General features: G+C 50.3%; 22 protein-coding genes across 51 annotated transcripts; 14 read left to right on the top strand and 8 right to left on the bottom strand.

Annotated features, from left to right (window-relative positions):
* Positions 1-207519: 207519 nt before the first annotated feature.
* On the bottom strand, positions 207520-261519 carry TNS1 (tensin 1). Of its 5 annotated transcripts, XM_027678884.1 has the most exons (32): positions 261374-261519; positions 253563-253601; positions 251353-251394; positions 248521-248570; positions 248043-248214; positions 247669-247719; positions 247026-247148; positions 246660-246724; positions 246464-246547; positions 246230-246342; positions 245567-245627; positions 244272-244347; positions 244017-244146; positions 243588-243653; positions 242885-243046; positions 232717-234417; positions 230228-230308; positions 226402-226586; positions 226015-226153; positions 223639-223731; positions 222704-222739; positions 219173-219347; positions 217554-218422; positions 216098-216184; positions 215320-215451; positions 214809-214901; positions 214203-214280; positions 214029-214100; positions 213781-213949; positions 213498-213566; positions 213120-213152; positions 207520-212066 (listed from the first exon to the last, which is right to left on the bottom strand). In XM_027678884.1, the coding sequence occupies exons 1-32, from the start codon at positions 261398-261400 to the stop codon at positions 211922-211924; spliced, it is 5418 nt and encodes a 1805-aa protein (XP_027534685.1). In that variant the 5' UTR covers positions 261401-261519; the 3' UTR covers positions 207520-211921. The 5 variants fall into 5 exon arrangements, with proteins under 5 accessions (XP_027534685.1, XP_027534681.1, XP_027534682.1 ...); XM_027678880.1 differs by lacking the exon at positions 261374-261519 and having other exon boundaries at positions 226078-226153; positions 253563-253598; XM_027678881.1 differs by lacking the exons at positions 230228-230308; positions 261374-261519 and having other exon boundaries at positions 253563-253598.
* Positions 261520-279682: 18163 nt separating this feature from the next.
* Positions 279683-285883, top strand: RUFY4 (RUN and FYVE domain containing 4). Its single transcript, XM_027677903.1, has 11 exons — positions 279683-279741; positions 280723-280784; positions 281524-281630; positions 281990-282115; positions 282389-282495; positions 282636-282779; positions 283485-284538; positions 284615-284721; positions 285314-285460; positions 285570-285701; positions 285781-285883. Exons 2-11 carry the CDS (start codon positions 280739-280741, stop codon positions 285881-285883), a joined length of 2073 nt encoding a protein of 690 aa, XP_027533704.1. The 5' UTR covers positions 279683-279741; positions 280723-280738.
* Positions 285884-287144: 1261 nt separating this feature from the next.
* CXCR2 (C-X-C motif chemokine receptor 2) lies at positions 287145-291941 on the bottom strand. Of its 2 annotated transcripts, none has more exons than XM_027678878.1 (3): positions 290855-291941; positions 290403-290465; positions 287145-288549 (listed from the first exon to the last, which is right to left on the bottom strand). In XM_027678878.1, exons 1-3 carry the CDS (start codon positions 291102-291104, stop codon positions 287468-287470), a joined length of 1395 nt encoding a protein of 464 aa, XP_027534679.1. In that variant the 5' UTR covers positions 291105-291941; the 3' UTR covers positions 287145-287467. The 2 variants fall into 2 exon arrangements, with proteins under 2 accessions (XP_027534679.1, XP_027534680.1); XM_027678879.1 differs by having other exon boundaries at positions 290569-290965.
* Positions 291942-291982: 41 nt separating this feature from the next.
* On the top strand, positions 291983-311988 carry ARPC2 (actin related protein 2/3 complex subunit 2). Its single transcript, XM_027678877.1, has 10 exons — positions 291983-292161; positions 301887-301921; positions 302922-303034; positions 305037-305082; positions 305666-305852; positions 306283-306376; positions 308671-308797; positions 310187-310287; positions 310644-310744; positions 311552-311988. The coding sequence occupies exons 1-10, from the start codon at positions 292088-292090 to the stop codon at positions 311574-311576; spliced, it is 903 nt and encodes a 300-aa protein (XP_027534678.1). The 5' UTR covers positions 291983-292087; the 3' UTR covers positions 311577-311988.
* AAMP (angio associated migratory cell protein) lies at positions 311792-316556 on the bottom strand. Its single transcript, XM_027678876.1, has 11 exons — positions 316430-316556; positions 315958-316110; positions 315474-315593; positions 315201-315340; positions 314963-315107; positions 314716-314799; positions 314376-314491; positions 313914-314017; positions 313340-313430; positions 312911-313065; positions 311792-312647 (listed from the first exon to the last, which is right to left on the bottom strand). The coding sequence occupies exons 1-11, from the start codon at positions 316515-316517 to the stop codon at positions 312572-312574; spliced, it is 1272 nt and encodes a 423-aa protein (XP_027534677.1). The 5' UTR covers positions 316518-316556; the 3' UTR covers positions 311792-312571.
* A 214-nt stretch (positions 316557-316770) lies between these two features.
* On the top strand, positions 316771-328580 carry PNKD (PNKD, MBL domain containing). Of its 3 annotated transcripts, XM_027678873.1 has the most exons (10): positions 316771-316818; positions 317220-317433; positions 325794-325909; positions 326116-326228; positions 326466-326524; positions 326666-326758; positions 327006-327169; positions 327274-327360; positions 327472-327587; positions 327786-328580. In XM_027678873.1, the coding sequence occupies exons 1-10, from the start codon at positions 316791-316793 to the stop codon at positions 327957-327959; spliced, it is 1164 nt and encodes a 387-aa protein (XP_027534674.1). In that variant the 5' UTR covers positions 316771-316790; the 3' UTR covers positions 327960-328580. The 3 variants fall into 3 exon arrangements, with proteins under 3 accessions (XP_027534674.1, XP_027534673.1, XP_027534672.1); XM_027678872.1 differs by lacking the exons at positions 316771-316818; positions 317220-317433 and adding an exon at positions 324640-324692; XM_027678871.1 differs by lacking the exons at positions 316771-316818; positions 317220-317433 and adding an exon at positions 325520-325688.
* On the bottom strand, positions 318161-324231 carry TMBIM1 (transmembrane BAX inhibitor motif containing 1). Its single transcript, XM_027678875.1, has 12 exons — positions 324129-324231; positions 320864-321108; positions 320675-320757; positions 320540-320604; positions 320348-320401; positions 320173-320223; positions 319967-320006; positions 319761-319798; positions 319444-319531; positions 319244-319339; positions 318918-318971; positions 318161-318820 (listed from the first exon to the last, which is right to left on the bottom strand). Exons 2-12 carry the CDS (start codon positions 321078-321080, stop codon positions 318677-318679), a joined length of 930 nt encoding a protein of 309 aa, XP_027534676.1. The 5' UTR covers positions 321081-321108; positions 324129-324231; the 3' UTR covers positions 318161-318676.
* A 97-nt stretch (positions 328581-328677) lies between the features above and the next one.
* On the top strand, positions 328678-331956 carry CATIP (ciliogenesis associated TTC17 interacting protein). 4 transcript variants are annotated; one of them, XM_027678867.1, is made up of 9 exons: positions 328678-328939; positions 329197-329409; positions 329537-329592; positions 329922-330008; positions 330181-330351; positions 330540-330664; positions 330756-330832; positions 330933-331021; positions 331372-331956. In XM_027678867.1, exons 1-9 carry the CDS (start codon positions 328876-328878, stop codon positions 331621-331623), a joined length of 1134 nt encoding a protein of 377 aa, XP_027534668.1. In that variant the 5' UTR covers positions 328678-328875; the 3' UTR covers positions 331624-331956. The 4 variants fall into 4 exon arrangements, with proteins under 4 accessions (XP_027534668.1, XP_027534670.1, XP_027534671.1 ...); XM_027678869.1 differs by having other exon boundaries at positions 328680-328939; positions 331326-331496; XM_027678868.1 differs by having other exon boundaries at positions 328681-328939; positions 331248-331517.
* Positions 331957-332292: 336 nt separating this feature from the next.
* SLC11A1 (solute carrier family 11 member 1) lies at positions 332293-338878 on the top strand. 2 transcript variants are annotated; one of them, XM_027678866.1, is made up of 15 exons: positions 332293-332489; positions 333056-333174; positions 333885-334007; positions 334325-334444; positions 335204-335310; positions 335400-335470; positions 335580-335647; positions 335782-335937; positions 336068-336226; positions 336400-336489; positions 336666-336785; positions 337273-337422; positions 337504-337577; positions 338027-338180; positions 338259-338878. In XM_027678866.1, exons 1-15 carry the CDS (start codon positions 332471-332473, stop codon positions 338367-338369), a joined length of 1641 nt encoding a protein of 546 aa, XP_027534667.1. In that variant the 5' UTR covers positions 332293-332470; the 3' UTR covers positions 338370-338878. The 2 variants fall into 2 exon arrangements, with proteins under 2 accessions (XP_027534667.1, XP_027534666.1); XM_027678865.1 differs by lacking the exon at positions 338027-338180 and having other exon boundaries at positions 332383-332489.
* Positions 338879-342154: 3276 nt separating this feature from the next.
* CTDSP1 (CTD small phosphatase 1) lies at positions 342155-347183 on the top strand. Its single transcript, XM_027678864.1, has 7 exons — positions 342155-342364; positions 343524-343666; positions 343812-343913; positions 344140-344196; positions 344688-344780; positions 345063-345248; positions 345333-347183. Exons 1-7 carry the CDS (start codon positions 342298-342300, stop codon positions 345459-345461), a joined length of 777 nt encoding a protein of 258 aa, XP_027534665.1. The 5' UTR covers positions 342155-342297; the 3' UTR covers positions 345462-347183.
* A 640-nt stretch (positions 347184-347823) lies between these two features.
* Positions 347824-355908, top strand: VIL1 (villin 1). The gene is made up of 20 exons (XM_027678863.1): positions 347824-347989; positions 350259-350360; positions 350567-350641; positions 350778-350974; positions 351221-351329; positions 351636-351746; positions 351844-352046; positions 352559-352637; positions 352775-352873; positions 352970-353123; positions 353231-353331; positions 353473-353610; positions 353759-353917; positions 353997-354176; positions 354285-354430; positions 354528-354672; positions 354981-355169; positions 355274-355342; positions 355511-355648; positions 355734-355908. Exons 2-20 carry the CDS (start codon positions 350286-350288, stop codon positions 355845-355847), a joined length of 2481 nt encoding a protein of 826 aa, XP_027534664.1. The 5' UTR covers positions 347824-347989; positions 350259-350285; the 3' UTR covers positions 355848-355908.
* A 674-nt stretch (positions 355909-356582) lies between these two features.
* Positions 356583-393533, bottom strand: USP37 (ubiquitin specific peptidase 37). Its single transcript, XM_027678862.1, has 24 exons — positions 393458-393533; positions 392447-392654; positions 389246-389417; positions 388030-388130; positions 386560-386741; positions 386130-386204; positions 385474-385571; positions 383875-383959; positions 382830-382991; positions 382224-382355; positions 380117-380240; positions 379644-379849; positions 378461-378578; positions 377190-377269; positions 375728-375892; positions 374215-374280; positions 372907-373057; positions 368961-369213; positions 366823-366989; positions 364963-365023; positions 362702-362817; positions 361361-361430; positions 360701-360839; positions 356583-360099 (listed from the first exon to the last, which is right to left on the bottom strand). The coding sequence occupies exons 2-24, from the start codon at positions 392600-392602 to the stop codon at positions 360012-360014; spliced, it is 2967 nt and encodes a 988-aa protein (XP_027534663.1). The 5' UTR covers positions 392603-392654; positions 393458-393533; the 3' UTR covers positions 356583-360011.
* A 123-nt stretch (positions 393534-393656) lies between these two features.
* CNOT9 (CCR4-NOT transcription complex subunit 9) lies at positions 393657-407260 on the top strand. Of its 4 annotated transcripts, none has more exons than XM_027678860.1 (8): positions 393657-393775; positions 398191-398370; positions 399435-399550; positions 400841-400950; positions 401740-401849; positions 402299-402397; positions 404833-404924; positions 405604-407260. In XM_027678860.1, exons 1-8 carry the CDS (start codon positions 393752-393754, stop codon positions 405770-405772), a joined length of 900 nt encoding a protein of 299 aa, XP_027534661.1. In that variant the 5' UTR covers positions 393657-393751; the 3' UTR covers positions 405773-407260. The 4 variants fall into 4 exon arrangements, with proteins under 4 accessions (XP_027534661.1, XP_027534660.1, XP_027534658.1 ...); XM_027678859.1 differs by having other exon boundaries at positions 405598-407260; XM_027678857.1 differs by lacking the exon at positions 393657-393775 and adding an exon at positions 394348-394532 and having other exon boundaries at positions 405598-407260.
* Positions 407261-410333: 3073 nt separating this feature from the next.
* Positions 410334-418266, top strand: PLCD4 (phospholipase C delta 4). Its single transcript, XM_027678852.1, is given in 16 exon segments — positions 410334-410908; positions 411262-411420; positions 411873-411946; positions 411948-412102; positions 412338-412467; positions 413010-413241; positions 413642-413843; positions 414156-414300; positions 414780-414932; positions 415279-415419; positions 415764-415920; positions 416362-416478; positions 416768-416946; positions 417111-417246; positions 417338-417487; positions 417611-418266. Coding segments are annotated over 16 exon segments (2451 nt in total). The 5' UTR covers positions 410334-410694; the 3' UTR covers positions 417718-418266.
* A 103-nt stretch (positions 418267-418369) lies between these two features.
* On the bottom strand, positions 418370-429125 carry ZNF142 (zinc finger protein 142). Of its 5 annotated transcripts, none has more exons than XM_027678835.1 (9): positions 429009-429122; positions 428194-428515; positions 427014-427652; positions 426504-426767; positions 425204-426016; positions 424775-424952; positions 420363-423597; positions 419380-419485; positions 418370-419002 (listed from the first exon to the last, which is right to left on the bottom strand). In XM_027678835.1, the coding sequence occupies exons 2-9, from the start codon at positions 428432-428434 to the stop codon at positions 418503-418505; spliced, it is 5976 nt and encodes a 1991-aa protein (XP_027534636.1). In that variant the 5' UTR covers positions 428435-428515; positions 429009-429122; the 3' UTR covers positions 418370-418502. The 5 variants fall into 5 exon arrangements, with proteins under 5 accessions (XP_027534636.1, XP_027534639.1, XP_027534638.1 ...); XM_027678838.1 differs by having other exon boundaries at positions 426681-426767; XM_027678837.1 differs by having other exon boundaries at positions 426504-426764.
* Positions 429126-429130: 5 nt separating this feature from the next.
* On the top strand, positions 429131-433759 carry LOC113965436 (mitochondrial chaperone BCS1). 2 transcript variants are annotated; one of them, XM_027678854.1, is made up of 8 exons: positions 429131-429190; positions 429960-430336; positions 430586-430725; positions 430841-431035; positions 431260-431323; positions 431664-431833; positions 432275-432392; positions 433091-433759. In XM_027678854.1, the coding sequence occupies exons 2-8, from the start codon at positions 430017-430019 to the stop codon at positions 433341-433343; spliced, it is 1260 nt and encodes a 419-aa protein (XP_027534655.1). In that variant the 5' UTR covers positions 429131-429190; positions 429960-430016; the 3' UTR covers positions 433344-433759. The 2 variants fall into 2 exon arrangements, with proteins under 2 accessions (XP_027534655.1, XP_027534656.1); XM_027678855.1 differs by lacking the exon at positions 429131-429190 and adding an exon at positions 429253-429277.
* A 3067-nt stretch (positions 433760-436826) lies between these two features.
* Positions 436827-441109, bottom strand: RNF25 (ring finger protein 25). Its single transcript, XM_027678853.1, has 10 exons — positions 441056-441109; positions 440890-440964; positions 440710-440812; positions 440548-440615; positions 439810-439879; positions 439611-439682; positions 438744-438884; positions 438405-438494; positions 437762-437896; positions 436827-437646 (listed from the first exon to the last, which is right to left on the bottom strand). Exons 1-10 carry the CDS (start codon positions 441091-441093, stop codon positions 436924-436926), a joined length of 1515 nt encoding a protein of 504 aa, XP_027534654.1. The 5' UTR covers positions 441094-441109; the 3' UTR covers positions 436827-436923.
* On the top strand, positions 440582-453345 carry STK36 (serine/threonine kinase 36). Of its 8 annotated transcripts, none has more exons than XM_027678848.1 (27): positions 441170-441389; positions 441564-441669; positions 442251-442391; positions 443061-443138; positions 443560-443690; positions 443907-444156; positions 444551-444644; positions 444822-444991; positions 445205-445404; positions 445484-445604; positions 445716-445859; positions 446125-446304; positions 446525-446622; positions 446999-447104; positions 447893-448034; positions 448314-448435; positions 449026-449130; positions 449358-449456; positions 449654-449748; positions 450065-450128; positions 450300-450410; positions 450555-450629; positions 451008-451179; positions 451588-451735; positions 451942-452101; positions 452359-453099; positions 453181-453345. In XM_027678848.1, the coding sequence occupies exons 2-27, from the start codon at positions 441586-441588 to the stop codon at positions 453343-453345; spliced, it is 3996 nt and encodes a 1331-aa protein (XP_027534649.1). In that variant the 5' UTR covers positions 441170-441389; positions 441564-441585. The 8 variants fall into 8 exon arrangements, with proteins under 8 accessions (XP_027534642.1, XP_027534649.1, XP_027534647.1 ...); XM_027678846.1 differs by having other exon boundaries at positions 447866-448034; XM_027678841.1 differs by lacking the exon at positions 441170-441389 and adding an exon at positions 440582-440656 and having other exon boundaries at positions 447866-448435.
* A 265-nt stretch (positions 453346-453610) lies between these two features.
* TTLL4 (tubulin tyrosine ligase like 4) lies at positions 453611-479413 on the top strand. 3 transcript variants are annotated; one of them, XM_027678850.1, is made up of 19 exons: positions 453611-453687; positions 460554-461825; positions 462466-462575; positions 463012-463075; positions 464787-464911; positions 465303-465413; positions 465962-466038; positions 466672-466866; positions 466950-467032; positions 468078-468206; positions 468801-468923; positions 470418-470516; positions 471065-471199; positions 471943-472080; positions 473985-474087; positions 474644-474854; positions 477000-477070; positions 477657-477739; positions 478538-479413. In XM_027678850.1, exons 2-19 carry the CDS (start codon positions 460576-460578, stop codon positions 478677-478679), a joined length of 3249 nt encoding a protein of 1082 aa, XP_027534651.1. In that variant the 5' UTR covers positions 453611-453687; positions 460554-460575; the 3' UTR covers positions 478680-479413. The 3 variants fall into 3 exon arrangements, with proteins under 3 accessions (XP_027534651.1, XP_027534652.1, XP_027534650.1); XM_027678851.1 differs by lacking the exon at positions 453611-453687 and adding an exon at positions 453705-454158; XM_027678849.1 differs by lacking the exon at positions 453611-453687 and having other exon boundaries at positions 453705-461825.
* A 1665-nt stretch (positions 479414-481078) lies between these two features.
* PRKAG3 (protein kinase AMP-activated non-catalytic subunit gamma 3) lies at positions 481079-486316 on the top strand. 2 transcript variants are annotated; one of them, XM_027678834.1, is made up of 12 exons: positions 481079-481532; positions 481840-481879; positions 482161-482387; positions 482470-482551; positions 482638-482696; positions 482968-483013; positions 483143-483197; positions 483297-483423; positions 483531-483696; positions 483870-483907; positions 484139-484285; positions 484371-484555. In XM_027678834.1, the coding sequence occupies exons 1-12, from the start codon at positions 481281-481283 to the stop codon at positions 484485-484487; spliced, it is 1356 nt and encodes a 451-aa protein (XP_027534635.1). In that variant the 5' UTR covers positions 481079-481280; the 3' UTR covers positions 484488-484555. The 2 variants fall into 2 exon arrangements, 1 of the variants encoding a protein (XP_027534635.1); XR_003533542.1 differs by lacking the exons at positions 481079-481532; positions 481840-481879 and adding an exon at positions 485702-486316 and having other exon boundaries at positions 482158-482274; positions 484371-484540.
* A 741-nt stretch (positions 486317-487057) lies between these two features.
* Positions 487058-492357, bottom strand: LOC113965428 (sterol 26-hydroxylase, mitochondrial). The gene is made up of 9 exons (XM_027678832.1): positions 492124-492357; positions 489864-490054; positions 489405-489604; positions 489124-489321; positions 488825-488985; positions 488317-488483; positions 488002-488083; positions 487717-487917; positions 487058-487622 (listed from the first exon to the last, which is right to left on the bottom strand). Exons 1-9 carry the CDS (start codon positions 492355-492357, stop codon positions 487497-487499), a joined length of 1560 nt encoding a protein of 519 aa, XP_027534633.1. The 3' UTR covers positions 487058-487496.
* Positions 492358-500794: 8437 nt separating this feature from the next.
* Positions 500795-514256, top strand: WNT6 (Wnt family member 6). Its single transcript, XM_027677902.1, is given in 5 exon segments — positions 500795-501098; positions 501101-501452; positions 509884-510104; positions 512969-513270; positions 513561-514256. Coding segments are annotated over 5 exon segments (1641 nt in total). The 3' UTR covers positions 514023-514256.
* The last annotated feature ends 2883 nt before the right edge of the window (positions 514257-517139 follow it).

The raw sequence follows: 517139 nt of genomic DNA, 5'->3' as shown, positions 1-517139 counted from the left end.
CCTCAACAAAAGAATGACAAAAATATGGTTCTCGGAGCTGGAGGACTTCCTGTTGCTTTTTAGCTCTCCCACTGAAGAGGGAAGAAATATGTGACACTGCAATATAATTATTCTTTTTCCGCTGTCAGGGACCCAGGACAACCACATTACTCATATGGAGCCATGAACAAGCTGCACAGGTCCTCCCAAACAAGTGGTAATAAAACTTTGCTCCTGACCGTGCCATCTCCAGAGCTGATGACACATCTTTGTTTGCTTCCATTCAGATTTATGTGGGTTTCCTAGGCCTCTCTTCCCGTTCTTTGATGTTGATCACAGACAAAATGATGTCACTCTTGGCCAGAAGCTGGCACCAGGCACAAGTGCAAGAGCAAATGAATTTTATCAGTAATTAATGACATGCTGGCAGTAGATGGTTGGCCCTGGGAACCTCTTTGCCCAGGCCTGTGGCCAGGCTGCAGACAGCAAGAACTCGCACCCAGTCCCAATGTACTTCATTCACTGGTGTCTTTCCTATTCAGTCCCATGTTGCCACCTGTCTTCTTGATCAATCCTGTACAGCCCTGAACCCCTTATGTAAGAATAAATAAGGCTTCTCATATCCACTGTTTCACAACGTCAAATACCTGAATCATGCCTACTTGTCCTGATAGGATAGATAAAGTAGATCATTTTAAAATCTGCCAAAATCTGGAAATACTGTGTATGTTCAGGTCAATTAAGTACAACTGTATGTATATAACTGCTCCCCACCATCAGATTCTGTATTCACATTTGTTGTTTCGATATTTACTAAGAAAGCTATTATGGTATCTAATATAAACCTTTTGAAAAACTGTGAGCTTCATTCTACTAGTAGTGTAGAGGAGATCTCGGCATTACTGTATCACAAAGGAACTTTAATTTGTCATTACTCTTGCACCCAGCTTTGAATGCCTCGGCATTCGCCCAGAATTTTGCACTTTAAAAATAAAAAGGAACAGTACTGAGTGCTTCCTTGTCCCACTGGGATGCTCACTGGTTCAGTGGAGAGGCCACAAGGGTGTGTCTGTGCAGCACTGCACATGTTCTGCAGGCAGAGGGGTCCGCCCACCTCCTGTAGTCACTGTGGCAGGTCTCAGTCCAGATCAAACCATTGCCATTCAACCAGCTTCAGGCCTGAGTTTCAGTTGCTTCAGCTCACTGGATGGGGTCCAAGAGCTTGTCACACTGCCACAGCTCTGCTGGGGAAGTTGCATGTCTTCTGCTGTGCCAGCTTTATCTCAAAGCTTTTTTTCTGTATATATTTCAGTAATTTAAGTGGATGATGTGGAGGCACAGGAGTTGGAGTACTCACATGCTCTATGCAGCACCAGTGGATAAGAAGCATGTGAAGGAAGTGAGTTATCCACCCACACACAATCAAGGCAACGATTTTATTTCATAGCTTTTTTTTTTAATCTTTTTTTGCCACTGTAATGAAACATTTTTGCACTGCCTTGATCTCCAAGTTCCTCTTGATCTCCAAGTCCCTCTATCTCCTTCTCTGTGTGTGTCTGTGTGGTTGGGTCCCTTGAATGTTTATTCTGCTGCAAAGTGCAGTGATCTCTGGGCAGGATGTCCAAAGAGAATCTGGCCTATGGCAAGAGTTAAAAAGATTACAGTAAGGCCTTGTTTACAAAAGAGAAGGATCAGCTGCTGTTCTTAGAGTTTGTTTAAAATTCTTTTTTTAACCATCCTTCTTTGTGTTTAGGTTTGTTTCCCTTGTTAAATAAATAACTGGTAAGGTCTCCATTGATCACCTCCATCCTGTGTGTGTGCGCATGAAGAGAGGAGAGAAGGGATTTCATACCTTTCTGAAAAGGCCAGAAAATTTCTAGGAAAGCTTTGTTAAGCATCAGGGAATAGCAGAGTTAAATGCAGCCCAGGGCCAACCAATAAGGTGGAACAGGTGAGAGAGCAATATACTCTTGAACATATTAACACCTAAATTTTTCATCTTTCTGCCTTGGGTCCTTCCAGAGGGTGGCCTGAGCAGTGGCAGCCACTGACCTGACCTGCCAGTGGAGCCATCTGCCTCCTTCCCAGAGCAGTAGGCCCAGGATGGAACAGCCATAATAGCAGCAAGGTCTCTGGCAGGTAAAACAGCCAGGACAAAGTTGAGGGTCTTCCCAACCGTGTTACCCTAGAGGGTTGATAAAGAGGAAGAGGAAGTTAATGCTGACCTCTGTTAACAAATCAATAGAAGAAAAATGCAAAGACAGCTTCTGGCTCAGTCAGTCATTCGATCACTTCCCAGTGTGACTTTCCATCCTCCTGCATGCTTCTGTAGGTTCACGCTTCACAGGCACTGACAGCAATGCCTGACGTTTCTTCAGCTCACAGAGTGGTCAGCAGTGTTGCCTCCACAGGCACATCCCACAGCTCTCCCACTCATTGCCCTGACTGTATGGTGAAGACAGACTAATGCTCTGGGGTTCAGTCCAATTCTTTGGGACCACTTTGAAATACAGAACATAGGATCATATGTCTCTTCCCAATGGTGGAAGCCTTTTTCTTACAACACACAAAAAAGCTGTTCTGGAAGATAGATCTGCAATTTTACGTCAGAGAGAGCAAACCTAATCTCAGTGCAATCCTGTTTGGGGAATAAAAATAGTGCTTTATTTAGCTTGGATTTCCTAAAATAAAATAAAAGCAAGGTATGAGGGACTATGTGAATAGAGTTCATTTTAGTAGTACAGCATGAACAGATTTGAAGGTGAAGTAGGTGTTGTTTTTCAATAAAGCAGTGATGCGTTTCAGGACCTTGAAGGGTGATTCATTGTTAAAACCATAATTAACTGCAGCGACCTGAATGCATTCTTTAGTGTATATGACCTCTTCACCGATGCTTACCAGGAAATAATAAGCAACAGGGTGTAGGTCCGAAACGAAACAGAAGCTGCCACCATTGAAATTCCTTTATACAAAAAGAGCTCCATCTTCAAAGAAAGACTTCATTCTGCCATGCCTCTCTCCTAAAAAAGACCATTACAAAAGAGCATTCTACATTGTCCGGACTTGCACTATTCTATAATGTCCTTGTAATGGCAAAGTGGTCAAATCAAGACACGCCTTAAATGCTACTTTACACTCATGGCACGTCAGACCAAGTCTACCATTGATAGAAATTACATTTTCCCAGGAAGCCTAAATCCATTTCTATTTTCCATGCTGCCAGAACTGAACCTCTGCAAAGTCTTTAGAAAGACTGAAGCAACATTTGCCTCATGCCAACCCTTCACCTGGGGTTAGCGTCAGTGTCTAGATTTCCTCATTCAGTGCCAGCAATGACCAATTAGTCCCTATTTGTGATGTCCTTTCAAAGTATTGTTGAACAGTTTTTAGACAACTACTCATGAGGTTCATCAGAAATATGGTAGCCCAGGTTTTCCAGCTCGCCTCCATCCTTTTTCCCCATAGGTTAGGACAAGCAAGGTAGGGAGGCAGATGCCCAGAGCACTTTCTAGTTTTCTATCTCTAATGGCACTGTAATGAAGCTGACAGAACCATTAGGATTAGTTTAGTGGAGGAATTAAGCATCTGGACAAAAATTGGATATGATGGATTTTCCCCATTAAGGTTTTTGGTCTGAGCCCAAGATAAATGATTATCAGTGTAATTACAGGGTGATTATGCTAAGTTAATTAATGGCATGTAGCTTTATTTACAACATATTCTCTTTCCCCAGAGACTCAGAGAGTGCCTTCCCTTCCCAGCCTTCCCCTCCTTTAGCGAAATAGTTCTGCACAGACATTGGCATACTCCAGAGGATTTAATCAATTGCTTACTTACAGAAGCTGTAAGCAGATGTATGGGCTTGAGGATTTAGTCATCTGGCCTCTGATCTGGAAACCAGTGGGGCTGTATCTGCTCAGAGTACCTGAGGATGTGGCCCTGAGGCATTCCTCATGGTGCAGAGCTGATCAGCATGTAGAGCTCAATGCAGTTGCAGTGCTGATAGGGACAGAGATATGTCATCATCCAGGGACCTCTTTTCCTTTCATAGGAGAGAACATGGATAGTCCCAGGCCAAAAGGGGAGACCTAAAGACAGTATGTCATGATGATACTACATTTCCCAGTAAATTTGTTCTTTGTGTAAGTATGAAGAGGGAATAAACCAGACACACGTAAATCAAAGTGCTCAAGAGGGAAGAAAAAGAAGGAGCAAAACCAAACCACAAAACCCCTACTGCAGTTATATTTGAAAACTCCCTGAGTATCCAGGCCAGCAATATTATGCAAATTGTTTGAAAGATAGTTGCTTGCTTTGCTCACTCCTGCTTCTTTCCAGTAAAGGTTATCCTACCCACCAGGGAATCTTACACAAAACATGAGTTGAGAAGGCAGCAGGCATAAAGGCACCTCCTATACAAACACACTTGTGCACAGAGGAGACACTAAGACCCCCATGTGTCCCCCATCACTGGAGAGCGAATTCAGAGTGCCTGTTCCCACTGTGCACTTGGGAAAGAAGCAGAGACCGGGCTGGGCAGATAACCTCTGAGTTATGCTCCAGTTCTGAGACAGCTCATTTCAGGACAGGTGATGCAGGGATGAGAAATGCCCTCTCTTGTAAAGCACTCTTCTTCCCCCTTTTTTGGATGGCTTGTACTACTGATATGAGTACCAGCTCATACTTTCAGGCTCTTACACATGACAACAGGAGTTTTGATTTTTACCTTTTTCAAGTACTGACTTTACCCTTCTGCAGGTCTTGGTGGATCTCTTGCCTCTTTTCAGATACTAATGACTAAAAACAGTCAAATACATACATAAATATTTACCTCACTTTGCTAAGGAGACTAGACTTACATGATTGAACTGTGTCCCCTTGAGTCAATTACTAGAGACATTGAGCAACTGAAACTGGTGAGCAGAGGTCTCAAAACACTTTAAGCTGAATGCAAATAGGTGACCCATTAGAAAAGAGATACTTAGTCAATGCTAAGATATGTAAGCGTAACACTGTATTAGGCATCAGAAAAGTCACTTGCACAAACAGCATTCAAGTTTGCGAAAGAGATTATGTCATGAGTCATGACTACTTCGCCATGCACATTTCCTGGTATCTAGTAAGGGGGTTGGCAGCCTGTCATTACTTAGCTGTTACGGAAAAACAAGCACCACATAAAAAGTATTAAAAAATAAATCTTGCTGGAGGCTCATCAAAGACCTTCTACCTTTAAAGGCCACTGAAATGGTTTCAAGCCTTCAATCATCCCAGTCCATCATGCTTCCCTAGCAAAAGTGTGAAGCCTTTTTTTAGAAAGTCTCTTCATACCTTGTTGCCTTGGACTTCTTTGCAAAGCCTTTCTGTCAGCAGTCCCCAAATCAAGCCAGCTCCCATTTTAAATGAGTGGGGATGTTGCCATTTTGAGCTACTTTTCCTCCTCCATTCATTGCTTCTGAAGATCTTGGCCTAAGTGATTTGCCTGCATTTGTGGCAAAACTAGAAGAGAATCCCAGGGGTTCCACCCAAATGCCTCCCCTAGAGAATCATGCATCCTCTATGGAGGTCAACAAATCCCTTTCCTGGGCTCCAAAATGATGGGGTATTCCATTTGCCTTTGCATTGCCCAGAAGCCTGGCCCCATTAGGAAAAAATGTTTATTAAAATGATAATCCTGAATCTAGTTCAGACCTGAAGCCACAGTGCCTCCGTCAGCTGCTCAGTCAGCTCTCTCATGAGTGTGTTATCTGGCATCCCTGTTCAGACAGACAATGTTCACTCTGTAGCCCACGAACATTCACCCACCTCTGATTTCTCCTATCCTTGGGAAACATCCAAATTTCGCATGCAGAGTGAAGCAAAAGCACAGCCCAGAGACAAGAGAGAAATGAGATCCTCTGCTCTACATCCTTTCCTGGATGCAAAGAACTCAAACACCTCTAGCTGCTGGGAACATGCAGGGGGAGTTATACCTCCTGTCACCCTGGATTTGGGTCAGAAGAACAGCAAGCATGTGACTCTTACAGAAAATACTGGAAATTGTGTTCAATCGTGTTGAACCCAAGGAAGGAGCACAAATCTCTGAGCCAGGCTTTGTGGCATTAAAGCTGAAGGATTTTATGTGAGAAGAAAGGTGGGGACAAACTTCACAAATATATCTCAGATAATGCCAATCCTGTATCTCAAGTGTCCCTAACCCAGGGCTGGAGAAAGGAGCAGTTCTCTGCTTGGTATAAAAAAGCAGAGATCTGTATCACTTACAGGAACTAATCCATTTCCAGTATACGAGGATCTGGTTTGATTTTTTGCATGCAATTCAGCCTCCTGGAATTACGTCTGCTGTGCTGCATTGTTCCTGTCTCTCAGGGAGCATCCAGAAACCATTATACCCAGATGACTGAGGGGTACAACACAAGAGCAGAGGACAGGCAGAGCAGGTGTAGAAAGGTGAACTGGAGCCACCAGGGCTTTGCATGGGAAACCATGCTTCATGCAATATTGATTTGGATACAGAAGATTCCCGCAGGGTAGATGATGGAGAGATTGGAAAAAAAAAATCAGTATCTGTTTTAGGACTGTGTGAGCTATACCACCCCTTTGGATAGCCAGATACATATCCAGTATCAAGCATAACTCTTGGATGATGAAAACCATTGAGCCAGCTCTAGAGCAAACAGCAAGGTCTCTCAGGTTCTTCTGAAGTCAGAGGGTAAAAGTGGACTTGTTTCTCCAGAGGTGTGAAATACATAGCTTTAGTATCATACTGCTGCTATACTTTTCCATTGCCTGACTTCAGCCTCGCCCTTTACTTCCTTTCCATCTGAGACACATAGCTGGGAAATGCTTCAGAGCACAAGACAGGTTGATGTCTTTTGTGTGCCTCAGATCTCCTTTCCAAAAAACCCACATGAAATAAATACCTCTTCCAAGAATTAAGTCCCAAGAAGGCCAGACATTTCTTAAACCTATTTGATGGATCTTTCTAGAGAGAAACTATAAAAGTTTGAATGGTACATAATAATCTGATTTGTATTCTCCTGGATGTTCATGATAATCTGGAAAAGTACTACATCACACCTTAAAAACCTTGAAGAACTCGGCTAGATATGTGCATAAGTAAGCACAAAAGACAAGTATACTGATTTTATCTATGGATTTTTCAGTTTTCACTGAATGCCTCTGCAATTCATTGCTGCTGGTATGTGATTTTTCAGATATCTTCCTTGTTCACAGGCAGAAATGTCACACCTGTCCGGAGGCTGGAAAGTCAAGCTGTCTGATTTCAGTTGAGGATGTATCTTAACATCTGGACCTAAGGGACTTCCTAACAGCACATTTACCAGGGGGCAAGGACTTAAAGTTATTTGTCCTGTTTCCAGGCTGTCAGTCTCACCAATGAACAGTCTTTTCTCTCTCAGGGCTCAGGAGCATAATTATTACCAAGGCTCAAATTATCATGCGTCAATAGAACCATGGTGATGAATCCCATGAGCACTGCTAGGAGCAGAGAAATTAGGACTGGAATGGACCTCAGGAGGTCACTACAGCCAGCATTGGTCCATGGTCTGGTAGGTGTCAGGAAACTTTGCAACAACTTAATTTTCCAGCATATACACTCATTTCCACATGTGGGAGCAAGCAAGGAAATCGAGACAGGGGGAGCTGGAGGGGAGCGGCGATGATGACAGTAACATAGTTCAGTGTTTGCACTAGGCTGGAAGTGCAATCTATTGTGGAAACATTGCACTAGGTGATCTGTAGTTCCTCCTGGATCAGAAAGGTGAAGTCATCCTTGGATGAATTGGTAGAGGAGAAGCAAGGGCTGAGGAACACCAGCTGAGTCCAATCCCCTGTCCTAAGGCAGGACTCAGCTCTATTAAAACATTTCTGCCAAATACTTTTCTAACTTCATCTTAAAAATTTCTAATAACACAGATTCCACCCCTTCCCTAGGCAATGTATTCCAGCATTTAACAATTCTGACTGTGCAAAAGGCTCTCCTTATGTCTAATCTGACTCTTTCTCAGTGTAATTTAATCCCATTATGTCTTGTCCAATCCATAGGAGACCCAGAAAGCAATTTATTCCCTTTCTTAGCCCCAGGCAGCACAAGGTAAAACATGTCAGTATAAACATCACTAAAAGGTGTAGGGTACACAAGGTAGAGAAGCTCACAGTATTTAGCCCAGGGAAATCTATGTTGATGGGAACACAAAACAACATCCTTCTCCTCTCAGCAAAGACAATATACATGTTTCATGATAAAGAGGCTTAAACTGTAAGTCCCAAGACATCCTTGGCCTACTCCCTGAAATATTCCCTAGGGAAAAAAAGCCCACCTACTTGTCCCCAAAACGTCTTACACTAAAAAAAAAAAAGATACTGAAGGCAAGGTATACCCAAGAGGATCCCACTGTCTCTAGAGTTCTCTTATTCCTTCTTTGCTGTGCCAAGAAATCATGAGGACCAATAAAAGAGAGGAAAAAAAAAAGAAAAAGAAAAAAAGTCTTAAGAAAGAAACCTTTATGGGCAGCTGTTAAAAGAAGGTTGAATGCTTATTTATTTATTTTTCTATGGCAGAACATTGATGGGAAGAGAGAAAAACAAAGAATTGCTTTTGGAGTAGTCCAAAAGCTCCCTGCTGACAGGTTGGCCCCACCCTCCCCTCTCGTGTGCACAAGGACCCTTTTCAAAGAGAATCACCTGGCCCATAAATTACAATTTATAGTAATTTAAGAAAACAAATGACCAACTCCCACCTCGGACAGTGTTTAGGAAAGGCAGGATTAAGCACAGCAATTAAAAAAGGAAAGCATTTCCTTGCCACTTCACTTTGCAGGTGGGATTTCCTCCAATCCCCCCAAATCTGTGGCTTCACTATGCAGAGCCTTCAAGGGGTTAAACTGGCACAAACAGGGAGGGGGTTGCAAGCCCTGTGCAGGCTGGAGGAAGGGCAAGAGGAAATTAAGTGGCTTCTTTCTTTCCACCTTCTTTTTTTCTAGTTATCTGTAGCAAACCCTCAGAGCACCTATATTTAGACTAGGATATATAAAGAGGCACAGGTGCACACTTGACATAGGAACATTTCCCATTTTCTATTAAATTGGCAAATTTTTAGCTTCTGCATTGCTTTATTCAGTGATCTGGAATTTGGCCAAGGACAAAAAAATAAAAGAAGGCTTTTTAGGGCCACTTACTGAATAAAGATCTTGCCCAAGACTTAATTACAAATGTGGTGTTCCAGATTAGATAGGCAGTGATGTTGAACTCAGCAGGGAGATGCTTCAGAAGCCAGGGCCAAACACTTTGGCTTTGTGGGGCAGAAGAAGAGAAATCATGGGGACATTATATCCCCTTCAGTCCCCCTGAGACCACATGTCTTCTGCTAATAAGCATGTCATCCTCTTCTCATAGAGTGGAAAACACTACCAGAGGGCAAGTTGAGTTCTTCATCCCTATTCCTCTTCTGACAAGGCCAGAAGTTTACTTCTCAAACGGTCAGAAACTCTCTCCTTTCCAGTTTTAGTTTTTTCCTGGCCACGTTTATCTTTGTGCCTTCTGGTATGAAACATTTTTACTTCAGCTTAAATAGCTCTTCCCCTTCTGGCATCTTACTTTCTCTAACCTCAGCATAGTCACGGAAACTTTCTTGACCCTTGTTTTCCTGCAAAAAAAAGCAAGCAAAGTTCCCTGGCTTCTCTTATGAAACAGGGTCTCCAATGCCTTTTTGCTTTACAAAATCCTACTATTTTATTCCTGGGCTAACCTCAGTGTTCTGTGTGTACAGAAAAAGGCTTCAAGTCCGGTCATGAAACAGAAAGTGCTACAGGATCCTACTAAAGATCACAGTACCAAGACTGAGGTACCATGGATGACCTCCCAGCAAGTCCTGGGGGGAAAACTCAGAAGGAGTTTCAGTCTGAACTCATAGTGTTTTATGTGGGTCTACACCAAGGAACAGCACCCCAAGCCTGTTGACACATGCCTTCCTGGGCTAACATCCCGTGTTTCTTCCAAAGATCCATGGTGCATACCAGGAGTACACATCTCACCTAGCCATGTTAGCATGGCTTTCCTAGCAAGGAAATCCCATGGGAGACCCTTTCTACAGACACACAGATCAGGAGTTGTGTGGGGATGACTAAAACTCCCACACCAGCCAGCATGACTGTGACATCCACATCTTCCTACCCTTTCCCCACTGTGGACACCTGCTCCTACACTGCCACCCAAAACCTGCCACCACATCAAAGCCCAGGAGTTTGTTCCTCTTGCTGCATTGTGTCTGAACTACTCCTGGCCCAGGCTATATCCTAATTCCTACCACTCTAACCTCCCTGGTCTTCAGATCGTGTAATCTCCACATCCCAGGCAGACTGAGCAGGTTCACTGGAAGCATTTGGGGAGCGACAGGCTGGCCAGGGTTGAGGCAACAGGAGAGGGTGCAGTCAACACTTCTTGGTGCTGCTGTGACTAAGGTGGCGAAGGAAAGGTGTGGGCTTCTCTGAGTTCAGAAATACTAGACAATAGTGATGATGCAGGACGGAAAGTGCAGTCTGGCCAAGGCTGAGCTTGCCATAACAGTACCCTGACATCAAGTTTCCATTATGTTTTTGTTGCCGTTTCCAAGTACAATCATCTTTTTCCTGGGACAGAGGAAGTGTTGAATACGCAATATTTTTATTTCCCAACTAGAATTTCTGTGGGGTTTTCTAAAAATTGAAGGCATGGGGGGAGAGATCTGCTTGCTTGCTCCCTTCACTTTCTTTCTGTTCTTTCTTTTGTATCTCTCATTCTTTCAAATTCAATTATTTTTTTTCACTGAAACACCTCTCTCCCACCCCCTTTCACTTCCTCACCAGATCAGACCTGTATTTTCTTGGGCATAGATTAATAATTTAAGATGCCCAATTTAGCCTGCCTGAACTGAGTCTATATTCCAGAAGATAAATGTACAGCAATTTATGAAAACCCAGTTCCTGGGTTCTCTCTCTCAAGATATCCCACGTTAATTCCTCTGTAACAAAAAGAGTCCAAATCTCAATAATTTCAGAAAACACTGGTCATTATCTTTGTATAGTGATGGCAGGAATCTGAGCTTTAAAACAAACAAAATTTATTCCTTAAAAAACTCAAAAACTTGAGAGATGCCAGCATATTTATTCCTAAACAAAACTTCTCTAGCTCAACCCTGGACTTCCCAACAAGCAGTTTTGCAAGTGAACTTTATAGTATGACATCAGTGAACAGATGGCAGGCAAAGCTGTTGGCAGAGTGATGAGAAAGCTGGCCATTTATAATGGAAAATGTCCTGATAAAATGGAATGCGCTTATTTTATTCCACGGTAATGTTTATAAAATTCCTTTCCTCAGGCTTCTTCGAGGATCTTTTCATCATTATTGCATTATTATTAATAATAAAACATATAAAGGAAAAAATGTGCAAAACAAACATTTTAAATGCCCCAGAGGGAACGGGAAAGGTTTTCAGCACCGGTAGGGTCGATTGCATTGTGGTGATTTGTTACAAGCTTTACAGTTACAATCCATGATGGCACGGACATTTCTCCCAACAGGGTTAATCGTATAATAACACTCAGTAACTGGCAGGCCTTCACCCTTCAAGGGAGGACACTAGAATGTGAAGGCATGCACAAATGCTGCCAAATTTCTGCACCTTGAGAATCTCTGAATGCTGATGTGCCTCAAGTCTTTCAAAGGCAGACTTTGAGCTGGATGCAATTCAAGATGGGTCCATTATGTGAGTGTTGGGGAACAAAGCTGGGCCTTCAAAGAGCCTGGTGCTGTTGAGGAATAGTTTTTGCCTTGAAAAGCCAACTCCAGGTATTGCAAGTTAATTTAAGTAAAATTCATTCTAATAAAAGTTTCTGGAAATTTCCAGTGATGATACAAGACACAAAGCTGGGAAGGAAGAGATTCCTCTTACAGATAACCACTGGAAATTCTGCACTAGTGCCTGACAGGAGGAGACACAGGATGTATTGAGGGTGGGATTCCTTGACCCACCACAGTGCTGAGTCACAGCATACAGAAAGGAGATATTTCTTCCCGCTCCTCCACATTCCACCCTATTTGCCTTAATTCCAGAAGCTCAAAACCAAATAAGCTTTGCTGAACCTAAAACTTCTTAACAAAGTTATTTCACTTTGATAAGACAGGATGAAGACGTGGTTTGGATTAATCCCAACACGTTCCCTTCATACACAACCCCACCAAACTGAGAGAGAAATCAGTGACAAGGTATGAAAGTGAATAAAGCAGGGGAGCAATTCGTAATAATAATTGAAGGGTTACTATCAGATAGTCCTTATCTCCCAGCTGTTTATAAAAACAGTTTATATAATTTTTGCCATTGTATAGACAGTGAAACTGAGGTTGAGGGAGATCAAACAATATGGTTGCCTTGCCAGGCAATGGTAAGAGTTAGGAAGCTGTTCAGTCTTTATGTGTTACATTCTGATACAATGCATGCATCAAAATAAAAATCCAACAAAATAGAATTTGTCCCAGGACAAAACGATAGGAGTCAAAAAGTTTGTTATCTTTCAGAGTAAAACTACGTGGGTAGACAGACTCCCTTTCCAATCTGTTTAGCAATAAAAAACAGAGAGGGCAGTTATGATCCCATGCTATCCACTCACGACCAACAGGCAATGACCTTCTGGTGTGTTACAGCAACATAGCTAAACAAACAACTTGCTGTTCCAGCCCCCCTCAGGGCAGATTCCTTGGCAGGGACAATCTATTTCCAGCATTTCCATATCTAGATCTGGAAGTCATTATATCCACCTATTCCTACAGTAAACCACCATGAGTATATCTAAAGTATTTATCTCATCCTGAACAACATGCCAGAGACCAGCTGTGTGGAGGAAACTTGTTTTCTAGTAGAGTCAACTCTTCTTAGGCACGGAAGACCAGCTAGTCTGAGTGAACTGGATGTTGAATTCATAAGTTCCAAGGCCATGCCTGAAATCCACCATATCACCATTTTACATTGCTTCCTGCTTCCCCCTTTTCACAATTCTGAGATGTCCTCAATTTACCTGCAGATACATTAAGAAAGCTCTTATCTTTTGGGCAAAATCTCAACTTGTAAAAGCCACAGGAACTATAAACTATACTTCAGCAAATTGCCTTAAGCTCTCCAGCTCGCTGTGGTTTGATCCCCTGCCTAGTGGACCATTCCTAGCCCTCAAATTCATCCACAAAATATTTTTTTCCAATTTCCTTCCATCTGCAGCATTTTCTGTTCCACCTCCTCTATACAGCTCTGCTGCCTTGGGACAACAATTTTAACAACAATAAAATCTGACAGTAACAACCGTGTGTTTAATTTCAGGCTCCGCTGTGGTCACTTCCCTGCTGAACAGGGTAGAGAGACACGGACATGGGCACTGGGCTCCATCTCTCTCCTGCCAAGGATCCAATATCCTGTCCTCAGCTCATACATTTTGTATCTGCCTCTGTTTCTGCCAAAACCAGCTTCGTTTTACAGGAGAGGAATGAGAAAAAATAAGAAAGGAAGAAGATGAGGAAGATTTTTAAAGGGCAGCCAAGATAATTCCTTCTGGATGTTTTGATCTTTTTAAATAATTTGTTCTTGAAGAAACTACATTCTGGTGGCCCTCTGCAAGAGAGTGCCTACTGGAACAAAATCTCATCACTATGGGAAAGAAGGTGCATGATGATATTATTCTTTTCTGACTCTAAAAGCAAAGGAATTGTTGGATGAGAAAACTCTGCTAGGAACAAAAGGAAACTAATCCTTTTTCAGGTCTATTGCAGTACTTTCTTTCAGATATGGGCAGATATGTAGGAGATACCAAAAAGTTTCAAAAATGGGTTCAGGTGAAACAATTAACTCTAGATCCAAAACCTGCCACTAAAAATCACTTTCCCAGAAACTCCCTCTTGCTTTCATCCTCATTGTGAAGAATTATGTCACCAGTTCAGGGCACTGCAGTGGCTCCATCTTTGGCTTGCTCAGATCTATCTTCAGCCATCCTGTGTTCATACCTAAAAGCTCCTTTGTTCATCATCCAAATTCAGTTAGCTGTCCCCCAGAGGCATGGTCCTCTTTGTCTCCTTTCTGCTGGGGTGAGCATGCAGCTCTAGAGCTCAATAAACAAAGCTTACACCTTTCAATATGAAAAGCCAACCAAGACCACAGCTTCCATGTTGTTTGCCAGGGTGTTCCTAGCCTGAGCCCTCCTAACTCATACCAGTGTCAGAGACCTGCTCTGGTATGCAAGGAGGTAGCACTGAGATGCACCATTCTGAAGATCCAAGTGAAAGTCCTAAAGGCTCTTTAACACCATAGCTTTCATGGAATAACTCCAGGTTTACATCAGGTTTGATGAGAATAAATAGATGCACTCTTTTATTTTTGTTTCCTGAGTTTAGCACTGCTTCCAATTCATGTTCCCAGTTTGTACCCTACTAAAACTCCAGACTTTTAAGTTCCATTTTCTGTAGAGTGTGGACATTTCTGTAGAGGTCTGTCTTAGCTCGTTACCATTCTCCTAGTTGCAGTTTGCTTTGGACATTGAAGGTCTCAAACTGTGAAACTCGTTCTGGGTTATAGAAAGCTCAAAAAATTTCTTTTTTATGTTTGGCATGTTTCTAGAATAGATACAGGCCTCATACCTATTTTTCCAGCTGAAGTGATTTCTCTGTTTTAGATCCTACAGCTGGCTTGAATTTGACCTCCACTGCAATGAAAACCTACAAGAAGAATGGAATGAAATAACAATTTTGAAACACGTTGATTTTTTATCTTTGCTGAACAGTTCAAGTGAAGTTCTGTTTAACAAAGAGTGCAGCAAGAATTCTGCAGCAGTCTCAATATCCATAGGTACTCACTTGCCATTACCAGGTAGTTATGTTTAGAAGATCCCATTTGGTGTTGTCGTATGGCAATGGAGGATATTTAATGTATGTCCTGACCACTTTGAGACTGCTTTATTTATTGCAACAAGTCTAAAAATGTTCATTCAGAAATTATATTTATTTTAAAAGACCGTCTTTACTGAAGCAACTGCTGAAGAGCATGCAATCTGAATAGCATCTCCTGAAGCTGAAAAGCAACAGAACTGTGATTTTGGTCATGTTACTGTGACAGCTGAGCCAGTAACCAAAAATTCAAAAATTAGTGTAAAATGATGCCACTAGACTATGAAATTCAACTATTGTGCTGTTGACATTTTCTTGCCATTTTGATCTGAAAAGAATCAAAATGCCTTTAGTCATTTAGACTGTACTTCAAACACAGCCCTATTTCGATTTCAGTGTTGTTGATACATGTAGTTGTAATATCCTCCATGCATGTTTCTTTTCAATAACATTAAGAAAAAACCTATTTATAGATTTCCCCTCTTAAAAACTGCTGCATAAAAACTGAGTTGTTTGATTTGAATGATAATACAAATGGCTCCACTCCCCAGCTAAGTTCTAGCCCCTAAAATTCAGGAGCCTAACTCTGCAAAGTTCAGACTCCTAGCAACAATATTCTGCTCTATGCTTCTGAGCATACAGCCAGCACTGGCTGGCAATGCCTGACATAGCCTTATTTAGGCAGAGCACAGGAACAGCCTGGAGACACTCATGCCCCCAAGTCTCAGACCGGATGAAAGGTTCTGACATGAGACTTTGCTACCCTTGGGAGCCCAGGTAACGCAGCAGCCACTGCATTTGGAAAGATTTGTATGCCCTGCATGGCAGATTAAGATTTTGTCTCTTTTAAACAGGGATCTGCACACTGTTGTGTTATTTCTTGGTCGGGTAAAGGAGCTGTATATACAGGACTTTATATACACATTTTTTGACCACTGGGCCAGAGTATGTTTGTTATTTGTAAGCAAGCATGTAGAAGCTTATCAACAAGATTTAGCACAAGATCTAGTGCCCTGGCTTTCTGGTTTATTGGAGCAGACAGTGGATTATCCACCAAGTCACAGAAAAAATAATTTTCTTTGCATCTTATGGGGATGTAGAAAAAACATAATTATTTTTCTAGCAGTGGTTGTCTCCTTTTCCATGTGAGACTGCAAAATACCTTACCACAAATAAAAGCATGATCTATTATATCTCATTTCCTTCAATTTTCCTTCTACCATTACTTCCTAGAGCTATTTTTTCCCCACCCTGGCTCCAGTGATAAGATGACATCATTGGATTTGCATTCAGGCCTTACATGATTCAACCAGGTGTTACTCATATGTCTACATCAAAGCTACACGGAAGAGGAGAGAAATCCCTACTTCTCCAGAGAGTGGTCTTATGCCCCTTCCACCAAAGAAACACTGGCAGAAAGGGGAAGGCAGTGACACATTTGACCATACTGCTTTCTGCTAAGTAAGTGTGTGTCTAAACTCCTATTAGAGGATTTTGCCCTGTAATTACAGCATGGCTTAATCCAGCATTAGAAAGCTAATGTGGCTGAAATTAAGGCAGGACTTTTTTGAGTCCTAAAGGATTTTATCTGTCCACAAGTTTTCTTAGTGGGCTTCAGGAGGTCAAGCTCAAAGAGACAAATCCACCACTGGAGCTGTATATTCATCCCAGCTGGATGCTGAGGAAACTGTATCCCATCATCCCAACTCTATCCCATCATTCACCTACTGTGTTCTGGGTCTATAATAATAGGTTCAGGCAATACAGCCTTCATTTCCAAGTGAGATTCTTGTTTGCATATTTGTCTCTGTAATTGCAATATTCCCAGTTTTATGCCAGAACATATAAGTGTGGTAGATTATTTATTTTGGAGCTCATTGAGTTTGATAGCTCCCTGTAATCTCCAAGCAATGTTTTTTGTCCCCACCTGTCCCTTTCTAAGCTATTAGCATAACCTAGCAGATATGGGTAATTTGGGACTCCTACAATGCTGTCTTGTCTTCTTCTGTTATCAGTTTTCACGGATAACTTGGACGACATCCAGCCTTTTCCCCTTTAAATTTATTGGAATAAAATGGATTGTCTATTCCATTGTTCTTGCTAATACTTGAAGTGTTCCTCCATCCCTCAAACAGCTTTGATGTCATCTAGCTCCACTTGAAGGGGAAAGAATGTGTTTGGGAATAATTAACAAGCTAAAAATTACTTTGTCAGTACATTTGTGCTATTGAATTACTTGCAGCTACCAGCTTTAGAGAGCTGAGACAGTGGCTGTGCACAACCAGAGCCCTTTAAAGGGAAAAAAAGAATAGTTTTTTGGTGAAGCACATTAAGTTGGATTTAAGAGGGGCAGGTTAATCTCCTGATTCTGCCTCAAAATTCTCATGTAACCTCAAGCACATCATTTAGTCTACCTACACTTCAGCCCCTCACAAAAAATCCCCCTGGTGATCCTTGACTCATTATAGCATAAGCAAATATTAACATTACAACAGAGCTGTCTCTTAACCTGCATTCCTACCTCGTCCAGCATGAGAGTCCTGGATTTTGTCAGTGCCTCTAAGCACTACTTTAGTACAAATAATACTCAACTCAGAAGTTTTCTTTCTTGCCTCTTATGTAGAGCATTGTTATTTTGAGGAGATGCAATAATAAAACCACCAGCCTTTATAACAAGGACTGTGAGCAATCAATAAAAAAAAAAGTCAACTAACATATGGCTCTTTTTTCTGCCACTACAAAGCAGGAATAAAGACACTTCTGTTGTCCCTCCACAACTGATTTAGAAACTCAGATCACTTAGTTTCTTGTTTCATAGGTAGAGTACGCAAATATACAGAGAATTGCTTCAAAACTACACTTTGGTATGGGATAATTTTACAGAAAAGAAAGAGTTCTGGCCTTAAAAAATTGCATTTCATGCCTGGATTTCCAAGCAGTTAAGCTATCTCACTAAGATAGCTGTTCCATCAGCTGTGCCAGGATCTAGCCTGAGGCTCTTGGAGGTTTAACCTTTTCAAGCCATGGTGAAGAGCCTAAGATCAGATTTAGAAACCCAGTTTACCTTCAGCTCTTTAAATTTTTGCTCTAATGGATCAGACTAGCTATTCTGTGCCTGAACAATTGTACAGACAAGAGCCTATATATACAAGGCCACACTTACTCAATAGGAAATTAGGCTTGAGAGTGAAAAAGGACAGCCTAGAGAAATAAAAAAAATTTTTTGCACAGGCCTGTTCCTGTAACACAAGTCCCTTGAGCCTCCCTTTTTCTCCTCAAGCCCCAAAACCTCCCCCCTTCCTACTTCATCCTTTTTAAATCAAAGCTAGATCTGGCAACATCTGTGGCTCATTAATGTTATCTCCAATGTCTGTGGTTCATTGCTCTTATATAAACCCTCATCTTAGGCTAGCTTGTATCATATGAGATGCTTTGTCAGAGGAAGGTTGGTAGTACTTTACAGGGAGGAGCAGTGCTTTGCTTGGGAAGAAAATAGTGAAGTGTAAAAATGTTTTTTGTTTCTCCAAAGCTGCTGTTAATGGTCTGTTGTAGCAACAGAAAGTGTTTCTGCAAGAAAGCAGAAGAAAATCAGGTCTGTCCTTGATGTCTGAAAGCCTAGGTAGGCAAATCTTGTCTACTGCTGTTGTATTGCTAACTTAGTCTCTGCTGTATGACTCCTAAAGGGGACTTACACTTACTAATGAGAATGATTTCTCAGACTAGTTCTTATTTCTTTGCTAATACTTTTTATAATAAAAGTTTTGTTGTAGCTATTCATCATATGTCTGTTTAGTATCCCTATACTTTCAGTTGAAGGAAAGGGCAGAGCATACAATGTGAAGAAGCAGCAAAGATTAAAGATCCTTGATAAGCCAGCAAAGGAGATTTTGGTTGCAGCGGGTGGAGAAGGATGGGTTGTCCTTGACAACTAACGTAGCCAAGCCTGGCATGTGTGAGAGCTATTTGCTTGTCTTTCAGCTCCTCAAAGGAAATATCTGGTGATTGGACTGAGAGGTACCCAAAGCCATGTACCATCATTCAGCACGCTTATTTTAATTGTCTCTGCAGAGAACTGTAGGCTCTGAACACAGATCATGCCACTAAATGAGTTTGTATGTGTATTAAATCCTGTATTGAACACGCTTGTATTAAGCTCAGCTGTGTTGTATTTATTCTGTTGAAAAACAAAAGAATGATGTGCCTTCCTAAGGAGTTAATCCACTGCCCCGACGCTGTGGTCTGCCTCAGAAGCTATAGTTAAAGCTCTGCCTTTAACCACATCCTCTGTGTGTTGTGTGTTGGGTTTGTGCTGCTTTGTGTTTCATTCTCTCCTGACTATGAGGTGAATGAAAGGTGAGAGGGAAGCCATTGGGAAGTGTGGCTAAGGAAGGGAAAATACAACATATTAGCCAGACCACCCAGTTGTCAGTAAGGTGTCAAAATGTAAATAGAGGTTGCTGTCACCGTGCAAGCTTAAAAAAATGAAATTGGAAATTCAATTTAATGTGAGGGGGGGAAAACAATCTTGATGACTACAGTGTGTGATGAGACTTGAAAACTTTGAGGGCCAGACATTGTAGCAGGATGCATAAACATGAATCTCTAAATAACATGTGTTAAGTGCTGATGTCCTGATTTGAACTCTAACGCTAGCTGAGGAGGTAGCACAAGATGTTTGCTTCATACCCCCAGCATACATGCACCCCCAGTGCCTCCACGGCCTGTGCATGGTTGTTCTCTCTTTCTACTTCAGTTTAGAATTCTTCTTTGAACTTTAGTTCTCATTATTTTTGGACTTGTCACTTTGTTTGGAAAGATTTATTTCCACTGTTCCTTCTCTGTTCTTTCCCTGCCTCTTCTCCTCTAGATGCTTTTTTGGCAAAGCCCACTGCTATTTTTTATGACTTTGTGTACTGTTTCAAAACAGTAAAATGTTTTTGAAGCAAGATGATCCTGTGTTGCTGTGTTCATGCAGTAGCTCCTCCACCTCTGCACAGTTTTAAAAGGCTTGTGCTAAACTTCTGGTTTTCAGTGCTCATTAAGAAAATAAGTCACTCCAAATTGCAAAACTAAAAAAAATCAACTCTTCTGTGTGACTGTCATGATGTTACTGAGGCTTTTTTACTTCCCTCCATGACAGTAAGCCAGGTGTCTTTTTGTGATTACATACTTTTACTCACACATACGAGTAAAAAGGAGCAGTCCTAATACTTCTACCAGATAAAGTTGGCTTAAATTGTTGGTGTAAGAGGGACAGCTGGCCAGTGTGGTTTCTAAGCTGCCACTTCCTTTGGACACCAAGACTAAGGCAAAAATATTTGTCCCTGTGTATTTTTGATCAATGTTGTACCATTCTAGTGACAAGTGAACTGATTTCACTTGGAAGTTGGAGGCAAATATGTAAATCTAATTTTAGTAGCTCAAAAATCATGCCAGTATATAAATATACATGTAAATAGATTTAATTGGCTGAAATGGCTTTTCTTTAGTACTCTGGGATAACGCTTGTCCTGTGTCTACAGGCTCCAAGAAACTCTTGAAAACTCTTCACTTTATTCAGTACACTAAGTGATAGCAACAGACTTTTATGTCAAGATTATTTGGAGAAGTTGTCTCTATTTACTTAGCCAGTATAGCTTGAGTGTTAATTTTATATTGGGGTGGGGAACAAAGCTCAGAGTCCTATAATGCTCAGTGCTTATAATGGGAATAAAGACAACTATTCAAGTTGGATTTCTAGTGCTTCTCAACTAATTTTTTTTCCTAAATTGAGGTATCTATAAAAGCAGTCTTTCTCACTCTTCTGCCAGTTGATTTTTTTGTTTGTTTGCAGAACTGCTTTTCGAGGTGCTGAGGTTGTTGCACAATATTGGTCTGTGTTAAGGATTTAAACACAGATAAGGAAGATGACACATGAATAATAGCTAAAAATTAGAAAAATAATCATGGGATGTGCTCTTCAATGGAAAAAAAAGCTGCAAGAGAAGTACCATTCTGTTTTATACTAAGGGATAGCATAGTCTTACCTGCCAGGAGTGTAAACTCACCACTAACGTAAGAGGTCCATCCCCGATGGAGCTTTTCCTGATTTTGAGCCTCAGTTTTCCCATCACAAGAATAGAAAGATCCTAACCTGTATTAGAATGGCCTCTATTAGTAGTGTATTTTCATATTTTATTTGATGCTCTAGACTCTTTGATTGCTGATGTCACATTTGCAAGGTTAAAGAGGAACTTTCTATTGATGCTGCATGAATCATATGTTTTTAAAAAAATCTCCGGATAAGTGTCCTCCATGGAGTTCAAATCTAGATTAAAAAACTCCAAAGTGGTGTAGACTTCCATTTCCCTTGGTGAATTTTTTGGATGGCTATAGGAAAACCCTTATCAGTAGATAAGGTGCACCTAGGTACATTCAGCTGGTTGGTGGACTGACAGGATGCTGGAAATACATATCTGTAGCTTTCCAGAGATGTGGAACTGAGGGACCAGTGTAACTCTGTAAGGAGGGTTGCAACAGCAACCAGGAGGGTAGCTTCCTGATTTGAACCGGATATTAGCGAAGGACAGATAAATGTCAAATTGAGGACTGGGAAGGATGTCGGGTTATCACATGCAGTTATCTACAGAGACGATCACACAGTCCTAGCTGGGAAGATCTAATGCTTCTTTCAAAGGTAACAATTTCTTGTATCTTTTCTGGAAGAAAGCTTTCAAAGGACCTTATTCTTCTCAGTTATTTAAAATTTCTCTGCACTTTTCACCTGACACTTGTAAGACAGTTTATCCCTACGCCTTTCTCTGAGTCAGTGCTGGCTGCAATACCTCTTTTTCCCTCCTGATGAATTATTTCAATCTATTACGAAAGAAAAGCTTAATTCCACTAGTAGACTATCTCCTGCACCTGCTTCCTCTTTGTTGAAGAGCACTAGCCAGAATACACTCAGGTGTGACAAATATACAATCTAAGAAAAGAGGATTGTGGACAACTCAGAAGAAAATGGTGAATTCACCCCTTTTGGTGCAAAGGGACATCCCAAAATGAGAGCAGCTCTGTCAACAGTTGTAGTGCTGTTGCAATTTGAACCAGACCCATGTACATCTGCAAAAATAATTTGTGCAGCAGTCACTAGAGGGGTAATAAAGATTTTTTTTTTTTTTTAATCCAGTCATTGGTAGAATGAATGGATATTGTCAAAAGAATCCCTTTTCTGTTTTAAAAATAAGCATGTCTTGCTTCAGCTTCTGCAAGACACAAATACCCCAATCATTTCCCCTTCCTTTCTGGAACTCAGTGCAGGCCTTCAAGGGCAAAACAAAGAAGTTCAAATTCTAGTGAGACTTGTGGAATGCAGCTCGCAGTGAGTTTTATAGAGAGAGTCTTCAGGCAACCAGGAAGTTTCCTCTGGAAAGTGAAAAACAAGTCTCACCTGAAGAAATAAATCTAAATAAGTTGAAGGTGAAAGTGCTGGAGTTTGGAATGGGCTGTGTTAATGGTCTACAGGGACAGAAGCTGTGAGAAAGGAACGGCTGTCCATTGCTGTTGTTAAGGCATTCTCCTGTTATTTTGCCTTGTGTGGAGTTTGCAGCTCAACCAGCTTCAAATCCAAGGAAATGTCTCCAGTCCCTGAACTAAATAGGACTAGTTATGTTTTTGGAGGAACACGTGGCTGCCTGCACTGGAAGTGAATAATTGGAATGAGACCAGGCAGAGGCACTGTCTGCTGTGTCACATGCTTTCCACACAGTACTGATGGCTGTCACCTGGGTTCAAAGGACCCACAGAGAGAAGAGAACATGTTTGCTTTACCCACAGTGTCTCCACTCCATGAGCTACAATTTTGAAGCTAGATTCCCAGTTTAAGAATTTCAGAGATCAGATTTGTGGTCTCTTCCAAGGTTTCTAATGTAGAGGAGGTATAACTCTGGTCCTGAAGAAGGTTTGCACTTGTATGCAGGTCACAGTTTGCCTCTGAACAGAGATTGTCCTGATCAGTTTGGCTTTATCCTGTCTGTGTATCCCAGAAGGGAGGAAGGTGAGACTTGGCACAGCACTGTTGGGGATCCAACATCATCAGTCTCAAGTTCTCTAACCCTCTCGTGTTTGCAGCATGGGAAGTCATCATGTTAAGACTCTTAACAAGCTCCAAAATAGCAAGATAGTGGATGATTGGTAGAAATGGTTTTTTAAAAAGGTTGCTACATATGAAAGATTCTTTGGGAAAGAAGAGGGTTCCTGGGAAGAATGCTTTCTTGAGTATCATATGCAAGTTATTCCCTGTTGTACTGTGTTTTGAGCTCTGCAGAAGGTGTGTGGGTTTGCCCACATAACCATCAGCTGTGTGTTTGCCTTCCATGCCCACTCCTTCCTCTAGTGTTCAGGGCAGTATCTGCCATTCTCCCATCTGGTCACTGATCCTGCTTTAGACACTGTCTTTAGTTTACTTCTAACCAGTTGCAGGGAGAAGGGAATCCTGTGTTTGGCAGAGCTTGTTTCAATTCTGTTTGATTTTGCTTAGCTCTCACAAAGTTGATCCCGAAGGGCCCTGTCTGTTGCATCAGCTCGTTGCTTACTTTCAGCTTCCATGCTTTTGCTTGCTTGCAGGCAGTCACCCAAGAGCAAAGTCAAACAAACTAGGCTACCAGGAGGCCAGCCAGAGGCTGTTCTTGCAAAAGAAATTTCACCCATCTTACCCAGAAAAGGGTGGGGAAAGAGACAAATTCTCTATTAAACTGCTGGCCAAGGGACACCCTGAATACTCCCATCTCTCTTTTGAAACAAATGTAAATAATTTATTTTTGTTATGGGGGTGGAGGGACCTGTTACGGACACAAAAATTTTACTGCTTGTAGTTTCAATCTAAATTTCAGCTGCCAGCATTTTGGGGCTATGTACCAGCCAAAACAGAGAAAAAAAATCAAAATAACCACAAATTTAACAGTAAAGCTGTAAAATTGAAACACTCATAAGTTAAGGAAAGCCAGATGTAAAGGTATCATGGTGAAGTTCTGTTCATCTTTTTTTGTTAGACATTACCGCAGCCTTCACTTAGTGAAATAAGGCACACTGTCTAATTTGCATTTCTTTGATATCTGGAATCTGCTCCTCTTCTGATCTGGGTGGATATTAACAAGAGAAGAAATGGGAGCACAGGCGATGATGTCTACCTGCATCAATATAGTGCTTCAATGTTCTCCAGGATCCGGTGCCAGCAAGCCCTGCTCTGCTCTTGGCACACAAAGCAGTAGCACACTGCATGCACAAGAGCAGTGAGGGAACTGGAGCGTGCTCCTTGTATGTTGAGTATAGTTGCCAAACAGTGAAAAATTTTCTATTATGCCTCTGGGGTTTTTTTAATTTGACCGTATATATGTAGATTTTTGTTTTTCACATTGATGATGTAAGAGTCGTCTGTGAGACCAGGGCAGTCCTTCTGTCAAATTTTACATTCCTATTCTAAGCTAAGGCATTGCAGTTTTTCAATGGAATTGTTGTTTAATTCTTTTTTCACTTGGACAAATAAATGTCTTTCTTCAATTGTTGTTGGGAACTCTTAGCTGAAACTTGGAAGAAAATAATTCTGAAGCAGTGTCATGGAAAACTTCAGGTTGAGCCATTTCAGTGTGATAGTGCTAAAAGCAAAGATAAAACAGAGACCTTTCTTAAAGAAAAAAAATGTTAAATTCTATCTGCATTGCCTGTGTTTACAAAACATGGGATGACAGGGCTGTTCAGGGACCCCCCGTGCAAATGTTTTCCCATTCCTCATGTGAATAGCACCAAATTCACCTCAAATCCTCCCATTGATTTGTATGGAGGGTCAAGAGTCTAGAACCTTCAACTTCTTCAGGGGTACTGAGTACACTTAAATAGAGACAATGTTGCCTGACACCAAGTGCAGAAAAGGCTAAGGACTGTATTAATCCCTCATTTCCCAGGAGATACCAAAGGATGGTGTCAGCATGAGAACACCCAAGTACTACTCTCTTATGACCTCAGCTGTGGCTTGATGACCTTCATCAAATCCTATGAAAACGCTATGCCTGAGCAACCCCTGTCAGCAACCCAGAGCTCTTCACAGACCTGCTGTCTCTGCTTGGAAAATTTCCTTGGCTTTGCTTCCTCAGCAACTTTTAAAAGCTCCGTAGAGACTGTAACTCCAATGGCTCAAGTCAGCAAACCCACACTGTTCATCCATTCCCAAACACACTGCTCATTTTGAGAAAATGGAATTAAATCTTTCTTTAATACCTGTGTGTGTATATATATATATATAATAATAATAAATAAGGAAACAAGTATTTGAGGCAAGCTGAAAATATTTTTTGCCTTTTATTGCCTCTGCTTGAATCAAACCATTTAGATTAACCTTTGCAATATATTTATGAGTGTGTTACTTCCATGGCTCACTTATGATGTGGGAAGTGTGTGAGTGGCATGTGCCTTGGAGCCCATTGGGTCTCTGCTGTTCGGCCCAAAGAAAAGGCTAACAGCCATTATTTTCTTTGTCTTTATTCTCATGGAAACAGAAAGTGGATTTGAGGTGAAACATCTGGCTTGTTTTGGGTAAAAGTTATTTATCTCTTCTTTCCCCTTGGTTTTTCAATTTTTTCTCTTTTTTTTCCTAAACTCTTGCCCCTTTTTAGAGTCTTATTTGAAGCCCACTGGATTTTTCCATCGGCTCCAGCAAGACCTTGGACTAGGCCCCAGATACAGATATGGATTTCTTTCCGCTCTCCTTTTTAACTGTTCTCTTTTGATCCCTGGTGGAAATGCCTTGTGTATTTGCTGAAGTGTTTGGTATATCCCTGCATGTGGAGGTGTGTTTCCTTATTCTTAAATTTCTATTTATGCCAACAACATCCTAGATAATATACAAACGTTTTGGGTATTTCAGAAGGGAGGTAAAGTCTCTTCCACAGGAGACAAAGGTCATGGTGGATTGAGGGAAAAAGGCTGTGACACTGATTCTAATGCATTGCAACACTGTCAGGGACATGTCAGTTGTTCACGAAAATAAAAAGGAACCTACATTTTATTCAAATCTCTACCAGACCATTAAGAGCTCCAAGTATGTGAGAAGTTATATCTTCTAAACTTGCATGTGATCTACTGCTTGAACAAGTTCCCCAAGGATGTGCTCATGATCCAAGGGACCAGGACAGTAGCACTGAGCTTCTTCCTTCCTAAACAGAAGGCTCTGGACAGAAATTTTAAGTTTTAATACCACCACTACTGGCTGACAGTCTCTGGCATGCAATATGTGTATGAACCTAGGACTGGAGAATTTTTTCTTTTTCTTCAAACAATGGCATCCTCCACGTATTAGCAAAAATAAATCTTGCATGTCTTGTATTCAGAAAGGCTTTCTACATCCAGTATTTCTATGGGAAGACACTGATTCTACTCAGAAGCTAGCCTCCAGCCAAATTTGGCTTAAATTGGCCTTGGTGTTCAGTCAGTAGTGGAGTGAATGGATGTTTTCTTAGGCATATATCAGTCTGACCACACAAGAATTCCTTTTTTGTGGGGAAAAAAGCTTTGAAATACAGGTGTCTCACTGGGTATGTTTGAAATCCAGTCTTGTTGATCCTATTTTGCATCTTGCTCAAGTTTTCCATCTGACCCTCTGTACATATGCTCTAATATCTCACATATTGTGTCAGCTTTGAGAAAGAGTCTGTAGCTGAGCAGTTCACCTCTGCCCATCTGCCCTCCCTCCCTTCTTAATTTATGAATCTGCAAAGTGGTCAATGTTAAAAAATCTTGCTACTTGACTTTGTTTATGCTAGTTCTTTCAATATCTGAGAATTGAGCTTAGGGTATAACCCTGCAATTATACACATTATTCTTACTCTGCTTACACTTCATCAGTGCACGTTTTCATTTCTGTGCTCTTTCCCATCAGTCAGGTCCTGCTTGCTTCTTCTCCCTGAACACCAAAGTGTCCATATGATTTCTGATTTCTCCTTACCTTCAGAAGTGACCTGGGGACAATTTTCTCTAAATGAATAGAACCGACTGTCAAAATCAGACTTGGTTTCTAAATCAGTTATTAAAATTCTCTTCTAGGAGGCTTTGCTCTCTGTGCTGGTTCACTCATGGTCTCTCTTCCTCTTTCTTCTTACTAAGAGTAGCTCTGAAGCTTTGATCCCCACTCCACCAGGTCCAGCTTTTAGCCTTTTTTCTGTATTCCACACCCTCCTGGTGAGCCAGTAGATACTCGTCTGATGTAAAACCATACAGGGTCTCTATTCACTTGTCTGCACATGATGCCTTCTTTATTGTTCCTCCTTATGTAGCCAAGGAACCATTCCTTATCTCTGCTAGCCTTATTCAGGAGTTTGGCTTACGTGGCTTCTCTGAAGGTTTGACTAATCAGAACTGTCCTTTGTAGCCTTTAAAGCTGCACTGGGACAAATAGCCAGTAGGAATATTTGCACAATACTCTCTGGTTTCCTAGAGCAAGGCCCTGTACCCTTATGGTCCCTGAGGTGGGGCATCCTCAGGAGTGCTCATGAGCATCTGAGTTTAGAAAACTAGTAATTTCTATCTTATTGCTCCCAAACAAGACACTTATTTTTAAATAACTTCCCTCTTTCTTGGCTTAAAGTCCATCTGCTTTTGTTTTCTACATTCAGAGGATCTTATAGGAGGAAGTGGGTGGTCATCCAGCTAGGAATACCACCAAGTTCTCACACCATCTGGCTGTTTCCTAAGATCCTTCCAAGCATATTGCCCAAAAGTGACCTCCAGACTACTTGTGAGCTGGTGGGGATTAAATGGTCAGACAAAATATGTGAGCAACACATGAAGCTGTATTGTAAGAACCTATTCAACAAGGAGATTCCTCCACTTGTCTCTTGAACAAGATCTGAAACAACATCTGGACCAGAATTTTTTGTCACATGATTTTAAATATGCTGACATTTGACTTCAGTGACATATTCTGATACCCTTTCAAAATGAAGCACCTACCAGATGAGGATTTAATTTAGATTTAAGATTGTATTTACTGTCTATTAATAAAGTACTACATAATAACTCAAACCACGTTTATTGAGACTGTTGCTATTATGTAACAGGATATTATGCTTCTATTACTTAGCCGGCACCATTCAACTACATATGAATTAAAGAAATTTTCTAGTTTACTAAGAAGCTAGGAGTTGTTCTTAGCATGGATTTGATGTTGGTAACCACAGCATCCTCGTGCTGTGGAAATTAAGTTTTTCCTAGGTGACAGCTGCCCATAATTTTGCTCATTCTTCACTTCTACAGATCACCCTGAAAAGGGAAGATGAGGAAAGGTAGAGAACAGGATTTCAAGAACAGGAAGCTGAAGAGATTGGCCCAAGATAACATAACAGCAAGTCCAAGGTGGACCAACTGTGGATCTCCTGAAGTTATATTCTCATTTCATGTAGCCTTGTGCTGCAGGTAGAAATCCTGCCCCTGCTGCTATTCCATACCCAAGGGGCATCTCTTAACTGCCCAGCAAGTGTTCCGCTGTGGTGTGGGAGTCTGTTTTTACAAAAGAAATCAAAAACTTTGAAAGGCCTTTTTTTTCCACCATAATGTAGAAAGGGAACATTTATGAAATCTCAGTTTCATGGGGTAGAAAATTGCTTCCCTCTCTACTCTAGAGCAGATTGATAAAAGACTCATGATAGCAATTGAATGCTGGGGGACTTTTTGATCTGTGCAGCTGTGCATAATCCTTAATATTTTTACAAGTCACTGGAGGCATTTAGTAGGGTCAACCTGGTAAGAAATCTGGACCTGAAAGTGAAACACAGTGTCTGTCAGAGGGGCCAGATTTTAATTGGAAACTAAATTTCATTATAGAGGAAGAGGAAAATACCACACTTCTAATGAGATCCAGGGCACTCTAGAGAGCAGCCTGCAAAGGATATTTAAATTTAAAAAGTCCTGTTTAGAAAGACCTTTTGTAAATTACTCCTTGATATTGTAGGTAGATAAATGGACTTGAGCTCATTCCTCACAAATTAAAAACCATATATAAAACATGTTGATGACTTAAAGTAAGATTTTGAGAGTAGTTTTAACTTTAACCAGGAAAAGTAGATCATTATTTTTGAATTTGCTCAGAGAAGCTAAAGGGTTTCTTTTCTCAAATATTTAGAAGGGGATTGTTTTTATATGAAAGTGGAAAGCAAGAACCAAATTACTTGTAAGAGAAAAATTCCAGTTTTCATGAGATGCTTTCAATTAAAAGATTAATTGAGAGGGTGCTTTTTTTTTGTTAAGATTTCTGCACCTTGAAATAATTCAGGCTATTCAAAACATAGTACAAATGTTGGTGCTTATAAATGAGCTTTTAGGAGTGGTAGTGAGGATTGTATTTCAGTATTTTGCTCAAACAAGGTGAAACCTCGAGCTCAAGTTTTGATCCTTAAATAGTCATTTGATGAGGATGGAGTTTTTGTACTTTGTGCATTGCAACCACCAGAGGATGAGGGCCTAGGAAGAAAGGATGGTGGATTCCTGCCTCTTCCAACATGCAAGACCCTCGGAACAACCTGGGTAATGGAGAGAGATGCAATGATCCTAAGAGGACCAAAGCCAGGGTTCTCTACCTCAAGGGCAAAAGGAGGCAAAGACAAGAGGTTTTATTTTCCTATTTCACCAAGTGTACTTAAGTATCTTAAATAAGATGAAAGCTTTTTTGGTTGAGGGATGAGGATGACATTCCTTCCTCTCCCTCCCTCTATTATTTTTAATCTATGGCCTCAATTGATTTGCTCAATACAGCAGAGCCTTGAAGTCAGAGATCTCAGCAGAATAATGATGGCATGTGAAAGGATGCAGGTATCCCTTTCCTCATGTGGTAATTAAAATTAAGTCAGGGCTAAAGAGATTAGTAACCGAGTCCAAAAGGAAAAATTGGGTGAGGAAGAGTTAAAAATGTCCCTTTCTTTCTCTTGTGTGCAAGTGCAAGGCTGATAAAATAACCAAGTCTGTTGAAATCAGACATTTCAGGCCAGAGACTGGTCATTCCCAGCTCTCTAGAGAATGAGGGCAATACCTGTCTCCATACTACACATCAGGCCACACATGGATTTTTTTTTATTTGGACTGCTCCTGAGTCCAATTTGAGGGGGTTATCATCACGTGAAGGAGCATGGCACAACCCCAAACCCCCTAACACATTCATGGTAAATTCTTTTGCAGCTGGGTTGACTTTGTCTGCACTCTGGGTGTAGAGGGAGAAGAGAGGAGAAAAAAAAAGAAATGGTATATGAGAAAAACATATTTTTGCCTTCCCTCCTGCATATATCAGTGGATAATGAAATTTTTCAACTGATTAGATGCCCCATTGGTTGGAAAATTTGGAAGCAATCATGCAATTATATCGCGAAACCTCAGAGTCATGTACATTCAGCCAAGTAGAGAAACCAACTATTAGCAAAAATAGAGAGAGAGAGAGGAAAAGAAAAAAAAGACTATTTATATTGCAATACTGGTCCAAAAAAATGGAAAAGAAAACACAATGGAAACTTTCCTGCAAACAATTAAAGGAGGGGGAGAAGGCTCAGGATGGGCCTGGTGTTTCAGGATAAATATAGAATTTATAACATAGTAAGAGCTGTTTTTAGTGGGCCTTAATTGAAACTACATTGCTTGCCCCTCTACTGCTGCATCCCGGTGCTACAGCCTGTGAGAAAAAGAGAGACTGGGTGGCTTTCCTAGTAAGGGACTGATACATCTCAGAGAAAACAATGATTGGCAATGCTCATTGCAAGCACTTGGGGCACTTTTCTAAACAGGGGCGTGGACTTGTGCTCTGCTCCGCACCACAGTGTCTCTGCTCCTGACAGGCACTGGTCAGACCCCATATGCTTCAGGAGGCATCAGACACACAGAGTTTTGCTAAATTAAGTCATTTGCCTGAACTAATAATTTTTCTAATAGGAGGGTTTCTTGCTCCTCTTGGTGGCAGGATGAAGGGAAACATTGCTCTTGTGCACCCCCAATCATTTAGATAAGGACTCAGAAATGCAATGTTTTAATTGGTAGGAAGATGGAGCAATTTGGGGGGTGAAATCTGACCCCACTGAAATCTCAACGACATCGTTTTTGTCTTGAGGATTAGAAACTGACTTCAGCATTTGCAGCCTCTCTGTCAACGGCTTCCTTCCTTTCCAACTGCCCACCCTCTCCTCAGGGTCTCTGGTGATGACTTTGCATGTGGAGGCTGAGGTAACATCTAAAAGGGAGCATCTGTGCAGCAGTGACTGGATGTGTGTATGGCAAGATGATAGAGGAGGATCAGCAACAACTGAAGAAGAGGCAGGTGTTCACAGCATGCTCTGTAGGAAGCTGAAGACCAGCTTCCCAGAGTCTGGGTTCCTGGCTTAACCTGCTAGCCAGTGATGGAGCCAGTCATTGTTGAATATATGAGATCCAGAATCTGGTCCAAGTCCACCTTTTTAGTCTTCTTTTCCCCCTTTGAACAGACTTCAAATCAATTTTAAATCTGGTTCCACTGAAGGACAAATAGGAAGAGATAGGCCAGGATGGGCTGGGCAGAGGAATTAAAAGAAATGTTAGCATATTGTTGGCACATATGAATGAGAAAAAAAAAAGTTGAGGTGATCCAAAGCATAAACTGAACCTGAACTAGCCACTTACCTGATTGTTTTACCTTGTCCCCATCCTGATTGTGACAACTGGTTTCTTCCCACAGAAGGACTTCATCTCATAATCCCTTTTGGGATTTGAAGTGCTCCACTAGTTTTGATGTCTCAGTACTGTTCTATTAATGGAAGAAAAGTGTCCCTTCCCCTTGGCATTACAGATATGTTACATTCAAAAAAACTAGAAATGTTTTTATTATTTAATACTATTATTTTCCAAGATAAAAAGAAAATATTTGGCAATTCCATGCTTGTTGGTACTGTGGTTTGATCGTGTTCCCCAGAAAAGTGGGAGCTGTTCTTTGGATTCTACAAAGTCTCCTGGGGTGAGAGGAAATTGGTGGCTCTTTGGGAGCTTCCTGGAATGTGAAATGTCATTTAACAGTCACTTTGTGTCCTCAGAGTCTTGGGATCTCTGGTGTCTCAAAGGCCTAGGGAATGCCAGGGAAGGATGGACAATAAGAGGGGTTAAAAAGGGGAACTCATTAGAGGCATGTTCAGACCAGAAACTGCAAGAGAACAGTTACATCCTTTGCCTTATTCTTTACATGAATTTTGAGAGCCAGTGGAAAAAAACAAACTGTCATAGGGCTGGATCCAGGCCTGGTAGAGGCAGGGTTGTATTTTTGTTTTGTTTTCCACCGAAAACTCAACACCCCAATTTTCTCTTCTTCTCTTGCAGAGGCAGAAATTTAATTTAAAAAGAGCTCTTCACCCACCAGCTCTCACTGTCCCACTGAGTCTTTTACAAAATCTAGGTGCCAGCAGGAGCAGGGCTTTTTTACAAGAATTATTTGCCTGGCCTCTGGATGGTTTTGCGTCAAATCTGTCCCACAACATGGGAAATGAATGCTGATCTCTAGTCTGCTCACACTGAAAAACCAAGACCCTACCAGACAATTGATTGGTAGCAGAACAAGGTTTACAGTGGGAATAGTTGTGAGAAATTGCAATCTCAGGTACTTATAAGCAAGGTGCAGTGATGGTTATAGCCATCGAGACTGAAAAAGTTTTGCAGGGAGATCAAAATGACAGTGCTTTTCCACCTGTTGAAGGACTTGACATTGTCCTCTGTAATTCTGTGAGGCTGACTTGAAAATGACCTGTTATAAAAAAAAAAGAAAAATATATTTACTTGGGGCTTTCAACCACATACACTTCTTTAGTGAAAAATGGACACTTGTCTTGAATCTGTCCAGCTTCTCATGAAAGCACCAGAATGCTTCGTGGTCTGACAGGAACTGATTTTTTTGTATACAAAAATCCATCATTTTTTATAGAAAAGAAGAAAAAAGTTTATTTTCTTTTCTCTTGAGTGGATGATCTCCTATGTTTCTTGTATGCTGGTCATTGCCTTTTTCTCCCCTAAGAAGTGAAGAATCAACTTGAGCCAAATTCTATCTAGGGAGCTCATGAAAATCACTGAGTTATGTTCTCTATTTTCATCATGAACTGAGAATAAAATTTGGGCTCCACATTTTGGGTCTAGAAGTTTCACCCCTGTGCATAGAACTGCATGCCATTTTAGACAAATGTTACAGTCTTGGTTATTGCCTTTTCATCAAAAAGCATCCTCATACCTCCTGCTCTGCCTGGGGATTTTTTCCGCACTGCTCTTCTCAGTACAGTGGCTACTCACTGCAGCTGTGAAGGGGAACCCTTGCACAATCCATTAAGTCCCAGATGAAGGGCTGTAAAAGATTGAGGGTCGGTGTTCTGAGCCTGCCAGTTCAACTGCTTCACCACTTTGTCCTCAGCATCGTCTACATTGTGATTGTTATAATATCTGAAACTCAGACTAGTAAAATGAGAGGCCTGGGAGAGAACTGGTGAACTTTATTATTCTATTTTGCTAATTTCTCAATCATTTAATTCTCTCTGCATGATTTAAATTGTTGAGTGGAGTTTGAAGGAATATCAGCTCTTACAGCTTCAAAAGTCCTTTCACGTCCCTTGTAGAAAAGGAAGAACTTATAGGTGGATCATCCACAGTCACTAAATTTGTCTCCATTGCTGTATCCCTGAAGGTCTCCAGAGAGCTGATCTGAAATCAAGGTTATTTCACATGAAATCAAATCTGAAGTTGGAACAGTTTCATTTGGGGACTTCAGACTCATATTAAGCAGAATGGGAATCATTCCTTTAAACTGTTTGAACATGCTGGAGTCTTTTTGGTGATCAAGGGGGTCAATTTTGTGATATGGAAACAGATCTTTAGAAGGGAAAATAAAACAATATGCCTGCAAAAGAGAGCAAAAGTCCTACAACTCTGCACACACAAAATGTTTCTCTTTATATATTAAAAATTTAGTCATGAAACCAGTCTGAACTGACAATTTTGCACAAGATGCCAGTGCCACTAATCACTTGCAACATAAAATTAAAATAAGTTATAGAGTAGTCCAGAATCTGTTCTGTTACAGACTTTGGTGGTTCTTTTGTCCATTTTCATTGCTTTTTGTGGGATCACTTCAGCACAATTGAGAGCACTTCCTTTGACCTATGCAATTTATATCAAAAATCTTCTGGTTATAAAACCAAACTGAGTACAATTCCACTTTTAAGAATTAAATCCTTCAATTACCCACGTACAAATCCTCAGTAAAGTTTTTGGCTTTACTGGTAAAGCCTTTATAACCCACAAAGGAGAGCCTGCACATAAAACCCCATGAAAATTAATGAACATGGACTTGCAGCAGGGAGAAAGTTGGAATTCCTGTTCCTTGGGAACTTCCAGCGTGTCAAAACTTATTATTCTAAGCTGAAGTAAATACTTTCAACATAATAAATTTTCACAAAAACTGGAATTTCTTATAATTTCTATTGACAATTGCCAATACTTCCATTGTTCTCAAATATAAATTATAATGGAGAACTACCTATATTGAAATGTTTCCTTTTGTTTGCCTGATTTGACACACATGCTCAATTTGCCTGAAATTCAGTTAATACTGAACTTCACATTTTGTGAGGGTCTCTATTTTGGCTGTGCATTTAAAAGGCCAGAACCCCCAGATTTCCCTACAGGCTAAACTTTTCTGTCCAAATTGCATTTCTACTACAGCACTAAAGCCACATGAGTATCCAACACAGTACATAATTCCAGCCAAGCCAAGTGCATGTTATTTCTTGGGAACTGAGTTATCCAAAGGACTATGGGGCCATAGCAGAAAGAAAAAAGTTGCCAATTTAAACTTCCACAAGGTAATGCTCAAATAATGAAATTAAGCTGAATGCCATGGTGAATCAAGACCAAAAAAATCAATTATTTTGTATAAATGAAAAGGAAAATAAGTTTTTATGAACCCAGCTTGTGTGTCATTTGGATTGCAACACTTCATTTTGCGTCATTCCCATTGTGATTTTTAAAATTCTTCACTTTGAAAAATCAGTTTGGCATGGCAGAAATTGCCATTCCTGTTGGAACCTCGCACCACTTTAAGTAAGGACCATCTCTGCTGTTGGTAGATACCTCTTCCTCTCTGGCAAGATCAAGCACAATCCAGCATTTTGGTGAATCAACACAGGCAGGAAAAAAGAAGCCAGAGGAAGTTAGTCACTGTAGCCAAATATCACCAGCAAAAGTACGTAAGGCTGTTGGTCATCTAGAATGACTTCTTTTTCTCACCCTCTTCCTGCCAGGCCTATGTCTTTTCTACTGGCAGATAGCTGCTATCCTAAAGGTTGTGTTACTCCACCTTACATTAGCAGGAGTTCGACTGATATAAGGGGATGATCCTCTCATGTAAAGAGTGAGGAGACTGAAACCAAAGACATTTCTGAGAAAGAACTGATCTTCCCAGTGCACTTGCTCTGTTACAGAGCAACAGGCTGCAGTTGTAATAGACACATATTTGTATTTTAGCCAGAATTTGAGCTTCCTGTTGCAGCTCGGTGATGGTCTTGGGGCCAGATCCCGAGTGGGTACAAGACAAAGTAGTTCCTGCTGGTTGCACAATTTGAAATGAGAGAAGAGTCCCCTCTCCTGTGGCATTCATTTCACTTGTTCCTGTTATACATTATGCCCACGATGTGTTAGGCATTGCCCTAAACACCACCCATAAGGCTCCCTGTCCTAATCCAGCCCACAAAGTCAAGAGCTCGGGAAGTGAATAAAAGCGACTGTGCAAATGCATTTTTTGGGTCATGGGGAAGAAAAAAAGGGTTCATAGAGCTCATTTCACTTTTCATTGGTGCTTCTGGCAACCTTCTTCCCCCAGACATCATCATCGAAAAGACAAAACCCAGGCTCCCCATTGCATACACAAGAAAAGGAGACTTCCCTTGTGCTTTGCTGTAACTTTCTGAAGAGCTCTGCTATAATCTTTTACAGTCTGCAATCCCACCCTTCAACTTAATGAAATGGAATGGTACAAATGCTCTCTGGACATTTCACTGCTGACAGTTACCCAAGGTTTGTTTCAGCTCTTACAATATGGCTATTTTTTTGTCTTTTTTTTTTTCTTGTACAATTTCGTGACTAACTATGTGTAAAATGGAAGGAATTTGACTATCCTTTCTTCGTGCAGTTGGACACAAACTGGACTGGTTCCTTTAACTCATTTTTCAGCTGGCAGAGCTTGCTTTCTGTTTTCTTTTAAATGTCAGAAAAGGTTAAATAGGCTCTTCAAATCTGCAATAGATTTTGAAGATCTCTGGGGGTAAAACCTTCGCAAGAGAAACCGCTTATACTAGTTCAAACAACAAGCTCAGATTCTGAACCTGGAAGGCAAGAAAAACAAACCTCAAGCGTGTCTCACATAAAAAATAATAGGATTTTTTTCCTAATCTCACACTATAGTGAAAGGAAGAGTTTGAATCTCTTTAACTGTCTTGTTGATTTGCAGGGAGGGGGGGGTGTTGTTGGTGATGATGGTTTGGTTTTGTTTGGGTTTTTTTTGTTTTTTTTTTATTATTTTGATTTATATTACAGTTATATATTACAGTTTGGAAATACTCACACAGATCAGAGAGCTGGACATCAGAAAGTGACTCCCACCCTTTACCTGTGCTTGCCTGGTATTCTGTTTGGCCACAGGACTTACAAAGCAATCAAGGCCCTAGCTAGCCTGCCACATGTCTTCCTCACTCAAAACAGAAAGCAAACACAAACACTGTGTCTAAAAAGCTTGAAAGAAAGTTGGCGAGGACTTTGGCTTTCACAAGTCACTGAAAAATTCAGCATTCCTCATACCAGCGAAACGCTACCATCCCAGCTCAGCATTTACCTGGCAGATACAATCTTTACCTTGGGTAAAGGGCAGGAGAGAAGACAGTAAAGTGGTGCTTTAATCCATAGAGCTGCCTATTAGACATATCATCTCAAGCTGCTTTAATTTGGAGGTCTGTAAGATGGGACCTTGGATAGGACCAAGAAACAATATGTAGAGAATTTGAAGAGTGGTGGTGTGTGTTAGGTGACTAAGACCTTATGCTTTCAAAGTCCAAACATAGCCCACACTAGCATACAGATACATTATTATCAAATTCCTGCTGATTCGAAAATAGCTTGTCTTCTACTGCCAGCTACCTGCAAGGACCTTACAAATTCAGGGTGAGCACGGTTTTAAGGTTCTTTGGATTCCTCTTCTCTTGTTTCTCACTTCTAATATTATTCATGGGGAAAATTATAAAGTTTGTCCAGCAGGTGAAACTTCCTGTGCAAAGCAGCAACAAGTCTGGATTTGTTGCATGTGCTCTGGGGTACTTCAAGTCAGAGACTCAGAACATGGCAGGCACCTTGTGAGGCAATGCTTCCCTGATAACTTGACCAATTGCAAATGTACCCCAAAGAAGATTGCCTCTGCTTCTGTGTCAGGTTTCCTGCTGCAAATGGAAAAGTTCAGGTGGGACATTAAAACTGGAGAATTCCTTTCTGCCACCATTGGTAACTAAAGTTACTCCTGCCTGCTCTGTCCTCATCTCACTATGGAGAAGCCAACCCTGTGTCCGAGCTCCAGACAGGAGCTTGGGTAATGTGCAGTGGAGGAGCACAGGTGCAGAGAGAGATCACATTACTGTGGTGCTAAGCCCTTCACCTCAGCAGTCTTGCTGGTGCCAGGATCCCTTCCCAGCATTCGCTCACTTTGAGAAAAATATGAAAAGTGGTTTAATTGGCCTCAAGCCTGTTATCACTTATGACAGCAATGATTGGAAACAGGGTCCATTAACAAACCTAGTATTTAACTCTTACATTCACTTATGCGTAGAGGGTTCCCAGTCCATTTGATTAATGTCATCTCAACATATTCCATTAACAAAAATATGAAGTGCTTTGATTTTTTCCCCCCCCATGTGACTGACAACATAAACACTTTGTCAAAAGCACTGAACAGATGGTAAAGCACTTAGGAAAAGTCTGCTACATTTAAAGAAGTCACTGGCCTTCAGTGAGTACTTAAACCATGAGTATTAATTGAAAGAAGGCAGTCCTTCAATTCCAGAGTAAAATGGAGTGAAATACAGTCACTCTTTGCATCGTTCATACAGCAGTAAATCTGCATTCCCATGACAGTCTCTAATAGTAAGCCATCCTGTTATCTGAAATTGGTGGTCTGTCAGTAGAGAATGGCAAAAGGATCAGAGGATGGGCATCTGGTGTGGGACAGCAGCAGGAAGGGAGCAGAGCTCCAGTACATATAGGAGAGATGCTTGCCACAGTGTCAGCACTTCCTCTTGGATCACTTACAAATGTCTTCTCCATCCTTCTTTGCTGGAAAGTATGTTCAACTTGCATTTTCTACACAATAAACCTTACATCCTCACCTGCCAGTATCCTTGGGTCTGGCTGTCTTGGCAATCAGACTGCTCTTTCTCATAATTTCCTAGAAATCATTACCAGTTTCACCCTCCCCAGTGTCTTGTTTCACTTTTGGGTCTTTCAACAGCTTGAGTAATGAGCGTTGATCAACATCAACTTCACTCCCACAACATGAATTAATTATTTCTGCAGAGACCTCTTACCATGAAGACAAACCTGCAGGGGACTTTGTTTTCCCTGCTACTACCTGAGGGAGTTTCAGATTTTGTTGTTCTCCTCATCTTCCTATGACATGGATTGCCTTTTGCAGCCTCTCTCTCTTGCAGCTGGTATTGCTTGCAACATATCCAGAGCTAAAAGCTGGTAGCGTTTGCTAAAAACTGGAAGGGAATAAACTACTGTGAGAAGTCTGAAACACCCCTTTCCCACTTCTGTTTTTTACTACATAAACTGAGTTATCCTCATTCCTCGAGCTTTATAATCACTTTATGAAGTCAGGCATCCAGAAATTGGTTTGCTCAATTTCTTCTGAATTATTTTCCACAAATATTCTTGTCATTTTCTCATTATATTACTAAAAAGTCTTTATATACAATGACTTTTTTAATACTGAATAACATTCGTTTGAGAGCTTTCTAGTGCTAGTACATTACTATGGTTTGTTTTAATATGTCTCTTTTTTTAAGATAGATCCTTCATCCCCAATGGACATGTGGTGGCCTTTCATGAAGTAACTTGAATGCTGTAGCATCTTTTCATGTACAGGCAGTGTCCTAATAGGTCTCTTCCTTGATTTCTGCTGTTGGTGAACTGTCTGAACCTGTTTCAACGTTTCTGTTTGCCCTCAGATGGCTATTAACTTGCTAAATAAATATTGATTAAAAAGAGAGAAGTTATATATAAAGTAGCCTGATTAAAGAAACATGGAAAAAATATAATGAAAGTAAATCTTGGACACACTTTGGACTATAGGTCTTGTCAAAAAACTTGATGCCATTCATTAGGGTAACCTATTGTTTAAGTCTGACTCTAAGGCATAAAGTAAGTCAAGTCAGCTGAAAAATTATTACTGTTCCTACCTACTTAACCTCTCATTGCCATCCTACATCCTGTCTTGGAGCATGGTGGAAAAGATTTCTGATTTGGTATTTGACACAACTAAGATCCGGACATGGTCACGAAGGCTAGGATGTGGGACCTCCAAAAATACAGGAATTGTTAGGACTCCATATTTTGATTTAAAGCAAATGAGCACTGAACAATATATAAAGCAGGAATGAACTAAAAACTGACAGATCTCAAAATTTCCATCTGGGGGAAAGCCTGAATGACTGTATTTTTAGTGCTGCTGTTCTAAGATGAGGCTCATTTTGGATCTGCACTTTCATCACTGATTTAGCAATGGGTATAAAATCCTTCCTGATAAAGGTTACTGTGTGACACAAGCATGTCACATAGCATGTCACATTGCTGGAGCAATGATTTATAATCAAAGCAATCAATTGATAAATTCAAATGAAATATTTCAGTAATAATTTCTGTCTAAGAGAAAGGCAGTTTGTCATACCTACAGAAAGACAGGTTCTCACCATAGATGTCTTAAGATACAATTTAGCAAAGGACTGTTCATTCTGATTATTAATACATGCTAAATAGGGCTGCTGATTTCATAGGGTACATCAAAAGAGAAATAATAACCTAACAGATGACATCATTACCTCTGCAAATGACATTTACTGATGACAGCTAGTTGCATCCTGTTCTGAATCCACACCTAAAAAAGGATAGAAAGTCACAATATTTAGCATAACAGAACCAGATGGTTATTTTGGGTCTGTAGAAATCCCCTCACCATGGGACAGCTAAAGAAATCAATCTGTTTAACTAATCATGAGGGCAACTGGGGAGACAAGAAGTGACTTGATCACTATATAATTACCTTTTCAAGGAAAAAATAGCAGTTGCTAAAGAAGTCCTTAATTCAGCAGAGAAATGCAGAATAAGAATCAGTAGCTTGGAGTTGAATTAAAACTTGGCACATTATTTAACTGGGAAGGGATAAGAATCAGCTAATTGGAGTAATCTGCTTGTAGGAACAGTGAGCGTTCCTTGTTCTCTTGTTCTCAGGTCTTTTCTTCTCCAAATAAAACCTGAGCATCTCTCTAGAAAGCACACTTTCACTGAGCATTGTTAATGGATTTTTATTAGGTGGTGACCAGGAGAAAAATTCCACCTAGGTTTCATGGACCAGTCGGATCAGGTAACTCCAATGGTCTGGCGTGGATTCAAAGACTGTAAAACTAAGAACTGCCTGGTACTGACCAGTGAGATGTTTCATGGTAGTACAGTAACATTCTGAACAAATTGTATGTCTTCTGCATCATAGTTTAATTGCAGACAATCCTTTTGGGAAAAATGCTTTAAAAGGCATTTATTGAAAGTTTGACTGCCTATATATTGATTGTGCTACTGGGAGTTGAACAGACTGAGATAAACCTTGCAAAGTCATCTAGTACAACAAATCCTTATTTATATGTTCTTTTTACTTCTTTTTAGGTGAAAAAAAGTCTGAAATGACAAAAAGTCAGCAGGTTCTGCTGTAACATTATTCAAGTGGTACTGGCACACTGGACTGCAGTTACAATTGAACCTTCAATGACAGTAGTTAATTATCTTTTTATCTACTGCTAATAAGACCAATCTGTCACAGAAATTACTTTTTTTCTTTCTTTTTTTTCTGTTTTGACTTGCCTTCTTTTGGGTTAAGGAAAACCAATACCAAATAATCAGCAATTTCATTGGCATCTATCCAGACAATATTCTTTTATCTGTCTTCTTTTCCCAGATAAATTTTTATATATATATCCTGACAGTAGCCTCCTGGAGAGGAGGAATGTGACATCTTGGATTTATCTTATGTAAGAAAAGCTGTATGACCTTCTCGATACTTTTGCAGTAAATTACCATGTTAACTTGGCCCATGTTTTGCTGCCTTCTACAGGGACCCCTCTTTCCCATCATGCTAATATTTTTGGAAAAGTCACATTAGATGAACTTATCTTTACTATTGAAAACTTTCTTTGCATTCTCTGGAGTTTCTTGAATACTCATACCAAGATATGTGTGCACATCTCATCCCTAATATCCTCAAAGTGTTATTCATGACCTACTACTTTCCAAGGGAGAAATATGATTTCACTGATGTTGTTCCTTCCTAATCCATTCAGAACATTTTGAATTTTAGAGAGGAGTTGTTTTCTTGAGCAATTTAGTTTTTTCTGGTTGTTTTCCAAAAACTAGGCAATGTTGGATAATCATTCATTTTCCAAGCACATCACTGCATGGTCAGACTGTGACCTGTCTTTCTGGAATAACTTGCAGGGTTCATTGTACTATTTTATCCCACAGATGTGACACTAAGACACATCTTCCATTGGCACTTGTTTATGGACTGTGATGCATAGATAAAACTAAGCAGTAAAATCACTTTAACTATCCACAGTGGTCATGTATGGACAGGTGGACTACTAAGCACTTGTTACTTACTTCAGGAGGTTTGGAGCTAAAAATACTTCTAATACACAAGAAAAAAAGTTGTGACCTCTGAAAATCTCATAGCTTACAGCTAGTGAGCATACTCCCAAACATTTGAGGCTTCTCATAAATATCTGAGCTTGTGATTCATGGATGGACAAGATCTGTCCATCCAGATGAAGTCTGCATATCTCTTCCTGTATGATATGCATCCTGACAATGTAAAAGTTGTTTGAAAATATAGAATATTTTATACACACTGGAAGGGTATTCAATTCATGCATCCTCTGCTATCAACACTAGTATCTCCACCCAGCTGTTGAAATTACATTTTCTTTCAGCCAAATGTTGTAGATCTTGGCATTCTTCTAAAAAGAACGTATCCATTTTTTGGCAAACTTTTCACAGTTGTCATTGACTCTTTTTTTGTTGTTTTGGTACTCTAGATTGCTGGGTATATTTTCCTTTGTTTCTCTGGAAAGGTCGCTAAGCCAAGGTAAAAATCCGTGTCATTTTTTGTGAAGAAATTAAGAGATTTTGGCCCTGAAAGACAACTGTACAGGACTCAAAACACCACAGAAGCCTGTAGCCTCAGGTTTGAAAAATATGAGCAGTCAGTTGTGCTAGAAAATAATTCAGTGCCATGCTTTAAAAGGTAAAATCAAAGAATTCTGTGTTCCATATAAAGTTGAAAGGAAAGCAGAATCCAAAAGGGTTGGGTGACCAGTTTTGAAGCAGTGCTTGAATAAGATGGATGGATTGGAGCTTGCCATACTTGGTTTGCAGCCAGGAATAATCTTTTCAAAGCTAGAAGTGCTTTTGATCTTTGCCTACTTCTCCTCATCACTGTGAATCTCCAGGGATACAACCCTACCGTGCAATACAAGGGAAAGAAAATGTGCTTCAGAAGAGGGAGAGGAAAAATGAGAAGGAAGCCAATGAAATAGTATCTGAGAACAACACTGCTGCCTGTAATGACACTGACCTGCTGGTGCCAGTGGAAGAGCTTTGTAATATTTTTCCAGGTCTGCTCTTGTTTTTGATACTAGGCTGAGGAACTGGCTCTGTGACTCTATACCACCCTCCGCGTGCTTCCAGGGGTATGGGAATGGTTCTTATAAACTATGACTTGGAAGTGGACCCCAAACGTTTACAGGCCAAAAGTTCCATCAGGCAAAATTGAGCCAAGATGATCTGATATCAGTGGGAGTAGATACACAGAAGAGCAGGGGTCTCCAAATCACTATCCCAGCTAGGAGGTGGCTGTGTTAGAGGTGGAATCTAATGTGTTCGTAGTGTGCAGCAAACCCAGCAAATAATTTGGGAAGAAAGAAAGGCGAATAATCCATCAAGTTAGTAAAATAGAAGGCTCAAAGGGCACATGGTATTGTTTATAATGGAATGCACATAGCTCAGATGAAATGACATCACAGCTCTAGTTTGAAAAAACTGAGCATCTTGTCTTTCAAGGACCATCTGACCTTTTAGCTGCACAGTGCCCCCAAAAGCACGTTAGCATTAATTTTGGTTTAGACTTTACTTGGAGAGAAGGATATATCCACAGAATTACTGAAGCTGCAGACCTCTCCCTAGAGGTCTGCTGTTGTAGCCTGTAAACACTAGGAAATAAGAAGGTCCTGCAGGGAGCATACAGTCATTTCTGGATGCCTCTTTTCTACAGCTCAGATGCCACTAAGACTGAGACAGAATCACCACCTCCTGTTGGGTGGCATATCTTATGATGCATGGGAGATTTTAATAAGCTTTTTCTGTGAGTAATATAATCTCCTGGGACTGTGGATACAGGCTTGAGCCATGGAATAAATGTGGCTTTTTGGGCTTACACTAGTCCTGAGCAACATTCTCCACTCAAAACCGCACCCTGCGCTTGCTGGTGGGAGAGTATAAACAGTCAGTTGGAAGCTTCCACTGGTTTCTTCCTGTCTGATTCAGAAATCCCCAGTACGGAGGTACCCAGGGGCACCTCCAGTGGTGACCACTGTGCAGACCTTTTCCAAAAGTCACCATGGTCATGGCTCCAGAGAATTCTGCAGACTGTTGGTTTCCCTGAAGTCCAGTCATGGAGCCAGGCCTTCAGGGTTTGTGGGGCTGAGCAAACCCAAGAGGGTCGCAGATCATACCTGGCAACAGAGATGGATCTCTGCCTCTTGGGTGGTTGAAAGGCTGCCCAGGCTTCACTCGGAGCCCATATTCTGATCAATTCCTTTGCAAAGTTGTTCTCTTTTGTTCTGCACCCTGTCTCACGTGCACACTTACTCATGTCATGTAATTTTTGGAGTGCCCAAGACAAATGTGTATTACTTCTCCTGGTTTCTCTTCTGCATCACACAGCCCCACAATTCCTGTCAGTTCAACTTCACCTGTTATTTACCAGAACACTATTAATTCTCCAGAAATGGTATCCTCTAGTTTGGCATCCTTTTGTGCACAGATAAAAAAATGTAATCTTTACTGAAAAATAAATGAATAAAGAAGCAATTTGTGCAAATGGAAAGGTGGGGAGGGGGAAGGGCAAGGGAGGGAGAGAGAAGAAAAAATGAAAGAAATCTTGCCTTTGCCCTCAAAGGCTTTTCTTTTAAAGGTTTTACTAGTTTGCTGACAATATTAATTTACTAGCATCTCCTTCAGCACCCTATCTACTCCACAGATCCCATATCCAACTTTTAAAACCAAACTGAGTTCTAGAGAAAATTCACAAGATGCACAGAGAAGCAAATTTCAGCTTGTCAAGCTTTACAATGATTAGTGATAGACTAAAACAAATTCTCAAAGAACCTTTCCTCTCACTCTTCTTGTCAAAACCTACATCCTCCTATTCTGCTCCCTCACCACCACCCTCACCTTAAAAATAAAAGCAGTAAAAAGGAAAATAAAATAAACCCCTTTCTAACCACTTTGGAGAACAAAAGCTTTGAAAGCAAAACAATTCTGTCAAATGATCCAACTGCAATTCAAAATAAATTGGTCACAGAGAATAAGTTCAGTTATAATATTTGGAAAAACCACTGCATACGTTCCTACCCAAGGTCTGGTAAAGGGCAGCCACAAATCGTCTGATCACAAAGAAGGAATTTCCCCCTCACTGTTTTGTGGCAAATGTACGTGAGGCTGGGAGTGATGTTCAAATCAAACAAGCTGAGCACATCTTCTGCTGAGTGAGTGACCCTTTCTCAGTCTGCATATTCAGTAACAGTAAAAATGGAGTCAGGAGAGAGGAGAAGACACAGTACCATACGTCAGCTGAGGCAGGAGCCAGCATAGACACAAGGTGCTTAAGATCAGCATCTGAGCAGGAGGGAATACTTAAAAGATGCTTTCAAGTATCTTGATTACGGCTGATAGGAGCAGGATATTCAGACATTAGCATGAAGAAGGTTTTCATCCCCTATATCTCTGAAGAACTAACTCAACAGAAGAATTCACAATGCAAGGCCCCTTTTGTGTGCACTCAGATAGAGAAGGCACTGGATATCTTCAATCCCACTAAAAATTCACCATGTCAAGGGGAGGTCAGTAAAAAAAGGAGACCCTCAGGTTCTTGCTGAAATTGTTGGTGTTGGTAACATTTATTATCTTTCAGGTTCATTCACCACATGGAAAACAGCAAAAGAATTTGGCCACCATTCTCTTTTACAGATCTCTGTACAACCCCAGAAGCCTTCTCCTAGAGCTCGTATAGGATCAACCAATAAAGCAGAAATGAAATCAAGTGAAACAAAAGCTGAGCAAAAGCATCATATGTACTGCATTTGGAATCCTCCACTGTTTTGACTGCTAAATGGGAGGTGCTGTGATTAATCTGTGATTATGTGACTCACCATAATTATGTCTTGTTGAAATTGAATTTATTGAAGCATGAATCATTCCACCCAAAGTAGAACCTAATTGCACCATTGCTGTGGCAGCCATTCAGGGTTTAGAGGAGAGGTCGCTATGTTGGGTGAACCCTTTCACTCGATTCAAGCAATGAAAAATTTCACCTTGTGACTTGAAAAAGGGTGACATTTATCTCTTAAACAAGAAGAGAAGAACCCATCCTATGAAGTGCCATTTGAAATTCTGTTAAATGACCAGCCAACCTGATGGTGAAAAGCTTCCTTTAGCTGAGAAGGTACAGTAATAATCAGTTTGGGTCTGTGACGTTGCTGTCAGGTTTTGAATGCTATATCACTCAAGCCACAGACCTCCCATTACTTCACTGTTATTTCTAGGCACATGCTCACCAGGACTGGTATATATTCACAATAAACCTGTAATTTCATCAGTTAGACTAGACTAGAGAAAGATGAGCCTGGCACTCCCGCTTTGGATGACACATGCAAGAGGTTGAAGTATATGGTGTGTCTGTGGGGTGTCTCCCAAACAGCAGCTCCATGTAACAGAGAGAAAATTAAGGTCAACTTGGATTTTTCCCCATTTAAAAGAAGAGATCCACATTTTCTATTCGGCTGTTGGATTTTTGGATGGAAAAGGCTTCTTTCAAATGGGAATTTTTATGGGTAGACTTTTTGTTCCGTTTTTTTACCAAAAAGCCACATTTAATGAAACAGTCTTTGTATTCAGTTTAAGAAGGAAAAAAATTTACATTTTCTCCTCTGATGAAAAATGGACCCTTTTTCATAACCAGACTTTAGTATAATTACTGCTAGCATACATAAAGGAGTATAAACAACAACTCTCCAGGGTAAGGAGTTTTGTACAGTTATTAAATTTCCTGCTCTATTTTTAAAATTCCTTCTGCTGCTGCTGCTGTCTATAACACAGCACTAGCAAAGGCCCACAATAGCAGCTAAGGTTGAAAGGGGGATGAAAATTGCAGTTTAAAACAAAACCAAAGCTAGGAATTACTTTGCAGTCCATAATGTGACAGCAGTCCAGGCAGCAGAATTAGGCATGGAAAAGGGGGGAAATTTACACTTTTATTTCCCACTTAATGCCCATTCAGAGATCCATCACTAGGTTCTAGAATAAAGGTGACAATCCTGCCTCATATCACTCAACCTCAGTACTCTGTATTGGTACTATTGTTTCCCTCCAACTATATTTAGCCAATGGGAAAGGGATGCAGGAGTCCCATTTGGTACAACAGAAGATGCTTCTTTGTTGGGATCACATCTGTTTTATGTTCACACTGAATCTTGGAAAGGAGATGTGGAGCCAGGGTATTTGCTTTGCTATTACAAATTAGTTACTTATTTCTAGCAATGTACCCTTGAAAGCAAATATTCAGTGCAAAAATATCTGGGCTTTATGGTCAGGGAAAAAGAAATAAATGTGATTTTTTTGAGAGATATTATATGAATGTGTCTTTCATAGGTGTTTTATTAGTTATCCCATTCAAGAGGAGAGGCTGTGTAAGGTGTCAGCTTTTCTTTTTCAGATCTGCCTCTCCAGAGAAGGTTTTCACTGACCTCAAAAAAAGTCTCCAGTTTTCAGTCTGATACTAGAAACAATGGCTCTTGTACAGGTCATTCATGTTCCTTTATTTTTTTTAAAGGCTTGACCTGTTCACATCTCTCTATGGCGGTCCTTTTTATTCTCAGGCTCCTGCAATCTGCTGCAGAAGAGATTCCTCTTCATCATGGTTTCTTGCAGGCACTGCTTTTGTTTGTTCTTTGGGGTTTTTTTGAGATGGAGTCACTTCTTGTTTTTTCATTGCCAAATACAGATTTTTCAGGATAAAAATAAATGAAGTAATTGTTCTTTTTGCATACAAAGGTGACAAGAGGAAACCTTTTTCCTAGAACTCAAATTTTGTTCAAGCCTTTGTCAATAAGTATTCGTTTTCTGAGGTCTATTCATTCATGGTATAAAAGCCTTCTGAAATTAATCTTGAGCATGATGTTAGATCAGTCCTGTTGCCACTTTCATGTGTCCATTTCTAACTTGGCATTGCTGAATGTTTAATGTTTCAAAGAAGGTAGGCAAACAACCTTGCTCCAGGATGACCCATGTCTTCTTTTCTGGGGCTTGGAAATGAGTCTCTGCAGTCCCTTGTGTATGCACTGGCACACAATCCCTCTGAGAATGCACAGCAGAGACTTGCACAAAAGCAAGCAACAGAAATAAGTCCCCAAGACTGGGAGTAACATATGTTCTTTACCTTAACTGAGCACTTGATTTTCTTTCTGGTTCTCTGCAGCTACCAAGTGGAGTTAGAGCTGCAGAGAGGGATGGATGAACATGTGTATGGATACACAGGAAGTATAACTGCATTTGACAGAATAGCATTTCAGGTCAGAGGGGCAAAGATGGTAGTAAAGCAGAACTTCCAAAGTCATTCTGCTACTTCATCCCCAAGCAGATTTGTGGATTTTTGCCCTTTCCAGAGTGAGAGGAATGGAAAAAACAGTGACATTTCAAGGTCAAGGTAGACAGATTCATTTTGCCATGACATTCAGTGATGGCTCTGACACCACTAGAGTATGAGTCTTGTCCTTTTAGTAGTACTCTGATCCACATCAGAAGGTTTGAACACCAGCAGAATCAGTCACCTTCTCTCAGAGCATGATTAAACGGACAAATGTCATCTGACCAAGAGTTTCTACTGTCTCCACTCTCATAGGAGTCAATCTGCTGATCTCCCAACCAGGTTCCAGTTATTTGCATAACTTACATCCTTTCTATGTTAAATTTTTTTCTTTCCTGTATCTAGGAACAAACTGCTAGGTTTACAGTTCTTGAGTTTCATGCTAGATAAATGACATCACGGGAGTCACAGAACAGCTGTCCATTTGCTGGAAGCAAATATTTATGTATTTTTCTCTGTCTATCTGTATTTGCTGAGAAATGTATAACCAGACATTATGATGAGTATTTTGCTGATTTTATCTGCTTTCCCTTCTTCTTTTCCAGTAAAACATGTTTTAAAAAGCACACTTGAAAAGAAGAAAAACTCCCTCCAGAAGACGTTTACAAATTGAAAAAAGAAACTTTATTTTCTCTTCAAGAAACCCCTACTATTATTTATCTGAAAGTTGCTACCTTCCTCCTCATCACCTCTGCAGATGTCTCCATCAAATCAAAACTTTTATTCTGGAGTGCCTTCCCTGGGAGTTTAATGTGATCATGTTGTTTATGTGCCAACCCATACAACTTCCAGCTTTGTAACCTGACAAGCAGGAAAGAATGCATAAAAATATTGTGACTATCATATTTCATCAAAATAAGCAAGTGGAGAAATGAGAAAGACTTTCTTGCTCAGGGATCACACCTTTTATTGAACACTAGAGAATCCACACAAGTGAGAGTCTTTGGAATGAGCTTTTGTTTCTTCCTCTGCTTATGGAATCACTTTGTCTGTGGGTTGTCACTGCTCTCCCTAATTAAAGCCCCCTCCCCTGGGCTGTATCACTTTTTCAGCAAGTGTGAAATACTGCCTTGGAACATATCGCCTCACAATTCACCTTGGGTCTGGCCTGGAGGATTGTGCAATTTCTGCGGTCTGCTCCAGTGCAAACAGGAAAAAGAATCTGAGCCTCAGTTTTTACAATGTGCAGCTTGCGTGCAGGAAACGGACCTGCTCGGCAGCATCTCCGGGATGTTTATTGCTCTGCACTCTCGCCAGCAAGGCCAGGGTCATTAGCTCTGCTGGCGGAGGGCTCAGAGCCGTCAGCATTCATTGGTCCTCTAGTGGCCCATCATCCTGCTGGAGGTCAGCTGGAACAGGCCAGGTGAGGTTCTCAGGCACTGCTTGGGGAAGAGGGGAAGGTTTCTTCTTTTTCCAGAAGAGGTGATGTGAACTAATGCAACCTCCCCAGTCCCAAAAAGAATGAGCTCCAAGTTACAGGCCCAACCTATTCACTTGTTTTCAATAGCAACCCCGTGTCAAGTGGTAATGGCACAGACATCCACAGTAGAGTTCAAACCATAGGTGAATCCATCTTTGCCCAAGAGATCCCCTTTCTTCACCCTCCTGCTACATTTTTCACCAAGTTCAACTGCTCTGTGTCACTTCAGTCTTGGTACCTTCAGGGATTAACTTTCTCTCTCTGGAATAGAGATGGAGACGTGGGGAACTCGGTTGAAATCTTCAGCCTTTTTGTTAATTCATTTCTATCCATGTGGGATGAAGCCCCATCCTCCATGCAGTGGTGTTTCTACAGTCATTAATACTTCACAAATCAATCCTAAGGCTCACTAGTGAGTAGTTCATGCCAGCTAAAACAGATAAGCTCTAAAAAAGTCTTTCTCCAACACTTTTCATGTTGTCCAAATCCATCAAGGAATAATTTCTTTTTCTGAATTAATTTTAATATCCATTGACATATTTTCTTCACAGTTAACTTCACTCAAAGGAGGAAATGACCTAGTCCTTGTTTTTTACTGCAGTCAAGGAATTTGCATTCTCTCCTCTAATCTTTCACACCATGAAAACAGATGTGTAGATGTGGCAGGGATATTTTGGGATTCCCCCTTCTAGGTTTCAAGACTCCATGCCCTGTCACTAGGTTGCTGAACTGGGTCACGCCCTCTGGGCAAGTCACTTTCTCCCTCTATAGGCCTTGGTTTCTCTACCTTTTATAAACTGCTTTTGGGTTCCTGTGTGAGAAGAAGACTCAGAGAAGTCAATATTAGTAGTAGCACAAAGGGTACTACCAGGTATGCACTAAATTTAGGAGATTCTTAACTTTTCCTTGGTTGAGGCAACCTTTGTGGTTTGTGGTTTCCACCTCTGTGTTCTTTTGACCCTTAAGCAGTGCTGGGAGATCCATATGTGTTGAGACAGAAAACTGCCTTCAGCATTTAATTCAATCCTGAGGAGCAGAGGGAGCCACGACACATACTTGTGGAAAGTGAGTGTCTCTATATGCAGCTGCAGATGTGCTCCTGCCTGAGGGCAGGATCTGAAGTCCAGGCATCACTGTCCCAGGGCTTTAGGCCACACAGCAAAACTGCACGTCAGCCAGAGAGGCAACGAGCCCCCAAGAAAGATTAGGAAGTGAGGATGTTCGAGACATGCAGACCCTTTCCTCAAATGGGCAACGAAGGAGCTACAAGAAAACATATAATCAATGGAAATGTTTAGCTACATCAGTCCTTGACACCCAGGATTATGGAGTAATTAGAGCAATTGCTAGAAAAGCAGCAAGCTCTGCTGAAGGCCAAAAGAGGGGCAAGGTTTAGTGTGTGGCTGACTTGCCTGTGGACTGCTTCATGTCACTGCTTCATTCTTACTTAGATATCAGTGTTGACTAGAGGAATGAACTCAACAGATCTTCCTTCCTCCCCTCCTCCCACCCCCATTTGTGTATTCGAGGACCAGAAGCAGCTGAACAGTAGCCCTGCTTTACTAGCACAAGGTATGACGTGCTGCAGTGAAAGCTTACCTGGGGTTTTCTGCTGGGATCCATGAATATCAAAACTTTCTACAGAAAACCATCATTTTAAAGGTGAGGGGGAAATCTGACGGGGTTTCATTTCCTTAAACTCCAGCCCAAATGCGTCCTCTTTTACATGATCTCAAAGTGGTTTATTTCTAAATCTGTGATGGTGTGTATCTTTATGGTACTCTGTAGAAGAACAGGTGCTCATTCCCTCTCTTAGGAGGGCAGATCTCCTAGAAAACTACACATCCCACAAGGCAAACAAAAGTTGGAATTTTTTTTGACCCATGATGCCACTCCTATTTGGGTAGTTTAATGGGAGATGTAGTCAATCTGGTTACTAGCCTATAGAAGACAACTCGGGCTGGGACAACAACTCCCAGAAGGCAGCATAATGATGAAGTCCTAAAATTGCCTCAGAGGAAGGGATGCCTCTCAGGCTGTCTCAGTGATGAAGTGCTTTCATTATTTACATTTTAAATGTCAAAACACGATGTTTTGACATTTACCACTAATAAAAAACACTTTTGACATTTTCAGCAGATTAGAAATTCTGGAAATTTTTTCTTTTTTTTCTTAACCTCATGTTTGGAACCTAAAGCAAATTTTAAAATGTCAGATTTTCCCTTGGGATGGAGATTCAGAATTTTTTCTCATCTGTGTAGTTGTGATGCTTGGAATTACCTCTGAGAGCCAAGGGACTTGCAGTCCAAACAGTGAAACAGTCTGCAGGCTCAGGCAGAGGAGAATTTCCTCTCTTCGTTCTATATTTTGAAACAGCACTCTTTCTTAATTCCATGCCTCCATTATCAGATATAGATTTGCAAAGTAGGCAATTCTGTCTAATAACTTTTTTCTTTACCACAGAGCAATCCCCTTGTTACCTAACCCTGCCTAAATCATCATGCGTGTAAATCTCTTATGGAATCAAAAAGGATCTTGGTGCTGCAGTTGGGACCCATTGATGATATTTCTTTTTCTACAGTTCAGGCTGAGGTTGTGTTCATCCCATGGCTATTCCCTGGCCAGCCAACAAAGGTCTGAATTCTGAAGATTGTCAACAACTTGTCTGGATATCCCACATCCCACCCCAATAAAAGACCGGGAGTTGACCCTCGGTATCTGCCCTGTCAGCAGGAAGTGCATTACACCTGGGAAAAACTGAAAGGCAATGAAAATCTGCTGACTATTGCACAGTAACCAAGACATGAGAGACACACATCTTTATCCATATATTCTGCTAATATAGTCAGGTGTCAAGTCCCTGTTAAACAAGATTTGGGGTTGATACTGGAGGCCCAAAGGAGCTTTTATCTGACCAAGCTCTGCACTTTAAAAGGAGGGTGAATGAGAGGAGCAGAGCATGCTGCTGAGTCAACACAAAAAAAGAATCTATGAATAAAACGTGGCAAGTGTGTTTCCTTGTGGTAGCAAACCAAGGCTCTAAGCTGATTTCCTTTGGACTTGGCAGTATAAGGAAGGCAGCACGGGTTTAGAAAGGGCAGGTCATGTCTGACCCACCCGATCTCCTTTTATGATCAGGTGACCCGCCTGGTGGATGAGAGGAAGGCCGTGGATGTGTCTACCTGGACTTCAGCAAGGCCTTTGCCACCGTCTCCCACAGCATACTCCTGAAAAAGCTGGCAGCCTACAGCTTGGACACGGGCACTCTGTGCTGGGTTAGGAACTGGCTGGATGGCCGGGCCCAGAGAGTGGTGGTGAACGGGGCTGCATCCAGTTGGCGGCCGGTCACTAGTGGTGTCCCCCAGGGATCAGTGTTGGGCCCAGTCCTGTTTAATATCTTTATTGATGATTTAGACGAGGGAATTGAGTCCATCATCAGCAAATTTGCAGATGACACCAAATTGGGGGGGAGTGTCGATCAGCCAGAAGGCAGGAGGGCTCTGCAGAGGGACCTGGAGAGGTTGGAGAGTTGGGCTGATTCCAACGGGATGAGGTTCAACAAGGCCAAGTGCCGGGTCCTGCACTTTGGCCACAACAACCCCCTGCAGCGCTACAGGCTGGGCACAGAGTGGCTGGAGAGCAGCCAGACAGAGAGGGACCTGGGAGTTTGGATTGACAGGAAGCTGAACATGAGCCAGCAGTGTGCCCAGGTGACCAAGAAGGCCAATGGCATCCTGGCCTGGATCAGGAACAGTGTGGCCAACAGGACCAGGGAAGTGATTCACCCCCTGTACTCAGCACTGGTGAGGCCACACCTGGAGTACTGTGTCCAGTTCTGGGCCCCTCAGTTCAGGAAGGATATTGAGGTGCTGGAGCAGGTCCAGAGAAGAGCAACGGGCTGGTGAAGGGACTCGAGCACAAGTCCTGTGAGGAGAGGCTGAGGGAGCTGGGGCTGTTCAGCCTGGAGAAGAGGAGGCTCAGGGGAGACCTCATCACTCTCTACAACTCCCTGAAAGGAGGTTGGAGCCAGGTGGGGGTTGGTCTCTTTTCCCAGGCAACTATCAGCAAGACAAGACGACATGGTCTCAAGTTGTGCCAGGGGAGGTTTAGGTTAGATATTAGAAAGAATTTCTTTACAGAGAGGGTGATCAGACATTGGAATGGGCTTCCCAGAGAAGTAGTGGATTCTCCATCCCTGGAGATTTTTAAAAAGAGACTGGATGTGGCACTTAGTGCCATGGTCTAGTAACCGCAGCAGTAGTGGATCAAGGGTTGGACTTGATGATCTCGGAGGTCCCTTCCAACCCAGCTGATTCTGTGATTCTATGATTCTATGTCTTGAGTCTGTGATCCAGACCCATGAGGGACCACTCAAGTTCATTCATATGCCTTTGCAAATAGGCTGTTCCTCCAAGGTGTGCCACATAAGGTGTTAATGTACATCACTACAGTCTTACCATTGAACATGAAATAAGAAAGGCCACTCACACCCACAGCCGAAAGCTGTTGATACTGAGGACTTGTCTGATAATGCTGACCAGTGACAGCTGCCCCAGGATAAGTGCAAGAAACCTCGTCAGCAAAAGCCATAGGTTATGTGGAGACTTTTGATAGTCAGAATGGTTTGTATCCTACAGCTGTAGGATGCATTTCATTTTTGGTTTAGGATTCCCTGTTGCAATTCCAGATGCTCAAGCTCTTACTGAACATGGCAAATCTTTGATTGACTATGCTACAAAGAGTCATGTCCTGTAGAATATATATCCTAAATAGATACCCTAAATAAATTTGGCAAGGCATATATATTCTACAGAAAAAGTGAGTAAAGGTAAAGCAAGTCTGATGGCATGCCAAAGAGTGAGCAGGGAGTGAGACAGGGTGAACAGAGGGACAAGAACTGTCACCATCTTCCATTACAGAAGAGCAGTGGCTGCAAACAAGAATCTGATGTGATCTTGACAACTACTTGATAATTTACTAGTGTTGGCTCCAGAGCACATTCCTCACAGGGTGTTAGCAGCAAAGGATGTTTTTGGACTTCAATAGACTGTCAGAAGCTCCTGTCATAGATTTGCCTACATAGGGGCATGCAGCATTGTTCACTTGAATTAACTAGTGGGATGAATATAAAGCTGATGTTTAAACTACATTGAATCCATGATTAGACTACCTCACTTGGAATTAATGTGGCTTCAGTCTGATTTACCTTAATTCACTCTGGGAGCTAAGTTGATGACTTAAATCTTAGAAAGAAATTGTCTTTAAGATAGAAGTTTAATGACCTTAGGGACAAGTGAACTTGTCCAAGTTATTTTGAGTTAAATAATCTGCTTGGAAAAAAGCTACTTTAGATTCCTTTTTTTTTCTTGAATGTTTCTTTGCAAACAAATCTGTACAGATAATGGTTTTCTCATCCTGTGAAGCTTTCTGAGACTTCAGAATTTTTTCATGTCCCACCACAGGATACACTCAAACTCTTTTGTAGTGGTTTTTATTCATTTAGTTGGGATTTTTGGGGCTTTTGCTCTCTCTTCCCTTCCTCACCCTGAACAAACAAACAAAAACTATCTCTCTCTGGAAAAGAGTCAGCTGACTAAAATAGCAAAGAGATCAGCTGGGGAGGGAGACACTACCCCCATGAAGTCAACACAGGCTTAAGACAACCTTTCAACTTTTTATGATTATGAATGAGATCCCAAAACATCATCCTCCTAGTCTGAGATCTGGTCATACTTATTCCAAGGCATATATCCTCTATATTTGCAGCTGAGCTGAAATCATTTATGTTTGATCAGAAATTCCATCATCAAGCTGGGAAATCGACCTTTACTGAATGTTTAGATTTGGTTAATTTTATAATGATGCTTTTTTGTAAAAAGATATGTGGGGAGAAGGTTGCAACAGAAACATTTTCTAATGAAAACACTTTCAGTCAACAATCCTGTCTGTCTACAAGCTACTGTTCTCTGGTCTGTGACCTTTGTGTGCTGCTACTGTCTCAAGGGCTGTGCTTACATGTTTGATTTTTACATCTCCTCTTGTTGCACAGCCTGAGCAATCCCACTTTCTGGGAGCTTTGGAAATTATCACATCCAAGGAGCTGTACTGTCACACTCTTCAACTGACCCAGACCTAAAGGAAGAATGTAACAAAAGTCCAAGGAAACCCAAGATAAGGAACTAAGTAATGCTGAGTGAGCCTAGACAAAGGTCCTCTAAATCCTTAGGCTTGTTTAAGATTGTTCTGATTAGGACTTGAAGAATCTCATTCCTAAATTGCCACTTATTTCTGCAGGACCAATGCACAAAAAAGCATTTTGGGGATATATTTCTGATAGCAAGTTTATTCCTGTCAAGGGCCATGTAGCCAAAAGAATGGCAAGGATTTAGCATGAGTTTTATGCCATAAATGAAGAGAAGTAACATGGAGTCTAGTTATCAAATTTATTTTTCTAACTGCAGTGATGAATGAACAGAACTTGTGAGCATTTTAATTCAAAACTTGAATCTGCGAGTAACAGGGGCAAAAAGAACATATCAATAGAATTCATGACAACTTATGAAAAGTTGTTGATATAGTCTGGGGAAGGAGGTTGTAGAAACTCAGATTTTCTCCTCAGTGCATGCAAGGAAGCAAAAGTGTTAGCATGCACGTCTAAGTGGCTTCTGTTGAGGGCTAAGGGCTGGATTTGATGATCCTTACAAGTCCCTTCCAACTCAGCATATTCTGTGATTCTTACTGAAGATGATCAAGGAGAGGAGATTGTCAAAGCCATTTCTCTTGCCAAAGCCAATAGCTTGAGGTCAGATGAGAACAGAGAGCAGGACAGCTCCTTGGGTTTGTGATTTTGGGTTGTTTGGATTTTTATCTTGAGGAATGAGTATTACTTCAGCCTCATTACTTTGAACTGGTGGGTCTTTGTCAACAAGATTGAGAAATAACTAATCACTGCTCTAAAACTAGTTTAGTGACAGTTACAAATAGTCCCAGTAAAGAAAATCAGATAGAAATTTTATCAGCTAACACTTCCACTGGCTTTGAAGAAAGTAGCAATGCCAGAACAGTGTTGAATAGAACTCTGGCTTTTTATGGAGAGGAGGAGTTTGCAGAACAATGTGAATTTAATAAGACACCTTAATGCTGTTGTCCTGATCAGGTCCAGCTCCAGCTTCCCCATGGAGTAACACCTTATCTTTACATATTATCCCTTGGTACTGCAGAATAAAGCCCCTTCCTAAGGACAGGAATGGGTCCAACAGGAATGTGGGTCCAACAAAAGACCAAGACAGCTTTGCTAGACTGGCTTAAATAAAAACACATCCCTGGTGAGAGGTTCACGCAGCCAAGAACTTTTCAGGGATGCAAACACATTTACGTTATTTCACATTGCACCATGTCCTCATTCAGTCATCCTCTAAATTAGCCTATGACTACATCCAGCTGTGTGTTTTTCTATGATTTTTCACTGGAAGAAGAGACATTGGGTCACTGAAAATTCTATCAGAATAGAGCATGAGAGTGCCTGAACTCAGTGGGAAAACCCACAGGCTCCCAGTATGAGTTGGGAAAGGGGCAGCTTGTTTTGATAGCTGGGTCAGTTGCTTATTCAATGCATTTCTCTGTGTCCATGGTCAGTTTGCAGTGTGCTATAAGACCCTCAGTAAACTTGATGAGGAAACAGGAATAGAAACAAGACTGAAATTCCCAAGTAGGTCAGGGAGGGTAAAATTTCAATCTGCCTACTTTATTGGAGAACACATGAAGAGACAGGACAATATTCGTGACACAGACTTGGTAAATTAAGAGCCAAATTAACATCATAAAGTTTGAGTGGATTTTTTCTTTTTTTTTTTTTTAAGGAACATTTGGAGCGTAATTTCTAGGAAGGATCACAGTGAATTAGCCTTGCAATTCCTGCTAATACGAGTATGGAGACCTTTCCACATGTACTCTCATCCTCTCCCCTAGGTCTGTGTTGAAAAACCTACCCTCTGGGTGTTATCTGAATGCTGCTAACAGAAAGGCAGCTAAACATTTGTCTTGCAGCAAGGATAGAAAGAAAAATTAAGCAGGATTTTTCTTCTCCCCATAAAACTTGAGCATTCATACTCAGAGTAACTGCAGACTGCTCTGGGACCTGTATAAAAGACTAGCAACTGGCTGTAAGCACCATAACTTAGAGCACATTCCACACTAAAATGAGGAGAGCTTGGGAATAACAGAAATAGAATAACAGAAAGGGCCTCATCAAGCAAATTCCCAGCACTCAGCTCAGGGAGAGGTGAAAAGTAAAGGCAATTAATTGAAGAGGATGGATTGAGATTTCTGTGGCCAGATGAAGAGAAAACATAAGGAGAGAAAGCGAGTATATAAAAAGCAGTTAAAGCTTTCCAGTAAATCTTGCAATGTTTGCTCCTCAGGAGCAGTTCTGTTCTGCACAGACTGATGATATCTGTAATCTTCCCCTTTCTTTTGATGCTTCCTGCTAGGCATGCTCACTGAATAAGCTCTTTTGTTTTCCACCTGCTTATGCTCAGGGAGGAAAGCAAACATATCTTCCTTGTATTTAGTTATTGTGGTGGGGAAGGAAAAAACAGAGTATTTTGAGCTTTAAGGCAAAAGTAGCACATTTAGTATCCTACTTTGTAAGGCCCATATGAGACCTCTCCTGGGTGTACATTATATGCCCAGGTTTACGTACATGTCAGGTGTTTGCCTGTTCCACCAACTGAACTGTGGTGTGAGATCATGAATCACAACTCTCTGCAATTTCAGCTCATGGAAACTGAAACCTATCATCTGAGAATCTGGTACTTTCAGATCAGCTGCAGCTTCTTGGAAGCCCATACAGCACACAGCTTTAAGGCTATCAAATTCAAACTTCTCTGAATTTCTAGAAGGAAGGGTTCAATTCAAGGCTGTGGAAGACTGACTGTACCTCATAAAGGGCATGTACCTGAAGATCTCAAAGGCATCACTGACCTGTGGGTGATCATTCACTTTCCCATATGCCACTGATTCTGAAAAATAGAGAGATTATTCCCAGATTCTGTGGAAATTCTGCTATGAATCTGAGAAAGATGCTCAGATTCTGCCTAATAACACAACAAACTTTCAAAAATTGTTATCACAGTTTTTGTAACTGTTTGCCAAAATCTGATTGTCTTTGGTTTTTGCTCTCCTGTGAGTGTGTATTAACCTGAAGAGCCTAAATGCAACAGCCCCTGCTAGGGGTTCTCTATAATAATTACACAGTCCTACAAAGGAGACCATCCATTCCTGCTGAATGTGTTCTCAACAATGTTTTCCCATCATTGTTTGTAGATCACTTTCTTTACCAAAAAAATCACTGCATCTTGTTTAACAAGAGAAGGAATGAGAGCTCCTTCTTGAAATCTCTTATTTACAAAAGAGCAATTAAAGATATGTCCATATAGCCTACTTGTGCCCTCTCCCCTCATATATAGAAATACTTTAAATCACTTTCCTATAGGAAAGTTGCAATACAGACTTTTTCACCCTGCAGTCAGAGACCATGCAAACAAATAAAATGTCTCAGCTATTATCACCTCCAGCTAAAATTATCACGACTGAATTATTTCCAATTTACTCAAAGGCAATGTTAGTTGGAAAGATGAAAAGAGTTTATTTTTGTCTTCTGCTTTTTTATGTAAATTTTTTCAAAGAATAAATCTTCATTTGCGGGGGTGGAAATTCCTTCTAGCACTTGGTTTAGAAGACACAAGGAAAAAAAAACACTAGTCTATTTTTATTTTTTAATAATTAATGTGGTTTGATTGGTCACTTCACAGGAATGCTTCAGCCTGTTTGATGCTGATGAAACTGTGGTGAGGTTAAGAAAAGAAGAGGTTCAGCGCTTACACAAACTGTCCGGTTTCTAAGGCATGTGGTGCTGGTATGAAAATTAATTATGGCTATCATGCATCACACATGATGGCACCCAGTTTTACTGTTGTGAATCCAGATGCTATAAACCAGACACATCCTGAAAGCTGCTTAAGCACCACTTGGTGAGCCCAAATCCAAAGAAGAAAACCATGACGTTGTCAGAGCAGGAGCCAGGCTTGTCTCCTATGGTCATTTTTCAATTCCTTTTGAGAAAGAACTGATGTTGGGGGTTTCATTGGCCAGAAAAAGGACACGCCATTGCATAAACATGTGAAAATGCATTTTTTGTGTCATTTATAGCTTAAGAGTGAGGCAGAGTCAAGAAGTCATTGAAGAGTGAGGGAAAACATGGGAAAGGTGTATCTAGCACAGCCAGATTGCAAGGTGGTGGGTCTGACAGACTGGTGTCCAGATGTGAGATGTGAGCCCTGTTCTCATGGGGATGTGATGCAGCTGTGCACCGTTAGGCTTGCCCGTGAATGTGTGCCCAAAGCCAAGAACACTTATACACCAGAAGTCTGGTGGTTGAACACCTCCAGATGGATCATTTGAGTAAATTTCTTCCAGTTGAGACTTGACCTCGGCCAGGTTTTAAACACTTTCTTGCGTAAGCACAGTTTGCAAGCACAAATGTGTGGTTTGGGGCACACTGCACTCTGCTTGAACACATGGGTCTTTTCAGGGAAAGACCTTTTAATTGCCACATTTCCTTCTAATGGGTCTGTTGCTTCCCAAGTAGCATTTACATCTGTGCTACAAACTCTCGACCAGAGTCCTCTTCCAAAACATTGTGCTTGTTGGAGGGCTAGAGTCTCTTCTCAGACAGTAAGCCAGCAAGTCCTGAGAGGTTTTTAGACCATGCAACATTGTGTACCAAGAGGTGACAGATGCCATCACAGTCCATGAGGTGATTTAGTGAGCTGGAAGGCAGAAATAGGTGGAATCTGAACTTTGACTGTAAGGAAGCCTTGTGGGTGAAAGCAATGACATTGTTCTCCTGATTGCTCTCTGAGCTCTGGCATGAGAGCAGTAACATAGCCAAAAGAAGAGAGGGGACAAGCTGAAAGCTGCCCACCACCCAATGGGGAATGAGAAGCTGTCTAAAATACCAATATGAGTATCTGCAGCCACAGAAGCACCAAGAAAAGCTGAACCGGAACTCGATCGATCATGTGTCTATCTTAATTTAACCCTGCGGGAATGAGCACTTAACGTGTCATTTCAGGCTGCTACTCCTGATCTCAATATATTTTTCTTTAGTTCATCTTTTTCCTTAAAGTATCATCTATAAGAACCTAGTAATGGCAGTATCATTTTGTCCAGTTAAGATATACTGACAGTCTCCTACCATTTAAGTAGGTAGTAAATTGCTGTGATATTCAAAGGTAATTTTTCATCAGTAATGTCTTTTTTTCTCATCTGTATGTCTCACTTTTTTACCCAGACTTTCTGTAACTATATAAGACTGTTTTATATTCTTCATATTTGGGTAGGCATGGTGCATTTACCTTGAAAAATGTCCTGGTTTTCATACAAGTCCAAGAGTGTTTATCAGATATCACAAGAGTGTTTTGGGTTTCAGGTAAAATCTGTTCTTCCACAACTTTCCAGTTCCACAGATTATTTGTTTCAGTGCAGAAGAGACAACAAAATAAAGAACTAAGCCAACAAACAAAAATAAATACACTCCCAAACAACCTCCCAGTGATATTCCTGGAGATGAAGAGCATCTGGTCCTCTGATCTCCGTCTAAAACAGCCATAGGCTCAAATGCAGTTGTCAGCTTTACTCTGCTGCAGTGACAGCTCAGGGATTTCATGTGGCATCATATTTCTGGTAGCAGTTTCCTGAAGAGTGGACTTAAGCTCCTGAGAGAAATGATTGCACTGTGTGCTTGCTGTGCTGCAGAAAGGGTATCTGTAAGGGAGTGATCCAGGTGTGCATCTCCACTCAGACTCCCTGCTCCATAGGCAGTTGTCTCCCTGGTTTCAGAAGTTGAAAGCTGGATGCCTCCATGAAGAGCCCACTCTGTACACTTATAAACCAATCGCCTTTTGCCTCATTTTACAGACAGGTGTTACTGACTCTTCTGCATGGCTCACATACACAGAGTCCCACATGACTGCCACTGGCCAGCCAACCAACATGGGCTGTGTGGGATGTCCAACACTGGCTTCACCCACAGTGAGCCCAGCCAGCCACCTACCTAGGGGTAAGCCTCCCTTCTCATAATTCTCAGGGAAATGGACCCTTGCCACAAAGGTGCTCAAAATATTACTTGGTGTGTGTTCATCTCTCAAAGGACAGGAAGGCAAATAACCACACTGACTTAGCTGACAATGGGTAGCTCTGTTACATGAATACAGCACCACTTTGCAGAAATGTTGCAGAACAGGAGCTTCCACCCATGGGATCCTTTCAGAACCACGTTGGAGTTAGGCTGGTTTTATGTGTCTGCTGTGAACAAAACCCATCCCTGTTCCAAAACCAGTCTGCTTTTTTTGCTGCCGTGGTAAAAAAGGATTGTTTTCTTCCTGCAGCCTGATTCAATTTTAAAACCAATTTTTATAGCATCTATCTGTATAGGCTTCCAGTAAGACTATTCTCATCCGAGCAAAAACTGTTTTGAGGAAGTTTTACCACAAACCTTTAAATACTTTGATATGACAGTGTCCATTCAACTGACAAATTCAAGGTTAAAAATAGAGTTTATGGGCTTAAGTTTGGCCTTCAAGTTGACTGCAGTATTGCAAAGCAATTTAAAGTCAGCAAAATAATGTTTAACATGTCCCAGATCCCAGATCTCCTTGGAGGAGCAAGTAAAAAAAAAAAGGAAGAAAAATCTAAACAACCACAGTATTGGGTCAGATGGTAATTTACTGCTGCCAAGCCTCCTCCATACAAAGTCATTGCAGATGCTTCCTGGTCAGTGACAGTCTAAACAAGCTGTAAAACAGATACAGCTGTAAGCCTACATGACTATCCAAAGCAACCTTCTGGAAAGGAAGGTGCATGGTTTCAGAGAGGACCCTGATGAAGCTAGGATCCTGTGGCAGGATCAGGGCAAACCTGGAGTTAAGAGAAGGGTTTTGATGAGGAGGTGCATAGGTCTTCTTCAAGGGATGGTGAGAGTAGATTATTGACACTTTGCTGGTCCTACTTGCACTGCTGCTTACAGAGGCTGTAGAGGACTTACATCAGCTAGAGAGATGGAAAAGGATTTTATTTCCCATGATTCATAGGCCCACTTCTGTCCATTTTTACTTATTTTTCTCCCAGTGCTTTGAAGCTGAGTTGTAACTAGAGACAAGGGTGTGGGACAAGCATCCTGGTGGTGCCAGAGGAGTGAGAATTTCCCCTGGAGCTCAGCAGGTGTCAGGTACTCATGCCATCCAGATAAATCCCATTTCCAGATTTGGTTTTTTGAAGGATTTTTTTCCCATTGCTCAGATCTGGCATGGATTATTTTAGAGAGATTCTGCTTTTCTCTGTGAAGTAGGGGTATAATATGTTCTTCAGGATTCTCATCATAATAAACTCCTCCCTGAAAGTGAAGGTGCCAGGAGAACACTTCGTGCTAGCTGTCACCCTGAGTACGTGATGGTCCTCATATTCTTTAAGAATTTTACAACAAGGTCTTGAACTTCAAAAGCATAAATTTGGGTTGTGCTGGGAGAAAAGCACCAATTCTGAGGATGCTTTTTGACTACAAGTTTCTTCATGGTGGCTTGAAACAATCAAGATGGGGAGGTTTTTTCCACCCAATGTGCTTCTTTTCTGTCCGTAGTTTGTTGTGGTTTGTTGTAGTGGCATCACACCATCACTGAAAAGCCTCAGCAAAAATCAGGTTGATGATGTACTCAAAACTCAGTGACTTTATTAGAGACTGACTAGGGAACACTGGCCACTTGCAAGGCTCCCCAGTGCCTCCTATTACAACACATATTGTTTTCAGTTGTTTATGACTTTGTCAAAGCTGAATGTTTGGGTTCAGTTTTTCCATGCTGGATGTATGCCTTCAAGCTGAATCGCTTTTTGTTGTTCCTTCAAACACCTTTCTCATCTAAGTTGACCTGACAAATGTCTAAAAGAAGAAAACTCACAGTCTCTATTTTTCAGGCCTGGATCTGAGCAATACTGAGAAGAGTGTATCAATAAGCATTGCTCCATAGAAGAAATGAAACCACTTGGAAAACGTCAGGAAGGAAGTTCTTGAAGGAGCCAAGAATCGCAATCAGGTTCCTGTAGCCTAAAAACTGTGTTCTAAATCTCAGCATTTTTTTGTCCTTGCCCCTTACTGCAGGACTTGTAATTTAAAGGGTAGGTTAGGATGGGTGTCAGAAGACTCAGAAACCCTGGGTCACTTGGGTTAGGGGATCTTTATTCTACAGTTTTTCTTGCAAGACTTGTGTCAGAAATGTCTCATTTCTGAGTACAGTATTTCTGTACACTAACCCTGTACTCATTTGCTGCCCTACAGGCATCTACTATCCCTGCTGAATTTCTCAGCAATGAGTCCAGAGCCTGACCAAACAAGAAGAAAATAATAAAACCCCTTTCATAGGAAAGAGTGAAGGTACCTGGGCAGAAGGTAGGGATTAAAAACAGAAAAAGGAGGGTGAGATGAGAACAGCTGTGTACAGCCCAACACAGCACCTGACCTCTCCATGAAGAGCTCCAAGGTGTCCATCAGTACTGCCCCATGGTGTTTAATGTGTCTTAGGAAAACTGGTAACATAGGCTCCATGACTGCCCTGCTTTCTCTTCCTCCATGCTCTGGGGATGGCCAGCTTGGACCTGGCCTTGCCATTCTTACTCCCCAGGGTGACTCCCCAGGAATGGGGCAGAGGAAAAAAAACACATCCAGAACCCTGGTGGAAGGCCTCAGGGAACTTCATGGGACCTACAGAAACCCCTTTGAGGTACAACTGAGGCCTCAGACACCTGCATATCTAGATGGAGGACTTTAGGAATGGCAAAGCAGCTACTGGAATGAGATGCCAAAACTTTGGGTGTTTCAGAAGAGAGATCTCTAAAACGTGAGAAAAATGTTGCCAATTGAAAGTTTTTCAGATGGGAAAGCTGAATAAAGTTGTTTAAAGTTTAGAAATCCGTGACAACACACCATCCTTTGAAACCAAAGCAGAAGATTCTTTAGAGGATGATTCAGAGCAGGAGCCTGATTTCTTGTGCTCTGGATCACCAATCTCACCACTGCATCTGACAGATGAAGGCAACAAGATGTCTACATGTGTGTAGCTGAATGCTGGGACATGAATGCTCTGAAGGTTATGTAGGTCCTGTTCTAATACACTTCCCATCACACTATGCTCTTCTTGAGGCTGCAGTGCCTTTCTCCTTCCTGCTCTCAAAAGTGATTGTAATTTACACATATATGAAGGGTAGAGGCAGGCAACCAGCTCAGCTGTTTCAGACACATTAAATCAACCCTTTTCCTTGGACCGTCTCATTATTATTATGGTCAGAAAGCCTGGGGGACTCAAGGTCCATTGCACAAGAATATCTGAGTCTGTACATCACTGCACAAAGCAAGGAGGCTTTGGAGGGAACAAAGGATTACCCCTATGAAACCAGTGCAGATGACTGTCTTATATGAATTTCAGTCTCTGGCTTGTTCCTTTTACCTGGTACTCCAAGTCAGAGGGAGTGTTGAAAACATCTCCCTGTGATCTAGTGCTGATGTGGCACCAGCAGCCATACAAAAGCTTCAGCCTAGCTCCTAGTCGGAATCACCCAGCACAAATTCTGCTGTCACTGAAGGAGTCAGTCCTGCTCCAGCCACATGATATTTAAGACTGGAAAGCTCAGCCAATTGAAACTGAACTGCTTTTATACTTTCACTAGTTTACAACCAGATCAGTTCCCTGACCCCATTCATCATGAGACCACAGGGATGCCACTGTTGCTATAAGAGCAGAGAAAGGAATGGGAGAAATGTGGGGTAGGTGCATTTACCCCTGAAGATTAACACTGGCTTTGCTTACCCTGACTCAGGGTAGTAGTCACAGACATTCACATCTCTGACATGCTCTATCCCCAGAACAATACAGTTCTGTGACATTTCATTATTGTGAAAATACACCGATGAACTTTAGTTCAAATTTAAAATGATATATAAATCACAGCAGTTTTTGGCTTAAAATACAATGCCTTACCAAAAAAAAGAAAAAGTTCACTAATCCAGCCAAGAATTGTAATAAACTGTCAACATCAGTCTTGCTCACTTCATTTTGGGGTCTTGATAGTCCTTACAGAAAGGTTCTTCGGCTATGATCTCCAGGCCGGTGGTCTGTGGAGATTTTTCTGTTCCTGTGATTCTGTTTTTTCTATCTGAATCTGATAAACCTCATTAAAAGGAGTCAGAACCCTATGGGATAAAATGTCAGGCCTGTCTTCATGAAATATTGTGCTTTGAATTGACCCAACACAAGCCAGCTCCATGTGGGAACTTATGCAGTCATTTTTATGCATTGCTGAGCCCAGCTAATATGCGCTTTTGAGAAGTAGGTTATATTAGTTGCCACTCAGCACCTTGTGATTGCATTTCCATGGCTGCTGGACCAGTCTGGAGTGTGGGCAAAACATGTCCTGCCTGCTTGCAAAAGACTGTGGGGATCCATGTGCATGTATAGCTAATCACATTAATGAATTCTTTAGGAGACATGAAAATCTTTGCCTAGGAATGATATAAGAAGCTGCATCGTCCTTGCCTTCCTGAAGTGCTGAGGCTACTTTGAATAGAAATCTGAACATGAGAAACTTGCCTGAGGGAAGGCAGCGCTGAGTCAGGATATTTCAGAGCTACATAAGTAATATAAAACTTCAAGAAAGCCATAAAGATTTACAGACAGGGTGTCCTCTGTTCCTAGGTAAAGGAAAACAAGTACTTTCACAAGAAAAGGAGAAGGAATGGGAAAAGTATAATTCTTGCTGTGAATTTCGCTTAAATTACGGCTATGATATAGAGATAGCACATGTGGCAGCTCAGCTTGGTTTTCACAGTCCCCTACCTTGCTTGTTTGATTTTGGTGAGCTTTTTTCCTAAGATGCTGTTGTCTCCTGAGCCATCCATGCCCTAATCATACCTGTGACATAATGTTTCTATGTTAATCAGTAGTTTCCATCCCACATATTTGTGCCTGCTTTCTGCACCCTGCACCAAACCTACCTTGGTTTTGCTGCTACTCAGTTTCAGCCTTCGCTCAGCTACACCAGTTTTTGCCAGTACAACTTGTCATCAACTCTAAGGTCAGTTCCTCGCCGACATCCCATTCACACGTCATCAGGCAGCCACGGACTCTGAGCTAAATCCAATCCTAAAAAAGAAAGGGCTTAGCAGTGCTATAAAAATTAAAGAGTTGCCTTTGTTTGTCTTCATCACCTCCCAGGTGACACTCTATTGAGACCAGCAGTTCCTGGTCTGAGACTTGTGCCCGTCATGAGCTCTACGTGGCAGGCAGATCTAGTCCAGGAGGCAATCAGCCTGGAGTGAAAAGACCACACTGGCAGCTGCTGTTGCAAGAGACAGCATTCTTGTTCAGGTTTTTTCTTACAGCAGGCTGTGTCCCACCAGTGATATTTCATTTACTACCTCTTAATTGTCTTAGGAATGTTTCAGACAGGTGCAGTTGGCTGCCAAAGAAGACACCAAAGCGATTTTCCCCTTGCCAAGGTTTGACTCCATCCCAGCAGATCTAATGTATTGCTCAAAATTAACACATTTTGTTTGCTGTTCCCACTCATAAAGGATTGTGGTCACCACAAGCTAATCTCTGCCTTGCAGAAGCAGGGATGGGTGCACCAAGAGGAGGCAGTGACAGAAAATATAAAGTGAGATTTTGGTCACAGACATCAGACTCTGTAGGATGCAGTTTACAGGTTGAGGGAGTTTACAGTGATGTTTTCTTCCTGTTTGTTCCTACAGGAGAATTCCTTGGTTAGAAGAGACATTCAAATGACCACAGAGCACCGAAGGGTTTCATGCACTTTGAGACAGCAAATGGATTTTACCTCCAGAACACTCCTCCTCATGGAGTAGAGGGAGACACTCATTTCAAAAAACAGAGGAGAAACAAAGGACTAGCTTGTTGAGATTTTTGATACAGATTAGGAGATAAAGATCTCTCAAGATGCTAGTCTTCCATCACCCCAGGACCCACTATCCACATGTCTCCTTCCCCTGGTCAGCAGGAAGGTGTCCAACCTCTGATACTCTATGCACAGTTCTAGTGGCATGCCAGTTCCTAATACCAGCCACTGGTAGGTCTGGCTGAAACAAGTACTCCATTGGGAGTGACAGAGCAGCTTCCTCCTTCCTTGAGTCCCAGGTAATGGAGCTTGTGACAGGGTCTCTCAGCTCAAGCCATGAAGAACCTATTTTGCTACTTATTTGTGATACCCACTACCAGATTGCAGATAGTTCCCTCTGGCATGGAGAAGAGACTTTTACTCCTTACAGCTTAATCAAACATCAGATGTGACATCAGCCCTGAAGATGAGGCATCCATTTTCAGGGCTAAAGACTAGAGACTTCAGACATGTCCCTATCTGGAGGCAGTCCCTAAAGGTGACCTCCTGCTATCCAGCAGCTGGTGGAATCTCACCAAGCTCTGGACTCAGATGCTGTGCATATTTTTATGACACAGACCTGTGCACGCCTGCCCTGTGCAGCTCTTTCTGGCTGAATTTGCAGGGTGGACAAACAGGTCTGACCTTCTGAGTGACTCAATGGTCACATTTGGCAATGTATTGTGCCTTCACTCACATACCATTGACCAAGTCATTTTAATCAGACAGAGAGGAGGGAGAGCAAACAACTTCTTAGTTCCCAGATTTGCTTGGGAGTTGTATATAACTGGAAAACTGACTTAAGAACTATAGCAATCTGAACAAAATACAGGGCCCCAGAACCTGAAGGAGATGGAACCTGGTGAATCAGACTCCTTTGTTCTCCACAGAAGGGGATGGCCTCTTCTGCTGGCTTACAAACACCAGTCTTCCACCACGCAAGGGGCTGTTGCTTCTGTGTGTAGTTGTCTGTCACTTCCGAGCTCACTGTGGGAGTGTGACTGTAAACGTGCTGAAAAGCCTGCTTGTACTCAGGAAGCACAGGAATGCCTGCAGAATAAATAACAATGTAAATTAGACAGGACTGGAGCTCACCAGCCTCAGCAGGAGTTATCCCCTTGTCCAAACATTGAGGCAGCAGCTGATGAGCTTCCTTGTGTGCTCAGCAGCGCTCCTGCCAAGCTGAAAAGATTAAGAAGGAAAACTTGCCCCAGCTGAACAAATAGCCCAAAGGTCTGCCTGAGATTCAGTAGGTGATTGGGGTGGCATGGTTAGGTGTTCGTTTCTGTAGCCTGAGAGACAGATGCAACTAGCATCCCATCCAGCAGTTGCTGCCACACTAGCCTGCAGAACCTGCAACATACCTGAAATTGTGCCCTCTGGCAAAGATATTTATTCAACTGGCAAGAGCAAGATTCAGTTCCAGTTATACAAATTCAGATACCATCCACATAATCATGCTGTCCTTTTAGCCACAAGAACAGATACCTGGGAAATCAAATGCCTCCTGCTTACTTTGTCCCTGCCCTAGCATAGGAACACAACTAATCTGTAAAAGAGACATCATGTCTTCCAGAAATGTTGCCAGTTCTGTATGTTTCACCACTGCTTCTGAGCCCAAGAGTCAAGTTCTTCTTGGCTTATCTCTCCTAGGATGGTTGATGGCTCAGCAGGGACTGCAAATAATGTCTTCCAGCTAGTGAAGCACGGCTCAAAAACATCTTCTAATTTACAGCCAAGCATTTATGCAAACAACATAAATCCAGGGTTGATCCATAGGGACTTGCATAATCATACATTAAGAATAACAGAGCATTTTGAAACACTTGTGACAGGTTCAACCTCACCTGCCTTAAATCACCTTCAGTGATCTTGGCCTCATCTTAGTTCCCAACTGAAATTAAACCTGCTGTCACACTACTTTTTCGGAGTGCCTGCTGCACCTAAACTCATCACTAGAGACTGACAGCAGGGAAGAGAGGGGGCTGGAGAACCCGGTGAATACTATCATCACCAGGGGAACTTTTAATAGGTTTTCCATCATAGCGATAAACTGAATCATCTGGGGACTTTTATGTTGCTCTCCGTATGGCATCCCAAGGGATGGAAAATAAAACATATTTTTATTAAGCCTTTTGAAAGATACAACTATTCATTTTTTTTCTCTGATGGGACCCTACAGATGGGAAACTCAACAACTACTTTTCTTTCCGAATTCAAGAAAGTCTTTTGGGTGGTCAAACTGAATGTTACTGTCATGGCTTAATGTCAGAACACATGAAAAAAATTTAAACAGGGTTTGGCACCTCTAGGCCTGCAAAGGTGGGTTTTGGGGTATCCTGGAGCTAACTGTGACTTTAAGAAAAATTTTAGTGGTCATTCCCATGCTCCCATACTCCCTGACAAAGAAACTAGAAACATGAAGGTCTTTGCTTGCTGACATTTGATATAAGCAAATGCAACTTTGCTCTGCTTTCCTCTGAAACTTTACTTTCACCAGAAATTGCTCACCACACTATGTTGCTTGTGTTGTTCTCTGCCTGCACTCATTCACTAGAGATTAAAATTAGACCTTGCAATTATTCTTCCGAAATCATAGACTCTGAAGGGACAGGTAGGTTTTCTACCGACTAAGTAGAAACCACAGAGTTTTGTTCATGGGAATGGTATGTGACAGGAACCCAGTGGAAAATACTGTTGGATCTGTGGGAAGTCTTTTTGTACTGTCCTCAAAGGAGCCAGAGAAATCCAGACTCTAAAGGGAAAGCTCCTCACATGAGAGAAAGAACTAACACAGCAGATCTTTCCAGATGATGCTGTGGGAACAAGAAACAAACAGAAGTCTAACTTCAGTAAAGTGTTTAATAAACCTGGATTCAGCCTGACATTTCTGAGATGCTTAAAACTGAGGTACCCATGCCATGAATGTTATCCAGTGGGGATCCATACCTTGACTGTGGAGCTACATTAACATTTAAAAATTTGGTCTTAGATCTATATTCCCTAGGATGCACCCCTCTTCTGTTCTTAATTATATGCAGAGTGTCTACGGTGACTCTGCTCCTAATATAAGCACTCAGAGGAGAACACTTAGATGTGTTTTCATAACCCCAAACTTGAAGAGTTTCCATCAGAGCATCTATAGTCTATATTAGCAGTCTTGCTATCACTTGTCTCTATGTGAGAAACAGTAAAAAATATGATCCATAGACACCGAAAGATTTACAAATGCAGAATGCAGGAAGCAGGACAATGGTTATGGAGCTGAATATATAGCACCCAAGGATAGGAGGTGATTTAAAGGGACCTATAAATACCGAGGCACTTTTCACTGTGGATGGTTAAGATGTGTCACCTCTCAACAAATCACAATAAGGAGGTTACACAAACAGAAGTAAATCGAAAAGTGTTTTATTAATTAGATGCTCTGAAAAGGCCTCTGACATGGCAGAAAGTTAAGATTACAAAGTTTAAAAATATTAACGTAGCAAAAGGAAAAAAATGTACTTTTCTCCCACTGTGCAGTTCTTTTTTTTCATCCTGGCATCAGGCCACAAGCTGCATAAATCTTTGGAAGCATCTCATACTACATGCATGGTTTCTGGACTAGAGATGGTGTAAGTGCCCATTGCTGCACTATAAAGGGTACCATAGAGAAGTATCACTGACAGGAAGGCCTTTGGGAAGGAATGACTCTGTGGTGATAACTTGGGGTAACTGTGAGCAGCTCCCCATGTGAAGGTTGTTGAAGTGCACATGCCTTGCCTCTATCACTGTTCAGCCTGTAACACTGTTCACACATATCTATCTAACTTGTCCTTATAAGCCTTCAACTGTGGAGACACCCCAAATTACCAGGCAAAGAGTTCAGAGTTTCACTCCCTTTCCTATTTTCCTGGTGCAAAGCTGACTTTTCCCATGCCTCTTTAAGGCTGCAATTTCTCTTCTTGTGCACCACAGAACCCAAGAGCTCTTCGGCATCTTCCTCCATGTCCATTCCTCTTTAAAACATGAAGGCAGAGGGTGTGTTGGGCACTTGAAAGTTTTCCTTTAAAAATTTCTAGATATTTGGTCAGCCTCTTCTTTTTCCTCTGGATCTCACCAGTTGCTTTGTTTGAAGTGTGATGCTGATAAAAGGGCACTGTAATTCAAGTAAGACCTTACTGATGCTGAATTGGAGATTGGAGATTATTGTTTTGGACAGTTTGCAAGACAATGTTCTCCTTTATACATCCATTTTTCAGTGCAATTTGAAGTCCTGTCTTCCATTTCCCACCATCTCAAACTCATATTGAACAATGTAGAGCTGCTGCTTTGCTATTAATTCCCCATCTTGTGTACTACCCATTTGAGCCATTGAATACCCCTTCATAAGCAGAAAACTTTATGCCTGTATTTGTGGAAGGAAATCACATTTATATCAGTCTGCTGTTCCAACTGGGAAAGACCTTGCACATTCCTATCTGAGTCTCCATCTCATCATCAACAGTTGAGTTAGAGTTTTAAAATACTAAAGGTTCAAGCTAAACTCAGTTTTAACCTTTTGATCATTAGAAAAGAGGTTTAAATGTCATACTCTGTTCTCCTCATACTCTGTTCTCCAGTTGTCTTTCCATAGATTTTAAAAACATGGCACATTCCCATAATTCAGTATGTCCTTGACTTCCATGGGCTTCAAATCAGTTCATTCTCTTTAAGAAAACAGTAATTTAAAGGATCCTGTAAGTCTGTTACTGAACCACGCTGGACAGCTTCTCTTCCTTTTCTGAATAGTAAATGAATGTTTAAAGAGTATTATGCTACTTCCAGTGTCTTATGTGCAGTTATTATGGTCTATAGATCAAACCTAATGATTCCTGATAAATGTCTTAAGTTCCCCTGGTTGCTTACATGGCTGTAATAAAATTTCCAGGCAAAGGTATTTGGCAAGAGTTGCTTTAGTTCCTGACCTCATTACTCTTGAATCTGCATACAGCTGCCTCTTACACCCATCAAATCCAAACCCTAGAGGCCTGAAAGATGATTGTACACACTCGAACATGCCAAATTCCCAGTAGATTAGCCTCCCTCCACGCACCACATCAGAACGCTTTACCCATGCTTTGAAGAAATCACTTCCTTAAAATGCCTCTGGTTTAAAGCAACAGATGAGTTCACCCCTGTGGCCCAGTCTTGGCCCTCGTTCTCTGCTGAGACTGACATTTTATACACAAGTTGATGTCTTCCAAAGGCTTGAGGGCTGCAAGAGTTTCTCCAATCACCCTTCATGATATGACCACACTTCATGTGCACTGTGTCCCCTTCAATGGACACACGTGATCACTCGCCTATGGATCCAGGTTCTGTCTGACTCCTTCAGGTACTTTGAGACCAAAATATTTGTGACTCACTAACCTCCTGAGCCAAGATGTTATTTTTTTGTTAAAGCTCTTTAATGTATTTTATTCCTGTGAATTTGTCTAGATATTTCTGAACCCAAATAAACTTTCCACAACCACAGAAAACTGCAGCAAGATGTTCCACAGCTGAATTGCAAAATGTGTGAAACAGCATCCTCTCTTCCTTTCTTTGTCCTGCCACTTAGCTTCTTTTCATGTGCCCTAGTTCTTGAATGGGAAGGGACAGTGGGAAATCATTCCCTATCCATTCTTTCAGAGACATTATAACTCTACAGATTTCTACCACACCTTTCCCTGATTGCCTTTTTTTTTCTGGGCATCTCATTAGCTTAGTACAGATGGGCGACCGCTCATTTTCTACTGCTATTTTTCATGTCAACAATTTCTGATGGACACGTATTCTCCAGAACTGGACTGAGAACCATCAGCCTTATTGTATATCCTCAAATGGCCATTTAAGTCACTGACAACATGTGCTGCATTTGGACTACCTTTTTAGGTCAGTAAGTGGTTAAACACCCGTGGCAGATGAATGTGGCAGAACTGCTAAGCACCAGTTGTTTTCCATTCCCACCAGCATGAAAGGGCTCAAACTTCTCAAGTGACCAGAATTGTGAGTTACCATGTCTCTCCTCAGCTGGGGCAACTGCCTACATCTCTTCTCTTTACCTATGGCAAATGCACAGAGATTCATTTTAGCTTAGTCTGAAGTGTTAAATTACCTTATTCTGCATTTGCCCAGGGATAAATTGACTCAGCATTTAGGCTAAGCATTTACTTACATTAAGGTTTGCATCCAGACAATTACCTCAGCTTAGCCGATGCTTGGTGACTCGTTAAGCCACAGTATCTTAATTACAAGACCTAAGGCTCTCATAAAACAGATTGGGATTTTGAGATAACTTCTTTTTCTATTTTGGAAAGTTGGAATAAATTGCAGGGCAAAACTATTCTAAAACAAAGCTCTGCATTACAATCTCCCATCATGTAGTCAGAAGAGTTTTGTATATAAAACAGGAGTTGCAGTCATTTCTTTTCTAATCCAAACTGTCCACCAAATACAGAAATAAGATGAAAAACTACCCTTGGCATAGCTAATTGCAATTAGAGACTTTTGAAAATTCAAGCACTCATTCCCCACTTCAAACACAATTCAGCAAAATGTTTAAGCTCTGACTTGAATGGGGTGACTTAAGTGATTAGAATTAACTACGTGCTGAAGCACTTTGCTGAACCAAGACCTAAGAGGGAGAATAATGCCTTAAAACTATGACAATCCTTCAGCTGAAGGAACACAGAAGATGCTTGTTCTGGGTACCAAAATTATATTTCTTACACGTTTTTTTATCTCCAAAAACATAAGACTCTTTTAACACAGTCTGTGATGCAGCTTTTGGATGAGTCTGGTCCTTTGCAAGCTGCAAAATAACTTCTCAAGGAAAACGTCTCCCCTTAGCAGTTAAGCGACAGCACATTACCTTAGATGATTCTATAATACTGACAGCAACACTTTAACCCAGACATTTTGCAATTTGGTTTAACATGTATTCAAAGGTGTGTACACAACAAGGAACCCTAATTTTCCTACTTTGCTTATTAGTATCAAATTTGAGAGCAGCATAATCTGAGTAACTTTATCACTTGCTCAAGATCAACACAATACAATTTAGAATAGGTTTTGGCACATCCTAGCTCTTAATACATAGACACTAAACTCACTCACGCTATGTACTAAAACATATGATGCTACTAAATTTGTTAATATTCTGTACTTAATGCACAGATATGTGGAATAGGCTTTTAATTAGTTTGAGTCAGTCCTTGAGACTGGGACGTGATGTTTTGGTGGGGTAACATCAGAGAATTTACTTGCTCCTCCTCAATTATTCACCACACATAACATGTATATCCATGATTTTTATGGCCTTATAAATTCTTCTCTCACTCCTTTGCCATGGTAAATGCCAGTCATTTGCCATGGTAAATGTGACTGCAACACCAAGGAAAGAAACTGTGAAGGCTGCAGCACAAATTCAGTTCTTGTAAATATTACAGGCAATCATGTAAGGCATCAGCTGTGGTTAAAATATGGAAATTTGGGGTTTTTTTGTTTTGCTAGATGATTGCTCTGTTTGGGATAATTACTGTAGCATGGCCTTGAAAGAAATGCATTTACTCTGGTTCTGAGTGAACACCCTTGCCAGTTAAGATCCATTAGTTTAGGGTGACATGTATAGTTCTGCTTTTGAGAGAGAAAAAGGTAAAGGGAGCATTTTCTTCTCAGCCCACTTTCCTGTGCTTTTTGTGCTCTGTAATAAAGGTAAGTGGGCTTCCATGGTCCATCTATTCTAGTGTTTCACTGCTATATCCTCTTCATGGTTCCATTATCAGCAATTAATTAATTCAGGCCAATAATCCACTCAAAGATCAAAATTAAACTCTAACAGCACATTAGAGGAGCAAATCTCATGTACCCTGTGTCAAACTCATAACTGTGTTGAGCTACCATGTAACTAGCAGCATGCTACCCAATCCTGACTTGTGCGTCAGGCTAAAGAGAACCAAGGTCATTCCTAGATAAACTGCTCCGCTGTTAAAAAATGTGCAATTTATCTTTTTTTTCAGTTTGTCACTCATCTTACTGTGTCTGGATTATGAATGGTCTTCATTCAGTAGATCGGAGTTCTGTATCAACAAACCATTTGAGCAAATAGAGCTGGAAGAAACTCCAAGAGATCCTCTAGCCCATCTCCCTGCTCTATGGTAAGACATGCCCTTCCTGTGCCCTTCCTAAGACCTCCTGCAGTCTCCCAAGGCCTTGCAAACGACAAATCTCATTATCCTTCAGGGATTTTTATGTATTTCAACTATTTTGATGGTGCAGTGGTTCTTTGTGGAAGAAGCCCTACTTAGATGGTGCAGCTGTGCTCTGCTGGGCATCTGTCTTGGATGTTTAAAGCACTAAGGTTCCTGCTTGTCAGTCTTAGGGACTTGCTTATCTTCCTTCTCACAGAGACACATCCTCAAGCACCATTCCACTGACAGACACCTATGTACAAAATGTTCAGAGACCTTCAACTCATAACCCCCTCTGATAGTATGTGGGCTTCTGGCTCCTGTCAGGAGTCTGGTAGTTTTGCCCTGGATATTGAACTCCTTATCCAAACTCCGTAATTTTTAGAGGAGCTGAAAATGCCTGGCTCACCCAGTCCTTGCACACGAGGTCTGGCAAAGGCTGCAGATGATGAGGTTTCTCAGTCTAAGGAAAACACTGCAATTAACACTACCTTAATTAACATAAGAAAAAGCAAGCTATTTTTGGAAGTAGGATCTGCCCACTCAAAAGCCTTCAGGAGACCCACTGTACCCTTCTGCTAACAAAACCTCATTAACCTCCCGGATTAACCAGTCCAGAGATGGGTAAACTGGAGCTACACACTGTGCAGAACCAGATTTTGAGAATCCATTTTCTGGCCTATATCCCAAAATTCTGCTGGATTGGAAAAGGAAACCCTGGGATGCCAGTAGAAGCAGAAGCTAAAAAGTAGCAGGGACAGCCCTGCTTTTTATAATTCTGCTGTCATGGGATAGAAGAACTAAGGCTCCAGTATGTGCTTGGCTGGGAGATCTAAGTCTGCTTTTAGAAATCCATACTCGGCTCTTTTTGGACAGATAAAGTCTCTTTGAAGCAGAAAAAAAGAAAAGTGCTCACAGAACCTGGCTTGTCTAATTGACCAGTATAAGAAGAGACAGGGCTCTGCCTGATGTCATTTTTCACGTCCAGATAAGAGGATCCTACCAGGGCAGCTTTTTAGCTGTCTGTGGTCAGTGGCATGGTGGTCTTGCAAGGAAGCTTCCTTGAGGAAATAGATAAATAAAGGTAAACCACAGAAAAATCAATTATAACAGAGGGAGAATGAAGCTATATGCTAAAAAATACCCCTGGAAATGCTAAGTGCTTGAGTTTGGTCAGACCTGTTTATGAAGGTGGTTCAGGTGACGTTTTAATTACTTAAAGACCTCTATGTATGCTCACCAGGAGTGCAAGACACGAGTAACAGTGTTACACTTGTGTATCTGTGGCACAAAGCCAGGTTGCTACCATTCACAGGTCCCAGTGTAGGTGCTGTCTTACCAGCTACATTCTGAGTATTGCTGACTCTGTGAGCAGCTGTGGGGACTCAGAAGGAACAAATTAGTGCTCATCATTGAGAACTGGGAAGGAATTTTCCAATAGAAGTGTTTGTTGTCGGAAAATGTGGGTTCATTGACAGCTGCACACGTGGCAAGGGTGGACTGACTTCAGTGACACTTTTTTCTTTTTTTTTTGGACAAGAACAGTTTTCAGGTCCAAGCATGGAATTTTTATTCAAAAACAGAGGTGAAAACAGCAGCTCCAGAGTGCTCATTTATCCAGTGATTGACATGTAAATTCAGAGATGGAAAGGATGGGTTTAAGTCCCTGTTGCATACGATTTGACTTTCGTGTCCCTGCATCTCTAGCAAGTCCCCTCACTCTGGAGGTGGTTATCTGGAGAGAAGAAAATGATTCCTCTTGCTGGGGAGGGCTGTCTCTGTCTTTGTTTTGCTGTGTTTGTTTGTTAAGAATACAGCATTATTTCATGCAAGAAGAGAAAAAGAAAAACAAAGTTTTTGAAATCTCAAGTGATGCCAGGACATATTTTCTATCCAGCAACTTGCCATAAATAAACTGACATTTTATATCTTGGCCATTACAGCTAAACAACTGCCATGATTTTTTTTTTTCTTCTTAATAAAATAGAAGTCATGTTAACACACACTTGCTACCAGAAAATTCGGGCTTGTTTCAGTTGGTGCAAAATGCAAATACTGAAATATCAGTTCAGCAAGTACTGAAATACTTTAGAATGATACATGAGGGACTTTTTTTTTCCCTGCCAAGTTTAATTTTAATTTGGGTGAGTCGTCTGAAATCCAGATGGTATCTACGAGGGGGGATGAAGACAGGCACCATTACTTTTTCTCTTTTTCTTACAAGAAACATATTGCAAATAAGTTTGAAAAGGGGACCATCTAGAGAAGATATATATCAGGAGATCCCAGTTTTAATTCTCCAAATGTATTTAGCACGGTTTTATTTCCATTCAGTTCTTTAAATTTTTCTAAGTACTCAACTGGACATTTAGTGACTCACCAGCTTTTAGAATAATTTTTTCAGCTGAAACATTTCTTACTATGCCCTTTGGCATTGGATTTTTATGCTGCAATTTTGTCAAAAAGTTTTCATGAGGAACTTCAAGATTAAGGAAAAAAAAAGAAGGTTGAAAAGGTTATGTCTCCCTCTATAACTGCCTAGTTCTACACATCTGGAGAGTACCTGGGGATGGGATCTTTCCTTTCCTGGCACAGATTTGAGTTTGATCCAATGCTTCCATTGCATTACACACTTTGATGCATTTCTCTGCATTCTCAGACAGTGATTTTTATGAGTAAATAAAGTTAACAATGAATAGCTCAGAATGTTAAGCTTTTGAACTCAGAATTGAGTTGCACAGTGAAGAGTGGAGTTCACTGTCTCAGGATGAAAATAACAGGCTTGTATCTGACAGAACAGAGTTCAATTCCTGGCATGGACTTTTTCAGTCTTTGTGATGCCTCTGAAGCTAAGACTGGGCTTTGCACATATATACAAACACACTCAATGGTATGCTGCTTTTAGTAAGACCCTTTTATTTCCTCTGAGTCCTGGACTCTGTTCATGCAATGACTCATTAGCAAACAGCTTTGCAGAACTTATCCTTTGATTTGTAATGCTCCCTACTGTGCCTCTGCAAAGTCTTTTATTGCTTTACAAAGTTTGCACAGAACACTTTCATAACTATAATCTCCCAAAAGCTGAAATCAATGAGAACTGTATCCATGACGCTAGGGATGCATTTGTCTTGCCATTTTTGACTTTGAAAATTGGAAGCTTTAGAACATTCATCATTGAAGGCAAGAACACATACTACTACTTAGAAGCCCAAATCCTGTTAGCTTTCAGTGTTCAGGTAGTAATGTCAGATCCTTAAAAAGTGTTTTTAGCAGCAGTCCAAGGTGCTTAAACCGCTTTTTTAAATTCAATCTCTCCAGCTATGTTTGTGCTGCCTCCATAAAAGTGCTGGGGTTCAGAGCAAAGCAAGTGCCTTGAGATGGTGACACCTGCACTTAAGGTGGGACCTCAAGTCCAAGCTTCACCACCTCAGAAATGCATTTGTCTGCCTGAAAATTCTGAATTCAACTCAGAAGCCAAACCTGGCCTGGCTTTTTAGCTTGTGCAAAGGGAGGCTGACAAACCCCAGTTGAGCCTCTCCAAATGTAAGCATGGTGAAGAGGACCAGCTTAGCTGACATCAAATAAGAGCACTAGAAGAAGCTGTCCAGAGAGGTAACGGAGTCTCCTCTGGAGATACTCAAAACCCACCTGGATGTGATCCTCTGCAACCTGCTTTAAGTGAACCTGTTTTAGCAAGGGGGTTGGAGTAGATGGTCTCCATAGGTCCCTTCCAACCCCAATCATCCTGTGATTCTGTGTGTTTTGTGAAGAGATAGCCTTAGGTGCTTTCCATAATGCTCACCTGTCTTTTCTCCCCAGCTCTCATTTCAGTGACAATTGCATATCTAACTCTCCCAGCTGCCCAAGGCAAACCTGGTAACTGCAAATAACACTGGTGGCAACATATTTTCTCCCATCCCGCCAGATAATCTGAACAGTTCATAAATGCTGAGAGATATGAACTCTGCAATACCTCTGTGGAGAACAGGCTTGTGCTACCTGCTCTTGTTGACAGATGGAATGCTGAGTGATGCAATTATTTAGCAGAGGTTGTCACAAAAATTTCCAGCTAAATGGTGATTGACATAGATTGTTTTATGTTTCCTTGGAAACCTCATTTTTCTTCTTGCCGCAAAGGTGAGGGACAACTAAAAAATTGACTGGACACTGAGAGCTAGATGGGAAATTTTCTCACATTCATTTTTCATTCTCTCTTCTTACTGGACACTTTATTGTGTTGGGGACTTCAAAGGACTGCACTAGATAAGCAGAGGAGAAACACAGATTAGCTGAGACATCAACAAGCAATGGATGAGGTCAATTAAAAGCCAAATTAAACAAATGGAGCTTTCAACTATGATCCAGACAGAAAGAAGTAGTTGAGTTGCAAGGGTTGGAGATGAAAAGAATTCCAAAGGGCTGATGCAGAACAGGAGTATGGGGGTGGGAAGGACAGGGGCAGCTGGGAGTGAGATGGGAATGCGGGGCAGAAGTACCTTCCATCTATTGTCTTCAGATGGGGCCAAAACTCAAACACATCTGTATCAATGATACCTGGAGGAGCTGAAAGGGAAAAGCCCTGGACAAGTCAAGAACTGTCTTGGTGCCTGCAGAAAGGAAGGCAAAGCAGAGTCCCAGAGTAAGGGTCGGGGTAAGTGAGGGCGATGACAAGCTGTGCTGCAGCAGGCAGAGCAGTGGTCCAGCAGCGAGAAGAGGTAGATTTTGTGCCAAGTGGATTCTGGGTCATGTAACCGGAGCCAAGCTGCTGAGTCACTCTGCAGAGCCTTCCAAAAGTCACTTTGCCCATCTCCTGCTGCCTCAGTCAAACCCGTCTGAAAACAGGGGTCAGGACAGTCGAGAACTGTGCCATGAAAACAAGGTGCTGGCTGAATATGCCAGAGGTGAACATTAAAAGATCTGATCCCAGAGCAAGACCCTCTGAGTTAACAGTGAAGTACCCCTGAAATACTGGGATAAAAAACTGCATTGTCTCATACTGGAGCTTTTTCAAGTCTTGACATTTTTCTTTGCCCACCCAAGCCACTAACTTGGAACACTTTCTGTTCTTCAATGCTCTTTCTGAAGTGTGGACAACTAAAGCAAAAGCCGTTCTTGTGGCAGTGGTAGATTAGAGCGTAAGCAGATCATACTCTTCCTCAATGATATTTTTTCTAATATCTCATGAGTTTACTCCCCTGAGCATTTAAAAAATGATACCCTTATTCAAACAATTGTTCTAAAAACACCTACCAGAGTCATTGTTTTCCCTGCTTTGGTCTTCCAGCTCCCAAGTTTGACATATACTTGTATCCTTTCTTTCTAAAAGAAAATCATATTAATGGTCTTAAAATCACTGTCTTTCAGCCTATACTTCCATGTGGGTCATCTGACTCCTTCAGGAATATTCAACCAGTGGAGTATAATCTTGAAGACATTATGTTCCCCAATAAACAATGGAAGATAATAGGAGCTAGAGGACAACTAATGCTCTCTTGACAAGCAAAAAGCTACAGTGTGATCCCAGCGATTATCTGCTGTGTTTGACCAAAATGTCCAGAGTTTGTAAATAGCTATGGATATACCAAGATCTAGCAAGCGGAGCTGAGATGGTGAAGGGGCTACAGAGTTTACAAACATAGCAAGCAGTCATACAGGAGAGAGAGGGTTGTTGCATGGTAAGGAACGACAGGAGTGATACTGGACACAAATCACCAGGGAAACAGTTTTCATAACTTTTTGTGTCCACGGACATTGTATTTGCCTGGATCAGATAGTGGTTTACATGAACAAACTTTTCCTTGCAAAGCAATCTAGTTCCAGTAAGATGCACAGCATTCCTTTCTCTGCCTATTTACTGCCATTGCAAAGACAAGAACTTCCAAAAATTTCCCTTCAGTGTCTCAGTTTATCTTCCTTTCTTCTTAAGAATCACAGGACAAGCCTGATGTCAAACTCTTCCCTTCAGGCTGATTTCCATCACTCCCAGAATTATGTTCAAACACACATATAGCCTAGTAATTAATACAAACTATCATGAGCTGACATGCACCTCTGTCTGTGTATCAGTATCCTCCACGCCTCCAGAAGATGGATGGATTTAAATAGCATCTTTGAAGACAGCTGAAGCAAGTTAATTAGGGATTGACTAACACAGTAAGGCTATTTTTAGCAGTGAATTTATATCTGGTTACCTTGTTACGGGAAGCTTACGCAATGCTAGTAAATTCTTAACTAAGGAGATAGATTGGTCACTAAAATTATTTCACTCTTTGAGAATACCTATAGAACTTCAAGAAGTAATACATTTGACAGAAAGAGGATTTATTTGCCTTCTGGTGTTGGAGCTGCAAAGGGGTTATTTTTTCCCTCAAGGTTTCCTCTGAAGCTATGCAGGCTACCAATAAAAAAAATGGAAAGTCATGATGAAACACCTGCCTCCAGGAGAAATTTATTGAAATAAACTTTCAAATCTCACCATCTTCACCAGTATTTTTTATGACCCAGTAGTACCAGCATTTTGAGGCATGCATTTTTAAAAGACTGGTGTTGTAGCATACACATACAAAATAAAACTTTTCTGGGCAGCAGAGAAGCATTGGTATGGCCACAATGATCTGAACAGTCCTAGCCTGACCGTCCCAGAAAGTGAATAGCTTTGCACAGATGGAAAACACTGGGCAAAGCAAGCTCCCATTAATCTTCTGCCTCTCCTCCCTGGAGAAGGAGGATGGAAGAGGAGGCACAATTCTAATTTTGTTTTTACCTTTGCAACTCCACTAAGATTGTCCCTGGATCCAAGTAAGGACAGAGTTTGGCCCACTGACTACTGAGCGGGAGTAGGGGCTGATGCAACTGGACCCATGTGCAGAGGCAGCTGGCTGGTAACACAAACTGTCTTGAGAGCCAGGGCACGATGATGTGAAATGCTTGATCCAGCACAGCAAGATGTTTTCCTTCTTTGCAAGTCCTAATATGAGAACAAGGCACACCAAGTATACATAGCTCTGGGGATCTGGATGGAGAGCTTTTGTGTCCTCAAAAAAATTATAAATAAATAATTTGCTGGACAAAGGGGGACAGCATTGCCCAGTTTGGAAGGAATCTCTTTTTTTGGAAGTATCGTGGGAGGGCAAATGGCACCAAGCCGCTTCTAAAAATTGATTAGGAGAGCAAAGCAAGTTTCCAAGCAATGAGTAAGCACCATGACATCAAGGAAAGGTTTTGTCAGTAGGATGAAGAATTCCCACTGGTGATGTGTCTTGGGGATATAGAGCCAAGTAAATGGTAGAAGCTCCCTGGGGAGGGACTCTTGAAACATGATATCACATACCGCAGAAGATGCAGTTCAGACTTCTCTAGAGAGATAGGGCAGATTATTTCATAGGATCACAGGTAAGGGCAGAACTAAAGGTCTATCTAATGCCATGTGCTAGTTCAAACAGTCAGCAGCACCAGCAAAGACCCAGAAAGGAATAAAATGTTCGAATTACCCTCATGGAATGAAACAAACCCAGATCCTAAGTTACGTCTTTGTCTGTTGTTTAATAATCAAAATTGGCCTGCACTAGGTAGCAGTGGGTCTAACATCTCTTACAAAATCATGACAACTCATTCCAGTAACTGAAAAACCTTGTATTCAACAGAAAAATCAGAAACTTTCTGTTTTCCCTTTAACCTTGCTAAATGTTTTTGTAGCTACATCCCATGGCAGAGTTCTTCAGTTAGCCTATATCCTGTGTTAAAATATAAACACACACACACAGGTATTTACTTGGTCCCAGTTCTGAGTTCATGTTGCTACTTAATGTCACTGAAAGGAGTCTCTTCCCAGACTCTTATGCCCTTTGATCTGTGCCGGCGTGGAGGCAGGATGAGTCCTGTACCCCTCTATGGCAGTGATTCCACTGCTGGAATAGACTCACCTCCCAGTTTCTGGCCTCCAGCTGCAGGGATCAGCTCTGTTTTCCAAGGAAAGCAGCCCTGCCTGCAACATCTCGCTAATTGTGTTCCCATGTGGGTGTGTGGAGTACCTTGACTCACGCTGCCAGTCAGTGACAGCAGCACAGGAGGCACAGGGCTTGGCGGCCCTTGTAGTGATTATCTTATCTGCTGGAGCTGATGGATGCTGTCCTTACAAGTGAAGTACCTAATCCTCTTTTATCTTTTCTAAGCACTGGGCCTCCACGTAACCTCAGGCAAGCCCAAACCCTGTATTAATTATTGGTTGCACTTTCTTAAAGCCCCTGCTCTTTTCTTTTCTTTTTTTTTCCAGGTTCAGTCACTCCTAAGTGAAATCCCATCCGTCACCCTTCCCTTGTAACGGGCTCACATCTGTTTCTGCAGTCTCTCGGTATAACAACAAGCTCTGATTTTGCAACAGTAGGCAGATTTGGGGGTCTGAGGGCATTTTTGGGAGAGGCAGTTTGGCAGATTACACCAAACAAACTGAACAAACTGAATAAGCCTTCATGATGTCATCAGGCTAAAAGTCAAACTCACAGAGAGTAAACCTCAACTCCTCACCTCCAATCTTGCTTCTCACCTGCCTATACTAGTTCTACTCCCCATGCTACTGCATTTACATGTGTGTCCTGGGGCTTTAGATAGCCATAGGAGCAAGAAGGAAACATCAGGCCCAGAAAATACCTCCTGGATTCCCTTTTGCTCTCCTACTCCCAGCAGCTTCAGAAATGCAAAATGATGAGCGCTGGTAGAGGGTTCAGAAGCCTGTTAAAGGAGGACCATACTACTTTCCATGGTAGCAAACCACAGGTGCAAGTAAGAAAACCTCAGGCATGTGCATTTATTATTTTCCAAATGTAAATCGTATCTTTGAATAACCCTAGGCCCAAACCTATAGCAGCTCCTCAAAATTAATGTCTTTTGCTGTGCCTGCCTCTCTGCAGCACACAGCACCACTAGCACACAGGATCCCTCAGCTTTACACCTTCTCCTGTTTTCTTTCTATCACTTTCCAACCAACCTCAGAGAGGTCACATCACTGTGTTCACTTTAGCAGGGCCATTTATTCCAGATTTGGGATGAATTCTTGCCCAATTTTCCCTCACCTCTAGATTGGACACTCAGGTTCGCCTTGGCTATTCTCAGCTGGAGTTGGATTTCCAAGAGTAATCTTCACCTGAAAACTTTGATCAAAGCACCTGGGTCACCTCATTGCCTCTGCTTCCAAGGTGAAGAAGTTGGAAGTCCTTGAGGCTCTTGAAAATGCCCTCCACTTCTGGAGAAGTAACCCCACCTCTCCTGACCTACCCTGTGCCTGACATTGACCAGAGCAAAGGAAGCCCTGCTGAGCAGAGATGGCAGACCTTATTCCCCCTATCATTTAACCCTAAAAAAGACTCACTGAGTGTGTACTGCCTTCTGCTTCTACTGTTGAAACAGCCCAACTTCATCTTCCTCCCTCCTCTGGCTACTCTCGTGCTGATTCATTGCTCTGCACATTCCTGCCCCTTACACTTCTGCAGGAAGGTTACAAGAGGGAAAAGAGACATATGACATGAATCTATCTATTCTCCATCTCCAGAGAATTTCTTAGTGCCATGGTGGAGAGGGATAAGGAGTGGAAATGTCCAAATGTTTACAACTTTTTACAGCACAACATGAAGAATATATTCTTAATCATCCCCCAAGACGTGCTGTAAGGGAGCACAGCCCTTATTAGATATCAGAAAATCTACATGAGACAGGACTTCAAGAAGGTCCGAAACAGATCAGAGCAACACAGGTGTGCTCTTCCTTAAACAAAACAGAACACAAGTAGTCTTCCTTACCAGAGCTTCATGTCCTTGAGTTTGCCAATTCCACTACTCAAAACCTCTTCTGTTTAGTTTACACCATTCCACTGGGATTGTGCTGGTTCTTAAGATATCAGACCTCAGTATGAGCCCATGTGTGTGTGCTCCAGGTTTTAGAGAGCAATGCTGACAAAGGTTCCCCGAGTACCCTGGCATTGTACTGAAGCAATGCCAAAGAAAAAGAAAAAAATCCTCCTCCTCATTTTTGCAGCAGAGATGTTGGGTCCCTTGCTGTCTATTCTTAATCTGTAGCACCATCTTTTGAGGGGATGCTGTACTCCCAAGCAAATACACTGAGCTCTCCCTGGAGGATCCCCACGGGGCCTTGCTGGCCACAGTCAAAGCTGGCTGAAGAAAAACTGTGACAGAAGCTGTTTTCCATTGGAAAGGGATGTTTCAAGGCAAAGTGTTTCTTGGGAACATGTGATGCCGAGTAAATTTGTGACTGAAAAATGTCAGGCTGCTACAACAGCAAGAAAAACTTAATTTGTTCCAAGTTTCTCAAGTCGTTCACTCTCAACTTGTTTTTGTCCAGCTCACATTTATGTTTGGGCAGAGGGTGCCATGTGTATTGATACTTTCTATGCAATATTTACATTGCTATATTTAATGTTTTAGAATATTGTTTTGGCATTGATAAAATGTATCATTTTGGGGTTTTCAAATGGCAGTTTTAATTGGGGGGGGAAGAGAGAAATGTTGACCTCCATCATCCATTCTCCCTCCCTGTTGTTAATGGCTTCATCATCCACACAAAAAGAGCTCCACTGTCCTGGACCTGCTATAGTTAATAGCAAATAATTGCTTTATATTTCACTTAAGCTCTGAAGGACTTTGCAAGAAGGAAATGAGTGTCTGTGTGCAGTATGTGCCTCCCTTCACTTCATCCTGGATTTCAACCAAGGCTGAGGGAAGGGAAGACACAGCAATATGTACAATGATGTGTTAGTAACCTGTGATGATGACAGGGCTGTGCACATAGTGACTGTTTAGGCAACATATCCATACAGGGCTCTGGGGTGAAATATTCATACCTAGAGATAATGAGGAAACTGAAGCATGTGAAGGGGATGTGATTCTGCTGTACTTATTCCTCAGTATCTTCACTTTTTCCTTTCAAAACTTCATGAAAGGCCATGGAATAAAAGAGATCTGCTTAAGGGGAGTAGTTTCATATTCTCATTTAGGTAGGCACTGGGTATTGGCTCAGGAGTGTTGCTCTGAACCACCTGCAAATTGCTATTCAGGCACATGGAACAGGTGGTCACCTGCTGAGCTGTGGGAGATGAGTCAGGTCACTGAAGCCATAATGCAGAGCTTGGCATAGTGAAAGCTCATGAGTGACAGGGTGCAGATAATAATGGCAGCATCTTCCAAAGACTAACCATGTCTAGAGAGAAATATAAGTGAGGAAAAAAGTTTCCACTTTCCCTTTATTTTTACTTCAACCCCTTTTATCTGTCTTGTTTTATAGCTTTACATTGGAAGAAAGCCCATTTCCTGGTACGTACAGCAGCTTGACTGAGCATAGCTTGGCAACAGTGCCTGTTGCTTTAGGGAAGAACGGAGCATATTCTCGTTGTGCATGTTTTCCCTTGGAAACATTTCATCCTGTCTATATAATTCTATATGTGGCTCCTAGCCATGCCACTACAAGCTGCAAAAACACAAGCTCTTATACATTAACAATGCCAGATCTATTTAATGACTGGATCCAGGGCCATCAAGACATTACCTGTGATTCTGTAGATTGTCTTCCTCGGGCAGATTTGGGATTTTTTTGCCCAACATAGAGAACGGAGCTATTTTGCCTTTTTGGAGGAGACCCTCAAAATCCTCATTTCTTCCATGTTCATTGCATGCCTTCTTTGCTGCTTTTCACAATGGTAAGAAAATTAATTTTGGTGTCCCAAATAAATTCCAGTATTGCTAATACTTGTGGTTCTCCCTATTCTAAAGAGTTTCTTTCATCCATCTCAAGCAGGTCATGTGGAATGCCTGGGTTCCTCTCCCACAAAGCAAGCTGCGTTCTTCTTTTGGGTTGAGCTGGATGTGCCTACACTGAAAGACCTAATTCAGTCCTGTTCTTCTGCTAACAAGCTAAATAGAAGTAAAAGGGAAGGACTATCCCTCAGAAAGAGGGATGAGATTCTTCGGAGTCCCATCTCAGTCAAGTGGGAAAAAAAATGTTACATGTTCAGTTCAGGCCTTGTTTCATGTCTCCCCTTAATTCATGTCAGTTTTGCTGCTAATAACTCTGTCAACATCAAAACATGAAATATAAAGTTTACAAACTCTCCTAGTGTTGCAGTCATAGCAGCTCTTCCATACATGCAAGCATGAATTTCATCTCTTGTTCAAAACAGCTGCACTGTTCAGAGAAGTGCTATTTCTCTGAATACTTTTTGGCCCACACCATCTGAAAGCACTTATAGAGCTGAGACCTTTTATGTTTTGTTCTTTACTGCATCACACTGAGTGTCCTCAGTTCCCAAGGTTAGTAATGGGAACTTCACACTGCTCCAGAGGTCATCTCTGTAGGAGCTGTCAGCATAGGGAGTAAAGGCTGTGGATGCTAGAAGGATGTTTCCTCCCGAAATGGGCAGGTTCAGCTCTACATCTGCCCTTGACTCTGCAATCCTTGCTTGACTCATGCCATCTTCAGGCATAACCTCAAGTGCCTGAGACCTCCTCTCTCTGGTCTCTTCTCTGCTGAGTGGAAGAGCGTTTCCCTTCTGAAGTTAGTGTAATCTTCAGATGTTTTTCAGTTCTTCAGTTGATCTGTCTCCCCAAACAGCTTGTTCAGCAAAAGCAGGGGGAAGGGACCCCTCGAACCTTTCCTTGATCTTTGGCAGCTCTCTGCTGTCTCTTTGGCAGCTCTGTGGATGCCAGGCTGTTCTCTAGGATGAGGTCTTTGGCAAGAAGGGATGATGAAAAATAGCAATAGCAGCAACGGTAGCAATAGATGGGGCTAGCAATCCTTTTCTGGGTGAGTATGAGATCTGTTACTCTTCTCAGCTGTTTGGTGGGTCATTACTGGGTTACATATCCAGTGCTGTTTCTTTGCACTGCGCTCTGACCTGACATCATGTATGCCAGATTCCTCTGGTTCTCCTCATGGTTTTGCTTTATAGCAACAGCAGTGTGCTCAAATGCTCAGCAGAAGTTTTGCAGACTCTGAACTGTAATGCCAAAAAATGTAATGTCCTAAAGTCTGAAACTCGTTCAATTCATGGATGTGTGTGCATATATACACTGTGTGATTTCTTGTCATTCAGCTTTGGCTCCTGCTTTCTGTAGCCACCAGAAGTCTCTACTTGAAATCCTGTTTTCTCCTGGGCATCATAGGTTGTTATCTCATGGGTGACTCATTATCTGCCTGGATTGGTTACCAGAGGGCTTTTTTTGGTGTGAAATCTTTCTGGAGTGGAGTCATGGATTATGAAGCCAAGGAGGACCATTTTGGAGCACCTCAAATAACCTCTGAGCTCTTCATGTATTGAGCTGCAAGTGTTGGCTGGTGACTGTAAGGGTTTTGCATACAGGAATGGATAGTTGCGTTTTCAGTGCAAGTTTGCACTTGTCTGTCTTCCCTCAGTAACACTTTCCTGTTTTCATACTATGATGGATTCTAAGTTCTTCAGTGGCCCAACAATTACAGAGTAGAAGTCCTTTTCCCAAATGACCATCAAAGACAGTGGACAATAAACATTAAAACTGTCATGGACTTTGAATGGCTTTGATTCTAGAGAAGGACAGGTTGAGGTGATGTTTGCATGGTACAAACAAGTGACCCAAATCTTCGTTCGCAAAGCCTAGCCATGAAACAAACAAGTGAAGGACAGGGGTATTTTTACTAGAGCCCCCAGATGTGACAACCACATGGCATAAGGCACCACAGGAACATTGCCTTTTCATAAACTGCCTTGATAGCACGAAGTCAGTTCCAAAACTGTTAAGTCCAGATTTTCAGTAAAGAGATCACACCTAAATTCATCCAGGGACATCTGAGACAGGAAGTCATGTTGCAACTCTTGCTGTCCTTGGTGTGAGTCCTGCCTCAGGGCCAAAATGTTTTTCCTCTGTCCAAGATGGCCTGCCTGAGCACCTGAAGTCACCACATCAAGCCTGCTTCCCTGCACAGCACAGTCTCTCCATGGCTTGCTGCTCCCTGTCTAACCCAGCCCTTAGAGTGAATGAACGCCTGTTTGAAGACTGACTGTGCCCTGAACTAAAAGAGTAGTCAATTCCCACATATCTGGATGCCATACTGCATGGTCAAAAATGTTTCTTTTGACCATGATTCATTCCTCTTCATTTTTTCACTCAGTAAGCTTCTGCGAGTGACTCAAATCTGACACCCATGAAAAGCCTTTATTTCTTTATAATTCCGGTCGACCACTAATTAATTGTTGTGTTTGTTCTTTAATACCTGACCAATTAACATAAGTAAATAACATGGGTAGAACAAGATGGCATGCAGGGCTAATAAAACTGCTGCAGTGTTTTTAATTGCCAGCTTAAAACCTTGTGAAGTCTTCAGTGCAAAAGGAGAAGAACAAGAAGGAAATAGGCTGCGTGGCTACATTATGAATTACCTCCATGGGCTACACTTCCAACTTATGGACTACTTGTAAAACATCTACAAATAATAGTATTTAAAAAAAAATGTAATATTTTCAGCCAACATGAAATCAGGAGGGCTGATGAGTCCACAAAAGTTAAGGACCAGCCTCAAAGCAAGACCTATAGCTGGGTCCAGATCCTCAGTACTGGGACCACTGTACTTCCAGGCAGATTCCAATGTCTGCTGTTCATTTATTTTACTGGCTCACCATATAAAATTACAGGGTGGAAAGAGCAGGAATGTCTAGGGAAACCTTAGATGTCACTGTAACAGCCCTGCTACATTTCTATAGCTGTATATGTGCATTAACACAGTATTGCTTTCAAACTAAACCATATCCTGCCTCCTAGCTTGGCTTCTTAGCCCAAACTCTGGTTTCAGCAACACAGGTACATGGTTTTTGAAGTAGAACCACCATACGCCCAAACTGCTTGCAGTAGGAGTAAGGCTGTTCAGGTGTGTCTGTATGGAAGTGCCCTAAGAGATGGGAAAAGGTAACAAAACCCCAGAATCTACTTGGAAACACTAGAAAAGAGAGTGGGATTTTTTATATGTTTAGTGAGAGACAGGAAAATGAAGGTGTATAGGTTTGGGTTAAATAAAATGCTGGCCAAACATGAGGATGACATTTCTCACAGTGAGAGCTTAAAGCTACATAACTAGCTTGAGGAAAGCACCATCACTGACTCATTTCAAACTAGTCTGAACAAATTAAGAAAGAGAGAAACAGGCAAGCCTGACAACAAGATTTGAGCTGACAACGTTGCTTGATCCAAGAAACTGTTGACCTTTTCTCATCTTGAGTTTTCTTTGATTCTGCAGAAGCTTTTAATAATTTTACAGATTTTTGCATAAAACAGCAACAGTGTTGCATAAGGTCTCTATTAACAGCTCCCCCTCTGAAGTTGTGTCAGCAGTTCTAGTACTACTGAACTCAAAGGGGTTGGGGCTGCAAGCGTTGCATAGACCATGGAGATATCCCCCATCACCACTCTTTTTTGAAGATGGGCTCAAAAATGAGATTTATGAATTTGTTCCTCTTTTAATGTGAGTCGCCTTTCTCTGTTTCGGAAAGCAGGCATAGGTGTTAAGGATCTGATTCTTTCATGGTTCTCTTCAGCTCAGACTTTGGAGCTGCTCCAATGCCTAGCTTGGGTGTTGAGATACAGTTCTCTTGGCCACAGTTTTAAAGGCCTTGAGAGTCTCAAAGCCCTTAATGGCTCTGCAGCTTATTTTTTGAGCTAAACCCACCCTTTAACATGGAAATTCCCAGGTGTGAATCTCTGGTACTTTCCCTAAGCTGGGGATTTCTGGAATTTGCAGAGTGCCTTTGGTATGGTCTTGTGCTCTTCCCTCTGTTAGTTCTAATCAGTTAGTTACCTGCCTACATAGATATTTGCCTGAATCTGCATGGCGACCTGACAACCAGAGGAGCTGGCTGCCAAAGCAATACACAGCAGGCTTTATATGTTTGCAGGGAGCATCTTACAGGCACACAGTTTCCATGCTTATGTGTGTAGACCTCATGTGAAAGTTTAACATCAGGTTTGACCCTTCAGTTACAGTACACAAGAAAGGTTGTTGGAAGGAGCAGGGCAGTTACAAGGAACATTTGGTATGAATTTTCCCTTGTTTTGCAGCTAATGAATCATTCCTGAGCTTACCCTTCCACTGTTCTCATTATTTCAGTTTAGACTGTTGGGAAAAGAGCTCTTTAGGAGATAGGGCAGTCTGTTTTTATGTATTTAATTTGGTTGGACAGAGACAGAGGGAAGATGGACTGTGTATTAAGTGACTACATTCTTGTCTGGTACAAGTTTAAGCTTGCTCCCCAGGCAATCCACAGTTTATCTCTAAATTCATAGGTTGCTGTGAAGCTGTAATGTTGCAGGGGTCCCAGAAGGTTTTTCCTTTGCTGTGACCCTGGCACCCCACCTTTGAATGCATCCTGCAAAGAGTTGCAAGTATGGCTCTTCCAACAGTGTAAAGTGCACAAGTGCTTTCTCTTTATCTTGTCCTGGGAATTGCTTTCTTTAGCACTGTCACTCAAGTGTAATGAAGCTGATTCTACAAAGCCACATGGTAAAATTTCTATCTTCTTACTGGTCAGTTAGGAAAAAAACAAAACAAAACAAAACAAAAAAACACCCACAAAACCCACCAAAATGGCAAGCTAAGACATCTGAAAAATCAATTAGGCACTTTGATAGTGGGACAAGGTACCTAGGTACCTAGGTTTTTCCTAGGTCTCCGTCAGCATGGCACATGAGATCCTCTCTGCTGCTATCTCTCTCTTGGTTTTTTGTGATGGGGATATACAGATAAGGATGACAAGTCTGTAGTCATTCTAGTAATTTTTGTGTTCTGTTGGATTAACTCACCTTGGGTTTAAACATCCCAAGCACAGAACATCAACAAGACAGGTAAAAGTGCCTTTCCGTTAATTGCAGGTTTTTCTAAAGGAAAAACAGACCCACTATTTGTCTAAAAACATCAGCAGGACTTAGCTGATATACAGACGTGTTTGAAAGCCAGTTGAGGGTACAACTCCACAAACCAGGAATGGGTTAACTTTAGAGAACTATTGAGCTAGGCATGACCATTTATGCTGGCCTTCTTCTAGGAAATTCCCTGCAAGAGAAAATTAGAGGCAGAGGACAGTGTGTAGCCATAATCAAACCTTATTTAGTTTGGCACTTTCTCTATCTATCCCATCTCTACCAATCTGACTTCCTCTGCTGTTTTCCTTGGCTGGATCACTTTAGCAGTTATTCCGTAGATAAATGTAATATTTCAACATATACAGCTAACTGCATTTGCTGCTTTGTCCATCCTGGTGTATCAGACTTCAGGGTATTATTTTGAATGTGATGAACTTCCAGTTTTTGCTGGAATTCTGTTCCGGGTCTGGGTGGATACCCAAAGAAGAGGTTCTTCTAAACTTTGCATGAGAGAGGGGGAGAGAGCTTTTTCCTCCATATTTTAGATGTTATCAATACACACATGATCATCCCAGTAAGACTGAATTACAATCAGCTGGGGTAGGAAAGAACCTTTTTCATGTGTGAAAAGATGACCCGTAGGCAGGAATCTCACCAAAACCAGCTGAGTATAGCATCCAGGGCATGACGGTGTTTTTCTTCGTTTAGAGAACAAACTTTATATTTTAGAATCTTTATTTTTTTCCAGAAGTGATTGCCAAACCCTGTAAATAAACATAGTATCCTGCACACTAAGGAACTGGATTGACGTTCAATGGTATTTCATACCATGTACACTTTAATTAAGACACAATGACCTGGATTCAGTGGGTTGACACGAGGGAGAATTAACTCTCCATTCTAACAGTTCTGCTGCCAAGAACAAATTCTCTGTTACATCGATGTGACTCAGTTCAAACAACAAACAGTCTTGCAATTTAAAATCCCTACAGGCTCTGGTCAAGTTTCCCCAGTTCTTGGATAACTTCCTCTTTTCTCCTTGATGTTTTTCCTAAAGTGAGATATTCTGTTGCTTTGTCCTGATTTTCCAAGTAACGGGTGGGTCTTTATACTCCTGACAATAAACTTGCCTTCCAAATATTTATCACATCGAATAATGCACTTTTCCATGTTAATAATCCTGAAGAATCTCCATCTTCCCATGTGGTGAACTATGTTGTGTAGTATGGACAGATATTTCCAGATTAAATGTTTCTGAGATTTCACTTTCGTAACATGCATCAAAAAGTGTATGAGGAAACAAAATAGGGTTAAATTCTGCTTTGTTCACTTTCTGTTGTTGACATTCATGTGGTTCTGCTCAAGTCAGTGGGTGTAACTCGGAGCAGAACTGGGACACATTTATATGAAACTGAGTGGTTTAAACTGGAGATGGATGAACCTTCAGAGAAGCCATACATATAGTCTCCTGAGAGATAGGACTGAAGTTCTTCTGGATTCTGGCTGGCAGATGGACTAGCCATTGAGGTCTATCATACAGACTCATATGGACTCATACTGTAGTTGTGTTTCAGGTGCCTTCAGCATGCTATGGAATTTACTGAGTTATAGCAAACTAAAAATAAATGTAGACAGAACCGAGCAAGTTTCTCTACTGCAACTCTGTGCTACTGAAGCCTGAGCTTGCCTCCACAAATCTCCGTTTTTTTTTTCTGAAATCTGCCCTTGCCTTCCTCCGAGAGGACCAGTAAAGGACTCTACAGTCCTCTACTGAAAATAACATAAAGTAGGGTGAAATTCAGTGAAAGACTTTGAAAGCAGTGATGAACTTTTGTAGTTGTTCCAGGTCTTTATGCTGAAATCATCCAGGAAATGAGAATCTTTTCCCCAGATCTTCAGGCTTCATCATATAAGTCTTCCTTTGGTTCAAAAAGCATAAACACATGGACAGAAGATGAAAACTGTATCAGAAGGACAACAGAGTCCTTGCAATGTGTCCTGCTCCCAGCATTAAGAAGAAGGTCCCAAGGAAATGTGAGCAATTTGGTGACTTGACTTGCAATGCGTGTCTACCTACTTCAGTGAGAGCAAGCATTTACATGAGGTGGTTTGTTTCAGAAGTTACTTGGGACAACCTGCTGCCTGTAATGGGAGCCTGGCTTCACTGTCCTGGAGAGTTTATAGGTTTCGATGCTCTTCTGGAAGGCTTTGAATCCACCTGTGTGGCAAAGCCACCACTAATAGTGTAAGAATGGGATCCACACGTTGCATCTGGCTCCATGTTTCCTAACCACTGTTAGTAGCAGGGTTTGGATAATTCTGTTGGCAAAGGACTGAAATAAGGCCTGTTTGTAGCCCGTGGAGTGGGCCAAGAAGTGGGGCTGCCCTCTCTACTGGGATGAGTGAGGGCAGAACTCCTTCACATTACCATAGGTGAATTCCTTGCTCCTAGCCTTTCCTCATCTGATCCACAGATCAGAAGCTTCGAAGAATCTTTTACTTTGTTCTTCTGTTTTAAAGACGTAAACTTTGCATGGCTTTTTTTTTTTTCTTGGCAGATTCCTTAAAAAAGGAGTATTCCTGAAGCTCCAGTAACCCTTACCTTACCTCTCCAGGCATAGAGAGCTCATGTACGCACACAGCTTCCCCTCTGCCAGAGATTTTTTTTATATGGCTCCCCATACTACAGGAACTGGCTGCTTCTGAAGTCCTTCCCAATGGATACAGCTTGTGTACAATATGATGGTTCCTGCAAGGAGCACCAGTAGCCCTGCACAGTCTTCTGTTATCCTGCTTCTTCGAGGTCTGAGGGGTTCATGACAGCTGATACTATGGACTCTGTGGAGCTCCGGAAGATGTGGAGAGAATAAATTCTATGGAATGCACTTGTCTCACTCCTCCATCGATAGCTTCAGACCACACACCGGTCTTCCATGCAGGACAGCTGTAAACACTGCCTGCGATAGAGCTCTGGCAAAGGCCAGTTGTCCTCCAGTGAATCCAGATGGGTCTCGGAGGAGAACAGCTGTGTGTGAACAGGAAGGGAGAGCTTCCTCCTGCCTCTTCCAAAACCTACCACTCAACCGCTAAATAAATCAACATCAGCAGTGACTCTTCACAAGTCGGAGTGAGCCAAGCCCAGGCTGGGAGTTTACCTCAGTACATAGCAAAGGGAGAAGAGCTGTCTGCAGCAATCCAAGCCTTTCCCAACACAAATCTTTAGGGCATCACCAACCCATTTCTCCTGTGCTTTCATATAGCTTCTTTCCTAATGCTGTTTGTGCTGCTTGAAGTTACAGTAACAACACAATGTGCATCACCGTATGGAGACAAGGCATTCGGAGTGTGGTACAGGTGAAACAAAAATTACTTTCAGCTATACAACAGTAAAAATACCAAGCAGAGACTTGGAAACTTTTGGGCTGGGTAATGCAGGAGGTCTGACCCCTTCTGTCACTGTCAAGAGCAGTGGAAGAAAACCTCTCCTGCCTTTGCACAGAATACGAGGCATGTGTATAGGTTGCAGTCTTTTATTTCTGCAAGAGAAAGACTTCTGGCAAGTCTTTTATTTCTTCTGTTCTTGGAAGAAAAGAAAAAAAAGCAAGCTAGACTGCTTGGATCTGCTATTCCCCAAACAGAAATGTACAGTTTGTCATTAGACAACATTTGAAGTGACAAAAGAAACTGCAGTTTCTCTGAAGTTTTCATAGAGCACCATACTGATCTTTCATCATTTTAAAAAAGAGCTTGAGATACTTTTAGCATGAGTGTCATGTAATCAGGCCCTCAAGCCTCATACCTGATAATCTCAATTTCATTTTTGGGTGTATAATTACAGGTGCTTATTTCTCATCATCATCATCATCATGAATATAATTAAAGTACAGTAGGATAAAGGGAATTTGATGGTTTACTATATGTTGTGTTTGGCATACCGTGGTTAGAATAACAGTCATTTAGATTGGACAGGACCTGACACATCCTCTGGTCCAGCTCCTATAACTTGGGACACTCATACGATGTACCAAGGCAGAACTGTGCAGCACACAAAGCAAGGATTAGACTGAATAATACCATATTCACTACACTTTCTGGAGGCATCCATATAAATGGCTCAGTATAACAGCTTGGTCTTCCAAATGCTGTATGACATGGTCAGTCTTGTTTGTCTGAAGAAGAGATCAGAATACATTTTTTTCCAATAAAATATTTTCCTGTTTAAAAACTCCATTTAAAAGAAATGTATTTTCCTAGAAATATGTTGGTTTGGACAGATGCTTGTTTAGAAAGGAGAGTGTGAAACGTGAAATTCTAAAGCCAAGTATTCTCAAAATAAATCATTTCAGCCTATTTGATTTTGGGGGTTTTTACATCTTGAAACAACATTTTAGCCTTCTCCTTCTAGGCTGATTATTAGACATGACCAAGAGCTGGAAATAAAACAAAAGTAACCCAAAGAAATTTTTTACTCCATGAAGTGGAGCTAGTTTCCTTTCTTCAGAAGAAAGAATTTTTGTAGAATCTTTCAAATGTGTTTTTGTTTGTCCCCCACTCAGAACTCATCTTTGTGTGGATTCAAAAAGTTTCATCCTTGCTTGGAACTTGAGCTGCAGCAGCTCAAGAGCCAAGGTTCCCTAGCTTGGGTACTTCTTAGTCTTCAAATAGTAAGACAATTTCCAGACTGGAGAGGGGTTATGATGATGCTTTTTAATCCTGCCTAAGTTCTTTTGTGAGCCAAGGTAGTCCATCAGGGCCACAGGGAAATGCTACAGCTGGTATCACACCTGGGTTTGGTTTCCCAGTCAGAAAGTCAGGTTCCCGCTCATAGCTGGGTGAACTTTGGCAAGGGTTAAGCACAGGTATCTGGCTTCTAAGGAATCCATGCCATACAGCTTTCTGATACCCTTTCTCTAGCAGCTGAATTTCATCACTGCAGGACATATTCTGGATTTCAGGTACCTGCAAATTTAAAATATTTCTAGGGTGGCTTTTATTTTGAAATTTCACCAAACTTCACCTTTCCTGTCTCCCTGTAGGACAACTCAGCAAAGAAAATTTTGGCCCTTTCTCATTTGTTTAGATAAGAGAGCAAGAAATAGGCAGGAAGAGGCTTGGACCTTTTTTTTTACGGGAAAGCATATTTTTCCAGTCAGTCTGAAGCTGTCCTTCCTCATACATCCCAATAAAATTCACATTCAGCCATGGACTATGTTTGGAAAACTTCAACCAACAATGCAAAAGAAAAAGAAAAAATTATGAGAATGAATAAAAGAGGGGTTTAGCATGAAAACTGTTCCACAGCCTTCACTATAAAACACTGCCAGATGCCTCCTCTAAAAGAACTCATACAAGGTATTGCTCATTGGCCCCTTCGAGTCTACGAACATAAATTAGGGTTACTCATGTGAGTAAAGCATTGTGGGATCAGACTCCTCTTTTGCCCAAGTGTAAGCATCTGTAAAAAACCCTTTTGGGATAAAAGACACAGAAGAACTGTAAGACCCTTATGGTTGTCAAATGCAATTTCCTTTACTTGCGTTTTTCTCTTCCATTTGGGCTCCGATCTCCATCTGTTTATGGAAATATTTAGATCCCTCTGGTGTATTTTTAGCAGATCATTTTGCTTTTGCTGCTGCAATATCATTGCATCATCATTCTCGGGTTGCTCAGCTCTGATTCCTTTGCATTTTTTCCTTTTTTTTTTTTAAATCCTAAGTTTCAACCATTCCAGCAGACACACACTCACAGAGTAAATGCTACACTGTGTTTACACTCACACAGACATGCTGGTGAAGAGAGAGACACACAGAGACACACACAGACAGCATGGCTTGTTGTGAGTGTTAATGCTGGGCTCTTTAGAGGTATCCCCCATAAACAGTTGAAGTTTGAAGGTAGACAAGACTGTTGCTGTCCTTTGAGACTTTTGGTATCACATTGTTCAGCCAGCCTTAAATACACATTCCTTTATCAGTGTTCTGCAGCTCTGCACGCACATGGGCATATGAATCACCTTCTCCCTCAATTGAACACTCTCTCTCATGTGAATATGGACATTCCTTTGACAGTGCACTACTCCTTTCCTACCATCCCTGTTATTCTGCCCAGAGACACACCACTGCTTCAAATCCTTCTAAAATCAGGAGTCATTGGGGCCTAATTACTTACAAAAACAGGAGAGCACCAACCTGATGACAAACATTAAGAAGAACACCTGCAGTCCAGAAACTCAGCTGAGACCCAACAACTCATTAAATAATCCTCTTTGTCCCTCTCCATCAGATAACACTCACTGGGTTTTACAATGTCATTACCTACAGTCTGAGATGACCAGGTACAACCTAAACCCCAGAAGAAGTTTTTAGGTGGACACTGATGAAGCTCTAGATAAGATCCATAGGAATACAATTAGAGCTGACTTCTGCATGGATGTTTGGGAGACATCAAGAATTATGTCCTCTGGGTGAAAAGCTACTCTTTTTTTGTGATAACCTTAGGGAAGCAAATATATGACTTGTCCCTTGGATCCAATTTGAGAATCCTGTATTAGGTAACAAGGTAGAAAATGGAATATTACATCATTGGCAGGCTATGTCATTCTTTGGCCCAGCTTTGTTAGTTTTAGGAGAGACAGTGATTTGTGACTCATACATAAGTAGACCTGCACTCAGAAGGTCAGGCTTCTTTTGCACACCTGAAGAGGCTCTGACTAGGCACTAATGAGCAAACCCACAAAAAGTTAAGCCATGTTCAGCATCTGCTCCTCCTAAATGTCTCGAAATTGTGTTGCCATTTGCAAAATTTCAAACCACAGTGGTCTATTTATCCTTCTTAGCCCAGACAGAGAGCATGTGATGCTTTCTCTGGACAAATCAAACCGTTGTGCCTCTCCAAATGATTTCATCATCATCATTATTTATTATTACTTATCATCCCTGCCATGTGTTATGTTTTTTCCATGCACAAAGAACTGGCAGATGTTTTCCATCTGCATGATTCCTTAATTTTAGATATCAGAAAAAAAAAGGGGAAAAAACGGAAAAATAAATAAAGAAAAAAGAAATCATCAAGAATGGAGAAATGCACAGTGTGTCTGGGAGTGGCACTGACCCTCACGTAGAGGTATGTGTACGCATGAGGTCTCCGGAACCAGAGCCAACAGATTCCCCTTTCCTAAGGCTCTTGGCAGACTTGAAAGAAAGGCTCCTGGGACTGCAATGGGTGTCTTCACCAGAGCACAGGTCCTAGAGTGAGCTATAAATCATGGGAACAAAAGACCTTTTTAGGAGGTTACTCTGATCCAAAATGTTGGGATGATCTTGCACCAACCCAGACCAGGGTTCAGCCCCCAGTTCCTTCTCAGCTTCTTTCCCTACCTAGGCTCTGCTCTTCCTTATTACCTGATGGCTCAGATCAGCAAAGCTTTTGACTTTCCTCTCTATGTCATGTGAAACCTATGTATCAAGTCAAGTGGCCCAGGACAGTGCTGTGGCAGGAGGAGGTGGAGTTGCCCAACAGTCTCGCTCAGCTTTGGCAGAGCTGTAGTCAACACTGGCTTTACTGGGAAACTGAAGCTTTGACTAAATGTACGTTTTCTTGAAAAGTGTCTTCTTTCCACAGGAATTTTGACTTTTTGACGAAGACCAAAAAATTTTGGCCCAAACATTTTCGGGGTTTTGAGTCTTTTTTTGGAGTATATGGAAGAAAAGACATTCAAAAATTGCCACAATCAAATTCCATGAGGATTGGGTTTATTTTGGTTTCCTTCAGAGTTTTCCCAGAATTTATCTCTCTTCCCAGAATCTTTCCTCTTTAAAAACTTCAGTGCTGATGAAGTATGGTATGCCATACCATCTACCAGCAAGGGAGTGGGCAGATACCAAACCGAGCCGATAGAAAGGTGAGAGGACTTGTATGATAATTCAGTCTCCAGAGCAATCTAGTTGCCTGAGGAAAAAAAATGCAAAAATAATAACAAAACAATGATGGGAACAGGAGTTATATTAATAATAATGCACCATAAATACACATGGCCTTTTACAACCATATTATTAAGAGACCATATCAAAGACCTTGCAAGAACAGCTCAGTGCCTCTAGGGCATTTGGAATACAGAACAAGATTTTGCCAATAGAAACTGATGCGATTCGTGAGGTGACACTTTAAATTCAGACATCTGGTGGGTTGTGGGGAAAGGGGGACTGTGACTCTGGTATTAATAGAACGTTCCCTCCATTCACTAGTTCAAACAAGTTGCTGTGTTGTTGTTAACTTCAGAAAGCAACCAGGCTTGTGAAAAATTAAGCTGTTTTCTTTCTGCTTGACATATTGTCGAAGAACTGAACAGACGCAGTAACAAGTTCAGGCACTCTGAAGTGTTTTGGTTAGTGATTATTGCTATAAAGTCCTCTGTTTCTTTACCCCCACCACCCTTCTTGCCAAAATGAGAATTTGATGACAAGGTAACTTGACTCTGCCTCACCCTTAGAAAGATAGAAAGATTCAAAAATAGCTTTAGGCTTCAGGCTGCATGGAAAGCTTGCAAAGAAATTTTACTTGAACGAGTAAAATGAAAATTTGCTACATCGAGGCTCTTGGGTACATGGTTGACCTGAAAGTCATGAGAAAAATTTGACTGGGGTGGTAGGTTGGGGGGGTGTCAGAGAGGGTTGGATGCTTCCTGCTGTTGGTTGTCTTTTAGGTGGATTAGAATTCCACCACCTTGGGGTGGAACCTTTCTGATATTTTTCTCCCCAGTAAAAACTTAATGAGTAAACTTCCAGCTTCAAGAAGTGTAGAAAAAAGAAAATCAGATGAAACAACTTAACAACTTTATAAAAGTGTAGAAAAAAAAGGGATAGGGGGAACATTTCAGTCAAGGTGCAAGTGACAGAAGGAAAAGGGAGAGGAGGGGGGGGAAAGCAGAGGCTTCTTTCAAGAACAATTTACTTCATGGGAACTGAAATAGGCCACCAACTGTTACACTGATTTACAGAGGTTTGGATTAATTTTCTCCCAAGAAAATTCTGGTGAGAGAAGCCACTCTGAGGTGCTAACAAGTCTGACAAGAAGAGATTTCTCTGACTTTGGGTCTGTTTTGCCAGGTTGCTGCTACAAGATGAGCCCACAGTCATCTCCTGAAATGATTGCCTAATCTCTTACCCTGCCTCCCAGTCAGAGCCTGTTGGTGCCATCATGCCCAATGCACCAGGAGCAGCACCGGGAGCCCTGGTAACGTTGCCTCTGTGCAGAGCCCAAGTACAACTAAATCACTACATCTCATCTCCAGCACCTCTTCACTGAACTGAGTTTTGGTCTCAGTTCTGTTTTCTCTCTGCCTCACCTTCCCCAATGATTAGAGATACATCTGCCAGGTGGATCTGATGGAGAAAACTTGTTTGCCACCCTCTGCACCACAGTAGCAGGTAAGAGAGCCTCTGATGGGTACCCTGAAGTATCATCTTCTGAGTGTTTCCATTCCTTTGTCCAGCTACCTGAAGGCAAGGATGCTAAAAAATAGAAGGAGAAGGGTTTATACACTGAACTTGATTTGGATACTTGAATTTGATTAGTTTGCTCTGAGAAGCAGTGAGACCATCATTTTACAACAAAAGACAATGGAAATAAAAACAGAATATGAAAATAAATATACAAATTCACAGTGTCTACTACTCTGCTTTTCTGCGTGAAACAGCCTCCGCACTCACCCATTTCATTATCCTCCCATGCAGCTCCCTTTTAAGCTTCCTCCTGCACTGCGCCGAGCAGGACTTTTTTGGTAACGAGGCAGCTGGTGAGCTGTGACCTTTGCAGATCCAGCAGGTCTGAAACCTTTCAAAACCAAATTCATCTGCCCTACCACACTGCAAACCTTCAAGCCTGCCCTAAGATATGCCTCAGCTCAAGAGCCAGAGCTTTTTAAATGTTCCAAGTGAGATTAGGCATGTGTTGTGGGGGAGGCCAGTGACAGAGAGCAAGACCCTGGTCATGAGCTGAGCATGTTGAAGGCCATATCTCCACTTCGTAGCACTGGCCTTGGCAGATGCACGGAATCAGTCAGCACAGCAATTCTAGGTAAGCAGGGAGCTGAACCTGGGAAGTGGAAAGTTAATGTTTCAACAGGTAAGTTGTCCTGTCCCAGTAGAAAGAAATTCTTGCATTCAATATCTGTGAAGCTCTATTCAGAAGAGCATGACAAATATCATCTGTCTGCACTCATTTCTCTTATTATTTCAACCAATTTAGAAAACTTTTCTTCTCTTTCCCTCCCATCCTTGATACATCCCTATCTCTTCCATGATTTTTATTTCTTTTGGGGCTGCTACATCTGATTCCTTGTGAATGGGCTGTGTGGAGAGGGTCAAGGGAACTTCTTCACAGCAACAGAAAAGGGAAAGGGTCACCTTGTTTGATATTTTTCTTTCCTCCCTTCAAATTGGGAGTATCAGTTCATTCTCCCAGCCTTTTGACATGATGGCTTGACACTGTCCATGAGGTAGAAAATTGTTTATCAGCTTTGTGGAATTTCCTACTTCAGTTTACCTTAGAAAATGTGGGAGACTAAGAAAGTACGATTCGATCTATTAAGTCTTTCCAAGTGATGCCATGATGCTGTTTAACCTTTCCCCACAAATGTATAACACCAGAGCTGTCAACATGGATACAGCAAGTCTCTGCATGTACGTACTGCATAGACAGAGACCAGATCTTTACAAGAAAATGTCTGCATAAGCAACTTTGCATTCACTTACTGGTGATTAATTTAACTGTCTCTCTCCTGAGACACATTTTCTCCTCTTTCTACAGCAGTATATATATGTTTGTACATATATATATATATATATATATAACTTTTATGTAATGTCACGTTCTCATTGCACTAGTTGAGTCACCTAATGATAACAAGTATTGCAGGTCATTCCTTAATTCTAATGATGTAGCCCAGGCTTTGATGTTAAAGGTCACAGGTTCATCCCTATGATAAGATGATGGTAATATGCAGTGGCATGTAAAAAACATCTCATCTCCTAATGTAGCAAGTACAAAGAAATTATAGAGCTTAAATTACTTTTCAAGACTGTTTTGCTTTAGAGTTTTCTTGTGTTTTGTTGTTTTGTTTTTTAAATTGAGCAAAATCTCATTTTCGAGAACACAGTTTTATTGACCATTTTTTCATTTTGATAAATATAACTCACATGAACATGATTGATTTTGAGGAGAGTAGTGAGCTAGATTTGTCTTCCCCCATGTTCCCTGACAACAAACCAAAATATCCCCTAATGGCACAGTTCTGGGTTGTGTTTCAGATGGACTGAAATCCAATCCTGATCTTGCTACTATTTCTGGTGTGAACATCGGTATGCCATTTCATTTCTTTATGCATCTTCTTTTCCTGCTGACCTCTGTTTCATGTAGTCTTAGCTGGTCCCCTGTTTTTACAGCAGCTATCAAGAGCTGAGTCCTGATATCACCACTCAGCAGATAAAGATATAGACCTTCCCAACAGATATTGGAGTCTCAGCTGGGATGAATGACAATGGAGGCTGGAGACCACTTTTAGGGAGTCTATTTGCTTTGCTTGAAACATTCGTGCCTTTAAGGGAAAATCCTAGGTGTGTAAAGACTTTAAATCTGGAGCTGCTGAGACAGATATATCCAACGCAACTAGATGTTCTTGAGTCATTATCTGATCAGAAATCTATGTTAGGTGAGCAGTTTAATTGGGAATAAACCAAACCAATTAGAACTACAAAGAACAGGAAATCCATTTCCATAGAAATCTCAGAATGTCTTTTCCTTTGCAAAATGGAATAATTTTTTTTTTTTATGACATTACTGAATCCTCTAGAATGAGGATTCTTGATGTCATTTGATTCAGAAGCATATGAATAGGACATTTGGTCCTGAAAACAGAAAATATTTCATATGGAATGTTTCCCAACCAAACTAATTTAAATAGATGATTTCTGTGCATAAAAGAATGTGGCTCAGTGCTAGCAAAACACCATATGAGCTAAGAGCACCTGCCTGAATAACTGTTTCAGTACTATCCACTGCTACATGGTAAAGATAAACCCTTCTTTTCTGGTATATAGTCTTCCTTCACATTCAATGCAGAGATAGTTTTGAACCCCAATTACTTATAGTTTCACTGAAGGATGTGGATATGTAGAAGATGTGGAGTGGCAGAGTAGAAGGGATAAAAACATCTTTGTAGAAGAAACACCAAAGAAATTCCATGTTTCAGGACCACAGGCACGGTATGTATTACTTTCCATATTTCAAACAGTTTTGATTTTCTTTTCTAAACCAAAAAGGTGAAATAGAATAAGGCAAAGAGCAAAACTAGGATTTTTTGAAAGGGATAAAGGCTTGAAGTTCTTAATGCAAGAACAAGTTAGTTGAGCACGTTGACCTGAAGGCAGGCAGCCTAGGCCAAGAATGAGAAAGAGAGAAAGAAGAAAAGCCATGCAAAAGCCAGCACATCAGCAGGATGCAGCCAGGGATTAGCTCACAGGGATGTGACTGCCCTCCCTCTGATGACCAACTCTAGTTGATGTCATTTCATTTCCCACCACACATTCTAACGAACAACATGATGCAGAGGGAGGTTGTCCCTTTCTCTTCCCATTATTATTATTTACTTTTTAATTTTAAAATTAATTTTGTAATAACAGCAATTAGACCTTCCTGCCAGCCTGTCCCTGGGGGGTGATTCTAGTTCTAGTGCAGAAAAAATTTGCTCCTAAAGAACATCATAGCAGGCATGCAATAATCACCCAGAAATGCGCAGCCTGTCGTGTCTTATTGCTTAATTATCCATCTTACCTTCTTTCAACCCTCTTCTTATTGTACATCGTGTGATGCCTGTTTGTTTTATAATTTTCCCCAACTGCCTTTCCTCCCTGCCTTAAGACTATTAGAGTTGAAAACATTTTTCCCTTTCATTCTGCTGCCCTGAGGTTCCTCCTGCTTGGTCACCACTGATCATTCCCCTGAGGGATTGCAAGTTCAACAATCTCTGAGAGTTTTTCACACTTTAATGTTCCTGGAGACCAATTCTACCAGATATAACATCACTACGTTGGAGTTTCACCAGGTGACATGGTGGCCTTTTGGATTTATGCCCTCAGAATACAGTTGACTGTGACCTGGTTCCTAAGAAAAACCTCTCTTGAAAGAAAAGTAGATGAACCCAAAGAAACTAACATGCAGCAGCCAAAAAAACTGTATGAAACTGTGGGTAGGAGTTCCTCGCCTGGATGTCCTGGGATTGGCTTGGTAGAGCATGCACAAAACTGTGCAAAAAACTACTTAATGTTTATTTGTGTGTGCCTCAAGATTCCTTGAACTAAAAGCTGCTCTGGTTTAAGGTAGTTGCTAACCCTTGCCAGATCTTGAAATCACAGCCAAGCATCTGAGTGGTATCAGAGTGGGACAGCTCCCACCCCTTCCATATGGCCACATGGAAATATAAAAAAAAAACAGTTCAGTTTGCATTGTTTTGCTCTCATAGATTGAAGAGATGTTCTTTACTGAGCAAAATCTGAGACTCCATATCACATCTCAGCAATATTCTCAAGATAGTTTGAAAGTATTTCAGAAACCTAAGTCTGAAGCTGAAGAGAGGAAAGAGCTGTGTATCTCATTGGAAAGCAGTAGTGTTTGCTGCTCCCTCAAAAACAAGAATTAGTCTATGAAGTTGCTGGAGTAAAACCATCAAAATTGATCAATTTTTTATCCATATTGCAAAGTCTCCTTGATAGTCTCATTCCTTGTGTTTTGCTTTTGGAATCGAACTAGGATCAGGACAGCTTGGTGCAGCTCTTGAGCAGTTCAGCAGAGACATCCATGCCCAGGAGACAGGAAGGGACCTGTCTGGGGGTGGAAGAGTAAAGGTGCCAAAGGGAGCTGGGAAAAGCCACTTTGCTCAGAGATCCCAGCGGAAGCCTCATAGACAGGCTTTACCATAGGTAAAGAGATTTAGTTTGTATTTGACTTTCCCCTTTCCGCTTTCTTGGCTTTTTTTTTTTTTTAGATTGATAAAACAAAACAAAAGAAGTGGAGGGGAGAGAGTTCCCTTTCTGTTTAAATTAATTTTTAAGAAGATTTTTACCAAATGAGAGTGAAAATAAATGGGCATTTTTATACCGACATATTAAATTCAGTGTTAGCCATCTTTAAACTCATGTAAAAATACAGAAAGGTAAATTAACTAATTTATTTTTAAATGAAGACCTATTTCCAAGGCAAATAATGGAAAACATTTATTTTCCAACCTACTGGAATGAAATGATTGGACGGGAAGGGGCTTTGGTATTATTATTGGGTGCTTTTTCCCTGTCTAAATGAACTGCTCAGGGGAAAAGGCATGAATTCATAAAACATTTTGGTACCACTAAATCAGGAGGGGAATTTTTTTTTCTTTTTTTCTCCTGATATAAAAAGTCTTAGATGAAAAATATCACCTAGCTCAGTTTTGGCACCGTGGTTGTCTAGCATTCGCTGGGGTTTGTACCTCAATCATTACCCACCATGTTTGCCCTCACGGAGAGCTGGGAGGGGAAGCCCATAATTCTCCTTGGCAAGTCCCTGCTCAGCCTCCCTGAAGGCCAGGTTTGCTGTCACCGGTGCAGACCACGGAGCACAGACGGCCACCCGCACATGGGCTCCCGCCTGCTGGGGTGCTGGTAGTGCTGCAGCAGAGCCAGCGCGTGGCCAGGGCTCACAGCAGCTGGGTGGTCAGCCCTGAGTGGGACAGGGAGTTCCCAGTGCTCACATCTGCACCCAAGGCAGTGCTTTATGTACAGTATGGACATAAGCCCAGCCAAGGAACATCACTGGTAATTCCTCCCTCCAACCTACCAACTTTATTTTTGTTCCCTAAGATATGCAAGATACGTCAAGGCTCAGCTTAGGAAGGGCTTTTAAGAGATCTTTACTGTTCAAGGCAGGCTGTGGTTTCATTATTTTTATTATTTTGGTAGAATGAGTAACAGGAATAATAGTAGCTGAGGGTTGTTTCTCTTCATTGACTCTGTGTTGGGCTTGGAAGCCATTCGACAAGGACAGTCAAAACACAGACAGGAAATAATCTATGATAATGTCCAACTGGGGTATCGATTACGGCTTTGGAGTTTCATGTTAAAGGGATATTGTCAGATCAAATTTAAACCAAAAGTTGTGGGTTGCATTTTTCAAATACGTAGATATACATTTAGATATGTATACATATGAAAGAGAAAAATGGAGACTGTTGGAAACATTTCTAATTCTCCTTTTCTTTTTAAGTAAAAAAAAAAAATTCTAAAGCAAACAGTCTCCTCCCTGCCATATGTGAGCCTTTACTGCTATCCTTAGCCAAACCTGGCCTTATGAGCTTGCTCGGATTCTTTTAACATCCTCTCCTAAAAGGCTCTGGTGGGTAAAGAGATTCACTCCCCAGAGACTAGAGGAGACACTAGGTTAATCTATCACAGTGCCCCATGGAAATCTCTGGTGCAGGAGTAGACAAATGCCTGCACAGAGGCTGGGCAAACGCATCTCCAACCAAGGTATGGTGCATCCAAGCACAGACATTGATGCAGCCTTTCCCCAGTTCATGGAAGCTGAGAGAGGTATCCCACAGTGAAAACCATGGCAGCGTTTTCAACCTGAGCACTTCAACATAGCCTTGCTCAGCATGGACAGCCTTTCTTTTGGCCAGGGTCAGAAAAATACATGGGACTGATGCTGATGCTGTTCAAAACCAGCTTCTTTCTGGACATCTGTTGTTAAGTCTCATAAAGATAAGATGGCAACTGCTGCTTGGTGTTACAAAAAGAATCGCTGGGTGGTCCCCAGAAAACCATGAAAAATTCCTCCATGTTAGGATCACATAGTTAAAAGAAACATCATACACTATCATTTTCTTTCTCCTTCTTCCCTTTTTTGTCAAGAACTGGCAGAAATAAATAGAAGGAGATGTATTCTCAAACGAGTTTGTGAAACCAACCTCTGGCAAACATGTGAGAATAAAATTGTATGTCCAGTCCTGGAGCTGGCACTTTAAAAAGAAAACTTGGAGGAAGCTCAAAGAAGAGCTGCCAGAAAGATTTATAGCCTGGCAAACATGCTTACCAGTGAGAAAGGAGAGGAGAGCGCTTTGTGAGATGGAGTATGGACTAACAGGTTAATAAGTGATCAGGGGACTCATGGAGTGAAAAACTCTGATATAAAACGGATCTTTGATCTAGCAGCCAGAGGCATGAGAGAATCCACGAGGCTGCAACTTGGAAATCAGAAAAACCCACAGAGGAAATACGCTGTGCGGTTTTTTGCAGAAGAGTAATGCAGTACAGGGAGAGCTACACCCCCAAGGGACAGGGTGGATTTGCCGTCATTTGGAGCCATGGGATGACATCCCTGGTCCCAGCCCAAGTGAGCATAAAATATTACATCCCATGCTAAGCACAGGGCCAGATAAACTGGTGAGAGAGATGTCTTCCAGATCATCAGTTTGAAAGGTCTTCTGGGAAGTACCCATCAGTGCTCTGGTGTCCTGGCTATCTGACCTCTTCAGTGCTGGAGCAAAGTTGTTTTCTACATTTATGGAGAGACAGGCACTTTCACATATGTGAACAGAGGGAAGGGTCTGAGTCTCCCGGTAATGCCTCCATCCATAACAGGTCACAGCTGGATTTCGCCCACGCGCCAGCTTGGCTGATCAGGCCTGAGGAATCTTCAGAAGCATTTGTCAGCCACAGAGGCCAAATGGGAGGCTCTGAAGAGAGAAACTACATGTAAAGCCTTCCTGGTAGCTAAATATGGCTAGTGCAAGCTCCTTGGCTCACAGAGAAGGGACCTGAGGCATTGTTCAAGTGAGGTCCTGTACTGGCATGGTAGAAGTCTTTGGCCTCACGTAGTGACTTGCATGGATTTGGGACCCTGTTGAAGGAAATGAGAATCATTTTTCAGCTCCAGGGGATTGATGTACACAAAGGTTAGTTAGCAGGCTCAAGGTGAAGGTTAGAACAAAGGAAGTTTTAAGCATACAGTCACACACATAAGACAGTGATTTCAAGTAGGAAAAAGCATCAAAATGAGCTTTTTTTGCTCTTTCTATTCTCTGAGACACCTTTCACTAATACTTTCATTAGATCTCATTCTTTTTAAAGGTCATGCTACAAAAGACCAGTAGCTACCACAGACTTATCTCACAAATGTCCATCAGGCTTTGGAGAGGGCCTTCCATCCTTAGGAAACCTTTAAGTCCAGCACGATTGCAAAGCTTGCTCGGCCTCTAAGAGGAAAGTGTGAAATTCCAGGGGCATTCCAGAAAAGCTGACTCATGTGGAGCCAGATTTTGACCCCAGGATTTGAGTATACCTAAGGATAAGGGAAATAATTCTTTATATTGTGGAAATATGAAGGAAAGCAAATTTCCAGACTACTAAAAAGTCAGGAGTTTTTTCTGAGATCTGTATGTTCTTCCCTGCTCCCTCTTCTCACAGGTGATGTTAAAATGTGTTAACCTCTACAGGCGAATCACCTAATCATGGCAAACTGGGAGGTTTTATGTAGATGATGACTGAAACCCAGAACTGTGTTCCAGGATCTCAGAGTAGTTAATTGGACCAAGATGTAGAGACTGGACCCACCTGGAGTATAAGGGCAGATGTCATCCATCCCATATTCTTCCCCATCTAAGGGAAAAACCTCCCAAAGCCACTAACTGCGACATTCGAAACCCCAACCTCAAGTGGAAAGGCTCCTGTTCCACTGCCTGGCTGTGGAGCTTTCCTGTCTCCAGTGAGGAAACTTTTTGTCTAAGCTCCCCTTCTTTCTCTCTCCTCAGTCTCTCTTAGGCAGTTCATGTTCCATGTGACTAGAATCTGGAATGATTAAAAAGGGAGCCTCTGATTATAATAAAACAAAAAAGGCAGTTTGTTTTGTTTTCCCTGAAAGAAGATCCGGTGGTTGGTCATTCTTTAGAGAGTTGCAATTTGGACAATTTGTCAGTGTGCTCAGGGCAGAGGAAAGCATGTGACAATGGATTCAGGGACCATGACCATAGCTTGGGACAGTGAAGGGATACACAGTTGACTGATCCCAACAGCTATTCTGCTTTTCACCAAAGCCAGTAAACAGCCCACAGTGATAATTAAGCGTCAAAAACACATTTTAAACTACTTTACCAATTTTTGTCCTTATTCTCAGCTCAAACAAAACTTTATGTCAGAGCCCTCTGTAGAGATGCTCATGGTTTATCATGTAACTGTAAGGACCATCCCAAACCACCCACCTGCTGAACTGAGACATATCCCAGACTAGCCAACAGAAGGTCGAGTTTTAACCCTTTCCTCAGAGTCAGAGTGCCTGTAGGACGGGTTTCTTCTCCCCAAGTTTAGCAGCTAAAAATCAAGCTTCTAGCTGAGACTGAGCACCTCTGGAAGCAATTTATCCTACCTGGAGTTATCTACAGAAAATTGAATGCTGCTTTCCATTGACTTGCTAAAAAAAGGTGGCATCTGATTTTAGGTGGCTGAGGTATAAATAATCCCACATTATTAGGATGTATGCATATATATACCCATATGTATGCACACATCTGCTCTAGGTATCAGGACAGAGGAGCTAAAGTTGTCTGAAGTTTAACTTTGATGATAAATATAATTACACTTGGGAGAATTTCTGGAGAGCAGAGTCGTGGCCTAAATTTCCAAGATAAGATACCTAACCTGGGGCCCTCATTTCCATGTCTAGACATTAGGTTCAAAATGCTGAGAACATCTGGGTCTTACAGAGGTCAGGCAAAAAGAAAGTGAATAGTTTTGCCTATCACAAAGAGGGGTGAATTAAATTAACGCTTTTTAAAAATATAAAAGAGACAATCTGTCTCCCTTTCTGATGATAAGGGAAGGCTCAGCCAGAAGAACCAAAAAGTGACAAATTCCATCTCAATGGAAAGAAATGAATGTTTTGTTTTCATGGGACAGTGGGACTCATTGCCACAGGAAGGCTGGAATGCAGAGAGCTGAAAGTTTAAGCCATTGTCTAGTTATGAGCAGTTGGGAACTTTTCAAGTAGAGAGGGAGGAAAGGGCTGAACAGACCATTCAACAACTCTGTTTTGGATTGCATGACCTGCCTTCTGGTGCCAATCATGACTGGAGACAACCTCTTGTTCAAATTAATCGAGAGTACCCTGTGTCCCACTGATTTCTGCAGGAGGCACATACAAATGACTTGACAAACAGACACAGGGAGAAAAGCTCTGAAAGAGGCTCTCATATGCCCCTGCTATACCCACCCCATGCTCACCAGTTTTGTATTGTCAGGCACCAGATCCTAAAGCTGAGATCCTCTTCCCAGTGTATGAAGACAAGTAAAAAATGGCTGTATCTAGTAGAGGAAAGCATAAGGGTGGGAGACAAACTTGGCATCAATAGAAAATTTGGCATAGATTTTCAAGGAGCTCCAGAAATAGCAGACATGTTGTCATTGAAAGTAAGAAGAGGAGGGCAGTGCAAAAATATATAGGTTTTATGGGGGATTTGGAAGATTAGAAGAACAAATAAGCAACACAATGGCTGGATATTGACTCATAGAATACTTGAACTAGATTTGACTGGCAAACAGTCCCAGTCTCTATTTGCCAACTGCTTGGAATTGTTTGAGCAATGACCTTGAAAAACATACAGCAGATTCAGACTGGGAAGCCAGAAGGCCACACCACACTGGTCTGATCCAATGCCCTGCACAACAGTGTCCCTCCAATGTCACCTAGCCTCAACTCTGACAACTTTTTAAGCCAGCAAAAGTGGCTCAGCCACTTTAAGATATTAAACTGGTATAAAGAATTAAGTCCTTCTAAATCTTGAAAGCAGTTTAGCAGATCATGTTGCTTTTAAGACCCTAAATTCTTAAACCACCTTAACTCTGATGGAGAAGCTGAGAGCTTAATACACCAGAGTCATGCCATCTGAAGAGTTTAAACTCTTAAGATACTTTTCACATTATAAGCCCAACCGGATCAAGCATAGTGCCCACATTCTTGGTTGGTGTCAGTTCAGATGTTCAGCATTCAGTGGGATTCACCCCACTCCAGGTTAAGAGACTCAGGGCTGAATGTCTGCTTTAACTAATTGACTGCTTTGCCAAATCACTTGTCTTTCAAGAGATTTTGTTCATATCAATCAGTCCTAATCTATAAAGTTCCTCTTTCTCTGCAGAGGTTTTTTATGTGGTACGAGAGTACATTGGGTAGGGGTTTTTAAGTTCAATTTATGTTGAAATTTTGGGATGATAAATAAAAATATAAGGTCATATCCAGACCAGCTGAGAAATCCTAGGAAACAGGTCTGACTCAAACATGTTTTAAGAAAAGGTTCCTGCTATGCCTTTGTAACTGGAACAGCACATATGCAATTAGGTTTAAAGAATGGGGTAGTTCAGCAACCTTGATTCTTCAGCAAACACCAGTCCAGCAAACTCACCTTTCAGCAGAAAGTTTTATGACTGGTCACAAACTACCTTCACTCTGGATGTAGAGTGTCCATACTTGTAGCCTCAGAGGTGATCTTTCTTGGGACATGTAAAAGAATGCAGAATCCAATTTTTACCACAGAAATGGACTCACCTAGGATAAGAGAAATCTCCTGTTGTATAGCAGAATATGATGACTCCTACTCCACAGTAGCTAACTGTGGTAAAGAAAAAAAAATGTAATTTACCAAACAGGCAATATATAATGCACAAAAGAGCTTGTATTGCATTTTGGAGGTCTCCATGTTTTCTAGAGTGAATGATTTAAGGAACAGAGAGAGAGAATCTCTGAAAGGGTGGTTCAGAGCAGAAGTGTGCTCAGACTATATTTTAAATTGGGGCATGCAAAAGCTCGCCCATACAAATCTGGACCAGGTAGTTTGGAGAGAGATTTGTGTGTGCATCAGTTCTCACTGCAACTCCAGTGCCACCATTTCCATAGGAAGAAAACCAGGTATGTGGGACAGAAGGGAGCAACAGTATTCTCAGTTTGGACCATCAAGAAACATGGACTTGTGTGTACTTATCACATAGAGTGCCCCAGAGTATCACACACACACACACTGTGATTGGCGTCAAGACCACCCTCTGGAAATGCTTCACTGTTAAAGGGTCTTTCATCTGAAGATCAAATGAAGGCTAATCTTCTACAGTTTGGTAGTGAGACTCTCAGATGATACATATTGTGGTCAAGTACTAAGCAGCTCAGCCCTAGACCATATTTTCAGCTTGTTCCTGCCACACTGGGGTCAGTGGTGTAGAGCTGATGATCTGTCTGTCCATTTATTAAACTCATATACTTTGCAGAGTTGTTTAAGAAGAAAGTTAAAGCCAGCCACAGTTAAAAGCAGCTTTGTTTTCTTGAGGTAACAGGTTTGCTCTGTACAAACAGTATCTCTTATCTAATAGCCCTAGAAAGGCATGTAGCGTCAAGCTGATACTGCCTTCATGGTTGGCTTACTTTTGCATTTCAGTCCTGAGATATGCAGGCAACCTGCCATAAGCTGTAAAACCACAAACCTCGATCTGTGATGGGGACTGATAAGGGAAAATATATGAAAACAGACTCCTTAGAGCTTTACTCCTTTCCAGGAGGCTCTGGACTGAGATCTGGCATTTGAAAGCGATTGTTCATGCATAAGAAGCAGTAATTTTTTTATGTTTCCTTTTTAGGGCTGCAGAAATGTTAGAAGAGAAGTGAGTAGGGGGGAAATCAACAAGATGTTATTAAGCTCTCATCATGAGATTAACAAGTGCAACATGCAGTAGAACAATGGTTTTGACCTTTGAAGCCCCTGTGCTCCCAGGAGCCTTCTCCCCATTTCAAAATGAGAGGAAACACCATGTCAGTGGGTTGATGTGATTCACAGGGACAGAAAACAGAACACAAAATTGTCAACTTCCACTCTGATGGGCTGTTTATCAATCCATCTTTCCCTTGCTTGCTCATCTAAGCAGCCACTTGCTGACCCTAAACTTTGGAGTTTTCAAGTTTTCTCAGAATTCCAACTTTGCTTGTTGAATATAGGACTTAGGTAGCACGCCTGGGTGATTGCTTGTGGTGCTGTTTGTGTTATAACATTTCGAGACCAAGAGAAATCACCCGGAGTACCTGCAGTACCCGTCGTGGACATGGTGTAATGGTGTGCATGCTCTCAGGCCCAGGGCACAACCATACCTGACAGCTTCCTTTGTGTTGTTTGTCAAACTCTGCTCTTTCTCACAGCATTTTGGCCCAAAGATAGAACCGAGATAATGGAGGAAGAACTCTCTCTGCGTCCAAAAATAGAAACAGCAGGTACTGCTGCCACTGATGTGTGAAATCTGCTGCCCAAAAGGAAGTCTTTGTTGCTATTATTTAGCCTGCCTCCACCTCAAAGATTCCCCTGCAATTTGAGCTAAGAGGGTATTTCAACAACCCTGCAAAGCAGAACCTTAGAAACACTCCTAAGATCTTGTGTTGCTACCTCCAAGCAAAACCATCCCCACACTCTCCCCTGCCTAATAAACATTTTAAGTCCTTGCATTTCTTTCTGGGAGCAAGCCCCAGCTATGGGTGGGGAGTAGATTTTCCACCTTGTTGAACTTATGGCATTGACCTATCCCCATACTTCGCTTTTCCAAACTATGGAGAAGCACCCAGCTGCAAAGCAATTTAAATGGATGAGGAGCCAACAAATACACTAAATGGCTTATCTAATTCTCTGGGAATCCATCTGGAGCCAGGAGGCTTTCCCCATATGTGTAACAGTAATTACACCACATTCTCACCATCATCCTCTATAAACTCTTGTAATCCTCTGCCCTTCTATCCAGACAAGGGCAGTGATTCTCTCTGGAGCAAAATGAGCTTGCCAAAGGACAGTTTTGCCTTATCAGGAACACGTCAGCCCCCGTGTTTGGTTAAAGGGCCACCATCCAAACAAAACCTCCAAGCACAGCTCTTGCTGCCTCGGACAAGGTAAAGGAATGAATGAGTTTTGCTCTGAGAATGCTCTAGATGCACAAAAATATTCTGAACATTTTGATGATCCTGTGACAGTTGCACCTACCTGGCACCACTCTAGAACATCTTTTCTGCATACCCTGAAAGCTTGAATTCTTCAGTTCAAATCTTGGCACCTGTGCAAAGGACTGACACCTACTTCCCACTGTGCATTGCTTATAGGTGTTAAGGACATGTTCTTGACCTCCACTGTACTGGGGAGAAGTAGTTATTGGCATCCATGTGGTTCTATTTGGTGGTTCTCTGCTGAATGTCTCCTCTTTCAACAACTCTGCAAGCAAGAGGACCAAGAGTAGAGGTGAGAAATCCAGAGTTGAGGACAGCACCAACGTCCAGAGCCTAAAAGAGCTTTCTTTGTGAGATTTGTGAGAATTGCAGGAGCTGTCCGGTGCCAGCTATGGGCCACTTTCCAGCAGGCCATGGGCAATGAAGAAACTCAAGGGAGAGTCACAAGAAGAGAGCAAGCGTGTAGTGACACCCTCCTAGAACACTATCTCAGGCCTCTGATATTTCAGGCTTGTGGACTTCCTGATCCACCTTCGGTGCCTTCATACTGAACGGCTCTTGATGGAGTTGAAGAGATTACCGAAGAAAAATCTTTAGCCACTTACTTGCCTTTTGATTTGTATGATGCCCTCCAATTTTTCTACCTTTTGAGTAACTCCTCTTTTATTTGTGGTGCTTGACCCAAATGAGTTGCAGAAGCTCTTTTTAATTAGTTTATATAGAATGAAAATCTTTATTTGAATGTGGAAGTTGCAAATAAAGACAAGATCTGGACTGATTTCCTCCTGAAAAACTTATGGTTGCCCAAACATACCTAATCACTTACCTTCATCTAGCCCATATTTTTCTTATTATAATGATTTTCTGTCTTTGACTGTATAAGACTTTATTTTTGTATCCTGGGGTAGCTAAATTAATTTGAAATTAATATGGATTTCCTGCTGATCTCACTTAGTTTTGGTCTTCACCCTAGAATTGAAAACATCAATGCCAGGGTGTGTTAGAGGTACACTTCTGGAAAGGCAATTATCCTGTAAATGCTCAGCTGTAACTTATATAATAATTATTTCTTCAACTGAAGTGCCTTTTGAAGTACTTTCCAAAAACTTACAATAGCCCTAACCCATAAGCATTTTGATGAGACAGGGAGACCAAATTCTGCACTCCATTTGAAACAAGTCTGCAGAAACTCTGTCTGAAGTGCACTGGCACTGGGCATAGCTGGCTCTCTCACATTAGGTGTTTGGAAATGTGTCTACAAAGATGTATGCCCTGCAATGTTTACTTTTCAAGTATTACTTGGAAATTATATGATGGATAACTGATACTTTTTTTCATCCCCTCTTGGCTGAGGGTTTCCCTGGAACTTGAGACATGTCTCTGCTGAAAAAATCAGTCAATGTTTATGAAGAACAAAAGAAAGAGAAGGTTATTCAGTGTGTCATGTAGTTTCACCTGAGCCCCAGTGGTTTCAGGGTGTATGAGACATACCAAGCATCTTGTTCAAGTCAAAATCAGACTGCTTGTAAAACTTAGACTAATTCTAGTGATGCCAGTAATCTGCATGAGCTGTTTGAATAACTTCTCTCTAATACAGCTGTTAACTGAGGGGAGAAGGATATGGGCTAAAAATCAGCAGATTCAGGGATCAGTAATCTTTGCTGATTCCAGTAACTTTGGGAGCCTCCCTTCATTTCCCTGAAGCCCTTCCTCTCTCTTCTTGTCTGAAGCTTCTTCAAGTCAGAGAATTTTTTCCCCATTTGTTGTGCCTTGTTCTTACACAGCACATGGTACAGGGAGCCCTCAGCCATCACTGGGATCCACTGTAGACACTGAGTTAATTTAGAAATAGTATTAGGCTGCAGCATTTGGACAAATGACATCGGTGAAGAGCAGCCACTGGGGGAGGTTGGACTGCGGCATGAAGCTGAACAGCTGGAGGAAAGTAGAGTCTGGTGTTTTGAGAAAAGGCTTTTTAAAAGCCAGCATGTGCTTAGGATTCAGTAAACAGTCACTGAGGGGCAAATTCACCCTTGGCAAAACCCCGACCCACGGTCACATTGGAGGTAAGCGTGCTTCCCTTCTATCAGAGGGATTTGCAAGCAGAAAGAATTTTAACAAGGTCTTCAGACGTGACTAAAGACCCTGTTTGTTTTAGATCAAGCTCACTCCACTCCAGAGCCCTCAATATATTTCTTGTTCATAAAATATCACAAGCGCGGATATGTGTTTGTTTTCGGGGGAGACTCCTCCCCCACACTCAGCCCAGTTCACCTGTTAAAAGCTCATGAGAAATTGTATCCACAACATTCCTGTCCCTGTAACACTGGTGCATGGTGAAAGCCAGCAAGCTGGTTCTCCTCATGCAAACATACTGTCTTTTAAGCCTGTCTTTATCTGAAGCACACTGGATCTGTTCCAGGGCTGGAACTCATGCATCTTAAAACACAGAAAAATACTCTCAGAAGCTCTCTAGGAAACAAAATAATAACAATGATAATGATGATGATGATGTTAATAGTAGTAATAATAATAGCCTTTGAGTCTGCTGCTGTACCCCCAACAGCTCCTTCTGTTAGTGAGAATCTTATTTCATGGGTTCAAATGAGAAGTCACAACCAATTCAATTACTCGAGAGTAATATCCTTCATAAAGAAGAGCCCCTGCTGCTATTCCTTTGGAGGGTTCTCCTTTCCTGCTCTAAGCAGCTGTGTTGGTATTTAGACATAGGATACCAGCTCAGACTCTACTTCCAGCACAACTTCGACTTATATCCTTCAGGCTTTATAAGTCCCCAGATGGTCCATAATGCTTGTGTAGCAGTTAGCCAGCCAAACAGTGCTTGCTGCTTATCTGGTGTATAACTCTCTGGAATGCGTGTGTGGGGAGAATGAGAAAAAATGCCAGATCATCTTCCCACAGAACATTTCCTTTCTTGTCCTCAGCCTCCCCTCTCTAAGCCCAGACAGAAACAAAACACCAGCTAGGGAATCGGCCACATTTGTGTTGCAATGGACTTGATCCTCGTGTCTTTTCAGAAGCAGCCTGGTCTTTTGTGGCTGTGAACCTTTGATGCCAGGGCATTTATGCTGATCTCTGAGCGTGTGACAACCTGTTTAGCTCTAGCTTAAATGACAGCACCAGATGGAAGTTAGTAACAAAGCATGTCCAAAGCTAGCAATTTTCAAAATAATGGAAATTCAGAGGATTCCTACTGGCAAAAAAAAAGAGGACAAGAGAGAAAGAAGTTACGGAAAAGGGTGCACCACACTGCTAACTTTCATAATGATGCCTGCTTTGCTGGTGCTACGAAAAAAAATTTAGGAGCCGTTTAGCTGGGGTGAGATAAGAAAGGGTTTAATTATGCCAAGGCAAATAGATGTTACACGGCGCGCGCGCCGGGCTGTGCCCGAGATGTTACATTTATAACAATATCTGGCCAATCCCAAGTGTGTCCACCCTATAACTTTTGGCCTGGTCCACCCCCTGGCCTGCCTCCTGGAATTGGGTTGGGGGGCTTTTTGAGACCCCCTCTTCATCATTCTTCATCATCTTCGGGGTACAGAGAGCAGAGTCACCCAGTTCCTTGATTCTGTCCTGCAGTTTAGGCCAAGATACAAGCGTTCTCCAAACAAGACAGGCTTGCCTTGACTAAGAGACTAAACATTTTCTACTGGATATGGGAATAGGGTTGATATGGGGAGTATAGAATGGGGTGAGAGGATTAAGGAATGTATAAACTAAGGGGTGCTACAGGGAGGAGGGAGAAAGGGGTTTGTTTCTAAAATCTACTTCTATTACCTATAAAACTTGTAAGGCTTACAAAATTAGAAAAATAAAAAAAAAAAAATAGGGGCTTAAGGCATCAATAAATTTTGTGAGGGTCTTTTGTTAGATTACCCTTTAGTCTTAGCTTTAGCTTGGGTCTTCCTTCACCCTATATAGAGCCACACTGGTAGCCCCCAGCATTCCTGGTTCAGTTCTTGAGATTGGCTAGCAGACATGTCTAGAGTGAAGGAAATATTTTGGGCAATGAATAAATCAGGGATACCTACAGTGAGTATAAAGACTACTGAAGGTGTCTCCAGTTCCAGTTTATTCTGCTCCCCCAGCAGAGACCTGATTTTGCCTGCTTGTTTGTTCTATTCTTGACTTAACCAGTATTGGCAACATTTGGGTGATCCCCATCCTAACACTGTGGGCAAACGAGACATTTATTTCTTTTGCCAGTGTTGATCTGTTCTGATATTCAGCTACCCTGGAGCAAAGTAAGGGAGGCCAGGGGAACACACGGAGACACAGATGGAGGTTTTCATTTCAGATTCACAGCTTCAGAGATTCCACACTTTAATGCAGAAAGGGAAACTTCTGTTTAGTGTGAAAAACAAATTAGTAAATGTTGCTGTTGTTGCTCAGTTTTTTGTTTTCATGAATAACTGCTGAATTCAGAAAGTGTTGGTCTTGAATGTCACTTGTGGCTGGGCAAGTGGAGTGAACAGATATCACTGGTGGTGGACACCTCTGGAGAAAGAGGAGGTTGTCATAGAATGTTTTGTTACACAAGAAAAAAAAAACCACAGGGTCAACAGCTTGCCCTGGGTTCCAAACACTGTGACGTTCCCGAGTAGGAACTCTGGACTCTAAAGAGTGTGACACTGATTAATAAAAAATACAAATGTATTAAATGGAGGACAGCAGTGGCAAAAGAGCAGTTTCATATTCTCTTGGTGTGGTGGTGCTGATACATATTGTGACACTCCAGTAGGTAACCGTCCCCAGCCTCATCACCAAGTATTGCATAGACAAATGAAAATGTATTCAGCCTTCTATTTCTTAGTGGGAGTCCCTAAGTTTCTTTATGATTTTATCTTCTGTGGTTAAGACCTTAAATAAGAGGGACTGTGGACAAGGGTAAGGTGCAACAGAAGATGAGTCACAGAAAGATCACTGAAATATTTTGGTTTCTTTTTCCTAGCATTTTCAAAGGACTTTAGGATAACATTCACATGATACAAAATGCATAAATCCCCAGTTGTAGGTAAGCAAGGATATTTAGTCATCTAACTTCCATTTTACTCAGTGCCTGACTCTCCCTGGGGTTGCTGTCCAGAGCCCCAATGACAGTATGTTGGCCACCAAAATCCCTGTTGTTAGTTGTTCCCTGATGGCTGCATTTCAATGAGTGCATTGAAAGAGTTAATTCAATATATATCCCATTGTCTTGATGTTTCCATCTTTTATTGTAAATTTTTCTTAGTGCCTGCTGAGTGTCTATGTGGTCCTTTCTCTTCCACACTACATAACCCATACCTAAGACATCAGACAACTGAGCTGGCCAATGAGTGTTCTCTCCCAGCAACACAGCACTCACCTAAAAATACAAGACTTGCACTACCATGCAACAGTCCTCTTGCTGACATGCTTTGAGGGTGGCATACTACTTCTCCCTTTTTCCTGAAATGATTCCACAGGCTTTAAGCCTCTACCAGGAAAACAGAGAGAGTGGAGAGACAAAAAACATGACATTAAAATTCAGATGCCAAGTTCAGTAGCATGAATAAAAATTGTCTTAACCTCTGAGGTCAGGAGGTCACCAGCTGGAAGCGGAAAATCACCACCAGTAAATTGCTGTGGGTTGGAATGATGAATGCCAGTTAGTATCAATGAATTTCAGAAGAATCTCAGCTGTAGGGAGACAGGGCATCTTGGAACAAGACTGAACAATTCCCAACTGTGTTTTCTTTCTTCTTCAGTCTGTCTTGTGCTCTTTCTGCTTCCACAGATTTCTCAGTTGAGGCAGCAGAAGATTAAACCCTTGTGGGAAAGTCTTGTGGCACATAATAGGAGTGAAAGCAGTGAGATTCCATAGGGATTGAGTAGTATTTTAAGATAATTGCTCTCAGATCCTATGGATCTCAAGAGAGGGGGAAAGTGCTTCATAACTTGTGATTTCCAAAGTTCATTGGAGCACAGAGGTGGGTCCATTGCCCGAGTAAGCTAAGATCACTGCCACTTATGTCAAACTACAGCCCAGTCCAACTGCAAGCACCCTGTACCATGTATATTCTCCTTGCTTGAGCCTAAGTTGGAAACAGTCCAAATTAGGAAGGTGATGAGTTGATCTTTCTCTACCAGTCCATCTTTATCTTGTAGGGTAAATATGGGCACATTTTGTCTGGGGTTCCCCATTTTGTTGCCATCATTCATCATTCCATTGCTGTGAATGTCAGCTTATAGCCTTGTGGGATGTAGTCACTGCTTCACCACTATCTAGAATAATGGGTTCTTGCTCTGTTCGTAAGATGTAAAGCAGTGAAGTATCATAATTAATGAGTATCTATACAAGTGAATAGGTGTGTCAAAATCACTCAGGCTAGTCCAGAATTCTAGGGTGGGGAAGATTTCAGGTTAAGGAGATTGGACCACACCACAAAATCCTCCAGTAATGATACAATTCTCTACAACACTTTATGGGACACTTGAATATAAGCCCTTACTATTAAATTTGGTTTGAGGTTTCCATAAGGGAAAGGGGCCAGATTGCATTTCAGATGTCATTTGTGTAGGGGAAGCTGGACAAAAAGCAGAAAGTTGGCAGCAAAAAGTACCAGGCTTATTTCTCCTTCCTTCCACCCTTCTCCAACCTCTTTGGCTAATCCCCAAACCATGGCAGAAGCTGAACACTACTTTTCATTGAGTGACATACCTGGCTCTAGAAGAACACGCCCTTGTGGAATTGGCACTCGGGCAACATTTCCATTCCTGCTGTACAACACTTTTCTTTAATGCCTTCCAAACTAAAACAAAACCATGAGGATTTGCTACCATGTTCTGCTCATTATATTGGTTTTATGAGGGTGTGGAGTTTTCTTGCACCATGGCAGGATGCATTTGTCACTGAAACCTAAAATACAGCATCCGGCTTTTTATGGTTTTGGTTTGTTTCTTGAATATTTACCATTTCACCCCAAATCAATCCACAATCATTTCATGTGCTTTTTCAGGAATGTATTCAGCCTTTAGAGCTAGAACAGCATTGGGAAATCAGACGTCCTGGACTCGCTACGTGGAAAATACAAAGGATCATAGCAAACAAGACTGCCAGAGACCTCCAAAGGTCACTGGAAAAAGTCATTCCAGTGCGACATGGTTATACCTGTGCCATTTCTATCCTCCTCTTCCAGATTTTAAGGCTTGTGATTCCAGAAGCCCTGATGGACATATCTCCCTATGTGATGTGCACATTGTCCCCAAGTCACTAAAGCTGTTTGCTTCAGTTTTAACCCATTGCCTCTCACTCTCTCTGCATTGACAGGCAAAGCAGGTTGTTCCTTTTTTTTTTTTTTGCAGCTTTGTGTGTGTACAAAGACATCTATCATAGATCCTTTCAGTTTCTCTTCTGTAGACTAAACAACCCTACTTCTTTCAATCTTTCTTTCTAAGTAAGATCTTCAATCATTCCTGTTACTTTCCAGCTGGTTTACATCTTTCCTGAAAAGCAGTAACCAAAACTGCACACAGTATTTAAATTGAGTCCCTACTAATGGCTACACGAGCGGAAGAATTGCTTCATATTTACAGGCAGTTCTCCCACTTATCCATCACAATATGGCGCTTGTCTCTTTCCACACACTGTGGTTATGTTGGATTATGCCCAATATCCGACCTGCTCCAGGCAATCCTACTCCATCCTCTGGCAACTCAGGTGATCATTCTGCTTAAGGGCAACATGTTTCTTTATTGAAATTTATCTTATTTTCCCCTCTACCTTACCCAATCTCCTCTGAAGCCAACAGAAAGAATAGACTCTGTACTTACATTGTGATGTGTAATGAGGCTGGGATCCATCTGCTCTGTGAGCATTCTCTATAAAAGACATGCGACATGCAGCATTTGCCAACTGGACATTAGAGGAGCATTTAGAGACGTAATTAAGAAAGCCATGTTCTTGACCAGGATACACCCCCCTGCTGTTGCATGGCACTTCATCCTGTTATCCTCCTCAATAACTTCTGAAGCCTGATTCAACCATAGGGAGATTAAGAGTTCATAGGGATATAAAGAAATTATTTTCAGGTCTTATGGATTGCAAGGGGGACTGAAATAGTTTCTTGAACTAGTTGAGGGAATCTCTCTAGTAAATCCATAAAATGTGTGTCTCAAAGGACATCTACCGAGGCCATGAATTTTGAAATTAAACTCACAGTTACACATAGGGATTCTGTTGACTTTGCCACTTCCCACACTGTGTGAAGGGCTTTGAGATCCCTGGGTAGGAAGTTGATGTTGGAAACCAAAGTTCTCATTCCTTCAGCTGGTTGAAGGCCTGGATTTCAGTTGAAAGGCTTTTATGGTACATATGTTTTTTAGGGGTGGGACAGGTTATTCCAAGCTCTCACATGAGTAAAAGACAGCAGTAAAAGTAAATTGAGGCAGATGGTTTGCTTCCCTAAGCTGGCATTCCTAACAAACAGCTGTGTTTGCACAAAGCTTCAACAGACACATGGATGGGGAACAATATAGCTGGAAAAATGTCATATTAGTACTGCCACCTTCCAGCTCCTCCATGGGTTAAAGAGTCCAGCATGGTCCATTGCTCCTCCTCCTTCCTTCTTTTCCTAAAAGTCTTGTAATGTGTTTCACAGAAAGTACCTTTTCTCTTCCTTTTGGTGTAATATTAATCTTGGGGGGAAGGGAGGAGGGGTTGGAGGAGGGGACATAGTGTTTTGAGGTTCATATCCCCCTTGCAGTTAATCTCTTTAACAAACTCCTTTAACAAATGAAAGGTCTGACAGGAGGCAGAGTCATTAAAATGAATTAAAATGCATCCAGGAGAGATTAGTAATGAAGCCACTCACCAGACAATGCCCCTTTTCTTCTCCATGTGGACTGCTAGGAAATATCCCAGATTACAGAACAAAAGGGTTTACAGTTGAAAATGCTGATCCTTGAAAGATGCACTATGTTCTCTTCTCCTGTCCTCGACTCCTTGCTCTACACAAGTACATCTGCAGGCAAGACATCCAAGCATAATCTCCTCAAGGGGAGGGTCAGAGGGATTAGATTTAAGTACCATAGAGCTTGCAAACCCCCCCACACACTGAGGACAGGTCAGCAGACAGCGATGGTGAGCCCAGGGGTACATGATAGTGTCTACCATGCTGGTGTGGTGAGACACTCAAACACATCTACCCAACTGAGGACCAAGTCCAAAGGATAAAGATGGAGAGTATGGCACAGGAGGGGAGCCAGGGTGGGGTCTGCAGTGGATGCTGCACACAAGCTTCAGAAGAGAATTTTGGGGAGGGAGGGAGGGAGCAGGCAGGGGAGGAACAAGAGCAGTCACCAGTGCCTTGACGGACATAGACAATGGTAATGAGAAATGCAGCTATAGGGAGAGAAACTAACTGGAATTTGAAAATAGGTTTTCCTAACTCATACAGTGGTCATCCAGTATTCCAAAGGAGGCTATATAGATCCTCTTTGCTTCAAGAAATCTGTTATTTAGCTGAAACGACCCCGTTTTCTGGTCCATGATGGAGAGAGACCCCAAATACAAAGCTACATGCCATATGTGACAACGCTAACAAAGACAGCGATATCTGAGTGATCTTTTCCTCCAGCTCCTGTTGAAGGTAGAGCCTTGTGATAAGGTGTGGGAGTGTAGCCTGTGCTGTCAGGTGTCAGTCAATTTGTGACCCACGTGCGCACCAGCAGCAAAAAAGACAAGACAAAATCCAGTGCACTACAGCTGGTCTGCAGGACTCAAGCCTTCACAGAAAGGGTTGAGAGGTCAGAAATGAACAGTAGGTTGAAAACAAGTCCTATAAGTGAATGATAAAAAAATAGATAGATAAAACCTGGAGGGAAAGAAATCAGATTTCAAAATCTCCTAAGATTTTAAAAATATTATTTTCACTGTGGGAAGGTCTCTCCACCACTGCTCTATTTCGGTTCTTTCAGATCTCTTCTGCTTTTCTTTACAGTGGGAAAAGGGTGCAGAAGTTCCCTAAACATCCAGCTACCACATTGGCAGTTTCTACAAACCAGAGTAAAACCACTTTCTACTTCCTAAGGTGACAAAATAATAACAAGAAAAATATCTTTAGTTTTGAACCGTCAAATCCAGCTGATAGAGCCTCAGTTTCCCAACTAGCTCACATTTCTGTCTGGAAAATTGCAGCTCCTGTATCTCAGGTCAAGGCTATTGATGAATAAAGATTCCCATCTGCAGCTGGAAACTCAGCAAAACTTCCAGGGAAATAAGAAGCCATAATAAGCTTCTCCACTGACATGAATGAAACTCTGAGCTATGTCAACTGAGACTATATCCCAAAGTTTGCTGCTGACAGAAAAACAATGAGATAGTGAATTGATGAGGGACCCATTTCACTTGTGGTCTGCAGAGTTATTATATCAAAATATGTCTGGCAGAGTTTAATAGTGTCAGCATTTAATGTTCGGCATAATGTCATTCCTACAGACCAAGACACACACTTCCCATAGGTAATTAATCTTTTACAAGCAATTTAGCCATCGTAAGCAAAAAGGGATGAAATGTATTAATGGGGGGAAAGGCTAGGGGCAAACCATGCATGGAGAAACATTTCTCTGCATTAGTCCCACAAAATTACAAGTGAGTTACAGCTGATAGATTTAGGACAGTTCCTGTTGAGTAACTGTATTCCATGAGGGTTTTCAATACAATATGATATTCATTTTCACTTTATACAGTAGAGACAATAATGGCTACAGGTGCACAGGCTGTCTTGCTGGGAGGAATAAAACTGTGATTGTTTAACATCTGACTTTTCTCACACAGTTACAGCCTTTAGATTTGAGCTATATTTTGCACATACCTCAGACTTGGATTGTTGGGGGTTTTTTATACTCCAAGAGTCTAATTCTAAAAAATGTAGGCTCTAAAGACCCATTGTCAAATGAAACACATTTCCCTTGTTTGATTTGTTTTTTCCTCTCTTGCAATATCAGCTTTCACTACAGAAATGCAGACAACCCCATGTTTGGGTAGAGAAATGAAACCACCAGCACACGCAGGATGTACAGGTGCCAGCCCAGGCTCCCAAAACCCAATTCCCAAAACAGGAACTTTTGTGTGCACTTCTGAAAACCTGGACATCCCTGTAAACATCTCTCCGTTCTGCGGGACTTTATACTGTTGCTTTTTGCTTTGGCACCTGATCACAGTTCTGCTGTGTCCTTCTGGGACTTTCCTGGTCTCTCAGACAAGAATAACAACAACAAACCCAACAAGCCAAGCAAAGAGAGAGTCTGAACTTTCTCCTGGAGAAGATAGTATGGCTATTCCTCGATTTTGCCTGCCAGCTGCCTCCTGTCTCAGAAATTAACTCTCCTTCCTTCTGCTCCCCAAAGACACACCACGCCTGCTTGTGACACAACTGCCATTAACCACATCCACCTGCCAGGGTGACTCTATTTCCTTACAAAGGACACAGCATCTGAGCTGAAGGTGGGATGGGATGGAAGCCCAGCAGTGTCTAGCAAAAACTTCCTGTTTTTTCTCCACCAGAAAAGCTGTAGGTTCATTCTGATCAGGATGTAACTCAGGGTTTTTTCTTGTGAAAATGCTGGATCATTTTATTATGTTTATAGCCGATATTTCATTTTAGGGAGAAAACTGATTGCCCCAAAAATTGTTGTGGTTTCCTACCATGAAACACTGAATTATGTCTTCCTTCATACTTCAGAAAATTAAAACATATATTTAAACACTAACCTTTTCTATTTTGCTGGGAGGGGGAAAAAAGTGTGGTAAAAATCAGGTTAAGAAGAACTTTATTTTTTTAAACAAAGAGTGGTACTGTTATGGCAAAATGGATTCTTTTTTTACTTTTTAAAGAAAAAAAATCCCTCCCTCAAGTCCTTTGATTTAGGGAAATACTGAGTTTCAACAGATTTATCTTTTGTAAGTGTCTCCAGGTTAACTGCCTCTGGACTTTGCTCTTTTGCACCTCTCCAGGAAGAAAATAAATCCTGTCAGTTTTGCTTCTAGGCTTGTAGGGACCAGCAATAAAACTTTCCAAACCATCTTGGTGGCCTGGGAACATAAGCTCTCCATCCACTCCCTGGGCTGAGTATCCAGAGTTCTCTTTTGACCATTTTCCTTGTATTCTTGTAACTCCTGCTACGTGCTGTTCACAGCAGCTCTGTAAGAGATGACACTAGTGCTGATTTCATGTACTTTTTCTCTCCATCACTGTGCCTTAAGGTGCAAGTTCCCATCACAGTTTTCCCTGTGGATGAAACAAAATATCTTTGTTGTGTGTGAGAAGAGGTGTCCTCGCGCTCCCGCCTGCATCATAGTGAGAGCCGGGGTCTCTTCAGCTGCCAAGTTTTCTCAGAGCTTTTGGAATGTAGCATTGTTGGTAGCCATGCTTGTCTCGCCGATGGGAGGCAAACCAGGACTCAGAAAGTCCTGGGAATGGCACAGACAGAGGGACACACACACAGTCATGCATGCACAGAAAGAGCCAGGTAGCACAGGCTTTGCTTCTTTAGGAAACAAGGCTTAAAACAACCATTAAAACCCATGCACCTAGTGTAAATCATACAATAGCATTCACTCATGGCAGGATTTCTGAACCTGCTTTTAGAGTATTATGCTTAGGCCCAGCATTAGCTGAGGGTCTTGTTGCTCATCTGAAACCATTAAGCTGTTCCCTTTGTGAACTCTAATCAACATCTGAACCCGTGTATCCTCAGCATAATGTGTCACCTTCCCCACTCTTGGGAAATGAAGCCCTCCAACGAGAGCTGAGGGGATGAAATATGGATTGCAGATGTTGAACCAAAAAAGGGCTCAGAAACAAGCTTGTGGAGCTGAAATACAACTTCCAAAACCTGTTTCCCTCTAATATTTCAGTCAGCTGTTCAACAAGTCTTTGGGGGGGAAAAGACTGCTGTTTCTTCCCTTCTTCCTCCTCTCCCTTTTCAATTATGCATTTTTGGACAGTTATTTATTCTCTTTTATTTCTAATTATTTATACTCTGTGCCTTAATATCAGCATACATTTTGGAACTCATCTCCAAAGTTTAGTTTTGTCATTGCTTGTTGAAATGTGGGAACCTGAAATAGACCTGCTGCGGTGCAGGCAGAGAAAGTGCTGGGCTCTTCCAGACCCTATGCATTTGTTTACTTTAACTCAAACTCATCTTTTGTAGGGAATAATTCTAGCGGACAGTGAAGGACACAGCTGGGCATGAGTTGCACACATCCAGGGCAGGAGAAGGCTCCTGAGCTGGTCAGGTGTTTCCACTCATACAATCCAAAAGCAGGACTCTAGTTGAAGGCATTTTGAGCAGAACAGGCCCTGAAGCCCAAGCAAGTCATTAGCAGTCTTTCAACTGACTTTGAAGCAGGTCTCTGAGACCCAATCTGTTTTATATGGTGGAATGTGGAAAAACAACCACTGCAGCTAATAAAAAGAAAGGGAACAAAGCAATACTCCTGTGCGCCTGCCAGCCCTGGCTTCTCCTGCCCCTTTGGTGCCTGCAACTGGCCAGACTGCACCCCTTCCCCACTTGACTCCTGTAATTTTGTGACCAATTTAAGTATGACCTGTAACTTCCCCTTTTACATCACTCACGAATTTGAATGCCTCCTAATTTTAGTTGCACCTTATAAATCCAGTGGAAGTGATTGTGTGATCATAAAACCTTGGACTGGCTCCCAGAGGAGCTACTCTGGTTGTGAGCAATACACCTGACACCAAAAATTGATCCCTTTGGGACTAACGCACAGGCACACACCCTGCACATGAGGACACACTCACGCACACCCACATGAGCTAAAGCTACAACAAAACCTGAAGCAGGAAGTATGAACCATGACTGCACACATGAAGCTTCCATATCATACACGTGTTTTTCCACCTCTGTCCATTTCACAGCCAGATCTCTCTGGAAAACTTCACACTTTTGTAAATAAAGAGCATTTAAAAATAGCTGTCCCGAAGGCTCGCCTGAATGAAAAAGATCAGGGCTGAGGGCTGATACGGATCAGGGCAGTGGAGGGAAAAGGCATTGCCCTTCCAGCCTCGTGGCCTGTGACACGCACAGAAGCGTCAGCAGTCAGTGCAGGTAGCTGGAGGCTGATGTTTATTTTGGCACCTGTCAAGGTGACTTTGTTGTTGGGATCTGGGCTTGGCCAGCAAACTGTGCTGGTAGGACAGCATCCAGACTAATGTAATAAGCCGCATCTTGAGGGAAGCCAAAAGAAAAGACAAAAAAGACCACACACAGCTTGGGGTTGGTGCATGGATTTTACAGGAGATTGTGGGGGGCGGTTCTTTTTTGTTATTGTTTTTTGGTTTGGTTTGGTTTTTTATTTTAAACTACTGTCCTTATTTTTCTCCTTTTTGTGAAAATACTTAGGGACTTGGGAAAAGATTTGAGTCATTATGAAAATGTAATTCTATCTCACAATACAGATGTAGTGAACCAGGGCAGCTAGATCTGGGGGAGTCAGCAAATCAGGCTCTCTGATTAGGAAGCAGGGAGGCCTTTGGTCAAATTTAATAGAAATAGACTTGTTATATTTGGAACATTTTATCAGAGAACATGTTCTCTTTAGTGTTTTGTATTTGCTTGTCAGGCACTGAGACACTTCCTGCAATAAGAGCAGGCTCTCAAGAAGACTCGTAGATGTGGCTGGGCAGGAGAGAAGGAGCTGTTAAGATGATTTCTGGCTATCAGAAAACTTTGTCCAGGTTGAGAGGAAAGGTTAACATCTACATGGTATGGGTTGCCTGTAGGAATCTCTCTCCCTCCAATAACATAAGGGAAAAAAAGCCTTTTACTTGTCTCATCTGTCAGCTAAAATCAAAGCAAAACGCACCTCATGATATTTACAGGTTAGGTTTTAGACAACTGGCTAGTCTCTCTCCTCCCTGGTGAATCACTGCTATTGATTTAATGAACTTTAATGCAGCAAATAAACAGTAAAAGTCAGCCCAGCTAAAACCATCAAAACCACTGGGAAATCCTCAGGTCTTTGCAGTGGTGTTGCCAGCCTGTACAATGATGGATAGAGACTCTCTGCCAGTCCAGTTCTGGGGCAAATAAGAAAAGATTTGCACAGCACTTAGCTCTAAGTGACTGTCTATGGAAAGCAGAAATAGCAAAGGAGACAGTGAGGCAGTGTAGTTTTAAATTATTCCAGAAAGTTATAATTTCCCTCAATTCTTTACTCAAGAGTCTTCATCTGAAATACTTTGGACAGTTATGGGCCCTCAGTATGAGAGAAATTTAGAGCAGGTGAAGAGGAGTCAGTAGAGAGCCTCTGAGATGGCTGGAGGGCATGAACACAATGTCCAAAGAAGGGCAGAGGCAGGAGGTTGGGCTTGAGATGTCCACCAGCTTCAGAGCATAAAGGGCAGGCTGGTAAACATCCTTTAACAGGAAGAATCTATCTTCCCAGACCCCAAAAATCCCGTTGGATAGATTGTGCTGGATTCCATTGGAGAACTTCCAAAAGGGGATTTTTCTTGTCTGATTCTCTTTTGGTTGTCTGTAATGACAGACCTTCATGGAGTCTATATCTCCTATGTCTCGGTCTTGTGTTTAGCCAGGAGCAATCTCTCTAGACTTGCCATCCACTCTGATCTCACAAACTACAGGAGGTCTCCTGTGAAAACTTCTTTGAGTAGGAAAAAAATCTGATGAGCAACTACGACATTTCCTTAGAAAACAAAACTAAGCTAAGTGTGGAAAAACAAAGTGTTTCACCTCACAATAGAGAGTATCCACCGTAAGGAGCTGCTTTGTTATCAGTTTATTTTAGAGAGCAGATATCCAAAATGGAAAGACCTTGACAAGTTCTTCTTTATACAGTTACATCTGATAACAGAGGTGTCAACTGAATCTTTCAGTATTTTACTCCTGAGGGGCTCCATTACCTTCAGACACAAAGCACAGTTCTTCTCTTGAAGTTTGGGACTTTCTCTAACCTGCAGATGCAATTGCCTACTGGATTCTTAATACCATATATGAACAGACAGATAGTAACAACTTTCCCTTCCTTCTCTTTCCTGTCTATTTTTATCTGAGTAGTCTGAAAAGTCCATCGCCTGAAGGTATAAAAAAGGTTGGTGATAAAACTGTGTGTATTTCCATCTGTTGTTGTTTCTTGCACTCAGACATTCTGCCTGTTCAGAGTTAATTGTACCTTGGCTTTACTTCTCATAAAGGACCCAAAGGACCTTGACCTTTGGCACTTACACAGGTTTTTTACTGTAGTCTTATGCACACAGATTATGCAGCCTGTGTGGAAAGGAAGTAGTTCTCTGAACCTGACTTTGGAAGTCATGAACTCCAGTGCATGTACTGGGATATAAGGAGACCCTAGGAATTTAGCATTTCCATCTCATTTTGCAACATGAGTATCCCCATTCTGATACAAAACACCTACAGACTTAATCTACCCTTGGGTGAAATGAATTCTTTCATAACTGTAGCTTAGCCCAAATAATTGTATGTGCTATAGACACTTGACACAGTGGGGTAGATTTAATAAACCGGAGCTGCATAGACCATTCCTGTGGTTTAGCTTTAGAACCTCTCTATCGAAAACTTAGGAAATGAAGAGTTAAAAAGGAAATCCACATGTGTTTATAGCCAAACGGACTATAATGAATGTGTGAAATGAATTACCAAGAAAAGCCTTTGGTAAATTATGGTTTAAACATAAAGGCCAGTCAAAAAAAACCAGGTTAAATGAGAAAATGAAAGACATAAAGTTCAGAGGGTGACAGTTACAGGCAGCTGACAGGCTTGTCAGAACCAGCATACTACTTCTCTGGAGTGACTCACGGCCATCACGGTTTTCATCTCTGTTACCATGTGTGTCCTCTCAGAAAGAGAGCAGACCACCTATGTGATGCTGAGCTTTCCCTCCACGTGCATAGATGTGCCCATACATTTATAATCAGAAAGCTGTGTGGTCTAGGATTTCAAGGGGGAAATAAAAGTTGGATTCAAGATCCTGAGTTTTAATCCCAGTGGTTCCCAAAGGCTCATTGCACCAAACCTGAGAAAGTCACTTGCTCCTATCTGCAATTAAGGAATATGAGACCTTTGGGGAACCATGTTTTCTAATGAGTAGATCTTTCTTGTTTCCTTGCTTATTTCTGACAAGGACAATAAATACAAAATGGGCCTATTTAGATAGTCCATCTTTATGTTTCCATTAATTCACTTCTTTGTTTTCTTGCTTTGTCAAGTGGTCCAGGCTACAAGTAGGAAAATATTTTAAGAGATGCCCAGCTTCATGTACAAAACTTCTGCCTGAAGATTTGGCTGCTAGTCCTTGTGAGTCAGCCCCAGACCTTAAAACTAGCACAACCACGTACCTTTGCCCTACTTGCCTGACTCTCCTGAAATCAATCAGAGCTGCTTACCCAAAATCCTGAGCTCCTTGTTGTTGCTGATGGCTAAAAACTTGTGCAAGTCCCAAAGAAGCAGGATAAAAGACATTTGTTACCCTTTCATGCAATCTTGTTCCCCTTAGGTGCTTTCTCCAGGCTAGTTTTGAATAGCTGAGTAATACAAAATTTTCATCCCTGCAGATTATAAGGCTGCAGACTGATGGCATCTTGGCTTAGCAATGTAGTCTTGTTACTCCAAACTGTCTTTACATCATTTTCTTGAAACTGATGGCCTCCAGAAATGTACAGGTGGCTTCCCTGGCTGACATGCATTGGAGGCTCCTGGGCATGCTAAGCCTCATAGTATGTAAGAGTCACTGGAGGCAGAGATGCCAGGCTTGTATTTGTATCGGAAAGGACAGTTGTTTCTCAGGGAACTCTTTTGTATCATGCAAAATATAAATTTCTTCAAAATTTCCAGCCATGGAAGAAAGAAAGTTTTTCCAACTGAAAACATGAAAACTTTCCATTAAATGCCAGATTGTGTGATACAAAGCACTGATGGCCCTCTGGCCACAGCTGCTTCTGTTTAGTCATAGTGTGAGCAAAAAGACACTCAAATAACACATTTGCACTGGAACAGCCCTTGCTCTAACTTGCGTTACTGCAGCTGGACTCACATCAAAACCCAATGCACCGTGTGGAAAGCAATTACCCACTGCAAAATGGTGGAATGAAAAGCACTCTTCAATATCCCCTTTCTTAATGGTGCTGAACCAGATCCGGCAACCCAACAAAATATTTGAGACTCTTTCTCTCTCCCCCTCCTCCTCTTTCTTTCCCTCTTTTCCTCTGTTTTCAGCTGCATTGCAAAGATCCATCAGGCATGCTAAGCTGAGAGTAGTTTTACCAGAGCTTTTATCATCCCATCCAGGTTCTTGACTGGCCTGGCAAGACTTGTGTAACTCCTTGTAAAACTGTGAGGATTCTGGTTAGGGGCCACATTGCACTAATTTACAGGATATAAACAGATATTGTGAGACCAACCATGAGATATGGGGAGGATTCAGCTAAGCTTCTCGAACAGACTCTGGGGCCCAGCTGGTGGCCAGACGTAACCCGGACACATAGTTTTGAATCTGGGAAGGGATGAGTCGGGGAGCTGTGGGAGCAAAGGTCTGCAGAACCAATGGCAGAAAAAATCACTATGTGAAGTTTTTTATAAGAGATGAGTGAATAAAATGTTAGAGGTCCCATTTCACAAAACAGGTGCTTGTTTTTCTTCAGCAAAACACATACATGAGAAAACAAAATGCTGTAGACCAAAATGACAGTCTTGTGATACAAAGGAGGGAGTTTGCTGAAACAGCTTTGCATCTTCAAGTGCGTCCAATGGTGTGCCTTATTTGGGAGATGCAGCCTGTCAAGTTCGAGTGAATTAGATCATTGATTTTCTGATGCAGGAAGCACAGCAAGATTTCCTGACAGCCAGGAGGGTGGTTTGTTTGGGCTGTGTTTTTTTTATTATTAGAATTCATGTTTTTCCTTGCTGATAAAATTTATGTCAGAATACAATGGCATTTGTAATCCAAATAATTTATAGCCTCTTTTTTTTTTTTCAATTGTTCTTCTTATTTTGTTTCCCACCTTCCTACGGGAAAGGACCCTACGTTTGGAATAAAACATCTCCATTCAGTGGCTTGGGGTTTTCTTTTGCCACCTTTAATACTATTTGTCACCTACTAGCAGGCTAGAAAGCCAGCACCCTATCAAAAACCTATACCTCATTCTAGATAATACATAACCTCAAATGAAAAGGTAGTTCCTTCCTCAAAGAGGTTGCTATTTACCCTCACAATAAGAAATGCAATATAGATGAGCACTAACAAAGCAAAGAGGACACAGAATTAGTACTCCACATGGAGAGATATTCAGGTCACCCAATTTCAGACACCGCCCCTTGTTGTCCTTCACTTCTGTCATCTCTGCGTGGCCCATGACAACACTCAGATTTCCCATCCCATAGCAATTGCTGGTTTGCCGAGAGTGTAAGTCTTGATGTAGCCTTACCCCAAAGGGCAACACTTGTAACACACCAACTCATGTGGCACACCAACCCCATGGGTGTGACAGAGTGTGTGCCACCCACTACAAGTGATAATCTGGGGTGGCACTTTGCAGAGCACACAAACTTTTCCCCACCAGCTGGTGAGTGGACTGCTGAGTATGAAGTGGATCTGCTTTTTCTGAGCTGCTGTGGTGGCTGGTCAACATCAGGGGTATCTTCCCACTGAGAAGTGACTATGTGATGGTTAGGCAGGGCCAGCACCAATAAAGAGCTGTAGAAGTTGCTAAAGGCATTTTAAATGAGCGGGACATGAAGAATACATCTCTGCACTCGAGAGGTGCATACTCAGCAGTTTTGGGGACAGGCACAGAGTAAAGAAGAGGAGCTGTGTCTCAAAAGCTGCCATTGAGAAGCCCTGTTGTAGTGAATGTACAAGGATTTGGGGAAGGATTAAAAGGAGAGCCTGCTGGGAAAGCAGAAGGCGCTAGCGAGAAGAGCAGCGAACAAGCGCGCTAATTGCAAGAGCAGCAAGGAAAATATGACAGGGAAAAGAGTCAAGGGGAAACAAGAGGGGCCCCATCAGCCTGCTGCTTGGTCGGGTGCAAATGGTTTCAGCAGAGGCAGCTCGCAGCTGTAGGGAGCAGGTGCAAGGGCAGACGGATGCTGCCCTGAACCTGGGGAGAAGGCTGTAGGCAGGAAGGAAACTGGTTTTCCCAAGCTCCAAACAACAGCACGCGAAAGAGGGAGAAGAAAGGAGAGCAACATTCAGACAGAGGAGAAACAGTTCTGTCACTCTCCACTTCAGGAGCATGATGGGCAGATGAAAGATGAATTTACTTCAGCCAGTCCTGTCAGATGTTTCTGAGCTATGGGACTTATCAGCTGTCAGAACAGAAAAGAATAAGCTAAACAAAAAGCTTTCACAACCCTCATTCCCAAATCTGTGCGTCATAGTGTGCCACAAAAAATGATTTCTGGCTTTTTCTTTTTCTTTCTTTTTTTTACCCCCTTTTCTCTGCTACTACTAAATACTTTTTCCTTTCTCTCACTGGACAGCTGGAGAGAATCCAGACGGCTGCTGTTTTTGTGACTGCACAGTGAATGCAATGTGGGGATGCTTGTAGGTGGCTTTCCAAGTAGCCAAACACAATGGTAGCAAGGGGCAATGTGTGTGGGGAACAGAGAGCTTTCTCTGGACTGAAATGGCAGAGGCACTGGCAGTGTGGGAATTCAGGGCTTCCTATCTCTTCATTCTTCCTTTATCTACCTCAAAACTTTCGCTTCTCTTCCCCTGTGCCACCTCCTTTCAAGGGCCAGCCTGTTCAGATGGGTGCCAGCACACAAAGCCCGGATGTCTCTGCACAGCAGTCTCCCTGGTGGATTCAGCTGGTGGCTTGTTCTAATTAATTCCTTTTAAGCTGGAGTCTGGAGGTAATTGCCGGTCCAGATACTCTTGACTAGCTCAGATGAATACTCAGTACTGGGCTGGAAGAGAAGGAGGTAAAAGGAGTTCTGCTGTGACAGACCAACACCCCACTGATGCCACCAAATCAACAAGTAGATTGAGTACTGAGAACTCCTGAGGACTCTTGTAATTGAATTATCTGATGATCCAGTGAAGTGTCATCTCTGCAACAGAGGCCTGGGGCAGATTGCTGGGGAATAGGACTTGCATGGAGTTGTCCTTCCCTTGCACGGTTCATGACTCAGCAGAAAAATCTCACACAAGAACCTCTGAACCACAGCCTGCTGAGACTTTTAATCATTCCTGACTCTTCTGATAGCATTTTAAGGTTATTTTCTAGATTATCTCTCTCTGAGTGTCCAAGAGAATCAGAGTAGCAGGGTTCAAAGAGCAGAAACGCTTAACAGCTGGACCCAATGCTGAGCCTGGCTTGAAGAGAGAAATCAAACCTCACATTCTTTATTCACCAGACACAAAGGGGTCATGCTTCCTTCCAGTTTATCATGGCTCTATGGATTACTAAGCATCAGCTAAGCCACTATATCAGTCTACATCAGCAGTCTCAGTGTAACAAACACAAGGGAATATGGCAACCTGTGTAAAAGAAGGATCTCAGATAAGCTGTGTTACCCTTTGCTTGGTTCAGGCCAACAGGAAACACCCAGGTGGTTCCTTTAGCTCTGCTGATGCCTGGTAACTTGCCATGCTCTTTATCATTTGATTATGACCATTGCACTCACCCTGTGGACTTGGTTGACAAGTTTCCTTCCTTGTTTTTCTCTGCATTTTGGCTGTGTCTTCATATCCTGTCCCTGGTTTGTTTCTGTCAATTCTTTAAACAGCTGCTGGGTTCTGCTCCAGAGGTGGCTGCATTCCAGCAGTGGGGAATGTGACTCCTGACATATGGGAGAGCTGGTGCCGTGTGTCAGGAGCTGTGAAGCTGAGAGATGTGACACATCCATGTCAGCTTGTCAGCACTGTACAGCCCCAGAAGAGGTCCCAGTTTGGACATCCATTTTATTATCTTCATGTACTTCAGCTTGGTTTCTAGCAACAGTTCCTTGTGTTCATTTCCCAGCCTTTAACTTGAGTCATGCCCTCTGAAAATCTCAGCAGTTGCTGTACACTGAATAGGCTTCACACATGAAATCCCGTGCTGGAAATGACCCTCAGTCATCAACTGCAAGCAGCTCCAGAGAACAGAGCTGCTGAGTGTGATACTGGTGTCAAGTATCCAAGCAGCTGGGATGCTCTTTGCTTTCCCCATGCTGTGTTAGGAAGGGTCATGCTGCATTTGCCACGCTGAGTTGGGTCCCCATTTTCAAAATATTTTCTGGGCTTCTCAGGAATCTCCCTCTGGCTCACTCAGTTATTGGCAGGTGCTTCACCACATCCCTCTTTCTCTCTTGCGGTCAGCTGGTGCCAATGCCCTCCACAAACAAGGGCATCTTCACCCATTCACTGCTGCCCCTTGTGTCCAGCAGGTTCCAATGTGCCTGAAGCCTCCTCTGCTTTTTTCCCAGAACGGAAACAGGATGTTGGCTGTGCAAGAAAGCATCTGTGGGTTTGCTGTGTTCATTTTTTTCTCTGCTGTTTCACAAGCCATCATCTGAGTTCTCATGGACCAGCAGCGATCTGTGAGCCATCAGCTGGGAGAGTCAGAAGTAGAGAATATAATCTATGACTCAGTTTCCCACAACTCAATTCCTTTCATGCCTTTACTGACCGGTATCAGTATCACGAACTCCAAGACTCCACAACCTACTCACAAGCTGTGGACAGTGATGCTACTAGCATAGAATAACATTCCAACATGGAGAGGAGGCTGAGAACATGGCAGAAAAGCTGAAGTCACTGTATCTAGCAGGGGCTTTTCTTCTCCCCACTTACAGCAGAAGAACATGCATTTGTGGAGCTCCACCCTTTCCAGCTGAGAAATTTGCCACAGTCCTTTTACTTTAGCCAATATACTGTCTCTGCTTCCCCTTCCCTCCAAAAGATCTCTTTTCGACAGCTGCTTACATGAACCCTCTGCTTAGTTCTTTTTTCGAGCCATTCAGCCCAGCCTCACCAATAAAGCTCATCAATTAAGCCTCAGAGAGCGTCATCTGCTTCTCCCCAGGAGCTGCATGGTCATTTCCATGGATTAATATCCCTATTCCACTGAAAAATCAGCCTACAATTAGGACAGTTAGGACACACTGTGTAGCAGACTGTCATGAAAGCTGTTGTTGGCCTCAACTCAGCTTAAGGGGAGAGGAGGAAGAGGATCTTCAGCTTGGCCCACAGAACAGGTCCTACTGCCATTCCCTAGAGCCAGGAACAGACTTTGCTCAGATGATTCCAATGCCAGGACACATAGCAGAGAAACAAGCCTCTACAGCAGGGTCAAACCAGGGTCTAAGCTCTGTATACCTGGAACATGCTTCAAATTGCTGGAAGTAGAACAAGGACCATTTTGCTAGCCAAGAATGATTGTGATCCTCAAGCACTGGGGTGGCAACCCAGAGAAATTATGTGAGGTGGGAATCCAGTTAGGCGGAATGAAAGAATATAACTTCTCTTTCTTTTCAAGAGAACATGTTTCCTATGCTTCACTTCTGTCCTTTAGGTGGAATAGGGCAGAACGAGACGGCCTGTGTGTGCTTTAGCTCAGAACAATGAGGACATATGTCTTTGGAGATGAGAGAGAAATTCATGTCAAATTAAAAAGTAAAGACTGTTGGAATAGCCCAAAGTACAGCTGTAAGCCAGAGATACAAACATGTGTCCAGCCTCCAGGAACAAGGAAGGGGGTAAAACAGGCAAGCACAGAACCAGGAGTCACAAATGAGCACTCTGCACTTACTTACATCCATCACTTACTAGTACCACTAAAACCCAGTCCACTAAACTTTTACAGCAGAAAGAAGAAAACCATGCCTAACCAGAGCCATGTCTTGAGACATTTCCACATGAGCCTCTCCTCCACCGAACCAGCAAAGCCTCTTCCTTATTATTCTCACATGTTATACCTCTACAAACTCTGGTCCTTACTTATTTCTCTCCCTTCTGTTCATTCCCCTGCATGGTGAGTGGCAAAGCCCTAAGCTCCAAAGATAATGCTGTGCCAAGGCACTTAGACACGGCTATGTCTGGACATAGAATATTTTTCTCTGATTCTCAACAGTGTTGTCTGAATATGTCACTGCTTGCATGGAGACAGGACTTCTCAACCTCTTTATAATACAGCGCAGGGCTTTTGCTCACCCAGGGAAGCTGAGGCACAATAGAATCTATCCAAAGTGCCTCCCACAGCCCCTGAAACAGACTTTAAATCCTACTGTGATGTCAAAGTTCAAGAGAGCAATTGAAAGTTTCTGCCATCAAGGGTTTTGGGGAACCTGAATCACATCTGGGATTGATGGTAAGGCTGATGGTTGCAGTCATGGTCGTCATACCTTGCCTTGCTATCTCAAACACTCCAGAGCGGGGAGGTTATTAACATCTCCTGAGCAGTTATATTCATGTACACAAGGAGAGGTTTAACTTCAAGATGGCCACAAAGCCAAACAGAAGCACCTCTGGTACAAACAGAGACAGAAAAAATACAAAATCAGTCAGAATTAGTTGGAAGCTATTCTAGACTAAAAGGATGAGGACAGGATTTTGCACATGACAAAAAAAAACCAGAGAGCAGTAGCACCTCTGTCTTATCTTAAAATTGTTTTTATACTACTAGAGTGTATGCAGATGAAACACAACTCAGTATCACAAACTAGCAACAGAGATGTTCATGATACAAACACGATTATTATTACATTATACATACAGCGGTATACATACAGCAAGAACAAGAGGCTGTAACTACTAAAGGAAAAGTGTAAATTGAAACTATCAGCACAAGCCATGAGCTGCTGATCTGTGTTTCCTACAGCAGTGATGAAAACATCACCGCTGGCTCACTGCTAAATACGTGCAAACTCTTGCCAGAGGTAAAGTTGGTGCTATAGAGTGATGCACCTGTAGTGGTGTCAGTGCTATACAGTTTTTCTCTACCCCAAGAAGGTATATTCCATTTCACACCAAAGGATCAGAAGATTAACTGTGTACAGCTATTGCAGAGTCTATAAGAAAATAATAAACTACAGCACAATGCTGTTCTTGTTGTGGAGTCAAATGGCAGTAATTTCTTTGCTTGCCAGTGAAATCAATCCTACATCTACAGGACTGCTTTCTTGGGTCAGAATGCTCAAGCATGATATTAGACAACCAGAAATGTTGAGGGGCTTTTTCTTATACTAAGCCAACACAAGGATAAATTGCAGTTTATGCATTATTTTTCCTAGTTTGTCTTTACATTGGCTTATCAAATTGTGAACATCATCACCTGCCAGGATGGAGGAGATGTTTTCACAGACAGATCACCTAATTTATATTTCCTAGATTCATGGATTTTAGGACCACTGCGATAAACTATTCCAGTTTCCTTAGTACAGATTAAAATCAAGAGGGGTGTAAAATTTCAATACTACTGCAAGTAGGACAAGAGCACATCTCTACAACTGCAAGAGGGCATTACAGAGGTCTAAACAAAGAAGATTGATAGGAGATGATTGTAGCTTGGCCCTCATAATGTAAGGCTGAAAGGAGACAGGCTCATAACAAAGAAAACTAAGCCCTCTACATAATTCATCACTGAACAGTTCATGTCTGACACCAGACACTGAGAAAACAGAAAGCTTGCATGGATTTAATAACTGAATTGATAGATTAATGGAAAAACAATTCATCAAGGGGTCCTACTCACAGATACAGCACCTCTGAGCCACTAGATGCTAGCAGAGTTACCTATGATGTATCTTCCTTCACCAGGCACCGACTGTTGGCCTCTATCAGAGAGAGGATTTGGGGCAGCTGGACTTTTGGTTTGATATGGCTCAGTCTCTCTGATGTGGAAACCACTGACAGGCCACACTGAATTTTCAGGACCATTCTGAGCCTGACATCAGACTTTTCAGCTCTACCTGTAGGCAGTGGATCTGCCAGCATAGTCCAAGATTATACTGAATCTGAGGCTGGGACACCATGTGTTCCATCAGGCTTGATCCCTGCTTCCCCCGGAAGTGGCTGAACAGATGTGAAGTGGGTTGATCTGGGATCATCCCCCCAGTCATTCACAAAACTACACCTCAGTGCAATGCAGACACAGCCCTTGGGACTTGTGCTCCTCCGTTTGAAGTACAAACCCTTCACATCAGCTGTCTTCCAGCCTTGGAAAAATACTTAAGGTGCTTGAGTATGAAACCAAGCGAGTCTCCCCCTTCGTCCCTGCCAGGAAGCGCTCCAGAGGGGTGAAATTTGTTTTTCTGATTAGACTTCACGCAGCACGACCTTTGCCACCTCCAAGCCAGGTCAGCCTGATTAATGGGCTGTTGTCCCAGCACAATGAGGACCAGAGGGTGTGAGGTTGCTAGGACATTCTCCTAACAGCTTATGCAGAAGAATCACTCTTGGATTGCTCTGCACCATTAAGCAAAGAACCTGGGGGTCTTTAATTTATCAGGTGGGAAGTGAGGATAATTACTTTTCAAGCAGCCAATATACCCAACGTGCACTCACAGCGGAAGCAAAGCAGGAAAGTTGGGGGATTCAGACACTGTTTACATTCCAGTGAAACTGGATCTCAGAGCTATACACCAAAATTGGGAAGGGAGTGTCGGACTGGGATGGAGAGGAGGACAGGCTGTTATATAGAGTGACTGACAGATTAATCTAATAGTCTGGACTCTGAGGCTCCACAGGTGTTCAGACCAGTGATCAGACCAGCCAAATTTGCAGACAATAAATCCCAAACCTGCATGGGGCCATTGTGACTAATTTTGCTAGGGGCAATGTCAGGTGTGCGATAGGATACAGGGCCCCCCTCCCACATGAGGACTGAAAAGATCCAGTGAATATTGAGAGCATTTTGAAAAATTAATTTCTTGCTCCTTTCCTACCTCTCTCTGGTTTTGATATCACACTTTATTGTCAGGATCTTTGGTCATTACATAAACATAAAGAGAATCAAATCCTGAAGGGGGACAACACTTTCCCTTCTGAGCAGAAGGCTGGAATTGTTTCCTGTGACAACAGGACTGCACTTAATGTTTATTTAACTTTCAGGGGAGGGATTGAAAGCATAAATGTTATATAATGGTCTCACCCAAGAAAAGCTTGCCTAAGATATATCTTAGCCTGGGTCCAGGACCTCTCTGCACTCTTTTCCAAAAGTGAAGCAGTCGTTTGACCAGTGACTAGTCTCTGGAACTGAGGTGGGTCAGGTGTACCCCACCTGGGAAATCATTTGGGATAAGCACGGACAATGAGGGATGATAGATTCCTCCCAGCTGTCTGAGAAGGACGACCAGTGAGGATTGCTGTCACGCTCAGGAAGATAACCATTGGGAAGGAAGCAGCTGAAAAAGAGGAAATCTAAATGTGCCTTTAAATACCAAAACAGCTCCAAAGCTGACCAAGAAGTAGGAAGATCTTTGTAGGAAGAACAAGACGGTTGGAGAAAACACAAATCTTTTATCTGAGAGGAAAAGTGACAGAAATCTTGCTATGAATGTCGCTGATAAGCCTAGCACACAGTCTTTCCTCACATTCTATGCAACCAGAAGACACAAAAGACTTCATATTTTGAGTGTCTTTGTGTGACATCCCACCATTGCATAAGGGGAGCTATCATTGAGCTATCACATCCCTCTCCCCTTCTCTGCACCATCCCACAAGACACATGTAAACATCATACCTCTTCCAGCCTTTAGGTGAAACCAACTCATCAATGATATCTTCATAATATTTAGCAGATGCTTGCACCTCTCCTGGGCTCAATAAATACATTCTGGGCTCATCTCCTATCCCTCTTAAAAGCACTATTTAAAAGAACAGAAGAGGGGAAAAAATAACCCCAGATGCAGTGCAGTGCCCTGTGGAACGAGGCTTGGGTCTCAGAGCCTTCCTCACGCTGAAATCCCCCACGAATGAAATATGTCTCACTTGGGGCAAGAGGTAAAGAAATGGTGATCTATCAGCTGCTAAAATGCGTCAGCACCAAGCAAGGCAGGGGAGAAGCAGGCCCTGCGGGGACAGGCGGGGATCACTCAGCAGCACAGGCAGCAATGCTAGCTGCAAAGGCGTTTACGGAGGCCATCAATCCTCCTGTTTCTAGGTTTGGGCGGCCCATCAGCTGGGATCCAGCAAGATTTTCCTCCCCTGCATCATGCAGCACTGGTGCCAAGGACTTGAGTTATGATGCTGAGTAGTGTAGGGGAAAAGGGCTTTTTGTCTTTTGTAATATACAGTGTTGGCTCTCCATCAAAAACAGTATAACAAGCTGCACAGAGCATCAGACTGGGATGTCAAGTCTTGAAGCAGCAGGAAGGCTGCAGGTGGCCGCACAACAGTTGTATATAAGCACATTGCTTTTGTGTTTCCAGCTCCATGGGAGAACAGAGAGGATGGTATCATCACTCCTTTCTCTGGAGTGCCAACTGAGGTCCACAGGAATCACTCCACTGAATGCCAAGGGAGGCCCTACTTCTGTGGTGGTGAAAGGAGCTCCTGATCCACGACAAAGACTGGGCTGCAGGTATCCCTTTCACCCGTTGTCCTGTTTCCCCCATTTTCCAGGACTGCCCTGTGCCCCAGGTGTTGTATGTGAGGTCTTTAGGCATAGCATGAAGGCTTTGCCATGTGCTTGGCAATATCTGGCAGCTAAAACCATTCTCCATGCAGAGCAAAGAGGCACTAGCTCCCCAGCACTAGAAATAGTAAAATACCACAAGCATGGTGTAGTTTCAGTAAAGAAATGTAACCACACATGAGCAGGGGGAATTCAACTTTCTGGCGGAAATAAAAGGGTAAAGCAATGCTCTTAAGACTAATGAAATTTTCTTGGCTGTCATCAGGGCTGGCTGAAAAAAAGGGGGCTTTTCTTGTTGATTTTGCTATTTCCTCTAGACAGTACTTATTTCCTTCATTTTCTCTAAGCTGTCACACCTTACCCTAGTAATCTCAGTGGTTGCAAGGATCCCACTCTATGTATTTGAAAAGGTCCATTTAGACACGGAAAACTGTACTTTATATGAGCAAAGTCATACGGGTAAATTGTCAGTTCTTTTAGGAATTTATAAGGGCAGAAAGTCAATTCCTGGTAAAATGACGTTAGACAGGCATCTTTAACTTCCTCAGTTTTTCTTCTTGCCTAACAGTAAACTGTTATGTTTTCAGGTGATTAGAAAGAGACGGGCACCTCCTACACACACACACACACAAACACACACACATGCAGTTTGTTAGCCTGTGAATTTAACTGAATCATGAACTTACCTGCATGTGATAAAATGGGATCCTGACTTAGGATTTTCCAGGGACTTTATCACACATCACACATCATCATTATGCTACACAAAGCTCTAGAGATTCAGCTTACTAAATCACCAATTATCTCCGTATTACCTCTGACATTTACAGATCCTGACCAGCTGCAAAGAGTATGGTTGGGTAAGGCTGCAGATAACCTCTTGTCCCTCTGTCTTCTGAATGGAGCAGCCACCTGGTCAAGGTAGAAATGTGACCTCCACAAAGGCATTGAAAATGGGCATTAACAGGGTAACATGGCACTTGACAAGTCAGAGAGAAAGACTCTGTCAAAAAAAGGCCTAAAATGTTTGTAGCCTAGTCAAGAGCTTTGAGCGAGCAGATGGCCTGACTGCAGCTCTACTAAGTCAGTTGAAATGGTTTCATGGCTGTGAACAACTTAAAGGAACTGTTTGCAACACTCGCCACGGTACATATGCTTAAATAACACTACTTGACCTCACGACTACACAAACAGAATCCCCTTTAAAGGACCGTCTTGTAGCACCTGTCAAAGATCCTCCTGATACTCTCATGCGAGATCTAAGTGAAGAGATGGGGAATCTAACACCACACCCACATGCTGTCTAACCCCAGAGAGAAAACACAGGCAATGTGAAATCCTTCCCAATCTGTCATCCACAACCAACCTGCCAGAGAGCAGCACGTATCTGTAAATACACTGTGGGAAGGAAAACTCATTGTTGCTACACATAAAAACGTGTTTCCATCAGTAGAGAGAACTGAAATGTGTTCAAGGCTAGTTCAAGGCTAGTCAGAGCAAGAGGGTCTCCAAAGTACATGCTTCCTAAGAGCTCTCAGTCCTTTCCACTGTAAGCACCAAGCATGGCTTGAATCAATATTGCCAGTGCAAAGTGTGTTCTTCATCAATGGCACAATGTTAAGGTGAACCTATGCTTTGTCTTGCCTCTCTGTAAGAATGAATGTCAATTGTTGGCTGCTAGGATCATGATTTAACCCTCTGGAAGATAGCAATGAGATTCCTGGGGGCAGTTCATTCATGTGGGAGTTTTTCTGGATTTGTTACTGGATGGAGGTGGACTTTTGCAATAGATCATATATTTTACAACCTTACTTTCCCTAGGTAAGTGCTGTTCCTGTCAGAGCAGCAGAATTTGGCAGTGCTGCTCTGAACCTCTTTCTCTCTAGCTCCACCAGTTTGATTAACAAATGCTGAGATGAAGAGTTCAGTTTCTTTCCCTAGTTATGTTCAAGGTTTAGCACAGTGGAGCTTTCTGATCACCAGAGATTTTAAGTGTTATGTAAATATCGTAATTCTTTATCATGTCATTGATTGCTCTTGGGGATGGTCTGGGTATTTTCAGGATTGGATGCTACTTACAGATGTGGAGCCCTAAGTAGTGTCTACATGCAAGACATGAGACTAAGGTCCCAAGTAATTAATGGAAATATAACATGAACTGTCAATACATGACCAGAGAACTGGCGAGATGACCAAACTTAGGTGCCTACTCTGCTTATAAAGCATACAAATATGTAGCCTAGAGAAAAGAAAGAGGGGATGTGATGTCTAGAATATCTCACAGATCTGTGAAACAAGTATATTGCCTAGATAGAGAGATGGCAGCAAAAAAACTCTTTCCCACAAATGAGAAGTACATTCCACAGAAGATGAAGTACTGTCATTGTAAGTAAGGGAAAGATGTGACATCTCGGGAAAAGAGAACTTTGCCTATATATTTGGCCTTACTATACTGTACCACAAAAATTGGCTGTATCATTGATCTGAAAATGCAGGACAGGCAGAGCTCACTGGGGAGAGAGTTCATTCATAGCAGAGGATGTTAAGTCATTTCTCTGAGTTAAGCAGTAATGGAAAAAGGACACCTGTAAGGACTGTTTGTAGGCATCCCTATGAAACATACCAGGGAAGAGATGGAAGAGATTACTCAGTCCAGACTACAGACAACTCCATCACCAAAGCTGTGAGACCAAGCCTGTGAGCTGGGCCTAGGAAGGTGATCTACCCTTCCTTTCTCAAGGCTCCCCACTGCAATGGAAGAAAACCATTTCCTTTTAAAGTTTCTTTGCCTGGTCTATGAATTAAGGCACTGCTCTCCAGGGATATCCATCTGGAATGCAGCTGACATATTTCTCCAGTGTTGCATTTGGCTCATGGGATTTGCTGTCCTCTCAAATAAGATCAGGGGTCCATCTACCCCATCTGCCTGTCTCCATAAACAGACAACACCAGATGCTGGAGGTGAAGCTGCAGGAAACCCCTGTGGTCAGGAGTTATAGGATATCCTAGGGAGACATTTTCCTTCAAAAATCCTATTGCTGAATGTTAACGAATGGGTAGGAACGTGAGGTTTCTGCCTTCTCTAAGAATATGTGCTTGTACGTGAACACAAGAAGTTACTATTTATGGGTTACTCTCCCTCAGCTGAGCTGCTGTAAATAACCATATTTGCCGATAGCCTGCTCCTGCTGAGAGAAAATATGTGTTCGCTTAAAACTCAATGAACTCCTGGTTCAACCCTGGCTCTTCCTAAAGAAATAAACTGCAATAAAATAAGAGTTTGGCTCATGTTTGATCCATCTGAACACACCCCACTGTTCTTGAATCAAGTATGCATTGAAGCAAGATCATACTGGAATTGCACAGCAAGTGAAACTGTGAGAGCTGGCTGTGTTAGGTGCAGTGCTTTCACAACAGGACATAAATCTTCTCTTGAGAGCAGGAGGACAAAGGGAAGTTAGAAAGAAGAGGAAAAACAAGGTGATGTTCTTATTTTCTATGAAGAACCCAGACAGAAAATGCAAGCTTGAAGTCTTGACATGATGTGCTTAGGTTCATATTTTTGTTTTACAGAGTGAAAAAAATAATAAAAGCCTTACATTCCACAGCAGCAAGTCAGGACAAAGAGGAGACTGAAACCATGTCTGCAGGAGGAGAAACTGCAAAGATGCAAGACAGTTACCAAGTGAGAAAAGGAGCCAGCACTGTGGGAGTGTGAGCTGTACCTCCGGGGCTGACTACTGGGAGACTGAAAGTAACCTTCCAGTAAAGGCCTGATCCACAGAGCAATGTGGGTGCCTGAACCCAGGAGTTCCCACTAACTAACTCCTTCCTCTGAAAAGGAGTTGACTGAAGATAATCTCTAGGAAACAGAGGGAAAATGTACCTTCTGCAACTCCATGAATTTCAGCATTGGATGATGTGGAAATCATTCTACAAGACTCATCAAACTGTGTTTGATTGTTTGCATCTACTATAAGGCATTGAATGTCTGAAATCACGTCAGCAGCAGTGAGAGCAATGGCCAGAGTTCCAGAAGGCAAGGTGTTACATACATGATGGATGAGAAAGGGTTAGGACTGATACAGTGCTCTTGGACTTGATCACAATTATCTACCTTGTGCCAGTTCTGATCAGGCAAAACCAAACACAACTCTGTGGCTTTTCAGGTCTCAGCAAGTGTCCTATCCTTGGCACCGCTGGATGGAGTCAGGCTAGCTTAGCCAGCAGGTAATGCGTAGCTAAGCAGGTCATTTGGCAGACACGATGACTGCTGAATCCCAGGGTTCCTATGGCTTTGTGCCTTATGAGTCATCACCCATCCCAATTAGCTGGTATTAGAAAAGACTGAGCTTTCTCCAGAAATAGGAAGTGAAAGAGTTTTCCTTTTCAGCCAATTTTTCATCTCATAATATGATTCAATACACATGAGATGGTCAAGCACTGAAACAGGCTGCCCAGAGAGGTGGTGGAGTCATCATCCCTGGAGGTATTTAAAAGATGTGTAGATGTGGCGCTTGGGTACATGGTTTACTGGTAAACATGGAGGTGCTGTGTTAATGGTTGGACTTCATGATATTAGAGGTCTTCTCCAGCCTTGAGGATTCAATGTTATGAGGGAAGAAAGACAAAGCCACACAGTGAGGTCTTGTTGCTTTAGGAACCAGGGTGAACAAGACAACAACCCTCCCTGAAATTACTGCCTCTGAGAAGTCACCCACTCCTGGTCTGCAACCAAGACAGAGCCAATGCTGCCAACCCTTGCCAGACAAACCCTCTGGCCTGCTCTTAGGGAATCCTAGACTTACACATATCCAGCCTCTCCCAGCCGCTTGTAAAGTTTCAGTATTATCCTGCCCACCTGAAGAAGAAAAGATAAGATTGAACAGAATAGGGCCCTGAGCAACTTGACCTAACTTTGAAGTGAGCCCTGTTTTGAGGAGTAGTTTGGATTAGAGTCCTCCTGAAGTGTCTTTTAACCTAAACTGTCCCAACATAGACAAAGCACCTCCAAGGGGACAACCACTGCTGGAGATGTGCTGCAAGATTCCTGCTGTTAGGATGCAATCAGGCATTGATATCATAAGCCTCCACAGCAATGCACTGGTTTGATTGATGAAAGACAGCTGCCTCCAGCAAAGGTGGAAAAGGCAGTCTCCATTTATTGGGTTTATTTAATCCTCCCAAAACTTGTGCCAATCAACACAAAAGAGCTTCTCTCAGCAGGGGGAGGGGGGAAAAAATTACTTAGCCCTCATTCAAGGAGCTAACCATCTTGTCAGCCTAACACTTGAAGCTCCTGAGGACTACCTTGTATCTCATCTCTCCTCTTGCATTTCAGCTTCTGGATTTCTCTTTTCCCTCCTCTCCCATTACAACAGTCTTTGAGCCAGTCCTGGCATCTCTCTCCCTCTTGTGCAATGTTTGCCTACTACTTGATCCGCTTTCCAGCAAGAAGTTTCTCCTGCAGTAATGAAAGCTGACAGCAAACAGGGACCAAGGCTCTTTTTCTGCAGAAATGCACACACCTCGCAGATTCCTACATGCTTCTTGCTGTTGGCCATAATAAATTCTCCTGGCAGTCATAAGCAGAATTAATGTACGTTTGAGTCCCCAGCTGGGGGGGCTGATGGCACAGTAGATAAAACAAAAACAACTATTGTATTTTCAAAACAGCACTGGGGGAGATGTCTTTTCATGTGACACCACATCGCAAGAAATCACATGGATTTTCTCTAATGTGAAGCTTCAGGGGATTATTGTGTGAAACAGAGAGGCAATGGCTTTCTACAGCTCTGCATCTGAGTCATTTCCAATTGTCCATGCTCTCACACATATCAAAGGCTAAATCTAGAAAAATCTAGGCAGGATTCAAGGCATTCAGGAAGGAGATATTTCCAGAATAAGATCTAATAAGTATCTGAGACCCCACAGCACAGAGCTTATTAGGTAAATCCAGCGATGTCCAAGATTGCTTTATGCCCTCTGCACTTATTGCAGAGTTGACCATTAGGCAGGGATGTATGTTCCTCTGCCTTTCCTTTCTCCTTCCAGCCAGGATAATGAACTGAGCTCCCACAACACACTCACTTCCAAGAGATTCCACAAACATTTTCAATAGCAACCCTCTCCTCCCTGCTGGATACCATCTATGTTGGTGAAACATGGTGGGTGTTTAAACAGTCTTGACCTCATAGAGCAGATTAACCCAAGGGGTCAGAAGTACTTCCTCCAGCCAAAGAAGAAGGAAGTCTTTGGGAAGAACAGCATGCAGTTAACCAGGTAGTAATAAGGTAAAGGTGACAGAAGCCTTTCCTGCAAGACTTTTCCACAATGCTTTTACTGACTGAAAGGAGCCTGTATCCCTTTGCTACATATTAGTATGTGCCTTTAAGCAAATATCCATCTCTCTCATCCTTTGCACGAACAGCTGAGTCTGCACGGTAGGAAGCCCTACCAACACAAACCGCAGAGCTCTCAGTGCTGCAGTGAGCTGTTGAGCACTCATCTGCATGAATTAGATGCACAAAAACAATAAACCAGTTTCAGAGTTCCTGGAGCTAGCTCCTGTTCACTATCCAGATGAAGACTTGACTGTTTTCCTTGCAATCTACACTGCAAAAATTTATTCATTGGGATGCTCAGGCCATTTGCATTGCTGTACACTGTGCTACAACACTCTTGGGAGACAGCATCTTCTCTTTTCCAAACCACTAGGCTAGCGATGCATTGACCTACAAGATAGTCCAGCCAGGCAAATCTAGCACTTGTCTCTAGTAGATTTTAGGGGAGCAATGGCAAAATGTCACCCAACACCCAGGGTCTAAATGAGTTGTGCACTAAGCAGATCAAGTGATAGACTATCTTTGCACTGAAGACATTATAACAGTACAGAGAGGTTAATTTAATGAAAATATGGCGGTATTTCCCCAAGGGAAATGCCCAGCTGTAGGAGCAGTGGTGAGGGCAGATTTTGGAGATACCTGTCTCTCTCATTAGCTTGAACCTCAGAGGTCTATTTCAACCTTACCTATCCTACAATTCTGTAAGGAGTCCACGCTACTGGCTTAGGTTAGGCACTTGGTCTGTAGACAGCAAATCCCATGGCTAAGTGACTTTCCTGAGCTCCAGTGAGGTTCCTGGTTGAATCATGCACTGGATCCTCATTCTTCATATCTTTCTAAGTCTATCCATCCCTCCCATCACCTGAATTTGCTGGTTTTGCCAAAGCTTCCTGAAAATGAACAAAACTGCAGCATTCAAAGCTCTGTCTCTTTAAGCAACACAGTTTTCCCAAAGAACAAAAGTCAGTCCCACACAAATGGCTAGTACCAGTGGTCAAATGGTTTTTTGAACTTCTGCTAGTTCCGTCTTCATGTCTGACTTCCATCTCCAAAACTGAGCTTACACAGGTCTGTGTTTCTGCTCACAGTGCCAACATTTTGCCCTTCTCCTTTCGTTCAAAACTGCTGGAAAAGGAAGACTGTTTCTTCATTTGAAACCTTGGTGATTGTATTTTTCATTTCACAAGAGAATGGAAGGGGTGGGGATTAGACATTGCCTAAATGTAGTAGCAGTATTTCACTACCTCTACAATGACAGAGCTTACAAACCTCCATAATCTGCTCATGAAAGAACACACTGACAGTGAATTTATTTCTTCCAACAGAATTTGCTAGCTTTGACCTTAGACCTTCCTTCTGGTTTGGGATATTGGCTGAAATCTTGCTGCTGGGATTAATATCTCTCTCTTTAACTGAACTCTGGAAGGGAAAACAAGGTTTGCCTTACAGGGAATTAAGAAAAGTTTTGCAAAACACCCAGAAAACACTTAATGAGCCTTTTCCCTATGCACAGCAGTGTCACTGAAATAGAGACATGTCATATGATGACTTGGACCCAAAAGGAGTAGGGAGCATGAAGCACTTTTCCTGTTGGAATCAGTTTTCTCATTTCTATATTTTATCAGTTTGGCTGGGAGAGGAGAATGGGAAGCACAAGTGGTGTGCCTGTAGCCACAGAGTGACTCAGTCCTGGATCTGAGACTATGAATGCCCCTTCTTCTCTTAGCCTCCTGTCTTACTCAGTCAAGGCCACACAATGTCCTTAGGCTGCTGACAGTTCCTCAGCAGCTGAGCCGTAGTTTATTCCTATAGGCTTTTATGGCTACATATATCATCCTGAGACAATTTAATCTCTAAGTATCATCAAGTTTATTTTCTTTGATCTAACAAATCCAATCTCTTTTTTTCTTTTCTTTTCAACAGTCTCTGTGGTTAATCTTTTGCCCGCTGCAATGTTGTTTCTCTGCAACTGTAGCAAGTCAGGGACCTCAGCTGCTGACTCTGCAAATATTGTTCTTAATCATTATTTTATGTGTTTTCATCCATAATGACAGCCAAAAATCCACGAGCAGAGATCCTGTTCCATCATACGAGTTACCTGACTTTGGATAGTTGGACCAAAAAAAACTACAAACACACACACAAAACCTACAGCAAGGACTAAGTGTCTATAAGAGAAAGCCACTTTTTTTCACAGCAACCTCCAACCAGGAAGCTTATGGCCAGCTGGTCAGCTGAATTCCCTTCTTTTCAATGACCCAATTCACTGCTATCACTTATGAATCAGAGGCATCCTTCAGGATTTGGCAAGAGAAGGGGTGCAAGATTCTTGGTCCAATCCCATCTGATGAACCCATAGTCCATTCTTCCTTCGTAAGCCCCAGTCCAGCAAAGCCCTTAAGCACATGCAAAAACCCCCTTGACTTCAGTGGAATTTCTCACTGGCTTAACGCTAAGCATGTGGTTGCGTTCGTGCCACTGCCTCAGCGTGTTTCTTCAACGGCTCTGTAACGTGCCCATGACCTGGTAAGCAGCTGACACATTCCACCCAGCAGCAGTTCTCCACTCTACAAAGTGATTCCTGCATCCCGAGAGTGGGCAATCCTTCAGCACAATAAAAGCCTAATTGCTAAATATCCTTTTATTTATTTCTTATCTTCATGCCCAGTCCTCAGCGATTTATTGAACTGTCAGAAGGTAAGGGAGAGGAGGAAAATTCCTGATCAGTTTGCTTCTTATCGGTCACTGAAACAGGTTTGTAAGAGGAGAGGAAGCACAAGAATTGGAGTAAAACAGACACAAGTAGGTCCACCCCGTGCGAGAATCATAGGGATGTTACATGAGGGAGGGAGGGAGAGATTTAACACCTTGAGGAAGAGATACTGAGTTTAAAGAGAGCTGGGAGCAGGCAGAAATCTGCCCATAGGAAACCTGCCTGACAGCTGAGAAAAAGAGAACTCAGCAGATGACAAATCCATGGCCAACACTTCATGTCCCCTTGATCTTTTCTTTTAAGAGCAGCCATGCTTTTTCCAGCTGCTTTTATTCATCCTTTTTCCTTAGGGTCCTTTTGGCCCCCAAAGAAAGTTTTGGTAGAGATTTTCTCACCTGCGGGGCTTGTCCTTCTCTTCTCTCCCATAACTGTGTTGGACAAAGAAACATCACACTTTGGAGGCCAGTTACAGAGATGCCTGAGGAAGCATTGCATGGAAATTACAACAGGGACAGGATGGATGGGGCAGGATTAAGAACTTGCTACAGAGAAAAAGACTGAAAAGTTCTTCCAGGAACATTTTATTTAAAATGTTGGTCTGCCTACAATTTAAGCCCATGGCTGTTCTGCCACATTTTCAGTTCCATCTCACCAGTGTGAACACATTGAGGAGGATCTTAAGCAACCCAGACTAACAAGATTTGTTCAAATGTTTCCCATAGGAGAGAGCTGAACCTGGTCAACTTCTATTGATCTTTCATCTCTATCTGTGTCAGAGGACTCAATAAAATACACTGACTTTGTGTTGCCTTTATTTGTTGACCTCACTGGATTTCACCGCTACAGCTCTACTGTCCAAGCCATGTGTATGCTTTGGCAGAGGGTGAATAACTTCTAAAATGTTGACATCTGCCCCATGTTTTCTTAGCAGGGTTTGGAGTTCAAGGGCAATCTTTACTTTTGGGAAGCTGTGGGGAGAAATTTTTTGACTAAGACACAATGACTCAACAAACAAAAGGCTTGAGCTTGAAATGTGAGGTATACCGAATTCTTCCCCTTGCTAGAAGGGCTACAGTAATTTTTAAGAGATAAGAAATCATGTAAACTTGTACAGCCCATCCCCACCTTCCTTCTGTTTGCTTTGCAATATTCAAGTTATAAATATTTAAAGAGCTTTGTGTAGCAAGAGCAGTCACAAGGCTTGAATTCCTCAAAGCCTTTCTGACTTTCCACTGATCAGTTCATTTAGAAATTATTTTGCCCTGTGAAGAAACATCTGTCATTAGTTACCATTGGCAAAGTAGTGACATGAACATGGAGGGAATACCCCATTTTGACATGGTGCTTCTACAGACCCAGGGAGCACAGATATTGACGGAAAATAACAAGACTAGGACAGGAAGCATTCCCATAATCTCCGTTCTTCTAGACCAATAGATGAAACAGATGTCTTTATGTCATGACCTAAGCATCTTTAAGCAATTAGCACACCCCTAGAATGTTTTTCTTACCCATACATCCATCTATCCATCCACCAAAAATGACACCCTACTTTTTTCTCAGGTCCAGCCTAGGTGATCCAAAGATCCACTTATTATTAGAAAGGACACCGAACAGGACTGAGCTACTGCTTGGGTAGATATCCATGGGAAACTTGTATTTCAGATCCTATCTCAGAGTGCTAAATTAGACTTTCCAGCTGAAGATTGTGGTATATGAAATTTGACAATACAAAGGAGGTGTTTACCCTGTGTGGGTTACTGGCTACAGCTCACATGATGGACTGAAAGTTGCTGAGAGAAGGTAGGTGTGACTGTTTCTGCCATAAATGTGTGTCTGACTTGGCAAGAAGATAACTTTTTTTCTGCAGTAAAAGGATATAAAAGAATATTTTGTCATAATCTCTGCACCAGGATGGAAATACATCAAAATAAATCCAAATGAAAATTGCCAGCTGGTCACAGCTGACAAGGAAAATTTTGGAGGAGAAAAATGGTTGTGTTAGTTTTTCAATTCCTTATTTCTTCAAATAAAAGCAAGTTGAGATCGTGTGATGGACCAGTGGAAGATTCAAAAGTGTAATGTTGGTCTTCATAAGAATCCCCTTCTCTGGAAGGAATATTTTCATCTGTCCCACTTACAAAATGGATTAACCAGAAGTAGTATAGTGTGTCTCCTGGTAAAAGATCTAAGACAAACATCCTTAGAGTTAATGACTTAGCCTTAGATTAGTCTCCCAGGAAAGAAAAAAACACTGGTCCCCTTTTCTAAAACATTCTAAACTAATCATATAGCTGTGATAATTAATGATTTATCCTTTCAGTGGACAGAGAGAACAGATGAGAAGATTTATAGCTTTATTACGTCTCCACTTTGATATCTGTAATTTCATAAACATGGTACTCATGTTGAGTGTTCATCAAAGTAAATAATAATGCATTTTGAAGCCATGTAGAAAAATGGATAAATGTTCCATGACCACAGGTCTTCAGGGGATGGCAGAAAGCAGCTTGCTTTCAAGGGCTAGCTTCGTATAATACAAGTTCAAATTATGCACAAGAGATTTACTTGGTGACTGCGGCTTTTTCTCTTAGCAACTAGTTATGACCAAGACTTCACTATTCTCAGAAGTGTTCAGTATGGAATATTTATTTGTGAATTTCTTAAGCAAGCAAATTCTGTTCCTCTAATTATTAATATCTCCAACTGTTTTAGAATACTAATACTTCTTGACTCTTTGGCTAGCCTGACATCAATACATGGGAAGCTTTATGAATTTTGCAAGTCTGTATTGTAAAACAAAAGAAAATAGATGGAAAGTTATATTTTGCTCTCATTACCACCTAACTTAAAAATTCACTTTAGAAGGGAGAAAAAGATCCTCTAATGGTACCGGTCCTTCACCTTTGACTATAGCATGACCCTAGAGAATGAAAAAAGATTACATCTGCTTAAAGCTTAGGATAAAGTGTTGTGAAACAAATTCCACTTCTAATTTCATCCTATGCTGCATTTTCTCACTCCTAGCTGCAAGTGGATTTACACTGAAAAGTTTTACTTCATGGCCATCATCATACGTGACTCTCACTGATTTGAAATCTTTGTGAAGCACCTTTCCAAGAAAGGCTGAGCCTCCACAACTCTGAGGGAAACCCTCACTACCTCACCACATTGGCCCCTTCACTAGTTGGTGTCCTTGCTGCCAGCAGCATTGCATTTCAGTGGCATATACTTTTCCACACAGAGAAACACAAGTAGCAGGTGCACACAAAGTTTATTAGACCTGTCTCCAAATCAGCATACAGATGAAAAACGTGACACTGATCTACTGTTTACTAATTATTGTGCATATTCACATAATGAAGGAGAGAAAATGTTCTGTATCTTTAATGACTGATAAGACAAGAGCCATGAGGAATGAGAAATGAGAAATGTAATCTAGATACTACCACCAAAGCAAAAAGAGTAAATTTCTGAAACAGATGGCCTGGAAAGTTTGTGAAATCTCCATCATGGAGGGATATTAAGAGCAGCCCAGGCAAAGGCCACTTTCAGTTGAGCTGCCATTGTCTTGGCGAAGGTCAGTGTAATGAACTGCCTCTCATGATCCCTCCCATCTGTTTACCATGGCTCTAAGAGTTCCCTGTTCTCTGAAACACTCAAGATGTATTTGCACACAAGACCCAGGTGCACTAAAGTGTTCCAAAGGCATGCAGCTTTCTTGTAAATAGTTTCTCAACATACTGCCTTGTCTACACCTCTGTGCCCAGCAGCTAGAAACACCTAGGCACCCTTGGGATGCTTTAATAAACACCCTGAACAAACCTGCTTCAGAAACAACAGCCCATTTCTCTTGGAGAGCAGCATGCTAGACCTTCCCAGGACACAGCAGCCATAAGATGACAGCACAACCAGAGGACACTCTCAGCCCCGAATCTCTGCTGCCAGGTCAAGATCTCCCAGCACACTTCTCCTGTCCCGGGCCAGACGTGAGGGAACTGCAGCTATCCTGTTGTCCGCCACCACTGCTGACAGCGTTTCTCTCCAGCGAAAATGACACAAGCAGCAGCCTCCTGCCCTCCCCGGCTGGCCCCCGTCCACGCAGCCCCTCCAAGTTCCGACGCCGACCCCAGCCTCCCCCCGAAGGCAGGGAGGGGCATGAAATAGTTGACTCTCTCCACAGTTGACTCCTTCGTTCCAAGGCAGAACTCAGGTCGCAGCAGATTCATTTGTTTGCTTATATTTAGAAAGAGGGAGTGGAAGGGAGGAAAGGAGGAGATGAGACGGGTGATACACAAACTTTTTGTTTTCAGGCAGAGCAAGAGCACCCTCTGCAGCTGAATGCCCAGAGAACAGGCGGGCTGCGAACAGGAGGGTGGATGCCTCCAGCTCTGCCCACCTCAGGGAAAAGGACTCAAACCTGTTAAGCAGACCAAGGCACATGTAGGCTTCCAAGTGTGTCCACTGCCAGAGGGCCTGGGGTTCAAGGCAAGGTCATAATCACTTTGATTCATCACAATTCTGACCCGGAAAGGTATTTGTACCAGCTTCAAGGGCTGAGAGTAGGCCAAGGCTGATCTGACCTCTCAGTTATTGCATTGTTCCAGACGTTAAGTGTTGGAGCATCACAAGGTGGGCTTTCCTACACCCAGAGGATCAGAAAATCAGAGTTGTCTTGGATGTCATGAGACTTCACAGGAATGCAAAATTATGTTTCATTTGTTTATTGGACTCTGGCTGTTTTTTTTCATTAACTTGGGTTTTTCTTCCTTATTGCAGAAGTTAGAAGATTGTTTTCTTTCTCAGAAAGTGAAAGCCAAGAACCCTGTCTTATGAAGAACACATGAATCTCAAAGCTGCAGCTTCATGGTAACAATCAAAAACCGAGGAACAAGGAACACAGCTATTTGTCTCCCCCCACCACTTCCCAGCTTCACTTAGGAATATAGTTTTATATCCTGCTTGCATTAAAGATTAGATTTTTTTTTGTTTAGAAACAAAACAAAAGCCCCTCTTCTATCTTTCGTCTGACCTTAGAGGCAGTGAGGAACTTCTCTGCTGCAGGTTTACAGACCCTCTGTTGATTGTTGATTGAAGGAAATATTGTGAATTTCACATCCAGCGCCATACTGGATATCTGCAATAGCACAGAGGTGTGCGGGGATGTATTGTGATGCAGAATCCAGATCTCTGCTATGGTAGGTCACCAAATCATATCCTCTCCATAAAATTATCCATATCCATCACACAAAAATATCCTAGCTGTGATGAGAGAGTTAAAACTTTCTATGGTCCTAGTGTAACATTTTCTACAGCTTTTCCTTACAACAAGGGAGCATAGGGCAGTTAATAAACAGACTAGGGTCTGGTTTATTAATTAATTATGGGCTAAATACAACCAGAAAAGCCTATTTATTTAGGGAGGCAGTGTCTCCTTGGCATGTATATTTAATCAAATGGTTTGGCTTTTCCTGTTGAATCCCAAGAATTAAATTATTTGAAGTACATGAGAAAAAAAGAACGGACAACCATTAGCTTTTGGCTTGGAGCAGAATTGGTCTGTTTTTCCATTTTCAACAATAAGAGGTAAAATGGCACTTTTGAAACTCAAATTCTTTCTGTGAAAGAACCAAAGCCATTTTGACATTGTTTTCAAGGACACTCATTCAGCCACCCAACATCTCTGAGCTACACATCACTAGAGCATCAAAAAGAATCCATGTTCCTTGTCAGCAAACACTAGCATCTTGTTGTACCTGGTCACTTGTGCAAAAGTCCCATAGACATCAACAAGTTATTTCTTGTGAAATTGTTTCAGATCTATTTCTGAGGGAAAAGTAGACTAATGAAATAATAACCCAAAACCCCATTCTGTGGCTTTTTAGAGCTAGAATTTGATCCAGTTTTTCTCTTTCAGTGTAATAGACAGTTGCAAATGGACTGACTGTTCCTGGACTCTTCTTCAGCAGAAATATAAGCTGAATTTTGATGACAGTTGGGACCCATTTGGCTTACTTGGAGATCTGAACCATATTATAATAACTAGAAATGACACAACTGAACCCAGGGACTCCAGACTTCTAAATGCTGTAATCAGACCTGACTCATGTGTTGGCTGATCTCATGTTCAGAACCATGAACTGCCCTTGTTGCTGAAAGGACAGGTTGACTTGAAATGGACTAAAGCCATTAGGTTCTATTGTATTTCCTTCTGCATATCAACATACCCAAAAATGCTGGCACATGTCTTCTCTCTCAGAAGCTCCGCATCTAAACATGAACTGAAAGGCCTATAATACTCCTTTTTCACCTCACCTCTACACACATTTTGCCTTCATGACAGGTCTTGGAAAGATGGACTATGCTTTCTGCAGCATAGTTGTACAGGCTCCTGTGGTAGTGCTGTGAACATGGCAACATCTCTATGTTTTCTTGAGGCCAGGAACTTCACCTACATCCTGCAGGTGCTCTTGCTGCTCTCCCACAGCACTCCCCAGATGTCAATCCAGGAGGGACAGAGAGGATAACTTGGAGTGTCTCCTGCTTGCTCAGGCAAAAGCACCAGGTTTTCTGAAGGGACAGAATGTCTGGTGCTACTGGGAAAGTCAGGAGGCCACTACCGTTTGCATGCTACAAGAAAAGCATGCTGAGATTTTTTTCAGTGCTGCAAAAAGTCTGGAACTGTTTTGTTCAAGCCAGGTTCATTGATGCCCTGCTCATCTCTTACACACAGAGAACTGCTTGTCCCTAGGTAGTTTTCTATGCAACTTATCCCTTAAGCAGGTGCTCTGGTCACAACCCCAGGCAGGACAAAGCCTCTCATCCCAACAGGGAGCAGCCCAGACAATCCAAGCAGAGAAAAGTGCCCCTCAAACCACAGGGATCTGACTGTTCTTTTCATTTAAATTCTGTGTTCTTTTTCCATAATACCTCATTTTGCATTTCAAAAGCTAAGCCCTAACCTTTCTTCTTGCAGGTAATTAGCTGGAAAAATGTCAATAAGTCCCAGTGTCTTTTTTGAAGCCCATAAGGAGTTATAATGCTCCTGGTCCAGCTCTGTGTATCTCCTCATTAAAATCAAAGGCATCCTCGGCAGCTGACCTTGATAACTGCATAGGGCAAGTTTTCCTTGATGTGTGCTTTAACTTTCTGATTTGGGGGTCATGCATTGGTGATGCTCTACTCATCATTAGGTGGAGGAGTGCTTTCAAGGGAAACCATGGAATCACAGTGCCACCATACCCTAGACAAGGTGAGGCAGCAATACTGAATGTTCACCCACGAAATGTCGTCTGCAGACACCAAGCATCCTCCATCTGAGTTTCAGCATGTTCCTTCAAAAAGGCTTGAGATTATGGTGCTGCCTGTGTGGCCTCAGCGGCGGCTGCTGGAATCACAGAAAGCAACCTAAAATCATGGGTGGCTATGGTTAAACAGTAGCTACACGAGCCTCAGTTGCAACAAGAGGGGATTGTAAACTGAAGAGAAATAGACCCGTTCCAAAGGGAAAACACGAGATTCCACCCACATTTAGGCTGTGCCTAGTTGACAAGGATGGTTAGGCATAATTACCTTCAATTTTCAAAAGAAGGGAGGAAAACATGGAGGTTAAGATTTTGCCCAAGGGCACTTTATGTTACATAGTGTTTCAAAGACCAGCATTTTGAGTTTGGACTCTAAAGCACTGGTTTCAAAACTGGGATTTGAAAGGGTTTTCACGCAAGTATCTTTGGTAAACCAAAGAACATCACAGCCCAGAAAACCAGCACAGGCTTTCTCACTTCTGACAAATAGTACTATTCTTTGGGCCAACCAGATCTTCTCCAAGATGCCTAATGTTTGTCACAATTGAACGACTAGCATATCTGTCACTACTTCAAGTGCAAGTGATAAAAAGTAAATAATTTCTCTGTTTTCCATGTTATGGAATTCTGATAGCTTCAAAGAAGTTAGTTGAGGAATTAGATGTGCATTTTGCATGCACACTTGCACATCTATACTGTCTAGAATCTGGTTCCAGGCTAATGCTTGCCAGTAGTATTGGGCCACCAATGTTTAGGCAGGATGCAATGTGGTTCACATTCAAATGATATGTCTCACTTCTATACTGATGGTTTCTTCTGTACATCCACATCCAAACAGCAACACTGCCAGCTCCCTGCAGCCCCTGCTGTCCAAGAGCTACTGTGTCTCCTGGTCAGCCAAGGCAAGAGACCTCTCTCTCACTGCAAAGCCAACTTACATGCCTCCAAATTTTGCCCTAATTTCCTTAATCAAACTGGGGATGTGTTTGGATATGATTTCTTCACTCTGTAGTCTCTCCTGTCATAGCCACATGCTCCTGATTTTGCATGACATTTTTGCTTGCACAAACAATCCTTTGTACGTGCAAAAGCTCACATTTGTGCTTGCCAGTCAAGCAAGCCATTGTCTGCTCAGCCTGTCTTTGTGCTTGCAAAAATTCTAGGGCAAATGCAAAGGCTGAACAGAAGAGCCTTTGGGACTCCCAATTTTCTTAGCAGTCAAAGCCAAATGCATTTCTAACTCACAACGACATCATCGCAGTGAATGCAAGCACGCATCCATCCATCCATCCATCCATCCATCCATCCATCCCAGCACAAAGGTAGAAGTCCTGGTCCTGTACAAGCTGATGGGAGCCCTGCCTCTGTTTTCTGAGAGATGCCTGAACTTCCCTGGACTTCTTTTCAAGTCTCCCTTTAGCAGAAATGATGCTCCTCAGTTGCATGTGCTTTGCCACTTGCAACAGCAGAGGCAGCCACATGACCCAAAGTAATTAAGGCACCGAGCACTCCGACCAGCTTGCTGTCGCATTCTGTTTGGTCACAAAAGAGCAGTCATGGACCATTTCGACCGAGAACAGACCTGAACACAGAGACTTCATTGTCCCGAGGCCAGAAGAGATGGTTGCTGGGAAGAATTTGAAAGGCATAGGTTTCAGTATGTATGTTGCTTTTCCATGAAACTATATACACTTTTGCAAATTATAAACTGTTTCCTGTCTATGTTCCGGCACTTTGGGCTCAAATTAAAATCTCCTTAAAATTGGACCAGCAGGAGGGGGAAGAAGGAGGAGGTGTTTGCTGGAGTTCTTGAGCAAATGGGAGGAATTTAAGGTCTTGTCCTCTGTAATTCCTCCCCTGTAAAGGAATGTACTTCACCAGGTTGCTACATACTGAAATAAACTTGGCAGCAGTGAGAGAAGCAATGTTTTCCTTCAGGTTTTTAATGCTTTTGGCTTGGACTGCATTCTTATTGCTTCTTCCTATTGCATTCTCCTGCCTTTCCATCCAGGTGCCACTTAACACACTGGTCATTTTGCCCAGGGACACAGCAGTAAAAGAAATCATTCCACCAGGCTGTGATGTTTTTCTTCCCCTTTGCCACTGGCGACCAGTAGGCCTCCAGGCACCAGGCACTAGCCAAGGGATAGGTAATGTTTTATATGCCCCTTGCATGGAGTTTGCTTGAATACCAATTACAGCCTGGCGTGCCTCTGTCCCCCCAAGGACTGAAAACATCTGGAAGCATTCACAGGCCAAGAACAATCTGGCTCAAGTCCCAAATTGGAGAGAAAACAAATCAGGGAGCCCGGGAAGTCATCAGAGTGAGGTTCACTGAGGCACATCAAGGACCTGCCTCCAGTGTTTCTTCTCCTCTCTCTGCTGTGTCATGGGAGTGCTATGAGGTGAAGAGATCCACCTGTCTGCTGACCCCATACTGTGCCTCTTTGCCATCACCAGGGATACTGTCATTCATGCAATGATCTATTTCTTGGACTATTTTCCTTCTGTCTTCAAGAAGGACTCACTATCCTCGTCTCGAAATCAGTATTCAAACATTTCAAGCCTTGAACTTTTCCAGCCTTCTGAAACTGGTGTCCTGTTTCCCAGCATCAGATTTCCCAGTGCATCCTGGGTGCCTTGAGAGAGCAATAAGCCCCACTGAGGCATGGACAGGCACTTCAGCTCACAAGGAAGGACTGTTCTCTCTAACACCGGTGCTCAGTCATGGCCCATCTTCAGGTACCTCTTTCAGCCAGTGCAAACAGTTCAGCACCTGACAGAGGATTATTCAGGCCATGCACTTTACACACTGTTGACCATGTGATGCCCTGAGGAACTGATCTGCCTTTGCTGATGTTGCTCTGGAGGGATGGACACTCCTTTCCAAATCGATGCTGCAGCAGTGCCTGCAGCACAGTGCAGGCAGAGTGCTCAGTGGCAGCTGGCTGGGAGAGCAGAGAGCTCAGCGTGCAGTAACCCACCCCACTTCTGAGGTGAGTTTTCTAGGCCATGTTGGTCTGTCTGGATCAGTACTGTGCTCTAGACCTCTGGTTTAAAAGCTGAAACTCAACAACTGAGGAAACCAAAGAGAATAATTTGGTGTAGAAGAAAATATGGACTGGTCTTCATGATTTTTTCCTAGTAGTTGTGATCATAATGAAAAATGATGCCACACCAGAGGCATCTATGGACCAAATATGTGCATGATTTATAGCCCAGCATGAGTTCTCAGTTCAGATTTGCATCCAAGATTACAGAAACCAGGAACAGTCTTTCTAGGGATATCCTCAGAGGAAAACAGTGGGGAAAATGTGGAGAAAGTTTTGGATTATTTTCTTTGGCTTCTGTTATGTTCCACATACACATAAAGGCAAAGAGATGAAGACAGGAAGTAGGCAGTTAATATGTTGGTTTGCTACTCTAATTGGAGTAGCAGAGTCCTACGAGGCATGCAGCACAACTGTGGTCTGATCCCACCTCAGCTTTCCAGACTAAGTTCAACTGCAGCAGACCATTGCTTCATTTGCAGATGGCTCAGAGTAAAGTACATTTCAGAGGAATAGCAGCAGAATCTATGTCCTCCTAATCTGGAGTAGGGAGAGGAGAGGAGAGAGATTTTGCAGTGTCTGATGCCTACTGCTCATGCTCCCACAGGACACTGGCCTTGGTAACTCCAAATCTTGAGTTTTTCAACATGGTGGGAACAGCAATCTGTGTTTCTTTAAGTCATGTTGGGCGGGGGGTGTTACTCTGCCAGCTCTGTTTGATCTTGTTTGATTTACCTGATGCCCCCCTTTGCACACTCATGTTCATAACTGAATATTGTTCCTTTCTTTTTGACATACCTGCAACTTCAAAGGCAGAGTGGATGGTTGCTCTCATGAATCTATCCTAAGAGAGAACAAGGGAAGAAACAGAAAATCTGGCAGAGAGAGCATCCTATAGCAAGCATAAAGGAGGTGAAAAGTCCTCTACCAGGACACAGGTATCATAATAGATGAGAATACATATTCATTTCAGACAATATAAATCAGGATTCAATTGTGGCTTCAAGTTTTATGTGGGGAATTTCATGGCAACAGGTAGGCTTGTAGTCTGGGAGACTAAGTCCATATATGAGGTCATCACAAGCAGGTACAGAACCAGCAAAAAACCCATTTCTCTTCCTGTGTTCGCAGCTGGCTTCAGCTCTGCTGCTAAGGTTAAGTAACAGTGAGAATAAAGAAATTCCTTCATTTTTGCAGTTTCAGCTGGAAGGCCCAGAGATCTGAACTCAGCTAAATAAGCCAATTTTTCCAAAGCTGAATTTTATAAAGGAGAAAAACTAATACAGAGAGCACAGTAATACAGAAAACATGCTGTCACTCCTCCATGCCACGATGTGCCTTCTGCTGGAGAATGCAGAGGCTCATAGTGGATGTGCAGAGCTCAAAGTAGTGTCCTTCCTACTCATCCAAAAACAATTGCCCTGGGGAGAGTACATCTGTAGGTCCACGTCTGCTCTGGCCCCACGTCCATGCTGAAGGCAAAGGAGATTATAGCTGCAGCAGGCAACTTCCAGTTACCCAGTCCCCAGCTGCTCTTGGGCCCATGTTACTGTTCTGCTCCCCCTGTTCATGATCAGCTGCTTGCAATGTGTTGTGCAGGTTCCCTTGCTTTGCACCTCATCACAACCTGATGTATTACTCAGTCCCAAAAGAGTTGGTGGATCTGCCATGTTGTTGTGGGGTTTTTCCCCCCATACAAAGCAAAACACAAAAACCTCTGTCACAGACAGGTATATTTGTTAGGGTGCTCAGAAAAGGTACTGACAAAGCAGATTTTTGCCTAATGAGGGAAAGAAAGAAGGAGAGAAAAAAACCCTGGGGAATCCCCTTCCATTATACTTCCATTACCTTTTCCACTTGAACAAACAAAACAAGGTAACTTTTGGTACAGCATTTGGGATTTTTCTAATCAGGATGATTAAGTGCTGCCTTAAATCAATGCAGTCTTTTGTCAGTGCTCCATATGCCAACCTTAAATGCTAAAACCGAGGTGGGTTGAACCGAGGTACAGCTGAATTTGGTCATGCCCTTCTCCCCGTTTTGCAAGAGCACCAGGGCACAGACTGATCTGTAAACACTCTGTGCATGCCAGAGAAGATGGAACGTCTATGTGTTCCAGTAAAGGCTGAAGGCGAGAGAGATTTAAGGTCTCTGTTCTAGGTCCCTGATCTGGCTAGAATTCTGGAGACCTACCATTGACCAGGGCAGAACTGATTGTTGTTATATCTGGCTGCTAAAAGCTCTCTTTGTAGACAGGGAAATTAGCATCTTCAGAGATCAGTTTATCCAACCTTTCTTTCTCCATTCCTGAAAGGCAATGAACCCTTCCAAGTCCAAAAAAAAAATTCATTCTGTATTAATCGATCCCAAGCTTTCCTATGCTAAGCAACACATGCTGTATACTCTTAATTTGATTTCAAAAAAAACAAACAAGCAAGCAAACACCAGTGGATGCATATATGGACATTATCTTACTCCTGATTGCCCAGAGCAGGAGGACTCCTTTAGCTCCGTTTCCTCATGGAACAGGAGCACAACTTGAAGGTATCAAGTTCCAACCCACAGGGAGAGTTTATGAGCCGGACATAAGAGCCTGAAACGCGACTCCAAGATGTGTTTTTGAGAATATTGCCACTGAAAGCCTCTCAACTGAAAATGCTTCATATAAAAACCTTCATCAGAGCAGCTAAAAGAGAGTGCTGGTGTCTGAGTACAAACTGAGGAATCAGCAAATTCATCTGAAATTCAGATGCCAGCACTACGAAACATATGGAAACAGGCCCTATCCTTTCTAATATATATGATCATGGGGATCAGGTTCCTTGCAGGACCCAGGCCTCAGGCAGACAGGGGATTTAGGCAATGGATGACCTTGAAAATGCCGCAGCATAAATCACCATGCAAACCCAGGAGGGTGGGTCTGTTTTCCCCATATGAATATTTAAAGAACACTCATTTTTTCTAAGTGATAGATGACAAGCAGGTGGCCTGAAAACTGGAAGTATTCTTGCCATTTGTTCTGGGAGATTTCTTCACAGGTTTTGCATTTACTTCTTTATCTACTTATTTATTTATTGGTGGTTTGCCATCTTATTCTCCAAGGCCAGGAGTTGGTTTTGGAAACTTTCCTGGAGAACGGCGCTCCTGCTCTGGGACTGCTTTCTAAGCCTGGTTTTGATTTTAAGCAAGCAAGATCTGATTTCCCTGCTTTGCTCCAAGCTACCTTGCAAACCACGCTTTGGACCAGATCCTCAGTGCTTGCTCCATGGTTGGGACTGTGCTGATTTCATTAGCGTGTGAGTACAGCCAGATCTGATCAGCCCAAAGGACGCAATACCTTTTCTTTGACATTATGCAGTAACAGGTGCCCGGAGAAGAATAGGCAAGTGCCAGGCAAGTGCACAGTGATGCTTTCTTGGAGTGTTCTCCCACTCTTCAGTAAGTAAGTGGCTTTGTGTTCAAAAGCTCCTTATTTATCCAGTTAGTTTTTGAAATCATGCCAGCTTTCTTACCTTTCCTAGTCTCCTGTGGCAAGGAGACTTTGATTAATTTTTGGGAGTTTATTTTTGCCTCCTTCATTGTTTGTGTTCTTCAAATATTTCCTGCTTTTACAGATATTTATAAAATCCTCCCTTGGCTACCTTGTTTCCCAGCTGAAGATTTTCAGTCTGCTTAATTCTTTACAAAAGCCCTTCCTTGCTTCTGACCACCCCTGTCAAAGATGCATGAGACACAGGTATGAAATAAGTCCCACCACACAGTGGGTCTGGGGAGTGGGGCAAGGCTGTTCATACCTCTACTACAGCAGAGCCTGTATACATACACAACACATCTCTAAGCAGCACAAACATGTCTATAGAGGGCATCTTCTAACTCGGGAGTTTTACAACATAAATGGGAACAGGAGGGAGCAAGGCAAGTCACAAATCATAAGGCACAGGGTAAGATATTTTCCTCAGGTAACCTGGTGACTTCAAAGTCCAATTGCAGGGCAGGTTAAGGAAAAAAATGCCTAAGATATATCATCCAAGCATTAATGGAGACATCCGCCAAGGCCATTTTCTGGACTCAAGCATAGATTTAGGAGTGGGCAGATGAACAGCACTGTGAAAGCACTCTCCACTGGAAAAGGTGGTGCTGAGACAAGGCCTAGAGAGATACTGGCAGCGAGAAAGCAGTTCATGAGCCTCAGTCTGCCCTGGCTGATTTCCTCCCCCTCCTCATTAGCATGAATAATAATGAAGTAACACGAGGAGGGGGCGTTGCTGGCAAGGCTAGTGACAGAGCTACTGAGTCCCTAAGGAAAGCGTATGCAATTATCTGAATGAATTAAGACTGAAGCCAGAGATAACCAGTATGAAAAAATGAGCAGAGATGAGATCAGGCTGATGTCATTCACCCCAGGCAAATTTTAGATATCTCTCCAGACGGAAGTTTCGCTAACCAGCACAGTGGAAATAGGAAATTAAAAACAAGCCTCTGAACCATGAATTTCACCATTGAGTGCTAACACAACTCTCTCCCCAAAGCCAAGGAAGAGGCCAAGTGGGGGAGAAAATATAAGGTTCCCATTTATCTCAGAACTATCTCCTAGTGTCCAGCAGTGCTTTGACATGGTTGTGTGGCTTCCAATGGGCAATTCTCTTCAGCCTCCCCTTCCAACTTTCCTCCACCTTGTGTAGTTAGATGCTGGGCTCATGGAGGTAAGATACAAACCCCCACACGGTGGTCAAACCTAACAGTCCTGACATTTGCCAAAGCTCCAGCAATTGTGCTAGCAATTTTTTGGAAGTGTTAAGCTCTACTTGACAGCAACAGGAGTCAGAGAAACTCAACAAGCTTTTAAGCAAAGCCAGAAAAGAAAATTGAGCTACTGCTGTCTTTTTTTTTTTCTTTTTTCAGTGGAAAGCATATGAATTGAGAGCAGAGCTGCTGACTGGTCTCACGGTGACTGACATGCAACCTCTTGGTGAAGCCATTAGCCATGGATGCAAAAGGGAGCATTCTTGTGCATTGTTTCCTTCATTTATCTCATCAGCTGTATTTATGGATTTGCAGAATGCTTCCTACAGTTTGCAAATGACTGCCTCATACAGCTCTCTCCATCTTTAAGATTTTTATGATGTGGAGACAATCCAGCGCCTAGACCAATAATGACAGCTCACATCTCAGCCAAGCCTTTTCTTAATTGTCCACAGGGCTGCCAAGGAAATCTAAACATTCATACAAACAGCGGCATTACTAAAAAGACTTTGACCAGCTGGCATCTTTCCCTGCCAGTCCTGGGGCAGCTTCGTACTGTATATTTCCTAGAGCTCAATCCAGTCTGGTCTTAAAATAGCTCAAATGATGGTGGTTCCCTGAAAAAAGAGAGTATCTGCAGAAAGTGTAATGCCTTTTGACTCTGTCCATTGGGGTAAAGCTTTGTTACTCCTTTACTCACATGCTGACCTCTCAGCTTTTTTGAAACAGTGTGGCAGGGCCGGAGTTTTGGAGTTCCTTCTCCCACACTGATGGAGCCACATCTCTCATGTTGAAGCTCCAGAGCCATGGGATGTTCCAGTGTCAGCTGCAAAGTGTCCCTGATCCCATTTAGGATCTACAGGAGCTACCATAGTGCAAAAATATCATTGTCTCAAAAAATCGTAGTTTGTATGGGAGAAAGTTTGGCTGTCCCACAAAGACATATGCCTATGCAATCCCTTTCTTAAGCTGTATTCTGTTCTTCTGGACCCTCGGCATCTCCTGAAGAAGGTTATGTGCTTTTTTTGCAGCACAGATTTCTGTCACTTCTTTTCCCAGCCAGCTGTCCTGCAAATTGGTGATTTTCTCAATCTTCCACAGTTTCTCCAGCTCATTTTCTCTCTGTTCTCCCACTTTGGCTGTGTACCATTGCCAAAAGCAGGTCCAAGGCCAAGTGTTGTGATACAGGTGTGACTGTATAATCAGCCCAGACAAATCCTTCCCTAAATTTCTTCAAGACTGAGATCCTTGCAAAGATTGTCATGAAATCCTGAGACCACATGGTCTTGTGCCTTTGTGTTCATCTCTCTATATCCACCTATTTTTGTATTGCAGGAGATTGTAAATTGGCTGGTATGGGGTTTTACTCTTAATTTTGTGGTTTAAATAACATCAGGCAAAAGGAGAGAGGAGTGGGGAAGGGAAGGAATCTGGTTCCTCAGTGTTCCCTCCATGTCAATGAATATTAATAAGATGAAGAAACAAACTGCCCATCTCTTGCACTTACAGGAAGAACCCCACCTCATCAGCCCAGACCTTGTGTACTCTATTCCAGCAGGGCCTAAGCCTCATTTGAAGTCCAACTCAAGCTATACTTTGTGGCATTAAATGGGAGTTAAGTACTGAGCAGATGTTATGCAAAGTCTGTGCAGAGAGGGAAATTTCACCACAGCAGCATTATCAGGGATCGCTGACTCAACTGCTGCAGCACCTCATTTTCAATTGCACAAAAGCTGAAGGATCCAGACTTCGATGCTGGGGGGCCAGGGGCTTCAGGGTTTTGGTTGGGGCCTATGTCCCCTTGCAAATTACCCTTTGAAGACACAAGCAAAGCTGTGGGCTTTATATAATATATAATATAAGACATTTTACTGCAGATGGGTTGGGGTTTTAAAATAACATGATACCATGCAATGAGCAGTTGGGAAACAGAGTTAGAGAGAGTGCCACTCCAAGCCTTGCCCACTGGAAGACAGCAGCAGAGCCAAGAATTAAACCCACAGCTCCCAAGACCCAGACTAGCAACTGAGCCACAGGATCATTCCTCTACCCCTCCTACAGTCACAGCAATCACCCCATCTGAGAGCCTGCAAGTTCCTTGCTGTACCGGGACCACTCAGGCAGAGTAGCCTTCCAAAACATCCCTGCCAGAAAGACTGCAACAATGCTGGGGCTTGTCCCTGTGGAACAGAAAGTGCTCTGTCTGCCACCCAAGACATAATCTTTCTACACCTCACTGCCAGGCTCGCTGGCAGAGCCCAAGGAAGGTGCAGTTGCTTCCACCTTCTAAGTATTCAGCTTCCTTTCTCAGATACTAGAAACACAGGGAGTTCGGTTTTCTTCATCCTCTACAAAGATTCTTCCCACACCACTAAAAAAATGCAACCCTCCCATTTCATCTGCACAGTCAGAGAAGGAACATACCAGCCCTGCATGCCATCAGGTTGTCAATGTCATGGAGTAAGGAAGGTGAAATTGAAAGTTGAAATGCATGATACCCTGGATAGGAAAGTATCAAGCTGGGCAAGTCCATCAAAAAGAGCTTTCACCAGAGTTCATGGTCACCATGTGTTCCCTTTGGTTCCTGATAACCCCATGGAAGGACTCAGGTGCTGAGTTCATGCAATGACAAGTGCTTACTCTGCAGCTGAACTCAAATGGAGGCGTGTTTCAAATGTTCACCAGCGAGCAATTTCTACTGTGCCCCAAGTCATTCAGAAACCTTACAGAAAGCAAAAAAAAAAAAAAAAAAATATACCACCATGTCTAAATGAATGTTGCACAGGAAGACTATTTCCAGATATTTTTGATCTCCTGACCTTGAGTTTGCAAGCAGAGCACTCTATTCACTTCATTTTTATTTGGTGTAATATCAGCAGAATTCCTTCATGTCTCTGTTTCTCAAAGGATTGTGTCAGCTCTTCTAACCACATCATTGCACTAGGAATGTGTATTCAGCTGCACATTCACCATAAACCCTGTCTTTTGCATAGTCACCATCTTTGGGAGAACAGCTTTTCCTTTCTTTCCAATTTGCCTTTTCTTTCTGTTCATAGATAATATGTGCATAGATACATGTATGTGGCCCTGTTAAAACCCACTTCCATATGCAACCAACTGTTCAGCTGGTTATTAGCAGCCAAGGGATGGACACATCACTGCAAACTTGTGGTAATGACAACATTGCCCTGGCACACAAATGATAGGGTTTCTCATGTCCTCTGCTTCATTGTTCCTTAGAAGTCTAGGTCTTCCAGATTGGAACACAGTGCTCTGAGTAACTAGGGGCATTGGTACTATAGAAACAAAATGGATGGGTGGATAGATGATTGGAGACTCACCAGGCCAACAAAAATAGCTAAGCAATACCACAGCTAAGCCAAGAATGGATATCTTCTAAATTCTTAAGATACTCCTGTATTCCCTGCCAGGTGTTCAGGCACCAGGCAGATGCAGCTTAATGTTGCAACTTTCCTAATAAACCCTACCAGACCTAGCATGGGTCTACATTGTTCCCAAAATAAACACTGCTAGGATGGTAGGTCCTCCTGTGAACTGAATATTGGGACCTGCATCCAACTTTTGGGTTGTCTGTTAGTCAACCTTAAACAATCTAAACAGAGAAAGTGAACATGAGATGCAGCCTTCTCTCTCATTTGACAATGCTTCTGTTTGTAATGACATAAGGAAAACAGCACACATTAAGCAGACCATAAACTGCTCTAGGCATTGATTCCACACAAAATTTCTCACATTTGGAGCATGACATCAATTTGGATCAGTGGTCACATGAATTCCCAGGCCTGCATCGCTCCTCTCTTTTTTGCTTCTTGGGTTGTTGCTTACAGACAAACTCACATTGACCCCATTCCCCGAAGACTACAGAGGAAGCAAGAGCAAGGACAGGGTTGTTTGTGCCCCAAGGTTAGAGGCAGCTCCAGAAGTGTGATTTAGACTTGACAAGTCCATCTTCAAGGCAGAGGAAAGAAGAAAGATCACAATTGCTTTGGGACAAACCTGGCATAGCTGTTCTTTGTTTGACACCCAGTGCACAGCCTACCTGGCCTAGGCAGGACCTTCCTACAGGAATGTTTCATTGTCTGTCTGCATACACAATGGGCTGCAGTCATAGGTCATAGGTCATCACCTGTTTATAGGGACACAAGACTAAAGTTTAGCAGGTCCATTCCTCAGTGGGCCACAGACCTTTCTGAGGAAAGTAAATAAAACCCATTTCTACTTGTAAATTGTAGAATATTTCTTTTTAGACCTTTTTTGCCTATTAAATTTATAATCCATTTATGGTCATGGTCCAAAAAGCACCCCATACCATGCACACCCAGTTTCACACAGAGCCATTTAGGTTGGAAAAGAGCCTCAAGATCATTGAGTCCAACCATTAACCCAGTACTGCCAAGTCCACCATATAATCGTGTCCCTAAAAGCCACAGCTACAGGTCTTTTAAATACCTTCAGGAACGCGACTCAACCACTTCCCTGGGCAGCCCGTTCCAGTGTTTGACAATCATTTTGGTGAAGAAATTTTTCTTAATATCCAATCTATACCTCTCCTGGTGCAACTTGAGGCCATTTCCTCTTGTCAAATTGCTTGTTACTAGGGCTAAACACCCCCAGCTCCCTCAGCCACTCCTCATAAGACACCAGATGCATTATCCCCACCACTTCTGATCTGCCCAGTCAGAGCAAAAAGGTAGCTTTTCACTCAGGGTTTGGCAGGAAGTTTTTTGTTGTTCTAAGTGTGAAAGAAAATATGAACTCAAAGCCCTGGACCTGCAGCAAAATGCCTGATTTGCTTTCATATCTTGTTCCATCTGGAAACAGCTAATTACAAACTAAACAAAAAGAACAATGTCAGTTCTACTCTGTGTACGTGCTTGGAAAAATGTAACCCATAGGTCTTTAATACGTACAACTCCATCTAAAGTAGCAGTGATGCAGGTTGTGAGTAGCTCTGAATCAACCAGAACTCTTAAAGAAATGCCATGGTAAGCAGGAAACTGGGACAGTCATTCCTAGAGCTAACAGCAGGAAATTAAATTTGACACCTTTCTGGCTATAAAACACAAACTTAAAATACTGCGCACTCACTTTTGGAATAACTTCATTGGAACTGCAACAGATTTTCCATCCTTTGCAGCCTTCAGAGAAAGACTGAACCCATAATCAGATGACCTACTCTTGATGCTTCATTTAGTCATTGCACATGCTACTCACACAAAAAAGAAGGCGAGGAATTCTGGTTGTGTTCTCTCCAGGGCTATAAGATCATTGGATCTCTATGCAGTCAGTGAAGAGAGATAGTCATGGCATTAAGTCAGCTTCCTGGAATTGTTGGCCTGCATTTGGTTGTGGTCACTTTTCTCCATGATAGGTTTTGGCTTTACCTCAAACTGGTGAATTCAACAAACTAATCACCAGAGAAATTTTTACAGGGTTTGGTTTATTTGCCACATGTCAGAATTTACCTTCATAATTGTCTTTCCAACCTTATTGTTCAGGAACCACCTCACAAAAAGCCTTTGGAAAGAACTGAGGAACATCATAGAGATTTTCAACTGAATAAATGACAGTCAGCTAATACTCTGTTAGGGGACTTCCTGCTGGGGCTACAGCCTCGGGGGGTTTGTCAGCTAGGACAGGGAAAAGGAGAAAATCAGAACAGTGACTTCCCTCTTCTGCAGGATGAATGTATCCAACAGCTCCCTAATCTGTCCCCATCCCTCTACTCCATGCGTGAACACCATAACAGGAGTAATCCAATCACCATTTGTGTTCAGCAAAGAAAGGGTTAAGCAGGACCAAGAGCACCTTGTAAACAGACTGAAAGCATAACCTTTGCTTATAAATCATGAGTTCAGCCCCAGAACATGCCTTTAATCCTGTAATTACATTCAGACTTGCTGTTTCAGTTAAGGAAATACTAGCTCCTCTCCAAATGGCACTAAGGCTGACCTTAAATGATATGTTAGCTCCCCAAAAAGGCTGCAGAGCTCCACTGCTTCCAGCATCTCATTCCTGGGCAGCGGGACAGGGAGGAGGACACGCCCAGCTGTGTCACCCTGAGTTCTCTGAAGCTCGCCTGTGGGGCTCTGCCTCCAGCCAGCAGTTCCCCGAGAGAGGAAAACTGCCCACAGGATCGGGTTGGCTTTGCTGTTGTGGTTGACGGGAGCCCAGATCCTCAGCGTCTTGGGAACACTCAGGACCTTAGCCACTGGCAGTAGAGCAATGGGACAGGCATTACTGGTGGAGCATGGCATGCCCCCTTCTGCAGCTCTGCTCCCTCTGTGGGCAGAGCTTGTCCCCGCAATCCCTGGGGAATGAGCGATGGTCAAGAGCAGCGTGAGGGCAGCCAGGCAGCTCCCTTTCTAGTCCCAGCTCTGCAGTAGCCTCTCCCTGCAAGCAGACCGATACCTCTCTCTGGTCACTGCATGGCTGCAACAGGCAACACAGCTCACCACACCATCCTCAGGATGGTCCCCAGAGTTCTGCCTACACCGCTCAACTCTTACTCACAGACAGTCTGGGAACTTGAAAAGAGTTTTCCACCGCAATAGCAATGTGATACCTGCTCTTGGGTAGCTGTATAACAGTAACTGTGTAGACGAGGTTTTAATTCATTTCCAGGGCATCTATATTGTCTTCTTTTGGTGAACTTAGGGATTATTTTCACCCCCATTCACTCCTCTCCATATCTGTTTCTTGCAGAATATGTGCACCAACAGCTTCTGACATGTGCTTGGAAAAGTTTTTCAGACCTGATCAAAAACCTTCCATAGATATGTTTTTCTCCACTAATTTCAGAGTTTCTGTGGGTGGATCAGCAAGAAAAAAAATTATAAAAAAGGGGAACCAGAGTGGCAGTATGTCACCTAGCCCCCAGCTGATCTGCCCTGGGATAATTACTTGAGCTAACACTTGCTGAATTAGAGCTTTCAGCTTTCATTGGGAAGTGAAGCAAAGTTCTAGACCTATTAGTCTTCCTTGAGATATAACAATGTACTGTTTTTGAGGCATCTCAATTGGACAAATGAAGCACAGAGCCATTATCTCTAAAGAGTGGCTGGCAAGATCCTACAATGAGCAGATGTTCTGCCAGCACCTCCTGAATTTCTGGAGTTCTTAACATTGTAAACAGGGTTATCACATTGCAATAAACTCAAAGATCTCTCTGGATTGGATCCATTTTCCATCCCCTCCATGGGAGTGATCCAGGAGCTGGATGATTCATTAGAGGCAACTGGCCAAAGCATGCAGCAACAGCACATCTCCTTGGTTTTTATGGGAGTAGTTGTATTAGTAATAGAGTATTGTCCTCTCTGCAGAAACACTGGTGAATTTCACCTCACATCTGCCTCTCTGCTGTCCTTACTGGAAGATCTTGCCTTCCCCTTACATTTGCTTTGCCAAGCACCTAAAGGGCAGGGAACACCAAAGGCAAAGCTAGACTAGCAGGTCACGGTCTGTTAGTGGCACATCAAACAATAGAGTCTCAGATGTTACTTTGCAAAACATGCACCTGCAGTTCCTCTTTAAACCGTGTATCCTTCACAGTGGGCAAGCAATTCAAATATTCGCATCCCCTCTCCCAAAAACCTACAACATCTGGAGGGGTGATGTGGCAGCGTGACTATCAGTCTGAGGTCAGATGAGCCCTGATGCAGAGACTACCACTGTTTTATCCAGGGTATGTAGGTAACTGTGTTTCATTGTTTGTACCTGCTGGGACACCACAGCAGCCTGTAGGCCTAGAAGGAAAAGCAAGATCCTGGGCTATTCTACTTTGCAAATATAATGAAAGCCATAAGGGCAGAGGGTAATACAAACAGTTTGATGGTGGTTGGTGCAGTTCTGTAGAACTGGCTGTTGAAGTCACACTTGGTTTTCAAATTTGCTATTGAAAACAGTTCTTGCAATTGAGCCAGTTCGTATCAAATTCATGAGTCCTAACCTCTAACTCAGCGACTAGGAATTCACTCCCTTCCTCTTAGAAAGCTTGAGCATAGTAGTTCTGCAAGAATCCTGAATTTCTAAATGCATGATAATCTTTAACCTTTGCTCAGAGTCAAGTAATTTCTTGCTTGAAAAGCCTCCTTCAGTTTTTAAAACCTATCTCCCCAAATACACTCTTATTTCCTCCCTTCTCCATTGAGAAATGTTAGCATCCAGACTAGACCTGTGCCATTCCAGCAACACATGACTGATAGCCTTTGAGGCTTGGCTCCCTCTCTGGGGAAGAGCTGACCTGTCCCCCATTGCTGAGGAGCAGAGATTGCAGCTAAACAGCCTTTTTCAGAGTTACATCCCAATTTTTTTCAGGCCAAAAATACTGAATCTTGCCCAAAGCACTGGAGAAATCTTCCATCTTATGCATGGGATACATGCCACTGAGTTTTACTATTTCTCTGTAATTCCTTCTAAGCCCATGTATTCCTGGTGACAGCAAGGCAGATCCATTCAATTTAGTACAGAGAAAGGAAGAAGAAAACACCTCTTCTTTATTTGAGGGTCCCCATCCTGCTGCTCCCACAGAATGTATTTGAACTATTTAAACTGACCTCCGTTCGCACCCTGTCCTTCTGAGATAATACCGCAGCACCATATCAATTTAGATTGTCAAACTTTGGCTGCAGTGGTATGGTAGGACCATTGTAGAACAGATTTATGTGACCAAATGGATGTGGTGTGGTTGAATTTGGCTTCAGAAATAGCTTTTCCACAAGACCTCCTCCTCTTCCCTCTAGGTCTGCTGTGAGATTTTAGCAGCACAGATAGCTTCAGGATGAGAGGAAGTGGACCTCACATTATGGGTTTTTTTCTGCCATGCAATTTGGGGAAGGCGGAACCAAGGAAAAGGAGATCTCAGACTCCACTCACTGACTTGCACAGGAGTGGAAAATTGGCTGCAGAGCAAGAACCATCAGATAATTCTCAATGGAATTCTTTCTAAGCGGGAAGGAAGTTACTTATGGAACACCACAAGGATTAGCACTGGGCCTGCACAGCTTTTAATTATTTATATTGTATAAATTAGAGCCATGGAGCACTCGGAGCAGAAAAAAATTCCTTACCTGGCAAGCCAACTCTTCTTCCTCCAAACCAAGCTTTTGCTCTCTTTCATGCCTACTCTCTCCCTTCTTTCTCCTTTTCTGACCTCTACTGTCCATTATTATCCACCTTCTTTTCTCTCCCATTTACCTTCTTTTGCTTCAAGATTGTATGACATGATGCTATGCTCTGATACAGTCTGTATATATTGCAACTCCACCAGCTTGTGAACTCAAAGGGAGGCACAGTCAAGGTTGTGCTGGCATTTTGACTTTTAACCTGTTCATTGCCAGTCATTAGTGATACGCAATTCATCAGATCCCTGCTTCAGTAGGTCACTGTGCCCTCCTATAACAGGTGAGAGTTCCTGCCCTCAAAAGCCAAGGAGCCATGAGTCATGTCTAGGCAGGAACTTCACATTGCAGCTGATGTCTCTGTCCCAAGTACTGCTCTAGTTATGTCCTCATGATACCTGAGCATGACACAGTCCAGACAGGAGTTGTACGGACTGATGGCCTGGACAGCCTGAAGGGCAGTGCCTGCCCAACCCAGTTGGTGTTGAAGGAAGTGGATCTGGGGGTCTGGGCTATATTTGATGCCCAACCTACCAATGACCAACATTTTGAATGAGGGAGGTGTTCAGGCTAAGTGGGACCAGACCCCGGAAGCAGGTCTTTTTCAGTCTTGTTATGCCAAAAATCTCTGGTGCAGTGACACATAAGAGGTGACAGAAGACAAGCTCACTTCATGCCGTCATCACTCCCATGCTGTTGATTCCAAGCTGTGCAGGATGATATCACCACTTTCAAGGGGTATTTTTATTTCCAGTTCCAATGGAAAAGGGAGCTGGGACCTGTTCATTAGTTCAAAGAAGTGACAGGAAACTGGTAGCCCCTTAGCTTTGCAGAGCTGGGGCCTGAGGTTTCTGTAAAGCTGTCACACGTCAGTGGGTCAGCTGGCTGCAGAGGCTGAGGGCTGAATGTGAGCCACCTGCAGAGCCTGACTTCTAGCACTCTCTTCTTTCTCAACTGAGGCAGTACCACTATTCGGTGATCAAACCAACACAATCTGCAGCTTCTCAGGGTGAACATGCAACTGGGAGGAAAAGTCAGGAGCCATGAATTTTGCAGTGCAAAGGAATCATTTGAGCACTCAATTGACTCATCTTGCATTTTCCCTGAAAAGTCTTTTTTTTTTGAAGACCTGAACTGAAACACATGAGGAAGATACACAGCCTTGATTTAGGGGCAGATGAACTGCTTTCTTCAGATAAGACTAAAGAAATAAATGTTCGGCCTGGGAGTAACTCCATCAGCTCCTACACAGTCACACCAAGTCTGAATCTGATTCATAGAACAGAAGAAAACAAACAAATTAAATCCGAAAAGGTCAAACAGCCAAAGAAAGTGAGAAGAGTGGAATGGGAAACCCAGTCAGTGTTTTCCCTCATGTCCCAAACTCTCATGGGCCTCAACCCTGAACCCACAACATAAGTACAGACATTTTTCATTACAACAGAGGTATTTCAAAGCATTGGGAACTTTGGCAATTGAGCTTAATTCTACATATACAGCCCCCACTAGGAGCCAAAGGGGATCAGTTTCATAGCTAAGGTGGCTAACTAGGATCAGATGAGGACTGAGGTTTGGGGTTGCTTGTCCTTATATTCTACAGCCACTCATCCAGCAGCAAGACAGTAGAAAGTGATGGGGTGGAAATGGATGTTCCTCTCAGACTGACCTTTCCCAAGAAAAGCAAATTTGTTGAGGCAAAACCTTTTCTGGCCCCGGTACATTCTCATCCAATGAAATACTGGCACTTTCACTCAGAGGAATGAAGATTTCCATCCCAAACCAATGTGCTGATATCCTTTCTCTGACGGCAGCCAAAACTTAATGCCTTGAAGGAAAGCAATAAACTACCACAATGCACCTGGCCAATTTTATGTGGCTAAAAGGAGCAGAGGAATGGGCTAATTCCTTTCTGGCACCCAGGATGATCCCTCTGCTGATGCCCAAGATCTCATTACTTTCCTATTCCCTTGCATGACTGCAAATGTTTCTGATACAGTGTTTATCCTGCCATACTGCTGAACTTGCAGTGAGACTGTTGAATTAAATGAATGACCACCTTTCTTCCAAGCATCAGAGCCTCTCAGCAGCCACAGATTCTGACCCAGCTGTGCCTTCCTCCATCTAGAGACCTATGTCCCGTTCAAAATTAATGCTGGCACTCTCCAGACCCATTGCAAAGTTTCTATCACTATACTTGTGATCTTGCAGTCATCTAGTCCTGAATAGGAACCCAGCAAATGCAGAGGAAGCATGTGATCAAATGAGGCCCAGGAATAGTCAGCACATCCGAGGAGATATGAGAGCCAGACAGTTAGCCTGTGGCACATGCAATGTTCTGCAAGGGCTTAGGGAATGGCTTTCACTTGCCTGGAAGGGGTCCAGAAGTTCCTCCATGTGTTGCCCATTTGCATCTAAAAACATGTAATGAGCTAAGGACACAGGCAAAGGCCATTTGTTTTGAATGCCAGAGATGCCTACCAGCACATCAACAGCAATTGCCACCATCAACACCAAAAAGGGAGGCTGCCAATATGGCCTACTGTGAGAATAGGCAAGGGGAAACTGAGGCAAGGCATTGTTTTAAATAGCAGTGTCTCTGATGAGACAGAAGTACAGCCAGACTAAGAACACAAACCAGCTCTTGAGCCTCCCCAGTCTAGTTCTGGAGCCGAAAGATTTTATGTTTTCCTGTTTATAAATGTATAGTCAAAACCTGTCTCAACAACCTGCCAAGCTCATCAGTACAAACTCCAATCCTCCCCATGTACTGGATATTTGTTAGTTGCATCTCCCAAGTACACTCCATCCCAGCAGTCACATAACGTTAGCATTAGCTGATCCGCAATCATAGACAGACTCAAGGTTATGGACACAGATGTTCTGCAGTACATTTGCAGGCTCCCTCAGATGACATGACAAAGAGACACATCTGCACTTCACCATGTTGCAAGCCACCACGGTTCTGAGATTTTCTGGTGTCTGCTCTCCATTCTGCATGCAATGCAAGCCCATCTCCATCTGTTATGACTAGCTGCACCAGCCAAATCCCTTGTGTAATCACTGAGGTGGGAAACAGAGCATCCCACGTGTCCATATAGACACACAGAATTAAAAAAAAAAAATCTCCATAGCTTTGCTTTGCTTGGACACAAACTACATCACCTCCAAGCCCACAGGAGGGTTGTATAGTCATCTCAGAGGGTGATGCTCACTTTGTGCCATGCAGTCACAGACCATAGCCAGGACTTACCTGTTTTCATTTGCCACCTTCTGGTACCATAACTTCCTCAGAAACATGACTGGTGTGATGCAGGTTTGCTCTGCCATGTGTGATTTTTAACCCAGTTGGTTTCTTTCAACCAGCTTCCATAATAGGACCTCAGAGTAATAGGTAGACACTGACATTTGAGAGTGTTCATCTCAAATTGAATCCTACTCTTACAAGGGAAATGTGATTAGCCATCAGTGCATCTGCAAGAGACACCCCACGTTCTTTGAAGTACCTTAGCCATGCGACAAATACCAGCAAGAAGCTTTTGAGAAAGCAAAATGAGCCAGATGTGAGACAGAGCTCTGCAGGCACTCTGGTACCCATCATCCTGCCCTGTCCCCTTCTGATACAGAGCAGAGTGACCTCTTAGAAGGAAGCAGGATGAAAGAGAGCACAGGATGCAGTAGTAGCACCAGGGCATACCCAAACAGCATAAAAAAAAAAAAATCCCTGCATGGGAAGACACTCAACCTGCCTCAAGAGGCTCAGCCCAAGGGCTATGTAGAGGAAGGGCAGAAAGGGTCCTTCCAGTGAAGTCAAGCTGCAGTGGAAAAGCTTTGGCTAGGAGAGGAAAAACTTTTCTGTAGATGTTTAATAATGCGCATGATGCATCCTTTCTGAGGAAGGTCAAAGCGGGCAAAGTGTTTCCATTGAAACAATAGCAGAAAGGGAAAGTTTCCATGACCCTGTTCTCAGGATAAACAGAGGGATGGGTGGCAAGGGCTCATAGTCTATTGTTTGCCAACAACTTCACTTTGTATTTCTGAAACCAACCAATCAAGAACCCAGATGGCTGCCAGGCTGCCTGCAAACCCCACCTTCCCATCCCTCTTATTTTACAAAGTGCCTTTTATTTCTAACATGATTCCCTAAATGAACGGGCTTATGCAATCTCACTGCCTGCATGTCACACATTCTCCATCTGTCCCTCTGCTTAGCAGCTCTGAAACCCTTTCCACTGAGTTTGCCCAAAGGAAAGAGATCCCAAAGATAAAACTACTGCCAGACTTGTGAAAAGAAGGATTCAGAGAGAGGATACAGCCTACATTAAGAATCCTGCCGCACAGCAGAGTGAGAGGTGAGCTCAGCCATATCAATCCACATACAGGCGCACCATCACTTACTATACTACATTTAGGCCCAAAGGCCAGGCTGCCCAAAGGTCAAAGCTTTGATCAAAGTGTAGCAAGAGCTAATATGCAGCAAGCCAAAACCAAGCCATGCTCCCTGTAGCATCTGAGGTGCTGCACCCCTCTGAGCCCACATATTGCTGGGCTTGGAGATGCCTCTGGGCCACCCATGGGAATACAAGAAGGCTTTGCTGTAGTTAAAACAGCCAGCAGAACCTCACTAGGAGCCATAGGCAGAATGTAAACTCAGTGCCAAAGCATTCACAGCCTGTGAAACTTCATCTTGAGCATCCCAACTGCCCTGCTAGGGCTGTCTCTTCCCACAAGGGGCAGGAAGGGCCAGCTATGCCTCCTTACAAAGAGCCTGGCAGAAGCTGGTGAATGCATCTGGGTGGCCTCACTCTTTGAGAGGAGGTCATCTCCAGCAAAGCAGAATCATAGGCATTACAAAGCTCATGATTTTATGGATGCTGTGCTCTGGGATTTGTCTCTGGTACAAGTCACTGGTGAGGAGGAATAAGGACTATCCGCTGAGTTTCTGACCTGGCCCCTGGGGAAACAGTTCATGGTAATGTCCCTCACAGATTGGTTTAATGTTCTTGTACCTCGGGGCTGTGTCTGGTGGTCTCAGTTTCTTTGATGGGAAGACAGTTCTCCTCTCTTGCCACAAGGAAGATACTATTGTGCAATGTTTCCATCACCACAGAAGGGAAAAACAAGAAGCTGCCCCATGGATCTATGGCATGGCTGGACTCAGAGACACTTGGCCAGAGGTCTTATACTGTTGACAACAAATCCTTGCCAGCCCCTCCATGCCTAATTTTTCCAGCAAAGCCCTCTGAATCCTATTGCTCCTCCAGCTGCAACGCTCAGGTCCCAGCAACGCTGGGATTGATGCCAGTAGATTTGTTACAGCCTCCCTCATTTTGCAAGACTGTTTCAGGCACTCTTCTTGCCTTGGGGCATTACTGATGTGCCCAAACAGAATCACCAGCAGAGGCCAAGTTTCTCAAGCTGCCACCCCCTGTTGCAGCAGCAAGAAACCAAATGAACAAGCCTTGGCTTCAGGGAAGGGGCTGAGCCCAGCAGCTGTCTCACACCACCATGGGAGAGCAAAGCTGAGCAAACCAGCCCTTTTTTCAGCACCAACCAAGGAGTGGGTGCTGTGGGCATGAAGCATATCTCTGTGGTTCAGAGAAGCCAGCTTCCTGTGACAAGGGGTACTCCCAGTCAGATGGCTTCCCAATGTTTTCCCCATTTCTGTCTCTTTGTCAGCCAAAGTCCATCTCCCTAGTTGCTGCTTTGTCGTGTACTTTCTCATTCCCAGCTGTGCTGGGCCTCCTCTCTCCACTATCAGGCAGTGGAGCTCACCACAAATTGCTGACTCCCTGTGTCTGCAGGAAACATGCCCCATTATTGGGGGGTGGGCAAGAACAGGAGAAGAGGTCTTTAGCTCTATGCCAAGTACACACACCCTCCAACTCTGATTGTTTTCCCTGCAAGGCTGCCACAGCTCCAAGGAAAGCTCCCTGAACCCACAGAGCAGCTACTGGCTCAGACAGCACGGCTTCAGGGCCCCAAGCCCAGTTGTGGCTCTGTGCCCCAGCCCCTGTGATCACACACACTTTCCACTTCACACAGATGCTGCTCAGCTAACCAGACACCAGGCTGCAGGAGTCAGCAAACCTTCAAAGGGGAGGCCAGGAAGGAAGGAGAGGACACTGCTATTTGCTCTGGGGCAGGCAGCCCCTCTGGCCCGAGCATCCCTCTCAGCAAGGAGCAGTGCTGCATGCCAAGGTGCCTGCACAGAAGGCACCTCTCACCATCCTCCTGATGGTGTAATTCAAGAACAAACCTCTGTCTGCAGCTACTTTACCTCCTCACACTCGCTGCAGAGCAATTTCAGCCACTGACAGTATTTCCTTTTTCTTCTCTTTCCCTGGGACAGCTCTGCAACCAAGCTGAAACCCATCAGCCCTTTCCTGGGACCGCAGGCACCTGTTGGCCTCTCTAGGATGGAGAAGACCATTTTTTACTCCTGCTTCACTAAAGAGTTATGGGAAGATTCAGAGCTTGGAGTTTTGCTTCTCTCCTGTCTCCTCAAGCAAATGGAACTGGAATTGAGGCTGAGGGCAGAGGCTTCAGCTGGGACCCTTGGAAAGACAAAATAACCATTAACCTTCCAGGACTGATATGAGGAAACACTGTCCAGCCTATTCTTCCAGAGGTTATCTTGAAAGATCTGGGGTGGCTATCCTGCTTGCCTAACTAAAACTGAGAAGCATCAGTGACTCCAGACTCCCTTCCTTCCTAGGAGGGACCAGGTAAAATATCTTGCCTGTAAGTTTAGCTTGGCTAGGAGAGCTCTCAAGAGCTCTACATTTTTAATGTGCTCATGGCCTCCTTAAAAATAGATAAAGTGCAAGATCTGCTGTCTCCCCCAAAACCACTGAAACATTTTATATACATGTACTGCTGTCAAGCCCAGGCCAGGGTAGTCAAGACTGGTGTTAAGCAGGCCTTTACCAGTTGGATTCACACCCCAGCTCTTCCTACCAGCATTGTTTTATCTTTCATTGCTGTTCATGCTCCACCATGGCCATTGCTCAGAGCAAAATCAGCAAAGCCCGGGTTTCTCCAGGTAAGCACTTGATAATTTGGGCTCTATGCTGAGACTTGAGAAGTGAGTATGCAGTGTCCACCTGAACCACACTTTGTGTGACCAAGGTCACATTTGAACTTAAACTCCCCAGTAAACAATATCTTACCACTTCTACTCTGCTTCTTTTGGTTTATGCCCTACACAAGATGTGCTTCTTTCTGTGTCCCAGTGTCTACCCACAAGAATTCTTAAATACAGAAGAACTGCCAAGCAAACAGGGTTGAGTTTGGTGCAAGGGGAAGACTGTTTTGCTGGAGTTGTCTGTGTGAACTATTTCGAATACAGGAAAGGCTGTGAATGCCCCCTATACCTCAGCATCGTTTACCAGAACGCCTTCAGTGTCATTTACCAGCATGCCTTCCCCTTCACTCGATGAGTGGAAAGTGTCTGAGTTTGCAGCTGCTGGAAGGTGACTGGGTAAACATGAAAAAAAACCTTAAAAAAAAAAAAAAACTAAACAAATAATGTTTTGAAATATGATGATGTCATTTAACCAGCACAGTCACAGTCTCAGTGTAGGTTCCACCAAAGGGCAACCAAGAACCCAGGAAGGAAGCAGAGCTTGGTCTCATCTGGTCTCATCTTGGACATCAACACGAAAAATGAAATCCCCAGATGGGCAAGAGGTGAAAGTCCTGCATTGCTTTGTCCAGTGTTTGCTGATGTCTCTAAGAGGGGGACAGGCAGGAAAGAAGCCCAAAGATATTAGATGAGGATCCTTGGTAAAAAAAAAATAAAAAATAAATCATTTTGAGTCCTGACAGCAGATTCTTTACAATAGAGTGGGTTTTTTCATTATTGGGCTAAACACCAGAAATGGGAAAGACAAGTCATGTTGGCCAAAAGGCCATTGAAGGCTTAGCTGGCTGGAGGGCTCACATAGATCATAAAGGTGAGCAGCAGGAACCCATGTGCCTCACACTGAGACACAAATCAGGGCAGGTCTGTTCACCTGGGCTTGTCATCAGGCCACATTTCCCAATTCTCTCTTCATGCATCCTCTCCCTGACCAGATGAGTGAGCAATTGGGTGTGGAGTTACCGTAACTCCCAGAAATGAGATGAACTACCTGTGCTATCCAGGACCTAGCCTGATAAACAGGAGGCAAAGAAGCAAGAAACCAGATTTTCTGCCCTGTTCTCACTTAGGCAGGTAACTATCCTTGGTGTCCCCACCTAAGAAGTGCAGATGATTTGCTGACATACTGTGCAGTTACATTCCCCTCCTGATGTGAAAATACAGCAAGGGGGTTGTATATTTTCTCAGAGATTCCTCATGGCTTATCACCATCAAAATGTCTGCTCTGTGTCTAGGCTCTCAGACATCCTCTGCAGTATGACCACATGGTGCTGCCCAGGGAATTTAGATGCATCACTCCAAAGCAAATGCTTGCTTGGCTTCATAACGGTATTTTTGCAAGATAAATCACACTGCTCCCTGCCTTCCCCATCCAAGAGCAGCATTTATAACCAGAGCTTTTATTTTGCAAAGCAGAGCTGCACCCTGACCTCAGAGGGAAGGGAGAAGATGCCTTCTCTCTCCTGGAAGGAAGTCTGTTCTTGGTCTCAGTCTGGAATAGCATGGATGAGTTCAGCAGGGGCAGAATCCAGTGATGGGAGGAACAATCCCTTTGACACAGCCCATTTGAGGTTTGGGGTGAGGATCAGTGGTGGGAAGGAATTAAACACCATAAAAACGTAAAAGGAGTGCTAAAGACACACACTGCCATTTAAATAGGTCGGCATGATTAAAACCTGATGTGTTGTAAGATCTTATGGGCATCTCATTAAAAACCTATTACTTAAAAAACACAGCTTAGATGGGAATGTTGTTAAAGGGCAACTTAAAATAAAACTGACCATCTGGTCCTCATTAGGCAATTGTCTATAACCAACATGTTATTATAAAATCCACTGTGTGCTCCACATCTGCTTATCTCCTGCCTGCCCCTAAAAGGGCAACATTGGCTGAGACTCAAAGTCTGAAAGAAGTGTGGTCTGGGGGAGACGTAGGGGGTCTGGGTGATAGGGATCAGTTCTTCCCACATTACCAGTCTGTTCATGCACCTCCTTATTATTTTATTTATCCCCATGCCTTCTATCCACCCTTGCATGGTATTTCTGTTGCAATACCCAGCTTTTTTGTTTGTTTCCCAGTTTAAATCACCTAGCTTTCTACTTCATCCCTGCTTTCAGCTTTGACCAGTGCCCACAGCATACCTAAAGCACGCTCAGTTAGTGACCTGCATTGGACCAGGGACTCCAGGTTCTTTCACCCCAACCCACAACAGTGTGCTCCCAAAACCAATGCCCTATGCTGCAGCCCCAGACCACCCACACTGCAGAAGTGTGGAATGGGTCAGTGTCAGGAGAGGAACATGAAAGACAAGAACCCATCTCCAATAAACACTAGCCTGGTAAGTCCAATGTTTCCTGAAGGGTGTTGAACTCAGATGGGGTGTTTAGTTACCAAGCACAGACTGCACCACAGATTCCTTGTCCCAAGGCAGCTCTGGTGGAATAACATACCAAACCTACATGCAGAACCATCAAGATTTTTTATCAAAAATAGTGCAGGAAATCCCATTTTAACACAGGAAATCCTCCAAATATGCTAATACTTTCTGCACAGAAAATAAAAATAATCAACACCACCTAAAAATAGAATTTAAAAAAAAAAAAAAAACGAGCACACACACGTATATGACTAACTAGGTTTTGTGCTTGTTAATGGCACAGTTTAGGATGAAGGGGCTTTGTAGTAACAGCTGAAGGAGGATCTATCCAAGGAAGGTATATGCTGACAAGAGTTGTCCCCAAAGAAGTTTGTCCTTCGGACTATGCCCAGGAGCAGGACCACATACTGTTTATGAGGTACAAGAACCCCAGAGGAGGCAACCAATTAACCAGTTCAGAGCTCATACAAAGAACCCCGTCAGGAACAAACAGATAAGGGCCAAAGACAAGCTACAATCCACATCACAGGACAGATATAGGATACAAGTTATTGGAGCACAAGTTCAAAGTCTGTCCAGAAGGCAGGATCAGAAGCAAGACTGCAGCCAAGCACACTCACAACACAAGAAAGGACTAAATGCCCTGGGCTGAGCTAAAATGGTGCTCCTGGCAAAGGGACAGTGGAGGTCCCAGGAGAGGTTAGATAGGGCAGTTAATGCCTATTAGTACACTGAGGGACCTGCCAGAAGAGCTTCTGTACCAAAGGAGGCCAGAGGCCAAAGAGTTGGGAGTGGAAGAGTGATTTCAGTAAAACAGTAAAGCATTGAGTCTGCACTGGAGAAACTCGCAAAATCATTTCCCTCATCCCAGCGTAGTCTCCAAGCACTCCAGCTAGACCTGCAAGAGACAACTGCTTGCTTGACTTGTCATTAGGCTGCCTTGTCTGACACACTCCCAGCCCCCAAGTACCACACTCCTCCACGTAGAAGTGCGGGACCATGCTTTTCTGATGTAGTGCATTAGTCCATCCAGCATATACAAGATCAAACCAATGGGAACTCCTCCTTTGATGGACCTTGGACTCAGGAAGCATAGATAGAACCATTTTGAATGTCCAAACCATCTTTCCATGCCTAAGGATGAGGCTTTCTCCAAGAGGCAAGGTTCAGCCAGGCACGTTGCACTTTCAATGTAAATCACAGGCAGTTCTGACCAGGAAGAACACGGGGGTAGTCCGGAGACATGGCATGTGAGCTTATGACCCCTAGGACACTCTGCCTGTCAATCCCACCTACAGTGGTGAAAAGACAAATTTCCAAGAAAGAGCCAACGCCACTGGAGAATTGCTTTTGTCTTACTTACAGAGAAGGAAGGAGATGGAAGTGAAGGAAACAGACATTTGTCCAGTAGGAAATGACTGTAGGAACAACATCCTGATTCCATTCCTTTTTAGAGGGACTGGATACACAAAACAGTTTTTGCTGGAGTTTTCAACTCTCCTCCCCAGGGAAGAACTCAGTGATTTACATTTTGCTCCAAGGATTCACCCTGACACAGTGCTCTGTGTTTACCACCAAGGTACACCTCCTGCCCCTAGGCTTTAGAGAGCAGGGTCAGATGCTTTTTCAGGAACAAGGATGTGTGTGTGTGTGTGTGTGTGTGTGTGTGTGTGTGTGTGTGTGTGCTTGTTTGTTTGTTTGTTTGTCATTGGGATGTTGTGGACGCTGCTTGGTTTGTTTGTTTGTTTCCTAAATCTCCCAGGGGAAATTTCTGGCAGAAAGAACCTCCTGAGCAAGCTTGGATCATGGTGTGCTTTGGCTGGGAACCGATTCGATCTGCGTATGAAGAAACAAGAGGTGAAGAGGGTGATATATCAGGCCAGCAGGCTAAGGATTTGGGCTTTGCTATGTAATGTGCTCGTCAGGCAGGGACAAAAACAATCAGAAAATCAGAAACAAGCTTTACCCACAACACAACTTGAACCTCAGAAAAAGCCATTGGAAATATTTTCCTTTCAATTTTCTGCCACTATTGGGCCTCCTGTGTGTTTTATGTGACAGGGGCTATTCTGGTTCCTATTGAGATCAGTAGGAAGCAGCCTACTTCAGTCTGGAACTCTGTCAACCCCCTGCTTTGAGAGAGATTGAGAGATGTTAATGCAGCCTAAAATGTCTCGGAGATGTTGGAGATGTTTTTTTCCTTGGTTTTGCATCCAACGCAATTAAAATTCCCTACAGGAGCACCTGTCAGCCAGTCTTACCTTTGCCACTTGTTGAAACACTTCTGCAGGGACTTTTCCCACAAAGATATCCACAGAGCTCAAAAATACACCTGATGGAAAAATCTCCAGACAGAAGGAAGAGCCGGAGGGCTGGCTTGATGCTGTCACAGCAGTCAAAGAAACGTGCTCTGTGGCTTCTAAGCTATCATAAAGCCATAGGAGTTGTGGGGAGCTGCAGTTTTCATGCAGTGGCTCTGCAAGCCACCTCAGCTGACCATATCATTGGCTTCAAAGTAGTTGGACATGTGGAAAATAGAGCTACCTTTCCTGTTCACTGTTTCCCTTGGGATAAACAAATATTGCACAGATCACTACAAAGAAATCTTTCTAATGAGATGCCCGGTCCCATCTGCTCTGGGAGAAATCACACTCCTGCATTCAAAAATGCTGATGGAAGTAACAGATGATGTACTAATGATCCTTGGGGCTTTTAGACAGGTTTACTTAGGAAACCAGGCATGTGAGATCACACTGTCTTTTAGTCTGCCAATACATTTGTCTGAGTCCTTCCTAATAGCTTTTTAACTCACAGGTCAGTTTTAAGAAAATATAACAGAAGAGTATAAGTCTCCAGAAGAGGAACTTTCTATGAGTTTCATGAAAACTTTTGACCAAGTGGAGGAAAAAAAGAGAAAAGTATTGGTCTAATAAAAACACCTACTGCTGCATGATCTCAACCCCTTTACAAGGCTTCAGAGAATCCATAGAGATGTTCACCCTAAAGTTGCATTAGAAACATAGCTCCCTTAGTTTTCCTGTTCACACAATTATTTAGGACATTTTTAGGCTTTAGGTTCTCCATAAATGCATGCCCTTGTCCCCTTTATCATACAATGTGTCTGTTCAGGTCAGAACTGAGTTGGATCCAGCCTGCCCCAAAGATGTTGCACTGCAGCCTATATAAGGACATAGGCAGGTAAGGCTCATGGAGCTCCTGCTATGGAAACAGCAAGGGAAAAATCCATATAATTCTTAAACCCCAAAATAATTATGCAGATTTTGGCACATTCACCTCATATTGTGTCTGAACATTGTTTGCTTTTCATCCCACAAGCTCTAATATAAAGGAATCTGCCTAAAAAAAATTTACTTACATATTCAATGTAATCTTCTTGGGAAGAAAAGCAACGCTTAAACAAAAAAGCATCTAAATAAGGTTGAAGAAGGTTCTCAAAATGGGTGATACAGAACATCATTTGAAGAATCAATATGCCATCCTGCATCTTGCACACCAGTGCTCTGGGTGGTGAGGAAGGAAATACAGAAAGTGAGTGGAAGATGCAAACCCCAGTGCCCAAGGGATCAGCATTGTGTCAATTACTGTAGTTGATGTTAACACAGATGCATCTCTCATGGTAGCCTCTGGAACCACATGCCTGGGAAGTACTAGAGCACTGATGCCAAGCAAAATTCTTTCCTTGTTTTTCAAATGGCCTCAATGCTCTCTCTCCCTTTGTTAGCACCCCTCTTTTCAATGATCACATCACTGATTTGGAGGACAGGTTTCTGCAGTTTTCCCTCCAGAGGCTGATGCAAGAGGAGACCCACCAGGGTCAGCGTGTGGCCATATACAGCAGAGGACTTGATCTCCTCATCTCACCTGCTGCTTCTCATCACACACCCGATACTCTTCGTGTATTAATGTCTGGAATGCCACCTCTGCCACTTTATCCTGGGCTTCCTTGCCCAGCTATGTCAAGCACAAAAAGTCTTTTCCTTTCCTGATCTCCTTCTGACTTGGCACATATGTGTGGAAAGAGAGGGAAGGATGGTGAGATACTTATTTTCTTTTTCCTTTCCTCTCTTTTGTATCATCTAAACGTTTCAGTGGTGAAAGAAACTCTGTCAATGTGCTGTGGGTGATGAACTGTAGTGTCGGGTTAGCTGTGAACAGACGGTAAGTTGTGGTCACCGTCCCTGGCCAGCTGGGAATTGCACATCTCCTATCATATTTATTGGTCCCCCATCTTCTGTCACCTCCTCCTTCCCATTTACCCATCGTCCAGCTGCTGTCTCTCATCTTTGAGATCTCTGGGACATGGAAATCCAATTAAGATGATTATAGCCATGTAGGAGCCTTCAGCTGCCTCCTAACATACATATTTCTAATAATATTTACATACTTGTTTCCATTCAAAGGCATTGTCAGACTTGACTTCCTATGTTGATATACATAAGCAGAAAGTCAGAGATCTACCCAAGGCTCAGAAGCCCAAGGAAAATGGTTTTAAGGAGCTGTAAAGTACAGATTCACACCACTGGCAATGACATACCCTGAGTTATTTTGGGCACATCCAGAGTGTCTGAAGATGAATGGATCAACCTGCACATATTTTAGAAAACCATTTGAACCTATGTTAAAATATTCTAACAATGTTATACATCAAAATCAGTTAAGCAAATTCCTAGAGCAACTCAAGCAAAATACTCATTCAGCTTGTTATTAAAACTATAAATAAGGTAGAAAAGCATATTGTATATTATTGCCCTTTACACACAAACAATTAACAAAGTGGGGGACACTTTATGATTGACTCCATTTGAAAAATGGATTATACAAGAGCAGTATATTCTTGATGTCATCTTGCAAACATTTTTTGTCTGAATTTTTTTTAAAGACTAGTTTCCTTTAATAACAGTGGTATCTCATTTTTTTACTGGAAATTCCCTATGTAAATTCTCTATGTTGCTCCTAACTTTGCTTCCAGAACACCTCCTATCTTTTTTTGCTTCTTTGCAGGTTATGTTCTCATTGCACAGGTAGTTCAGAATTTGTCTCAATTTTAACTTACTATCTCTATTCTATTTCTACAGAAAAAAAAAGAAAAAAAATCCTCGACTTGGGTTTGGAGGTGCTTTGAACCTGGGCAGACTTAGCTGGCTGACATTCATCAGAGCTCTCCCACTTTAAAGCAAAGGATCTGACAAAATCACAAGGGTGCTGATAGTCCTCCTGTCCATGTTTTCACACAGTTGCTCCTGAAGGACAGTCAAAATTCTTCTGAAATGAACTCAAGAGATGGGGAAAAAAACATAGCAGAGAAGCTGGTGGGAATTCACCTGCCAACAAAGTTATGAAGAAGTAGGATTGAAGAAGAGCTGTATATTGGTGGCATATTTCACCACCAAAAGCTGGAAGACTTTCCCCCAATGCAGCCTATCTTCTGGCATACCCAAATCTCCTTATGGCCAAAAATGTAGACTGAACCTCTGAGGGCTAAGGTGCAAGACAGCTTTCACAGGATGTCTGCAGTCAGGAGATGGTAATAGCTGTCGAAGGGGGTACTCTACTCCATAGCTGGGAAAAAGCTGAACAGAATGTGATGCTGGATTCAGGGCAATCCAGAGATATCTGGGTTAAAACACACAGAGGTATTTATATCTGGCTGTCTTCAAGATTTCACATCACCAGTATAGCCCAGGGACAGGTGATGCTAAACTTCCACCACTCCAAATGCCACCTCTTGCAATACATGCAAGAAACAAAGCAGATGACCTTTTAACAGCCAGTGGAGCACCTCAACCTGGATGCATCTTAGCACTCAGGAGTCACATGAGCAGGGAGCCTGTTTTAGAAGAGTGAAGTGATGAAAAGATGCGCAGGTTCATTGTAATCTGAAGAAAAAGTACCTGGAGGAAGAGCCAAGCACTCTTCTTCTACACTAATGAAGTGTAGAAGTCCCTCAGCCTAGACCCAACTTCTGCAATCTATCTGTGATGCATCAGGATGTCTCTGAGCCCATAGCAGAATTAGACCTTATTCGCACAAGCTCACTTCAGAGATTGCATGGGCACAAGGAGGACAGTCAGCATTTGGCCATACATGAAGCTACCCTGGAAATTCAGTTAAATAGAAGCAGCCAGAATTTATCTGTGTCTGTGCTGCTTTTGCTGTGCCCATAGCTACTGCTCACTGTATCTCTGCAGGCTCCTCTCTCCATCCTGGAAGAGGTGGAGGAGAAAGGGGAAAAGTTCGTTTCTCCCTGTCATGCTTGGAAGATGTATTGTGCCCATGCACAGCATTCCTCTACCCCTCTGCCATCCCTTCCCCAGGGTTGCTCCTGGTGGCCACAATAAGAGGTTAGCCAGACTATTTCAATTAGTGGCAAACCGTGTGGCGTGACTCCAGGGCCTCCATATGTTCATAAGTATATGCAACCACACTTTCCTTGACGCATTCCTCATTCCAGGGAAAGGCCACATCTCCACAGCTTGCTGGCACAAGTCACACAGGCAACTGCAGAAGAGATGGGATAATAAATACACACTCACATATATACACACACATATACGTAGGAAAACTTGGCACCCTCCCACCCTCTCCCGTGTTGACTGCCACATGGTCCCCATCAATTTTTGTCAGAGCCAGCAAGCCAGCCAACCACTCACAGATGCTGACAAGGCAATTTCAACAGCTGAAGGGACTTCTCTGCTTTCCTCCTCCAACCCGTAGGATTTTGGTTGGGGTTTTTTTTTCTGTTTGTTTTAAAGGCATCTGATTGTGGAAGACATTTCCCAGATATGGTATTACCATCTTCCTGGGTGCTCCTTGGCCAGGGTGCCACTCTCTGCATGTGAGGATCAGCAGATTCCACTTCATCCTGTGTGCAGATGGGGTCTAAAGCAAAGAGGTCATCATAATGTGCTACCTCCACTATCTCAAGCATCGCCAGAGGAGACTGAAGATCTCCCAGTCTAGTTCCTGCCATTTATCCCATATTGGCTACAGGAGCACAGATTCCATCTACTCCTCCTCCCTGAACAAAGCTACTACCTTCCAGGGAGTCTCAACGATACATCTGAGTGTCCAAAAGGTCTTCCTGTGAGAGGCTTCTCCTTCCATGTTATGTTTTCACAGCTTTCTGCAGACAACCAGGAGTTTGTGTCTGGACCCAAAGTCAGGCCTGAATTAATGGAGATCTCCAAAAAGATATTTGACACATCTCAACTAGTTTGCTAACACTTTATGAGACAACACACACTAGCAATGGCCCCTAGGCTTAGGTGAAGGACAGGAACCATGCTCAAGAGAAAGGGATACAGAAATATTTGGAGGAGAAAATGGAAAGCAGTGGTGGTGGAATGAGACTTTCAATTTCAGTGAAATCCTGGTCCCACTGAAGCCCTGGCAGAATCTCTCATGGTTGCCCACCTCAAGCCTATCCCGGGTGAAGCTCAAGAACATCAGTCTGACGCCATGTAGGTTGGCATTTTCAGTCCCATGAGAAGAGACATTTTTGAGTCCTGGGCTGAAGTTTCCGGCCCCTCACCTGTGCAAATCCTTCATATCTGACCCTTCTTACCCAGCTCAGTCCTACCCCAGGTCAGGAGAAGGGTCTATATTTGAAATGTGGTTCAACACAGGGAGAAATCCCCTGGTCAGGTACTGTCCTCCAATTATCACTTTGCAACACAGCTGTGGGGGCTGCATTTTGGAGGCGGGAACACTCACTCAGGTGCCCAGAAACATCTGTGCAGACATCAAGACCAACAGGCACATGGTGGGATGGGGAGAGGGGTGAGAGCAGGACTGGAGAGAATGGGAAAGGACTGAAGTGAACTGTTTCAGAAGAGCAAGTGAAATTTGGCAAGTCTTCAGAACTGAGGTGCAAAAGCAGGCCTGGCAGAATTATCCAGCTAGCAAAGGAGCGCTCGTCTTCCTCCACCCCAGCCTTGTGTCTGTAATGGACAGGACAACTGAAACCTCTCCCTCATCGCTGAATGTCAGGTCATGTCAGCCCTTGCCTTGCAGTCAAAGAAACCACACCACTCAAGCAGTCCAATTTCTCACAGCTGGAGGCAGCTGAACCTAGGAGATACTCGAGGAAATACAAAGTTCAGTGAGCAGCTCGAGCCTAGATGGGGTCATGGGTAAAGTCAAGGCAATTAGGAGGAAGTGCTCTGACCACAAGCACACACTGCCTGTCACTTCCACCAAAAGACACATCTTCTGACATAAACAGGGATGTTATTAGCTGTTCAGACCCTGAAAACCATCCAAAGCTGATGAACCTTATCCAAACCACTATCCTGGGCTCAAGATGCAGCATCATAGGATTTCCCTATACCTATATTATCATGGTGCTCAACTCTATGCATTATGGTATTTTTATATCTCTCTCAGAAGCCTTAGGTGTTGATCCCAAGTGATGACAGAAGGGGCAAGGATGACCATCAATTTGGAGCTTGAGACTACAAGCTTTGGGAATTGGCCTGGGCAGCCTGGTCTCACAGAGCAAAATATCACCATTTCCAAGGACACACAGAGTGAAAGATAAAGCACTGGTATAAGCTGAGGAATCAGGAACCCTTGCAACACTGCATTTTGTTCAGTGCTCTGTCTGAGACTAGGGTGGGATGTAGAAACTTGTCCATGGCAGGGAAAGGAGCTACAACTGGAAAAGAAGCTGGAGTGTGAAAGCCGTGAAGACTGTCAATGCACAAGAATTAGACAGCTTCCTCAAACTCTTTATTGGACTGCCCACTGCAACTATAGAGCTGTCTCATCAAGCCAAAGTCAGGTGTATCAGCTGTGATTTGAGATGGATCAGCAGGGAAGAGGAATCTGACAGGAATCTGGCAAGTGACCATGGGAAGCACTGTTTCGTCTTTCAGCTGGCAATGAGATCCACAGTAGAAGAAACTGGTTGCTCCCACCACAGTTCAGGACTTCTAGTCCTCTTCCTGAGCATGGATCCTGCATTGGAAATGAAAAAGAGACATCTCAGATTAATTCTTTGGTGTTTGGTCTGTGAAACATTCCCAGAAGAAGACTCTTGTGCATGATGTGGAACCTGTCCCCTGTATCTCACTCTTGAGATGCTCTTCTTCCACATTCCTGCCTACACATCTGAAAATATTAGAAAAATAGCAGGAGAAACTTGAGGAAGTTTTAGAGAAAGCACAATGTGTAGGGAACTCTGTCCCATATTTCCAGATGACCAGTGACTTCAAGAGATCACTGCTGCCTCAGTGTCTGGGGTGAATCCCTGTTGCTGTTCTGCAGGTTAACAGCAGAGACACATGGTCTGAGAAAGCATGGATGTGGGAATTTTACTTCTGTTGGTCCAAATCTTTCTCTAGTCAGACCTGAAATACCCACATCCTTCTGTATCACAGTTGAGAGTAACAAATATCATCTGCAGGGAGGGATGCAAAACAGAAGGAATAATTTGATTTGTCAACTTTGCCAAACTCATCTAAGGCTAATTGTCCCTATCTCTGCCTAGGTCAGAGCTAAACCTCATCATCAGTCTAAAATCTTACTGACCACACCTGGGTGGCTGGAGCCAGCCGGAGAACAGGGGCATGCAGACAGTTGGAAAGACATCCAAGCAGAGCTCAAGGAAAGATCTTGAGTTTCACTGTTGGTTGAATTAAATTAGCTGATTTTGCCAGTTGTCAGGCAGCGGTCATAGCCCTGATGAATGACAGAATAAAACAAGTTCCTTCTGCAGCCAAATTCCATTGACACCTCCACAGAGTTGGCTTTCACCATCCATCATGACATCTGCTGATGTCCATGGGAAGGGGAGACAGTGTAGCTCTCTGTCCCACCCTGGTTATTTTTACAGCTGGGAAAGGAGGTGGTGAACCTGGACGAGAGGGTTGGAGACTTTTCTAAGGCAGCTCACAAAAGCTGTGAAACCAGAGCCAGAGCTTAGAAGGCCCCAGATCCCCAGACCTGCAGCTCCAAATGTGTCACTGGCAATGAACCCAGAAGGGCCAGGTTCCCCAGAAAGGAATTTCCCTGGTTCTACCCAAGCAGAATTTTTCTGCAGACAAATAAAACCTCCCAGCCAAGTACCTGTCTCCCCGCTGGTGTATAAACCTGAAATAGGTGCTTAGAACTCATAAGCATCTCAACCCTCCAGGAGGACACAGCCTCGGAGGGTAAAGGCAGGACATTGGGACAGAGAGACCATCTATGACATGCAAATCTTTTGCCTGTACAGTTAAGAGACTTTTGGAAAATACCCAACCAAACAAAGACAACGGAGCTGTGCTGATTTACATCAGATGAAGATGGGTTCCTTGAAAATCAATTCCAGGTGAGCTGTGTGGACTGCCCAGAAGTTGCTTGCTAGTTTCTCTCACTCTCCCCATTCCCTGTTGCCAAAACACATTGAAGCTGAAGATTCACAGGCAGTGCAGAATGGTTCCCTCAGGAGGACTCGTTCCACACATGCCTTCCCAATAAGCAGAGTGGCAATGTTTAGAAACCAAATTGGTCATTGCTGGCAATTGTAAAAACAGACAAAAATAACAGAAAAAAATTTCACAATTTCCTGCATATTTTTCCTGATTGTTCCACAAAAAAAAAAATGTTGGGTTATCCAAAAAAGAATGGCTTAAACAAGCAAAACATCAGTAATCACCTGCTTTGCTAAGTGTTTGCAAATAACATAAACTGTTTTTCTTAGCCAAATGTCATTCCTTTCCACAACTATCACCCCCTTCTCCCAGTTACTCATTGTGACTAATGGAAGGAGAAAGAGATTGTTGCCCTTTTTTCACCAATTGATTTTAAATTCAAAAATTTTAATTTTAGTTGGAAAGCACTCTCCTTGCCTCCTCTTTGCCCCCCCCAGGATGGGTGACACCATCACGTCTGTGGCACAAAATCCTATGGTTTTGGTCACTTAAACATTCATCAGTAGAAGATAGTATCTAGCTAAGTCCCCTTTGGCAAACTGGGAGTGGTAGAACAAGACCTCTTAGTTTTTAACACTCCTCCAAGATGGCCAAGGTTCCTCGGCACATCCTTCATCAAATTCTCAGTTCTGCTAATTGACCTATCAAAGCCATGTTGGAAGAGAGAACTGTTTATATTTATTTTTTTCTGGGTTATAAATCTTGCCAGTAGAGGCTTCAAAATAAGAAAAGAAAAACCCTCTGACTTGCTGCCCAGAAACTCAATCCCAAAAGCCTCCTCCCAACCTCTGTTTACAAAATTATAAGCTTTCTTTGTCCTAACCATTTTCCTGTTACAATAATATTCTTCATTTTCTATCTGACTTTTTTTTGGTTCATGGAAAATATGATTTCATTGTGAAAGGATTTCTTATGAATCAATACAGCAAAGAGAACACAGAGATGTTTGCAGTAAATCACTCTCAGAGTAGAGACACGTAGAAAATGAGTTACAAGAAAAAGTAGATAATCCCAAGCCATTTCCAGATGGAAGAAGGTTATATTTTCCATACACTGTATCTGGTTTTTGTGTCACAAAACATGCTGATATTTATTTAATGTATTTTTTTCTTGCATTGTGGAGTTATGATTATATGAAACGAGTTTCCAAAAATTACAAAAATTGGCCTGGTTTAGGTAACAAATGGAAGAACTGAGATACTGAGTTCAAACCAGCTAAGGCTCAGCCCCTTTGGAAGTTAAGAGCCAAGTCCAACAGCAGGAGGCTGACTTCCATGCACCGAAGTTCCCTCTGCTGCTGGGACAGCAATGACCAGGGTAGAGATCTGATTTTCCAGCACTTTGCAGTTTCTTTCACCCACTTCTCTGTGGCTAGCAGATATGACACTTGGAGGTAGGCTGGCTTCTCCCCTTCTGTAAAGTGAACTCTGTCATCACCATCTCTTCGGAGAAGGCTTGGCAGGACTGAACGCCTGGCAACATGAGGAAGCCACTGGATCATGGAGTTCTTGGAAACACTGGACAGGGAACAGCCTGTTTGAGCAATGCATCAAACTGGGTGTTAGGTACCAAGACATTTTCCTGAAGGAGAGACATCTGAGAGCCATTTAGAGAGCATCTGGATGGAATCACTCTGGCTGAGAGGGACTGGGGCACATCTGAATGGGTCACTCTTGCAGTGACCTAAAACTTAGGTAAATGAGGGAACTACATCCCCCTTCCAAAAACTCCCTGAGACCTGAAAATCTGGTGAAAAACCGTCCCATGGGCTCTTCATGGAACCGTGGTTCATCAACACTGAGGGTGTGTAGCATCCTGCAAAACAACTGAGAAACCTGTGACTGTAATAGATATAACCCCAGACATGCAAGCGAAAAAGCAACTTGGGAAGAAATAAAAGTTAAACCAGACTTCTTTAAGCTGAGTCGAGCTGTGGGCAGACATTTGGGGGTAAAATGCTCTAGAAAGGGGAAAGAGTTCTTGAATTTTAAACACTAGTGAGAAAGATTGTTGTGCTGCTCACATAAACAAAGCAGTGTGAGTCTAGGTTGCCTTTAGCAGTATCCCATATCGATCCAGGTTGGGAGGTGGCTGGGTGTTGGCCCAGGAAGCCACTTGCACTCTTGCTGGTGTTTTTTGCCTTGTAATTAAATTTCTGGCTCCAAAAGAGCAATATAGCTCTGCTGGTTATGTCTCACATGTTATTTGGACAAAGCACCAGCAAGAAGAGCTGGGATCACGCAGGCCAGTGAGACAGGCGGGCGGCATAAAGGGTGGTTTCAGGGGGAGTAACTGATGTGCCAAAGCTCCTGCCCTTCATTATCCAGTTAATGCAACATTCACAACAAACCTGCCATCAGCTTTTCAGTTTTGTTGAACCGAAGAAAGACTCCAAATAATACATATAGAATGCTCTGTAGATGGGCAGAACTGAGCAAAGGGGGAACTGGATCTTCACTATGTTCTTCTGCTATGAATTCCTAATCCTAAACGCACTGACAGGGGGTGGGACCCAGACCTGGTGGTTATGAGAGTTTCATGCTCAGTGAAAGGTCCTGAGGGCATGACCAGGTCCTAAGCAATAGGGGAGTGCACCAGCGCTAACACCTTCTCCGTCAGGCTGTGGGTGACTTTCTTTGCCTTTCCATTGGCTGGGGCTGCTTCGGAGGCAGCCAGAGTTCTGTGTGCACCAGCTGCCTGCTTCAATTTTTTTTCTTTTCCAGGAAAAGCTGGCACTCTGGCTATTCCAGCCCTCCCCTGCTCTTAAAGACCTGACGTTTTTGTAGGATGTCAGGTACACCAATCTAGAAGAAGAGTAGCACCAAGCCTGGAAAGCTGGTCCTGGGCCGGAAGAAATGTCAATAGGAGAGCAAGTGTTTATTACACACACACACACGCACACACACACACACACACAAGGCTCCATCAGCCAAGCTGTTTGCAGTCATCTTTGGACTGCTGCTCCCTTCTGCTTCCAGCAATCCCATTGGTGGGGACTGGCTGACCTCTAGTGGTGTGAACACACAGTGCTGGCAAGGAGGAGCAGGGAAGGAGTCTACATTCAGAGCAGAGCATCTTCCGTGTTTACAGGTTCTTCCCCTGAATAATAAAAAGTCTCACAGAACTGGAGAAATCTAGAAGGGTGGGAGAGCATCTTGGAGACCAGAGGGAAGCAGTCACAAGAACTCAGATTTCCAGCATCCCCTTGGGATTTGCATTACCAAACCTGTCAACATCTCCCCCAGAGGTGTTCCTCAGGTGCTGGTGGCTCTGAGAGGACATTTGGTTAAAATGAGGTTGAGAGAGAGAGCAGAGATGGGATAGCAGGATGCTGACCTCAAAGGGGGCTTGTGAGGTCAGGAGGAGAGTGGTTGGGGTCCCTGGGTTCACATGGGTTCACATCCCATGCTTTGCAAAGCCATTTTTCTTTCCCTCAAGCAAAAGTTTCTGAATCATATAAAGAGGGGGTTTCTCCCTAGTTCTCAGCAGTGCAAAGAGAAGGGAAGCCAGGAATGAGCATCAGAGCTCTGAGAAACCTCACAGCCAAGCATTTTCTCCTTCTGGAAGATATTTAGCATCTCCCTTTGAGTGGGGCTGAGGCTGGAGCTGGGGGTCCTTGGGAATGAAGGACAGCCATTGCTTGCAACCCAGCAAGCTGAGGCAGAGAGCAGCCTGACAGAGCAAGGCTGAGTTTTCTCTCACATGGAACTGTGAGCTATAAAGATGTGTGAAACTTTATCTTCAGTGCTATCCATATCAAAGATTTCAAAGGGGGCTGCTTTAAGATGGGATCTTGACACAGGTTCCTGCTTCTCCTCACGTCTTACTGAGCGACACTCTGCCAAAATGTCAGCTTGGCTGCTCCACATGTCCCAGGCATCCCAGGCATGTCCTACAAACCTTTCTGGTGCTCCCAGGGAGATCACTGCCTCCACAAACAGCCTCTCCTCTCAGCTGTGGAGGGTCCCAGTGGCCCCGGGGCACAATTTCCCCAGCTGAGGAACAAGAGGAGTGTCTTCCCTGAAGTGCCAGAAACAAGGGCTGGGAACATACATTAAAAAGTGTCTGAGAACAGCATTAGCAAATTGTGCACAGGGACCCCCTTCTTCCCTTCCACCCTGAGTGAGCACAAGGAATCTGTGGGGAACCAAGGAGCACAAGGCAAAGCTGGTGGATATGAACTTGACTTACTAGTACCAGTGAAAGAAGACATTTCAGCTGAGGCGCTCATGGCCATAGGTGTCCAAGGACCTTGAACACTCACAAGGAGCCAGAGGCTGGCAAAGCTGGAGTGTTTGGCAATCATTCCATGCACATACGCCATGGCGGCATCTCCTAGGGACCATCCAAAATACCACAGTAAAACCCTAGAGACGCTATGGAAAGCCCTCTCATGCTGTCCTGAGATCAATACAAGCTGTCTCAACAGGAGAAGGCTACATTCTGAGTCTCCACAACCATTTTCTCCCATCCCTCCCAGGCTTTCCTCCTTTTTTTCACCCTTCTCAGCCTAGTGCACTTGCAAAATCCCAGCCCAGAGAGGGAGGCCACAAGAGCAGAAGCCTTTCGAGATTACCCCGAGGCTAGTGGGTGAGTGTTTTCCCCCTGCTCTCCCAGCTGGAGGAACAGGCAAGACTGACTCAACAAAGATACCCAGCAACACTGGAAAAACTGAGATCTCAGTAAAGCCAAAGGCATTTGCTAAGCATCTCCTATTAGGACAGATTGCTCTCACACAAGCTGCCCCACAGACAGCCAAGACAATGAGGTGCTTCAGCAACAAACTCCTCATCTCCTCTCCGCCCCAGCCCTCCTGGGTGAGTGCAGTGCATCCCAGCAGAGCTCCCCTACACCAGGGCCAAGGTCGCTGCTGCACTCTGCTTTGATTCCAAACAATCTCCCCTCCCACATGCTGTTTTCATTAGAGCCTGGATCATCTGGCAAGGGCACTGTGCACAGTCACGAGAAGCTGCTCACTGGTGGCTTGTTTTATCCAGTTGTTGGAGGCTTAAAGCAATGAGCTTGCAAATACTTCATTCCTCCCCTACGCTCTTTCTCTCTTTCTTTTTCTTTCTTTCTTTCTTTTTCTTTCTTTTTCTTTCTTTCCTCCTTTCTTTCTTTTTCTTTCTTTCTTTCTTTCTTTCTTTCTTTCTTTTCCCCTCTCCTCCTTTCTTTTTCTTTTTTTTTCCTTTTTCTTTTTTTTAAGAGAAAGAGGGGGGTTACTTAGCAGATAGCACTGGAGCTTGGGATTAGGAAGGATGAGAGAAAAAAGATCAGATGGGTCTTTCTGTCCTGTTGTGAATGTGCATGCATGTGAGCATAATTGTGTGTGTGCATGTGTGTCTCACACCTGCCCTCTCAGAGCACTCTTCCAGCTGTCCAGCATCATCACAAACTGCACATGTGTGTTGTTGCCCCGAATCAGGCAAGAAAGCTCAGATCAGGAGTCCTGTCACCACTGCTAGAAAGATGCCCCATGCTGAAGCTACACAGCTGTCACTGTGTCACCAGGACAGAGGCACACTCCTCTGTGCTTTCACTCTGACAGGCCCAGACATGGAGAGGAAGGAGCATGAAGTCCAAAAGGGTGACCCCCATTTTGGCACCAAACACTCTCTTCTCTGCCTTTGACTGGGAAATTTCTGCTGGGACTAGCTGTCGCCAAGACATACTGATGTCCTAAGCCACAGGTAATGTGTGAGAAAGGCTTGGTTTTGACTGGAGGTTGAACTTCATGCCTGTTTCTGCCTGAGCTCTGTGTAGGGATGAGGAGTGCGAGCAATCGGACAGGGCAAATATGAGGCGGCGGCAGCCAAGAGGCAAGAGGGTGTGAATCACCCTGAGCCCATCAAGGCATGAGAAGGTAGAGGACAGTTCCACTTTGGTTATCCCACCAGAAGAACATGAGGGTACAGCCAACTGGAGGCCATCATTGTGGTAGTTTGAAGCAGACACAAGGCAGAGCATGAACAAGGTGGGAAATGAAGGACCACTGAGCGTGTTAGAAAAAAAACCTTGCCCTGTGCTGGGGCACAGACACTGTGAACAAGTTGCTTCATAACCCTTCATGACACACATTGCTTTCTTTAGCCTGGCTGTAGCATGTTGGGACAGTCTGAACTCTTATTTGTCACTACATCGTGACTGCCTAAAACTGCTGGATAAGGGGCAGCCAAGGAAGGACAATGACATAAAATCATAGAATCATTTAGGTTGGATCCTAAATTATCCTAAGATCCTAAAATCTTAGGATCATTGAGTCCAGCCATTAACCCAGAACTGCCAAGTCCACCATGTAACCACGTGCCTAAGTGTCACATCTACACGTCTTGTAAAGACCTGCAGGGATGGTGACTCAACCACTTCCCTGAGCAGCCTGTTCCAATGCCTGACCATCCTTTTGGTGAGGAAATTTTTTCCAATACCCGATCTAAACTTCTACTGGCACAACTTGAGGCTATTTCCTCTTGTCCTATCACTTGTTACTTGGTTGAAGAGACGGACCCCCACTTGGCTACAACCTCCTTTCAGGTAGTTGTAGAGAGTGATAAGGTCTCCCTGAGCCTCCTTTTCTTCAGGTCAAACACTCCCAGCTCCCTCAGCCACTCCTCACAGGACTTTTCTTCCACCCCCTTCACTAGCTTCATTGCCCTTTTTTGGGCAGGTCAATGGACATGGTGAGCATCAACTAACCAGGAAGAAGAAACCTGGCTAGCGCCAGGTCATCTGAGCTTTTGAATTAGGCTAACTGCCCGATTTGCTTGGACTGCATGGTCCTGTGGGAGCTGAGGCTGCATGGTACTGCTATGGAGTGGTAAGAGTTGCTGGCACTGAAGGCCTGCACAGGGTCATCTTTGGGCTGTACTCAAGTGAAAGACAAGCAGATTCTGGAAGAGGCTGTGCAGAGCACACAAGTCTGGGACCAGCAGTGCTGGGAGTGCTCTGCACCCAGCTCAGGTGCCCTGACTGCGCGTCGTCCTGCAGCCACTGGATTGACTCCCAGCCCCTTTGTCTCAGGGATGTACAAATCGAGATTCATCTGAGTATCTGTCATCTCTGTCCATCTCAGGACCTCTGTTTATCTCAGGGGTGTACAAACCCAACTGTCCATTGCAGAGTAGCAGGAGCATGACTCAGAGGTGTGCTGCAGGAGAAGAGCCACAGAAGAAGTTGGTTGCAGGCAAGGAGACATCACCTCCTGTCCAGCCAGCTTTGGGTGTGCAGCAGTCCAACGCCTCCATCACTTGGAGACACGTCCCTGTAGATGGAGCCAGAACCTCACAAGGCAGAAAGACAGCCCACTCCTACCCATCACCCTCTCCAATTGCTCTGCTCTGAAAAGGGACTAGCCCAGCCCCTCTTCCCTGCCCTCAAACACTCTAGGGTTTTGTTTCCCCTCCCTCTCCAGGTCAACGATTCCCGAGTCTCACATTGCCCCTCTTTATTCAATATTTAACCCAAAACCCTTTCTGTTGTCTTTTCCTGTTCACCACAGCCATGGAGAGTGGGTAATTCCAGCACTACAGGCTGCATGTTGATGCCCTCCTCTGAGCAGTAACATTCCCCTGGGATGATAATGAAGCCCCCAGAGTCATTTCTGGGCTGGCTTTTCCTACCACCAGCCCTATGATGGACTTCCCACGCCCTGCTGGTTTGAATGGGAGCACTCCTCCTGGTTTGGTGCTGCTCAGTTCCAGTCTGTGCATTGATAGGAATCCCAGACACTTGGGCAAGGGACCCTTGTGTCTCTAGCAATCGGTCTGAGTGTCACCATTGCATGCAGGGGCTGAGCAGCTCAGGGATGCAGTAATTCAGCAGCAGCATCCTGGACACCATGACAGGGTGTTCCCATGAGTATGGCACGAGCACAGGTAACACCAGCCTCACGGTGGCTTTTGCCCACATTGGGTCTGCACCATAATTCCCACCCTGTGGAAGTTGTCTGGTTCCTCGCCTTTGCCCAGACACGATGCTCAGGAAAAGTCATCTTGTATCACACTTTCTGTCCCCTGGGGACACTTCCAAGGGGGACTCAGCACTGCTGAGTAAAAGCAGTGAAAGGAGATGAAACTGCCCCATCCCCACCCCATGACCCGAGTTTTGTTCCAGATCTGAGGGTTGCTTCCAGCTTAGTCAACCATAAACGATGGAGGCAGGGGACAAACCCACCATCAGGGTTTCTCAGCCCAGGGTTTCCTAACTGTCTGACAGCATACCCACCCTCTTCTCCTGAGGCAGGAGACAGAGAGGAGAGAGGAACTTTGATGCCTTTCACAGCCTCACAAGAAACACTCCCTGGATGGTCCATGGTCTCCAGAGCTGGAGTTAAAATGAGAAAACAACACTGATTTGGGAATATGAAGGTGGGGACTCAATAGACATGGGAAGATGCCACGGAGGCAAGGTTTCCCAGAGTGGAGCTGGTGGGACCTGCCTTTCCCAGTGGTCACGCCAGAGCCACTAGCCTGGCCTGGGGACAGCAGCAAGCTGCACAGAGGGAGACACTGAAAAGCCTGTACTGTGAGAGCTGGCGAGGGGAAGCGGGTGGCAGATAAGAACATGCTGAGGAAAAACACAAACCAGAAGTTCCGGAGGAATTTTGGAAAGGAAATGGGGAATTAACTGCAGAAAAGGAGGGGAGGGGTGGAATGCGAGGCACTTTATGACTTGCAACAAATAGTCTGTCTGTGCCACCTCGCCAGGCACTCACCACCTCTCCTTCCTGCCCAGCAATGGCCACCCCAGCTGGACAGGAGCAGTAGGAATGGGCAGGTGGCTGGTGCTGGCTCCTGGGGAGTTGATTCCAGCAGGAATCAGGGAAGAAACAAAACCAAGAGAAGCTTGCAAGCAAATACCATCCCGCAGTGTCAGAAAGGGCGAGGAGGCTGCAGGTCCCATCTTGCTTGCAGGTAGATGAGGGACAACTGAGGCCAAGGCTGACAGATGCCAGGTACCTCACATGGTCCTGTGGTGCAGCCTGGCTTGGAGGGCATTTGGTCACTTAGGTGCCCACCCACAGCCCCACAGATATTTCTGGGGGGGCCAGAAACCATCTCATCTTCTCCCCTTTCTTTTTTTACCTCTCTTGCCTTTGTCTCCCAGCACAAGCCCCACAGCACATGGTCCCTACGCAAGCAGCCCCCTCAATCCACCCCTCGCCCTGCAGCTATTTTAGAGTAAGGCAGGAGGTATTTTTAGTGCTGCCGGCTCCCGGGAGAAGCTCTGAGCCTCTGAGCCGCAGCAGTGCTGGCGCCAGAGAAACTGCCGCTGCTCTGGCTGATATTTCTTGTATAATTAAACTCAATCCATGCTGGGGGCTGGGTCTTGGCCACCAACTCAGCAAGGAGGGGAAGAAGCGGAGCCAGAGAACCAGGGGCTGAGGGTTCTGACGAATGCTGGGTATTGCTCCGCAAATGCTGGAAAAGCCTGGCCTTGAGACTTTGGGGGAAGTTTTGCCAGGCACAGGGGAGCAGGATGGCTCTGAAAGGGGTAGAGAGTGGGATTTAATGGGAGCAGAGCCCAAACCACCACCTCAGCAAAGGCAAAGACCCCATACCAGCATCATCCCATCCAGCTCCCCTGTGGGAAATGGATCCAAAGGAAAGGGGTTGCCCAAGGCTGAACAGACAGCACTTAAAGGCAACCTGGGAAAAAGCAACAGGATTTGAAGAGCACCCAGTGCCAGGGCAAGCTGGAGAGATCCCTTCTGGTAAACAAAAGCCCAAGCTGGAGCTGGAGCCATGTCGGAAGTTTGGGGGCTGTCTGGTTAGCCAGCATCTGGTGAACACAAGCTGCGGCTGGAGGCTGACAAGCAGCAGCACAACCCCTCCTTCTTCCCACACCCACCGCCCCGCGTCTGTCCGGGGGCCCCAATCTGCCATCGAGGAACAGGGGGAATGACAGCCTGGAGAAAACACAGCACCCACCAGTCTTTAGTTTGGGTTTTGGGGGTTTTTTCCCTGTGCAAAAAGAACAGAACATTTATTCCTACACTCTCTTAAATTTCAAGGTACAGTTCCAGCAATCCAGACACCAAGCTGGCATTCCAAGCAACAGTATATTTTATATAACTGGGTTTGGGGTTTTTTTTCTTTGTTTTTACCACTTTATAAAGCCATACAATGAACTGCAAAGAATCCAACATCTGTACAATGGGAAGACAACAGAGGAGTGACATTCACACACAGACATGGTGCGACCGAAGTCATCCTTACACGCACGACAACATTATGGGCAAAAAGATACAAAATATAATGTATTTTTTTCCATCTATATAAATACACAGAAATGGGCAAGTCTAAAAGTTTGAAACTGTTTGTTAACACTGATTAGCAAATAAATCTGTAACATTTCCAAAGTAACAAAGACAACAACAACCAAAAAAAAAAAACACGCACAACATGACGGCACAGGATCCGCCAACAGAAATGTCGTATTGCTTCCTTTCTTTTTTTTTTTCCTTTTTAAGGAAAAGAAAAAAAAATTAGTAACCCCAAACCAACCTCGCAATTTGCAAAACAAACGAACGAAATGAAACAAGCCCCTGCGGGCTCCTTTGCTGTCTGATCCTCCTGCCTGCTCCAACGGGAATGGTTGCCTTTTGTTGATGCTGTTGTCTGGGTTTTTTGGGGCAACTGGTTTCTTTACCTGCCCGACCTGCTGGGTGGGGATTTACTTTACACTTCGGTTCAGGCAGTTGAACTCGCTGGAAAATCAGTGCCTGGAGGCTAGGTTGGGTTTTTCTCCCTACCTAGTTTGTTTTCCATGTGTGATTTGACCAGCAGGTAGGCAGCAAACGTTGCATCCAAAGCAACCCCAAACTTTACTCAAAACCATGACCCTCCCCCCATCTCCACCAGCGATGAGGGGCTGGCAAAGACCATGTGATGGGTACATCCCATCAGCAGAAAACGACATGGATCATCTCCCAGAACAGCTCCCGGGGGGCAGAGCCAGAGGTAGCCCATTGAATGGGAGCCCCACATTTCAGGCATTGCAGGTGCCACTCTGTGGCACAGACAGCAAATTACCGCCCCAGGGAGCATTTCCCAATAGACAGCAATATCAACAGCAAAGGGAGGACGGGTGGGAAGGGGCTTCTCCGAAGAACAAACTGACACAAAAAGGGCACGTACAATAAACTTACACACACAAAAAAAAAATAATATATATATATATATGTGGGGGAAAGTGCGTTTTTAAGGATATCTTTGGCAAGAATATATGCAGTTCTTTGTGCAGGAAGGAGGGGTGTGTTTGTGTGTGTGTGTGAGCGAGAGAGAGATACCATCCGGCTGCTGACAACGGCAGTGTGATTACAACAAAACATATGCTGGGCTTAACTCGCGCAAGCTCGAATCTCAAATAGCATGACTGCGCTTAGAAAAAAACCAAAGAAAAAAGAACAGATTATTTTCTGTCCCTTTTGAAAGGAAAAAATATCAACAATAGGTCCCCACCAACCCCAGGACCTGGGCAATCCTCAATGCCACTGATGGTCTCTCCCGGGTACAGAAAGGGTAGTTACACCTAAAAACGTAACTTAAAAAAGGAGCTAAAAGGAAAAAAAAAAGTGCCTTTAAAGGGAGCTGATAAACACCCTGCTACATCATTGGAAGGTGATTAGCTGTGTGTTAAAAAAATAATATAGTCATCAGATAATTTTGTTAGTGTTTGAGATTTGGCTACGGTCTAAATCTTCAGCTAGTGGGTTAGTGGGGAAGCCGTGAGTGGCTCGGGGCCCGAAGCAGGCATGATGCTATTGGCAGGTATCTGCTGGGGTCGGCTTCTACACAACATCTCTGGGGTGCTTAGATCTGTTTTGTTTGTACGGGGAGAAAAAGAGGAATGGGAGTTTCAAGCACCAGTTTCCAAGGCAGCAGATTAAAATAAAATTACATTATTATCATCTCTTTTCTTAGCAGTGAGAAACCAAGTCTGAAAAATAGAGGCTTTCAAAAATATATCTTTATATATCTATAAACACAGTGTTTTCTCTGATGGGTGAACGGCAGGGTGAAGAGATCACAGGTGAGATTGTCTCTTGTCTCGCTTGAATTTCGCAGAAGGAGGGAATCGCTTTTTGGAAATATCAAAAATTAAAAGGTCTCAGCATCTGTGTGGCCAGGGAGCCAGGCGGGGGGAAACCCCCCCTCCCCAGAGTCCCTTGTCCCACCACCATCTCACAACCAACTCCTTGCTACCCATCCTTTCACACTCGCTTCAGTACATCAGCACAGCCTCCGGCCCTGGCAGCCCTCTCCGGCCGCCCACACCGCTCACTCCCCCCCACGCGCGCGCGCACACACACACACACACACACACATCGCTCACACACACCACCCCGACACAGGGGGCCCCCGTCTCTTCCCCCATCTGTATTTTATCTTGCTCTGGATTTTCTTTTAACATGCAGGTGTTTCCCCAGGGCAGGGGAAGGGGGGGATATAATGGGGGAGATATGATGCGCAGAAAGCAATATGGCAAAAATAAATATTTTCAGAGTGTAAATTTAACTTTTCCTCCTTAGAATTTCATTAGCTTACAGTATTTTGTCAGTATAGCTCGTATATATATTATAGCTATCAAGGCAAGGGCAGTCCAAGGGAGACAAGCTCTCCGAGGGACTGCAGTGCTATGTTTCTAATTTTTGTCCCCAATAGACTATCTGGGCCACTTTGCATTGAAAACTTCTCCCAAAAAGCTTTTGGGGGGAATATTTGCAGCAGAGGGCCAAGCAATGACCCCACAGCTCCAGCCAGACCGTTGTCCCTGCCCCAAACCTGCACATGTGACTGAAGCATCCTCTGCCCTCTCCCCGGCACCACGGGGCTGGGACCTCCACCTGCTGCCCCCTAACCATGATCTCTCTCCCTGCAGCAGCATGGAGGCCCTTCACCCCTCTCACCTCCTGGCTTGCCCTCCTCACCTCCCAAAGAAAAGGGAAAAGCTGACGGCACTGAAGTCACTGCAAAACTATGGTGCATTTGAGGGGCACAAGCCTCAAGCCAGAAGGCTTTGGGGGTATGCATGTGTCAACCAGGGTGGCTCTCAGAGGACCTGTTACCTCCCCACTGAGCCAAAGTTGCCCAGCCACTGCAGATTCTTTCCTTTTTTTTCTTTTTTTCTTTTAATTTTCTTCCTTCTTTTTCTTTTTTTAACGTGGCCTCCAAAACAAAAGGAGAAAAAAGCGCCTGAGTTACTTGCAGTCATTCGCCTTTCGTGCAACTTGAATGTCCATGCAATTTAAAAACCGCTTGCGTGTCTCTGAAGAGATAGATAGGGGTAGCCACGGGTCTGCTGCTTCACACAGGGAACCCACCTGTGCCAGCATCTGCTATTATTATAATTATTATTATTATTACATTGTATTACTTTCCTTTCTGTTTTGCTTTTTTGTGTTAAGAGAATGTGACAGGCCGCAGAAGAAAACTGCCAAAGAGGACTAGTGAGGGGAGGGAAAAGGGGAAGATGGGAGAGGAGGCGACTTTCTGCATCCTCCAGGTTCTCGGGGAGTATCTGCCTTCCCCAGGTGGAGAGCAGCAGGAGCCCCCACATCTCCTTGCAGGCTGGAGGGTACAACCACCCCTGCAGAGGTGGGGAAACACCATGACCCACCTCTCTGGGTGGACTCACAGCGTCTCACCTGTGACTGGTGCTGGGCTCCGGGTCAGCCCATGGCACAGCTCCCCAGGGATAGGAAGGCTCAGGACCAAGTTCCCCCATGTCCCCAGCAAGTTGCCAGGTAGTGAGCAGGCTTTGGGGGAAGCACAGGGACTGGTGAGGACTCTCCTCTGCAGCTGGACAAGTGAAGGTTTCTGAGAGCATCTCCTCTGGTGTCCCATAGACCCAGCCCACCTCATTATCTCCTATGGGTCGTTACAAACACACAGTAGACATTTGCTGATGGAGATGCTGGAATAGAGCTTCTTCCACGGTTTTGCCAGTTGGCTCTTTTTTTTTCCAGATGGAAGACACCAGTCACGGTCCCGCATTCAGTCCCAAATGGATGTCACCACTCAGGCCATGATGCTGAAAGCTGGAAACACACCTCTCACTGCCGCCTTTGCTTTGGTCACCTTCCCCGTGATGGGACATGCATCCTGTCTGGCGTGACTTTGTGGCTCTCTTATGTAGGTGCGTGGTTTTGGTTCTTCTACATGTGTGTTTGGCTTGTGTTGAGTTTTTAGGGGTTTCGTTGGGGTTTTTTTGTTGTTTGCCGTTTTCCTCCAAAATTCCAACCCTTTTCCCCCCCCAATTCACTTCCCTCTCCCACAATGCACTTCCTCACACTCCTTCTCGGATCAGCTCCAAGTCCTTCTCCAAAATTCAAGAATCACCCGCAAGCACCACCTCATCTCTTCTGGCCAGAGCCAAGCATGACCCTGGAGACAAAGTTGACGATGGCTGCAGCTGGCTGGTCTGGGTCCAGCTCAGCAAAGAGGTGGCAGACGTTGTCTGTGGTGCTCCCTTGCTTCCTGGCCACAAAGCCAAAGAGCCTAGGTGGGAAGAAGGCAAGAGGCTCATTAAGGTTTGTCAACATTGCCCCCACAAGGAACACCACCATCCTCTTCCAGCATGGTCTTGTCCAACTTCCCCTCTTCAACATCCACCTCTCACAACACAGGGGGATACATCCCAAACCAGCCTGCACGAAGGCCCATCTCCTCTTCCCTTTGCTGCAGTTTCTTTGAAGGTCAGTTTTTCATCATCTCTCGGCCAAACTCCCTTTGCTCTGAACAACTCTGCCACTCCCCCAGTCCACACCCCAGAAGGGACCTTCCAGATGATCACAGCATTGCCTTGGTTTGGGTGAGGAAGGACACTTGAAGCCAGAGGTGTGATGGGCTGACTATTGGGGTAAACCCTCTATGAGAGGAAGGCCTTGCAAGGACACAGGAAGCTGAGTGAGACCATCTGGTTATTTCTGTCTGTCTCTCCCTTGATGAATAAAATGTCCCCTTTTTTTTTTAATTAGAACATGCAAACTCAAGTTATAAATACAGGGGGAACAGAATGTGAGACAGGCCCAGGCTATGGCATTTCTAATTGGGGAGGGGAAATATCCCAGCAGCTGGACATCCTAATAAAAACCCCTCCGCTAACACAATGGCTAAAATTAGTGGGAACTGGCCCCTGTAAATGGGCTCAGCCAGCAGCTCTGTGCTCCCACAGGTCAGGACAGGGAAGGCAGGAGGAAAGGGAAGAGATGACTGGTGGCTCACACACCATCAGCATAACCCCAGCTCTGCTCCTTAAGCTGGTTCCCACTGACTCTGCTGGGAGAGTTTCCAGTAAGGTCAGTTCAGCAAGGGCCATGCCTGCTCTGACTAGGAATTTGGGGCTGAAAAATACTTCTAGACTCCCCAGGACCATGGTCTCATGCTTGGGTGAAACACTTCTGCATTCTGCAGTGAGGAGCTGAGCCCGTCTCACACTTGGCCAAGAGGCTGTCCGGCATAGGGAATCTTCCAGCCAATGCCCAAACACAGGCAGGAGCTACTTCAACAGCAGCTGGGAGAAATCTGCTGGGAAGTACAGAAAGTACTTACTTGGCTGGGCCACTGCCATCAGTTTTAGTCCACCTGCAAGGACAAGAGAAGGTGTGAGGGTGATGCCTTCTGCCTCCCACAGACAGGGTCATGATGAGGGCCACTGCACCAATGCTGGAAGGCCAGCCTGGCTTTGCACAGGCTTGGCTTTATGGAAAAATGATGCACCTCTCCCTCAACATGAAGGTAGTTGGAGACACCAAGAAGTCACCAGAAGCAGCTGGTGTTGCCCCACAGTATCGAAGGAGACCTTGCGTCCCTGCCCTCCTCAAGAGCAAGGGGGACAGAGGAAGCAAAGACTCTGCTCCAAGCATGCCAGGAGCCTAGGGGAGTGAAAGGGGTAGGGGTCATGCGCTACCCCCAAGTTAGGGCACTCACTTTCTTTCCTGGGGGTCCAAGTCACAGAAGGTGACGGTGTTGAGGGGGTAGTGTCGTCGGAAGAACAATCTGAAACACAAAGCAGGGAATGTCAGGGCCAGGGAGCCTCCATCTCTGTCCTGTGGGAGATCTATGGGAGTGTCCCCTGTGCTGGTGAGGCTGGGCTGTGCTGGAACAAAGTCCAGCCCTGCCCATGACCAGGTTGATGCCACCCCAGGGACATCCATCACCAACACACTCCCTGAAGCACAGCCCCACTGGCTTTTGGAGCCCAGGCACTTACTTTCTCTGGTTGTCTGTTAAGGTGATGCCTTGTGCAGAGACTTTGAAGTGAACAATGGTAGCAGTGGGTGTGGGGTCAGCCACCAGTGTCTCAGCAACAGCCTTCGAGATGGCCTGGGGGCCCGTCAGGGACTCCATCTCCACTGAATTGATGAAGAGGACGTTGCAGGCTGGAAAGGGAGACAGCAGACGTGGGGTCAACCACTGCTCTGAGCCCCATTCACCCCGTGACAGCTCCTCTCTACTCACCTGCACCCTGCTTGAGGAGGTCCGTGGCCGAGTTGGTGGCTGATGCAGAGTCTTTCTTTTCCTCCATGGGATCTAGAAGACATAGGATGGTTAAAGTTGCTCCCTACTTGGAAACCTACCACATCCCCGCAGGCCATGGGGACAGATGCAATACCTTCTGGTCCTGGCTCTTACCTCGGTCGGGAATGACCAGTTTGCAGGGCAGGGCCAAGGGCATGATGGAGTGCTGGTATACCAGAGCCGAGAGACAGCCTGGGGAGAGAGAGAAGATGGTCAGCACAGGGCCAGGGACATCTGTTTCCCCAGTTAGTTCATCGTTGCTCCAGGTGGATGGGAACAGCTTTTAGGTGGGTTTCTGCACTAATGGTCCTAATGCCACATGTGGCAATTCTTCTTGCTGAAACCACTATGCCCACAGAGGGCTCAGGGAGGGGGCTGAGATGCCAGGGCCGTTTTAGGAACAATGAATTGGGCAGCCCCTCAGAGAACATTAGTCATAGGATAAACGGAACAAGGGGAGCCCCTGCCCTCCACCCTGACCAGCAGCATTTGTCCTACATATGTGTGCAGAAAACTATGTACCTATGCATGCAGGCACATTTGTGTGCTCTCATGAGTGTGCATGACCTTAGAGGCTCCAAACGCCCACAGGATTCACCCAAGCACAAGAGGCAGTTACAGGCTCTCCCAGACACCCAACAGTTTTGCTTTGACAGTCTGGTAAAGGCAAGGCCCTCCCAGCCCAACCCCACATGTAGGAAGCACCCTGGGGGCACTTACCAAAATTAGGCTCATTGGGACATCCTTTTAGTTTCACACCCCGGGGGCTGGTCTCGATGAGGAAGTGCCTCACCAGCTCGTTGGTCATGTCTCCTAGGAAGAGATGGGATGCTCTCACACCAGTCACCCTCTTCCTCCTATTACTATGCAGTCCCATTAGGAAACCAGTGCCCCAACTCAAGGGAGGGGTCCCTACCAGTACACATACCCTCCCCAAATCAGGACCTTTACACAGGGTCAACCCCAAGCCAAGCTTCCCCACAGTGTTGGTGAGCTGGAGAGGCTCATACCTCATACCAAAGCCCAAGATGCAGGTGCCCCTGAGCCCTCCACAGCTCAGGGTAAGAGGGTGACTGGTGCTTCCCTGTGCCCTGGCAGGGAGGGAGGGATCCTGCCACGTCAGCACATACCCAAGAGCACGACTGGCTCAGCAGACCTGGCTGCCCGCTCACCCCAGCTGAACAATGGAAAGAAAGCATCTTGGCGTGGGAAGGACAAGGGCACACAATACCTTTCTTGTTCTGCTGCATGACCGTGGGAGGCGGAGAAGCTACTTTCATGGCGAGGCCGTAGGCTCCCCGGAAAGAGTGGCTGTCTCGGATGATGAAAGCCCCCGGCTCCCTGTCCTTCAGCAGTGCAATGGCTGCAGGACAGAATTGCAGAGCTCAGAGATGGCATGGTGAGAACCAACACACCCTCAGAAACCAATAAGTGTGGGTTGGGATGGGGCGCCCCAGATCCACAGCCTCACAGCTGGGCACTGCAATGTTACCGTGCCCCTGCACATCTGGATGGGAGTCTGGAGTGGGTCTATGGCCACTCACAGGCTCCCCCCAACCTCCACTGCCCTTGCATGGGCATCTCAGAGTACCATCTCCCACCCTGCCTAGCTCTGAGCAACCAAGCACTGGAGAGCAAGCAGAAACCAAGGGACCAAGCATCGGGACCTTGATCCTGCAGGCATCCTGCCCCCTCCTTGTTCTCTTCACTTATTTTAGCCATGACTCCAAGACCCCTCTGAGCTCTGTCAACTCAAGACCTGGGTGCTTTGCATCCCAAATTGCATAGTTCCACTGCACACTGAGGAGACTGGTGCTCCTCCACCAAGAGGAAGGTTTGAGGAGCCCACATCATGCAAACCTGCAGCTAAACTGAGTTTCAACCCCATCTGCAACAGTCTGAGCATCCATAATACACCTTCACTCTCAACCCAGCCCCTAAAGGAAATCTCTGGTAATCCCTGTGATCCCAGACATAGCCCAACTCCCAACCCTGTGTCATCTACCTACCCTGCTCCCTGGAGATGTCTGGTTTGTACCAGTACTTGGAAGTGTCCTGCACAAACTTGACATTGGCACGAGTTTCAGGGCTGATGTCTGCAAGAAAGGGAAGAAAATGCAAGGAAAAAGTTAAAAGATGCTGTATCTGAAACTCTACATGTGGCTAAAGTGTCAATACCTCCACCTCCTTTCAGTTCCAGCACATTGCACTAACCTCAACCCAGTCCTCCATACCCAGACAGGCAGATCATCATCTGGAGCTTATGGGGCTGCTGGGCATCTAAAGCTAAATCCAAGCACACGGGCCCTCGAAGGGCTGTGTTGGATGAGCCTCTCTGGCACACAGCCAGAGACAAAATGGGAATTCATCATTTAAAAGGAAGCTGGTCAGGTGAAATAAAAGCTGTTGGAGGAAAGAGGTATGTCCAGAGGGTGCTGGGGAGATCCTCTGACTTCAAAGGACCTTCACTGCTGTCTGATGTTCAAGATTTGGGCCAAAGATCATAAAAATAAATTTCTTCCCTTATTTTTGCTCCATGCAGAGGAACTGGATAGGTCGACCTACCCTGAGGAAAGCAGCCCTAGCCCCAGCCTGACCGTACCTCACTCAGTGCCCATCAGTGGCCCAGCTCCCAGTGGGAGCTCATGCTCTGGTTAAAGTTGCTCTGGCTGTGAAGCTGTCATTCACTCAGGCAACACTTCCAACCATCTGCTTTCCAAAAACCACCAAGCAACCAACCCGAAGGACTGGATAGCATTTCTGCTGGAGATGTTATCAACCCTCAGCTATCTGGTCATGTTCAGAGAGGCGGGGGGCCTGCTCCCCTCTCCAGGTCATTCATTAATTGTTATGGTTTTTAATTGCTCATGCTTCCCCACTGGGAAAGATCCCTGGCCACAGGAGTCACAAGACAGGACAGGTGCCAATGTGCCCACAAAGGGCTGCCTGCTCAGCAGTGAAACAGGCCCAGCAGTCGGAGCCACTGCTGCCCAAAGCTTTATTCCCCCAGTCCTATCAGCCTGATCTTGGCGTCACCAAGGTGTCCTGTAATGGGAGCTAGCAAAGGCGTTCCAGGCACGGTGGCACCTGGGGCACTGCACACCATTTGAAATGAGGAGGCAGCGCTGCAGAGGGGTCTCAGTGGGGTAAAGGCCACCGGGAATGGGGCCAAGAGGTCAGCGCATCCCCACATCAGAGAAAAGTCGTCTCCAGGAGCTTTGATCTCCCCATACACATCTCTGGGCACTGTTTACGCCAGCAATGCCGGTCGGTGTTTTTCCTGTTTGGATTTGTTGAAAGCGCAGGAAATGGCCCAAGCCCCAGCAGTGCCGGTGGTTTGCGGATGGACAGGAGGGGTAAATCAGGACATGGCTGAAATCCCTTCCCTGCTGGCCGGAAAGGAGGAGGAGGGGAGAGCCTTGGGCAGGGTGGGGGGATGCAGGGACCTCTGAGGGCATCCCATACCTGGCATGGAGAACTTGGAGAAGTCTGGCAGAGTGTGGGAGAAGGCGACGGCGCTCCCACCACTGGGGCTGGACATGCCACTGGAGAGGGGTGAGGACACCTTGCCATTGACAGTGGCATAGTTGGGGAGGCTGTTGGAGCGGTCCCCGGCTGACATCCGCCGCTTCTCAGGCAGCGCAGGCTGCAACGTGGGGCTGCCCTGGCGGTAGGCAGCCGAGTCCGGGGAGGAGGAGTGCGGCGTGCTCGTGCCAGGGTAGTACGCCGGTGAGACAGGGAAGGACGGCGTGGAGGGAGGCTGGTAGCCGGAGGAGCTGCTCTGCCGAGACAACGTCAGGTGTCTCTCCTCTGGGCTGGAGTAGCCATACAGGGGGCTGCCAGGGGAGGTGGCTGCTGCAATTTGATGCCTGGCCAGGCTGGGGCTCCCCGGTGGGGCCACCAGGTTGCCATGGGCCGCAACAGCATGTCTGCCCAGCCCAGGGCTGCCAGGAGCTCCGCTCACGCTGGGGTTGATGGCTCTTCGCCCAAAGCCAGGGCTGGGCGGTGTATTTGTAGCCACTGTCCGGTGCAAGGTGCGGGGGCTCCCTGGTAGGGCATGGACCCCCACCACATTAACCTGTGGCTGCGGTCGAGCTTGGGGTTCCAGCTGGACGCCGGCTCGGCCATCAGGGTAGTCGGGGCTGCTGTATGTCGAGCCTGGGACCCCCCCTTGGACTGTTGCAAAGGAAGATGGAGACGAGTTTTGATAGCTGCTGTGAGCAGAGGGCATCTGCGAACCAACAGGCGACCGGTACACAGGCTCAACCGAGGAGTGGGGAGGTGTAACCGTGCCGTGGGGGCTGCCCTCTGACGGGTAGCTGCGGAGGGAGGCCCTGAGGAGAGATGAAGAAAAGGAGGATTCAACTATACTGCTCATTCCTGCTGCTGGCTGGCACCCTCCTGCAAGTGGTGCAAAGGGAAACTGAGGCACAGAGCAAGTCAGCTGCTCGGTTCTTCAGAGGTAAAACAGTGAGGTGGGTCCTGCCATGAAAGCAACTAGAAGCAGCCTTAGTTCTACCATGCATCCCTATTCCATCTCAAAATATGACTTTCTGGGAGACAGAGTCCTTTTGCAGCTCTGCTCCCAGCAAAACACGTGATTCATTCTGCCCTGCCAGGCTTGGCAGGCTGGGCAGGTGCAGAACACCCCGTGGGCAGGGTAGACAGGGGACAGGGACAATTGTTCCATCTCACCACAGAGGACCAATGCTAAGCCTAACCCAGGGCTAGGGGCCCCATCTCTCCTCCCACCCCAGGGGCCAGGTTCCCAGTGACCAGCAGTGACCCAGACTTCTGTTTTCAGGGCACTAAGGTGAATGGTTGGCTAGGATCCCCAAACCCTGTGTGGAGAGATGAGGGTCCTTGCAAAGGCAGTTTCAATGTAGGAGGAAGCACCATCCCAGGAGGTGTTCAAGAAATAGCTGGATGTGGCACTTAGTGCTCTGGTTTAGTTGGCTTGGTGGTGTTTGGTTGAAGGTCTTTTCCAACCTTAATGATTCTGTGATTCTGTGATTCTAAGCCTGGCACCAGACAGAGTTCAGCCCTGTGCCACAAGTCCCTGTGACCTGCACCCACTGCCTTACCCGTCCACACTGTGAATGGGGCTGCTGGTGGAGATGGGGCTGGAGGCGATGAAGGAGTTGGACAAGGTGCCATTCCTGGTGGGCACCTCCGGGCCCCCAGGCTGGGCAGCCGGCAGGGTCCCTCCCCTGCCCGTCGTGGCTGTGCGGGCCACCGACTCGACGTAGCTCCTGGGCTCTGTGGCAAAAGAGAAGCAGAAGCAGATGAGCCCACAGCTTGGATGGGAAGGGGGCCACGCCCTTCCCAGTATCCACATTTCACGCCAGTGAAGGTGCTTGAGCTGAGCTCCTCCAGCTGAACATTTCCCTCATATCTCTTCCACCAAGGGTTGTGCAAAAACACATCTGGCTCATCTGGACTTTTACGATGCTTCCAGAATGCTGAAGACTCCAGCCAGGGCATAGAGAAGGGGGTCATACCCACCCCTTTCCCTGAGGGGACCGGAGCACATGATCCCTTCCCATGCCACAGCCCCTCCACCCTGCTCTGATTCAGTGTCCCTCCCACCCAGGATGCCACACAGAACACGTCCTGCTCCCTGCTCATCCACAGCCTCTAAAAATAGAGCCAGTGACTCTGCCCAGACTGCGCTGACTCACACAGGACTGATGACGATACCCTGTGGTCCCTGCCCTCTGTGGCCCACCTCTGCCAGCCATCTCCAACAGCAGACCATAGGGCAACTCCAACTATTTCCACTGCAGCATCCAACACTCTCACTCCCAGCCCAGCTTGAAACCAGAGCCCATGAGCACAACCAAGAAAAGCAATTTTCCTTTGGAGCTGCCAAGCTGTCCTGTGCCAGGAGCAGCAGGCTGGGCTGGCCATTACCAGCTATGGCAGACGCCAGACCCAGCCCTCTGTTATACCTTTCTCCCTGCCTCCTGCTCCATCCAGGTTGATCCCCACCCCTATGACAGCTGTCACAGCCTCCAGGCCCCCTCAAAACCTGCACCAGAAGAAAGGGCTGCAGCTTCAGCCCCATTTCCCCATGCCCTGCAGCCATGTCACACCTCAGCTGGAAAATACATGCCCTATGCGAGACCCACTGGCATCAAATGCTATGGGCCAGGCAACCTTGCAGGTCTCCGGCTCCAGGGACTCCAGGCTGGCCTTGCCTAAGCAGCTCCGCAGTCGTAATTAGCATGACAAACATTATTATTATTAGTCATAACAGCCGGGCTCTAGCTAAGCCTTCCAGCAAGCTGGCCTGTTCACAGGCTGCCACGCCAATGCACAGCTCCACATTCAGTGCCGGAGCAGGGGCATGTAAGGAAAAAGACTGTCATAGGTCCCCCTCCTTCCCCCACAGCATCATCTGTCTGTGCACAGGGGAGGAGGAGTCCATCCCTCAGGCTGATCTCCCTGCCCAGCCCTGCTCAACCACCTCAGGAAAGATCTGAGCCAAAACCAGATGATGGACGCCAACACAGGCTGAGTACCAGCATCCAAGGCAGGACATCCTGAGTGACAGGGATGAGGCACTGCCCAGGAGGACACCCAGGGCAGCTGCAAGAAATTCATCACAGCTTAGGTAATTAAATTAATTTCACAGCTACTCACTTTTCCCTTCCCCTGCTCCCCAGCCCAGACTAAAATTAGCCAGACAGTACATATGAGTCAGTCTGCAAGAGGTTAAGACCAAAAGGCTGTAAAAATGCCACCCCCTCCTGAAAACGAGGGGGCTGAAGCAGGCAGGAGCAGGGGCCTCGGGGAGGGGGGACAGCATAGGTGTGCCACAATGAGGTGTGTGACCATGGGCACACATTACAGACATTTGGTTCAATAAGAGTAAAAAGAAGGAAAAAGAAAGCTAGGAAATTTCAGGCGGGATTTTTTTTAGGTTGAAAAATCCAATCTTGCCTCCTTGTGTTTTCTTGGAGATGGGAAGATGGATGGGAGAACAGAGAAGCTGTGAGTCACCAGGGAGGTGGGCATTTGTCTGGGAATCCCAAATCTGAGCAGGGCTGTGCTCTGGTCAGAAATCCCAAGCGCTGAATCTGTGCCAGTCTGTTTTAAAGCCTCCTCAGAGGTGGCAGCCAGATCCCAAGCTCCCGTGCTGCCAGAGCATCCCCCAGCCCCATGCACAGCCCAGCCATGTAGGCTGGGATCTGCTGAGCAGAGCACAGAGGGGCAGAGATCCTCCTGGAGTGTGTGGCTGGGAGCAGAGGGTCCTAAGCCAGAGCTTTGTTAAGCCAGAACACCAGTCCCTTCTCAGAACTGTAGATTCAACCCCCAAAATACATAATTTTATCAGAGAATGAAGCAGGGCAAGAGGCTCATTGTGGCCACTCAGCCTGGGCAGTGCAGGGTCACTGGACATCCTTGGCTGGGAGTCAACCACCATGCAAGAGAACAGAGAAGCAGCACAGCTTGAGCTCCTGAGAGTTTGGTGGAAAGGAGAGGAGAGGCAATGTTTAGGTCTTTATAGGCTTAAAGCTGGACAGATATGGTAAAGCCTGGGGGAACTTGGAAAGGAAAATCTTGGTTTTATCCCAGCTTTTCCTCCTTTAAAGTACCCAAGAAGCCATCACTGAAAAATCAATTCTGGAAGTAGAAAATTTTTTTCAAGCAAACACTTTCTCCAGTACTATGCAATGTTCAGGTTTGGGTTGAGTGCATTTTGAGGAACTTCTGAGGAGAAATGCTGACAGCTCCCAGGGCCACAGGAAGGACCTCACTCACCAAGAAGAGACATCCTCTCGTCAAAACCCATCCTGAACATACAGTTCCTCATCTCAGCCCTGAGGGCCCAAAAATTCATAAAAGAAGAAAGCAAAACCACACAACAACTGTTATCTAGCAGGCAGCACTCTGGGGAATCACAGCCGCTCCCAAAGCTTCCAACTCCAGAGACATGCCATCCCACATCCCACAGTGCCTCCTGCATCAACACAGCCAATCCTGAGTTGACACCCGAGCTCAGCCCCATCCTTGGCATCCCCAAAAAGGTGCAACCTGGAGACAGGAGAGGTGGGGGATATTTGGGCAGCTGCCTGGTCAGCAGAAGATGTGCACCAGCTGCTGGTGCTGTGCTGCTGCCCAGTTGGCTGAGCCGGCAACACACTGGTGGCCTCTGTGCCTGCTGACCTTTTGTGCTGCACTTTGGTTTATTTTCCCTCTGAACAGCAGCAGCAAAGCCAGAAGGGGAGGGCAGGAGACGAAAACTGGTGCTGCTTCTCCCAGCACCCCACCAGGCTCATCCAAAGCTGGCCGCAATGTGCCAGCATCCCCAGAGTGCCACTGGTAAGGATGCCACACACTGACAAAGAGCTTTCAGTCCCCATGGATGATTGCCACCCAACATGACAGACCTTCAGGTCCAACTTGGACATTGGCAAATCCTACCATGACACAAGGCATGATGTTCCCCTCCTTAAAAGAGAGCTGGACAGACAAGACTCAGCCTCTTACATCCCTGAAGGACAGTGCAAGGGAAGGCTGCTGGCACAGATACCAGAGGCTGCTCTGAGTGACAGTCCCAACAGTGAGGCTGAGTGAGGAAGAGACAGAGAAAGAAAAGCCTTTCTTACCTTCTTCAGAGTCACCACCCGCTTCCCCTTCTAGCTCTGAGAGATGGAGGGCCAGAGGTGTGATGGGAGCAGGAAGAAAAGGAAGAAGGGAGGTGCAAGAGAAATCAGAATTAAGCAGCTTTGCCTTGCTCAGGCAGGGGCACACAGAACACATAGGAGAGCCCTACACCTTCCCAACACTGTGCTCCAAACTGGATCCCAGGCCCCAGACACCGTCACGGTTCACCTCAGCAGATGATGTCCAAAACCCAGGGGGCTTCAGATGGGGAAGAGGGAACAGTGCAGCAGAGAGCAACCAATGGGCTGCTTCAAGAAGCCCAGCAAGCACTAAAAAAAGCATCAGGTTGCCCTTGAGGGCAGAGCAAGAAGGGTCTTGATGGGTGGGCTCAACCAAGCTGTGGCCCCCAGGCTCAGACGGGTTTAGGGAGGTTACACTCAGCCCTGAGATGGTTCAGGAAGGGGCCCTGTGTGCTGGGGAGCAGCAAGGTCTGGCTTGCCAGGCTACTCCAGGACACGTCCCCAGGACAGCAGGGCCTTTGCACACAAGGACTCATGTCCAGGATGGAAAGAGCTCTGGATACTGTTCTGGCTGACAGGCTCAGCTCCCAGAAAGCAAACTGTCTCCAGCTGTGCTAGAGAGGAGAAGGAATGGAGGAGGTGAGAGAGGGAAAAATATGGGCCTGGGCAGGAAACAGGACAAGGTTTTTCTTCCCTTCACCACTGAACCCTTCTGTGCTGAGCCCCTCAGGGCAGCATCAACATCTCCCACCCTTACACAGTCCCAGAGTCCCCACAAAAGGTGGCAAGGACTCCCACAGCCACTTGGCCCCAAAAGGGAGGCAGAAGTGCCTTCTCCAGACAGGGGACCCTCCCAGGGGCACTCTCACAGATGCCCCTCCAAAAAAACTGTCTGCAGTCCCCAAGCCCGCACTCACCTCCCACTGGATGCAGCAGGATCTCAGCTGGGTTGTGGGGTTTCAGCCCCAGTGCTGAGAGTGGGGTCTTGGCCAGACCTGGGGGCGAACGCACTGTAGGCACAGTGGACACAAGTTAGTGGAGGGGTGGGAGGTGAAGCTTCAGAAAGGCTGGAGCTGCGATGGGTTCAGAGCCCCATAACCCATCCCACCCACTGGCTGCAAGGAAGAGTAGATGGCCTCGTATGAAGCAACACTCCGGGGATGGACACTGACCCCCCTGTCCATTTTGGAGAGGACACAGGGCAGGAGGCAACTGGGAACAAGCACCCTGCCCCATCACAAGGCTGACAGGATGGAGAAAGGGGGCAATTCCCACCAGGAGAAGTCCAGACACCATCTCCCAGCACTGTCCCCACAAAGGCATGAAGCCCCTTTCATTCCCCCTGTGTGAGCAGCCATCCCCCCAGTCCAGCTCTCCCACACCTGAACTCCTCTCTGCCAATCCCCACATCTGGCTGAGCTGGAACCCAGTTGTGCTGGAGCAGCTCATCACACCCATGAAAGGGCCAGAAGGATTGCCTAAAGAACCCTGTCCTCCAAACCAGCTCAGTGAGTGGGTGAAGATGTACACACAGAGGGGTGGCAACGTACATGTGAGGTCTGCACCCCTGTGCTCATACATACATACCAGGAGGGGCTGCATATGTATGTATGGCTATGGTATGGATGGTGGTGGGGTTTCACAGGGCAGGGCAGACCTCCCCAGGCAGATTGCACCTCCTCTCCCCTCCTACCTCCTGGGTTTACACCATCTCCCTGATGCTGCATTTTCCCACACCAGGGGAAACCTCAGGGCATCAACTTCAGCAAGAGGGACCAAAGGCCATGAGCCTCCAGCAGTGTTTGAACATCCCCCACCAGTGGCACAGGTACGGGGCCTGCGGCGAGGCTGGGAGGCAGTGGGTGGTGGGAGCTCTAGGGAAAGCCAGATCCTCGCCCTGTGCCAGGTCCCCCCAGCAGCCTGGGGCTGGAGCAGCCAAGCAGCTAAGTCCCTGGGAAACCAAGATGGCAGCACCTTCCCCAGTGGGTGTCTGATTTCCCTAAATCCAGCTGACTGCAAGCCTCAATGTTGGCTCACACCTCAGCTGGCTGATGAGCAGCTGGGTCCTCCCAGGGAAGGGAATTCTCCCAGGACCACTATCCGCCCATGGAGGGGAATTGCTCCTGTATCCCCCAGGGGCACTTTGACAACACCCAAAAGCTGCAAATTCAAGTTTCCCAGGCTTCCCTAGCTGGCGCTCGTTAAGCAGCACTGCCTCAGAGCCATGACCCCAGCCAGGCTGTTCCTGTCACCCCTGCAAGTGACTCATCCTCCAAAGCCACTGTCCCATTGCCAAAGGAGCTGCTGCTGCCCCAGGGCCCAGCTCTCAGTCCCCAGGAACAACAGGGCCATTTCCGAGCTGCCAAGCACCCTGGGGACACTCCCACACTTCAGTCACTGCATCCCATGAGACAGGGCTCAAACAACAGAGGGTTGCAGGGAAGGAAGAGCAACAGTGCAGAAGAAAACAGCCCCAGGCCCCATGGGCTCAGCTATGGGGGGCAGGTGGCCCCAGCTGCAACCAGGACATGGCATCAGAGGGGGCTGTGCTCAGCCCAAGCATCCCCAGCCCTAGAGCATCCCTCAGTCTACAAAAGCGTTTTAAAGGGGATGTAGGGGGCTGCCATCTTTTTAATGGGTTTCCCAGTTGACTGGCTGCTCCATTGCACTGGCCCAGCCTGTGTCATGCTGTGCCAACGTGCGGCTGCTCATCAGGGTTCGTCGTTCAAGCTGGTCACGCAAACCCGGTCCACACAAACCCACCGCTACTGCAGTCAGGGTTGGTCAGAAAGGAAGGATAATGCAGAGACAAGCTGCACGCAAAGGACATGCATCCCAGCCTTTTTCCCCTCCTGCCCTTGAAACAGCAAGCTAGAAGTGGTATGGTGTGTGTCTGCCCTCCTGATCTTCAGTCCCTCCCACTCGCCTTCTACCGTGGTCTTGCTTCCCTTCTTGTCATGCCAGCAGGAAAGATGGGGAGATGCAGGACCAGAATGGAGCGAAAGCATGCCCCTCTCCTCATCCCACCTTGAAATCCCATCCAAAAAACACCCCAGTGAGTGGAGGGTAGAAAAAAGCAAATAGGAGTGTGCAAAGCATGGGATGCTGAAGGAAGTGGGATGCTGATGGCAGCATGGAGTAATGGGATGTGGAGGAGAGAGGAGGATGGAGAGGGGGAGTGGTTAACATGGCGGTGGGTGTCTGGAGCCTGGAGCTGTCTGACCCTTGGCAAATTTCTGGCTTGCCCAGAGCCACCCACCGAGCCCCTGTGCTCCCGGAGCCACGGCACTTACAGGTGTTGGAGTAAGGGGTTTGTGGTGAGACGGGGAAGGCTGGGGTGGGGGGAGAAATCTCACCGCCGCTGGAGGGTGGGCTGGTGGGGGAGGCACCCTCCATCTCTTCAAAGGCTTCCTTGTAGCTGTGAAGGTGAGGCTGGGGAGAGCAGGAGAAAGGGTCAGTTGTGTCCCTATGATGGGCACAACCCCCAAAGAGAGGGCAGAGGGGACAGAGGAAAGGGTTCCACCTCCTCCCTGCTAGCCATCACCACCACCACTACCACAAACAGCATCACTGTTCTCCAATTCTATGGATGCTGTAAATGCTGACCAAGCCTTCCCCCTCCCTGGAGTCATCTGCCCTAGACAGCCACCCCCCCCCAGCATTCCCCCACCCCAGCGCACCTCTTTGGGCCTCCCTCCAGGGTTGGCCGCAATGGTGCTGACCACCTCAGGTGAGAGGACAGTGGGGCTGCGAGGCGAGCTGGGCTCTGGTGAGCTCTTCTCATAGTGGCTGTCACTGGGGGTCCGCTTGCGGGCAGGGACAGCGCTCTCCTCCGCAGGAGGAGACTTCTCCCGGGACTGTACCCCTGCAGGGCAAGCACAGGGTTGGAGATGGGTGAGGAGCTGCCAGCTGAAATGGAGACCAGCAGGAAATGCCCCGGAGTTGATCTGAGAGATCTTACCAGGGCTATGTGCCGCAGAAGGGACTCTGCCCAGCAGAGATAGCAGCTTCAGCACTCACCTGCACCTAACCCCCATGCATGAGCAGTTATGAGCTAGAGCAGATATACCCTACAGTGGTGACCCAGACCAGGCCAGAAAGCAAGGCAAGATTGTGCTAATGGCTGAATTGCTGCACTAGCCCTCCCAAGCACAAATAGACTCTCAGGGACAACAACCTCCAGCAGTGGGTGCAAGGGGCAAGAGCACCTTGACAATAGCCCAGAGAGCCCAGTCCTGCAGAGCTCGGGAGCAACAGGACCTCCTGACAGCATCACACTGGGAAAGGACTGAATCCCCCAGCACCAGGACAGCTGTATTCAGCTGCATCCCTGCTCCCACAGCCAGATGTGGCTTCAACCACAGCAGCAGAAAAAGCCTGGTTTTTGAGTCCTCAAGGCAGAGGGAGCACTGAGTCAAGAAGAAAGAACCCAACAGAGGTGGGGTGCAGGAACCCCAACAAACCACTTCTGATCTCCTGTCTCCAGTGCAAAGCCTTTCTAAAAGGGGAGATCAGCATCTCCTCTCCGTCTACCCCCAGATCTCCTTCCCCAGACCCCAGTGGTATGAGCTACCAATGCCTGCAGCCTGGGAGGAAGAATAGAGAGAGCAAGTCACCACAGGACAATGGGTTTCTTGGGCTGTGCGGTCTGGTAGATCCCCGTTGGCTGGGGTAAAGTCGAGGAACAGCAAAAAAGTTGCCACAGGGCAGGGGGGCTCAACTCTCCCAGCACCTGACAGGGCCCAAACACACTCTCTACTCAATCCTGCCTGATAAAGAGGTTAATCAGGGCTCATGGACAATGGTGCCGGGTTCAGTGCACAGGAATGCCACAGAGCATCACAGGCACAGCTCAGAGCCCCATGGGACTCCCGCTCCTCCCTGGGACTCACTCATCCTCACTAACAGAGGTGACAGCACTGTCCCCTTCACCTTTTCCACAGAGCCAGAGAGCACTCACACTCTCCTTGATCAGCATATTAGGGAAGAAAAAAAGAGAAAAAGGAGAAAAAAAGAAAGAGAGAGGCCAGTATCACGCTCCAGGAAATGCACTTTTCAGACACCAACTCCTTTCCCACGGGCTGGTGGAGGAACACCAGCCATCAGCTGCTTCCCCTCGCTCCCCAGGGTTCCACACGGGACCCACACCTCACGCCTGCTGACCTCCCCTCTTCACCACTCGGCACCCTCACCAGAGCTTTCCTGGCCCTGGGGAAAGGGCTGCAAGCGGGGAAAGGGCTGGGAGCACAGAAGGGAAGGAGGTGGCTGGGATGCATTTCTAAATAATCAGCCCAGTGAATGGCAACAACAATAAAATCACGGCTCGGGGGGAGAGGAGGCCAGGCCGCGAGGCGGGGGACGCGAGCCAACGGGGCTGGCTCCAGTCGCGGAGGCGGCCTGGAAAATTCCACTAAGAGCAGCTTTGAAACACAACTCCCGATTCCTTCTGCAGGTGCTCGCCGGCATGGGGCACGGCCATTAAAAAGACCTGGGGAGGGAACAAGGGGACAGAGAGGGTCCCTGGGAAGCTGCCTTGCAGGCATTGGCAGCATTGTATAGGGTTACCCTATATCTTTTGTCCTGCCCTCCACTGTAAGGGAGTGAAGCTCAGAGTTGTGAGCATAGAGAAAAACAAGATGTTGGAGAACAACAAAGCAAACTCTTATATTTTCTTTTTTCCTTTCCACTTTGTGCACTGTGGGTTCTCCTGTATACCCAGCCCATCCTAAAGTGAGATGTAGGGCCCAAGTACTTGACAGAGGCAGGGACTGCCTCCTCAAGCTGTGCATGGCTGCCTTGCTTTGCATTTTCCATTTGGGAAGCCCTAACAGCAGACTGCTGGAGCCTGGCTATCAGTGCATTTTACACACCTACAGCGGAGGTCCCCCTGCTCCATCCCCAGGGCTGCGTGTCACGTAGCAGCAGGGTGCTGGATCTGGCCCATTGGGACACTAAGGAACTCACCAAACTTTGGCTGCTCCACTCCCCAGACATGGAAAGCGGCCGGGGCCGCAGGGAGGGGAGGGAGGAGAGGGGAAAAAAGGGACTCATTGTTCAGGAGCTGAGAGTGGGAAACTTCACAGGCCGCCCGGAGCAAAGCCTGGAGGAAACCCAGGCTCTGAGCATGGCTCCCCCAACCCCCTGGGTGATTTATGGGCTGGAAACTATGTTTGAAAAACAAACTCTACTTTCCCTCACTTGCTGTGCCCCCTCAGCAGACACACAGCCTCCCTTAGCCATGGTACTGTCACTGTCTCAAGAATGCCCTGGTCAGCTGCAGGACACGAGATTCCCCTTCGTAAAGAGGGAGTAGCAGCCTGCACCCCACTCCTCACCCTCACACCCAACACCTGCGGGACTGTCACCCCTTCTGCTGCTCATTTAAGTCCCTAATTTGGTACCAACCCACTGCCCTTGGACTCAGTACAGCTCTAGGGCTGGTGAAGGGCAGGGGCACAACAGCAAGGGAAGGAGGATGGCAAACCCAGCTCATTTTGCAGCTAGGAAGCCAGGTTTCTAAGCCAAATCAGGAGGCAGCTGCTTTTGGGGCATGAGATGCTGGAACTACTTCCAGGCAAGAGCCAGGTGATTTCCCCACAGTGGACAAGAAAGGGCAAAGCCCTCGAGATGTGGCACTGAGCAGTTAAAGTCAGACAGGGACACACAGCACCCAGTGAAAAGACATGCAAACTTGCTCCCTGTCTCCATGAGGAACAGAAGTTGCCCTGTACTGCTCCCTGTCAGAGCCCAGCTCATCCCATCCTGCCAGACACAGACACATCTACAGCTCCCCACCTCCCAGCCTGATCAGTCCACCTGGGCGCCACAAAATAACTTACTCTGTGCTGAGGACTGGGAGGGTTCAAACCTCTTTGGTCTTCCTGGGGAGAAACGCAAGGTCCCAGCAGAGAGACAAAGGTCACACAGAAAGCTAGTGACTCCCCACCCCACTCTTTGCCCCCAGCCCAATGCCATTTCCCTCCTCCTGCTTGCCCTGGGACAAGTAGGTGCACAACAAGCACCAAGCAGGTCCCCAGCACTCATCATCCAGGGCAGACCCAGGAGGTGAGACATGGTCAGGCCAAAGCTTGGAGGGGCTGGAGCAGATCTGGCCCAGAAATGAAAACCTCACCACTGACCAGTGCCAAGCTTGGATGAGATGCAAAAGCCAGGCAGGGGAGTCTGTACCCAGAGCCAGGGGCTTCCCCATCCCTGGAGGAGGTGAAGGGAAGCCCTGACCATCACTCTGCTAAGAAAGGGGATAAATCCTGCATGGGAAGGGTCTCCTGAACCTCCCTCAATCCCACGTCCATGCAACACACAGAGCACTCAGCATGCAGGGATAGAAAAGGAAGGAGGGATGAGGGGGAAAGAGGGATGAGGGGGAAGGAGGGAGAGAGAAGAGAGGTAAAGGAAGGAAGGATGAGAGGGAAGAATGCAGGAGAGGGAAGGAGAATGATGAATAGGGAAGGTTGGAGTACAAGGAAGGAGGTGGAATGAACGAACCGGAGAAGGACCGTTGCTGGTTCAAAGGAGGACGGGGGACTCTGATGCTCTTGTTGAGTTCCCTGAGCTTGGCGTTGTACTCTGCCAGCATACCAGGACAGGGAATGCAAGGAGAGTGGGAGATCACAGAGGACAGACACAATCCCCCAAGGAGAGAGAAAGGGGCAGACAGGACAAATGTCACGAGATACGATAGGGAGAGAGAGGGAAAGAGAGAAAAGAAGAGAAAATATTAGATGGGCTCAAACAGATGGGTCTGGGGTCACTTGGGGTCTGAGGGAGCTCAGTCCTTGCTTGGAGAAGCTTTCCCATCAGCCAGCTTGCTTGGGTCCACGCACTACATAAACCCATATGAGAAATCAGTGGTGGCTCCCAGCCACCTTGTGCAACACCACAAATGCCCCATCACCATTTCCCTGAGGATGGCACCATGCAGGTCCCCTCCATCATGGGATGCTCAGGGCTGGGACATGAAGAGATGACCCCAAACGCCTTGCTGGGAGATGAAGGTGACTTGAAAGATGACTGGACCACCTCCTCTCTGTGGGGAGATGCTGGGCATGCCAGCACTGCCCTGTGCCATCTCTTCCCCTCCATTATCAGTGGGAAGTGGGAATGGGAGCTTTCCCTCCCCAAGAACGGAGGAGGTGTGAGATGTTCCTCATCTCTGCACTACGACAGGCAGGCAATTTATAGCAGCAGGGAATGTAAACAAACCCATCTGTGCCCCACTGTCCCTGTCGGCCATCCCCTCCCAACATTGGCTTCAGGACACCTTGTTCCCGCCAGAGGTCAGGCCACCCGCCTGCGCTGTCCCCACCTCAGCACAGACGGCCCAGCTCCAGTGGAGACAGGTGGCCACAGGCTTGGGACCATCCCACAGATGCCTCCCTCCTCCCTGGGAAGCCCAGTGGCTGCAGAAGGATGACAGTGACACCAGCCCAGCCCTGAGGCCCTAACCCCAGGGTTGGGGAGGTGGATTTTTTTTTTGGTAGACACCATCAAACATCCATTTCCCACACACTGCAAATACTGTTCCTCCTCTCCTTAGAGCTGTCCTCTTTTCCAGCCAATTTTTTATACTTATATGGGGCGGTAGGGGAGAGCAGGCATGTGCTCCTTATAATATTAAGTCCAGACACACAGTGCGGTTTGGGCAACCATGTGTCCTTAGGTTTGTTTAAATTCTCTGCAAAAGCCCTGTGACCCTTTGTGAATCTCATCTGGATCACTGAGGTCGAGTTCAGATGGATGCAAACTTCCTCCAACACCTCTGTGACCCTCCTCATTCCCATCCCTGCTACTGGCACCCTGCCTGCCTCCCACCCTGTGACTCAACCCCCACTCCTGGGAGGTTGGTGCTGTTGGATTTTTCCAGCCAAGCCTCTTCCCCCTCCCTCTAATGCCGGGCGAGTTTCTGGACTGAGCACAGAGCTGGAAAGGACAGAGCTGCCAAGTCCAGCATCACAAGCTGGCCCACAGCCCCGAGCCCTTCCCAAATGTCGCTCCACAATTCAACAACTGCAGCCAAAGCAGCAGGGAGGGAGGGCACCAAGCTGCCACAGGGCCATGGCACCTTCTTCCCGGGGGGCTGGGACACTCTTGTGTCCCCAAAGCCCCTGAGCTGGAGCTGCAGGAGGACAGGGGATCAGAGGATGCAGTTTCCCCTCCACAGCACGGAGCTAATGCCATCATCCAGCCACAGAACCAACGCTCGGCACTGCACCCAGCCAAGCACCAAACCCCTCTGGCAGGACTGGGAAGACATTTCCCAGCCCCTGACCGCTGCCCCGAAGCTAAGTCCAGCTTCAAACTACCCCAGGCCAAGCTGGCTGGGCCACTGGGGCAGAATTTCAGCTGCCAGACAACAGCCTAGTCCGTGCTCCAGCAGCACCCCAGCTACTCAGGGAGGAGGTCTGAGCACTGAACCCAGCACTCCGGGGGGGGGTGCAGAGGCTGAAATCAGGGATGAGCCCAGCTACGTCAAACACAAGGCAAGTTTTCTGCTGGGATCTTACACCAGAGCATGCTCCACGCAGGGAAAGCATTATGTCCAAGTGGGGTCCAGACAGGACACCCTCCACCAGAGATGAAAACATCTTCCCAAACTCTGCCATATTCTCCCTAAAAGAAAGAAAGCCCCCTGAGACCCAGTGACTGGCCCTGCCACCAGGGACAGACCTACTCTAAAGGGGTGAGGACTGGAGCAGGTCTGACATCCTCGGCCGCCCCTTTCCACCTCTGGGTAATGCTGCTGCAGACGGCAAGCTGCAAGAGGGGATCTTAGCAAAGAAGAGCAGCACAGGCTGTCCCCATGCAGCCCAGCATGCCCTCATGGCAGGTGATTCAGTCCCAAGCCCAGATCCGGCATGGACAAGGCATCGCCGCATCACTCCTCCCCAGCTCCACCATGCATTCCACCCCCACAGGCTCCGGCACTTTGGGACATGCGATCCTCCCCATCCCCCCAAGGAATCAAAGAATCCTACCTGCCACCCTGTGGGCCACCAGGCCCTCCAGATTCAAGGGCTCTTCTGCCGACCTCGACAGGTCTTCATAGCTCTCCGGTCCCTTGAGGGGCATCTGGATTTGTGCTGGGATGGTGGGGGAAGGCGGGGAGGAGGTGAGGAGCTGTTGAGACCCCACAGGACTGTAGGAGGTGCTGACCGACGGGAGAGTGCCCATCTGTGCTCCTGCCGGAGCATGGCTGTAGCTCCTCGGCTCCGGCAGTGGTGCTAGCTGGTAGTTGTAAGGCAAATAGGTTTCCCGATACTCATGCACCCCGCAGTCCATCTCTCCAGGAGAATAGGCTTTGCCCCCAGGCTCACAGACCACGGGGCTCACAGATGTGCCAAAGGACCTCGGCTGGGCCACCTGCGGAGATGGCCGGGCATAGAGGCCAGACACAGCCTGGGTCGAGAGGGAGGAGGGCAGGGGTCCCACCGGCTTATCCTGACGGGACGTGGCAGGCACACTCTGCGACTTGTGGACGGCAGGTGCAAGGTCCAGCATGAGGACATCAAGGGCTTCAATGGACTGCTCAATTTCCCGGCGAGAGGGTGCCCGGGGGAACTCAGGCATGCTGTGGCTGTGTGGGGGAACCATCTGCAGTGGGCTGGGCTGGGGGCTGCAGCTAGAGATGCTGGGGCTGTGGCTCTCCATGCCGCCCTCCTGCAGCCGGGAAGGTGGTCGGCTCCCTCCTTGTTGTTGCCAGGAGTTCAAGCCCCTCTGCACGGCCTCCCGGCTGCTTGTGCTGCGAGCTGGGGCCTGGGGCAGCGCTGGGTTTACATCGTATTTGGCAGTGTCCACTGCTGGGAAGGACCGGGAGCGGTAGGTTCCGGGGTGGTCATAGCCATACAGGTAGGGCTGGGAGCTTGGCAGCGGCTGGGACTGGAGCCAGCCCGGGGCGTGGGAGCCCGGTGGGCGCTGTGGGTAGCCAGCCAGGTGCTCTTGAGTGGATGCTGACGGCCACAAGGAAGGCAGCGGGTCACGGAGGTGGTGGCCCATCAGGGTGTTCTGGTTGTTGTAGGGGTAGCTGCCATTGGAGAGCGGCTCGCCATCATAAAGCCCCTCCTTCAGCAGCTTCTCGGCCCCATTGCAGCTCGAGGGGCCATTGGGCAGGGAGGAGAGGCTGCCCACCCGCGGTGCTTCCTGGTAGCCAGTCTCACTGGCAGTGGTGGTGCCATCCAAGGAGGAAAGTGTGCCAAGGCTGCCCACGCTGTGCCCATCCTGGTTGGGCAGCTCATCATCTAAGATATCCGTCTCCCGCTCAGCCACCAGCGCTGCAGCATTCCCATTGACGTGCACCTGAGCCGGCACCACGTGGCGGCCCGGCATGGTGGGCAGGCGTGCTGGCACAGGGCCGGGCACGTGGTTGTGCATGGGCGGCGCACTCTCCAAGCCAAAGCCGACAAGGAGACGATCCAGCTCCTGCTTCTCCTCGGGGCTCAGCACCGCCTGGCCAGTGGGCACCCCGGTCACCCCCGGCTCATCCGTCCGGTCGGTCTTGGTGGAGGCAGTGGAGTTGCCTGAGTCGCTGCTCACTGAGAGTGTGTGCTCAACGTGGTTGGGCGCTGCCGAGAGCGGGAGACGGGCAGCGTTGACGGCACCAGTGCTGCCGTGGAGGGAGTCTTTCTTCTTCACTTTAGCGTAGAGGCTCCCATCCAGGGGCCCTTGCGTGTGCCCAACCTCTGCAGGGGGAGAAACGAACACGAGACCCCAGATCAATTGCTGGCTCTCTGCACGGAGCTAATGGGTCCCATTAGCTGGTGGTTTCGATTTCTTCTGTGTGCCAGCACGCTTAACGACCAGCATCGCCGTCTCCTCGGCACCCTCCACAATCCCATGGGCGCCACCATGCAGAGACATCGGAGCCAGATCCCCCCAACCCCATACCCCCACAGCCCCCCAGTTCGCACGCAAGCACCACCTGCTCTACCAGGATTCACCAAATATCCCCTGCCCTGTTTCCAGGCATAATTCCCAGCAATTCCTCTCCACAGCTGGCAAGGGGTGGTGCTCCCCACACAGTCAGCCATCACTGCTCCACAGGGCTCAGCCAGCCCCAAAGGGCCGTGTGGCACCAGGGAGGCAACCAGGGAGGACGGAGGAGATGCACCACAGGCTGTAGGAGGACAGGCAGCAGCAGGCAAGATCTGACCTCATAGCTCTTTCTAGCTCCAGCTGGATGGATGTACTCAGCCCATGGGTGAAGGACAGATGAACCACAGACCCACCTCCCTGCCTGCTCTCCTCCCAGATGATGCATGGATCCAGCCAGCCAGACATCCTTGACATTTTCTTCCCTGGCTACAGACGGGCTCCCATACTTTCTGTTCTTCCTCTTTCCTCTCTCAGGTCAGGTCGATCTGCCCCAAAGCTCCCACACAGGCAGCACCTCTGCCCAATCCTGAACATGCAGCATCTGCTCCTGGGGAGGCCCTGGTGCCATGAATTAAGTCCAGTGTGGGCAGTCAGCTCTGCAGCCCCTAAAATCTTGGGGGCAGCCAGGGCACAGCAGCATCACCACCAGCAATCCTGCACTCCAGCTCTGAGCCCCCCAGCTCCCATCACCCCCAGCAGCATCAACACCACAACTGGCTGCACCTTTTAAACCTTTCTAAGTGGGGCAGACAGATTTTGGGGACAGATAGGGACCTCGGCCACTGAGAGCAATGGGGATGGTCCCCAAGCCATGTCCCCCCCACCAGAGCAAGCGCAGCACCAACCAGGCTGCAGACTCTTGTTTTTCCAGCTCCCTGCCGAGGTTTCCTGGAAGGTCCCACAAGCAGTGTTAAACACTTTCTTTTGGAGGAAAAAATGACTCTTCCCTGGCAGGGGGCCAGGCAGCTGACTCAGGGACGGAAGACGGCCCTAACACGATAGTGTGAAATCAGAGCGGTCCTATCTGCAAGCAGAACACTTCCGAGCCAGGACAGCTTAACCAGTCCCACACCACCACACCCACACTCCAGCAGCTCCCACACCACCAACAACCCCTCACCATAAGGGAGAGGGGGGCGATAACACCGAGCTCAAGTCCTACCAAGTCAGAGCCCCCTCCTTGTCGCTGATTTTCCACTCCTGAATCTCCAGTGGCAGTATCCCAAGGAGGCAGCTGAGCCCCAAAGCCTCCCCTTGGCTTAAAGATGTCCCAGGACCAAGCAGCGAGCTCCTCTTTGGGCACTCAGTGCAGGAAAGGATGAGACTTTCTCCCGGAGACTCAGAGTTCCTTCATCCAGCTAGTATAGCCAGGAACTGGTAGCATTTGACTCCACAACACCTCCCATTCTGGGGAAAAGGGGGAGAGAGGGAGGGAAACCCTCCCCATGGAGGGAGAAACAAAAAAGCAGAATGTCCAGGAGCAGTGTAAACTCTGGACAGGCTGACATTGCTTGGAGATGGGGGAAAAGGCACAGCCCTCCCATCTGATGGCAGCAAAGGATGCTCGCCGGTCTTGGGAAACAGGGCAAAAGTCGGGGGGGGGCTGGGATAAATAGGGTAGAGGAATAGAAAAGAAAAGGGAATAAGTAAATATAAATGAAAGCACATAGTGCCAAGGGACAAAATGGATGGCAAAGGCTTTAATTGCACTTTGGGCTATGCACTGCCCCATGGCCACTGAAAGCGATGGAGAGTTGGGAGAAATATCTCCAAGAGGGGTCACTCAAGGCTTTCTGGCTCTGTCGTGAACTTCATTGTGCCCCATCCTACCTTCCCTAGACCCTTTGGCCAGGCAGGAACATGGGGGGTCCGGTGGCTGCCCCCTCACCAAGAGCAACACCAGAGTGGCAAGCAAGGAAGGGGCTGTGACACCTCCACCATCAGCCAAGCCCTCATCCTGTGGCTGCTCTGCCCCACACCTGACTGCTCATCCTGTCCTCAACCCCACATACCCCCTGGGCTCTGATGCCATGAGACAAATCCTGCTACTCACCACCACTCCCAGGCCCCCTCCACCACCCTCAGGCCACACTATCGCTCATATGACTATCTATTGCTTGTCACCTGAGAAGTTGAATAAAATAAAGACTAAGGGATGAGGGGACAGACTGCCTTAGCCAAAGCAGCCATCCTCAAAGCAGTAGGCTCCCAGGATCCCATTTGCAAAGTGTTTGCAGCTACCAGCAAGGTCAGATTTCATCCTGAAGGTCAGAGAAGCTCCAGCCTGGCAGGCTGTGCCATCTCATCGTGGGTTGGGTTTGCCCTGGGCTCAGCCCCAGACACAGCTCTGCTTCGGCTCTATCTGCTCTGGCTGTAAGGAGGCAGCTGGGGGAAGCGCTGAGATCAGCCTGGTCCCAGCCCTGCTGCCAGGCTCACTGCCCCAGCAGGGCACTCTGTCCTCTCCCTGCCCAGCACTCGGCAAAAACACAGGTCCAGGACAAGTATGACAATGTGAAGGGGGTCAGCTCCCATCCCCAAAATCCCAGCCATCTGCCTCACGACCTGTGGGGTGCACCATACAGAAACGTGCACCAGCACAAATCCTGTCCAGGGTTCTGCACCGGTGCAGAAGACAAGGTTGAGGCACCACCGTGTTTCCCCTTGTCCTGCCCCCAGTAGCATCCCACCTGCTGCCTTCAGTCCCCACCACCCAGAGCCCTGACCCCACTGCATCTCTGGAGCATCAGCCCACAAGATCCTAGGGTCCCGGGACCCTTTGTAGGATGAAGGGTGTGAGTTAAATCCCTTAGCCTCCTCAACTCTGTTTTCATCCTGTGTCCAGATATGACGGCGACGAGCAACCACAGCCCCTGAGCCATGGGTCTCCACAGCCACCAATTCCCTACCCACCCCGCAGCCCAAAGAAAAGCAAAGTCAGGACTTACCAAAAGGGACGGGGAAGAAAGGATCACAGGCGAAGGGAAAGAGCAGGCAGCAAAATCCCTTTCCTTCACCCCTTCCAGCACCAGAGCCTTCCAGGGGCACCTGGTGTGGTGGCAGCTCGAACGGCGTCCGCAGCCGGCTCCGTGCGTCCGTCCAGGACAGGAGCCGACGGCTCGGAGCTGGCTTGGGTTGGCGTTTGTCCCTTTGGCTTTGCCTTCCCTCTCGCGGAGGGAGCTATTCCCTTCCCAGCGCCCTGTCCCGCGGGGCCGCGAGAGGGGCACCCCGACGGCGGCGGGGTGCCGGAAGGGGTGGGATACGGGGAACCTCAGGACACGGGGAGCCGGAGGGGAGGATGGAGGAGCCGAAGGTGGCAGAGGCAGGAGATGGGCTGGAAGTAAGGAGGTGCGGCTGTGCTCCCCTCCGCGCCAGACCACACAGGGACCACAGGGAGGAGCGGGAGGGGAAGAGGAGAGGCGCGTAGAGGGCGGCGGGGCCGCCCAAGCCCCAGCCCCAGCCCAAGTTAACCTCAGTGAGGTGCGGAGAGGGTGGGAGCCATGGAGGGAGGACAGCCAGACAGACAGCTTCCAGCTATGAATATTAACTACTTCCTCCACGGGCAGGGCTCCGCCGCGTTAACTGTTTCCTAGGCAGGACGGACAACCGGACAGCTGGACAGCCTACCCGCCTCCCACGGGCCGCTTAGCATCACCCCCCTGGATGACCCCCTCATTTGAGACACCCAGCCCTGCCTGCCTCCTGCGTGCACACATCACACCTGTCCCCAGAAAGATGTGACCCATTCGGGGTGAGGATGTCCTTCCAGGCCCCATGGGATGTTGAAACCCAGCCGGGTCTGTAAATCCAAATGCCCTGCTGGAGACTTGAGTTTCTCCATCTTAAAAAACAGCCGAAGAGGGGTGGAAAGCAGCCATGGACAGTCGACCCTGCCGACCCGTTTTCACAACCCCCTTGCCTGCCCTGCCAGCACCAAAGGCACAGCATGGATGTGCCAGCACTGTTTGCAGGATGCGCGTGCTGCCCTGTCCCGTGGCAGGAGGAATGGCATGGATCCCATCCACCCCAGAGCTGTCTGAGACCACACTGCTCCGTCCCAAGCAAAATCCATGCTGGGATGGTGCTGGCAATTCACTGCTCCAGGTGACAGCAAGCCCACCCCGTGTCCGGGCCCCTGCCTGAACCCATGCTCAGGACTCCACTCCTCAGTTGTTCCAACATACTCAGCAAAACGTGAGGCTCCTTCCACTCTAATCCCCCCAGTCGTGTGTTTCCCATACCCCCATGGATGACGACGGGATGAGAGCAGTGTTTCCAGCCGGCCCCCTGACTCACAGCCCTGTTTGCTCCCAGATAGTAGCACATGCCAAGCCAGCATCCTTCCAGAACTTCCAAAGTTTGCTTGCTTCTCTGCCTTATTTTTTGTCTCAGCTGTGTGGCTGTGGCAGGGCAGATACAGAGCTCCCCAATCCTGCCTGGGGACAGCCCCAGCTCTACACATACACACTGCTGCAAGTTTTGACTTCAAGGACAGTTTAAAAGGAGAAAAGAAAGGGCTGAGCTTCCACTAGTTGGTCTCTCCCTATCTGCATCCCAGTCCCAGCAGGAACAAACCTTACCCACCCCCCACCCCACATCACAACCCCAAATACCAGGTCAGAGGACAGATCCTGCCCTGGGAATAGCCACACTCCAGCTAAAATGTCTAGCCAAGCCTGTAGATGCTCCAGTATTTCTCCCATGGGGAATAACCAGAAGCAAGGGGGACACTCCCTATGGATCCCCTTCAAGCCCAGCCAGGTCCCCACTGCCCCACAAAACGCCCACCTCAACAAGCCCTTACCTTGCTGCTGGCAGAGCAGAGAGCAGCAGAGAGGGGCAGAATGAGGAGGGGGAAGCAGACTCCTTCAGCTTTAGTCAGCTGGTGAAGGCAAGAGGAGAGCCAGTGACCCCCAGTCGCCATCAAGCCTGGCCAGGGGACAGATCCATCTGTGGGGGGAGAGCAGCAGCCTGCCAGCAGCTCCAGCAATGGATTTAACAGCTCTGGCCTGGCCCATTTGGCGCTCTGCCTCTGCACTGCCTGGCTTGCCCTCCTGGGCAGCCTCAGTCCCTGATAAGTGGGACAGGATTTGACCCCACTAGGGAAGGTGTACCCCATGAGATGCCCAACCCATGGGTGACCAACAAATGACAGTGACCCCATCAAGGGGCTTTCTGCCCCATGGAAAGATGCAGGATCAGCATCCAGCTCAATCTGTGGGGGTCTGGGACCCCCTGACCTTTACCACATGGGGTTCAGGGTCTGCTGTGATCTCCCCTCACTGGACTGGTGAGATGCTCATCCCAGTCCCTATCTTGGCCAGCCCTGCCCTGCGAGTGGGGATGAGCTGCAGGAGAGTTCTACGCCAGAACCATGACTCAGGTGGGGATTTAGCAACTCTCTTGCAGATGTTGGATTTGGCCAGGCCCCAGCCACCCTCTTCCAGCCCCGGTAAAAAGAGGAGGCAGGAAGGGCCAGCCCAGAGTGGGTCCAAGGGCCAGTCGTTATAGGGAGCTGCTGGGTTGGGGATGCACACCCGGCCCTTTAGCATTTTCTCACTCCACCCCAGGGTGGCAGAGCTTGGGGTCCCCCTGCAACAGTCACACATTCGGACCTTAGGGATAACCCGTCTACTGACTCTGTGCCAGACCCAACACCCTGTTCTCCATCAGCATTGGTTTTCTCAGCAAAACCAAACGAGGCCATAAATGTTCTCCATCAAGATTTGCCCACCTGCATCTGCAGTACCCCAAAAATTTCTCTGCAGTGATCCTCCAACCAGCTGCAAACCCAGCAGTGCCACATCCAGCCGCCAGTCTCCTCTTGCCTTCCTGGAGCTAGTTTGACACCCCAAGGAAAGCCACCACAGTGCTGGCAACCACAAAAACAGCCAGAGGAAGAAGCACGCCATCGCCTTCCTTCAGCCTTCAAATACCCTCTCAGCCAACTAATGGCTATGGGGACTGCAGCAGGAATCTGCCATGGAGCCACCACTGACCCAAAGCCCCTCTGAGGAGGAGGAAGGAGGGCAGGCAGAGCCCATGCCATATGGACATGCATGATGGACAGAGGGACAGGCTGGGGGGGTATCCCAGCACTCCCCACTCTCCCTAAGGATCATAGGGCAGCCCAAGCCTAGTGGGCAGCAGAGACCCTGCCTCCCAGCGGGAGGGCGAGTCCGCTGACAGGGCCAGCCTTTGCTGTGGAGGCGGCTGACAGAGACCCCACCTGTTGAATCCAGTTGGGTCCCCTCTGCCAGAGTGCAAGATGTAGGGGTTCAGATCCCCCTCTCATGACTCCCGCTCTGGACAAGCTTGGTCAGCCGACAACCTTGCTGCAGCTCAGTTTCCCCTTCCCCAAGTCCCCGCAGATAAGCACAGCAGAGGCATGAGGAACACCAGGACAGGCACCACCCCCAGTCACCCACCTGCCCCTCCAGCTTTGGGGTCCCACAGGACCATCCCACCCTGTCAGGCACCCCCAGCCCATACGGGTGCCCCATGCTGAGACAAAGTTGCTGGAGAAAGGGCATTCACCTCCACCAAGCGCAGCTGTGACCAGCAGAGACGCTGCCTGGGGGGACCCACCGTTTGGCAGGCGATGCCGATCCCGTTGGCCTGGGCTGCGGCGACGGTCTGTGGGGAGCCTTCGCCGAGTGGCAGGACAGGCAGTGGCAGGGACAAGGAGCAGCGGCTGATCCCAGCCCCGTGTGGGTCCCGGTGCCAACCTCACCCCCCTCCGCCCCCGGACACCACTCGCTCACGCCTGGTGGTGCCAAAAATGTGGCGTGCAATTCCCTGACCAAATAAGGCAAGAACAACCATAAACAGGGACCCCCCTTGCACAGCCAGGCACCAGGGTCCCTAACCCAGCTTGGGACAGGCTGGATAAAAGTGCTGACAGAGAGGAAGGAAGATGAGAGCCCCCCTAAGCCCACACTGACTCTCCCTTCTGCTGCTCAAGGTGCCTCATGGGGCAGCCAGGGAGAGACCCCTATAGATGGGCTTCTCGCAGCTCTTTTGCTGGCATGGGTCGGAAGGCAGCCTCCTGCCTCTGGCTTCACCCTTTGACAGTCCCGGCTCATCTCCAAACTGGGGCAGTGTTTACAAATCCAAGGTGCCCTCATTCCCTATTGCCATCCTCCTGCAGGGAGGACAGCCCAGTCGGCGCATGGAGATACCTCTGCAGCCCTGACACCTGTCTAGACCCCCAAGAGGGGATGAAGAGGAGCCCTGGGGTACTTCTGCAGCAAGGACCCCCATGAGAGCACAGAGATCAGTGCTGGAGTAGCCCTGCAAGGGGCTGGGAGTGCAGAAGCTCTGCCCAGGGAGCCAGAGGGGAACACATGCAATGAAGTACTCAGGCCTCTGCAGGCAGGAGGGGGCTGCCAGGCAGTCTTGCCAGCTTGGGGCCCAACCTGCAGCTTCCCCCACCACATAGCTGAGCCTGGACATCACGAGTTACCTGTTTACTGCCCGGTGCCAAGGCAAGTGCCTGTGCCAGCTCTGCACTGCTGCCCCAGGTCCGGCTCTACCACCATAGCAGAGACACTCTCACCTGCCTCAGGCACCCAGAGCCCCCACCCTGCGCTGTGAGCACGGTCACCCACAGCTCCCACTTGAAGCAGCCGGTGACCTTCAGGGACATCAGGGACGGCAGCTGTTCCTGCTCCAGGGACGCCTCTCCAGATTGGGCCAGGAAAGCCCAGGCATCTGCTCAGCCATGGGCAGCCCTGCCACCGGGACAGGGTCCACACCCTTCGACATATAAGTCCTGTCCATTCCTGCCAAGTGGGTGAGGACAGTCAACTTGCTGCAGCCAAACCGGTGCTCAAGGGGCTCTTCCGAGCTCTGAGAGATGCTGCATACCCTTCAAGGCCAGTGAGACATTCTCATGCCCCAAGGATAACTAAGGCACAGCTACGTCCTGCCATGTTTGTGCCATGAGAAAGGAGCTGAGATACCTAATTGTCCCACCATGAAGTCCTGCAGACCTGGGGTTTGGGTTTCCCAAAGCTCTGGGGCATAAACCAGGGCTGGACCCTGCTCATGCAAACAGGACTTTGAGAGTGAAAGTGCTAGAAAAAGAGTGTAAGCTCTCTGGCACTGAAGCAGGAGGCAAAGTCCACAAGATCTTCCTCTCCCATCCCACGGCCACACTCCTCCCAGCAGCAGTCATCTGCCCCCAGCTCTGCTGCTCACTGGTGTCCCCTTTCCTGGGCTGAGGGGGATTCCCACAGGGACACTTTGGCCACTGAGCACCCTGTGAGCCCTAACCTTTCTCCAGGTGCTTGCTGGGCAGGGGTGGCTCAGCCCAGGCCCCCTCTGCGGTGTCCTCACGCTGGATGTTGAAGTTCTCGTAGGAGTCCCACCGGATGAGTGGGTCAGATGTGTTGTAGTCCACGGAAACGCTGGGCCCATTCTCCAGGTGCTCCATGCCTGGGAATAGGCAGGATAGTCAGTCAGGGTGACAATAGAACCAGTAAGGGTAGGACAGGGGGAGGAGATGGAGAAAGGTTCAGGCAAGGAAAAAAGAGAAGGAGCCATAGGGTAAGGCAGGAGAGTCCTACAGGAAGGGCAGCATTAAGGATGGGCACAGGATGTACATCAAAACCCACAAACAAAGTGTACAAGACTGCCCAGGGCTTTTGGGATTGCCTAGAGACAAGCACACAGGTTGATAGTGAGTGTGCATGGGTCTGGAATTTTTGTGCTTCATTCCCAAGCACTTCCTCTTTCTCTCCTGGGCCAGCAAGTGCTTTGGAGAGCAGCCTTCTGGGGAAACGAGAGAGAGTGATAGGGCATCGATGGGTGATCCTAGATTAGCCTCACTGCCTGGACCCCTCATCCTACCCTGGTGACAAAGAGGCTGCAATGGCGCAGGAGGAGGTTGCAAGGGAGACAGCAGGGGATATAGCTGAGGAAAGGGAAAGGAGACGACATCCAGCTCCAAACCCCCAAGGCAGTGAGCCAGCCATACCTTGGATCTTCTCAGGGCCATAAGAGAACACAAACTCCACCTTCCCATACTCAGGGAAGCGGTCATCTGTCAGGGAGAGAGCAGAGTAAAGGGACCACCTCCATCTATACTTCCAGTAGCACCCACACAGTCACCCCAAACATGCTCCACAGCTTAAGGCAGGGAGCTGGCAGGGATATCCCTTCATGGGGCTGTGCATCTCAGCCCCCAGAACAACGCCAAAGCAGTCGCTCTGCATCAGTACTGGTTTTGGTAACAAAAGGGATGATGGTGCCACCAGTCCACACGCAGCAGCACACCCTGCAGATGGAGCAGGGGTGCCCTGCTTGGTTGGAGTGGATCTGGGATGGGTGCCCAGATGCCCCACGATGAGATCAGAGTTACAGGAGGATGAGGGAGTTTGGAGAAGGGAGGTGCCAGGGCAGTTACCTCTGAAGGCCTCATCCAGGTCCTCCTTGCCAAAGACAACGTCAAGGTCGTGCACAGCGCACGTGTGGAACTGCACACGGAAAATCACATCACGGGTAGGGCTGCGAAACTTCTTGTGGTAGCACTTCAGCTGCAGAGGGGAGTGGGGATAGGCCATCAGGATAAGCCCCCAGAGCTTGGCAAAGGGGAATCTGGGGATCCCGACACAAGGCAACCACCCGTCCCCTGGCTGCTTTCTACACGGAGGATCCTTACCAAGATATCGCCCTTGAGCAGCAAGCCGGGCTCAATAGTGATGCAGATGCCTGTCTGGCTGTCTCCTTGCACGTTGCTGCAGAGAGGGATGGTGGGAGGATGTGAGCTGTGGTGCAGAGGCCTCCAAGAGCTCCCAGCACCACCTCAACCAGCCCTTCTACCCAAATCCAGCCAGGAAAGGTGCAAAGCACAGAGCTGCCCCCCCCCCTAGTGACAGAGGAGGGTTCCGTCCATCACCCCAAGGGCCACCCATTCCCAGGGGAAGGAGGACAGGAAGCGGAAACTGAGGCACAGCTCAGTAAGGGTGGGAAAAATGCTGGGTGGGAGGGTTTGACCAGGGTCCAAGCGCTGAGACTGGGCTATCAGCAATCCCTTCAGCTCCCATAGTCAAGCAGGGCATTGGACACAGAGGGAGAAATCTCAGGGAATACTCTCCTCCCTGTCTCAGTTGCCCTGACAGAAACCCTCCCCTTCGCAGTGTACCACCGAGGGGCTGCCTCTGGGTGGTGGCGTCAGCAGTCGCAGACAAAGGAAGAAGGGAGTTGGATTTCACAGGCAAGATAAACCTGGAGTTTATTACAGGCATCCCATAAACAGTCTATTAAAAGCTGAAAGGCGAGACTGGGATGGCAGTAAATCTCAGCTAACGGGGACTGCAGGGAAGGGAGATCCTGGTCCAGGGGGTTAAGATGGGAATACTCTGGAGGTGAGGTGCTCTGCTCCCTCCAGGGAGGCCAGGAGCCATGGGTCCCAGACTGGGGTGTGACGCTGGCAGAGTGTCTGGGAGGCTGGAGAAACTGACTCCTGCTTTGCCTTTGCCAGTGCCTGCTCCCAGGAGCAGTGTCAGAAAAGAATTGTGCGGAGATTAAAACAGGAGGAAAATATTTTTTTTGAGAAAGAAAGAGGGCTTTTAGGACTAATCCAAGCAGGAGGAGCAGTTCTTTGGGCAGGGAGAGAAAAAATGCCTTCATCACACCAGGGACGCGTCCCCATCTCTGTCCCCATTCCCTCCAGGGACACCCAGCCCCAGGCTCTGCACAGCCCCAGGCTCCCTCTGCTGATACAGAGAGTCACTACAGCCCTTCCAGCAGAAGGGCCCAGTAAGGCCCAGTACAGCCAGCTACCACCTCCAAAGAAAAGGACGCCCCATTTTTTCAGTTCCCTGGACCCCAAACGGACTAAGCGCAGAGCACCAGACTGCAGGGGACTTGGCCTTGACCCTCTCCATCTTCCCCTGCTTGTCTTGCCCCCCACGCTGGGGATGAGGAAAGCCCCCATGGCAAGGAGATAGTTACTAGATCCCCGAGGTGTAGACGGGCTGCATGGCCTGGTAGATTTTCAGGAAGGGCCGACAACCTGGAAGACATCAAGGCGGGAAGAAAAGGCACACTGCTGTTAGGCAGCTGGGTGGAGGGGCCAGGGCAGGGATTAGTCACGGGGGAGAAATCCAAACAGGGAGGGAGCCAAGGCAAACAGCCGCTCCCCATCCAAACCAGCCTGCACCAACCACGGGCAACATCTGAGATGGGCAGAAAGGGATGCTCTGGATGAGTCGGGAAAGGGGAAAGCCCCTGCAGCCCAGTTTGGGTCCTGTAGGACCTAGAGCAAGTGCTGGGCTGGGGATAGAGGCAGGATGACGATCTGAGTGAGGTACTGGCACCAGGCGGGGTACTGCATGCCAAACCCCATCTCTGTCTGGTGCCATCCTCTCAAATGCTGGCAGAAAAGCACTGTCACCCCACAGCTCAGGTTAGTGCCCAGCATGGGGAGGGCCCCCCCCAAGGGCAGGGTAGCACCCTGCCAATAGGAGTGAACAATCTCTGAAAGGGAAAGGGAAATTCAAATTGCCAAGGAAATAATGAGGAAAATATTGCCCATCGAGGACAAGCCTGGCCATGCAGTGCAGGGGGGTGGGGTGGGGGGGAATGAGGCTGGGGGGAGGAGTCGCGGGCACCTACCGCCTTTCGACTCAAAGTTGGGGATGCCGTGCATGATGACGTGGTGGAGGAAGAGGGGCTTGTTGTTCATCTTGATGCTTCCAGAGAGGAGCCCACTGAAGTAATGGATGTACCTGAAGGACAGACAGGCAGCTCAAGAGCAGGACCCACAAAGAGCATCCGCCTTGGTCCCTGCATCCAACCACTCTGGCTCTGGGGACAAAACCCAGCCTGAAACGGCTTGCCAGAACCCACCTCCTTTGGGATGGCTGTCCCACTGGCACCACCTTGTCCTCATAGAAGCGTTTCATGGCAAACCTGTCCAGAGCCTGGTCAGCGCTGTGGGGCAGATGAGGTTGAAGGAAAGTACTGGCACCAGCACCCCAGCACCACTGGGGTGGAGGTCAGCAGTGGGCCCCAGGGCCACCCCAGGATCGCATGTCCCTCTCACCTGGCTGAGATGTTGCTGTAGTGCATGTAGGCAGCCACCACCACCCCCAGCCGGCCACGGTTCCCCTGCGGGCACACAGCAAAAGGGGTGTCATGGGGGCAGCGGTGCCTGAGAGCGCCTGGGCACAGCCGTCCCACGCTGAGGCAGGCACACACTGGTCCCTATATGCACACGCCAGCACGCACACCCCCCAACCCTTCTTAGACACACACCAATCTACGCATACATGCTGACACCTACCCACATACCAAGCCACCAACCACCACATTCCCTGCATCCTTTGGCCACCACTTGGCCCCACCTCTGTAGCCCCGCAGACCCCCAGCGCCCCCATCACTGCACACCCTGGGGATGGGTCCGGCCCACCTTGTTGTGCAGCACCACCACATTGTGTGCCGCCGCATTGAGCCACGTGTCCATGGCTTTGCAAATGCTGCAAATCTTCTCCAGCGCTGGGGTGTGCATGTCAGGCCACCCAAAATCCAGCACCTGAGCAGGGGGAACAGCCAGGGGTCACATCCACATGCACTCCCTGCAGAGTCCGCAGCCTGCCCGTGTGCAAAGCCCAGGGCATGTACCCAGGGTGGGCACCACTGTGTTGCTCTGATGTGCCCCTCCCAACCCCAACCCTGCACCCCCCTGCCCAGGCCCCTGGCCCAGGGAGGCCATCACGGTCCCAGATCTCAGGCCCCTCACCCCAGGTCACTTGGCTCAGCTGCTCAGGGTTCCCCCATGGTCACAGGGATAGGACAATGCCTTACAGAGGTCTCCAAGAGATCCCAAACAGTCAGGTTTCGGCTGGGAATGGGGGATGGGGAGGGCAATGGGAGTCAGGCTGAGATACCACAAACTCAGTGGGAACTCTCAGTGCTTTTCTCAGGGTGGATTTTAGCTGGGTGGAATAGAGAAGGTGGCTGTTCCTCCCCCAGACATCTTATAGCAGGGAGCTGGTCCTGCAAACAGCCCTGCCCTGAGGCCCAAGATTCTGCTTCCCACAGCTGTGACCCACCTTGGGGTGAAGTTTGTTGACATCACGTCTCCGTTCAGATAGGTTGAAAAGCTTCAGAGAAGAGGAAAAACAGAGTGAGGGGACATCTTCCTACCTCGCTGCTACCTCTCACCTCTTCCTCACCCCAAAGCCTCCCCAAATCCTGCCATTAGAGTAACACATTGCCATAGGGAGACACAATGATAAAAAACTCCCAGGGTGAGTTTCAAAGGAAAAAAATCTATCCACCTTAGTGCAAAGACCCTCCCCTCACCAAAGCTAAGCCCAGACAGAGACAAGGATGCAGTACCCACCCCCTGCAAGCACCCCATTCCTAGGGTCTGAGCACCCCAGCCCCTTCTGCAGCCTGACAGGGACGCAGCTGTGCCCCTCACCACATAGTTGTTCCCATGCTTGGACTTCAGCATGTGGGCCACTTCGCGGAGGTTGCTGCAGTAACTCTGCTCCTCAGCCACACTGGGGTAGGAGACGGCAATGATCCGCTCCGTGATGTACACCAGGTCCAGCTCACAGCTGCTCTCCATGGTCGTAGTCAGGCTCATGCTCCTGGGCAAGGGAGGGGACCGCTGTCAAGGAATGGCATGGGGAGGGGACACAGTGACCCTTCCCCAACCTGTGGGATAGGCTGGGGCACATGAGGACACAGCAGCAGAGCTGCCTGCAGCCTTTCCCCTGCTTCCAGTCCCATTGGGGTGTCTAGGGGACCCAAGTTAAGGATGGTGGATCATAATCTTCTCCATTGGGAGCACCTCTCCTAGGTGGAGCACATCTGGAGAAGCAAAGTGTTTGCAGAGAGGGGGAGGTTCATGCAGTGCAGAGATGGTCACCAGAAAGGGAAATTGAGGCATCTACCTGGATGTTTTGCAGCGTGACTGCCCACTCCTGGGGGATTTTGTGGCATCCTAAAGAACCAGAGAGGAAAAGCAAGTTACTGCCATGACCCAGTCACAGACAGCACAGGTGTCCTGCTAGGGCTGGGTGTGATAGTGCTGCCGACGCATCCCACCCCCACCACACTGCACTGCACATGGTAACACTCCCAAAATATCTCCAAATATTACCCACCAAGCATCCCAGTGGCACAAACACCTTGACACCATCATTGTCACCCCTCATCTCACAAGCAAAACCCAAGTCTCACAACCACAGCAGCTGGGACCAGCCACCACGGGCACTGTGGGACTGGTGCCTTGGCAAAGGGTCCCAGAGGACCTTTTGGGAGGATGCTGAGCATGTAGACACAGTCTAAGGCATGTTACAAGTCTCTCCTGTCTCTGTTAGGCTGCGTACACACACCTGGTGGGACAGAGCTGCTTTGGCCCTACCCAGAGCAGAGGCAGGTTCGCTGCCCAAGCAGCATCGAGGAGCCAGCCAGGCACAGCAGTTTGCTTTGGCCCCGGCTCTCCCGAGCCAAATGCCTGGAGGAAATGTTTGAGCTCTCAGAGCAGGAAACTTCTATTTATGCATGTTCTCCGGCCTCGAGAATTTCATCTGCAGCCGGCTTGCTCAGTGACTTTGTGACCTCAGCCGAAAAACAAAGCAGGGTTTCCAAAAAAAACTGCTAAGGAAAAACACACTCGCAGCTCATTAGTTATAGTATCTCCAGCTAATAAGCAGGAGTCATTTAAAGACTAATCTTGGGCAGACAACATGTCCCAAGCATCTGGAAGGAACAGAAATAAGAGATGCATCCTGCAGCTGGTTCCCAGGATGCCCCTTCTGTCCATGAAGCTGCAGGACCTGCTGCCACTCTCCTTGGGCTGCAGCATCTCACAACCATTACATCAAAGGGAAGTGGGAGAGAGGTTTCCGACACTCTTCGCCTGCCATCTCCCATCCAGTGCAGTCCCAGAGCTGCTCCAGTGGGCAGCCAGCGTCACCTTCCCTTGCTCCTTTCAAGGTCAGGCTGCCTGGTGGAGCAGGGCCAGGCTCAGCAGCCCCAGAGCCTGGGGACAACGGTCTCCCCTCCCAGCCAAAGCCGCTCCAGAAGGCAGTAGCCCTGCCTGAGCGCCCGAGGGTGCTTGGGCAGGAGTGACAATTCCCCCTCCAGGTTCTCCTCAGGGTGCCCCAAATTTCCTGCTCACCCCAGAAACACCCCAGCATTGCTGAGAGCAAATAAGGAGTTAAAATGCAGCAAAAAGAGAAGTAAAACCTTTCCTGGGAGAGCCAGGGTGTGTGGAACAAGCCTGACCCAGAATGTGGGCTCGTCCCTGCATCACCCACCAATGACCAGGATAAGATCTCCACTGTGACCCCTGCTCTGCCCCAAACCTTTGTAACAGAGACATCTGGGGTGCCCCATCCACACCCACCAGCCAGGAGAGCCCTGTCAGCCCACATCACCACACCCAGACATAGCAGCCTCCCAGTCCATAGCCTTGCCCAAAGGAAATCTGACATGGGGCAACACAGACTCATACTCCTCTCCCACAGGGGTAAACTGAGGCACAGGAGAGCGAGCAAGGTGGGGACACCAGAGCCTCTCTCCCTTACCATACCTTGACAGCAGTGAGACCCTTGCTAATCCATTTCCATGCCATGGCAGCTCCACTCCTGACACTCTCCAGGCCCAGGAGAGTGGGTGCTCGCGGAGAGGGCCCTCCGGTGTCCCCTGCCCCATCAAGAGCCCTCAGGCTCTGCCTCGCTCCCCAAGCTCTGCCCTGCTCCCCCTGATCTAACCACAGCCGCACTGCCAGCTCTGCCGTCAGCCCCTGCACGAGGAAGAGTCAGCCTGCGATCAGCTGATAGGAGAAAACGCTCATGTTATTAAACACTCCTGCCCGCCACTAGACTGGGAGATCCTGCAAACATCCTCTCTGGAGGAGAGACTCCAGCCAAGCCAGTACAGGCCAGTCCAGCCCAGCACAAGACAGGTTGGTCCCAGTCACATTGGGTTGAAGACCCCTCTGACAACACCATCGAGAATACGCCTCCCAGTCCCAAGCTAACTTGGCATGTCCCCAGGCTCCTGGCAGCATCCAAAACCCACAGGTCCCTTCTGCTCGGAAAGGGTGATGAGAGGCACAAGAAAGGCTGCAAAAATACCAGGAAACTTCCCTAAAAGAGAGCACAGTCAGCAAAGGAGGCTCCTGATTGGATTATTCTAGCTGTGGATGCTCTTTCTCCAGCTCAGACAAGGGCGGCAAACATGTCCTGGATAACCGAAGGAATGAGGCAAAGCCAGATCCCAGGTGAGCAAGGCTTTCACCCTCTTCCTCATGGGAACCATCGTGCCTCCATCCCTTGGGTCCCAGCCCCAGTGCACAGGGAGGCCGGCGAGCTGGCTGTGGGCAAGGGCGGGGGAAGCCATCCGCGTTGACTTTGGCAGTGCATTTGTCTACACTGTCTTAGCAATTTCATGTCCATAGATTAAATAACAGATCCCCGGCACTGAGACAGGAAAGCCAGCTTTGCAGCAAAAGCCCTGGCCCCCACTACGCCAGTCTCCACCACCATCTCTGCCACCAACCCTGGGCATCTCCCTTGGCCTTTGGCATGGCCATCATCACCTTGGCTGGCAGGGAGGGAGGGCTGGGGGGTCCCAGGGATATCAGGAGACCACAGGAGCATCCTGGATTGAGGGATTTTGGCTGCAGGGAGTGCTTGCAGCGATGGGACAGGCACGAGTAGCCCCCCCAGGAGGCCTTGAGGCAGAGATCAGCCTCCATGACTGGTCACACTTACCAGGGTGTCTACCTGCTTGGTGATGCTCTCCCCCAGGGATGGCTGCAGGGAGGAGGAAGGGGAGAGAGAAAAAGGCAAGCAAGAGAGAAGGAGAGATTGAGAGACATGCACATGGAGCAGGGACCACAGCCAAAATTCCCCCCTTGCTATTTCTGGTCCTTCCTAGGAAATGCTCTATGGTCCCACTTCCTTCCTTGCCCACCAATATGTCCACTCTTCCTAAATGTTGGGAATCCCTCAAAACCTAAGCATAGAGCTGGGGCGATACTCGGGTACCAAGGATGCTGCCATCCTGCCTCCCAGCAGCCACCTCTCACACTCAACCAGTGTCGCAGATTGGGAGCACTCAGCTAAACCCTCAGCTTGCTCCATGATGGGCACCCAGTGCCCTCCACATCTCCAGGGTTCCAGATAGATCCTCCATGGTCAGACCCTACAGCCAGCAGGTAAACAACGGGGCAAGCCTGGTGCAGTCCCATGCCCAGCCTGGCCACTGGCCACCAGCAGGCTCACCTCCTCAAGATAAACCCGGCCCCACAGGGCCAGCAAAGGACCCCGACGGGAGCAGAACCAGGGTCCGAGATCTTCAAAGTAGGCAAATTTGGTGACACACCACTGGAGTCTACAGAGAGTTCTGAAACAGGGCTGGAGACAGGAATTAACTTCCTGAGGTTGGGAAGAGCATCTGGACCCCAAATACAGGGAGCAGAGGACAGATACCTCTGCCTGAGGATGGTGGTTGGGGTGCCTGAGGGTGGCACAGCAAAGGGACCCAGCTTGGTGGTTTATATGAGTCTTGGGACCAGGAAGATGGAGGGAACCCCCAAAACCAGGCTGCTCCAGCCCTGGCAGCAGGGCCAGGGCACAAATTTCCAGCCATGGGACAGGGCAAACCCCTTTTGATTTCCTCCCAAAGCCACAGTAACGGTCCCAGCTCGAAGCCAACATGTTTTTGCTGGTGATAAGTGCCCGGGGAGATTGGCAGGGGCAGCAGGGTACAGGCAGAGATTAAACCCGGGGCAGATAACCACCACGGGGCCCCAGGGCAGGCAGCGTGCTCTGCTCCCATCCTATCCCCTCACTCACTTGGGCTCTTGCGCTGCTCTGATGAGCTTGCAGGGGGTCATCCCCTACACCCACCCACCTAGGGGTGAGACCTCTGCCCAGCTATGGGGTGCCCAGCCCAGGGCCCCCTGTGAGACACAGACACTGCAAGCACTGCCAGGCTGCTGAGCCCGAGCTGAAACCCTGCCAGGGCCTCCTCTCCCCAGCGCCTGCCCCAGCAAGCCTTGGCACACTCCGGAGCAAAAAAAGAAGGGCGGCCACGCTGGCCCCAGGCTCTGCCAGTCTCCCCACTGCCACGTGCCTGCTTTGCCTGCTGCCACAGGCATTGCCAGGCTGGGGATGGGGCAAGGGAGCTGCTTTGCTGGCAAGACGCTGCCTGGTGGTCACCATTATGTCACACTTCCCAAACCTCTGGCTAGGACATGGCCCTGCTCCAGGTGACATCTCGGTGCCCTTGCTACTCCCAGAGCCTGGTCATGGCCTAGACCAGTGTGGCAAAGGACTGTGGTTGCCTGCCCAGTACCCCTGCACCCATCCTCCTCAGGACAGGGTGAACAGAGATGGCACACCCAGCTGCTTTCCTGGTGTCCACAGAGCACAGGGTGGGAAGGGCTGTGAGTCGCCCTGGCCCCAGCAGATCATTAAAGGTCCCCAAGAGGGACAAAAGTAGATGGTGACAGTAACAAGAGTTGCAAACGCACAGCCCTGGGCGCCCTGAGCCAAAGGCACATCTGGTACAACCATCTCCGGGCGTGCAAGAAACCGCCCTGGCTGTGGCGGGGCCCTCTGTACCGGGGGACCCTGGAGCCCTGGCTGGTCACGTCCCATCTGCCTGTCCCTCTCAGCAACCCTGCAAGTTCCTCTTCCCTGAAAGCTCCAACTCCAGGAGTCCCACAATGGCTGGGCTGCCCCAGCTTGTGCTGCTCAGATGTGGGATGGCCTGCAGCCACCAATACTGGGGGACACAGCACCGAAACGGGGGGTGCCCTTACCCTCAGCTCAGGACCCCTTTGGTTTTGGGGGTGAAAGACTCACATCCTGAAGCCCCCGGGTAGAGAGCCCCACACCCAGTGCAGAACAGGGTGTCCAGTCCCATCTAGCATCCCCAGAGCCCCACTCATGGCTCACAGTGGGGTGTCACTTACCAACTCATAGTTGACAGTGGGGGAGCAAGGGGTCACAGCCTGCAAGGAAGCAGAAGAGAGCCAAGATTAGTTCCTGCAGCCCCCTGCACAGCATGGGGCATGGGAAGGGGCTGGGTTGCACCATTCACCCCCCCCCACTCCCAAGGGCCCACCCAAGGGAGTGACAGAGTCACCCACAGCCCTGCCATTCCAGGCAGGAGCCCAGGCAGCATCCCTAGGTCAAGGCTGGGCTTCTAGGGGAATGGACTCGAGGCCATGGCAGAAGTGCCATTCATCCTTGGCCAGGGAGCCAGGACAGCCCCAGCCCAGCCCGGGTGGGCACGGCGGGCACAGCACAGCACGGCACAGCACAGCACAGCACAGCACAGCACAGCACAGGGCGGATGCTTGATGCCAGGAGCAGCTCCTGGAACAAACCGCAGCCCGGCCTCGTGAGCTCCTGCAGCCGCCAGCTGAACAGCCCGGCTATTGTTACCTTAATTACCAGCGGCAATTACTGACAATTAACCTTGGGTTTTGCGTGCACCCCAGTCGCCGGGAAGCAGCAGCATGCCAGGGTGGGAGAGGCAGCGCCTCGTTGGTGCCGGGGCAGCGGGAAGAGGTGCTCCAGCCCCGTGTTGGCCCAGAGGTGCCAACAGTAGCTGGAGGGTGTGATTAGGGACACTTTGACCTCTACAAACCCCACCACTGAGTCCCTAGGAGTGGTGACCCCCCCCTTCAGCCATCCCTTGCCCCATGCCAGGATGGAGCCAAGACAGCAAACATCACCCAGGGGCTGGTCCCCCACCATGGCAGCATGGGGACCCCCTGCACCCCACTCTGTCTCTCCTGCCCTGGGCCATAAAAAGAAGGATTTACCACAAACACCCCACTTGGAGCACCCAAATCCCAGCCCATCCTGGACCCCAAAGGGTGATGGCCAGTGCCTGCTCCCCTCCCCGGCTGCCAGCCTGCTCTCATCCCCTCTCGCTGTTTTTTTCAGGGGTTCCGCCTGCTCGTGCTCCCTTCCCCTGTGCATTATTATTATGATTTTATTCTAATGCAGAAACGCTTCCATAAAAGGCCCCTTTCCCTGCCCCGCGGCACTGGCCCCGCGCCAGCCTCCCTGGAATGTTCTCCGGCAGCGAGCCGCTGCTGCTGCAGACGGAGCTGACGAGGGCTGTGCCGTACCCCGCACCGTGCCCCGCGCACTGCCACACTCTTCCCCTGGGGATGCTCAACCAAGGGCCCCTGGCCCCCACCCAGCCCCAGCTCCAAGGCCAGCGATGGGGGGAGATGCACAGCTCCCCCACCACAGGAATGCAGGTCCCATAGCCAGGTAGGGTTCATGCCCACCCCTCCTCTGCTGTCAGCATGAGGAAGTTTGCAGGCTACAAATGCTCCTCTGGCTGAAAAAGCAAGAAAACTGGGGTGCCTGTGGTTGTTTTTCCCTGTCCTAGCGGATTCTCTGATGTCTATATGGGCTTGTGGTGAACCAACACCAGTCTTCCCATCCACAGGAGACACCAACCCAGGTTATATGGCACTCTCTCATCCCAGAAACGCAGTTTTAGGAAAACTGCAGGAATGTAAAGATGTTTTCAGCTACCATTCCTCTCTCAAGTTTGGCTCAAACGTGCCCCCAGTTCAAGGAGAAGAGGCAAGACGCTGACCCAGTCAACAGACCACTTCTGAGAATTCCAGCTCCTGACCTAGAGGTGCAGGAGCACCCCTCCTGCCCCATAGGACTGGCGAGAGTATCACTTCATACAGGACCGTGGCAAACCCCAGAACCTCCACCATCTCTGCCCTCAGGGATGCCTGCATCTCCCAGTGCAGGGGGTGGTGGGAAAGGCAGGGGGACCTGCACACCCCTGGTCCAGGCTTTGCCGTGCTGTGGCAGACACAGCAGCCTTTCTTCTCCCCCTCACCGGTGTTTGCATTCCTGCCGGCTGGCCCCCGCCACTGCGACCCCGCCGACCGGCAGCCCTGCCCAAGAATGTGAGGAACGAGGCGCAGCAGGGCTGCCGCCCACCCCACCAGCCCCCCACGGCCCCCCACACGGCCCCCCAGGTCGCAGCCCCATCCCTCCCAGCAGCCACATCCCACAAGCTTCTGCCTTGAGACCCGAGTTTTGCCAAGCAGAAAAATCAGTTTCCCAGTGAACAAGACCCTGTGGCCACGAGTGATGGGATTCCCTGATGTCTCATAAAGGGTTGGGCACACCCTGCAGCCTTCCGCTGGAGAGTGGTGATGAGCTCCCTGACTCATCGCCAGCTGTCACTATACCTAGAGATACCCGATACCCTTTAGATGTCCAAGACCAGAATTAAACAGCTGGCTGGCAAATCCCTGACAATCTCCAGCCATGCCACCACAGGGTATAGTAGCCCATGGGATCCCTCTTCCACCTAACCCTTCCAGCTGCAGCTCAGGGACTGACCTCTGCACCACATATTCCCGACAGGATTTCAGCACCATTTCACAAGCACTGAGCGAGGCTGGAGGAATGCAGATATCCACCACGTACCCAGGGATGAGACACCTCAGAGCCTTCTCCATGCTGCAACCCCCCTCAATACCTCCTTCCTCTCCCTCCTCCTCCCTCAGCAAAATAACCCCTGCACCCATGGAGGTGCCCAGGGCCATTGCCAGGTCCTGCTCCAGCTGGAGCATCCCCATGAGTTGTAGCCCCAACCTGTAAATGCCAGCAGGGCTAGGGGAAAACAAACCTCCATGGAGGGGCCCTGCGATTCAGGAACAGGCTGGATCAGTGCAGTAGTGGGCGCGCTGGGGTCTCCCCAGCTGGGCTGCCAGAGCCGGGCAAGCGCTGGCCCACGGCCCACAGCATGGCCCGTCTGGCTGCCGGTGGGTGATCCAGGCCCATCTCTGACGCATATCCCTTCCTTTGGGTGGCGGTTTTTGTTTTTCCCTTCCCCAGGAGCTCCGATAAACATTCCGGAGCTGGCTGATATCCGGGCTGGTGCTGACCCTTACGATGCCGGGAGCAGATGCAGCCACCTCAGCCACCGCAGCCACCTCAGCCCTCACACAGGCCCCAGCACACCACAGACGCTTCCCATGGCCAGGCACTGAGATGACAGCAAGCTTGCCCTGCTGGTGTGGTCAGAGCTGGAGACGTGCTGTCAAAAGGGACGCTCCAGCATCCTGGACCCTCCCAAAGTGAGCCAGCATCAGGCAGGCACAGCCCTCATTGCTCCACTACGCAGAAGGGATGTGGACCCCAAAAGAGGGAAGCAAGGCACCCTACTCCCTCCAGTTCTGGTACGGGTTCCCCTGCCCAATCCACTCTGTGGGCTGGAAATGCAGTTGCCAAAGAGGGTAGTGACTCAGTGGCCAGATTGGCATCCCATGGGACAAGGTTGGGCAGCATCAGGGCCAGCTCAGCCCATGTCACCCCACCTCATGGGGTCCAACATCACCCCTCGAGGGACCAATTTCTCCCTAGCAAGTTCACCTCAGCTTTGTGCCAATCTTGCCCCAGCTGGGCTGTTAATCACCTCCCCATGCCCCCCACGACTTTCTGCTCACCCCAAGACCCTGCCCCTGGCAAGCAGGGGCCCAGGGACAGCCATGGACCACAGCAACTCCCTCAGCCATCCCCAGGGCCGTTCCCCTACTTTCCAGTCCCTCCAGCCCTGACACAGCCACCAAACCCTGCCAAGTCCCATCTTAGCCATGGTGTGGGGCAGAGTGTGAGCCACCATCGGGAACCTCACAGCAGAAGACACTTTTAAGTGACAGGTTGGGACCACCAAACTGGGGATGTTGGGGAACATTTTTCCCTCTCTAGCACCCCTGTTCCCCCCTTCCCCATGTGACAAGTCACAGTATCCTTCCCCCCTGTAAGGCATAAGGGACTATGGGGTCCAGGCTCTGGTCACCCCCCTGCCCTTCACGGGGGTCAGGTACCTCCCGCCTACACCATGTGCTGCCTGCTTCTGCCCTCACATTTTTTGCAGCTCTGGCAAAACTCCTGTTTATGCAATACGTCCCTGGTAGGAGGACGGCATGTTTCCATCCACGCCCGTGCCCTCCCCCCGCCCCGCCGCCCCAGCTCCACCCTGCCCAGCACAGCCCCACTGTGCCAGGAACAGGGCAGCCCTCTGGCACGGGGGTTCCAGGGAGGAGGCAGCACCCCAGCACCACACAGCCCCTCTCTGCCCCCACCAGCACTCAGGGGTTCTGCTGCTTTTGGGATTTCTCCCGTCGGGTGGGGATAACTGGCAGATGCGCCGAAGGGCCGGGGAGCGGTTTGGCCAGTAGCTCAGGGTGAGTCAGACTGGGCTGATGCTGGGGCACAGAGGTCTCACCGCTCCCAGGCTTCCCTCCGAGAATCCCCAGCCCTCCCTGCAGCTGGGCCAGGGACTGTCACTGTGCCATCCCCTCCATGCCTGGATGCCTAGCAGCCCCCCTGCCAGGGCAGGTTGCCCTGCCCCTGCATTGCCCAAGAGATGCAGGGAGGATACCAGAAGGCAAAGAGCTATCCAGGGATGTTCCCCAAGCTGGGACAGATGCTATCTCCTCTGTCTCTTCCTTGGTATGTCCCCGAGGAGCCGCCCTGTGGCCCATCCCCGCCAGGAAGGCGGCAGCAAGATCAGGACAGAGGTTACCCGGCACATATAGCCCTGCAAATCAGGGATGAAATACCACAGAGGACACCAACTGTTCCACCCCACAGTGGCCCTGGGGGCCACCACTGGCACCCCAAGGCACTCTGGGACCCATGGCATACTGGGAGCATGATAGCTCCCAGCAGCCCATGGATGGCCTGGCCAGCAGCCCTGGCACAGGGATATGGGACAGGACAGGGAAAACAACATACAGGGAAGCTTCAAGGGGTTGCGATGGAGGCAGCAGCACCAAAATAGCCCTGGTTTCAACCCAAATAAGGGCAGGTCCCGGCTTCGGGGCGGTTTGAGCAATCGGCCCCAGTGTTGCCAAGTGCAGACTAGGGGAAGGGGGAGAAAGTAGCATCCTTGAGCCTGTTTGGACGGAAAAAGGGGTTTTCAGGGGTCAGGAGGGAAACAGAGGTGCCTCCACATAACCAGGACAGGGTCTGGCCCCACTCTGCCTGCAGGGACTGGCTCGGCACAGGGCCGGCCACAGGCAGGGATATGCTGTGCTCCAGTGCCTAAAAAGGCAACATCTGGAGGCAGCAGGTCTGGATCCGGCCCCGCAGGCCAGCACGCGCCTGCCTGGCTCTGGCCCCACAGCCCCAGCCCTGTCCTGCTCTGCTCTGTCCTGCTCTGCCACCAGCACCCACTCATGCGTGCTGCCACCCCACTGTGGGGACACTCCTCACCCCAGTCCTGTGGGGACCCCACATCCAGCCTAAGGGAGAGCATGGGGTCACTGCCCCCCTGCACCAGAATCCCCCAAAGGAGAGTGCAGGGATCTCCCCTCATCAACTCCCCAGAGCCAAACTGGGCAGCAGGATTGGCCAGGGAGCAGCTCCGCACCAGGGATTGGCCAGCAACAGAGTAATAGTGGGACCACCTGGGACAGACTCTGCTGCAGGAGGGTTCACCAGGACTGGTCCATGAACAGGTTGCTACATTGGATTGGTCAGTGCATGGATTCTTACATGGGACTGGGCAGCAATTGGATTCTCACCTGAGGTTGGTAAGTCCATGGATTCTCACACAGGATTGGCCAGCACATGGATTCCTACATGGGATTAGTTACTGCATACATAGGATTGGTCAATACATGGATTCTGACAACTGACTGGTCAGAGCAGTGATTCCCATGCAGGATTGGTCAGAGCAGTGATTCCAGCACAGCATTGGCCAGTGCACAGATTCTCACATGAGACTGATCAGCACATGGATTCTGACATGGGATTGCTTGGAGCACGGTCATTCCTGTGGGATTGGCCAGCACACAGAACTGTCAGCAGTCTGTGCCCCATCCTGAGCACAGTGTGATCCTGTCCCACAGACCCCCCCTGCCAGGCTGGTGGAACACCAGGCAAGCCCCTTTCCTGTGCACAGAGACCCTACTGCAGGCTTTGGGTTGCCTTACACCATCAGGGACACCTGCCAGTGCCCAGAGGTCTGTGACCCATGTCGAAGGGGTGGTCAAGGTGCCAAAATAAACCCTGACTGCTCCAAGGGATCTATGCCCCCACACCACCAAGCCCACTTGGGAGGGAAAGGTCCAAAGCAGATGGAGATGAGGTCAGTGCTGTGCCCTCACCCTGTGGGACGGAGCTGAATATGCTGCCAGGAAACTGAAATGATGAGCAGCACCTCCAAAACTGGTGTCCCCCATCTGTAGTGTTGAAGAGGTGAGGGAATAGGAGGGGGAAGTGGAGATAGAGCCACTTCCTCCTCCTCAGGGACTGTACTGTGGGGCTGCTCTTTTCCCCGTGTCCCGACATGCAGTAGGGAAGATCCAATGCTGACCAGGGGCTGCCAGCACTATGATGGGATGCCCTGGGGATGGGTTGCAAGAAGCCAGGGACCAGACAGTGGCAAAGAAAGCAGGAGAGTGGCCCAGGGCCAGGTGCAAATGCACCCCTCAAGTCAAGACCCCAAAAGTAAGCCCCAAGACTCAGCACCCTCCCCAGGGTGGGCAGCAGCCCCACAAAGCAGCACCCTGCTCTTCCTGAAACAGCAAGATCACTAATGAAGGGGCTTCGTTAGAAAGGGTGCAGGCTGGAGGCTCATTTTCTACAGATCCACTTTCCCTGGGGGTGGCTTCAGACTCCAGGCAGGATAAACGTTGTCCTCCCGGTGCCACCACGCTGTGGGTACAAGAGGTGCCCGCTTGGTTGCCCCCCAAAACCACCCAACTCGAGGTGCCACGCATACCCAGGGGGCGCAGCCACTGTCACCCCCTGTCCCTGCCAGCTGTCCCAACACCCACACCGGGGTCACGGGTCCCACAACCGGGGCAGACGCCAGCGCTGAGCGGGCTCAGGCGCCCGGGAACGGAGCACTTCTCTTTTTTTTCTTGTTTTCCCCTTAAACCCAAGCGGGCTGATGCCTCCCTCGTTCGGCCGTTTCCTCTCCCAGAAGCACAGCCCAAAAACATCTGCGCCGAGACCTGCCCTGACGGAGTTAACCCTCTGCAGGCCCGGCGGCGCCGAGGGGCCGGGGATCCCTGCCGGGGGGGCGGCGCGGGGGGGCTGGCACCCGCCGACACCTCGCCACTCATTAACCCGGGGTTTAACCATTGACGCTTCCGCGGCGGGACTGGGCAGGGGGGTTAACCCGTGGGCTGCCAGGGTGTCCCGGCCCAGGAGCTGCCCCCACCGTGTCCCCCCCGCCGGGGTGACAGGCGCCCAGCATCGTCCCCTCGGCTGCGGGGCGGGAGCGGGGTGCCGGGGGCGGACCCCGGTTTCCCGCGCAGCCCTCGCTCCCTGGGGACGTGTCCCTACGCACTTCGGCGGAGGGTGGGGGGGACGCAAACTCCAGAGCCTGTGTGTCACCCTCCGGGACACCCTGAGAGTCACTGGCCCTGGCGAGGTGGGGAGAGGGGCACGGGGGGCACGACCCCCCCGGAGCCGCTCACAGGTCCCAACCGGCAGCAAACCGGTCCTCACCCCCTCCCCAAATCATCCTCCCGGCGAGCACCGCATCGCCCCTTCCAAGCACCCCCGGCCCCCCCAGGCCCCCTCTGGTGACCGACAACTGCGGACCCCCCAACACGGGGGGGCAGCACCCCCCCCAACCACGCGCCACCCCATCACCGCTCGGATATCACGCGTCGCCCCCGCCCCCTGGAGAGATGACACCGCCTGCAGCACCCCCCTCCTGCCCCGGGGGTCTGGGGACCCCCGTGCCCTCGCCGCCCCCCCGTACCTGGTTCATGACGCTCCCGAAATCCATCCGGGGTCTCGCCTGCCTACATCCGAGAGGGACGGCACCGCAGCCTCACCTGGCCCGGGGGGCGCGGGGGGCGGCCGGAGGGGCCGGGGGGGGCAGGCGGGAGCCCGGCGTCGCCCGGGCGGGCAGGCGTGAAGGCAGACTGCAGGCAGAGCCCCCCTCCCTCCCCGGGCCAAGCCTGGAGAAGGAAGGAAGGAAGGAGGGAGGGAGGAGGGAGGGGAGGGAAGGAGGGGGAGAGCCGAAGGCTTTCGCTCCCCGCAAGCGGGACCCCGGCGATGGAGGGGCGCAGGGGGGTCCCGCCGGCTCCCCGCTCCCCTCCGCAGCCCCGGGGCGGCCGGGGGCTGGGGAGCCCGGGGGCGCCGGCCCCGGCCCTGGGGAGGAAGGGGGTCCCAGCTGACTTTTTCCACCGCTCCCCTCCCTTCCCTCGCTTCTTCTCCCTCTTTCTTCTCCTCTTCCCTCTCTCCCCAGCTGCACGGCGCGCTCCAAGTCCGGCCCCGCACCGCTCCCCTCGCCTCCCCTAAAAACGCCCTTAAAGGCAACCGGGAACCTGACTAGAGCGGCTGGCCCTGGGGCGGGGGTGCCGGCAATTAGACAGACGACCCCCCCAAAAAAAAATTATCCCCCACACCTCCCCCTGCAAACTCCTCGCACCCCGTGCCGAGGGGCCACGGCGGGCGGCGGGCGCAGCGGGGTCGGGCCCTTATCACCCCGTGTGACGCCACCGGCGTCCCTGTGCCCTTGGCGGGGGGGTGGCAGGGACCGGTGTGTGGGGCCCTTCTTGGGGCCTGCCTGGCACCCCCTGGCACAACTTGGTCTCCCCCTGCCACATGAGGGACAAAGTGCCCAATTAATGGTCCTTGGGTGTCCTGCACCCCCAGTGTTGAGGAGGACATGAAGATTTATCAGCCCATCTCAACTAAAAACCAAAGCCAAAATGCTGGAAAAGCCCCGTCTGTCCTTCAGCATGTGGAGCCATGCCAGTCCCCCCTTGCCTGTCCCAAACCTGGAGTGTGCCCAGCATCCCCCTGGCTTTCCTCCCATCTCCCTTCCTCCTTCCTCCTCCTCGTCCTCAGGGGCTGCATGTTTATGGATGGTGCCCTGGTCTCCCTGGCCATCCCTGAGGCAGCCCAGCCCCAGCCTTGCTGTACTCAAATGCAAGTGCTAGGAAACTGCAGGGCAAAGAGGGGAAGCCCACCAGCAGTGGCCAAGAGAGTGGCGAGCTGGCCAGGGAGGCAGCGAGCCAGGCACTCGGCCCAGTGCTGTTGACATTTTCTCACCCAACGCCTCCCCATTCCTGTTTGCGTTTCCGTCCTCAAACCGTAGGCTCAGCCAAAAGGCTGGAGCTGGCTCTGCCGGAGCGGTGAAGGACCCCAACACCACTCCTACCTTGCTGTCCCCCTCAAAAGTCACCAGGGAGGGGTTTTTGGCAAAGGGTTCTCCCTTTGGAACCTTCCAAGACTCCTGTAAGGGGCCCCATCCCTGTGAGTACACTCTGAGTCCAGAAGATCCTTCCCAGCCCCTCCATGCCTCAGTTTCCACAGCAGCCCAACAGTGCCATGGGATGAGAACACCAACAGGCACTGTAGAGCCTTCCCACTGCCAAGGACAAAGCGCCAGAGCCCCAACATCTCTGGAGAGTACCTCCTCACTCCCTTCCCAAGCAAGCACCAGCACCTCTGCCCTCCCCAGCACCCAAGGGCACAGGGACAGATCCCAACGGCCACCACTCTAGGGACAAAACCCCATGGTCGGGATACACTGACACCCCTAAACAAGTCCCACCAGCACCACAGCCCACAAAAAGCAGGCATCCCAAAAAGAGGGGAGTGCTGCAACTAGGATGGAGGACCAATGAACATCCTGCACCAGCAGAACACGGCTCCAGTCTCCAGCTCAGCTCCAGCACAGATCCCTGCACAGATCTCAGAGTCCCAGTTCCTTGGGGGGGCAGCCACAGGATGGCTCCCAGGCCCTGGGAAACACCAACAGCGGAAGAGCTAGGGCCAGATGGGAAAGTATCGGCAACTGAACAGGATGGAAATGAGTGGGTGAGCGAAGGGCACTGATAGCACGTCCCTGTCCCATGAGGGCAATGACAGGAGCTGTCCCCTGAGGACATGACGTGTCTCACTCACAGAACACAGCCAGAGAATTCCTGACAACATCTCTGAATTCCAGCCACCAAAATACCTCCCAGAGCCATTGGGTCAAAGTGCCAGTGGGAGCAGGTCCAGCAGTCAGCAAACTGGCTGCAGTGAGAGGGTCCTCCCAGCACGCCCAGACAAACCACCCCCCACATAAACCAGCTCCTCCGCAACCCAAAACAAACACTCTTGACCATCACCACCACAGGTGTCAGTAGAAGAAGGGAGACCTGGGGACCAGAAACTCGGGTGGGGGTCATCTCCAGAGATGAAAGCATGCAGGAGATGAAGCCGCCATGCGGGGTCTGTAGAGCCTCTCTTGAGCCAGATCTTTCAGCTGTTTTGGGATCAGTGCTGCCCCCTTGGAGGAAGCTGGGGGGTCCCCAGGGTCCCAGCACCCTTCCCAGGGTAGGTCCCAGGAGGGGTGACCATGGTGGGTACAAACTGGTCTAGGAAAGGAAAAAATCATTGGGAAACGAGGCAGGCCTGGACCCTGCCTCCCACCATGGCAGGGCTCTGGGAAGCTGGATGCAGCTCTGGGAGCTGCCGAGGAGGGAGGCTGGTGGTCTCTGCCACCCCAGCTGTCACCTCCCATGCCAGCTCTGGCCAGTGCTCACCAGTGCAGTGAGTGTGGCCAGTCTCAGCATCCCATCTTCCCTGCCCACCCTCCCTTTGCAGCACCCGGAGGGTGCAGAGAAGGGCCCCAGCTTCTCTGAGCAGCCGAGCCGACCCCCCACAGGAGCTGAGAGGCCGAATATTTGGGCAGTGACGTAAAGAAGGGGAAAAAAGGAAAGAGGGAGGGGAAAAAAAACAGAACCCCCTCCAGGACCTGATGCATAAACACGACCTGGCACAGCACCGGGGCAGGGCTGATCCTCACAGCCCCCCATCCCACTACCCTGGCTGAGCCCATGCCAGGGTCAAGGACACATTCCTGTACTACTCCTCCCTCCCCCCCCCTCCTCCCACTCACTGTTGTGGAGACAGGGGTGTTGTAATTACCTGTCCCAAAGCACTGAGGGGGTGGCTTTGAACGGGGCGTCGGGGAAAGGGACCGCAGGGGCAGCTCCTGTGTGACTGATATGTCACCCCCTCCACAGCACCAGGAGGAGGCAGAGTGGCTGGGGTGATGAGCAGGGACCAGACAGACACAAGTTCCATAGGAAGAGCCTGCCAGAGCTGGGACAGGGATGTCCCCTCCTTGCAGTCCCTGTTCCTGGCACAGCCACGGGGAGCCCGCAATACACCGCCTGGCCGTGCCCCCCAACACTGCCTGTGCCCCTGACCATGGCATGGCTGCAGGGTGCCCACCAGCACAAGTCAAGCCTGCTCAGAAGCCTGCCTCAGTTTCCCCTCCTGGTTCTGACTTGCTTCACAAGCAGGGGGTATCCCCAGCGCCAGCTGAGGGGTAGCACATCCCCTTCACCACCACCACACACTCTGCCTCCCCCCACCACCAAGGGCCCGTCAACACCACGGGCACTGGGAGCGATTGCTCTGTCCAGGACATGCCTCGCTGCCCGGCCCTGGCCCTGCTCCAGTCCCTGGTTTAATGATGGACAAACCCGCCCCCCTGGAGCCCCATCACAGGGGGCACTTGAAAAACAAACCAGGCCTGGCATGGGGCCAGCAGGGATGGATGGCACTGAGCTGGGAGCACACGCATGTGACCCCCCGCCTGTGGGCGAGCACACGTGCACACAGATGGATGTTCTTGCAAGCACATGCATTTCCCTGCAGCTCATGCGCTTGTGCATGCAACTGTGAGCACCCACAATCATGCACACATAGTCACACGCACATGTTCACATGCATGGACACACACGTACTCACACATGAGGCCCAGCAGCCTGGCATGGCTCCAATGCATGCTGCCAGCTCCCCAGGAAGAGACACTGGGGGACAAGGCAGCCCCTAGACACCTTGGCCCTGTGCTAAGTGATGTGCCTCAGTTTCCCCCCTTGGCACAGACCGGCACTCCTAGGACCAGTGGTTCCTGGTGTGGTGAGCAGGGCAGGCTGGAGCCTCGCCAGGCTCCAGGGCTGGCACAGGCGCCATTTCCCAGAACCAACCGCCAGCAATCGCCAGCCGATTCGGCAGCCAAACACCAGAGCACTCCCTGTTCCCCAGCCAAACCATGTGTCATAGGGCCAGCTCCCGCTACAGGGAGCAGGATCATCCCCCATCTTTTCTCACTCTCCAAGCAGCATCATGGCAAAATCCAGCTGCAATCAGAGGGAGGGCATCCCAGGGGACGGGGACACCCACAGGACGTCCCTTGATATGGGACACGCCTGCATGGCACCCCTTCCCGGAGCACATTCGGGTTCATCCCTCCATCCTGGCCAGGAGAGCAGTGTCACCACCAGATCCTGGCTGTGCCACTACCGGCACATGCCAACACATAGGCTCACCCACGCCTGACCACAGCCACGGAAAGCACTGCACCCCACACCATGTTCCCTACCTCCAGCCGCCCCCAGGCAGGGCTGTGTGACTCAGTTTCCCTACTTTTCAAAGGAAGTTACACCCCCCCCTGCTTTGAGCAGGCAGTTTCAATGCAGGGAGGGAGGGAAGGGGGGCAGGCTGCGTGGGATCACATTGTCCATCCATTTGACCGCCCCTCTCAGAGAGAGGGAGGGAGGTTTGCTAAGCAAGGAAAAATCCCTGAGCGGAGGCGCCAGGCACGAGAAGGGCCTTACATGGGCATGGGAACAGCGTCGTGCCTCCCCAGCTGATGTGTGTGTGGCTGTCCCGGCCCCCCCACAGGCGGGCATCCTGCCAGCATCACTGCCACCACAGGGCAGTGGGTCCCACCACTGTCCTCCCACTATCCTTCGGGCAGGTTGGAAACCCCAGGGGTACAGGTCACTGCAAGGGCACAGGTCCTGCCCACCCTGGGACAGCTCTGCCTGCTCACTGCCTTCTCAGGGACATGGCACTCACTAGCATCTGAAAACCTCCCTGGTGTCCCCACATACACCCCAGTGCTCCCCTCCCCATATCCCCATCACACTTAAGGTACCCCCTGGTAACGCCAGACTAGTCACCCCCAGTACAACCCTTCACACCCCACCCACACTCCCATCTCTCCTCTCTGCCCACCTCCCCCATATCCAGTCCATTTGAGGTTTGTAAGTGGGGTCTTTCCCCCAAGCTGGGCCAGGAGGCAGCTAACCGGCAGCCAGCAGGGGGGCAGAACAAGGAGCTGGAGCAGGTCCCAAGGGGTAAATATGGGGATCAAGTAGAAGACACTGCCAGTAGCATGGTGGGGCAGACTCCAGGGCCAGGAGACACCAGAGCTGGGGGACACCAGGACCTTGGCAGCATATCCAGGTCAGGAAAAGGAAGCATTGTGGGGTGCAGCTGCCAGCACTTTGGGGTTGAATCCATCTTCCCTCTCCAAAGTATCCGGGAGGTGCAGGAGTTAAACATGACGGACTTCAGGTATACAAGAGGCCGTTTTTGCTCCATGCCAAGCCCCCTCCCCACACGCACCCTCCCCAGAGACCCTACAATAACAAGCCGGCCTGTGAGTCAGCTGGCCACTTGCCCGGCCGGAGGAGCCCCTCCCTGGGCGCTGGCCCAAAGGAGCTCTGCAGAAGGCCCCTGGCCCTGGCCCCATGCACACTCCCCCCCAGCAGCACGCCCCTCAGCTAGCTGGCCCCACCGAGGGGGCTCCAGCTTCCAGCGAGCGTGGGAAGGGTGATGGAGGCTAATGAAATACAGCCGGCTGCGGAAGTGAGCCATGGGCTGCTCCTGCGCACAGGCTGTCCAGATGCTGGGACCCTGGCATAAACCCCCTCTTGGTGCACAACCCCCTCTCAGACATCAGAGAATCCCCACCGGGTGCACACCCAGATACGCTTCCCGACACTCCCTCCTGCCTGGAAACCACTGGCAGATGCTCCCTGCCACCGCCTGCTGTATTGCGGGCATGCCCTCACCACACGCCCCTCTCACCTCTCCCCACAGCACCCCAGCAAAGCCACCTCCTCTGGTGTCAGCCCCTGGCATCTTTGGCACATGCTTCCCATGGTGGCACAGGGTCCTGAGATGGCCCAGAAGCTGACACAGGGTCCTGGGGCTGGCACAGACCTGCCGAGCCTCCCACCCACCTTTGCCCTGCCTGCTCTGGGCCCAGCATGCCGGGTTGACCCCAGGATACCCCACAGCCCCCACCTCCCCCAACACCCCAGCCAGGGCTCGGTGCCAGGGCTGCTCCCAGCGCCTGCTCTGCACTGCCACCCATACTGTGGTACCCTGCAAAGCCCAATGTGTGCCTGGCCCCTGGCACAGCCCCCACTTTTCCTCTCCCTCCCTGCCCAGCCGGGCACAGGCACAGGCACGGGCAGAGGCATGTCCCAGCCTACGCTGTCTGCCCGGGGCATGCCAGCCTCTTCCTGCCCAAGATGCCAGCCCTAGAGACAGCTGGCACACATGCCTCCCCAGGGATTCAGGAACACGCAGCCTCCCCTGCCCCGGCAGCACCATGGTGGGCACTGTGCCCACCTCCAGCTCCCCGGAGAACCTGGGTTGCTGTAGGGTCCCCCTCCGCCGCCGGCGCAGCAGCTGGACCGACAGACACTACCGGGCATCCTTGGCTCCACTGCCTCCTGCCAGCAAGATCCGCCCCCGGCTGGGTATCAGGAGAGATTCTCAGCCTTTGTGTGTGCTGCTGGCAGCGCTCGGCTGAGGCGCATGGCACCCACGTGCAGCAGCACTCACCCTGGCAAAGGGCACCCCGCTGCAGGCACTGGGGCACAGATCCCTGCTGGCCCTTTCTGAGAAGGGCTGCACCCTAAAACCCAGCCTCAGACACGCACGTGCCGTCAGGGGCCAGGCAGCAGGATGGCACTGCCAGCCTCACCCACCAATGACACCAGTGCCACCATGACCATCCCACCCAAGCCACCAGCCCATCTGGGTGCCCATCTGATGGGGTCAGCTGGCACAGACCATAGCATTACCTCTCTGAGTCCCCCATACCTCTCCAGCAGGGGAGAGGTGCACCTCAGGGCACTGGTCTTACCTTAGCTTGGCACTTGGTGTGGCAGGAGAGCTTGCAGCCTGTGGGAGGGAGAGGAGAGAGGTTAGTGGGAACAGGAGAGGAAGCACTGCCAGGGGGCAGCCTGTGGCCACCCCACATACAGGGCAGGAAGAAGGTGGCACTCCATGCTGTAGGACACAGTGCACCTTGGCATTGGGCACGAGCTGCTGGGACACGAACACGCGCACAGGGACGCTCACACTCTGCACACGTGTGCACACATTCTGGGCACAGCATGGGTGGCACCAGCACGGCGCAGCACCACGTGCACACAGGATGCGGCACTCGGGCACACACCCATGGGCACACAAGCCATTTCACCCGTGCGAACGTGCCAACGAGCGTGCATGTGTGCAAGCCCCAGAGCCCAGGGGTTAATGGCACAGAGGGAGGCCATGCACAGACACGTCTCACAAGGCCTCACATGTACACCAGCATGTACGAGAGCGCCACAGGGGTGCTGCCAGTGCCTGTGCCCCCTCCCTGCCTCCCGTGCACTGATGTTGCACGCTCACACCCACACCCCGCGGAGAGAACACATGCACACGGGCAGTGCAGGTGTGCGTTTGCCGCTGCTGGGGACACACGCTTATACAGGGCACCACTGTGGTGCCTGGGCAGCCCTGAAAAGCCACGTGTCCCATGCCCTGGAGACATGAAAGTCCCCATGCAACATGACCCAGGCCACGGCCGCACCCCAGGCCCTGTCCCCTCTTGGGGCTGTTTCCTGCAGCACAGGAAGCCACATTGTTCCCATTTCCTCCGTCCGCCCCTCGCACGGGGCTCGGCAACACCACACACGTGCGAGGGCCCGTGGCCCCGCCTGTGAGCCACTGGGTGCCACGGGTCGCCAGCACAGCTGAGGGGGTGAGCACCCACACATGCACACAGACCTGCATCTGGTGGCAGTTACGCACTCACTGCACATGCATGCAGCTGACATATGGCCACATACATGTGTGACATCTAAGTGGCTCCCTGGACCACCCTTGCCTCCCAGCCGCCTTCCCGCCTGCAAAGGCGCCACACGCACTCTTGCACATACGTGCACACATGTGCACACAGGTTGGCACAGGCACACGTTCCACCTTCACATCTTCGTGCACGTAGCTGTGCATACAGGCAGCACGCACACCCCTGATATCCTGACCCCCTGGCATGTCACTTTGCACTCGTACATGCCCATGCTCCCGGCTCACCTCGGCAGGTGCTGCCCTGGCGTGTGATGGCCTGCCGGCAGATCCCACATGCCTTCACCTTCTTGAAGCTCGTCATCTTGAAGGTGTGTGCTGGAGGGGCTTCCAGGTCCTCGGGCTGGGGGGACATGGGGCTTCATCAGCAGGAACAAAGTGGCACCGAGACCCAGGTACTGAGCTCTGCCCTGCCTGTTTTCCCTGGGCAGGGGTCGATCTTCACCCGGACGGGGTGCGTGAGGCGGGGGGCCAAGGCTCGTGCCCTGGGAGAGGGGGGACACTGTGGTGGCCCCTTTAAATAGTCTCTGCCTCCCCCTGGCGGTGCGTGCCCGTATGTGTGTGTGTGTGTGTGTGTGTGTACAGCCTCTGTGTGTACAGTCTGTGTGTGTGTGTGTGTGTGTACAGTCTGTCTGTGTGTGTGTGTGTGTGTACAGTCTCTGTGTGTACAGTCTGTGTGTCTGTGTGTGTATAGTCTGTGTGTGTAGTCTGTCTGTGTGTGTGTGTACAGTGTGTACACTCTTTGTGTGTGTGTACAATCTGTATGTGTGTGTGTACAGTGTGTGTGCAGTATGTGTATGTGTGTATGTGCGTGTGTGTGTATATGTATGTACGTGTGTATGTGCAATGTGTGTGTGTGCACTGTATGTGCACAGGCATATGTGTGCAGTGTGTGTATGCACAGATGTCTATGTGTGTGCACAGATGTGTGCACAGACGTGTGTGCACAGATTGTATGCACAGATGTGCACATGCACACATGCATGTGTGTTCAGATGTCTATGTGTGTGCACATGTGTACATACACATCTCTGTGTGTACATACACATGTGTGCACGGGGATGTGCACGTGTGTACGTGCACATACGTGTGTGCATGTGTGCACAGGTGTGTGTGCACATACATGTGTGTAGGTGTGCATATACACGTGTGTGTGCATGTCACAGATGTGTGCACACGTGTCTCCCTGCATGTCAGTAATCTCCGTGTGTCCCTGTGAATACGTGCTGTGCACAAGCATTTCTGTGAGCACAAGTGTGTATGTCTGCACACATAGGTGGTGAAGATGCTTGTATGCACGTATTCACGTGCAAACTCGTGTGCACATGAGCACATGCGAATGCACATATATAAATATGTCCATGTACGGATATATTTTCATGGATGTGTTTGAGTATGCAGATATGTGCATAAGCACGTGTGTGCACACCCAGGTACATGTGGGTGCTGCCAGAAGGGGGCCCAAGCAGGGGGTGTCTCATTATCATGCTGTGTTTTGGAGTACACGCCAGGCAGCATGTGCTAGGGTGTCTCATGCCAGGGTGTAAAGGGGGTGCAGAGCCCCCTGAGTGTGAGCAGTTGTGCCCACCCTGCCTGGCAGAGCCCACAGCAAGGGGAAGCCAATGCCATGAGTGTGACTGAGTGCAGGATGGATCCAACTGTGTGCAGGTGCCAGGGTGTGTGTGCATGCATGTGTGTGTGTTCACGCATAGGGGTTGAGGGCAGGAGGGGAGGGGGGTCTGGCACAGCTGCAGGCAGCCAGCGCCCCTCCCGGCCTCCCACTTGACTGTTTTCAGGGGGAGCACCCCCTGGCACCACGCCAACCCTGCCCACCCACCCACTGCCAGATGAAGACGTGAGCCCCTGTAAATCCGCCTTTTCATGCCAAGACTAATGAGATTAAGCAGAGGCCCAGCAGCCCCCCCTTGCCCGGGTGCCCTGCTCTCCCCCAGCCCACTGCACCAGAGCCAAGAGGGGCAGTGTCGAAGCGTTGGGGTGCCAGATGCCTCCTCACAAACCTCCGTGCCTCAGTTTCCCCAGTGCACACATGGACAGGCAGACAAGCCATGTATGTGTTACGTCCGCGTGTGTGCAGACACCCTGGGGGCTGTGAAGGTGCTGTGCGTGTCACACATGGTGTGTGTGTCATGGCACTGCATGCATACACACACCTGCGAGCGTGCAAGAGTGTGCAAACGTGTGCAAGAGTGCAGTTCCCCACTGGACACAGCAGCAGCAGCTGCATGGGCAGATTTCCGTATTTCCATACACAGAACCATGTGCGATTGTGTGCACATTCACACGGGTTTGTTCGTGTATGTGCAAGCCCCTCTTCCCTGGGCACCTGCTCCAACAGGGCCACTTGCTAGTGGTCCCTCAGCAGCCCCAGAGCTAGTGCCACCCTAAGGGGCGCAGAAGGCCGGGTGTACACGCACACACATGCGTGTGCACAGGCGTGTCATCACCCACCCAGCAGCCGTGGGAAAAGCTCCCCTGGGCCAGGGGCTCCCACGCCACAGTTGCTGGGTGACAGTGAGGCCTAATGATGCCACGAGCTCGTTTGCATATGCAAAGCAGCATCATTGCTGCAGGGTGCCCCGGGAAGAGGCCTTGCCCCCCGCTCCCAGGGTCCCAATGGGATGCCCGGGGATGCCAATGCGTCTCCTATGCACATAGCCCCCACTCTGCTCTGGCCCCCATGGACCTGCTTCATTAACAGCAATTATCCTCACTAGGGAAAGAGCTGACCCTTCGATTCCCACCCCTGCAGAGCCCCTTCTGCTTGTCTTGTTGCCAACACCATCGCCATGCTGGAGGGGATGTCGATGCAGCACCCAGCTTTGCGCTCCCCACCCCCCTCCTGCTGGAGAGGCACCCAGCCCACCCAGTGCCAGCCGGGGAACCAGCCCATCCCACAAAACAACCCTGCCCTAGTTCCATACTGGAAGGATCCCTGCTAGCCTCCTTAGCCGCAAGGCTGGGAACTGTTGGGGGGATGCAGGGGATGGAGCTGCAGGACTTCTCGGGAATGTCACCTGGGTACCCACCAATAGGTACCACCTCCAGGGGCCAAGCACCTACACTGTGCAGGGGTGGGGATGCAAAGGCATCCCTGGTCATGGGTCCCCCAACATGCAGACCCAAGGAGGCTGGAAGGGGAGCCAGGTGTCCTGGGCTGGAAGAGGCACCGGTTAGAGATGCCAAATTAATCAGGAGCTGGAAGGCCTGGGTTCATTGCCCAACACTGCAGAGAAGTGCAGTGACTGGGGGGAACCTGGGACACCCAGTTCCGCTGAGGCTGCAAAGCCAGGGTGGGTGGGGGGCATTAGGACACCTGGGTCCAACCCTGTAGGCTCAGGTCCACCCAGCGCTTTGCATCCCGCTTGGTCATGGGGCCCAGCTTGCCTCGGTGATTGGAGAGGATGCAGAGTCCCAAAACCCCAGAACTAACTGGATTCTCCCGGTTTTCCCAGTTTCCATCCGCTTCAGCGGGGTAGCAGAGCCTCTGTCCCCGGGAATGGCGGGGCCCCCGGCCAGTTACGCAGGCTGGGCGTCGTGGGGGATCATCCCCCCACCCTCTCCAACCCCACAACCCTTCCACAGACCCTCCCACAGCCCAATGTCCCTGTCCCGCATCCCATCCCGGTCCCCCCTTCGTGCACCCCTCAGCCCGCTGCCCACCGTCGCCGCTCTCCCGGGCTGGGTCTCGCCCCGCACTCCACAGTCCCCGGGGCTCCTCCCGGCCCCTCTCCCGGTCCGGTCCCTCCAGCCCCACCCCGATGTCCGGCCGTCCCTGCCGGTCTCCGCTCGGTCCCGGTCCCGGTCCAGCCCTGCCCGTTCCCCCTGCTCCCAGTCCACTCGTCCCGGTGCAAACGCCCCCGCTCGGTACCGCTCCCCTCGCATCCAGTCCCATCCACCGCCTGCAACCGGGACCAGCCCCGCTCCGGGACCCTGGCGCCAGGACCCCGCCGCGCTGCTGTCCTGCTCCTCCCGGCGCCCCTCGGTGCCCCCCGGTGCGGGCCGTACCCAGAGCAGGCAGGAGAGGCACAGCCCGGTCATGCTGCCCGCGGCGCGGCCCCGGCCGGCCGAGCCCCCCGGCCCCTCGCTCCGCCCGCCCGCCCCGCCCCGGCCCCATACCGCCCCTCCGGCCGGGGGGAGAACGGGGGCGGCGAACCACCCCCCGGACCCCCGCAGCGCCCCAATCGAGTTGGCCCGGGGGCGATCAGGACCCCCCCACCAACGCCAGCAGAGGGGCTGCGGGACTAGGGGGGCCCGGAATGGGGCTGTGCGTGTCCCAGGCCCCCTCTCCCCCACTCACACACATTTGGGATCCATTTCCTCCGCTGACCGAGGGAGACCCGCCACCCACGTCACCCCCCTCCCTTCTCCGGCCTCCAGCGGGTCCTGCGGCGGGATGTACCCCCCCCATTCTCATCCCCAGCCGTGTCCCCTGGGTGGTCCCGGGATGGGAGACGGGGAGGGATCGGCGGACATCCATGCGCGGAGCTGGGGGGCCTCAGCGAGGGGAGACAACCTCCAGGCGGGACGGAGAGCGGCTTGGCAGTCCGCGGCCCTGACAGAGATGGATTTGGCAGGGGGATGCTCCAGCCCCTCCTGGGGGACTTAGCCGGGTGGCACACTGTCCCTCCTCTCTCTCCACCAGCGCGGACTCCGGCTGCAGCCTGGAAACTTGTGCTCATCTGGCCGTGACCATGAGGGTGTGAGTCAGGGTGCAGGACGTGCCAGGGGGAAGGACACACCGGGCAGGACAAGCCACCGCTAACACAGGGATCTGGGCATGGAGGGGATGTGGGCACTATAATGCCCCCCCTCCCCATGCCTCAGTTTCCCATCTGTGTGCTACATACAGCCACCGGCTCAGAGAGAAAGGGCAGAGTGGGACAAGGGGGCTGCCCTCCCCGAGACTGGGATTGCATCTAACGCCCTCAAAGCGCAGCATCCCCTCCCCTATCCCATGCCCTCCACCTCTACCCCACTTTGCTGTGCCCTCCTGCCCAGCCCGTACTCGAGGAACCCCTGCGGAGGTGTGACAGCTGGGACAGGGGAGAGGTAGGGGACAGCACCTCCTACCCCTCCATGCCAGCTAGGGGCAGAAGGAGGCTGTGAAGACTGATCCTACTCACAGCACCAAACAAGCATGCCATCCATGCGCACCCCACCCCATCATTACAGCCCTCATTAATCAGTCTTGTTACTGCCCACAAATAAAAACCCCAGTGGAGAGGAGTGTCCCCACCCCCCCCCATAAATCATCTCCTCCCATTCACTGCCGGGACAATCCCAGGCCCCTCAGAAGGGCAGGGACAAGGGTCATGGTACAGGGACAGGGTGGCTGCAGGGACACTGCCCGTAAGCATCATTTAAGGATCATTTTCTCAGCAGGGAGCACTTAGCACAGGGACCCCTCATGGGTACTACTGGTGCAGGCATGTAGTCCCAGTGCAGGGCCAGCCTTGGCAGGACTTCTCTGTGTCCCCCCTCCTGAGGTCATCATGTCCCCAAGGCCCCCACACCCATTTCCAGCAGAGCTGGAACCACACTGCCCTTGGGTTCACAGGGCATACACACACATCACACACCCGCCTATGTACATGCCAGGGCACACTCATATACACCACACACACAGCCCATACCACATGTGGTGGGTGGGCCCCCATGTGTGTAGGTGCCTGTCGGCACGGGAAGAACTGGGGAACACCCCTCTAACAGCTCACATGAACATAAAGCCCCACTGCTACTGCCCCCAGCACACACGCACATGCTAGAGGACACACACCCCACGACAGCTCCCCAGAGACCTGCTGTGCACCCACACCCATGTCAGCTACAGTTCACTCCCACCTTAGCCCCATCTGCATGCTTGTGAACACACATGCACAAGCATACATGTGTGTTACAACCCCCCATGAGTCCCTGTTCTCACCCACATCAAGGACACATGGACACAGGGATGGGCATGGGACTGCACAACCACCACCCTACACCTCATCAGTGCCTCCCACCCACCCATAGCCCTGAGCATCCCCCTGTACTCCCATCAGCTCACAATCCTGCGTTCCTGACACACGCTGGTGTCCCCAAGCAGCTAGAGGCCTCTCTCTCCTCCAGGCTGGGTGCCTGCCCTGGCACATACTGGACTGTCACCAGCCTGCAGTGACTCCCCCAGACACTGCCCTGGTGGTGGCTTTGGCACCGGCTTTTCTGGCACAGTGCAGCTGGAGTGTCCCATGCCATTCCGCCAGGCACAGGGCAGCTTCCCAAAGGTTGAGGAACCAAGTGAGGGTGGCGCATTGGGAGTCTTCACACTCCAACAGCTTCTCCCCTCCCTGCCTCAGTTTCCACAGCATGGGTGGCAGAACAGGATGAGTCCCCACACCAGGTGCTGCATAGGCACGGGAATCCCCTATGCAGGGCAGTCCTCTGGCACATGGATACCACACACACCAGGTACTGATGGGCACACCTACACCAGGGTGACCCCACAGGGGCTCCTCGTGTTGGGCACGTTTTTGGGCACAGGGAGCCCACACTGACTGAGTACTTTATGAGTATGGTGTTCCCCAGTACCAAGTGCTTACAGGTACAGAGATCCCCCACACTGGGCACTTTATGGGCACAGAGATCTCTCATGCTAGGTGTTTTATGGGCTTCAGAGTCCCCTCAAATGGGGCACAGTGCCCCCATTGTGGGTTCAGTAGGGACACAGGGACACCCCCTGCCTACATGTTCTCTCTGTAAGGACACAGGGATCCCAGCAGATCCCTTTGCATGAAAGGCTGTACAGCAGATCCCCTCCAGTCAGGCATTGCAGGGGCCCGCGGGTGTGGGTTATGGGAAGCGAGGGTCACAGTGGCACGCTGGGGGGGGCACAAGGAGGGACAAAGGACATGCCCTGCACCTGGCATGCATATGCAGAGTTTAACCCTCCGCTGCCCGCAGCAGGCAGGGCCAGCGGCAGCCCGTACCCCCACCCCCCGCACTCCCCGTACCCCTCCCCAGCCCCGTGTCCCCCGCAGCCCCTAACCCTAACTCCGTGACCGGCGGTGCCCGCTTACCTCCCGGCGGCGACGGGCGCGGAGGGGCAGGAGGCAGGACACCAAGGACTTCCCCCAGCCAACCAAGGTGGCAAAGCACCAGCTCAGCCGGGTCATGGTGCCCCTGCCCGGGGCTCACCTGGCGGGGGGAGGGTGCAGGGGCCGACCAGGGCACGCTCGGGGGGGCTGTCGAACCCAGCCCCGTCCCCCCCCCACCGGCCGCAACAAGCTCCGGTGTCCGGGCAGTGCCCCGGAGGTGCCCGGGCGCGGGCACGGGGCTGTGCGACGATGATGTGCTGGGGGGCTGCGGTCCCACCGGGCCCGGTCCCCCCCGCCGGTCCCCCAGCGTCGCCTGCGCGTTGGCAGCCAGGCAGGGAGCACCGTGCCCGCCCCTGTCCTGCAGTGCTTGGGTGGGAGCCAGCTCCGACACGCTCCCCCTCCTCCCCTCCTCCCACTCCTCCTTCTCTTCCTCCTCCTCCCTCTCCTCCGTCCGCACACGGGGCTCGGGGCTTGGCACCCCCGGGACTCACCCGCCTGTCCTCCGGGCACGGCATCCACTGGGGTGAATGCCAGTCCCTAACAGTGTCCCCCGCTCCAGAGCCCTCAGGTTTGGGGATGGAGGAGGTCGGACACCCTGGATTCGATCTCAGCGCAATCCACTATCCCCACTCCGACCCTGCCTCAGTTTCCTTGTAGCACTCCCTACTCACCCCTAGCCCGAAATGGCAACGTGTACAGACAGTGGGGACTTCTCTGCCCCTCTACCAGTCCTCCTGGCACCCCACCAAGCTTCTCCTCTTCCTGGGAGCCTGAGGACACATTCAGGGACACCCCACCCAGCCCCCTTCCAGTGGGGTCTCCTCCCCGAAGCCTGCCTGGCTGATGCACCATGCTGTGGGCACAGAATTACCCAGGGGAACCTCTCCCTGCAGAATAGCTCGAAATGGCCCCGGGCACCCACCTCACCATGGGGCTTGCACAGGGCAGAGGGACAGGGTGCACCCCACTGGGGACCACACATCCTCCATATACCCATCGGGGTGGTGCCAAGAGGAGCTGGCGACAGCACCCCCAGATACTGCCATGATGACATGCTGGTGCGGGGCAAGGATCGTCCCCACAGGGCAGTTGCTGGTGCCAAGCGTGGGCAGTGGCAATGCCAGGCCTGGGCACTAATTGCATTTGCCTTGGGGAGACTCCTGACAAGCAGCCGCACCAGAGAGGGGTGCAGGGAGTTCAGGTGGTCCCCCACACTTCACAGCTGTCCCCCACAGCTCTGTCTGGCACCTAGGAGGGGCAGAGGGCTGGCAGGCAGAGGGGGCCAGGGTACAGCCCCCCCACACTGAGCCCCAGGGAGGTGACATCACTGCTGGCTCCATGGTCCCCCACCCTCATTTAATTAGCAGATGGCCCCCGGCCCCCCCCCGGTGGGCAGCACCAGGCCTGTGCAGGGCCATTAGCTTTATTGGCTGTGCTGAACCAGGGCCAGGCCTCGTTAATTGAATTGCACCCACGCCAAGGACGGGCGAGTGTCTTCTGGGCCTCCCCAGCCTCCAGCATCCCCACCCTAGCCCTTGGCTGGGGCAGGGGCGGGGGACTCTGCTGCCAGGGCACTGCTGTGGCACAGCGGGCAGGGGCACATTCCCCCCACGGGTGTTGGGGTGCTGCCCGTGCAGTGCCTGGCACGGGGCACACGGGTGGGTGCAATGGCGGGCACACACATGTGTCTGCAGGCACACACGGTGCCCTCTCAGACTTGTGCCCACACCCACCACACATGTAGAGCTTGTACCCACACATGCATCCCCATAGCCATGCATGCACAGCCAGCACAAGCGTGCCACTGCACACACGCCTGCACATGCATACAAGAGCACATGCATCCTCCAGGCACAGTGGGCTGATGCTCCACTTCCCCCCACCCCCCTGCCCACACCGCCATCCTATGTGGGATGCTGCATCCCATGCCCACAGTGCCACACACTGGAGTGACACAGGACAAGGGGATCCTGACAAGGCTGGCATCATCTCGAGCACTGCCACTGCCTCTCCCATCCCTCCCAGCTGCTTAAGGGTATCTCAAAGCCCAGCACCCACCAGGAGCCAGGAGGGTGCTGGGAGGCCCAGGCTCCCACTCAGCATCACTTCCTACTTTCACTTTGGTGCTGAGCGAAGCCTGGCTGAGGAGAAGCAGTTGGCCCCCAAGACACCCGGGTGGCACAGGTAGGGGCAGCGTGTGCTACAAGGAGGGGTGTGGCAGAGGGCAGGATGTGGGCATCACTGTGGGCATCCACCAAGCCAAATGGTGGTGGGGAACGGGATGGCAGTGAGTCCTCCTTGGACTGGCAAAATGGGTTGGCATCACCCCTGGCTTCCCCCCCTCCAAGGCTTTTAGTCCTCAGTCCAGACGGAACCCACAGGACAGGGCTGACATAGCACAGGGGGCCAGGCACCTTGGCTGAGGGGCAACTGCTGGGCTGGGGGCTCCCTAACAAGGGGGAGCCTTGGCCAAAATGCTTGGGGGAGAGTTTGCACCCTGGCTCTGGGCATAGCCCCCATGTGTGGGGCAGATGCCAACAGAGGGCTGTGGTCCTTGCTGGGGGAGGCAGTGGTCCTTGCTGGGGGATGAGGGATGGGGGCTGCAGATCCTGTGGGGGTCTCTGTACCCAGGGGCTGTTGGCACTGGGGAGTGGGCTCTGTGCCAGAGGCTGCTGCTGACTGCTTTGAGCTGGGTATGGGTCCTTCCACAAAAATTGCAGGATGGTCCTTCAAAGTATTCCCAATTCCCACTCTCATGGGAGGACACCAGGGTCTCCCCAGACCTGACACTGTCCTTCCTCTGTCCTCCACAGAAGCTGCCTAGGGGGACCAGCCTTGCTGACCCTTTCCCCAGAACTGGCACCCTCCATAACAGGGAGCGGGGTGCTGGGGGCTAAGCTGCAGTGCCTGATGTGATATGGGCCGGGTGGGTGGTGGCTCCTGCGGCCTCACCGACCTCCCACACTTCCTCCTGGCCAAGGTACAAAAGGAGAAGCAGGCAGGCACAGCGTGGGCGCAGCACACTCCAGTGTGCCCCCAGCACTCAGAGGGCACCTCGGGGCACCCCCACACCTCCTGGCCACAGGTAAGGGGCTTCTCTTCCCTGGGGAGACTGAGGCATGGGCAGGGTGGGCAGATGGGAAGATAGTTCATTGAAGGTCTCTCAAGGGCACTGGAATGGGAACACAGGCATCCTGAGTCCCATGTCCTGCTCCGTCACTCTGCCGTGACAGAGGGCACAGGGAAGGGCACACAGCACTCACTCACTCTTGGGCATGCTTGGACATGCTCATGCACACCCCTCCTGTGAGCGCACACACACCCTGCCATGCACACCCCCATGCACACGCGTGTTCCCCCACACCACCCAGACACCATCCACAGTGACAAGCCACAGACCTGCCACCTCCATGGGCTCTTTCCTTCACCCTGTCCCCAGGCTGCCACCCACCGCTCCCCAAAATTACTCCACTGCACTGTGCCCCCCAGCTCCCCACCCCATGCCCACAACACCCCCAAGCCCCGTGCCAGCCCCCCAGGGAGCATGCTGTGCCAGAAGGTTCTGCCAGAGGGGGAGGCTTAGTTTGGAGGGGCTGCATGTCAGGAGCTGTGTGTCCCCCTTCCCCAACCATCCAGGACCCCCACACTGCTTGTGATGTGAGGGAAGCAAGAGCAGAAGAAAAAGCAGAGCTTCCCCTGTGCCAAACCCACATCCTGAATCCTGGGGAACAGGGACAAGGACAGGGACACACTGGGGATGAGTCATGCTCAGCCTCAGGAACTCCCTAGGGAATGGGAGCAGAGGCTGAGGACATTTTGGGGCAGGGCACATGGACAAATAAAGGGGTACAGGATACACCTTTGTCCACCCCATCCCTCCTACCCCATGCAGTGAGGGCACATGGGCAAGGAAAGAGGGTGCTTACACCCACTCTCTCTCACCTCAACAGCAGGCAGGTCTGGGATAGAGCTGGGTGAGGATTGACCCTCTCCCTGGGACAGAGAGTTTGGGCGTGCCAGAGGACTGCCAGCCTGGCACCTCTCATCACTGCCCCTGCCTTTGCAGATCCCTGTGCAGAGCCATGGCAGGGGACGGGGAGCTCAACCGTGTCATCAAGGACTTGCAGAGTAAGTGTGCCAGCCAGTCCCCTGCCAGCGTGTCCCCTGTATGGCACATCTCACCCTGGCTGTGCTGGGTCCTTTCTTGCACCCAGCCCATGGGCAGCAGGGGTGTCACTGTCAGGGTGCTCCAGAGCATATCAGTGCCAACCCGACCACTGCTGCCTGCTCCTGTCCTAGCTGCCAGTCTCTGGGGACTGGCAGTGCCCAGCGGGTAGCTGTGCTCCTTGCTCCCCCTGCTCCCCTGTTTCATCCTAGGGCAAGTTCCTCTTTCTCTTTGGAGAAAAGGAGTCTCAGGGGGACCTTATGTCTCTCTACAACTGCCTGAAATGAGCCTCTTCTCCCCAGTTACAAGGGTTAGGACAAGAGGAAATGGCCTCAAGTTATGCCAGGAGAGGTTTAGGTTAAATATTAGGAAAAATTTCTTCACAGAAATGGTTATCAAGCGTTGGAACAGACTACCCAGGAAAGTGGTGGATTCACCACCCATGGAGGTATTTAAAAGATGTGCAGATGTGTCACTTGGGGACATGGTTTAGTGGTGGACTTAGCAGAGCTGGTTCTCAACTAGACTGGATCCTAGAGGTCTTTTCCAACTTAGATCCTATAATTCTGTGATTTTACCTGCCATTAGAAATCCCTAGGTCCAGGAGTTGTGAGGCAGTGGAGAGGGGGATGGGATGGGAGAGAGTACCTGCTGTTTGCTGCCTGGGCAGTGCCATGCCAGCTCAGCCCTGCCGTCCTGCAGAGACTGTGGCTGAGCTGAACTGCAGCTACCGGGAGCAGAACCTGCCGGTGACGGATGGGAGCCGGGAGCTGCACAGCCTCTGTGCCCAGCTGGAGTTCCTCCTCCAGGTACTGCTTCTCCTCTGTCCCTGCTGCTCCCCACCTTAGTTTCCCCTTAGGCACAGCTGAGAGCAGAAAGGACCCTGTGTTAACCATTCTGGGGGGTGGTATGACCCCAGCCAGCTTTGTCTGGCCCTGGGCAGTCCCAGCCACATGAGCACCTGGACCAGGCTCTCCCTCATCCACGTGTGTAATTACACGTGCCGCAAAAGGGAAATTGAGGCATGGAGCCAGTGAAGAGAGGACAGCCAGGGGACACCCGGACCAACCCTGCTGGGGCAGCTGGCTGGATCCCAGCCCCACAGGGGACAGGCTGGGAGACAGGGGACACCTTCAAACAAGAAACTCCAAGCTTATACGTCTGCCAGTTCGACCTCAAGGAGAAGAGGAGCTTCTTTGGGCAGCGCAGGGACTACTGGGACTTCTTGTGCCAAGGCCTGGCACGGTGCCGGCAGGAGCACGAGGGCGTTCACTTCGTCACCTCCCTGGACAAGGTGGGCATGGGCTGGTGGAATGCCTGGGGACTTGTGCACACACATGTGCTTCTGCTTGCTTATGGGTGCACATGCACTTGTGCACAGGTACACACTCACTTGGGCACTGAGGATTCACCCACTGGTGCTATAAAGGGTTTTCTCCCCTCTGGGGTCCCCACTGCCCCCCAGCCATGGACCTGGGGACCTCCTTTCCCCCTGCATGGGCTGGGGGGGAGGTGTGCAGGGGGCAGACTGGTGTGACAGGGCTTGATAACCCCTTCTCCCTCCCAGCTGAAGACTCCTGTGGGCAGGGGCCGAGCCTTCCTGCGGTACTGTCTGGTGCACCGGCAGCTGGCAGAGTCCCTACAGCTCTGCCTCCTCGACCCCGAGAGCCTGCGGTGAGAGCAGGGGCACAGCGAGGGTGGGGGACATGGCCGAGATGGGCAGCGCCCTGCAGCACCTGGTCAGTAAGGGTGCTGCAGGCATATGTGCCCACCCAGGGCATAGAGGGGTGCATGAGCCTGTTTTGTGGTTGCAGCGAGTGGTACTACGCCCGCAGCCCTTTCCTGAGCCCCCAACACCGGGCGGAGATCCTGGGCAGCCTCTATGAGCTGGACTGTGTCACCTTCCACCTGGCTCTGCACAGGGACGACCTGGACACCGCCTGGCCCATGTTCTCTGAGTGAGCCTGGGGACACCGGGACACGGGGGCATTGGTGGCACCAGCAGTGTCAGGGGCATCAGAGGTACCTGGGGCTCAACATTGCAGAGCAGCATATGGGCATTGTCCAACTTCCCTGGACCCCATGTGGCACCCCAGAGGTGCCAGCCCTCCATACATGGCTCCAGGAGGGCACAGATACCGGCACCAGCACACACACCATGCCTGTGCCTGCAAACATGCCACACACATGTGTACACACACACAGAGCCATCCTCTGCCAAGTACACCCCCAGGCACAGGTCTGCTGCAACACTGTGACGCTGTGACATCTGACACACGGGGGCACATGTGTGTGTTTGCACACCCTTGCCCTCCGGGCACGCTTGCAGGGGGACACCCATGAACGCAGCCGTTCCAGCACACTCACATCTGTTCTGCTGCTCGCACACTTGTGTGCACGCACTGCCACAAGCATACATGCAGCCCCAATGCCCCCCTGCAACCACCACAGGAGTCTCTGGGTGCCATCCATTCAGTGGGTTCTCAGGCTGGTGGCACCAGCATCCCTGGTCCCCTGCCACCAGGTGCCACCTGGTGTCACCAGCCCTGCTGCCCTTTACATCCCCAATGGTTGGCTGTGCACAGGGAGCTCAGAGGGAGGATGGCAGTACTGTGCTCACCTTGGGGGTGACCTGGTGACCCTGAGCCCTGTGTCCTCTCTAGGTCGCTGGTACGGCCCAGCTCGATGACCAGGAGTGGCCCAGCAAAGACAGCCCCGCAGACAGACAACACCAGCACTGGGGCACATACATGGCCCGATGGCATCGCCCATCCTATCGTGGCACCCTGTGGGACACCAGCTCACCCATGTCCACACACCTTGTCTGCCCTGCGGGCAGGGGATGTAGAGGTGGAGGACATGGAGGGGGGTGTGGAAAACACGGAGATGAAGAAGGACATGAAAGAGGAGGACGAAGAGGAAGTGGAAAAGGATGAAGACAAGGATACAGAGGAGGAGATGGAGAATGTGAAGGTGGATGTGGAGGAGGACGTGAAGGAGGATTTGGAAGAGAAGGATGAAAAGGAGTTGGAGGATGTAGATGTAGAGGAACTGAAGGATGCACATGGCTCTGGCAAATCACCTCAGCCTGATGGTGCCAGTGAGCCTGGCACTACCCCACTCATTGGCATGAGGTGCACTCTGAGTTCTCCATCACTGGTGCCCAGGCAGCCAGGTGGAATGGAGGCATCCCTGCAGGCACTGGTGTCCCAGCTGAGGGCTGAGCTGGGTCAGCAGAAAGTGGCAGTGCGGGCACTGGCAGCACGGCTGGCACGGGCAGAACTGCGGCACCAGCAGCAGGAGGAGGGCAGTGCCCAGCGGGCCCAGCTGTGGGCACATGAGGCTGAGGCACTGAGGGAGACCAACGCCTTCCTGGAGCAGGCACTGGAGACGGTGGTGGCAGCAGGGTGCCCGGGGGCACTGGCACAGGCACAGGAGGAGGCAAGGGGCTGGCAGGAGGTGGCGGAGGAGAGGGGCACCCAGCTGGCTGAGGTGCTGGCAGAGGGGGCAGCGCTGGCCTCACGCCTGCGGGAGTGCCAGGCAGCACTGGTGGCAGCAAGACAGACAGACATCCTGGGGCATGCTGGTGCCCCAAATGAGGTGGCCGTCGTGGAGGAGGTGCTGCGGCAAGCACTGGAGCTCGCCTGTGGTCCCCAGGAGCCCTCACTGGACCCCCAGGCAGAGGGGAAGCCCAGCACATCTGCCAGCATGGCCATGGTATGAGCAAGCCTGAGGGAATCCCATGGTGGGGCAGGGGTTTGGGGTCCAAAGTTGAGCTGCCACTCTCCCACAGCGCTTGGCCAGCCTGGTCACTGCAGCGCGGGAGGAGACATGGCAGAGCCGGCAGCAGCTCCAGGCCCAGCGACAGGAGGTGGCACGGTTGCAGGAGGAGCTCAGCAGGTGGGGCAGGAGCCCCCACTTCCATCACCCACCACTCCACAATGGGATCCCCCATCTCCACCTGCCACATGGTTTCCCTTGGGACCCCCAATGATGTCCCACTTGGACACAGGGGAGCAGCAGCTGGGGATGGGCAGGGGGAGGGAGGGAAGGATTTGGGGAAGGATGACTGCAGCCAGGGGTCAAGTTGGAACTGACAGGTAGGTGGAGAGGTGGGTGGGCAGAGGGGTGGAGTGATTTGGGGTGAGTGGATGGAGGGAGGGCAAGAGGGATGAATTTGGGATGGATGGATGGAGATGGGATGGTGGATGGAAAGACAGAGGATGAATTTTGGGTAAGTAGATATATGGGGGGGTGGCCAGAAGGCTAGGGGAATGGGTGTGGGGAAGGATGGAAGAACAGTGGGGAAGCGGATGGATGGCTGACTCAGCAGATGGCAAGGTGGCTGTGGGGATGGGAACACAGCTTGGGGATGGATGGGCATCAGAGAAAAGGAGGGAGGGAGGAATGAATGGATGCATACATGCATGCATGCATGGAGAGATGACCAGTTGAGAGACAGGAGGACCATCTCCCCGCTGCCCCGTGCCAGGGCCCGGCAGGACGGTGAGCGCTGGGCATCAGCGCTGCAGCGGGCACAGCGGGAGGCCCTGGAGCGGGAGGCCATGCGTGGCGCCGAGCAGGCGCGGCAGCAGGAGCTCATCCGCGACATGAAGGAGCGGCTGCTGGAGTTGCTGCGGTGAGAGCCCCGGAAACTCCATGCAAGGGCAAGGGGGTCCAAACTCCTTTGCCCAGAGGAGGGCACCAGAGCCCAGACAAATACAGGGCTGACCTGTCCCCTCCTGCAGGGAGAAGGATGCCCTGTGGCAGAAGACAGAGGGCATCGACAGCCCCATGCCCGGCCCAGCACCCCGTGACACAGGGCTGTGCTCCCGCTGCCACAAGGATTTCCGCCTCCTCTCCCGGCGGTACAGCTGCAGGTGGGCTATGGGGGTACCTGGGGGTGGCACTGACACAGCACTGGGATGGCACAGCTCTCACCACCTGCTCTCTCAGCAGGCTGTGCCAGGGCAAGGTGTGCCACGCGTGCTCCATGGACTTTGGCAAGCAGGGCCGCTGCTGCCTGATTTGTTACCAGCAAAGGCACCCACAGGCTACATGAGCAGGGACTGCAGCCCTGGCACCATTCCTGGGGCACTTCCTGCCCTGACTGTCTCCTCTCAGACTTACTGGGGACCCAGGTGTCTAGGGCCTTCATGCAGGTCCTGCTGCCCAACATTTCAGGTTTGAGATCTGTCTTTCTTGTGGCTGGTCCACAGAAATGAAAACAACCCATTTCTGTTATCCCTGCGGCTCTCATGTCATCTGTCAATCGTTGCCAGATTGACACTCAAGCTGGGTGTGGGGTGGGGGAATGCTGGCATGGGGGTGTTCAAGTCCTCTTGGGGGTGTCCTGCCTGCAGCCAGGCTGAGCCACTGCCTGCCCTGTCCCACAGCAGGGAGGGAAGACAGCTCTTGGCCAACAGCTCTGGCTTCCTACCATGCTGCGAGGAACCACTTGGGCAAGCGGTTTCTCAGACACAAAGGTGATGGGCTCAGCACCCCCACTGACCCTGCTCAGCCTCAAGTCCCTGGGGCTCCCTCCCGGGTGCCAGGAGACCCCCGTACCCACCCATGAGCCAGCACATGGGTGACACCCATTGATGCCCCCATGGTTAAGGACCCCCAGGAACCTGGATCAAGGGCAATGGAGGAGCAGTATGGGACCCCTGTGAAGAGATGCTTAGGAGTGCTGGGGCAGGCATCCCAATGCCTGACACACAGGGTGGCAGGAGAGTCCCCAACAGGGTCACAGCCCCCTCTTCAGCTCCTCTACCTCAGTCAAATGTCAGCCCCAGTTGCCCAAGCCGGGGCAGAAACATCCCGTTTGTGTAAGGGACAGGTTCCCAGCCCTTTGCACAACAATATCCTGACACTGTGGTGTCGGGGGGAGAAGGGGGTGCCTGGGGTGCTGGCACCCTTCAGGCAGGGGTCACAGTGCTGGCTCAGTTTCAGTGAGGGGCTGCTTAGGGATCTTTCAGCAATTTGCTCCACTGGGGCTTGGACTGGGGTTGGGAAAGGAATGGCTTTGTCCCCAGGTGGGACAGACTCCACATGGAGACCTCTGTACAAGGGAAGTGCTAGGACCTGGCTGGGTGGCTGTAGGGAGAGAAACCTGGGCTTGGGCCCCTTCTGGGGTTTTACAGGATGCCAAACCCTCTGCAATAGCCTCTGGGGCAACAGCCCTTCCCTGTCCTGGAAGCAGGGTTACCCATACTCTGAAAGGCTCAGCTGGCACCACCATTTTGGCACTGTCCATGGAGATGGGCTCTGTCCCTGTCCTGCTGTCTCCTTTCCTGTGGCAAAGAGAAGCCAGACCTGGGTGATCAACCCACTAACTCCTTTATTGCTGGATGGTCAACGGCCACAAACACCATCCCCACAGCAGGCTCTCAGAATCCCCAGAGTCACAGGCTTTGTCTCAAAGAGAGGGGAGGGTGGGCAGCACTTGGCATCACTCCTCTGGCAATGGGATCCTACCACCTTGCCACCCAAGCCCCCTTCCAGGTGGGGTCCAGCATCCAGTGGTGGTCCTGCCCATCCCCATAGCATCACCACCCACATTCCAGGGGGCTGGATGAGGATGCTGAGGTGTGTGGGGTGCTGGGATCTGCTGGGAGTCATGAGGACTGGGTACCAGAAGGGCTCAGAGGGTGGTGGATGTGTTGCCAGAGGTGGAGGCATAGGAGGCACGGCCATAGCGGGCAACAGCATCCTTGCTGATCAGCCCACGCTGCGCCAGGATCTTGAGGAAGCTGTTGCGAAACTTCTGACCGATGAAGGCGTAGATGATGGGGTTGATGCAGCTGTGGGCAAAGCCCAGGACCTGTGTGACAGAGAGGGCTGTGTCGATGCGGTTCCTCCTGTCACAGGTCTCGGCGATGGCCCGTGTCCTCATGAGGGTGTCGCTCACCAATGTGATATTGTAGGGCAGCCAGCAGACAAGGAAGACGAGCACCACGGCAAAGATGACCTTCATGGCCCGCTGCTTCTGAGCATTCTTGGTCTGCAGGAGGGTGTGGATGGTGACACCATAGCAGAAGAGCATCACCAGGAGGGGCAAGGCAAAGCCGAAGGTCTGCGGCAGCACTCGCAGCACTACCCGCCACTTGGCCGTGTCCTCTTCACCAATGCGCTCATAGCACACGGTGCCATTGGTGGGTGAGGTGAAAGCCTCACGGAAGAGCAGCACAGGCAGGGAGAGCAGCACAGAGAAGACCCAGATACCCAAGCAGACAAACTTCACCCAGTGCCTCTTCTCAGTGGCGGCCCGGGTGGCGTAGACAATGGCCAGGTAGCGGTCGACACTGATGCAGGCCAGCAGCAGGATGCCGCTGTAGAAGTTGGCTTCCTGCAGCACGGAGATGGCTTTGCACATCACGGTGCCAAAGACCCACTCGTGGGCTCGGTAGGCGGCCCAGAGGGGCAGGGTGAAAGCAAAGAGCAAATCTGCCACGGCCAGGTTGAGCAGGTAGACGTCAGTGACAGAGCGGCTGGTGTGGCTGGAGGTCACCACCAGCACCACTAGCCCATTCCCCACTACACTGAGGATGAAGACAAGGCAGTAGATCACCACCACCAGGTACTTGTTGAGGACAGAGCCATCGGGCCGGCACGGGGCAGAGGAGATAGCGGTGTCAGGCAGGGCCGTGCTGTAGTCATAGGTGTAGTTGTAGAGGGAGAATAAGCTGGAGAAATCCCCATTGAAGGACAAGGACTCCATTTTGCCTGTGGAGCACAAAATGGCATGAGTGTGGGGTGGCAGAGTGGTGTGGGCCAGGTGTGACAGCATCTCTGGGTCCCCTGGCATCTCCATCACGGCCTAGGTCCCCTCCCAGGCAGTGGGCAGCACTCCTGCATCACTCCACTGTATTCACACTGTGCTAGGTAATGGGCAGCGCTGCAGGTGGACACTGTCCCTCATATGTCCCCTTGTAAAACGCCCCCTGCACCCCTTGGTTTCCTCCACTTTACCCCAATCCTGTCCCTTCCCTGACTCCTGTAGAAGAAGGAGTTCCCCCACAGACTGACCACCTCTTCTCTGGTTGGGGGCCTCCCCCATCAATGTAGCATCACATCTCTCCAGGAGATACCTGGCTCCTCTGGCAACCGTGGGGTCCCCTGGTTTGTGTGGGTCCTTCAAAAGCCTTCTGAGCTCTTTGGGCATCTCAGAGCCCAATGGGGACCTCTGAAGTTCTTCAAGCACCCCTGGATCCCACCAGCCTCTCCAACCCCTCAAGTATCACTGCTGCAGCTGCCTCTCATGCCACCTCAGCCAGGCTGTGGTCATGGTGCCTGGGGCAGGCGGCACTGAAGAACATCTGAAGGTGTTTCATGCCCTTCTTCCCCCTCCCACTCCTGTTCCTCCGTGAGTGGTTTCAAGCCCCAGACGGAAAGATGTCACACACTTTGCAGGAGGCTTTGGAAATATTTCACATCTCTGGTCTTCCTGTTGCTCAGCTGGGCTCTGCTAGGCATCCTCATGTTCCCCATACTTGGCCTCAATGGGGAAATCACAGGTGACAGTCACTCTTCCTGTTTCCTCACGTGTAGGAGACAACAAGCTTGCTCTGTTCCTACCTCCCCAGAGACCCCTGGCTTTCAGTCTTCTCCCAGTATGGATACGGACTCCGGTTTCATTCCATTTTCACCCCTGCCCCATTTCTGAGCCCTCAAGCCCCTCCAGCGCTTGGAGAGGCCAGGACTGTCTGGAGGTGCTGAGTCCCTGCAGTGCTGGGGGGTTTCTGGCCCCAAACTGGCTCTGTTTGAACCTAAACCCTCCCTGGGACCAACTTTCCCCTTTTGCCTGACAGGAATTCCCTGCTGCAGCTGGGCTGGTGCCCACTGCCCAGAAAAATGCCTCCCTGGCTCTGCTGTCCCCTCTCCAGCAGTTTTCCCGGAATGGTAATCCTGAGGTGGTGATCCCAGGATGGTGATGCTGGGATGCTGATGTCCCAGCATGCCAGAGGACCACAGCCAGGAATGCTGCCAGTGTCCATGAGGAAGGTCCTCTTGACTGAGGCTTCCACAGGCATGGGGCAGAGCCAGACACCAGTGCTTCCCCTCTGTCTGTTTCTGGCTGCTTCTTTCTTCCTCCACACTCCAAAATCCTACTGGTTCCTCCAGAACTGGGTATTCCCTCACTCATGGGTATCCCACAGCTGGCCCAACTGGGGGAGCAAGCAGCACACAATTTCCCCTCCTGACTCTGGAAGGGCTGGGGGACACTGGGGTGGCCCTGAGGGTCCCAGCAGGGAGGGAGGAGGGACACACCTTGGGGATGCACCCTCCCGGCTCATCGCTGTGTGAGGAAATGGGAGCAGGCACTTTCCCCCCACAGCACCCAAGGCTGATGTCCCTGGGGACTATGGAGGGTTTGCACCCCAGACGAGCCCTCAGCACAGCCCTGGGTGCCCCTACCTCTTACCTCCCTCTCCCCTCACACCAGGCAGCTCCTTGGGCAGCTGGAGCAGCCCACCCCGGCCCCCAGCCTGCTCCACATGTGAAGGGGCTGAGATGCTGGGGGGCTGTCAAAGCCCAAGGAAAGCCCCAACCTCCAGTGGAGAATCCCAGGGACTCACCGCTCACTGCTGTCGCTGTCCCCTCAAATCTGGGGTCTTCTCCCAGTCCCAAGCTTTTTCTCACTGGGAAGCACACAGGCACTGGTTCAAATCCAGATGTCACCCCCAAAGGGCTCCGGAACAAAGTGTGCTGGAATGTGCAGCACCCGGCCGGGGGGTCCCTCACCTGCGCCCGTGCTGTGCCACTACCCAGTGCCCCTTCCTTCCGCTGCCCTCTTTATGCTGCTTGGGGAGGAAGCGAGATTGCAAAACCTTCTCCCAGCATGAAGGGGAAGTGGCAGCTCAAGGGACCCTTCCCCAGTCCCCCCAGGATGCTTTTCCCGGGCTAAGGGAAGCCCGTAGATCCCTGTCACTCTCCTGTCCCAGGCCACCCCGTACCGGCAGTACACCCGGGGGTGCATTGTCACCCCTGCAGTAATGCCTCCTGGGGTTCTCCAGCTGGGGGTCCTCACCTTGTCCCCAGGCCCTCAGTGGGTGCGAGGCTCCCCTCCAAGACACCCCTGGGTGCTGCAGTCCCCCCAGGAGACTGGAAGCTCTCCAAGGCCGTGGCCAGTGGGTGATGGCAGTGCTCTGTGACTCAGTTTCCCCATGAGTAGAGCAAGGGTGGCACCAGCATTTTGGACGGTGCACAGGTGAACTGCAGGGCTGGCTTGCCCCCTGTTGGGGGTTGCTGTGGGGGACCCCTCCCGAGTGGAGTCCCATTCCCGTCCCACCCTAACTGTGCCATGCCAAGCTGACTGACCCAAGTCAAACCATGCCATCAGACAGAGTTGTGCCCCCGTGCCAGCCCCACAGACTTAGAGAACCCCCTGGCTCACTCCTCTGAGTACCCCTATTGCCTTTAGGGGAAACCTGCTTCCAAGAGCATCCCCCAGGAACCTACATTCCTCTGGGATACCCACAAACCCTTGGAGCACCCCCATCCTCACAGCTTTCTGTGCTTGTCAGTTGTAGGGGTATTCCCCACTTTTAGGGCACCTTTCTTCCCTGGGGACCCCAGTACAGTTGTAGAACACTATCATATCCCTTGGGTGTCACTACACATCCATCCTGGGGACACCCACCCTGGGGACACCCACCCTATTTTGGACAACCCCCAGCTCCAGAGCACCCTCACAGCCCCCTGGGGTGTTGCCACTCTCTGTGGTCACCTCTCACGCTTCTGGAGCCGTGCAGACCTGAAATCATGGATTTCAGAAAGACATCTCTTTCCCCCGTGAGCAACCCCATATCCCTGGGGCACCCTATTCTTATGCAGACCCCCCCATACTCTGGGGCACACCCACTACTCCCTGGAGTGTCCCTATAACCCTACGGGAGCCCCACACTTTCGGGGACCTCCATATACGAGCAACATCCCACAAGCGGGTGGGACATTTTTGGGGACCCCCCTACCATGCCCCAGGCGCACTCCAAATCCCAGCTGGGGGTGATCCCCATACCACGCGGGCGCCCCTTGTCCCGCCACACTCGGGGTGCCCCCGGCGCCCCCATTTCCCTCCCGCCCGGTGGGCATGGTCGGTGTGACGTCATGCGACGGGCGGGGCCGGGGCGGGGCCTGCGCGCGCGGCGGCGCCGGGCCGGACGTGACGCGCGCGCGCGAAGCGGAAGCGGCGGCGCAGGGTCGGGCGGGTCCCCGGTGCGCGCAGCGGGCTCGGCTCCCCCAGAGCCCCCCCGGCACCGACATGATCCTGCTCGAGGTCAACAACCGCATCATCGAGGAGACCCTCACGCTCAAGTTCGAGGGAGCGGCCGCCGGGTAGGAGCAGGGAGGGCCGGGGCGGGGCGGGGACGGGGCCGCGGGCTGAGGGAGGGGCGGGGGCACGGCGGCGGCTGAGCGGGGCTGGAGCTGTGCCCGCCGCCCGGGCACGGGGCAGAGGCCGGCGGGGCGTGCCGGGGGAGGGTGGGGATGGTGACAAGGCAGGATGGGGGGCTGGAGCGTGACGGGGGGTGGCACCGGGCCGGTGGGCACTGATCTACCCGGGGAGCGGGGAGGGCAGAGCGGGCACGGGGTGGGGGCCTGCAGGGTGCAGAGGCTGGGAGGAGGGTGGTCGGGGTGGGGGAGCTGAGCTGGGGGCGGCGGGGATGGACAGAGGGAAGGCTTGGGGAATAAAGGAGCAGAGCCGGACAGACAGTGGAGAGGGGAGAGTGGGGCTGGGTGGGGTGGTTGATGGGGCAGTAGGGAGCTCCGCGGGAGCAGGAGGGATCTGGGAAGGGTGTTGGACATCGCAATGTTGAGATGAGCTGAGGAGGCAGAGCTGGAGGACAAGGCCTGAACAAGGAGGAAGTTGGGAAGGGAGGAAGGTGGGTTTGCAGGGGTGTTTGCTTTGGGTAGTGCAGACTTCATCGGCGTGGTGCCACAGCGCTGGTACAGAATGTGTGGGGGGAGCCGAGGAACAGGAAGCCTGTGGTGCCGAGTCGCGGCCTCGGCCTTTCACCTTAGGGGTGGGGAGCACATTCCAGCTTTCTCCCTCTCTGCTTTCTCGAGGAGGAGGGATGCAGGCCCCCGGGTTAGCCACGGCCCCTGGTGCCAGCCTGGTGGGTGTCCTGGCCTTTGGCGTGGGTTGGGGGGGTCTGGTTTCCACCTGCGTCTCTGCTGGGACAGTTTAGTCCCCGGGGAGCTGGTGATTTTTTACTGCGAGTGTTGCACCAGGGCTGTAAGCTTGTGAAGGCACAGCTTAGCTTGGAAGGAAGTCCCTGCATATGGACGTATGAATGTGCCACCGAGCTGCCCTTGGGCTCGGTGCTCGAGACACCTTTGTACGGAGACAAAGCCTTGAGAGTCAAAGCACCGTGGTGTTATCTCTGGGGTGGAGCCTGCTCAGGCTGGGGCTCAGGCTGCTCCGGGAAAGGACCCCCCCAGGCAGGTGCCTTTTTCTGTGTCACCTTTTTCTCCAGCGATTTTTTGAAGCTCTCAACCTTTTGTATGCCAAACATTGACAGAGGTCAGTTCCTCTGCTTTCCCCACACTCTCAGTTGACTTCTTGCTCAGGTTGTTTTTTTGGTTTTGGTGTTTTTTTCATAAAATAGTCTCACGGGCTGCTGATAGCCGAGCTGCTCCCAGATGTTGATTCTTCTTGAGCCTGATCATTTAGTGCAACAGGTTTCCCTGGAGCACAGGCACCAAACTGGGAAGAGAGAGCTCCCAGGTGCCCACTGTGGCACTGCAGCTGCATCCATTAGAAAGTACAGCATGTACCAAGGTTAATAGTGTGCATCAGGACAGCTTGTCCATCACAAGTCTGTACCGAGGCACTCTTCCCGCTGGAGAGAGAACAATGTGTGTGTGTCCCTGTGTTGGTGTGAATGTGGAGGGGGCAGTTTGCAGGTTTAAATGCACCCCAAAACCCTGACTCCATGTGAGCAGAGTTGGCGTTGCTCGCCCTGCACCAGCCTGCAGACTCCCAAAGTCTCCATTTTGCTGTGCAGCAAAGCCACCTCACTTGTGCGTTGGCACGCTTTCCTGACGTACCAATTGTTCCTGGATCGATCCGTAGCGCAGCTGATGGTGCTCTGCTTCTGCCTCTTAGTCATCTATGGCATGTTGTGTTCTTTAGATGTCATTTCTAGATAAGTTTTGTGTCGTGAGTGTGTTGCTGGAGGTGAAGAAGTTATTTACTTCTGCATTTTCTTATGTGCTTGTGCTTGGGGTCCTTCTGTCCAGGCAAGTGCAGCGCAGTGAGGTGCATTTTTTTTCTCACTTTTCTAAGGAATGGGTGCTATGCAGTATTTATTCATGTGAAATTTCTTTTCCCTACGGCCACAGCTCTGGGCTCATTCCTGTGGTGCTCATTCTGGAGGCAGGAAGGGATTTCACGTACTTCACTGTTTTGGTAATGGTTGTTCCAAGGTGTGTCTTGGGGAAGAAGTCAGGATAGTCAGGGCAAGGTTGAGCCTTGAAGGATTCAGTGACTGGGAGGAGCGAGTCAGGACACTGGGGCAGAGTCAGGTTTGCATTATTTGCTCTAACCCAGGAGTGCAGCAGATGCAATGCAGGGATTTGTCCACAGTGGTTTTCCGGGAGCCAGGCGTGCCTGGTGGCTTCAGCACCAGCCTGGGAGTGGGACAGGGTGGGGTTTCTTTCCAAATCCTTTGCCAGAGACTTGCCCTGTGACATGGGCCATGTCATTCCCCTCTGCTTCCCATGGCTGTTGTGTGGCCGTGGTATGGCAGGTCCCTACAGAGCTTTTCTGGACTGTCAGGTGGGAGACACTCCACATTTCACCATGTCACATAGAACTAGGTCACGTCTAGAACTTGGAGCTAATTACTGCCGTAACACTATTGTTGTATATTGTATGTTCCAATCTGCTCTGCGTGGAGGTTCGTCAGCTGTCCCTGGGGTTCCCAGCATGGAAAGTGCCTTGGCAGGACTTCGAATAGAGGGCAGAACTTGAGGCAGGGCCTAACCCACCTCTGAGAGTCCTCCCTTGACAAGGTCCTTGGTGCTTGGCAGCATCCACCTGTAAATGGGATAATTTCAAATTTAGTTTGGTTTTGTGGGCAAACCCCGTGGAAATCTCACCTCCTTGGACAGCCACCATTGAAAGGTGATATTTAGATCAAGGTGGTGACAGATTATGGACTTAAATGCATCTGTTGGTTTTTTTCTTTATTTAATACTGTAATTTCTTGGTTTAAATCCACTCTCTTAAACCAACCACATTTTAGAACAAAGGTCTAAACCTATCAGAGTCTGTTGAAATAAGTTGAGTTAGGAATTTGCTGCTGAAGCTTTCAAACATTGAACTGATGCAGCATGGGGATACCTGGTCAGTACATGGAAATAAGTGTGTTGAAATAAGGGTGGCTCATAAGCTTTTGTAGGTGTCAAGAGAATAAACTGTTCCATAAGCTTTTCACTAATTCATTTGTACTTGGGAAGTTGCCTAGAAGCTGGAGCCACAGGTGGGTTTTCCCATTTCTGATAGAAATGTGATGTGAGGGCATGAGCTCTACCAGTTGGAAGTTTTTGTTTCTCATCATTGCTTCCCTTTGCTAACCACACAGACAGGAAAAAACCCCACAAACACTGTAAGTGTAAAACATTTTGATTATTGTCTTCTGTGTCTGGTGAATACTTGTTCTGTTTAGCACCCAGGGAGGAACAGCCTCCCAAAACAGATTTGCTATCCAGTTTTGTCCTGCTCTAATTTAACTGATCCCAGTGAAAGTGTGGCACAGGGCTTTGTTCTCAGGGTTTGATTTTCCAATCATACATAGCTTGCCCTAAATCTTTGGTAAATTAATCATCAGTCTCAAAGCGTTACTTATTTTTTACCCACTGTGCAAAAGAAAACAAATTTGCATAGTTGGAGAACAGTGTGCCTTTTCCTGGGTTGGGGGTGGAGGGAAGAGAATCTCAAATCAAATTGTTGGTTTCTTTACAGCTATTAGTAGGTACAAATCTGCAGGGCTTCATGACTATTAGCTGCATAGGAAATCAGCTGAAGCCTGAACTTCCCTGGTGCGGAGCAGTTCCTGTGAGCTGGGCTGAAGCTGCACCCGCCTGCTTGATGGTATTTCCCGCCTGCGGTCACTTGGCGCTTGTGGGCTGCGGAGCTGAGCCTTTCAGACAGCGAGGCTGAGCCCTGGGTGAAACCAGGCACTGTGAACTTGGTGTTTGTGATGTGACATGCAAAGTGAGTTCATAGTGGGGAGACCAAGGGGCGTCTGGAGGCTGTCGGTTGTTCTGGGAGGGTAGAGGAGCTTTGAGTTCTGCAGGGCACCACTAAGAAACTCCCTGCAGGAGTGGCTGTGGCCATACGTGGCTCTGGTGCTTCAGGAATCCTCAACAGCCCCATCAAAACCAGAGATTGTTCCTCTGCTACCCCTTCCTTCTTGCTGACAGAGGCATTTTTGTGGCTTCAAGGGAAACAGGATTGGGGAAGTGACCTAGGTTAAAATTAAACAGGCAAAACTGGGTATTTTTAGCCTAAATGAGTTTCCTCATGCCGTTCATTGTGTGACGACTGCTTGCCATGGTGCAGCCACGGAGCAGGGATCAGATCTCCCTCCTTCAGCAGCAGTGGCAGGTGCTGGCTCATTGTCCTCACAAGCCCAGCCTGGAGCTGCACATCTCCCCCCACACAACCTCACCTGCTGAAACTCAACCTGCCTGACTCTGAGGTGTGCTCAGGCGATGGTGCTGGCAGAAAGCAGTACCCTTGGGTTCAGCTGGCATGGGCAGCACTTGTACGCCCTGGCTGTCCACATTGACTGAGGGTGCTGTAGGTGTTTGAGCACAGCTTCTGAGACACAACACATCCTGTTTCAGCCACCAGGGAAAGTGACTGCATTAATGGTGGATTGTGAACCACCTCTGGCTGGAACTAGGCAGTGCTCTGCTTTCAAGAAATAGCACAGGAGGGAAGACAAGCCAGATCTGCAAAGTGTTATGCTTTCACAGGTAGTTCTGTCATAGCTCCAGCTTCAGTTTTCATCTTGGGTTCCCAAGAGGGGCCTGCACTGTTTTATCCTCAGAGAGTGGTTCTTGCTGCAACCACCAGTGCTTGACACCAGAGAAGAGTAGATATCCATCACAATACTAAAGAAATACCGTGAATAGTGTGTGCAAAATGAGGCCCTTCCCCAGAGATCTGCCACAGCTCTGGATCACTCCAGTGAGGAACTGTGGACTACCTACCCACAACTGGAACGAATACTTGGCTGGAAGGGGATCTGCCTGTGCCTCCGTGCTGCAGGACCACCTGTGCTTTCTCTGCTGTGAATCCCACTGCCTTCCTACCAGCCAGTCTCCTCCAGACTATGGGGCACATATCAAGGGAAAAGCTTGGGCATGAGGAGATCACCTAACTGAGAGGGGAGAGCTGGCATGTGTGGGGGTGCTGTACACTGCTCTGTGCCTGACAGAGCACTCCTGCTCGAGTTCGTGGTGGGTGTGCTGCCAGAGCCATGGGAGCTCTTTGATTGCTTATGCTCCTGCAGCTTACGTAGGGAAGCTTTTGTTAGCTGAGCAGGGCTCAGAAGTGGAGGCACTGTTCAGATAATTTTAGACACTGCTCATAATTTTTTTTATTGGGGTGACCTTTCTGTAGCAAGAGCCTGCAGTCTGTCACTGAATCTGGCTCACTTTATCCAAACTGTGTGTTGACTCCAGTGATGTGAAAGCTCTACTTGAAGCTTTAAGCTTTGAAATACCCCTTTTCCCCGCCTCCTCTGGGGCAAGAGATTAGAGTATCTGCATGCCTGCAGCTTTTAAAATAATTGCCATTCTCCATTATTGGGTACAGGCCTTAATTGTGATGTGGTAATGCTTCAGTATGGTTGTCAGCCAAGTTTGCAGTTAGGTCTTTTTAATACAGAAGATGAAGGCTCTGTATAATCATTGTAAGTCTTCATTGGTCTTAAATTTATTGTAACAAATGGCTAAGTGCATCTGTGGCCTGAGAATAAAATAAGGAAGTTTGGAAGTTCTCAGAGTCAAAATAGAGGAAATGCTGTCAGAAAAAAGATTTGCTATTGCTCTTAAGTGCTCACTGGCGTCTCTCTACGGGCACTGACTCTACATGGATGTTCTGCTGGGATGAAAAATCTGATTTGGAGCTGGTTCTGTATTAGATAGACAGGGTGTAGGAGCCATTTGGAGATGAATAGGAGGAATGCAGGCAAGAAGACATAAAACCTGTCAGGGTCTTTTATTGTTACAAGCAGAGGGCAGATGGGATTTGGTGTGGATTTGGCTTCAAACCTGATAAGTGTTATCAGAAAACGGACTGCTGCTGTTGCTGGGAACAGCTGCCATTTTAGCATCAGAGTTCAGGCAGAGGTTTGCAGAAAGGTCTGGTCTGGATTCAGTGTTTAGTGCAGAGAGAAGCCATTAAGTTATTCCTGCTAGGAGCTGGTTTTATTGTCCATTTGGGGCAGAGGGTAGCAAACAGGGAAGATCACTGGGAGAGGCTGTGGTTCAGGTAGCATTGATGGGTAAGGAGCTTCCAGGAGTCACAGCAGCTTTCTGCCCCAGGAGTGGATGCGCTGTTCTGTCTGAATTCCTCTGAGCCTAGCTAGGCTTAGTCTATTTCTCAGAGACTTGAATCAGGGGTAGAAGTGAACCCCAAATACTGAACTCCTGTCTGCCCAGTTGGGATTTACAGTCTGGCTGGGACTTACAGATGGCTGGGATTTAGAGTCACTCTGCACTGAGCTGCTAAACTTCGATTCCCACTGTGGGTGTGGAGGGTCTCGTCACAGAGGCACGGGATGCCGGAGCATGCTGGACCAGGCAGAGCTCTTTGGGATTGTGCCACTAACCTGACAGTAAGGGATACCCACCCTGCAGTGGTGCAGGCTCAGTCCCAGGCGTGCTGTGCATCCTCTGCGCTGAGCCTTTGCGAGAGCAGGGAGGGCTGAACACAGAGAGGACATGCTGTGCCTCCACAGGGTGTTCAGCACATCTCCACTGCTATTTCTGTTAGCGGAAGATGGGGTTGGTGGAAGGTCGAGGGGAAGTGATCATGTGCGTGAGACCTGCAGCACTGTCACTCATCCAGAAAGTACAGACGCTGGTGAGCTCCTCTCTCTTCTGCCTGGGGAATTCTTGTTGGGGGAACCACAATTCAGGTAGCAAAAGGGGTGGGTTTTCTGTTGTAGAAACGTTTTAAGTAGCCAGGGTAGTTATGGTGAGATGAGCCAGAGAAATAAATAGAAGCACTTTAAACTTTGTGATTGTAAAGCTCTTTAACTGTGAAAGGCTAAGAGAGCTCACTTTGCTCCCAGCCACACTCCTTGTCCTCCCTTGGGCCAGGCCAGGCCTGGGTTACTCAGATGTGTGCCCAGGGAGGCAGAAAACTCACCGTGCCGTAGGTGACTGCGCCAGCGTGGCTACGAGGAGCTCTGTATTCGTCTCACGTGAGCCCTCGCTTCACTGAGGCTGTGCCGAGAAGCAGTTGAATATTCAGCACCCGAAGTTCTGCCCAGTTACCTGCTTTTCCCTTAAATATCTCCCCTCCTCAGCATCCCCAAGTACCGGAAGTGAGCCACTTGGGAAATCAGCGTTAAAATAACTTCTCTAAGAGAAGATGCTTGCCGCGATGACAGGCCCAAAACCGGCCGTGCTAGCGGTGAGCTTTTGTGTGCAGAACAAAGGCTCTCGTGCAGAGCCATCAACCGGCTCCGGGGACGTGGCTTCTTCAGTAATGCGACCAGTGATCTTGCTACCATCCCCCAGGATACTGGGGGGGCAAACAGGGAATTGTCCTTTCTCGGCAAAACCACTCCAGTGCGCTAGCTGTCAGCTGCTTCCCTGCATTTATGGGAGGGAGGTGCTGTGTTCGGAGGACTGTTCTGGGAGCCGGCGCTCAGGGAGGTGTCAGCTCCATGTGCATGGGAAATGGGGTTTGAAAGGCATGATTCTGAGAAGATGGAACAGGGGTTTAAGGATGTGTCCTCTTTAGTATTCCTAGCTCTCATGTGCCTGGCTGTTCTATCTTTAAAGCTTCCTACATAGGTTTCTTTTTTTATAAAAATTTATACTGCCATCCAGGCTGATTCCCACGTCTGAGTGTGGTGCTCTAAAAGAAGAACATGTCTGCATCGACTGACCGAGTGGGATCAGTGGGATTTTCTTTCATCTTTGCTCTGAGCAGTCCTCAGTGAGCAGAAATGCCTTGGATGCAGCTTGGGGAATTGCTCCCCCTTCCAAGAGCCTGAGCTAAATGTGCCACCAGGGATGTCCACTGAGCCTGTCTCAGACCCAGCTGGGAAGTGGAGATGAAAGCAAGAGAGGTCACAGGTAGCTGGCACAACTCTTAAACTAAAGGACCTGCTTTGGGTGCACTCGCACTGCTTCTTTCAAGTGTGCGGTTTTTATCTTCAGGGATGTGGCACAAAAGACAGAGGCTCCCCAGTCTTCAGACAAAAAAGAGCTGTTGCCTTTCACAGGTAGTCACTTATAAGAAGCAGTAACACCTCATCATTTCTACTTAGGATCTCTGTTTGGGGATTAATTCCTCCCTTTCCACTAGAGTAAAATGTTGACTGGGTGCATGGTCTGGGATCAGTGATGTTCAGTGCTTTAGTCTCCCTTGTATTGCCCAACTTGAGTTTTAGCACATTGTGATCATTTTTGCCTTCCAGGAACAAGGCTGACTGCACAAAAGCTGATGAAAGAACAGTATTTTCTGCTGAGATAAAATCATTTAAATCCTTACAGAATATGATTTGGGAAAGTATATATTGAATCATCACTTCCCTCCCCCTTTCTCAGTGTATTTACTGAGGTGTAGCCAGTACCCAGCACTATATGAGTGTGTGGACAGAACAAGTTTAAGCAAAAAGGTTGAAGCTTGTCTCTGGGCAGCAGCAGCAACATAGCTGAGATCACGGGCTTTGGTTTGAGGAGTTATTTCACTATGTTGGTTCAGACAGGTATGAATGAACTGTTAGAGACTAGATTTATGTTATCAGCAGCATTAGCCTGTACTCTGTTAATTACCACCCACTTTTGAAAGATAAGTGGAGATATGGTGTGAAACAACAGTATCAGACTGCCATTTTTACCCCTGCTCATTTTCCACCCCTGCACTCAGCAGTGGAGATACTTTTGCATCATTCCCTACTGGAGAGTGACCTATATAAGACCAGTCCCCTCAGAGTTGTGAAAGCCATTATGTAGTGCCAGTCCCAAAAAATTACTTTCCAGAAGCAGTTACATCTTTCATGGGATCCTACTCTTCTACAGATCATGGACAACCTGGAAATAGGGTTTGTTAAGATGTAGTTTAATCTTCATAGTCACAGTGTAAGATGTGGTGTGCCTTTGGTTTGCGAGGGGCCTTGCTGCTGAGGGATCCCAGAGACCACTCAGGGCAGTGTTAGAGCAAACCCAGAGCTACAGTTTTTCCTGCAAAGGTTGTTGGCAAAGTGTTGGGGTGTTTTGGAAGGGGGGCAGAATGAAACTCACTCCTGGACAGTTTCCTTCTGTGATTTGCTCCTAGCCCTGGACTTGAAAAAGGGGTCTTCTCTGCAAGTGACTTATATCAATGCATTTGCAGAGCTGGTGTTGATGGGAAAGGGGATACGGTGTCAGGAAGGATTACTCAGCCCCTTCCATGAACTGGTATTGCAGGACCTTACAAAAGAGCCTCTGACCTCAAACCTGTGTTATGGCTGATCTGTACAGAGAGTGCACTTGTGAAAACGAACTTCTTAGTGACGAGCAGCTTTCTCAGTTCTAACTGGAAATCTGTGATGTCGAAATCTATGAATAAATTACAAATAATAACAACCTGTCCCAACTTCAAGGTCTATTTTATGTCATCTGGGATAAAACTCATGCTTATAGGAATGAGGAGAAATCCAAGATCTCTTGTTTAAGGTTATGTACTAGTTGAACAACAGGAGATAGGAGGGTTTTCAGGAAGAGCTGCTTGTGAGAAATAAGGCATTGGAAATTAATCCTCTTTCCTTCACAGCTTGGAGGCTGCTATTTGAGTTCTCATCTCCTTTGTTTTCTTTGCTTTTTAGAAATAAACCAGAGGCAGTAGAAGTAACATTTGCAGGTAAGCTCTGCAGCTCTCTTGACTTCTCTGAACAAAGGACTGGCTCAAACAGTCTGCCCACAGCTGCACCTGGTTTGCCCAACCTCAACCCATACTGCTGGGCAGGTGCAGACGGTGTGGACACTGCAGTATCCCCAGAGCTGCGGCTTTGTTGGCTGCCCCACTATTTTCTCAATCTATCTGCCTTCCCTGGGACTTCCCCAAAGCAGTGAGTTCAGTGGTGGCAGAGCTTTGTTTGGTGTTTCCCTACTACATAGCTCTTCTCTTTTACCTTGCCTGTTCTCCAGTCCTGCCCTTGGTGCCCTGTTATGAGGTCTTTAGCACCATCTGGTTTGGGTTGATAGGAAGCTGGCTCAGGATAACAGGCAAAATTAATTCATCACCTGAAGTTTGCTCTCCAGGAAGAGAAATGCAAAGGAAGTTCAAGTGCTCATTCAGCAACGGATTTTTTTGCTTCTGTTATCAAGAGCCTGTGTAAGCTGTAGAGCTCCATGGGGAAGTGGAGCTTGCTGGGTAGCTGGAGGTTGCCTTTCCCTGCCTCCTGGCCTCCCTGCCCATTCTGCAGTGAAGTGGAAGCTGTCACAGCAGGCAGCAGCTGAGCTGCCTTTGCTGGCAGAGATGTTTTCTCCTCCAGGCTGCAGCTCTGGCCTGGTGGGCACGTCAGTCACTTTCTGTGCTGGCCATCCAGAAGGTTCCCGTCTCTGCGTGTTTATATCCTCCTGCATTGAGCACAAGTGGATTTGCCAGGGATGCTAATGACACTAAAGCTTTCTGTGAGGGACAGGTGTCAAAACTGTTTCAGCCCTGTGAATGATAACAGATCTCCCTACATGACATTGCCACTTTCCTTAATTGCGGGTTTCTCTCTTGCTGTATGTTTGAGGGCTGGAGCTATAGGAATAGTATTGCTTTTTGGAGTTCCTAGAATGTGTAGGGAAAACCTTCCTCAGAAATGGAAACTGGTTCCGGTCCCCTCACATTTTTCTTGCTTGCTTCTTAGACTTTGATGGAGTCCTTTACCATATTTCAAACCCCAATGGAGACAAGACAAAAGTGATGGTCAGTATCTCTCTGAAATTCTACAAGGAACTCCAGGAACATGGTGCTGATGAGGTAAGCAAGCATCTCCAGGCCTAATGCCTACAAATACTGGGTTAGCAATGCTCTTGCGATGTTGATGGATCCAACATCTGACCCTTAGAGAAGCATCTGCGCTCCCATCTCACACTGATCAAAGGAGCAGCCCTGTGCCAACCAGGAGTCCCACTTTGCAGGAAGACAAGGGCAAGTGTCTTCACACTCTCTCATGAATAAATAGTCATCTTATATGACTCTACAGCCTGAAAGGCAAAAGGCATCACTAATTTTGCAAGTCCAAATTAGTGTGAACCCTGACCATATAGAAAATAGTTTCCCTGACTGGTGTGTTGAGCCCACAAGTGAAGGAAGGCACCAAGACAGATCTGAGGTCCCATGTGCTTCTCTTACTACTCTAACCACACTTGAGAGCAAGTGCTGGGCTCCTGCTGTGTATGCAGACCTTGATTTGCAGATGGGTTCCCTTTTCACTGCTGCCGTGAGGAGTTGCAGGCTCAGTTCCTGTTGAATGGGCTGTGGCTGCAGAGGGCCATTTATGGTAGAAAGAAGAAGCCTCTCTGAGCTGTGGTTGGGTGGTGAGGCAGGAAGTGTGACTCAGTTCCTGAGTCAGTTTTCAAATCTCCACATGGTAGCGAATGGAGTTCACCCAAGGCTCTTCAACAGGCTTTTGCCTCTGGGTGGCTGTCCTTGGAAGAAAACAAGGAAACTGCTCCCTCAGTTTATTTTGAGTCAGGTGAGAAACAGGTGATTTGAACCCAAAGTGAGTTCCTGCAAATGGCTGCAAGACTTACCTAAGTCAGAACAGATAAGACTGAGTGTCCCGCTTTCCTGGTTCCTGTATGCAGAGCTTTCTAGGAGCAGCATTGTCTGCTACTGAAGGCATTACTGCTGGCAAACAGGAGTGTCAGGCAGCCCAAATGATGGAGCCCTCCCAGCATATTTAGTGGGGATCAGTGCAGTGTGCGATCCCAAGAGAACCACTGTGCTGGTCGAGTGGCTGACACCACTGTGCGCCAGCAGCCATTGTGGTAATGGTAGAAGGCAACTTCTAAACTTTTAGAGGGAAACTGGATCTCTGCAGGACTTGCAGCACTTCCTCCTTGGAAGTGCTGACTGAATAGAAATTACATTCTTTGCTTTCTGTACTTCCCTGGAAACGATGGAGCTTGTTTCTGCTCTGTTTTTTTGTGAAACCGCACTGTGAAGAATGCAGAGTGGGGTTCCTGCTAAGGGCATCTCTTGGGCTGCTGCAGGCAGGCCCTCTGCTGAGAAGAGGTTTTCGCATGCAGAGAGTCTGTGCATCCTTTCCACGTGGTAGTGGGTGTCATCCCAGGAGGGTCAGTTCTGCCACAGCATTGTTATGTTCTTCCCTGTGAAATACCTCCTGTTCCCGGCCCCCTCATTGACATAGAGCTATGGCTCAGTTGGAAATTGCCATTGATGTAAAATTCAGCAGTGATTATGTCTGAAGAAAGGTTTTTGCTGTGTCGTAGGCGGTTCTGCTTCTGGGAGCCATCCAAGCTGCCTGGCAGTCTCCTCTCCGTGCCCATCTGTCCTGTGCAATAAGCTGAGACAGGGCGGGTGATCGCTGGGCCACGGTGCACCTGACCCCTGCTCTGAACTTGCTGTCGCATGAGGAGAGGGACTGGGCACACTTTGCATCTGCCTTTGAAGGGGAGGAACAGTTGTAGCCCTCAGATCTGTTCTGTCAGGCTCTGCTATGTGGAAGGGGATTTCTTCCCCGTGCAAGCTCAAGACTAGCAGGAACTTGAAAAAGTTCCAGTTTTGAGTCCTGTAGCGTGTCCCCTATCAGTGATATTCAGGGAGCTCTCCCTAGAGCAGGAGCAGCCAATAGTACTAGAAGTTGGTGGCGTAATACTTGTCCAAATTCACTTAGACTAGGGGAGGCAGGCGATGTAATTTGATATTTCTAAATGAAGGCCAAACATGGCTTAGGCTGTGCAGGAAGAAACAACTCTTGATAGCTTGTGCTCTCAATGTTTAATTTCTTTTCTAGGTATTGAAGAAAGTCTATGGAAGCTACTTGGTAAATCCTGAATCAGGTAACCCTGCAATAACGTTTACTCTGTGTGTGTGTGTGTGTGAATGCAATTCCAAAATTACTGAAGTAATGCTCAGAAATGCTTATATGAAGGCTGCACTTGAAGAGCTTGATATCTGCGGCTCTCTGTACAATGAATGGCAATTTAAAAGGTGGCTTAGGTAAGTCAGGGCTGAAGTAGCTTGCAGAACAAGCAGTAGTTCTTTATGCAGCCCTCCTCCAGGAAGCCTCTGTTCCTCAGGGTTTGGGTCTTTGTTCTTCTCAAAGAAGCTTTGTGAGACACAGGAAAACCATGGTTACCTGTGACAATATCTCTTCCTACTCACTGCAAAAAACTTGGGAGCAATTCAGCCAGCACGTGTGTCTGGGAGCTCAGGAAGGAGCCCCAGGAGCGTTGCCATGACCACGTGCCGAGTTCATGCATGGCTTCTGGCCATGCTTGGAGTGGGAACTACTCACCCCTGGGGCTTTTGGGAGGATTTAAGGCAAAGGTGGGACTGTAGGTGTCTCTTTAAAGAGAAAATGTCTCTGCCTTCATTAAGGCCCTGTGTAGATTATTAAGGTTGGTGGCTGTCCCTTCCCAGGTTACAATGTCTCTTTGCTCTACGACCTGGAGAACCTTCCTGCAGACAAGGATGCTATTGTGCACCAAGCCGGCATGTTGAAGCGCAACTGCTTTGCTTCAGTCTTTGAGAAGTATTTCAAATTCCAGGAAGAGGGCAAAGAAGGAGAAAAAAGAGCAGTCATCCACTACAGGGACGATGAGACAATGTAAGTGTTCAAACCAAGCAGCATGGGCGTTGGACAGCAGTCAGGACTCTGTTCCTGCTCACAGCTGTAAGTTGTGATGGAAAGTCAGGAAATCCTACTGCTCGGTACTTTGGTAGGGTAATAAGGGCTTGTCCTAGGCTCCACAAGTATCCAGTGAGGGTAATGCTCATGCCTAAGGCTACTGGGATGTTACACAAGAGTCTCTGTTAGTGACAGCACTTGTGGCAGCATGCAGGAGAGGAACTGGCCACTCCCAACAGAAATGTTTTGCTCCCTGCAAATACTGTCGCAGGGGAGGGGAAATTTTCAGCAGCCAGGCCTGTGAAAGGCTGTTCTGTCTTCTTGACCTTGTCATACAGTTTTTTCCTTGTCCAGTTGATCTTCTTAGCTCCTGTTCACATCTGGGTTCTCTTCTCTCACCCACCTGCAGGTATGTTGAGGCGAAAAAGGACCGTGTCACAGTTGTGTTCAGCACAGTATTTAAGGACGACGATGACGTGGTGATCGGAAAGGTGTTTATGCAGGTATGGAAACTGAATTACAGGGAAAGGGTCTGGTCCTCGATTCAGGTGCCTTCTTGCTTGAAGCAGCATTGCCAAATAAGCTGCTGAAGTGAGCACAAAGGTAGTTTAATGCACGTAAATGCTTTGCAGGGCTCCATGCTGCACTGGGATGGAAGAACATGTTTATAGGCACAGGCAGTGTATTTTCCTGGCTCTAGCACTGGCATCTGTTTTATTAATAGTCTTGCTTATTTGGACAATCAAACATATTATGTGTTACAGATGAGAAAGACCACAGTAAATACTTCAGTCCCCACATTGACGCACCGTAGTGTGGCTGGCTGTGGTGTAGGGATCACCAGTGCCAGCTGAGGAGCTGAGCGTGGTGGGAAGGCTGTAAAGAGAGAGGAAGGGTGAGACAATGTCATGCCATGCCTGAGATGGAGGTGAGAGTTGTCTGCACCTCGAAGTTTCTTGCTGCTAATGCTACAGAGAGACTCGGCAGCTCAGTGTGGCAGCTCTCGAATTTGAGTCTTTCAGAGCTATGAATATACTGTATTTGCAGGCTTGAACCAGTTTTAATGCCAAGTACTTCTGCACTCAGCTGACTTTTGCAACTGCTGTTTAGCTGGAAAGCGTGGAGAGACTTGTAGTGAACACTTTGCATGTCTGTTAGCCTGTGTGTGCAGCCTGTGGAGATTAAAACATCTGCGTGCAGCTGGGGGAGGCTCAGTGCGTGCTGGTATGTGTGTTCATCCCTGCTGCTGACCCGCCTCACTCGTGTCTGCTGAACCTCCTGGGGAGCCTCCTGCATGGCCATGGCCATGGAGCAGGGCCCTGCAGGGTGTTCCAGGGATAGAAGAGCTTTAACCCACCTATTCAGGGGTGCCAGACTGTGCAGCTGACAGGCTCATGAACAGCAAGTTACTGGCCCAGTTTGGTGGATACCAGTTTACCTGTGTTGGGCATCATCAGAACAGGGTCTGTTGTGATGGAAGTCTTATTTTGCAGTTCTGTTCACTGTGTTCATTTGCTACAGGCAGAGCATCTGCTCTGGCTTTGAGGTTTTCTCCGCCAGCATATCCCTCAGCCTGGAATTCAGCTTTTAAAACAGGGAAGGAGGCATGATGTGTACAAAATGGGGTTAGTGAGGCTCCTGGGGAAATGGCAGGGCTTCAAGGCAGTGGCTGTCCCGGAGTCTCCATGTCCCGAGTTCTTGGTTTTTACAGCAGCAAACCCTGTCTCTGCCCAGCCACAAGAATTTCCACTCTGAGTCACTCTGGCTCCTTCCCTCCAGCTATTGCTCTTGCATAAGGCAGCCGGGCATGGTGGCTGCTCATCTGGGCTCTCATGGAGAAAATGTGACTATTGACTAACCAGTGAAGCCATTTGAACCATTTCACCCTCTGGCACAAGCAGGCAGAAGTGCAAGCTAAGCATTTCATTAAGGAAATCCCAGTGATCTACTCCGTTCTCTAAAAGGGACATGGATGCTCCTGCCCTTCCCAGGGGGAGCTGTGCTGAGAGGAGAGGCCAAGGGTGGCTGATAATGTGTAGGCTGGGCTGGAGGTCAGTGAAGCAGAGGGGAGGCTGCCCTGCCTTGGGGCAGGAGAATGGTCTCTGGACATTCCCAGCCCCATGTAGGGAGGGTCCTTACAATTCCTGAAATGCAGACAGTTCATTTCATGTGAAGTGGGAGTTGTGCTGCTGTCAGAGGTTCTATGGGGGAAGGGATCTCCCTGCCTGAAGGTATAGTTTCAAGGGGTAGAGAAGCGTTAAGAAGAGCAAGCTTCACATACAAGCTTCAAACCCTGCAGGTGCCTCTTGATGCCTGGGCAGGCTCCTGGTGGGAGATGGTTTCTCAAATGGCAGAGCCTTTATGCTGCGTGTGATGGAGACCTTGCAACCCTCCCTGAGAATTTCCGTTCCTCTGGGGTGATGGGCACTGCCCGCTTTCACTGGAAGCATTGATGGTGTTGATTTTCCAGCAGGAGCTGTGCCGTCTTGTGTGCTTGCTCAGACTGAGGTGTCCCTTCCACAAAACACCCATGGCAAGGGCGTGACACTGAAAGCCAACCCAGCTGAGGGGCTGCACTAGAGCCATGTATAAACCCAGGACAACCATCCATTTGGGGCTGGTTTTGCTGGGAAAAAGGCTTGTTTTCCAGATGTTTGACCTGATGAACTCTGTCCATTCAGGGAAAGCTGGGCAACCTTCTGCTCATTGCCCTGTAGGAGTGAGGAAACCCCATTTGCTTTCCCAGCATGTTGCTGAAGGGTCGCAGTGAGACTCACCTTCACTTTATCTTGTTCAGGAGTTCAAGGAGGGTCGCCGGGCCAGTCACACAGCCCCACAGGTGCTCTTCAGCCACAGGGAGCCACCCTTGGAGCTGAAAGACACGGACGCGGCCGTTGGCGACAATATTGGCTACATCACCTTTGGTAAGCAGGCAGCTCTGAGGCCTGGGCATGCTCGGGAGGAGAGAGGTTCTTGCTGCTGCATGAAAAACGAAAAGGAATTCACCTTCTCTGAGTGTTGAAGTGGGTCACTGGGAGCTGCAGGGACTCTGGAGTTGCACTCTGTATTGTCCACCCCCTTTGGAGTGTCCCTTTTCTATATCAGACCACCTCAACTCTGCTGTGGGCAAGAAGATACAGAAGTGGACAGTGAGCTGTTTAGTGTCTGCCTACAAAATAAGTTCAGTACTTAGGAGCAAAGGGAAGGGTAGCTTTGCTGTGATATTTTGTAAAATTGAGGTTTCTTGTGAAAGGTTTAATGCAGTGTATTTGTAGGTTATCCAGCTGCAGGCACCTGTGCAGTACTTGATCAGCAGGGGCAATTGGAGAGCAGCAGTGGGACAATGAGTGAGTTCTGCTTCTCCAGCTCTGCCTCTTTGCTGTGAGCCAGACACTGATGAGCCACTTTCTCCTGCCTGCAGAGGTGGTGGCCAGCAGAGCCATCACTTCCCCCTGGGCAGCAGTGCTGAGGAGTCCAAACCCTGCCCTGTTCCAAGGGATAGGTCTCTTCCAGGGAAGTTGGGGGTGATGGTTGGATGCGTCTTTAGGCCAGCATTCCTGTAGTTTGGAGCTTAGAGATGAGCAGACACTGCAGAGAAAGGTAAAGTTAGCACTGCCCTGTTTGAGGGTGCTCCTTGAATGGTGGTCCTGAGGTCCGAGCAGGTGTCAGCTGTGGGAGGGCTGTCTAAAGGCAGGGCAGGGATGGCACATACTTCATGCTTGTTGAGATTGCAATTTCCCAGTTATCTTATCTGACAGTCTCAGGTGAGATCATTACCCAAACAAGAAGTTCTTTCAGCCCTTGGATCTGGGACACTTAGCAGAGTACCAGCTGATGGAAAGAGTGAGCCACCTACTTATATCCAAGTCTGTCTCTGTTACAAGCTGCCAGAGAGAGATCCACAAACAATTTCAAGACCTCAGGGCAGACTGGATCTTGAAATTGTTGGAGCAGCCTGACTGCTCTGGTCTGCCTCCCTGCTGACTCCTCCGATTGCGTCTCCCAAGCACCGATGCTGCGTTATGCAGTTTCCTACAGCGCCATCGTCTCTGGGCACTTGGCCTTGCCTGCATCCCACAGACTGCACAGCTGTGTCCAGGCTGCTGTAGGAGATATGGAAAAGTGCTCCTAGGCCTTGTATATAAAGATTAAGTGCTGCTTAATCTTGGTACGTGTCATGGTAAAGGGCTTTTTGTAGAGAACAAGGCAGGCATTCAGAGCAGCACTCCTTGAAGTTTCCAGCACTGCAGGATCCTGAAGCCCTTGGGTAGCCTCAGGAGGCACTAATGGTCTGTGTTGGCCTCTTCTTTCAGTGCTGTTCCCCCGTCACACCAATGCTGCAGCCAGAGACAACACCATAAACCTGATCCACACATTCCGGGACTACCTGCACTATCACATCAAGTGCTCGAAGGTATGAGGGCTGGGGCTGGGGGACACAGGGTGGCTTTAGCCCATCTGACCTGGGTGCTGCAGGGGGAGGAGCATGGGGCAGGGGTGCCTCCTGAGAACTCACTCGGGTCTGGCATTGCCAGGGGTCGCAAGAAGGTGCATCGCCACCTTCTCCCTGCTCTTGGGCAGAGGCAGTGCCTATTTGCTTCCCATTCTAGCAGCAAAGTAGGATTTTTCCCTTTTGGATCTGGTTTATTTCCTCTCTGGCAACAGAAATGAGGGTAATTGTCCAGAGTGACCTGGCTTTGACATGTCTTGAAATCTCAGCTATGAAGACAGGATCCTGACGTGTCCCTGTTCTGTCCTAATGACACGCAGGCCTATATTCACACGCGTATGAGGGCGAAAACGTCAGATTTCCTCAAGGTGCTGAACCGTGCCCGTCCAGACGCAGAGAAGAAAGAAATGAAAACAATCACGTGAGTGGCAACACAGGGCCTGGCGCTCTGGGCTTCTCTGCCAGCCGCAAGCTCGCTCCTTCTCAGCTTGGCATACCGCAGTCCAGGGAAAGCTAGGGTGCTGTGGGGGTGACCCACAGCTTACTGCCTTGCATGCCCTTTGAGGAGCTGGGTCTGTGGAAAAACCCTGTGCCAGCAGGTCCTGTGAGCCCTGTTGTCTCCATTGTGTAGTGTTTTTCCCCCCTAGGCCCATGGTGGCATTTGCAGGGCTTTTCCCCTGTTATATTAGAGTTGGCTGGCCAGCTCTGGGGGCAGCTCCACCTCATGAGGGGAGAGGAGCCAGGTCCTCCCTAGGGGTTTGTGGGTACAGGATCGGGTCCTTGTGCCCGGTGTGTCTGCAGCTCCTCAGAGCCTGTGGCTGCCCTTGGCCAGCTGATGGCTGGGGCCAGGAGCGCTCCCGGGCCACCGTGCTGGCTGGCTCACTCTTGTGAATAAGCAGCTGAGTGAAGTGGAGGGAGGAGAGCAATTCTGTGAACATGTTTCCCTCATGTCCCTTACCCTCTGCTAATCCCAGAGCCCCTTGGTGTCCTTTTTTAATGTGTGTCCTGGCACATCCCCTTTGCATTCTGCTTTGGGGCAGGATTGTCCCCCCTGCAAAAGGTAGCCCCTCCCCACAGCCCCTCTCACTGGATCTGCAGCCACAAACACCTGTGAGTTCTGAACCAGCAGTGCCTGCCTGGCTTTGAAAGCTCAGCTGCAGCATGTGCCCCACCACAAGCCCCACAGCCACCCTGGGGACCGTGCTGACCTCTCTCTGCATCCTTCCAGGGGGAAGACATTCACAACCCGTTAACACCGGGGTCACTGAGGCTGCCGTGGAGGACGAAGGTTGGGGCACTTGCTACCCGATAATCGTAGCTTTTAATGTTGCACCTCTGTGGGCTCATAAGGATTTCAAGCAATCGGGGTCTGTACGACAGTTTGGGGAGTAATCTGCAGAAACGAGCTGTGCTTGCGAGGACTTGATCGTTCCAAGAAACAAACTTTAATTCCAGTTTGATTGACTTAATTTCTTTTCTTTTTTAATTTTTTTTTCTTTTCAAGCTGTTTCGCTTTGCAATATGTTACCAGAAATAAGTTGCAGTATTTCTTATGAGAATAATGCAATATTAACTTGTTTTCTTCTGAGTATTTGAGTTCAAAACTCCTGTATCTGAAGAAATACTGTTGGGGTTCATTAATAAAGGAGATCTTTCTATCTTAAAGGGCTGTGGGGCTTTGGCTTGTGAATGCATGTGGCCTTGCCCTGGAAGGGGTGTTTGGAGTCACAGCCCCAAGGGAGATAATTCCTGTACTGTGGAACAAATGACTGACTTCTACTGAATGTGGGGGTACTGTGCCCAGGTCTGGGAATAGCCTGTTCTGTTAGGAAACTCCTGGACTGCACAGAGCATGATTCTCCTACCCTCAAATAGCAATCTGCACCCTTCCCTCCTACCCTGGCTCCCTCCTTCCCCCTATCAGGGAGAGCTAGGATGGGGGTCTCTGCCTCTGATCCTCAGGCCATGACTGGATGCCAGGGAGATCCCTGAGGAGGGAGCACAGCTCCCCAGGTCCTCTTCAGCTCAACAAGCAGAGTAGATGGCATCCAATTAAGTGAAATAATTTATATAATTAAAAGTCATCTTCATACAAAACCCCAGGCTTGGCCCCTAGATGGGGAGGGCAAAGCAGGGCAGGCTGGAAAATTACAAAGCACACGCTGGAGAAGGGTAGTGACACCATCTCCATCATCCCTCTGTACACGAGCCGCCGGGCAGTGCCGGGACTCCATCCCTTGGCACAGTTCTAGCGATCGGGGCGCTGGACGCAGAACACTTTGGCTTGGTGGTCGCCAGAGGTGGTCACCACAATGGAGGCATCCCTGCGGGGAGACAGGGCTCAGATATGGGGCTGGGGACCTCTAGTATCCCTAACCAACACCCCTGGCCCAGCTCTGAACTGCCACACTCCCCCTTGAGACCCTCAAGTCTCAGCGTGGACCTGTGTCTGTCCCCACCTTGGGACCAAACCCCAAGGGCACCCAAAGGAGAAACAGTTCGTGAAGTGAGTTCCTGAGGCTGGAGGCCCCTGCCACCCCTGGTCCCTCCACCCTGCAGGGAAGGAGTCTAGGGATTCCCTGCTCACTTGTTGACGGCAAAGTCGAGGATTTCGGCGGAGTGCCCTCGGTACTCGCTGATCATCTTCCCCGAGCGGGCATCCCAGAGCCGCACGGCCCCGTCCAGGCTGCAGGTGTAAACCACGGCCGAGCTCTCCTCCCACAGCAGCTGCACAATCCCGGACTAGGGCAGGGGGGACACAGTGGGAACTTCCACTAAGTCTCAGCTCCCCCCTCGTATCCCCTCCTCCCTCCCATGTTGCCTGCCATCCACACAGACAGGACAGCCAGCCCCCAGGGCCAAGCACATCCTCTGTGCAGGGACTGCAGCTGCCTTTGGGGAAGCCCAGGGCTGAGGGAGAAGCACAAATCAGGAACTGGCCCCTGGGCTCTGAGAGAGATCTCCAGCAGGCCCAAAGCCCACCTCTCAGGCCTAGGGAGAGGGGGTAGGGCCGTACCTCGTGTTGGCACTTATGCCTCAGGCTCTGTGTGGAGACGTCATAAATAGCCAGTGTGCCATCCAGGTAGCCCACAGCAGCCAGTGGCATCCTGCAGAGAGGGGAACAGGCATTACATGGGACTACGGGAAGCAGGGATGGAAGTGTGTGAAGGATCCAGGTTGAAGGCAAACCCTGGGCTGAGGCCTGCAGTGTCTTGAGAATATGAAGGACAACCCAATGGCCGGAGCCATGAAACACCCCAATCAGGAAACCCAACGGGACAGCAAGAGTCAGCAACCAGCCCGAGGTTAATAAGGAAGAAAATGTCCTGGCATGAAAACAGCCGTGTCTGGAGGGTATCCCGGTCCAACAGTGGTCCATCAGGCTAGTCCAGAAACCCAACGGTTGCCAGGAGGACTGAGCAGCCGGTGTCCCTTGTCCTCACACCTAAGTGATCCAGGATCTCCACATCCAGCCAGGGAGAATGGAGGCAAGAGAAATGCAGCAGAACAAGCACAAAGGATGCAAATGGATCTGTCTCTGACAACCCCTGTAAGATCTAGCACCAAAGAGGGGCTGTCCCCACACTCACACATTACAGAAGCCCAGCGACTCCACCGAATTGGACTCTGCCTCCTCGCCCTCACCGATGGGTGCCTTAGGGGCCACGCTCTCCATCTTGAACACGCACACCACCTGTGTGGAGGGAAGCTGACTAGTCCCCGGAGGGAAGGGGATCCAGACGCACAGAGGTCCCGTTCCTTACCCGGGACCAAGCCTGCATCCCCAGCAGACCAAGACCCGGCCCCAAATCCTCAGCTCCTGAGAGCAAACATTGGAGAAAGTTCCGTCCAGGAGCCCGGTGGGACCACCCAGCCTCGGCTCCACCCACGGCGCGAGGACGCCTCCTGCCGGCTGCCGATGGCTGTGCACCAGCCCAGCCCAGCCGGGGGGCCTGGGAGGTCCCCAGCGCTCCTGGCTCTGTCCCTGGCCCGGCACAGGGGCTTGGGGGGTCCCCAGTGCTCCTGGCTCTGCCCTGCCCACACGGACACACCTTGCCTGTGGCAGAGTTGACCAGCTTGGCGTGACAGTCCACAGAGCCCGTCATGATCAAACTGCCATCCTGGTTGCTGGCCACACACGTCAAGGGGTCCTGGTGGCCATCCTGGCCTGGGGGGTGAGAAGCAGGCATGAGCTCTGTGTGTCATCTCCACGGAGACCCAGCAGGCCTTGAAACCCACCCTCCTGCCGCCTCTGCCAGCACCCCAGCAGCAAGGAGCAGCCACCAGTGGCTTTGGAGGATGCCACCTCTCCACCTAGGCAGAGATTGGAGCCCACTGGAAGGGGCCGCTCCCCAGATAGGAAGCACCCCAGGTGATAAACCTCTTCCCTACCTTTAAGGACATGCAGCGAAGTTCCCTGCTTCAGGTCCCAGATGCGCATGGTCCCATCCTCATACCCCACCACCGCCCGCTTCCCTGGGTGAGACAGAGACAGCGCATGGGGACAGAGCCCCCCTCTTCCCTCCACTTTCCACTCAGCACAGACTGGCAGAAGCAGGAGGGCAGATGGTGACAGTGGGGTGTGCATCTGCTACAGAGCTGGTGACATTCCCCACTCCAGAGAGCCCCCATGCCTCACCATCAGGCAGGATCCTGCCACACGTGGCAGGGCACGCAGGGCCCTGGAAGGTTTTACAGTCCCCACTGGGGATCTTCCACATCCAGGTGTTGCCATCAGCCGTGCCCGCCAGAAGGACATGGGCTTGAGGGTGCCACTCCATCCACTGGGCAGAGAGAGGGACAGGCAGCATCACAGGTGGTGTCGCCCCCTCGCTGGCCCAGGAGCTCCCCATGGCACCAGGGCTTCCACCACTCACCTCCAGGTCCCCCACCTCGAAGGACCACACTTCCTCCTTGGCATCCACCCGCCACACTTTGATAAGCCCAGACATGTCACCCGTGGCCACAAACACAGAGTCGTGACTGAAACCGGCACAGGTGACTGAGTCCTTGTGTCCTAGAGACATCAGGGGACAGAGACTGCTCAGGCCAAGCCATGAAGGGGGGTCAAGAGGACAGCTCCAGCACAGCTCCCAGACAGACACAGCTGGGAAGGGACACAACTCTCAATGGCACAGCCTCAGGCTCACCTGAGCACTCAAACAGCAGCTCCCCATCGCTCACGCGCCACACAAAGGCCTTGTCATCCTCCCCGCCGGTCACCGCCAGTGTGTTGGTCTTGGGGTCAAGGCTCACGCAGAAAACAGAAGCTTCACAGGAGAGTAAAGACAGGCTACATTGCTCAGGGGCCAATCTCACCTCACCTGATACTCCCAGGGGATCCAAACCCCATGTCAGTGAGCTGAACTCCCAACCCAACCCAGTGGGAATCGATTCTTCACATGGGAGAGGAGCAGCACAGGCTGTCTGCTGAGCTCAGGGCCAGCTGCCACGGTGGGAGGCCCAAAGAGCTTCTCTGCCAGAGTGTAAGGCAAAAACAAACCCAAGGCAGCTCCGAGTCCTGATGGCTGTCCCAGGAAGGCTGGGAGACAGCAGCCTGGCAAGGCCCTCTGCACCCCCTGGCTCTGGGGAAAGCCAAGGGGGGAGCAGGTCCCGAGGGGCCCCAGCACTCACCCGAGTGGAGGGAGAACGTGACCTCACTGTCGTCCTGCGCCTCCATGCCATCCTCCACCCCCTCGTCATCCTCCGAATCCCAAGCCTCGGCATCGGGCTCGTCTGCCCCCTCGTCCTCAAAGTCCACGTCCTCCATCTCCTCGGCCAGGTCATCTGCAGAGGGCGAAGGTCAAGGCGCGGCTCTCGGCCCGCCCGGCTCGGCATCCCGAGGCGGCTGGGGGCACGGCGGGAGCGGGGAGAACCCCGCGGGATAGGGCAGCGGGAGGATGCGCGACGCCGCCGCGGCCAGGAGACCGGCGCAGGGGAGCGGCAAGGGGCCGGGGAGCGACGAGGGGAGAGGCCGCGGGCCGAGGGGATATACTGGCCGGGCCTGGCACTGGGGCGGGGCCGCAGCACGCCCAGTGCCCCGGCGGGAGAGGCCGGAGCCCCCGCAGGCCCTGCCCGATGCGCGGCGCGGGGCGCCCCGTCTCACCCGGCCCGGGCGGGCCCAGCTCCACCACCTCGATGATCTCCTCGTCGCCGTGCAGGCCCAGCGCCCCCGGACCCTCCGCGGGCTCCATGCCGACCCGCCCGCAGCCGCCGCCGCCGCTTCCGCCGCGCGCCCCGCCCCGGCCAATCCCCGCCCGCCGCCCTCCCGCTCCAGCTAACCACGGCCCGCGCCCGCACGCGGACCCCGCCCTTTCCGCCAGTGGGACGGGCCAACCCCGCCCCGCGCGCTGGCTCTGGGAGATGTAGTTTTCCGCGCCCCGGCCGTGCAGCGCCACCCGCCGGCGGTCCCCGCGCGGTGGGACTGCACCTCCCGGCATGCAGCGCGGCCGCTGCACACCGGCACCATGGCGGCGGCGCGAGGCGGACTGCGCGGTAACGGCGGGCGGGAGGTCGGGCGGAGGGGGTGGCCCAGGGCGGGGGGACCGGAATTGTCCCGCCACCACCCTCACGACGCGGCCCGCGGGCCCACGGCCCCGCCCGGCTGAGGACGGGGCTTAGAGCCACGCCCCCGGTGTGATTGGTCACGCCCCCTACGCTTGGCCACTCCCCGCACGGCTCAGGCACCGCCTTCGAGCGCCCCCTGGCGGCGGGGCAGGAGCACGGCAGGGGGATCAGAGTAGGGATGGGGACGGGGAGATGTGGATCGGCAGGGATAAGAGCAGGGGCAGGGGAACAGGGATGGGGATGGGTGGGGATGAGAGCAAAAGCAGGAGCCTCGGGCATCCCAGGCTGGGCCCCCCCACACTGTCCCTCCCTAATGCCTCTTCCTGCAGGACTGCTGGTGGCAGCAGGATCTCCCCTGGGTCCCGCCAGGCCCTGGGGGCAGCCGGGCCCCCCAGGAACACGGCTTCTCAGACAGAGCTGCCACCGGCGGGCAGGACAACAGGCCGGGCCGGAGCCGGGCAGCGGGGGGCTCCCTGAGGGGGTGGAGTACATCCCCACCCGCAAGAGGGGCAAGAATCCGATGAAACCGGTGGGAGTGGCCTGGTGAGTGGCTCGGGCAGTGGGAGAGGGCCGGCCCGGGAGGCTGCATTGCTCTGCAGGGCTGGGGTGGAATGTGGGCCCTGGGGGGCTGTAGTACTGAGCAGGGGGCTGCCCCAGAGTGGCACAGCACCCTTGTTTCCCTGCCAGCTCTCTCCATCTTCTGACTACTAGTTGTCCTGCAGGGCCATCGGATTGCCTTCTGGAATCATCCTCTTCCTCCTGGCCAAACGGCAAGTGGACAAAAACCGTCTGGAGCAGCTCAAAATCCGCCAAAAGATGATGCAAGCCAACCAGGGGGAGTACGAGACAGAGCGATACAAGAGGGTGGCCAGGGGGGCATAGCCAGGCTGCCCCCCATCCCCAGGCTGGCACTGTGGCACCTTGAAGGGACTGGCCAAGGGACACCAGCCCCATGGGACACTTGACACTGTCACCTGCCCTTCCTGTCCAGTCTACGGAGTGGTCATGGAACTGGACAGGGACAAATAAAGTGGAAGAGCTCAGTGCATATGTGGTTGCTCCCTCACTGCTCAGCCCCAGGGTTCTGCCCACAAGGCAGGGCATACAGGCAGGCAAGGGAGGCCAGGCCTGGAGCAGTTTGACCTTGGTTTTCCATCCCTTGGTTTTCCCATCCCAAAGCAGTGTTTGTGCTGCACCAGGCCACAGCCCCCGCAGAGGCTGCCCACGGGTTTTTCGGGGGAGTTGCCGCACCAATAAGACCGGCACCATCTGGAAAACTGAAGTGTTTTTATTTAGCAAGTGCAACTTTGCCCACATCCGTGGCTGCAGGGCCTCTGCAATGTGAGCTCTGCCACGGGGGTCCCAGCTGCCCCCCGCCCATGCTGGGCACAGCCGCAGCTTGGGGAGGGGGGGCATGGCCGGAGCCGCATTTAAGGCACCGAGTGAATGACGCCAACCAGACTCTGCCAAAAAATTCCAACGCGATCCCAGCAGCTGCTGCCAGCTCCTGGTGCCCAGGCAGGGCTCTGGCATCCCACTGCCAACCCAATGCCATCGGCACAGCCTCAGTAAGCGGTGCCAAGGCCAGGCACTGCCTAAACACTGGCAGCCAGTCCCCCCCACTGCCCTGGGAGGCTTGTTGGGAGATAATCAAGGGAAGCCCTTTCCTTAGCAGCCTACAGGTAGGAATGCCAAAGCGTTAAGAGTCACGGTAAGTGGACTATCCTGTACAGAGACAAGAGGAGGGGGTGAGGGGCAGCCGGGAAGGACAGGAGGGGTCCCAGGGCTAATCCCGGCCCACTATCTGCAGGAGGAAGGTGAAGATGTAGATGATGTCGGTGTAGATGGTGAGGGCACCAAAGATGTACTCCTCCGGGCTCAGTGTGTTCTTCCTGTTCCCCAGCACAAGTTGGGTGTCATAGGCAAGGAACTGGAGGGGCAGAGGGTGTCAGGCAAGGACAAAGGGGGAATTCCTCCCTCCCCAGTCCCTGCCTGACAGCCTCTGCCCACCCCAGCCACGAACTCACCAGTGTGAACGCGATGGCCCCGATGGCTGCATACAGCATGTGGAGCCAGGGGACCTGCACAGGAAGGGGACAAGGGAAGGGTGAGCCAGGGTGCTAGCAGGCAGCAGGCAAGGCAGGGCAGGTCCTGCCCACACCCAGCTCCCAAGATGCTGATGCTGAAGCTGACGCACCCTCTCCCTGCAGGCAAGCTGCCTTTCGTGGCTGGCACCACACCCTGCTTCCCAGCAAAGGGGGACCACCCAAACCCCATGCCTGTACTAGCCCTGGGGACACCTGACCAGGAACACCCATTGGCACCCCACAGCCCCTCTGTCCCCCCCACTCACATATTTGAAGGAGAGGACGATGGCAGTGATGATCCCGGTCACCATGACCACGATGCCCAGCACACAGAACAGCCCCGGACACGATGTAAAATCAACCTGATGGGACACACACACACACACACACATATGTAACAGGACAGCCCAGGGTGTTCCCACTGACGCGTTCCCTCCCCGAGGCGGGGCAGGGCATCTCTCCTTGCCTTGGTCTGGAAGCAGAAGATGGTGACAATGATGGCCACAATGGCAGTGATGAGCATAGCAATCAGGACAGCATTGGTCCGGTGCCAGCTGTGGATGGAGGGGACACCACAGTCACCTCACGCTTCAGCATCCCCCTGCCCAGCGGGGTGTTGGTGACCCCCCGCACAGCCCCGATCCTGAACAGGAACCCCCCTGTCTGTGAGCCCAAGTGACTGAAGCATCCCCTGGCTCTTGACAGCCTCTCACTTGAGCCAGCTGCATTGGGGAGGACAGGAGGGACACCAGCTCCTGTCACCACAGTGTCCCTAGGCCATACCTGGCAATGGTCCCTGTCATCAGCCCCATGGCCAGCGTCTGTGGAAGAGAAGGGTGGGCTCAGCAGGCTGGGTGGCACCACAGGGGGCAGCAGTTCCTCACTGCCCTCACATGCCCACATATCCCCCTATCCCTCCCAGCCTGTCCAGGGAGCTGCTGTGCCATGGGGGCACCACCAGGACCCTCCACCAGTCCCAGCCCACTCACAAAGATGCTCAGCAGGATGATATTCCATGGAAAGCGTCTCCTGAGGACAAAATAAGGAGAGAGGTGAGCTGGTGATAGGGGCTACATCATGCTCCTCTGGTCCCCAGTCCCCCAGGGGCAGCCCCAGGCAAGACCCCCAATCTTAATGCTCTAGAGACACCCCTGCCATATCCACACACCCCACCCTGTGGGTCCCAGAGACTCACCGGGGACCCTGGCAGCAAGCCAGCACCAAGTAGGTCACCAGGAACACAGCACTGCAAAGAGAGGCAGGAGGTGTCAACCCCGCAATCTCCCACCGGGACCTGCCCCCAGGCTGGGAGGCTGCAAATGTGGGGGGCACGAGCTGGGGGAGCGCAAGCCAGCAGACCCCCTACTCACTATGAGGCGTAGTAGATGGCAACATTCCTCTGGACGAAGGAGCGGACAGGGTGGCTGTGGGACAGGAGGGACAAGTATGAGGGAGGGGGTACAGCAACTACTGTCCCCTTGGAATACTCCCAAGGGACACAGGGTCGGGCTCCCCTCTTTTTCAGGACAAGGCTACTCACTGTAGCCACCCCCTCCACTCACACAAAGGTGAACACAGAGACGATCCCCACTGTCACCAACAGCTGCAGGGAGATGATGGCATAGACCTGCAAGAGACAGAGGGGTCAGCACCTGGACCCTTGCCCTGACAGATGCCCCCAGCCCCTCTGGACTCACCTTGCGGATGAAGGTGTGCCGGACTTTCCTGTCTTCCCAATCAACTGATTGGAAGGGGGAGCCATCCCCGATGCCATCGTCACCTGTGGTGGTGGACACTCCTCAGCACCAGGTTCAGCTGCACAGCCCCTCATAGCACCCCTGTTTCTAATGCCTTCCTCCCGCAAAAAACAAGGTGCTGCCACTTACCAAAGCGAACAGGCATGGTGGGAATGGCCATCCCTGGATGAGAGTACCCCCCTGCTGCTGGGTACCCCCCTGGCTGCCCGTACCCTGCCGCTGGGGGGTATCCCCCCGGCTGTGGGTACCCCCCAGCGTAGTGATGGGGCTGGGGGTACCCCCCTGGGGGTGGGGGGTAGAGGGGGTTCTTGTCATCGTAAGCGGGGGGTGCACTGGGCTGGGACATGCCGGCTCCCTGTGTCTCCCACAGGCACCTGGAGGGGAGAGAAGACGGGGGGTGTCAGCACAGGTCCCCCTCCCCAGGCAGGACGTGCTCCTGGTGAGTGGAGCCACAGGTGCAGGGACACAGGGGACCGTGCAGCCACAAAACCTCCCCCTCCCACTTTAATAGTGGCTCCTAATTAATGAAAACAAGTTGGCCTCGATGCCAGAGGGTCAATGAGAGGTGAGGGATGTCCCCACTGCCCCTTGGCTGGGGCCACCCACATTCCTGTGCCCTGAGTCCCCAGTGCCTGCGTCATGGTCAGCCACGGGCAGGGCACAGCCACACGCTGACTCAAGCTGCGTCAGGGACGTGACCTTTCCAAAAGGGATTTGACCTCTCCAGCTTTTGGAGCCCACCCTGCCATTGCCAGGAGGCAGGAAACAGCCCCCCCACATGCCAGTGTGTGTCTCTTAGTAGCACCAACCTGGGGACAAACAACAGCATTCTATCCACTGCCTGAGACAGAAACACAGGGCCTGATCCTCATCACAGCCATGCAGACTCCCACTACCCCCCCCATTTCAGGGGTGTTCCCCACTCAACAGCCCAGTGGGTCACACGGAGGCTCCAGAACTCCTGAGTCCCCTCAGGGAGGGGGCAAGTGACAAGTATAAGAACAAGTGACATAAGCATCACCTCTGCAGAAGATGAACTCTTCCTTGGCGAGGGGAGATGCGACCCCGCCAGGGCTTAGTTCCCCTCATCGGCCGCACCAGGCCCCCTCACAGAGCCCCCGGCAGCTGTGAGCAGGCAGCCCGGGCGCAGGGCCAGCTGCTGGGCTTGGCCCCAGCAGGAGGAGGAGAAGGAAAGCAGGATCTCCAAGGCCAGGAAAACAACAGCACTGCCAGAAGATGGTGCCAGGCCCTTACCCACCTGCCACTCCCAGAGTGCTGGCACCCCAGACCCCAGGCAAGTGCCAGAACTCACCACATCCCCCCTGCCTGCAACACTGATGTGATTCTGGGACCATCCCGAGGAAGGAACCAGGATCTGATCCCAACCAGGACGAGGGTGGGAGGAGATCGGGCACTTCCTCCTGTGTGACGCCAGTGTTTCCCACAGCCGGGCTGGACAGGCAGCAGTGCCGGGGGGCACACCCATGCCAGCCATGCCAGGCCAGGGGGAGTAGTGAGTGGTTCAGTGTCTGTCCCTCCACCCCCCCTGCCATCCGTCTGTCCCAGCCCTGGTAGAGCTGCCATGGTCATACCGCCCTTTGGCATCATGATGATGATAGCACTGAAAATAAATAACCCATGTGGTGGTGACCACCCGAACAGGAAGTTCACTTTCTCCACTTCTCTGTAGTTTCCTAAAAAAGTACACGGTGTCCCATGGCACCACCTCGCCTGTGGGGCCAGGGAACAGCCCAAAATAGGAGTTTGACCCCAGGAAAGCCCCCATGACTGGTACTCAGTTATAGGGGGACCAGAGTCCCCAGGAGGGAACTCAAGTGTCTGGGGAAAATGGGGTGTATCCAGCCAGCAGGTGGTCACTGGAGGGGTCCTACCCTGTGCCTGTGGCCAGCACCCCGTGGCAGAGGTCCACTGACTGCCCCAGTCCCTCCTGCTCCCACCCCATCGGGGTGGCCTTGGGCACAGGGAAGGAACCAGCCTGACGGGTCCCTGCGGCCGCCGCACCCAGGGAAGCAGGCAGCTCTCTGAACCCTCCTCAGTTCGTGGCGTATCAGGGCCCTAAAATGAGAGGCCACCGAATGGCCACGCGGGACAGTTCGGTGACCCTGCTGTGACACGCAGTCCTGGGGACAGGGTGCTGCTCTGCACTGGCACCGTGACTCAGCACAGATAAGGCGCATGTGGCAGGGATATGGGGCACAGGCAACTGTCACCCCTTGTCACAGCCCTGTGGGTGGCACGAGGTAGTGTCCCCACCACTGGCCCTAGTATACCTGCTGGGCTCAGCCTCCCACCACCAGCTCCACAGGCTTCCTGGGGCAACAAGGGCCACTTTGGGAAGGGACCATGGTTTGGGGTGGGAGCCAAGGCTCCCCACACTGAGGTTGCCTGAGAAACTACCTTACTCTAGAAGAGCCTGGAAGCCCCCACCAGAATGGCACGGCTTGGTACAGCACAGCCTGGCACAGCACGGCACAGCCTGGCATGGCATGGCACAGCCTGGTGTGGCACAACACAGCACAGCTGCTGCATGCAGCATGGCACGGCTCGGTACAGCACAACCCAACACAGCACAGCTGAACTTACCCTGGCCTAGCCCAGCACAGCCCACCTCAGCTCATGCGAGCAGGTCAATGTGGCCGACCCAGGCCAGATGTCCCCACTGCCCCAGCCACTCACACAGGACACAAGTTTGCTGGAGCTCACCCTCGCCACTACTGCATCTCTGTCCCCCTGCGAGCCCCCTCCTGGGGGGAGGGCATGGGACAGGGGTGTCCTTCTGTGCCCCAGCCCAGGCACCCCCACACCACCCTCGGTGCCACCCCACACCCTGCCAGGCACAAACCCTTGCCCTCCCCTCCCGACACACCCCGCGGGGTCCATGGGGATACCCTCCACAGAACAAGAGTCGGTGCCCCCCCACGGACCACCCCACGCCACGCCCCGATTCCCTGCCACGCGATCCCGTGGGGTCCGGAAAACAGCACCAACGCCACAGTGGGACCCCGCGCGTGGCGGTCCTGTCTCGCGGCCGTCCCTGCTCGCGGGAACGCCCTCTGACCCCGATCCCCCCGCCGCTGGACCTCAACGGGACGTGCCCCCACCCACTCCGAGGACGGGGGTGCGGGGGGTTGCAGCGCGTCCCGGCTGTTTGGTGACCGGCCGCCCGCTCTCGCCCGGTCCCCGCCGACCTCCGGGACGGTCGGGAGAGCAGTGGGACAGCCCCTGGCCGGCCGTGGCACCGGGGGGCGCAGGGACAGGGGGGTTGGGGGGAAAACCGGGCGGCGGGGAGTCGGGAGAACGGGGGGGGGGAAACTGCCGAGGGGCCCACGCGGGACTCGGGGGGCGCGGGGTGGGGCGAGGCGGGCTGCCCTACCTGCTGCGCGCTGCTCCGCCGGGCTGAGCCGCGACCAGCCGGGACGAGCCGGGACGGGGCGGGCGAACGGGGCGGGGGCGGGCACCTCCCGCCGCGCCCCCCTGCGGCGGCTCCGCGCCCTGCGCCCCGTGACCGGGAGCGGGATGCGCTCCCGCGCTCCCCCGCCTGTTGCTCCCCGGGACGGGCCCCGCTGGCCCTCGCCCGCCCCCCCCCCGGGACCTCCTTGCCGCCGCCTCTGACGTCACTCAAAGACCCCTTTCCTCACACAGTGACGTCAGCGGGGGGACACCCCTTTCGGTGGCGGCGGGGGGGATGGAATCCCCTCCTGTCGCCGGTGACGCGGTCGGTGTGTCCCGTGTGTGTGTCCCGGTTCCCGCGGCGGGGCCGGCAGGGGGCGCGGTGGGCGCGTGACGCCGGTAGCGGCATGGCCGCGGGGCCCGGCGGGGCGGCGGCGGCGGCCGGGGCGCGGGGGATCGGGGCCGCCTGCCTGCGCCTCCTCCGCCGCGCCCGCCGCGCCGCCGCCGCGCTCATGGCCTTCGCCGCCCCGCTGCTGTTCCGCCTGGGGTGAGTGAGGGAGGGAACGAGTGAGTGAGTGGAGCATCTGCCGCTCGGCACCCGCCGCCGGGAGGGGGCCACCGCCGCCCGCCTTTGTGTTGCCGCCGGGAGGGAGGGCCCGTCCTCCTCTGCCTGTGCGGAGCCGCCCGCCGAGGACCTGCGGCCCCGCTGGCGCGGGGAGGCCGGGCTGGGGCTGGAGCTGGCGGGGCTACAGGCGCCTACCCGTGCTCAGCCTGCCCGCGTCGGGGGGGCGAGGGCGGGCGCTGTCAGCCCGGTTGCGGGGTCGGGGAACAGCCGCCGGCTCCCCCCCACGGTGCCGGTCACCCCCGGATCTCTCACTGTCCCTGGGAGCAGAGCCTTCCCTCCGGTGTCATCGCTGACCCATCCTGGTGCCCCGGCCGTGGCCGGGCTGCCGGTGCTGGCAGAAGCCCCCGTTCCCCGGCTTGGGGTTCCCACCGCGAAAAAAGCGGGGGACTCCCTCCCGGTGTCCCCGCCGGTGGATCTCACCATCCAGGGGTGCCCTTGGCTGGGAATGGGCTTTGCAACTCAGGACTTTAAACGTCCGTCATGGCACCATTCCCTGTCCCTTTCTAAATCGCTGCTCTATAAATGGGGAGGTCCCTCCGAGCCCCCAGCCTTTGTCTGTTGTACCTCCACATGCACGGGAGCATTTCTCTCTTCCCTTTTCCCTGGCCCATTCCCTCTTCCCTCATCCCCAGGACCATGGCACCCAGGGCAGGCTTGGGCATGGCCCCTCCAGAGCAGGGGTAGGGACAGCCAGAGTGCTAATCTGCCCTGGGGCTCCAGCCCCTCCTGGTGAGCAGAGCCCTCCTGGACAGATGGATGGACAGATGGACAGCCCACAGCAAGTGTTCCCCCCCCATCCTTGCTGCCTGGAGCAGCTGGAGGGGACCTGGCTGGGAAATTAGTCCTGCCCTCGCTGCAGATCCAGAGTATGGGATACACACACGCCACCTCCAGCCCCCATGCATGGAAAGTGACCCTGTATGTGTCCCCTGTGGGAGTCCCAGTCCAGGCAGCAGCCCCCTCCCCACGAGGGCTCCTTAGGGGATTTGGGGGTTAACGCCAAGGGGTGTCTGCCCTCCCCAGGTACAGCCTATACGCCCGCACGCGCCTGGGCTACCTCTTCTACCAGCGTCAGGTGAAGAAGGCCCGAGAGCGGTACCCGCATGGCCATTCCGTGCCCCAACCCTGCTGCTTCCCCGGTGAGTCCTGGCGAGCCCCCCCTATACCGTGGCCTCACAGTGTCCCCCAACACTGGCACTCTGGGGTGAGGAGGGGTTGCCATTGCCAAATTGCCCAAAGCATACTTAACTAAGAATTTGATGTAAGATGCTGGAGTCTGGCCTGGACCTCTGCTTTTCCAGCCCAGGGGGTCATGCTCTGATGTCTATCTGTCTGTCCCTGTTAGGGGTGAAAATCCTGCCCATTCCTGTGCTCTCCAACAACTACAGCTACCTGGTCATCGACACTGGCTCCAGCCGAGCGGCCGTTGTCGACCCCTCTGATCCACTGGCTGTGCAGGTGAGACCCCCTAAACCACCCATATCTGGTCTTAGGGTGTCTCCAGGTGAGGGGGTGGCACAACTCTGTACTTTGAGGACAGAGAGGGGCAAATCTGTCCCTAATCTGCAGCCCTTAGTGCCCAAGGCTGGAGTGTGTCATTCCTCATCCAACGCCTTGGGGGGGGGACTGAATTTAGGGAGATACTGATACTTGGGTTCTGTGTCCCCCTCAAATCTGTTTCCTCCCCATTCCCAGGCTGCCATTGAAGAAGAGGGGGTGATGCTGGAGGCCATATTCTGCACACACAAACACTGGTAAGGGCCAAGGAGGGACATGGGGATGAGTCAGTGGCTGCCTTGGAGGGTGCCCCATCTGATGGCTCCCAGCCTTGCCCCATTTAGGGAGGGATATGGAAGGGGGGGCACATTTAGGGCTGCTGACCTCCCTGTCTGCAGGGACCACAGCGGGGGGAACGCGGCGCTCTGCCAGAAGCACAATTCCTGCAAAGTGTACGGCAGCGCTCTTGATGCCATCCCACAGCTCACCAAGTAAGTCCTCCGCCCCCCGGGCCCCCCTGTCGGTTGGGGGGGGGGGGGGAGCTTCACTCTCAACCACCACTGTCTGTGCACTCACCCACCACTCCATCCCCCAAGTACCATGTTGCCCCCATCGTGGGCAGAGACCTGGCATGTTCATGACACCAGTGCGTGGGGAAGGGTTGCCTGGGGAGTTGGATATTTTGAGGTGCTGGGGGTGGGGGGAGCACACTGACAGTGCCCTCTGTGCCCGGCACAGCCCACTTGCAGACAGGGAGAAGGTGAGTGTGGGCTGCCTGACCTTCGAGGCCCTCGCCACACCGGGCCACACTGTGGGCCACATGGTGTACGTGCTGGATGGGGAGCCCTTTGGCAGCCCCCCCTGCCTCTTCTCCGGGGACCTCCTCTTCCTCGCTGGCTGCGGTGAGTGCACCCAACCTGGGTGTTGGGGGCTTATCCCACCCTGGGAAGAGCTTGGGGGTACCTCCCAATGCCCCCCCATGACAGGCAGTTGTGCGGGGGTCCAGGCAGGCCGTTCGAGGGCTCCCCTGAGACCATGCTTGCCTCCCTGGACATGGCTGTGGGCTTGGGTCAGGACACGCTGCTGTGGCCGGGTGAGTGTCCCCAACAGTGGGGTATAGTCACTGGTGGCACCCTAGTCCCCACTGCCAAGCTGGGGAGCTGTGGGGGGGGTGATGCTGAGGGCTGCGTATGGGGGTCCACAGGCCACGAGTATGCACTGGAGTGCCTGACCTTCGCCAGCCTCCTGGAGCTGGACAATTCTGCGCTGGAACAGAAGCTGCAGTGGGCAGTGCAGCAGCGCCAGGAGAAGAGGAGTACGGTGAGGCATGGGGGTCCCTTGGCTGCAGCACCCACCACCCCAGCCCCTCACAGGGATCCCCATCCCTTGGCAGGGATGCTGCACCCCAACATCCTCTTTCATGGCGGGTTCCTTAAGGGAAGGAGGTTCTGGGAGGGGTTCCAGCTCCCTGGCAGGGGTGCTGCCTCTGTCAGGGGAGCTGAATGGCTGGCCCCACAGTGCCCCTCCACACTGGGGGAAGAGCAGACCTACAACCCCTTCCTACGGACACACCGGCCTGAGCTGCAGGAGGCACTGGGACTGTGGCAGGACGGGGGAGAGGACCCTGACGCCTTCCGCGCCCGTGTCCTCAAGGAGGTGCGGAGGCGCAAGGACCTCTATCAAGCCACCTAGATCTTCCCTCCCAGGAGCCCCCCCTTTCCATGGGGCTGGGTGATATTTGGGCACAAGGGGCCCAAGACTCTGTGTGTTTCATTTTGCTGTGAATCTCCCTCCTGGGGTGCATGGCTGGGGGGGAAGAGTGGACACCCCTTTACATGGGCACCCCGTAAGTGATCCCTGCCTTTGCTCCCCCAGACTTGGGGGTCACCAGCTGTCATAGAAGCACCTCGATCCACTTTCTGGGGGTCTGTAGCCCCCCTGCCAGGGCTATAGGGATGGCACCAAGGGCTTTTCCTATCCCCCCTCCCTGTTTTTCTGGGAGTCTCCAATTTCCCCACCACCACTACCACTCGGCTCCCTCCCCTTACCCTGGCAGCCCCCAGTGCTGTGCATCTCCTTTGGAGGGGGCTGTGATGGAGTCTGCAAGGGTAGGTGGGGGGCAGTACTACCTCCAAGCAAGGGGCTCCTCTCCAGCACCCCATCCTTGACGCTGGAGCCCCCCCTGCACACACACACACACACACACACACACACACAGCTGGGGCCATGGGCTCACACTGGTGTGGGGTGGGGGGTGCTACTGTACGGGACACACACACACACACCCCCAAATAAAAGACTAGATCGATTTTATACCTGTTCGTCCCTTTCTCTCCACGTTGGTGGGGTCCCTCCGCGGAACACCCCGCCTCGGGGGCGCGGCCCCTTTAAGAGGTGGGGCCAAGCCGTTGCCTTGGAGACAGTGAGGCGTCGGGGGGGCCCCGGGGCCGGTCCGGCGGGTCGGGGGTGTCGGGGGTCGGACCGGGGGGACACGGGCCGGGGGCTGCACTGCTCCCCCCGGGGTCACGCGTGGGCAGGCACCGCGGGTCGGGGGAGCCACGCCGCCGCCTCACCTGAGGGTCCGGCAGCAGGCGCTCCCAGGTGAGGCATGGAGAGCGGGCAGGAGATCCCGGCCCTCACGGACACGGCTGCCGAGTTCCTGAGCCTCATCGGTGGGTGCCCCCTCCAGCCTCCCCTTTGTCCCCCGCACGCCGTGCCCTGGGGGGGTCGTCGGTGCGGGGGGTGGGGGGCACCGGGTCCGGCAGAAGAGGGATGGATAGTGGGGACTTGAGCAGGATAAATGGGGAGGGGCTCGGCCCAGCCTGCGGGGGGGTAAACTGAGGCAGGGAGAGGCCCTGGGCAGGGGTGATGGTCCCTCCGGGAAGGGGTGACCCTCCCTCTGGGCAGGGATGACCGTCCCTCCGTGCAGGGCTGAAGGAACTGGAGCACTGCCTGTTCGCCGAGACGCTGGCAGTGGTGGGCACAGGGGACCCGCCAAGGGACAAGGCAGAGGGCCAGTGGTGGATGGCAGCCCAGTGGGCACCCTACAAGCGGGAAGGTGAGCCAGTGCGGAACTGCATCCTGGTGCAAGCCAGGTTCCGAGGCTGGCAGGATGGCGTGCCTAGATGCAGCACCCTCAAAGGTGAGCCAGGGGTGGTTTTGGGTGTCCCCCCCACCTCAGGGCTGGAGCACCCCTGTCTCACTGGCCCCCAGGGCTAGGAATGGGACAGTGCCAGCAAGATTGGCTGAGCATGGCTTTGCTCTGCCAGCCTTTGTGACCCCACAGCTGGAGACCCTGGAGCAGGAGGAGCAGGAGTGCTTGGAGGTGACTGATGTGGTGGTGGCAGTGGCATGTCCCCTTCCCCATGTCCTGCCCCCTGCCCTGGGGTGTGCCCTGCAGTGGTGCCCTCTGGGAGGATATGCCCCATGCAAGGCCACTCTGGGAGGTCTGGTGTCCCCTCCCAGGCTTGGACTCCAGCTCTGTCCCACCAGCCTGGTCCCCATTCCCTACTCTGGGTGGAAGTTGGGGCAGGGAGTTTCCCACAATGCTTCTTATGGGGTACCCTGATTGAAAGCAGTACTGGGGTGTGCCACCTCAGAAAAAGCGGTGCCCTGGCTCTACCCTCCATCCTGTGCCCTCCACCCCTCCCACAGTTCAGACCATACCCCACAGAGAAGAGTACCCACATGGTGAGCCACCAGCATGGGATGACTGTCACGAAGACCCTCCAAGAGGGAGAGGTGAGGTTGAAGGCGGGAGATCTCTCCCGTCTGCCCCCCAGATGGGTCACATCTTGGGAGGGGGGAGCACAGCTGGCCTGTCTCACCAGGGGTGCCCCAAGCTCTGGGGATTGCTGTCCCTGGGGTCGCTGGGCCTGTGGCTTTCCCATGAGGTGGCAAGGTCTCTCCACAGGCAGAGCCACAGTGCCAGAGCTTCTCCTACAGCCAGGCTGAGCTGCGGGGGCTGCTGCTGGAGGGTGCCAGCCTCCTGCTGCTGCGGGTGCTGGCACGCCGGCACACAGTGCCCCCCGGCCTCATCTTCCCAGCCATTGACACCGAGGGCCACCTCTGCACCTCCAGCTACGTGAGCCGCAGCCGGGGGGCCTGTGGGATTGAGGGGGTCTGGCTCAGGTTGGGAGTGCCAGGGTGGGATGTGGGAGGTGGGAGTGGGCAGAGTGTGGTTGACAGCATGGGAAGGGGAGGCATGGGGATGGCACCTGAAGGCAGGGGGGACTCTAAGACAAGGGTGACCCCTGGTTGTGCCCCACCCAGTCTGCCCTGGGCATCCAGCGTCAGGCAGTGGGCTCTGCAGAGACAGAGGTGTTTGTGATGGAGCGAGCCATGCACACCAGCACAGGCATCTCCACCGTCTGGCAGAGCAGCTTCCTCCCCAATGGGTAAGGGTACAGGTCTGACTGGGGGCACCCCCAGCCCTGCCAGTCTGGCAGGGACCCAGCATGGGGAGTTCATGGGCTCTCCCCTCTGCAGGCGTTTGGTTCAGATGATGCAAGTTGGCTCCCCAACGCTGATGCTTCTGCAGGATGAGTCCATCCTCAGCAAGTCAGGTACTGGGGCAGGGAGGCTCGTGCCCTTCAGCACGGGCAGCCCCTGCCCACTGTCCAGCAGCTGAGTGGGGAACACCCTGCCCTGCCTTTCTGCTGCCAGGTGGGTTTGAGCCCCAGCTCCCCTTCCCCAAAGAGCCCCTGAACTGGGAGGAGGACGTCCAGCTCTGCTCCTGGTTCCTGGACAGGAAGGTGAGATGGGTGGACATGGGAGCAAGGCGACATGGGGCTGTGCCAGTCCCCAGCAGGGTCTCCCTGGATGTGCCCAAGGGGCACACTGTGGGGGGCAGACAGGCCAGCATCCTCCCTCACACCTTCTTATGTGTGGGAAAGGACCCAGGCACCCTGTCCCCCTCACCCTGGCACAGTGCCCGGGAGGATATGCGTGTCCATGCCCACCACACCCACCCTGCTGCAGGAGGAGCTGCAACTATCCCATGCTGCCTACCTCCAGCAGCACCCTGAGGTCCGGGCGCTGCTGTCTGACTTCCTTCAGGCCTTGCTGCTCCAGCAGCCCCAAGACCCCATCTCCTTCGCTGCAGAATTCTTTGCCCACCAGCGGCCCATGGATACCCCCTTTGCCTCCATTGGGTCTGCCAGCCCTCTCCCCAGCTCCCCACCTGACCACCCTCCAGCTAACGGAGAATAAAGCTGCCAATACTGCCTGTCCCAGTCTTGTTTGCTTTGGGGAAACTGAGGCTCAGGGAGGGCAGGTGGTGCCGAGTTGTGTGCTAAAGCCCCACCATGCCATCTGGGTGGGACCCTCTCCCCCTCTCAGCTGTTCTAGCCCTTAGGGCTTAGGGTGGGGAGTGCCTGGGGCGTATCCTCGAGCAGAGCCAGGCTCACATCCCCATGCCCGCCACCACCCCATGTGTAGACCTTGCCCAACTCTCTGTGGGGCACAGCCTGGATGGCAGATGAGTACCCCAGAGAGACAGATGGAACTAACCAGGCACCCACAGGAGCATCTGAGGTGCTCCCCCTTCCACCTCCACAGCCACAAGGATCCTGGGGATGAGGTCCCCACTTTTGTTGTCACAGCTTGACAGTGCAGCAACACTGGCACCCCATCTTTGAAGGTCCCCACACCCAAGGTTGACATAAGCACCCTGTACCGCAGAGCTGAGTGCTTCCCCCAGCAGCCGAGGGTACATTTTGATCTGCTTGTGCAACACATGCCTGCTTCCTCCTCATTTCCACTCCTATGGCATTTCCCCTACTCCCCTGTGGCCAGCCCTGCCTTCCCACTCTGTGAGAAACTGTCCCCCGTCTCCCCGACTGCCCAAGGAGCAGGAGTCCTGGCATGTGATGGAGGGTGACACACAGACAATGCTCCCACACTCCTGGTGTGGGTGCCTCGTGCGTGCACGTGTGTGTGTGTGTGGCAAAGAGGAGCAAAGGGGCCTCCTGGCACAGGGTGGGAACCGAGAGTGTGCACATTCATAGCACCCAGCCCCCAACAGCCAGGGGCCCTTTCCCTACCCAGGTCAGCGGGTAGGGAAGGAACACTTCCTTCTCCTATCCTCCTCCTCTCCTCCTCGGGGGGGCAGTGGGGAGAGTCCTTTAAAAGCTGGGCAGCAGGCATTGCACCCAGTGTTAGGATCAGAGTGCCCCAGCAGCACCTCTGGATCACCCCCAGCTATGGCATCGCTGGAACCAGGTGAGCCTCACAACACTTGGGTCCCCTTGTGTGTCCTTTCCTCCCTAGACCCCCTTCCCTCCACCCTGGTACCCCTGGTTCCTCTCCATCCCCCAGTGGGAACTGTCCCCCCAAGCCTGTCCTGGATTCCCCCTCTGCCTCATCCTCTGTTCCCCCAAGTCCACCTGTGATTCAACCACATTCCCAGGATGTGGGTGGGCTGGGGAGGGAGGATTAGGACCAGTACAAGCCTCTTGTCCCCACTCCATGCCCACCCAGCAGCAGGACCCTGAGCAGGATGCCCTCCTGCCCAGAAACACACTTGGTTCTTGGACTGATGAAGACTGGTCTGGGAGCAAGCATTTTAGGGACATCTGAGCTAGAGGTGGCATCTGACCCCTTTGGGTAGCCACTGACAGATCCCATATAGCCACCGTCATGGCCCCCTTGGAAAAATGGTGCTTGTACCTCACAGGACTCACCAAGTAGGGTCTGGAGAAAGCTAGTGCCAGAGCTGCCAGTACACCAGTGTCCTTGTCCCCCTGGCAGGCTGCCACCTCCCCTCCTCCTTTTCCTTGCCCCACCAGGCCTCACTGGGTCCCTGAACCACGGCCAAGCGCAGAGTTACAGCACTGGCGGGAAGCACCCTGGCACTCAGGACCAGACCTACCTGGATGAGCTCATCAGCATCCCCAAGGGCAGTGGGGTAGGTGCTGCCAGGCTGGCACCTCTGTCTGAGGGTGGGAAGATGGGGCAGGGTCCTGTGCTGCAGGGAGCTGGAGATGGGAAGGCAAAGGGCCACCACAGCAGGGGAGATGTATCTTGGAAAAGCCCTGAGAACATGCACTCAGCATCCCCAGACCCGGCTCAGGCAAGTCTGAGTGTTTCCAGACCTGTTTTTCCAGATGGAGAAACTGAGGCATGGGGTGAGGAGCTATCCAGCCATAGGAATCACCCCTGCTCACACACCTCCTGGGCCACCCGTGGGTGAGCCCAGTGGGGCTCTCCAGGCTGACTGCACCCCACCAATCCTCCCATCCCCATCCTGGGGTGGTGGAACAGAGAAGGGGGAAGGAATAGGGTTCCCCTATCAGGAGGGGTAGTGAAAGCAGAGCTTTGCAGTGGGATCCCACGGGATGTAATTAACAGTGTCTGACAACCCTGCAACCCCCCTGCAAATCACTGTCCAACCTGTCCCCAGGTGGGATGGAGGGGCTCACTGCCCCTCCAGCACTACTGCTAACAGAGAGAGACTGGGGGCAGCACTTCCCCCCGCTCCAAACTGCCGGAGAAATGTTCTCCATGTGCCAAATGCACGCGTGTGGGCAGCACTGGGTTAAAGGGGACTGGATGTGCAACTGGGAGACACTGGGCTTGAAGAGGAGCTCCTGGCTCTGACTTGCTGCCTTGTCCCAGTCGGGGTTCAGCTTTAAGAAACTCTGGGCTTTCACCGGTCCCGGCTTCCTCATGAGCATCGCCTACCTGGACCCGGGCAACGTGGAGTCGGACCTGCAGTGCGGAGCAGTGGCGGGGTTCAAGGTGAGCCCTGGGCCCCCCGACTTTGGGATCAGGAAGTAGGTGGGGGTTTCGTAACCTCTCCCGTGCCAACGGCCGTCCAGCACCACGGCTGCTGGCTTCCCCAGCCCGGGAGTGGGAAGCACATGGGGGGCCCTTGGCACTGTGGGAGGGCACCCAGGGGTGTCAGAGGAGCACCCCTCTGACTGGGCTGGGAGATCACCTCCACCCCCTCTCTTCCCTGCATTCCCTGGGCTGGTTGAGCTATGGACCCTCGGGCGGCCAAATCCTGGCCGGTACCCAGTCCCTGTTGCCTCCCTCCCTCCTTCCTACCCTCCCAGCTGCTGTGGGTGCTGCTGTGGGCCACTGTCCTGGGGCTGCTGTGCCAGCGCCTGGCCATCCGGCTGGGCGTGGTGACTGGGAAGGACCTGGGCGAGATTTGCTACCTCTATTACCCCAAGGTGAGCAGCCACAGGGAGCCCCCTGGGATCACAGTCTGAAGGGACCTTGCGCTTGGGCTGGTGACAGTCCTAACAGGGACTTGGGGGGCTGGAGAGGAGCAGGAAGATGCTGCGAGAGCCCTGCCTCTCCCAGGGGCTCCCCGGTGCCCCCCAAGCCCCACCCCTGCGGTACAGGAGCCCCGGGGGGGGAGCTACCTCGGTGTCCTGGTCCGACCTGGGGACATATGAGAGCGTCCCCCGCGGGGGGGTGAGCCCAAGCGTCAGGGCAGCGACGCGGTGCCCAGACACGGTTCGAGCCTGGGCGAGTTGGGGCAGGAAACCGGGGGGGCTCGAGGGGAGGGATCACATGGCGAAGGAGGGGAGGAGCTCAGGGTCCCTTTTAGGCGGCAGGATCCTGGTGGTGGGTGGAACGAACGAGGAGATGTTGGCTGAATGACAGGCCCACAAAAGAAGGATGCATCCCTCTGCCCCGCCCCCCCCTCCCCTCTCGAAGCATCATCTCCAGACAGCTGGGTCCTATCCTCAACTCCCACTGGGGCAGGGATGGGGATGGGGGTGCAGGCTGAGATTTAGCATTCATCTTTCACCCTGAGATTGTTGTGTGAGAAACTAAGAGGCATCTCCTGGGGTTCCCATGCCGTTCTGGGTGGCCTGCCACAGCCTGGGGACAGGGATTTCCACCCAGGATGCTGTGCCAGCTCACCCAGGGCCAAGCCACACTGTGGGCTCAGACACCTCATGGTGCCCTGACCCTTCCAGGTGCCCCGTGTGCTGCTCTGGCTCATGATGGAGATCGCCATCATCGGCTCTGACATGCAGGAGGTGATCGGGACAGCCATTGCTTTCAGCCTGCTCTCAGCTGGCCGGTGAGCCTCCCCATGGGGATCCCCTAGCCTCCTCCATGGCCCCACTCCACAGAGGGGCATGTATCTAATCCCCCCTTGCCATCCTGCAGCATTCCCCTCTGGGGTGGGGTCCTCATCACCATTGTAGACACCCTCTTCTTCCTCTTCCTTGATAAGTACGGTGAGTGCCAGGGTGGGGTGGATGGGGTTACGCTAACCCGGGCAGCCCTCGTGCCAATGTGACACCAGTGTCCCCTGCTCCGTCCCACCCCATCTCTTGACCCCTCTAGGGCTCCGCAAACTGGAGGCTTTCTTTGGCCTCCTCATCACCATCATGGCCCTGACCTTTGGCTACGAGGTGAAGGGGGGAGCTGGGGACAACCCTTTTCCTTCAGGGTACTGGTAAGGGACCCCCATGTGGGGTGTCCCCACTGGTACCAGCCTGCAGCAGGAGGGTGACAGCTCACAGTGCCTCTTCCCACTGACCCCCAGTACGTGGTGGTGAGGCCAGTGCAGGTGAAGGTGCTGAAGGGCATTTTCCTGCCTTACTGCCCGGGCTGTGGGCGAGAGGAGCTGCTGCAGGCCGTGGGCATTGTTGGCGCCATCATTATGCCCCATAACATCTTCCTCCACTCCTCCTTGGTCAAGGTGAGACCAAGATACTGCCATGGGCACTGCCCCCGCGGTGGGGGGACACTTGGTGGGGACCAGCTGGTCCTGGCTGCACAACAGGGCCGCTCCACTGACCCTGTGACACCCATGTCACTGCCATGCCCAGACACGGGCAATCGACCGGTCCAAGAAGCAGGCAGTGCAGGAGGCCAACATGTATTTCCTGACTGAGTCCTGTCTGGCCCTCTTCGTCTCCTTCCTCATCAACCTCTTTGTCATGGCTGTCTTCGGCGAGGCTTTCTACCGCCAGCGAAACGAGGACGTGGTGAGTGTCACCTTGTGCCCACAGGGAGGTGACAGCTGTGCCCAGCTGTGGAGATGGGCAGGGCAATCATCCCTTGGAGAATGGGTATTCTCTGAGACACAGGGTGTGGGGCTCCCCCCGTGTCTGTGGGGCCACTGGGTGGCTGTCACTCTTGTGCCTGCCATGCCTTGCAGCACAACAAGTGCGTCAACAGCAGCATCAGCCACTATGCCGATATTTTCCCCGCCAACAACGAGACAGTCTCTGTGGATATCTACCAGGGGGTGAGTGGCACCAGGCTGTGCCCAGTGAGCATCCATTCCCATTCGGGGGACACATCACTCCCCCCACCGACTCCTGGGGCTGGGGGCTATTGCAATCCCACTGAAAAGCTGGGAGCTGATGGGGATGCCTGGAGTGGGGGACACTTTGGGGTGCCCACTGGAGTGTCCCCACATAGGGTGTCATCCTGGGCTGCTATTTCGGGGCAGTGGCATTGTACATCTGGGCCATTGGGATCCTGGCAGCAGGACAGAGCTCCACGATGACCGGAACTTACGCAGGGCAGTTCGTCATGGAGGTGAGAGACAGGGATCTTGGCCCTTGCTGCCACACGGAGTAGCTGGGAGCAGGGGAATCACAGGTGGACCCTGGGTGAGAGGTTCTATGAGCAGCACATTCCCCCAAAGAGTATTGAGAAGTGTTAATTGCCCCCCATTCCTGCAGGGAGCCGGGCATGGAGCATTTCCCACCTGGTGAGTGGCAGCTTGCTAGCACCAGTGTCCCTGGTCCCTAGGAGGAGGGATGGGAACAGTGCCCACCCACTTCACTGCATTGCCAACCCCCTCCCTTGTGACACTCTGTGGTGTCCCATGCAGTGCTTCCCTAATTAGATCCTCTGTTAATGAGCCGGAGCTGACACCTAGTGGGGCCCGGCAGCCCTGCAAGGGCCCAGTCAGCACAGAGAAGGGGGCAATGCCCCCCATGTTCCTCCCAGCCAGTGTCTGGGGATCACCCTGACATGGTGCCTCAGGCATGGCGAGGGTGCAAGTTTTGCCGTGTCCCAGGGCTTCCTGCAGCTCCGCTGGTCTCGCTTCGCCCGAGTGCTCTTCACCCGCTCCTTTGCCATCCTGCCCACCGTTTTTGTGGCCGCTTTCAAGGATGTCAGCCACCTCACAGGCATGAATGACCTGCTCAACGTCCTGCAGAGCATCCTGGTAAGGGGGAGGGAAGGCATCACCTGCTCCCAAACACCCCAGCCTGGTGGCCACGCCCCCCTCATCCCCCTCTCCTTCCAGCTGCCCTTCGCTGTCCTGCCTGTCCTCACCTTCACCAGCCTGCACCCGCTCATGCAGGACTTCACCAACAGCCTGTGAGTGCCAGGGCAATGGGAGGCACAGAGGGGGACAGAGTGGGGCAGTCCAGCTGCAGGTCTGTCCCTTTGGCCCATCCTGGCCCCCTCAACCATGCCACGGGGGCAATTAGCATTTGGACGTTGGAGGGGTATGTTCATTCCCACCTGCCCAGCGCAGACAAAGCGGGACAGACCCTGTCATCACCCTCTCCATCCTTCTCCCAATGGCTTCCTGGGCACCCCTGGGTCCTCAGCATCCTCCTGGCACTCCCAGCCCTGGACTTGGGGGATGGACAAAGCCCACACCAAAAGCCCTGGGGTGGGAGTGAAATATAGCTGTGGGGTGCAGAGATGTACCAGTTGGGGTCTTGCTCACCTACAAACCCAGTTTCCCCAGCCGACTGTGCACAGAGGCACACGGGGTGGGGGCCCTGCCCTGGCACTGATGCCCACTGCCCTGCCCTCAGCCCAGGGAAAGTGCTGATGAGCCTCATCACGGGACTGGTCTGTGCCATCAACATCTACTTTGTGGTGGACTTTCTGCCGACGCTGCAGGGCCTGGAGTACCACATCCCCCTGGGCCTGCTGCTGGCTGCCTATGTAGCTTTTGTCGCCTACCTGGTAGGGCTGGCACCGTGGGATGGGCAGGGAGAGCATCCCTGGTTGGTGCCCATTAACCTGCCCTCTTTGCCCCTGCAGATCTGGACATGTAGCATCGCACACGGAGCCCGGTCCCTGGCCCGGGGCCACCACAGCCGCTTCAATTTTGGTGTCACCCTCGACTCCTCAGCCCTGACAGGGACCCGGTGACAGAGTCCGTCCATGCTCACTGTCGCCCTGTACCTGCCCAGCACGGCCTCCTCACATCGGGCACTGATTTGCTGACATTCCAAGGCCAGGGATGATGTTCTGGCCAGCGATGCACCCAGCAAGAAAAGGGTTAACACCCGGACAGACCTCCCCTCAAGTTTTTAGAGCCCAGCCCCCTCTCCCCCCAGTCCAGGGGTGCTGGTCCAGGCTGGATGCGAGCGGGGGCGGGGGGAATAGCAGCGGGAGGTGCCCCCATGCCTTGGCACAGACGCTTCCCTGAATGAGCCGCGTCGGCGACCTCCCTTGCTTATTATTGCCGGGAACCGCCGGCCCCCGGGACCGCTAATTACCGCCGGAGACCGCTAATCACCGCTGGGGACCGCTAATCACCGCCTGGGACCGATAACCATCCCCACCACCGGCGGGGCGAGCCTTGGGACCGGCTCCAGCCCCACGGGGGGCTCCGAAACTCGGGGACAGGAGGGCGGCTAATAAATGGCGTGTTTGTAGCCCGGCCTCGGCCTCGCTGCTGCTGCGGGCGGGCTCGGGACCCTTTCGGCTCCCCCGTATCCCGGGGACGGCCCCTCTGCCCCGGGCGAGGTCGCCCACGCGTGGCCATGGGGGCGGAGGGGGGCTCAGCGCCAGCTCTTTGCATTCCCTCGGGGGGAGCGGGGCGGTGGGGGGGGTGTCCCACCGTGCCCTCCCCGCCCCGGATGCCCCGTTTCCCGCCTGCCGGTACCGCCGGATGCGGATGCGGGGCCGCTCGGGCCCTCCCTGGGAGCGACCGTCACCCCCTGCCCCGGTCCCTCGCCGCGGGTGGGGGGGTCCCGCCGCGCTTCGCCCCCCGCCGCGGTCCGCACTTGTGAGACGCTCCCTGGCTGTTTCAAGGCTCCCCCTTCTCCCCAGCACCCCCCCACACCCCAAAATCCCGCTTCTCGATCCACGCCGGCCAGGAGGTGGAGAGGGGATTTGGGGGGCCGAACATTCCCCCCCCACACACACACACACACAATGCCCTCCACTCCGGGAAGGGACATCCCCCCCACCACCCCCCAACCTCCGCTCCCGGGGGCCGCGCTTGTTTATGTGAAGAATTTCCCCTTCCTTAAAAGGGCGATGGCAGCCGGGGTGGGGCGGTGCCTCCCCCCCGCCTCCGCGTTGGCCCGGCCTCTGGTTTCTTGAAGGAGGGGCCAAGGCTGTGGGGCCCACTGAAAGGCGGGGGGAAGCCCCCGCCTCAAAGGGTGCAGCCGATTCAGTCACTGGAGGAGTAGTGGGGACCATTGCCTGAGCCATGGTGATTGCAGGAGACACCCCTTGCCCGGGGTTTATTCGCCCAGAGATAGAGACCTAGAGAGACCACCAAAGGCAGGGGAGCATGGGGGTGGCCCTTAGCGGGCAGAAGGCTGAGGGTGGCTGGGGTCTGCGGGGGCAGGGGCCAGCCCCACGGCTCGTTTGAGGAGCAGGGGGGGTCGCAGGGCTGTGCCTATGGGGTTTGTTCTTCTCCAGGTGGGACCCTCAGCCCCAGGTATCCCCCAGCCCAGAGGCACTTGCTTTGACCCAGCTCTCAACAGGACGTGTCCCACCCCAGGACCCCTCTGTGGCCCCCTGGCCCTGAGGCAGAGCTCCCACAGCCATGGATAGCTGGGAGAAGAGGGAGAAGAGGGGACAGCATCCGGGACCCCAGACTGGGGGCAGTGAGGTGGCACAGAGGGGTCCTTCAGTGGCAGGTTGGTGGGAGCCTGGGGCTTTTCTGCTCCGTGGCTGCAGCCCAAACAATCCAACTGGGCTCTGCCTGCTCCTGGCCTGGGCTGAGCGTGCAGGATGAGACCCTGTCCCCAGTCTGTCCCACAGCCCCAGGATGGGGACAGCACGTTCCTGAGCTCCCCAGCTCTCCGATCTGCCCCTGACCAGACAGGGGAGCTAGAAACGATGCTCCAGCTGCCGCTGCAAGCATTGATCGAGAGACTTTCCTAATTGCACTAATTGGATGACACACAAGGTTCGTCAAGGTTCATCAGAGAGGAAAGAGCAGAATGTGGCCAAAGGGACGGGGGTCCTGCAGAGGACAGCGTGTGGCCTCTGCAGCCGTTCCCCCTGTGAGCAGCATCCCCCAGCAGCCCAGCCCAGCCAGCCGCTGGGGATGAGGCAGGCATCCTGTGTAGCTCCACCTGGGATAAAGAAAGACACAGATCAGGCCAAAATAGAAAGAAACGCAGCTTGTTTTTTTTGCTTTCTGCTGCCAAGCGGGTGGGCAGTGCTGGGCACCTGGCATTGGAGCCGGCTGCTTCCCTGCCCAGCGCAGTAGGGGCACTGAAACTGAGGCATGAGCGCTGCCCGCTGTCAGAGCCGGCAGAGGAGGTGGCAGGATGCGATGTCTTGGTTCCCAGTAGCAGTCCAGTCTCTGCCACAGCTTCCCGTGGCTCGTGGTGTCAGGATGCTACACGTGGAGCCGGAAGCGTGGGGACCGCAGGTGTGGACCGGGTTTTGCATTGGCAGAGTCCCGCCTGCCCCACAGCATCCCAGTTCTCTGTGGGAGACCTCCCTGTGCCAGACCCCATTTTCCAGTTGGGTCACCTGTGGGCATGGGTTGCATCCCCTTGTGCCCCACGCTGGATGGGTCCCCTCCCAACTGCGATTCTCAGCGGCTGCTCTCGCTGTGCCATGTCGGCCCAGCCCTGGGGCTGAGCGGAGTGTGCCACTGCCAGCATCGCTGCCTCGCCAGTGCCCGTGATCTGTCCCGGGCCGAAAAGAGCGATTTCAGCCCCTGGAGTTCCCAAACTTCAGGCGGGAGAGGTGGAAAGATTTTGAACGACTTCAGATGGGAAATTTTCAACCTGCTGTAACCCCAGGGCAGCGCTGACAGAGCCATCGAGATGGCGAGGGAAGTGACCGCGACAGGCTAGAAACCCCCCAGGGCCGGACGCTGCCTGGAGCGAGGGTGGGGGGCACAGCGGTGCGGTGCTGCCCCCAGGGCCCCACAGGGCTTGCGTGGGCAGGGGGCTGAGGCTGGAGAATGCCGCACGTGGGGGGCTTGGGAGGCAGGCGCTTTTCGGAGAGTGCCTGGGAACAGCCCCGCGTTCCCCAAAAGCAAAAGGGAAAGAATTGCAGAGTAGAGTATATATATTGATAATACAGACTTATTAATTGCCCAAATAATTGGGGAATTGGAGGAGAAAGGAAAAACAATAGGAAAAGACACGCGGTTTTTGGTGCAGCCCCCCAGCAACTGTCACTTCCTACCGCTGGCCTGCCCAGGCAATGGGGGACGTGTCCTCGGGGGGATGTCACCGAAAACCGGAAAATAAATTCTATAACCTGTTTGCTAGGTTAAAAAGCCGACATTACATGTGGCCGGGGACCCCGCAGCCTGGAGCCACTAGTCCAGGGGTCTCTGCTCCAGGAGACACCCAGCAAGGCTGAAGCGGGGGAGGCTCATCTGCCGAGGCGAGTTGCAGGGGGATCTTTTCCCCAGGGCTGCTAGCTGGATGGGGGTGAGAGCAGAACTGATCCTCCTCTCCATTCTGAGTCGAGGCGGGGAAGTTTGGAGGAACCCGGCGGGGTGTCGGGGACCCCCGTGCGATCACCATAGCACAAGGAGAGGGATCCTACCCAGCCAAACCACAGCCCACCACCCGCTCCAGTCGCGGCTCAGCGGGGACCCCCGCGCTCCTCCCCAGCGGGGCGGGTGCCGGGAGGAGGGCCCCCCCCGCGTCGTTGCCCTTTTAAGGGGTTCCTTGAAACCGCGCCCGGGATCCATGTTTGCAGCCCCAGCCCGGGCGGAGGAAACTCCATGTTGTAACAAAGTTTCCTCCGCGGCGCCGCTCCCGCGCCCGCCGCCCCGCGCCGCCGCCGGCCCCCGCCCCGCCTCCCCCCCCCGGGGGCCGCGCCGGGGGGGGCCGCCCCCTCCCACCCCTCCTCCCCGGCGCCCATGGAGCACCAGTCCATCATCGCCCAGGTTAGCAGGGAGGAGGGGAGCGCCCCGCTGCAGGAGAAAGGTAACGCGGGGGGGATTTTCCCCCCACCCCGTACGAGAGAGGGGGAAGTCCCCGGGTGGGGCTGGGGGCCTGCGGGGGCTGCTCCCAGAGGGTGTGATGAGCTGCGGGCCGCCTCAGCCCGCCCCCGTGCAGCCCGCTGCCCAGAGCTGGGGAGATGCGCTGGGGCTGCGGCTCTGAGCCAGCGGAGCTGTCTGCACCCTCCTGGGTGCGAGGGGCCGTGCTCCGGCCCCCCCGGCCTCCCCAAATCCCGGGGTGCCCCTGGAAGGCACGGGGCGCTGCTCGGAGTATCTGCGCTGTTTCCCCCGGGGCCGGGCGGGCGGTGCGCGCAGCGCCCGTGGGAAACTGAGGCAGGAAGGGGTCCGAGTGCCGGGCACCCCCCTGCATCCCGGGGGCCGTCCTCCGCGTCCCCTCGGCCCCGCGGAGCGGGTCTGGCGGGGGGCGCTGCCCGTCCCGCTGCCCGCCGACCCGGGGAGCTTGCAGGGCCGGGAGGAGCGAAGGTGAGAACGGGCCCCGTCCACACTGGGGAGCTCCCGCCCCGCGGGGTCCCGGCCGGGCTGCGGCAGGACCCGGTGGTCCGGGGCCGGGGCAGCCGCGCTGCCCCCGGGCCGGGGCGGGCGGAACGGCCCCTGTGCCTCAGTTTCCCCGCGATCCGCCAATGGGGACCGCGGGAATGGCGCCTGGGGGCGGGCGCTGCGCCCGGATTGGCCCCTCGCCTCGGGTCCGCTCGAGGCGGCCAATGAGAGCAGGGAGCTGTCGGGGGCTGGGGCAAAGAAAGGCCATAAGCCCCGCCCCCTGGATGAGGCCCCGCCCCCTGGCCCCTGCCCAGGGGTCTGTGGGACCTTGGGGACCCCCGGGCTTAGCCCGTGCTGCGGGTGTAGGGTCTCCAGCCACGCAGGGCAGGCTCACGGGGGTCACTCATGGAGTGGGCGAGGGGCTGTGGGTGGTCACCAGTTATTGTGGTGGTCGCCAAACGTGTGTGTCCCTGATGCTGTCCTGGTGCTGTCGCTTGGTGGGGCAGGAAGGGCAGCCGGATGGGTGCCGGGGGCTGATAAGGATGCAGGGGCTTTGGGGCAACACCCAAAGCCATCTCACCTGCCCTCCAGCTCCATGCTGAGAGCACCCTTGGGGTGCCCCTCACACCCCTCCTGCCCTCCCACAGGTACCCAGACACCTGCCAAGAAGCCTCGGAGCCGCAGCATTCTCCAGTCCCTCTTCTGCTGCCTGTGCCGCGATGACGGGGAGCCCTGCACCGGCACCACTGGCGCCCCACTGCTGGTGGAGGAGAATGGGGCCCTGCCTAAGGTAATCCTGCATCCCCAGCCTAGCACTGGGGGCACTGGGCTGCCCATCCCCTATGCCTCCTCTGTGCAGTCAGGATGAGGGGGTGGTCACTTCCCTGTGGACACCCCCTTGCCCCCCCACTGACCCTCTGTGCCCCCCGGTGCAGGCTGCTGTCAAACACCTCTTGCCTGAGATCAAACCGCAGGATGCCAGCAAGCTCTGTGTGGTCATCGACCTGGATGAGACACTGGTGCACAGCTCCTTCAAGGTGGGGGACACCCTGGCCCACCCACACCTACTGCCCTGTATCCCCCTGCCTGTTTTACCACCCTCTCTTCACCACAAAGTGATGCCCAGCACAGCCTGTCTGGGTTAGATGGGGTGTCCCTGTGAGGGGGTTGTAGGGCTGGTAGGAATTCACGGTGGGCAGAGGGCAGGCAGCATTTGGGCAGGTGGTGCCTGCCCAGCGCTGACCCTGCTGTGCCCTTCCCCAGCCGGTGAACAATGCCGACTTCATCATTCCTGTGGAAATCGATGGCATCATGCACCAGGTAACGGTGGGGTGGGTGCCTAGTGGGAGGGGGCATCATTCCCCCTCCCCGGGGACCAAGAGCCGTCCCAGTGCCCTGCACTGAGGCGTAATTGGGGTGTCAGGGCGCCAGGGCTGGCACCTTGGGGGGCAGAGGCAAGTAGCCCTCTTCGCACAGGGCAGAGAGGCGAAGGGGGTGCTGGTGCAATGCCCTCCTGCAGTGGCCAGCCCCGGGTTCAAGTAATCCAGGATAGGCTGTGGTCTGGGCAGTCAGCCTGTTCTTGGTTACTTGGCTCTGGAGCCGGCCAGACACTTCATCCCGGACATCCCTGTGGGGCCATGGTATCCCCCAGCCCACACAGGGCAGCCCCCATGGCATGAGGTGCAGGCAGCCCTCTTGCCCCCCTTCCTCCTCAGGGAGCAGCTCACGGGTGTCCCCTGGGGTGGGTGGTGGTGCTGGGAGGGGCCGGATGACCGGTGCCGGAGGCGCTGCCCTCTGCCCCGTGCCCACAGGTGTACGTGCTCAAGCGGCCACACGTGGACGAGTTCCTGCAGCGCATGGGTGAGCTCTTCGAGTGTGTGCTCTTCACCGCCAGCCTGGCCAAGGTGGGTGCCCCTGCCACTCCCCTGCCATCCCTCCTGATTCCCACACACCCCTCGGGTGGCACAGCTCCCCTTGCCTGCAAGGCATTACCAGCCCCTTGTCCTCTGCGTGCCCGCAGGCAACACCAGCATTGGGCAGTCTCCTTGCCTGCCTCTCCAAGGCGGTGGCCAGGGAAACTGAGGCATGGTGCGACCTGACACCATTGGAGAACTGGATGCTGTTGTCACTGTGGGGTGGGCAGTGTGGCATGGTGTGGCCCAGTGACACCTCTTCCATGCCTGTAGTATGCAGACCCCGTGGCTGACCTGCTGGATAAATGGGGGGCTTTCCGGGCACGACTTTTCCGGGAATCCTGTGTCTTCCATCGTGGCAACTACGTGAAGGACCTGAGCCGTCTGGGCCGTGACCTGCGCCGGATCATTATTGTGGACAACTCGCCCGCATCCTACATCTTTCACCCTGATAACGCTGTACGTACCCCCGGGGTGAGGCTGGGTGTGGCACAGAGGGGAGGTAGTGAGGGACTGTTTCTCAGTCTGCTGTGCCACCTGCAGGTGCCAGTGGCTTCCTGGTTTGATAACATGGCAGACACGGAGCTGCTGGATCTGCTGCCCTTCTTCGAGAGGCTCAGCAAGGTGGAGGATGTGTATGCAGTGCTCAAGAAGCAGCGGACTAACAGCTAATGGCTCCTCCACCCTGCCGGCTGCTGCCGAGGGGCACCAGCGGGGGAGCCAGGTGCCTTATTTTGGAGGAGAGGGGGGTCCCGGTGTGCCCCCCATCATCCTTGCCAGCCCCAGTGGGCGCAGGTGCCCTCCCCGCCTGCTGGTGGTGGGAGATGTGGGTGCCACTGCCAGGGAGCTGAGTGTCCCCCTTCTCACAGAAAAAGGGGGCTATGGGTGACCTGCTGCCTTGCTGAGGACCTGTTGGGGGGGGTCCCATCCTCCCACACTGTCCAGGCCCTGCCCTCCCCCAACCTCTGTCCCCCTTCCCCAAAACGGTTCTCAGGTCCTTTTTCCCTCCATGTCCCCCTGAGTGGGGTGGGGGGATCAGCAGCTGCTGTTTTCCACTGCCTTTGGGGGGACTAGATCCCTCCATCCAGGCTCTGCCTGCTGAGAGCCTGGTGGCCCTTGGCCCCTGTCTGCAGGGGTTACAGGACAGTTCAACACTTTATCACTCTACAAAAATGGGGGAGTCTTATTATTGATGCATAAGGCTGCCACCATACCCTTAACTCTGCCCTGGGTGCAGCTGATCACCTCATGGGGGGCATGTCCTTGCCCATCCTCGTGCCTTCTCCTGCCCCCCCACATAGGGGGTGTGTTTTGGGGGAGCAGCCTGGCCTCAGGGCTGAGCCGCTGGGCACAAATGCCCCCCATGTGCCTTGAGACTCTGTGTCTCTGTGGCCCCCTTAGCCCTGCAAGGGCTGTGCCTGGGGGGGCTCTTAACTCCCCTTCTCCAACCTCAGTTTCTTCCCTTGTTGTGGAGACCTCCCCCCATCTCCAGTTACACTGTGTTAGTGGGAGCCACTCCGGTCACCAACAAGGGGGTCCCCTCCCGCATGGGGGGGGGCACACACCTCCTCCTCATCCATCTGCAGCTTTGCCAAAGGCTGCCGCTCCTAGGAGGGATGGAACATCTTACCAGCCTTATTTCCCCCCCTAGCCTTGCCCCAGTCCCTCAACTGGGATAGGGGTGGGGGGCACTGCAGCCTCCCTCCCTTCCCATAGCCTGGGGTTACCCTTGACCCCCGTGGGGTTGGACTGGTGCCAGGGTGTCCCCCAGCCTTGAGGGGCTGGGGGCTCTCAGGGAGGGGTTTTAGCAGGGGGCTGAGCTCAACCAGGCCTTTTTTAACGTCACAATACGGACAATGCCTCATATCTTTTTAGAGGGAAAAACAATGGTTTCCCAAAAAATCATGGGTGCCTTTTTAGCGCTGTGCCAGCAAAGGGAATGGGGCAGTATTTGGGGGGGTGGGTGTGAGGGGTTTTAGCTTTCCGGTGCTGTTCAGCCGGCTCCTGCCGGCGCTGCCCTTCCCCCGGTGCTGGGGGTAAGTGGGGGGCCCCCCAGCCCCGCCCACACCCCTGCCTGCACCCCTGCCCCTTGGCCAGGGGTGGGGTAGGGGGTGCTACAGCACACCCGCTGGATCCCTGCCAGCCCCGGGCCTCATCCTGCCCCTCCAGGAGGGTTGAACTCAGCACTTTACATTAGACAAGTCAAACGGCACCAGCGCAGCTACTGCCCAGCGAGTACCTGTGGGTGCTGCAGCATCCAAGGAGCGCAGCCCCTGTGCTGGGCACCCTTGGGGGGCCTGGGGGGTGCAGAGGCGGCACAGGGGGGCTGGGGAGGGCTGGGATACCAGATCCAAGTGCCTTCATGTGATTAAAGCTGTCAAACCATCTTGGAAATGGGAGTCCTGAGTGTGTACATGTGTGGGCATGGGCTCCTATCACACGTGTGTCACTAGTGGCTGTGCAAAGTAGGGGCACAGGGAGCCCCTAGGATGCCCTAAATCCCCTGAGAAGGGGGGATGCTGCAGGTCAGTGCTGGGGGAGCACCTTTGGGTTGCCAGGTTGAGATTTCACTCCTTACCTGGTGCCAAGGGGGACATCCTCGTGCTCCAGGGCAGCCCCCCCCAGGCTGCCCTGGCACCTCCATCCTAATTCCTTCCCCCTCCTCCTGGGAGAAGGTCCCTGGTGCCACAGGGGTGGGTATCCTGTCCCTTAACAAGGAGGAGGTAAATTTACCATGGGAGCTGTACACCTCCCTCCCTCAGCTTTGGGGCTTCAGTTTACTCCAAATAGGGTGTCAGGCCTTATTTGACTGGAGAGCCCTTGTGGGGGGACTTGTGACACCCCCCCCTCCCCGCTCCCCAGGCAGCTTGCTGTCAACATGCAGGCACTGGCTTGCTGGGGGAGAGGTGGGGGTCTCTTGGCTGCCTCCCCCCCATGCCCTCATTGGCCCTGTGCCTCCCCTCATTAACGAAGTCTCTGTCCTCCCTGATGGCTGCACTAATTATTGAGTTCATTAGTGACCCGGCTGGGAGGCCCGGGGAGGGGCTGAGCCTGCTGGGGCTGGCGTGGGGTCTCCCACTCCTGTGCCACACTGACAGACTTAGCCCTGGGACACAGCCACCGAGCGGAGACCGACCACCTGGGTGTTACACCCCACCCGAAACTCAGGCCCTCACCCCCACTGGGGGTCCTGAACCTAGGTAAGGGTCCCATGGGGATACTCATGTGGAGTGCAGGGGTGGGGGCAGAGGAGCGGAGAGCAGCAGCAGAGCCCATCCCTGTGCTGTTCGGGCTCCCCCTTGTTTGTGTCTGACCTGCCCCCTGTGCCAGTTCAGCCCATTGTCATCACTTTGGAGATCCTTGGAGGGGGGACCGTCAGGATTTGGGGCTCACAGCAGCCCAGGCCTGGTGCCAGGGTGACAGCAGGGTGCGGGATGCCCCCAGCACTTGTGGCCAGGGGTGCTGGCTCAGCAGGGCAGCCAAGATAAAGCCGCAGCAATCCCGCAGGGCTGGGGAAGAGATAAGAGCAGACAGGAAGCCTGGGGACCTGCCTGCTGCTGGCACCTCACCCTCCACCTTTATGGTACCCCGTGTTCATTCCCCAAAACCACCTTCGGGTCTGGGAGCTACTGGGCAGGACTTCAGTCTCCTCTCTGCCAACATCAAGGGCATCATCAGGTACTAACTTTTGGGATGGGGGCTTGGGGGCATGGGACAGGGCTTAGCATATCCTGTCCCCCCAAACCCCAGCTCTATGTCCCATCCTTGTACCTCCTTCCCATCCCCAAGGGGACCTCAGATCTGTGGAGACCCCCAATGCAAGGAGGCAAAGGTGGAAGTGCGCAGGGATCTGGCCTCCAGCTGAGGTGTGGCACAGCCTTGAGACTGTCCCATGGGCAGGGCAGTGATGTGCCAGGTAGGGAGTGGAAAGGGGATGCCCCAGAAAGATAGTACTGCATTGGTATCACTTTGGAGAACCTTTTTAGAGGGGAGGAGGCACCAAAAAAAATCCCATCGCCATGCTCTTAGTGCTCCATGGCTGGGAGGGTTTGGGGATTTTGCAGTCTGGGGAGTGAAGAACAGTGGTAAAGCACATCCCTGTGGCATCAGGGCACCACTGTGTTTGTGGCTGATGGTCATGTGTCCTGGTCCAGCCCATTGCTATCACTGGGGAACTTTTTAGTGAGGGGCAAAAAAACAGTCACCATGGGCTGAATGCCAAGGGCCAAAAGAGGAACAGGCTTGGGGAGGCACCAGCATAGACACAGCCAGCCCGTGGGCAGGGTGCAATAGCACCTGGGGGGGGCAACACCCCATGAGTAACGGGGCTCTCAGGTGCCACAAAGTCTTGGAGGGCCATGGGGACCTTGACTCTGGGCTGTTCCTGCCCTTATATGGTGAATATGGGCTGGGACATGAGGGGACAAAGTCTCCTGGGTGCTGGCACCTGAGCACTCCGCCTAGGTAGGTTCACCTGTGCCCAGCTCTGCGGTGAAGGTGAGGGGCTGGCGTGGGGTGAGGGGACGGAGGGTGGGCATGGGGTGGACAGCACATGCCACGGCCACCATCACTCCTGGCACTGGGGTGGCCTGGGCATGGGACTTGGGGACCCACCCATGCCCCACCTTGGTGTTGCACTTGGGTCTGAGGGGTGGGATGTGGGTGCTTATAGGGCAGCACAGCAGGGCCAGGCGAGGTTTTGCAGGGCTGAGGAAAGAGAGGCCTCTCTGCTGGGCACCACTAGCTCTCCCTGCCAGCCACCAGCCAGGGCACAGCAGGGCCTTTGCCTGAAACCGGCTGCCTGGCCCCTCTGCCCACTCATGAGGAGCACTGCCAGCCTGGCAGAGATGGCTGTGGGCAACTTTGGCAGCACCAGGGCTGAGCCCTGGCACACTCAGCACCTCTGTGGGGCCAGGATGTGCCCTCCCTGGGGGGCATGGATCCAGAGGGGGGTTTGGAAGCAGGGGATCTGAAGCAGGCAGTGAGCTTGCACACGTGTGTGCGTGTGAGTGTGTTAAGGGTGCCAGCAGTGGCCATGTCATGCTGTGCCACTTTGTGCCAAGCTGTGCCGGGACAAGGCTGAGCAGGGCTGGTTCCTGCTGGTCCTGGGGAGGAATAGGCCACTGCACAGCAGTGTCACCCAGCTGCAGCTGCTGCGCTGTGGGTGCCCTGCACAGCCCTGTCCCTTGCCTGGGTGCAGGGCAGGGCACTGAGGCACTTACTGCTCCTGCCCACCCTGGACCCTGGCATGGAGCTGTGGCTGCAGTGCCAGCTGAGCTGAGGGGACAGCAGCCGTGTTTGTGTGCCCACAGTTCTGACACTGCAGTGCCAGGGTCCCCCTCATCCTGTGCAGCTCCGGCTGGGCTGTCTACAGAGTGGGCAGGGAAGCAGATGGCACTGCAGGCTGGCTGTGTTCCAGGTCTTGATGACACTGCCTGCCATTAACGAGGGTGTTGCCAATGCTGGTAGGTCCCCTTGCCTGTGGTACCTGTCACCATGGTGGAGCTCAGCGGCAAAGTCACCAGGACACTCAACAAGACCACGCCGGGCATCCAGATATGGCGAATCGAGGTGGGGACAGGGGCACAGCCTGGGCTGCTTGGGGGGGTCTCTATGAGGGAAGGTCCTCCCCTTGTGTACTCAGTGCCTGTTTTTGGGGGTCTCAGTGCAGCATCCAGAGTTAAACCCCCCCAGGTTCTGGGGCTGGGGGCAGTGGGGTGCATAGGGCTGGGGTGGGGGGTTCCCCACCGGGGCTGACATCTCCCTTTCTTCTGCAGAACATGGAGATGGTGCCAGTGCCCACCAAAAGCTACGGCAACTTCTATGAGGGGGATTGCTACGTCTTGCTGTCGGTAGGGCAGTCAGGGGTCACATGGGGAACTGGGAATGGGCTCTGCCCTGGGGGGACTGGGATGCAGGGAGGGGTGTCTGTGACCAGAGTGGCCTGGGGACACAGGGGTTGTTCTAGCGGGGACTGGTGTCCTGCAGACGCGCAAGTCTGGGAGCGGCTTCACCTACGACATCCACTACTGGCTGGGCAAGGAGTCGAGCCAGGATGAGCAGGGGGCAGCTGCCATCTACACCACCCAGATGGATGATCACCTGGGCTCAGTGGCTGTGCAGCACCGCGAGGTCCAGGGACATGAGAGCGAGACCTTCCGTGCCTACTTCAAGCAGGGACTCATGTATGTCACTCATCCCTGGGGACCCGATCCCACAGTGGGTGACAGTGGGGAGGGGTCCTCTGCATGCGGCTTGTGGGGACACCCTCAGTGGGGATGGGGACAGCCCTGTCCCACTGGGGTGTGAGAGGTAGGAGGAGGATCTGGAGCTGTTCTTGCTCCACCCATCACCCATGTGGTTGGGAGGGGGACCCCACTGAAGTGAGGAGGGGATACCCGGGGCTGACACTATGTCTGTACTCACCCCAGCTATAAGAAGGGTGGAGTGGCCTCGGGCATGAAGCATGTGGAGACAAACACCTACAACATCCAGCGCCTGCTGCATGTGAAGGGCAAGAAGAATGTGACAGCGGGAGAGGTGAGTTATGGGATGTGGGGAGTTCCCAGCCACCAACCTCTATGCAGACATGCTGTTTAGGATCAGGATCAGGCCAGAGCTCCCCCAGACACAGCTGCCCTCAAGCAGGGGACAAAAGTGGGTGCAGGATGATGCTGCCTTGCCTCAGGAGCAGCTGCACCTCAAAAAGCCCCTCTTGAGGTGGGGAGGAAGAATATAGGCTGGAGGTATCAGCACTGAGTGAGGGCAGGCAGGGGCTGTGAAGCCGTGGGGACCCAGGCATCCTGCTGCTTGACACCCACCCCTCCCAATCTCATCCTGCTGCAGGTGGAGATGAGCTGGAAAAGCTTCAACCGGGGCGACGTCTTCCTGCTGGACCTGGGCCAGCTCATTATCCAGTGGAATGGCCCCGAGAGCAACCGAAATGAGAGGCTGAGGGTACGGCCAGGGGGTCCCAGGGTTCCGTCCTGGAGGAATGGGGGTGACCAGCCACCCCCTCCCTGATCTGGGCTTACCTCTTCTCCCCTGGATGCAGGCAATGACCCTGGCCAAGGACATCCGGGACCGGGAACGTGGGGGCCGTGCCCAGGTGGGCATCGTAGAGGGTGAGAACGAGGCTGCCTCGCCAGAGCTCATGAAGGTCCTCACACATGTGCTGGGTGAGAAGAGGGATATTCAGCCGGCCATCCCTGATGATAAAGTGGACCAGGTCCTCAAGTCCTCCCTCAAGCTCTACCAGTGAGTTGCTGGGCGTGAGTTACCCACGGGGGCATTTTGTGTGGTGCCAGAGGGACCCAGCACCCATCTCTGCTACGTCCCACAACTCCTGTCCCCGTGGACAGCCACCAAGAAGGGTCAAGGTCACAGCAGGGGTGGGGATAGGTCCTTTGGGTGCCTTTGAGCAAGAGGAGTCCCTGGTGCTGACAGGATTGGTACCCACTGCAGAGATGCTCGTGCTGAGTGTCACCTTTGTATATGGCAGCAATGTTCCTGGGTGGCACCATCACACCTGACGCCCCTTTGTCCCTCCTTGTGGCCATGAGAGAGCTGCATGGCAGGGCAAGCTATAAACCAGATTGCCACCATGGCAGGGCACGAGTGTCCCTGGGCACCACCTGTGCCATGATCTGGGTGGTGAATGGGATGCGGAGGGGATACCCCACCAAACCGTGCCACTCCAAAATGGGGATGGGGATGGGTTTTTCCAACCTGGTTTCTAACCCCTCCTTCCTCTCTTTTTCTCCTGTCAGTGTCTCCAATCAGAGTGGGAACCTGGTCATTCAGGAGGTGGCGTTTCGACCCCTAACTCAAGACATGCTCCTGCATGAGGTGTGTTACCCCATGGGATGCTTGGGAGTGCCCAATTTCCCTGGCAGCTTTAACCCTTCAAAATTGCCCACCCAATCAGCTTTTTAAGGGTTAAAGTTGCCCAAAATCCTAATTTCTGCTGTTGTCCCCTCTCCAAGGACTGTTACATCCTTGATCAAGGAGGTCTCAAGATCTTCGTGTGGAAGGGCAAGAACGCCAACAAGGAGGAAAAGCAGGAAGCAATGAGCACGGCGCTGGTGGGTGTTGGGTTATGGGTTGGCTATGGGATAGCCTGGCTCCTTCCTGGGGTGCCAGGCCCCCCATGCCCACGCTCTGTGTTCGGATCACCCCAGGGCTTCATCAAAGCCAAGAACTACCCAGCCAGCACCAGCGTGGAGACAGAGAATGATGGGTCTGAGTCAACCATCTTTAGGCAGCTCTTCCAAAAATGGACTGTTCCTAACCAGACCAGTGGGTTGGGCAAGACCCACACTGTGGGCAAAGTGGGTGAGTGTCTCCTTCCAAGGCAGCAGGGCTCCTTGATTTGGGATGTAGGGGCTGTGGGGTCCCCAAAGCCAGTGGGATTTAGCTCACCCCTCTGCCCTTCCCCGCAGCCAAGGTGGAGCAGGTCAAGTTTGATGCCACCACACTGCACGCCAAGCCCCAGATGGCCGCCCAGCAGAAAATGGTGGATGATGGATCTGGGGAGGTGGAGGTAGGGTAGCCTTGGAAGAATGCGAGACCCTCTCAGGCACCCCCTGTTCTACACCAGGGGATGCCGTGGGGCTCAGGTTCTGCAGGGGGGGGGGGATGCACCAGCCCTGATAGCAGTACATCCCTGTGCTTGTCCCACCAGGTCTGGCGTGTGGAGAACAACGAGCTGGTGCCCGTAGAGAAGAAGTGGCTGGGCCATTTCTATGGCGGGGACTGCTATGTGATACTCTACACCTATTCTGTGGGGCCCAAGGTGAACCGCATCATCTACCTCTGGCAGGTGAGACCTCCAGGTCCCTGACCTGTGGGTGGGGGCCAGGGGTGCTCTGCCTCACACATTACCCCATGGGAACAGCACGAGGGTTCCCTCTTCCCAAGAGGGTAGAGGGGGCTGTGATGTGTGCTGAGTCCCCCTCTGCCCTGCCCAGGGTCGCCAAGCCACCCCAGATGAGCTGGCTGCCTCTGCCTACCTGACTGTCGCCCTGGACCAGAAGTACAACAATGAGCCCGTGCAGATCCGTGTCACCATGGGCAAGGAGCCGGCCCACCTGATGGCCATCTTCAAGGGCAGGATGGTGGTGTACGCGGTGAGCACGGGGCTGTGGGGGTGTGGGCAGGCGGGTGAGCCTGTGGCACCGGTGGTGACCTCCTGTCCCTGTCCCCCAGGGTGGCACCTCGCGGACAGGCAGCACGGAGCCCACACCCTCCACCCGCCTCTTCCACGTGCATGGCACCAATGAGTACAACACCAAGGCCTTTGAGGTGCCCGTCCGTGCCTCCTCCCTCAACTCCAATGATGTCTTTGTGCTCAAAACCCCCAGCACCTGTTATCTCTGGTATGGGAAGGTGGGTACTGCTGGCGTGGATGCTGCCACCCCCAAGAGAAATGTTCCCTGCTTCTCTTCCCCCTTCTTGGCTGGGGCCAGTGAAGGAGCAGCTGTGCTTGCTTGGCAGGGCTGCAGCGGGGATGAACGTGAGATGGGCAAGACCGTGGCCGATATAATCTCCAAGACAGAGAAGCTAGTGATTGCAGAGGGACAAGAGCCACCTGAGTTTTGGCTGGCCCTAGGGGGCAAGTCCCAGTATGCCAGCAGCAAGAGGTACCAGTCTTGTCCCTACTACCCTGAGGGGTAAGATGGGCCACCAGTCCCCAAGCAGGATGAGCCTCATTCCCACCACCATGTTGCCCCCTGTCAGGCTGCAGGAGGAGAATCCCTCTGTGTCCCCCCGACTCTTTGAGTGCTCCAACAAGACAGGCACCTTCTTGGCCACGGAGATCATAGACTTCACCCAGGACGACCTGGATGAGAGTGATGTTTACCTGCTAGATGCCTGGGACCAGGTGAGCTGAGGGGCCATGGAGTGGCAGACACACCACTCATCCCACAAACTGATGTTCTGGAGGGGGGGTTGGGTGGGGAGTGTAGGAGGACTTGCAGCAGCCTGAGGTGGGAGGATAGGAGACTGGAAACCCCATATCCGTGGCCCCATGATGTTTTTTTCCAGCCCTCTTGCTGCAGGCGTTGCTGAGGATGGGCTCCCAGTGTCCTTCTCTGTGGACAGGTCCTGTGTGCCTCCAACCATAGATAGGGCATGGCCCCAGAGGGCTCCAATCTTACCCCAGTGGTGGACATGGTAACCTCGTTGCAGGTTTTCTTCTGGATTGGAAATGGAGCCAATGAGTCAGAGAAGGAGGCAGCAGCGGTGATGGCACAGGAGTACCTGCGGACCCACCCCAGCGGGCGTGACCCCGAAACCCCCATCATTGTGGTGAAGCAGGGTTATGAGCCCCCCACCTTCACCGGCTGGTTCCATGCCTGGGACCCTCTCAACTGGGCTGTGAGTCGTGGGTGTGGCCCCAGGAAGCCTCTCGGGGGTGTGGGCAGCAGTTGGCCTGACCCCTGCCCATGCCGAGGGGCTGAGCACTTTTGTCCCCTTCCCAGGACAAGCAATCCTACGAGATGCTGAAAGCTGAGCTGGGCGATGAGAGCAGGCTCGGGCAGCTCACCTCAGTAAGTGGCACAAGGGAGAGGGGCAGTCAGGCTGGGAGGGGGCACAGAAAGCCCCTCCCTCCCCTTGGCAAGTGCAAGGAGAGACCCTCCAGTGAGGGGACACCTGGAGCCAACCTGGTGCCTCCATCCCTGGGGCAGCCCCCGATATGACCCTGCCCCCCCATTCAGGTGCTCACATCCAGGCAAGAGGTCTTCACTGCCTCCACCACCCTTGTCCCCTCCAAACTGGAGACCTTCCCCTTGGATGTGCTGGTGAACACCTCAGCTGAGGACCTGCCAAGGGGTGTAGACCCCAGCAGGAAGGAGGTGAGAGGGGGCTGGGGAGCTGCTGGGGCAGGAAACTGGGGAAGCTCCCCCGTGCTTTAGCTCAGCCTCCTCTCTCCTCCCGCAGGCCCATCTCTCTGACGAGGACTTCCAGGCTGTTTTCGGCATGAATCGCTCTGCCTTCGGCAACCTTCCCGTGTGGAAACAACAGAAGCTCAAGAAGGACAAAGGACTCTTCTAGGGCAGGAGCCTGGGCCCAGGGACAACCCCAGCTCCTTATTTTTTATTAAATAAAATTAACTTGGAGAGCAGGGCTGTGTCTCCCTCCCTCCCCTCCCAACCCGAGCTCAGCCCAGGTGTGGGGCTTATTTGGCAAAGCAATGGCACACAGAGACACACAGGTCTTGACCGGGTACCAGCAGCACAGGGAAGGACTCCCCAGCTCCTTTTCCGATTCCTTCCTTTGCCCTCCGGGCATGCAGAGGTGATGCACAAGCTGAGCATGCCCGGGGAGCCAGGACTCTCCCATCCCACCTCCGCGCCTTGTAGCTCCGGGCTAAAGGTCCAATATACAGCTGGAGCCACTCCCTCCCTTATCGCCTGAACTGCTGAACCGCAGTAAATATGTGCGGTACCAAAGGTAAAGGAGGGGACAGTGTGTGTGTGTGTGTGTGTGTGTGTGTGTGTGTGTACAGACACGGGGGATCACTTGTCCTTGCCCCAGGAGGGGAGAAGGGCATCTCCCTTCTACTTGGGATCCACAGGGATCCTGAGAGGCACTGGGGTGTGCCCCGCGGGGACACATTTCTGTCAGGGCGCCGGGATTTGCATGTGCCGAGGGGCGTTGAACACACACAGAATGTTCCCAGGCAACTGAGCAAAGTGCCAGTGCCAAACGGGAGGCGGAGGTGAGGTGCCCAGCAAGAGGCAGCAGCCCAGGCAGTGTGGAAATAAGGTCTCGAATCAAGAGAGGGTTAATAAAGAGGTTTTAATTTCACAAAAATCTATCTACACATCATTTAAAAACGGGCAGGGGGAACCCAAGAGCAAAAACTGTAAAGAACAGAGAGGAACAGGTCTGCTAAAACACAGAGAAAAGCGCTGCTCCACATCAACAGTGTTAAGAACCAGAGTGTCGAGGTGCAGGCAGAAGCCGGCAGCAGCCACCCCGGGGCAGGCAAGGCTGGAGTCTGGCAGCAGACCACATGGACTGCAGCTGCCAGGGGTCCCGCACCCCTCTTTTTCTCTTTGGCGGGCAATTACAGGGATAATTAGCTCCATTAAAAACAAAGCAGATGAGTTATTCCCAGCCCCCCTCCCCGAGCACTACATTCCCCATGTGCCCCGTACAGGGTGAACTGCAGCAGGAAGCGCTGAGCTGGCAATCAACCCTTCCTTGGATGCAGGACAGGAAGGGAGATGCACGGGCGATGGTTATCTGAGCTGTACTGAGCAGGAGGTGGAAGGCGATGCCATGGCCACAGGCGTTCGAGAGCCCCGCTTCCTCCTCCTGTCAGTCCGACGCTGCCAATCCAGTCGGGAAGCCTTGTCCTTGCCCTGCAAAGGCCCCACTGGCCAGGGCTCCCCAGGGACCTGCACACAAGCTCCAGTTCATTGACACGAAAGCTTTGCACCTCTCGGATTAGGGGTGTAAATCAAGAGCAAATTAGCGCAGTCAGACAATGAGGGGATGAAGGGACAGTGGGATGGGAATTCCTTGAGTTCATGTGCTGAATCACACTTGTACTAAACTAGGCTGATTCAGAAGCAAGTAAATATTTAACTGAGGAAGAGCTTGCAGGTGTTCAAGGACTGCAACTGAGCTTCACCTCCCTATACCCCAGGACAGGTATTCTATGTGGAAAGGCCAACCTTATTGAACTTGTTGCAGCAACAGTGGGAGCAGTGGGAATGATACAGCTGGTGAGCAGCACATCCCTTGAGGATTACACACCCATCTTCCTCCCCACTGCTCTCAGACAGGGACAAAGCTGGCTTCTGCAAGGAAGGGGCTTCACGGACAGTGTTGTCAGGGTGAAGGTGCAACTGAGTTGCAGTATGCCAAACAAAAAAGCTTAAATTAATTAACAGATGTCTGCAAATTCTTAATGGCTAGAATAACAGGCAAGAACTTTTCATAAAACAAGGAACACTGGTTTCAAGCATCAGCTTTTGCATCTTGATCCAAACAAAACTAGTTTTAATCAAAAGCTACTGCACTGAAAAATCAGGCAATGTTTGCTTTTATTATAAATTAACTGGAGTGCAGTGCCTTGCAAAAACAACCTTGCCAACCAAAAAGCAGAGCTGACTTCTGATACTACAGGAATACCAGTTATTTACAGCACTAGCAAGGGATGTGCTTGAGGAAAACCGGTTTGCCCTCCGGACGGAGCAGTCCATCACATTCGCAGGGCGATCAGTTCAAAGGACAACTCCCATGTTACTGCCTCTTCCCATCGCCTGGAATTCTACCAAAATTAGTATCAACAATAGAAAATTATAATGCTTTGTAATAAATTAACATATACAGCCCCTCGGGCAGCATCTCACGAGATAAATGTTCTGTCATGTCTACAACCAAACATTTGCTCCTAGCTCAGAGACCAGGAAGATGCCACCATGACCTGGGCCCTGGGATCATCACACATGGGGAATGGGAGGGAGGTTAGTCTCTTCACCACACCTGGGTCCCCAGAGTGCTTGGGGTGGGGAGGATACCGACAGCTGTCACTCACCGCTGCGCACGCGGGTGGGAAGAGGCCACTGAGGCAGCAGCATTCCCAGCCGGCCCGCTAGGATAAACTCTAGTGTGGAAGTACCCGTGAAAGGTGCCTGCTGTCTCCTACATTGATGGTTTTGTCTGCTTTGCTTCAGCTGATTTTATTCCTGAGAAACTCCTAACAATAGTTTAAAAAACTCAGAAACTATCTCAACAGCAAAAAAGGTGATTTTTTTTTTTTCCTTAAAGAAGTCTTTCACCTCTGGAACTCAAGCTGTGATATCAAAACTAAAAGCAGTGACTCTGCTTACAGCAACAACTTCTCTGAAATGAGTAAATACCAGTGAAAGGAAACATCTGCCCCTGCTAAATTAGTGCAAAGGTGCTGGGAAAAAAAAAATGAAGTGGGCTTCTCCCCCCACTGCTGAAACAAACTATAAAAGGAGCATCATGCCTCTAAACCCAATAAAAAGCAACACTTCTTTCTAACCATGTTCCATTTATGCTGACAAGAGCCTTCTGAAAGTTTTTACCTGGTTTAGTTTCACAGTTTGAGCGCCCTGCACTCCTCAGAAAGGAGAACAGAGGCATAGCTGCAGTACAAAGCCTCTTACCCTGGAACAACACAAGATCAAGGAAAGACCATGGTTCAGTCACAGAGCAATTCAAGTGCCAGGCGCTGCGTTGCAGACCCTTTTCCCAGCATCCTCATTTCATGATGATCCAGGCCTGAGCAGGAAGGGCAACACCAGAATGCTCTTTCCCTCCCAGAAGATGCACAGCAGCTGTCACTCACCTCCTGCCACTGCTCTGTCTGCTCCAGGTGTTCAGTGACTCTGGAATCACACCAGAGCAGCATTAAGCAACATAACTCCAGTGAGAAACACAGCACACCCAACGAGAGACCTCGCCTCTCCAAACGGTACTGATGGAACAACCTCATGAAGAAAATGAAATCGTATAATAGAACTTGTAAAACAAAAAAAGAAATCACATATATAATCTCACACTAAATGAGGATGACAGTGAATGGTGTAAAAAAACAACAGAGCTGCCACCAGGTATCAATACATTCCACAGCACCAACAGTTTGTTTCCTGGAACCGCATGTAAATAGCAGAGCACTTACAAACCCATGAATGTCACAACGCATCAGCTTGAGTGATTCCAAAATGCCTGTTAGCCAGAGGACTGGCAAGAGCCTACTCAGCAATCGGGGCTTCCAGTGAATATTACTAACACAACACACGCCAGGTTACAGAGTCTATTGCTTAAATTGCTCTTGGAGAAAGAAAAAAAAAGCGCCAAGTGATATGTAAATCTTCGCCACTCACGTCTCACAGGTGAATGGGCTTTTAAAGTCAAGTCTCTTTTTGCACTATTCTTTAAACCAGTTTATGAGCAGCTGTAGTCTCGTGGCTTGATGCAACTCTTTAAGGCTCCATGCTGACAAAATTATTTGAGAAACAATAAAAACTTCACCACAGGAGGATCGCTCTGGATGTCAAGGTTTAAACGCATAGTTCAGGCCCAGGACTTGCACAGATGGTTCAACAAACTGAGTGTCCCATATTTCTGTCTTTTGTCTCTTGTTTTGGCCCTGAGCTGTTTGTTACTCCTGTGTTGTCTGGCACAAGTTCAGAATCTTCCTTGCTCCTCAGGAGGAACAAGGTGTTTTACTCTTCACAGAGGCTGACGAACTGATCTTCCTACTTCCATGCTAAGTGGCTGTGCATTTTTTTCTGTTTCTAGTAACTCATCGAAGATATCCCTAGGGGAGAAGGAAAGACCAACAGTGAAACTCACATACAGTAACAAATCACTACATAAGACAGCCCTGAGGGAACCAGCAACTGGATTTAATTCACAAACTCAAGCATCACGGATCCTGGCAGAGAAGTGCCTTATCTGGTGTCTCCAAACACCAGTAAAGACAGAAGAGGAGACAACACCCCCTTCTTTAGTTCTGTGTGCCTGAAAAGATATCATTTCTATTCTACCTACAAACTTCATTTTGGCTGTGTCCTGAGATGACCGTGGCTGCAACACCACAGTTGCTAGGAGCAGGGATGAGGGCATTTACAAATATCACAACACTTAAGGAAAAAAACCCAAGCTGCATTATGATTCCGGTTGCAATGCATGCATACCTGAGACACTGAATTCTCTTCTTAAAATATGATTTAATGCATTCCTTAAAATCCTATATATTATTGGTATACAATCTCACACCTCTGAACGCAAAGCACTTCAGTTTTGTCATTCTGGATAGTTTTCATCCCAGCAAAGAAGACAAGAGGTGGAAGAAGAGAAGCCTTCTGCCTCATAAACATGAAGTAATTACTAGCACCAAACTTCCCCAGGACACCTACTTGTGCATGTAGAAGAATATGTAGCCGCTCCGGTCTCTGTCACACTGAACAGTGCTCTCAAGAGTTCTAGACACTTCCAGGTCATTGTAGGTGAACCAGGACTGCTTCTTGATATCATAGACATCACTGATATAATGACCTTAAAAACAGAGAATCGTAGAATGGTTTGGGTTGGAAGGGACCTCAAAGATCACCCCGTTCCAAACCCCATGCCATGGGCAGGGACACTTTCCACTAGACCTGGTTGCCCAAAGCCCCATCCAACCTGGCCTTGAACACCTCTAGGGATAGGGCATCCACAGCTTCTCTGGGCACCTTTCTTTCCATGCTGCAGTTTGACCAGTAAGCTGGTTAGCTACATACCCTGCTCCAGCTACCTATGTCAGATTTAAATGCTAAAAGACCCTCCAGATCCTGGTCCCTCCATCTTTCCCTCAATCAGCTGGTAACAAGCACAAGCAATTCCATAGAGCCCATCAGCTGTATGCTTTCCATAGGCACTATGACACCCTCAACCTGCTCCCCCACCAGCAAGTCATGACCGTAGATCTGCTTTGCTGCCTGGATTCTTCTCTATAAATAACCCTGTTATGGTAATTCTGTATTACAGATTTTTTTAAACTAGATAAGAGATGAAGAATAAAATATGGTATCTTTTACCTGAAGATGATGTGCTTCCAATATGGCTGACAATGCTGATGAGACGATAGGAGTGAGGAAGCTCTCCTGTCTGAATAAAAAAAAAATACAATTAAAGCTTTTAGGCATTTGCTTTACCATGTAGCTTATAGATAACATGATTTGTACCTGTGATACCAGCTTTGGCTACCATATTCAAAGCTGCAGCCCAATCAAGGATTACAGAAACAGACACCCTGGTTCACACCAAACAAGGAGTCCTTCCAGAAGTGGGAAAGAGCCTCCCATCTTATTTAATCTTTCAGCAAGCCAATGAACATGCAAACAACCCACTCTGACCTCAGAACAGATGCTGACACAAGCTCTACACTACATAGTTCTCTAAACAACCACTTCCTGAGCGACTCCCACTGATGTCAGAGTTAATCCACCAAATAAACAAAAAAGCCAAAAAGGAACACCATGCTTATTTCTGAAGTATCAAAGAAATACCCTTGAAAATGGTACACAGATTTAACAGCTGATACCGGATATGTAGCCCAAGTTCTCTTGTCCTGCACCTGTAACATCAGTAGACAACACCCTCTTTGCATGCAGGAAACATGCTCTGTCTATTCACTGGCTTTTGACAATTTATTTTTTTAATCCTCTCTGACCAGGAAACGTTACTGATACTATTTGCTGACAATACTCTTAAAACATAACTCTTAGTTTAAGGGTAAGAAACTTGAAAAAGCATTTTAAGAAAATTAAAACTGCTCAAAGAAACTCCAATTATTTAAACCTTTCCCCCTCAACACAGTACTCTTTCCACTGAGGCAAGCAGGTAACTTCCACAGTGCTGCTGTGTGGAGCCTGAGTGCACCAGCGGCCGGCCACACAGCCCAGGTTACACTCATGTGTCCCTAATGGCAATAAGATCTTGCCACAACCTCTCAGTTCTGGTGGTTCCCCATCTAGAAGCCCATGGTGCTATGACTAAACTACCATGCTGGCTGAAGCCCTCTCCTCTTTCTCTCTGTAAGTAAAAATTTCACAGGACCATTGCTTTATGTACACTGAAATGTTTCTGGTATAAAATTCAAAATTATCCACATCTCAGAAAAACACTGAAGGTCCTTGCAGCTAATTTTTTATGTTTTGGTTTTTGGTTTGTTTTGAGGTTTTGTTTTGGGTTTTTTTTGTAATTAAAATAACACAATAAGCCAGACTCCTATGGATAGAAATTTTTTATGTTTTCACTTTTGAACATAAAAGACCTTTCTAGTCTCTACACCTGCTCTGTAAAACTACCTCCAACATTAAACCGTTGGTAAAGAAGGGACATATTCCTCAGTTGGCTTTTGAAACCATAGATCACACCTCAGCATTTCTTTTCAGCTCTTCTGCTTCAGCTTCTGAATATTCCATGTCAAGAACATCCTCATTTCCAGAGTCTTCATCAGAACCAACGCTGTCCAGGAGAGAGCTGTTAAACTCTGGATAGCATGGAAACAATGATACTGTGTGAGATGCTGTGGAATTCCAACAGGTTCAGAATTCACAACATGTTCAGATATATCTACCACATAAATAGGCACAATAAAATTTTGAACTTCCTTTCCAAGGAAAGCAGGAGCTACTGGAATTTCCAAATAAAAACTCTCTCTCTCTCCCTTTCCCAACTTGTCAGAGCAACAGTTAAGTATCTTGGAATTAATTTTAGCATCATCTCCCTCATACTTTTCCAAAAGGGCACTATGGCAATGACAGCTGGGTGACAAAAGGGCATTTAAACACCCAGTTGGCTCCAGAGCACCAGCAGGCTGCAGCCAGGAACGACAGTAAGAGAAGTACAGCCGGTCTGGTCAGTGAACTGCAAGTTTCTGCAGTGAGAAGCTATGAATTACAGTTTTAACTATAAGTTGCGTTAACAAAGTGCATTTTTGAATTAAAACTGGCATCAAAATGCTGCTGCTGGCAGCAGGCATCTTTTCATTGTTTTCAATGGTAAGAAGGCTGCTCACCACAGGAACTTCCAGTTTGCTTGGCTGAGCAAAATGCAGGCAGCTTTCTGTAAAGAGCCGGAAGGCACCACTGCTCCCTGTACACGCTGTTCCAAACTTCCTGGGGTTCTGCAGCTACCCGACTAATTTAAGATTTTGTAGAGTACTCATTAGGAGAAGTAGCTATGCTTTCACCAGTTAAATTAAAGCTATGGAGTCCTGGGTGGATGAGAAGTTGAGATTAACAGGAGACTGTCCGGGAATTTTTTCTGGTTTGTTTTCAAGACACTGTAATGCCAGCTATGATGGACGTTTTGCCAAAGAGATTCTCATACTGCTTGTCCTGTTACATCATCAGACACTGGATTAGTATAATCTTCTCGGGAAGTTTATAGATGACTCCCTTCAACTGAGAATCCTTTACTGCTACTTTCCATTGTTATTTGGGCTGTAAGCTAGACTACAGCCAAGAACACAATCACTTAGGTAGGTCTCTGCATGAAGCACTTGCCATGGAAATTGCTAAATGCCACTTCACCAATGGTCCCAGGATGATTAGTGGTTCTTTGGTTACAGCATCACTGGGATCCTTCATAAGACAAATGATATCAGCTCTATGTTCAAGATTATGATCATCTCCTTGAACTGGCTGATGCTTTACAAATGAGACACTAGCAAGGCAATGCTCTTTTTTAAGCCAAGTAACTGCTAATCAAGAGGATAAAGGATTTATAGCCTTGAATTCTTCCTCAGTATGAATCAAGGAAGACCTGAGAGGGACTGGGCACTCAGTCTGCCAGAGCTCATACTAGGGGATGCTTCAATTAGCATTCAACTTACTTCTCTTCAGAAGCCAACATGGGTTCATCCAGTAATGACTGAGGGCCTTTAAAAGTGCCTGAGCAACTACAAGTGCTTTAACGCAACACTTCACTACCTCTCCCTCTCCCTCTTTGGAGCAGGAATTTTCTCTCAGTTATGCTTTGCTGTGCCAGATTGTATGAAATCACTTGCATGCCAGCCTCACACAAATGTTAAACAGTGCCTGAGGCCTACCACGCTGTCTGGATTTGGAGAAGACAGATATGTGTTTTGTGTTTCTTTTTTCACTCCCAACAGCTATACCTTGCAGTGAGCTCTGTCTCCTCCCCATCCTGCATCAGACACAATATAGCACTGATTCATTTGCCCAGGTAAGGCCAGTGCATTCGTTAATCAGCACTGAAATATCAATGCAAGTAAGTAATAATCCTTATGTTCTGACTAGAGTCATTACCATGCTGGCTTTTGCAGGGAATACAAAATTTCAAGACCCATTATGCTTTCTCTAGATTAATATTATGTATTAACCATTTATTATATATGGTTCATATGATATATTACACATCACTCTATATAACTCTATACCTAACTAAAAACTCAAGAGACTGAAATAAGCCTTTATTCAGATAAAGTTTTTCCTGGCATTTGCTTTCACAACCAAGAAAAGCTGACCGTGAACAAAGCCAAACACAACAAAGCACACACCAAAAGAATATGAATCCCAGCTGTCTTACTGACACTCAGGAGCTGCACTCGTAAGCACAGATTAATTTTCCCTCAAAAGCAACATACTGGAAGAAGTTAAATAAGTTTCACCTTGTAGACTTAATTCCGTGGCTCGTTTGAGGTCATCATCCTCTTTCTGTTCTCGTGCCTCCTAATGGGAAGAGAACAAAACTTAGCTCATTGAGACATTTCACTGTTTAAAATTCTTGTAGTGCTCTTTTTCCATTGAAACTGTGCTGCTCTGGTTTCTACAACAAACTTGACATTGTAAATTAAAGGTTCTGTGTGAAGGAATGTTTGCAACCAGCGAGAGTCCAATGTTCCCGTGCAACAGAACCTGGGACAAACCTTCATTAAGGCTTGTCAAAGCTCCTGAAGTTTGGTATGCAGCAGAGCAAGTCTCTAGTAACACCAAATGCTTTCTCTGGATCATTAATTTGAAAAGCATCTCAATGAATTTGCAACCCTTCGCTAAGGAAAGCTGTCACTTACACACAAAGCTCCTCACACTTCGGCAAAATTTAGACTTCTTCTGCCCAAAGCCAGCTGAGGACAGAGTCATTAAATCCCGACAGATTTTATTATTTGTAAGCCATTTGAAAGTAGAGCCAGTGGTTCTATGTAACAGGTGTATTCACAAAGACAGGATGCAAAAAGACAACACTAAACAACCAGGTATTAAGAATATTACCATGACCAAGTAGCAAAGAAACCTCAAGTCAACAAACACTTCTAACGTTTGAATAATATCATGCCCCTGTTCCTCCCATCACTCTTGAAAAGCCCACAGCTATAGCAAGCCAGTCAATAATATTTAATGAGCTGGTTTCTTAATTCAGGATTTGAATGCTTTCAGCACACCTGAATGCAGCACCCCAACTATGTATTTCAAATCAAGACAACCACAGCTACCACATTTCCATGCCCAAGTCATTAGAATAGCAGATTTTTGCTTCAGAACTGTAGCAGAAACAGACTCAAAGGGCAGTTTTACATTATTAGCATGAGGCCTTTTATCTCACTATTTCTAAAGCATTTGGGAATCTTTGTTAAACTACTCAGCATCGCTGAATCAAAGCTACATCTGGCATGGAACATACCAACCAGCACCTCATAATGAGTAATGGGAGAGAAAAATCCAAGAGCCATGGAAACATCAGATCTCATAAGGAAAACCATGACAGCTTTGGTATTAATAGAGAGCAGACAAGGGCACCTATTTAAAGAAAGACCTGGCTAAGTGCTTGATTCATTCCCAGTGGCTTGGTTAAATTTGTGGTAATCAGTTACAGGTCTCGAAATTCAAGTGGAATACAGATGGTTAGCACACAACCCGAGCTCCTCATTCTTTCTAAGTCTAATTTAAAGGACTTGTTTTAGACTAAATTATTTGTGATCCTTCCTCCAATTTACTAAGAGGGAAGGATCACATAAATGCTCAGTTCCTATACTCTTCACTAAGCCCCTGAAACAAGGCCATTACAGACACATCTTTAACCTGATCTAACATGGCTGTTCTCAGCCTTGGCTTTGAAACCTCCCTCTTTCCCCAAGTCTTGACACAACATACTACAAGAAACAACTTCCAGGGAAGCTAAAGGTGGGCTGGATCCTTGGTGACAGAGTAAGAGTTTAGTTCTGTTTATCATTGTTTCTAATAGAATATGACAAGACAGTGTATAAAAGTGCATGGAAAGCTTTGAGAAATCTGTGGGTCTGTAACGTGATACACAGTTTTCAAAGCACTTACAAAATGTGCCCAGATGTATCCAGTGTCATCACTCTACTGACACTGGAGCTAGAAGAAATCCAAACTTTCCCCCCATCTGATTATCTCAAAAAAGCAGCAGAATGCCCTTGCAGTTACTGTCTGAACACAGGCTTTCACTTTAGCTGTCAAGTTTCCAGCATTGAGGAAGGTAACTCAAGGAAGGAAATTTTATTTCTTACTTGCTCTTGAAGGCTTTGAGCCAGTGCCTGCTGAAGTTCTTGTTCTTCCCTCTCTCTCTCCATATCATAGTGCTGCAGCCAGTCAACCTCCCCCTGGGAGCCTTCTGGAGTTTTGTTTTCCTTATTCTCATCAAAATCTTTAGTTATCTCTGTGAAATTGGCAGGACCTGAGGAATCAGAAAGTACAGTTATGCTTTCCTGGGTCTTCTGTTTGTAACCAGCTAATTCCTCCTTAAATCACCACAATCCTTGCAGCACAGTGACATCTATTGACAAGGAGAGCTCACCAGCCATAAAAAACCCCACACAAGAGTCAAATGGAAAAAGCTCCAAAGCACAGTCTTATAACCATTTTAACTGGCACACAATGAACCATTTGATTAATTCCTGTACCTGTTCTCCTTTTAGCCTTTTATGTTCGCTCAGAAACAGCAAGTTTAACTGAAGTAAGAAACCACACACCACTAGGTTTCTGCAGCCAAGAAGCTGACAATTGAATTTCTCTATAAGAAACCCTGGATTATAAAAATTTGCATTGCACATTATACCTCGGAGTACTACAAATGAAGCCACAATTAAAGCCAAACCCTAGGCAAGATGGAGGAAAGCACAAACCTCAAGCACTGCTTAAATCTAGCACCTTTTCCTTCAGGTAGGAGACTCAATCTTGTGAACACTATCTACGGCTTTCAAGGTGCATGAAGATTATAATTTTTCAGTTCACTTTTAAAGTGAACACTGTGGTAGAAGTGCTTTACAAAACCTGTGGAATGAACATTCATTCAACCACTGCATACACCTCCTGCAGGTGCTGGACACTTTGATTCTCCCACTTGCTTACAACTGGATTAAGTATCAGGACCTGCTCCAACTGCTATCATAAAGCAGCATGTGAAACTTCATAGTTTTGCCCTATGCAGACTTCAGTATCTGCTGATTAGTTATTAATAAGGATAATACATGGCAGGTCTCGGTATCTGTGAGCCCTTAAACACAAGACCACCAGAACCATAATCCATCAGTCTAATCCTCTTAAGATGGAAAACAAAACATGGCCTTTGAAAACTTCCAATGTATGAAGAAATACAGAACTTCTATTAAACACGCAGTTTTTGCTTAAGTGCCACAAAAGAGCCTTCAAGTAATTACATTGTACTTTCCAAAGAAAACATTGAGAGAGATACCTTTATGTGGCCACGCTCTATCACAGCTCTCTTACACCACCATAAGCAAAATTAGTGTATATAAAGGAGGGCATAAACCAGTCTGAGCACAGACTTAGTTTTCTTACACACTGCCTTCCAACATCAAGGCTGTCAAGAGTTGTCCATTGAAACAAATGTAATTTTTGGTAATACTGGGGTATTTTGTTGTTAATATTTAACTTCCTGGCTCTTAGATGACAACAGCATATTGCTGGTCTGTTTTTCCACACTAGCAGAATTTAAAATCTGACTGAAAGCATGTAGCACACAACAAATGATAAAACACTTATTTTTCCTTCAGTTAGCTAAAGGAAGACTCAGTTTCCCCACACTGGTATCACACAGGCTCCTCCTTGTACTTAACGGTGTCTCTGGGTCAGAGGCCATAATTCACTTGTTGAGTCTCTTATACTTAAGAGTCTACTCTCACATAAACAAGTAATTTTAGAAAAAAATATAGAGATATAGTTAAATACATTAGTAACTAGTGACAAAATAACTGGATTTGTGCAGCCCCCACACGCTCTTGCACACCAGCCATGTGAACACTGCTGCTGTGCTGCCCAGGCTGCAACAGCTACAGAAATGAAAATACGTTCTGATTATGGAAGGATTCATTTCTAGGACACGGCCAAATCCTAGTACACTGAAGTCTGGCACAGGAATCTGTAGAGGTATGTGCTAATCAATAGAGAAAAAATGGAAATTAACCCTGAATCAGAGAGGTGACAGATATACAAGAAAATACATTTTCACAATTCAATGAATTAAATGCTTTATACACATGGAAACTGTAAGAAAACTCTGAGGAAGTCAGGGAGCTTCAGCAGTGCACTTGCATCCAGTTTCTGCCACCAGACATTACTAACCTGATGCTATCAGTAACCTGCTTTAGCCCGTTATAGTCCAATTAAGATGGTTACTTTGTCTTACCTGAGTCTAACGCTGTTCTGGGCTTCTCTATCTCCATAGATTCCAGGTTTTCCGGTGATTCTTGAATGTCATCATCTCCAAAACCAGTGTCTGGGCTGCTTGTGGGCTTATCTTCATCATGACTCAGAGACAGAGAAGCTTCCCTTTTGCTAATCTCTAAGACAGCTGCTAGCAGTTCATCTTCGCTCATCCCATCAAAACCAGCATTACCCAGCTCAGGTTTATCACCCTCCATTTTACTTCTTTTTGAACCCTAGAGATGAATGGAGTTATGATTAAGTGCTTGAATAAACAGGTATATAACATCAGCTTTACATTTCTGTGGATTTTTTTTAAATTTTATTAACCCCAGGGAGCAGGAGCTTGGCTCTGTCAACATTCAACAGATAGTTATACAAGACTCACTGGAGAGACAACCTCTGTAGCTACACTCACTCCAAGGAATAATATTTAAATATAAACTACAACCAGTTTTTACAGGCCCTGTGGATTAACATACACAAGATAACTCTTCCCTTCTCCCTCCTTTCCTTCAACACACGTTCCCCCTTTAGGACCTGATGAATGGTCCAGGAGGTCCAGAAGCCCCTGGCAAGTCAGTGCTGAGATACAAGCAGGGAAATTGCAAGTTTGTTAACAAGTGATGAAGCAGAAACATGAAAGTAATTGAACTTGAATATAGGGATGGGAGGATAGGAACTGAAATCGGGCTGGTATGAAGAGCAATTAAAATTAGGTTTGGTGCTGCAGACTTGCCATATGACTGCAAACCAAGCAAGAAAACAGTTAGAGAAAGGGAGGAATTATTCTTTCCCAGGGAGAACAAAATAACTTTAAATTGGAAGAAAGAAAAAAAACTTTAGTCTTAATCTGAATTTTTTTATAGTTATTTTCCTAAAACTGATGCTCATCAACTCCTAGAACCACAGTGGTTTGCAAATAATAATTTCAATAATTTTGATATTAACTGTTAATCAGAGGTTAACCCCCATGTATGCATATTTACACAATTACACTTTTTACCATATGCTTAGATTTTTTTTCCTATATTATGTTAAAAATGAAGTAAGATAGAAACTATCAGAATGTACTTCTCCAGGTCTTATTCCAAACTGCATTTGGATGGATCTCAGAACTTTGTTAAAATGAACAAAAATAAATTTTTACTGCATTTTAGTTAAATACAGCAAGCTTTTATAGAGCAAACATTTTGTATTAAAACTGCCTTATCAAACAAGATTAGCAAATGAATTAGCCAACTAAACTTCTTGTTCTAGACATGATGCCCTCCAAGAATTAGAAGTGACAAATTCAAACCTCTCTCCTCACAGCTATTCATTCCCTAAATAAGGAAAGCAGAGTACCTGCTATTTAAGCTTTCTGATTTCTCTCTCTGCACCTGTAGGCTACCAACATCAAAACGGGTTTAGCTCTTCAGCAAGCCCTCGTTCCCGGCTTTCTGCCAACAACTACCACTAATTCAGTGGTCAGACTTTAAAGACTTGGTAGCATCTCTGCATTATTTGAATATAACTTTTCTACTAGACATTATTTGCATAGATTTAAAATAGATAAGGCTTTAAGACAGGCTGCTTTAAATAAGCATTTTTAAGAAGTCCTTCAAATACTACTACATCTGCAGAGGCAGAGATCACAGGAATTGCAGCTCTGCCCTGTTTAGCTAGATAACTGCTATTTGCCCCTACAACCCACAGCTGTATATAGATGCTATTCCAGCCGCTCTCCCACATGGCAGGGGTGTTCTGCAAGCAGTGCCTGACAGGGGATGTCCTGGCCATACAAAGTGACTGCTGAGCCCTTAATGCTTTCCTCATCCACATCTGCTATGAGAATCACATCAAGGAAAATGGTGCAGCAGCAGTAATGCCACTTCCAAGGACCAGGACCAGGTCCTCCAGGACAACACCAAGAAGGTCCGAGAATGGTAACAGATGGTTGGTCATGCCTGTGGTTGAGAAGTGGCCAATGTGCATGGCCACAGGATAACATCATTTACGTGGACTCATCACCACCACTGCCTCTTTCCCACAACAGGCTGTAAAGCCTGTAGTTAATCTGTTATTCAAATTAATAGGCTTTATTCCCACAATTTCTGCACTCACAGGGCTTGTGTGGTAGAGACTACCCACTGTTACTCACAAACAGAACTCAAGGAATAATAAATTAGGACAGTTTGAAACACCTTTTCTATACATAAGAGGGACTTCAAAGACAAGCTCATTTCCTTCCCCCAGCCACAGCCAGGTATAGATGTGCCATGCAGGACAGTGGTTGCCTACCCTGTTCCCAAGACCTTCAGAAAGGGTTTTCTGCTTTTTCCCAAAGCAATCCATTCCATTCCTACACATCCTGAGCACCAGAAAGTGTTCCCTAATATTTAATCTAAAAACTACTTTCTGCAGTTTAGTCTATTACTTCTTGTTCTATCCAGCATGGGCATGGAAAACAGCTCAAGTGTTCCTATTAATTTAGGCTTCTCCTTAAACTAAGGACCAAACTGAAGACCACTTGCCTGTACTTTCTTCTAAAACCTTCCTTTCTAGACCTCTGACCATTCATGTTCCCTTCCTCTGGCCCCTCTCCAATTAATTTGTAACTCTTTTCAGTCCAGAACTCAAAGATGGATTCAGAACTCCAGCTAAAGCTCAATGCTGAGGAAAAACAGAGAGTTACTTTACACAACATGCAGGCTATGGCTTTGTCTAGATATTTTTGCTTTCAACCTGCCTGACCCTGTGTCCTTTCATGCCCCTTCTGATGGTCCACTGCCTTCCCAGCTGTTCCCATCCCACATTTACAGTTGGTTAATCCTGCTAGGATTAGCACCTGTACCTGTTCCTACCGAACAACCCCTCCTATTTTTATACAGTTTCTCAGATTTGTCAAGATCATTCTTATCTGTAGTTCTGAGCTTCATCAAACTAGCAGCCCTTCCCAGCTCTTGATCTACTGAAAATTTAATACTCAGTATCTATTTTATCATTTATTAAATACTGTATCACGATCCTCCCTTGGTTTGATCTTCCCATCAGATCAGAAACTGTAGATATCTTCCTCTTGTTACTTAATGCTATTCATCCAGTTTTACATCTGTCCTTTAATGTCATAATCAAGACCACAAGTCTCTGCTTGATTAAAATAACCCTACGAACATTGTCAAAAACTTTAGAGAAGCAGAGATGCCGGACATCTATCCTAAGCACTAGGCCTGCAATAGTCTTAAAAGAAGAAAGTGGTACTGCAAGATAATCCTCTAAGCTGCTTCTTTTCCCTTCTGGATCATCATTCCTTCCCACAGAACTCATCAACCTGCTAATACACTGCCCTGACAGAAGCAAAAAAAAAAAAAAACACTTGGCAACATTAACACTAGTCACAAGGAAGAGCTCAAAGGCAATTTGAAGTTAACTGTGCCATTACACCAATAAGCTTGGTCTCTTCACACTTCTGTGGGTCTGCCTCCAAAGGCTGTTAGCTTCAGATTCTAAAAGCATTTAAAAAGCCACACTTGAGAGGGGACACAGATTGGATGTGCACAAAATTCTCTCAACTGAGTATTTTGCTTAGCCCAACTTGTACTGGATCTAATTTAATCAAGGGCTTTACTGCATAATTTTATTATTGACAGCACATTATTAGTGAAAGTTGCCCAAAGGACTGACCAAACTGCTAAGCAGCTGGTACACATAACCTGAAAACTCAAATGCATTTGCAATGCAATTACCTCTGTTCCCCGTGGGAACCCAAGACAACTGTATGGAGAGGTCAATTAGCAAAGCACTCCCATCCAGCACTGCAGTGCTAATTAGGAGAAAAACCCCTTATCTGACATCAATTTCACTCACAGTTTATGCTAAAAAGCACAGACCAGACATGAGTACATACAGGATCTAGTACATGAAAGTTTGTGGGGTTTTTCCCTTACCTTTTCTGGCTCTTCTTGCAGCTGTTGCTGATCTCTACTCTGTATGTTACACAACCTTTGGCTATGGGCAACAGAGCGTTTCAATGGCTCATCATCGCTGTCAGAATCTACATAGAATGTTGCAGAGCTCTTTGACTTGAAAGTGTATTTTCTGTAAATTAAAAACATGGCTATAAAACTCCATAGCATTGTAGCATCGTACAAATGTGTTTCAAAGTAACCATTAAAGTCGTACTTTCACACTGTACAATTTATGGAACAAACTGCAACAACTGACAGTGACAATGTATTAACAAGCAGGCAGGGTTTTCATTTTTCTGGGTTAACTGACATATCTACTTTAAGCCTGCAATAGCAGCTTAGAACATTAAAAGTTACTAAGTGTGTGGCTCTTGCTTTTAAGGCCAAAGATTCTGCACTTTTATTACCTTGCAATCCCAGACGGTGCTCATTTGAGTCAAGATCACAGTAACACCTAGAATTTGGCATAAACCATTGGACTTCTCAAGTTTACTAAGTTGGACAGAGGACTTCCCACATCACTACCAGGACAGAAAAAGTGCAAATCTGCACAAGTTTTTCAGTTTTCATTAAGATAAATTCTTATTCTTCAGAACAGAAAACAGGAGAGTCTGGGGAAGTCACGATTTCTGCTTGATTAGTAAGTCTGGTCTTTAAGTACTCCACAATCCAAAACCATCCAGTGTGATATCACATTTTCACTGTATTAGAAACTGGCCTTTCAAAACTGCCTATAAAACCCTATGCCCTCTCATCTTTGCAAATAAACTTAAGAAACTAAGCATCTGTTCCCAACACACACATTTTGGCTCCATAGAGACAGAACAGAGTTAGACTGCAGAATTTAAAACCATTTTCCTTCTTATATATGTGACTTGCAAATAGAAGCATAAGCTAGTTTAACATAACTCACACTGACAAATTATCTATACAAACTACATCCAGTTGTCATTCTGATGCTCAGCCTTCTGCCTGAAAAAATCATCTTTGCTTACCTACAAGTCCCCAAAGGTTCTCAAAGGAAGTGCTAAGGTGATCATGTCAACTAGGCAAATTGTACCACTGATGTTAATTTCAGCTAGCATGTAACACCAATAAAACTCAGATATGAAAAAAGACAGTAGCTGAAATAATTTACTACAATATAAAAAAAAAAAGAAAAAAGAAAAGAAAACAAATACAAATGGTTGAACTATTAAAAAAAAAAAAGAACTAGAAAAGTTTAAAATGCCTTTGAAATTACACCATGAAACCCCGGGTCACAGACATTTCAGAGCTATAACTCACCTACAAGGTGTGGAAGTGCTTACAGTACAGGAATTCACCATTTGGGAGGCTTTCAATGGACGGGAACTATTAAAAAAAGCAAAGTATTTACTGCAGCAGTTAAAGTCTTTAAAAAATAAGTGTTTACTTGTCTGCTATGCATGCAAATTCATGACCAAAGAAACAAGCAGAATACCATTATGTACTTGCTAATTGCATAATTTACAGTAATAACTTCATCATGCTATAAATAAACAACAGTTGTTCAAAACCATATATAATCCTTTAAACTTGATTCACTTCTTAGCAATGCACCCTTAGGGACAAGCTCACAAATTAAAGGCTCTGGGCTCGCATGTCAAGACAACTCATTCCTTATTTTTTATTCCCACCAACACTTGAGTTCCTGCTCCCAAACCACAGTCTCCTGCTGCTGTCTGGATCAGCCAGTTTTCTGGCATATCCCATATCTTCGTTTCTCCTTCCTTACTTAGATTCTTCTAAATAAACTTCCTGCTCCATTTAATCCTTTTATCGGCTCCTCAAAGTCCATCAGTATCACTACACACCTACCCAACAGCTGGTAGCCAATGCAGAAATATTTTCTCATCTTCCCCCTCAAACCAGGGCTGTTTCTCTCCAGCCTAGTTACCCTTCCCTGACCAATCACAACGGTTGCAATGACTGAAAAAACTCCAAAACATTGGAAAGCTATTTCAAACCTATTCTCAAGTATTTCTGCTCTGGTCAGCATAAGCTGTTTGTTATGTCTGAGATAAGCAAACTCTTGAGAAACACTCACTTAAATCTCAAACACCACTGAATGTTTGGTACAACACCACCTGCCACACTGCTGAACATACACACCAGATGTGTCCTAACCCACTACAGATACCTTGGCTTTTTCACTAGGCAGGGGCTGCAGTTTCTTCCTCCTTATTCTGCCACAGACTTCCTATGTGACAACTGGCACAATTAATCTCTTGTCTAAGAACAAGCAGCTGTACAGAAATAACTGTCACAGGGAAAAGGAGAGAGTATTTTCAGCATGTGTAGTGCTCAGATACTACAGTGCCACTGGAAAGACAATGAAAAATGAATGACAGCACAGGAGGTGCAAGTGGAAATTAGCAGAAAAAGGTAGGATGTTATGTCTTCTAAGCATATGTCTTCTTAAGCACGCTGTGAAGGGAAACATAACCTAGATTATTTTAGACTGAGAGGCACACATCTTAAAAATTACTAACAGAAGCGTTCTTAAAAAGAATATAAAGTTATTTTCAAGGATAGTGAAGAATATTATCTTACCAAGTATTCTCTAGATAATGCCCAACCACCATGTCCTACTGCTTTTATGTTTCCTTTCTCTACCCGTTCTCATGATGGCATCTCATGACTACAAACTAGCAGCACACACCTGAAACTGCGTAATTTTAATGTTTCCTTGCCCAGACATCTGGTGGAGGAGATCTGACAGCTACCTACCTTGTGGCATACGTAGTTAACATGGCATGTGCCAAAGTTGTACACTTACATGGCAGAATGGACGCTCCATCCCAGCGTCAGTGGTAGCCTGGTGCTTTCCGTACAGTGGGAAAGCAGGGTTAAGTATCTTGGAATAACCACCTGCTGCCCAACTTTATGATTGAGAGACAATGCTACATTGAAGCTGTATCGTTTCAGATGAAGAATCAGGACCCTAAGAGAGATGAGAGAAGGACAAATGTTAATTTCAAGAAAAAAATCAGAAAAAACCTATTCAAAATCCAAGTAACTCTGTTCACCAAATGCATTCACCTGACTAAACCAGATTATTACTTTGGGGTGGTAGGTAAACACTATCCATCTCTTATCTGGCAAGACACAGGTAATTCTGTTCCTGTCCATCACTCAACTTTGTGCAAGTTGCAGACCATGGACTCTGACAACTCAAGAGGCTTCCTGCTTTGATGTGCATCACCTTGCTCAAGCAGAAACAAGCAGCTCTTACCAAACACATTCCTACGACACAGTGAGAGGTAGGAAACAACTGAAATTTTATCATTATAGGCAAGAATGCTAGTAAATCATTCCCAGAAATTCAAGTCTGTGATGGAGAGATCACACAGCTGCCCAAAACCAAGGAGGAACTGTGCCCAGCGCATGATGTGTACTTGGTTTATCTGTCATGACACTTTCTCTTTGAAAGAACTTTTGATCACAACAGTATTAGGAATCTGAAAAGGCTTCTTTACACTGAATCTTCTTCCTTATGCTGCACTTCGTACTGTCTACTTAAATCATGTAGATATATTATCACTTTTGTTGTATTAACATTCAAAAACTTTCACAAGGGTTTAGCAGTGCTTGCATAAATACCCCACATAAGCAAAACACGAGACAAGTACCAAGTTACTGCTTTCAGTATACCTGGGACAAGGACATAGGTCTGATAAAATAATCCAAGACTTTCTTAACTTTACATGCCACGAGGTTTACACCCCTATCTCCAAGCACTTCCACCCTAAATCATGAACTAGAGGTGAAAAACTACTGAGCATCCCACTAATCCTTGAAGTGCCATGCTTCCTGGGAGAGAAAAGCACAGGAAAAACTAACTGATCAAAGCTAAACCCTCTACATGCTGTCTGGCACTAATGTCTTCAACTCAAGTCCTGCCCATCAGGTCAGCTGAGCACAAAATATTAAAATTCCAGAATACATTTACTGCTTCTACTTTGTTTACGTCCCAGAAACCCCAAGAAAAGGGGAAAGGGAAAACTCAGTCCTCCTTATGTATCGACAGGGAGGAAGAAAAAAGTATTGCAGAGGGTTCCCAAGAGAGATTCTTTAGAGGAAAACTGAAGAACAGGATGAAAGTGCACTTGCAGACAGTAGTCTTTCTCACAAGCTGACCACTGCACATGCATCTCCCAGCTTTACTCTTTGAGGGACTTCTGCTAGCACTTTTGTAACATATCCTTCCAGCAAGGAGAGGAACGGGTGTAAACATTTACCTGGGAAGCCTGTTGAACTTGTGTGTGACAACAGCAGACTTTCCATTGCATTTCTCACAGGAATACTCAATCTCCTCGGCCTGTTGAAGGGAGCAGAGAAATCATTACTGGAACAAAATACATATTAAGCAGATCTCGGCCGAAAGCACATCGCTTTTGGCTGTCATACAAACTCTTCAAAACAGCACTAATACTTAACATTATAATCACCTTCAACATGACCTAATAAGAGGGCATCTAGTAAGAGGACAGGTAGCAGGGTTTAAAATTTGACAATATATCCACTAATACAGGTGGAATTTTTCCTGTAAGTCTATTGTAGACCAGTGAATAAGCCACTTGTTAAGACAAATTAGCTTCCAAAGGGAGTGGTCAACCTTGTGAGGTTTACAGTTTTCTCTTCCTTACACAGAATTTGGTGGGGTTTTTTCCCTTATAACCTATGGTGGAGAATGGTGCCAGGAAATTTTCTCCCTCTTGTTCAAAACTTCTGCTTTGTTCCTCAAAAGCTATCCTCACCTAAACTCATCAATGATGTGCTGCATGAGAGTAGCGTTTTGAACAGACATCAAAAGGAGAAGCATCACTTTCCTGAAATTACATGACTTGGCCATCAAACATTTCTACAGCTCTTTGCCTTAAATGAGGCCAAATGACATCACTACAATTTTAAGAATTTTTTAAATTGTCAGATCTCCATCAACTTTTAGAAGAATTACCCCATCAATTATTCTATCTGTTGAAAACACTATCTGCATATGGAGAAAAAAACCAAGTTTGTCTTGAGATATTACAAAATACAACACTAATTCACAGACTTAAGGCTCATTTTTAGCTTTCAGGAACATCACCTTGAAGCTCTACTTACAAAACAAGCATCCAAATATTACAGCTACTTCTTTTTTTAATTATTGTATCTGCATGACCTTTTTCCTCCATGCTAATTAAGGCCAGTACCTAAGCTGTTGAAGCATCCTAGCCCAGGAGAGAAAGTAGCAATTCCTGAGTGATTATCTCAATCTGACAGCCTTTATATTTGTTTATACATCAACCCTTTCACCACAAAATGGAGAAGTTTACCTATTTCACATCAGTATTGTCAGGATCAGTTAATTTCCGCACAGCATTTTACAATAAAAACTCCTGTATGCTATTAATGGACAAACCTCAAGAAAGTGCAAAGTTCAGCTGTACAACCAAAATATACATATGGGACATAACCTACACATAACTCCACAATGAATAAAAAAACACCTCCTCAAACTACATACCCGAAAAAAGAGGTCAAGAGAATCCTGGATCGATCGGGAAGGAAGCAATTTCTTTCTTCGAGGAAGGTCAATGGAGAGATCATTAAACTGTTCTCGTTTAGTGACCGTTTCACCACACCTAAAAAAAAAACATGCTTATGCAAGTCCGAAAACTTGACGTCAAGTTACATGTTTTAGGCTCAAGTAACTTCCCAGTAAATATATGCCTCTTGATCATCTTAATTTTACTCATCAAAATGGAACTGTTTAATGCTTATGACAAAGTTGGATCTTTGAATTTCTTTTTGATGTTTTAGAAGTTGAAACATTTGTGTAAAGATAAGAACAATACTCCTCAGATTGCTTTGGAGAGGCAACTGATCAGGTATACTCAAAATGACTGCTTTGTAGCCGAACACCTCTTCTTCGTTCACCATTCTTAAGAGAAAAGTGAGACCAGCCCAGCAGAAGGGCAAGCCTAGAAATACTTTCAAACTGTTCCTAGAAACAAAATAATAAAGCCCATCTAAAAAATCAAAACCAACAAACCCCCTCTATTTTCTTATGCTTTTTCAAGGCAAAAATAAAAAAGACCATACAGTCATTTGTCTTCCACAAGTGTTACCTAGATGCACTTTACTTTTAATTGTTTTATGGAACTAATGAAGTATACACAAACTAATATTCCCAAATATCTGTGTTCATAAAAACTCTGGAATGAAGCATACCATATGGAAATCTACTGCACAGGTCATATGCAACGAATGCCCACACATACTGATTTACACAGAAACACAGAAGAAAACGCTGTTCCCTGGAAGGCCTTAGAAAGAACAAATTAAAAACATGGCTTCCCTTTTATTCGTTTTTTTTTTTTTTAAGAGGAAACATTACTTGGCTGAAACCCCCTTTTCTCCCTATTCTCATACAAGTGGTACACAACGAGCAAAGCACAAAGGCTTTCCACTGGATATTTAATGAAGAACTAGGTGGTATGAGACTGTTTAAAGAAGGCCTGTAGCAGCAGATAGTATAGTGTCAGCTTTACAGCATTTCTAGATCACAGGATATTTTTCTAAATATCTAGCTTCGGATAAAACATAGTTCTTAATTCTGGCTTTAACCTGCAGATGAAGTCACGTCACATGGGAACGCTTCCTAGTCTTTTAAGGTAAGTGTGACAAAAGCTGTCAAGCACACTTACATTTTGCAAATGATAGAGTGCTGAACCTCAAACTCCAAGTTACTGATAACCGGACACGTATAAACTTTGGTGGCTGAGAGGTCATCAGAAGCTCGTCCTGGTGAGTTATCCTCATTAGGGACTGGTTCACTCTTCCAAGTTTTGTTTAACTTTTCCATGTCCTCCTTCAGCTGATCCAGACACTGGCTCAAGAACTCATGTGCATCCTAGAAACAGGGTAAATGCAACAAAGTGATATTGTACAATTTCATTCAGTATCTTTTCTCAAACACACACAGACTGGGGAAATTATGTTTAGTTCACTGCATTCATCAATACTAAGGCAGTTCTGCTCTAACAAACAGCAGCAATCACTGCCATTCAATCAAAAGCCCACGTCACTGTCAAACAGAGTTGAAGCGTGACAGACATTCAATGCAGGCCAAACACTGAACAAATTACACGTAATTGTTTCCAGACAATATGGTACTTACATTCTGCATGTACCCAGAAAATCTCTCTGCAGTAGCTGAAATGGCACTTTTCACCTTCTTGAGCAGCTCTTTCTTAACCTCAGGGCTGCAGACATCCTTTTTAGCAAGCAGATGGGCAAAACGTCTGCAGAAGTCAAGGCAATGAAACATTGATTGGTTTTCCAGGACATCAGACAAACAAAATACCTCCTTTTAAGAGCTTCTAAAAGCTTTTCTCCCATGATAAGTGTTTCAGGTGTTCTGTATGAAAATATCTCATATATAATTAACCTTTTCCATTTCAAGTACTTTGAGATCTCATTTGAGGCCCTCATCAAACAGGACCCAAATGAACAAAAAAAATATCCACAGTCTTTAAACGTAAAGAGAAAAGCCTTATGAAGTTCTAAAAACTTATTTCTGCTCTATCTTTTACAATGAGAAACAACCCCCCCAATGCTTTTTGAAAACATTTGCACTGATGGAAAATATGAAATCACACGGCAGCAAAATAAGTAGCACAAAATCATTAAATTCAACTTGCATGGTCAGATGGTTTCTATTTATGTTTTATGTTTAAACTTCCACTCAGTTTCAAGCCTTACTTCTTTTGGCAATAAAAACATGACAACAGAGTAGAAAAAAGCTAAACAAAAAGAGCCAGGAGGAGTTCCTTGGTTCAATCTATAGATAGTGTTTCTGGTAGCTTTGTTAAAAACCTGTAGAAACTGACTTTACCTGTGCCTCTCAGCTAACTGTGATTTAGCCATATTTTACAACTGCTTTACAATTGCACAGGAAATATACACTGATTATATTCCAAGCACAAGTTTTGGTCATACTACGTATGTGGGAAGGTGATAGGAAAATGTCACATTTCAGGACCAAAAAAAAAACCCCAGAGGTTTTTTTGTGGACAGAGAAAACCTGTACAATCCCCTTACACCCCAAACCAACAACTAATACTCAGTTACCCAAAGAATCTGGTCAGTTCACTGCAGCTCAACAAGTTTCTGCTTCTTTGCTGAGCTCTAGGAACAGAGTGTGTTGTCCTAACCCTCTACAGCTGCTCAGTGAAGCATGTTAGGAAACCACAGTGCAGTTGATAGGCAATCACTGTTCAACCAGAAAACCAGCCATCAGGTTAGATGATACACCCAAACCAAGAGAAGCCAAAGTAGATGCTTTTAGCATCAACTCTGACTTGTACTCCAGCACAGGATCACACACTGCCCTCCATCAGAGGAACGACAGCACAAGCAGCACCCACACAGTTTACCAGTAGGTATATGGGGCACAACCTTCAGAGGTCTTTCTACAAAAACTAGGGAAAGGACATTTCAAGAGGCATGTGGAACAACCTCTGATCCCAAGTAGTATAGAGAGAGTTCAAGAGGACACAGCAAAAATAGAAATTACCCCAGAAGATATAAAAAACTATGAAAGAGAAATGGTTCCATTAATCCTGCATCTTAGTGACAGAAAAGAAACAAGGTACACAAGCGCAAATATAATAAAAATCCCAAATGGCAGAGAGAGTGGTACATGGAGCAAACAGCAGCTTGTCTTTATGGAAACTGAATGGCACAGCAATTCAAAATTTCAAAGAGAAAAGAGAGCTGGATATACTACAGAAGCCTCTGGAGTTTCTTGACATTAGGTTTGACTGAATTAAGATCTCATCTGAATTTAGAGAAAGATTAAGTATGCAAAACTTGAACACTTTCCACAGCTACAAAACAAAGGATATTTTCCAAAAAGGCATAAGCCCTCACATACCAGGTGAAGTTAGTGAACAGCTTAAACCCTAGATGGCAAAGTTTTAAAAAGAAGGTTTTTTTGCAAGAAGTTTTTTTGCAACTAATTTATTTTGCAATTTCTTGCATTTTCTTCTGAAGCATTTCACTCTGCCACTGGAAATACAGTAAATAAGGCATGTAACTCACTATTACAAGTTTTAAGAGCCTACTTCCTATTTCAAAAGTAAAGCTCCAAAATACAGAGAGCTCTAGGAATCCTTTTATTATCTATACATGCAAATGACCCTCTATAAAGGTGCCTCAGCATTACAAAACCAGTTTCTCAGTAATGAAGGAGAAAACAGTCTTACCAGGAAGTGAATTTTTACCTGATAAGTGCATTGAGTGGAATTTTTTTCCAGGGAATACCCTGTTTGAGCAAATCATTAGCAAAAGACTGAATTGAAAACAAGGACTGTAGAATGGCATTCATATAGCAGGTGTTTCCCAGGTTTGAAAATCTGAAAAAAAAAAAAAAAATAAAAATTTAACATGTTATGTCTAATGATCAACGTGCAAACTTGCCAGAGTTAAACACGAGACTACTAACATGTAGGACATTCACCACAGCTGATTCTCACAGAGCTTCTTACTGGAGCTGTTCTCCAGCCCTCCAGACTAAACTGAAAACACACGGGAGGCAGCATTTACCAAGAAAGCACCCATGAGTTTCTACAATCAAACTTTTAAAAAATGTACATATATACTAAAGAAATGAATCATCATTAAAGGAACATGAATTACCTGAAATTATCATATCTCTAAAATTCTCAAGAAGTGATTTCAAGGATACCTATTCTCCAAACTAGAAAAAGTGTTCCCTGCCTCAGTGTTCATAAATTTCAGGATTATGTTTTTAATTAAATAATTGTAACAAGAATGTGCACATTCTGGTGATCAAAGTGTGCATGCTAGATAAAGAAAATTAAAGTTACCCTTGCAATTGTTGTTGAGGATGGGTGGAAAGGGGCACTCGGGGTTTGTTCCAGCCTGTGTAATCTTGATTAGATCTCATTTTTTTAACAGAAAGAGGAGCAGGCTGAGAAGAAAATCCCAGACTTCTTTTGGCTGAAGAGGTCTGGCTGGATACAGTAGACCTAAAAACATAAAAAGGATAAGAAGGGTATGATTTCTAATGCTCTGCCTTGAAGAACTATAGTCCATGACACTGGAATTGCATCACTTTAGAAGACAAGGACTGGTAAAGCCACACAAAATAACTGGCATGTATCATAATGAAATAGAGGTTTGAGAGAGATAATTTCTTTCCAGAGCACTTAAATATTTAGCTTGGTTAAACTTCCTTACACCCATAGGTGTGCACGCAGTGTAACCAAGTCTTTTGTCTTTTAGATATTTAACAATTCTCTACACTGTATGATGAGAGGAAGAATGATTACATAGCATGAGATCACCACTCCCAAGATATGCTAAAAATTCACATCTGGGCCAGAGTCTTCATTATCAGCCTCTTGTTCTTGTAACCTAATAGCTCTGGACCTAAGTTCCTTACATTCAAAGCATGGACAATGCCTCCTTTCTTCCTTGATCTTGTATCTCATCTATCTAGGGCAGAGACCAAGAGTTTGATTGCACAGCACCTAACACAGAAGAATCCCAAGCTCAGCAGGATTCAGTACTACTAAAATACTGTTATTAAACTATAGAATTGTATGCCATTTATCTACTTGGGAAAAATGAAAACAAGGATTCAGACTAAGTTCCAGAGTTTATATATCATTTGAACCATCTAGAGTCATTCACAATGACTATAACAGAGTTGGGTGATTTTATAAAGTCTATTGCAAGCAGTAACTAGAGTTTGCAGATGTAACCAGTGCAATTGCAGCCACACAGAATATCTAGATCATACTCCTGAAGGAAAGAATATGCATATAAGCACCATGTGATCAACACACAGGAAACTGAAGAGCCTAATTCCTGGGAAACAACTGCCATTTGCTAGTGAATCAGTCCTACCTGTCCAGGGTGGAACTACCAGTGGAGTACTCCTTTGAAGAGGATCGACTACTGTAAAAGGATGATGACTGCAGTGGTAAAATACCTTTAAAACAGAAAGAGAGGCAGGACATTTTGTTCCAGGTTACACAGCTACTTATACAACTTGTTTGAAAGTATTTAGTTAAAAGGTTTAAAAATCCTCAAATATTTTTTTCCAGAATTGGTTGGGAGACTACTAACACATATACTAACAAGTACTAATGTGAATATTAATCACATGTGAGTAAAAACATGGTGGAGTTTTAATTGAATTTAATACCATAATCTCCATCAAAGTCCAAGTGCAACATGAAATATTATCAAGTCTTTGAATGGTCTTAACTACCTGAAAATTAATAACTATCTGACTCTTGTTCAAATAGACAAGATACACATAACAGAAAAGTCAGTACTAATTTCCAAGACAGTGCTCTCGAAATTCAACATAAATACGCAGGTAAATATGCACAAGTGAAAACAGCTTCTCTTCCCACTCCCAATTCCATAGTAAATTACTATATACTTGGGGCAAAATATGACTATTTCATCATTATGATATCATTGTGCCAGATCCTGAGACTCTAATGCCTCAGATGGTGCCACATAAAAAAAATGCTCTCAAGAGTCAAAAAGTCACCTATTACGATGAATCACAGTGTAATTTAGTTTGGATAATGAACAATCATTTGCTTCTCTCCCAGCTTGAAGTGGTTTGAGCCATGCAACTTTCAGAAATGCAGATATATGAAGGAAGTTTACAATACTGTTACTGAAACTTGCAGGTATATTCTAGACTCACAGACTCTGACTCTTGAAGAGCAAACCAGATTTTCGTTCAGAGGTAAACATTCACCTTACTGGCTGCTCCAGCAACTCATTTGTGCCATCACAGCTGCACTAAAAAAAGAATGCATCCACCAGCATTCTCCATAAAAACAAGATCTTGAATGCATTTGTCTTTATGGAGAAAGAAGCCAAGTATTTATTCATAAAACTAAAGAACGGTGCTGCTTACTAGCTTATCTACATACTGTCAATATTTCTATATTGTCTATAAAGCCTTCTCACACAACAGTATCCAAAAGAACTTTGGTACAAACAGGACTCAAGTCCTGGCCTCAAAAAACTCCCCCTGTAACTTCTGGGGAAGATATAAGGAAGCAAAAACAAACAGTAAACCATAAAAACAGAAAAAAAACAGCCTACAGTTCACACAGGCATTAACAGCAAAGGGAATGTTTAAAAATAAACATGAAAGAAAGCAAAAAGGAAATCCTTAGGTGTTTACAGAAATTCCCTTTCAAGGGGAAGGGCAGCTTGGAGTGGAGTTAGAAGCTGCTTGTTTGGGCTGGCATCAGCACCCAAGAACAAAGGTCACGGCCATACTAGAGCAGGACAGGCTTTCAAAATGAAGGTGAGTTGTTTGCGTCACATGTATGGCTCTGAAGAAAGCAGGAAAGTTAGTGGCATAGGGAAAAGAGGTTAGGTAAAACCACTTCTGCAGCAACTTGCTAAACCAGTATCAAAATCGTAGTGGTCAAAGCTAGGTATTATTAGGCTTTATTTTTATTTTTTTACCTGATGTCCTATTTTCCTCAGCCTGCTTCAGATTCAACTGTTTCTCTCTGCTACTGTTCAAGTACTTCCATGCTGGATCACTCAAGGCTTTATTATTCCTACAGATAGAAGAGTGGAAGGCAGTGCAGTTATGGAAGACATGGGATACTCCTGCTTGATATTTACAACTTGTTTTAAAGCATTTCTCTCCTATCATCTTTGATACTTGACCTTGGAACAGTAGAACTTCGTTCACAGGTAAGTTTAACCAATTTATTTAAACAAGCCCTCTTACTCACATTTAAAACACATGGAGCTTATTCTCCAAAGTGCAATTTCCCTTTATCAATTTTGTTTTGAAAAGGGTCAAAGCAAGTTCAATAAAGAAGGTATCTATTGCTATACACATATAGCACACAAGACAATCCTGACATAACTGACTAAAGAAAGATGACACAAAATTTGCATGTTCCAGTTCCTGCAAATCAACTGCTAGAGTAGTTTGTATTTCCCTTATTAACCCTGAACACATCCCTTATATCAAGCATCCAATGTGTTCACAAGTTGACTGGCCTGTACCATGTGGCTGAGGGCATTCTTTTCAGAAAAATGTATCCTTTAAGGAGTTTAAAATAAATACATAAGGAGTTTAAAAATCAGAAACAACTGTTACTTACGTTGAAGAATCATTCTCTTTGGGATAATCTTCACTCATTTCTGAACCAGGAGGTTGTGTTCTTTTCCTCTTCTCACTGATGACAGAAAAATTTGTGAAGTGGTCGTCCTTTCAGAAAGGTTAGTAAATTACTCTCTTCCAAGTGAACGGAACTCCTCAATGCTCTCCACACATTTTGCACCCATCTTCTGCAATCTCCACTTTTATAACATACAGAGAAGAATCTGGCCTGCCCAACTCTTAAGTTGTACTTAAAGCTCTAGTGCCAGTACCAGTCAAAGGCTACAAAAGCACGTGTTAACACCTTGTTAAAAGTAACAGCAAAACTAGAGGAAGAAATACATTTCCTTCTTATGTCTCAGTGTACTGAGTTCCACCACTCTATGAAGAGCTAAATTTTAACAATATCATGAAGAGGATAACCTTCCTACCGATTCTCCAACAAGCCCGTTCTGAGAGGGACCGACGATGCAGCAGATGCTGAAATGTTCACCCTGTTGCTTGGTGTTCCAGCTCCAGCAGAATTCTTAACAGAGCCTCTTGCTGGGGTGCCCAGCACCTTGCGAAATGTATTTTCCTCCTTACTTTCCACAGTCACTCTTTTGGGAGGAGTCTGCAAAACCCAAGTGGAAGGGGCCAGGGAGACAATCCAAGAGTGAAAAACAGGACCATCTCTAGTCCAAGCTATAATTTACACCACTGCTTTGCTTGCTACAGTGTAGCATCCAAAAGAAGAGACATGCTATCTCTAATAGATTCAGACAGCTTAACACTAACTCGACACAGCTAAAGTTTTGACTGTATCATGCAAGTAGTAAGCATGAAACTCTACTGCAGTAACCATTTTCCTTTTCTAATGCTAAATCAGCTGAACTTTAGTTTTTAAAATCTCCTTTACAATCTTTGACACTAGGCATGACCCAAGGCATGATTCCTAACTACCCCCAGATCAATCCTGGGTTGTTTAATAAAAGGTTTTTTAATAAAAAAAATTAAAAAGCAGTATTAAACCCCACGTAATTAAAACAATGCCCTGACAGCCTTGGGACAAGCAAGCCTCACATGTAATGCAATCGAAAGGGCCAATAATTGGTTGATTAAGGAATGTTGTTCAATTTTAGACTTGAAAACTAAACATGTCTAATCTCACCAATGTATACTGTGGTGGCTCAAACCATAACATATACACAGCCTTAAGTTTTTACTGTGAGATTGCCTTTAAGCAACATGTAAAATTTGTTTTGGAACAATGTCAAAAATAGTCTCTTTCAGGGCAGTAATACAAGTATATTCACAGAGATAACAAAGTAAATTAAAGCTGGTAGATACACCAAGAGATCTGGGTAGAAAAGGAAGAACAAAAATATTTTGAAGGAAAACCACTTCTGGGGAAAAGTCTGTGAAATTTACACAAAAATGTGAGCAGAATGCCACAAATTCAGTAAATTTATTCTGATACAAAGCTGGGTCAGCAGCTTTTTGATCTGAAGTCTGCTAAACTCATTAAGACCTATTCTGACTAACACATGGTTAACTGATACGTAAGGTGTTCAGCATAAAACAAAGGGAGATTCAGAACTATGTGAGAAGTAAGTCTTAATCATGTACTTTCCTTCTATTTCTGCTTCTTCTCTGCCTGATAGCTTATATGTGAAGAACATATTCTGCCTTCCACAGCCAGACACTGACCTTTCTTACTCATACAGAAGATACGGTTCCTTACAAACAAGAAACGCCATTGCCAACCACCCTGTACACATTTATTCCAAGCTCTCTAGATTACAAAGACTTTGGATGCAAAGTAAGTATTTACAGTGCTATTACAACATACAATAAGAGAATGAGATGGGGAGAGGAATAAAATAAAATTAGAGAGGAAAAATTTGAACAATTAAACAAACCTGGTTCTCTATATAAGAGAATTGCCTGTTAGCTTCCTTCTGTGTGGTTCTGCTGCCCAGCACACCTCCAAAGCTGCCAGATCCTTGAGAGGGTTTCCCAGCTGACAGGAAAAGTACACAATATTTGATTTGATTGTCATTTAAGTGATTGGCATTCCTATTTGTAAAATGCTGTTTAGCTGGAGTTGATTTTGGAAAGGACATGCTAGATTTCTTGCCAACAGACTACAATATTCTGAGTGCACAGACATAAGCACATGTTTATGGATATTGGTCATTTAGTCACTTGGCAGTAAAGTTCCTATCCTTAAAAAGAACAAAATGAAATAAGAGGTAAAATGAAAAGCAAAGAGACTGTGCATGTCTGATAAACAGACAAGCATTTTTCAAATACCATCATACTTACAACATAAACAAATCCTTTATGGTAATCTCTGCTTATCGTTTAGCACAAGAAAGGTACAAAACAAAAAATGGGGTTCAAGGCCAGATGCTTCTTTCTGAAGCACTGACACAAATGCAAAAAAAGCCAGTAACACAAGGACAAAATGCACAAAAGATGTGTGCTGGTTTCAGCTGGAGTAATTTTCTTTACAGTAGCTACTATGGGGCTATGTTTTGGATTTGTGCTGTAAACAGCGTTGATAACATAGAGATGTTTTAGTTATTGTTGAGCAGTGCTCACACAGAGTCAAGGCCTTTTCTGCTCCTCACACCACCTCACCCATGAGGCAGCCGGGGGTGCAAAAAAAGCTGGGAGGGGACACAGTGAGGACAGGGATGTCCACAGGGATATCCCGCACCATGCAGCGTCATGCTCAGTAGATGAAGCTAGGGAAGGAGGAAGGGAGGCACAGTGATGGTGTTTGTCTTCCCAAGTCACTGTTGCATGTGATGGAGCTCTGCTGTCTTGGAGATGGCTGAACACCTGCCTGCCCGTGGGCAGTGGTGAATGAATGCCTCGTTTTGCTTTGCCTGCATGCACAGCTTTTGCTTTACCTACTAAACTGTCTTTGTCTCAACCCACGAGTTTTCTCATTTTCACTCTTCTCATTGTCTTCCCAACCCCACTGGGAAGAGGGAATGAGCAGCCATTTGGGGCTTAGTTGTTGTTGGATACGATTAAACCATGACGATAAAAAAAACCAACCAAACAACAACACAACACTGCTCCACTCCAAACTGCTACAACATGATTTACAACAATTGCACTTACCGGTATGAACCCTGTCCTGATGGACTGCATCCAAATACATCCGCATTTCATTTGCATCTTTAAGTGGCACCTTATCAATAGTCAGGAAACTGGTATCCTTTAGTGTTAGCATCAGGCAGCACAGTTTTCTGCCATTTGGTCGTAAGGTCACAGTTTTAATGTTATGGCTTAGCTGAAAAAAAGAAAGTGACCATAAAGATAAATCCAATTTTAAAAGGCCAAAATACTTACAAATTCAAACAAAATACTTAAAATAGAGAGGGTAAGAGACACTCGCACCAAAATACTCCTTGCTCCACTTCAAGCAAATATTAAACCTCACAGAATTAATGCAGTCTGTGACCTTGGCATCTGACAGAACTGAAAAGACAGTATCACTATCACTCAACAGTCCCTATGCTCCTGGTAAGCTTTCTGAAACTTGCTTTCCTATTGAGTGTGGCATTTCCGAACATAAAGGAAAAACAACTTCATAAAGTCCCATTTTGCTAAAACTTCCACATCAAGTTTGAAATATAATTTCAGATGGGGAAAGTTTCAAACGTTAAATACAAACTTCTACTCACTTCACAATTTTCTCTCAGAGAAGACAGATTTGACACAGCTTAAAAAATTTGCTGAGGCAGAAGTCAGTAAGAAACGTGCTTAGTCTTTATGCAACATTATAACAATTAAGTGGTGTCAAAATTTTCAGGATTATGGACGAGCAAAAGAATAATTTTAGTAAGAATTCGTTCTCCCTAATGATGCCACTGCTACTTTATTATAACTGTACTTAATTGTTACTTCATGTTAAGTCATCTCTAAGAACTGGCTGTTGGGTAAAGGTTCTACTATTTACACAGGTTGAGGATAACTCAAAAAGAGCAAGATAGTACAAGACGTCCCATTGTCCACCAGTGCGATTTCTTTTTTTTCCATAAGATCTCTAGCTTCTTGGAAAACCAACCTAGACACAACAGGAGCTTGTAAGAGAGACTGATAAGCCACCTGAATCAGAAACTAAGGATTGGTTTTGCTGGGAACATTACACTTTGTGCTCAATCCTTGTATTTTGAGTTGGTTTTTTTTGGGGGGGGCGTTGGGGGTTTGTTTGAGTTTTTTTTAAATATAAGCTAAAAAATGTCTTCGAAGACCTAAGAATTGAATAACGGACTCCAAGTTTTTCACCCTCTCTTAAAATATGGAGCCCAGTGCAAAGGTATTACAGTTACTTCACCATCTCAGTGCAAAACAATCCGTTTCAACTCAAAATGCTGGCATGAGAGGACTCCACCCCTACTCTCCATGCACCTGTTATGACTCAGTCAGTGTCACAAAGTCTTGGGAGGTGGGGTAAACAGTATTTCTCTTAATACAGATCTAGCATCTCAGACAATTTAGTCAAAGCTCTGAAACGTTATTAAAACATATCATCTGACATAAGAAAGTTGATGACACACCAGTCACTGCAGAAAGAAATATAACCCTGGATCCATCCAAATGTTCCATTACAGAAAACTAAGAAAAAAGGCAGGGAAATCACCCACAGTTCTCCCAGAGCAACTTGTCAAAAAATAGGGAATGCTACTTCTAAAGCAAGATTATCAGGAATTTGTCACATCTGAAGTGCGCGTTGACAGCCTGGGGCCAGCTCACACAAACTACACGAGCCTGCGGCACAGGGGGCAGGCAGCTCTCCCTGCCTGCTGCTGGCTCCCAGCAGTGCTCTTGTGCCAGTGCCCATGTGGCTGATGGATGAACGGTACCAGTAAGCAAATCCTGATGAACAATAACCACCATCAAAACAAAAACAATTGGTCTAATGATGCATCATTTCCTCCTCTTCCTTTGCTGCAGTCTTGGCCGCACGGTGCCCTATCACCCCCTCCACTAGATCCTGCACCCAGTCCTTTCCCCAAATTCACATGAAAACCCTCCACCGAGCTCACAAAGAGATCTGACAAGTGCCAGAGACAGCAGATGTGAGAAAACTTGCCCCTCTAGGCCATCTGTAGGCCGTCTGTTCTGTAGGCTCATCCTCCCCCCGGAACCACCCTTCCAGTCACTGTCACACCGCATCACTCATCCAGACAGAAAGGAGTATGTGAGAACAAGCATTCAGGGAATGCATGAGTGGCAGAAGAGACCACCCTCCTCAGGAGTAACATGGTCCATCATTGGATTAAATAAAACTTGTGGCCATAGCATCACACAGGCAGATGATTCTTTTCAGGAGAAGGCAGATGATTCTTTTCAAGTCTCTAGGAACACAGGTGGGGACTATCCCCAGCTAATGATTTCCTCACGCCTTGATTTCGAGGTAACACGGGCCTCCAGATTCTTTGCTGAGACTTTGCAGCACACTAAGGCAGCAAAACCTAATCTTTCAAAAATAAAGTGAACTTTCTCCACAGCATCCACACACAGAAATAAATGGCTCAGAGAAAGGCTTGGTGAACTGATAAAAACTACTGATAAAAAACAACAGTGGTACGAAAAAGCAGAAGCCAACATTTAGATCAGTTGAGGCAAAGTCGGTAAGACAGGATTTTTTTTTTTTATTCCAACTGCTCTTGTATCCTTTACATATTTTTAAAACATTATATATTTCTTAGAGAAAAAAACACTTCTCTTTTGGTTTGGGGCATTTTTTCAGAGAAGCTAAGAAGCCTGAACCAAAAATAACTATAGAATGAGAAAAATTTAGGCTAAATATTTCAAGAGAACCTTTAACAGTGATCTGTATCTGCATTTAAAACCGAAAACAGTAACAACCACTGTTCAGCAGAGCCTTGTATAAATAAGCGACAGGTTACCAGTGTGTTAACAACATTACACTTCAGTTGGGAAAACAGCGAGTACAAAGTGTTCAGGATCTTCACCTCTAGATAAGGCAAATGTGCCAGTAACAGAAAGGTTACAGGTTCCAAAAATCTGAAACATGATCCACAATGCTGTATACTTTAGTAACTTTTCTTTGCCTTTTTGGTTCTTCCCATTCCATAGTATCTTGATGCCGATCTTGGCAGATCCTTTAACAATACTTGTAAATAATTTACTGGATACCTATACAAAGGGATTAGTGTTCAGGAAACGAGGAACAAGAAAGAGTGACAGAGGGAAGTTTGTGTGACACTTAATAGCCTTGAAGAGGACAGCTGTTCACAAGAGAGCACAATCCACACACTGTTAAAACAAAAGCCTTAATATTTGGCATACCTGAAACGTCTTTGGAATTCCTCCAACATTGTAGTGAACTACTAAACTCACTTTGTTGTCCTTCTCCACAATTTCAAAGCTCCCTTCTTTCCATTTTGTAATCCCAGTCTGCATGCTGCGCATCCGGACAGGTCCGTGCACCTTTAACAGAGCCATGCTTTCTCACAGAAAAGAGCTAACAAGAACAGCCGTGCTCCACCTGAAAAACCTGCTAAGAAGGAGAAACGTATAACTCGGCAGGCCAAACAGTGGCTAAAGGGAGACAGAAGCGTGGCTTGAACTTTCCACAGAAGTTTGATAAAACCGTTTTACTGCCACTTTTAAACATAACGAAGAAGAGCTGGACAGCAGTGAAGGGAACTTAGATTAAAAAAATCTCTCCCCGTCTGGGCAGCAACGCACTGATTCCGCATTGCTGAAAGCTGAGCAGACACAATTCCAATCACAACAGTCTTCGAAAATCCTTAAAACAACGCTAGCGGATTTAAGGAAAGGAAAAGAAAGCGCCCCAAAAAAGTCGGTAAGAAATGGGAACCAAAGCTTCGGAGGAAGCGCAAGAGGGAGAAGGAGCTCCTTTCGGACGGCGCGGCACCCACGGGCACCCGGCGGTGGATCTCCGGCTCCTCCCGCTTCCCGCCCGTGAAAGCCCTGGTGCGAGATACAGCCCCGCAGGTCCCAGGCAGCTCGGCGGGGCGCATTCCCGACAAAACCCCGACGGAATGAATGGAGTGGACCCCGCGCTCAGCCAGGGTGGCGCTACCGGGGAGGTTCCCCGGGGCATCCCGCGATCGGCCCGGCCTGGCCCGGCGGCGGCCCCGCTCCCCCGTGGAGTGGGTCCCACTTCCCTCCCGCCGCCCGCCCGCCCGCGCGGGGGACACGGGGAGCGCCGCCCAGGCCGGGCCGGGCCGCTCTGAGAGGAGGCGGCACCGCGGGGCGGGAGAGGCGCGCAGCCAGCAGGAGCGGTAAAAAGTAGGAGAAGGAGGAGGCGGCGGCGAGGGGAGTTCTTGGTACCTGCAGTCCCGGCGGGTCCCGGGGTAAGGCCCGGGGGGGGCGGGGCCTGGCGGCGGATGGCGGGAACCGGCTGCGGCGGCAGCGCGAGACGCCGCGCGACGCGCGCCCGCTCACGTCAGCGCGGCGGCGCCTTCCCGGCGCGCCCTGCGCGCGCGCCCGCGGCTCGCGCAGGCGCTGTCCCGCCTCCCCGTTCCCAGCGTGCCCCGCGCGGAGGGTGAAGGGTCGCGGCGGCTCCGGGTCCATGATGGCTGCGGCGGCCTGAGGGGGTACCGGCACCGCGCCCACACACCGACCATGCACAGCCTGGCCACGGCCGCGGTGAGCCGGCGGGACGGCGCTGGGGAGGGGCCCCCGTTGCGCGGGGAGCGGGGACGCGGCCGCTCGTCGCTGCGAGGGGCCATTCCCTTTCCCTCGGCCGGAGCGCGGTGGGCAGACTTGGGCCCGCGGGGCGGCGGAGCCCTGGTGAGCTCCGTCCCTGCGGATGTCTTTGGCGGCAGCCTCGCTCCGGCCGCTCCTCCGGGGCTGCTCCGGGCCAGGCTGTGCTGCTCGTGGGGCGGCGTGGCTCGTCCAAGGGCCCCGAGGGTTTCCCCGCTGGGTGTCCCGGCTCTGCGTCCTCCGCCTGGTGTGCATCGCGTAGGGCTTTCCCCCCCTCCCTGCGTCTGGGTGCCTCCTGTCGCGAATGACTGTTTTGATGTCACTTTAAAGAATCGCCAGCAAAAGTATCGACAAAAGCAGGTTTAATGTAAAAGCAGAAGTGCGACAGAGTTCGTTGGCAAGGTTTGCTCTACTGCTCACTAGCTGGTTAAAGTACAGGGAGAAAAAGCAAACAAAAATCTAAAATCAATCAACCTACAACCAAAAATTAACCGGAAAAATTATTCCAGGGGGGTTGGGCGAGGAAGAAAAGGGTAAGAATAAGGATGATAAGGAAGACCCTCACAAGGTTCAGAGTAGACCCTCTTCTTCAAGTGACCTTAAAACACTCATTCATGACACCTCCTGCATGCCCACCCACCTTTTGTGCCCTCTGGGGAGCTGTTTTACTTCTGGCCTTGACTGCAGAGGGAAAGAGGAGGTAAGGAAAAGACTCTTAGGGCAGCAGACGGGCAGGAGGAAAGGCAGAGGCTGCCTGTTCCTGCTTCCCTTTTCCCCCAGTACTGTTCAGTGCAGTGCTGTCTGTATGTGGTGCTTGCTCTTATCCCCTTCTGGAAACTCCTGAGGTGGGATGTGGTGCGTGATGTTCAGACTGGTGGGAGTGGGATTGTGTCTTGGCCTGGGTGGGTTCAAAAATGGAAGCTGAGTTTAAAGGATGTGATTATTGTCTCGGATCTCCCACCAGAGTGGGTTTGTGGTTTGGTTTTCACTTCTCCAAATGCACCTTCATGGTGTGTGTGAGTCTTCCTAGAGCTGATTGAGTCTTGTGTATGTTGGGTGTGGGAGGTGTATTGCAAAACCAGCAGTTAGAGCTGCTTCAAATGAACTTAGCTCAAAGGTCTGCTTGGACTAACAAGCTAATGAGTGAGTCAAGTTCCGATGAGCAGGAGTTGAGAGAACTTTTTAAGTTTTCCCACTTTGTTCAAGTGCTCGTGACTTTAGCTGGTTCCTGGAGTGCTGGCAAATATTCTGGTTTAAAGTATTGCATTCCAGAGCACAGAAGGGTGTGCAAGATCACAGTGAACTCTCTTAATGAGCATTCACATTTTTATAGCAATCTAATTCCTAAGTGTTTGTTGAAATGCACGAAGGACCCCCATTATATGTATCTCCTATTAATCCACTGTATGTATTCTAGCCACCTCTCTTTTTTTAAGACAGTTTTAAGAAAAAAATTTGCTTCGGGAATAGAGATCAACTTTATTTCAGGACTCACTTGAATGCATGTTTAATTTATACAGAGGTTGTGCTACCAGGTAGTTCTGTATTTAAATGTTTCCTACCACAGTTAGTTAATATGGTTAGACTAAAGGTGACAGGAAAGGGAGTTTGGCTCTGGAAATGTGCTCATGACCTGTGGTAAATAACATTACCTCTTAGTAGGGCCATGAATTGGCTCAGGAATCCCTTCAGGGGTGTGAACACTCTTGTGATAAAGCTGTGGTGAGCCAGAGCATTGGTGATGGCATAGCTGACACTTCTGTTTCAGACCTGGAGACGTAATAGAGTGCTTGAGAACAAGCTACAAATAGCTGTAAGGCATTGAAAGCCCAGATCAAATCACCTGATTTGCTGCTATGGAAGTTCAAAGTTCATTTTGGTATTTTTAAGCAGATGATCTGTCAAAATAGTTGAATAAGCACATGTATCCAGTTAGTCAACATTCTGCTTTGGCTGACCAGTACTTCTACCAGTGTGTGTAGCACCAACTGCTCAGTTAGGAAGAAAAAGCCATTTGTGTAAATCTGTTTGTTATGTGATTGTTGGAGGTGTAATCAGGCATGGATGTTTGAGGTAATGTTTTTTCTCCTGAGGAAGGTGTTACAAGATCTTTCATAGTGTGCAGGGATGGCGAATTTCTGCCGTGATACTGTTGGTAAGTTCCACTTTCCCTGTGTTCAAAAGAAAGTCTGCCTGACAGGGTTCTGTCTTGGAGCTCGCAGGATTTGCGTGGCCCTCAGGGTTTGCCAGAATTTTGGGTCTTAGAAGAAGAAGGAACAGCAATAAAGTAGGAAATTAGGAAAAATATGTTTTTCTGTTTGAACTAAAGTGAAAGGAGCAACCATAGAGCCTGTGAAAAGCAGTTTGTTCTGGCTAAGGCAGATATTGGACATCATAAACTTAATTGTGTGGAAAATCTACTTAGTGTTCTCTAGGGATCACAAGCACATGATTGTGCTTGTAAAGGACCAATGTATTTAAGCTTACAGGAACTGAAACTTCCAGTGAGTCTAGAAAAATAGATGGAAGCTTTAGATAATGCAAGTATAACAACATTATTGTACACTGCTTGTCACTGCAGCATCCCAAATAAAAACAAATTATCTCTGTTGATTCTTCTTCTCTTTTTCAGCTTCACTGTAGAAGTTGCCATTGCAATTGCACTCACAGCTGTAAGGGCACAATAAACTTTTCAGGATTATTAATTTAGTGTGAGATGTTGCAAAAAAAAAAAATTAAAATAGAGTAGGTGAGTGTCCTGGTTCTGGCCAGGACAGGGTTAATTTTTGCAGTAGCCTGGAGGCAGAGGGGGGAATGAGTAAGGCTTGCGGCTCAGTGGAGGCACTACATTGGAGAATACCATTCCTAAACCACAACAGTGAGGAAAAAAGAGGATAGGAGAAAAGATAAACATCTAAAAAAGTATTTGAACCCTTGAGTACAGGGATTGATAACACTACATTGGCTTATATATAAACATTTATGTTAAATAATATGATGAAAATGGCTGGGGGAGAGAGATGTCCCATAGCTGGGGAGGAATCTGTGTGGACATGACTATGGCTATAAAATGGGGATGAACAGAGGAGGGAAAACCTTCACAGAAATAGAAACAGAAAGCTCTGCCAGTGTCTGCCAAAGCTTAAGTCTCTCTCCATCCCTCTGGTAGTTCTGGTACTGCCTCTGCCATGTGGCTTCAGGCTTGGTTCCAGCCACTTTCAGTTCCTGAACTGCCTTGTATTCTCTTGTGTCTCTTGGTGATAGCTGCTTGGTGGTAGCGTTGCTGTCAGTGCAGTACAGGCTCTGCTCACATCTGTTGTGGTGAGCGCCTGAAGAGTTTCAGTTAAAAAACAAAGAAGGAAACACAGTCCTGTTCCCAGCTGGGAAATGCAGGGCTGGTGGCATGAGGGCTGGCTCAGGAGCACCAGTGAGACAAACTTTCACTGGAAGGCTTAATCATGATGTTCTCCACAGAAACTATGATACAGTCTCTCTTTTCCTCCCTCATTTTTTTGTTTTGAGAACTTGTTGACCTGGATTCTGTTCTTTCCCTGATATTCCAAGAGAGGCAGAAGAGAACTTCTGGATTTCTCCTGAGTAGTAGAAAATGGGTCTTGACTATGAATACTGATCTACCCTTCTCGGGGTTTATTTTGAACAGTAATCAAATCACCCTGAGATCCTGCACAAAATCATTCTTGAAAAATTCCCTTTTAGCTCCATGCATGTGGACAAAGTACCTGGGATGAATATGAACCATTGAAAACAGCAGGTGTTACTGGCTGTGGCCCATGTCATGCTGGTGTTGGAGTAGTGAGAATTTTTCTATTATTTGTATGAATATTTTTCTCATGTACACTGGGTGAATCCCATTGGCAGTTTCCAATGTCATGGGTGTTTTTGGAGGGGAAAAAGGTAGCATCTGCTTTACTTTGAATTTGTGGAATCTTGCTCTTGAAGCATGAAATGAATGCGTGCTAAATGCAGGTGGAACAAATGATAGCTGGCTGGAGTGTGTGTCACTCCCTGGGAGCTCTGCTGGCACAGGCAGGCAGTAGCTTGGCTCTCACATTGCTGAATGAAGTTACGAGGTACTGCTTGACAAGTGGATTAAGAGAGACTGTCTCAACAAGTCAGGCCAGAAAGTAAAGCCTTTGCATTTTCAATAGGTGAAGTGATAACGCTAATCTAAGGAAGGGGTGGATCCATGTCCAGGGCACCTTGAAGGAGCTTTAGTTCTCACCCCTTCACTCAGGAGTTTCTTGAGCACTTTTTGGCCATTCTGACAGGTTGTGGAAAGGGTTTGGTTGAGAAGTGGATAAAATGTTTGGACTGAAGTTTTCTTGTCTCCCTCCCAGCCTGTGCCAACAGCACTGGCTCAGGTTGACCGTGAAAAGATTTACCAATGGATCAATGAGCTGTCCAGCCCTGAGACACGGGAGAACGCGCTGCTGGAGCTGAGCAAGAAGCGCGAGTCTGTGCCTGACCTTGCCCCGATGCTGTGGCACTCGTTTGGCACCATCGCAGCACTCCTTCAGGTGGGTCAGACTGCCTGTGGTGCAGCACCAGCATGTGTCAGAGCCTGTGTGTCCATGGTGGGGATCTGGGGAGGCACTGGTGGGATCCCTTACTGCCATTGCTGGGAATATGATCTATGTTAGATCATGTGAGGAGAGCAGATGTGGGAAGCTCATTTGCCGTTAATCATCATTATCAAGGTGACATGTGAGACTGATATTTCTAATTAGACAGCTTACATAGTTGGTAGGAGAACAGGAAAGTTCTTGGATGTATGAGCTCCCTGTGGATCCCATTCTGCTTATTTTGGTATGATGTCATAGCAGAACCACAGCAGTCTTTCTCCTAAGACTGCAGGTTTGATTTCTTTTGCATGAGTGTACTTTCTGGTCAGAAGGTTGCCCTTGCAGGGACCCCTTGGGAAGGCAGCAGGGAAATGCTGCTCACTGCTGCAGATACCCTTGCAAGGGAAGGTACCTGCATTTCATGTGAAACTGAGCAGCTCAGCTTATTGCTGGGCAAACACTCTGCAGGTGATGACTGGCTATCACTCAATGCCAAATCTGGTGGTTTCCTTCCAAGGAGGAAAGAGTGCAGCATTGGCAATGTTAAACTCTTGACTGAGTAGCCCTGACAAGCAAAGAAAATTATAAGGGAGCTATAGCTGGAAGCAGGCAGATTTCTGAATTGGATTTCTCAGCCTCAGCTGCTTCCCCTGCATTGAGTTAGAAGAGTACCAGCAGCTACACTGTGAGCAGAGTGGGTGTCCTCTGCCTCTAGGATGCCTCTTTGATCTGGAAGTTCAAAACAGATTCTACAGTAGTAAAAGAGCCAAGAAATCAAATGAACCCTCTTTTACTGAAACTAAGGGTTTGAATGCATTCCTGTGACTCCTTGTCAAGTTGACTCTGACCCAGCTCTGCCTTTGCCTGGGCAGCATGGTGGCTGCGTTGTAACTTCAAAGCGATGCTTGGTGAAAGCAGACTCTCATCTGCTGTCACCGCAGTTCCTTGCTGGGCACGTGCTTTGGGGTAGCTTTCTGGTATTTTTCTCCTTTAACTTTTCTTTATCTGTTAATTTTTAGGAAATTGTAAATATTTACCCATCCATCAACCCTCCAACTTTGACAGCCCATCAGTCCAACAGAGTCTGCAATGCTTTAGCTCTGCTACAGTGTGTTGCTTCACACCCTGAAACCAGGTAAGCATTTCCAAATGTGTGAGTTTTCAGAGGTGTTGATGTTGACAGCTCAGCCTGTGTGTTTGACTCCAGAAGTACATAAGCTCCTTTCTCTTTTACTTACAGAAGTGAAACAGACCATAAAGCTGGTAGATAGACAGCTACCTGCTGCTTTCACTTGTTTGTATGGATTATCAGGATGCAGCTTTATGGTGGTCCTAAACGAATTGCATCCCTTGGATCATCCTAAGGTTTTGCAAATTTCCAAAACATTCCGTTGTGGCAGCTCTTGGAAGGTCAGCCAGAGCTAAGGGCACCTTTATGTTGAGTGCTGTGTGCAGGATCCTTGTTTTAATGAGCTTACATCTATTTAGACAAGCAGCTTACAGTTATTTAGACCAGCTGTTGAAAGGGTGGAATGGGCAGGACTGTCCTTCCCAGAGACTGTGTGAGGTAAGGGAGCAGTAGCAGAGCCATTTCTGGAGTCCTCAGCCAATGTCTGACTTCAGATTTTCTCAGTCTGTGCCCAGCCAGTGTCAGCAGGGGAAAATATAATGTTGGTTCAGCCAAAATCAGTAGCTAATACTACCCAGAGATCCATAATCTCATGCTTCTGTTCCTGCTGAGCAGCAGCATAGCTGAAGTTGTTTTCGAGCTGCTGCAAAGCACTGTTACACAGCAACCCTCCATGAGATAACCAAATAAATAGGGTAGTTTTACAGTACTCACCTTTACATTTAAAATTTGAACACTGAAAATGGAAGAAGTATGTTGGATGATCGTGCAAGAGAGCTTCCCTCTGCTAGCAGAGCAATCTCCAGGTTTCTCCCTGCAGTCTGTATTTTTCACTACTGCCAGAAGACAGCGTGAGGGCTCTTGGGGAAAAGGTGTCTGTGCGCATTTAAACTGTGGTGATGCCTAGAGTTAGCCACTCTGTATTTCTGTCATGCATTGAGGATGACTGTCCTTGCCACTGAGAGCCTGCAGAGTGAAATGTGACAGTGAATGTACAAAGCAGAGGGTCTGGGTAGCAGGAAGAGGTAATATAAAAACAACAGGGCGTGCTCTGTTCCTGGTCAGCTGGAAGCAGCAATGCAGGCAACTGACAGATCAGGTGCTCTGATCAGGTTTTGTGCTGCGCCGAGTGCAGAATTTACTTCATGCCTTTCTATCAGAGATAGAACTGTTACACACTTTTAAGGAGCAGCAGCAATGCTGTCCAGCAGCCTAAAGCTCTGTGTGGCAGTGCTGGATTGTATGCTCACTTTGCTTTCCTTGTTGCTCACATTGTGTGTTCTCCCTTTCCCACAGGTCAGCTTTTCTGGCAGCTCATATCCCTCTCTTCCTGTACCCCTTCCTGCACACGGTCAGCAAGACACGTCCATTTGAGTACCTGCGGCTCACAAGCCTTGGAGTGATTGGTAAGCAACCAGACTAATGCTGGAGCAGTGGTCTCCTGTTGAGTTAGAGCAGTTCATGCTGTGGGAAAAGAGACCTGCATGACAAAGTCAGAGGTCTCTTTATATTGAGATCTTCTGAGTCCTGTAGTGTTAAGAGGAGCAGCTGTTCCTTTTCCATCAGTTGTGGAGGCAATTCCACTAAGTTCCTTTTAGTGTGTAGGAACTGGGCTTTTCACTTACAAAAAAAACCCATTGAAGACTAAATGCAAAAATATGTTTCTGTGAGTATAAGCACCTGCAGACTTGTCTTGCCTTCACCCTCAACCCTCCCAGCTAGACATTGGGAGAGGTGGGTGCAGACTGGGTTTTCTTTGGGTTTCTGTCATTTATTGACTTAGGTGTATTTGCCCTGTCTTCCCCTTATCCTGTTTTTTTCTTTCTTCTCTCTACCCCAAACCTTTCTCTCTCAATGCTTGGAGTAAGAGTGTTTCAAAATGCATTTCTTCCTCCCAGAGGTTGCTGTGAGTGGCATGATCCTCTTGCCTTTGTGTTACTGCTGAGGGAGAACCAAGAGTGTATCCCCTTTCTGAAAAACAAACAACCCCCAAACCCAACTTGATTACTTTTAGGCTGCCAAAATGATTTCTTCTCCAGCCATGTGCTGCAGCATATTTAGGATAACAGTTGCTCTGCCTGCCGTTCAGACTGAATGGTTCCTGGGAATGGCAGAGCCCAAGCCCTCTTTGAAAGGTGAGATTTTTTGAAACAATTTATTGTTTATTGATTTTTGTGTTTTGTTTTTCCTTCAAGGTGCCTTGGTGAAAACTGACGAGCAAGAAGTGATAAATTTCTTATTGACAACAGAAATTATCCCCCTGTGCTTACGCATTATGGAGTCTGGCAGTGAACTCTCCAAAACGGTACCTAATTTTTTTGTCTTAATAAAGACTTTCTGTTGTTCATCTCTGACTGACCAGGAGCAGGTACCCTGCAGAGATGGCTTTTGTCCTGTTGGAAATACTGGGACAAGTCTGAGTGGAGTTTTTACCTTCTCAAAAACCAAACAAACCAAAACCTGAGGCTGCTCTTGAGTGGCCCAGCAGTAGTTGCTGTCTTATGCAACCTGCATCCAGTCATTTTGTACACTCTGATTTGTTTACATCTCTTTTCTTTAGACAGATGCCAAGCATTGTGTACTGTCCTGCATTTTCTTTTGGCTTTTAATTTTCACTGAATAAAGCATTTGCTGCCTACTGAAAGGCCTTTCAGCTCTAGGGATGCCTTGAAAAGAGCACCACGCAAAGGCTGCCCCTTTTCAGGGTAGATAAGTTGTTTATAGGCTTTGTTTTCTGCTTTCTCCCCTTTCTAGGTTGCTACATTTATTCTTCAGAAAATCCTCCTGGATGACACAGGGCTGGCATACATCTGTCAGACTTATGAGCGGTTTTCCCATGTTGCCATGATACTGGTAAGATCATTTGTTTTTAAAATATTTTTTTTTGTATTTAAAAAAGACAGAATTACACTGTAGCAGCCAGCTTCTTCAACAGCAACTTTACTGCTGTCTGGCTAGAGCACAGGATGAGGGAGGCAAATCGTTCTTGGGCTAATTGCTAGTGACGCTGTAGCTCTCTGCTTCCATGTTTCCTCTGGATTTCTCTTGTTTTGGATATCAAGAGAACACATACTGAGTCCTCAAGATAAAACAGGTAAACCTCTTCAGAGAGGGAAAAGAGTTTTCAGAGTTGATGGTGGAATGTGAATTGATTTAATTTTGTGTAAGAATGATCACAAAGTTCAGATCATGAATCCACATCCCATTTCTGTCTCCCACAACAGGCTGAAAGAGCAGCAGGTTGAGTGAAGGAGTAGGAGCAGGGCAAGTCTATGATACTTGTTCTCATAACAGTCTCACAGCTGTCAGCTACTTTGAGCTTTGGATTTCTGGGGCCAGTTGTGGGTTTTCTGTGCTGTAAACACCAGTGTTCCTATCCTTGAACCCATAGAAACATTCTGCATCCACAGTGTCTTTGACCAAGGAGTTTCACAAGTTTCCTGTTTGCTGCCTGGAATGCCACTCTCCTTTTTTTCCTTTTTGAATCTGGCTCCTACTGGCTGCTGCATATGCTCTAATTTTTGTGTTGGAGCACAGAGAGAGCAGACAATTTCTGTCCATTCCCTGTTTCCTGTAATGGACAAGTTTGGGTACTATAATTTTTTCATCCCAGAAGTAATAGCCCCAGCTTGAGCTTTATCTTTGAGCTCACCAAGGGGAACACATGCTTGCCCTGGAATAGTTATTGCCATGCTTTTGTGTGCATTTGTTTGCTTTTTAAAGAGCAGTCTCAGGAGAAGAAAATGCAGCAGTAAGTTAAGCACTTAGCAATGCTGGTTCTCTGACTAAATGCTGTGCTTTCATTAGGAACATTTATTTGTCTGTTTTTGCAAATATAAAGAAAACGTTACCTCCTAATTGATCCACAAACAGGAAAATATGAATGATTGTGAGCTGATGTCCATAATGTTTAATGTGACATGATTTTTGCATTCAAGAAAAAAATCAGCTTTGATGGAAGTATATCTGGCTCGGTGACAAAGTGAAGGATGTAATTAGAAACCCTGGGATAGGGGAAGGAAGGAGACCATACCATTCCCAAACATGAATTGTTCCTTGAACACAGAAGGATGTGGGTGTGTTAGCATGGAAGAAGTCCTAGCTGTGGTATAGTCCCATCACTGGGTGAAGCACTGACAGGATCAATATTCCACAGTGCTTTCAAAAATCAGTTTAGTGTACCTCCTATCTCGTGAGAGTGATGATTTACTTCCGTGTCTGCTGGTAACTGAGTAAGATTTTACACAAGTATTAGATGCTTTTAAAAGAGGAAGTTAGTATTTTCCATCCAGGAGCTGTCAGAGGAGTTTGCAATTCTTCATTTTGAAGAAATATTGGTATCCTGGGGAATTGCTGAGAACAGGAAGCTTACAAAAGGGCAGATGAGGGGGACCTGCTAATTGCTAACTGCCTGGATATCCAAATACAGGTGACTTTGGCTAATGAGGAAAATGGTTAGCACTAGCCAAGGTAGTTTACAGGAAAAAGCCCAACTTGTTGGGCAGATTTGATTGACTCCTGAAGTCAGTACAAGTAAGCAGTCTGTTAAATTCCTTCAGAGCAGGCATGTGAAGGCAGCTGCACTGTTTGCTTGACTGGGCGTGTTCAAAGGTGCAGCCATGTGCAAAGTCCTACTTAGTGTGAGGAATGGAAGCTGGGCCGGGGAGATTTGCCCTGGCCTTGCCTCCCTGGAACGGCTTTATGAGGGATGTAGCAGAAAGAGAGAATACAACTCTTGGGTGCATGCTAAGACCAGATGTGGATCTTGTGCTACATGTGGTGTGGGTTAGCTCAGTCTTTTGGCATGGCTTCCCAGACTATTGCTAATAAACTTAAAACACTCTTAAAAGGGTGTTGAAATGAAGGGAATGCAGATGAGAATAGGGAGTGTTGCAGAGCTTGGGAACACACCTCATGGGGTGACTCAGCCTGAGCTTATCAAAGTGTTTGGAATGTGTCTGTCTTCCACAAGTGGTGGAAACCCCAGGTTCTCTTTAATCTCACAAAGAGCTGGACCACTAAGCAGTCCTGGGAAGGTAAAAACCAAACAGAGATGAGACGAGCTTTCCCCAAGCTGCTGGGAGAACCCTTTCCAAGTCGTACCTTCTTCTCAAAGGCACGTTGGCAAGCAGTGCTAGGCTCCATGCAGGGGTATCCAGATGAAAGTTAATGGGCTGTGCTGTGTGGGAAGCCAGAGTGAGTGATCTAATGGCCTTTCCCAGTCTCTGCTGATTGTGAAGCTGTTCTTATAAAGACTTTAACTGGTGGCACTGGCCTCTGTCAAACAGGGTAAAATGGTCCTGCAGCTCTCCAAGGAGCCATCGGCACGGCTGCTGAAACATGTCGTCCGCTGCTACCTTCGCCTTTCCGATAACCCCAGGTAAACATTTTAGGAGTCTGGGCAGGGGCTTCTCCATTGGAACCACAGTTCTTTTCCACAGTGCCCACTTAAGTGGGAATCAAAGTCCCTGGTCTGCCAGCCTTAGCTCATTGTAGAAGATAGGTGGGTTTTTTTGCTTTGATATTTTTATTGCTAATCCCAGGACCATTTATGGTACATGGGAGAAACAGAGACTGTTTAGGACTTGTGCAAATTCAATCTGTGCAGTTCACAACTGCCTGGGCTCAAATGTAGATTGAACAACGTACAGGGGAGGGCCTGAGGTGGAAGGCCCCTTCTGCATCAAACGAGCTGTTAGCAGTAGAAGCCAACAGATGAAATTCAGTTGAGAGAATACAAACTGATCTCCTGCTGACCAGCAGCTCTGCCCAAAGCTGCTGGGTGTGCATTTGTTGCCTTGGCATCTCCTGGCATTGCATCACTTGACTGACAGGTGTCAGAGTACAGGGGCTGGCTTGTTGGGTTTTAGCATGAGGAGTGGGAGCTGCACTGGCTGGCTGAGTGCCACATGCTGCGGTGCTGCTGCTCAGTGCTTTCCTTGGCTGGCTCTGCCAGGGAGACCTCCAGGCAAAGGAATGCTCTGTCCCCAGTGGGGTTTGCTCCCCCCTTGCCCCTGTGAGTTTATTTGTTGGGCCCCGTTTCTTGTCTCTTGATGTAGGGCACGTGAAGCTCTCAGGCAGTGCCTTCCTGACCAGCTGAAGGACACCACCTTCGCCCAGGTCCTGAAGGATGACACCACCACAAAGCGCTGGCTGGCTCAGCTCGTCAAGAACCTGCAAGAGGGTCAAGTCACTGACCCACGGGGCATCCCTCTTCCTCCGCAATGACTGCTGGGGGAGGTGGGGAACTGGGGAAGAAACAGCTCAGGTTTACAAAGAACCAGGAACAGGTGACCTCTTCCGCAACAAACTGGGCACGCCAGCTGGCTGCCAGCCTGTCGGACCATCCCACCCAGCCAAAGGGCTGCTCTGTAGCAGCAACGCCTCCAGGGATCCCAACACCAGCAAATGCTGATACTACAGCTTAAAAAAAAAAAAGGTCAATAAAAACCATCTGTAGAGATCCCAGTCCCTCCAGGAGGCGTGGGTGGCATCCCTGCCCCCACCTCCAGGCAGGGGGTAGTGCAGATGTCCACTCTTCCAGCAAGCTCAGCCTCCGCCCAAGTGGTGCACAACTCTGGGTGTGTGCACCACATCCCTCCAATTCCTTGTCACTTCTTGTTTACACGTCTTGTTTAGATGAGTGAACTGAATAAAAGCCGATCCAGTTATTTTATCCCCTCTTAATACTACTACTCAGCTGCAGGTAGCTCAGGCACAGCTTTTTTCCCTGCCAGCACGTCCTTGCTCCTGGCTCTGCATCCAGCTGGCACAGTAAGCTTCTTTCTTCCTTTCCTTTGGCGCAGAGGCAGTGGCTGGAGCCGGGCCCCTGCGTGCTTGCCCCAAGAGGAGGGGTGGATTACATGCAATGAATCCATGCATCATAAGCTTGCTTCCCAGGGCTCTGGGGAAGGAGAAGACAGCAGGACTGGCTCTTGTGCTGTAAATAGTGCACTTCTGCAGCTGACCAGCAGCCTGGGGCTGATGTGTGCTGGCCTCTCATCTAGTCCTGGGAGGGCTGCTGGCTGGCTCAGCAAATGGAGCTCAGCGTGACACCTGCCTTGAGGTGGTGGGCAGGCCACCAACTGATGATCCCCTGCTGCCTGCAGGCTCCAGGTATGCCACATCCCGCACCGCTGCTGCCCGCCAGGCGCCCCTCAGTCCTGCCCCTCCTCCCTTCCCTCCCCTTCTGCTCCTCTCTGCCAGTCGGGTGCATCCATTTCAGCTTTCAAACCCGCCTTGGCGTCTGCCTTGGCCCCACTGCAATTAAACTGGACCAGCAGCCGCTTACCTGCCTTTCCTGTGCCGAGGGGTTAATGCGGCCGCAGAGGGCTCTCAGAAGCAGCCGTGGAGCTCCTAGGCTCTGCTGCAGCAGAGTCTGCTCTGCCTGCTCTTGGCTGCAGGCAAGCCTGGGCAGCTACTTAATTTCTCCCCCGTCCTCGAGTAGCCCATTTTGCTGATCATCTGCAGTGTCGTGCCAACAGTGTCTTAAATCCCATCGTTTCCCTTCTCTCCTCCCCTCACAGCCTTGCATAACAAGGGCAGAGCACGGCCTCTTCCTTGCCCTCGGGTTCCTGTTTTATAACCATTGCCTTCTTTTCCCTCCTTTTCACCCTGACCTTGACAGAGTGTTAAAATGCTTCTGTTTGGTTGATTGTTTTTTGTTTGGTTTTTTTTAAGTTCAGATTAATAAATAATAAAACCCCAGCCAGCACAGATTCCTTCCTGGTCTGGTCTCTCAGGGAGGGCAAGTGGTGAGTGGGGATTTATTGCAGGTGGGAGGAAGGCGGGGGTTGTGCCAGCATGGGGGTGTGATTGGGAAGAGTGGTCTTTCCCAGTGGGAGTTGACTACATCCCTATAGCACCCCATCTCTCCTGGAGCAGGTAATGTGGAGGGTTTGGGGGGGGATGCTGTTTTGTTCTGCAGGAGGGCAGTGAACCTGCCAGGGAGGGAGCATTCGCTGCCTTCCTGCAGTGTGTTTGCGAGTGCTGCCACTCGCCCAGGGTCCCGGTCTGTTACAGCATTGCCTACCCAAAAGTTTAGTCTCTGCTCTGCACCCCTTGCCCCCAGTTTGACCTGCCCTGCCCCAAGGCTGCCCCTGCTTGTATCCTCATGGGAATTTTTGCCCCAGGATGCTCAAACTACGCCTTGCTTTTTGAGTCCTACATCCCTCCCAGCAGGAGGGTTCCGGGAGCGCCCGTGGACCATCGTGTCCTGGAAAGGACAGAAACACAATGAGGACGCGCTGTGGAGGGGGAGATCGGGCTGTGCGGGGTGCACGCGGGTCTAAGGACGGACAGCCTCTGTCGGAGGATGGGAATGGGGGCTCGACCCCAAACGGCGGGCAATGCAGGGTGCTCCCACCCCTGCCGGCCACACCACTGCCTTCTTTACCCGCCCCCCCGTCCTCCTCAGAAGCGGCGTGACCTTAATCCGAAGCGACCTTGAGAGGCGACGGCTGCAGGGCGTGCGGGGGCCGGGGGCGTCCCGCGGGGCGGGGGGCCGGGAGCGGACTCACCGCCCAGGCGCTGCCAAGGGGCGGGCAGCCCGGGCAGCCCCGGCCCCGTGCGGCCGCCGGCGGTGAAGCACCCGCGGAGCGGAGCGGCACCGGAGAGCGGGTACGGGGCTGGGCGCCCGGTCCTCCGCGCGGGAGCCGGGCGTCCTGCGGAGGGAGGGGGCGATGGGTACGGGGCTGCGACCCCCAGGCTCTGGGACCCCCTGGCTCGGGCTGCGCTGCCCCAGAAACGGCTGCATGGTCGGGGTGGCGCGGGGCGGCAGGAGAAGTGCCGGCGGTTTTGTCTTCTTTGCCTTAAAGTGTGATTTGTCCCCTCGAGCCCTGGGGGTTTGCTGCCCCACCCCGAAGCCCCTTATCCGTCCCCCCCCTCGCTTCCCAGCCCCTCTGACCCGTCAGCTGCCGGCTGGTTCCTCTGCGTGGATCAGGCTCCGTGCACCTGTGCTGCGCCGTGTCCCGGAGCGGGTGGGCTGAGCAAAGCCTCGGAACACGGGCAGTTTGTGGGCACACTGGGGCAACAAGGTGTGGAGGGTGCCTGGAGCGAGGGGGTATTTCTCCCTTCTCTGGCAAGGCCACCCCTCTGGTGGCCAGGGGGACAATTTAATTCTGCCAGGGGACTTCACACTGGGGTGGCCGGGGAGTGCTCAGACCCACTGTGCCTCCAGCTCTGCTACGGCCTGTCACTAGCAGGAGAAAAGCTGCGGTGGCTCAGCGTGTGCTGGGGTAGCTAGGGCTGTTTCTGGCAGCAGGCAGCCGCCCTGCAGGAAACTCTCGGATTAGGTTTCTCCATACCCTGGCTCCCGTCCCGCTTGGCCCGATAGCGTAACTCAGACTGGGGCAAGGGGGCCTGCATGGGGCCAGTCTATGCCAGGCTTGGGGCATCTCTCACACAACGGGAAAGAGCAGAACAGTTGTGTCTGTGCATCCACGTTCCTTATGCTGGAAGGGTTCATCACTTCTTTGCTGCACGTGTGGGGAAGGCACTGCTCCCTGGTTGGGACTGGGCATGCTTAGACTGTGCCGGGAGCCTGGAAGGGATAAGAGGATAAGAGCAGTTTATCTCCAAACTCTCTGCATGGTTCTGGGCCTGAAGGCTGCAAGCTGCTCCCTTGCATGCTGCATGTGCATGTGCAAAGCAGACAGACCTGTTGGCGACACCGAGCCCATCTCTGTTCCAGTCCAGCATCTCTCCCTGCTTCTCCAGCCTCAGTGTCTCTCCCTCCACCCCAGCTTCCCCAAAACATCCCCCTCTCCCTCTTCTGCTGCAGCACAGGGGCTGCAGGACAGGTGGGCACCTGGAGCTGAGGCCCTGCAAAGGTGGCTGTGCCAGGCTGGGTGCTGCCAGGAGACAGGAGGGTACAGGCAGATGGGTGACCGAGGTTGTCCCCCCTGGCTCCCTGCAGGCCACGGGTTGCAGAGGCTGAGAGCGTGCCAGTGGAGGGCTGGGTGTGGAGCACTCCTGGAGCTGTGCTACACAGCATCAGGGCACCTACTCTGCAAGGCACAAGAGGAGCATGATGCCACCCCCCCATTTGTGGGTGCAGGCACTCCAAGTCCTGGGTCAGTGGGTCAGTGCCCCCCAGCACATCGGATGGTGGGAACATGGGCACTGCAGCAAGTACTTGCAGTCTGAGCCCTGCAAGAAGGGCCAGTGCTGGGCACACACAGCCCCAGCACTGGGCACTGCTGGGATGGCACCCCAGCTGCTTCATGTCTCCAGCAACATCTGAGGTCCCCAAGAGTGTAGACAGACAGTCCCCATGTGCCCTGGTGACAGCCAAACAGCCACTGCCAGCCCCACAGCTAGTGTGTCCCTCAGGAGTGGGGCCTCAGCCCTGGCCAGCACTGTGCTGGGGATCTGCTCTGCTCTCACCACACTGAGCAGGGGATGGCTGCCGTCTGACCCTGGAGCCCACAAGGGTCTGGCAGCTGGGCTTGGCAGCTGCCTGCAGGCTGACGGCACCAGCTATTCCTAGCCCCACACCGCTGGTGCCTATGCTGAGTCAGGGGCCTGGGTGATGGCTGCCACTCCTGCACCCTGGCACAGAGCCCTTGCCCCCAGGGACTTCCTGCATCCAAATCACAGCCCACTAGCTGCAGCATCCACTCCTCGAGGGCCCAACTCCAGCACCTGGGTCACGGGCACATCCAGCAGTTTGTCAGTCTAATTAAAGTATCAACAGCCTAATCAAAGCCGTATTGTTCCATGGTATTTATAGTCCCACTCGCCGCAGTGCGCTTCCCGTACAGCTGTGGGTGCAGTCACAGCCCAAGGTGCTGGTGTTCCCTGGGGACAAGAGGCTGCAGGAGCTGAGGGTCATTCCTCTGTGCCCCCTTCCTTGCTATCACGGCTGTGCCTCTCCCTTACTTTCAAATCTGCTGGTTGGGGTCATGTCCTAGGTAGTGGGGGCTGTTCTTGGGCACCCCCAGAGCAGTTTTTCCTGGCTCTAGGGGCCACTTCTTCCCTGGGAGTAGTGACCTGAGAGCAGTAGGGCTCTGGTACCTGCTGGGCTGTGGAGCGTCTGCTCTCACAAGTTTTTCTGTTTTCCACCAACACCTTTTGAGCTCCGGCTTGCCGGTAACAGAGATTAATATTTCATGAGTACGGCGGGGTGAACTCGACACTTAAGGAAGGCAATGACCCAGCAGGAGACAGGCGCAGGTGCGCTCACACATGGGCAGGGGCACACACAGCTTGCACACACATGGGTACGCCCGGACCCCCCTCGGCAGGACCTGGGCACAGCGGGGGGGACTGTCCCTGCTCCCCCCAGCCACCTTCTCTCTTTCCTCCTCAGCGGCTGTCAGCGTGGAGAAGGCAGAGCCATGGCATCGCTGCTGTGCAACGCCCGTGAGTGCCGCGGTGGAGGCGAGGGGCAGGGCAGGGCATTGGGCCATCCGTACTTATGCCAGGGCAAATCTGGCCTGTGGGTTGAGCTTACCTTGCTACACTCAGGAGCATACCTACCTCACCATGGCCATTGGGATTTGGGCTTGGCAATGCCAAGGGTGGATGGGAAGGATTAATGGGGAACTACCTTCTGCCCATCTTGTGGTGAAGGGAGTTTGTTTGGGCTCCACCCCTCCTCCCTCACAGATCAAGGGACCACATGGGGTTCCAGAGGCAAAATGAAGCAAGATATCAGGCAGGGCACAGTGCCTGGATAGCCCCACTTTTAGTGATGCAGCCCATGCTGCCCCCAGGCATCCAGCTCACAGACACACTGGAGCAGATGCAGCAAGGGACCCTGATGCGCAAAGTCAAGTCCAAGAGCTGGAAGAAGCAGCGTTTCTTCAAGCTGCAGGATGACTGCATGACCATCTGGTACCAGTCCAAGAGGACAGGCAAAACAGAGTCTGCCTGTGAGTACTGGCTTCTGTGTGTTGGCCACAGGGCCGTTAGTAGGGTTTACAGGAATGTGAAGGTATGGAGATTCTTGAAACCATTCTTACTAAGAGTACTGGGGCATTCAAGAAAGGCTATGCATGCATATGTGGTCTCTTCTCACCCACACGTCTCCTTGAAACATCCTGCCTCCAGCAGGATTCATGGGTCAAAAGGGATGAGTAGAAATTGCAGCTGATACAAGTGGAACCTCTGGAATGCCAGCGCAGGAGCAGACAGACAGAGGGGCTGATGGCAGTGATTGACTGGATAGCTCAATGGTTAATGGATGGATGAGTAGCTCAGTGGGTGGATGAATGGAGGGATGAGTGGAAGAAAGGATGTCTGGAAGAATAGGTGTCTGTGGGCAGTGCCCCTTGCCCTGTGGTCCTTGTCCCCCACAGACAGGCGTCCCCTCCCTCTGCCCCAGTCTCCATCAGCGATGTGGAGACGGTGCGGGAAGGGCACCAGTCGGAGGTGCTGCAGAGCCTGGCCGAGGAATTCCCCCCCTGAGCGCTGCTTCACCATTGTCTTCTACGGCCGTCGTGGCAACCTGGACCTCATTGCCGGCTCGGCCGAAGAGGCGCAGTGCTGGGTCCAGGGCCTGCGTCAGCTCATCGAGGTGGCCACCACCATGGACCAAAGGGAGAAGATAGACCAATATCCTTCCTGCAAGCATCACTCTGCCTCCCCCCACCCAGTCATTCTCCCACTGCAGATCATTCCCCAGGCCCTGCATCTTCAACCTTGTCCCAGCATGTGTGTAGCTGTTCTGAGTCTCACCACTGCATCAGTGCAGGACGCAGAAAAAGGAAAAGAGGCCCTCTGATGCTCCCCAGCTCCATCTCTCATAGCCAAGGTCCTTTCCCTTAACATTTGCCCTGGTTTCTCTCACGTGGATTCGTGACTGGTTTCAGAAAGCTGACAAGAATAAGGATGGACGCATGAACTTCAAAGAGGTACAGCATCTCCTCAAGATGATGAATGTGGACATGAATGAGGATCATGCCCTGCGGCTCTTCCAGGTAAGCACTGCACCCAAGAGCCTGGAGGGGCTGTAGGGGCTGGAACAAGCTGCACAACACCTCCTTGCAAAAGGCTATGGTCACTTTATTTTGTTCATCCATCCATCCATCCATCCATCCATCTATCCATCCATCTATTCATCCATCCATTTGTTCATCCAACTACCTGTTTACCCACACAAACATGCACTTGTTCATTTTTCTGTTAAATCAACCAGCCAAGGCAGCTCTTCCTCCCATTCATTTGTCCATCCAGTTGCTTATCTGTCTACCCAGCGAACCAGCTGTCTGATTTTTTATCCCTCCCTCCCTCCTTCCACCTGTTGGTCCATGGACCCATCTATGGACCCATCCATGGATCCATCCACCTATCAGTCCACCCAACCAGCCCTCCATCTCCCCATCCATCCATTGATCAATGCCTGCCACTGCCACTGGTGTGGAGTCTCTCTGCCTTCTGTTTGGGAGAATCTCCCACAGCACCTTGGGTGGCCAAGACACCCCATTTTGCCCAATTGGGTGCTGAGGGAGCTCCCTTGCAGGATGCCGATAAATCAGAGTCTGGGACACTGGAAGGGGAGGAGTTCGTGCTCTTCTACAAGGCTCTCACGCAGCGTGAGGAGGTGCTGAGCCTCTTTCAGGAATTCTCTGAGGATGGAAAGAAGCTGACGCTGCTGGAGCTGGTGGATTTCCTGCGGCAGGAGCAGCTGGAGAACGAGGGCACAGAGGAGATGGCCATGGAGCTCATTGACAAGTATGAACCATCAGAGACAGGTGAGAGCTGGCTCTGACATTGGCTGTGCTCTGCACAAGGGTAGGGAGAGGTCTGAGACTCACAGTCCCATGGCAGGAGCACTCCCAGCCCCATTTTGCTGCAGGGAGGACACAGGGGGAAGACTTACGATGGTGTGATCTGGGTGCAATTCCACTTTATTTAGTTCATTCCTGGACCATTTTGGTGTAGAAGGTTGACCAGCCATAGTGTGCAAGCTCCAGCTTTGGGGTCCTGCCTTTCCAAGGTTACTGCCCTGGATCATCTCTTCCTGTGACCCAGCCTCTGGCAGCAGCTGTGCTGACCAGGTTGGAGATTCCAGGAGCCACCAGCAGCCCCGTTTGCCCTGCCCTGTCTCTTCGATGTCCCTGGCTGTCACTGAGCCTCCCCTTCCACCTGCAGCCCGGGCTCGCCATGTGTTGAGTGCTGATGGGTTCCTCATGTACCTCTGCTCTCCGGAGGGCTCCATCTTCAACCCCCAGCACCGGGCGCTGTGGCAGGACATGAACCAGCCACTCTGCCACTACTTCATCTCCTCCTCCCACAACACCTACCTGATAGAGGATCAGCTGCGGGGCCAGAGCAGCATCGAGGGCTACATCAGGTAAAGGGGCTGCTCCCTTCCAGCTGCCCTCCAGCACCCTCCTGCCCCAGTGCTGTGTCCTGGGCAGCAACATGGGGCAAACCCAGAAGCTCCTTTGCTCCTCTGTGGTCCAGCTCTCCTCTGGCCATGCCACGTAGTGCTCAGCAAGGGGAATACTGAGCCCAGTTCTACCTGCCCTGCATGCAGCAGCATCCGCACCCTGGATGGGTGTCCCCTGGTCCCTATAGTGGTGACACTCACGGGCAGAGGGGAGGGCAGGGAACTGGTGCCCTGGCCATGTGCGGGGTCCCAGAGGTGACAACCCACCCTCAGGGCTCTGAAACGGGGCTGCCGGTGCCTGGAGGTGGATTGCTGGGACGGGCCGAATGGGGAGCCCATGGTGTACCACGGCCACACCTTCACCTCCAAGATCCCCTTCCGGGAGGTAGTGAGCACCCTGGGGAAGTACGCCTTCAAGGTACGGCACTCTTCCCCAGGTGCTGGAGGTTGTGGGTGGCCCTTAGTGTGAGCATGGATGTGGCTGCGATTGTCCCACGGGGTAGTGATGGGTCCCTGGAGGGGGATGAGTGCTGTGGTTCACACAGCTGGTGATGCAGCAGGACTGTTCGCTCCGCGGGAGGGGAGGGTGGCTGTGTCACTTTCCAGGGGACAGCACTGGGGTGTCTGACCTACAGCCTGTGCTGTGCCGTGCCAGGGGATGGAGGCTCACGCAGACGGTCTCTTGGGGGTGCAGGAGTGAAATGGGGCCTCGGGGATGCGGAAGTGAAATGGGATATCAGGGGTAATGGGGGATTGGAGGGGTAAGAGGGTCTTGAGGCGGGAAACAAGAAGACACAAGGAGCTCCATCCTGGCACTGGTGACACCTGGATAAAGCCCTTGTGAGAGCTCCCCAGCCCCACCAAGGATGATCTCCAGCTGTGCACGTTGCTCCCCAGGCCTCAGACTACCCGGTGATCCTGTCCCTGGAGAACCACTGCAGCATGGAGCAGCAGGAGGTCCTGGCACAGCAGCTCAAGGACATCCTGGGGGAGCAGCTCCTCACCACCACCATCGACGGGCGCGTCCCCTGCCATCTGCCATCCCCAGAGGTAGGGACAGAGCACAGCTGTACTGGGCATTGCTGTCCTGTCTGGGAGTGGAGCGAGGAGGTGGTTCTGCTGTTCAGAGAATAGGCCACCTCTGTTCCAGCATCACCCTATTCTACTGGAGCATGTGATGACCCTGTGTTCACAGAAGTGCCAAAGCTGTCCCCAAGGTTGTCTCCCCATGCCCTGCAGAGTCAGACAGAAGGGCAGAACCCTCCTACCCCATCCCCTCCTGAGTGCTGAAGGGAGCTGGTGGTGCTGGGCCCCAGCAGTGCAGGATCCCAGGGGAAAACAAGCCCCATGGAGGAGCTGGGCACACCAAAGTCCCTCTCTATTCCCAACCCCACAGGAGCTGAAGCACAAGATCCTGCTGAAGGGAAAGAAGATTGGGCGGCTGGAGGACACACTGGATGGGCCAGGGGACGAGGTGCCCGATGTGTCTGATGATGACAACGGGGCAGAGGCAGAGGAGGAGAGGCGGAGGGCAAAGGTGGGTGGCCCAGGCTGGGAGTGCTGAGCCCATGGATATAGCTTAGGGCTGTAGTGAAATTCTAGTGCCTGGAGGAGAGACAGAGACTGCAGAGACAGATCAACAGGCAGGGGGAACAGCATTTTCTGCCTCTGGCCATGCCAGCCACCTCTTTGCTGTGGTGACACCATGTTGGGGGTCCCCTTGTTGCTCCGTTCCTAGCAGGAAGGCTGCTCATGGGTGGAGATACTGCCACATCCCAGCACACCCCCGGCTGCTCTTGTCTGTCCTGGCTCTACAGCCCATGGCCTGGGTGAGTGCTGGTGGATGATGCTCCCATCACCCAATATGGCTCTGCCTTGCAGAAGGACAAGGAGACTCTGGCACAAGCATTGTCCGACTGCGTCATCTACTGCAAGAATGTGTCCTTTCGGGGCTTCCAAGAGGCCCGCAGCCATTCCCGGCCCTCTGAGATCTCCTCCCTCTCTGAGGCCAAGGCCAGGAAGCTCATCCGGGATGCAGGTGAGACGAAGGGGGCAGTGGGACTGGGGTAGGGTGGAGGGGGCAGGTGGCTTCCTCAGGTGTAGAGCTAAAACCTCCAGACACCAGGGTTCCCTCCCTGTCTGGGGGAAAGGGGTTCCAGTTGGGCTGTACTGTGGGGTTTGGCTCAGGTAAGTGATGATGGGGGATAATTGGCTTAGAAAACAAGGCAGGACACCTGGATTCCTGAGAGGGGAGAGGGATGAAAATTGGTGGGTGGGTAGGTGGGTGGATGGATGAATGGATGGATAGATAGATGAGGGGATGGGTGGTTAGATGGATAAAAGGATGAATGAAAGTATGAATGGATGAGTAGATGAATGGGTGATGAATGGATGGACAGATGGATGGGCAGCACATGTGGTGGGTGGCTCTGCAGGCCAGGGAATGACCTCACGAGTAGCACTCATGCTCTATCCCTAGGAAATGAGTTTGTCCGCCACAATGCCTGGCAGCTGACACGCATCTACCCCAGTGGGATGCGGACTGATTCCTCCAACTACAGCCCCCAGGAGATGTGGAACGCCGGGTGCCAGATCGGTATGGCTGGGGGGCATCAGGGCTGTGGGCTGGGGAGAGGCCGCAAGTCCTGTGCCAAATGCCACCACCGACACCTGTGTTAGTGTCAGCTACAACCCCAGCTGGAGCCAGGTCTGGCTGCCAGCTTTTGCTCTGCTCTGGGGAGTCTGGGGGTATCAAGCATTGGTGCCTTATCCCCCTGTGCAGCCTCGCATCTCTCTGGCTACGGGGACAGGCTGGTTCTCAGCTCCAAGCAGGGCATGGTGCCTCCAAGCTGCTCTGAACCCTCTTCCCTGCCACCTCCCTGCAGTGGCCCTGAACTTCCAGACAGCCGGCACGGAGATGGACCTGTGTGATGGGCTCTTCAGCCAGAACGGCTGCTGCGGCTACGTGCTCAAACCACCCTTCATGAGGGATGAGGAGACTCTCTTCAACCCCAGTGACCCCAGCAGCCGGGAAGGCCCTGGCCCCATCACCCTGACGATCCAGGTACAGGGCTGAGGAGAGATCCCAGGGAAGCTGTGACAGTGTCCTGGGGCTCTGTCAGTCCCAGCCAGATGGGGACTGTTGGGCAGTGTGCTGGAGCCGAGTAGCCTCACAACAGATCGGTTTGGCTGCTCCCCAGCTCATGGGGTCCATGCTCCTTCCTGCAGGTGATCAGTGGGCAGCAGCTGCCCAAAGTGGCCAACAGCAAGGACGGAGCCATCATCGACCCACTTGTGCGCGTGGAGATCCATGGGGTCCCTGCGGACCAGGCACACCAGGAGACAAAGTACATTGAGAACAATGGTGAGCCCCACAGTGGTAGCAGGGACTCTGCTGTGCCCTGGCACCTCCCCTGCCCTCCCTCACCCTGCCAGCACCCACTCTCCCTTCCCAGGGTTTAACCCCCGCTGGGATGAGACACTACAGTTCCAGCTCCATGTGCCTGAACTGGCCCTGGTCCGCTTTGTGGTGGAGGATTATGACAAGACTTCCAGGAATGATTTTGTGGGCCAGTTCACCCTAGCCTTTGCCAACATCAAACCCGGTGAGTGGCTGCTGCCCAGTGGTTTTGGGGGCCCAGCACAGCCCCGTGTGTCTGGGGCTCAGCTGGGTGCTATAGAGGGAGATGTGGTTGCAGTCAGCCACAGCCTTGCTGTACTCCCTGCAGGATACCGCCACATCCATCTCCTCTCCAAGGATGGCACGAGCATCCCGCCCTCTTCTCTCTTTGTCCATATCCGCATCACTGAGCCACCTGGCCCTGAGCAGGACTGAGCTCATGGGGTGAGCAGCACCCAGATGGAAGCCATACAGGCGGCCCTGAGTGGCTGGGGCCGCAGAGCCAACCACCTTGCCCTCTTGTTGAGCTGTTTTGTGTCATCCCTGTGTTGTTGCTGCTGTGACCCCCTTTGCAGTAGCCTCTGAGGACTGGGAAAAAGCACTGACCTGCCCTTTCCAGGTTCAGGATGCTGTCCCCCATGCCTGAGCATGAGGTCTATGTTGGTGCAGCTCCCTGCATCCCCTGGGTGCCCTGCCCTGGCCTAAGGTCACAGCTTGGCCATGGGGAGGAGGAGAGATGGTGCATGGCCTGGCTCTGCTGCAGGGGCTGGTCCCCCACCAGGCAGGGGAGCAAGGCTGGAGCCAAGCAAACCCCAAGGCTGGGCAGAGCTGGGAGAGGAGTTGGTCCTCACTGTCCCTGATCTTGCAGAGCCCCATTACAGCCTCTGGCCCCTACAGCCCCAGATTAACCCTTGTCCCAGCCTTTCTCGATAAGCAACCTAATAAATTGTTCAGTGACAGACAAGCTCAGGTCTGGGTGCAGTGGTGCTGGGGAGAGACAGGGAGCTGGGCTTGTGCTTGTGCTCTTCCTCTGTGGGCACCTGGCCCACTGTTCGTAAAGGGTTCCAAACAGCCCCAAGAAACAGTATTAAAAGGAGCTGAGTGATTCCTTTTATACAGTCACATATTTTACAACCCATATACATATATGCCTATACACACACATACATCTCTGCAGGAGGCCTGTGCCACTAGCACCATAAAGCAGTCAGGACTCAGCCTCACAGCGATGTGCCATCCTTCTCCACAGGGCATCCTCCTTTCTGCTCCGTCCCAGGCGGCCCCTTGGCCTGCGTTTCCCTCTGCACGGCATGAAGGTGGACAGTGTGTGTGCTGGGGTCCTTTCCCACCCCCTGGCTTGGGTCAACAGCCCCGTGCTCAGGGTGATGCCGCTGGATGTGTTTGATGACCTGGAACTTCTGCTTGGCCTTGTAGGGGCAGTAGCGGCAGAAGAAGGGGTGCTCGTTGGTGTGGGTCAGGTAGTGGTGGCGCAGGCCGGCCGCCCAGCGGAAAGCCCGCCCGCAGGCATTGCAGACATAGGGCTTCTCCTCACTGTGCTTCTTCAGGTGGGTCTTGAGGAGGAAGCGGGTCTTGAAGGCCTTGCCACACTGCTCACAGATGAAGGAACGGGCCTCCTGGTGCCGTGTCTCCTTGTGAACCCGCAGGGCGTCCGCACGGTTGGTGCAGTACTCGCACTCATCGCAGCGGTACGGCTTCAGGCCTGTGGTGACAGGGAAAGGGATGGCACCGGAATGGGGCACAGTGCTCTCCATTCCATGGGTCTCACTCTCCCTGCAATACAGCATCAGCTCCCAGGCACTTTGCCCTACACCCTATTGTGTCAGCAGGCACACCAAGACTCCCCCTTTCCAAGGCACCAAATAGTGACTGGGGTCTGCACCACCCCAACTTCCCTCCCACCTGAGGGCACTGTCCCCAGCCCACTGGCACAGGAGAATGTGCTGACCTCCAAATGTTGGGGGTCCTCCCCTGCCTCCAGCTGGGCCACTGGTAGCAAAAGAAGCAGGGAGCTGGGGTCCCCGCAGCCCCAACACCCTCCCTGGTGCTCCACGGCCTGTCCCCATTAGCAGCACTCACCTGTGTGCTTCGTCATGTGGTACTTGAGCTGGTTCACCCACTTGCACTTGTAGCCGCAGTCGGGGCAGAGATATTTCCGCTCCTCCTTGTGGATCCGCATGTGATACTGGGCACAGGGCAGGAGGGTGGGGTCAGGATGAGACCACATCTCCTGCCCTGGGAATGTGTAGGGCTCTGGGATGCCAGTGAAGGGCTCAAAGACAGCTCTGGCATCTCCAACTGCATGGGGCAAGGAGGGCTGTGGGCTTGCCTGTCAGGCTATGGGCAAGGGTGATCCACAGTGGGATTGGGATGAGATGCCAGTACTGCTGAGCTGCTCTGTCCCAGCCTGTGGATGGCACAGGCTTTGCTCCCCAGTTTGGTATTTAAGACAAAGTCTGGGTTAAAACCCAACTCGAGCTAGCCCTGAGCTGAGCACAGCCTCACCCAGGTGGTCCCAGGGGGCTCCAGCTCATTAAAAAGTCAGTATTCATTTTAGCAAAATCAGACTATTTTCTCTCCATTGCCCCATGCCTGGCCTTCCTGTTCTAGGGAAGGCACTTTACCATGCATCAGGATGCTAATCATATATAGCAATGATGGCAGCGTCATGATCTGCTTGCAAGGAAGCTGAGGTTTCACTGCACCATGTCTAACTGGCATCACAGAGCATGCTGAAGCCAGCAAGCAGCCTAACTTGGCTTCAAGTGGTGCAAGGATGCACCCAGAGAAAGACAGAGATGTCAGCAGGAAAAGGAGTGAACTTGGACAGCTGCCTGCTTTCTTGCTTTGTTACAAATCCCCATTCTCTTTAAACTGCAACAGCAGGGAAGAAACATATTTTTATACAAGTTTTATCCACTCGCTTCTTACTATTGTGTGAGCTACTGAAGAAGACAGAGGATAAAACCTCCCCTTGGGAACTTCTTCCCCAAATCCCCATGTCTGGATGCCCCTCTAGTCACATAGATACAGTAGGATACATTCCCAAGCAGAGCTCTCACCTTGAGACGTGAGGGGTCAGCGCAAGCATATTTACAGAGGTGGCACTTGTAGGGCTTCTCACCCGTGTGGATGCGGATGTGCCACGTGATCTTCTGCCTGTTCTTGGTGGTGTATTCGCAGTCCGAGCACTTGTACATGCGGGTGCCCCCGTGGCCCTTCATGTGCTGGTCAAAGACAAGCTGGTGGCGGCAGGCGAAGTCGCAGAAGGGGCAGTGCAGGGGTTTGTCCTGGGGGGAGGCTGGCTCATGGCTCTCCATATAATGCCGCACCAGCTGCTGCCGCTCCTTGGCTGCAAAGCTGCACAGCTCACAGCGGTGGCTGAAATGCTGCGTCTTGTGCTCCTCCAGTGCCTCCCGGGTGGCAAAAGTCTCCTTGCAGGTGCTGCACTCGAGGTGCGGGTGCTGCTTCTGCACGTGGCACTTGAGCGTGGCCTCGCTGTGACACATGAAGCCACAGCGTGGGCAGCCATAGGACACCTTCTCCTCATGCCGCCGCAGGACGTGCTGCTTGAGGGCTGTCTCGGAGCTGAAGCGAGCCTCACAGCGGGAGCAGGCAAAGTTGAGCTCGCCATGGTGGCAGCTGTTGACGTGGCGAGTGATGTCATTTTGCAGGTAGCTGCTGTAGTCGCAGAGCGGGCAGAAGTGGGTGGGTGTCTTCTCATGCACCCGCAGGCGGTGGATGCGCAGCTTGGAGTTGGTGCCGAAGGTCTGGCTGCAGATGCCACAGGCAATGCGCCCCACGCCGGTGTGCAGGGACTGGTGGGCCTCGAGGCGGTAGCGCCGTGTGGTGCTGAACTCGCAGTAGCGGCACTTGTGCGGCTTCACCCCCTCGTGCTTGATGCGGACATGCTGCCGCAGGCAGCGGGCCTGCTTGCAGGTGAACTCGCACTGGCGGCACTGCAGCTGCGGTCGCTTGCTGTAGTGCTTGCGGTGCAGCCTGCGGTGCAGCTGCAGGGCTTTAGCCACCTTGGAAGTAAAGGGGCAGGAGGCACAGCGGAACTCGCCCAGGGTCACACAGCCCCTCTTCTTGTGCGTCTTCATGGCCCGTTCCTGGTGGCAGGTGAAAGGGCAGGTGGGACAGGAGAAACGCCTCCTCTTGGGCGGGGTGGCTTTTGAAGTGGCCGCATCCAGTGGGAGCTTACTGGGCTGGCCTGTTTCAACACTGGCTAGGTCCCCCTCAGGGAGCTCGGTGCTTTGGGATCTGTCCTCCTTGGGATGCATGATGTGCTTCTCAGCACAGTGGCTTTTGAGGGCCCGCTGGGAGCGGAAGGCCTCAGGACACAGGGAGCACCAGAACTGCTCCAGGTTCCGGCAGGCATCCTCCACGTGGGAGGTGATGGTGGAGACACGGGAGCACACGAAGGAGCAGGCGTTGCAGTGCAGCTTCCCTCCCTCTAGCCGGTATTTCTCTAAGGGTTTCTCAGGCTGGGAGGGACCAGCAGCTACACCTGGCTCAGGTCCATCCCCTTGCTGGGGAGGCTCTTCTGCCACCTTTATGCTGTCACCCAGCAGGGATTTCTCAGGGGCAAGACAGCCTGATGCCTGTTCTCCAGCCAAAGGACTGCCTTCTGCCTGTGTTTTATCAGGCAGCGGTTCAGCTTCCCAAGGGATCTCAACATGCCCGAACTCCTCTGAGCGTCCCTTCTCACTCTCCCCTGTTTCTGTACCATTATCACCAGGCTGGTCAGTAGATTGGCACAATCCAGGTGGCTCCTGGCTGGCTGGTTTGAGGATCTTGTTGTTCTTCAGGAGAACTGGGCACTTCTTGAGGAGGTGAGTGTTGAGCCCCCGTTGCTGCTTAAAGCTGGCACCGCACTCATGGCACACGAGCGGGGCCCGGCGTCTCTGACAGCTGGCTTTGGAGTGCAGAGACAGGGACTTCTCCTTCCGCGTGATGTAAGAGCACTTCTCACACTTAAAGACCTGGCTCTCCGACTGCACCACCAGCATCTGCACCCTGCCCTCCAGCACCAGCGTCTCTGCCTGCTCCTTGTCCTGCTTCCGAAGAGCCTTCAGCACGGACTCTGAGCCACCCCTGGCATTGCCACTTGAGGTGATCACATCCTCTGGGACAGGTGGGTGGCCTTGCTCAGGTGTCTTCAGCACACTGAGCCAGGCCTCTGGCAGCTTGGCTTGGCTGGTCCCTCTCACCTCTGTGTCTGCCACCAGCTTGTGGTGGTCCAAGCATGACCTCTCAAGGTGGTCCATTGCCTGCCTTAGAGTGTCTTTTCCCTGACTGTCTCCCGCCACTACACTGTGCTTCAGTCTCACCACATCATCTTCCTGTACATCTACTTCCTCTTCTTCAAAGTCTGGAATTTCTTCAAGTGTATTGCCACTGTTCTCCAAGACAAGGTCATCCCGGGAACCCAGCACCTCGAAGGCTGCAGAAGGCTCCTTGCAGGACATCATTTCCATGCTCTCTGGCTGTGTCACACAGGCTTCTCCAGTCAAGTGCCCCAGGAGGGGGTCAGATGAGACATTCAGTGCTTCCAAGTGCAAGGTGCAGCTCTCTGCCACATCCTGAGAAACACTGAGCTCAGCTGAGCCTGTGGCAGTGTCTCCTTGCATGCAGTCATCTCCCAGGGCATTGCCAGCAGTCGGACAGCTCTGCTCCCCCTCGCTCACACCTCTCTCTGCCTCACCACTGCTCTCTTGTGGAGCGGGATCCTGCCCAAGGAGAGGTACCACAAACACTTGCTGGTAGCCCTCTTCTCCGTGGGACTCCAGCTGGGATGGCTTCGCCCTTGCCCACTGCTCCTTGCAAGCAAGGGGGGAACTGGCATCCACATTCAGGGCTGTGCCAAGCTCGTAGCTGAAGAGTGCCTCAGACGAGCTGATCTCCAGCTCCTTGCTAGCATAGTTTTCCAGCCAGTCCTTGTCACCGGGAACATAGCCATGAATCTTACGCTTGTGGAAGAAGAGGCTGGTGTTGCTGAAGGTGCAGTACGAACAAAGGGCACAGCGAAACTCCTTCTGCTTGGTGTGCTTGCAGTTCTCATGGTTCAGCAGCGCCTGCTTGTACTTGGTCTGGTAGGTGCAGTACTGGCACTGGAAGATGGGCACCTGGTAGTTCTGTGAGTGCTTTGCCTGCATATGCTTCTGCAGCTCATACTTGCGCTTGCAGGCGAAGCCGCACACCTCGCAGATCAGACTTTTGCCCTGATGCCGCAGCTTGTGGCTGCTCAGCTGGTCAGCACGGTGACAGCGGTACGAGCACTGGTTGCACTGGTACCTGTGGGGACAAGTAGAATTGGTCAGATAGCATGAGGAGCCGGGACAGGTTGAGCTCCATCAGGCATGCTGAGCTCTCCCTCCCCATCTCAGAATAACGGGGAAGGAGTACTGCTGGGTTTGCCAGATCTGACCTTTGGCATCCAGGCAGCTCTTACCACAGGCAATTCCTCCCTGCTGCAGCCCTTGGCGCTGCTGGTGCTTTATACTCCCAGCTTGGGGATGGGAGATAAGATTCCCCAAGGTATCCCATAAAGTGAACGTGTCACCCCCACAAATGTACCAACAGCACTTCCAGGATCCCTGGAGGCAAGCTAGACCCAAAGGAGTTGACAATTTGGCAGTCTTGAACATGCTCAAGTTGGCCTTGGCCCACAAACATCAGCAGAGCCCATGAACCCAAGCGCAGAGCTGCATCTCTGAGGTAATACACCTCCTCGGTGGCATGGAGACACCAAAAATAGCTTTGCTTCCACAGCACCATGCTGGCAACAACCTGCAAGCTCAAAGCCCAGACTTCTTATGTTCCAGACAGAGCAGGCTATACCAGGCATGAGAGAGTCTGGCACAAAACGCAGCCTGGAGAAGCAGACCCCTGGAGTGAGAGCAGTATTCTCCGTTGTTCGGTAATTTTCCATGGGCCTTTACAATCTAAGCTTCTCTCAGGGTAGTTGCAAAATAAGCAAGTTTCTGAATGCTTTCAGCTAGAGTAGTTGTAACATAAGTATCTAATTTTTGATAACAGATGCTGAACAAAGGTGCTCTATTACAAGCTATAAATGTGCATGCTCAATGGACAAGTTCAAGTGAAGTTCACGCTTCAAATAACCACCAGAGACCAGCAGAAGACCCCTAGTAACCAAACGAGGACTTCCGAAGGACTTCTTAGAGCTGATTAACATATGCATGAACTTTCTGAGAAAAGTAGTGAATATGTAAGACATTTGATGAATATGTAAACCTGTGAGTAAATATTAGCTATGCTGAGCAAGAACAGGGCACACACACACTTAAGAGGAGCTATCCTGTGTGTCCAGCGCTGATAATAAAGGAATACTTGCCTCCTAATGCTCACAAATTGAGTCTTCGGGGTCCCTTATTTGCTGATTTATGGCAACAGGAGCAGGATTTGGGGAGCCCTGACTAAGCTGACAGGGCAGTGGAGCAGGGGGTCTTACCGGAGATCTCCGGTGTGCTTGCGCATGTGGACGTTCAGGTAGTGCTTCCACTTGGTGATGTACCCACATTCAGTGCACATGAAGTTCTTGTCATTGGAGTGGGTCAGCATGTGCTTGGATAGGTAGCTCACATCCCGGCAGGTGAAGTCGCAGAGCTCACACTTGTGAGGTTTCTCTCCTATGTGCAACACATGAACACTTTCAGCATGACAGCATAAAGCAGCATGGCAGGGAAACAAGCTCAGCAGGAGTTGGGGGTGACAGAAAGGGTGGGAACATGCCACAACTTCAGTCAAGTGACACTGGGGTGGCAGAGCCAGTGGTGGAACCCAGGAGCCATGACCCAGCCCTCCCTGCCTACCCAGACCCAGGACAGGACACCACCCCCATCTCAGCTTGGCTCTTGGGACTCCCGCAGCAGACACCCACCACTGTGCAACAGCATGTGCCGGATGAGCACCCGCTTGTGCGCGGTGGCGAAGGCACACTCGGTGCACTTGTGGATCTTCTCATTGGCGTGCATCTTGCCCACGTGGTCATGAAACTCCACGGGGTTGAAAGTGGCGTAGGGGCAGAAGCTGCACTGGAGCTGCTCACTGCCTGGGTGCCCCTGTTTCTTATGCTTGCGGAAAACGTGCTTGTTGGAGCAGATGAAGTCACACTGCTGGCAGTGGAAGGCGTAGTGGGTTTTCCGGTGAGCCTCCATGGCCTCAGCTGTGCCAAAGAGCAGTGAGCAGGCGTGGTATTTGCACTCCACTGCCTTGATGCCATGAGCATCCTTAAGGTGACGGACAAACTCCTTCCGGTCCTCCACACAGTAGTTGCAGCCTCCCTGGAAGCAGCTCAGCCTCTTGGGTTCGGCTTTGTGAGTCTTCAAGTGCTCTTTGAGGGCCTGGCTGAGCCGAAACTTCTCTTCGCAGACAGGGCAGGAGTAAACATCAGAATAGAAGTTGGAGATGTCCTCGTGCATACTGGCCATGTGGCGGTTGAGGGCGTTCTTCTCCACCGAGCTGTAGTGGCAGAGCGGGCAGCGATGGGCCTTCTCGCCTGTCTCCCGCATCATGTGGATCTTCAGCTTGCTCTTGCTGGTGAAGTACTTGTGGCAGTTGGGGCACTGCAGGCTGGGGTCGGGGAAGTGCAGGTGGAGGTGCTCCACCAGGTGCGTCCGCTTCTTGAAGCACCGCTTGCATTCAGGGCACATGTGGGTTTTGTAGAGGTACTCGGAGCCCTCTGCAACATCCCCTGGAGGAGCAGAGGAGGGAGAGCAATCAGTAGGAAAAAGATGGAGAGCACAGACAAATGTTCTGTCCCTGATCCAGCTGTACCAGGGTGAGGGCTTATACACGTGTGGTTGCACAGCAGCCACCTACTTAGAGGGACTGTCACCACCTCAAGTCACCAGCACACTTCCTGGTGAGCTCTTTCCAGCTCAGCGCTGGCAAAGCACAGCCTACATCAGGCCTGCCCATGTGCCCCTGATCCCCAAATGCAGGCAGACCTTTGCCTAAACCTGACAGTGGGTGTGAACAGGAAAAAGAAGGGACAGATTTGTTTGGGTAGAGGTCAGGGGAACAGTGCACTGGTACATGCAGGAGATGTGGGGTTACTGGAAGGCACAGGACCCCCAGGTCCCATGAGCCTGGCCCACATTTCCACACCAGCCCCAAAGCTGTGCTGCTTGTTCACAAAACAAAGCCTGAGCAGCTCCCAGTAGGGCCCTGCATTCCACCTTTGAAGTGGTGTGCCTGTGGCATTCTGGCTTTCTTGGGAGCTGCCTTCCCATCCTCTTTGGCCTCGGCTTCACAGGGGCTCTCGCCATCCTCCTCCTGCGATTCATCCCCACCGCTGTCTGAATCCTCTTCTCCAGCTGATGGTTTCTGCCCCTTCAAGTTGTCGTCCTCGGTACCTGCAGGGTTTGCTGGCCTGGCTTCTGCTGTGCTGGCTTCCCAGCCAGGGTGGCAATTTCCTGCCTCCTCCTGCTCTTCTGCTGCTGCTTCAGTGGGGAAAGACAGAGATCATCACGCTGAAGGAAAGAGGGACCACCCCGTCCCCACCACCGCCATACAGGAAAACCTCCTGGCTGAGATGGGGGCACAAACTGCGCTGTGCAGGGAGGAAGGAATGTACGGTTCCCAGCCCTCCAGCCTTGCCCCCCCACTCCTCCCAGTTTTAACTGGGATGCACGGACACAGTCAGCCTCTGCAACACCCACAGCCCCCAACGCCCCACCCAGCCATACCTGATGGTAGGACGCAGCACTGCTCAAGGTTGTGGGGGTCTGAACTGCAGGGGCCACCTGTTTCAGGCATCTTGGACGGGGGCTCTGTGGTATGGCCCTTCCTGTGCTGCCAGAAGAGCTTGGCATTGGCCGTGACAAAGTCGCAATGGCCACAGTGGAAGGGGAAGTGTGTCCGGTGGTGCTGCTCCATGGCTGGGCGGCTGGGGAAGAGCAGCGGGCAGGCCCGGCAGGTGCACGACACAGGCGAGGCCCCGTGCAGGTGGCGCAAGTGACTGCGCAGTTGCTTGCGGTCCTCCGTGGTGAAGTGGCAGCCCCTCTCTGGGCAGGGCAGGGCTCCTGGTGGGGCACGGTGGGTCTTGAAGTGCTCCTTGAGCTGGGCAGGCTGCGTGAATGTCTCCTGGCAGATGGGGCACAGCAGGCCCTCGGGAGCAGAGCCTTCCTGTGGGCCAGCTCCAGGCAGCTCTGAGCCCCCTGGCTCGCTCTGGCCCTCGCTGGCAGAAGTCAGCAGTGCCCCAGGGAGTTCCAGGTGCCCAGGAGGGGCCAGCAGCAGGCACTGATGCTGGGACAGCAGGGAGGCCTCTGGGAAGCTCTGGCCACACCTCTCGCAGAAGTACAGCTCCACCACTTTGACCAGAACCTCTGCAGAGAGCAAGGGGTGAGCATTAGAAAGGGCTTTCACCAGGCCCAGAGTGTGGGACTGGTGGTTCAGTTCCAGCTCTGGACAAGGAGGATAAACCCCTGTTGCCACAAATTATATTTTGGGAATCACAGCCCACTCCCTGCCCAGGGTATCCCAGGATATCTCTCATAAGAAAGGGAACACCACCACCCAGGTGACCACGATGACCAGGTCTGTCCTTTTGCACCTTTGAGGCACGCAGAGATGTGAGGCTGGCTTGGCCCCATTCCCAGGAGATCTCCACCTGGTCCCTACTGACAGCCTGGATTGACTACCTCACCCAGCACACAATTCCCACAGCCACTCTCCCCATCCACACCCCCAGCTTGTGCCAGGTCTGCACTCAATGGTGGCACCAGACTGGTGATGAACATGAGGTCAGAGACACAAGGGCACCTGGTGTCCCTAAGGTGCTGGCTGGAAGGGACAGGGGCCCTGGCCAGATCTTTCTTCCTCTGCTGAGTGTCACTGGGCCCACGCTGCTCTCCCTGCACTCCATACCTGTGGTACTGGCCGCGTTGCTCAGTGTCATGTTGCCAGCCACTGTCTCGATGAATATTTCTACATTGCTTCCTTCAGCGTGAGCCCCTTCCCCAGGCATTGATGCCTCTGCCAGCAGCAAGTCCTGGCTGGCAGTCAGTGGGGGTGTCCCAGTCAGACCGGTGCTGGCTGCACCAGGGCTTCCCACAGCTCTTGCCTCTCCTGGTGTGGGTAGGAGCAGCTCCGAGCACAGGGCCTCCATCTCCCTGCTGGCACCCTCAGTCACTGCTGCACTCAGTGCCCCCGGGCAATGGCTTGGTGCTGGCCAGGACAGCCTCTCACTCTGAAACAGAAGAAAGAGCTTTAAAACAGAGACAACCCAGAGGCCCGATGGGATTTTGGGGGGCAGCCTGCAGTGCCAGTCCCCAGGCAGAGCATGAACTGGGGATCTCAACGCTGGCTCCTTTTTGCTGTGCCTCCAGTGGGCCGCAAATCGGGCAATCCCCAGTAGACAGGAGTGCAAGGACAGGTGTACCCTCCCCAAAGATGCCTGGAGGCCTCTCCCTGAGCCTAACACCCAGGGCTCGCTCCCTGGGTCCAGCTGGGCCCAGCCTCGAGCCCGAGACCACCCCCCAGAGCTGTGCCCGGTCTCCAGCGAGCAGGTGCCCCCTGTGAGTCCCGCCCGGCCGGGCCCCACCAGCCCCGAGTCGCTCACCCCGGATTGTCCCCAGCCGGTCTCCCCATATCCCTTCACTCCGGGCTGTCCCCGCTCCCTCACCCCGAGCTGTCCCCGGTCTCCCCCATCCCTTCACCCCGGGCTGTCCCCGGTCCCTCACCCCGAGCTGTCCCCGTCGCCCCGGGGCCCCCAGCCCCGGCACATCTCAGTTGTGGCACCGGGCGGCGGAAGCGCCGCCCTTTGTGCCGCTCGCGCGGCCGCTCTGCCCGGCACTCCGGTCCCGCTCTATGGTGCGGGCGGAAGCGGCGCGGGCGGAAGCGGCAGCGGGTAGAAGGAACGCAGGTGAGCGGCGGCGGGACGGGGACCGCGGGTGGCGGGGGGTTCCCGTGTGGAGCGGCCGGGCTGGGCCGCTACTGCGGAGGACGGTCGGTGCGGGTCCGGGTCTCCTGCAGGGGAAGGTGGGGCTCCTGCCGCGGGGCTGGGGGACTCTGCCCACGGGACGCCTGGGAAAGAGGAAGTTCGCACCTTGTGCTGGGGGAGCTGGAATGCTGCGTGAGGGAGGAGAGCGGGTCTGTGTGTCTTGCCGGGGGAGGCTCCCCCTCGTCCCCTGTACCTGACAGACCTGCTGAGGGAGCTGGAGAAGCTTCAGGCCCCGTGAGCATGCGGGTGATATCCAGACATGGAGGTGCTGCTTCCACCGCAGTCGTGTGCCCGTTCCCACCCGGCTCTCGGCTCGGCCTGGAGATGCGCTTCAGCTTTTTCAAACAATAAACCTTAAATAATTGCAGTGCTCACGATCTCTGGTTGTTTAAAGAATAAAACCCTGTAAAACTCTGAGCTTCTTGTCTTGGCTGAAGAAGCAACACATGCTCCCGTGCTTGCTGGAGAGCCTCCAGCTCCTGGCCCCCTCCTGCCTGGCTGGCCCAGTGGCCTGCAGAGAGGGAGGGGGCTCCTGCAGCCAGCAGCATTCTGAACCCCTGGTAATAAGCACAGATGTGGGAGATCCAGATGTGCCAGGCAGCCTTTCACCTTGAGAACTGGCCATGACAAAGGCCAGGGAAATGCAGGCGATCTGTTGTGTTCCTTCCTGCCACTCGGTCTTTCCACGCAGGTTGGTTTGTGGAGCACAGAAACTATGCTGTGGAAAGGAGCTGCTTAACCTCCCACGATGCCCTTTTCTGACTTTGTCCTAGCCCTGAAGGACAACCCGTATTTCGGAGCTGGGTTCGGCCTTGTCGGGGTGGGCACGGTCCTGGCAGTGGCTCGTAAAGGGGCCCAGTTTGGGCTGGTGGCTTTCAGGCGCCACTACATGATCACCTTGGAGGTGCCCAGCAAGGACAAGAGCTACCAGTGGTTGCTGAACTGGGTGTCCCACCATGCCAAGCACACGCAGCACCTCAGTGTGGAGACGTCATACCTGCAGCATGAGAGTGGGCGTGTCAGCACCAAGTTTGACTTTGTCCCCAGCATCGGGAATCATTTCATCTGGTAAGGGGGGGCAGGGGAAACCAGTGTGGGGAATGAGCCTCACTTTGGCTGCTTGGGGGGCCCGTAGAGGCACTGGAGAGGATCCTGCCTCCTCCCTAGGTCTGGGTTAGGGCAGGAAGTAGCAAGAGGAGCCTGTACTCAGCAGTGTGAAGTGATTTCCTTACCTGAATGTTCTTGATTGATGAGCCAGGTTGGGCATAACTGGGTGGTGCTGGATCACTGCACCCCAACCCTGTCTTCCGACCCCAGGTATCGCAGGAAGTGGATTCGCATTGAGCGCAGCCGGGAGACGCAGGTGATTGACCTGAACACAGGGACCCCCTGGGAGTCTGTCACCTTCACTGCGCTGGGCACCAACCAGGAGATCTTCTTCAACATCCTCCAGGAAGGTCTGTAGGGGAACTGCATGGGGTCCTGGTGGGAACAGCCTACTCCCTGGAGATGCCCAGGGCTTCACGGGAGATCCTCCTCCCTGGCATCTGTCCCTTCTGCCTCTCTCCTCAGCCCGGGAGCTTGCACTGCAGCAGCAGGAGGGGAAGACACTCATGTACACGGCTGTGGGAGCAGAGTGGCGGCAGTTCGGCTTCCCCCGCCGCCGGAGGCCCCTCAGCTCTGTGGTGCTGGAGAAGGGCGTGTCGGAGAGGCTGGTTCAGGACGTGAAGGAGTTCATCAGCAATTCCAAGTGGTACAGTGACAGAGGCAAGGCTCTGGTGTGGTGTCCTCTGTACCATGTGGGGTGGGGCAGGATGCCTGTGGTTCTCTCTGGAGTCAGCTGTGGAGAGATTTTTCCCTGCTGCTTGCCTTCCCATGGTGTATCCTCTATGTGTGATTATGTGTGCTCAATCAGCAAAGCCCTGTGGCTCTGAGGGGAGGGAGCTCAGAGCAATCCAGCTGGTTATCCTAAAAGAACACTGTCTTCCTAGGAATCCCGTACCGAAGAGGTTACCTGCTGTACGGTCCTCCTGGCTGTGGGAAAAGCAGCTTCATGTGAGTGTTGCCAGCTGGCTAATGGCAGTTTTCCCACCAGCTGCCTCCTCTGGGGCACAGCAGCCTCAGATGAGAAGGTGTGAATGAGCTTGGGTTTGGAAAGAGGAGTGGGCTGTGCCTCCTGTGTGGTGTCTGGTGTTTTGCTGGCACTGTGACAGGTCAGGGTTACGAGCCCTTTGTGCCCTTGCTTTGCACAGTGCTGCACAGCAAGCTGAGCAGGTGTTCCCGCACCCCCCTCAGATCTGATCCCTGCTGGGAAAGGACACTTCTGCCCTCTCTCCTGCTGCTGGCTCTGTGCTTTCCCACTGTGATTCACCCCTGTGGTTTGTGTCCTTCCCAGCACAGCCCTGGCCGGGGAGCTGGAGTACAGTATCTGCCTGCTGAGCCTTAGTGACCACAGCCTCTCTGACGACCGGCTCAATCACCTCCTGAGCGTGGCACCACAGCAGAGCATTATCCTGCTGGAGGATGTGGACGCTGCCTTCATCAGCCGAGACCTGGCTGCTGAGAGTGAGCACTGCCCCCGTTCCTGGGCCAGCAGCTGGAGGGAGGTTTGCCGGCTGTACTGGGGAAAGGTTTGGACTCTGGGCTGCTCTGCTACACCAGCAGAGACCAGGAGTGGGCATCTCTATGGCCTCAGGGCCTTAGAGATATAGCCTTCATAGCCTAGGCTATAAAAGAAATTTGGGTCCTTTATCCTCAGGCAAAGATCCTTCTCCTGCCTAGCTATTTTCAGTATGAGAGAGAAGGTGGCTTTCCTTCTCGTTCTCTGTTTGGGTTTCCATGGGTGCATGTGGGCAGGGGAGGTGAATGTGCTACCAGCCAGGCAGAGGGTCAGCCTTGGAGCAGGGAGGGAGTGGGGAGCTTGGTGTTAGGTGATAGGAAGGTGGCCTGCAAGCCTGCGCAGTGTCAGTGGCTGATGGCTGTGATCTCAGACTCCGCTGTTCCCAGACCCTGCTGCGTACCAAGGCATGGGGCGCCTGACCTTCAGCGGCCTCCTCAACGCGCTGGACGGCGTGGCATCCACAGAGGCCAGGATTGTCTTCATGACCACCAACTATGTGGACAGGTCAGAGCTGCCCCCTGGGAAGGAATAGGGTGGGTGGCACAGAAAAACCTTGCTCCCTTTTGTTGGGCTTTATGGAGGGCTCTTTGAATCCTCCAGCAGGAAGGCTGGGGCTTCAGGTTTCCCAAATCCTCCTTTTGGATGCAAATCCCTTGATTGCTAACCAGGATTCCTTTTGCTGGAGCCTCAGATGCTTCCTTGCTGTTCAGAATATGGTTATTCCCTTCAGGAGTGGTACCAGCTTCCTGCCCATGGGAGCTGCAGGTTTTGGGGTTGTGGCCATGCTGTGAGAGAAACGCTGACCCCACGTGCAGCCCACTGGGTTGGTGGGATGCAGCCTGGGCTCGTGGCACCTGCTCAGCCACTGCGCTATGGCAGGCTTGGCTCACTCCAGACTGAGCTGTCCTAGGGGGTTGTTCAGAGGTTGCTTATGGGACAGAGATGGGCAGAACTGTTTCACAGGACTTGTTTGTCCTTCTCCAGAGCCAGCCCTTCCCTTGCTCCCTCCTTCCTTTTGGGTTGATTTCTCCCCTCAATCTCCCCAGGGATGAACCTGCTCCTTCCCTTTACCATCTCACAGTTCACAGCACTTTGCAGACAGGACACGGGCTGTGCTAGTGTGGACGGGGGCTTCCTGCAGGACTCACCCTGCAGAGATGCTTTGATCAGGTTTTCCAGGCCCCCCCTGTGTCTCTTGACAGGCTGGACCCAGCCCTGGTGCGTCCTGGCCGTGTGGATCTCAAGCAGTACGTAGGCCATTGCTCCCACTGGCAGCTTTCCTGCATGTTCCAGCGCTTCTATCCTGAGCAGCCCTTGGCTGCAGCCGAGCAGTTTGCAGAGCAGGCGCTGGCCGTCTCCAAACAGATCAGCGCTGCTCAGGTGCAGGGCCACTTCATGCTCTACAAGATGGACCCTGAAGGAGCCATTTCAAACATAAGCTCTATCCTGCTGTGACCCGGGGCCAGCAACACTGAGAGGACTGGGACAAAGATGTGACCATCCCAGAGATGCCATGAAGCTGCTCAGATGCACAGGCCAGGTCTCTGTTCACCTTTACCCCTCCAATGCCTTGTTTTGGAGAGTCAGAGCTGCCAGCCTTGCAGCAGGGAGAGGGAATCAGCTCTTGCTGCTCCCCAAATTTGTGTGCTACTGCACCAACCCTGCTCACCAGTGTGTGCCTCATGTTGGGATTTCTGTAAGCTGCTCCTGGATGCGAATCCTCTTCCTTGTGGGTCAGCCTGGGGGTTTCCTTGGGGCAGGATATTGGGGTGCTACACTGCTAAAAGCTGCTGGTTTTTTAAAGGACAGCGGTCTCACTGGTTTGTGAAATATCCTCTGTGAAATGCACAACATGGCTCTTGTCTCTCTGGTCCCTTTTCATGATAGTTGCCACACTTATCCAGCTGCTGGTTCAGAGCCCTCCTGACCAGAGCCTGGCACAGCCAGTACTGCAAATCCAGAGTGTTTCAGAAAAAAAGCAGTTCCTAAGAGACAGCTGGTTGTCCCTAGACTCCAGGCTGGTGCCACTGTTCCTGCCCTGATGAGTTGTGATGCCAAGCCACAGATCTGCTTAGATATCATTGCTTGGTGGGCATGACTGTCCCTTCTGCCAGAGATGTGGGGCCCTGGAGGTATGTGAGGGCAGATGAGAGGCTTTGGTCAGTTAGAGAGTATCTTCCCAAGAGCTCTCCCCTCCCAGCCCCTCTTTCAGAATCTTGTGAATCAGTTTCCCCTGAGCCAGTCCTGTGTTCATGTGTTCAGTTTTGGGGGCTGCATCACCTAAGCGGGGCTGTGGGAGCTGGTTCCAGGCCAAACCCAAACTGCTCAGCCCTCCTCTTGGCTCTACCCTCTGGGGCCAAGGGCATAATCAAGAGCACATGGAAATACAAAGGGCCCCAAGCAATAGCACCTGGATGGATTTTGGTGCAAACTCAGACTTACACAAATGTTTCTGCAAGTGAAGGGTTAGTCCTGTGGGCATGGTGGAGGGGGTGGCTCCTGGAGCAGGATTCTGCTGTTTGCATCTCAAACCCTGTGTTTGGCCATCTTATAGAGGCTAGGTGCCCAGATCCAGCCCTCTTCCCTCAAAGCCGGGGGTCAAAACTGGCCAGTGAGTGACTGGCAAATATCTCGCAGTTGTTGGGGAAGATGGGGGGGGTGAGGGGGAGCCTGAAGGGCCCAGTGCCACCACACAAGAGCACAGCCAACATCAAACCACACTGCTTGCTTTTAATAGTGTTAATGCTACACACGCTGCCGGTGCCTTTCTGCCCAGCCTGGGGCTTTTGCCAGTTAAAGCCTCACAACAGCCTTGTGAGGTAGGTGGGTGACACAGGTGGACACCAAGCAAGGGGACCCAGGTCAGGGTGCAGGCTCCATTCCTCCCCTCTGACCCAGAGGTTTCATTTGTTTAGCCCAAACTCATTTCCACATACTGTTGAAAAATGCCCTCTGCTCCAGGCTGACAGCAGTGAGTCAGAGAGGGCCCATCCTAAATCCCTACTCCCAGGAAAAAACCCTTCCCTCTAACACATCTGGCATTTGACTGAAGTTAACCAAATCCTCACTCCAATTTCCACGGCTGAATTCCCTTACTCCAAACATGGCACAGCAGCTTTCCTGCTGAGAGTAAGCCTCGCTCACCAGAGGAAGCCAAGGAGCTTCAGCTGCTGTGAGGGGCAGAGATCTTCTGTGTTTCTTTCAGGACACAATCAAATGCCTTTCTTGGAGCACAGCAGTTTCACAAGTAAAGGCAGGAGGCAGCAGACAAGCACCGATGTCAGGTAAAGTTTACACCTTTTCACCCAAGTGCAGGCAGGCTGTTCTCCCAGAAACCAGCTGAACGAGGACAGAGAGAGCACCGAATTAAAATTAGGGCTGTCTTCAGGAAGCAAGTGCTCAGCCCTTGTCCTCAGCAGGGCACATCTGGCTCTCAGATCACCAAGCCCAGGACAGGTAGTGTGGGCTCAGACCAAGGAGGGAGAAAGTCATGCTTTTAGAGCATTAGGGTTGAAAGTAGGGCAGTGTTGGAAATTTAAGCACAGAAGGTTCTTGGGCAGCAGGTTAAACCAACCCCTTCAGGTCAAGGCCAGGCATAGAGTAAGCAGGGCAGTAGGTAAGGAGGACCCAGTCCAGAGAGAGGTTTGTGCACCCTTCACGTGCCAAAGATCAATCAGGCAGATGTGTGTGCTGCCAAATGCCTTCCCAGTACACACAGCCTTTGGTTTCCTGGGGATCTCACATGAAGTTCTGGCAAGTCCATTGTGGCACTGCTATTTTTGCACTCAGCAGGAGGAAGACAGTAACAACATATGTGTGGTCAAAAAAGAGGTGGGGTGGGGGACAAGGCACAAACGAGTGTGAAGGGATCAGTACTGTCCAGGTGAGGTGAAGAGCTTACACTGAGCCAGGCAAAGTGGGGAGCCCTTCTGCCACCCAGAAGTACCAGGTCTCTGCCCTGGCCCTGGTTGTAGGGAGCAGGGAGGGGAGTGAGAAATACCAGGGATCAACACCTTTGCTCCAAACAGCAATGAACAGGAGCAAGTGGGCAGAGAAAACAAAGGGAGCAGGCTCTGGAGAAGACCCAATGAATTAATTTAATAGCGTCCCACTTCAGAGACTTGGGATCGCCCTTCACAGCTCCGGAGTGAGACACCATTTAAATCTGTGAAGGAGAAGCAGATGGAACTGCACCAAGTTAGTTTAAACAGCAAATCCTCATTTTGAAATAAGATCAGCTTGAAGATGAAAGGAGTGTAGCAGTATCTAAAGTATTGAGGCATGTCTTCAGGTTGTTGGAAGTGCCAAGACAGCCTGGCCTTAGAGGGGGATTCCAACAGATACACATCACAAAGCAAAGTGCTTTGAGAGACAGGCTTCCTGGGGAAGTGGGAGACAAGCTGAAGCTGCAGCCAACGTGTTGACTTAAGCTTAACTTGGATCTCCTGGCCAGGACTGGGAAGTGTCCTGCATACAAAGGACATGCCTGGCCAAGCCCATCAGCTGAACATCAGCCAGGGTTGCAGGAGAAGCCATGTTGTCTCCAAGGGACAGGGACAACACTTCAGAAAGTGCTCTGAGAAAGAAAGGAGGACAGAGTAAGCTGAGCTGTGCTCCAGGCTGCTGCCCTGGCACAGCCCCATCACTTGGCACCCCCATGGCTCCACTGGGACACTGGCTTCCAGGGAAGATCTTGCCCCAACTCTGGCTCTGCCATGGCACCATGCTCAGTCCACCTGTTCTGTAGGTGTGCACGTTTCTTGGCAGCTCACATATAGGCATGATGGCTGGAGGTCCCCATTTAAGGCTACCTGTCCCCTAGGTCTTCTGAGATCAAGGCTGGTATGATCTGTCAAGATTCTGCTTCTCCAGTGTTGGTGAGAGCCAGCTGCTCATGCCAGGATGCTTCACTATGGTCATCCCCTGGTGACACTGCCTATGTATGGTGTCTGCTTGCTACTGCTCTACCAGAGCCTTCACTGTTCTCCCCAGAAATAGCCCTTCCTTCCCCCAGCCCAGCCCCTCATCATTCCTGCTAGGAGCCACCCTCCTTCTCAAGATGGGCTTCTCGATGTCCACTGGGCCTGAACACCCCTCGCCCTCTTGGTGCTCTGGGGTAGGAACCACGCTCCTGAACTCTGGACCTTTCCCACCTCCCACAATCCCAGGGCCTGTGGTGACCCTGCCAGCTGGTAGCTGCTCTGTGGTCGCTGTGGTTGAATGTCAGGTTCTCCTTTTTCTTGCCCCGGGCCTCAGCCCCCTTCTCTGCACTCCATCTGTCCACATCACAGTGCTCCTCTTTCAAGTCCACGGCCTCCATTACTGGTGAGGGATCTTCAGGGCACAAATCCTTTCTTTCAGCCAAGGGAGCAGCCCTACTTCTACTGTGAGGCTTTGGAAACTCCTGACTGTGCCTTCCAGCAGGTCTCCGCTCTGGTCTCTGGCTGAAGCCCCTGGGCCCCCTGGAGCCATGGAGGGGATGACAGGCTTCTTCTCCCGGTTCTTGCAAGCCACTGCATGGCTGCCTGCCCTGGCCTCTGGGGCCTGGCCTCTCCCCTCTGTGCTTCTCCCTCTTGCTTGGTTGCTCCCTGGGCACAGCAGGCCTCTCAGGCCGCCCAGGTTCTGCCCTGGCCTCCGATGCCCCAGCTGGCTCTGGAGTCGAGGCTTGGCCGGGCGGCTGGGGCACGTCTGCAGTGCTTGCACTCACCGGCAGCTCAGAGGCAGCAGCTGCTTGGCCTGGATCCGCAGCAGCTGGAGGCTGAAAGAAAGAGGCCACTGGTGAAGAAAAGGACAGGGGTGTCCCACAGCAGACAACAGTGCTTGGTCCTGCAGCCCAGGGTGCCCTCGGCAGCTCTCTGCCCCCAGTGCCATACCGCCTGGAGGCTGATGAAATAGCGGTTCCTCTCTGCTTCGGGGTCGATGATACCTCCTTTCTCTTGCTGTCTCTTGAAAATTAGGCGCAGTTCTTCCTGGTGCTGCAGCATCTTGGCATCTGGCCTGTACGGCTCCTGAGTGGCAGAAAGCAAGGCAGGGTAAGGGCTCTCTCAACACTTGCCAGGGATAGGCAGTAGCAGGGCTAGGAGCTCCTCCCTAAACCCTCCTTTGATTGCACAGTGCCAGGTACCTGCTTCCCTTTGCCACATCGCCAGGCCTAGAGATGCACGGGAAATCCCTGGACAGAGGCAGAACATCCCAGTGCAAACCCACTGTTTCTGCAGTGACTGCCTTGGGATGTCCTGCTGTGGGACAGGATGCAGAGCAGCTACCATTGGGTCACTCTCCTGACCTGATTATATCCCAGTGAGTGCAGGGACATGCCCCATGGCAGAATCACCTCTCCTCCAGCACATCTGCTCACCTCAGGGCTATACAACTGAACCTGCTCTCTGTGAGCTACCCTTTGGATAGGACATCTGGGAGGACCTGAGAGGGCACATTCATTCATCCGTTACTGTGTCACAATTGAAGCTACCCAGTGAGGGGGCACAGCTGGGCAGGTGAGCCCCCATCTCTTACCAGAGGGTGCTGTGGGGGCGGTGCTGCCTTCAGAGCAGAGAGATCATAGACCAGGGTCTCCCGGCAGACAGGGCACTGCACACCGACTTCCTGCAGGGAGGCAAAAGGTGACAGCAAACCCTGTCTGCGACTCAGCTGCCCGATAAACCTGCCCCTCTTCTGCCAGGGTAGGTCCTTGAAGATCACTTGGTCTAATCCCTGCTCTGATTCTCAGCACAGATACAAAACTGACTGTGCTGCTGGGTCACACTAGCCCTCATTCCATGTCCCAAAGAGGGTGACACCGACATCATGAGGGTCTGTGCAGGGGGCGAGGGGAGGCGGCCCAGGGCCTGGTACCTGTTTGGGAGACGGTGAAAGGTGTTGATCTCTCTCCTCCTGCTGCATGAGGATCTCCTCCTCCATGTGCTGGGCATAGCGGGCCAGACAGTGGGAGTGGAAGTAGTGGTAGCACTGGGTCTTTGTGAAGGCTTCTCTCTCCTGTCAAGAAGGGTAGCTTTGAAGGATTTCTTAGCACAGGGTTGTGTAGCCTCCCCAGCTGAGGTAGGTTTTCACTTCCATGTCAGTGGTGGCAGTGGGAAACTAGTGCTGGCTAGAGCCACCTAACATCTGCTGAGCTTCATCTCCACTTCTTCAGCAATTACTGGGATGCTGCTCCTTGTTTCAAGTGTTAGAAACACTCCTAATGTCAAGATGCAAAGTTTTTGTGACTGATTTCTCTGTGTGTGTTTCTGTGTAAGCAGCAATCTTCCCATCTGATGTGTTCTCCTTCCTAGGCAGGCATTGACTTTCCTTGCAACTCAGACAAGATCAGCTCCCTGGCCCTCACAGACCTCAGTATCCATCACACGTGGATGTGTTCCAGTCCCTCCTGATCACCTGTGTGCTGAACTCCAGGTGAGGTATGACCTATACAGGGAAGCTGAGATACACCAGCAACTATCCTCAGACCCTACCCACTTCTTTGGAATGCTCTGGCATCTCTTGCTGCCCCTGTGCCGTTTCTGTAGATGATTATTTCAGGCCGATGGGGAGAGTAGCGTGTATCGCCCTCCAAAGGCCCACGTGCAGGCGGATCACCCGCAGAACAGGGGCAGGGGCCTGCTGGGGTGCACCCTGGCCCCAGGCTGATATCCCAACCCCAGGCTCCCCATTCTCTTGCCTCACTTCCCAGTCAGCTTGCAGGGCCAGGAGACACATGCCTACCTGGAATCCATAAAGGCAGATCACACACTGTCCATGAGGAATGTTGTTGTCAGTGAGAATCTCCTTCCCCTTCTGTGGAAGCATTAAAGCAAACATTTTGCTCACTGGCCTGCACATGTGCTCAGGGCTCTCCCGACCCCTCGGGCAGTGAGGGACCAGTGTCTGTGGCTGGTAACCCCCAATTTCCCCCAACTCTCACCTCAATGAGTTCATAGAGCACCTCTGTCCCCAGCCTTGCTTCAGCAACACTTCTGAGGGTCTGGGAAATCCTACAGCAAAGCAGCAGAAATGCTTAACACAAATTTAGCTACACCTTTTCACTGTCCCACATACCTGCCATCCCGCCATGGTGACATGAGGAACAAACAGAGCACTGGCCTTCAGGCTCTGCTTGGAGCACAGGATGGGCACAAGTGCACACACATAGTCATGTGCTGTCCTGGCTCCTCACAAGCTGGTGCACAGGAAGCCTTTGTCCTGACAGGACTTGCAGGAGCAGGTTTGCTGACGGCCTCAGCTTGAGCTGGGTTTTGGTGAGTCCCAGGCTTTGTTTATCTGATGGCAGTCCCTGAGCAGGTGTGGTGGGAGCCTCTGGCAACACATTCCACCGCGCCAAGGACCGGAGCACAAAGGCAACAACAGGCTGCTTGAGTCAGTCCCACCTCTGTCAGAGCAGGACCAACAGCTTCCAAGGCCCCAGGGATTCAGATTATATTTCAGGGGGACCACAGGGCAACAACTACAGGGTGGACCCCTCGGTGTCAAATTCAGCACCAGTGGCTCCCATGAAATTTAGGACAAAGAGATTTAGGGACCTGTATCCATCCGCTAACCAGACATGGGAAGTCATGTGATTTAGTGAAGGGTTTTCCATAAGTTTTGCCTCCTGGATCTCTGGAGGAAAGGATTGCCCTCTCCCTGCCCTCCTGGCACTCACTTTTGAATCTGCTCATCTGACAGGCCCCGCGGGTTCCTGACGGAGATCTCCGGAGTTTCATTAGGATACTAGGAAAAAAAAAAGAAACGCCCAAAGCACAACAAGAAAGGTGGAGAGGCCCTGGGCGGGGAGGAGCAGGGGCAAGGGGGGTGGGCAGCCTACTTGCGGGGGCACGGAGAGCACCAGGGTGAAGCGGACGTACTGGGAGTCCTGGTCCTCGGCCGTGGCGGGGTGCAGGGTGATGCTGATCTCCCAGGGCTCCCACCTGGAGGAGGGGCAGGTTGGGGTGAGCGGGGCGGCGCGGGGCCGGGCCGGGCCGGGAATGTGGGACGCGGGACGTACCTGCCGCGGCCCCGCGCCACCTGCAGCTCCTCCAGGTAGATGGACTCCAGCACCTCCAGCTCCGGCAGCAGCGCCCTGCAGGGACCGACGGGGCAGGGGTCAGATGGCCCCACTGGCGGGGGGATGCGGGACCGCGGGGGCCCGGGGAAGGTGCGGGGGGTGTTACCAGTCCGCCGCCTCCGCCTCCTCCCCGGCCGCCGCCATCGTCCCGCTCGCCCCGGAAGCGGAAGCGGAAGTGGGGAGCGTGTTGCCAAGCGACGGCGCGGCGGCGGCGGATGTGGGGCAGGAGCGGAGCGGGGCGAGGGCCATCCCGTCCCGTCTCACCGCGGGATTGCTGCGGGGCATCAGCGGGGCCCGTCCAACCCCGGGCTTGCTGCGGGGTAATCGGCCGGGGCTCGGGGCTTGTCCTGCCCTGGAGCCGGTGGGCAGGGACGGAGCCTGGCGTGGGGGTGGGGAGGCCATACCCGCCCAGGGGACCCGGCCCCTGCTGCAGCACCGCGGTGAGTAGGAAAGCCCCATCCCTCGGGATCTGGGATCGCAAGGGGTGCACTGCTGCCTTCCCAGCGCTGGCACTGCCCGGCTCCATCGCGGCTGCGGCCGGTGCCCCATGGCAGCCGGTGGTGGGGGGAGAGAGGGCGAAGCGCTGCTCCTCACCGTCCGCTTTGCCTCGGCAGCTCAGCGGCCTCGGCCCGAGCGATGGATCGGTACCACGTCCTGGAAATGATCGGCGAAGGCTCCTTCGGGCGCGTGTACAAGGGGCGCCGGAAACACAGCGCCCAGGTGAGGGGAAAGGACCGGGGGTCTGCTCTGTGGTGCCGGGGGCTGATTTCTGGTGCCTCTTTGGTTCTAAGGCCCTGCTAGGCCTTTGGGACTCAGCACTGATTCGGGTTTCTGCTGACATACCTGGCCAGCTCCTGATGTCTTTCTGGGCCAAAAACCTGGCCACAATATTGCCAGCGTGGTCTAGAAGGTTCCAAATAAAGGACAATAATCACCTCCCTGCAGCTTCTTTAGCCCAGGATGCTGCTAGTGCCCCTCACTGCCAGAGCACACTGCTGGCTTGTTGTTAGCCTTGCTGTCCACCAGCATCTCTAGGTTCTGTCCCATGTTTCTGGAAGTCCTGATTTTATCTGTGTTCACCGATCTTTGCCTTAAATGCCAGTGTGAAAAGTAGTGTGAACACCAATACTTATGTGCAAGGACCTGAGGAGAGCCCCAGCTCCAAGTGGTCCAGTCAACAAATGTCTTGTTCAGTGTGCTCAGCTGGAAAGTGCAGAGTCCGATTATGGTTAAAAGCAGCCTTTGCCAGGGTGGGCTTGGCCAGAAGCCTGGTCTAATCCCATCTTTTCCTACTTGAAAAGGTGGTGGCCTTGAAGTTCATCCCCAAGGTGGGGCGGTCTGAGAAGGAGCTGAAGAACCTGCAAAGAGAAATTGAGATCATGAGAGGCCTCCATCACCCCAACATCATCCAGATGCTTGACAGCTTCGAGACGGATAAGGAGGTGAAGGGGACTACTCTGGGCAAATGCTTTTGCTCGGCTGGGCCAGGGGAACAAGGGTTGGTCCCTGCTGTCCTAGGGACATCTTTTCTCGGGAGTTGCTGGTGAAACTGTCCCAGGGTCTGGTTAGTGTTTTTCAGAGCCCTCTGGGATGTGCTGTGTGGGCTGCACTAGGTTATATGCAGAGGAGAAGGAGATGACTAGGGGAATGCAAGATGAATGGTTTGAGATTACAGGATGAGGATGACTCTTCAGTCATCTCATCAGTCTTTTCAGAGACTGGCTTTTCACTGATTTATACTCTCATGGAGGTAATAGGGTAAAAGGACTGAAGACTGTGTAATGGGGCATGAGGGTATGAAATAAAGTAATTGGGCAGCAGATTCAAAACAAGCTCAAGGGAGTGATTCTACTCACTGGGTTTGGGAGTACCATTCTAGGTTTGTCCTGTCTTTTCCTCTTCCCTTGTTTCTGCTGGCTGTACAAGATACAAGACATCTGCTAAGTGTCAGGCCCTTGCTGCAGTGCAGCCATGAGGGCTCTCTTCCATCCCAGGTCCCAACCCAAGCTGATGGACTGTGCACAATGACAACCCAGCACCCCCTCAGACTTCCTACTCTGCTCTGTCCTGGTCCCCAGGGCCTGATCTCACCATGCTGCTCTTCCCTCCAGGTGGTGGTGGTGACTGACTATGCAGAGGGGGAGCTTTTCCAGATCCTGGAGGACGATGGGAGTTTGCCTGAGGACCAGGTGACTGTCATGGTGGTGGCCATGCAGTGTTTACAGGTTGAAGAGAACAGGATTTGTCTGCCTGCAGGCAGAGGGTCTCTGCTGTGAGCCAGGACGTGTCAGGAGGGTGAGGGTGCCTCCGGAGCTTTACCTGGCAGAGCTTCTGAAAGGGATGAAGAGGGAGCCAAGTTGCACCATGGGACAGTGGGGTCCTGCAGGGACCTTGGTTTCCCTGTTCCCTCTCCAAGGGCTACAGCACCAAACTGCTGCCTTGGCCATTGGCCTACTTCAAGGAACTGCTGGCCCACAGCTGGGGTTGGTCCCTGCCCCAAGAGGCCAAGAGCAGAAGTAGGGGTACTGGGGGAGCCAGGCTGTTAGGGACATGGTTGTGCCAGCAGGTGGCACCGTGGGACACAGTGTGAGGCTCCCGTGTCTCTGGCAGGTCCAGACCATCGCTGCTCAGCTGGTCTCTGCTCTCTATTACCTGCACTCCCACCGCATCCTGCACCGAGACATGAAACCCCAGAACATCCTTCTGGGCAAAGATGGTGTTGTCAAGCTCTGTGACTTTGGGTGAGTGGTGGGGGCCAGCTTGAGGGGGACGCTTGGCCTTAAGGCAGCCAAGAGGTGCAGAAGGGGGCCGGATTCTGTGGATATTTAGAGGTTAAGCAGAGAGGGGGGATTTTGTCCTCCAGGGGGAAAAAGTGTTGATAAACTCATAGGGAACTCCATGGGAGCTGCAATGGATGTTTCAGCCTGAACTTGCCATCTGTGCTTTGCTCTGAGCAGGTTTGCCCGTGCCATGAGCATCCATACCATGGTGCTGACCTCCATCAAGGGCACCCCACTGTATATGTCCCCTGAGCTGGTGGAGGAGCGGCCGTATGACCACACAGCAGATCTCTGGTCTGTGGGCTGCATCCTGTACGAGCTGTTTGTGGGCACTCCTCCCTTCTACACCAACAGCATCTTCCAGCTTGTCAGCCTCATCGTCAAGGACCCTGTCAAATGGCCCACGGCCATGAGCCCGGTGTTCAAGGTAAGGGTGAAGGCCCCCTGTGCAGGGTGAGCTCTGTTAATACAGCTTTGGCCTTGCTTGCTGCCCTGGTGAGTCACACTTAGCTTTTATGTCCCCTAACAGGGACTTTGGAACATAGACAAGGGATGAGAGCTGGGCCTCCTGGAAGGGGGAACCTTATCACTGCTGTCCATAAGCTGGGAAACTGGGGCCAACAGCAAAGGAATGATTTACTGGACTGGGAAGGGAAATGTCTTCCTGTCTGCCCTAAGCACTAGAGCTACTCCTTTCCCAGAGCCAGGCAGGGAAGGCAGGCCTCCTGGGTACCCTCACTGGGGGAGACTGGTGGGTACACTGTGCACACTGGTGCATGCTGAACATGTCTCGGTGATCCTGCTGCTGTGCTGTCCTGTAGAGCTTCCTTCAGGGACTACTAATGAAGGACCCCCACCAGCGTCTGTCATGGCCAGAGCTGCTCTCTCACCCATTCATTGCTGGACGGGTTACTGGTGAGTACCTGCTTTTTGCAGCGCTGCACAGGTCCGTTTCTTCCTCCTACTGCCTGGAGACTCAGAGGACCGCCCTTCCCTGCTATTTTTACTATCCTGGTCTTTGCCTCCCTCCTCTCAGCTTTCTCCAAGCGCTGACTCCTAACTGCTTATGAAGTTCTCCTCTCATCTCCCCAGTGATCGATGACACAGAAGAGTGTGGGATCTCAAACCCCTTTACCACGAAGCTGTCCCCAGAACTGCAGGCCCTGAAGGAACAGCAAGCCCATTCCCTGGTCCCCAGGAGCAGCCAGTCCAGGATCCTGAGAAAGGCCCAGCAGAAGATGGTTGAAGAGGCACAGAAAAAGGTGGAGGAAAGTGGGGGGTTCTCCTGGATGTGTCCCACAGTCGGGGCAGAGGAGGAGCACTGAAATGGGCCCTGGGGGAAACACATGAGTACATGGGTCAGGCTGGGGTGTCAGTGACACACAAAGTGGGATGTGGGGTGCACAGGGTGGTAGGGTCTAGGAGACTCATCTGTCTGATTAACTGCCCTGACCAAACTTCTCTGCCATCATCAGGGGCAACTGAAGGCAGGTGATGCATCTATGAAGGACTCTGGCAATGGACACCCCAGGCATAGACCCAGAGCAGGTCCAGGCAAGGCAGCCTCTGAGGAGGGGGAGCCGCTGGCTGCCTCCAATGAGAATAACTCTGGTCTCCTGCAAAGAAAGAGCAGCATGGCAGAGTGGGAATTGGAGGAGTCTCTTCCTGACCCATGGTGAGAGAGGGCTGAGGCTGGGGCAGGAGGAAAAAGGGGAAGAAGGGTCTTTCACTGACTGTGTTGTTTCCTTGGCCAGCCAGCACAGCATCTCTCGAGACTATGAGCGGGAGTTTCCTGGAGCAGGTGCACCTCCTGATGCTGGCAGGGCAGAGCCCGGGGGCAGGCGCAGCATTGAGGCCGTGGACCTGGAGAGCGAGGTAAGACAGTGTCTTCAGGTGGGGACACCAGGGCCTAGTCTCCAGGGGCTGGTACAGAGACCCTGGGATTGGCAGGGTCTGTGGCACCAGTCCTCTCTCCTCCATGGCTAGGAGCTGGAGAGCGATGAGGAGTGGCAGCACCTGATTGAGGCCACTGAGCCCTCGGCCATGCAGCTGAGCACACCACTGAGCCTCCTGAGGGACCCAGCCTTTCAGCACCGTGTCCAGGACTGCCTGGCAGACTCTGCTCAGCAGGTAAGTGATGGCTGGCCCAGACAGCTGTGACTGGTGACATGGATGCTGCCCTCTTCCCCAGGATTGAGTTCGGAACATCTGGAGAGTCCTTAGTCCAGCAAGCAAAAAGATCTGCTTCTCCAGGAGTTGGAGCTGTCTTATGCACTTAGCTCGCCATCTGCAACTCTGCTGTCCCCTGCATGAATGATTGAGGGGCTGCCCCATGGCTGATGGAGAGGCCAAAACTGCTGCTAATTATGAGCTCTTCTGGCTTCTCCATGTCCAGGTGCTGGAAGGGATGCTGGAGGGCGCCTCCTATCTCCGTCCCGTGCTTCGTGTTGTGGGGAACCTCCTGGCTACCCGGTGTGACTCTGAGCTGCTGGACCACTTCTGCCAAGAACTGAATGTGCCTCTGTCCCTGCTGTGTTTAGCCAAGCAGATCCTGGAGAGCGGTTGCACCAAGCAGGTGGGTATAGGGCCCCAGAGAAATTCAGGCTCCTTCCAGCCCTGCAGAGTGCTGGTGCTGAGGAGGCCCTGGTATCCTGCTGGAGCTGGCTCACAGGACCAGTGCCTCTTCCAGGCATCCTTGAGAAGGGAAAGGTTCTGGCAGGGAAGAATCCTATCACAGTGGTGTGGGGATGGCCAGCAAACAATCCCCATTTGCTGTTTTTTTCTGGATCCTGCAGCAGCCCTGGTGTATCACTGTGCTGACAGACCTCCTCATGGTGACCACAGTTTATTTCAGCAGTGAACGCAGCCTGGAGGAGAGTGGGCAAAAGGACAGGTAAGGACAACCTTCTGTGCCCTGAAGTTTCTTGTGGCCACTTTGGGGACCCAGCAGTAAGCAGGAGGGTAGTGTTCATACTCTGCAGCCAGAGTCATCTCTGAGGGGAAGCATCATGGACTAAGCACCTCGTGCCAGATCGCTGTGCTCACAGAGGAGCGCTTTCCTTCAGTGGGACTAACTAAGGGGAAGGCAGCTGTGCTATCCACAGTCAGTGGACACACAGTCCAGTTGTGCTGCCCACTAACAGAAGCTCACAGTGTGAGTGTGTGCTGCCTGCCCCATTAGCCAGGGCCACATGGGCCTGGCCAGATCCTGTCCTTGTAACCAGGGGCCATGATTCTCCATTCTTATCTGCCCCTGCTGTTTCCCCCAGCCTGCAGACCTTCCAGGAGAGTGCTGGCTGCTTCCTGGCCCTGCTGCCGGAGCTGCTGGCTCAGCCAGTCGACAGTGAGATGAGACTCTGCCAGCAAAGCCTTCTGGTAAGGGTCCCCCATCTCTCTCCTCCCCACCCTTTTCTGTAGGGACAGAATGTGTGGGGCTGTCTCTGTAATGTCGAGAGGATGCAGGCTGAGGACCCTTCTCCTAGCTATGGGTCTGATGCATTCTTCTCAGGGCAGGCTGTCTCACCCACTGTCTCACCCACTGTGGGGGATTACATACAGAAAGGAGGTCTCTGAGGGGGCACCTTCTCTGGCTCTGCCATTCTGGGGTAGCTTTACTGGCTGAGCCAACAGCAAGTGCAGTCCCTGGTACACACCCTGGCACAAATGGCCTTGTGGCCAGGCAGTGTCACTTCACCAGATGTGTCCCTTGCTCTGCTGCTGAAAGCTCTGCTGCGGAGATTGTGCTGGGTGGGCACAGTGTTGGAGTATGATTCACATGTGACTCAGGCAGCAGATGTATACAGGCTTGTGTTTGGTATCATCTTGCTTTTAGCCTTTTTTTTCAGGCTGCATGTTTTAGAGCCAGAGGAAGCAAGAGCAAAAAGAGGTCTTGCTCTTGGGTAATGCATTGGGTGTGCTCTGCCAGGCTGTGAGAGGTGCAGAAGGACACATGCTTCCATGTGTACCCCTCACTTTGCCAGCATGCAGCCAAAATGTGGGTCCCATACTGTAACCTGGCTGGAGAGGACAGTTGGAGGTTCCTGAAGCTCCAGCACGAGTCCTTCTCCCATCTCTGCTGTCCTGCCACAGCCTCCTCCTGTGCTGTCCTTCTCTCTCCTCCCACATTCATTCTGCAGTGGTGGCAACCCCTGTGTCTTCCCCAGTGCTTCACCCAGCTCTGTGAGAGCCTGGATGCGACAGACCCCTCCATCTCTGCACCCTTCTATGCCATCCTGCGAGAGGAGCATCAGCCACTGCTGAACAGACTCCTTCAGGGATCCATCTCAGAGCAGCCTGCTCTGCGAGGTAGCAGGGTAGCAGCTCACCACCTCTTCCTGGGGTTTCCCTTCTCTCTCTCTTGCTCTTGGGCTCCATCAGAGCACTGGCAGCCATTGCAGTGCTGTTGGCCAGAGAAGGTGGCTGAAGCTTATCTGCCCAGACCCCTACTGACCAGGGCTCTTCTCTCCCTTAATCTCAGATCTCACCCTCCTCATGTCACAAGCTTTTCCTCTCTTGCCCTCCAACCTCATCCTGCTGCCCCTCAACACCCTCAGCACATGACTCCCAAGTTCTGCCCCTGCGTAGGTGCAGCGATGGAGGCCAAGTCAGACCAGAGCCCATGTGTGGCAGACCTCTTCATGGCTGCACTGGCTGCTGCCTGCAGTATCCCCCTGGAGAGGAACAGCTGTCGGGAAGCCAAACAGCAGGTCAGACCATCTCTCTGTACAGGGTGAGGAGGTGTGGTCCCCACAGGGCAGTAACCCTTTCCAGGAGGATTTCTTTCTCAGCAGTGGAGTGGAGGGCTGGGATCCTGTGCCTTAGATGGCTGCAGGGCTGGCTTTTGCAGGCTGGTCCTCCCAGCTGAGCGTTAGGAATCTACAGATTCTTAAATCAATTGAGAGACTTAAACTTAGCCCATCTCACAGTTCAGATCCTAAGTAAAGAACTAGGCAATACAGAGAAAACATGAAGAATTCTTATATGACAGTGATATAAACTGTAGGAAATCTGAAATTGAATGGACAATAAGAGGGAAAACAACTACAGATTAATATTTGATTCTTTACCTCAACTCTGAGTCAACAAAGAGGGAAGCAGAGGAGGAATCTCACCTTGCTTAGCTCTGGGACTGTGCATCAAAGCCATGCTGGGTTATGGCAGGTGGGGATCCCTTTGTAAACACAAGCAACACATAGGAAGCAAATGCCTTCTTTCATTAATTAGTTGCTAGCATTAAACTCCTTAAGTCTGTGCGGTGCTTAGGTGCCCAGGGTGCAAAACAGGCTGATTTCTGCAGGTCGCTCAGGTGGTAGCTCAAAAGCTTATGGAAGGAGAGAGCCAGAAGCTTGGGAAACTGCTGGGAAGACTGGAGCGCTCAAGCTGCTCCTTGAACGTACTGAAGGTAATGGCCCCATCCTTTTATCTGGCTGTGCCCAGAGACACCTTGGCTCTGGAATTAGGAGTATGGGGAAGGGGGAACTGTGGGCTCAGGCCTTAATGAATCCCATCTGCCTGATGTCAGTTGAATAAATGAGCCCATGGTAGCCATGGGACATGACTGGAGTGGGCCTGGTCACTGTCTTCCTGTCCCCAGGAGTTTGGTGTGCATTTCTCCCCTCTGCCTCACAGATCCTCTATGCTGGCTGCCATGGCCACCCAAGCCTGTGTCAGCACCTGGGAAGGAGCCAACAGCTGTGGGGTTTCCTCATGCAGCTCTTGAAGGGTGAGGTAGGACTGACCACAGCCTGGTGGGGTGGTGGGGTAGGAGTCTGGGCAAGCAGGACACATTCCTCCGAGCACAGTTTGCACCACTCTAGTGTGGGGAGAAGAGTTTAGGAGAGTGCAGTTCTCCTCCAGGGCCCAAAAACATCCCCTCCTCCCCTTGTGCCCTTGGTGTTCCACTGTGACTCCTGCTCCCTTGGCAGGTCCCCTTGGTGGAGGTGGCCCAGGAGGCAGCCTGTGAGGCCTCTGTGTGCCTGCTAGCCCTGCTCACTCTGCACTTTCAGGCCTCCCCTCCCAGGTAAGCACCCACTTTCACTCATGGGTGGGAGAGGAACATGCCCTGCCCTGAATAGCCTCTGTCTCTCACTCTGCCCAGAGCTGGGATCCTGCTTCCACTGATCCCTCCAATCCGGACACATAGCAGAGTGCTGGGCAGTGTGGGTGGGTGTTGGGGATGCAGTGAGAGGACCCAGTGTGGACTAAGAGGTGCTGTGAACCAGGGCTCCTCCTGGAAGATGGCTGCTTCCAAGCCCTGGGGGTGTTTGAATGCTGCTGCTCTGCACTGTGTGAAGCTGTGGGAACATAGCGCTTTTCTCCTGGTCCCTGTATTTCAGGCTTGGGGAGGTGGTTACCTTGGCTGTGGATCTCATCACGCAATCTCCTGTTGTCTGCCTTGTGGTAAGCTGCCCCCCATACCAGAGCCACCACTGAGAGCCCTGCAGAGCCCTACATCACATTTGGGTCTCACCATTCCTCACTCAGGGTGGGATGAGGCCGAGGGATGAAGGGTCAATACTGACCAAGTAGATGGGAAAGTCACAAAGGTGCTGAGCTCTCCCTGTCCCACAGGGTGCTGCAGCATTCCTCCTAGCACAGCTCAGTCAGCATGGGGTAGCCTTGGAGCTCAAGGGAGAAGAAGTCCTACCAGTGGTGACAAATGCGCTGACAACACCTGCTAAGGTATGAGATGGGGACAAAGAAGCTGGGGAGCCATGCACACCCCACTGCGGAGGTGTGCAAAGATGGGCTCAGAAGGGTGCAGGTGTGGTGCTGCTGCCCTCAGATCCAGCACTCAGCTCCAGCTTGTCCCCCACTCTCTTACAGCTGCAGCTTCCCCTGCCAATGGGTGCTGGTCTCTATGATGGGCTCTTTTTCCTCCTGCTGAAACTCCTTGCTCAGGTACCAGTCTGCCCATCTTCCTTTGCCTGGTCCCTGCCAAAAGGTGGGGTGTCAAAAAGACCTGAATGTGGATTGGTAATGAGGTTGAGGCAAGCCAGGGAACTGTGGAGCTTTGGCTGAGCTGTGCAACCCCATGAAAGTCACCTAATGTCCCTGAAGAGTTGATGAGAGAGTGGTAGGCAGGGAGGGGTGATCCATGGGCACACTGGAGAGAGAAGGCAGAGATGCCCTGGGACTGACACTGTTGGCAGATACAGCAGGGCCCCTGGGCCGTGGCCATCCAGCCCTGACCTTCCCAGGACCAAGGGGCTGGCAGAGCTATGGACCAGAACCACATGGAGGGCCATGAGGGACCATGATATCTGCCTCTAACTCTAGGAGGATGTGGCCATGGAGCAGGGCTTTGCCTCCTCAGAGCTGTGGAGCCTGGTCTGGCATTGTGTTGCTGTGGTGCTTCAAGTGGGCAGTGACAGGGCAGCGCTGGAGGGAGAGCCCCCAGGGGCAGGCCACCCCATGACAGAGCCAGACTGGAACCTCCTCTCCCCTCAAGGTAGGAGCTGCAGGACAGCAGGACATCTGCCCTGGACCCTGCTCCACATCCTGTCCTCAGACTTGCCCATGTCTGTCCCTGTCCGCATCTGTTCCCTGAGGCCAGAGGGCCCAGGTGGCTTTTCCTGAGGATTGCAAGTTGTCCTCTAGGGAGAGAGGACTTGGCTGGCCCATGCTGTGCCCAGTTGGCAGCAGCTCAGCTGAGCTGGCTGTGGAGGAACAAAAAGGGTATCCGTGCTGCAGGGAACGTTCACCCTGGCAGATGTGACTACTGGGGTGGAGATTTTTTGGTTTTGGGCAGGGAAGCACAGAAGTAACCATGGAGCAGTCTTGAGGCAGTACAGACAGAAGAGAGGAGACTTTTCAGCCTTCCCTAGCTTTGCATCTCTGCCTGCTGTTCCCCCTGCAGGCACCCTGCTCTTCCTCAGCCTGGCCCTCTGCATCTTCACTCGTGAGTTGCACCAGTGCCTGCCTCAGCTCACCCAGTCCCGTGGTATTCTCATGGTGACCCTGAAGAGACTGCTGTCCCCCAGCTTCCTGGAATGCCTGGCGCAGACGTGAGTTGTGGCAAGGGCTGAAGTGGGCAGGGCTCACCTACTGAATGGGGCTTGGACATGAGCAAGCCAAGGGCAGAGAAGTTCCTAACCTGGCACTTGCAGAGCCTCTCTTTAGTGCCGGTGTGGGGAATGCCCTCTGCCTCTTGCCCTGTCGTTTTTCTGATTACCTCTGTATTAAACCCTCTCTCTCTCTCTAACAAATTCAGGCAAGCAGGAGAGGATGGGGACCCTGAGGTTGTCCCAGCTGTGGTCATCCAGGCCTGCCAGCTCCTCTGTTTCCCTTTTGCCCAGGATGTGGATAGAGACACCTTAGCACTGATCCTGGAGGCTATGAGAGACACCCAGATCCCTGCCCAGCTGCTGCAGGTATCTTCTTGGCACTGTGTTTTTCTTCTCCCCCATACTGTGGAGACACGTCCCCACGTTGCAGCCCCCAATGTGTGGCACCACTTCATACCATGGTGTCAGTTTCTGCCCACACAGGGATGTCACTTGGGTGCCACGTAGCCCTCAGAACAGGTTGGCCTGCACTGACCTGCTGGCCACCTTCAGCTGTTGCTTGGCTTGGCTCAGCTCACACAAGTGCAGCGCACTCAGCACTGCTGTCTTTCCTTTCTCCTTAGGTCTGCTCTCGCCATCTGCCCCTCTCATTCACAGAGCTCCCTATGAGCCTCTTGTGCCACCTCGTTGTGTCTGACATGCAGGTCATAGACCAAGTGGTGAGGGAAGCTGCCGCCTCGGAGCATGTCATTGCCTTTTTCAGATCTGCCTTGTTCTCAGACAACCTCACACTCACAACTGACCTCCTGTCTCTCTTGACCCACGTGGCCCGGGTCTGTTCGGAGCATCTGCCCTTTCTCCAGAGGATCCTGAGGGGCTTGGATGTGGCTGACCAGCCACTGACCTACCTGCTCGGCCACCAGCAATACCTGATACGGGCCAAAACCTGCAATCTGCTGGGCAACCTGCTCCGACACGGCTTTCCCGCGGCGCTGCAGAGCCATCCCGGCTGGCTGGAGAGCCTGCTGGGGTGCCTGTCGGACGCGGAGGGCAGCGTGCGCAAGGCAGCCAGCTTTGCTGTGGGCAATGCCGCCGGCCACGCGTCCTGCCCGGCCGGGACCCTGCGCAGGGCCGTGCCCGCGCTGGCCCGGCTGCTCAGCGACCTGCAGGCGAAGACGCGCTGCAATGCGGCCCTGGCCCTGAGCAACCTGGGCCAGCGCGGGGCAGAGCTGGGCGACCTGCTGATCCAGAGCAGGGCCCCCCACTTCCTGCTGCAGGTGGCCTGCCAGGACCCCCGGGAGAGCGTGCGGGAGGGAGCCCTCGTGGCGCTGCGGGTCCTCAGCGAGCACCCCGGGATCCAGCAGGTACTGCACGGGGACTCCTGGTGCTGTGGGGACAAGGAGCCGTGCGGGTGGGTGACTCCTGTTCCTCTCCTGGCTCCGCAGGTGCTGCTATCCCTCGGAGCCCCCGACAGGCTGGCCGCGCTGGCTGGCGGCAGCCCCCGGCCGCCTCATGCCCGGCATTGCGAGGAGCTCCTCCGCCGGCTCGCAGCCGTGCCCGGTCCCGCGTGTCCCCGCCGGCTGCCGCCCGGCACCGGCGCCGAGCGGTGACGCCCAGGCATCCCGGCACAGCACCGGCGCTTCCCTTGTCCTCCTCGGGCCCCAGCCCGACTTTCCGTGGAACCCGCGTTGTCCGCCCGAGGGGGACCCTGCCCGGTCAGCTTTACCAGGGGCGACCCCCGGGGGAAGCCGGTCTTAGAAAAAAAACCCCGCCCGTTCCTTAAGGAAGCGCCCGTTTCCCGGCAGCTCCCGATGCCACCCCGGGGCCCGCTCCGCCGCGCCGCCAGGGGGCGATGCAGCCTGCGGCGCGGGGGCTGCCGGGAGGTGTAGTCACGTGGGCCCGCCGGCTCCCCATGGTAACGGCGGCGGCGGGTCCGGCGCGTCCGGCGGGCGGTGAGTACGGCGGGGCCCCTCGGCACCGGGGTCCTGCTCCCCGGGGCATGCGTGTCTCCTTGAGTGCCACCCGCAGGGTCCCCCCACCGGGACATACGACCTTTGGCCCCCCGCTGCCTTCCCCGGCCCTTCCTGCTCCACCACCGTGCCCAGCCCCGAGGAGGCATCGTGCTCCCCCCCCGGGCCTCCTCGCGGGGCTCGCCGTGGCCTTGTTCAATTCCCCACTCGGGAGTGCTCTGTGGCGGGAAATGCTGGGGTTGGCGGCCTGTGAGGCCGTCCTGGAGCAGTACAGAGCATCCTGGTAGCACCTTTGGCCTCAAAGACTTTCACTTGGAGAAATGAGACACAGAGCGTATTCCCTGGGCGAGTGGCAGGGAGTGAGTAGAGCTGGCTCCCCAGCCAGCTACAGTCTCAGGGAAGCTCTCCAACGGCACTTGGAGCAGCTGTGAGGCTGGAGCTGGGATTGACCAGGCCGGAGTGGGGCAATGGGGCAGCCTGGCTGTTCATTGGACCCCTTCCATTGGGGTCTTGGCTTGACAGCTCTCGTGTTGTAAAAAGAAGCTGATGGGTCTGATAGGCGAAAGGCAGAGCTGAGTTGAAACAAGCCTGGAGTGTTTCCTGAATACCTCCAGGGTCTGGGCTGAGAATGAGGGGCACAGGTGTGTGAAGCCCTGTAGCACTGTTCCAGCCTCCTGTCACCCTGCCTAGCTGGGCTGTGGGTAGCTCATGGGAGGCAGAGTTCAGCACCACAGCTCCACATCAAAACCCTGCCTCCATGACTCCCTGAGATGCTACTTTTCTTGCTCATTGTGGTATGTTCCTCACTGAACAAGTAGGTGACACCTAGTGGGTTCTGAACAGTTTGGGGGAATAAACAGTGAATTGTTGGTCTGATTACAGTTTTATCTAATAAGTTTTCCTTTGTTCTTAGAGTTTGTACCCAGCAGATAGTAGCATTCTGTTCTTGCATTGCTGCCTTGCTGCAGTCGTTAACTTTTGCATTAGGTCTCTAACACAGATTGGCCTCTCCCACTCCTCAGTCATGCCTGAGGCCCTTCTCAGCACAGCGGGGATCACCTTTCGAGGAGAAGCTGAGGGGACAAATGTCACTGTCCCCACATAATGGTGCCTGTGTGATGTCATGTCACCAACACAGGTCGCGTGCTTTGGCTGCTGTGCCATCCTGGCTGGATGTCACTCCTTAGCATTTCCTAGGTTTGTCCTGGGCATCAAGTCTGTAAGTATTTGGCAGCTTCTTATCAACTTGAATCTCTGTTTCTTCTCCACTCCTGAGCTCTGAGAGATTGCTGTATGGAGTGAGCTTTTTGCAGTGCCTCCAGAGGAATTTTTCCCACTCCTGTCATGGACTTGGAAGTGTCCTTAGCATATATTGAAAGACAAACCTGGGAACCTTTTTTCCTGGTTGTAGATATGTTTCAGTAAAAAGTATCAAGAGCAGAGGATGGACAAAGAATTTATGTGTTTTGAACTAATTGAGTAGTTCTTGTCTCATTACTATGTGTTGATATTTTATACTTGTTCCACTCACTCCAAATCTTCCACTTTTATTTCTCTAGTAAAAGCCAGACTGCCTAAGACCAGACGGAGCTGTGCTGACCACCTGTCAGTTCCTGCACTGGTGGCCAAAGTCTTCACAAGTCTTGCTGTGTAATTCTCCTGTAGTTTTTCTCCCATTGTGAAGCTCAGTTGCTGTCCCTTCAGTTTGGATCTTCAGGAAGGGGCTTTAGACCTCCTTGGTGAAATGCTGTTAAACACCCCATGGTTTAGCTTGTTGCTTTTAACCCAGACTTGCTTCCCTACTCTTGTTTTACGCTGCGGTACAACTGCTCCCATAGCCCATACGATGAGAAAGAATGAATCAGGGATGGGAGCAAGGGCAGGCACTTCCCAGCTTCACTGCTGGAGAAACAGAGCTTCGTGGTCCACTGTCACTGTGCAGCGTGTCCACTTTGGGGCCTGGGGAATCTGCCAGGGAGAAAAGTTGATGTCCTTGGGGGATTCCACACCCTGCACCTTTTGCCCTTTGCTATGGCCCCCACACTGTCTGGTCACAGCCAGGTCAGCCCTCCCGGTGTGAGCACTGAGACAGCCCTTTATTTTAGATGTCCCTGGTGCACTCTCTCCATGGCAAAGCTGCAGCCCTGGATTGTCTGCCTAAGGATGCTGGAATCCTTCACATCATCTGGCGCTGTGCTCCAGTGCCCTGAGAGTGGTGGGAAAGTCCCTTGTGAACTCAAACACAAGAGCCCTCAGTCCCCAGCCCAGCCTGTGTGTGCATGGGGGGAGGCATTTGCTGCAGCACAGGGTGAGGTAGTGGCTGGATTCCAGCTCTCCCACGGCTTGGTCCAGCGCCCTGCTGCCCCTGAGGAGGTCTGCCTCCACCTCAGGAATGGGAGTGAACACTGGAGCTGTTCTGCTTCTCTTGCAGGGCAGCATTCTGCTTAGGTAAAGGCTCATTTTGAGCAGCCATTCGCTTCTCATACCTCCTTTGTTCAGTGTGGAGTGGAGTTCAGCACTGCAGCTGTTGAATGGAAATTACTAGCCCCAGCGCAAATTCTGGGCACAGATGTAATCCTAGGATGCAGGTGGAATTTGCTGATGCATCCCCATAGTGGGTGGTTTCTCACTGGTATCTTTTGACCTGAGTGGCCAAGCAAAAACTTGTGGTCTTGATTAGGAGAGAAATTGTCATCCTCTTGTTTTGCACCCAAAATGTGGTTCTGCAGGATGATACTGGAGCTGAGAGGGAACAACAGTGCTTAACTGTGTGGCAAAGCAGCACGACTGTTGGTCCCTGCACCACTGTCATTTTTGTGTTGGCTGAACTGTCTCTGAGCTGTTTTGTCCTCATGGATGACTTCTTGTGGCCAGCAGAACCCTTTGCTCTTCAGATTGAACTTGTGGGTGAACTCGGACATTGCTTTGTCTCAGTGTGTGACTGCACTTGAGGCAATTTGTTTCCTGGAGCTGATGTAGGGGGGGGGCTGTTTCCGTGCTGTTGAAACAACAAGTTCGTACCTAGCTACCAGGTGTTGGAGCAGCTTTAGGCACTCAATCAGTTGGTTTCAGATCAATGGTGTTGGACTTGTTCAAAGTTTTAAATTTTTTTGAAGGGGTACAAACCCTTATTTTGAAATATATTCAGTTTAAAACCTACCTGTTTGGTGTTGTTGTTAACTTGCTTGTTCAAGCTTTAATCAAAAGCCCCAGAGCTTCGAGTGAGGAACTTGATGTGAACTCGAGTCTCATTTAGAAAAAGATGTTATCCCTTTTAATCATAAAGAACAGAAATTGCACCCTGCAATGGCATAGAAAACAATAGCAATTACAGTTGTCTAACCTCCTCTCCTTGTGACTTTGGGCTGTGTGAGGCTGACAGCATGTTATCAGGTCAGCTCGCAGCGCATACATTTGCAAGCTCTTGTTATTTTAAGTGTGTCACCAAGCTGAGTTTAAAATAACCTCCCGAGCCAAACTCCTGTGACACCCGGGCTCTTATGATCTTGTCCTTTCCTGTTAGGAATGGGACTGCAGAGAGCTGCCACATTGCCATTAGGGGAGCACATGCCACAGTGGGGCTCAGGCTGGAAGAAATGATTTTCACTGACATATGCTAGGGTACACAGAGGCCAGGGCGTGTGGTGGCCCTGTGTGCCTGTGGTGTGACATTCACACAGGCTGTGGCAGTGCTCCAGCTGATGTCCTGAAGCCTCTGAGCAGGCTGTGTGGCAATAAAAGGTGCTAGCAAAATAGTCGTAAGCAAGTGCAGCTGTACGGTCACTCCAACAGTGACAACTTTGGCCTCTGTATTGTGGGTCAGTAAGTCCAAGCCAAAATCCATTAATTACTTGGTTGGGTTTGAATTCCAGCCTGGCCAGTTTATCCTGGGCTTTTCCCAGCTCATGTTTCTACAATAAAATTCCAAAGTGTAGTTTTACTGCTGTTGTGAGCTGCAGAATGGATACCAGCTCCTTTGCCATAGGGTTGGGTTGGCAGAACTAGAGATTGCATTAAGCTGTGACCTTCTTCCACCCCAAAACTCTGACTTGAGTTAAATGTAAAGGGAAAACTTCCCTGACTGGTAATCAGTAGGGATTTACCCTGAGGCAGATGATGTTTTTCCTGCCCAGAGCCACAGAGATCTGGCAGCTGCTGCCCTGTTGTGGCCATAGCCTGGCATGTGAAGGTGCCTCTATCTCCACCAGTTCTCCTGGATGCTCAGCAGCTGCTTTGTCGCGCTGTCCTTGCAGTGAGCATGGGAGATGGTTTGCAGGTGGACATCAGGAGTGACTGTGCTGGTGTGCAGGTGGGACAGAAGGGTGGATGCAGGGAAGGACATGGGGCAGAGGGGGAAAGACAAGGCAGCATGGGCTGGTTCTGCCAGTCTGGATGCATCCTCACCTGCTCCATGTGGGTGCATCTTCCTTTCATCCTTCCTGCCCCTCTCTCAGAGCTCCTGTGTCTCCATGGGGAAATGGTGATTACTAGCCGTTGGCTGGCACCATCCTCACCTGGAAGCTGAACTAAAGGCCCTGCTTCTTCCCTTCCTTATGTAGGCACAGCTTCCAGTGCACTCCTGCCCTGTGTTGACTGAGCAACTCCATGGCAAAACTGCCCTGTAGAGAGACAAGTTCAGCATGTTCTCCCTGTGCTGCAATGAGGCTGGGCTCCAGGCAGTGGCAGCTGAGGCCATGCCATGGCCAGATTTCCACCCCAGCAGCTGCCAGCAGTACCCCCCCCGTGTCTGTGCTGGTCACATCTGTGCCGCTGTTGGCACTTACTCCAGATTGGGGTCACACAGGGCTTCTGGCATTTTCACACCTGTGTGTAAGCTGATTGTAAGATCCACATCCCTTTTTACAGCTTCATTAGGCCCCATCACTTTTTATTTTTACAGTGGGATGATCCACTGATAGCTGTAAAGCCGGGTGGAGATGAGGCACAGATGGCTTTCACTGCAGGCTGGTTTTGCAAGGTCATTGACAGCCGGGTGAGAGCACAGGCAGTGGCCAAGCTGGCAGGGCATGTTGTGATGCCACAGTGACAGTCCCCTCTAGGCAGGGACACCGGGAAGACTTTCATTCTCCTCCTTGAATTTTAATTTGCTCTTTCACACCTAGTTCGTTGGTGTACTAGGTTCGATTTGTGGTTTGAGTGTGCTTTTGACCATCTGAGGGGGTAGTGTGTGGAAGCTGAGCTTTGCTCCCTTGGTTACTGGGGGAAACTTGAGCCAGGCAGGTGGTGGCATCTGACCCACAACTTCTTTGCTCTGTGCTAATTGCTGTGAATGTCACAACACAGCCAGGTTTGCTGCCGGGGGCAGATTGGGTAGCAGTCGAATAGTGCGGTACATCTCAGTTGTGGGATTCACTTCCCTTTGGGACTTGGAGTTCCTCTGGGCTGCAGCTCCCATAAGGATGCAGACGTCCTGTCTTCATCAGGAGTTCACAGTTTGACTGTACAAGTGCTAACAAACAGTGCAGCCCTGTGGGTATGGAGTGGCTCTGGAACTTTCCTTGCAGAGCTTGGCAGGGTAGCATCTCTCCTTGAGAATGTGTAGCTCCTCTGCGATCCTGCATGGGATGTTCCATGTTGTACAGCCTCTTTCTGAGATGCTGCTGACCTGGTATGTGCTGGAGTCTGAGGCTGATTCACAGGTTGAGGTCTGGCAAGTGTAGGTCTGTCTGACCCAGCCCTGTGGTGGTGAGAGCTTCTATCACAGTGCTACAGAGCAACCTCAGGGTCTCCAAGCTACACTTTAACTGCTGCATCTAAGGCTTGACTTTCAGGTGAGACAGGAGTGTGTATGTGTATTGCAAGAAAACCAAGAGGATGATGGTCGATGCTCTGCTTACCCTTCTTTTTATACTTTTTCTTTTTTTAAAAAAAACATGCAAGCATATGAGAGCTGGAAGGTGGAAGAGCCAGCCAGCCTGCTTGGAATACAAATTCCTATCGCAGCTGTATCCAGGGGCCCTCCAGGCATGTGTTAAAGCAAGACAAATAACTGGCTCATGGTTTGTTTTCTCTTTCCCTTCTCCCCAGGCAAGAGGATGTTGCGGGTGTGGTGCAATAGTTCATTCTAGGAGGATTCAGGACACTTATGTCTGCAGCTCTGTAGTCTGCCAGTTGCTCCTTCCAGGAGATTTTTCTGTAGGACTGCAGTGGGGAGGAACATGACTGCACAGCACTGCCAGTCTCTGCTGGAAACCGAGATGTTGATGTTAGAACAGCCCTGCATTTGCTCCTTGCTGCCTTCTCAGCACTGAGCTCTTTAGGATGCCCTCAGACCTCACTGAGCCTTTCTCTGGGGTTACAAAGGTGAAAAATGTTCCTTTTAAAAGCAGGGCTGAGGTTCTCACCTAGCTGTGTAACCTTGGAAGCTGAAGCTTTAAGGAATGGGGAGAAAAAAAAAAGCAGACATTTTGATGCTTGTGGTGGAGTCAGGAGAGCTGGTAGTGGAGCATATGGTGCAGTCTGGAGACACAGACCTGTAAGAGTGGGCTCCAATAGCTGTGTGGGTCCAAGGCAGGCAGCCTCTCCTTGCAGACAGGGCTGCTGCCCCATGGCCCTGGCTGGCGGTCAGGCACCCCTGCATGTTTGCAGGGTACAAGCTTTCCTGCAGATGTCCCTCTCTACAGTTTCCTTTGCATCCTCTGATTTCATGTGAGATGCCAGCTCTTCTTTGACTTGGTCTGGGGAGACTCTTGGTGAGCTCAGCAGATGGAGATGTGGTTTTCATCCTGCAGGAAAAGCAGCTCACCCTGCTCTCCTCATGGTGCACTGGGCTGGGTGCTGTGCCCTGACAGGGTAACAGTGCCTTTCATGCTGTTCTCTTGTTTCAGGCCAGCAAAGATGCTGCTGTAGATGACTGACTTGCTTGTGCCTCACGTGCTATGGCTCTACATGGCCTCTTCAGGACCAGACCATGCTAATCTGGGCCCCAAACAGGAGAAGAGTGTTGGGCCCAAGTCAGGCACCCTTCAGGCTGGGAGACCTCAGCCGTGCTGGGCCTGGCGCCTCTCTCAGCAGCAGGCAAAACCCGCCTGGAATTTAAAGAGGTATGTGAGTGCTTTCCAGGATCGAATCCTGCTGCCCTCAGGGATCCCTCTGCAGCAATCCTGCTTCTTGTGCTCACCATCACTATGCCACGCACAGCCCACTGAAGACACCCTCCAAAGCCCTCCTGGCACTGCCTCTGCCACAGGAAGGGCGATGTCTTCCTTGCTGATGGAACCCTGCCTGCTTCCTGTGCTGGTGGAGGAGCAGTCTGGGACTGGGGTCAAAGGTTCTGCCCTCAGCTCAGGTCAGCAGGCTGCCAGCTCCTATAGACCAGTGCTCAATAACAACTCCTTCCTACGTCCAAGCAGTGCTAAAGTGCCTTTTCTGCAGTCACTGGAGATCAAAAAGGTGGAAAAATCCCACAGTTCTCCTGCTGCCTCATGGCCCCACTCTGGGGGCAATGGAGACAGCTTCTCTAGCAGCCTGATCAATGGAGCAGTGACGAACAGCGACCTTGTGTTGAAGAAAACCATGGTCCCCTCCCTGACCCTTGTGCCAAGCAGTGCTGTCCTCAGGAAGGACCAGTGCTCATGGCGGGACACTCAGAAGAGAGTTCACAGCTCAAAAGAGAAGGAACCAGAGAAAAGCCTCTTGAAGGCTGTGCAGCAGCTAACCAGTCAGGCTGCCGCACGCAACGGCTTTGGGTGCCAAGTCAAAAGTTCTGGCCTTACAAAGGTGGGCAGCCTGTCCAACTGGAACAGCAGGAGGAGGCAGCATGTTGGAGCGCAGCTCACCCCGAAAGACACTATTGCTCCTCTGAACTTGGAGCGGGGGAGCCATCGCCTTAACAGTAACTCGAGCCTTAGGGGCACCAGTGGTGCCGTTGCCTGCACTAACCGGGTCAGCGTCTGTCCCTTGGCCTCGCGCGCTGCCGCTCTCGACGGCACCTCTGACTGCCGGCTCGTGGGCGTGCACAGCCCGCGTGCGGGGAATCGGGTGGTGAGAGCTGAGCCTCTGCACGTCGGTGCCGTCTCCGAAGTGACAAAACAGATGTCCACCATTCAACTGGAAAAAGAGAAGAAGTGGGTCCAGGCTGTGGTCCCAGGAAAGCTTGAGTAAGTAGAGGCAGGAGGAGGAGGGAGGCTGTGGCAGGCTGGGCTGGGCTAGCCATTGTGTCTGTGTGTTTTGGGAGAGGATGCACTGTGGGCAGTACAGGGGTGGCTGTAAGGATTACCATGGGCTGTGTCCCTGAGCAAAACCCAACTGTGGCATCCTGGTGTGGTAGCCTTCCTGCCCCCCCCCAGCTTGACACAAGCCCTTCCACCTTCTCCATCAGCCACAGCATGGAATTGCTGTATGGCATTTCTAGTTTGTTTTTCAGTCATGGGGCCATGCCTGCAGTGGCAGGCTCTGCAAGTATGTTGAGTGAAGCCTGCTGTCGAGCCAAGCTTTCCTAGTCAGAGACATGGGTTCATAAAGGAACACAGAGCTGATGCAAGGACATGGAGCTCCTGCTCTCCTGCTGGGAAGGGGTGTCCTTGTGCCTCTTGCTTTCTGGCTGCTCTGGAACATGTTCCTTCTCAGGGTGCTCTGGGGCCTTTCCATCTTGCTAGCTTGGGATGAGTGCTTGCACTGGAGAGGGCAGTGCTCTCACTCCCCTGCCCACACTATCTCATGCTGCCTCATGAGCTTCTGGGTTTTTTTGGCCCTAGAAAGCATGTGCCATTCCTTCTGATGTGTTGTCCTTTGTCCCAGTGCCACTGTTGAGCAGTCACTGCTGGAGCCAAGCCATCCCCAGGATGAAGCAGAGGAAGAACTTCCTGATGGCCTGGATGAGAGCTGCAGTCAGGAGGAGGATGAGGACAGTGAGTGCTGGTTCCCCTGGGAGGGCTCTGCTCCATGCCTCAAAGTTGGGAGTGTGGGAGCTGTCTGGGGTCTGGGGGTGAGCGCAGCTGTCCTCCTGTCTTACATTCATGCTGTCATTTCAGGATGTGCTGAACCCAAAAGTGATGTAGCAGCAAGGAGGGCAAGGGTTCCTGCATGGGTTCCTCTGGGGAGCAGGCTAGGGCTCGCCACTGTGCTGCTACAGAACTTACTCATCTTCTCTCTGTGTAGGGCTGTCAGCTCTGCCCCTTTCCCTGCTTTTTACAATACCAATTAGTGAGCAAAACCCAAGATCCAAGGATTTGGGGCAGCTGGAAGGCTCTGTCCCCTGGAGCATTTGTTTTCTCTCTTCCCTTCCTAACTCTATGTGTGTTCACTCCTCACAGAGACAAAACTTGAGTTTGTTCCTTCCTGCAGGTGACTCGGATGCTTCCTCTGTTACTGACGTGTTATCCAATGGCTCCATGAGTCTTGTATCCAGGTTAGTAGCTGTAAATACTGCATTGAACTTGGCATATTTATCCAGACTTGTCCATCTTTGCCCTCCCTGGTGACAGAGGAAATGTGTAGCATGTGGGATAATGGAGACAAGGTAGCAACAGACTTCCCAGCCAAAGTGAGTTTCCTTGGTGCACTGCAGGCCAGAGCTACTTCTCTGGCTACGGGCAGCAGCCTGCAAAGTGCTAAGTGTGCATACACTGCAGCAAAACATGGGTCTTAATTTCACTAGCACTGCCAGTTCTTGGGTTAGGTTTACTGGATTAAACTGTACTCTTGCAGTATCAGTGCCTGGCAGATGAAGCAGAGTGGAAGCATCCTGAGCCAGAGATTGCAAAAGCTTCTTGTGGTCTTGTGTCTCAGCATTGCATCCTAGAAACAAGTCCTGGAGCCTGGGTTTTTCTTAGGCTATGTGAGGATCTTTCTCTGGGGAGGATTGCTCAGCCTGTGGTCATCTGAGCCCTGCCTCTGTGACTCCTGGCAGACCTTTGTGTGACCTTTACTTGCCCATGCAGCAACAGGAGCTGGTCTTGCACCATGGCTGCCTCAGGCTTTGCTGTCTGCCCAACAGCTTGCTGCTTGCTATCATGTCATCACTAACCTGGGAGACAAGCAAGGCTTCCTGTGAGCAAGTGTTGAGCCTCAGGGTGCTGCAGGGCTCTGGGTGGGCATATGTGGTTGTGAAAGTGCTGCAGAGGTGATGTAAACTGGCCCAGCAGCTGTTTCTGGCAGGATGTGGCTGGGTGGCCTCTGGGGCATATAGGGGAAGCAGGGCTTGGGCCAAATGCCTCTTGCAGCAAGGAGGGAAGTATGTTGGCCACTTCCCTGCGCAGGCTGTGTGCTGGGCTGGCCTTGAAGCCTTTGCAGCTGTCTCCCGCCTTCAATTTGTTGCGGGCAAACCCAGTTTTGTGCCAGATAATGTTAATTAATATAATCCTTTGCCAATTAACAAACTTTTAATTATTGATTCTGATACTGAAAACACAAAAAAATATACATAAGGACATAAGGAAAACACCCCTTCTTCCCCCATCCTGGTTTCCAATCCCTTTGCCACAGACTACACTCAGTCCCTTTAGTGAGGCAAGGGGTGGCCTGTGAGACTGGGTAGACAGTGTGTTGTGGTTCCTTTTAGTTTGCTGCTCTTTGTTCCTTAGTGATTGCTCTAGTGTGGCTTCTTGCACTGGCTGCAGTGGCATAGATTTGAATATATGTTCATTGCAAACTTTACTTTTTGTTTCATCACAACCTTAAGAGGTATGGTACAATTTCTACCCTTCCTTCCCAGTGTTGGGGCTTGCTGTGTTAAGGTGTACATACAGTGGGTAAAACTCCAGCCCTCTTCCCTGAAACACACCAAAACCAAGAGGTTAGAACAGCTAAATCATATGCATTACAATCTCCACTCCTTGTTCCCATGAGCTAGGTTATATGGTTTGTCGTGTAAAAACCTCTACTCCTTTGCCCCAGCAAAACACAAACCTCACAGTGCTTACTTGGTGGGTGCATTCATTGCAAGCTCATCCCCTCATCGCTGCAGGCTGGGTTACTGACCTTAATGCCCATTGCTTGTTCCACATTACGATGATGGTGCAAATTCCTGATACCAGGATCAAGGCTCCTTCCGGCTTCCCCCTTCCTCCCTGTGATACTTTTCACCTTTAGCCAACTGCCACCCGCTTCATCTTTCCTAGGAATTGCATCAAGTGCCTGGCCCAGCCTGCTGAGGCTCAGGAAAAAGTGCTCAAACCAGCTCTTGTCTGCAGTTTATTCCCTAATGTGCCTCCAACTATCTACTTCAGTACTCGGGATGAGACAGGTGAGCCAGGGTCTGTTGCCACGCAGGGTGAGATTGGCGAGCCCGTTAATTAGGAAGCAGGCGGTGCCAGCACACAGCCGGGAGCTGGCTGGAGTGGCTGCCCTTCACCCCTCCCATGATGAGACCCAGCACTGCTCTGAGGTCCAAAGGACTGGAGTAAATTATACTGCTTCCATAGCCTAGAGCATGACTCACGCTGCCACTAAATTCCAGTGTCCTGGATCTCCCCCAGCTATGGAGTCTTCTGCTCCATGCTAGTTCTGCAACGGCGGCTACGCACCCTTCTTTGCAGGCCTGGTACCTGTGCAGCAAATCATAAGAACCTTGCAGCTGTAGAAAATCCAGGTATTGTGTTTGTTTTCCTTCAATCCTTAACTTTTTGCCTTCCTAGTGGAAAAGCTGCCTTGGGAGCAGAGGAAGCTGCTGCGGTGGAAAATGTGTGGAGTCACACCAAACATTGTGAAGCAAACTGTTTGCAGGTCCCACTTCAGAGTTAGCAAAAGTAAGTTGTGGGTGGCAACATTGTGTCCTTCCTCACCTCCAGTCTGTGAGCCTGAGAAGGCAAAATGACTGAGAAAAGTAGAGCAGAAGCAATACAAGATTGGCACTGCAAGATGCTGGGTTCCCATTTCTGCCTGCCTGATCTGCAGTACCCGAGCTCTGTGGGTCCTGGCAGGGCCTAATCTCCCTCTTGGCTTGTCCCTGGTACGGACCACAAGGACTTACTCCTGGACTGTCAGAAGCTGAGGCAGCATGTGGGGCAGCTTTGCTCTGGCTTGCCACTGTAGGGAGGCTGGCCATCATCTGGTGCCAGCCCCAGCACTGCTGCCCCTTGTCCCCGTGTGCTGAAGAAGAAGCCATCCTCTCTGACCACAGCCAGAGTTCTCAGGGTTGGTAATCATGCAATAGCCAGTATGAGTGCTCTGTACTATAGCTGTGCAGCATCCCTGGCATGCTTCTGCCTGCCCCAGGAGATGGGGTGCTGGTGGGTTGAGAGGGTGTTATGGGTGGAAGCATGCTTGGTATTGGACTTTTCTGTTTTTCCTACAGAAAGCAATGACTGGCTGGGTTGCTGGGGCCACCACATGAAATCTCCCAGCTTCAGAGCCATCAGGGAGCACCAAAAGGTAGGGGATGTTTTGGGCTGACCTTCACGTGCATGGAGAGTGTGTTGGAAACAAATTGGGTGCCCCTCTCCTCAGGGCCAGGTGTTTGCTGTGCAGGCTGTCCCTGCAGTGTCCCTTCCAGAACTGGGAGAGGAGCCCAAGAGGAAGGCACAGCTTGGTGAGCTTCTCTACTGTGGCTCTTGCACAGGCTGAGGCTGTAGCCAAATTCTGTTCGCTTGTGAGCTTGTCTAAATTCAGTTGTTGCTGCTTAAAGCAGTCCTTCCTCTGGCAGAATTGAGAGGTGGGGCAGTGCCCTCCCTGCCAGTGCAGCAGAGGGGATGTACTTAATTCAGATCACAAAACAGTCAGGTGTGGCTCGTGCTTGGGGAGCCTGTGAGGGACCAAAGTTTTGGTATCTATCACAAGTACCTGTTTGCTCTGGAGAGCCGTGATGCTCCAAACCATGTGGTTTGTCCCTGCAAAGCTTCAGGAGCTTCAGGTGGAATCAATTTGGGTGCAATCCTAGGAGGGGAGCAAAGAGTGTCACCCTGCACTGGATTCAGAAAGGACGTATCCTCTGGCCAGGGAGTAGGAAGGGGCAGACAAGGAGTTGGGGAAGCAGGGAGGTGTCATAGCATCTGGGTTCCTTTCCAGCTGAACCACTTCCCCGGCTCATTTCAAATTGGGAGAAAAGACCGTCTGTGGCGCAACCTGTTGAAGATGCAGGCTCGCTGTGGGAAAAAGGAGTTTAACTTCTTCCCTCAGTCCTTCATCCTGCCACAGGACATCAAATTACTCAAGAAAGCGTGGGAGGAAGGAGCTAGCAGACAGAAATGGATTGTGAAACCAGTAAGTGTAAAGCAGAGCTCAACCTTCTGTCCCATTGTAGCTGCAGGGAGAAGATCTGATCCCTTCTTGGTTGTGTTTTGCAGCCAGCATCGGCAAGAGGCATTGGTATCCAGGTCATCCACAAATGGAGCCAGCTCCCGAAAAGGAGGCCGCTGTTAGTACAGAGGTGAGTGAAGGAAAAAACATGGTTCACACACAGCCTGGGACCTTGTAGTGACTGGTCTCTTTGGCCAGTTCTGGGCCAATGCCACTGTATGGCAGAGCAGAAGCACCTGATTTGCATCTTGAGATTTCTCTGGAGACTGCCTGGGTGTCCTGCTGCTGGAAGTCTGGCTCTGTCAGCTGCAGCTGTCAGTGCTGCTGTCTTTGCGTAGATATTTGAGGTCTCGGATATAAACTGGCTTCATGAGCTTTCTGGAGCTTCTATCTGGCAGGTGAACAGCTTTGGCTCTGCTGTGATCTGGCTCCCACTGCTCTCTACTCTGGGGTTTGGCGTGTTTGGAGACAAACTTTATCCAAGTCCCAGGGAAGAGGTGGCAGTTGTCAAAGATTTGTTCTTATCCAAGTTAGAATGGTTCAGTAAGAACCTCAGTATGTATAGATATTGGTAAAAGGATTTTCTTGAATTAACAGAGTTGTCAATCTTCTTCCCCTTCTGCAGAAAAATGGAATATCTTGTCTTGGTTTGATGCTGCTTTCTGGGAAGATTCTTGAGGGCAGGAAAACTGTGCAGTGTTTGGCAGACAGGGAACTGCTGTGTTTGCTTGTTTGTTCTCCCTGTCCACTTCTCATGCAAAGTGATAAATTTCCTATGGGAGATCATGAACTTCTAGGATGAATAATCAAATGATTTGGATTAAAATATCCAACTGTTTCTGCTCACTGTACCAAACCATCTGTGCTGTACTGCATGTCTTAGATGTTCCTGAATACTGTGATCAGTCTTGTGGGTGTGGAAAAACTACTGTGCCTTAGAGCTGGGGAAAATCTTTTCAAAATGGAACTGAACAAAAGGGAACACTGCTCCTGTGCTGTAGGAACTCCCCATGCATAGGAGAGCTGCTCTTTCTCTCATTTTGACTGTGATGTGATTAACTTGGAAATGCTGTGCAAAAGGGCTTCTACACTGATCCCTTGTTTTACCAAGCCTTCTGAGTTGGGGGTTAGAGATGTTCCTGCACATGAAAATCATAACTTACTTGCCCCTGCAGGTATCTGCACAAACCCTACCTCATTGGCGGGAAGAAGTTTGACCTGAGGATCTATGTTTACGTCACTTGCTATGATCCCCTCAGGGTCTACCTCTTCAAGGATGGATTGGTCCGCTTTGCCAGCTGCAAGTAGGTTGTGCAGGAGAGTGGTGCTGGGACTGCCTTGGTGCCAGGGCATGTGTGGCTGTGGTACCTGCCTCAGCTGTGGTAGGAGAGAGTCATCCCCTAGATGGTGATGCTAAAAGCTATACCTTGCTTGCTTAAGAAGCAGAGTGGAAACGCACGAGGTCATTGCAGGTGACAGTGTTGAAAGGGAATGTGAGAGGATGCTGCCTACATCCACCTTTCCCAATGCAAGATGAGCTCAGTGTAAAGCAGTTCTTGAAACATGCTGTCTGTGCTTCATTCTGCATAAAAGTGGCACACCAGAATCTGAGATGTTTCTTCTAGTTTTCATTATGTGCCTCAGACTACTGCAGTTCCAGCAGTGCTTCTGCTCACCGATGCTCTGGCCTTTTCTTAAGGACACGCTGTGAGGGTGGGATTACGTTCCACTGTCCCAAGGAAGCCTGTGCTGTCTCATGTTTTGTCCATGAGCTCTGGGCCTGTGGGGTCAGAGAGCTTCAGGCAGCAGGGCTGGTGGGCGGCTAAGAGTGGTCTGAGATGGACCTGGGGGCAGCCAGTTCAGTCTCAGACTGCTTGTGCTCCTATTGCCTCTTCCAGGTACTCCTCCTCGATGGAGAGCCTCAGCAACAAGTTCGTGCACTTAACCAACTACAGTGTGAACAAGAAGAACACAGAGTATAAGTCCAACTCGGATGAGACTGCTTGTCAGGGACACAAATGGTAGGTACTGCTTTTAGGGCACAGGGCAACTCTTTATATTTCCTGTTAATTCAGACTTTTTTCAGTATTCCTACCCAAAAATTGAACTTGCTTTCTGTATCATCTGCTCCCACTGGGGAAACTGAAAGAGCTGAGTGATTTTAGCATGAGTTAGCGTCAATGGAATCTGGATGGTCTCCCTGCTTTGTGACTTATCCTGTCCACTGCTGCTTGGGCTGTGGTTGCTGTTCATCCTGCCTGTGTCTGTGCCATTTCCTGCTTCCAATGCTGCAGTCATCTGTGTTCATTCATTCCTTTGCCCTATTGTGGGGGCGATGGGATGTGGTTAAAGCAGAATCTGATTGGTTTTGCTGTTAGAAATTGAATGGGTAATTGTGATGCTTAAATTGGCTAGATGGAAACTTCTACCCATCTCACTCTTGACTTCCCTGTGGTGCCAGAAAAAGGGACAGCCCTGGTGCAGAATGTTAATTTATGTGCTGCTCGGTGTGAATAGGAGCAGTGGTGCCATTTCTAGGCCTTTGGAAGGAGGGCTGCAGTCTTGCAGGAGTTCCCATACCCTGCTGTCCTGTGGGTGAACGGGTGCAAGCCCCGGGCACTTGCCTCTGATTCCATGGTAGTGTTTGAACCCTTTTAAAAATAGTGCAGGATAGAGTTCTCAATTCGCAGCCTGAACAGGGCTACTGCATTTCAAAGGGAGTTGCAGAAAGTGGTTTGCTGTGGTCAGATTGCTTTCTCAGACCGGGACCTGCTGCACAGTGGTCTGTTTCTCCACTGGGACTTTTTAGCAGAGTTTGTTGCCTCCCAGCAGTTGCAGTCGCATGAGGGTGGGATTGTGTGGGTTTACTGTACTGCCATTGCAAGTCAAAGCTGGCTGCTCTCATGTTAAAGATAAGTGTGGCTGTAATCCACTCCATCTTGTATGCAGGAAGCATGACCTTTGGATTCCTGGCCATTAGCCACATGCTCTCACTTGAGAAATATTTGAGCATCCTTGGCTCAGTGTCAGGGTAGCTTGCAGCATTCAATGTAGTGTGGAAAACTCCTATAAAAGCAGAGATGCTCCCCCATACCATCTTGTTCCCCACATTTTTCAAAAATTCTTCTCCCCCCGAAGCCTCGGTGAAATGGCTTTAGCTAAAACATTTTCAGGATCTTGCTGGATTCCTGCTGAGCTGCTTTGCAGTGCTGCGGGGGAAGGCCTGCAGGAAGGGGAGGTTTGCTGAGGACACGGAGGGGGAGGGAAGAGAAGATGTGGGCCTGACTTACCTTGCTCATGTGCTAATTTGAGACCATGCTGGGACAAATTTATGTTCCTAGTAGCTTGGGCCTACAAGACCAGGGGCCACGCTGGGGAGGGCAGCAACTGAGGGGCTTGAGGACGGCAGGAGGATGGCTGTGCCAGGGAAGAGTGTTGTCAGGGCTCTCCTCTGTTGCTTTCACTCCTTGCAGCAAGGGGCTACAGAGCTACCTCCTTTGCTTTCTCTCTCCCAGGGCACTCAAAGCTCTCTGGAATTACCTGACCCAGAAGGGAGTGAATAGTGAGGCCATCTGGGAGAAGATTAAGGACATCGTTATCAAAACCATCATTGCGTGAGTCCTGGCACGCCTTGCTCTTTGGCTGGCTGTGCGGTGCACCCTGACCCCTCTGGCTCTCCAGTCCCCTCTCAGCCTGGTCCTTTTGCTCTTAATTGAAATGGTATCACCACTGTTGGCTTCAGTATTTCTGTCTGGATTCTTCCTCTCATCCTGTTATGTATGCTCATGCTGCAGTGGGTAAATACACCTTACATTTCCTGAGCCTGCCTGCAGGCCAGGAGGGTGTGGTATGCCCGGTGCTGCCCAGCTTGCTACCCACTCCCCTGCTTTGCCAGGGAGCCTGAGAAGAATGGTCCCTGGTGCAGGATGAATCTTGTGTTCAGCAATCCATGCTGCCTGACAGAGTAGGGATGCTCAGGATGCAGTGCTGGATCCGTACACAGTGCAGCAGTAGCAGCTCACAGGCCTGTGTCGGTCTCTCACCTACCTGATCTTGCAGCATGTGGCTGCATTATGCTTCCAGAACCGTCAGCATGTGCTGTGAACAGCCAGACCTCTGCTGTCTGACTGTTGGAAATAAGCATTTTTTCCTTGGCTTGCAGATCTGAGCCCTATGTGAACAGCCTTGTGAAGATGTACGTGCGCCGGCCATATTGTTGCCATGAGCTGTTTGGGTTTGATATCATGCTGGATGAAAACCTCAAGCCCTGGATCTTAGAGGTCAATATTTCCCCAAGGTAAAGCAGATTCTGAGCTGCAGCAGAGTGAATAATGGCCTTCCCTTTAACACAAAATGAGTTTGGCTTGTGATGTCCCCTGTACCCTGTGCTAAAAGACTGTGGGCTTTGAAGCCTCCCTCTCCAGATTGCCAGAATGAAGGTCCTCCCTGTCTGCCAAAGCAACATCCATCTGCAGCTCAGAAAGCTTTGTTAGGCATGCTCCAGCTAGAGCCAGGGAAGAATACGTTAAAAAAGGAAGGCCAAGGAGGGATGTGTCATGTACAGAATGGGTGATGGCAGAGATTTCTTCTCTGCGTGGGCAAAAGTGATCAGCGATTCCACTGCCTCATGCACCATTTCTTCCTTGCTGACAGCACCCAGCCAGGCAGTGTCAGCTGTGCAGACACGGCTGGGAACTGCGGTGTAACTGAGCATGGCCTTTCCTGCTGGCAAGAGTGGATGGGCATGAGCTGGACACAGAGCCATGGTCCTACACAGGACTCTGGGAATGGATTTGCCTATTTCCAGCAAATTTGGGAAGAGATGGAAAAGTGAACCATTTCTGATGGGGAACTCCCCTTTCAAAGAGCTGTTGTCAGGATTTTTCTCTCAGTGTCTCATGGCCAACTGTGATTAGGCAAGGGACAGGCTGCTTGCTGTTTGTATTCTGGTCAGTAATAACCCAGGGATTGATCTCAGGGCCATGGGCCTCAGCACCTCCAGTCTGTCACTCAAACTGCTGTTATGCTTTGTCTCTGCAGCCTCCACTCCAACTCGCCTCTGGATGTGAGCATCAAGGGCCAGATGATTCGAGACCTTCTCAACCTTGCCGGCTTTGTTCTGCCCAGCATGGACAGCGTGGCCTCAAGGCCAGAGACAAGAAGTAGCTCTACCTGCAGGTCAGCCCCCTTCTCTGTCAGAGAGGCAGGCTTTTCTTGAGAGATTTCATCTGGGAGGCTACTTAGAGCCCAGCAAATGCTAGGCTGTTGAGAGCCTGTGCTTGCTGGTCCTTCAGATGTGGGTCCAAGGAACTTGCATCATTGCCTGGGTATCTGGTTTCTGCAGTCTCTTCAAGGCAGAAGGATTTATGCCCTCTCTGCAGGTCCATAGTTGGAAGTGAGGCCAATGTAATTTGTGCTTGCTCTGCAGTTAGTCAAGCTCTCTTGTCTTTCCCCCTGCCAGAACTAATATGATGCTGAGCCTCACAGCCTCTCAGTTTGCTTGAAGCTTCCCTCTCCAGATTGCAGGAATGAAAGTCCTCTCTGCCTACAAAAGCAGCATTCATCTGCAGCTTAGAAAGCTTTGCTGGGCATGCTGGTTGGCTCTGTTGGGGCTGGATCCACTTGCCCTCTGACTTACCAGAACTGCTGTGCCACTGCTTTGAGCAAGAGGAGCAGCTGTTATTTTGCAAGGGCTGGATTGGTTAGTTCCTTAGGCAGGACTGCTGCTGTTGGGGGCTGCAGACCTATGGGTAGGGGTGTGCACAGTCTTAACCTTGCAGCTAACATGACTGTTTCTTGCATAAGGTTAATTCCTGGGCATGTGTCCACCCAGGCCCCTGTTCCTCACCACAACTAGGGCTTATCCTGGTTTCAAACCCAATGACTGGGAGGAAACCAGTCTGTTCCCTGCAGCAGAGTGGCTGCTGACCATATGTCACTGAAGGAGCAGCTTGCTGGGATGAGCACCTGCATGCAGTGATGTGTGGGCATACCAAAAGATGGGGCTCTTGCCCTCTGTGTGGCCTGTGCCTTCAGTGAAGGGAGAAGCTGGAGCATGGGCCTGTTCAAGATGGGGAGCTCTCGCCAGCTCATCTGCGGTGCTTTGTTCGCACGCTGGTTTGTGGCTTCCGATAGAGGTGCTGAAGGGCAGGTGTCCTCGGAGGGACTGCAGGGGATTAAGCGAATCCTTAACATGGTTCAGATGATGCATTACCAGAGTTCTTGCATCCAGGGCAAGGTTGTTTAATAGTATCTCCTGCCCTGGGAAGGATATGAAAGGTCTTTTTGCGTATGGGCCTAATTCCGGTAGATCTGTATGTTCCCTGAGCACCATGCAGCACAGCCTCGAGGCTCTGCTCCCCCTGTTTCAATCTGCACACAACTAATAACTTTTGCAGCAGCAGAACAAAAAAAGCTGTGTTGATAGCTTGGTCGAAAGGTTTTCAAGAAGTATCTCCCAGACTCTGGTATCCCTGAGTGGTTCAGTTGGTGCTTAGAATACTTCAGATGGTTCTTGGTCAGATAGTACAAAGACTGGGATTTCCCATGGCATGTGGAGCTGGAGTTGGATTCAAGTCTTGAGAGTTCTTGGATGCCAGAGGAAGCTTTTGATCTAGGAGTTCTCTACTTCCTTGTACAGTACCAGTACTGAGTACTTGTACCCCCATCCCTGTGCTTGCAGTTAGGAACCTGTGTTCCAAGTGCAGTGTAAACATGAGATCCCCCCAGGCTTCATGTGCTGTGAATCATGTCACAGTGTATCTTTGACCCTCTTGCATCCTATGTGAGTGTGAAGTGATGGTTCACCTTTTGGATGAAGGACCACTGAAATGCCTTAGTGAGGAGCTGGCAGAGTCCTCCCAGTTTCCCTGTCCACAGCCTTCCTGGGTCCTGTGCTGATGGACACGGCTGTGGGTGCGTCACTGATCTTGGAACTAGTGAAATCCTTGGAGAAAGTGTTCTCTCCTCCATGGCATCTTTCTGAGGGTGTCACTGCTTTCTCAGAAATTGGTGGGAGCAGGTCTGCCATAGCAGGGCTTTGTCTTGTTTGCTTAAATGCTCTACCTCTCTTGTGTTCTCAGTCTGGACAGTGCTTTGAAGGAGAAGCCCAAGCCAGTGTCTGAGCATTTCAGAGCAGAGAAGATGAAGCAGGCCTATTACTTGATGCAGAAGATACCTGACCAGGTATGAAACATTCTCCTTTGATACTTGCACCATCCTCCCAAACCCTTGTCCCCACCAGTCCCACAGGTCTATCCCTGGTCCCTCTTCATATTGTGTCCCTCTCTGAGGTCAGCCAAGTGATGGGGCACACTTAGGCTCCAGTGGGTTACAAGATCACTGATCAGAAATAAATTGGTTTTGCTTAAGCCAGTGTCTCACTGACTCATCTGTACATATAAATAAGTGTGTGCTGAGAGGCGCATTGCCCACTAGTCCCCAAAACAGAGCCTGAGCACTGCCTGTTCCTCCTTATGTCTCTGTGCAGCTCTTATAGCCTTTACCTGCTGACCCCATGCAGGTTAGCAGGGCTGCTGGCCTTGTGTCCCTCCTGGCAGTGTGTGTGAGAGAGACTGGGCTGCAGAATTGGGGATCTCTTCAGTTCTGTGCGGTGTTGATGTTATCACTAAGCCTAGAGTCCTTCAGTTTCCATGTGACTTGTGCCCCAAAGAGCTCAGACACATGGAGACCTCTGCTTGAGAGATACTTCTCCCTGACCCTGGGTTGCTCTTGTCTGCAGGATTTTTATTCTTCTGTCTTGGATACCCTGACCCCAGATGATGTTCGCATCCTGGTGGAGACAGAGGATGAGTATTCCCGGCGTGGGCAGTTCGAGAGGGTGTTCCCCAGCCACATCTCTATGCGGTACCTGCGCTTCTTTGAGCAGCCTCGTTACTTCAACATCCTGGTGACCCAGTGGGAGCTCAAATACTACTTGAATAGACAGAAAGGTAACTGCCCTCCTAAAGCCTGGCTCAGCCACCTGAGTCAGGCAGGCTGCCTGCTGGCAGTCGTGGGAGGCTTCTGAGCTACGCATGTTCAGAGGGAGCTGCCTGCCTGCACACTAACCAGTAGGAAAAGTGTTACCCTCCCAGACTGCTTCAAATGTCACAAAAAGCTTATTCTGAGTTGAAAAGAGGTGATGGCTGTTCTGCACCAGCACTTCTAGGTGCCTTGGGGATGAAGAGGCTGGGATTAGCTACATCAGCCTGTAGCTCTGGCCTCTTTTGAGGGAAAAACAGCTGGAGTTCCTATCTTTGCTCCTTACAGGTGATCTGGGAAGGGAAGGAAAAATTTGGCCTATTCCCTGGTCTCCTGCAGCTTTCTAATTGATGAAAAACTGTCAGCATGCAGACAGAAATTTTTCCTAAGCACTAGAAATCTAGCTAACATTTCCACCTTTCCAGGACATAGTTCTGTATTTTAATAAAAAACATCCTTTAATGAGGTGACTGGACCAATTCCTTCTCACCCAAGGCTGTCTCGGTAACAGTAGAGGCTATTTGAGAGAGAGAATCGATGAGGTCTAGCATGATGGATTAGTGGACAAAAAGAAAGAGACTGTGGCTCAGGCCTCTCTGTCCAACATCTGATCTAGTTGGATAAGCTTCTGCAGGAGCTGGCCCTCCACTGTGGTGTCCGTATGTGTGCTCCCAGCCTGGCTGTCATGCAGAGAAAAAAGAAAAATGCTTTTGTCCCTTTACACTGGTGTTAAAGCAAATATCAAAGGGGTCAGTAACAGTCTTTCACAGGGAGATGGAAACCTCATAGCCCTCTCCAGCTGCGCTGTCAGCATGTGTCATACTTTGCCTCGCTAATACCTTTGCTGGATGCTCTCCCGTCAGCTGGAAGGAAGATCCTGTCATCGTTCTCACTGAAGTGCTACCCTGAACTTTGTAGCTTAGGCCAGGGTCCTGGTTCAGTGCTCCAGCTTCCCCAAAGCAGCCCAGTGAGCGGATTTACTCTACCCACTAATTGCTGTTCACCTCTGAGCAGAACCCAACTTCCCCTGTCCCTTTCCTGTTCCCCTGTGTTTCATGCCTTCCTCTCACCCTGGCCAGCAAGGTGCAAAGCCTGGGTAGGTGCACAGACCGAGGACAGGGTGTCCAAGCTGCCCCACTCCCCTGAGCCCCAACACGTGGTTTTTTTTTTTTTTTTACAAGATTCTTGGGCTTGCTGACAGGTCACTGAGGAGCAGGGTTTGGACAGCAAGGATTTCTCCTATAGCCAGGACTGGTATCGTATAGCAAACCACAGTAATCCCAGCTGGACAGCATCAAGTACCTGGCCATTGCTCTTCTGGTTCTTAAATCTCAAGGCACCTTAGCTTCTGCTGTGACCTGAAGGCTCTTAAAAAAAAAAACAGGATGGGAGCAGCCCCGGATTTCTCAATGTTTTTGGGTTATTTCTGGTCAGTGCAGTCAAACACATGGCTCTGTTTCAAGATGACCTCTCTTGTGCTCTGGAGCACTGTGTCTTGCGTGTGGTGAGAGGAATGGTCCCTTCCAGTCACACCAGTGATGAGCTCGGTCCCACTGTCAGGGATGGAGACCAGGTCTCAGTCCACATTGAGCTCTGGATGAATCCCTGCAGGGAGGAGATGATACACTGGGATGCTGCAGCTGATCAGTGCTGTGTAAGGAGGAGGTTGCCTGAGCTGCCCTCCTCTGGGAAAGAGGCCGATGACAGCAAAGCTGCTCTACATTTGCATTGTAGGAACTTTCACCGGTGCAGCCCAAATCAGGTGCTGCCGTTGGCAGGCACTGGGCTCAGGGGGACAGCCAATCTGGTCTAATTTGGCAAATCTTGTGTTGCCCCAGTTTCCCTCTTTCACTGAGCCTGCTGCATGGAATGTCTTGGCTCCCTGGGAGGAAGGCAGGCACTGCAGCAGCCCATGTGCTGGTGTTTACTCATACAAAGGGTGAACGCCCTTGATTTACCCCGTTTGCTGCCGGTCAGGCACGTGTTCAAGTAGTTATTGCGTAGCATGTTCTGCGTGGTCAGTGCAGCATATTTACATGCTCCAAGCTGGGAAGGCTTAACTCTTTGCAAACCTGGCTGTTCATTCTCGCTTCTTGTCTTCTGTCACTTCCCAGGTCTGGAGCTACTGAAGAACTGGTGTGTCAAAGGGTACCACACTGGGACAGGGACAGATTTTGCCCAGATGGTGCGTATGACTGTGGGTAAGGTAGTCAGAGAGGCGTTTGCCTGCCAGAGTTGGGTAGAGAGCCTGCTTGTTCTGCTTCCTCTGGTTCCTGCCTTACCTGTTTACCTCCTTCTTCTCTCTTTGCCAAGGCCTCCGGGAGTCTGGAAAAACCCATGCTGCCCTATTTCCCACTAACGTGAAGTTATGAACAGTGTATCAGATCTACAAGTATTTTGCATCTGAATATCCTTGGGTGCACTGGGTACGGCCCTGCATATTTGGCACCTGGCCTGCCCTTTAGTCCTCTTTGCGAGGGAGTCATCTCCGGCTGCCACTCTTGTGCCTTACAGCAGACTGATGCACTGAAAGAAACCCACTCTTGACCTCGAGATGCTCTACTCCCACTTTCAGCAGAGGGATTCATTAGGCAGAGAGCAAAGACTGCTCTGTTTGCTATTCTTGGAACAGTCTGGTGGCAGTGACGATGTGCAGCAGAGGCAGCTCTAGCTGAAGCTCTCTAGGGCAGCCTATGGCAGAGCACAGCAGGCTTGAGGGATTTTTGCCATGACTTAAATAGCCATTCTGTTGTCTTTCTCTCCTCCTGTAGTGGTCATTGCCAAAGTCTTTCTTCCTCCAGAAGAGTAGCATTCAATCAAATGGCTTCAGCAAACTGGAACTGGGCAGACTGGGGTGAGTTTGCACTGGCTGTGACAAGCATGGTGTTCACAGTGTGGCTTTAGGACTAGTGTCCTTGGAGAGAATTGGCAGCAGGGAGAGTAGCTTTGTTTAAGGGGAGAGGAGCAGGTTGGTTTGCAGGCTCTGAAGCCAGCTTCAGCTCTCTGGAGAGCCAACTGGTGGGTCTGGCATGATGTCTGAACATGTCTCCTTGGCACTGTGTGCCCAGCTCAGATGGGAGTGAAGCCCAGAACAGCCAGATTGAGTAATGTTCAGGGCTGTCATGGTCAGGACACGCTGACAAGATGTTCCCCTGATAGGGAACTGTGCCACTTCTGTGGGCACTGATGTGGTTAGCAGTGAGCAGAGGCTCTCAGCTGCAGCATGGACTGGGGGAGCAGTGAGGCCTCCAGGTCTGCTGCACTCTGCCAGCTTCCCTGAGCAAAGCTGGGCTACTGGCCCTGAGAGCTTCCTGCAGAGAGGTGAAGGATAGGGTCTGGCTGACCCAAAGTGGAGGGGCTGCACATCCCTTTTCCTACGGGAAAGGACATCCATATTCCTGTGCCCAGACCAGGATGGACTTGGGTTTACATTCAGACGGGGAGATCAAGTTGTGGTTCTGAAGTCCCATCAATGTTTTGGATATCTGTTGGGGTGAGTGGTGCTGCCTGGGATGGGAGATGGAGTAGGTGAGCCTGGCAGCCCTATCTCTGAGTTTCGTGTGTCATGATACTGCAGATGAATGTTGCACCATGGCCCTTTTGGTCCTTTCTCACTGTCGCTAAGCAGCATAGGATCTCTTTTCTCCTGCAGTACGCAACTCCCTTCAGCTGGTGAGGACCTCACAAGATGCCTGGAGCCCAGCCCTACTCAGAGCTTACCTCTCAACAAGTGCACTGGTGGAGCCAAACAGAGACCTTCTGGCTGCCTCTCGGACACCGCCCTGGTGATGTGACCAGGCAGCCACTGGGGACACATCAACCTACCTCAAAGGAAGAGATGGGAGCTGGCTCTGTAGAGCAAGGACTGTGGGAGCCCCTTGCACTGCACACTTGCTTGCGGGGCTGTTTTTGGAGAGGGATGTTTTACTGGGCAAACAGGAGAGCTGTGACTTCAGTTTTCAAAACAAATGGCAAAGCCTGAGGAAGTGGGGTTTGTCAGGCCTTTGTCCTAAGCTGCTTTTAAATCCTGACATGGCGGTTTATCTGCTGCGTAGGAGCTGGCTGAGCCTGCCCTTCTTGTCCCCAACCAGCATAGGCTGAGCCCTTGGTTGCCTGTGTCTCTGTGTCCTGAGCTGCTGGCAGCCAAGTGTGCTCTTGCCCTGCTGCAGCCTGGGCCCTGGAGAAAAGTCCCCTATCAGTACCCCACTCCTCTGGAAGGAGCAGGGCTTGGGACCTTTTCTGAATGCCTGTGCCAACATCCTGTCCTACCCCAGCATCGGGCCCTGGGGGATACCTCAGGCTTACACATTGCTGCTCAACAGACACCATGTGTAGCAGCATGGCTGCAGTTTATGGGGACAGTAGGGCTGCCAGAGATGGAACATCCTTCAGCCGAGCCCATTGGCTCTCTGGTGTGCCCTACAGCGTATGTGTGTGGACTGCAGGCTGATGCTCTTCTCTTGGACTCTGCTCTCTATTTTCCATTTGTTTCTCAAGGATTTTTATTAAAGTTTAACACTCAGCTGCTCTCCTTGTTCTCATCTGTCTCTCTTTCCCTGATCTCTTTGTGTCTGGGATGCAGCTCAGCTCTTCCCATGGGACTTCACTGGGCTCTGGACAGGGTGGCTTTGTGCTACCACCCCCCTTTTTCCCTGTCCTTCTCTGAGCAGGGGTAATTCTTGCTGCCCTGGGGGCCAGGTGTGTGTGCCCCCCTGCATGGAGGAGCAGCTCCCAGCATCACTGCCTTATGTCCTAGGGACTCTCCTGTGGACCTGTAACCGAGGGGAACAGAGCAGTCCAGCCTTACAGTAGGAGGAGGAAGGGTTGGGTGCTGGTACAGGGTTACGTTGCCCCAGCCTGCTAGCTGGATGCTGGCCGCTTGGGCAGGTTGTTGGGGACCAGAGGAGATGCTGAGCTTCTTGTGTGGGCCCTGGGGCTTACAGAAAGCCCTTCCTTCCCTTCTCCTTGCAGCCCCCCGTTTCCCGGCACTGGGCCCTGTTTCTCCGGTCTCCTTGGTGACAATCTCATCTCTCCTCGGCTTCTCTCCAGCACCTGAAAATAGCCTCCGAAAGTGGAGATGCCTGCTCCCTTCCCTGCTGCCAGCACCCGCGATGGCCAGGCTGGAGCCAGGCTGCTCTGCACGGCACAGCTGTAGCGGCCCGCCCCCATCGCTCTCTGCACCGCTGCGGGGCACGGGCCACCCGGCTGTGTCCTCCTGTCACCCCAGTACCGAGCTCTCGGCCTCGTCCCTCCTCTTCCCGCCTGCCGTAAGGCAGCACCAGGGGATTCCTTCCACCCCGTCACGGGCCAGTGTCTCCAGCTGTCCCCTGGAGCCAGGCAGAGCCCTGTCCCATTGACCCGGCAGCCACCAGCCCGCTCGCCCACGGCTGCGCCGGGCCGGCCCGACAGCTGGTCAAGGTGTTATTTGAACCTCCCTGAAATAGAAATGGAGCCGAGAGAGGGCGGAGGGAGGGCGGGCGGCAAGGAAGTTCCCCAGCAGGTCGGGCTGCCCCCGCCGTGGGGCCGGGGTGGCTGTGCACAGTGAGCCGCAGCAGGACCCTGGGCAGGGGCGGGCAGGGGCAGGCAGGGCTGGCCAGCGTCGAGGGCGAGGGGTCCGCAGCCTCTCTGGTCGCCTCTCAGCACGTTACAGGACCCAGCCCTTCTTCAACACCTCCGGGGAGGCGAACACGCTGTGTCCCCCACCCGCGATGGGGCGGGGGCACCAACCGGCGGGCAGGGCGCTGAGCACCGCTTCTGGAGAACGGGGGTCCGCGGAGCGGGGTGTCCTCCCTCTCTCTGCCCCCAGCCACCCCTCCATCACCCCTTCCCTCGGATCCCCAGGATCAACGCTGTCCCCGGAGCCGCGGCCACCCCCTCCAGCCCGGGGCTGCGGGCGCTGCGTGGCCGTGTCGGCGGTGTCCCCCCCCGCGGCGGTGGCGGGGGCACGGCTGGCATTGCTCGCTGACACCCTATCTGCCAGGGCCACGCCAGCCGCGGGCCCAGAATAGCAGCGCTGCCCCGCAGATAGCATGGAGCGGCTCCGCGGCCCCGCTGTGTCCCAGGTACCGCCGGGCCGGGTGGGGGGCCCGGCTCGATAGCCCCTCTCTCGGGGACAGGCCATCCCCGAGGTGGGGGAGTGTGGGGGGCTGGCGGGCCTCTTCCTACAGACATGGAGCCATGGGGACAAGGACGCCCTTGTCCCAGCTGTCCCCAACCCCTTGGGAAGGGTTGGGGGACGTGTATGCAGGGTCTCCTTCCCGGGGCTGGCTCTGGGCTCCTTAGGGAGCAGTCCCTGTCCCTGTGCCTTCGTTATTTTAGGGTGGCCTGTAAACATTAGCTCTGTCAGGTACGTTTGTGGCCAGGGTTGTTCTTCCCTCTGCACGTGCTGCTGTGTTATGGTAGGGTCTCCTGGGAACTGGGGAGCACGGGTCAGCCATCCGGCCCTGTGGCCTCCCTTCTGGGGCTGCCCCCTCATTATTGTAGGTCTCCTGGGACGACCTGGTCCCTGGGGGAAGCCGGTGGGGCTGGCGAGGCTCCCGGCACGGGAAGAAGCAAGACCAGGATTTACACCTTGGGGTTGGGAGAGGATGGGCTCAGAGCCACTGTGGGACCTGCTGGGCTCCAACAGCAGAGAGAGAAGGCGGGAGGTCCTGCCATTCATGCCTTGTCCTGCCCTTCTCTGGGGACCCCCACTGACCCCCCAGAGCAGGGAAACAAGCTGGGTGCCCTGGGCTGGAGCCACCATGCAGACTGCAGGCTCTGGGGATCCTGCACTGGCGGGGGGCTGCCCAGGAGGGACGGGGGGCTAGGCCCCGCCCACATCCCCACTCTGAAAGGACAGTCCTCTCTGTCCGGCTTGGGTGGGCCGGAGTAGCCGGGTGGATGCAAGCAGCATCCATGGGTGGGGGAAAGGCTGGACTCCTGCTGACCCCTCCTTGCTGTGTGCCCTCTCAGGTGGCCCTGCTGGATACTGCTGCCTGCCCTGAGGAGGAAGGTAGGTAGCAGGTAGAGCCTAGGTGTGTAGGAGGGGGGAACTGCCTTACTCGTGTGATGAGTACATCAGTCCTCTGTCCACCCTGCCCATACCCCTCGTCAACCCCACTCCTCAGCTGAAGTGCAGCCCAGGCTGGAGAACTGCAGTGCTGTTGTGCTGCCCCTGTGGAGTAGGGAACAGGGAGACTCTGTTGGGAGCATCCCCTGCTCCCCCCAGGCAGGAAGTTGCTGAGACCCAGCATCTCAGCTCACTGGCTGGGGCTGGGATGGCTTTTCCTGCAGGCTTCCCGGAGGCCCTATGCTCCAGGGAGGGGGAAGAGGAGGAGGAAGAATACAGGCAAAGGAGATCTGTCACCTTCACACTGGGAAATGAGATACTGGGGCTGGGCCCAGAAAGTGAGTTTCAGAGCCCTGACGCCGAGGCCTACATGCACTTCTTAAGGAGCCACTGCTGCTACGATGCCATCCCCACCAGCTGCAAGCTTGTCGTCTTCGACATCTCCCTGGAGGTGGCAAAGCGGGGGATCAGTGGGGGTGGGCAGTGGAGGAGCAGGCTCAGGACCCCCTGATCCCCTTCCACTCTGTCAGCAGATCAAGAAAGCCTTTTTGGCACTGGTGGCCAATGGGGTGCGTGCTGCCCCACTCTGGGATAGCAAGACACAGAGCTTTGTGGGTGAGTGCCAGCAGTGCTGCCTGGCCCCCTCCCTGGCCTGGCAGTTAGGGTGCAGGCAGTGCTGCCAGCCCCACGTGTCTCCACAGGGATGCTCACCATCACCGACTTCATCAACATCCTACACCGTTACTACCGCTCACCCCTGGTGAGTGCGGTGGGTTGGGCATGGGGGATTGGGGCATACATGGGCCAGGGAGGGGCTATCCCCACCTCTCCTGGTCTCCTCTTCATCACTAGACTGTGACCAGGAGATGATTCTGGGCCAGGGCAGCATCTGCTTCTTGTCCCTCTGCCTGGCACTGAAAACGTAATTCCTGTTTTTAGAGTGATGGGGTGGGATGCCTGGGGAAGGGGGCAGTGTCTCGCCCTCAGTCCCCCATGGAGCCTCCATGAACAGAGCATTTCCCTGCCCTCAGGTTCAAATCTACGAGGTGGAGGAGCACAAGATTGAGACGTGGAGAGGTAAAAATCATGGGGTGATAGGGGTGGCTGGGCTGGGGATGTTGCGCAGGGCATGAAGGTGAGCTCTGGGGTTGTGGGGCTGCATGAGAGGGCTGGAGGACCCCCTCTTCCACCTCTCTCCCTTGGCAGAGGTGTACCTGCAGGGCTCCTTCAAGCCATTAATCTACCTCTCCCCAAGCAATAGGTGAGAGCCTGTCCACTGGGGTGAGTACACCCCTTGGGGTGGGGGTGTGTGTGCCTGTGTTGCAGCCCTATCCCACCACGATGTCCCCATCACCCACAGCCTCTTTGATGCTGTCTACTCCCTGATCAAGCATAAAATCCACCGCCTGCCTGTCATCGAGCCTGTCTCGGGCAATGTCCTTCACATCCTGACGCACAAGCGCATCCTCAAGTTTCTCCACATCTTTGTGAGTGCCAGGGCTGTGTGCACACACATGGCAGGTGTGTAGGGGCACAAACAAAGGTGTCAAAATGTGTGTAGGTGCCAGCCAAGCCCTGCCCTGCCCCATTGCAGGGCTCTACCATTCCCAAGCCACGCTTCCTGAAAAAAACAGTGCAGGAACTGCGCATTGGCACCTTTCGTGACCTGGCTGTCGTGCCTGAGACTGCCCCGATCTACACTGCCTTGGAGATCTTCGTGGATCGCCGTGTCTCTGCCTTGCCTGTCATCAATGATGCTGGTACCTGGGGAGGAGGGAAGTGACCCCCTCATCTCCCTCTGCCAGCAGCTCCATCCCCATCCCCATCCAAAAGCCCTCTCCTGGCCCTTGGGTTGCCCCTTGGGGTGTGCAAGGAACATGGCAAATGATCCCCAAGGCCCCCTCCCCAGCTACTGCACTGTTTCTCTTTGCAGGGCAAGTGGTTGGCTTGTACTCCCGGTTCGATGTCATTGTGAGTACCCTGTGTGTTTGCACACCTGGACAAAAATGTGGCCCCTTGCATGCGCTCGTAGGGGGTGTTCACATTTATCTGTGCCCGTGTAAAACCCCCCTAAATGCAGTGTCCTGCACACGCCAGTGCACATCTGCTCTGTGCATCCCCAGCACTCAGTGTCCCCTCTGCGTTGGCACAACGGGGTGTGAGGACACATTGAGGTGCTGAATAGGGTCACGCCTCCCACAGCACCTGGCAGCTCAGAAGACCTACAACAACCTGGACATCAGCGTGCGAGAGGCACTGCGGCAGCGCAGTATCTGCCTGGAGGGGGTCATCACCTGCTACCCCCATGAGCACATGGAGGACATCATTGACCGCTTTGCCAAGGAGCAGGTGAGTGGCTGGGGTGCCTTGTGCCAGCACCAGCCACACCTGCCAGCTGCCCAACCTGCCTGTGATGCTCTGCCTGCACCCACAGGTCCATCGCCTGGTTCTGGTAGATGAGAACCGGTACCCGCGGGGCATTGTCTCCCTCTCTGACGTCCTCCAGGCCCTTGTGCTCACTCCCGCAGGTATCGATGCTCTTAACTCTTAGCCCACGGCGCTCCATCTTTCTCCACTTGCACTCTCCATTTCTCTCCACTTCAGGTAGGCGCTGTCCCCTGTCACTGTGGGCCTGTTCCCTCCCTGACACTGGGTCACCTGCACCTGGCCACCTCCCTGCTCAGACCACCTGCTTCCACCCCAGCCAAACTGGCCCTGGGGGATGAAGGAGGCTGGGACTGGGCTCTGGAAGCGCTGGGTGCACAGGTGGGGACAGCAGGACCCAGATGCTGCTTGTCCTGGGGTACACAAGAGTCACAGGGGATCCCTGGTGTCGGTGAGAAAGGATGAGGGCACTTGTCATGAAGACAGCCCCCCTAAACCCCCATTCAAGCAGTGTGTGGAATGCAGGTTTTGCAGGTCTCTGGGCTTTGGGCTGGATGAGGGTTTTAGGGTGTGATGCACCCTAAGATAAAAGCCTATTTTTAATCTCGCCTCAAACCCTGCGATCTGAGCACCTCCAGTGCCATTCCTGGGGGACACAGAAGGGACAGATCTCCACTTGCACCCTCATGACGTGCTGCCATTGACTAGCCATGTGCACACCACAGCTGACCCATGGGCCCTGGCTGGCAGAGGCCCCCCACCCCTCCACCTGCAGTGGCCCCAAAACTGCCTGCTCCAGGGACAGGGTTCACTCTCAGGTGGCACTGGGACCATGCTGCCCAACTGCCTGCAGCTGGGTCTGCTCACCCACTGCCTGGCGAGTGCTCACTGGTGATAGGCAGGCACTGTGCTTGCACCCACTGTGGCAGCTCTTTAGGGCTGAAATGGGGAGGGGGGAGCTGGCCCTGGGTCCCAGCTGCTTTCCGAAAGTAATGATGCTTTTTTTGGGGTAGTGGTGGAGAACGGGCTTGGGACAGGCCTGTGTCCACCAGTTCCCCCAGCAGTGCTCAGCTGTTCTGGACAGGAGGGGACTGGGAGTGGTGTGTGTTAGCCACACACACAACCCTCCTCCTCCCATTTCCCAATCACGGTGCTTTCACTTACCCCATCCCTGGTGACCACGGGGGTGGCTGGATCAGGAGCTGCAGGGGGCCCTCTCCAGGCCAGCTGCCCTCCCTCCTATCCCAGAGATTGCATCCAAACCAGGAATGGAGGCAAGACCCCAGTGTCCACCAGGATGGGTTGGGAGGGCAATGCCACAGGGTGCCCAGTCCAGCACTGTTTTGGGGTTATGGCCTCGCATGCTCTCTTGCCCTGCAGGCATCCATCGATCCTCACTCTGAAGACACCAGGAAGTGCCACTGTCTTGTCTGACTCGGGGGTCTCTTGCATGGCCTGTGAGAAGGAGGCTTTGGCCTGAAGGCTCTCTGCAGGGAGGATCGCCTGTTCACCCCAGTCCTGGGGCTCGTCTTGAGTCCAGGGCGAGATCCTGCCAGCCTTGGGGAGGCAGAAAGTGTGGAAAAGGGGGCCCAGGGGTGCCTCCTGCCAGTAAGCACACAGTGACGCTTGATGGGCACTGTGCTGGAGGAGCAATTACATGCCTGTGGCTGGGCACAGAGACCCACACAGTCCCAGAAGACCTGGTCACCCCACTCCCATCCTGCTGCTGGATTTGAGCATTTCCACTGCTGCTCCCTCCTGGTGGACACAGTCCCACCATCTGTGCCCGGTAGCATAGGCTGAGCTGCACACACAGGTTTGCTTATTGTAGGGTCACATGGGGCTGGAGCTCCCTGGCAGAGGCACAGCCTGTGCCAGAGCTGGCACCAGGATGGGCACTTGCATGGGGACCCTGTGCACATTTTGGGGTGGGCAGGGAATATTTATTTATTTATTTGTCTGTTTAGCCTCATTGTAACAAAGAGTCTGATCCAAGAACTGCCTCTTGCCTTTCTCGGATAAAGCTGGGCATAGCTCCTCTGGAGAGAGCAGGACTCGGAAGGGGGTACTGGCTGCTTGGCAGGGCTGGGGAACCCAGCCTGGAATGCCAGCAAGGGTGGCATGGGCACAGGGGGGTAGAGCCAAGGTGACAGGGAAACTGGGCATGCAGCCTTGATTACAGTGGTAGTGTGAGGGCCCTTCAGGGGGCACAGCAGCCTTGGTGCCAGCAAGGTTTCTGCCTGCTGCTTCCCTCAGTCCAGGAAGTAGGAAGGTGAGAGTGGTTCACTGTTAGGGTGTCCCATGCCCCAGGACCCTAGGTAAGAGGCAATGCATCCCTTGCCTGTGGCTGCTACCAGGTCTGAGCCCCTGTGATTGCCCTGGATATCAGCCCCGTGTCCCCACTTGGGGATAGGGGGTGCTGAGCTGATCTTCCTCTGCCTGCTTTGCCTGGAGCAAGTCCTGCCATTCCTGTGACCCCGTATCAGCATCTCAGTGAAACAGTGGCTGATAGGGGAAGGTCCTGGGTGCTAAACACCCCTCCTGTGTTGGCTGGCTCTGCCAGGGGACATGATACCAGTGCTGGGTGGTGACAGGCCTCCTTCCCCTCGCTGGGGATGGGCTGTGTTATTGCTTCACTTTCCCAGCTCCGCCCCTTGGGAGAGGCGCAAACCCCAAACCCAGCCAGTGCTCAACCCTCCCGTGGGAGGCATGGGTCAAACCAAGGAACAGAGAAGCTTCTGAGGCCAAGGTCAGCTGTTCAGAAAAGACCCAGATGTCCTGGCTCCAGGCACAGATCCACGCGCAGCTACACAAGGACAGGATGAAGGAGACACCGAACGGCTGCAAAACCCCTCCCTGCTTCCCCCTGCCCTGACAGAGCTCCCAGGTCCCCAGTGTAGCCCAGCTGGGCATGGGATGGGGGGGACACAACCCCCTGAAGTGTGTGAAAGGCACAGCAGTTCCCCAAGCCTCCCGCTGATTTGGGGTAGGGGGCTACTAGTGCCCCAGGGGCAATTTGGGGGCAATCTCTTCTCCTCTCCCTCTTCCCCACAGTGGGGCTGGGAGCCCCCTGACCCAAGCTGGGCAGAGGATGGTTTTGCCTTCCTGCCTGCCCCTCCCTTTGGGGCAGTGGGGGTTCTCCATTTGGCACCCAGGGTCAGGGGTGGACGCGCAGTCAGGGGGCTTCCGGACGAGCAATGAACTCCAGGTTGATGGGCTTGTCGGCCACGAGGACAATGCGGGACACAGATGTCACCTCCACACCACGGGGGTCTGGCCGCACCTCGAATGCCTGGATGATCTGTGGGAAGAAGGGGGATGGCAGTGCTTTGGGGACTCCTTGGGGCCCCCATCCCAGCTCATGGCAAGATACCCAGAGTGGGGTCCTTACTCACCCTGGCAAGGGCCAGGTGCATCTCCAGCTCGGCAATGCGGCGTCCGACGCAGGCACGAACCCCGTAGCCAAAGGGGATGGAGCTGAAGGGGTGGTGGGGGGAGCCATATCCCCGGAGCCAGCGCTGGGGCAGGAACCGCTCAGGCTCAGGGAAGTAGGTCTCATCGTGGGACATCGCATAGTGTGCCAGGACAAAGAGGGTCTGCAGGGCAGCAAGTGGCGGTTAATGACCCGACCCAGCCCCACCGAGGGCAGTGGAGGTCCCCACACCACAGTCCCCACTCACATTCTTGGGGAAGAGGTAGTCTCCGATGACAATGTCCTTCTCATAGAAGACCCTGGCGTTGGTGGGCACCACAGGGTAGACCCTGGGATATGGGAAGAATTAATGGTGGAGCAGGACCCATCTGGAGATCCCAGAGGGAGAGGCAGGACAAGGGGGAGCACCCCCTACTTCTCAGCAGCTCCCTAGGGAGGAGGTGGATATATGTGGTCCTGAGGGACTGAAATCCAGCCTCCCATACTGCCTTGTTGGTGCATTCCCCCCTGGAGAAGGGGCTGATGACCAGGACCTTGGGGCAAGGGCAAGGTTGGGCTTTACCTCAGTGTCTCCTTGATAATGGCCCGAAGCATTGGCAACTTGGGGATATCCTCAGCAGCAGGAAACCGGTCAGCAGGCACAACAGCTTTCAGCTCCTGGTACAGGGTCTCCTGGATGCCTGGGTCCCGGGAGAGGTGGTACAAGGCCCAGGACAGCGTGTTGGAGGTCTGGGGGAGTGGAGAACCAAGGGGAGTGAGAGAATTGGAGCTGGTACCTGAGCAGCCTTGTACCAAGCACAGCTCCAGTATGGCACCAGAGAACCCCTGCTCTGGTGTGCAGGAAAGTCGGGGTGAGGGGCAGCAGGCACAGGGGAAAGTGGGATGGGGAGCATGTCAGGGAGCAGAGCAGAGGACAGTGTCTGTCCTGACTGATCCCTGAGGGTTCGTCCCTGAGGAGCATCAGCCTCCTAGCCACCAGGCCAGAGCTTGCAGGGGCTGGGCTGAGCATGGCCCTGTGGGTTCCCCTGGGCATGGGAGCTCAGCAGGGATCTCCTGGCAGCAGCTCTCACCGTGTCCACACCAGCCAGCAGCAGCTCAGCCACGCTGCCATAGACCTCATCCAGGCTGAGTCTGCCGCTGGCCAGCAGGTAGCTCAGGTAGCCGGACACCTCCTTGCCGCGCTCTACCTGCCCCTCCAGCTCCTCCATCTTTCGGTCAATCAGGGTCTTGCCTGCACGGACAGAGAGTGGAACTCAGTGCTGACAGAGCGAGGGCTGCCAAAAGGACACGGGGCCAGAGACTGCTCCACTTTTGAGTGTCCTTAGGGAGTCCAATCCCACCATGCTGGGTCTCCATCATCACTGCTCACCGAAGGCGAAGATGGTGTCCCAGCTGTTCAAGTAGCGGTCCCAGAAAGGCAGCACTTTGCGGCTCCATCGGGGCAGGACGGTGGCGAAGATGGAGTTCTTGAACATGAGGTTGATGGAGTCAATGAAGCGCTGGGTCTCGGCAGGGACCTGCTGCTTCAGGCACCCAATGCGGGTCTCGAAGAGGATATAGGAGATCCCTGTAGGGGACAGACAGCATCCAGACCTCCGGGGGCATGGGAAGAATGGGGCAGGGCAGGGGTGAGGGGGAAGAACCCCCTACCTTCGAGGGCAAAGCGGTAGAGCAGGTTAGCCACGTCCCCCACCAGCACCCCTGAGGAGCTGCGGCTCCGCTCCTCCCGCAGCCGCACCATCAGGTCTGACACCACCTCCCCGATGGCATCCGCGTACAGCACGGCCTCCGAGGGCTTCAGCAGCCGCTTGTTGAGGACCTGGCGCAGGCGGTACCAGCGCTCCCCTTCCCTGGATGGGGGCAAGGCTCAGCACTGGGCGCACAGATGGGCAGGGGGCAGTGGCTGGCAGCAGTGTCCCAACACTCCCAGCTCCAGCCTGGAACCACCCCAGGGGTCTTTCCACCCACCATGGCCATGGCCATGCCCTTCTCCTTGGTGGGGACATGCAGCTTGCAGGAGAGGGAGCAACGCAAGCTGCCACCTAGGCACCTTAGGAAGGGACAGGAGATGTGTGTTGTTCCACAGAGGACAGCCAGGACAGGACTCACTCAGTGAAGGGTCCGTAGGGCAGGCTCCGGGTGTCCCGGTGCTCCTTCCACAGGGCCATGTCACTCCGCATGGGGTACTTGCCCTCCTGCCGTAGCAGCTGCTCCAGCACCACTGGGCTCCCAATGTTGATGTTCCTATAATGCCCGAAGGTCGACTTCCAGATAGGGCCATAAAGACGTCGGGACATCACCTGCAATGCACAAACCATGGCAGGGTGAATGGGACAGGGGCTGGGGCAGACCCTCCCTGCTTCAGTGCTGCCTTGCACGTTCCTAGCACTCTCTGCACCCATCCCATGGACCCCCCCAGCACCAGCTAAGCCCAAGCACCTGCTCCTGACTCTCCAAGCTGGCACCATCCTTGAAGTGCTCTGCAGATGGCCTGGGCTGGTGTGTCCAGGCTCATTATCTCTGCCAGCATAAGCACACCAGGCACAGACTCCCAGCACAGACTGGCATGTCCCTCACCCGTCCCAGAGATGCACAGGGAGCCTGGTGGGTCTTTTGGGGAAGGAAGACCAAGGGAGGACAGCAGGGACAAGGAAAACTGCCAAGCACAGGTCTGTGCTGAGATGCAGGACCATTGCAACAGCCGTCAGCAGGTCCATGTTCTGTGCTTCCAGCACGGCCCCAGCTCTGATTAACCTGGGGACAACAGTCCCTGAGTGGGTCCTTGAACTCACCACCCAAAAGGGTGGTTAATGATCAGCAGTGGGAGGACAGAGTCAGGCCAGGTCATGACTGGGCTGCTCCCAGAGCAGGCTGTCACCTCTAGGGCATGGCCCTGGGGCCACAGGCTCACAAATCAGTTAGGAGACATCCACAGCATCAGCCCTGCTCTGGGCTCTGTTGGCTGCAGCTCCCCTCTCCTCCGCTGCACCCAAGGGTTCCGTGCCTGCCTCCCTGCCAGGGAGCACCATGCCCCCCTCCTTGGGGGCAGCTGGGCACCCCTTTGCAAGTGGATCTGCACAGGGCCATGTCCCAGGGTTGCTCGCCATCCCAGGCAGGTACTGCCAGAGCCTCTGGAGAGCATGGCCAAGCATGGGGAGCTGAGGGGGGCCTAGCAGGGAAGCCCTGATCCCCGTTCCCCGTGGCTGCGGGGATGCACGTGGTACAATCTCCCTTGGTGACTGACTGCATCGCAGCCTGCGCCTGGATTCAGCTGGATTCGTCACCACAGGGAGACGTTCCTTGTGCATGGTGGCAGGAGGAGGGGGAGGGACAGCCGCCCCGGTACAGCAGGCAGCTAGTGGGCATGGGGCAGCTGTGGCCTGGGTTGAAGCCTGCCCACCAGCACCTAATGGCAGCCAGGACTTGACACAGTGCAGGCCTTGGAGAGCAGGGCTGAAAGAATCCGGAGCTGCTGGGATCTGGAGAAAGGCACCTCCAGAGCATATGGGCATCTTTCTGCAAAGCCAGGCTGTGCTCAGAGTCCCAAGGGCAGGAGGGAGTATGAGGGAGCTCGCATGACTACTTGAGATCCCACTGCCCTGCGACAACCCCTTCTCCAACCAGCAGTGTCTGGTGGACTGAGGTGCCAGGGAGGCCTGATCCCACACACTTCTCTGGCTGGTCAGAGCTCCAGAGTGCTGGAAGATGCTGTCTGGCTTGCAGCCAGTCAAGCCTATTGCTTGCTTCATCGGAAGAATGAGGAAGTGTTGACAGAAGAAAACAAACACCCCTGTCTATCCCTCCCCTGCATGCCTGGGTATCATCTGCCCAAAAACCTCCCTGGTCACATGCCCCCCAAACCGCTGCCCCTCCAGCTTGTCACAGCTGGGAGCCTGGGAATGCCAGGACCCTGTGAGATGTCCCCGAATCGCTGCCCTTAAGACTGTCTGGCTGTCTCGGGTATGTTGCGGCAGCCCTGGGCTGGCTGGACCCTCCCGGGGTCACTGGGTTCTGCTGCCCCTCTCCACACTGCTGGCCACAGCACCACCCCACGATGCCGGAGTGCTCCCCACCTCCCAGCCCCTCCGCTTCCCTGCTCTGCCGCCCCCGCTCAACTCCCTGCCATCACTTGTTGGCGGCTCTCCCCCTCCCGGGAGTCCATCTCCTCTTGCCCCCAGCTCGCACCCAATCCCTCCCTTGCAAAGCCTCTCCAGGGTGCAGCATCCGCCCTGCAGCCCACCCGGAACCCCCTCCATCCCACGCACCTCTCCCAGCCCCCCCATCCACGCCCCCGTGTACGGTCCCCAGGCCCCCACGCACCGCGACCCCCGCACTCCCGCAGCCCCCGGGCCGGACTGTCCCGGCGCACCTGCAGCCGGTGCGTGTGCAGCAAGTAGCCTCGCAGGAAGAGCCAGACGAAAGTCCGGAGCAGCCCCGGCCCCGGTAGATCCTCCGGTCCCTTCAGCCGCGCCGGCCCCGCCGCCGCCGCCGCCGCCGAGCCCCCGGTCCTGCGCGGCGGTCCCGGGCTGCTGCAGGGCGGCGGGCGGGGGCGCAGGAGCAGCGGCAGCAGCGGCCGCCGGGCCCCGCTGCTCGGGCCCGCCATGCTCCGTCGGCAGCGCACGGGACGGAGCGGGGCGGGGAGGCACCGGGGCTGGTGGGGGGCGGCACCGGGGGCGGTGCGGGGGGCGGTGCGGGGGCGGCAACCGGACACAGGCACCGGGCACCGCGCACGGGGGATTGAGCATCGCGCACCGGCCACGGCGCACTGGGTACCTCGCACTGCGAATCGAGAATCGCGCACCCGGTGCGCTGCGCAACGGGTACCGGCCGCGGTGCCGCCTGCTGCGCGCTGGGTACGGGGTACCGGCTGCTGCTCCGCGGGCACTGGGCACCGGGCAGTGCATACCGCACACCTTGTGCCGCCTGCTGCATTCCTGCTACCGGGCCATGGATACCGGCTGCAGTGTTCTGATGCTCGTTACAGCACACCGGGTACCATATCCCATGCACCAAATACTGGACGCTGGACACTGCTCAGCGTCATCACACGCCATGCACCGGCTGCTAGGTACTCGGAACTGGCATCGATGGTACTCATGCACACAACGTGTGGTGCCACGCAGCTGCACAAGGCAGCTGGCAGCCAGTCCCTGATACATGGCACAGCAGGTACAGCACCCTTGGTGCAACGCAGCATGTGGCACCAGCACTGGTACCAGCTCCAGGTGCTGCACACTGGGCATGGCACATGGGCACTGCTCACCAGGCACTGGCACCGGGCACTGCACCAGGCATGGCACAACGTGTGCCAGCACCAGCACTGCACTCTGGCACTGGGCACCACATCCCAGACCCTGTGCACCCTGCATCAGCACCAGGGTCACTGCTGGGCCTGCTCTTCAGGGCTGCTTGCCCTTACGGACTGAGCTCTCTTGCCCTGCCTCTGTCCCCTGCCTGTCATCCCCCTGTACCTGCCTTGTCCCCCAGCAGTGCAGGATGGTGCCCTGGGGAGCTGGGTCCAAGCTGTCCCAGGGCCTCTCTCAGCAATTCCTCCAGGTGCTGCCAGCTGGGACTACAGATAGGGAGACCTTGATATGCCTGTTGTGGCTGCTGGCAACACAACCAGAGGCAGGTTTCGTTTGTCTTCATGAGAGGGAGAGAATGGCACCAGCTCCTGGTGCAGACCAAGCTGTCCAGCCCATGAACAGGATCCTGCTGTGGTGGTGTTGGACCATGGATGCAGGTCATGTCCCTTCTGGCCAGCCTGGCACTGGCACCAGGTTCTGGGGCAGTGGGGCAGGGCAGTGCTCTGTCCAGGTGTCCCTCCTGGAGCGTCGGGCACCATGTCTCTGGCTGGGACACCCCAGTACTGATCATTAACCACCCTTATTGGGTGGTGGGTTCAAGATCCTGGACAGGGAGGTTGTGCCCTCAGGTTGGGCTGTTCTCACCCTTGGTCCTGCCTCACCGGGAGGTGGGAGGTGTTCCGCGCTGGGTTCCAGGCTGATGCCTTGTGAGCTCTCTGCCAGCTGGGCCGGGACCCAGGCACTCCTGTGCCTGCAGACACCCCTGAGGCACCCCAGGCTGGGGTGAGCACCTGCCGCCATCTCATGGCTGCTCACAGCCAGCTCTCCCGCTTGCCCTTCCCCGGTCAGACCCATAGCCGGGGCAGCAAGAGAGCCCTGGACAGAGGACTGCTAGGGGGCTTCCCAGCTTGGTGCCTGGACACCAGGTTCTCGCTCCCCCCGGCAGGGGACGCCTCGGCTCCTCCTAAACCGCTGTTAACGCGTTTCCCCTTACTGGAGAGTGGGAGCCTACCACCTCTTTCTGTTTAAAACCATCACCTCTTGCAAAAAGAGTAAAAGTCTCTCTCCCTTTTTCTTATAAACCCGTTTATATATTGAAAGCCTGCAATAAGATATTCCTGTGCCTTCTCCAGGATGAATAACCCCAAATCCCCTGTTTTCATGGGAGAGGTGCTCCAGATCCCCAATTATTTTTGTGGCCTCTGGACCCGTTCTAACAGGTTCATGCCTCTCTTGCACTGAGGATCTCAGAGCTGGATGCAGCACTCCACTCGTGGGCTCTCACGAGTGTGTAGTGGAGCAGGAACATCACCTCCCCTGCCCTGCCGGCCATGCTTCTTGTTTTCCAGTCTCAGGCACGATCTGCTTTCTGGGCTGCAAGTGCACATTGCCGGCTTATATACTATTTTTGATCCACTAGTATCCCCAGGTCCTTCTCTGCAGGACTGCTCTCCATCCATCCATCCATCCATCCATCCATCCCTCTCCCACTCAGCCAGAAGAGGTACTGGGGTCACCCCGACTCGGGTGCAGGACTTTGTGGAAGGGCAGGCTGTACCACTGCAGCGGCTCCCCGGGTCGGTCCCCAGTGCCCCGCAGCACGCTCGGGGAAGGGGACACGGTTATCCTGGCTACTTCCCGCTCCTGCCGCTAGGCTGTGCTCCCCTCCCTCGGACGGCGGGAGCGGCGTCGGGGACCTGCCTGGGGCTCCGCCGGGGCCGCTGCCAGGGCTGTGGGGGAGGCCGTGCAGAAGGGAGGGCGGGAGGGTCGGGTGAATCACCCCCCTCCCAGAGCCGCTCGGCGGGGACTTCCGAAGGGAAGCGTCTGGGCCATGACACATCCTCCGCCGGAGAATGCCGCAAGGAGCCGGGGGCACCGCCAGCTCCCGGGAGGTCCCCCCGTGCGGGGCCAGCTCAGCTTGGTGGCAAGCAGGGCAAAGGCGGGAGAGCAAATGCTGCCTTTATCCATGGGGATGTGGAACTGGGGGTGGCAGGTCCCATCTTGTGTGTCACTCTGCCACAGGGTTGCTGCAACTCTACTCATTCCACGGATGCATTGTCAGGTCCGACCCAATCTCACCGGTGGGACCTGTGGATGCAGACACAGGCACCGTGGGCCCCCCGTGCTGCTCTGCCACTCAACCCATCCACCACATACTGCTCATAGAGGGTCCTGGCTGCTGGTCCTGCTGGGATGAAAGCACAGCTTCTTTACGTGACTTGTGCAGTGTCACCCAGGAGCTGGAAATTTTTCCCAGGGCTTCATCCTCTAACCCTGATTTGCTCTCCCACAGCTGGTGGGGGGGAAGTGGGGTGTCCCAGGGGAGGGCATCCCTTGACTCATGCCCAGGAAAGCCCAGGCTGTGAGAAGGCCGAGCCTGGGTCCTGAGGACTGTAAACAACCCAAAGCATTTAAATGGAGATGGCTTGTCATGTCAACTGTGTGTCACCACACTGTCACTGCCTGAGTCATGAGCCGTGCTGGGGCTAGTGGGGCTGCACAGGGGGGACATGGGAAGATCAAGAGGGATGTAGACAGATCCCAGGCCTGGAGACGGCTGCTCCTCTCCCACACAGACAGTTCAAGTGGGACCCTCTTGGCCCTCTCCCGAAGGTCCCCTTCCCCTCATTTCCCTCTGTCTGACCCCTTAGATCCAGGCAAGGGCTTGGGGACAGCACAAAGCTTTTGAAACAAGAGGTAAATCAAACAGCACAATGGTGTGTTCTCCATGACCACCACACAGGGCTCAGCACCTGACAGCAAGCTCTGATCTGGGCTCCCCCTTCTTTGTGCCCCATGGGACCCTGGTGGGCCAGGACCTTTCCCTGAGGATGTGAGGGCAGGACGCTGGAGCAAATCCGGGACTGGCATCCCGTTATCGCAGGAGACGGGAGGCAGCCCCGGGCTGCTCTCAAGTGGTCCTGGCTGATTAGTGACTTCAAGTGCCTATGGAGTTATTCTAAGTCAAGTAGGCGCAAAGGGAGCCAACCTGGGACCGGCAAAACCAGCCTGGGCTTTCCTGGAGCGTCCCCCATCACCTCTGCTCCTCAACAAACTCTCTGAGATGGGGAGGTGTCTGCCCCCTCCAGCTGCTCTCCGTATCCCTTATTCCTCCTGCAAAGGCTGTTTGCTCCAGCCCAAAGCAAACCTGATTTTATCTCCCGACTCCAGTTCCCTTGGCTGTGGGCCATGGCTGATGCCTCCCACGCAGAACTTGCGAAGCCCATTTGGGGACCCGCGCACAGAGCGGGCTGTGTGCGCTGCCACATGACATCATGTTTACGGCCCGCGGGGGCCCAAGGACAACAGCATCGCTCTCATGTGTGTCCTTCCCGTGGATGGACAGAGGGATATGCAGGGAGCTGGAAGGAGTGGGACTGACTACAGTGCCGTGCTTCCCTGAAGAGGGGTGGTTGCAGCTTTGCTGCACTGCCAGGCAGTCCCCCTGGCCTCAGTTTCCCCGCTGAGCAGTGGAAAACAGATCCTATGCTAGCAGTGAGGATGGACTGCTGCAGCAGCACAAGGTCAGGCCCTCAAACTGTACAGAGAGAAAGACAAATTTTCTCCCCTTGGGATGTGGATGTTGCCTTCTCTCCCAGGACAGAGCTGGGCTTTTGTTGGTGCTGTGTGAAACTTTGGTTGTTTGGAAAGAGTAACAACATCCAGAACCACACAGGCTCACTAAAGAGGGCGAGGGCCATTCTTTCTCCTGTCCATCCATCCATCCATCCATCCATCCTCACTTACATGTAGCTTTCTCACAGCCGTCTCTCCATCCATCTACTGAGCTGTCTGTACACTCACCCATCCATCCATCCATCGACAAATGGGTGCATCACTCTTCTCATCCATTCCCACACCTACCTGTCCATCCAGACAGCCACCCACCCATTTGTCTGTCTATACTCCCATTCACCCCTCTGTCCATCTGTCTCCCAACTGTCAGTGCCCAAGGGATGCCCAGGGCTCCTTAGGGGTACAGTGTGTGCATGTGTGTGTATGGGACATGTTGGCCATGAGAAGCACAGTGGGCAGCGATGTCCAAGGCTGTGTCCAGCCATGGGGCAGGGGCAGAAGTGCTGGCCAGGCAGAGAGGAGGCTCATCTAATTTAAGAATGGGCTGCACAGTTGCTGTCAGCACCGGGTGGCTCTGATCTGGGGACAGGTCCTCATCAGCTCCACTTGCCACCCACTGGCCTGACATGAAAGGGCTCTGCACCCCGATAAGGCCCCAGATACTTGGCCCTGGAGGTGGGCAACACTGTGGCCGAGCCTGGGAGACCCTGAGGAGTAAGTCAGCGTGACTGTCCCCAAATTCACCACCATTCCAGCACAAGGAAAGCTTGTGTGTTTGCATCAGTTGGGAGTTCAGCCCTGGGGACTGCCCACTGCTTTGAGCACTGGATCATGCCCTGGGTCATCACCATCTCCCACTGGGGATACAGTCCCAGGGAGGGCTCTATCCTCACTGTCCCCCTGGCTGCCACAGGCCTCTCCACTGGCCGTTATCCTGCATTGGAGTCCCCCGGCTGTGAGCGGCCATGGATGGGGACCATGTTGTTTTAATAAGATCATTCTCCTCCTGCCGTGAGGTCGCAACCCCAAGCTTATGACATCACAGTGCGCTGCCATGGAGATGCCGGGATGTCACAAACACAGCTCGATGACCTCACTGCAGGAGCAGGAGATGGGGCCAACCTGGGTTTGATTGCCAATGTCCTCAGGAATAAAAAGGAGGGGAGGGACGCTGGGAAAGTATGCAGCCGCTGAGCACTGGGGTGTTTGGGTTGGAAATCGCTGTGCTTTCCCCACAGCGGGAAAGGCCCGTTCTTTCCTCCCCCTGTCCACTCCCTCCCAGCAGCCAGAGCCCCCCAGCCTTGTGGCTATGGCACAGGGGGGCTCTGGGAGCAGGGCACCCCAATCCTTGCCCTTGGGGCTGTGCGGTCAGGAGTGAGAAACATAGCTCAGAACAGCATCAAGGCACCAGCTTAGAGGCAGAGAGAGTTCAGTGAGAAGTGCAGGATGGGGCACTCAAGGGATGCTTTGTCCCACAAGCAGGATGGGGATCACTGGGGACGCTGTCACAAGGGGCAGAGTGTGTTTGGGTCTGGGGACGGCCTCCTCTTTCTCAAGAGAATTCCAAGGCCATGCTGCTATATGGAGACATGATTACCCAGCACAGCACCCCGAAACTGGACCCCAAAGAACACCCCTTGGCCCTGCCCATCCAACCAATAGCTGTCCCCTCCTCAGCCCATAAACTACAGCTTCTCCTGGGGACCAGCCCCCACTATCCCATCACCCTTCCCAATGCAGCTGAGTTCTCTATCCTCCACAGACTTTTCTACTGGGGAAAGCATGGGTGGCTGGGGGGACACCCATCCCCCCCACCTCTCTGCTGCAGGGGTGCAGAGGTGTCTGTTCTCCCCCTGCATCCTCCGTCATTAATTTCCATCAGTGGCCAAGCAGGGCCGGGGCTGCCCGGGGGTGGCCGAGGAACACAGCGCTTTCCCCTGATAGCAAAAATAAATACATTAAAATTCTTGCAGGAGGCAGAAGAATGCGGGACGGCAGGAAAAAATTGTTTTATAATTTGTAATAACACAAAAGCTGGGGCGGGTGGGGGGCGGGGGGAGTGAGCTGCGAGAGGCGAGGAAAGGCAGAGACAAAGGCTCAGCTGCGACAGCAGAGGCTGCTTCAGGGTGGCAGTGGCACCCCCATTGCCTTGGCTCAGTGTCACCACTGTGTCCTTGTCCCCTGAAGTACGTGTCCCTTTAGGTCTTGTTGCAGAAGGGGAGTCAGTGAGAAAACTACTGGGGCTGGGGGAGCAGGCTATCACACCCGGCTGCTTAATCAGGTCTCAGCATCTCTATGCCTCAGTTTCCCCTTGTTAAAGGGAAATTTTTATGCAACTGTGAGAAAAGCTGTGAAACAAGGGCAAAGCCCTGGCATCCCTCCATCCCAGTTCTTCTGGTCCAGGCACAAGGCAAGGAGCCTACCTTTGTTCACCCTGCCCCCACCAACCCCTCTCAGGGGGGTTTGCTACAGGACCTAAGCAATGGGGCCAGTTCCCATATGCGTGCTGGGGGCATCACAGCCCCCCCCAGCCACCTCCAGCCTCATGCAGAACTAGGACATGATAAGGCGAGTTGCTGAGCACCAGCTGCACCTGCTCGTCGAGACGGCACTCTCCCCCACCCCGCTCCCCTCTTCGGGGCAAAATCAAAGGGATTTTTCTGCCCTTAGGAAATCAGATAAAGGCCTCTCACCTGCCCCGCTCTGCCTTTGCAAGGAGGCCAGGCGCTAGGGGCGGGGGGGACAACAGGCACTTTCAACACGCCGGCAGATGAGCCGTGCATTGCAAGCAAGCTCTGCTGCAGGGGCTGGGCCCCTGGGCACTGTGTCAGACTCCCCAAGCCTTAGCAGGGATGTCCCCTGCTGCTCTTTGCTGACTTTCCCCCTAAGATTTGAGGTGATGAGATTCCTGTAGGGCAGGTAGGATGGAGGCTGGTGGGTGAAGGCAAAAGACAACAGGGACTGGACATGGTGAGGTAGCCCAGATGCAGTGCCCTGCTCAGGGAAAGTCCTGTGCCCCTGTTGTCCCCATGCTGTGGCCAGAGCAGCTCAGTCCTGGTCACAATACCAAGGGTGCAGACCAGGAGCTCAGTTGCTGTGAAGGATGGCAGAGAAGGAGCAGGTGTGAAATCTCTAGAGGTGGTGGGACTCTCTTATCTCCTGTGCCCAGGAGAAAGAGGAGAATTGTGCCAAGCTGCAGATAAAACCTGATTCATTCATCACCAAATGGTGCTAGTGGGGAGTGAACATGCCCAGGTGAAGGGATGAAACTGCTGGTGGTTGAAGCAAAGGGAGCAGTGATGGGCAACCCAGAGGCTAGAGATGGGCAGGAGATGGGAGGCCAGGAAGGGGGACAGAGCTCAAATTGCTGCTGGAGGGAGTGGTGAGCTCACCAGCAGAGAGAGCGCCCTGCTTTGCCCATCACTGGTGGCAGATACCCCCTGATGTCTGGGGGTAACCAATGGGTGCTCAGTGGTGGTGGGTGCAGAAGTCAATTGGACTCTCCAGGGTGGCTGTCCCAGCCCTAGGATCTATGGCCTGGATGCTACATGGCTGGAAGCTGCATCCCCAAACTCTGCTGGGAGTCACGAACTGTACCAGAAGAATCAGAAATCCAGAGGACTAGGAGACCGTTCCTGAGGCTCCTCCGGGGGAAGAGAACTGGGGTAGCAGCCAATGGGTACTGGTTCCTTCTGTCCCCAGCTGCCTAGCCCTGGTGTGGCCCTCTGCTATCTTTCAGGCACCTCAGTTTCCTCCTGCCCCAGACAACTCCTGCTACTCCTCCTGCTGATCCAGTGCTGGGGGCTGTCTCCCTCCTGTGTCCTGGCTGCACCTGAGATGAAATCACCATGAACAAGCTATCCCTCCCTGCACTCCTCCTGGTCTCTTTTCTCCTGGGGCTGACTCCCATCATTCTCCTCCTGCATGTACCCCTGCCCCAGGCATGTCTCTCCAGAGATATTAGAGCCAAGTGTTGGGAGATGCTTGTGAGGGGTCACTCCTCCAGCATCCCCAGGCAGGACAGATTGGTCTGAGGACAGGGTCCAGGCAAACCCAGTGTGGGGACAGGGGCCAGGCAGGGCTTAGCTGGCAGGCAACACAGGGATGCCAGGTTTGGGCAAGGCCGTGCCAAGGGTGTCAGGGTCGGGCAGGAATGTGATGGGCAGGTGTTGGGGACACCTCGAGGCCAGGTCGAGTTTGGCAGGGCTGCGGCAGGACCACGAGCGGAGCCGGGCAGTGCTGTGCCAGGCAGGTCCCGCGAAAAGGACTGCACGTCCAAGCGCGGCGGTGGGACGCGGGGCTGGACAGGCTGAGGCCACCGTCCCACTGCCGGAGGGTGCCCGTCCCCGTGGCCGTGCCCACATCGTGGCCGTGGCTGTGCGCCGGGAGCCGAGCCTGGCACCCGGGAGTCCCCCCGCCCGGCCCGCCCTGTCCGTCCCCCCGGGCTCCGGTTTCCCTGTCGGAGCAGATGCTTTCGCAGCCCCGTCCCTCCTCCTCCTCCTTCTCCGGAGCAGCCTCCGCGCCGCGCTCCAGCCGCCCGGAGTTGCCTGCCCAGCCCAGCCCAGCCCAACCCAGCCCGGCTCGGCCCGGCCCCGCCGGCCGCGTTGCCCGCCCGGCCCGGCCCGGCGGAGTGAGGCACCGGGCACCCACCCGCCGGGGCCCCGACCAGACCCTAGGGGCAGCCCGGCTCTCCGCGGGTGGCGCGGAGCGGGTTCGACGCTTCTCTCAGCCCTGGCAGGATGCTGCCTTCTTCCCGGACCCAGCTGGGGCTCTTCTTCATCCTCCTCTGCCCCGCCAATATCATCGGGCTCTGGTGGTGAGTAGGACATCCCGGGGGGGGATGCAGGAGGGCACGCAGGGTCCCTCGATCGCCGGGGGTGGTCCTCCCACCCCAGCTTGGGGATAACAGAGTCCCCTACACCCAGGGCACAACTTGGGTAGGGACTGCTGCTTGCTGACCAGGAGTATCCAGATCAAGGCACCCACATGCTGTCAGGGTTTGGGCACACAAGTGTGTTGGGGACAGCAGGCTGGAGCTGCCCCAGGGGTATGGGGCACACAGGTCCTGTGGGGAGAGCTGCAGTCTGCCTCCCTGCACCTCAAGCCTTCAGCCTAGGAGGGTTGTATGCCTGAGGGGTGGGGAAGGTGGGGTAGGGGCCTCCAGACCCTTCCAATAAGTCAACTTTAATTAAAAGCCCGAGGGTCCCTACCGTGTCCCCCCTGAACAGTGGCCTGGACACAGCAGGGACAAAACCCCTATTTGTAATGGTGCCTTCATCAAAGGCAGAGACGGTGCCTTGCAGGATACCAGAGGGGGTGGGGGATTCATTACAGGCACAGAGCTGGGACCCAGCCTTGGAAAGCCCAGGTATCTGTCGAAACATGAACTATTTAAATCTATTAAGAATTTCACCCAGCCTGTCTTTATCCGGTTTTAAGTGCTTAGATTCCAGCTCCCCGGCGTGCCGTCCGGGCTATCATTCATTATCTGAGGCTATTCGTCTCCACATTGTCACACTCTTTTGACCCCTAAAATAAAGCTCTCCATAAGCCTTTCCCCTCTTGGTCCACTGCCTGCCCATCAGTGATTTATTCTACATCTCCATTCCCTTTGCTAGCCCTGGCTCCAGGGATGCAGGGCAAAAGCAGGGGCCTCGGTGAGTATAAATGGTGCTGTTATGGTCAGTTGTACACCAGCTAAGTTTGTCCGAAGAGCAAAAACTTGGTTTATTGCCAGACAAGGGTTTAACATGGGTCTGAGAGGGGCTTGCCTTGGTTTTTTTTGCTAGAGGAGGGGAGAATGAGGCAGGGCAAGACCTGGTCGGGGCAGGGTGTGTGTGGAGGATCTCCATGCTCCCTGCCACCCACCTCAGGGTAGATATGCAGGACTCATTCCCTCCTGCTGCCTGAGATCTGCTGTATTTCTCTGGCTAATTCTCAGACTCATACACAGCTGTCCCTTTAGGTCTCCATGCTTTCTCTGCCCCATCCTCATCAATACCCACCCAGTGAGCCCTCACCTTCAAGCTCATGCCCTGTGCTCCAGCTTTGAGGACTCCTACCCATGGCTGGAGCAGGTAGAGGTGAAGCAGAAGTTAATTCTGCCTTCAATTCAGGGGCAGGCAGACGGCACCGGCAAGGGCAGAGTGCTGGGGTACTGCTGCCCCCTGCCCTAGCAGCTCAGAGCCACGTCTCACTGTGGAGCCTGGGTCCTGCTGATGCTGTGACCATGCCATGTATGCGCTGGCAGAACTGACTTGGGGAGATTAGCAGGATTTGGCAGAGGAGGGCAAGGGGTCAAACTTGTTTTTTCTTCTTTTAAAAAATAAGAAGGGAAGGAACCTTTAATTTAAGAATAATAAGAATAATGCCTGCAACATGGTTGAATGCACTGAGCAGTGGAATGGCTGCAGAGGGATCACCATCTTGCACTCTACTTCACTCTGGAGCCAGCAAGCCCAGAGGAGGTGGAGGTGGTGTGTGGATGAGGCCACCAGCACCACCAAATGGACATGCTGGGCTTCCCTGGACAGGGCACAGGAGCAGCTGGCTGATACATGAGCTGCTTCCCACAGAGCTTGGGTTTTGGCCCCTGGCTGAGATCATCCCTTATTTCCAGGGAGCTCTTCCCATGCTGGGGAGAGAAGTCCGGGTGCTGCCTGACCCCTTGAGCCAGCTCATGAGGCATCTTCCCATATGCCTGCTCCTGGTCCTGTCTCCCGGGTCTGGGTAGCACTGATGTTTGTGGGGTTTGCTGTTGGAGGAGAAGGGTTCAGGTATACAGCCATATGTTGTGCCAGAGTTCCTGGAAGCCTCAAGACTGGTGGCATTGATAGAGATGTTCCTTGCTGTCACTGTCACTGATGCATAGGAACTTCACTGGCACACCTTTATGTGTGCCTCACTGGGCACCTATGAGTGCTTAGCCAAGGGGGCATGTTCCCCTGGGAAAGAAAGGAATGTCTTTACTGCCCCCTCTATCCCACCCCTTAGTGCATTAGCTGTGTGGTGGGGGGAATGCAGGGGTTGCCTGTTTGAGGCAATTTTTTCCCCCACTGGTGGCAAACTAATTTTTGAGAGAGGCATGATGGGGTGTAGCTGGGTTGGGTCCCAGGAGACAGTCCCCAGACAAGGCATGCAACTGGGCCTGGTGTCCTGGTTTTAGCTAAGGTAAAGTTAATTAAAAGCATGACACCTGGCCACTCATGGGTGGTAACTGCACCTGTTGGGATCCTGGCAGATGGCTGCACCTATGGAAAAAGGTTCAAGTGTGACGTACGAGCACTGACATCATGCTAGTGATACTGTAGCCTGAGAAAGAGCATCCTCGGTGTGTTAGGATGCCCCCACAGTGCTCATGAAGATACAGTCACCCTTGTCCTACACACCCTGTGCCCCTGTGTCTAAGAAGAAGCAAAGGGGTACAGGCAGACACAGACCTTTCCATGGCATGGCACTATGGTCAGTGCCAATGGAAGTTGTGCCACTCAGGTGCTGCTGGTACCTTGGTTAGTGCCAGGATGCAGGGAATAGGCTCCCCTTGCTTCCACCAGCCCAGTAAATTCTCTTTCTTCCTCCTCCCCTCTTCTTTAGGTGTTTCTTACCCAGCTCCTTGTGCAACAGTGATTTCTCCCTGAGCAGGACAAGTAGGGACTGCCTGGGGCTCCTGGGCTGGCCCAGAGGGTGAAGGATACAGGACTTGCAAATGTAGTGTCTGAGGAGCCCCGGGCAGGTTCAGGGCATGATTTCAGCCAAGCCGGTTTGTGGTTGGGCTGTGCTTGCAGGAACAGAGGCACTGTGGGGATGGGGGCAAGCAAAGCCAGGCTTCCTGAGTGCCCATTGGCTCTCCATAGGCATGGCTGAGAGCAGCTGGGAGATGGAAGAGAAAGCAAGGGAGAAAACCATCCCAGCTAAGATGTGCTCCATTCCAGCTGTGGGTCCTATGGGGCCTGGAGGGATGGACACCTGCCCTCCATCCCCTTCCCATCCATGCACAAGGGCACTGCACCTCCAGGTTTCCATGGGGCTTCTTCAGAGGCACTCATGGAGGATCTACTCCCTAGCATCTGTGGCTGTATCCTTGTTTGAGAGAGTCCCAGTCCTGCATCCCCTGATCCACATAGCTCTGGGTGGTTTCATGCACCAGTGGCCTCCCCTTCTCTTCCACTGCCCTGACCAGCACCCAGACTGCTGAGAGCCTGTAAGAGCAGGCTGCTGGGCTGTAGGGCCCTGCCTGCATGACTTTGGGTGAGCAATGTGAGTCACTCCCTGGACTTGCTGACCTACAGCTGCCACCCCACAGCGCCCAGCAGACTGGGCTGCCCAGCCATCCCGGGCATGCCCTCACCCCTGGAGCAGCACCATACAGGAAGCAACAAATGTCCCAGTGTGGTGGCTCCTGACCAGTGCCATCTCCCTGTGCCCCTACTCAAGCAGCTGCTGACCCTCTGGGTTTTTCAAGAGGAAAATATTTCCCTTGCACTTTTTGAGATGGCTACTGGCTCCAGCATTAGGCTACTTGTGTTCTCCCCCAAAGGCAGCTGAGCTTTCACCCATACCATCCCTTGTCCCTGCTCCTGGTCACATCCACTCTCACATGGTGACACCCAGGCTCCCCAGCCCTGCCCTACACATACCCCAAACTGGAGGGCTTGTCTGGGCTTTACATCAGAGGCTTAATCCCTTCAAATACCCCTCATGTGGGAGGGTGCTGGGCAGAGCTGAGCACACCCCGATATTTGCTCAGAATTTGCAGGGTCCTGCTGCCACATGTGGCACCTGTATTTGGGCATAAGCTAGCCCAGCCCTCATGCCACCCCAGCTCCAGCCTCTGCCAGAACCCGGAGGAAGAACACACTGACCACGGGTGGGTGGATCTCTTACCTTTTTATCCCAGCCCTTCTAGGGTTTGGACACAGTTTTAGGACCCCCGTCTCTGCAGGTACCTGCTCCCTCCGTCCTCCCTGGTACCTGCACCACAAGTTTGGGCAGCTACTGTTCGCAAGCACCTGGCCTCAACATGACCCTGCAACCAGCAGGTCCATGGGTTGATGCCATGCCATGCCAAGCCAAAGCCTCTTTTCTTTAGGCAGCTGCCCATCTATTTGCATGACATTCTTGCCAAGGAGGTGTAAAGAGGAAGGTGGGGCACAGGGTCCCCCTGCTCTCCCCAACCTGCGGCATTTCCTGCTCCCTCAGTGCCCCCATCCTGCTCAGCAGCCAAACCCTGGCTGTGCCCCCCCAGGGCACTGACTTGTTGCTTACTCACCACACCCTCGTGGGCCTCCTGCTCTGTTTTCCACACCCGGCTGCCCCGGTTAGTGGCAGCACCCACGCATCGCCCCAGGTGAGGGGTCGAGCGCCCGCTACACTTCAGCATGAGCTGAAGCACAAGCTGGACAGGTGAAAATTCATCTGTGTGTCCCCCTCACCCTGTTTGCACACCTTGGAAAGACACAGGTTCCCTTTGGGTTTGACTTCCTTTTAGGGCTGTCACTGAATGTGTCATCATTGTGTGGGACATGGGGTGACCTGTTCCCCCAAGGGATGGAGATCAGTTCTCCAGGGCTGGCATCCTGCAGTTCTTACCTCTCCAAGTGGATGCACCTGTGGGCTCAGAGCGATGAGCTGGGTACCCTAGCATTGTGCACTCCCTTCCTGATGACACCCAGGGACTGGGATAGAGACCTGGATGTGAGGCAAGACATGCCCTTACCACCCCACAGCAGAGTCCCCTTGTCACATGGGAGCACCCAGGCAGCAATACTTAATGGGTTCAGACCTAGCAGGTCCAACATGGAGCTGGCATGGCACAACCACTGCTCTCCTTTGGGATTTCAAGGCCATCAGGACCAAAGGAAGCATTTTTCATCCAAGACGTGGGTGCCACTTTTGAAGGCTGACCATTCTCTGAATGATTCTGCCAGCCTCACTCCATTGGCTTCCTGCAAACCAGGACCTCACTGGCTCCCCTTGATCCCATCTGCTGACAGGGGCTGGGAGAAGCCTTGCTCCACACCATTCCCATGCCCAAGGGGAAGATGATGACTTGAGCCAGGCTCCTTCATCTATGATTTTATCTGGGAATGAGACTGGGGCATACTGGATGCTCTGTGACTGTGAGCTGAGCTGGAAAAAGCTGGTGATTATGGCTCTTAGGAACCCCCAGCTCTATTGCACAGGGACAGCATCTGGAGCAGAGGGGTTGCATCAGAAGTCCCAGTGACTCCTGTTTGGTGTGTGTCACTGGGACAGGGCTCAGGCTGTGGCTGTCGACAGCCTAAGGGGTGACAGCAGCAGTCTGGTGGTAGATTGCAGCTCCTTTTCTGTGCCTCAGTCTCCCCTTTCACCAATGGGGGTTGTTTCGCTTACACAGGGGAGCTGGGAATCGGGTCGGGAAGTGGGGCTCATCATCCCATCTTCTTTTGGGGCAAGATAGCAGCCACCCAGCAGCAGTTCTGGCAGCCAACAGGACGCCGGGGGCAGGCAGGACGGATGCTGCCAAGCCACTGAGCCTGGCTAGGGGCTCTCAGGCAGGAGGTGGTGGGGGGGGGGACGAAGTGCCTCAGGTAAGTTGTGGGGAGCCGGGCTGGCGACCCTGTTCCTTCACCAGGGCAGGGGGAGGAGGGCCCAGCGGCAGAGGTGGGGCACCTTAATTGTAGATGCGGGAGGCCTTGGAGCAGGACAAGCTCAGGCAGATCTGGGCCCTGCGCTGGAGCCCTTGCCAAAGTGGTAGCAGTTTGGCAGCATTTTTCTTGCCCTTGTCTTCCCCCATGCTCCCCCCCCTCTCCGAACCCTCCAAAGCAAAACAGCTCTTGGGCTCCCAGCAGCCTCCCTGTGCCAGAAAGTGGAGCCCAGCGGAAATTAATATTGTGTTGGACTTAGGCAGCCCACCCCACGCCTCGTCGGCACGGACAGTGAGCTCCCACACTCTCCAGCCAGCTTTGCTGCTGCCTGGACCATGGGTGGGGACCCCCGTTGTGCTGGGGAGCCTCCCCCCAGCCCTACAGGGCTGAGCTCTTCTTCCCGGCTTGATCCAGCGGGCCGGGGTGAGCCGCAGTTCAGTATTTGATCTGATGGCCCTGGGGTGTGAGCGCATCATTTTTATATGAGTACAAAGAGTCATCTCTTAATGAAAGTCCCATCCCAGCTCCCCTTCTTCCCCACCCCACTGGAGGAAGCAGCTAAACCTCTGCCGTCCTGTTGTAGATGTTGGGATCCCACGATCCCCAAGGACAGCGAATTTGGAGCCCAGTGTTGAGGCTTGGATTGCTGTGTGGTCATCATGGGGTTGGACTGGACGGATTTTCTGGTTACTTTCCATGTGGGCCTCAGTTTCCCCATCTATGGGGGAGCTGTGCCAGGCAAGCCACAGCTCTGAAATGCTTCCCCAGCTGCCCCATCCTTTTGGAGAGGTGCAGCAAAGGGAAGCTGAGCTGCCAGGAGCAAAGGGTAATGGGTTCTTCCCAGAAGGAGTGTGGGCTTGCCTCAGTCTCCCTGCTGGAGATCCCCTTTCCAGGCTGTGCATCTCTGTTGAGTTGTTTAACCCTTTAAACTTCCAGCCAAAGCATAAGGGCTCCTTTTCCAGGCTGTGCGAGAGAGCATGTCCTCCCTAAGCCCAGCTGGGGTCTGATGGGCACAAGATGCAGGCAGCTGGGGAGCCTGGCTTGGGGCAGTGAAATCCTGGCAGGACCTTGAGCTTCAAACCTTGGAGGGAGCTTGCACTGGGGACAGGATGGCAAGCAAAGTCCTGCAGCTTGGTATCCCAAACACAGCCCCCCAGCTGGGCGAGAGTGAAAAGGAAACCCAGAACACAGTTTACACAGAGATTCAGCTTGTGATTTTTGAGCCCCTGGGGCTTGGCCAGATTATAAAGCTCTGGGTTTGGAAGTTGCAGTGCAGGCGATGCTCCCCAGCAAGTGAGGCCGACGGCAGCACGGGCCGCCCATGCGCTGCTCCCTAGGGGACTCCAGGGAATGCGGCCTCACTGTCCTCAGGCACCCCTAGGTGTTGGGGTATGCTGAGTCCAACCCAGAGGTTCTGTGGGCATCCACAGACAGGAAAATCATGTTGTTGAGCAGGGTGAACTCTGAGCCCACAAGAGCGCTGCTGGAGGTGAGGGAGGGCTGAGTGGGGCCGTGTTTAGGGTGTGCTAAATTTGTGTGGCCCATGGCCACACTGCCTCCTTGCCATGGGATGGGAGGCATGGGCGGGAGGCCGTCAGTGTGGCACGCCTGCCCTCTAACCACTGTGGCTCCTGTGTTGCCCAAGGCAGAGCTGGAGCATCTCCCGCCTCAGCATGTGGCAAAGTGCCGGCAGGCTGCAGGGTTCCACGAGCTGTGCTGTGGAGGGCACTCCAGGCAAAATGTGTGGGGAAAGCACTGAAGTTTCTGTAGCCAGCGGCACACCGGGGAGCACGGTGTCATGCTCAGACTTTGCCTCCCAGCCCAGAGAGCCAGGCATCTCGCTCCAGCTGTGCTGGCAAGGAGGAGCCACCTCTGACTTGGGCCCAGCCAAGACTTGCCCTCCCGCGTTGGCATTGGCAGAGCTCACGATGCCACCTGCATCCCTCCCTCGCACTCCTGCACCCGCCTGCAGCTCCATTCCCTGGAGCTAGTGCCTGGATTCAGGGAGGTGAGCACAGGAACCTGGCTAGCAGCCAAGGTGCTTTATCACAGGCAAGGTCACACATCTTGTCTCCCACAGGGTAAAGCAGAGAGCCCCCCTGGAGAGGGGGAGATGCTCCAAGAGCACTTAATGGGCTCCTTATTGTGTCCACAGCTCTGGGAGATGCAGCTGCACCAGGCACCAGTCATACTGAGATGCCAAGGCTGAATTGGGTCAGTGCCAGACCCAAAGAGCAGGTGCTGAGTAGCACAGTATCTCTGCCGTCTCCCGTCAGGGACACTGCCATTACCCCCAGGGATGTCCCCAATGGTATGGAGTGGTATGTTCCAGCATCAGCCCATAACCAGTTCCATGGCTGGGGATCCTCCCCATTCCCCTACTGGCTGGGTAAGGCAAGGTGTCCCCTGGGTGATGGCACACAGGTGCCACCCATACCTTTTGTCCTGTCCTCCCTGCATACCTCTCTCTGTCCCTTTGTCACCTGAGCTCAGCACTGAGCTGTCACTGCCCTGCAGCCCTGCTCTGTCCCTGGGAGCAGGTCTGGTCATGTCCCATCCACACCTTGATCCCTCCTGAGCTTGGGTGCTGGTTTTGCTCTGCTCGTCTGTCCCCTCCTGCAGGGCAGTGGGGAGCCCCCTGGTCATGGACCCCAACAGCATCTGCCGCAAGACAAAGCGGCTGGCGGGCAAGCAGGCGGAGCTGTGCCAGCTGGAGCCAGAGATTGTACAGGAGGTGGCCAAGGGCACCAAGCTGGGCGTCCGGGAGTGCCAGTACCAATTCCGCTTCCGCCGCTGGAACTGCACCAGCCACAGCAAGTACTTCGGCAAGATCTTACAGCAGGGTAAGGCCAGTGCTTACTCAGCCTCCCATTTTTCCGAAAAGCCTCCATCCGGTCACACACACCCCCAGGACTCCTGGAGCAGTCTTGGCGTGTGTGCGTGTGTGTGTGTGTGTGTGTGTGTGTGCATGTAGGGGGTTGTTCAGCGTTCCCTGGTGCAGTCACAATGAGGTTTTACTGCCGGGACATGTCTCCCTGTGTTGTAATGAAGCAATTACCGATGCTCCCAGACAGCATGGGGCTTCATGAAGCCCAAGAATGCACCCTTGTCTGGCAGTGATTTACTGCTCCCCCAGGACCCCAGGGTGTGCTGGGGGAAGGGACCTAGGTGGAAGGCAGTGCGCAGCCACTGGGAGCTGCCCCTCACCCTGTGGGTACCCTTCACTTCCCTCTTCCTGGTCTTGCAGGAAGCAGAGGAGAGGTGTGCTTGTCCCCTGTCCCTATGCCTGTGGGTGGGTACCCTGATGTCACCCCAAGGAACAGGGCCAGGGGCAAGAAGGGATTTGCAGGTCCCAGCCGGACAGATACAGTGGTCCAAGCCTGGCCCTGCTGCATCAAAGTCAGAGAAGGAGCAGAGCAAGAGGACACCTGTCAGTGTGTAAGGGAGGGGAAAGCCCTGCCATGCTCCCCAGGAAGAGAGGCTGGGGGTGGATGGTGATTCAAGCAAGGGGGGGAACACAAGTTTGAAGCACCTCAGGCTGGTAGGATCACTTAGTGGGAGGTGAATTTAGTCCTGCCCCTGTTCCCATGTTGGTCCCTGTGCCATAGTAGATGAAGACGTTGGAGCCAGCCCCAGTCTCCTTGGCCATGAACAGGTCACATCTCCTGTTCATACATGGTCAGGCCCAGGTAAAGTGGGTATGTCCTTGGGCCATGAAGAGGGGTCAGGGTGGCCTCCCTGGGGGCATTGGAAAGGGTGGGGTGCCCTGGGCACCCAGTGGCTGCAGGTACCAATGGGGGTCTCTCTGAGGGAGACACTGGCCTGTGGAGGGGGGACAGGCTCATTTTGCAGGTGTGGGTTGCCCCCAACAGAGGAAGGTGTATTCAGTTACGTGGCAGAGAGCCACAGCACATGGGGGACACTCTTGCCTCTGGGGTCACCTCTTTTCACCCCAACCTGGCAGCAAGGCAGGTGGCATCTGTGACTGGCAGGCAGGGATCCAGACTGCAAGTAGGATGGTACCAGAATGCGATGGCCAGACTGAAAGATACTGATTGATGTGCTGCTGGTAACCCAGGAGCAGCTTGAGTTGGGGGAGACACAGGCACGTCAGGCATGGGGATGCTGAGGGAGCCACCATGTTGGTCCAGCCTCATTGCTGGGGTGGTAGAGATAAGCAATATCCTGAAGATAGTGGTAAGTTTGGGAGTACTTGGCACTCTGAGGACATAGGGCACCCCAGGGAGAGGTGTGGTGGTCCTCAAGGCCACAAGATGGGTGTCAGAAGCCCTGCACTGAGAGATGCCTGTAGGCACCAGCCTCCCTGTAATCCTATAGGGACTGCATAAAGCATCCTAGCATTTTTGGGGTTCCCAGCTCCATCAGATGAGTACCTCCCATCCAGGATGAGTACCTTTTCTATCCAAGGTACTGCAATGGGATCCTGTTCCCAGTTGTGGTCTCCCTGGAAGAGACAAAGCTGTCCCCTCTTCCCTCCCTGCCTCCTGTGGCAGGTATGGCATGCCAGGGCAGGCTGGCATGGGGGGAGCCACGTGTCTGGAGGAACTGTCAGAGGAGTGGCATCCCTCTGGCCCTGGCTGGCAGGGTGGCATGGGGAACTCTGCCAGCTGTGGGCTGCCTGACGAGGGCTCTGCCAGGCCCAGGCAGGAGCAGACGGGTGGTCAGGTGGCTTGGGGGGCAGGAGGGCTTGGGGAGGGGGTGGCATCCCTTGGGTGGCATTGTCAAAAAGGCACTGGTGTGCCCAGCTCCTGCTAACACCAGTGGGACTCGCTGCATGTGTTTTTGGAGAAGCCACTCATGGAACTGGTGCCCTGGAATCCCTCTTCCCACAGCCTCCCCAAGTCAGAATGCTGGAGATGGGGGGACGGGTCACCGCCCAAAGCTCATCTTCCCCTCCTTCCCCAGGAACCCCCTGCATGTCATCACCCTGGGCAGTCTTGCCCTGGCATTTGGGTGGGCAGGGGTTCGGCTGGCATGGAATAGGGGGAGCACAGGAGCCCCCTTAGCAGGGCGCCACACTCCCACTGCCAGAATCCCCCGCTGGCTGCGGCTGCGAGCGGCAGGTCTGGGCAGGGGAAAGATGCTTGGAATTTGTGTCCCGGAGCAGAGAGAGACAGGAGCAAATACTAATAATAAATAATCCTGCAGGGTGGAGGCTGCACTGGTGGAGAGAGGGGGGGCAGGTGGCGCCCCATGGCAAAGCAGGTATGGGGGCAGAGCAGGCAGCACGGCATCCTCCATATCCCTCTCAGCATTACTGTCCAGGTGCCAGTTTGCATCTGGGGATAGGATTTTTCCTGCTTGGAGGGATATTGCAGGGTGATGTGAGGAAGCTGTGAGTACCACCTGGGACCGCCCCCTACTCTCCAAGTTTCCCTCTTTCCTATGGGGCAGCACCCATCCTTGCAAGGGGAGGTTGTCTCTCCACAGCTGGGGTGGAGGAACACTGGCATGGCCTGGCCATCCCCCACATTCTTAATATCTGCTTGCAAGAGGCAGTTCCTGCCCCAGGCATCCTGTACCTAGGTGGGTGCATCACCCAGGGAACAACGTTGAGCACAGATGAAGGGCGAGAAGTGGGAGGTCTTAGCCCCCATGGGATGTTAGCCCGGGGGGGGCGGTGCTTTGTTTACAGAGCCTTTGCCGGAGCTGACTCCACATTCTGGCCCTGTCTGTTCTCCTGCAGATATCCGTGAAACAGCCTTCGTGTATGCCATCACGGCGGCCGGGGTGAGCCACGCCATCACACAGGCCTGCAGCATGGGAGAGCTGCTGCAGTGCGGCTGCGAGCTGACACGGAGCCGGACTCCTCCCTCCCCCACGGCGGGTCCGGGCACGGAGGGCACGGCCTGGGAGTGGGGGGGCTGTGGGGACGATGTGCAGTTCGGCTACGAGAAATCCCAGCAGTTTATGGATGCTAAGAACAAGAAAGGCAAAAATGACATCCGAGCTCTTATCGACCTGCACAACAACGAAGCTGGGCGCTTGGTAAGGCCCCTGTGCTCCCTGTCCTCTGCAGGTATCAACCCCTGTGCCCTGCCTAACAGCCCTGCACCCTTAATTTCCCCAAGCCATATACCTGCACCAGCTTTGGCTGAAATATGGACTCAATATTTTTCAGGAACTCTTTGCAGGTGCTTTGGAAACCCCCTGTGCCCCTCTCCACACCCAGACCCCTTCCCCAGGGCCAGGGCAGCACCAAGAGGCAGGGTTTTGGCTGGGGATGCTGGGCAGGGAGGCAGGGGAGCAAGGGCTGAACATCACTGTCTCTTCCCCAGGCGGTGCGCAGCTACATGAGGACAGAGTGCAAATGCCACGGGCTGTCGGGCTCCTGCACCCTGCGGACCTGCTGGCGGAAGATGCCCCATTTCCGCGAGGTGGGGGACCGCCTGCTGGAGCGCTTCAATGGGGCTTTCAAGGTGATGGGAGGGAACGATGGGAAAACCCTCATCCCTGTGGGTGACAACATCAAGCCCCCTGACAAGCAGGACCTCATCTACTCTGCTGACTCGCCTGATTTCTGCTCAGCTAACCGTAAGACAGGCTCACTGGGCACCCGGGGCCGTGTCTGCAACAGCACAGCCATGGACACGAGTGGGTGCGACCTACTGTGCTGCGGGCGAGGGCACCGGGATGAGACAGTGGTGTTGGAGGAAAACTGCCTATGCCGCTTCCACTGGTGCTGCGTGGTGCAGTGCCGCAAGTGCTCCGTCCGTCAGGAGCTCAGCCTCTGCGTCTGACAGCCTGGGGTCAGCCAAGGACAATTTGGGGGGCACACCTCCAGGCTCACGCAGCCCCTCTGGGACAGAGACACGTGGAGCCAGTGGCAGGGACAGTGTGGGTGAGCCCAGCTCTGTGCTCTGGGGAGTCCTGGCTTCCCCAGAGGACATTGTGGGGCTGCCTGGCATCCCCACAGCCCCCGTGGTGGGGGCTGTGGGCACAGAGCTTCCACTAATAAAGCTATTTAAAACTGGTGTGCCACAGCGCTTCCTGGGGAGGGCTGGGAAGCGCTGACCACCGTACTGGAATGGGACTGGCCAGAGAGCTGTCCTGCCCCAGCTGCGAGTCCCAGTCAGCCACACTCCCTCAAGCCTCTGGTTTGTGCTGGCCTTGCTGGGACCTGTGTCAAAGCCTGCCTCATTTTTTATCTGCTCCCTGATTTTCTCTGTGGTTGTCAAGCCTGGAGATGTGCATGGATGAGGGTGAGTTACTCTGCACCTTCCAGGCTACATGAGGGCTCTGCTCCCATCACCCATGGTTGTTATTGCTTGGGGGTGCCAGTTTGTGCCCCACCACCACCTGACCAGATGTTTGCAGTGGCCTGCAGTCCATGGTCCCTCCACTCATGCCTCATGCCAGAGGTACAGCTTCCTGCCCTGACACTATGGTGATGGGCTCTGAGTTTTTTGAAGGGTTCCTGTATTCTTTTCACTCCAACCACCGCCAATGCAGTCCCCACTCCAGGGCCTGGCACAGAGAAGCCCTGGACAAGGCTGACACCATTGGCTTGGTGGCATGCAAGGCATTCACTTGGCATGCTGTGGGCCACGTGCAGCCTCACCTGGATGGCAGGGTGCCAAGCATGTATGTCTCAGTAACCTGATCAGCCTGTGCCCCTCATGGACAAACACAGGGTGAGGAGCAGCCTGCCTGGCTGCCCAGCAGGGCAGGCTGCCAAGCCTCTGCTCCAGGGGCTCCAGGGATCTCCAAGAGGGTCCCTCCCATGCTTCAAGGAACCCATGGGAACTGGTTTCTCCAGTGTTACCCGGTGTAGGGGTTTAGGTAACTGCAGAGGGGAATGTGTATGCAGTGCCTGCTCAGCTGGTAATGCCCCCCTGGGCAGACAAGCCCCAGAGGGATGTCAGCAGGGCCAGAGCCTGGGCAAGGAGGTCCACGCTCCTGTGCCTGCCCTCCACGCTGCAGCACGTGCTGGGCATGGGGGCTTTGCCTGTTGACCCCTTCGCAAGAGGGCTCTAAGCTGAGGTGGGCAATGCCCTAGGTGCTGGGTACTGCCAGGTAGGGCAAGAGCTGAGCTCGAAGTGCTGGGCACACTGCAAGGCAAGAGGGGCTGCACCCCTTGCCCACCAGTGAGTCCCTCCTTGCCCACCCTAGGCAGCCAGCGGGGAAGGGCAGGGGAAGCAAGGTGCTGGTGAACCATTAACTTGGCCCAGCAAGTGCTGGGGAGGGAGTCTCCAAATCTGTCAGCTGCAGCTTTACAGCTGGAAATTCCCTCCTGACTTGCCCACAGTGCTGCTGGAAGAGGGGAGGCACACAGGGCTCCCGGGAACTCCCAGCCATGCGCCTGCCCATGGAAACACCTGGATGGGTGTGAGCAGTGCCGGGTGGGTGCAAGTGAAGGTACCTGTGCATGCAAGCAGCTTGGAGTGTGTGCATGCACAAGTAACGTGTTTATGCTTGTTCATGACCATATGTGTGAGTGTGAGCTTGTGTATAACCTGTCACTGTGTATGTGGGCTCCTCATGGGTGTGTAAACAAGTTGGCCCATGTATCTTCCTGCATCTCTATGAATATACAGCAAATTGTCAAGTGTGTGTGTCAGTGACACCGTCCCTGCATATACCTATGTGAGAGTATGTTTGTTTGCACACATCTTATTGCGTTTCCTCAGGGGCGTCTGGGACAGAAGGGACATGAGTGGGTGCAGAATGGTCCTCCAGGAAGGGAGTTGCAGAGATGCAGGGTCTGTGTTCTGGGAGATGTGGGAGCCATTTCATGGGCTCAGCAGGTCCTTTGAATTGGAAACTCTTGAGCACACCTCAAGCCCTGCACTGCCTATCGTGAGAGCTCAATTCAGGCAGCTCCTGTACAACTTTGGGTCATCCATGGTCTCCTCTGGAGCCAACACAGGCTGAGGCCAGCTACAGAGGGATTCTGAAACCCTCTGAGAAATGTTCAAAGTCCTAGCTCTGATGTTCAGCAAGTTCCTTCTGTGGATTCTGTCTCAATTTCTCCACAATAGGCTGCTTTCATGCTCTGAGCTGCATGGACATGGGTCTTGGAGGTCTGGCCATGGATAAACCCCAGGGAAGACATTTAGTACTTTTGAGTAAAGGATCTCACCTGTGTCCTCTCTGCCATTGCCCCAAATCACAGCTCCTGAAGGATGGCGATCACATAAGCCAAAAATGTGGAGCCCCTCATGGATGTGCAAGTCAGTTGGACTTTGTGTCTTGTTTCCAGCCCAGCTGGGGAAAGGGCTAGCTCTTGTGGGGGTTGACAGCTTCTTACCACAGCTTCCTGCTACTCCTAAGCCGGTAAAGCCAAATCCATTCCCTTGTTAGGCAGAGAGGCCCCGGCACAGGCAAGTGATGCCAGTAGCCAGTCAGGATCTGGACCTGGCCCAGTGGTTTGTAGAGGACTGAACAGCCAGCAGAGCCCCCTAGCAATCTCACAGCTCTCCAGATCTCCATAGCTCCCCAAGAGCTCTCTATTCACTAGGACCCCACCCCAGATTCCTAGGAAACCCCAGCAGTCCCTAAGTGGCCCTCACCCCCTCACGTTACTTCCCAGGTGCCAGGAAGTGGCCTAGGAGTCCCCTAGATTCACAGAAGTCCCGCAGCTATTCAGAACCCTAGGAGGCCTCTGAACCCCTTCAAGACCCAGCAGTTCCCAACTCGGGGGGGCGCAGCATCCCCGCTGTCGCCGTGGCAACCCGGGATGCGGGGCGGGGCGGGCGGCGCGGCGCCGGGCGGCCGCCAGGGGGAGCTGCGGCACGGCACGGCCTGGCACGGGTGGGGACAGCCCAGGGGGGGCATGGGAACATGGGAGTGGGAATGGAGGGGTGCGTGGGGAACATGGGAGTGGGAGTGGAGGGTGCGTAGGGAACATGGGAGTG

The sequence above is a fragment of the Neopelma chrysocephalum genome, unplaced genomic scaffold (genome assembly GCF_003984885.1).
Source record: "Neopelma chrysocephalum unplaced genomic scaffold, ASM398488v2 Primary Assembly neopelma1_44, whole genome shotgun sequence".
NCBI lineage: Eukaryota > Metazoa > Chordata > Aves > Passeriformes > Pipridae > Neopelma > Neopelma chrysocephalum.
This window is presented reverse-complemented; position numbering and strand designations above follow the sequence as displayed.

Coding starts and splice junctions, on each gene's coding strand:
- TNS1 (XM_027678884.1), bottom strand. CDS start 261,400: ATGGATTTCGGGAGCGTCATGAACCAG. Junction 246,725..247,025: donor TGGTGGTGCTGCACAACAAG/GTGGGCCGGACC, acceptor GTGTGCCCGCAG/GGGAACCGTGGCCGGCTGGG. Junction 214,101..214,202: donor ACTGGTCATTCCCGACCGAG/GTAAGAGCCAGG, acceptor TATGTCTTCTAG/ATCCCATGGAGGAAAAGAAA.
- RUFY4 (XM_027677903.1), top strand. CDS start 280,739: ATGGCAGGGGACGGGGAGCTCAACCGTGTCATCAAGGACTTGCAGA. Junction 281,631..281,989: donor AGCTGGAGTTCCTCCTCCAG/GTACTGCTTCTC, acceptor TACGTCTGCCAG/TTCGACCTCAAGGAGAAGAG. Junction 285,461..285,569: donor CGGCTGCTGGAGTTGCTGCG/GTGAGAGCCCCG, acceptor CCCCTCCTGCAG/GGAGAAGGATGCCCTGTGGC.
- CXCR2 (XM_027678878.1), bottom strand. CDS start 291,104: ATGGGACTCCACTCGGGAGGGGTCCCCCACAGCAACCCCCAACAGGGG. Junction 290,466..290,854: donor ACTGAGGGCCTGGGGACAAG/GTGAGGACCCCC, acceptor TGTGCTTCCCAG/TGAGAAAAAGCTTGGGACTG. Junction 288,550..290,402: donor GACAGCGACAGCAGTGAGCG/GTGAGTCCCTGG, acceptor TGTGCTCCACAG/GCAAAATGGAGTCCTTGTCC.
- ARPC2 (XM_027678877.1), top strand. CDS start 292,088: ATGATCCTGCTCGAGGTCAACAACCGCATCATCGAGGAGACCCTCACG. Junction 305,853..306,282: donor TACAGGGACGATGAGACAAT/GTAAGTGTTCAA, acceptor ACCCACCTGCAG/GTATGTTGAGGCGAAAAAGG. Junction 306,377..308,670: donor TCGGAAAGGTGTTTATGCAG/GTATGGAAACTG, acceptor TATCTTGTTCAG/GAGTTCAAGGAGGGTCGCCG.
- AAMP (XM_027678876.1), bottom strand. CDS start 316,517: ATGGAGCCCGCGGAGGGTCCGGGGGCGCTGGGCCTGCACGGCGACGAG. Junction 314,492..314,715: donor TTCGCTGCATGTCCTTAAAG/GTAGGGAAGAGG, acceptor CTCACCCCCCAG/GCCAGGATGGCCACCAGGAC. Junction 312,648..312,910: donor CTCGACTTTGCCGTCAACAA/GTGAGCAGGGAA, acceptor GTCTCCCCGCAG/GGATGCCTCCATTGTGGTGA.
- PNKD (XM_027678873.1), top strand. CDS start 316,791: ATGGCGGCGGCGCGAGGCGGACTGCGCG. Junction 326,229..326,465: donor CTGATCCACTGGCTGTGCAG/GTGAGACCCCCT, acceptor CCCCATTCCCAG/GCTGCCATTGAAGAAGAGGG. Junction 327,170..327,273: donor CCTCTTCCTCGCTGGCTGCG/GTGAGTGCACCC, acceptor GCGGGGGTCCAG/GCAGGCCGTTCGAGGGCTCC.
- TMBIM1 (XM_027678875.1), bottom strand. CDS start 321,080: ATGTCCCAGCCCAGTGCACCCCCCGCTTACGATGACAAGAACCCCCTC. Junction 320,758..320,863: donor CACCATGCCTGTTCGCTTTG/GTAAGTGGCAGC, acceptor CCACCACCACAG/GTGACGATGGCATCGGGGAT. Junction 318,972..319,243: donor TCGTCCTCTCCTTCAAATAT/GTGAGTGGGGGG, acceptor CTTCCTGTGCAG/GTCCCCTGGCTCCACATGCT.
- CATIP (XM_027678867.1), top strand. CDS start 328,876: ATGGAGAGCGGGCAGGAGATCCCGGCCCTCACGGACACGGCTGCCGAG. Junction 329,410..329,536: donor TAGATGCAGCACCCTCAAAG/GTGAGCCAGGGG, acceptor TTGCTCTGCCAG/CCTTTGTGACCCCACAGCTG. Junction 329,593..329,921: donor AGGAGCAGGAGTGCTTGGAG/GTGACTGATGTG, acceptor CCCCTCCCACAG/TTCAGACCATACCCCACAGA.
- SLC11A1 (XM_027678866.1), top strand. Junction 335,311..335,399: donor AGCCTGCTCTCAGCTGGCCG/GTGAGCCTCCCC, acceptor GCCATCCTGCAG/CATTCCCCTCTGGGGTGGGG. Junction 338,181..338,258: donor TAGCTTTTGTCGCCTACCTG/GTAGGGCTGGCA, acceptor TTGCCCCTGCAG/ATCTGGACATGTAGCATCGC.
- CTDSP1 (XM_027678864.1), top strand. CDS start 342,298: ATGGAGCACCAGTCCATCATCGCCCAGGTTAGCAGGGAGGAGGGGAGC. Junction 343,914..344,139: donor TGGTGCACAGCTCCTTCAAG/GTGGGGGACACC, acceptor GCCCTTCCCCAG/CCGGTGAACAATGCCGACTT. Junction 345,249..345,332: donor TCTTTCACCCTGATAACGCT/GTACGTACCCCC, acceptor TGCCACCTGCAG/GTGCCAGTGGCTTCCTGGTT.
- VIL1 (XM_027678863.1), top strand. CDS start 350,286: ATGGTGGAGCTCAGCGGCAAAGTCACCAGGACACTCAACAAGACCACG. Junction 352,638..352,774: donor AAGACATGCTCCTGCATGAG/GTGTGTTACCCC, acceptor CCCCTCTCCAAG/GACTGTTACATCCTTGATCA. Junction 354,177..354,284: donor GTTATCTCTGGTATGGGAAG/GTGGGTACTGCT, acceptor CTTGCTTGGCAG/GGCTGCAGCGGGGATGAACG.
- USP37 (XM_027678862.1), bottom strand. CDS start 392,602: ATGGCTCTGTTAAAGGTGCACGGACCTGTCCGGATGCGCAGCATGCAG. Junction 388,131..389,245: donor TCAGGACAGGGTTCATACCG/GTAAGTGCAATT, acceptor TTTTCCTGTCAG/CTGGGAAACCCTCTCAAGGA. Junction 362,818..364,962: donor CACGGAATTAAGTCTACAAG/GTGAAACTTATT, acceptor CATGCTATCCAG/AGTTTAACAGCTCTCTCCTG.
- CNOT9 (XM_027678857.1), top strand. CDS start 394,461: ATGCCCACCCACCTTTTGTGCCCTCTGGGGAGCTGTTTTACTTCTGGC. Junction 401,850..402,298: donor GCAGTGAACTCTCCAAAACG/GTACCTAATTTT, acceptor TCCCCTTTCTAG/GTTGCTACATTTATTCTTCA. Junction 402,398..404,832: donor CCCATGTTGCCATGATACTG/GTAAGATCATTT, acceptor TCTGTCAAACAG/GGTAAAATGGTCCTGCAGCT.
- ZNF142 (XM_027678835.1), bottom strand. CDS start 428,434: ATGGAGGCCCTGTGCTCGGAGCTGCTCCTACCCACACCAGGAGAGGCA. Junction 419,486..420,362: donor CTGACCCCTCACGTCTCAAG/GTGAGAGCTCTG, acceptor CCCTGTGCCCAG/TATCACATGCGGATCCACAA. Junction 419,003..419,379: donor CCACATGACGAAGCACACAG/GTGAGTGCTGCT, acceptor CTGTCACCACAG/GCCTGAAGCCGTACCGCTGC.
- LOC113965436 (XM_027678854.1), top strand. CDS start 430,017: ATGCCCTTTTCTGACTTTGTCCTAGCCCTGAAGGACAACCCGTATTTC. Junction 430,337..430,585: donor ATCGGGAATCATTTCATCTG/GTAAGGGGGGGC, acceptor TTCCGACCCCAG/GTATCGCAGGAAGTGGATTC. Junction 431,324..431,663: donor TGTGGGAAAAGCAGCTTCAT/GTGAGTGTTGCC, acceptor TGTCCTTCCCAG/CACAGCCCTGGCCGGGGAGC.
- RNF25 (XM_027678853.1), bottom strand. CDS start 441,093: ATGGCGGCGGCCGGGGAGGAGGCGGAGGCGGCGGACTG. Junction 440,965..441,055: donor GAGGCGGAGGCGGCGGACTG/GTAACACCCCCC, acceptor CGGTCCCTGCAG/GGCGCTGCTGCCGGAGCTGG. Junction 440,616..440,709: donor TGCTCTCCGTGCCCCCGCAA/GTAGGCTGCCCA, acceptor TTTTTTTCCTAG/TATCCTAATGAAACTCCGGA.
- STK36 (XM_027678841.1), top strand. CDS start 441,586: ATGGATCGGTACCACGTCCTGGAAATGATCGGCGAAGGCTCCTTCGGG. Junction 450,129..450,299: donor CTCCTGTTGTCTGCCTTGTG/GTAAGCTGCCCC, acceptor CCTGTCCCACAG/GGTGCTGCAGCATTCCTCCT. Junction 450,630..451,007: donor TGCTGAAACTCCTTGCTCAG/GTACCAGTCTGC, acceptor CTCTAACTCTAG/GAGGATGTGGCCATGGAGCA.
- TTLL4 (XM_027678850.1), top strand. CDS start 460,576: ATGACTGACTTGCTTGTGCCTCACGTGCTATGGCTCTACATGGCCTCT. Junction 477,071..477,656: donor GGACAGATTTTGCCCAGATG/GTGCGTATGACT, acceptor CTCCTCCTGTAG/TGGTCATTGCCAAAGTCTTT. Junction 477,740..478,537: donor CTGGAACTGGGCAGACTGGG/GTGAGTTTGCAC, acceptor TTTCTCCTGCAG/TACGCAACTCCCTTCAGCTG.
- PRKAG3 (XM_027678834.1), top strand. CDS start 481,281: ATGGTAGGGTCTCCTGGGAACTGGGGAGCACGGGTCAGCCATCCGGCC. Junction 482,697..482,967: donor GTTACTACCGCTCACCCCTG/GTGAGTGCGGTG, acceptor CCCTGCCCTCAG/GTTCAAATCTACGAGGTGGA. Junction 484,286..484,370: donor ACCGCTTTGCCAAGGAGCAG/GTGAGTGGCTGG, acceptor CTGCACCCACAG/GTCCATCGCCTGGTTCTGGT.
- LOC113965428 (XM_027678832.1), bottom strand. CDS start 492,357: ATGGCGGGCCCGAGCAGCGGGGCCCGGCGGCCGCTGCTGCCGCTGCTC. Junction 488,484..488,824: donor TGCTGGCTGGTGTGGACACG/GTGAGAGCTGCT, acceptor CCACTCCCCCAG/ACCTCCAACACGCTGTCCTG. Junction 487,918..488,001: donor ACTACCTCTTCCCCAAGAAT/GTGAGTGGGGAC, acceptor GCTGCCCTGCAG/ACCCTCTTTGTCCTGGCACA.